At 41.6% G+C, this 576,716-nt stretch overlaps 2 protein-coding genes and 1 long non-coding RNA gene across 3 annotated transcripts; 2 read left to right on the top strand and 1 right to left on the bottom strand.

The window, feature by feature from the left end:
- The first annotated feature begins 218,312 nt into the window (after positions 1–218,312).
- On the top strand, positions 218,313–533,069 carry trpm3 (transient receptor potential cation channel, subfamily M, member 3). The gene is made up of 26 exons (XM_059974756.1): positions 218,313–218,366; positions 354,477–354,556; positions 357,018–357,216; positions 375,044–375,257; positions 376,700–376,824; positions 378,274–378,445; positions 394,092–394,266; positions 398,842–398,965; positions 433,038–433,110; positions 443,927–444,027; positions 454,112–454,246; positions 455,027–455,077; positions 471,439–471,474; positions 471,705–471,845; positions 478,708–478,737; positions 481,668–481,957; positions 492,413–492,641; positions 498,716–498,883; positions 499,138–499,278; positions 503,888–504,016; positions 505,899–506,150; positions 508,239–508,413; positions 513,413–513,554; positions 519,551–519,750; positions 521,791–521,923; positions 531,713–533,069. The coding sequence occupies exons 3-26, from the start codon at positions 357,037–357,039 to the stop codon at positions 533,067–533,069; spliced, it is 4,773 nt and encodes a 1,590-aa protein (XP_059830739.1). The 5' UTR covers positions 218,313–218,366; positions 354,477–354,556; positions 357,018–357,036.
- A 5,671-nt stretch (positions 533,070–538,740) lies between these two features.
- Positions 538,741–567,864, bottom strand: LOC132396809 (uncharacterized). The gene is made up of 3 exons (XR_009513134.1): positions 567,732–567,864; positions 563,731–563,900; positions 538,741–539,188 (listed from the first exon to the last, which is right to left on the bottom strand). It is a non-coding gene; the product is annotated as an uncharacterized LOC132396809 (long non-coding RNA).
- On the top strand, positions 567,234–575,916 carry klf9 (Kruppel like factor 9). The gene is made up of 2 exons (XM_059974758.1): positions 567,234–568,092; positions 571,977–575,916. The coding sequence occupies exons 1-2, from the start codon at positions 567,705–567,707 to the stop codon at positions 572,228–572,230; spliced, it is 642 nt and encodes a 213-aa protein (XP_059830741.1). The 5' UTR covers positions 567,234–567,704; the 3' UTR covers positions 572,231–575,916.
- Positions 575,917–576,716: the final 800 nt, after the last annotated feature.

Genomic DNA, 576,716 nt, shown 5'->3' with positions numbered 1-576,716 from the left:
ACTAGTACCAATATGGACCGCGGCCTCTGTCTTTCACCCTCCCACTTCAGAATGCCGTGGACTTGATCTGAGGTGTCCCTCCTCAGTCCCTGGCACTGAGGAGGAAACAAACCATTCAGGTATCTCGTTATCGTCCGCAGAACATCCTTTCTGCTCTGCTAATGAATGAATCTCCTATCACTACAGCTTTCCTCTTCTCCCCCTTCCCTTACGAGGCACAGAGGCAGACCCAGTGCCAGAGACCTGACCGCTTTGGCTTTCCTCTGTTAGGTCATTCCCCATTGTTAAGGGGAATAGCCAACGAGGTACACCGGCTGCCTATCAACTTTTCCCCTTCCTGATGGTCACCCAGTTACCTGTGTCCTACAGCTTGGGTGTAACTACCTCACTGTATGTCCTGTCTATCAACCTCTAGCCTCCCAAATGCTCCCGAGTTCATCCAGTTCTAGCTCCAACTTCTTAACATGGTCTGTTAGAAGCTGCAGCTGGATGCACTTCTTGTGTGCATAGTCATCAGGGACTTGGAGGTTTCCCTACCTTCCCACATCCCACAAGAGGATGATAAATGTTCAGAGGATATTTGTGTGGAGTTCTGTACAGGTACGTTCCAATGAGACAGGGAAGTTATGGCAGGGTACAGGAACCGTGATATACAAAGGCTGTAATAAATCTAGTCAAGAAGAAAAAAAATCTTACAAAAGGTTTAGAGAGCTAGGTAATGTTAGAGATCTAGAAGATTATAAGGCTACTAGGAAGGAGCTTAAGAAGGAAATTAGGAGAGCCAGAAGGGGTCATGAGAAGGCTTTGGCGAGCAGGATTAAGGAAAACCCCAAGGCATTCGACAAGTATGTGAAGAGCAAGAGGATAAAATGTGAAAGAATAGGACTTTGTCATACTTGATATGACAGTGGGAAAGTGTGTATGGAACCAGAGGAAAAAGCAGAGGTACTTAATGAATACTTTATTTCAGTATTCACTGTGGAAAAGGATCTTAGTGATTGTAGTGATGACTTGCAGCAGACAGAAAAGCTTGAACAGGTAGATATTAAGAAAGAGGATGTGCTGGAGCTTTTGAAAAGCATCAAGTTGTATAAGTCACGGGGACAGGACGAAATATACCCCAGGCTACTGTGGGAGGCGAGGGAGGAGATTGCTGAGCCTCTGGCGATGACCTTTGGGGATGATCAATGGGGACGGGAGAGGTTCCAGAGGATTGGAGGGTTGCAGATGTTGTTCCTTTATTCAAGAAAGGGAGTAGAGATAGCCCAGGAAATTATAGACCAGTGAGTCTTAACTCAATGGTTGGTAAGTTGATGGAGAAGATCCTGAAAGGCAGGATTAATGAACATTTGGAGAGGTACAATATGATTAGGAGTAGTCAGCATGGCTTTGTAAAGGGCAGGTCGTACCTTACGAGCCTGATTGAATTTTTTGAGGATGTGACTAAACATATTGATGTAGGAAGAGTAGTAGATGTAGTGTATATGGATTTCAGCAAGGCATTTGATAAGGTACTGAGAAAGCAAGGAGGCATGGGATCCAAGGGGACATTGCTTTGTGGATCCAGAACTGGCTTACTCACAGAAGGCAAAGAGTGTTGTAGATGCATCATATTCTGCATGGAGGTCGGTGACCAGTGGGGTGCCTCAGGGATCTGTTCTGGGACTCTTACTCTTCGGGATTTTCATAAATGATCTGGATGAGGAAGTGGAGGGATGGTTTAGTAAATTTGCAGATGACACAAAGGTTGGAGGTGTTGTAGATAGTGTGGAGGGCTGTCAGAGGTTACAGCAGGACATTGATAGGATGCAAAACTGGGCTGAGAAATGGCAGGTGGAGTTCAACCCAGATAAGTGTGAGGTGTTTCAGTTTGGTAGGTCAAATATGATGACAGAATGTAGTTTTAATGACAAGACTCTTGGCAGTGTGGAGGATCAGAGGGATCTTGGGGTCTGAGTCCATAGGATGTTCAAAGTAGCAGCGCAGGTTGACTCCGTGGTTAAGAAGGCATATGGTGTCTTGGCTTTCATCAATCATGGAATTGAATTTAGGAGCCGAGAGGTAATGTTGCAGCTACATAGGACCCTGCTCAGACCCCACTTGGAGTACTGTGCTCAGTTCTGGTCACCTCACTGCAGGAAGAATGTGGAAGCCACAGAAAGGGTGTAGAGGAGATTTACAAGGATGTTGCCTGGATTGGGGAGCACGCCTTATGAAAGTAGGCCTTTTCTCCTTGGAGTGAAGGAGGATGAGAAGTGACCTGATAGAGGTGTACAAAATGACGAGAGGCATTGATCGTGTGGATAGTCAGAGGCTTTTTCCCAGGGCTGAAATGGCTGCCACAAGAGGACACAGGTTTAAGGTGCTGGGGAGTAGGTACAGAGGAGATGTCAGGGGTAAGTTTTTTACTCAGAGTGGTGAGTGCGTGGGATGGGCTGCCGGCAACGGTGGTGGAGGCAGATACGATAGGGTCTTTTAAGAGGCTTTTAGATAGGTACATGGAGCTTAGTAAAATAGAGGGCTATAGGTAAGCCTAGTAATTTCTAAGGTAGGGACGTGCTCAGCACAACTTTGTGGGGTGAAGGGCTTGTATTGTGCTGTAGGTTTTCTGTTTCTTTGTTTCTAAGAGGAACATTCCAGTATCTTTTTTGGCATCCCCATTGCTCTAACTGTGCAATAAGAAATAAAGAGAGAATAAATATTTAAAAAATCTTCCTTCAGCTTAACCTCTCCTTGTCAAAGCCACAATGAACCAAAGCCTCAACTTTCCACTTCAACAACGGCCCAGCCACACAATTGCCACTCTGCTTAAACCTAACTTACTTAATCGGCCCTTGCCAAATGCCTAATTATGCCTCCTCAGGACTGTGGTGTCCTTGCTTCTTGTAAACTCTCACTCCCTCCAAGGAATCCGGTGCCTCCCCAGAACTGCAGCACACAAAATGTGCTGACTGCCTCAGCTTGCTGCTTTTAAACTCTCTGAATAGGAGCTCCACCAGGGAATAAACTGCTGGACCTTTGCATGTCACCGACCTTGCTCACTGATTGAGGTATTATTTTTGAGCGTTATTTTGACCTTCCAAAGTTATAGTTCTTGCCTCCATAAATGACATGAAAGACACAAAATTACATGGAGCTCAGGACAAGACTACTGGGAGAACCGTGTTCATGTTTTTCTCCTTTGCTGTGGGTATTGAAACTGATTACATACAGTGCTCTGGGGACCATTGGAAGCATTCTACTTATTCTTCAACACAAAGGTAAAAGTTACCCTTCTGGTAATCGAGTTGCTGTCTCTGCTTGCTTGGCGTCCCTATTGAGTTATTAAGGAATATCTAATCTGGAGGTGACACCTCCTTTACATCAGTGTGCTGTTGCTGAACTCAGAAGGTCACTCACACTTATGGTGTGATTTAAATCTCATTCTGAGTTTGGCCCAATTAATTTGGCTAAGGTGTTTAAAATTCAAAGGGAAGCTATTTTCAAAGTCTGATGGGGCAATAACTAGAACTAAAATCCTTCATGTCCGGAATCATCTGGTAAGTACCTTCTCTGAAACATTGATAGTCCTTCCAAGAATATAGTATCCAGAACTTGACCTAATACAAGTATTCAGGTCCCAGTAAGATGGTGGTGCATTTGAACACAGCAGCCTCTTGGAGGCCAACCAAAAGTGCACTTTTCTTTCTAAAATATGTTTTTTTATGATTGTAAGACTACACTGGACTCCAAGAACTATGGGTACAGAAGGTCTACCACATCAGTGGTCTGGAGCAGCTGGCCAGGCTGTTGAAGAATTTGGTGGACAGGTCGGAGAAGGAAATGCCGACGGTCAGGTTGGAGAGGGAGAAGCTGGCAGACAGGCTGGAGAGGGCCCGGAGAGGCTTACCTGGGTGCAGACTGTGTTGCTGCCTGCTATTCAAAGGCTTTGGAGTTGGTGTATGAAAGCAACATACGGTGTAACCATGAGTGACTGTCTTGGACTGCAAGACCTGTTGGACATGGATAATTTAAGATGCTGCAGGCCTTTTCCCCATGTTTGCTGGAATAGGCAGGCAGCAAGGCAGCAGTGTTTCCTTGGTTGTATCAAGGACTAGGCCTTATGCCATGGACTGTCTTGCTGCTGCAGTCCAGGTGAGGAGACACCAAGGCGGTGTAGCATGGCATCTATGCTCATTTGGAGCCTGGCCTCTTCAGTCAGTGCGGCCCTCCATTTTCAATCAGTGGAGTGACAGTCTGGATTGCTGGGAGACGCACGATCAATTTACTTGTGCTCAGGTTCTTAAGCTATGTATTTATTTTTCTTGCATTATGATGTGTTTTTTCTCTCTCTCCCACTATTTTGATTTAAGTTATGCAGAGGAACGCTGTCTTATTCAGCTGTATCCATGTTTGGTTTGAATGAAAATTAAACTTAATTTGATTTGATGTCTATGTGACATAAAGATATAGCAAAATTTCCTTTTTTTCATCTTTTATCCTTCTTTTTGTGGAGCCTAGACACTAAAGTACTACTTTAGCAGCTTTCTCAACTTGTTCTTCCATCATCAAATGTTTCCATACACCTACGGATTGCTCTGTTCCTACATCTTTACAGTGGCACCAGTTCATCTTTATTTCATCCTCATCTCTTTGTTCTTTCCAGTTAAGTGGATTACTCCATACTTCTCTGCATCAAACAGCACTCTGCCATGTCCCTTGCACATTTCACTAGTCCATTGAATCCAGACTTATTGTCTCAGAGTTTTGTTACATCTTCAGGAGTTGCTGAGAAATCCATTTGTGTATGCTTATCAGAAAGAGCAATAGTCCTAACACAGATTCCTAAGGGACAGGTCTGTAGCACTCCCTCCAAACTATCTCCTTTGTCCTTGGTAAGCTACTGGTATTGGTATTGGTTTATTATTGTCACACACCAAGATACAGCAAACCCTTTGGTTTTCTGTGCCATCTAGGCAGATCATGCATAACTACATCTTAATTGCATCTTGCATAATTACATCAAGGTTGTGAAAAGAAAACAATTTAGAAAATGGTAAACACAAGAAAATCTGCAGATGCTGGAAATCCAAAGCAACTCACATACAAAATGCTGGAGGAACTCAGCAGGTCAGGTAGCATCGATGGAAATAAATTAACAGTCAACGTTTCGGGCCAAGACCCTTCTTCAGGACTGAAATGGAAGGGAGATGGTGTCAGAATAAAAAGGTGGGGGGAGGGGAGGCGGCCAGCTAGAAGTGTTAGGTGAAGCCGTGGGTGGGAAAGGTAAAGGGCTGGAGAGGAAGGCATCTGACAGGAGAGGAGAGTGGACCATAAGAGAAAAGAAAGGAGGAGAGGACACAGGGAGAAGAGAAAGGCAGGTGAGAAAAGGTTAAAGGCCAGAGTGAAGAATAGAGGAAGAAGGGAGGGCAAGGGAAAACATATTGGAGGGAGAAATAGATTTTCATGCCATCGGATTGGACCCTACCTAAATGGAATATAACTTGTTGCATCTCCACTTTTTACCTTTCCCACCCTCTTGGCTTCACCTATCACTTCTAGCTGGCCTCCTTCCCCTCCTCCCACCATTTTATTCTGACGTCTTCCCACTCCCATTTTCACCCTGAAGAGGGTCTCGGCCTGAAACATTGACTCTCTGTTCATTTCCATGACCTGCTGAGACCCTCCAGCAGTTCGTGTGCGTTGCTTCGGAATACATAAAGGGAAACTGCAGCACAAGCAGAGCCATAAAGTGCAAGGGCCGTGACAAGGTACCTGTGAGATCAGGAGTTCCTCCTTCACTGTGTCTGAGATCTATTCAAGCGTCCGATAACAGTGGGGGTAGAAGCTGTTCTTGAGCCTGGTGTCAACGCACTCAGGTTTTTGTATCTGCTGCTTGACAGGATGGGGGAAAGAGAATGAGAGTGCAGTGTTGAGAAGGTTATCTAACCTGATGTAGCTTGTGAGCAGAAATATTCAGAGTGTCTGGTTAAGCTATCAGTTTAATTTACACCATAAGCTATTACTGAGAGATACATCAGAGCACTTAGGAAGAGTGAACAGGAAGTGTGAAAGGAGAGGGACTTACAGGGAGCATTGCACGTTGCCAGCTACAGAATCCTGAGACGCAGTGTGATATCGGCAGAAAGCACCTGCAAAGCTTCTTCCTGACACTTGCTCAGGCTGCCTACACAAGCCCATCATCATCCTGATTAAAAGTATTATGTTAGTCATTAAATCACTGCCCACCAGCCTTCTGACACTTTCGTATTTAACACCAGTGGCCCGAAAGTTAGCCGCATTAATGAGCCCAAGGAACATTTAAGGGTTCAAGAAGTACTCCCACAAGAGGGTAAAATCTTTAATAAGTAATTCACAGATTGTCTATAAATAGTAAATTGTGATAACATAAATTAGATCACAAAGCACAAATGGCTGAAGAAATTAACTTAGTATTTATTTATATTCCAGTTATAACGTAATATCACAGTTAGGTTGGGGAAGCACAGCAGGGTAATGTTAAAATCTAATTCTTGTGTCACCTCTAGGAAAAGGTGGCAATTGCATGTTAGGACAATTGATTTTCTTGCGGCAGGGCACTGGCAAACCTCTGGAGCCAGCTTAAGGGCTAACAGCAGTGTGCCATCACATGCACAAACCATACACGGTGGGAAGGCACTGACAGAGCCACGGTCAAAGCCAGTCACTTTGTTCTGTGCTACAAGCCAAGTCTTCCTCACTTTGTGCTTTCTCTTGCCATCTTTCCCCTGTACCCCACAACACACACACATGCACACACACGATATCAATTAATCTAAAGCATGATGCATTGCTGAGGAAATGGTAGCAGGAACACCAGCGAATATTCAGTGATCTCAGTTCAAAGGTCTTGCTTCATGACGTAATCAAGAATCATTGGTAATATAAAGAAGGAAATATAAGAAAACCCTGGTAAGTTGTATTTCTAAAAATGTTCTACATTCTTGTAGCTTTACTTTACTTAAAGGTAAAAGCAATGCTTCCTAACATTTGAGCTAACAGATTTATTATTTGGATGTGACTGCTGCGGGAGCAATTATGTTTGCTGTATTGTTTATTAGATGCTTCTGCAAATTCTTCATGATTGCATATTTAATATACTGAACAATTTTGTTTCAATTTAATAAACAGAGATTAACAAAGCCAGTGCTTGATGGTAATTAATATTTTTCTTTCCCAGACAAATTGCTCACTGGTCACCATCAGGTTGATCAGATAAACTTGAATAGTAGAAAAGGAAATGGCAAAAATAATTAATTAGCCTGCAAGGTTGCAATCAGTTATTGCACCTTTGACCTGTAAGGTCATCTTTGCTGCAAATAAAAGAGGTTATTTGAAAGACCTAAAACAAAAACTAACTCTTTGATGGGTGTTGGACTCTCCAACTAGATGGGACCAAATTCACAGGAGAGTGTGCAGAGAGGGTTTGGGGTTTGGTCAAGTTGGAGCACTGTTCCATGCCTCCGCTCCTGAATATCTACTGCTCCAGGATAAACGTGGCTTATTTCGAAAGAATGAGGAGCAGTTGCATAGCTTGAGTCCGTGTTGTGATTGAGCCAGCGTGTTTAATGCTTTCTGAGACTGGTAGGGATGGCAAACACACCATAGGCAACAGTAATGTTTATCAGTTAGTGATATAGCTCTTATGCCTCTCTGAAAAGGCAACAGATTTAATTGGTTTTGTTTGTTGTTTCACACAATGAACCATCACCTCTGCTAAATTAGGAAATAATGCTTTAAAAGGCTAGTTTTTTACACTTCTACGTTTTCTGTAAGGTTTGGTTTTCCTATAAGAAGTTCTGAGAGTAATACATCCATGACCATTTCTCTTTTTGATGAATGCACCATGAACAAAAATGTAAAAGAAATTCAAACAAACAGTAATAACTTTAAATATATTCATAAAATAAAAGTTAAGGTGATCAGAACCGTTTAAAGATTTTACGTTGTGGTTTTATCATCTTCAGTTAGATGCTCATAAATAGTGTTTCCTCCAGATGCTCCATTTCACTTTTCACATCACAACGGTGGGGCAAAGGAATTTGGCAAGAACGGTGACAAATGAAAAAATTATAGGGAAGTTAGGAAGCAGAGGAATGAGACAAACAGCATTGCTCCCGACTGCTGGCAGGAACCCGAGTGGGTGAATCGCCTCATCCTGCGACATTATTCAAATAAAAACTATTCATGGAACTAGTATCAGTCAGACTAGGGTGGAGAAAATGATGTTTCACAATGATGTACTTAATCAGAACTTGTCAGTAGGGTGTTGTTAGTTCCATGTAAAATAGCCACATTACTTAGTTATTGACATATAGAGTGGAATGAGCCTTTCCAGCCCTTCGAGCAGTGTCACCCTGCAATCCCACAATTTAGTCGTAGTCTGATCATGGGGCAATTTAGTTAAATAGGGAATATTTGTAGAAAAACAGGAACAAATTTTATTTAAATACTTAAAATAGGGTGTTTTAACTAGAAATTTTAAACCGATTCCTTCCTTAGCTAACAGCAGGAAACATCCACTTTGTAGATGAGAGCCAGAGAGACTTTGAGCTCACAGCCAGGCATTCCTGGAAGGAAATTGCCAAGAAAGTTCTCTAAGGACATTAACAACATTTGAGTGCATTACAATGCAGTCAAATACCTGATGCTGCTCTACCTCCCTCTATGGAAGTAAAAGTAGATGAAACCTCTTCTCCCTGAGTACAGTGTTGGGGTGACCTCCATAATATAGCACTAAGCAGCAAGAGTGACATGATAGATCAACAGCAACAAACTGTAATCATCCAGAGTCTAGGAGGTTGACCATGATCTCGATGGGCAAAGCAGTCCAGACACACATGTGAGGCTGTGCTTAAGGACAGATCTCAGTGAGGACAAAGGATGCGGTTTCAACAGCATGGTTTCAGGTAAAACAGAGTTCATAAATACAGTCCCAATCACTCCAGAACACTGGCCATGCCTCCACAGATGCTACTTGACCTACTGAGTTCCTCCAGCAGGTATTTTTGCTTGTGATTACAGCATCTACTGTCTCTCGTACTGTTATAAATCCTGTTTGGGAAAAAAAATTAAAACTTGCATATTTTCACATTATCGAGGTAAGAGTCTGACTGCAGTCAGATTTTGGAGTATAGCAGAAATTGGTGATGTTGCTGGAATTTGGGGAAATTTTCATAGTATGATGGAGCAAGTGAAAATTACACTGAAGCATCAGCAATCAGATTTCCTGATTGATGCTGACAGTTAGAAACATGCATGTAATCGTCCTACCCTGGGTTAAGCCAATTTTCAATTATATAGCACCTTTTACTTTGGAGCTGTCGTTTGTATATGAGATGAGTGGTCCAATAATGAAGAGACAGAGGAGGTGTTGAGTACTTACGATTCACACTTTATATTAGATTTGCCAATGACAAATATTGCAGCCAGTGCATACTATTAACTTGAGTATAAAATTGGTCTATTTCCCGGCGGTTGGCTTGGGCAGGGACATAAATTAGGGTTTCTACTACCCACGTTCTAATTCATTTCAAGATCTTTATCATGTACTTGTTGGCTTACACTGCTTGCTGATAAGCACTGCATGGATTTTTGAATTCTCAACCTAGTTTTCAACAACCTTAAGGCCGAGGCCCTACTGACATTCTAAGATTAATATTTCAATTCTGTGACTCATCATTTGCACTACGGAGCTTTTGACACTTAACCTGTGTAGCACACTATCTCAAAGACATTCCTGTTATTTTACTGTATTTTAAAACTTCTATCAGATTTAACATAATCTAATAAATGAAAGTAAATAAACTATCAATGGTAGAACAAAAAAACGAACTGCAGGAAGAACGCAGTGGGTCAGGCAGCACCTGTGTAGGGAAATGTATAGGTAACATTTTTGTTCAAGTCTGCTGGAAATGTGAATGGAGGTCTGTTGGAAATGCTCAGCAGGTCAGTCAAGATCTGTGGAAAGAGAAACAGGTCTGAGACCCTACATTAGAACAGACAAAGAGAGAAACACTTTGTCTCTGAGTTTTTCCAACACTTTATATTTATATTTAACCTTTTCTTTTCCCAATAAAAGGTGAATGACCTGCAGCAATCCATTTGGAGAATCTTGCTTGATCAAAATAGTAAGGAATATGGAGCCAGATAGAGTTGACAGACATCTGTCACGTTCTAATTAAAGGGAGACAGGTTGGAGGGCTGAATGCTCTCCTCCATTCTTATAAATGTAACAGCTTAATTCACATTTTGTTTTCAACAGGCTGTTGAATTGGACATCTCTGCTAGCTGGGAAGTGTATCTTCACTGTTAGAAAGTGCAGAAAGACCAATGGTTCGATTGGTTTCCCATCCATCTATTGGAGGATCTATTCAGGTTGGCTGCTGTGGATGACCTAATTTTATAAAACAACTCTAAAACTCTTTTTCAGTACATACAGTAGTATGGAAACAAATCACATCTGAAAGAAGCATCGATGTAAATTGTTCGGTTAACTTGTAAACCTATTTTAATAGGGATTTTTTTAGCATCTGAACCTTGCAATAAATTACACTTGTGCATAGGACTAAGTGATCAAGAGAAATCTTGATTTATACACTAAGTATTGTGCCAGAAATGCATCACTAAGAATAGAAAATCTAATGTTGGCAGGGCAGGTTGCTCTTTCTTCAGCCTTCTCGTATTCCTATTGAAGCTAAACTTCTGCTACCTGTTCTAAAAGCTCAACACACTCTGCTAAAAAAAACACATACAGTATATGTTATGGTTTTATTGCTTCAAGTACAGTCTTTAACGATTGGGGGGTGTTAGTGGCTTTCAAGTTGTTTTGATTGACAGATGCTGAGGAACTTTCTTCTCCTAACAATCAATCATTGGAGCTGTTGAGTGGTGTGTCTCTGGTTGGATCCAGGAGAAGGTAGGCAGGGTAAATGAATGCTTTAGTAGTTAAGCTCCCAGTTGGACAAATCTAGTCACTGTACACTTCCCACTTCAGGCTAGCTATCTTTTTTTTTCTGGTTACTATGGGAATGTGACAGATGGCTGACTAATTTATCTGCAGGTTATGTTTAATTCTGTTTGAAACCTGTTGCTTCCCATGAAAATAAAACATGAGATGTTCAATGCAGGTGATTAGATGGACATTTCACTATTAATAAAAAGCTTCAACGCATCATGCTATCCTTTTTAGGCAGTCCCTTGGGATTGAGGTTAACTCACTTCCACTTCTGAGGAGTGGGAGATGGCTGAGCATGAATTCTTTTAACACCAATAGCCGATGCACAGCAGCCTTGACTGAGGAACTTCTTGGTTCAATAGAGAGAAGATTGAATATGTCTGGACACGGATGGACACACACCCACACACAGTGCAGGGAATAGAGTTGTTGTATTGGTAATTGGAGAGTGATACCAAAATGGGCAAATGAAATCATTCAGTGGGAGACCTTTCTCCTGGGGAGACCAAGCAAATCCTAAAAGATGTGAAGTGGGTTGAGTGAGAGGGAAAGGAAGAGGTAAGGAAGTAAGAGAAAAGGAAACATACTGTATATTCTATTTGTAGTGAATGCAGCTGATTTCCAAGCAGTTGCAAAGGCAAGGAATATTGGAAGCTAAAACTTAGAATCTTAGATGGATAAATTAGGATGATTCTTTTCTGAAGAGTAATGTAAAATTGAAGAAAGACAACCACTTACTAGATAAGTGTTGGTACTGGGGATTGGTTCTGATGGAGAGTTGAAAATTATGATTGGATGCAACTCTAGAGTCATCACTGCTGTTCCATTCCTTGTTCAATCTGTTCTTCTTAAAGCCCTGTGCAATTTGGAAGCACATGAATAGAGGATTCTCAGAATTATTGTAACATATGGCAAAGAAGGAAGTCATTTGATCCTTCATTCCATTTCTCTCTCTTTGGTAGTCCCATCTCTTCAGCTTTTTGCTTATTCACTGGTAACTTCCTCATCCTCAATGCCCTCTTGAATCACCAAATAGAAATGAATTAATTTCATAGGGAACAGTCCAAATCCTGACAAGCCTCTGAATGAAAAAAATATTCTCACCTCCCCTCTAAATCAGTTGCCAACTGTTTAAAACCTATAACCTCATGAGCTCTTGACAAACCTACCCAATTCAATGATTCACAAATACAATTATATGATCACTGCTTTCCCACCTCCAATATCCTGTAACAAAAGAATCAAAAGTGCCAAAAGAATATCTTTTCATGGATTAATGATGCTCTAATTCCAGCCCTTTGACACATCTCTTCCAGATGCTGTTAACCTTTACAGATTGTCTACTCTTGTTAGCTGATCTATACCTTTCCTTTTTAAAACATCCGTTTTTGATTCCTTTTGCATTCTTGGAGGTAGCCTTGACAGATTATTATTCTACTGAGTAAAGGCATTCATCCACATCTCTGCCCTTTAAAATGCTCCCTAATCAATTTACTCCAGGCAAAGGAGATATAGTCTCAACATCCCTCTCAAAATCTTTTTTTTTAATGAATTACCCCCCATTCTTCTAAACTTCTGTGAGAACCTCATTCTTCTAAACTTCTGTGAGAAGATTCAGTCTCTCATCTTAGGAAACTCCCTGGGATGATCCCTGGCTTGCTTCCTACCAAAATTGAATGATTATATTTCGTATAATTTTACAAGGAAGGTTTACTTTTAAACATTAGAGTATCTTCCTGGTTGTTCAATTATGAGGCTATACTTAAATAAGATTAATATCAGAAATAATTTTATTTTGCTCTGTATCTCTGTTGCATTCCCATAGTAACCAGAAAAAAAGATAGTTAGCCTGAAGTGGGAAGTGTACAGTGACCTTTGCTATAAAAACATCCATGTTTGTCCTGTTGGGGCTGAATTTGCTGTTGGTGAGAGTTTGCTTTGAGTAAATCGGTTGCTGTTTCTTGAATTGGAGCAGTACATATATTGTGGTATTTATTTCATTGGCTTTGAAGGATTTTGGTGTCCTGAGGTCAGGAAGATGCTGTAGAAATTCTAGTTTATAATTTTTTCAATATATTTGAACTTAATTGGATATCATGCCTTCATTCTCAGTGAGCCAAGTATGTCAGGCAAAAAAACCTCCTGCAATTGAGCAGCAAGTCGTGTCCTGAAATACTTTCATCCAAAAAGATGGATGTATTTGAAATGCACATGCTGAAAGATCCTTACAAATTTGTTTGTGTGAGAGGCTGTGAAAACACTTCTAGACGTTGCTGATGGCTTTTGCTTGTCTGTTGATAGGGGAGTGTCAATTGCTGTTAAACCAGGAAGCTGTTTCTACAGCACAGTGATGATCCATAAGTGAGCAGGACTAGATCAAAGATGACCAGTGCATATTTCATGAAGGCATCGCAGGCTGGGGCTCAACATTACTATGGTTACTAGCTAGCATCTGTGAGAACGGAATTAAAATTTAGTGGCTCATTAAAGATTTATGACTTTCTTATCAGAATACTTGCAAACAGTCGCTAATTGCTGCCTCCTTGTGCATGTGCTTTCATTAAAGTGTTTGAAATTTTGGAAGGTTTTGGATTGAGAGCAAATAAAGCAGTGCAGACAAGGAATACATAGTCTGTATGACTGTGTTGTGTTCTTCAAATCTGGCAAATCATTATTCAATTTTGTGCTGGGTGTCGCTGGCAAAAGGCAAAAATTTATTGCACAGGCTGAGTGTCAGGAACATAATAATGGCTGGCTAAGCCATTTCAGAGACCAGTTAAAAGTTAATCACACAGATATTGGCACTGGAATTACATTAAATTAAGAACAGCATGTTTCCTTCCCTGAGCAATATTAGCAAACCAGTTGGGATCATTCTATTGCACCTGAATAAACCAATGTAATCAGTCAATATCATAGTAGAGAGACAAGAGACGGCAGATGCTGGGTTCTGAAGCAACAGACGATGTGCTGGAGAAACTCAATGGCCAAGGAGGATTGGTTGGAGGAAGGAATTGTCCATGCTTTGGATTGAAAGCTTGCATCAGGCCTGAGAATCATGGCCAGTAAAAATAGATGGGGGAGAGGTGAGGTAGGAGCCTTTGGTTATTGGAGGAATGCCTCCATCTGCCTCTGTCTCCTAACTCCATCTACCCCCTCCCCTACCTGGCTTAACCTGCCCATCATTCTTTCCCCCTTCTCAGTCTGCCAATCACCTTGAGTTCTGCAGCTGACTATATATTGGAATAAATAGTGCACAGTTAAGAAATTATAAATTAAGCTTACGGGTATCAATTTCACTTAAAATGTTTACTATTGGACTTCTGGAAACAACAGAGATGTGTATATATTTAAACCTATGCTCCTGGATGGATCACTCATGTTGAAGATTACAATGATGCCTTGTTATGATGTCTCCTTACAGATATGATGCTATACAAAAGTCAGCTACAAGGAAAGTTGCTGTGTCCAGAGTGTGGGCACTCACTTGTTGAGTAGCTGTTTGACCCATGAATCAAAAGATTGTGGGTTCAAGTCCTGCTCCAGGGTCTTGAGCACAAACAAAAGATGCTGGTTCTCCAGTGTAGCAGTGTTCCGTTTTTGGAGAAGCTGTCGACTGAGGCCATTGTCTATTTGCTGAAATTGATAGAAAGTCATCATTTTTTCGGAAAAGAGAATGCTTTCTCTATGTTCTGGGACCAATCGTTATCCTTCAGTTGGCATCTCTGAAGACAAATAGCTGGTATTTATCAAGTTACTTTTTGAGGAACGTTACTGAATTCAAGTTATTGTTCCCCTCTCTCCATATCCCCATACACAGACATTTCAAAAAAAATTGTATTCCACTGGCTGCAAAGCTCTTTAGGGTCTCCTGAGCTTGTAAGGAGTGCCAAAGAATGCAAAGCTTCATGGATTCAAGCTGTTATCACAGCAATGATATAGTTTAATAATGAAAATGAAAATTTCTAGAGTAGCAAGAATAAAAGATGGGGAGGGGGAAGTATACAACAGTCAGGTGATACCTGTGGATGTGGAAGATGGGTGGGTAGGGCAGTAAGAGGCTGGGAGGGCATAAGTGGAAGAGGTAAAGGGTTGAAGAAGTAGGAATCTCATTGGTGAGGGCAGTGGATTGTGGGAGAAAGGGACGGAGGAAGGGAACCAGAGAGAGTAGATGGGCAGGTGAGGAGGTAAGAAGGGACGAGGGGGTAAACAAAATGGAGAGTGGGAAAAAAGAGAAAAGGAGGGAATGGGGGAGAGTTTACTGAAAGTTGGAGAAATCGCTGTTCATGCCATCAAGTTGGAGGCTAGTCGGTAAGAATATGATGTGTTGATCCTCCAACCTGAGTTTGACATTAGGGCAGAGGAAGAGACCATGACCCAGGCATATCAGAATGGAAACAGGAAGCTGAATTGAAATGGGTAGCCACCAGGAGCTCCTAACTGTTTACATTGGGGCTCCCAGATATGGGGAGAGCTGCACAGGGAATACTGAATATGGTAGCTGACCTCGACGGGCTCATAGGTGACATATTGCATTGCCTGGAAGTTCTGTTTGGGGCTCTGAAGGGTAGTGAGCGAGGAGGTGTAGGGGCAGGTGTAGCCCCTGTCACAGTTGCAGAGACATGTGCTAGGATGGAGATCAGTGGGGAGGGACAAGCCACATAAAGACCAGTCTCTATGGAAAGCAGAGGGGTAGGGTTGTGGAAGAGGGGAAGGATGTGCTTAATGGTAGATTTCTGTGAAGATGGATGAAGTTATGGAGAATGAGATGCTGGATATGGAGCTCATGAGGTGGTAGGTAAGGACTAAAAAACCCTATCACTGTTACAACAGCGGGAAGAAGGACTGAGGGGAGATGTGCAGGAAATAGAGCAGATGTGGGTAAGGGCAGATTGATATTGGTGGAAAGGAAACCCTGTTATCTGAATAAAGAGAACATCAGAGATGTTTTAGAATAGAAAGCCTCATCCGGCAACAGATCCACCTGAGGATTTCCAGTGTATTCTAAATACAAGAGATTCTGCAGGAGTTGGAATTCTTGAGCAACACACTTAGAATGCAAAAAGAACTCAGCAAATCATGCGGCACCTATGGAGGAGAATAAACAGTCGATGATTTGGCCAAGATACTTCATCAGGTCTACAAAGGAAAGGGGGCAGAAAGTAGAATAAGAGTACAAGTAGGCAGGTGATAGGTGAGACCAGGTGAAGGATCTCCCAGTGGCTGTCCATTTCAATTTGAATTCCCATTCCCATTGTGATATGTCTATCCATGGCTTCTCTACTGCCATGATGATGCCCAACTCAGGTTGGAGGAACAATACATCATATTCCACTTGGTTATCCTTCAACCTGATGGTATGAACATCAATTTATCTAACTTCTGGTCACCTCTCCCCTCTATCTCCTCTTTTTTTTAATTCCCTACACTCTCACCCCTTCTCTCTCCTCACCTACCCATCACCTCCTCCTAGAGCTCCACCTCCTTTCCTTTCTCCTACGATCCGCTGTCCTCTCCTACTGACTGCTTCTTTTTCAGTCGTTTAACTCTTCGCGGCCTCTCACTTCAAAGTTCAAAGTAAATTTATTGTTGAAGTACATATTGATGTCACCATATACAAATCTGTGATTCATTTTTTTGCAGGCATACACAGTAAGTCCAAGAAACACAACAGAATCAATGAAAGACTGCACCCAATAGGATGGACAGACAGCCAGTGCAAAAAAGATAACAAACTACGCAAATACAAATGAAAGAAATAATAATAATTTCCATACCAGGCCATGATGCAACCAGTCAATATGCTCTCTGCCACATATCTATAAAAGTTCATCAATGTTTTAGATGTCATGCCAGATCTGGATTGAATTGAACTGAATTGACTTTATTTCTTATATCCTTCATATACACGAGGAGTAAAAATCTTTACATTACGTCTCCATCTAAATGAGCAATGTGAAATTTATAGTAATTTATATCACTCCGGACCACTCTCTGCTGAGTCCTTCAATTGAGGGAGGTACAGTTCCCATACCAGGCAGTGATGCAGCCAGTCAGGATGCTCTCAATTGTGCCCCTGTAGAAAGTTCTTGGGACTTGGGGGCCCACACCAAACTTCTTCAACCATCTGAGGTGAAAGGTGCTGTTGTGCCTTTTGCACCACACAGCTAGTATGTACAGACCATATGAGATCCTCGGTAATGTGTATGTCGAGGAACTTAAAGCTGTTTACCCTCTCAACCCCAGATCCATTGATCTCAATAGGGGTTAGCCTGTCTCCATTCCTCCTGTAGTCCATAACTAGCTTCCTTGTTTTTGTGACATTGAGGGAGAGGTTGTTTTCTTGACACCACTGTGTCAGGGTGAGGACCTCGTCTCTCTAGGCTGCCTCATTATTATTTGAAGTTAGGTCAATCAGTGTAGTGTTTAATTAGCAGATTGGAGCTGTGGGATCTTCACAAACATCTACGGAAGTAAATGCTTTTTTCATGATTGCACTAATGTGCTGAGCCCAGGATAAATTGTCTGAAATGATAACACTGAGGAACTTAAAGTTGCTGACCCTTTCCACCTCTGATCCATCAATGGGGACTGGCTCATGGACCTCTGTTTTTCTCCTCCTCAAGTCAATAATCAGTTCCTTGGTCTTGCTGATACTTTCTGAGATGTTGTTGTTGTATTGCCTCTCAACCAGATTTTAAATCTCTCCAATATGCTGATTCATTGCCACTTTTGATTCGATCAATGACAGTGGTGTCATTAGCAATCTTAAATATGGCATTGGAGCTGTGCTTAGCCATATAGATATAAATGTAAAGCGAGTAGAGCAGGGGCTAAGCACGCAGCCTTATGGTTCAACTGTGCTGATGGAGTTTGCGGAGGAGATGTTGTTACCAACCCAAACTGACTGGGATCTGCAAGTGTGGAAGTTGGGGATCCAATTGCACAAGATGGTATAGAGGGCAAGGTCTTGAAGCTTATTGATTAGTTTTGAGGGGATGATGGTATTGAATGCTGAGCTGTAGCTGATTTTAAAAAAAAGCATCCTAATGTATGCATCTTTGCTGTCCAGATGTTCCAGGGTTGAGTGAAGAGCCAATGAAATGGCTTCTGGTATGGACCTGTTGTATCAGTACGCAAATTGGAGTAATTCCAAGTTGCTTCTCAGGCAGGAATTGTTATGTTTTATCACCAATCTCTCAAAGCACTTCTTCCCAGTGGAAGTAAGTGCTACTGGACAATAGTCATTGAGGACCTTCTTCCCCTTGCCCCAACCACCCACCTGGTCTCACCTATCACATGCCAGTTTGTACTCCTTGCCGTCTCCCTTCTTCTTATTCTGGTTTCTGCCCCCTTCCTTTCCAGTCCTGTTGGAGGGTCTCAGCCCATTTATTCCCCTCCATACATGATTTGCTGAGTTCCTCCAGCATCTTGTGTGAGATGGAATCCGTGTTGTTTTAATAATTAAGATTGTTTTTATTTGATAATTAAATGTGGAGAGTGATGATGACCAAAAATGAATTCCTGCAGTTACTAATATTCAAGCAGGAACTATAAACTCATCAATAAAAACAGCAAAAATGGAAATACTTGGTAGGTCAGGCAGCTTTTGTGAAATGACAGAGTAAATATTTCAGGTTGAAGACCCTTTGTCAAAATTGGGAAGGGAAGACAATGAATGTTCTTTAAGTTTGTAATGTTAACTCTGTTCCTCTCTTCATAGATGCTGCCTAACCTGTTGAAGAGTTTTCAGCATTTACTGTTTTTATTTCAGATTTTCAACAATGCAGCCTTTTGATTTTCACCTCCATGATCTCTGCGCTAAAGGCTCTGTAGAGGGATCTTTATCATCAGGGAGAGGAACAATTTATATCACTTAACAGCATGAAAAGGCACTGAGGAACTTAGACAACCAGCATAAATAGATGGAGGGAAGGGGTGGAACAAGAGCTGGCAGAAGATAGGTGGATCCAGGTGAGGGATGGGCTAGCGATAGGTAGATCACGGCAGGGATGATTTAGGAATCTGTATGGTTATATGTGGAAATGACAATGGGCTGAAGATAATAAAATATAGTAGATGGGAGAGCAGGGAATAAATGGGAGGGAGGTGGGGAGGGGAGCTAGTGGAAGGAATGTATAGTGATGGGCAGTTGGAGAGGAAGAGTGTGGGGCAGGGGAAGGCATAGAGTAGTGTAATGGGAACCAGTTAGATCAGGAGGAGAGAGAAAAAAACAAAGAAGAAATAAACAGAAAGCAGGGAAAAGGGACAGAGGGGGAGCAGTTATCAGAAGATTGAGAATTCATTTGAGAACGCTTTCTTTTCTGTCATTATCCTCATAAAATAGATGGCCAGTCTCACAGTGTGGGTTCTGGCTTGCTAGCCAGTCAGAATGCCTGCTGAGACAACTGCCCTTTAACTGAATGCCTGTGAGTGATTAAATTCTCTCGCAGAGAAAGAAATCTCTGCCATTGGTGAAGGAATCTTAAGAGGGACACTTCATACAGTGCCTTTCACTACTTCAGACTTCCCCGAAGAGCTTTACACCCAAAACAGTACTTTTTTTTACTGCAATAGTACAGTAAACATGCCAGCCAATCTGTACACAGCAAATACCCAAAAATTGGAGTGTGATTAGGACCAAATGAACTTTTTTTTTTTTTTTCTTTTTTTTTGATGTGATTCAATCCCTGACGATAAAGTTCTTAGGCTTCTCTATTGACCAGAAATTTAACCAAATCAAGTATGGGTCTGCCTAAACATCTTACAGCCTCGGAAAAGCAACCAGCTTAATCAAGAACATCCTCCCACCCTGGACATTCTTTTTACTCCCCCTTCCATCAGACAAAAGGTACAAAAGCTGGAAAACAGCTGGAAACCAGGCTCAGGGACATCTTCTATTCTGCTGTTGAATGAACGATTGAATCAACTTCTCACACATAAAGTATAAACACAATTCACCTCATCTGCGCCCTTGCATCATCTTGCCTACCTGCATTGCACTTTCTCTGTAACTGTATATTCCGCATTCTGTTATTATTTCTCTCTTGTTCTACCTCAAAGTACTTCTGTTTGAAAATTATCTGTATGGATGGTTTGCAAAACTAGGTTTTCACTGTATCTCGGTACACGTGACAATAAGAAAACAGTACCAATACAGAAATACTATTGCTAAAAGAGTAGGTCAGAGACTGGGTGTGAAGTGGTGAATAACTCTGTCCTTAACTCCAAAGAATTTCCACCATCTACAGGCAAGAGTGTGATGAATACTCTCCATTGGTCTGGAGAAACAGTCCCTAAAATACTCAAGAGGTTCAGCATCATACAGGATGAATTGACTGCTTGTTTGACACCACATGCATGATCACAAGTATCTATTTCCCCCCTGACGGCACAGAAAGGCTGCAGCTATTCATCTAGATTACTCTGACAGCACTTCCAAAACCTGTGAGCTCCACCACCGTGAAGGAAAGTGGTAGCAAGCTCATAGGAACTCTGCAGACTGCAAGTTTGCCCTCCAAGTTACACACCATCCTGACTTGGAAATACATTCCAGTCCTTCACCGACACTGGAACTTTCCCCAATAGCATGGCAGGATTCCCAACACTAGAACGACTACAATAGCTCAAAGCACCACCACCTTCGCAAGGGGCAGTAATGGATGGGCAATAAAGTTGGCTTTGCCAATGATGCCTGGATCCACAAAGAATGCATTTCAATAACAAATTATTGCCTCAAATTCAACTGCTTAAGCTATAAAATTCCCTCCATTAGCCTTCTTCACTCCTTCCTCCTTTAAGACTATACCTTTGACCTAGAGTTTTGAACACAAGTATTGATATGCCTTTCCATTGCAGAGTGTGAAATCTACTCATGAAACACCCTATTCAATATATAAATCCAAGTTATTGTTACTGTAGTAGCTAAGAAACTCTATGGATGAGGGAAGGATTTAATTTACAAATATCCACTGAGCTGGGTTGAAAATCAAAAGCCCATGCACAGCTGCCTGCAATGAAGCCAATGCTCCCCCTCCTTTCATAAGAGGGAGGGGAAAGGTGGGGAGGTGATGGCTGGATCAGTGCTGATGCACCACCCCATCACCAAAGACTGAACGCCTAGGTTTATTGATACCTTTGCATTTGTCAGTGCACATTATCAGCACAAAAACAGGTATGACAACGGAAAAGCTATTCCTATCCGGGAAAGGAATGCTGTTTATTGCAGAGGTGTAATTAAACAGCCTCACCTTGCAGAACAGACTTTCTATTTGCTTTTAGCAAACTTCTTTGCCTAGCTTAGTGCCAGTAGAATAGGCCAGGTCTTGATTTTTATCCTTTTATTCAGTTTTATCATTTTTCTGTGTGTTGCTTATCCTTTTTGTGCAAGGTTTACAAGGTGGTTACCATGGCTCAAGGGACTGAGTTATAGTGAGTGGTTAGCAAGCTAGGACTTTTTCAGAGCATAGGAGATATATACAATCATAAGGGGCACAAATAGGGTGAAAAACCTCAGTCTTATTCCAATATTTGGAGAATCAAGACTGAGAGGGAATGGGTTTAAGGTGAGAGGGGAAAGATTTAAGGGGCTCAAGGGGCAACATTTTTTATACAGAGGGTGGCATGTAGGGGAACTAGCAGTCAGAGCATGTGGTTGAGGCAGATACAGAAACAATTTTTAAAGGTCAGCTGGACAGGTCCGAGGATAGGAAAGATTTAGAAGGTTATGGGTCAGATAGATGGACATCTTGATCAGCATGGACCAGCTGGGCCAAAGAGCCTGCTTCTCTGCTATTTGACTCAATAACTCTATGTCACTTAAGTGGCTCCATGCCCCTACCTTTCCCTATTTCTGTGGCATCCCCAATCCTGTGCATTCTACACCATCTCCATGCTCTTCGAATCCAAGTTCAGCCACTTGCTATTGACAGCTGTGTCCATGGCTGGCTGGACCCCAGGCTCTAGAATTTACTCCCAAAACTTCTCCTTTTACCTTCCTCCTCTTTGGTGTGCCTAAAATGTAACTCTATCTATCCTAATGTTCTTCAGAAGTTACAGCACATCAGCTTTCTTAACCTCGACATGTTCCAGCACATTAGCCAGTTCAATGCTGACCACGCATTCATCAAGTTCCCTCTCACTGCTGAATACTGAAGCAAAGTATCCATTAATTACCACCCCTACCTCCTCCAACTCCAGGCACTTTTCCTTTTTAATTCCAGATTATTTTACCCTGAGTCTAGTCATGCTGCTGTTCTTCAGGTATATGTAAAACATCTTGGTGTTTTTCTTAATCCAACTCGCCAAGTCCTTCCTGTGTTCCCTTCTCACTGCCTTGAATTCTTTCTTAAGTTTCTTCCTGGCTACCTTATTTTTGCTTGCTAAATCTTAAGCATGCTTTCTTCTTCCTCTTGACTAAATGCTTCAGCTCTCTTGGGTTTTCACCCTACCGGCCTTTCCCTACCTCAATAGGACAAACCTATTGAGAACCCCATGCAAGTGCTCCTAAACAACTTCCACTGTATATTTCACAACATGTACCCAATATATGGCCAGCTGGTGGCGCAGTGACATCAGCGCCGGCCTCCGGAGCGAAGGTTCCCGAGTTCAAATCCAGTCGGGCTACTCCCGGACACGATTTCCATCCGTGTCAGGTTGAGTGTCGAGTTCGCAACTCGGCCTCGTAAAAAAAAACTGCGCTGTGAGAAGGACGTGGGAGGCCACTCCCAGAATCTTTCCTCCAAGGCAACCACTTGAAGAAAAATGTTGTCACCGAGGCTCTGGCAGAGTAGGCTTCCCATACCATTTGCCTATCCTTCCTTACAGTCTCTGTATGAACGGCACCCACCTCTGGTTCCCATCCCTGAGTCTTATGTGACTCAGTGACAAAATTTTCTAATACAACTTCCATGAAGCAAGTTGTGCTACGACATAGAAGTGCTAGACATAGTAGAATTTGTGGCAGCTGAAGCTAAGTGTGGCTTATCTGTTGAAGGTCTCTGAAAGAAGCATCCATATGAATTTTAAAACCAGCCATTAGCAAATGAATGCTTAAGGATTTTAGCAGTTTTTATGGTGTTTTGCATCAGTGAAATAATTATTCACATTATACTGTTGAGTTGAAATTCTTGCTTGTGAACAACTGATTATTAATTCCCGACTCCAAAAGGGCTTTGTACATTTGGTGTTAAGTAGATTGCATTGCATTTATATGCTGTCATACCCCTTTTCATCTGAGTGCTGTGAAAGAGTAAAACTAAATTTGAATTTAGTTTGATAAGGAGATCAAGAGATATCAGAATAGGATGGGAAAATGATATTGATAGCCTAGTTCAACCTTGTCATTAAAAACAGGCAAACACGAAGAAACCTGTAGATGCTGGAAATTCAAGCGACACACACAAAATGCTGGTGGAACACAGCAGGCCAGGCAGCATCGATAGGGAGAAGCGCTGTCGACGTTTCGGGCCGAGCTCCTTCGTCAGGACTAACTGAAAGGAAAGATAGTAAGAGATTTGAAAGTAGAAGGGGGAGGGGAAAATGCAAAATGATAGGAGAAGACTGGGGGGGGGGGGGTGAAGCTAAGATTTGGGAAAAAAAGGTACAGTAGTTTCATGGTATGGGAAACCAATAATGGTACTGATGCTCTCATTCCACAGATAAATGTTTACAAGAAACTTAATACTAACTTATTTAATTAGCTGGGGAAAAAACATCTCTCATCTTCACCTTTCAAAGTGGAACGTAATCTAGCTTTTCAGATCATTCATCCAGATCTTTTGATAGCTTGACTAGTAAAATAACTGTTTTGCTATTATGACCTGTGAATTTATTTGATTTTGGAGCAGCCTCAAGAGGCCATAAGGGCAACAGCTCCTGTTTCTATTGTCCATTCTTAAGATGATTCTTCTTTTTAAAGTTTGGGAAGCTCACTATTCCAAGAATAATCTTACAATGTCCAAAATATAAATCAGACTGCAACCATATTCAATCATTTATTTCTGCATGTTGAGAAGATCTAGACGAGAAGCCATGTTAAGTGAGCTTGTGGTCAGCTGCAGTAAAATTCTTTGTGTCTGGTGATATTGCAAACAGTTTACTAGTCTTGGACGTACAGGAACAGAAGACCCAAATATGTTGAGGGCCATTCCAGGTCTGGGATAAGTGTGAGAGAGGCCCTGAGATCTGCAGTGTAGTAGGTCTGGAGGGACGAGTTCCAACAAATTAGGAATAAATAAGAACTGCAAACATATTATTATACTTTATTGGCATTGATGAAAATAAAGCACAAATCTTAGAAATCTGAAATAAAAACTGGAAGATACTTGAAATTCTCAGCTGGATCGGCAGTTGGGAATTGTGATCTAATCATTCTTATTGAAACGTGTGTAGGGATCCACGTTTTGTTCGTATTCTCAAGAAATGTGTGCTGATGACACTGAGGAAAGTCAGAAAGAAAGTTGTGAAGAGGACATAGAGGAATATTGATAGGTTAAGTAAGTGGGCAAAGGTGTGGTAAATGGAGTACAATATAGGAAAACATTGTCAATTTTGGCAGTAAAACTTAAAAATACAGAAGGATATTATCTAAATGAAGAGAGACTTTGGAAATGCAAATCAGAGACAATGCAAGCAAATACTTCACGACATGTGGCAATTTTATTAAACCTGATTCCGATTCTGAAGGCCATGATGCATGATTCTCGAAAGGACAGTGTGCAGGAAAGCTAACAGAATGTTATTCTTATTGCTAGGAAAAAGATGGGAGATTATGCTTTTGTATACGGCTTTTGTGAGACCATATACAGATTGCAGTGAAAAATATTGGTCTTCATATTTAAAGTAGAGTGTTAATGTGTAAAAAATACTACAGGAAGTTTGAACAGGCTAGCCTCACTCTATATCTGATAGTATTTGTAAGGCTGAGAGGGATTTGATTGAAACATATAAAATTCCTGATAAGGTGGGTGTCAGACGGACATCCATCTTGTCAAGACCCCGCTATGGGAGGATCTAGAACAAGGACTGACGGTGTAATTTTTTTTCTCTCTCAGTGGGTCTTGCACCTTTGGAACTTTCTGGCACATTCCACAGTGGAAACCAAATATTTTATTATTTTGTTATTATTGGAAAGGCAAAGGCCGATATATTTTTGATAAACACAAGGTTGAAAGGTTATCATGGGTAGACAAGAATGTAGAGTTGAAGTTACAATCAAATTGGCCAAAAGCTTATTAAATGGCAGAGCAGGCTTGAGGAGCCAAGTGGCTACTACTGTTTACATGTTTTTACCTCAAACAAAAGTATTATTAATTGTCCATCTCTGATTCTGCCTTCAGAATCTGATTGTGAGTTGCCTTCTTGATCCAGATGGTGATGGTCTTCTTGTAGAATCAGAGTCAGCTTTATTATCACTGATATATATTGCGAATGTTGCTGTTTTACAGCAGCAGTTCAGTGTAATATATAAAATATACTATAAATTACAATAAATATATATTAAATAATTAATAAGCACTACAAAAAGAGAGCAAAAATAGTGATGCAATGTTCGTGGATTCATTGACTGTTCAGAAATCTGGTGAGAGGAAGAAGCTGTCCCTAAAACATTGAGAGTATGTCTTCAGGCTCTTGTACCTCCTCTCTAACGGAAATAATGAGAAGAAGGCATGTCTTGGGTGATAGGGGTCCTTAATAATAGATGCTGCCTTTTTGAGGCATCGCTTTTTGAAGACGTCCTTGATGGGAGGGAGGCATCTCCATGATGGAGCTGGCTGAATTTGCAATTCTCTGCAGCTTTTTGCAAACCTGTGCCGTGGCCCCTCCCTTCCAGACACCGATACAACCAAACAGAAAGCTCTGTTTGTACAAATTTGTACAAATTTGCTCGACTCTTTGGAGACATCTCAAACTTTTAATTAAACATACCGTAGCTGCTGCATGCCTTCTTCATTATTGCATCAATATTTTCAGCTCCTGATAGATCTTCAGATATATTGACAGCCAGGAACTAGTGTGATGATATTGGATTTGCTGACTATGAAGTTCTAAGCTCAAACGAAGATTTTAAACCCTATCCGATATAAGGAGCCATTGGTATCCTCACTAAAGGGAGATTATACTGTAGCTACCAACCCTTCAAAGATTAGATACTTTCAGCTAACAAAATAGTTTAAACACAGTTTATTTATTTTTAGTGATCCACATTTCAATTTGAAACACTATTTAAAGTTCACAGAGGTCTTCTATCTTTAAAAAGATTTCCAAATTAAAAAAGATTTCTAAAACATAAAGGATATCAGAAACACAGGCGCAATTCCTATAAGCTGAAAAGACATACCAGTGAGTTGCGGATGAATGAATCATCAGTCACAGCAATCCAAGGCAGAGGAATGGATTCTAGTTCACCCCATTTTTACTTCATTCTTCTTGATATTCTTCAACCATTCCTAAAAAGTCTGATTGTTCTCTAAACTTACACTATTTTTCTGCCACTTGGGTGATTTCACACACAAGATTATTTTTTGAAACCTTTTGACATAAATAGTCTAAAAGCTTCTAAGGACAGAGTTTCGAAGTACTCACAGTTAGAGCACAATTATTGATTCTGTGAGTATACAAATCTCCCAACTGTTAGCAAATCAGCTATTTGATGTGCTAAGTAATCTGGCCTGCAAACTTCCTTGAACTAAATAACTTAGCCAGTGTTGTCTAGGTTGATACAGGCCAATTAACCTATCCTATTGTCTTACACTGCACCTTTTGAGCAGCCAGCCTCATGCAGTGTCTGTGCTGCTTGTTTGCAAAGCTGTCATTTTAACTTTGGACTGATCACTGTTTGCCATTTCCTTTAAGAACTGAAGACCAGCTCCTGTTTACAACAAGAAGCTAAACAAAGAATATTAGTTGGAAGTTTAAGTTACTTGAAAAAAAACACCTTGATCTTTAGAAGCTCACAACTGCTGTGTGTAGAAAGCTGAGCTTGGCCAAAAAGGCTGCGAGACCCTGGACAGAAAATATCCATCACACTTGACACTGCGCACCCTTTCCACTGCTGATCCCTCGATGAGGACTGGTATTTGTTCCCCTGACTTCCTCTTCCTGCAGTCCACAATTAACTCTTTGGTCTGAATGAAAATGAGTGCAACGTTGTTGTTATGACACCACTCAACCAGCTGATCTATCTTGCTCCTCTTTGTCGTCTTGTTGCCAGTGTTGTTTGGGAGAGATCTCAGGACTTAGACTTGGCAATGATAAACAAACAATAGTTCATTTGGAAAAGTCAGACTGTTTTGTGATCTGGGAACATTTTGCAGGTGTTGGCCTTCATCTTCTACGCAGTGGAAGTCATTGTTTGGGAGGTGCTACTGAAGAGCCTTGCAGAGCTGTTTCAGTGCACCTTAGATTAAACTTCTGCAAGCTCGTGCCAGAAGGAATGCACATGAGCTGCAGGGCAGTCAAGGAGTTGCATTGCCGTAATAGCGTTGAACTCTTTGGTTGTTGTTGGAACTGTACTTATTCATCGAGTGTAGAGCATGCCACCACATTCTTGGCTTGTGCCCTTTTGGTCATGGAAATAGGAGATAAGCCACTTTCTGCAAAGTACTGAAGCTCAGATCCAGAGCAAACAACACTCTAGCAGAGTAATGAAAGAGGGTCTCACACAACTGCAGTCAGAGTTGGCATAGGTTGGGAAACCTGATAAAGATCTTGATTTGAAATATTGACAATATCTATTCATCCACAAATGCTGGTCGATCCACTGAGTTCCTTCAACAGTGACGTGTGAGTTGTTCCATGTGGAAATCCCACCGTTTTGTGGAAAAATGCAGCCTATTGTTATTAACCGAGTTTGATAAGAAACTTGACTGAAAAATTGGAAGAAAATATATTAAATGACCATGAAGCTATTGCATCGGCAGTTAAATAAAAATAATCTGGTTCACAGAAGGCTTTAAAAAGAAACCCACTGTGGCGACCCACTTTCTGCGCAGGCTCACAAATAGCCAGTGCGCGGGGACACACATTGCTACACCACTGTTCTTTACTGGTACAGAGCAATTTGTGGTCTGCTATAAATACTGGACGTGCTACTCTGTCTGACTGGGCTCTGAATCCAACATAATACAGACACCAACTGCAAACTTATAATTAAGTTATTCTCTCAAAATTGCTCTTCACCAAGTCCCAAGGTTTAGCACAGAAGTATTATCAGACAACACTTGGTAGCGAACTACATCTTAAAGATAGAGCAGAGACTTGGTCCAAGATGATATGTTCAAGAAGTTTTTGCAAGAAGAGTGAGGCAGAGTGTTTACAGGATTCCAGAGCTTGACTGCTAATGGCTCATCATAGCACCAGGCAGCTTGATCTGTAGCATCTACTACCCTGGTGTATGACAACAATATAGAAATAACACTAATAGTTCATCACTGTTAGAACAAAACATGTAGCTCTTTTGACCTGATGGAAGTTGTCAAATGATTGACATATCCCTTACTGGCAACAAATAAAAAAGGAAAGAAACTGGTGCACACAATGATTTATTTTTCTAAATCTAGCCCAGCAATTTATTGCTGTAGTCCAGTCTGATCCATGCCGCCCAGAGGTCCTAGGTAATTGATTCTTCACCATATAGCTTTTCCTTTGATAGTAATGAGGAAGGATTAATGACTATATTGTGACAAGACACAGTGATATTCTGAAGCCAAAATCCTGCGGCCCAGATGAAAAGCAATGTTGAATCTGAGAATAGGAAATCCGAGCAGCCTCACATTTATTGTTGATTTCTTGTTGCAAAGCCGACTTCTGCCAGATTATAGTTTAAAATGAGGATTCCTTTGTGTCAAAGCATAATTCCCAATAGAAAATATGGTCAGCTTCTTTATTTCATTGTCTCAGCTGTGAAATGCTCTCTTGTTCTCTGGCTGTGAGGAAGTTTGCTCTCTAACTTTCAGAATTGATCTAAGATCAACCATATTAAGGACATTTATCTGTCTAACTTCTGCTAACTAGCTTCTCCTGACGTTCAGACTTCTCCATGTAACCTTTTACCCACTGACTTATGAAGAATCTATCAACCTTCACCTTTAATACACTCAATAATTGGGCCTCCACAGCCACCTGTGGCAATTAATTCCATTGATTAACCACCATCTGGCGAAAGGAATTTCTTCTTATCTCCATTCTAAGTGGACATCCCTCTTTTCTGAGATTGTTCCCTCTGGTCCTGCATTCCCCCACTGCAGGAAACACCTTCACATCCACTCTGTCTAGGCCTTTCAACATTCAATGAGATCCTTTCTCATTCTTCTAAGTTTCAGCGAATACAGGCCCAGAGGCATCAAATGCTCCTCATATGATAAGTCTTTGAATCCCAGAATAATTTTGTGAGCCTCCTTTAAATCCTGCCCAATGTCAGCACATCCTTTCTTAGACAAGAGAAATTCTAGAAATCAAAGCAGCACATACAAAAGTGCTGGATGAACTCAGCAGGTCAGGCAGTATCTATGGAAGAGAGTAAACAATTGACGTTTTGGGCCGAGACCCTTCATCAGGACTGGAAACAATGTGGGCAGCAGTGGGGGGAATAGGAGGAAGAAGTACAAGGTGCTAGGTGATAGATAAGACCAGGAGAGTGGGAGGGGTGAAGTAAAGAGCTGGGAAGCTGATAGGTGAAAAAGATAAAGGGCTCGAGAAGGGGGAAATCTGATAGGAGAGTGTAGAAGACCATGGAAGAAAGGGAAGGTGGAGGAGCACCAGAGAGATGTGATGGGCAGGCAAGCAGATAAGGTGGAAGAGGGTAATGGGAATGGAAAATGATGAAGGAGAGGAGTGAGCAATTACCGGGAGTTCAAGAAATCGATGTTCATGCCATCAGGCTGGAGGCTATCCAGACGGAATATAAGGTATTACTCCTCCATCCTGAGAGTGGCCTCATCGCAGCAGAAGAGAAGGCCATGGAGTGACATGTTGGAAAGAGAATGCAAAGTAGAAATGAAGTGGATGACCACCAGGAGATTCTGCTTTTTCTGGCAGGTGGAGTGCAGATGCTCTGTGAAGTGATCTCCCAATCTATGTCCCATCTCACCGATATACATGAGGCCACACCAGGAGCACCAGATACAGTAAATGACCCCAACAGACTCACAGGTGAAGTGTCGCCTCACCTGGAAGGTCTGATTGGGGCCCTGAATGGTAGTGAGGTAGGAGGTGTAGTGGCAGGTGTGGCACTTGTTCCATTTGCAAGGATAGGTGCCAGGAAGGAGATTAGTGAGTGGGGACGAATGGACAAAGGAGTTGTGTAGGGAGTAATCCCTGCAGAAAGCAGAAGGTAGGGGTAAGGGAAAGATGTGCTTTGTAGTAGGATTTCTTTGGAAAATGGTGGAAGTTATGGAGAATTATGTGCTGGATGCGGAGGCTAGTGGGGTGGTAGGTGCGGACAAGAGGAACCTGGTGGGATGGTGGGAAGATGGGGTGAGGACAGGCGTGTGCAAAATGGAGGAGATGCGGGTGAGGGCAGCATTGATAGTGGAGGAAGGGAAGCTCCTTTCTTTGAAGACAGAGGATATCTCATTAGTTCTGGAATGAAAAGCCTCATCCTGAGAGCAGATTCAGCGGAGACAGAAGAACTTAGAAAAGGGGATGGCGTTTTTACAAGTAATAGGGTGGGAAGAGTTATAGTCCAGGTAGCTGTGAGAATGAGTGGATTTTTAAATGATATCATTACATTAACTGTCTCCAGAGCTAGAGACAGAGATCAAGATAGGGAAGAGAGGTTTCAGAAATGGACCAGGTAAATTTGAGGACAGGGTGGAAGTTGGAGGCAAAGTTGATGAGATCAGCATGGGTACAGGAAGCAGCACTAATATAGTCATCTATGTAGTGTAGGAAAAGCTGGGAAGTGATACAGGTATAGGTTTGAAACATAGACTGTATCCTTTCTTTGATAAGAGGCACAGAACTGTTAACAACACTTCAAGTGAGGCATCAACAGAGCCTTATAAAGCCTCAGCATAACATCCCATGTTACTTCACTCCTGATGAAGGGTTTCGGCCCGAAACGTTGTTATTACCTCCTCCCATAGATGGTGTCTGGCCTGCTGAGTTCTGCCAGCATTTTGTGTTTTTTTATTTATTTCCAGCATCTGCAGATTCACTCGTGTTGCCTCAGCATAACATCCTTGTTTTTATATTCTAGTCCCCTCAAAATGAATGCTAACAATGCACTTGACTTCCTCACCATCAATTCAACCTGCAAACTAGCCTTTAAGGAAGCCTGCATGAGGACCACCAAGTTCCTTTGCACCTCTGATTTTTGAATTTTTTTTCCCTGTTTAGAAAGCAGTCTATAGTGTTATTCCTTCTACCAAAGTGCATGACCATACACTTCCTGATGCTGTATTCCATCTGCCACTTCTTTGCCCATTCTCTTAATTTGGCTAAGTCTTTCTGCAGACTCTCTGCTTCCTCAACACAACCTGCCCCTCCACCTATCTTTGTTTCATCCTCAAACTTGGCCACAAAGCCATCAATTCTGTCATCTAAATCATTGACATACAATGTAAAAAGAAGCAGTCCCAACACCAATCCCTGCAGAACACCACTAGTCACTAGTAGCAATCAGAAAAAGCTTCTTGTATTTCTATACTTTGTCTCCTGCAACTATCCAGTTCTTTAACCATGCTAATATCTTTGTTGTAATACCGTGGATTCTTACCTTGCTAAGGAGCCTCATGTGTGTCACCTTGTCAAAGGCTTTCTGAAAATCCAGCATTCTCCTTTGTCTATCCTGCTTGTTAGTTCCTCAAAGAATTCCAATGGAGATGTCAGGTAAGATTTTCCTTTAATGAAACCACGCTGACTTTGTCATGCCTTATTTTATCATGTGCCTGCAAACCGCATCAATCAACTCCAACATCTCCCTAATCACAGAGGTCAGGCAAACTGGCCTCTAATTTCCTCCTTCTGCCTCCCTCCCTTCTTCAAACTCAGAGTGTCATTTGCAATTTTCAGGTCATCAGCAACCATGCCAGAATCTAGTAATTCTTGAAAGATCATTACTAATGGCTCCACAATCTCTACAGCTACCTCCTTCAGAAGCCATGGGTGTAGATCATCTGATCCAGGTGACTTGTCTACCTTCAGACCTTTCAACTTCCCAAGCACCTTCTCCATTGTAATAGCATCTGCTGTCACTTCTGCCCCCTGACACTCTCAAATTTCCAGTGTGCTGCTAGTGTCTTTCACAGTAAAGACTGATACAAAATACTTATTCAATTTGTCTGCCATTTCCTTGTCCCCTATTACTACCTCTCCAGCATCATTTCCAGCAGTCAGTCCAATATCTACTCTTACCTCTCTTTTTCTCTTTGTCTATCTGAAAAAAACCATTTAGCATCCTCTTTTATGTTATTGGCTAGCTTACCCTCATATTTCATCTTTTCGCTCCCTATGCCTTTCTGTTCATTTTTAAAACCTTCCCTGTCCTCTTAATTTCCTACTATTTTTTCTCTATTATATGTTCTCTCTTTTGCTTTTATGTTGGCTTTGACTGCCCTTGTTAGCCACAGTAGTGCTGGCCTACCTTTAGAGTACTTCTTCTTCTTTGGGGTGTATCTATTCTGTGCCTGGAGTTTGGGATGTATCTATCCCAGTGTTGCTCCTAGAAACACCAGCCATCGCTGCTCTGCCATCATCCCTACTAGTGTCCCCTTCCAATCAACTTTGGCCAGCTCCTCTCCCATGCCTCTGTAATTCCCTTTACTCGATGGTAATACTGTATGACTTGTCCTATCCTGTGTAATTTTTGACTAAAAAGGGTGAAATTTCAAGATACTGTAAACTTTAACAGTTATTGCTATTATGTAATATACCACCTTCCTTTTTATACACCAAGTTTCCTAAGTGTTTACAGTTATGCCCCCACCACTTATTGCGAAGAAATTGATTTTGGGAAGAACAAAAATATGTTTTAGATTTGAACATATGAATTAGTAGCAGAGTATCCTCAATATGGTTCCATATTTCAATAAGATCATGGCCAATCTGATTGTAATCTTAGTTCCATATTGTTGTCTATCCTGGTAAACTTCTATTCCTTGCCAACAAAAATTGGCCTATCTATGAGTTAAAAATATTCTAAGATACTTCTTCTACTTCTTTTCAGGGAGAAAGTTCTAAAGACTGGTAACATTGTGAAAATAATTGCACCATCTCAGTCTTACTATTTTACATTTTCTCACTCGAGGAAACATCCTCTCCAGAACAACCTCATGAAGACCCCTCATAAAAGTATATGATTCAATTACATCCCCTCCCTGTCTTCTAAACACTAGCAAAACTTGACAATGAGAAACCTAAGTAAGGATTTTGTCAAGGAATGTAACTTTATCAAGTCGGATTGATTAGAATTACTATAATTACAGTAATTGTTGATATCATTGTTGTTGGTCATTGAGCTGTGGCTAGGGTCAGGACTTACGATCCAAACCACAGCAGACATAAAAACTCATATCCTACTACAGAAAAAGTATAAAGATAGAGAATACTACTAGTACTCCGCACCTGTGGATTCACATATGGCTTATTTGAGTAGGTAGCATAGGATGGCGGTTGAAGGTTGTTTCTTGGAATGGAGCCCGGTGACTAGAGGTATGCTGCAGGAGTCAGTGTAGGGACCCTTGCATTTTAATTTATGAAAATGACAGTGAAGAGGTTTTCCTAGATTACTGGGGATCTTGATCAGTCAGGGAAGTGGACAAATTTATTTCAGTACTGTCAACTGTGAGGTGATACATTTTGGGAAGTCAGACCAGCACAGGTAGGGCTTTACAATGTACAATAAATGGTAGGGCTTTAAGGAGTACAATAGAATTGAAGTACAAAGGAGTACAAGTAGATAGATCATTGAAAGTGGTGTCACCGGTAGACAGGGTGCTGAAAAGAGTGCTTAGTATACAGCATTCATCAGTCAGGGTACCGAGTATAGAAGGTGAGACATTATCTTGCATTTGGTAATGCCACACTTGGAGTACTGTGATAGGAAATATGTGGTTAAACTAGAAAGAATGCAGAAAAGATTTATAATAATGATGCCAGGACTATAGAGTCTGAGTTATAGGGAGAGGTTGGACAGGTTTGGTCTTTATTTCTTAGAACAGGGATTCCCAACCAGTTTTATGCCGTGGACCAATACCATTAGGCAAGGGGTCCGCAGACCCCACGTTAGGAACCCTGCCTCAGAATGTGGGAAAATGAAGGGTGACCTTATAGAAAAGTTTAGAATTATGAGAAGTATAGATAAGGATTATGGTTTTTCCCCAGGGTATGGGAGATCAGAAATAGAGGATATAGATTTAGGGTGGGAGAGGTAAAGAATTAAAAGGGACCTGAAGAACAACTTTTTCACGCAGGGTGTGGTGAGTAAATGCAACAAGCTGCCAGAAAGAAGTGGTTGATGCAGCTACAACAGAAACAGCTCTATAGATACATGGATGGGCAAGGCTTGGAGGGGTATGGGCCAAATGTGGGGAATTAAGACAAGCTGGCTGGACACCATGGTCAGCTTGGACTTGCCTTGCTGAGGGGCCTGTATCCATGTTATATTGCCCTATGACTCTAAAATAGTACATATTTCATTTGTCAGAACTGAGAAAAGGTAGAAATTAAACAGGTTTCAAATTATTTCAGAAAAGGTGATGGGGCAGAGAGAACAAGGGAAGTCTCAGTGATGGGTGCGGACAATATGTCAGCTGAGAATAATGGTATAAGATTGTTAGTCACAGAAGATGTGTGTGGTGCATGGAGGAGATGTTAGTGGATGGAAACACACAAAAGCTGAGGCAGAGAGAGAAGTGAAGGCTCTGCAACTGTGAGTTTCAAACAAGAGAGACTGAGCACTGCAGATGCTGAAAAAAAAACAATCCTAGAGATACTATGCAGATCTGACAGCATCTGTAGAAATAGAAGCAGGATTAATGTTCCAGGTTGCTACCCTTTAATCAAAATTAACCAATTCTGATATAAACTGGAAAGGCTAAATTGTTAAATTTAACAATCCACAACTGTTGAATTCAATGTTAAGTCCTGAGAGTTCTAACTAGCCCAGATGGAACATGAGATGTAGCTCCTTGAGTATGTATCAGACTTCCTTGGAATAGTGAAAAAGATCAAAGATAGAACATTTGGATTGGGATGGAGAATTCAAGTAACAGGCTCCTTGGGAAGAGAACAGAAGGATTCTGCAAAGCTATTGCCCAGTTTCCTTTTGGTTTCTCCACTTCAGAAGAAACCCCAATGTGAACCCAAATGCAATACATTTGATTGGAAGAATTGCAAGTGGCTATCTGAAGTAAAACAGGAGGCGTTGCATCTGCTCTGAATGGAAAAGGAAAGTGCTATGAGGAATGGGGGGGGGCGTACTTTTTATTCATTTACCAGCAGAGCACAGCTGTTTTGCATGCAAAGTATCAATAATTTCCCTATAATCCATTGGAGGCACAGTAAAGCACTAGTTAGCCATGGCAGTTTAGAGGCTGATCTCAGTAACTACTGGTACAGAGTTTGTACGTTCTCCCTGTGACCATGTCAATTTCCACCTGGTGCTCCAGTTTCCTCCCACATTACAGATATTACCACTCACTTATACACTAGAAGTTAATTTACTAATCCACACATCTTTTGGCTATGGAACACCCAGAGGAAAATCATAAAGTCACAGAGAGAACATGCAAACTCCACACAGACAATGCCAGAGATCAGAATTGACCTGAGTCACTGTAAATGTAAGGCAGAAGCTCCCCCCACTGTCCCAGCCTCTGAAAGTGTAAGATAAATGACCCTTTGGAACTTAAACTTCTCTCACTTTGAGCAAATTATTATAAAGAACTTCTATGTGCCAATTGTGCTTTGTCAATGATCCCCCATCCCAATTCCATTTGTGGAGGTTGTTCTAGTCTACAAGGCAGAATAGGCCACCTTTTTGCTTCAGAATATATACAAACAGTATACCCCCCCCCCAAACAGGGCCAGAAGCATCACATTATTGTAACTTCTTCACCAAGAAACACTGTTAGGGCATGTCAAGGGGATAAAAAGGCATAGGCCATGTGCACACTAGCTCCAGAGAAACATGCAGTCTAGTTTCATGATCAAATTCCATTGGACAAAAGCCAGTGAGAGGTCCACCACTGCAGAGGACATGGGCTAGGTAGAAGAGCTGACAAACTCCTGACGTATTGAAGACATTTCTTGGGTAAGTGGTGAAGGGGAGAGAGTAAGTGCCAGTGTCCAGTAGTAGGGCTCCTGTCAAATAGCATTTTATTCTAAAAAATACCTTTAGGGTTTACCTTCTAAACTCTGAAACCTATTTAAGAAACACTGATTAGTTTGGCCAGTCCTTTGCACCAATGGAATAAGTAGCTGCCTTTTTCTAGATCTATTTGAAGAACCAAACAGAACGGAATAGATTTGACCCCGGTTTGGTTTTATAGTTGGGGCTACCTGCCATTGATTTTTGCGTCACAGTCGGAGAAACACTCCAGACCAACGCTACAAGGGCAGGCCTGGCTACCTGTTAAGCCCCCCCGGGTTTAAGACCAGATCTTCCCTATTTGGTGGATGTAACACTTTGTTTGAGAAATGACAGCATGTTTTTGCCCAGTTCTCAAACTAATATTTAATCCCTTCAATGTCTTCCATTTATCTGCTTGTGGTCAGCTTGTCTATTTGAGGGAGCTTGCAGTGCGGAACCTGGCTGCGAGGCTTCTCCACACAGCGACAACACTTCCAGAGCTTTTCACATAAACGGTAAACCACCTTTGTACAACCCGAATGCCTTAGCTTCTCTGAGCTAAATGTTGAACCCAAATGAGGCGAGGCTTCAGACAAAGAATGAACTAGACGGGGACTCCAACCACCAATGTCGATTGTATTCAAGCGAGCGATCCTTTACACACTGTGGCAAAGGGCACCCGCACTCCGAGTGAGGAAGTTGGTTAAAACGGTACACGCCAGACATTTATTTTCAGTGTCATTTGCTTGGGTACCTATGAAAGCTTCCAAAGATAACCTCGGCCGCCCCGCCTTTAAATCTGCTGTCGGAGAAGGCGGAACCCACAGGCATACAGACTATACGGATTGCTAAATGAGCAAAGACTCAGTGTGTGTAAGAGAGGGTGGGAGTACGAGAGAGAGGGAGGGAGGGAGGGAGGAAGACTCGCACTAGCTGTAAACAGGTGGTTCCAGCATTTCCACAGCCACCGGCGCTTGCTAAGTGCGCTGAAACTATGCGAGTGGGAAAGCAGGACTGGCGGACTCGGGGCCAGGCAGAGAGCGGACTAAACGCGAGGGATGAGGGAGGAGAAAGGAAATCAAGTCGGGGCAAATTCGCGGATTCCTGGAAAAGACTGAGTTCGAAGCAGAGTTCGCTGAAGCGCGCCGGCCTCCCGTCTCAGCAACAGCAGGTGAGTTAGAAGCTACCCAGTCTCTCTTTTCTGCATTATTGTTCTGCAATATACAGCCCCGCCCGGGGCATTATCAATATTAGTCTAGGTAGGATCAAGAGTCGGAGTGATCAAGTACTTATGATCAGTCTTTGCATATGTGTGTAACTCTTTGCTCAGTAGTTACTTGTGTTTAACTATGTTCGTAAATTACTGTATATTGTAAGAGCAGAAAACGATCACGGTAGTGAAAGTGTTAAATGCTCTTAAGTGATTAAGAGAGCTGACAGAAATTTTGAACTTACACGAAGAACCACTGTTGCTGGCAGCTGCCTAGATATCGCTGTCCTCTGAATGCCGTACTTGGGAGCCAGATTTTCTAGCTTTGAAAGCTGAATCTATTCACGTAACAATTATTGATGGAAAATAGAATTTAATAAACATTGGGCGTAAGAAAACGCGCAATCCAGGCCAGAGCAGACTTTAATTTGCCCCCCCCCCCGGGATTCTGAAATGAATGGTTGAAGAAAAATCCGATTTGTGAGTTTAAAACGTGGATTAGTGACATCTACAGTACTCAGTATAAAACTTTACCGTTTTCTTTAGTGTCCTCACATTCTCATCTTAAAGGCTAACGAGCAAAACTGTGTGCATCATGTTGAATTCCAGAATGTGCTGAGTTCCTGTATCCCTTGGATGGCCTAGTTACTGTTATAGCTCCCTGGAATCTAAATGTAATTGCAATATAAACTCCTTCCTAATTGTGATGCACATTAAAGGTTTACTCAACACCCTCAGTAGACCATTTGCTGAATAAAGCCACTGATCAGATGATGTCTCTGACTGTCCAGTATACTCCTCCTCCTCCTTAGAGAGTCCCTCGTTGAGGTTGACACATGTCCACTCCATTTCTAAAGTAGCTTAGAGACCAGAGGCCCAGTCTCCACTCCCATATATACACCCTCCCCCCACTATCGGACATAGGTGGAGCAGGAGGTGCTTGACCACATGAGTAGATGGACGAGTAATGTAGGAGATGGTTCACCTTTCACCGTGTACGGAAGGCATTTTATGTATGGATTTACCAATGCCACCCTAAAATCCCTTCTCCACTCGGAGTGGCCAGAGATTGCCAAGGATCAGTAGGAATATTCCATTTCTTCAAGAAGATCTTGGGAATATCCTGGTGTCTCTTCTACATTCTGTCAGGTGAACTCTTGTGGTGATGGAGTTTAGAATGGAGGGTCTGTTGGAAGGCTGGTGTCAGGCACAGGGGTGATGTTGGCACCTCTACTGGCACTGAATGAGATTAATTATGGCTGGGGATGCAAGTTTAGCAGCAGATACTGATGTGATTGATTGGAGCATGTTATAGAGAAACCCTTTCTGCTACATTGCCAGGCTTTGAGGTGCCTGCTATAGTTGGTCAGTGTGCAGGAAGGTAGAGTCACTGCTGCTTTGTGAACCTTGCCAGTTTGAGGTTTCGATCTTCTCTGCATTTCTCAATCGAACAAAAGCTGTGCTACACAATAAATGTGCTGGTGAATTGCATAATCAATATCAGCCTTTGCTACAAGTTTGCTTTCAAGTTGCAGGAAGCAGTTCATGGTTTGCCAGACTCTTGTTGTGGACCTCTCTCATTGGAGAGTTATGCATAGTGGGGGTTAGTAGAGCACCTTTATTTTGTAGCTGTTAAGTTGAAGGCATTAATGCATCGGTAATGACTTGGAGCTTGGTCTCAGAATTAGCTTGTATAAACTGGAAACTTAGAGTGCCTTTGTCAAAAGAAAGGCGGCTCAGGGACCACAATGTGCTTTGTACATGCAGTGCCTTTCAGAGTGGGAGTAACAGTGAGGGGGTATCTCAGCATGAGTATCGAGTGCACTGAGAAGAGGGCACCGGTGTCCTTTTGATACTTCTATAGCCATGAATTGGGGTGAGGCATGGCTGCCTTAGCCAAGTGCAATGCATCTCCCACGTCTTGGTTACTTCCAGGATCACAGATGGGATTGCGCTCTGTGTCCAGGAGCTGGGTTCACTGTCGGACTTGTCTGAGGCTGAGATCTTTGAGGAAAGGACATATAGGAAACAGTCACATTTCGGTTTATGTGCGCGAACTAGATAGGGCAATGGGGCAAAGAGGAGCAGGCATGTCACACAGGAATCAATCTTGCTGTTTGACAGATTTTCCCTTTTGGACATTGTTATGCTGATGGGTTGTCAGAGCAGTGAGGTCAGGGTCTGGACTGTGGGTCTGTGAGTGGCTCAACTGTACACGAGGAAAGGGGGAAACGGAGAGTAATACTGATAGGAGATTCAATAGCCAGGGTGATTGAAAGCATTTCTGTGGCTGCAGACTTAACTCCAGGATGGTAACTTGCCAAAGTCAAGGATGGTACTGATAAATTAAAGGGGAAAATTGAAATCAATGTAAAATTTTGTTGTCATATGCACAGATGCAGTGAAAAACTCGGGTGTGGCAGCATCACAGTCATGTAGCATCAGAGTCACAACTTTCAGATGAAAAACATAAATCAGAATCAGGTTTATTATCACCAGCATGTGACATGTAATTTACTAACTTAGTAGCAGTGTTTCAATGCAATACATAATATAGAAGGAAAAAAATGAAATAATAATAAATAAATCTTATTCAGTATACTTTATGCATATACATATATTGAATAGATTAAAATTATGCAAACAACAAAATTACTATATATTTTTTTAAAAAGGTAGTGAGGAAGTGTCCAAGGGTTCAATGTCCATTTGGAATTGGACGGGAAGAAGCTGTTCCTGGATAGCTGAGTATGTGCCTGCAAGCTTTTGTACCTCCTACCTGATGGTAACAGTGAGAAAAGGGCATGCCCTGGGTGCAGGAGATCCTTAATCATGGACACTGTCTTTCTAAGACACCGCTCAACGAGGCCCTGTAACGATATAAGAAGGAAAAAAGAATGAAATCAAGCAGGCAAAATTTTGAGAACCCACAGAGAGCAAGACCTTAAAGATTGTAATCTCCAGACTGCTCCCCATGCCAAGAGCTAATATTTACAAAAATGGGAAGATGGTGCTATTAAGCGCAGAGATAGAGAGATGTTGCAGGAGGCACAGCTTTATACAGTACTTCTGAGGCATTGCACCTGTTTCTGCAAATGTGGAACCTTTGAAAATTGGATGGGTTACACCATATCAAATCCAGGCCTATAGCTTTGCAGTGGCTTACAATAAATAAAGCACAGCCAAAATACATATCTGAAATCAAAACAGCAAATGTTGGAAAGACTCAACAGTTCAGGCTGCATCTGTGGAGAGACAAACAGTTAACATTAATTAGAAGTGAGACAAAAAAGGGAAAAAATGTTTGTTGTCAGTTGTGGAGAAGGTTGGGGAGGGTTGAGTGGAATAAAGGTAATATTTTTAAAAGGGCAAGTCAATTCTTTTAATGTAAGTTAGTGGAACAAGTATAAGCAAATTGTTGTGAATCTCTTTGTCATTATGAAAATATACCTGTACAGTGACCAGTGCTGTGAACTAAATGTCCAGTTAATTGATATTTAAGAACAGGCAAAAAAAAGGACAAAATTGGGTGGTGTAGTGGGGTGGTGTGCTGCAGTGGAATGATGAGGAATGATCTTGGTGTGATACATCTTGATGTAGACCAAAACTAAAAGCTATTGGAGAAACTCGGTGGGTCAAACAGCGTCTGATTTTTTTTTTTGTTTCAGATTTGTTTTGTTGCAGGATCAGGCATCTCTTGGGTCTCTGCATCATTATGTAAAACTGAAATCTACTGAAAGAGCAGAAAGTGTTGGTATTTATTAATAGACTGCCAAATAATTAGCATAAATGAGGACAAAACAAGAATACTATAGCGATCATGGGAGACTTTAACATACCAATAGACTGACAAATCAAATCTACAACAGTAATGGAACATATTTGGAATGCTTTTCCAGATCAATATGTTGAAGAACCAACTAGGAGAAAGGCTATTTAGGATCTTGTTTTACAAATTTTGAAGGGGTTGATTAATAACCTTATTGTCAAGGGACCTTTGGGGAAGAGCGATCATAACAAGATGATTTAAATTAGCTTTGGGAGTGATGGACAGTAGTTCAATGCCAATCTACAATCTTAAGTCTTAACAGAGAAATATATGAAGGTATGAAAGTCAAATTGACTGTGATTGGTTTGGAGAATATATCTAGAAGGTATGATGGTGGATGGGTAATAGTTAAACTATAAAGTAATCTGCAAGTTACAAAGAAAGTAACATCCTTTTAAGGTGTAACTACCCAATAGAGAAAGTGATTTATCTACAGCTGATGGAAGAAACTAAAGGCAGCATCAAGTTAGAAAAGAAAACAGGGTAATAAATTTGTCAGAAATAGTAGCTGGCCAGAGGACTGAGAGAATCTTGGAACTTAGCAGAAAAGGGTCAAAAAATTAATTTTTAAAAAAAAGCAAGTTCAAAAAATGTATAGACTGGCAACAGGCTTGAGGTTACATAAAAAGAGCAAGACAGAAGATGACTGTGAAGTTCTGTTATAGGACATTGAACAATCTCCTAGTATGATAAAACCATAAGATCGTAATGTATAGTGGCTGAATTAGGCTATTTGACTCATTGAGTCTGCTCTGCCATTTCTTCATGGCTGATCCAATTTTCCTCTTGCACCCAATCTCCTGCCTTATCCCCATATCCCTTCGTTCTCTGAACGATCAAGACTCTATCAACCTCTGCCTTAAATAAATATAAAAAAAAACTTGTCCTCCACAGCTGCCTGTGGCAATGAATTCCACAGATTCACAACTCTCTAGCTAAAGAAATTCTTCCTCAACTCTGTTCTAAAAGGACGCCACTCTATTCTGAGCCTGAGTCCCCTGGTCCTAGTCTCTCCCAACACAGGAAACGTCCTCTCCACATCCACTCAATCAAGACCCTTCACCATTCGATAGGTCACCTTTTGACCTCAAAATCTACTTTGTTATGTCCTTGCAGCTTATAGTCTGCCTCCAGTGCACCTTCTCTGCAACTATAATACTTTATTTTGCATTCTTTTATTATTTTCTCTTGTGCTACCTCAGTGATTTGTTGTGATGAAATGAGCTGAGTAGTTTCTCATGCTACGTCATTGCATATAACAATAATAAAGCAGTTTGCAAGTTACAGTCAGAGACAGGAGAATTTGTCACTGGGAAATAAGAAAATGGCCTGGGTAATGAAGTTAGAACATATGTAATTGGGGATAAGGTTAGAAATTAGTTATTAGAAAGAAAGTGAAGAGTGGAAATCAATAGATTCTTTGGTGGCCTGTGATTCATGGAGCACTGCACAGGTCATTGTTTGGACCCCAGGTATTTATTACATGTATCAATCATCTGGCTGCATGTACAAAATGCATGAGTTGTAAATTTTGGTGATTATGCTGAGCAAGATGGGATTGTGAGTACAGAGGAGGATGTAAAGAGCCCTCAAGGGCATATGGAACAGATGAGTGAGTGGGCCAGATCGTGACTGATGGATGGAATATCATGTGGAAAATATGAACACTTTGGTGTTTAAAAAATAAAGTTTATTTGTTAAATGGTTAGAGACTGGATTCAAGTGATGTTCAAAAAGACCTACATATGCTTGTACACAAGACAGCGAAGGACAAGGAATGAAAATGGGAAGTTGTATAGGGTCTTGATATGATTGCACCTGGGCTATTGTGAGGAATTGTACGTTGTTTTAGCTGTCTTACTTGTAAAACATGTACTTGCCATAGAAAGAGTGATGTGAAGGTTTGTTAAACTGGTTCCAGTGATGGAGGATTTACCTATGGGGGAAAGATTGAGAAGATTGGGACTGTATTCTCTACAGTTATGAAAGATGAGGGAAATCTAAAATTCTTAAGGACTTGGCTGACTGAGAACATTGTGGATTGAAAATAAGGAACGGGGCATTCAAGGTGAAGGTGAGGAGAACCGTAGTCATTCAGAGGCTTTCCAATTGGAAATTGGAAAGAGAGGGCTTTGGAAGCTCAGTAAGCATGCTCATTCAGCGTTTCTGTGGTGTTACTACAAGCAAGTTTTTCTTTGCCCATAACAATAAACTCGACTTCGACTTTAACAAGTTCAAGAGAATAGGCAGGGCCAGGTTAGTAAACACGGTGTTACAGATAAGGCAGATGGACTTGGTTCCATACTGTATTGATTTAGTATCATCTATATCAATGACTTGCAGGAAAATGTACAAGGCATGGTTAGTAAGTTTGCAGATGGCACTAAAATAGTGGAGAGTGAAGCTGGTTGTCAGGATTTACAGAGGGATTGTAATTACCTTGATAAGTGGTCCAAGGAAAGGCAAATGGAGTTTAATTAGGAAAAGTGCAAGGTGTTGGCAATGCCAGTAAGAGTGGGACTTTCACAGTGAACAGTAGGGCTTCAGGCAGTGTTGTAGGATTTGAGGTACCTAGGAGTACCAGTACCTAGTTCCCTGAAAGTGGCATCATAGAATGTTACTGAAATGCCAGTCTTAATCAGTCAGGGCATTGAGATAGAAGTTTTGTTTGTAGTTGTGCAAAATATTGGTTGGCTGCATTTTGAACATTGCATTCAGTTTTGGTCACTTGGTGATAGGAAGTTGGGAATTTTTTCATAGGAGTGTAGGAAAATGAGGGGTAATTTTACAGAAGTGTACAAAAACATGTTAGGGTTGATGCAAACGGACATTTTCCTAGGGCCGGGGAATCAAGAACTAGAGGGCATAGCTTTAAGGTGAGAGGGGAGAGATTTAAGAGAAACTTGAGGGGCAACTTTTCAACAACTGTTACAAAAGAATGAAAATGGTGTGAAGCTAGCTTTGTTTGCAATTTATCTGCATTCACATTGAGTCTGTTGTAGACTTGTAAGTTAAGGTAATGGCTGGCATGCCACCTTGAAGATGTAATACTGGAGATGAATTTCTGTAAATAGCCATATTTTAATAAGGATGCTGCTTTCTGCATTTTTCTTGGAGTTGATCTTTCATGAGGATCTCATCTACTGTGCCCTGTATGAAGGGAACAGTTCTTTGACCAATAGGGGTCAAGAGGTTGAGAAGGACCCTGGTGACTGCAAATCTTGTGTCTGAAAACAAAGCGACCCTTTTGTAGTTACTTCAATTGGATCTGAGTATTTCCTTGATGATGATTTTTGATTGCAGCATCCAAAGCCCACTGGTCGAAAGGAAATACAATATGCTGTGTTGACATATACTTCAATGACTAGCCTTCCTGAAATACTCCACATTAACTGATCACTGACAATTCTGAAACTGAAATACGGGAGACAGTCACTGCGTAGAAGTTTACATGCCATTTTAATCAGGAGATGGTCAAGTACCTTAGTCTGTCAGTTGGTCCCAGTGCATCATTTCAAAGAGGAGCAAAGGAGTTCTCCCCCATCCCTCGGCCAAATCTATTCTAAATCAACATCATTAAAGCAGTTTGTCTGGTCATTATCATGTGGGTGGAGTTAGCTTCATACAAACGGTTGCATTTCCTGCAACTAAACAACAACTAACTAACTAAGTTGCAACAGCAACTAAAATTCTTCACATGCAACTTACAAACCTTAGTTTGTATCAAGTTGACAAACCATCTTTCAGATCAAAACAGAATGCTTCAGAACTCTCTTAACTCCAGAACTCTGTTAACTTAATCAATCATAGTTATAAACAGATGATGGCAAGTGATTTCATTGATTGAGAGTGCAGTTGAACAGTAACACTGAGGAGGAATGGCTCAGAGGGAGTTGAATTGGATATAAAAATGTCATGATGCTTGGATCAGATTTAGATATTGGACATGGGACAAGTTTGAGTTTGTTTTTTACTTCAGCAGATCTCTAATTAGAAGAGAAGACTGGCAAAGCATAACCACAAAAGTGAAAAAGAGGCCAGTAAGGTTTGAGGTGAAAGAACCAAGAATTTCCAATTTAAGCTTAATCAGTATTCTGCACACAAAATTGTTAGCTTTAAGAACTCTTCGCTGTTGTTCTCACTTCTACATAAATTAACTGGTGTATCACCAGATATAAAATCTAACTTTAAGCTGCAACATTTGGTAAAAGAAGGTAAATTTTACTAAAACAAATTTGTTCAATTGAGAAATATTATTTGATCTGTTTAAATGTAATGTACTTTAATGCAGCTAAATATGGATTGGCACAGAAGGGCAATTTAAGTATCCTAGTTATTTAGTACTGAAAATAACTTAAAAAAAACACTTTTGCAAGATACAAATGGTTTATTGTAGTCTGTTTCTCAGTGTTGAAAATATTGCCTCTATGCCTAAATGCATATTTATTTTGGAGCCCCTTAAATGGGCTACAAATGATTGCAATTAGCAGAAACTTGCCTTGTGATTGATTCAGTCAGGCTGTAAGGTGGGTGGGGCTGGGCTTACACTAATGCAGAATTTCAAGACAAGATGGATTCAATGCATCATCTGCACTTTTGCTCATGTCTAGAATTCATGCAGTCAGGAATTTCAGGACAAAACATATTAGCAAAGATGAGTTTTGGGAGATACTACTTTAAATTATTTATTTCTTGAGATTACTTTTGGCTAAGTTCCCAGTGCTTTGGTATCCGAAAACAACATTGATATTTTGCTAACGTGAAAGCAACAAGCATATACAGTGAATTCCGGTTAACTGGGACATCAGTTAATCGAGGTAGCTGCTTATTTGGGACAACTCTTAAAGAATAAAAACTAATTGTGAAAATAGCTGGGATTTGGGACACAAGGTCACTTAATTGGGATAGGAGACTGTTGCCGAACACTTTCTAACTAGTGTCAGACACATGCACTTGTGTGGCCATTAGACACCATAGTACTTTGAGCAAGTAGACTTGCATGTGCTTGCGTTCAAAAAGCAGTGATTTTTGTCACTGATAGCTGGCGAGAAAGAAGCAGCAAGACAATTCAGAACTATTTTTGCTTAATGCGGTTTCAGGCATTCAGGCTAGGAGATCCCAGAAATGGCCAGTAGTGAAATTCTTCCATTAATAACTAATAGGAACTAATACACTGTTTTATAGTACTGTCATAGTATTGATAGTGCTTACTTTGTTCTGATTTCATTTAAATACATAATTTGTTGCTCTGTTAACTGATAGTTTGTCTTTTACATACCTTTTTAACAATTTCTATGAAACGGTGCCTAATTGGGACAGCTGCTTAATTGGGCCAAAATGTTCTGGTCCCAATGTGTCCGAATTAACTGAAATCCACTGTACTTCAAGAGTACTTCATTTGCAATAGAACACTGGATGCCCTGAGACCATATAAGGTGATGATAAATTCACATTTTTTTCTTTCTTACTCCATTACAGTTGAAGATACCCCTTCAGTGGTTGTAACATAGAGTGGGGCTATTGGATTGTTTATCCAGAGAGTGAATTAAATTCATTATATTCTATATTTGAAGTGGAAGTTGATAGGTTTTTAATTAGTAAGGCTATCAAAGGTTACGGAGAGAAAGCGAGGGTTGTGAGGGATAACAAATCAGCCATTGAATGGCAGAGCAGACTTAATGGGCCAAGTGACCTATTTCTACTCCTGTGCCTTACAGTCTTGTGGAAGTAAAAGAGTTGCTATCATAATATTGGTCAAATAACAAGAATGATATGAAGACCTTGGTGACCGAACAAAAAAATATGCTGTCCTTTGCTGTACATGTTTAAAGACTCACACTAATGTATTTGATTCTTAAATTGCCTTTCGAAGTAGTAATTCACTCTTCAATCGCAGTTAAATTTATATGTGAAATACTAATGCCCCCATCCAACAAACTTAAATCTGCACATTGGTTTGGAATCCAGTCCATTGGTTTCTGTGTGAAGCCCCACTCCCTGGCAACTGTCTGAATCAGAACCAGACTGTTACAAAACTAAAATCAAAAACTGCAGAAGCTGAAAACTGAAATTACGAGAAGCGTTCAGCTGGTCAGGCTGTATCTGTGAGAAAACAGGTCTTTAACCAGATATATAAAGACTGTTCATGACGTTGGCTTATATTTTACCCTGAACTGAACACCCTATCATCAAACTTAAACATCAGTAACTTGACCCAACTCTGTTTCTGCCTCAGTTAATCAGCTGCTGAAACCCTCATTGGTACCTTTGTCACCTCTAGTCTTGAACATTTCAAACACTCTTGGCCAGAACATCTTGATCTACGTCCATGGATTTAAAATTCTTGAATCTGCTGCCAATATCCTAACTGGCACCAAGTCCTGTTTATCCCTTTCTCCTGTGCATGTTGACCATTAACTCTAAGAAGGGCAACACTTGATTTTAAAATGTTCATTCCTTTTTAAAATCTTCCCTTGCCTCCATCCGTGTCACAGTATTACTGTAACCTCTTGTAACTCCACGCACATGTATATCTATCCTTCTCGCCTTCCAACCTCTTGCTCAAGCCCAACGTTTATCCCTGTACCATACATTCCGCTGCTAATGCTCATAACTCGTACCACCAGCTGCTATACTTTTTCAACAGCAAATGCTTTCAGCTGAAAATACCTTCCTGAAACTTCATCGCTCTCCTCCTTTAAGTCAGGCTCTTTGACCAAACCACTGATTCTCACCTTCATACCTCCTCATGTGTTTCAGTGTCTGTTTTTATAAATTTGAAAATGCTCCTTTGTAATAGTTTGGGTTATTTTTAAAACATTAAAGATGCTTGTATTAATGGGAGCAAAGGCTATTCTTAATCAAATGATTGATTTTTAAAAAATTAACTATTAAAATAAATCCTCCTAGTTCTTAATTTTCCTTAGTGCAGTATGATCCAAATGTTACAAGTTTATTATCATCAGCAGAATTACCATTACTACTCTAAAAATGAATATGGCAAATTCTAAACTACCCTACCTCAAGGATTTTGAGTGTGTTCCAATTTGGTCTGATTGTCCTCTTTCGAAGTGGTCCAGAGGGATGTCTTCCACTTTCAATTTTTGTGAGGTGGCTAATGAGGGCATTGTGGGAATGGCATACTCTTCCAGAAACAGAGCAGGACAGGGTAATAGGACAGGATGGATGCACAGGTAGTTTGTGATTTAAGTGCTTCTTCCGCTTCTTAGGCATGGCCTTCAGTTTTCAAAAACTGTTCTCCACTTTGAGACGTCTTAATGCAGATATGCTGAGGAATAAGTGGATATATTGTATTTCTTCAAGGAAGCTTGAGCAAATCTTGTTTTTATTTTGCACCCTTTCTAATAAACTCTTCCCATGACACAATTTGGATTAGTGTGGCTTTTTTGGAAGTCTAGAGTCAGGCGTGTGATCATATAGCTAGCTGAGAATAATTAGGGATTCTGTTAGTCTGGGAAAGTACTTGACTTAGATTTTGATAAGACTTGCGATGAATTTCGAGGATTTTAGGGAAACACTGGAAAGACGTTTCAATGTTGGTGAGGCTGCACGTGGGGATTTGTGTTCAATTTTGGTCACCCTGCTGTAAGAATAATGAAATTAAATTGGAAAGAATGCAGAGGAGATTTACAAAGATGTTCTCAGGATTCAAGAGTCTGAGTTATAGATTGGACAAGCTGGGACTTTTTTCCTTGGAAGGCAGGAAGATGATGGGTGATCCTGTGGAGGTAAGTAAACTCACGATGAGGGTAGTTAGGGTGAATGGACACAGTCTTTTTCAGAGTGTTGGGAAATCAAGAACTCAAGGACATGGGTTCAAGGTGAGGGGGCAGAGATTTCATATCAATGCAGGGGGCACAATTTTCACCTTGATAGTGGACTGGATGTGGAATGAGCTGACAACAAAAGTGCTTGAAGTAGATACAGGACCTAAACAATATCTAAAGATACCTGGACAGCATTAGATAAGAAAGGTTTCGGGGATATGGATCAAACAATGGCAAAGTGGAACTAGATTAGATTGTGGTCATGCTCAGCATGGACCAGTTGGGCTGAATGGCCTGTTTCTTTGTAGTATGACTCTGTAACTCTGATTTTTCCCCTTGCCTTGAGGTGTCTGTTGTAGTTAGTCCAGATCACAGATAAACCCATCTTCAATATAATATCTTTTTTATGAATTTGTGAGAAATTGTAAAAAGTGCAATTCTCCCATAACACATTTCATGAGCTTTTTTTAATCAATAGTGGATAGACTAGAACATGCTGCAAAGGAGGTCATTCACATTCAGCCCTTTAAGCTTTTCCTATCCTTTTGTTAGACCTGGCTACCTCACCAACTTCCATAACAAAATATATCAGTGTCACTTGTATGGCAATATTACTTCAAAAATTTCAATTGTCTCTGCAGGCTCAGCACCTTTTGGAACTGAGTTCAACGTTTGCCTTATGTTTGGCATTGCTCCTGAATGATCCAGATTTAATAACAAACCACTGGAGGAACTTGGTGGATTTTAGCTGCACAGAGACTGGGGAAGCTGTTTCTTTTCCCCCTTTGTAACAAAGAAGGTTAAGGAAAGAGGTTGAGGAGTTTTGGTAGAGGAGAAATAATGTCTTTGGCTGGGGTGGAGCAGGACATGATAAGAATCTGTGGACACAGACATAAGATAATAAGCAAAAAAGACTAGTCTTGAGATGAATAGTTTTTTCATGAGAGTTTGTTTGATTTTACCTGAAAAGATGGTGGAAGCAGATTTGATATGATTTCAAAAGGAAATCCTATAAACCCTCAAAGTAAAACGTTTTGTAGGATATTAGGTAAGAGCACGGAAGAGCTGGATTAATAGATTTTTAAAACAAAAATGAGTCAGCCTAGGAACAATAGACTCACCAGTCTTTATCCCAACAGTTCCCAATCAACTAGAACAAAACGTACTGAATAATTATGCAAATACCATGCTCAATGCAATTCTTATTGAAACTTTGTTAACATGAACATTTTTAAAGAACGGCCAGTTTAGAAACTTGTTTCAAATATTTCATTCAGTTTGTGTAGAACCTTTCAGCTTGGACCACTAGTGCTCTGGGTTTGCTGTTTTAGGCATGAACCTGAGCAAAGTAGCATCAAGCTGCTCTGGCTTGGGGAAGCTCAGAGCTAATGCTACATCTGCTTTCACTCAGCATGCGTAGACTTCCAGCAGTTGTATGGAGACAGAGAATCTACAGCACAGTAGCTGGAAATCGGCCCAAATCTGCTGTGTAAAGTGCTTGCAATCTATGAAAGCCTCCTCCCATCTCTCCATTTCATCCTGTCATTACATCCTTCTGTGGGGTTTTCCCTTGTGTTTTTTATCCAGTTATCCCTGGAAGACATTCATCCAATTTTCTTGTCCCCACATCTTTTTGGAGAGTTGTGGTTCAGCCCCGACTGGTCCTGAAAGATCGACCCTTTCTGTCTGACGTTATCTTTGTAAATCTTATATGCTCTCTGCCTCCTTCAGTCTATACTAGAGATATCTGGACAATGCACAAAACTGGGTTAAACAAGATTCTTCAGCGAAGGTCCTACAGCTATATGAGGTTTGGTCCATTCTCTCGCTCCTAGGGTTTGACTCGTACAGATTGGTTACTGCTTTCACTCTTTACTCTCACAAGTTGAATATCTTTTTAATTTGAAGCCTGCAGGTGAAATTTGTACTCTACATCCTTCATGGGTGCAGGTTGCAACGGAATTTTAACCTTTCAATTTCATGTGTGCGTGCATGTGTTTTAAGTTTGAGACCATGTAGGCTGGTGAAGAGTACGAATCGTGATAGGGAACCTTTAGGATGAATGAGCTGGTTCTATGTTCCCTATTCTTTTTCAGTCAATGAATGTTTTTCAACAAGTCCTCACTTTGAAATTTTCACTGACGTCCTATATTTTGTTTAAAACATAATTGCTTCTTAGATACTTGTGGCTAGTCCAAATGCCTAATTTTCTGATCACTAAATTGATCCATATGGAGAATGAAATTGTATATCCAATCAATACTAGGCATCTTTTTTTTTTGAAAGATGACTAAGAAACCCCTGCCATCCAATTTCTAAATGGACATTGAACCTAACCGTTCAGTAGGTTAGACTCCGGTAGTACTTGTACATTTATGCTACTGGGGAATATGCGTTATAGGTATTGGAGATTTAGTGGGAAGTCAAGTGAATGGATCCGCAGATCTGTGTAAATAGTCTATAAAGTGGGTATTTTTCAAGACTGATGTGCCAACCCTGTATACCCTAAATCACAATTCATGGAAGATTTGTCAAGGAAACTTGGGATTCTCAATGAAAGCCACCCATAATGATTGGTATTATTACCCACAGAATTAGCCAAAGGCCAACAAATTGGTCAGGATCTGTGACAAAAACCAAGTAATATTGAACTGAGTAGATGCAGAGTGCCATCCATGGCTGACCCCGTAGGATCGCTACGTATACAAGTGGCAGCAGTGTCGTCACCAGAATTGTTCTGTTGTATGTCCACTTACAGTTGACCGTTTGGTAATTGATAACAAAGATTTTCCATTCTGCAATGGGTAAGATATTGTGGCGTGGTTTGGTGTTTGTATTGGTTCATTATTGTCACATTTACCAAGATACAGTGAAAAGATGGCATCTGTGTACAATCTCTGGATAGACCAGAACATCTTCTGGATAAACCATTAAACCATATATTTCATTTCTTTTTTATCTTTTACATTTGTTTTTTTTTCATCTTGGATGTGATTCTGGAACTGTTGGGATCTGTGATTTGCAGTTTGGAGATTGTTTGGGTGTTCCAGTCCTCTGCCGTCTCCAAGAGGATTCTGGGAGGCAGAAGCAGCATGCGTGAACCTAGTGGTGAGCAGGCTGTGGGTGCAAACTGACGTTCGACTTTATTTCACCGATTAAAACTTCCATCAATCGCCAATTAAAGTGATGAGGGAGATTAAAACATCAAGGTGAATGCAGAAGGTGAGTGCTGGCTGCATCCCTTTTGATCGCTGGTGGGATCACTCTGCTGCCAGAAAGGGGAGACTGCCTTTTGATCGCTGGTGGGATCACTCTGCTGCCGGAGAGGGGAGACTGCCTTTTGATCGCTGGTGGGATCACTCTGCTGCCGGAGAGGGGAGACTGCCTTTTGATCGCTGGTGGGATCACTCTGCTGCCGGAGAGGGGAGACTGCCTTTTGATCACACTGCTGTGGAGAGGGAAGCTGCCGCTGTGCTTGGAGAATGTTACCCAGGTTTTCTGTGTTTTGGATATAGATTTGGACTATGGACATTTTTTCAGACTTTTTTATATTTTATAGTTTTTTATATTCTATGGTTTTCGCCTGATCTTTCTTGTTTTTTTGTGCAGGGGAGGGGTATTTGGGGGTCGATGAGCTGGTTCTGTTTTTTGCTGCTGTTCTTTCAATTCTTGGTTTTGGAGAAGAAGAATTTCAGAGTTGTATACTTTGATAATAAATGAATGCTTGAACCTTTGAAAAGTTTGTCTTGCACACTGTTCATACAGATCAAATCATTAAGCAGTGCATTGAGGTAGAACAAGGTAAAGTAATAACACAGAATGGAGTGTAACAGTTACAGAGGAAGTACAGTGCAGGTAAATAGAACACAACAAGGTTGATTGTGAAAACAGGTCATAATTAGTAATTCTCAGAGACAGATAATTTGGATGTAAAAAGACTAGAGTGATTATAATAGAAGTTAGTACTGCTACCCGCACCAGTGAGCCAGCATTGATCTTGACCTCTGTGCTGTCTGTGTGGAAGTTTACATATTCTGCATGTGACTACATGGATTTCTTCCAGGTAGTCCAACTGCATGCTGGCAAGTTAATTGACTGCGGCAATTTAACCATACTATAGGTAACTAGTAAAAGAATCAAAGAGTAGTTGAGGGAGTAAGTTGAAAGGTTACAGAGAAATAAGAAGGGGAAGGGTTGGAACAAGTGGGATTGCTATGCTGGAAGCAAAGCTCAGTAGACATTGTAACCAGGACATATAGAATAAATGGGCCAAATGGCCTCCTTCCATTTTATGATCACTAAGGAATTGCATCCCACATATACTGTACAGTCACAATGATTGTATCAGAAACAGAGAACAGGATGAGTTTGCAAAAGATTCCTAATGCACAATGTTCTACTATAATGGGGAAACTCCATCTCTGTATAGAAGGTAGTGATTTCTCTGTGCTTGGAGGTCAACACCAAGGTGATGCAACCAATGTAAGTAAAGGTTGAAGTCACTGTCTACTCAAACACCAGAAATGAAGGGTGAGAACAGTACTCACATAGCAACCAGAAGAGCAGAAAATGGGAGAGGCCATCTGAGTCCGTGTTCCGAAGAAGTATAGAATAGATAACAACAGGACTGTGCCTGGAGGCCAAGTGACATCTATACTAGATGCTGCAGAAGTCGCTAGTGATTGTTCAAAGCCGAGGGGAAAATCAGACAAGGAAGAGGAGGTGCAAGTAAACCATGATCAGGGTCAAAGTGTTCCATAGTGTGCACAGAAATGAGCATCCCAGGTACTGTGGGGAAAATCATGGTGAATTTAGCTCCCCTTTTGACTTTGGCTCTCTTGTATGAAAAAATAGACTTGAATTTCCATGGCAACTTGCACAACCTTGACTGCAGAGCAATTTGGGACATCCAAATGAAATGCTACTAGAAGTTTAGTTCAAGTCACCAGGCAATTTGCTCAGGGAAAGTTCCTAAAATAGCAACAGGATGAACTGTCAAGGAGCTTTTATATCTAATTGAGAGAATGTATGTGTTATGCTCTGGGTTTAACTCAAAGGCAGCATCTCCAACAGTATAGCTCTGGGTTTAACTCAAAGGCAGCATCTCCAACAGTATAGCTCTGGGTTTAACTAAAAGACAGCATTTTCAACAGTATGCTGCAATGGTTCATCAGCCTCCATTTTTGTTGTACCAAGTTTCTGTAGTAGAACCTGAACCTATTATTTTTTGGCTCAAGGCTTACCAACTGAGTCATGGCTGACATTACTAAATCTCCCCTTGACTCTTTCTACTCCAACCAAACTATTGGACTGATATTAAGTCACATAGACTAAAATACTATCTTCAGTGCTCTTTCTTATGGCAATTGGAAATGGTTAATCCTCAAATAAAGCAACAACTTACAATGATTAAATCAAGAACAGCACTGTCTGCTCCATATGTCTCTGTGGGGAGTCTTCACAGCACACAGTAAACGTAACTGGTAAATCGTAGTGAGCAGAAGGAGTGTGCTTTATTTAACTCTGATATCTACTTAAGGGGCCAAGATGCACGAGGGGAGATCATATCTAAACCTTAGTTAGAATCACCTGTGGCTCAGTGGCTTGCACTTTGTCTCCCAATCAGAGGGTTGAACTCCCGCTTCGGAGATTTGAGCACAACGATCCATGCCGATACCTTTAGGATAGTATTACAGTGCTGTCTTCAGGATAAGGTTTAAAACTGTGGCCCATTTTGTTCTGTCACTTGGAAGTAAACATAAAAAATGGCAACTATTTCAAAAAGAAAAGCAGCTATCCCAGCTGGTTTAACATCACAAAACCATTCCCAACAAAAGCTATGCATCCATAAACTATTTCATTAGCTGTAAAGCACTTAGAGACATTTAAAATGTAAGCCACATCCCCAGACTACATGCAACATGTATGTAGAACAGCATATCAAAATGACGAGGGCTCAGGAATCTTCGTGAAAGTTCCTGCCAGGATGGAGGTATTTGAAATCACAGCTAATTTTAATGATGTGAATCATTTCTTCCCTCTTGTCAGATGTCTACCTATAATTCCTTTTGAATATTAATAGCCTTAACAGAGTGGATGTAAAGAAGATGTTTTCTGTAGTGGGGAAGTTTGAAACCAGAGGGCACAGCCCGAGAATACAAGCATGTCCCTTTAGAACAGAGATGAGAATTTTCATTTGCCAGAGGATGGCTAATCTGTGGAATTCATTGCTGCAGATAGTTGTGGAGGCCAAGCCAGTGGACATGTTTAAAGCAGAGGTTGATAGTTTCTTGATTTGTAAGGATGGGGGAATGGAGTTGAGAGGGATAATAAATCAGCCATGATGGCATGGCAGAGCAGAATATATGGACTGAATGGCCTCATTCTGTTCCTATGTCTCAAGGTTTAATAGATAGCAAGCACAAAGCCTTCTGAGTGTTACAAGCCACATATTGGTCAGAGTAATATTGGATCTGTAATTTTTTGAGTTTTGGATATTGACAACAGATCCTGAAGGAACATGACATGGTGGATGTTGAGATATTTTCTCTCTAATGGAAGAGCATTGAATATGGAGACATATTTGGAAGATAAGGGTCATTTCAAACAGAGGCAGATAGACATATCTAGTCACAGGGTAGTGAGTCTCTGGAATTCTCCAACCCAGAGGCTTGTGGAGGTTAGATCATTGGAAATATTTAAAGTTGAGGTAGATACATTTTGAATGTTAGGGAATTGAGAGCTATGGGAAACTGGCACAGAAGAAGAGCTGAAGTTGGCATAGATCAGCCATGATCATGTTGAATGTGGGCAGACTGGAAGGGTCAAAAGCCTGGTTCCTGCTCCTGTTTCCTTAAGTTCTTTTGAATGAATGTATTGCACATTTGCAGGCATTGCATGTCCGCTTGAGTATATCTCAGCCAAAAGGTATTTCTGCTGCCTCAGCCTTCTATAAAAGGATGACCAAATGGAGCAAGTGTCTGGGTGATTAACATATAGACCAGGCTGCATACAGAGTTCCAGGGATTGGGACTGAATACTGTTCCCTCAGTTTCACTGAGCCACCACAGATCTAAGACATGTGTATCAGTATCCCATTTGTTGGACAAATTGTTCAATGATCCCCTAGTATGAAAAAAGATGCCCACTTAACCTCAAAATTTACCTTGTTATATCTTTGGACCTTATGGATATCTTCACTGTATTTTCTCTGTAATTGTAACATTTTATTCTGCATTTTGTCGTTGCCTTTTCCTTGTGCTAAATGTACTGATGTTATAGAAGGATCTGAAAAGCCCTCTGCACATGACATTCAAAACTATGGCAACAGACTGAGCTTTCACCTCTGCATCTGGACATCTATCTGGTGGCTTCTGTTTGTGCTGGAAGACGAGCTGAAACATTGGCCAAAGGTACTCTATCATGGTTGGATCCAGACATTGCTCAGGAGGTCAGGCTTTTAGAGAGGTTGGCTTTAAGAGATTTTCAAGGTGAATAAATTTGAGAGACAGATACACTTAGGGAGTGAATCCAGAATTTAAGGTCGTGGCTGATGAAGTCAGTGGTGGGGCAGTTGAACTTGGAGAAGCACAAGTGTCTAGACATGGTGGAGCACAAAGATTAAGTTTATAACTGTAGGAAGTTGGGGAGAGAGAGGGAGAATTCTTGTCCAGAACTGAGAATTTTAACATTGAAGTGTTACTGGACCTGATGTGATGCATATGGATGATGGAGGAACAGTACTTGTGTATTAGAATATGGGCAGCACAGTTTCTGAATGAACAAATATGCGGGGTGGAAGGTTAGCCAGGAGTGGATTAAAATAGTTGAGGCTGAAGAGTGGAAAAGTATAGATCATCTGCTTTCAGACAGGCATTAAGTCCGGTGAAGTAGCAGGTTTCGTTGTGGTGCAGAAATGTTGCTCCATGCTCGGCTTCGTTAGTTAGATGGTCTGGTTTGGGCTAAAAAAAATTCACTGGACAATAGGGTACGACTCAGAGGGACAGAATTAAAGAAGAACACCAAAACTAATAGGTTCACTCTTGCTGAGTGGTTGTTAATTATCTATCTAATCTAATCTAATCTAATCTATATATTTATTTATTGAGATACAACGTGGAATAGGCCCTTCTGGCCTTTTGGGCCGTGCCAGTCAGCAACTTTGATTTAACCCTAATCTAATTACAGAATCAATTAAGCTACCAACTGCTATGTCTTTCGACTGTGGGAAGAAACCAGAGCACCTGGAGGAAACCCTCATGGTCACAGGGACAATGTACAAACTCCTTACAGACAGCAGTGGAAAATGAACTTAGGTCTCTGGCACTATAAAGTATTGTGTTAACCTCTACATACCATGCTGCCCTTCTTCTTCTCCAAATACCCTGAATGGTGGGGGGGGGGGGGGGGTGGAGTTCGAGGCAGTGAAATGACATGTAAAAATTTTATTGTTCCTGTTGCTGGAATCTTGTTAAATTACAGACAGTGAGCACTCAACTCTCTGTCTCCACCAGTCAACCAGGCATTTGCCTTTAGCTTTTATTTAGTCATTTATAGTTTAAATAAAAAGGTCTTTTATGGCTCTATATGGTGGGATTAGTGGCCATTCCAATGTTGTAAGATTCAGTGATTTTTTTTCTCTACAATGGTCATGATAAGCTATTTTTCATTTCAATACAACAAGCGATCGGTATCTATCAAGCAGCTCACTGTGTGCTCAATTTGTATCCATGACAACTGGGTTATTCCTTTTGTCATTTCAGGCAGATGCTAATATTACAGATAGTAACTTCCTCATCTAAAACGTTGACACTATGAGCTTTTTTAGTTTTGATAATTGATCTTTGAAGCTGAAGGAATATAAATGACTGAGAAGCAGGGAAAGTATCTGCTGCTGCAATTCAATTTAGATCCTAGCAAGCCTTTCAGCATCTTTCCACTCTGCTCACACTAGCCAAGTAGATCTTCAGATCAAGATCTGCTTGCGTTATGTTCTAAGTCCCAGTCCAGGGGTTCAAGTAAAAGTATTCTAGGCTGATATCCCAATGCAGTATTGAGGTAGCATCGTTGTTTGCACAATGCTTTACGGTACCAGCGACCGTGGTTCAGTTCCTGCTGGTGTCCAAGGAGTTTGTATGTTCTCCTCATGACCATGTGGGCTTCCTCCAGGTGCTCCGGTTTCCTCCCGCAGTGCAAAAGTGTGTTAATGGTCATTGTAAATGGTCCCATAGTTAGGCTGGGGTTAAATCGGAGATTGTAGGACAGTGGGGCTGGAAGGGCTACTCCATGCTGTATCTCAATAAATAAATACCCCACTGTTGGTGTTCCAATCTTTTGGGTGAGGAGATAAACTGAGATCTTATCTGATCTTTCAAAGATGGGTGTTCAAGATTCTGTGGCTCAGTTATGTGGCTTGTTGCCTTGGCCAATATTTATCCATATGTCAGCATTTTTTAAAACAGGTCATTATGTTATTGCACTTTGTAGGTGCTCATTGTGTGCAAATTGACCAGTCTTGGTAGCAGTCATAATGAAACTACTGAATTATCATGAAAAGCCACTGATATCTTTCAGTGAAGAAATCTGCCACCCTTATCCAGTCCGGTCCAGGAGTGAGTCCAGACCCAGAGGGGTGATCTACTTGTTTCCTGGTTTGGTGGCACTTAAGGATGGTCAGCTATGTCCATGTCATGAAAGAATATACAAATATTCCAGTAGCAAATAATATTAGACTATTTAATTGACATCTAAATACTCTGGGAGTTTGTATGTATCGGATATTGTAGAAATACTGCCCTCTGTTTCATTTCATTTCTATAGAGAATTACTTTGAATCTGTCTCTTGTTCGAAGCCCTCTTGCCATTGGAAATGGTTATTTGTACCTTCGCATGCTCACCATCCATTCCATTAACACTATTAATCAGGATTAATCATTCTGTTTCGTTCTGTGAAATTGGAACAGCATAGAGGAACACCAGATCAGAAATAATAAAATCTGATACCATTGCACATAGCAGCTATTCCTGTTTTAAAAAAGAAAGACTCTTCCTTCGGCTTTTCACAATCTTGGGAAGTCTAAGCTTCACAGCAATTGAAGTATTTTTGATGTGTAGTCCCTGTTGTAATGTGGGACACACAGCCAATAACGACTATTTAGTCAGCTCTAGCTATGTAACTCGGGGATACAGATCGACCTCAGGATATCACTGATAGTTTATTTGCTCTTCCAACAGCTATTGTGAGGGGGGGTGCGGGAGGTGGGAAAGCAAAAAATGCTTCTGTTTAAATCCTCATCCAAAACAGCCGGGGGAGCTTGCACAATGGATTTGAAGTATATTGAATTTTGGTAGCCACTATGCATCTCTGGAATAAATTCCAAAGTTATTATCTAGTTCAATATATCTGCATTTGTTTGTACTTCCAGGAATTTGACAGGATGGTACTGCAGGCAACCAAGCTACATGGTTACTGGGGACCACCCAGTTCCGGAATATTAAGTGTGTAGTACAGAAAGGTGAGGCGGAACGAGTGATAAGGAGGACACATGTACAGAGGGGTGGTCTGACGGAACATGGAGTTAAATGTGCAGAAAGAATAAGTAAATTTAGGAAGGACAACAAAATTCAAGGGGCGTATAACCCAATGGGAGTTCGGGGAGCTGGGTTAAGCACAATAGGCAGCAATTTAAACAGAAAGAGGAGAAATGGGCTAAAAATTATATATCTGAATGCACAAAGTGTCAGAAATAAGGTGGATGAGCTTGAAGCTCAGGTACGAATGGGTAACTATGATGTTGTTGGGATAATGGAGACATGGCTGCAGGGAGATCAGACCTGGGAAATGAATGTACAAGGGTATACGTGCTATCATAGGGACAGAAATGTGGGCAGCGGGGGTGGGGTGGCCCTGTTGGTGAGGAATGAGATTCAGACCTTTGCAAGGGGGGACATAGGATCAGGAGAAGTAGAGTCTGTGTGGATAGAACTGAGGAACAGTAAGGGCAAAAAGACCCTAATGGGTGTTGTCTACAGGTCACCAAACAGTAGCATGGATATTGGGTGCAAGTTGAATAGGGAGTTAACATTGACATGTGGCAAAGGTAATGTTGCAGTAGTTATGGGGGATTTCAACATGCAGGCGAACTGGGAGAATCAGGTTGGTGCTGGACCACACGATAGGGAGTTTGTAGAGTGCCTATGGGATGCATTCTTGGAATAGCTTGTACGAGAGTCGACCAAGGACTAGGCTATTCTGGATTTAGTCTTGTGTAATGAACAGGATTTGATAAGCGATCTTGAAGTAAAGGAGCCATTAGGAGGTAGTGACCATAATATGATAAGTTTTTATCTGCAATTTGAGAAGGATAAGGGCAGATCGGAGGTGTCAGTGTTACAGTTGAACAAAGGAGACTATGGAGCCATGAGGGAGGAGCTGGCCAAAGTTGACTGGACGGATAGCCTAGCAGAAAAGACAGTGGAACAGCAATGGCAGGCATTCTTGGGAATAATGCACAAGGTGCAAAATCAGTTCATCCCCCGGAGAAGGAAGGATTCAAAGGGGGGAAAGGGGCCACAGTGGTTGACAAAGGAAGTCAGAGATTGCATAGCATTAAAAAAAAAGAAGTATGATAGAGCTAAGGTGAGTGGGAAGACAGATGATTGGGAAATTTTTAAGGAACAACAGAACTTAACTAAAAAGGCAGTATGGGGAGAAAAAATGAGGTACGAATGCAAGCTAGCCAGGAATATAAAGGTGGATAGCAAAAGCTTTTTTAGGTATGTGAAGAAAAAGAAGATAGTTAAGAATATTGTTGGGCCCTTGAATTGTTATGGGAAACAGAGAAATGGCAGAAGAATTTAATAAGTATTTTAGATCTGTCTTCACTAGGGAAGACACAAGCAATCTCCCAGATGTATGGATGGGCCAAGGACATAGGGTAACAGAGGAAATGTAACAGATTGACATTAGGAAGGAAATGGTGATGAGTAGACTGATGGGACTGAAAGCTGACAAATCCCCAGGTCCAGATGGTCTGCATCCTAGGGTACTAAAGGAGGTGGCCCTGGAAATTGCAGATGCATTGGTAATCATTTTCCAATGTTCCTTAGATACAGGATCAGTTCCTGAGGATTGGAGAATGGCTAATGTTATCCCACTTTTTAAGAAAGGAGGGAGGGAGAAAACAGAGAACTATCATCCTGTCTGCCTAACATCAGTATTGGGGAAGATGCTAGAGTCCATTATTAAAGATGAAATAGTGGCATATCTAGATAGCAGTGATAGGATTGGGCCGAGCCAGCATGGATTTACCAAGGGCAATCATGCTTGACTAATCTATTGGAGTTTTTTGAGGATGTAACCAGGAAGTTAGACAAGGGAGATCCAGTGAATGTAGTGTACCTCGATTTTCAGAAGGCATTTGATAAGGTCCCACATAGGAGATTGGTGGGTAAAATCAGAGCTCATGGCATTGGGGGGAAGATATTGACATGGATAGAAAACTGGTTGGCAGATAGAAAGCAAAGGGTAGCGGTGAATGGGTGTTTCTCAGAATGGCAGGTGGTGACTAGTGGGGTGCCACAGGGCTCGGTATTGGGACCACAGCTGTTCACGATTTACATCAACGATTTAGATGAAGGCATTGAGAATAACATCAGCAAGTTTGCTGATGATACTAAACTGGGTGGCAGTGTGACATGTGATGAGGATGTTAGGAGAATTCAGGGTGACTTGGATAGGCTGAGTGAGTGGGCAGATACTTGGCAGATGACGTTTAATGTGAATAAGTGTGAGGTTATCCACTTTGGGAGTAAGAACAGGAAGGCAGATTATTATCTGAATGGTGTAGGGTTAGGTAAGGGAGAAATATAAAGAGATCTAGGAGTCCTTGTTCATCAGTCACTGAAGGTGAATGAACAAGTGCAGCAGGCAGTGAAGAAGACTAATGGAATGTTGGCCTTTATTACAAAGGGAATTGAGTACAAGAGCAAGGAAATCCTTTTGCATTTGTACAGGGCCCTGGTGAGACCACACCTGAAGTATTGTGTACAGTTTTGGTCGCCAGGGTTAAGGAAGGACATCCTGGCTATAGAGGAAGTGCAGTGTAGATTCACGAGGTTAATTCCTGGGATGTCTGGACTGTCTTACGCAGAGAGGTTAGAGAGACTGGGCTTGTACATGCTGGAATTAAGGAGATTGAGAGGGGATCTGATTGCAACATATAAGATTATTAAGGGATTGGATAAGATAGAGGCAGGAAATATGTTCCAGATGCTGGGAGAGTCCAGTACCAGAGGGCATGGTTTGAAAATAAGGGGTAGGTCATTTCGGACAGAGTTAAGAAAAAACTTCTTCTCCCAGAGAGTTGTGGGGGTCTGGAATGCATTGCCTCGGAAAGCAGTGGAGGCCAATTCTCTGGATGCTCTCAAGAAGGAGCTAGATAGATATCTTATGGATAGGGGAATCAAGGGATATGGGGACAAGGCAGGAACCGGGTATTGATCGTAGATGATCAGCCATGATCTTGGAATGGCAGTGCAGGCTCGACGGGCTGAATGGTCTACTTCCGCACCTATTGTCTATTGTCTATAACCCCTGTGGCTATTGTCAGTTTCCAGCTGAGTGACCGGGAGAGAAGGAGCCTCCTGTACTTGGTGGCCAAATCCTCACCACCGAAGTCTTTATTTATTTATTCATTTACGGGATGTGGACGTCATCAGCTAAACCAGCATTAATTGCCTATCGCTAGCTGCTCTTGAGAAGGTTGTGATGAGCTGTTTTCTTGAACCGTTGTAATCTCCGAGGTGTTGGTCTACTCATGGTGCTGTTACGGAGGGGATTGCATGATTTTGACCCAGTCACAATGAGGGAACGGCGATATGTTTCCAAGTCAGGATGGTGAGTGGGATTGGAGGGGGATTTCCAAGTGGTGGAATTTCCAGCTATCTGTTATTCTCGCCCTTCGAGATGGTAGTGGTTGTGGGTCTGGAAGCTGCTACCTTAGGAACCTCAGCATGTTGTTGCAGTGCATCTTGTAGATAGCACACACTGCTGCAACTGTTGGTTGAGTTCACACTACTTTTGACACAATAGCTTTGATTCTAATGGTTATTGAAGTTTTTGTTTGTTTTTGGATTACAGGTCAATGTGAACTTAATTGCCAAGGTTATACTATCAAAGCCAAGGCCTTTTGTTGCTCATTGATTACAATAGAGGTTTAAATACTTCTCTTTGAACTTTAGATGGAAAATTATTTCTACAGTTTTTGCAGGGAGTGATTGTGGCAGATCATGAGGACAAACCAGTAAAACAAAGGAACTTGCATTACTGTAGCTCCTTTCATGACCTGAAAATGGCCAGTCCTTCGCATCCAGTGAGGTATGCCTTTTTTACCCTTGCAAAGCTTTAATGACAATTGGAAAGAAAAACTTCCTCACCCAGAGAGTTGTGGATCTATGGAATGCTCTGCCTCAGAAAGCAGTGGAGGCCAATTCTCTGGATGCTTTCAAGAAAGAGTTAGATAGAGCTCTTAGAGATAGCGGAATCAAGGGATATGTGGAGAAGGCAGGAACAGAGTACTGATTGTGGATGATCAGCCATGATCACATTGAATGGCAGTGCAGGCTTGAAGGGCAGAATGGCCTACTCCTGCACCTATTGTCTATTGTGCAAAGCAAGGTCCCATGAATTACAATGTGCTAATAACCGATTCTTTTCATTAGAGCTCTTGAATGCATAGAATGGGTAGAAATTCATCTGTAAATTACTATCCCTAAATATGCAATACTGACTTCATTGGAACCAAATTTTGGAAGCAGAGAACTAAGTGGATGACTAGGGAGTGAGAATAAGGGTAAATCTCAAACCTGTGCCCCATTTATTTTAGTTATGGATTGAGGAATAATTATTCAGCTTGGTACTAGCTGAATTCCCCTGCTCTTCTTTGAAGCAATACTACAGGATTTTTAACATTCATCTGAAAGAGCAGGTTTAATATCGTGACCAAAAGGTGACCGAGAAATACTATCAATCTGAGAATGGCACATTGTTAGTACAGTGCCACAGAATTAGGCTAGACATTTTTGTGCTCAAATGAACTTTAACTTATAAGCTTCCAAGTCATGCCCACTGCACCAAACTTCAAAGTGAAGTTTGTTATCAAAGAACAGATATGTCACCATATACAGCCCTGAGATTCATTTACTCAGTAAATCTATAGAATAGTAACTATAACAGGATCAATGAAAGATCAACTAGAGTGCAGAAGACAACAAACTGTGCAAATGCAAATATAAATAAAAAGCAATAAATAACAAGAACTTGAGATAATGATCTGACTTTAAGGACTCTATCTCATTGGTTGTAGGAACATTTCAATGATGGGACAAGTGAGTATAGTTATCCCCTTTTATTTAAGAGCTTGATGGTTGAGGGGTAGTAACTATTCTTGAACCTGGTGGTGCGGGTCCTGAGGCTCTTGTACCTTCTACAAGAAAAGAGCATGGCCTGGGTGGTGGGGTCTCTGATAATGGATGCTGCTTTCCTTTGACAGCATTTCATGTAGATGTGCTCAATGATTGGATGTGCTTTACCTGTGATGCACAGTACTGGGTCGAATCCACTGTCTTCTTTAGGATTTTCAGTTCGAGAGCATTGTGTTTCCATGCCAGGCTGTGATGCAGCTAGTCAATATACTCTCCACTACACATCTACAGAAGTTAGTCAAAGTTGTTGATGCCATGCCGAATCTCCTCAGACTTAGTAGAGGTGCTGCTGAGCTTTCTTCATAATGGCACTTTTACGCTGGGTCCAGGACAAGTCCTCTGAAATAGTAACACTCAGGAATTTATAGTTGGCTAGCCCTCTTCGCCTCTGATCCTCTGATTTTTTTTCCATATATTATTTCTGTTTTTGCACTATTTTAATCTATTCAATATACATATACAGTATATACTTACTGTAATTTATTTATTCTCTTTCTATATTATTGTGCATTGTATTGAACTGCTGCTGCTAAGTTAACAAATTTCATGACACACACCGGTGATAATAAACCTGATTCTGATTCTGAGAACTGACTCGTGTTTCCCTCTCCTGCATAGAATTTCAATCAAAGATCATAATGCTTAAAATAAGCCACATATTGCTATGATACAGAGCTTAGTCTGAAACCGCACATCTTTTTTCAACCAAACACAATTCCTTTGTCTTTAATGGAACTTTCCTGACTACACCCTGTTGCAGTGTGTTGTTTAAATGAAGGTGATTTTAGCAATGGAGGATTCTGTTGTGATTCTGTAGTGCAGATTGCAGATTCACAGCATAGATTTATCATCCCATCAAGAATAATGTGGTGTCTCTAGGACAAGAAGACTGAGAAAGTGCCATGTTTCTCTGAAAGGTGGCCTCTGTCTAAGGTGCCAAAGCTATCTTCTCTACTGCTTTACATAATGGACTCTATGTCCTGTACTTTGCAGACTTCAACTTTGTTCTGTAGCCAATATTTATGCCTCACCTGCACCTGCAACATCTGGTTTATGCTGCTGTTTATGAAGCTTGCTGTGCGCTAATTGTCTGTGCTTCCTACACCTCAAAAAGCAATTCCTTAATTATAAAGAGATTTTTGAGCAATTCAAGGTTACGGCATGTACTATAGAATATGCAAATATTTTCTTTATTAATCCACCGATGCTGCTGAGAGGCAAACTAAAGGAAAAAGTACTGTGATCACAAAGGGGGTTTAAATATCTTCAAACACTTATTTTAAAAAAAATTGAGTAAGAAAAATTGTTAGACTTTGCATGAGCCAAGGGTCAAAGGTCATAGGGCACATTGAGTCAGTGCTGATCACCAAGCACTCATTTACACTAATCTCATTTATTTCTCCCACATTCTCATCAATCTATACCACTGAGACACGAGGGACAAATTGGAGTGGCCAATTAACTTACCAGTCTACATACCTTTGTGACATGGGAGGAACACTGGAGGGAATGTTCACAGTCGCAGGGAGAACATGCCGACATCACATAGCCAGCACCCACGTCAGGACTGAACCTGAGTTGTTGAAGCTGTGCCATCATTCATGTGGTGCTTTCTCCATGGAGACATTCAGATATTGACTCTGAAGGAGGAGATGAGTGTGCTTTACTGTAATTGTCTCTGTCCATTGTAGATAATCAATGAATTCTCCAATATATAGTAAAAATAATGACACTGATATTAATTTGTAATGTCAACACTTAAAAAAACCATAACAGACTTGAGTCTGAAGAAATATGTTTTTATCAGAAAAGCATGTCATTATCCACTTGCATAAATAAGCCCTGTTTATCATAATCTGCTGCAGAAATGGATAGCATTAATCTAAAAGCAGTCTCAGGATGCAAAATGTTAACCAAGCACTTGCACTCTCTCCTGACTTGGATTAAAATTCTATGTAAATTAGTCAATTGAAGGAGGCCAATGCTCACTGTGAACAATACATTCCTAACTCAGTAGTTTACAGAGCACTGCATCATTGAAAGTCAGTAAAATACACGCTGAATATTTAAATAAGTTCTGAAACACGTAACGACCGAGACTTGGAACTCTAGCAAAATCAGTTTTTATCCAAGTAAAGTATCCCATGGTGGACTTGGGGTACAGCTGGGATTCTAGATTCTAGCTCATTTTATTTTTAAGCAGTTGCAGGGCACCGAAGGTTAAAACAAGGATGTTTATTGTAACTTTACAGCAAGTATTACCTCTCACATAGTGACATCTAAAAGCCCTAAGAAAACTGAGCTATATTCAAGCCCAGAGTAATACTGATTTTTTGGCTGTTCTAGTCATGCCCGGCTTTAGGTAATTGAGGAAAGAAAAACGTGAAGTTAACTACTTAACTGAAGTTAAATAGTTATGATGGGGGTGGGGGGAGTAATCAGGGCCAGTTTAATAGGTCAACTATTTAGTCTCCATAAGGGTATCAGGTCCAGGCTCATCCTGAGATGGGTTCTTTCGGGTGATGGTTAAAGCAGATATGCCTGTTTTAAAGACAAATTAGATGGATATTTTGCAGAAAAAGTATCAAGATTTTAATTTACATTCTGCAGAGTAATTCAAACATGACACCTGAAAGCAAAGGCACCTGCTGCATGCTTGGGAGGAATATGTGATGAAATCTCTCTCTCAGGGGTTCTTGCTCCCGACTGAGTCTGACTAATTGACAAGTGATTGATTGACCACAGCCGCTGTTATTGCACCTCTGCCAGTGTCAGAGGCAGAACAAATGGGCGTTGAGACTTCTTGAAGCTGGCAACTGTGAGGAGCAGAAATAGTGGCTTGATTTGGAAGGGTATGATCCTTTAAGGCTTGATTTTAAAAACATGATTAGAACAACAAGAGGGAACTCTTGGCTAACTGAACCAGTGTTCCAGTCTGCACTACTAAATACTGTATGCTTTTCATGTAATGAAAACCCTTGGAAGAATGGGTGGGGAATAAGTTAGAATTCACTTTTAATTTGGCCCACTGCTATTATCCTATCTCAAATAGGTAGCATTCAATAAACAAAAAATAAATCAATAGCTCTTTTAAAAATTAAGAAAATAACAAAAATAGACATTTTTATAACACTATTCCACACAGACAGCCAAGGTGCACATTCCAAACTCCCACAAATAGCAATGTGCAAATATAACAATAATCTAATTTAATGGTACAGTCACAAACAAGAGAAAATCTGCAGATGCTGGAAATCCAGGCAACACACACAAAATGCTGGAGGAACTCAGCAGGCCAGGCAGTATCTATGGAAAACAGTACAGTCGACGTTTTGGGCTGAGACCCTTTGGCAGGAGGGTCCTGCTGAAGAGTCTTGGCCCGAAATGTCAACTGCACATTTTTCCACAGATACTGCCTGGCCTGCTGAGTTCTTCCAGCATTTTGTGTGTGTAACTGATACAGTACTATTTTTGGGAGAAAATTTTAGGTAAACTTTCTCCACCTTGATTTGGAATAATGATCTGAGGTATTTAACGTGCACCAAAGAATGCAAATGAAGTCCTGGCTCAATGTGGCATCTGCAGACTCGCCCCAGTAACAGTGCAGCACCCTTGAAGAGCTATCAGCCTGGATTCTGTGCTTAAGTTGCAAATGGCTCCTAAACTCAACTGAAGATGAAAGGTGAGAACGCTGCCTATGGAGACACAGGGAACTCAACGTGGCAACTCTTGAACATGAACGAGCAACTCCAAAGCAAGAACCGAGATCACAAACAAAAATACACAGCATAAACAGAAGCCCAGCCCAGTAAATCACCATCTCAGTAAATTGCATGTTGCTTGTGTAACACTTTAATAAAATAGACAAAGTTGTCAGTAAAGAGTGAAGTAATCAGTGTCACATTTTAACAGCAGTGTTTTCCTGTTTGGTTCCCTAATATGTGAATTTGGACTCCAGAATCCTCTTTCAATATTTAGGGTCCCACTTGCTAACTGAATTAATGGATTCAGATGTTATTGCGTGACACATCAGTATATTACTTTACAAATTGTTGTTGGCTGGTGTGACCTGTGAAGTGACACATTCTTTCCAACATATTGGCCTAGTGTGGTAGAACAGATGGCTGAGAGCAAGTCTGATTCTGCCATCTGCTATCTGCTGATCAACCTCTCCCTTCTGCCATGGGAAGGCTTTCTGTTTTCTAAATAGTAGGCTAAAAATGGTTCAGTGCTATGCCAATGTTGCAATGCAACCGAGGCAAAGTTCTGAACTGGTATGTAGAAAGCCAAAAGATGGAAGAAATTGTCCCTTCTCTTACATTGAGTTTAGATAATCGGAGGGAGTCTTCTTCCCTTGCTTGAAGCAGTAATTAATTTGCACATACAAATACAGAGCTGTGTACCCTCTTCCAGGATTGGCTAGCCCCAAGTAAACCTGTGTCAGCATTGAAACATTTATGTGACTGTTCTAAAGTCAATCCATGAAGAAATGATGCAAAGACTAATGAGGTAGATGTGAAGGAACATTTTTGCACTTGCCACTTTGGTAGGGCTTGGGCTATAATGATCTGATCGTGATTTGGGTGCAGCGAAAGGGATTCATCTGACATCTAAGAGCAAAGACTTCCTCGTTGGAATAGAAATTCTTCACATAAAAAGGTACAGGTTTAATTTGCCCCAGCTTTCAAGATAATTGGCAAAAGAAACAGTGGGGGAGGCAAGGACATATATCCTTGTGCAGCAAGTTGTTATGATTCTGAGTGAAATGGTGGCTGACGTAGATTCAGGAAAAGCCAAGAAGGGAGGTTTACAACTATATTCAAAGGGAAATTTTAAAGGGATGTGTTGAAAGAGTGGAGCAGTGGGGATGATTAGATAGTACCTTCAAAGTGTTTCTGAGCCATTAACTAAAGAAAAACAGCCTAATGTGCCTTGTGGGTTTCATGGAAAATGGACATTGACCAAGGAAGGATGTCAGCCAGAAGTTTGATCAAAGAGATGAATCTGACATAAAAGTACAACTGCAGATGCTGTGGATCAAAGAATACGTACACGACGCTGGAAGAACTCAGCAGGTCAGGCAGCATCTGTGAGAAAAGAGTAGCCAACGTTTTGGGCCGAGACCCTTCATCACGAATGGGGGGAAGAGAGGGCCGAAGCCCAGTAATAGAGATAGGGGAGGGGGAAGGGCTAGAGGCGCCAGGTGGAGAACCAATCAGAGGAAGGATAAAGGGGGGACGGGATAAGCATGAAAGAACTGTAGAGATAAAGGAGCAGAAAGTTGAAAGGGGAGAGGGGCAGAGAGGGACCTAGGATGGGGGGAGGGGGAGGGAATTACCGGAAATTGGAGAATTCAATGTTCATACCACCAGGCTGGAGGCTTCCCAGACGGTAGATGAGGTGTTGCTCCTCTAACCTGAGTTTGGCCTCATCATGGCAGTAGAGGAGGCCATGTATGGACATATCTAGATGGGAATGAGAGGCAGAGTTGAAGTGGGTGGCAAACGGGAGGTCCTGTCCATTGTGATGGACGGAGCGGAGGTGCTCGACGAAGCGCTCAACGGAGGTGCTCGATAAATCTGACATAGCTTGTGAAGAAGCCAATTAATTAACAGAGGGACAGAGTAAAAACATGGCTGTAAATGAAGGATCACACAGAGAACCGAAGTTTAGAGGTAGATGATGCTGTGTTGAAGTCAATATCTAAATGCAAGAAGTTGTTGGAATTGAGAAGTCAGAAGTTATGTGGCCATTGAGGAATTTTGTGATGTGGATTAATATTTCAAGTGAGGTTGTACTGAAGATATCTATTGGGAAGGTTCCAGAGAAGAACGATAACATTCACAAGGAGACATTGGGGTTTCTCTTCTAGACCAACGATGGTTAAAAGGAGATTTGACAAAGATTCTCAAGGTCTTCACATGGAAGATCTTCATATATAAATAAAGAAAAATTGGTTTCATTGGCAGAAGGGTTGTAAACCAAAGGGCAAATTGAGTCAGAGGAAACAGGAAAATCAATTTCATATGCAATGAGCTCTTCTATTGTCATGATGAGGCAGGCTTGGGTTGGAGGAACAACATCTCATATCTATCTAGGTAGCCTCTAACCAGATGGCATAAACATCGGTTTGTATAATTTCCGGTAATTTCTCTCCCCTCTCCTTTCTCTTTTCTGACATTCCAGCATTCTGGTTTCCCTCTCATTCCTTCTCTTCTCCTCACCTGCCAATAACCTCCCTTTGGTGCCCTTCCTCATTCCATTTCTCCCATGGTCCGCTGTCCTTTCCTTCCTTCTTCTTCAGCCCTTTACCTTGTATACCTATTCCCTCCCAGCTTCTTATCTTCTTGCCCAAGCGAGTCACTGGGCAGTGTGGTCTAGGCCTGGGGTCCTTCTTAGCAGTGATTCCTGGGTCCTAGTGTGAGGCACAATGCGCTGCTTAGACAACTTAAATGCCAGCCCAGATCGGAGGCGAGAGTCGATATCACTCTCTCTGCGATGTTCACTCCCCTCCTCAGGGCATGGAGCCTTTCACTTTTCTGTCATTGGATCAATTTAAATGCCAGCCCAGATGGACTGGAAAGACGGGCGTCGGTCGGGATGAGAGCCAGGTTTTTACTTGTTCTCCGTGATGGTCATCTTCACGGCACTGAGACCATGAAGACTGCCCCAGCTGTTGTGCTCCATGCCCGCTAATATAATCACCTGATAAGCAAGTCTTTGGGCCTACTCTGGCCTGCTCCAGGGTTCAGATCAGAGGACTAGTTTTTCATTCTGTGTTGTTCACTTCAGTTGTTTACATAACATGTTTTTTTTTTCTTTTGCTCACTGAATGTTGGTCTTTTATAGTTATTTTTGTTCTTTTTTATCTTTAAGTTTGGGTTCTTATGGGTTTGTTGCTTTGTGGCTATCAGTAAGCAAGCAAATCTTCAGGTTGTATAATTTATACATTCTTTGATAATAAATGTACTTCAATTTTAAAATGAACTGCCTCTCCAACCCACCCACCTTCCACCTCACCTGGTCCCATCTATCACTTGCCAGCTTGCACTTCTTCCCTCCCGCCACCTTCCTTTCCAGTCCTGAAGGAGCATTTCAGCCTGAAGCTTCAGCTGTTTATTGACCAGCATTTTGTGTGTGTTGCTCACATTCTACACAAAGTTAGTATTTGAAACAGTGCCTGAATGGCTGGAAGTGGATTGGATAGGAGCTTTCCGAAGGGAATTGGGAAAATAATTGAACAACAAACACCGAAGAACTATGGAGAAAGAAATGGGGACTTGTGACTAACCGGATTGTTCCTCAGGAGGCTCTTTTATAATCCAGTGTTGAGCGGGATACAGAAGGCTGGAAGAGAGTTGGTAGTTAGGGGCAGGTGCATCCCAGGTTTTGGGGAGGCAAGGTAGATTGTTATAAGCATAGTAAACAAGTGAAACTTGAAGAGAGTTGGCATTGAACAAACTGGACTATGGTGGGTGGAAGATGCGAGATCAATGCTGGAGACTGCACAGAGCAGAAATATTATCAAAGCTTTAAGTCACAGTGAAAGAATATCTTTAAAGACTGACAATCTTTTGGTTTCCCTTTCAATATGATGAAGGAAATGGATGAGATAAATCTGAGATAATACTGGCGCGATTAACAGGAAACATTGATTTAATCTAGTAGAAGGTAAATTTATGATAGAATGAAAATCTTTCAAGATGATGAATGAAAATTGTGTATCTACAACATCAGAATGGATTATTCAGCCCCACTGCTCCCCGCAGTGTCTTTATGCTTTGCAAGAGAATCTTCCTGCCCCTCTACATCTCACCTATTGCAGATTCTTCCACTCCTTTCTCCCTTGTCTGTTTATCCACCTTCCTGAACCTCCCGTGGTTCACCCCGACCACACCCTTTGGGAATGAGTCCCAGCACTCTGTGTGAGAAGAGGTTTGTCCTGAATTTCCTGTTGGGTTTATTAAGGAGTCTATGATCTTGTCTCTGGTCTCCTTCACAAGCAGAAACATCTCTGCTGCCTCTGCCTACCCCTGCTCCATAATCTCAAAAATGTTGGCTCTGTCAGTATCTTTGAGAAGGAAACAAAAATTCTAATCGAAGAAGCATCCTGATGGCATTTCTGTTCCCTCGCACACCAGGAGTGAATGCTCAGTCAGGAATGCAGTCTGGATGAACCCCTTCGTCTATAATGGAGCAAATGCCTCAGCAAGCAACTGAATGAACCAGATAAGAGCTGGCACCTTGGAGCAGATTGATCTTTGTAATGGATAATGTGACTCACAATTTCTTTGCTGATTCCAGGTGCTGGCAAGACCTATGTATTTCTGACATTGTTTGGAATGATTTTAGTCATATTCTTTCTTTTCTCCGGGGGTTTTAATGTCACCGGTATCTTGGATTTCACACCTGTGCTGGGTCGACAGCTGGAGAGCTAAGCTGGTGTCTTGTCGTCAGTAAATTGGAGGAGTGTGTGCCTGAAGCCCATGTGTTTACTGCTGGAGAAACCTGTGCAAAGAAGCAGACATGTACCCAGCTCCCTTTTGAATGTATTTTTGCACTGAAAGTTTAGTTGAAGGGTTGGGCTTTAAGGACAACAAAGGAAGAACTTCATAGGGAGAACATCAAAACTCCACAGGCCACAGGCAATGGAGCTGTGGAGCTGTAGCTCTGCTAGCTGAGCCACTGCTCTGCCCAGGAAACACTCACAGCCAATGGCAGGCTTCGGAAGTGTGGTCTCTGCTGAAATCTATGAAATGAGGGAAATCAAATTCTGTGCAGCAAGCTCCTACAAAAAAGCAGAAGACGGATCAAGTTTCCCTTGCGAGCTTGGGTTTCATCCCAAATGGTATGCCGGCTAGCAGATTAATTAGTTACTGTAAATTGCCCCATCAGTAGGTGGGCCTATTAAATTCGGGAGGGAGTTGATGGCATTGTGAGAGAGAGAGAGAGAGAAAGCACTTTGTAAGGAAATAGGGGAAGGAAAGTGAGAGGTAGCATAGACTGAAAGAATGCCCCAATGTCATATAAAAAAATAAAGGTCACAGTGCATCTGAAAATGGAGGTAAGAAAAGAATTCTGTGGAAGTATTTTTTTTAAGAGATATGTTGCTGAATAAGCCTTTCCAGCATTTCAAGCCCAACAAACATAATTTAACCCTAACCTAATCGTGGGACAACTTGCAATAACCAATTAATCTACCCAGTACATCTTTGGACTGTGGGAGGAAACCAGAGGACCTGCAGAAAACCCATACATTCCACGAGGAAGATGTACAGAGATTCCTTATAGAGGACGCTGGGGTTGAACTATGAACTCCTGTGGTGAACTACATATACCTGTCTGGACATGCCCCCCTGCTGACTGCTGCTGTGGCTCCTCCCACAGACCCCGGTATAAAGGCGATTGAAGCCTGAGCCCTGCCCTCAGTCTCCAGGATGCAGCATGGTGGTCAATTGCTGCTTGTTCTTTCTTCCAGTCAATAAAAGCCGATATCTCGCCTCACGTCTCAGAGAGTTATTGATGGTGCATCAACTCTGACACCCCAAAATGTAATAGCGTCAGCACTACCGGGGTGTGCTGGCACACCTCCACTCAACACACAGTACTTGTGGAGAGAGAAGCAGACCTGATGGCCGTTGCCCCAAGCTGCTGCTCTCTCCACAGATGCGCCTTGGCCAGCTGTGCATTTCCAATATTGCTTATGCTTTACTCGAAGCAGGCGCTATCATTGTCAGTGCTGGTTTAGGGGCAACGTTGAACATGTAGCCAGAAAACAGCTGCGCTAACCATCTTTGGGAGTAGTGGCCATGAGTTCTTTTAAATCCATCCACGAGATCAGAAAGAATCAGTGCTTTCATTTTAAAATCACTAACAGCCACTGGCAGTGCTGCACTCCTCCACTCTGCATTAGATTGTCAGCCTAGAGATGTTAGTCAAGCCTCTAGAGTGGGACTTAAACTGGCAACATCTGACTGGCATGAAACTTGTGCTAATCAATGAGCCGCAGGTGGCAAAACACAGACAAGAAAAGAAACTCACAAAGCATAGAGAATAAAAAGACAAAGAACAAACGATTTGTGTAAAAAAGTTAGTGAACTCAATCTGGAAAATCTTTCTCTTATCTTCATATCTCTCCATGACCTGTCTATTCCATTCTGTGATCTCCAAGAATATACTAGCTTCTGAAACTCAAATTTTTACCTGGTGATCTGTGCTGAATTTTGCTTTTCTGCTAACGGAGGTCATAATTTTAGTTTTTAAGGTCTCAAAGCATGGGTATGGTTGGCTCAAAAGGCCCGGTTTTGTGCTGTAAGGCTACCACTTTGTGCTTCATCAATGGATGATGTTGAAAGTTCAGCCATCATTTGGGAGACAGTTGTGTATACCACCTGTAGTTCCAGACCCTGTGCATAGTTGTTTGAACAAGCATTTCTAACCTTTGGGAACTTTTTATGCATACCACTTTTTTGTTGAACCATTTAAAAAATGATCCATTGTTGCTGACTGTTATACTGATGGGAAGTATAATCACCATTATTAGAGGTAGCTCACTAAGGCCTAGTTCCCAGCTGTACAATTCTGTTAATCTTTTAAGTAATTTAAATAAGCAAGAGTATTATTAACCAGTTCTGCAGAAGCAACTTTCGAAAAGGTTTCCTGTTGTTGCACAACAGTGAACTCACAGTCATTAATTAAATTGTAAGGTGTTACCTCTATAACCTTCTCCAGCCTTAAAACGCTGCAAAATCTCTCGTTCCTTTATTCCTCCAATTCCGGCCTGACATTCACTGAATGTAATTCTTTCAAACAATGATGGCAGTTCTTTCAGCTACCTAGGATCTTAGCTCTGGAATTCTCTGCTTGGGTCCCCCTGTCTTACTCTGGTCCTCGCACCCTATCTCAAACCCCTTAATTTGCCTATTGGTCCTTTATTTGATCATTATCAAATTTTGCTTGTTGATTCTCCTTTGTAAACTCTTCCACTCTGGAATATTTGACATGAAGTTATAGACAAACCCAAAAAATAAATATTATAGAATTGCAAATTTCTAGATGTTTTTTAAAGCAACATTTACTTTTTGAAATAATTTATTATTTAAAATTTCAATGAACTGCCATGGAATGTCCCCTGCCAGGATGACCTAAAAATCACTTTCTCCTTCTAATATTTTTCCCTCCCCCCCTCCCTCTTTTCTATTCTCCACTCTGGCCTATCACCTGGTGCCTCTCCTCCTTCCCTTTCTCTCATGGCCCACTCTTCTCTCCTGGTGGATTCCTTCTCCTCCAGCCCTTGCCCTTTCCCACCTAAACCCACCCCCCCCCCCCAAGCTTGCTTCTTAGTTCATCCCACCTTCCTGGCTTCACCTATCATTTTCTAGCTTGTCATTCATCCTTTCCCCTACCTTCTTATTCTGGCATCTTTCCCCCCTCACCCCACCCACCTTCTTTTCCTGATGAAGGGTCTTGGCCCAAAACATTGACTGTTTATTAATTTCCGTAGATGCTGTTGGACCTGCTGAGTTCCTCCAGCATTTTGTGTGTGTTGCGCTGGATTTCCAGCATCTGTAGAATCTCTTGTGTCTATGACCCGGCCTAATCCTTATTGAGTTACCAACCCTTTAATTCATGTTTTTATGAATTAAAGATGAATATCAAGAGCATGCCTTAAGGCTATTGAATTGAGTATATGATTTTTCATTTTCCTTTTCACTCTTATTTATTATTGCAAGAATATTGGATTGAGAAGAGTGGAGTTGTGGTTGATTAAATGCTGTTTGACTGGGTGTCAGATATCTTTAACTTGCTTGCTCTTTGATCAGACGTGAAGAGAATGGGTGTAAAGATGGATACAGAGAGTGACTAATGGCAGGATTGTTGAACCTGTGCTAAAACCTCAATGAATATCTCTGAACAAGCTTGGCAATCTTGTTATTACGTTATAGTGCCACTGGTAAGGTGGACCTACTTCAAGTTTGCTTTTGTAACCTAGAATATTTCCAGCCCAACACATCTATTCCAGTTTCTAATCCAGTCCTGCTCTTTGAGTACTCAAATGTTTTTGTTGCTGGAACTAGTGTCTCCTTGGATTTTTTTCTGTGAATGTGGATTTCTTTAATTTGGCATTTAATTTATTTTAATTCAGGAACCTAACCATTCCCCAGTAAGTTCCATGGAACATTTCATTCATTTGATGTACCTGATGTTATCACCCCCACCTTCAACAATGTACCTCTGTAACCCTTTGCCTAAATTGCCTCTGCTATGCTTCCTATGTGCGTGCATCTTTCCAATGTGCCACTAAGCAACTAGCCCGCAGCACAGCTAAAAGCTTTCGTATATCTAATGGCCTCGCTTAATCTTCTGTAAACAACAGAGTGCAAAGATTTTCTGTGCAACCTGTCTGCATAATTTGTCTCCAAGTAATGGAAGAGAGTTTGAAATCTCTCTCCTCCTCCATGTGCTGAAGTTTTCTTCCTGGATAGCATGCTGCAAATTTTAAGACATTCCTACTGATCATCCAGAGGAAGTAGTTCCTGCTATCTGTCCATTTGGAAAAAACTACTTACCAATACAAAATGTTTAAAATTCTCTGGATTTGAGCAGGTGAACACGCTACACAGTTTTGAGCATTCAGTACGCTCTGAGCTTTTAGTGATGTAGTTGAGAAGCTAGAGTTGGAAACTCGTCCTTAGTTGCTGGTAGAAAACAAGCGAAGGGACATGGATGTGTGTGCACAGTATCTCTGAAATTAACAGAACCAACATTTGGAAGTGGGTTGAAAACATGACTTTGTGGATTTAGTGTAAGTGATTGAAGATGAATTCGTAGTTTATTTCTCAATAGGGAGAACAGTATTCACATGTTGTGCCCGTTGTTAGACTTTTGTGTTACTTGCTGTACTAAATCTATGTAAATTACTTTAATTTTCTCTGAAAGAACACAATTATCCAAGGATTATGTGTGAACAAACTGACTTTTACAAGTCCCGAAGGATTTTCTAGGAGGATGACAGATTATATTTCACCAGGGTTGCCTACAGTATGAGCACAGAATCTTCCAATCTCAGTACCGGATGTTGATGTTACAAATTTGTGGATCATTGGGACCTTTTCTGGGGAAGGTATGATGTACAAAGGGGACAGGCTATACCTGAACTTGAGAGGGACCAATGTCCATGTGTGAGGTTTGCTAGAGCTGTCAGGGAGGGTTGAAGCTTGGTTGCCAGGGAATAGGAACCCAAATTAATCTATTCTAATTTATACACATACAATAAATACAGAAGATGCTGGAAATACTCCTTCAATTAGGCAGTATCTAATCTTAGGAGTAGATGCTACTTAATCTGAGAAGAGATAAAGAGAGTTAACTTCTCAAGTAGATGATCTTCCATGAGGATGAATTAATGTTAGAATTCAATGACAAATGAATTTGCGGAGAAAATGAGGATAGGGAACATATCAGTCTGCTGCTGCAGCCTGCGACAGAGAGACGTAGGAGGAGTCGGTGCAGGAAGATGGCGTGCAGTCTAACAGCGAGGATTATCCCAGTCGCTTTTCTTGTGATTGCAAGACCCTGTTGGATGTTGTCAAAGTGGAATGCTGCAGGTCTGATTCTCTGATTTTTGGGCAGACTGCAGGGGTGGAAGGCAGGGGAGCTGCGTAGCCTGAGTTGAGGTGAGGACAGGCCTCGAGTCGCGGTGTCGCCTGCTTATAGTTGCGGGAGTCTGTGTGCTCCACTGGAGGTGGTGTGGCACAGCGTACAAGCTTGAGTCAGTGCTGCCCCCTAGTGCTCACTCAGCAGAAGACAAGCTGTGTTGTGTACATCTGCAAATTTCTGCGATGCTCATGGACTCAGGGTATTGGACTGTATTTTTTGTGATACTGTATTTTACTGATGTCTTATATGTGCAGTGTGTTGGTACTGTGCTTTGCATGTTGGTTCCGGAGTAATGTTGTTTCGTTTGGCTGTATTCATGGATATTTATTTATGGTTGTATGACAATTAAACTGAACAAGAGCTTTCAGTTTGTCCTGGTCACTGCCTTATCACTGGCATTCCCTTTCCTCTCTCTGCATCTTAACTTATCTTCTCTGAGTGAGACATGATGAAAGACCTGGAACACTAATTCTGTTTCCCCTTCCACAGATGCTGCTTGACTTACTTAGTATTTCCACAATTTTATGCTTTTATTTCAAACTTTAAGCGTCTTCACTTTGCTTTTAATTTTGTGCTAACTTAGCTTCCTAACCCATCCCCCATTTTCATTTTGCCAAGCAAGTTTAAATGATGGACTTTTATAACTCCTGTTGCAGTTTTATTACGGTAAAGATATAAGAAATTAATCAAGGATTGAAAAGCCTGTGGGCCTTTGCGTAGTATCTTTTCACAACTTCAGGGAATGTTGCGATGAAAGTATAACAAAAAAATTAAGCAAGCTCCCTCACCGACAGCTGTGTAAGAAATGTCCAGATAACCCCTTTACAGGAAATCCTCTATGCTCTTTCCGATATGGCTGCTGGATCATTTACCTGGCAGGGAAGTGAAGCTCTGTGCTGTCACATCTTGCTTTAAACATAGTACCCCTGAGAGTTCAGCATCCCCTCAGGTCTGCACTGGAATGCCACCATTCTAGAATGGACCCACAACCTGACTCAGAGCAAAGGTGCTAACCAGCCTCTTGTCAGAGTTTGTTTCGCTTCATTATTTTATTTATTGAGCGCAGGATCGTCCCTTCTGCCACTTTGAGCCACACCACACAGGAAACCCCCGATTTAATCTGAGCCTAATCACAGGATAATTTATAATGGTCAATTACCCTACCAACCAGTACTGTGAGTGGAAACCAGGGCACCCGGAGGAAACCCCCCTGGCCATGGGGAGAACGTACAAACTCCTCACAGGCAGCGGTGGGGTTTGAACCAGGGTCGCCTGTACCGTAAAGCCTTGTGCTAACCATTACGCTACCAGACCAACCATTGAGCCACTGGTTTAATTTTTGAATTTATAGAAGAAATTCCAAGGTTCAATTCATAAATGAATGACCATATCAGGGACTGGATACCGAACACTGGGTGAAAATCTCCTCTCTTCACCGTATGTGAGGATGGTGTTTTTGTAGGATTATTGTGGTACTTTATTCTTAGGGTAAGAGGAGTGAGCACAAGTGCTCAGCAACAAATGATACCATAAAATGTTGCTGGCAGAAGAATATCCTGTATTACTGAAGGTAATTTAATATTGAGCTGGTAGTCAGTCTGTTCATGTGTACAGAGTGAAGCACCTTAAGAAACCCTTCCTGAAGAAGAATTTCGGCCCGAAACGTCAACTGTTAATCCATTTCCATAGAATGCTGCCTGACCTGCTGACTTCCTCCAGCATTTTGTGCGTGATACCACAAGTATAGGTTGATAACTAAAACCGGTGAAGAGTTGAAGAGATATCCCTTTACCTAGGTAATGATGGGATGGCCAGCAGAAATATGTGTTGACGAGAAAGCTGGGTCAACACCAGTGGGAGAAAGAAATGGAAGGATCGGTGGATATGGTAGAATATAAAATGTAGAAAATGTAAAATGTAGAAAATCCAGAAGATGAATAGGAATGAGCTGAAGAATAGGCAGAGGCTTGTGTGAAATAGACAAGAGATAAATGGTTCTGTTATGTTTTGAGACCATATCCTGTAATTTTGGTCACATTTTGACAAAGTTTCTAATTTCTTCTGTTGCTTGATTCTGAACAAGATAGCTTTTGTATCTTTTATCCTAGTTTAATGTCCTCTTCTAACAGTATGATTCCTCAGTATTTGAGCCGGACAATACTAAATTAAATTGTACGCTCCAGAATGACAAGGAAGGTCAGCAGGAGAACCTGTATCAGAAGCAGAAGGCAGAGCACTGAACTCATCATGAAAAGAGGCATAAGGACTTCCAATTAAGGGTGAGTGAGCCAGCTTCTCTGGGGAATGTGCCTCACAATACTTGTGCTCTTTTATATGAAGCTAATTATGCCGGGCATTTTGACGCTGTTCGTGCATGAGTTGACACTGCAATTATTTTAATCTTTGTTCTTTAACAACAATGAAGGTTGTTATGCTATCCTCCTTTGCCTCTGTTGTGGGATACCAAGCTGAAAGTGAAACACAGGTTGGAGACTGTGTGAGTAACTAGGCCATGCTCCAGAAGACATTGCGTTTAGCATCCATGTTTAAGGAAACAAATTTTCAGAGGAAAGAGTCAGAAGTTGAGAATCAGCAGCTCAGTTTAGTCAGATGTAACCACCAAGCTTGTGCCGGTGCTTTTAGCACCTTGTCCCATAAGATTTTTTCTTGATAGCCCTGCAAAATGTGGTGCAGTAGTCAATGTGGAAAAAAAAATGCTTACAGTGCTACCTACTGTGCCTGACATTATCTGACTATTGTAAAATTGGTTTATCTAACAAGATGACCCTGGCTGAAAGCTGTCCAATGTATTGGTGAATGACTGGAGATATCAACATTAGTTTGTTAGAGGTGTGGTGGAAAGTAATGATGACCAAGCAGCCATTTTCTCACTTACTACAGACCCACAGGTTAGAGAACCCTCTGTGTCCAATATTACCAGGACCGTCAGCCGAGAATGGTTCTGTCTGATGACTGTATCGGATCTGACCTGTGCCTCCAGACTGTTTAGTGGTTTGAAGATTCTCTCTCCTTTCAGCGGGAAAGCTGAATTCCTTGCGGTCTTGCTGGATCATGTTGCTTATCAGGGCTTTGCTCATCCTTCAGAAATCTGAAATAAAAATAGAATGCATCAGGATAGTCAGCGTGACAGGCAGAATCTGCTGAGAGGGAACGTTAATGTTTTAAAGATGATTGCCCTTTCATCAGGAATAGGACAAGATCACTTAACAAGTGTATGATGCAGTAAAAAATACTTGGGACATGCTGGAGACCAGGAAAGATGCAATAATGAGGGTTGATTGTAAATGGAACAGACAAAGGGCCAACATTTTAGGCTGAGAGGAAGTATAACAAGTGTAAGATATCCAGAGGTCACTTTGAGCATCCACACTTGCACTACCATTTAACAAACGTTTTCTTGTCTCTATTTTATGCACCAGAGTGGATAATATCACATTTTCAACTTGTGTTACATCTACCATCTCTTTTGCCCACTCCCTCAGTTTGCCTGTTACCCCATGAAGTTGCTTTGCCTCCTCCTGCATACAGTCGGCCCTCCTTATCCGCGAATTCCGCATGCACGAATTCAACCGTGAAAACCCGGAAGTGCTCTTCCAACACTTGTCGTTGGAGCATGTACAGACTTTTTTTCTTGTCATTATTCCTTAAACTATGCAGTATAACAACTATTTTACATAACATTTACATTGTATTAGGTATTATAAGTAATCTAGAGATAAAGTATACAGGAGGATGGGCGTGGGTTATTGTGGATCGAACTCGAAAAAAATCGTAAGTTCTCTTACTAAGTAAGTTGGAACAGGTACATCCGGTATTATTTAGCGTCAGTTAGTCAAATATTTATCTTAGTATAAAGTATATATTTCACCTTTCTATGCATATAAAACACTTAAGAATGTGTGTATCAGCGCCGGGCTCAGGAAGTTCCCGAGTTCGATCTAGTGACAGACCGCTCCTGAGTGTGCTCTCCACCGTGTTGGGTTGATGTGGAGGATCAAAAACCCAAAACCCCGAAACCCAGTAATTAAACCACTGTGTTGCTTAGTAATAATTGTAGCTTTCATCGGGGCAGAGCCTTTCTCACTTTATCCTTTAACATTGTTCCGATCGTTGACTGACGTAGCCTAACGCTTTTCCAATGACTAATGGCGCTTCACTTCTTTCCGATCACTTTATTATTTCCACTTTATTTTCAATCGTGATCGTGATTATTTTCGTGAACAGAAACACTGCGGATTCAGAGCAACGCCGCCGGGTCCTAATGTCCACCGCACTGAGACAGGTTAAATAAGGTCTGGGGTTCCGCTGGGTCCAAAGGTCACTGCATTGAGACAGGTTGAATAAGGATCTTGAGCATCTGCGAATTTTGGTATCCGCGGGGTCCCGGAACCAATCCCTGGTGGATAAGGAGGGCCAACTGTACTCTCAAATTCACCTAGTTTACTATAATCATAAATCTGTAAATATTTGGTCTATTGATATGGATTTAAAATGTGGTGTGCTCACACTAATCTCTGTGGTATTCTATGAGTCTCAGCCTGTAGCTGAGAGTGATCCATTTATTGTCTTCCTTTGGTTCTGTCTGGTAATCCATTTAAGTACATTATCCCCAACCTGCAGATGCTGATATCTGATCAACATTCTGTGTGGGACCTTATCAAATGTACCAATCCAAACACATCTCATTACAATAATTGCTTTCCCTTTATTTTCTCTACTGGATATATTCTCAAAGAACTACAGTAAATTAGCCAAAAAGATTTTTCCTTCATAAACTTATGCTGTCTCTGCTTAATCTATTCAATGTACTGTGTTGTTATGCCTTTCGTTACAGCCACTAGCATTTTCTCTACCTCTGGTTTTGGGCTAATCGGTTGGTAGTTAGCTGCTTGCTTTCTCTCTCCTTTCTTAAATGATGGGAGTCACACTCCAATCCAAAATAATAGGAGCTTGGAGGATTATAACTGGAGCTTCATCTTTCTCTTTGAAAATTCTGGTATGTCAACCACTGGGTTGGAGAAACAAGTTTATTGTTTCTGGGCTAAGATGAAGGCTCTCTGACCTGAAATGTTACCTCTTTCTCTTTCCACAATTGCTGCCTAACCTGCTGATCTTCAAGTAAATCATTGGCTCCTTGGGATTTACCAGCCTTCAAACCTACCTTCTTGTCTTGTTCTGTTTACAACTTAATTATTTCAGATTTTGATTCTTATCAGGTCCCTGATTCTCCAATAAATCCAACAGACCTTGTGTGTCACCTGTAAAGGCAGATGCAAAGATTTTTTTTAATGTCTTTGCCATTTCCTTATTCCCTATTACAAAGCCTCTAAGCAGTGTACTTCATTTGCCAATGAACTGCACTTTAAACAAAGGGCAACCTTTTCCAGTCCATGTCAGTATTTCACGGTAATGCCAACAAATTCAAATACTTCATTGTTTTCATCTGTGAAGATTTTAGATTTTATTTCGGGTGTAGTGATGTCCAGAAACTTGTCTGTACTCTAAGTCTGGTTCATGAGTGTAACCTTAGGAGTGTTGAGCTCAATTGTCTTGTCTCTCATTCACGTTCACATCAACAACCAATGTCTTACTGTTGCTTATCAACCTCTTATTTCATTAAAACATGATGAACAATTCCTCTATACCGGGGGTCGGCAACCCGCGGCTCCGGAGCCACATGTGGCTCTTTTACGTCTGTGCTGCAGCTCCCTGTTGCTTCGGGAAATAATTGGTTGTGGCGACCCTTTTCCTGGCACATCCGAACCGACTCACAATTAGATAGCCTACGGGGGTTTGCGAGCACAGAGCTTTGGAGCCTCTGCGCCATGGGGGGCAGGTTGAGGGAGGCTTAAAAGTGAGGCTGAAGATTTCGAATAAAGTTTTTTCCTTCGACTGCAGTTACCGACTCCGTGTCGTAATTTTAGCGCTGCGTGTAGCACACCGCTACATGGTCAGTATTTAATTAAAATGTATTTATGTTAGTTTGTTAGTTTTTGAAATGTAAATCTAAATTTGAAGATTATGGAGATCTTGTACAATCTAAATAAGACGTTGTGGCGACCCATTTCCTGACACATCCGAACCGGCTCACAATTAGCCAGCGTTCAGGCTAAGGGAGATAGCCTACGGGGGTTTGTGAGTACGTGTCTTTTGCAGCATCCGCGCCCATGGGGGGCGGGTTGAGGGAGGCTTAAAAGCAAGGCTGTTTAGTTCGAATAAAGCTATCTTTGACTGCAGTTTACTGACTGCGTGTAGCACACCGCTACAACGTGTTTTTATCGCTGGCTGTCCAGAGAGGAGGTGCTGAAACGCTTTGTCGCGTGTCTGGAAGAAGTGAAAACTTTCCTGGGCAGCAAAGGGCTCACCTTTCCTGAGCTGGAACAGCTAGAGTGGCTGGAAAAGCTACACTTCATGGTAGACATGACAGCGCACCTGAACACGCTGAACACAGCTCTTCAACGGGGTAAGGACGTACAGCCCTGCACATGTTGGAGGATGTTTTGGCATTCGAGCGCAAGTTGACAGTGCTTGCCAGAGATTTACAGAAAGGCACATTGTCTCACTTCCCCAATTTGAGAGAGTTCAAACAAGGTCACAACATGATAAATTCGGAGTATTTACATTCTGCAATCATCGCAATGCAAACATCGTTTGGGAAACGCTTCTGTGAGTTCAGAGAGGAAAAAAACACATTATCCTTCCCAGTCACTCCCCTAAGCATCGATCCATCCCTACTGAATACGACTGCATTGTCAGGTGTGAGTCAACCTGAACAAGGATGATAAATATTTTAATTGCCTATTATTTTACGTATATTCATATGTTTTCATTGTTCAGTGAAATAGTCCTTTTATTTTTCAGGTTGACAGCTGGCTGACGTTATTTTTGGTTTGCTGCTGGCGGCAAATTTAAGTTTGGCGTTTTTCATAAATACAAGAAGGACTCAAATAGACGTTGAGTATTTTACTTAAAAGTAACCAACCCAACGTCTTTTTTTCGGAGTTCAAAATGTTTTTGTTGCATGCAGAAATGTAATTTCGTTTTCTCTGCAGGGGTTCATCAATTTCATAAATGCAACACATTATAGTTTGTTTATACATAGCATAAAGGCAAAACAAAACGTTGTATGCAGTGTTATTTCATTTTAAATGTCAAACGGGTTTTGCGGCTCCCAGTGTTTTCTTTTCTGTGGGAAACGGGTCCAAGTGGCTCTTTCAGTGGTAAAGGTTGCTGACCCCTGCTCTATACCATGCTCTCCACTTGCTTTGGTTACTTGATGATGTTGAAAACATAAATTTTCAGTTCCCTCTTTTAATTTCACATTCACTTTATTTTCAAAATGCTGGAGGAACTCAGCAGGTCAAGCAGCATCTTATGGAAATGAATAAACAGTCCTGAAGAAGGGTCTTGGCCCGAAACGTCAACAGTTTATTCATTTCCAGAGATGCTGCCTGACCTGCTGAGTTCCTCCAGCATTTTGTGGGTATTGCTCAAGATTTCCAGCATCTGCTGACTTTCTCATGTTTTTCATTTTATTTATCCAACTTCATACTTATTCCAACAAGTTCCGGTGATGTGGCTTTTTAAACCACACGAGACACTTGCCTGAAGGAATATTCTGATGCCATGTGCTTTCCCCCACAGTGGTGACAGGCTTTGTTGTTCCTTTAATTGCTGATTGATTGGTTATTGTCAATGGATTGAGACGGAGTGATAAAGCTTTTGATCATGTGCCATTCAGACAGATCATTCCATGCATTCCAGATCATTTCATATGTTTCAATGAGGTCACCCCTCGTTCTTCTGAATTCCAGTGAATACAGGCCCAGAGCCATCAGATGTTCTTCATATGATAAGCCTTTCAATCCTGGAATCATTTTCGCAAACCTCCTTTGAACCCTCTCCAATTTCAGCATTTCCTTTCTAAGATAAGGGGCACAAAACTGCTCACAATACTCCGTGAGGCCTCATCAGTGGTTTGTAAAGTTTTAACATCTGATTTTATATTCTAGTCCTCTTAAAATGAATGCTAACCTTGCATTTGCCTTCCTTACCTGCACAAGGACTCCAAGTCCCTTTGCACCTCAGTTTTTTGTATTTTTTCTCCATTTAGAAAATAGTTAACCCTTTCATTTCTTCTACCAAAGTGCAACTGCATGACCATATACTTCCTGACACTGTATTTCATTTAACATTTCTATGCCCATTCTCCTAATCTGTCTAAGTCTTTCTGTAGCCTCTCTATTTCCTCAAAACTACCTCCCCCTCCACCTATCTTCATATTGTTTGAAACCTTTGCAACAAAGCCATCAGTTCCATCATTCAAATTATTGACATATAACATAAAAAGAATCGGTCTCAGCACAGTCCCCTGTGGAACACGACTGGTCACCGGCAGCCAATCAGACAAGGCTCCCTTTATTCCCATTCTTTTCCTCCTGCCAATCAGCCACTGCTTTATCCATGCTAGAATCTTTCCTGAAATACCACAGGCTTGTAGCTTGTTAAGCAGACTCATTTATGGCATCTTGCCAAAGGCCTTCTGGAAATCCAGTATACAACGTCAACCAATTCTCCTTTGTCTCTTCTGCTTGTATGTCTTCAAAGAATTCCAACAGGGAATTTTCCAGGGAATTCCAGGGAAGATTTTCCCTTGAGGAAACTATGCTGACTATGGGCTATTTTATCATTTGCTTCCAAGTACTCTGAGACCTCATCCTTAATAATCCAGTCCAACATCTTCCCAACCACTGAGGTCAGACTAACTGGGCTCTAGTTCATTTCTTCTGCCTCCCTGCCTTCTTGAAGGGTGGAGTGACATTTGCAATTTTCCAGTCTTCTGGAACCATCCAGAATCTGGTGATTCTTACAAAGATCATTACCAATGCCTCCATGATCTCTTCAGCCACTTCATTCCGAACTCTGGAGTGCACACCATCTGGTCCAGGTGACTTATCTATCACCAGTTTTCCAAGAACCTTCTCTCCAGTTATGGTAACTTCACACACTTCATGACCCCTGACACCTGGAACTTCCACCATACTGCTAGTGTCCTCCACCGTGAAGACACAGTGAACTGAAATACAAAGCTGAGGTGCATCTAAATAGAGTGCCTTTGATGATGCATCATTAGAAATTTGTGAGGGTCAAGGGGACATGCCAGATCATTTTAGCCTCTTGATGGCATGGCACTGGTGTACTTGGCTAGAAGATTGACTATGCGGTTGGACCAGGCCAGGCTATTGGTGATTTTAACTTCTAAAAACTTGAAGCTCTCAACAGTCTCGACTTTGGCAGTATTGATATAAACAGGAGTGTGTCCTGCCACATCCCCCACTCCCATTGTCAATGATCCCCTCTTGTGCTTTGCTGATATTGATGGAAAGGGGTTGTCATGACATCATGTCACAAGCCTCTCTATTTCCATCCTATATTCCAACTCATCATAATTTGCGATTCAGCCCACTATGGTGGTATCATCCACAGAGATATAGATTGATTTAGATCAGAATTGGCTCATGAGAGTATAGGGAGTAATATAGGAGGCTGAGGACATAACCTTGTAGAGCACCACAAGGTTTTGATTTGTCCATCCTAATAGAAGGCTGTCGAATTTGGGAATGGTGTTTTATGTGATAACATAAAGCAGTTTACCTTGTCTGATGTCAGAGGATGATGGTCACAGATAGGCTTCCTGTGGTCTTCTCATGGGACAAAGCAAGTGTACATTTAAAGTACTTCTCTTTGTCTGGGGCATCCCACTGTACTTCTGGGTATAGGACTAGGAAAGAAGTTTTCTTCTTCTTAAGTCTAGGACAGGAGTGAGTCTTGTTGGTTATCTATGTGTATTCATTGTTATAATATTAATAACAGTATAACAGAGCAGATGGAATAAATTATGCATTTTTGAAAACCTGTTCAAAATTTATTAATATTAATCTTTCAAAAACATATTTAAACTATTTATTTTTTGTAGTGTAATATATAATTCATGTAAAAAATTGTGTTGTACTAATCTAAGTCAGACATTTATTGTATTTGTCATACTGTCAAAGCATAGTCTTGACCAAATTGTTTAATCAATTTTAATATTCAAATCAGTTTTCCATTTTTGTCTTGACTTATGAATTTCTTGTTTAATTGTCTGTTTTTGAATCAAATTATACATACAAGAAATACATTTTTTAATTTTTCCTTTTTGAATTAAAATTTCTATTTCATTAGGCTTCGGCATTAACATTGTTTGACCCAGTTTATCTCTTAAATAAGCCCTTAATTAAAAGTAACAGAAAAGAGTGTTGTTTGATATTTTATATTTATTCTTTAGTTGATCAAACAACATCAATATACCTCCTTCAAAACAGTCACCTATATATCTAATCCCTTTTTGAAACCAGTTATATAAAAGTTGGTTATCCATTGTAAAAGGAATGAGTCTATTTTGAATTAGTGTTCTCTTTGCTAATAAAGATTTCTTTATCTCATCATCAACATTTATCTTGTTCCATAAATCAGTCAAATGTTTTAATATAAGAGATTCTTTCTTTTCCCGTATCCATTTGGATTCCCATTTATATATAAAATCTTCTGGTATATTTTCTCCTATCTTATCTAACTCTATTCTAATCCATGTCAGTTTATCTTCATCAAAAAAAGATGCAATAAATCTAAGTTGATTTGCTTTATAATAATTCTTAAAATTTGGGAGTTGCAACCCTCCTAGGTCGAATTTACATGTCAATTTTTCCAACGATATTCTTGATATCTTACCTTTCCAAAGAAACTTCCTCACACATTTATTCAACTCTTGAAAAAGCTTCTGCGGCAGTTGCATTGGTACTGTTTGGAATAAATATTGTAATCTAGGAAATACATTCATTTTTACAGCATTAACTCTACCTACTATATATTACACCACAAAAAATAAATTGATTAAACCCAAATTTATCTGACCAATATTTTCGATGTAATCAAGAAACTGGTACTTTTTTACACTCTACTTGGTCTTGTTTTAAAATTCAACCTTTCTGGATAAATTTAAGAATTATTGGAATACAACTTCCACATAACACAATATTATTTTTATTAGGCGATATTGAAGGGATAATACCGAAACCTAAATTGAATAAATATCATTAAAAAATTTATAAAAATTGCATTGGCAGTAGCCAAAAAAGCTATTGCAGTTACTTGGAAATCAGATTCATACTTAACTATGGACCGTTGGAATAATGAAATATTTAGCTGTATTCCACTTGAAAAAATTACTTTTAATTTAAGAAATGAACATGATATATTTTTGAAATTTGGCACCCTTATTTACAAAAGATAGGATTAAATACATAGGTCTTTCGAAGATAAAATTATTAGCTATTTGGGGAAAAAATAAATAAAGATATATACTAAAGCTATTATTAACTCCATGGAGCATGTGGGGATCTTCTGATATCCAGGCATACTTTCTTTCTTTTTCTTTTTTTCTTTTTTCTTTCTTTTTTTTTTAGATAGGGATGTTAAGGGGGGAAGGGTTAAGGGGAGGGGAAGGGCTGATATTAATTTTCATTATTATTCTATTTGTTTTATGTAATTCTCTTAAAAATTTAATAAAAAATATATTCCAAAAAAACATATTTAAAAAATAAATATTCATGGAAGTGCTAAACTATACACTGTACTGTATTTCCCCTTATATCATTAAATATCCAGTGTTCACTACAAATAACTGAAGAAAATATATAAGCAGCTTGAAGCCAATGCCAACTGACCAAATATTGATGTGTACACCAAGTGCACCTTGTACACTACAAGGATTTCAAAACATATCATCCAACTTCACATGTTTTCACAATTGTCTAGCTGGCACCATGCCAGTGTGAGACATTTCCTGTGAAAACATCTCACTGCTCTTAGGTTGCAAAAAGTAATTCACTGCTTCATTTGGCAGTGAAGATAATCATTATGTATCTCTTTGCTTGTAGGTGAGGTTTAAAGAATTGAAGAGCAGCACTGCATGCCATATGCCGACAAGATTTTTTCATGTGCTACCTTGGGCACGAGTGCTATAGGTTCACCACCATTACTCCAGGAAATGTAGCAGCCAATAAAAACATACAATGCTCAGGATACTCAGCAAAAGAGACAGCATCTCCAGAGTTTTCAGATCAATGACCTTTCTGAGGCCACGTGCAGGGTCCCAAGTTACAGGAAAGATAACGATGTAGAAGAAAGTTTTTTGAGGAATTTTCTAGGAATGCTATCAGGGCTGGAAATTTCTATATTAGAGAAGATTGTCCAGGGTAGATTCCTTTCCTTGGTCATACCTTTTGAGGGAACTGGACAAAAAGGAAGAATCTATTTCCCTTAGCAGGGAAGACAGTTGCCAACAGACATAGATTAAAGTTGATTTTTGTTTGGTTCAGGTGGACAATATTAGAGCTCCTTGCCTAAGAAAGGGATGAATGAAGAAACATTGGGTACATTTAAGTGTCCTGATGTGCAGTTGAAATGCTGAAGTTGGGAACCAATAGTTGGGAAATAGGATTGGGATGCATACCTGTTTGGCATTATTGATAAAGTGGACTGAATTGCCCTTTTTTCTGTACCATGAATTTTCAAGGTTTGTTCTGCATTTTTAAGAATGGTTACATATTTCTCATCAATTGCCTTTTCTACTCATGGCTGTGATCTGGAGTCAGTTGTGCCAGGTTGGAGCTGTTATCCGGTGATTTGGATTTACAAGGCACCTATAACCTAAAACATTTTACTTGGGTATTATCTAACAAATTGTCAGTATTTGACACTTTGCATAGGGAAAGCTGTGAGGAAAAGCTTAGTAAAAGAGATAGATATTAAAGAGACTCTTGAGAAAATAGAATATGGTAGGGAAGGAGAAGATTATAAGACAAATTCTCCAGAGGCTAGGGTTCCAGCAGCAGTGACTGAGGGACCAAATTAAAAATGGAAGAGCGTTATAAACTGGATATTGTAATTGGTTTATTATTGTCACACACAGAGTGAAAAGCTGATCTTGTATACTGACCATACAGATAATTATTACACATGCATTGAACAAGGCAAAACAACAACAGAATGCAGAATAAAGTGTAGCAGCTATAGCAAAAATACAGTGCAAGATAGATTATGAGGTCAAGAATCCATCTTATCATACCAAAGAATTATTCATTAGTTTTATAACAATGCAGAAGGTATTCTTGAGCCTGGTGGTATATGCTTTCAGGCTTTTGTATCTTCTGCCTGATAGGAGAGGGAAGAAGAGGGAATGTCCAGGGTGGGTAGTGTGGTTGATTATGCAGGCTGCTTTAAGCAAGAAGTATAGATAGAAACATGGAAAGTTCACTAGTTTCAATAATGCGCTGGGCTGTGTCCATGTCTCTCCAGTGATTCATCACAGCTAACATAGTTGCCACACCAAGCTGTGCTGCTCCAGAAAAGGTTCTTTCTGTCGTGCATCAATAAAAATTGCTGAGGGTCACAGGGCCATGCCAAATTTCTTTACCCTCCAGAGGAAGTCAAGGCATGAGAGAGAGGATCCAGGAGACATGGATTGATGGTAGAAGGTCCAGAAATATTGTTGGATGAGGGGAACAGTGGAGGGACTTTAAAAGGTGGGGATTTTGACATATGAGGTAGTAAGAGAACAATTCAGTAAGATGCAAGTCCTTTTGGGCTTTTGAGCTTTTTAAGATCTGCACCCATCCTTTTGGGCAGAGAGAATTCCATCATGCTCCTAATACCTTGTTAATATGAGTGCTTCGCGTTATCTGGAGATCTTTCCGGTGGTGGTGTTCTGATTTGTCTTGTTGCTCTTGGTGGTTAAGAAGAGACATGGGTTTGAGAAATGATGTTGAAATGGTCTTTATAAGTGAGTAAGTGTAGTGCATCCTGTCGATCACTCGCGTAGAAGAAGTACCCCAGTGGATGCAGCGGAGATTTGTGATTTGCTCTTGTGTTTTGAGTAGATTAATGCTGTTACAACGTACTTATTTCTAAGCTTAAGCAGAGAGGAAAGTTTTGCGCACATTCTCTGAGTAGAAACTGGAAGAGATTGCTTGGTCTGCCAAGCCTGTTCTACCGTCGACTAAATTCACAGCAGCTCTTTTTATCTCCAGCTACTTGCTTGGCCTCATTTTATAAAGTCACCTAACAATTAGCTGTTTGAAACATTCTGTTTCAGTTACTTAGTGTCACCAGTCTTCTGTAGGAGAATGTTTTAGATTTTCACTACATTTTGTATGAAACTGTACCATGAAAATAACCTTTCCCTCAGTCAGCAAAAAAAACAAGATGGTCATTGACTTCAGGAAATGCACATGCTCCTGCTTACGTCAACAATGCTGAGGTTGAGAGCTTCGAATTCCTTGGAATGAACATCACCAACAGCTGATCCTGGTCCATCCATGTGGATGTCATGGCCAAGGTAGCTCAGCAGGCAGACAGTCAGAGAGACATACTTTATTGATCCCGAGGAAAATTGGGTTTCATTATAGTTGCACCAACCAAGAATAGTGAAGAAATATAGCAACATAAAACCATAAATAATTAAATAATAATAAGTAAACTATTCCAAGTGGAAATAAGTCCAGGACCAATCTATTGGCTCAGGGTGTCTGACACTCCGAGGGAGGAGTTGTAAAGTTTGATGGCCACAGGCAGGAATGACTTCCTATGACACTCAGTATTGCATCTCGGTGGAATGAGTCTCTGGCTGAACATACTCCTGTGCCTAACCAGTACATTGTGGAGTGGATGGGAAACATTGACCAAGATGGCATCTATTTCCTCAGGAGGCTGAAGAAATTTGGCATCTCCCATTTGACCCTAAATAGTTTTTTGTCAGTGCACCAGAGAAAGCATCCTGTCCAGATGAATCATGGCTGGGTATGGCAACTCTGTACCTGTGACCACAATAAATTGCAGCGAATTGTGGACACAGCTCAGCACGTCTTGGAAACCATCCTCCCTTCATTGTATTCTGTCTACACTTCTCATTGCCTCGATAAAGCAACCAGTATTGTTAAAGACTTTCCCCTCCCCGACATTCTCTCTTCCAAACCCCACCATTAGGTAGAAGATACTAAAGCCTAAAAGCATGTACTGTATAACCAGGCTCAAGGACAGCTTCTATCACACATTGTAGGACTATTGGAGGGTTCCTTGGTATAATCAGATGAACTCAGTCTATCTCATTATATAAAAATTCTCATCGTATAAAATTCTAAAGGGATTGGGCAGGCTAGATGCAGGAAGATTGTTTCCGATGTTGGGGAAGTCCAGAACGAGGGGTCACAGTTTAAGGATAAAGGGGAAGCCTTTTAGGACCGAGATGAGGAAAAACTTCTTCACACGGAGAGTGGTGAATCTGTGGAATTCTCTGCCAAAGGAAACAGTTGAGGCCGGTTCATTGGCTATATTTAAGAGGAAGTTAGATATGGCCCTTGTGGCTAAAGGGACCGGGGGTATGGAAAGAAAGCAGGTACAGGGTTCTGAGTTGGATGATCAGCCATGATCATACGGAATGGCACCTATTTTCTATGTTTCTATTATGACCTTGCACCCCACTGTATGCTGGCACTTCACTTTCTCTGTAACGCTTTATTTTCCATTCTTTTATTGTTTTACATTGTACTACCTAATGCATTATTGTAATGCACTGATCTGTTTGAACAGCATGCAAGACAAGATTTTCTCGGTAACTCAGAACATGTGACAATAATGAACCAATTTACCAATTCCTGGCTTCATTCCTTAACCTCCTGCCCCTAATTATATTCCCAGTGGCTTTGCATTCCCCATGGAGAAAGTTGTTTCTCTTTCTAATGATCCTTGCAAGCCTACTTTAATCATCTGAAACAGTTAGATTACTCCTTGGTGTATTATCCTCAAGGGAATGGAAGTCTAATCTTACCTTGAAAAATGTTAATGTATCCAATTATGCATTAGATGTGTGAAGATTTGTAACTGTGTAATTATATTAATTTCAGAACATATTTATTAAAATGATTTCCCTTGGAGTGATTAATAGTGATACAGGTTTTACAAGATCTCTAAAATGATTAACTCTAATCCTCCACATTCTTTGGTAAATAATTGTCTAATTAGATGTTTTTCACTTTTATAACAGGACAATTTTTATGCAAGAAATACCACCCAGCTCCCCTCCATAATTAGTTGGCAAGTAGTTGGAAAGAAAGAAACACTTGCTTTGCTGTCACACCTTTCACTGCCTCAAGATGCACAGCCAATGTGGAAGTGAAGTCCCCATTGTAACATAATTAATATGAACAATTAATTAAGTGTCTAATAAGCTTCCACAAGAGAAAACTTGCTCTAAACCACATGGTCTAATATTGCCATCTTTGTTGAAGGATAAGGAAAACCGGGTTGGTTGCTCTTCTTCGGAATGGTTCCAGGGTATTTTTGTTCCATCCACCCTCTGGAGTGAAGGTATTAATTTATCATTTAATTTAAAAGGTGCGCATTTGAATGACCAGAAGGCTTGTTTTGCTTTTGAAACTGGCCTTGAGTTGGGACTGTAACCATAGCCCTCAGAGGTTAAAGGGTTCTACTCAGCCACAGATGATAAGAATACTTTTTACTCAAGGCCAATTAATAATGTGTGTTCAAATACATAAATTATGGGTTTCTGTTAAGGAAGGTATAATGTTTAATAGCAGATATTGAGAGAAAACATTTACTGGACTGTGGCTAAAAGAAGAGGAATGAGTCTGATTGGTCTACTCTTTCAAAGAGCAGGCAAAACATGACAGGTAGAAAATGTCTTCCTTTCTATGCAAGCTTATTAAGGATTATTGAACCATGGCAGTGAGGTGGTAATAGAATCTGGGTGTAGTTATGCATGATTGAATGGTGTTGTTGTGTTTCTTTGTGATTTTTATCTGATAAAAGCAGCCATTATGTATGCTCACCAAGTATGCAAACCTAATTCTGCAATTAGATCTATTGGTTGTTTGTAAAGCAATACCTATGCACATTCTATTAAAATAGTAACATTTTGCAAGGCATTTCAGATGAGCACTATCAAGCAATTTTTGACAGAGCCACACGGCATCTTAGGACAGGTACCACCTGTCAGGGGCTGGGTGTTAAGGAGCATCTTAAAGGAGGAGAGGGAGAGTAAGGGTTTAGTTTGAGAAGCGCACTCCAGTTGCAGGTTTAAGGAGGAATTAAATTGAATTGACTTTATTACTTACATCCTTCATATATATGAGGAGTAAAAATCTCTACGTTATGTCTCTGCCTAAATGTGCAATTTAAAGTAATTTATAATAAATGGTATGTACAACAGGACAGAAAAAATATAACACAGAATACAATGATATCAGCTTGAATTAATCAGTCTGATGGCCTGGTGGATGAAGCTGTCCTCGAGCCTGTTGGTCCTGGCTTTTATGCTGTGGTACCGTTTCCCGGATGGGAGCAGCTGGAACAGTTTGTGGTTGGAGTGACTCAGGTCCCCAATGATCCTTTGGGCCCTTTTGATGTCAGTTGTTTTTGTAAATATCCTGGATAATGGGAAGTTCACATCTACAGATGCGCTGGGCTGTCCACACCACTCTCTGCAGAGTCCTGCGACTGAGGGAGGTGCAGTTCCCATACCAGGCAGTGTTGCAGCCAGTCAGGATGCTCTCAGTTATGCCCCTATAGAAAGTTCTTGGGATTTGGGGGCCTATAACAAACTTCTTCCTCTTCTGAGGTGAAAGAGGCACTGTTGTTCCTTTTTCGCCACATAGCCCGTATGTACAGACTATGTCAGGTCCTCTGTGATGTTTATGCCAAGGAACTTAAAGCTGTTCACCCTCTCAGCTCCAGATCCATTGATCTCAATCTCCATTCCTCTGGTAATCCACAACCAGCTCCTTTGTTTTTGCGACATTGAAGGAGAGGTTGCTTTCTTGACACCACTGTGTCAAGGTGATGACTTCTCTGTAGGCTACCTCATTATTTGAGATTAGGCCAATCAGTGTAGAGTCATCAGTAAATTTAATCAGCAGATTGGAGCTGTGGGTGGCAACACAGTCATGGGTATACAGAGAGTAAAGGAAAGGGCTTAGCACACAGCCCTGAGGAGCACCTGTGTTGAGGGGTAGCGGTGAGGGAGCCCACTCTTAACACGTGTCGGCAATCTGACAGGAAGTCCAGGATCCAGCTACACAACGCAGGGTTAAACCCGAGGTCTCTGAGCTTCTTGTTGAGCATGGAGGAAATTATGGTGTTGAATGCTGAACTGCGGTCCAAGAACAGCACTTTTACATAAGCAGGACGGTGAGTAGAGCTGTGTAATAGGAGTGAGGATTGTGCAATAAGTATCTAAATTTGACCACTATAGTGTGTTTGCAGTTTGTGCTGAATGGGATGATACTCGCATTGTATGGCTGGTTTTGTACTGGAGGTTGATGTGCACCATCCCGATTGACTACAGTGTAGACAACCACCGGTCCAGAGCCCCTTTTGGTACTCTACACCAGAATGAGCAGTGGAAAAAAATGATGCCAATTATACTGAAGCTTAAGTGGGTTTTTTTCTTCCCTCTTCAGCCGAACCTTGGCACTGCCCAAGAGGCATGAATGCTTATCGGACTTCCCATTCTACAGGTGTCAGCAACAACTACTCTTTTCTCACCAAGCAGTGTGACTCAGTGTCATCTCTGCTTCCTCCTCATCCTTGCTACTTACTATGGTTATGTGTCACTGTGCTGATTCCTAGTGGAGGAGGTGATGGTGATGCAAGGTGCTTTGAGGATTTGGCTTGTATGGGGACTCCCCACTGTGTCAGCAGTCTCTTGTTTCATTATGAAGAGCAAAATGTTTGAAGTGCTGCCTCAAATATAACTACTTAACTTCACTGCACAGTAATATATGTGATTATCCAGTTTTACATGAAAACCTGGATACATTGCAATGTGTGCTTGTGCTAATATTATTCTGTGTTTATTGGATTGTAACTATATACGCTGCATGTGACTATATATACTGCGTTTTGCACCTTTGCCCCAGAGGAATGGAGTCTCCTTTAGCCGTATACATGTGCATGGTTGAATGACTTTAACTTTAACTTGAAGTTCAAAGCCCCTCAAAGCACCTTACAACAAATGCAGCCCTTGGGAATTGTAGAGCTACACCGCACGGAAACAGGCCCTCAGCCCAGCGAGTTCATGTTGACCAAGGTGCCTGCCTGAGCAAAGTTTGTAACACATAACTTTCCATGCACAAAGCCATACCAACTATTCCTCACCAGTCTTTACTTTTCCAAATGCAGACAGATCCTGTCTTTCAGAATCTCTCCAGCAACTATCTCACCATTGATGTTAGACTCACTAACCCAAAGTTACTCTACTCGTCTTTGTAGCCCTTCTTAAATAAAGTTACAATATTAGCCACCCTCCCGTTTTCTGGTAGCTCATCCATGTCTAAGGAAGATACAAAAATCTCTGCCAAGATCCCTGCAACTTTTTCCCTTGATTCCCACATATATCCTAGGATGTAGTTGCATAGACAATTGTCATTTTTCCACCTCTGTGTAGTTTAAGACAGCTAATCCCCCATTTTGTAATGCCAGAGTGTTGCAGGACATAATTGTTCTCTCCCCTGAATTCTGTAGCTTCCGTGGCCTTCTCCATGATAAATACAGATGAGAAGTATTCAGTTAAGACCCTGTTCATCTCCTGTAGCACCATACATAGACACCCACACTGACCTCTCCTCTCCTTGATATTGCCATTTTGCTTTTATAGAGAATCTCTTAGCAACCTCCTTTACATGATCTGCCAAGGTTTTGGTCCTCCTGATTTTCTTAAGTGGACTCCCACATCCCTTATACTTATCAAGGGATCCGCCAGCTGCCTGCACCTGACAAAGGCCTCCTTACTTTTCCTGATCAGTGCCTTAATGTCCTTTGTCAACCAGGATTTCCTGATTCCACCACTCTTGCCCTTCATTCCAAAAGCAACATGTTGGCTTCTTACCTGTTAGAAGCATCCCACTTACTAGAAGTCCCTTTACTTGCTAGCAGCCTCTCCCAATTAATCCTTGCAAGTTTCTGTCTAATGGCATTAAATTAACCTTGCCCCAACTTGGAACTTTAGCATGGGATCAAATAATTGCTAAAAAATAATAGAACTATGGTCACTAGTCCCAAAGAGCTCCCCCACTAATACTTTAGCCACTAGAGTCTATTCCTTGTCATCATGTGGGAAAATACAGCGGCCAAATAGCACACAGCAAGATCCTACAACCAGCAATGTAATGTTGGCCTGATATGGTATTTTCTGTATGATTTGGATTGGGGATTCAGTATGTGCCAGGATGTAACAGAGAACTCCTCTGGTATTCTTTGAAGTCCCATCCATGGGACCTTTTGCATCCACCTCAGAGAATGCATCAGTCTCCAGATTAGCAGTTGGCGTAGTTCTTCCTTGCCATTGCACGCAGGTATCAATCTTGATTATGTGCTATAGGGAGAACTGAGATAAAGATTGAGGAGGAATGAAGCATGCCATTCCCAAATCTTTTATTTTGATAAAAGTCAATGATTTGAAAGGTGTTTTTTTTTTCCCAAAGTCAGTGGCTGAGGTAGTTTTGTGTCATCCCATTTCCTGACAAGAACACCTTAATTTCCTAGTAAGCACAAAAAGGAAAAAAGAAATTGATAGATAATATATTAATAAAAGTAAATTTTGTCAAGTAAAGACTGCAAGGTGTCTTGACCGAACAGTTGGCATTATGAAATCTGTAAACAGTTGGTGTTGAGATATTATTATGTGTGATGGAAATCTGAACTAAAGATAATAGGACTGTTATTAATTCAATACATAATTCAGGGAAAGCTTCACCTAGAGAGGGGAGAGAATGTGCAACTCACTACCATAGGGGAATAATTGAATTGAATTGACTTTATTACATACATCCTTCATATACATGAGGAGTAAATATCTTTATGTTGCATCTGTCTAAATGAGCAATGTGCAATTTATAGTAATTTATAATAAATGTACAACAGGACAGTCAATACAAGATAGAAATTCAGTTGTGTCAGCATGAATTAATCAGTCTGATGGCCTGGTGGAAGAAGCTGTCCCGGAGCTGGTTGATTCCAGCTTTTATGCTGCAGTGATGCAGCAGTGTCATACTACAGTATATCATTTATTTTTGAGTATATTAAAAACTGTGATCAATAGATTTCAGGTGTTAAGAAAATAAGTGAGTGAAAAAAGTTGGAAATTGATTTGCAGTACCAAGTGGGCAGTGGTCTCAGATGTAGAGTTGTACAGCCCAATTTATCTGTACCTACCAAGATGGATTCTGAGCTAGAATAAGCACTGGAGCAGCATACACAAAATGCTACGGGAACTCAGCAAGTCAGGCAGCATCTATGGTAGGAACAAACAGTTGCAGTGTCAAGCTGAGATCCATAATGAAAAAGTTGGCGAGAGAATGTAGTACAGGTTAGGTGAAGAGGGAAGGTGGGTGGGGGAGTGGTAATGAAGTAAGAAGCGGGGGGGGGATAGAAGGGCTGAAGAAGAAGAGATCTAATAGGAGTAGACAGTGGACCATGGAAAAAAGGAAGGAGGAAGGGAGCCAGAGGGAGGTGATGTGCAAATGAAGAGGAGGGGTAAGAGGGTAACCAGAATGTGGAATGGAAGAAGAAAGAGGGGGAGGAGAAATTCCCAGACATTAGAGAAAATGATATTAATGGCATCATGTTGGAGGCTGCCCAGACAGAATTTGAAATGTTGCTTCTCCAACCTGGGTGGCCTCATAATGCCAGTAGAGGAGGCCATGGGCCCAGGCATGTCAGAATGGGAATGGGCATTTGGGTAGCCACCAGAAGATCCCTCATATGTCATCTGCAAGCTTGTACTCCTTCCCCTATCCCCAACCTTATCTGGCTTCAGCCCCCTTCCATTCCAGTGCTGATGAAGGATCTTGGGGCAAAATATCATCGATTATTCACCTCCATAGATTGCTGCCTGACATGCTGAGTTCCTTCAGCATTTTGTGTGTGTTGCACAATATTTCCAACGTCTGCAGAATCTCTTGTGTTTGGAATATACTGGGGTTGCTCAGTGGGTCAGTTAGCATTAACAGAGAGAGAAAAGCCACTAATATTTTGAATGAGTGAATATTAATTGGAATTAGAGTCATACAGTGTTACAGCATTAAAATAGGCCCTTCCATTGATCTGATGATGGAGAGAACAAATCTGTTATAGATTGGAAAGCAGGAGGTTGCTGAGTGGAGTGGAATTTGCGAAATAATGAAGTATTCTGCATGTCAGAAGAGTCAGGGAAACAGCACCAAGGTATTTTGAAAAAGTAAGCAAAAGGAAAAAAAGAGGAACTCCCAAGTTATGCTTTTATCCCAATTTTTTGCATAGTACGGAATCAGAATTCTGATTGTGATAGTTTGACTTTCACCACGGCGCAAAGTTACGGATTGTTTTATCTTTCCACTTTTTCCTGGGACAGGTGCAGCCCTCTTGTCCAGCTGAGATTTGATTGAGCAATTAACTTGGACAGGTACATGGATGAGAAGTGTATGGAGGGATATGGCCCAGGTGCAGGTCAGTGGGATTAGGCAGAAAAATGGTTCGGCACAGCCAAGAAGGGCCAAAAGGCCTGTTTCTGTGCTGTAATGTTCTATGGTTCTAATGTCTCTACTTTCCTTGGTAGGCTGAAGAAAGTGTATTTAATAGTTAGATTTATGATTAGGTTGTGAAATAAGCTAATTATTTATAAAAACAATGCAATATCAGATGAGTTTTTATATTTGCAGTCAAGGCAGAAATGTCAGAAAATCTGATTTTATAATTGCCTTGGTTTTAAGATCCAGCAAACACCCAAAAAGAACTACATTGCCAGGCCCATCGTGAGTAGAAGTTGCAGGAGATACAGGTGCTGAACAAATCTCTGGAGTATGTGTCTGACAGATGCTGTTTTATGAAAATGACAAAGCTAAAATCCCATGACAGTATTTTAGAGATCTTACATAGGAAGGCATCCTTTGCCAGTTTTATTGTTTTTAAGGAACAAAGTTTTCCAAACACTGCTGGGCAGCTGCAGACACACAGTGCCATTTCTTTTCTCATTTTAAAGGTCTGCGGTTGTTGGTGCTTTGGTTAGATTCAAAGATAATATGAGATTATTGGGTGCAGTCAAAATCAATAAGCAGGGACCTTCTTGAGGAAGCCATCAGGGATTATGTGGAATTGTAGTGAACACAATAGTACAAGCCTCAGTTATCAATATTTTTGAGTTTAATTGGATTGACTTACTTGAGAATTCAGTATATTTGACCATTCAGCTTCATATCAGGTAGAACTCTTCTTCATTTGATCCAAGAGGAATATATTTGTCCTTTTTATTGACAACCATCTCTGGACCTTGAACTACATTTATCAGGATTTGATTTAATTTAACAACTGAAAATCGGATTTAATATGCTCTTCTAAAACTCAATGTTCATGGGACAAACCACATGAAGGCATAGAACTGTAACACAACATCCTTTCAGAAAGAAATGAGTTCTATTCATTTTTACCAGTGCTCTCATGTTAAGCTTTCACTTTTCTGTACAAACTTCATTAATCTGAAGTAGTCTTTCTGTTAGAGATCTGTGCCTCAATAGCAAATGCTTTCATTTATAGTAAGCACCGTACGAACTTTCCACATTGTATCAAACTTCCTCTTGAAATTGAGAGGAACGGCATCTGTCAACAATGTACAGTGTGTTTAATATACAAGAACAACAAAAATAATTTTGAACAGATCTGGCATCGAACACCGACAAGGCCAGGTGATATTATGATTTAAAAAAATACATAAACAGTCCAGGACTAACAAATAAATTAATGTGTAAAATAAGACAAACTGCACAAATAAAAAAATATTGAGAACATGATTGTAAAGAGACCTTGAAAGTGAGTCTATAGGTCATAGATTCAGTTCAGAGTAGTGGTGAATGAAGCTATCCACATTGTTCAGGATCCTGATGGTTGTAAGATAATAAATGTTCCTGGACTTGGTGGCCTGGACTGATGGTAGTACCAAAGAGAGGGCGTGGCCTGGATGGTGGAGATACTTGAGGATGGAGGCTGCTTTCTTGTGCCAGCTCTCACTGATGGGGAGGGCTTTGCCTTTGATGGACTTGGCTGCATCCATAACTTCCTGTCACATTTTCTGTTCCTGGATATTGGTGTTTCCATTCCAGGCCACAATGCAACAAGTTAGGATACTTTCCACTGTATATCTATAGAGAAATGTCAAAGTTTTTGATGACATGCTGAACCTATGCAAACGCCTAAGGATGTAAACACGCTGTTGTACCTTTTTTGGTGATGCCACTTGTATGCTAATACCAGGACAGATACTCTGATACATTAACACCAAGGAATTTAAAGCTACTCATCCCCTCTACCTCTGTTTCCCTAATGAGGAAAAGAGAGGTATTGAGAAAGAATTCTAGAGCAAAGAATATTAGTGGCTGAAGGTATGTCAAGCATAGAGGAATAAATATTGGGAATTCAGTTGCCAGGTTTGGAGGAGCACAGAGCTGTTGTTTATGGAATTAGAGGAAATGGCTTTGGGTTATGGAGGAATATGAAATGTTTCTAAATTGTAGCAATAGAGCCACAGTAGATCAGCAAAGCACAGAGGTGATGGATGAAGAGGACTTGGCCAGAATTATGGTACATCACTTTGAAAGATCTTAAGTATTTTGAAAGGTGACCAATCAGGAGAGTGTGGTCATGCTCATTTGGAGTTTCTAAGGGAAATGTTTAGCAACTGATCAGCTGAGGCAAGGATGGAGTCAGAACTCAAAATAGATGACCTTAACAATGGTAAGAGTACATTATCTGAAATGCAACTTGTTGTCCCACTGGTTGTAAACAGTATGGTTGAGTTTGACAGATGTCTGGGAATCATTGGAATCAGAATGGAGCTTGTTGTGTGGACAGAAAATGGTAGCTTTCTTTCTTTTAATGCTTGAAAAATTAGTTCTAGAAACGTTTCTGTGTATTCCACACTGAAAGTCCTCACTGTCTTGAAAGTTTAGGCCCTATTCTATATAAGTTGACAATGTGAGTGTAAGAGCTTTGAGTACATCTACTTTTTAATGATGTATAGGCAGTTCAGAACTATTTGACCTTGGAAGAGCTGAAGCTCTTGTTAAGGATCCAGCACACAGATCAGAACGTGGGAAATTCTTCTGTACCCTCCCCCTTCCCCGTTTCTCAAATTGATTTAAGTTAGTGAAGAAGATCACCTGGTCATAGAGTGACAGGGCATAGACTCATAGAACACAGCGGCACAAAACAGGCCCTTCAGCCCATCTAGTCCATGCTGGACTTCTACCTAGTCCTGCCTATCTAATCCCAGACCACAGTCCTCCAAAACTCTCACATACCTATCCAAAACTTCTCTTAAATGTTGTAATTGAGCTTGTATCAATTCTGTTTGCTGGCAGCTTGTTCCAAATTTGCACCACCTTATGAATGAAGTTTGCCTCAGATTCCCCTTAAATATTTTACCTTTCATCTTAAATCTATGACCTCTAGTTCTATGTAATTTCGCCCAGCTTGAGGGGAAAACAAGGATTCAACTTATCTGTATCCCTCGTAATTTTGTATACCTCTATAAGATCTTCCCTCATTCTCCTTGGCACCAGTGAATAAAGTCTTTTTCAAACTTCCCTTATTTTTTGGGTACCTACCCTATCTTCAGAGGTGGCCCTTATCCCAGGCTGGAACTCTCAGACAAAAGGATTCCAAGACTTGCCTTTCACTTTGCAAAATATCCTTTTGCTGGTGTTCTAAACTTAATCTGGTCTTGTGCAGCTTAATATGATGAGCCAATGGTGACTCTTCAACTATTTCCACTTGCTACTAGATCACCCCCAATCCATGAGTCTCCAGAGTGTAGAATCCTATTCTGTTCAGTTTATCCACCTTAATTTATGGTGTGTTGACTAAAGGATGTCTCATACATTAGAGATACACTGAAGATGCTATTGTTTACTATGAATTCTAGATAACTTGGCTGGGGTGATGACACCAGAAGCCAACTGAAAGAACTGAAATGGGAACAAAATTAATTAACACATTAATTGGACAAGACAGAATGGAAATGCACAAATTAGTTTGTTTTCCAATTGGAAGTGTTAATTGGATGAGCAGAGTTGAACATTATAATCATTTTCATTTTACTTGAAATAATAAAACACTTCTCAATGTCTGAGTTAGCAGTCAGATGAAAGATCTCTGTGTTAGGCAGTAGATTGTATTAGGTGGTGATAGGCTCTGTCTAACTGAGGTCACGCTGAACTTATGTTTGCCTCCTTCTCCTTCTATTTTCCTGTCCTGTTCATCCCACACTGGGCAAGAAGAGAAAAAGATTTCTGGCACCTTATCCTGTCAACTGCTGCCTACTAATTTGGCTGTGGGTAGGCTAGTACCTTTCCCGGGGTAAAGGGCTTTAGCTTGTGAAACATAACCACACCTACAAATCCATATTCTGTCTTTTGATGTCTTTCATTTTCTCACATCACGTTTGCTATTTTGCCACCCTGTCATCCTGTGGCCATGAGCCTCTGAGTCCAGTGTCTCCTACCCCATCATGTCCATGGCTCTGTTGAGCAATCTGGAGCCCATGCTTGTGATTATGACCGTGACTTGAGTTGTGACTTCTATTTACACTTCACAAAATCATGAAGTTTGCAGTGGAGAAAACCATTTGACTTGTTGAGCTCATGTTGAAACCCTGACGCCTAAACAACCCCATTCCTATATTCCTACAATTGTATGGCTCAGTTCAGTGACTCTTTCCCCATGTCAGTGCCTTCACTCTCAATATCTTCACATGCTACATCCAACACCACCCTAATTTCATATCTCTGCTATTTTACTGGAAAAGAATGTAATGAATTTGTAATAGTTTTGTGTGTTAAGGATTCATGGGGAAAAATTGTCAATGTAGGGAGTGGCAAATGCCTAGAACATGCTGCTAGGGTTGCTGGTAGAACCAGATACATTAAGGACATTTAAGAGACTGTTGGATAAGCACATGGATAAACGTTAAATGGAAGGCTGTGGTTAGAATGACCTTTCTTCTTCTTTTGCCCATTACGCCATTGGTGTTTAGTGCAGCAGTTGATGTCCTCCAGCTCTGATGGCGTTCTTCATCGTGTCAGTAGCTGGATTGATCTTGGAGTAAGTTGAAAGGTGGGCACAACATCATGTGCTGAAAGGTCTATATTGTGCTGCGATGTTTTATGTTCTATGTGAATATCATGGACAATAGAGGGCAGTAGTGAGAGAGGATCCTTGGGCATTGGAGAGGAAGGGTGCTATTTCCCCACTATTAGAGGCATCTGCTGACACAGTAATATTAGAGGTGCTGTTTTTCGGTCTTGTTTACATGACTTTGAAAAGGTATTCTGCTTAGGACAGAACATTCTCATTCTGGGGTAGGTTTCTAGGAAAATAGAATTGCAGACTATAGAGTTTATGCAAAACTGTCAAATGAATTGTCAATTGTAGCTTTCAAGTGGTTGACACATATTACAAGCCACCTAAATTTAATCATGGAATGAAAGAAGGCTGTGGTTATATCCTGTAATGATATTGGCCTGAAGGTTCTCCCGAGTTTAAGAAAGAGGTGCAAATCTAGTGGTTACTGAGCAGTGGGTCAGGTGCCCGGGATTGTGTGTCTGGAGAGCTGTGCCTTTTTGGTGGCGACTCTCCGGGCGCAGAGCTCGGAAAAAGAGACGCAGCAGACTTTTAACATCATAAATCAGTGAGTTGTTTGTTATGTCTCCCCTCTCGCTTATTAGAGAGGGAGAGCCTGTGAACTAGGTGAACTAGTAGTTTTTTGGGGTACTGCAGATCTGTGTCTTTATTGATGCTTTGCACACCTGAGTGTTTTTGCCTTGCCACTGCTTGTGCATGGGAGGGGGAGCTAGGGGGGCTTTCGGGTTCTAACGCTTAACTGTCATTCATTCTTTGGGGCACTCCTCTGTTTTCATGGGTGTCTGTGAAGAAGAAGAATTTCAGGATGTATGTTGTAAACATTTCTCTGACATTAAGTGTACCTATTGAAACATCTTATTAGATGCTCTTTGAAGTACAGGTAAAGCAGTGTCGGCTTGAAAGAGCAAGTAGCAGGAAGTAAAAGCAAGAACGGTAAGAAACGCAAGTAGCAAAGTGGGAGAGACCTCCTTTATTCTGCAAGCTCAGTGAGTCGTCTCTGATATAGCAGTCTGAGAACACCAGAGACTCTCATGACAGACAAAGAAAGGCGATTATACAAATAAACAAGCATAAAAGAACTTTAAACTAGAAGAAAAATAACAAATTAAACAACCTTTTCAGCTACTGAGAAAAAGATATATTCAGCATGTTGTTTAGCCAATTCCCTTCTCTTAATTTCTTTTGAAATTCGTCTCATTTTCTTTTGAACAAGATAACCACACATCCACAGCTCTCAGGGATGTGCCAGAACTAGCAGTTGTAATGTTAATGTAGGTAGCTTGCTGACAAAGTGGTAATTGCCTAGTCTTGTCCTGTCCACAAACAACAGGTCATATCCAATTCAGCTAATTACTGCCTCTTCACGTTATACACCGATCAATCAGCAGAAAGTATCAAGCAGCACCTACTCACCCATCAGGTGTCAAGGTATTAAGAAGCACTTTGCTCACAGAAGCTCAGTGTGGGTTTTGCCAGGGTCAGCTTGCTCCAGACTTCACTACGCCCAAGGTCCAAGCCTGACAAAGAGGTGTATTGCAATTTCCAGACTGTGGACCATCAATTAAGATTTCTGGTTTAATTATATGTGACCAATAAATGCACTTAATGTCCCAGAAATTCAGGGTTGTTTAAAAACGTGTTAAAATGTTGCTCTCCTCATTGGCTCAGGTGCGGTTGGGGAATGATCTTCAATTGTAAGTCTCATGCAGTTGTCATCTGCATAAGCAGTTCAACTTAGGCTGTTCTATTGGTTGCACACATTTAGCTCAGGGAATTTTATAAATTGTGCCTGAGCCATAACCCCTTCATAGCTTGAGTCCTTAAAGGTTGCCATATTTCACGGTAATGCAATTGGAGGGGTGGAGCATCATGGAATGTTTGGGGCTGGATGCCGCTGCAGTACCCCACTCTCTATCGGTAAGGTGTACATTGTTGTTGTAGAAGACGATCCATGTTCTTGTTGTGCATCCCAAAGGTCTATTGGTTCCCCGAAGTAATTAGCCGAAATAATGTGCACTGTCTCCAATCTCTAAATTGTTTTCCCACCCAACCCCAACCTCCCATTGTTCCATCCTGTTTCTGTGGCTCTGTGAAACATTCACCATGAACTTGCATGAAAGTTAACATGAGTGATGCCTGTCCAGAATTGCACATCCAAAGGCATATTAACGACATCGAAGTGTGCAACCAAAAGTTTCTATGAAAGTAATAAGGTCTTGGTTGCATCAGCTGAATGATCTTGTACCTCAGTTCTGTCCCAGAGGGCCCACAAACCCTGCTGGTAGTGATTAGAACATCTAAAAAATCTTTAGTGTAGCAGAAAGGTAAATGCAATGATTTGCAAGATGCATTTTAGCCAAACCTTAATTTCCAATGAGGCATATTGTTCAGGAATATTAAATCATAGGCAATCTAATTGAGATTAAATTGGTTAGAAGTCCTAAACCAGAGCATAGGGCAGTAAAAGAGATTAAGGTGTTACCTGTAGTTCATGAAGTCCAACAGGGCTCTGTTCTGGGATCACTTCTGTTCAGTGAGTGGGAATAAAGTGGCAGAGAGTATGGCCTCTGTAGATGTTGGAACCCTGCAACAAACTGTTAGAAATATTAACTAGGACAGACAGTGTCTATGTAAAGAGAACAGGGTTAACATACTGGGTTGCAGACCCCTCACTGGAATTGACTGTGGCCTTAACTTGTCAACTATGTCTTTAATGGAAGTAGGACTTAAGGTTAAAATGCCAAAGCAGTGTGGTACGAGTATAATTTTGTGTGATACAGGTTTTGCTTTGACTCAGAAGGTTGTGCATTCAACTACCACTCCAGAGACTTGAACTCAAAACTTCTAGTTGACATTCAAGGGAGTGTTGTATTATCGGGGATGTTGTCTTTCACATCTGCACTCTAAGCATACGTGATGATCCTGGAGCATTGTACTGAGGTTCTGCTTGGCATCCTGGCTAATACCTAGTGACTGAAAATGAGTGATGTGATCAGTGTCTGAGAATTTTGTGTGACATGTTTCACATCAGCGGGGCGGGGGGGAGGGTGGGGTGTGTGGGGGTGGAGGTAGATGTGATGAATGAGCTTCCAGAAGAAGTGGTAGAGGCACATAAAATGATAATATTTCAAAGGCATTTAGAGAATTGCATGGATAGGAAAGGTTTAGAGGGATATAGATCAAGTACAGGCAAATGGCACCAACTCAGTTAGACAGCATGGATGAGGGCATATTTTTGTGCTGTATAATTCTATAACTCAAATTTTCTGTGCACAAATTAAAAGCTGGTTTTATACTGTATATTGCAGTTGTGTCCACAGTCCATTGGAGTTAACTGCTTAGGGTAAGTCCTGAAAGTAATGGCAGAAGTGAAGGATAACTTTGATTCACTCATACATTTTGAAACTTTATTAAAGAAATGCAGCATCACTAATCTGAATGGAATCAGGATGTGAATGAATGGGCAGAGTTTAAGGCATTCAGGAACATTGCTTCTAGATATTTTAGAAGCAGGTTCTGGCTTCATTGGTTGAAGCCAACTTATAAAGGTTGAAATTTAAAAAAACAAACAGCCCTTGTTAAACATCTTGTTGACATTTATACAGGATTTCTAGAGGTATTTGGAGTTGAATCTGTTTTGATTAGAAGATAGGTGAATGACAAAATATTGACTTTTAAAATCTTTGATGGGTTTAGGTACATTCCTTTCACAATACAATAAACTACAATTTCATTGTAGACTTTAAAAGTGCAATCCATTTTGTAATGTAAAAGAGACAGCAGTCAGATTGCACATGGCAAACTCCTACCTATAGTCATGTGATAATCACCAAATAATTGGTTTGAGTATGCATATTGAGGGTGAATATTGTCCCACAATAGGTAGAGGAGTTCCCACCCTTTTCTACACTTGCTCCTGTTCCTTTCTGCATTCTATATTACAGTATTTCCAGGCCCAGCATCCACTTAATAGGAAATCTGTTCCTTTCTTGTTCACCAATATATGGGCTAACACAGTCTTGTCTCCATCAAAGCTGCATAATCTGCTGAGATTTTCTCATCTTTTTCTGTTATTTTAATTTTTAAGAAACATTTACTGAAGTGCCATACCATTGACACAACAAGCACTTTGTCAGATCCTTGTGATTAAATCCTAGTTATGGTATGAGTATAACAGGATGAACTTAAGGCCAAGTTGCTCTCATTATTGCTATCAGAAACAAAACAAAATGATCCATGAATCATTGACTTGAGCAATGCACAGACATCAATAATTGTTTGTTATATTTCTGCCAGACTTCCCTTTGTACCTTGAGTATGAGTAGCTGGTTAACATCTAAGGTGGTTTTGAATTCTTTTTACATGGTAATATATACTGTGAAAAGAGTGTGAGCGAGTTAAATGGCCAGGAACACTGCTGTCTTTTGTAACTCTAGAACCTAATCAAAAGAAAAGCACAGGAGCCGGGATACTTGCCCACAGTTCCCTTTCCTTTTGTATAGTGAGACGCTGACATATGACGTGGTGGTGTAATGACGTATACCATTCACATACTTCTTACAATGAAGCCATGTTGAACTATGTAAACAAAGAATGCTTGATTTTACAATATATTTACAATATTACTCAAATATTACTGAAATATTGAAAACAATAAACTCCAACTCAATTCAAATACACTGTGTATTGCTCTTTAGTCATCTTTTATATTTTTTTTATATATTCATGCAGTATCCTATATAATGCAACTACTAGATAACAGAATTTTTTTTTTAATTATCCCATTCAGGCCTGAAGATATAATCACTGTGGAAGACTTCTTACTCATGTGGGATAACATCTTTTCTGACACGGGGGAGGGGGCTGAGGTCACTCTGCTTGGCAGGTGAGGCTTGTGGCTGTGAAACAATCTCACGTTCTGGGACCTCCTCCGGGGTGGTTGTAAGAGTTGATTCTGGGGCTGCAGGAAATGGTTCTGCCAGCTCTGGATACCATTCTTCTCTAACAATCGACTCTGCTCTCCTTAACTGATTGAAGTGTCAACTCCAGATTATATCAGATGGAATCGCCACTGTGTAGGACAGCGGTCCATTTCTGTTCTTAATCTTTCCAAGTACCCACTTTTGATCACCTCTGTAGTCCCTCACCAGGACTGCTTTTCCAGAAGGAGCCCTCAATTTGTCTCAGCTGTTGTCCTGCATATTCCTCCTGAGGTTATGGTCGAAGAGATCCAGGCGTGAGTGTAAGGGATGACCCAGGAACAGCATAGCTGTTGGTTGTGGAGTGTGTTGTATTGCAATATTAAAGAGGAACTTGGTGAGCTTCTGACTCAGTGTCAGTGTAGTATGTTCTGTTGACATTGCATGCAGTGCATTTGTTAGACTCTGGACAGACATTTCCATCAAGCCATGTGTAGTTGGGTGGTACAGTGCAGATGGAATGGCTGAAACTGTTCCACAACAAACTGTGCTCCATTGTCAAGTGTTCTGAAACACCAGTTCTTGAGAAAAGGCATTCCAGCCATTTTGGGTGGCCATGTACACCTGAGACAGTGTGGGGTATTTCCTGGTTTTCCTTTGGATTATCTCTGCTCAAAAAGGGAAATTTTCAAATTTGCATTCAGGAGAATGCATCAAGAGGAGTGTCCTCTTTTGTAAATTGTTCAGATATTTTTTTTCCAAGGATAAATGGGACAATGTATCAGCATCTCCATGATTAGCTGTCTCCTTGAATTCGATGTTATAATTGTGTCCTCCAAAACAGAACCCATCTCTGCATTTGTGCTGCTGCTGTCAGAGGAACGCCCTTCTGTGTATTGAACATCGACACACCTGTGGTTGGTGATTAGTAATGAGGGTAAACTCTCTCCCAAACAAGTATTGGCTGAAAGGCTTTATGCTCCAAACCAGAGCCAAGGCCTCTCTGCCAATCCATGTGTAATGTTTCTCTGCAGCAGTAAGGGAACATGATGCAAAGGCTATGGGGCATTCTCTTCCATCACTCTTAACATGTGACATGACTGCACCTATACCCTAAGGCCAGGTTTCGCAGGCAAGCTTCACTCGATGATGTGGATCATAATGTGTGAGTACAGTGTCTGACATCAGTATTTCCTTTGTCATTTGGAAAGCCACCACGTACTGCTTTCTCAATTGCCATTTCTTTCTGATCTATAGTAATGAGTTCAAAGGGTGGAGCACAGTATTCAGGTTTGGCAGGGAGCTGTTATAGACAAATCCTAAAACAGGATCACAACTGTAACACGTCCTTTAGCCTCGGGACATCTACCACTGCTTGAATTTTCTCAGCACACTTCTGTAATACTTGTGCATCAATTGTGTACATTATGCTTGCTTTATAGGATTCATACTTGTCACATCTTGCTCTGTTTCTATAATCTTCTAATCTTTTTAACATTGTCGTGAGATTTTGGAGATGTTTCTTGTCATCCTCACTGGTAACAATTATATCATCCAGGTAACACTGAGTGTCTGGGCAGACTTCCAACAGCTGGTACACAGCTTTTTGCCAGAGTGCAGGCATAGATGCAGCTCCAAAAATAAGCCTGTCATACTGAGAGTATTTATGGTGAGAAACACTTTGGACTGTTCTTCCAGATCCATCTGTAGGTAGGCTGCAGCTAAGTCCACTTTTCTGAAGAGTTTTCCTCCAGAAAGGTTTGCAAAGATATCTATGAAATGCAATTTTTATGGAATGACAGAAAAACCAAGTCAATGTCTAATTCCACTTTAATTAACTTGCCATTCCACTTCTGATGTAAGCTATATTTCTTGTCTCCTGTTAGATTTCACATTGTAAATCTCCCTGCTATTCAGTCCTGTGTCACCGTTTTCCGATTTTTCATCAACACCATACAGATTAGTGGTGTTTTTGAAACTGCAGCTTGACTTTTTATTTTTTACTGTTCTCTGTGTAGTCTATTTATTTTTGCCTGGCTGACATGTTCTTTGTATGTGTCCTACTTTGTTGAATTTCTGCAAGTTTCACTTTTAAACCTGCATTGGTCTGGTGCATGTGAACCCCTGCCACAATGGTAACACAATTTGTTCAGCGGGGCAAAACTCAATCTAGAATCTGTAATTTTGTTCACACTCATTTGCATTCTTGACTGCAGCTCAATTGCGTCTCTGCTGTTTCCATTGATACAGCGATCTCAACTGCTCTTTTAAATGTGAGTTGCATTTCTGTTAGGAGCTGTTTTGAATGCTTCCGTGTAATATTCCACAAATTAAATGATCTCTTAATGCATCATTGTCCATCACTGAACTGATAATGCTCAGACAATTTCTTCAGTTCAGCTACACATGTTGGAAATGGACTTCCCATCCTTTAGATTCTGCTTATAAACTGAAAATGTTCTGCAATCAACGATGGTTTTGGTTCTAAATATTCCAGCATTACATTCACAAAATCAACAAAATTCATTTCATCTGGTTTGGTTGGAGCAGTAAAACTTGTAATCAGACTATATACCTTTCCATTGCACTCAGCAATGCTGACATTTGTTTTTCATCAGCTATTTCATTTGCTTTAAAGTGCTATTCAATTTGTTCAGTACACATCATTCAGTTCTCTGTTGTGCAATCGAACATGTTTATCTTTCTGATGTAGCCAGCCATTTCTGCATTTTAACATTTATTATTATCATTATTATTATCACCCAGTACTCACAATTTATGAACCTGTGACTGTACTTGCTGCTTGTTAATTTCATTCATTATTTGCCTTTTTAAAAAAAACTTTAATGACTCTTTCTCCCCTTTCAGATAAAAATGTGTTACGCTTCAACAAATAGGTAGTCATTTCAGGTTCATTTTAATAGTTCCTCACTGCTAATGTTTTGTAACTGCAGAAACTAATGGAGGAAAAACACAGGAGCTGGAATATTTGCCTACTTAGTTTCTTGTCCTTTCTTTTTTAGTGAGGCACTCACATATGACGTGGTGGGGTAATGACGTATACCACTTATGTACTACTTGCATACAGCCCATAATAAATTATGTAATGAAATGATATATTTGCAATATTGCTAAATATTACTGAAATATTGTATACACCACAAGCACTACCTCACAGCCAATGCATTGTCCTCTTTTCATTTTCCTAGAGGATCCTCTCTCAAGATTTAGTTGAAGTCAAAGAGGAGTTTTATTTGGATCAAAAGAGCCAACATGGAGTAGTTGGGATGAATTGTTTGTATACTCTATGATAGTTCAATTTGTATCACGCCTTTTCAGCTTGAAAACAAAATGAGGTGCACATGAAGTGTATTTTGTGAACTGCAGAAGACAAATGATTTATTTACTCCCATCATAATGATGCCATTCAAAATAGTCTACATTAGCTGAAAACACCAATCACAATCCAATGTGCCAGTTTGTGTAAGGAGACATTTTTTTAAAATATGTGCACTTATCTATTAAAGGGGGTTCAACACTAGGTTTCCACTGGATCTTAAAAATCTGCTCATATTATCACAATTCTCGTGATTTTTAGTTTAAACTGATTACTCACCTTCCCCAATCTACTGAACAGCTGATCCTTTCTCATGATAAGTTCTGTGATTCATGGGCATAGTAGGAACATACAAATAGCAATCTGATAATGAGCCTATGGATAATTATTGGCCAGGGCATTGGAATAACAAGCTAGGAATTTTATTGAAAGGTATTTTAAATAAACATTCAAAATGGTGGAATAATAGGGTGGCAGTGAATGTCAATAACATATGGTGGCAGACAATTAAAACTGAAGAGCACAGGGATTTCTTCTCATTGAGTGTGATGAATCACTGGAATGCTGGAGTTTTGTAGAATATAGATCTTTGGAGGTATTTAAACATGAAATGGATAAATTGAGGGATATGGGGGAACTGGCATAGATGAAGAGTTAAGTCTTGGGGTAGCCCACTAAGCCAAAGGATGTTCACAGCTCTGGATTTGTTATGCTAGCAACACAGTTTCTCAAGTTAAGTTCACTGATGGGCTTGCACAGCATCAGCTTCTCAGAGTTGTTGGTCACTGTCTTACCGTCTATCATATATACCCCAGGGCAGGGTTCCCATCCTAGGCCTATGGACCCCTCAGTTGATGGTAAGGTTCCATGGCATAATAAAGGTTGGGAACCTCTGTGCTAAAGGGTCATGCTTCCGAATGCCCACTACTGTTGCGGTGCCTCTAATACACTCCTGATGCAAAAGGTTGTGGGTCCAGCACCCATTAAAGAGACATGAGCAGAAGAATCCGGGCTAAATGCTCAGTTGCTGAACTGCACTTGTTGGATGTGTCACTTATTGGATGTACTGTTTAAACCAAGGCCTCAAGGGATTCTGTCCAATGGATGCTTACTGTTTGGAAGAAGGAAAGTTTACAATGAAATTTAATCACTAAAGTGTTGCCTGTGCTTGTTGTGAGAACCGCCTTGTTTCCATTATTATAACAGTTGCACTACTTAAACTATTTAATTGGCTGAAAGGAATGTGAAATGGGCTTTAGACTTGCATGGCAAGATAAAGTGTTGGAGGAACTCAGCAGGTCAGGGAACTTCTTTGGAAATGAATGAATAGTTGATGCTTCGGACTGAGGTCCTTCTTCAGGATGTTTGTCTTGCTGTCTCACTACTGCTCCTCCTTGAAACTGCTCTTGTTTTATCTTGCTGTACTGATTTGGATTTTAGTAATTGGTGGTTTCAAGATTGCAAGGATTTGTATTATTCATCTTCAAAATTATTCTGCAATCATCTCTGTTAACTCTGCCTGAAGAAAGCTCTGTCCCAGGAGTATCTACTAATATTTTACTTGGAGAAAGGAAGCACCGAGGGCCAGATCACCATCTTCTGCACTGATAATGATTTGGAGATGGTAATCACTCAGGCGAGATCTGCTTAGAAGCTGTGTTTCATCTCTCACGGACTGGAGCTGCTGGACAGCTTTGTACCGTTTGGTAGAAAATTGTGCAATGGCTGCCCCCTGCTGGAGATGAAGTAGAAGTGAACACAGCCGAGTTAGAATCAGGTACAGCAACTGTGTTTTGTCTACTCGTCCATTCTGATATACTGTATTTAATTAATCTTAATGTACAGGCTTGGGAAGCTGCTTCACCTTGTGGGGAAGTCCAGAACAAAGAATTATTAATATATGACAACTCTAATATATTTAGTGCTTTTGTAAGGAGCTTCTTTCAGTGGATAATGTTAAACACATTCCGGCAAGTGGTGATTGCAGTGGCATGCAGAAGTGTACTTAAGCAGAGGCAAGATTGCAGTGTTGGTGAAATGTATAGAAAGGGGTAGTGGTGAAGTAAGAAGAAGTGGGGTAAGAGAAGGGTTCATGCAGAGGCATCACTGGGAGTATTTAAACACAATAGTCTAGTTTTGTGCTGTAAGTCTTATTAAATATTAATGGAGAATTGAGCAGATTCAGTGGCAGAAGTACAGAGGCCACTAACTGCTGAATTAAAAACACAAAATTCTGGAAATACCCATTGCATTGGGCTGCATTTGTTGGGAATGAAACAGGTAACACTTTAATGTGATAACCCCTTGTTTTTCAGATTTCCAATACCCATTTTTTTGTACTGTCAACAGACACCAGAAGCAGACGTGTACAAAAGAGTAGTTAATAGAATGTAGGCCTTTTCCTTCCAGGCTTGGTAATACAAAGTGTTGTACTTGAAACAGCAATACTCTAGTCATTATACCACTGGATGGTGGGTTGCCATAGGGGCTATGGTGTGATCCCAACAGGAAGGGAAGTTGTATTGACTCAAATTTTAATCTCTCAAATGCAGAGAGTTAAGATATGTTCTAATTTAAAAATTCAAATTGATTTAAAGCATCATGAGAGGGTGAGCAGGGGTGACATTAGGAAGCACAGTGGAGAATGGATACCCTGAATGCCCTCACACAGGATTTTGTTGAAGCTGTGGATCAATTGTAAAACTCTCTAGCAAGATAGATGAATGGCGTTAAAGAGTCATGGAACCAAGCTGCAGATGTACCATCAAGTGCTAGCAAGTTTCCCTTCTATTTCAATGGTCAGTATTTATATTTTCATCTCAAGCCTTACAGTAAGGTTTGGAATAAATAAGAATTTCTTTGGAATAAAGGCAGGTCATTAATTTCAAAAGCAGTTGAAATGTATTGAGTTCTTGTAATTCTGCTCTGGTGTATGACAATCTCAATTGGTGGAGCATCATTATGGTGGTAACTGACAATATGAACTCTTTAAAGCACGGAGCATGCATTGTTGCTAAGAACTATATGATATGGCTTCTCGAGATAACAGTGTCGTTGCCTCTTTGGAAAATAATTACTCAACATAAGCCACAAACATCACATTCCTTTCCTTTATAAGGAAAGAAAAAAACAAATAGTCTTGCAAAGCATGATGATCATGTTCACCTTAACTTACACACTAGTAAGTTAACTCATCTGATCATGAACTTGTATCTTTAGTTGTTTAAACAAAATAGACGCACATGCATCTCCATTGTGCATTCATTCTTCGTCTGAGATCTCATAGCCCTTTAGCTTTATCTCAATTTATTGTATTAGGAAATACAAAAGAAAAATAAATAATAATAATAATAATAATAAATAATATTGAGAACATGCATCATGGAGTGCTTGAAAGTGCTTAGGTTGTGTGAGAAAAGTTATCTTTTCTGGTTCAGGATCCTATTGGATGGAGAGTAATAAATGTTCCTGAATGTGGTGGTGTGGGACCTAAGGCTCCTGCACTTCCTTCCCCAATTGCAACAACGACAAGAGAGCACAGCCTGAATGATAGGGCTCCTTGATGATGGAAGCTGCCTTCCTGTGGGAGTGCTCCTTGTAAATGTACTCGTAGTGGAAAGGGTTTTTCTTGTAATGTACTGGGCTGTATCCACTACTTTTGTGAACTTTTCCAATCACGTGTGTTGGCGATTCCATACCAGGCTGTGATGCAGCCAGTCAAGATGCTCTCCGTTGTGCTTCTGTAGAAGATTATCAGAGTTTTAGATAACGTGTCAAATCTGCGCAAACTTCTAAGAAAGTAAAGGAGCTGCCATGCCTTATTGGTAATGGTACTTAAACGTTGGTCCCAGGATAGATCCTCTGAAATGATTATGCTGAGGGATTTAATGTTACTGACCCTCTCCAGTGATCCCCTGATAAGGACTGGCTTACGGATCTCCAGTTTCCTACTCCTGTAATCAATCATTAGCTCTTTGCTTCCGTGGAGTTGTGGCACTGCTCAGCCAGATTTTCAGTCGCCTTCCTATATGTTGATTTCTCTCCACCTTTGATTTGGGCAACAACAGTGGTATCATCAGCAAACTTAAATATGGCCTTGGAGCTGTGCTTAGCCTTGCAGTCATAAGTGTGAAGTGAGTAGAGCAGGGGGCTAAGCGTGCAGCCTTGTGGTGATTGTGGTACTGATGGTGATTGTGGAGGCGATGCTGCTGCTAATCTGAGCTGACTGAATAGTTTTGTGTGTCAACTGTGGTAAGATCACTGCTGACTTTCAAAGAGTCGACCCAGACTTCCTGAAATCTCCTCTTCAAATTCTTCAATCATGTTTTAATATTCTTGCTTTCAGATCTCTTCAGTTGATACCATACACATCGTAGTATTTTGTTAAACCCAAGTGGCTTTTCCAAATACTCTTATGTATGAAAATCATATCTATGGAACTGAATACACACATCTATGAATGCAAGTTCTTTTTTACAAATGAAATTTCTCAGTGCTTCATTCACATTCTCAGTCATTATTAGGAAATCCCTGACCCTCTGCTCCCATTGGAACATTGTTATTTTAGACCACATGCAGTTACCAACTGATAGTCCTCATGTTCTGCTCTCTTGAACAGATGAGCTACCATTTAACTAAGGTGTGCAAAAAAGCTTGCACATTACTGACTTCCTTTGTACCAAGAGTTTTTCGACTGTGTGTCTGCTATTTAGCCCTCCTACAGGTAACCGTGAATGTGATTTAGTTTCTGGACTTCCCATCTCAGCACCCTAGTACTGATTGATCCGCTTTGGTCTCTGCCTTCTTTCTGCACTTCACTGGGCTGAATGAGAGGTCAGGCAAATAATCCTGAAGGGGAAAGAGCTTTTTCTACTTCTCCTCATCTTCTGTTCCAACAGTTGCGGGTCAAAAGTAGAATATGATTGTTCCAATTACTCTAATTCAACCTTCATTTGAGTGTAGTCTGCCACTATTATTATTAGCTTAATATCCCTGTGGAACCATGATTTATTAGTGTTCTCAGTATTCCTCCAATGTATTTATGCAATAGGACATTTGGTTTGTGGAATTTGGCTATAATTGTGCCTGTAGATGTCTTTCCCCACTATCGAGTTACTGTTGTGTAGCATTGTTATTTTTTTAATGGCAATTCTTTAAAATTCACAGCTGTTTTCTCCCTTGCCACCATCTGCGGGTAAGGACCATTCAATATTTTATTCTGTATTTACGTTAATGTCTGAGGCCCTCCTGTGGTGACTTGAAACCCATTATCCTCTCTGTGCTCTGGGTCTTAAGCTGAGAAAACTGCCTGTGCCGTTTCTATTGCGATGGCAATTGTAAATCCACTGCCAAAAGTAAGGTCTGGCCTGTTCAAGAGCTTGGCTTGCGTTTGCACATCACCTATCACATGTTAATGTATCTCAAATTTTGTCCATGAAAGTTCCAAGATCGCAGTATCCCACCAGGTCCCTCAACTTCACAATACAATTGCAGTTGCTTCCTCTGACCTCCAGTTGCATGCACTGAATTTTTGGTTTTGAAGTGTTTCAGATTTGAAATTATGTGAATTTGAAACTGAGTTGAATTGTGTGTTTAATTTTTTTGGTAACTTCATCATACAGGACCTCAACTGCACCATGTCATATCAACTAATCAACTAGAATTGGGTAGTAGCCTGAGACTACAGCTAAAACTGTGTATTTGTTCTATTTTTGGTGACTGCATTTTGTTTCTCAAGTTGTTGTCCATAATTTTTACAATGTTATGACTTTGAAGAACATCGTATTTTTTATATATTCTCCAAGATAAAGGCTAAGTATTCTAGCGTTCCATCGAACTTGATTGGTTTCTAGAGGTACCGTCTTTGTGCCATTACTGCTGTCTCATTTTGAGCCCCTTTCCCATACAATGTTTTTTGTTGTAGGATTCATCCTTCTGTTTTGATGTGCTTGTTTAAGCAACAGATTTAGCAATTTCAGTCTAGTAGTACAGTAGTTATCTACTTTTGTCACCAGTGTAGTGACTTTGGATTCTTGTTAAGAAAATAAGGAAGGGCCTCCTGGATTTGAAAGAATCAGCAGAATACAGTAACATCTGACTCCTTGAAACTGACTGGCATGCACTACCTACAGCATAGTGTCAGTACCTTCCGTGTAACATAGCTTCTTATGTTAAGGGTGACCTGATCAACCTAACATTATACGCACAGCGTTCATATCCAGAAGCCACAAACCAATTTACGCACACTGGTAATTCTTCTGAGATGTGAAATACTAACAACAGGCAACCCAGAACACTAAAGAGGAGGTCTCATCTCTGCAAAACCCTACAAACCTACTGGCAAGGTGAATAAACATCAGTGCTGTCCCCCAGCCAACATTCCCAGTATAGAGGCCTGCTGGCTCCGTCGGACAGGCGACAGCACTCACACGCGTAACGTCAAACTCCCAAACATGGCCACTGCATTATTATTAGATAAAGAGGAAAATATTCCAAGATGCACATGTGGATCAGCTGTTGGAGGCTGTGTACTCGGCGAGTCATGCTCTCTCTCTCTCATTGCTAGGGGAAAGATAGTTGCCGATTCCTAAGTCACAGGACTCGGGGGGGGGGGGGCGGGGGGGGAGGAGTGGTATGACAGAAGTTTAACACCGTAATTCAGCAAGTTGTTTTGTTATGTCTTCCCTCTCGCTGTGAAAAGCGACATTTCTTTTTCCCTTTATTGGGGAGAGAGAGGCTGTGGTGTGCTGAATTGTTGGGTGAACAGTTAGTTTTTAACTGCACTGCTAGTCATGGTTTCTATCAGGAGCTTTGCTGTTGCAGGCTTGGTGGGTAGAGGGTGCAGGAGTGGAGGAGGGTAGTTGCTTTACTGCTGCTTGTGCGTGGGAGGGGGTAGTAGGGGGTCTTTGAAGTTCTAACTTTTTAACTCATTCATTCTTCTGTTTTCATGGATGTCTCCAAAGAAAAAGAATTTTAGTATGTATATTGTATACATTTCTCTGATATTAAAAGGAACTATTGAACTATTTTGAAGGAAGCATTGAGAACAACATTATCAGTGACATCTGGAAATCCCAGATCCATGACTGCTCAAAGTAGAGAAGGGTGAGAACCTCAAGCAAGGAGTGTCAACTCCCATCTGCTTCAACAGAAACCACCTGTCTCTTCTGCAGCAGAGTTGGGAGCTCCCATGTTAAAATCATCAGCCTTCTCAGATCTCACAAAACTGGAATGGAAGCAAGTCATCTTCATTCTCACGGGACCATCTATGATAAATAATGTCATGGTTGTCTTAACATCAAAAGTGAACACTTCATTGAAAAATGATTAATTTTTTGACAGAGGAATTGTTTTTGTGGGAATATGGATCAGGAATATGAATGTGTGCTCACACTATTTCCATCGTAAGTACTGGCCCAGAGCCATCAAATAATCCCCATATGTTAACCCTTTCGTTCCTGGAATCATTCTTCTGAGCCTCCTCTGGACTCTCTCCAATGTCAACACATCTTGGCTTAGACAAGGGGCCCAAAGCTGCTCGTAATACTCCAAGCATGGTCTGACCAACGCCTTTATTGAGCATTAACTCCTTGCTCTTATTTCCAGCTCCAAGAATATAACCCGCCAGGACCTCTGAGGACCAAGGTTGGCCATGAGTATCTATTTATTGAGATACAGTGTGGAGTAGCCCTAATAGCAAACCCCTATTTAACTCTAGTCTAATCATGGGACAATTTCCAATGACCAAATAACCTACCAACTGGTCCATATTTGGACTGTGGGAAAATACCGGAGCACCTGAAGGAAGCCCATGTTTGAAGGAAAGCTGAGGTGGTTTTCTCAGGAGTCACTGCTGTTGGCGATAGTTATCCCTTTCGCATCCCATAGTCACTAGCGAGCACTGTGGCTGGTTTGTGTGAGTAAAACCTGCATTCCTCCTCTGCCTGGTTCAGTTAGATATATTATCTGGTGTAAGGCAGATTGAGTGCCAGCAGCTGGAGGTGATGCATTGGAAAACGAAACAAACTGACAGCTTTGAATTACTGTTTGATGGGTTTGTGACAACATGAGACAGCTGTAAATAAATGCCGGGTACCAGATACAGTTAGTGCAGCAGTATCACTTTCCCCGTGATGGCTGAAGCTGAAATTCCTGTCACTCACCTGTCAGTCAGGGATGCTGAAGCTAGCTCTCTACTTATTAAACCACTCTGCTGCTTCACTGCAGACCCCTCTCTGCACACTCCCACGCTGTTCTTTAATATCCACCTCTTGGCCATTGAGGCCCTTCATTCTCTGACCTCTCAGCCATCATTAAGGGATTATTCACAGCCATGCCCCTGGTGCTGACATCCGCAGTTCTGGAATTCTTTCCATGGAATTGTTCCCATTTGCCGCCTTCTTTTGAAACACACCTTAAAACACAGCTGCACACACAAAATGCTGGTGGAACACAGCAGGCCAGGCAGCATCTATAAGGAGAAGCACTGTCGACGTTTCGGGCTGAGACCCTTCGTCAAGACTATTCCTGACGAAGGGTCTTGGCCCGAAATGTCGACAGTGCTTCTCCCTATAGATGCTGCCTGGCCTGCTGTGTTCCACCAGCATTTTGTGTGTGTTGCTTGAATTCCCAGCATCTACAGATTTCCTCGTATTTGCTTTTAAAACACAGTTGATTGACCAGATACTTGTCCACCAGTCATCATATGAGGCTTAAGGGTCAATGTTTCTTGGTAAACAAGGAGATTTTCCTGTGTTACAGGAGTTATAAATATATCTATGACTTTTAAGTAAAATGCCAATGATGTCTTCATCTCTAAAGGTGAATTTCACCTTTACAATGTGGCAATCATTTCTGTAGTCATTGAGTCATTCGAATGGGGAACCCTCCAACACTTTGTTTGCTCTTTCCCCATAGGTTACATTTCCTCAATTGAAATATTTGCACAAATATTCTTTATTCCTAAAGAGCCTTCTAAATCTTGCCACACATGTGACTCAAGTATTGACATAGCCTCCATCTCCTTTGACCATAAGACAGCTAAGCTTCCCTCAGAAACTGCTTTGACCAGCAATTAGTACAGAACACATCTTGGACTGGACAGTGCTTGAATTTTACTTGGTATTTCAGTAGAGAACTACAGGTCATCTGCACCATGTGCATCAGGGCCTCTGATCAACCTGCTGTATTGAAATGAAGCCTCTATACACTTCCTGTCTGGACCCTTGGCTTGCACTGAGTCTGTCTCATCAATTTTGAAAGGGGTAATCAATATTCATTCAAAAAAATGCAATGGAGCTAATAGAGGTTTTGCCAGTCTTTAGAGTTAATGCTAGTGTTATTATTTACAAGAGGCAAATGTTTTTAAATGAATTTTATAGCATAGAGACAGGCCGTTAAGCCCGTGTTTTCCATGCTGACCAAGGTGTCTACCATAGCTAGTCTCATATCCCTTTTAATCTTTCCTATCCATGAACCTGCTTATTCTACCTTTTTTACCACCACCTCCTCTGTGTAAGAACTCCCCTCTCAGTTCCCCTTTATAATTTTCCTCACTCATCTTAAACCTGTGCCCTATAATTTTACTCTGTTCTATCAAGGGAAATTCACCTTGTTGCCCCTCATTATATTATATACCTTTATAAATACCTCATTTGTAGAGGTATATAATATAATTTATACCCTCCTTAGCTTTCAGCACTCCAAGGAAAAAAAGCCCCAGCCTTTCCATCCTTCTTTGTAACTCCTGCCCTCCAGACCATCCTTGTGAATCGTTTCTGCACTTTTCCAGCCCGGTAATGTCCTTGTGTTGCTCCTCCTCCTTCCAACCCTCCCACTTAAACGTTGAAATGAGACTGGCCAGGTTAAGTGCATCGTCTTTAGAAGCTGGTTGTTCATTAATATTACATGAGTTGTGCTGACTCATGGGTCCGTACTCCCTGTAAATTTTACTTTCAATGCAATAAATCTTGCAATAAAATTGAATTATGTATGGTGTGAAAGAGCATAATGGAACTTAGGTTACTGTTCAGTAAGTCTTTCAAATACCACAATCAGTCTGAAGTACTATAAACATGAAGCTGGTTAAAAAGGATCTAGTGCTTTCCCAGTGTATATGATGAATAAACTTTTCTCAAGCTTCTGAAGCTGGTGCTTTTCATTTGAACTGGTTCTAACTCTGTCTCTGATACTTCATGTTTAATAGCTTTGGATAGACTTGTGGGAAAGCAAAGACTTCAGAATTCTCAAGCTGTATAATACTGGAGGAAACCATGTAGACTTTTGTACCTTTTGAGGGAATCATCTAATCCAAGTTGCACTCTGATTTTTACTCAATGTCTTTGCAAATTTTATCTCTATTGGGTTGATTCCCTTTAGTAGTTATGACAGAATCTCTTTGTATTGGACTTTGAGAAAGCACATTCTTGGTTGTACAGTTCTGAGCAGTACAGAAAAAAACTCCACATTTCACTAGTCTTTTTGTCAATCAACCTCAACTTGCATCCTGTAGTTGAAGAGCCTCTTGCCAATGGAAACATTTTTTCTATTCACTCCATCACATCCCAGCTCGTTCAAACACTTTGATCTCCACATGATCTTCTCTACTCTAAGAAAATCAACCACAGTTTCTTAAATCTCCAAGAAACTGAACTTCCTCATTCCTTGGACCTTTCTACTGAACCTCTTTCTGATAACCTCCTAGAAGTGTAGCTTCTAGAAAGGAGGATCATGCTGCAGTTAGACTCAAATGCATTGGTTGAAGAGGGGAGAAATTCAAAAGTGACTTGAAGGGGAATATTTTCACAGAGGGTGGTGGATACGTGAAACAGGCTGCCAGAGGAAATGGCAGAGGTGGGCATAATTACTTTTAAAAGCCATTCAGAGGGATTTGTGCCAAGTGCAGTCAAATGAATCTAGCCCAGTTAAGCACCTTGGTTAGCATGGAGAAATGCTTACCTGATCTAGATAAAAGATCTATTTTAATTTTTGACACTGTGAGATGGTTCTGTGGGAACTGAGGAAGCTTGTGTTGGTCTTCATAAAGCAGAGAAGGCCTCAAGGAGATCCTAATAGTAATTCAGAAAGATTTGATGAGTGGATAGAAGGAATGTATCTTATTTGAAGGAAAGCTCGGCAACTAGGGAAAACAGATTGAAGGTGCTTGATGAACAGCAAGATAAAAGGTAAGGAACATTTCTAACTAGAGCATTGATACAATATAGAACAGACTGTGGACCAATATAAAAGTACAAGGATACAGGTCAATCAATGATCTGATATTAAATACAGATACTAGTTGGACCAACAGGCAAATATTCACAAATTTGAAGGTAACTTGAAACCCCTCAGTAGCAGCTGCAACAAATGGCCACTTATACAGCACTATTGTCTATGTATCCAAGGTAACACGTGTGAATGACTGGCATCCTGTTGCATTCACCTAAAGGACTACATCTGCAGCATGTAACGCCCACGGTGGACCCCCTACAATTCGCCTACCAACTCAACCGATCGACAGATGACGCAATAGCCATAGCTCGACACACCATCCTTACACATCTAGAGAAGAGGGATGCTTATGTGAGAATGCTGTTCTTGGACTGCAGTTCAGCATTCAACACCATAATACCCTCCTGACTCAAAAAGAAGCTCAGAGACCTCGGCCTTCACCCTGCCTTGCGCAGCTGGACCCTGGACTTCCTGTCAGATCACTGGCAGGTGGTAAGAGTGGGCTCCCTCACCTCAGCCCTTCTGACCCTCAACACAGGAGCAACTCAAGGCTATGTACTAAGCCACCTCCTTTACTCTCTGTATACCCATGACTGTGTTGCCACCCACAGCTCCAATCTGCCAATTAAATTTGCAGATGACACTACACTGATAGGCCGAATCTGAAATAATAACAAGGCACCTTACAGAGAAGAAGTCATCACCCTGACACAGTGGTGTCAAGAAAGCAACCTCTCCCTCAATGTCGCAAAAACAAAGGAGCTGGTTGTGGATTACAGGAGGAGTGGAGACAGGTTCACCCCTATGGACATCAATGGATCTGGGGTTGAGAGGGTGAACAACTTTAAGTTCCTCAGTATACACATAACCAAGGACCTCACGTGATCTGTACATGCTGGCTGTGGGGTGAGAAAAGCACAACAGTGCCTCTTTCACCTCAGACAATTGAAGAAGTTCAGCATGAGTCTCTAAATCCAAAAGACTTACTATAGGGGCACAATTGAGAGCATCCTGACTGGCTCCATCACTGCCTGGTATGGAAACTGTACTTCCCTTGATTGCAGGACTCTGCAGAGAGTGGTTCAAACAGGCCAGTACATCTGTGGATATAAATTTCCTACTATTCAGGACACTTACAGCAACAGGTGTGTAAAAAGGGCCCGAAGGATCATTGGGCCCGAGTCACCCACAACACAAACTGTGCTAGTTGCTACCATCTGAGAAATGGTACCGCAGTGTTAAAGCTGGGGCCAACAGCCTCCAGGACAGCTTCTTCCACCAGGCCATCAGGCTGATTAATTCAAGCTGATACAACTGTATTTCTAAGCTATATTGACTGTTCTGTTGTATATCTTACAAGTTGTAATCTTCAAGTTTGCCAAAAGAGCTATTTGAGCTAACCCCATGACCCAGCTCTGAATCTACAATATATTGAGAGTTTCTGTCTCCACCTCCCTTTCAGCCAATGAGTTCCAAATCCCCACCACTCCAGGCCAGTACTCTCTTCAGCTTAGAAGAACAAGGGTTGATTTCCTTTGAAGAATTCATATTTCTTATTGGACATGGCAGAGTAGATGTAGAGTTGATGTTCCCATTTGGGGAGTATTGAACCAGGACCAAAGTTGTAAATAGGGAGTCAGCCATTCAGAACAGAAATGAGAGACACTTGCTTATTATAAGGTAGAGTACATTTGGAATTTTCTGTCCAGGAGGCAATGGAAGCTGAGTTACAAGAGCAGGAGAGACTGGTGAGGTAAAAGATCAACCATAATCTCAGTGAAGAGTGAAACAGACTTGAAGTGTTGAATGGCTTGCTCTTATCTGCTTGTGTTGCTGTGTGCTCTTTGGGTGATAAATGTTTTAGTCATCTTTCTGTAGTCCTTCTATCAATGCCTTAGCTCTACACTGCAAGATTATTGACCTGTCTATTAAGGGAGATGTTCATCGAGTGAGATGGTTTACAATCCCTCACTTTGCAGCATCTTGGAGAAATAAGAGATTGGAGCAAAGTTAGTACAATAATTATAGGGGGCTTCTATGGAGAATAAATGAAATGATTTCTATACTTTTGGGTCTTTCCTTTCATTATGGATTATTTTCTTGCTATTGCCAATCACCTTAACTCTGGGCCTTCTGATTATTGAGACTTCTACCACTAGAAACTGTTTAATGTTACGCTGCAAAGGTGGGTGAGTAGCTGATTGAGCGGGCCTCAAGTTAGACATCTGAATGAGTTCTCCTCAGCAATGCAGGGCCTGGGGTCAAAAGTTAAAATGCTTCCTTCATACCTTTTGCATTGCAAGCAACCCGATTGGAATATGAGACTCCAGACCGCTGGCAGTGTGGTTGTTGCTTAACAGCTGCTCATAAAGACCAAGTAAATGACTCAGTTCAACAGTAAATAAGGCTGGCAATGTGCATACACCCCTGAATGGATAAAGGCCCAAGTAGATGGGACTGTAGGACCATACCCATCTGTAGCCAGATTGAAAACTTGCAGGTGAAATTTCCTGTTGTATAGCAGGCAAGTTTATGAACTGCTAAGTCTTGGTAAATGAGAAGAAATATTGCTGCATTAAAGCAGTGCCGAATATAATTGCTGCCATTTTATTCAAGTGCTGAATATAATTTACAGCTTAATCATCAGCAGCGAGACAAAAGCAATTTTCAGAACTTTTGCCTTTCAGATAAATTCTCACTACCTTTTCTAATACAGGATATTATAAAATGGATTGACAGAAGGGACCACACACTGCACTGGAGGTTTATACTGTATGTGACAAATACCCAGGGAAATCAAGAAATACTGGCCCTCTCTCTCCCAGATGGCCACTGAGCACATTTCCCATTTCATTATTTATTGAGAAAGAGGTTCCTGTATGAATTAATGCAACCTAGGGATGAAAGCATTTTATTTATAGCAATGAGTACGAGAGACATGGAACTGTAAGAAACACCACACGTTTAACTTCCTTTATGGGTTATTCATTGGAATCTGTTCAGGTGAACTCACCAACTCTGTCCGAGACATTCAAGTGAAATTGAGACAGCTACTTGAAGGTTTACTGCCCCCTAAAGTTGTGATCGAATTTGCATGTCTCGGCAATTGCTGATAACACAGTTGCCTCAAGAATGGGGTGTGTGTTCAGGTCCTGCTCCAGATATCCAAGTTGAATTTGCAGAGTGTTACTGAGGGACCACTACCCTGTCAGCAGTGTTGGTTTTTGACTGGAACATTCCCCCACTGTTCCATCTGCTTTGTCAGGTGGATGTGAAAGAGGCCATGGCACTATTGTTGAAGAAGTGTCCCGGGCCAAAAATTGTTTCTCAATTAACATTGTTGAAAGCATAAAATAAAATACTGCAGATACTGGAAGTCAGAAATAAAAACAGAAAATGCTGGAAGTACTAAGCAGGTCAGGCTGAAGACCTTTTGTCAAAACTGGGACAAAATGGCCCCCCCCCCGTCTGGTGCTTCCCAGTGTTCACCCCCCCGGGTGACAAGCTGGATTGTCTGTGCTGACCCAGCATGAGACAAACTGATTTGCGTTCATCCACTGAACCAGTATGAGATGAGAAATTGCTGTATACTTGTTCTTGTAGAAACATGGCTGCAGGATGACATCCCATGCACCATTAATCCACAGGGACTTATGCTAAAATATTATTTCTTGTGACTGTGTCTGCTATTGTACCTATATGTGCTGCATGCTGTGTGTGACCATATGTACTGTGTTTCCCACCTTGGTCCCAGAAAAACAGTCTCGTTTGGCTGTATACAAGTGTACGCTTGAATGACAATTACATTTGAAATTGATCTTTTGCTTATGTTGAGTTTGTGAAATTCCTTGTTTATGGTTTTATACTAATTAATAAAATGTCATAATGATATTTTTCACAGTCATAGAATCATACCTTATAGAAATTAACCTTTAAGCCCATCAAGTCAAAATTGACCATCAGCCATTCAACTACACTAATGTCATCCGATTTCTCCAGATTCTGCCACTCACCTACAGTACGTATCAGAGCAATTTACAGTGGTCTATTAGTTTGTCAAGCTACATTTCTTTGGGACACGGAAGGAAAATGGAACACCCTAAGGAAACTCGGGTGGTTTGTGAGAGAAGATGCTGTTGTCAGGATTTAACCTGAGTCTCATGTATTGTGAGGCATTAGTTCTATGCCTCTGTGCCATCCAGTTTCTATGTGAAGCTGTTAATAATATAACCTATGACTAAATATGCACTGGGAAGAGCTCATTTACATTAAATTTTAAACAAAATCTGACAGCTGGCTATATATTATTATTAATGTATGAACACTTTTCACAGAAAGAAAGCAGATGGTAACACATTGAATGTGTTTGGAGTAATGCCCGGAAGATTGAACCAGTAGATAGAACTTAGAAAACTTTAGATGCATGGTACAGTAGCAAAGTGGTTAGCATAATGCTGTGCAGTACAGGCAACAAAACCTCCCAGGTTCAATTCCCGCCGCTGTCTGTAAGGAGATTGGGTGTTCTCTTTGTGACCACCTGGGTTTCCTCTGGGTGCTGTGGTTTTCTGCCACAGTCCAAAGATGCACTGCTTAATAGGTTAATTAGTCATTGTAAATTGTCCTGTGAGTAGGCTTGGATTAAATTGGGGGATGTCAGGGGTAGATTTTTTATGCAGAGAGTGGTGAGTGCATGAAATGGGCTGCCGGCGACGGTGCTGGAGGCGGATACGATAGGGTCTTTTAAGAGACTCCTAGATAGGTACATGGAGCTTAGAAAAATAGAGGGCTATGGGTAACCCTAGGTAATTTCTAAAGTAAGTACAGGTTCGGCACAGCATTGTGGGCTGAAGGGCCTGCATTGTGCTGTAAGTTTTCTATGTATCTATGATTTCTGGGTGGCATGGCTCAAAGGGCTAGAAGGGCCTATTTCCATATGGTATCGCAATAATAAATATAAGATAAATAAAAGAGGGGAATGATTTAAAGGCTTGACTAGATGGCTGAATGACATGTCCTTATGCTGTACATTTCTATGAAAATATTAAGATAACTACAGTATTTCCTCAGCAGCAACATTCAAACATATCTAGACACACTTTTTTGTGTGTTTGACTCAGCTTTTGAGATTTTGATAGTTTACTAACAGAACTTTGATTTAACATTTATCATTGAGGAATATTCTTCATCAAGGTTTTAACTGCTTGAGGGGTAATTGTGGAAATCACCTGCAATTTTGGGAAAGAGCTAAATACCCCAGACAAATGGGGTTCTTTCCTTTTTGTGGCTATGTATCTCAAGCCCCAACCCCTATCATCCACTATCCCTAACAAAGCAGTTTTATAACAAACTGGAACCTTATGAGTTTTCTGTAACATAAGGCCTTGTAATATTCCAAAGGATTGAATCATGTGTTTTGTATGGATGTTTTCAGCTGGATTTATTCCTTTCATTGCCTCCTAGATACATTGCATCGTCAGTTGACCCAGATTTCAGCCATCTTAATACCAACCTTTAACTTTCTTCAATTCCTATGCTGCCTTCATTTTCAAAGACCTTGAGCAACACCCAAAGTACTGGAGGAACTTACCACATCAGGTGAAACTTATGGAGGAAAATGAACAGTCAATATTTCAATTTGAGGCACTTCATCTAGTCTGGAAGGGAGAGTTGGAAGAAGATTGGTGGGTGATAGATGGATCTAGGTGAGAGGAGAGAGGATGATGTCAGAAATTCTGAGATATTAAGAGGAAGTGAAAAAATGCTGTAGTTGGATTATGAATGGAGTCGACAGTAGTGCATGGAATAAAGGAAGGGAGGAGAGCAGGGGAGGCCATTGGGAGGTGTGTGGGTGATGGGCAGATGGAGAGGGAGGGTAGAAGGGGTAGGGAGAAGAGATAATGTTGGGGGTTAGTTGGAACAGGAAGAAAAAGAAGAGAATAGTGGGCCAAAGGGACAGAAGGTGGGGAGTTACCAGAAGTATGAGATTTTGATGTTCATGCTGCCATGTTAGAGACTGTCAGGCATGAGCATCGATCCATGAAATGTTTCTCTTATCTGCATTTGGCCTCAGCCTGGCAACGGAAGAGTCCATGGCCAGATATGTCGGTGTGGGAATGGTTGTCACCTAACATAAATTGTTGCACGTACCCTGGTTACGGTACAAAGTTGATGGGAAGTAGCTCTCAGATTTAGACTGAGCAATGATGAAGAACAGTGATATTTTCTTTCAGGTCAAGTCAGTGTACGGCTTGGAGGGTAGCTTGGAGATTGTAATGTTATACTTGGTACCCCGCCCTCGTGATGACAGAGATCATAGGTAAGGGAGTTTGCCTCAGTTAGTGAACTATCCCATTTCACCTTAGAACCAAACAGTTGTACATTCTAAGCTTCAGAATCAGGTTTATTATCACTGGCATGTGTCATGATATTTGCTAACTTAGTAGCAGTAATTCAATGCAATATCATAGTAAAGAAGAAAATAATACTACTACCAATAATAAATAAGTAAATCAGTTAGAGTATATGTATATTGAATAAATTAAAAATCATGCAAACAACCAAAAATAATATATATTTTAAAAAGTGAGGTAGTGTTCACGGGTTCAATGTCCATTTAGGAATCGGATGGAAGAGGGGAAGAAGCTGTTCCTGAATCACTGAGGGTGTGTCTTCAGGCTTCTGTACCTCCTACCTCTTGGTAACAGTGAGAAACGGGCATGCCTTGGGTTCTGGAAGTCCTTGATAATGGACGCTGCCTTTCTGAGATACTGTTTCTTGAAGATGTCCTGGGCACTTTGTAGGGTAGTACCCAAGATGGAGCCAACTAAATTTACAGCCTACTTTACAGCTTCCTTTAGTCCCGTACAGTAGCACCCCCTCCCCCACCATACCAGACAGTGATACAGCCTGTCAGAATGCTCTCCACGGTACATCTATAGACGTTTCTGAGTGTGTTTGTTGACATATTAAATGCTGAGCTATGGTCGATGAACATATTGTCCAGGTGGTATAAGGCCGTGTGAAGAGCCAATGAGATTGCATCTGCCGTTGACCTATTGAAGAGCAGGGGAGTATATCTTACTTCCCCCCCCCCCCCCATGAATGTTTATGTATCAACTAGCATCACTTAAAAAATACAGCTTATTTATATGTTATCTCATTACCATCACAAAACTTTCTGTAAACTTGCAATATTGGTCAACATCTTTCATCAGATGTAAAGTGATTTTGGTTGTAATAAGATTGTGAAAGAGGCTATAGAAATGCTTGTGACATACCAAAAGACAGAATATAGAGCTGTTTGTGACTGCAGTTAGATGCATCCATTGGCAGAATGTGTATTGCTTTTGTGAGAGTTTTGCCTTGAGAGATCTGCTGATCATAGTCTACTATAACAAAATTCCTCAAGCTTTTAGCAATGACTCAGCCTGTTCTGCCATTTACAAGAATATTTCTACAAGAGCTTCATCAATTAAGCACAGAGAGAACAAAACCTCAAGACAGAAATATTAATGTGCACTTTAAATATTGGACAAAATTCTACAAGTGGCTTATTTTCTTCTCTGGAGTCTCTTTAAATGGGAAGAATATGTGGTTTAATGTGTTAATGAAACATTAATTAGCTAAAGATCCAACCATTTTATAATTCTATAATATTCACTTTAATCTTTAATACATTGCCTAGGCTTGGAACAAGAGCTATGCCTCATAGTAGCTTTGTTTTAGGACATTACTTTGGCTTGTTGTGTGCAGATTGGCTGGTGTACTTCCAGTATCACAACCAACGACCCATTTCTTATGCACTGGAGTATGCTGGGATCAGAAAAGAATCTACAGAATACAATTTTTTAACATTAGTTAATTAATATATCTTTTCAAATAATAAATTGGTTGAACAGTATGGCACAGCATGCAGGGAAGTGGCAAGTGCCTGAACCGATAGGACATGATTTATACCATCCCACGTGGAAAAGTGTTGGATGTGAAATGATTCACTGTGTTTGTTAGGGATCAAATGCTGGGATTGAAATCTGCATATCCAAGTTTACTGATACTACGAAGATAGAATGTAACTGTTAGTATTAAGCTGCAAAGCATTAACAATAAGTTAAACAAAAGAGTTGAAATCTTAAGTGGATTTCAGTGTCGTGAATATTTATTGGATTATTGAAGGTATAGAATGATTGTGTTTAAATAGGGCAAATATAAATGGAGTGAAGGTCAAGAGATGTTTGAATAGTTAATGAACATAGACGATTAAAATCACATTGGCAAAATACAGAAAATAATCTGTGGCAATGGAGTACAGTTCCTTAGAGGGCTGGAGTGCAAGAGAACAGAAATAAAGGTACAAAAGCACTGTGAAAATCTCTGGACATAACACATTGAGAAGGATATGTTAGCCTTGGAGGAAGTGCAGTGACAATTTACCAGAATCAAGTCTGGACTCCATGGCTTCAATTATCCATGTGGGAATTCATGCACACAAGCTGTATTTCCTGGAATTCAGGAGGTTATGGGATGGTGGAACTTTGAAAATCTTCCATAAAGCTTCAATTAATGCTGGCTCACTTGTTAACTTTGAGATTGATGGAATGTTCCTTTCTAAAGGTATAGATTGACATGGGAAAATGTGGGAGTGTGCACTTAAGTCATAGATTAGCCACATGATCCCATTCAATGAAGCAACAGGCTTGTGGAACTGAATAGTCGACCTCTGTTTCTACGCTGCTGTGATTCTGTGTTGCTGTTTCTGACCAGCATGGGATTAATTAGTTTTAAAATTAAAAATATGAATAATCAGTCTTGTTGCTAATCAACTTTGTAATTAGTATAGTGAGCCACAAATCCTTGAAATATCATCAAGAATAATGTTAATTAACTGAATTAAAATCAAGCATTAATTTTAACTCCTAGTTTAGCTTGTGCTGGTAGAGTTAATATGCTTTTGAGATGTAATATCACCGTTCGTTAATACAATCTGTCAGGTTTTTAAAATTTAAAGCCAGCTTTGATAAAATCAGCCCAATATATCCCATTCCCTAGATCCTACTTTAACCATAGCAATGGATCATAAATAGTAGGCAAAACAAGAGCTTGTATTTGTGTCATGTCTTTAGGGTGATAAAAATTCCAAGGTGATATACAAGAGTTATCAGGCAGCAACCTGACACTGTGCCACATAGGAGACATTAGGGCAACTCATCTGAATGTTGGTGTTATAAAGAAAATGGAGGCAGGGAGCCTTTGTGAATGAATTCTATGGCATGGAATTTTGATGGCTGAAAATGAAAAGGATGATTACAATTACTGTGTAACTCCCTACCTGACCTTTTTATTCTGGATTCTGTCCCCTGCCTTTCCAGTTTTCATGAAGGATCTCAGCTTGAAATGTCAACTGTTTATTTCTCTCCGTAGACGCTGATTTCCTTTAGCATTTTGTGTGTGTTGATTAAAGTCGATGTACAAGAGGCTGCATTTGGAGCAGAGATTTCAGAAGATTGTTATGCTGTTGAAGGTCATGGAAGCAGGGAAGCTGGGAGAACGCAGAGCACAAAAACAAAGAACATTTTCTGGTTGCTGGGAAGTAGACTGGGTCAATGAACAGGGAGGGGTGAAGAAGTGCACCTTCACGCACTAATCCTACACATCCTACCCAAACTTATGGAAATGGTCATTTGACCAGAAGAACAAAAATACATTGGGACCTACCGGAACAAGAACTTAAGTCCATGTTAGCGTAGAATTGCTAGATCCATCATGCTGAGTGCAGCCACTCCCCAAGGCTGCAGGCTGAACCTGCTGTTGCATGACTGCACTGCTAGATCCAGTTGAAATCGAAGCATTAAGTTCACTGGTGACAGAACAGTGGTTGGCCTCATCAACAATGATGAAAGATGGCGTATGGAGGGGAGGTAGAGTGGCTGGTAGAACGGTGCGAGCACAGCAGCTTGAGTCTCAACAGGGACAAAACCAAAGAGATGATTGCGGACTTTAGAAAGGTGCAGGCTGACCACTTCTCCCAGCACATGCATGGCTCGTCAATGGAAGGAGTTAAGAGAACCAAGTAACTGGTAGTGTGCGTAATGGATGATCTCAGCTGGTCCCTCAACACCATCTCTTTGGTCAAGAAAGCACAGAAGTATCTTCACTTCCTGAGGAGATTGAGGTGACTGTAATTCCCTCTCTCCTCCAATTTAACAATTTTTTTCAGGAGCACCTTTGAGATGTCCTGACTAGCTACATCACCATATGGTATGGGCATTGTAAGGCTTCTGACTGCAAGCCCCTATAAAGGATTGAAAGGTCTACTGAGGGCATCCTTGGGGTCTCTCTTCCACCCATCAGAGCATCAGAGATATTTATCAGGAGCACTGCACTTGCAGGGCCTGAAGCATTGTCAATGATCCCACCCACCCTTCCAACAATCTCTTTGACTCCCTACCATCAGGTAGTAGGTACCATAGCATTAAGACAAGAACTGTTTGGATGGGAAACAGCTTTTTTCTGCAGGCTGTAAGACTATTGAACTCCCTGCCACCACCTAGGTCTCATCATGTATGAGGTGCCAATAGTGTTATATTGCTTACTTTTAAACTTGTATATGAACATTATTATTTGTTAATTTATTTGTGGTAATAATACTTTATTTGTTACGTATGTGTGTGAATTGTATGTATGGTGCTGTGCATCTCGGTCTGGAGAAATATTGTTTGTTTGCTGCTATACATGTGTCTGTTTGAATGACAATTAATCGGACTTAAATCTGGCAGAGTCATTCACCCGCTCAAGACTGCATTATCTTTCATTGAGACCACAACTCATCCATATCTGTTCCAATCCACCTGCCTTGAATCCAAATTCTTCAATACTCTTGCTGAACAACAAATCTCAATTTTTAAATTTCTCACTTGAAGCCAAGCCAGATCAGTTTCTGAGAGGGAAAAAAAACCTGCAGCTTTCTGCTACCAATTAATGAAAATGTATTTGTTTGTTGTTTTTTTTAATTAATGGTCTGCAGGTTAATTTATAACAGCCTGCTTGCTACTCCTTTGTAGCCTTTGATTATTGCCACAATTTGCCTTGGCTCATAAATCTCAGACTCGCCTTTTCAGTTGGCTTCTATATACAGAACTGCTGACTAAATCAATGTTCATATTCAACTGAAATATAATATATTCATGAATGTTTCCAAGGCAACAGTAAAATGGCTAAGATTAATGAGTTATTAAAGGGAAGAATCCATTGTTTTATTTGTCACTGGCAAATTGGAATTAAAAATGAATTTTATGGTAATAAAGTGACAGGTAGGGGGCAGAATTTCCTGTTGAGAGAGATTTACTCTACTAGTTTTGTAAGTCTATATATCTGCGGAGCAAATTTAGCCTGGTTCTCCAGAAGATTACAGATAATAATCAATAATCTTATAATGGCATCAAGCAGCTATTTAAAAGTTGAAAGTAAATTTGTTATCAAAGTGCATTTATGTTACAAATGCAGTCCTGAGATTTGCTTTCTTGCCGGCTTGTTGGGTAAATCCAAGAAACATAATAGAATCAATGAAAGATCACACCCAACAGGATGGAGAAAGAACCAATGTGCAAAAGGCAAACTGTCCAAACACAAAAATGAGTAATAAATTAAAAAGTAATGCAGTGCTGGGTAAAAGTCTCAGGCACTCTAGATTTTTTTATATGGTTTCAGATGGTCTGACCTCCACAGAGCCCCCATCTTAACATCGAGGCTGTCTGGAATTACCTGGATAAACAGAAGCAAGTGAGCAGCCGAAGTCTGCAGAACTGTGGCAAGTTCTCCAAGATGCTTAGGTCAAACTACCAGCCGATTTTGGTACACAACAGTGTGCCAAAGAGAATTGATGCTGTTTTAGAGGCAAAGGGTGATCACACCAAATATTGATTTGATTTCTTTTTTTTTAACGCTTACTGCTCTTTATAGTACATTTTTTCCTATTTGGGAACTTCTCATTTCATTATTTTTGAAAGCACCTTTGCTTTATAGAATTTTTTTTGATACGTGCCGAAGACTTTCGCACAGTACTGCAAATATCAAAAACATGAGATGAAGGGTTCTTGAAAGAGAGTCCATAGGTTGTGGGAACAATTCAGTGATGGGGAAAAGTGAAATTATCACTCCAGGTTCAAGAGCTTGATAGTTGAGGGGCAATAACTGTTCCTGAACCTATTGTGCCCATGCCAAGTCTGGAGGGAGAATTCCATCAGTACCATTCCCTCTTAATTTCCCTCACCTTCATACAGTTTGTTCTCTCTCACACACACGTACCCATCAATTCCCCTTTGATTCTCTTTCCCATTAACCTACACTGATAATAATTTACAGTAGCCTGCTAACCTACCTGCCATGTTTTTAAGGTTGTAAGGAAACCAGAGCCCAGAGGTGACCCATGCAAACCCAGAGAAAACGTGCAAACTCTGCGCAGATAACAACACATCAGGATTGAATCTGCACCCCTGGATCTGAGAGGCTGCACCACTGTTTAACCACTTAACTTGCCCCCTAAAATAATTTTGCTTTTAAATATACCAAACTTTACCAAAACATTTTAACTTTTTCATTAAAGTCAAATGGATGTAAAAAATTTACCATTTAGAAGAGGAGTAGGAGAGATATTTCAGAGATCCTTTCAAATTTTAAAAAAAGAGACTGCATAGCCAGAATTGCTTTACTGTTTGTGTATCTAGCTGTTCCTATATTACAACAGTGACTTTACATCAAAATTGGTTCAGTGGTTATAAAACATTGGAGGTCCTGAGCACCTAACAGGAACCTTAAAAAAAATAGAAGTTCTTTTTCTAAATTACTTTTTGCACAGGGGCATTTTGCCATAATTGAATATTAGGGATTACTGACTGCACGATTCCCTGTTCCAGCAGTAAACATACAGGTAGGCAGCAGTAATTTAGAGTTATGAATCTTAGCAACGTGACAGCTAATTATAGTTATTCCAGGGTGCTTGGGGGGCAATAAGCTACCATGGGTGGAATATACTTTTATGGAGATCTCTCATTATTGGCAATCAGTTGGGGTAGCTATATATTTCTAGAGCATTTTTCACATCATGTGGAAATTCTGAAGTATTTTGCTGTTCAGAAGAAAGCTGTCGAAACACTAGAATGCCAGAAAAGCCAGTTTTTACATAGCTATCTCTAACAGATAGAGTCATGGAGCAATGCAACATGGGTAGAAGCCCTTCAGCCTTTTCAGTTCATGTTGACCATGGTGCCCACATAGTCTTAATGACCAGATAACCTGTATTATTGATGTTGGGTTAAAGGATATGGATTGACCTGAATTTGAAAGAACCCCCTCTTTCACTTGGAATGAAAACTGACCACAGATCTGTTAAACCCAGTGGTTTATTGATGCATTTACTGAAGGGAATTACAGCTGCTGTTGCCGTGACGAAACAAGATTATGTAGCTTGCACCACCTCAATCGATGTGGCTGATGGAACCAGCTAGCAACCCATTTCATCTGCATCAAACAGATACAAAGAACAACATGCTCTACCTCATATAATAAGTATCATAAATAGTTCATTGTCATGTGAGGTGCTTTGGGATATCCTCAGGATAAGCTATGGTAATATCCAGTTAAATGTTCACTTCTTTAGTGTTACCCTAAATTGAATTTTAATTAAAATTTTATTAAGATTTGTTTAAAAGATAAAAATTCTGTAGTAATAGCTCTGTTTCAGATTATTAACCAGCAAATGTCCATAACATTGCTTTAAAATTGCTACATTGAAATAATCAATTACAAGAAGGCTATTGTTACCGTTAATGTTGCTCGTGTCGTAGCAGCAGAAGCCATTAGAATTGCTTTGCAGGACCAGTGAGAGAGACTCACTTGTTGATGATTGATTACTGTTTTGCTTTAGATTTCCAGTATTTAACTTTTTGTGAATTTTGTTACAGTGTTACGTATTCAGGCAACAATAAATATATGAGTTCGGCAAGGGTTTGTTATAACAAAACAACACGTTTATTAAACACCGAAAACAAACCCCCCAAAAGTAAATAAACACTAACGCAACCGGAAACAGCTGCTGAGCGGCAGCCCAAACAGTTCTTAAAGTAATATTGCAAAAACAGTTCTTAAAAGTGGTATTGCCAAAAGTTCGATATGCTCACAGTCCATTTAAAAGGAGAGACTTTATAGGACAATTTAAATTCTCTTTCACGTCGCTTGCTCCGATCCCCGACGTCGAACTTCTCACGAAGAATTTACAAAACAGAACGGCTTAAAGGCACTGACCTTTCCTTCCTCACTATCCTCAATCCTTTCTGGTAAACCCAGGGATTAACACGAAGATAGTCAATGAAATCCTTCCAAATAAGGATCAAACAAAGGTCGCCCCCGTTTCACCGTAGAAAGCGATTCTCCTTGATCTTTAACTTCCAACTTCCAATCTTCACTCTCCACTAATTTCTCGAACTAGCAGAATCATAAAGAACCTGCTGGCAATGACCTCTTAAACTTTAGGCATTAAATAAAAACTTCATCCTTCAACTAAACTGCGTCATCACTTAAAACATGCAGTGGCATGAAGTCAACCTGGCAAATCCAGCCACGAACCGCCCCTCCTCACAGGGTGGGGTCTACCTTTTATAACCTGTAAAAAAAAAATCCGTCACATGATCTCTACTGGCGGGAAAATGACATCATTCCACCATCACAAGACCATCACCTCAAGACCAGTATAGCTTCAACCCCAGTCACGTGACAAGGGTACCACTGTCATGTGACACGAGTACGTAACACCTCCCTCCAAAAAACATTTTTGGTCTGACAAGAACAAAAATTTTTAACAATTGCTTACAAGAAAAACAAAGGTATAAATTTTATAACATACACAATATACAATACCATCATACAACAGCTTATAACTCACAATACAGTAGGAGTGTTACAATTGAAAAAAAAACCACTCCAAAAAAAAATTACAGTGTACATTCAACATCGAGATAGACAATCAGCAACCACGTTATCTTTACCTTTAATATGAGTTATCACAATATTGTACTCTTGTAACATCAAACTCCAATTTAATAATCTTCTGTTTTTGTTTTTCATCTTACTCAGGAAAACTAACGGATTATGATCAGTGTAAACAATAAATGATTTTTGAGTTGTACTAACATATACCTCAAAATATTCCAAAGCTAAAACAAGAGATAACAATTCTTTCTCTATTGTCGAATAGTTTCTTTGATGCTTATTAAATTTCCTAGAAAAGTAAGCTACTGGATGCTCAACCTCATCACCCTCATTCCTTTGCATTAATACTGCTCCTGCAGCCTCATCACTAGCATCCACAGCCAATGAAAAAGGTTTTCCAAAGTCAGGTGCCTTAAGCACAGGTTGTTGACATATCATTGTTTTCAATTTTTCGAATGCTTCTTGACAAGGCACCGTCCATACAAACTTCTCATTCTTCCGCAGAAGGTTAGTTAATGGAAGGGCAACATTAGCAAAATTCTCACAAAATTTCCGATAATATCCTACCATCCCCAAAAACCTTCTGAGAGTCTTTTTCCCCATTGGAGTGGGAATCTCTAAAATTGCCTGAACTTTTGCCTGAACAGGAGCTACCTTACCTTGACCCACAACATAACCAAGGTAAGTCACAGTGGCATGTCCAAATTCACTCTTAGCTAAATTAATAGTTAAGTTAGCTTTTGAAAGCCTTTCAAACAATTTCTCCATCGCAATAATGTGTGCTTCCCAAGTATCATTTCCTGTCACTAAATCATCAATATAAGCATCAGTATCTTTCAATCCCTGAATCACAAAGTTAATCATCCTCTGGAAAGTACCTGGGGCATTCTTCATCCCAAATGGAAGAACATTATACTCATATAACCCAGATGGAGTTACAAATGCAGAAATCTCTCTACCTCTGTCCGTTAATGGAACACACCAATACCCCTTCAATAAATCAATCTTTGTAAGGAACTTTGCTTTTCCAACTTTATCTACACAATCATCTACTCTAGGAATTGGATATGCATCTGTTTTCGTTACAGCATTCACCTTCCTATAATCCGTACAAAACCTAATACTACCATCTGGTTTTGGCACCATAACACATGGCGAACTCCAATTTGTCTAATGATATTATTCTCTAACATATATTCAATTTCTTTCTCAGCAAGTTCACATTTTTCCATGTTCATCCTATATGGATGTTGTTTAATAGGTTTGACATCTCCAACATCTACATCATGTGAAGCTACAATAGTCCTTCTCGGAACATCTGGAAACAACTCCCTATATTTAAAAATCAACTCCTTCATCTGTTGTCTCTGCTCTAACTGTAAATGTGCTAATTTTTCATCAATATTTTCCAGAATGGTTGAATTTGGTAACCTAACAGAAACAATGTTGGATTTAGAATGAAAGTCAGATGAATCATCTGTCATGTTCCCAGTTAAATCAAACTCATTCTCACTAACCACAACAGTCACAGTATCAGATTGTTTCTCAGAATATGGTTTCAACATATTTATATGGCAAAGTGGTGTTGACCTTCTACGATCTGGAGTTTTTACCACGTAATCCACATCATTGATTTTAGACACAATTTCATAAGGACCATGAAATCCAGCTTGTAAAGGATTTGTCTGCACTGGGAAAAGAACCAACACCTTATCTCCAGGCTTAAACATCCTCATCCTAGCGTCTTTATCATACCAAGTCTTCATTTTCTCCTGAGCCAACTTTAAATTTTCCTTAGCTAAGCTACAAGCTTTATGTAACCTGTCCTTAAATTTCAAAACATAGTCCAACAAATTAGTGTGTACTTCCTTACTAATCCACTGTTCTTTCAATAAAGCTAAAGGTCCTCTAACTCTATGCCCAAACACAAGTTCAAATGGACTAAAACCTAAAGAATCCTGTACCGATTCCCTTACTGCAAATAAAAGTAAGTTTATAGCCCCATTCCAGTCACTTTCATTTTCCACACAAAATGAATCATATTCTTGAGGTTAGAATGAAACCTCTCCAAGGCACCTTGCGATTCCGGATGGTATGCAGACGAAGTGATTTGCTTAGCTCCCAATTTATAAACTACCTGTTCAAACAATCCAGACATAAAATTACTGCCTTGATCAGTTTGTATCTCCTTAGGTAATCCAAAATAAGTAAAAAAATTTATAAGGGCCTTTGTCACAGTCTTAGCTTTTATATTCCTAAGTGGTATAGCCTCTGGAAACCGAGACGAAGTACACATGATAGTCAACAAATACTGATAACCAGTTTTTGTCTTTGGTAATGGACCAACACAATCTACAATAACTTTAGAAAATGGTTCACCAAATGCTGGGATAGGTTGTAATGGAGCTACTGGTGTAACCTGATTTGGTTTACCCACAATTTGACAAGTATGGCACGTTTTACAAAACATCGCCACATCTTTTCTTAGACCAGGCCAGTAAAAATGTTTTAAAATCTTGTCCACAGTTTTCCTTACCCCTTGATGTCCACCTAAAGGCACACTATGAGCTAAAGTCAAAATCTCATTTCGATAAACTTTCGGAACAACTACCTGGTAAACAACATTCCAATCCTCACTTGCAGGAATTGTAGGCGATCTCCACTTCCTCATCAACACTCCTTTTTCCAAGTAATATCCTACTGGCACCTTATCAATTTCACTATCTAGTAAAACCTGCTCTCTTAATTTTATAATCTCAGAGTCTCTATTCTGCTCTGCTATCATCTCCTTCCTAGACAAAGATAAATCTTTATAGTCAGACTTACTCCAAGAATCTTGTTCAAACAATGAAGATAAGAAAGTCTCTGACACATCCTCAAAACTCGAATCCTGAGTTGAACAGTCCTGAATAACAACCTCATTCTGCGCATCAATCTTTTTAGCCATAGCTCTAGTCACAACACAGGAAGAATCTGTGTTAGAATTCAACTCTGGTTCCTCTGACTCCATTGTCAAATGCAATTCAGGAAAAACTTGTCCACCTGCCAAGTCATTACCTAACAATAAAGAAATACCCTTCGCAGGTAAGCTATGCTGTAATCCTACTTTAACAAATCCAGTAACTAACCCTGACTTTAAATTTACTTTATGTAAATGTACAGGCATAAAATCACTTCCAACACCTCTTATGTAATTTACCTCACCAGTATCAGACTCTTCATTAAACTTCAACACACTGTCTAACATCAGTGATTGAGAAGCACCAGTATCCCTAAGGATTTTTATTGGCACCAGAGTAGATCCTTCCTTCAAGGATACAAACCCTTCAGTTATAAAATGATCATATCCCTTTCTAACTTGGTCAGACTCTAACAAAGCCTCATTGGTTTTTATCAAACCCTATAACTTTACAGGTGCTTCAGTATGTTGCACACAAGCATCTGGAACTGCTTCCTTCTCTTTCTTTTTCAATCTGAAACAGTTAGCTATTACATGGCCAGGCTTCTTACAATAGTTACAAGTAAGACCAAACTGTCTTTCCTTCACAGGCTTTCCTCTCTCATCAACTTTCTCATTAACCTCTGATTAAATTTCTGATTTACCTGGAGTCTCCATGTTATTTTTCCTCTTAAAATTTCTGCCCTGAGGAAATTTATTCTTATGGATCAAAACATACTCATCAGCTAATCTAGCACAGTCCTGCAATTTATCAGTATCCTTCTCATTTAAGTAGGTCCTTGCTTCAACAGGAATGCTTCTTTTAAATTCCTCCATTAAAATCAGCTCTCCCAATGTATCATAGTCCCCATTTACATTTTTAGAAGAAACCCATCTCTCAAAACACATAGCTTTATCATAGGCAAATTCCACATAAGTTTTTTCCACAGACTTTTTCAAACTTCTGTATCTTTCCCTATATGCTTCTGGGACTAACTCAAATGCGTTTAAGATATGCCTCTTTACAATATCATAATCAAGTGCTTGCGCAGCTGTTAAAGCTGTGTAAACTTGTTGTGCTTTGCCTTTAATTACACTCTGTAACAACACTGACCATTTATCTTTCTGCCACTCTGACATCCGAGCAATAGTTTCAAAATGTTGAAAATACCTTTCCACTTCTGTTTCACTAAATGGAGGAACCAATTTAATTTCTTGACTAGCAACAAACGGTTTTTTAGAACCAGAAGACTGATTTCCAGACCTTAATTCCTCTATTGCATATGCAAATTCTCTCTTCTTTTGTTCCATCTCCAATTTACACCTCTCCAAATCAGCTTTACTTTGTTCCAATTTCATTTGTTCGATTTGCAACTGCATCTCCAGATTACTTATTTGAAACGACTCTAAAATCGATTAATCAAAAACACCCGAGACCACATAGTGTGACGCAATTTTTCTCTGTATCACAGCGTTAGAAGTAGTCTGCAAAATACCTTTAAGTTGCAATCTACTAGCTATCTCAAACACCTCAGTTTTTTCGCCTTCGTCAACACCTCCGCAGCTGGCGAAGCCAGAAACTCATCAATATTCATTGCTGCCGAATACCATGCACAAGCCAATCAAAAGAACCGAGTAATCCCCGTTCCCAAAACACCGATTTAAAAGTTAGCAAGCATTTAAACTCAAATGATTCAATCCCGGACGAGCCCCCATATTTAATGTTACGTATTCAGGCAACAATAAATATATGGGTTCGGCAAGGGTTTGTTATAACAAACAACGCGTTTATTAAACACCGAAAACAAACCCCCCAAAAGTAAATAAACACTAACGCAACCGGAAACAGCTGCTGAGCGGCAGCCCAAACAGTTCTTAAAGTGATATTGCAAAAACAGTTCTTAAAAGTGGCATTGCCAAAAACAGTTCTTTAAAGTGGTATTGCCAAAAACAGTTCTTAAAAGTGGTATTGCCAAAAGTTCGATATGCTCACAGTCCATTTAAAAGGAGAGACTTTATAGGACGATTTAAATTCTCTTTCACGTCGCTTGCTCCGATCCCCGACGTCGAACTTCTCACAAAGAATTTATGAAACAGAACGGCTTAAAGGCACTGACCTTTCGTTCCACACTATCCTCAATCCTTTCTGGTAAACCCAGGGCTTAACACGAAGATAGTCAATGAAATCCTTCCAAATAAGGATCAAACAAAGGTCGCCCCCGTTTCACCGTAGAAAGTGATTCTCCTCGATCTTTAACTTCCAACTTCCAATCTTCACTCTCCACTAATTTCTCGAACTAGCAGAATCATGAAGAACCTGCTGGCAATGACCTCTTAAACTTTAGGCATTAGATAAAAACTTCATCCTTCAACTAAACTGCGTCATCACTTAAAACATGCAGTGACATGAAGCCAACCTGGCAAATCCAGCCACGAACTGCCCCTCCTCACAGGGTGGGGTCTACCTTTTATAACCTGTAAAAAAAAACCCGTCACATGATCTCTACTGGCGGGAAAATGACATAATTCCACCATCACAAGACCATCACCTCAAGACCAGTACAGTTTCAACCCCAGTCACATGACAAGGGCACCACTGTCATGTGTCATGAGTACGTAACAACAGTCTTTCCATAAAATGCCAATGCCTACAAGAAAGCAGTTTTTGAGAGGCTGCAATGAGGAAGTAATAACACAATGGGCAATTGCAATGGACATTAAAGAAGGAAAACGTACTTTTGTGTGCTGGCACTAAATGCATGTATAATGGTTTGCCACCAATTATCTTCATCGTGATAATTTAAACTCATAGCTCAAGAATTTTTGTTTTACAGAATCAGAATTGGGTTTAATATCACTGATACTGATCATAAAATTTGTTGTATTTCAGCAGCAGGACAGTGCAATACATAAAAAGGCTATAACTTACAATTATATATAAAATTGCAGAGATAATCTGCAGGGGTTTATATACAGTGTATATAATACAGTATAATGTGTGTGTGTGTGTGTGTTTATTTATTTGTTTAAGTTGAATAAGTAATGCAAAAAGAGAGCAGAAGTAGTCAGGTGGTTGTTCTTAGGTTGGTTCATGGACCGTTCAGAAACCTGATGGCAAAGCAGAGGAGGCTGTTCCTAAATTGTTGAGTATGTGTCTTTAGGCTCCTGTACCTCCACTCTGATAGTAGTATTAAGAAGAGAGCATGTCCTGGCTAATGGGTATCCTTAATGATGGACGCTGTTTCTTTTGAGGCATTGCCTTTTGAATGTGTCCTCAATGCTGGGGCTGCTAGCGCCCATGATGGAGCTGGCTGAGTTTGCAATCCTCTGCAGCTTTTTCCAATCCTGTGCAGTGGCCCCTCCATACTAGTTGGTGATGCAACCAGATAGAATGCTTTCCATTATATATTTGTAGAAATTTGCTGGTCTTTGGTGATATATCAAATCCCCTCAGACTCAAATTATAGTTACTGATGCTTCTTCTTCATAATTGCATCAACATTTTGTGCTCAGGATAGATCAGCAGATCCAGGATCATGAACCTACTTATCCTTTCCACTGCTAATCCCTCAATACGGACTGACGAGTGTGTTCCCTTGACTTCTCCTTCCGGAAGTAAAAAAACACCAGAATTTATTGTCCAACCCTGAACGCCTCTGAACTGAGAAACCAACAAAGAGCCAACTGCATTGATGGGTCTAGAATTATGTTACCTCAAGTCACGTATCACTCTGACTTAGAAATATAAGCTGGTCTTTCAATGCTCCTGTAGATAAATCTGGGAACTCCCTCACCAACAGCACAATAGGAGTACCTTCACCAGAAAGACGACAGTAGTTCACAAAGGTGTCTTGCCATCTTCTCAAGGGCAATAATGGATAGACTATAAATGCTGGCCACTCCAGTGCTCCCCTGATCCAATGAGAGTTGAAACACAAACACCAGTGACATGGTGAGCTCACTTTAAGTAGGCTAAAGGTGGAAGACTGTCCAGGAATAATTATAGCTTTTTTCCCCATAGATTTTATTCATCTTCTTTATCAAAACCTTTTGCATCTTGAAGACAGTCATTTCCTAACCTCTGTTCAAGTAAGAACATATCTATGTTTTCTAACAGTCTTATCCTTACCAACTTCTCTGTTACTAAAATTCCTTATCCTGGCAATCCTCCTCCACATACATTCCAAAACTCTTCCTGCTAACCTGAAGTATGGTCCCTGGAACTGTCTGCAATAGTCCAACTGAAGCCTGAAAAAACATACACAATTTTAGTTGTTTAATCTGTGGTGAGGCAACGAGATCAGATGGTGGCCAATATCCTTGAAGATGATGGCCATTGCATTTCTGCTCTCTACTTTTCTCTGATGTAAGAATGAGAAAATCCAGTTTATTGAAATCAAGAGTCAAAGTTTCACTTCGAACACAAACTACTAAATCAGAATGATATTGTTGTATTTCCTTTTCTTGATGTACAGTATGCATGATGTTCTGTGTGTATGTAAATGTATGTAAAGATACAAGGGGTTGTGGGGAGAGTTTCCTTTAACACTGAGGGTTATTGGTTCCATATAGAGATGTCGTATGTCCCAGTCAGAATGATGATGACAGGGTAATTTCTGTACCTATTCATGCTAGGAGACTGCACTGTTGGAAGTGACTATGATTGATATCACAAGCATAATTTGTATTATGTAACTGTCCTGTTTTATTGAGAGGCTCTGCCACTGTTTTATTAATAGTGTTTGTAGAGACCCTGCTTAACTATACACTCATCAGCTGAAATGTGCTGTTTAAATAGACTTTGTAAAGCTAATTGTAGTGGTCCAATGTATGCGTACTATTTAACTATTATCTGTAGACTACTTGCTGCAGTGCACTGCTTAAGTGGACTACTTTTCTTAATATTGATTTTAAAGGCTTTTTATTCTGCATCCTATCCCAATTCCCATTCCACTCAAAAGGTAAAGAATTAGAGGGGACATGAGGAAGAACTTTGTCAGCCAAGGGATGATTGGAATTTGAAACCTACTGCCTAAGAGGGTGTTGGACGAACATAATCTTACACTGTTAAAGTAGTATCTGGTTGAGTACTTGAATTGCCAATATGTGGTAGACTGTGGACCAAATATTGGTAAAGGCACCAACCAGCCTTCTCCTTCCTACCCTCCCCCCACCTTCATTATAGGGCCCCTGCCCCCTCCCCCTTCAGACCTGACGAAGTGTCTCGGCCTGAAACGTTGACTGTTGGTTTCCATGGATGCTGCCTGACCTGCTGAGTTCCTCCAGCGTGTTGTGCGAGTTGCTTTGATCCCAGCATCTGCAGAGTATTTTGTGTTTGAGATTACTACTCGAGCTTGACATCTATGTAGCGGCCAAACGACTTGTTCTCATTCTGCAAGACTGTGAATATGAATTCTCGTATGAACAATTTGGTTTCAATTTTTAAGCTGTTTTCATAGTTTAATAGAACTAAACTTGCTTCAAGGTAAAACCTCACAGGATTTCAAAGAGATTAGAGAGGTATAGTGAGGAAATTCCATTCCATGGAATTTTGGCTGCTATGGGCATAGCTAACAGTGATCAGGAGATTAAATCTTGTTAATGAGAGAGTTCAGAGGAGAATGGCCAGACTGGTTCAAGCTAATGAGAGAGTTCAGTACACATTACAGCAGTGGTGTGCAGAAAACCATCACTGAACACCCAACATGTTGTCTCTTGGAGTAGATGGGCTCCAGCAGCAGAAGACCAAGAACAGTAGCCACTTTATTAGGTGCAAGTGGTAGTTTCTGTAAAAATGGTTCGTGCAGCTCTGTGAAGTTTATTTTTAAATGGAATTTTTTTCACATTTTTTTCAAAGCAAAAAACAAACTGCTGGTGGAACTGTGCAGGTCAGGCAGTATCTGTGGAGGGAAATGAATAGACAATGCTTCAGATGGAGACTGGAGGTACAATTGAAGTTATCAAATAGGTGATGAGCTGGAAATGAGTGACAGCTGATTCCTGTTAGCTGGGTGGAGATTAGGAGGTCCCTGCTTGTGTAGGCCTGACAGGCACCTATTTGCCTCAAGCGATCTGAGTGGTTCCAGTGCAACTCCTTGATAAGCTTGGATCCAAGATGAAACTGGATGGCAGCAAAGACCTCTCTTGCAGGCCATACCCTTCCCAGTTGACCAGGCACAGCACACTGTGAATCCATCAGCTATCAAACCATGTACACTGGACCACCTTCCACCATTCTAGATTCTGGAGGTACAGACTTAGCTGGGTTGAGCTGTCCATGGACAAAGGGCTTGAGGCAGGACATGTGGAAGGTAGGTGTGACCCTGAGGGCCGGTGGCAGCTGGGGATGGCAAGTGACTGGATTGATGCAGTGGGTAATCTGGAAGGAACCGCTGAACTGGGGTGAGAGCTTGTGCAAGTCAGTGGGCAGGGGCAGATCTTAGCTGGAGAGCCAGACACTGTCTTCAGGCCAGAGTAGTCTAGGTGCCACCGATGGACGGCCTGGTGGCAGCAGGCACCATTGTCTGCTGGGATTGCCCTCTTCCAAGCATTCCTCCATCACTGGCTTCTCTGTGGGGAACAATGGGGATTGGTAGCCATGAAGCACTTCAAAGGGTAACATGCCCGTGGCAGAGGAAGAGTGTAGATCGTGGGAGAGGTTGGCCCAGAGTAGATACTACTTCCACATGGAAGAATTAGGCTGGATGAATCATCACAGAATTTCTCCTTTCTGGCTGACCATTGCTCAGAGGAAGATAAAGGCATTGAGATGTAGAGGAGGGATAAGAAGGCTCACTAGAAGAGGAAGACCAATTCTGGATCCCAGTTTGAACAATGTCCAGAGGAAGCCATAGCAGTGAACTATATGTTGGAGAACCAAGTCTGCCATATCAGCAGCCAACGGAACGTGGGGAAGGAAAATGAAGTGAGCCACCTTGGAGAACATGTGTCAAGAACACTGAACACATGAACACAATGTCATGAACACTGTGGCCCCATCAGAAGGTGCTGCAGCTGTAATGAAATCCATGGTGACTTGTGTCCACAGGCATCAAGGTCCTGATAGAGGCCATAGGAACTCAGAGGGTCCATCGTGCACCTGGATGGCTGCATGGGGACGAGGATGAAATGCTTCAGAGCTCAGGGCCACTGGAATGTACAGTGGCATGCAAGAGTTTGGGCACCCCGGTCAAAATTTCTGTTACTGTGAATAGTTAAGTGAGTAGAAGATGAACTGATCTCCAAATGTCATAAAGTTAAAGATGAAACATTCTTTTTAATATTGTAAGCAAGATTAATGTATTATTTTTGTTTTGTACAATTTTAGAGTGAAAAAAGGAGAGGAGCATCATGCAAAAGTATGGGAACCTCAGGAAATTTGAGCTCTCAGATAACTTTTACCAAGGTCTCAGACTTTAATTAGCTTGTTAGGGCTATGGCTTGTTCACAGTCATCATTAGGAAAGGCCAGGTGATGCAAATTTCAAAGCTTTATAAATACCCTGACTCCTCAAATCTTATCCCAACAATCAGCAGCCATGGGCTGCTCTAAGCAACTGCCTAGCCCTCTGAAAATTAAAATAAATGATGCCCACAAAGCAGGAGAAGGCTATAAGATGATAGCAAAGTGTTTTCAAGTAGCCATTTCCTCAGTTCATAATGTAACTAAGAAATGGCAGTTAACAGGAACGGTGGAGGTCAAATTGAAATCTGGAAGACCAAGAAAATTTTCCAAGAGAACTGCTCATAGGATTGCTAGAAAGGCAAATCAAAATCCCCGTTTGACTGCAAAGACCTTCAGGAAGATTTAGCAGACTCTGGAGTGGTGGTGCACTGTTCTACTGTGCAGTGACACCTGCACAAATATGACCTTCGTGGAAGAGTCATCAGAAGAAAACCTTTCCTGCATCCTCACCACAAAATTCAGCATCAGAAGTTTTCAAAGGAACATCCTAAACAAGCCTGATGCATTTTGGAAACAAGTCCTGTGGACTGATGAAGTTAAAATAGAACTTTCTGGCCTAATGAGCAAAGGTATGTTGGGAGAAGAAAGGGTGCAGAATTTCATGAAAAGAACACCTTTCCAACTGTTAAGCACGGGGGTGGATCGATCATACTTTGGGCTTATGTTGCACCCAGTGGCACGGGGAACATTTCAATGGTAGAGGGATGACGCACCATCAATAACTCTCGGAGACATGAGGCGAGATATAGGCTTTTATTGGCTGGAAGAAAGAACAAGCAGCAATTGACCACCACACTACATCCTGGAGACTGAGGGCAGGGCTCAGGCTCCAATCGTCTTTATACCGGGGTCAGTGGGAGGAGCCATGGTCAGTGGGAGGAGCCACTGGAGCAGTCAGCAGGGGGGGGGGCGTGTCCAGACACGTATATGTAGTTCACTGGTAGAGGGAAGAATGAATTCAATTAAGTACCAGCAAATTCTGGAAGCAAACATCACATCGTCTGTTTAAAAAAAAATAGCTGAAGATGAAAAGAGGGTGGCCCCTAAAACAGGATAATGATCCTAAACACACCTCAAAATCCAGAATGGACTACATCAAGAGGTGCAAGCTGAAGGTTTTGCCATGATTTTCACAGTCCCCTGACCTAAACATCATTGAAAATCTGTGGATAGACCTCCAAAGAGCAGTGCATGCAAGACATCCCAAGAATCTCTCAGAACTAGAAGCCTTTTGCAAAGAAGAATGGGCGCAAGTCCCCCAAACAAGAATTGAAAGACTCTTAGCTGGCTACAGAAAGCGTTTACAAGCTGTGATACTTGCCAAAGGGGGTGTTACTAAGTACTTGCTGACCATGCAGGGTGCTCAAACTTTTGCTTCGGGCCCTTTTCCTTTTTTATTGTTTTGAAACTGTAAAAGATGGAAATAAAAAAGTAATCTTGCTTAAAATATTAAAGAAATGTGTCATCTTTAAACTTCATAATTTTTGGAAATCAGGTAATCTTTTACTTGATTAGCTGTTCGCAGTAGCAGAAATTTTGACCGGGGTGCCCAAACTTTTGCATACTGTTTGTTGGGTTTCTCGGCTGGAGTAGGCTCATATTTTTGGGTCTGGTAGATCTAGTTCCCAAGGTCTCAAGTGATGGGAGTGAGGATGTGGGAGGATAGAATGATGGGATGAGGGTCAATCTCCATTTTAGCAGGGTGTGTTGTGACAGGGCATCTTCTTAAGTTCTTGGAGCCGGGTTGGTAGAAGATGATGTTGAATTACTTGAAGAAGATGGCCCAGTGAACCTGATGTGGGTTGAGTTGGTGGGTCTGTTGTATGGAGATGACGTTCTGGTGGTCAGTCCAAATCAGGAGGGGCTTGATATTTCCCATCCACCAATGTCTCAATTCCTCCAAGCATCCTTGGAGAAGATATGGATGTCATTGAGGTAGATGAACACATAGCTTGGGGAAGCTTAGCTCAATGGATTTCTGAAAAAAGACTTGGAGAACAGCTGGACAGTTGTAAAGTCTGAATGGCATCATCAAGTATTCATAGTGGCCATTGTTCCAGTTTGTTGAAGATCTAGACCCTGTGGAGTCCATCAAGGGGAGAGAGTAGTGGTTCTTAATGGTGATTTTGTTGAGTCTAGGGTAATCGATGCAGGAACAAAGACCCCCATCTTTCATTACAACAAAGAAAGATCCTGCTCCATCTGGGGACTAGGATGGTCGAATGAAGCTGTACTGGAGCACTTCAGCGGTATAGTCATTCATGGCTTGTGTTTCAAAAGGGGAGAGGGAGACAGATGATCTTGAGAAGGGGTGGTGTCTGGGAGGAGGTCGATTGTGTAGTCTTATGGTCTGTGAGGTGGCAGACTGCTGGCTTCCCTCTTACTGAAGGTTATGGTATTCCTGTTAGAGTTTGGTGAGATTGAGAGTTTCCTCTGTCTTCGCTGATTTATGGAGTGAAGTCAGCTGAGGTCCCCAACTCAACAGTGAACCGGATGACCAGGTGAAATGCGGATTGTCAGTGGAGAGCCAAGATGAGAGGACTGTTGAGTGAGTCGATCGAGAGGAATTGGATGGATGCTCTCAGCTGCTCATGTGCATAGTCTGTGTGCATGCTCTGACCATCCCAGACCCCAAGGGACGTCCGCCAATGGCCGTGATGCAGAAGGGGTGAGAGATAGGCTTGGTAGGAAAAAACAAGATTCCTTTCTAATGAGTCAGCCTGCAAGTTAACCTTTAGGGAATCCTGCACATGGATTCCCAGGTCCCTTTGCACCACTGACATTTGAATTTTCTTCCCATTTAGAAAATAGTTCACACCTTTATTCTTTAGAGTACATGACCATGCACTTCCTTGCACTATATTCCATCTGCCACTTCTTTGCCCATTCTCCCAATCTAAGTTCTTCCGCAGACTCCCTGCCCCCTACCTGTCTTTGTATCATCCGCAAACTTTGCCACAAAGTCATGAATTCCATCATCCTAATCATTGATGTAGAACGTATGATTTGATGATATAAAATGAAAAGTGCACTTATGAAAGGAACTGATACTTCATTGTCACCTGTCCCTGCATAGCACCTTATTGATGAGTGCGAAGGTCTGGAAAAACAGCGTTCCGGACTGAGACAGATAGTTAGTGTGGATAACAGTCAATGCATTTACAAAGAGTTCAATGTGAATGATAACTATCTTAGAAAAATGTATTGTTGTCCATTTCACTTAATCACAAATTGTAATTTAAACTGTCTTCCACTTATATTAAAAATAATTCTATCCAATAATTTATTGAACAAGAGTATGCATAACAATAATTAAGAATGAATCAAACATTCAGTATGATACAAAAATTCTGCCACCCTGTGGCAAGTTTTAAATCTTTTCATTCAGAGGTGATACTGATAGGATTTCTGTTGTTTACAGTTATGGCAAAATTGTAAACCATTAACTGGCTTGACCGTGTAGCAGAATATAACCGTCAGGGTAGAGCAAGCTGGTCGGTACTCTTTAATCTGGAAAAGTGGATTCTATTAGACTTTCAAAAAGATTTAAGATTATCGAAATAACTCGGAAAATGTGTAGCTCAGGAGGCTGACGGTTGAGTTGTTTGCCAATGTTGGCAATCCATTTGCAAACGTTTCATCTGCACGTGAGGAGATGCCATCAGTGCACTGCTCACTTGTGGGTTGCCCTCAGAATGCTTGGCTTTTATACATGTATCAATCAGTTGATTGATTGTTGTACGGAAACCCAGTTGTGATGTAGGGAGGAGGTCTTGTTGCTGATTGGTAGCCTGGCAAACTCTGTGTGCTGTCTGTCTGGAACTTTGCCTGCATTGGTTTATAAATGGGATGGAGATCTACATGACTGTTGTACATACAAAATGTTGGAGAAATTCCGCAGGCTTGGAAGCATCCATGGAAAAGATTAAGCAGGCTATGTTTTGGGCTGAGACCCTTCATCAGGACTGGGACAAAAGAGCTGGAAAGTCAGTAAGAAGGTGGGGGAAGGCAAGGAAGGTGACAGGTGAAACTGGGAGAAGGGGAGCAGTGAAGTAAAGAGCTGGGAAGTCATTGGGTGAAAGAGACAAAGGATTGGAGAAGGGGGAATCTGATAGGAGAGGACTGAAGGCAGTTGAAGAAAGGGAAAGAGAGGAGGTCCAGAAGGGGGTAATGCTCAGGTAAGAAGATAAGGTGAGAGAAGGAAATGGGAAAGGAGAATGTTGAAAGGCGAATTACCAGATGTTTGAGCAATCAATCAGGTTGGAGGCTACCCAGACAGAATATAAGATGTTGCTCCTCCAACCTGAGTGTGCGACCTCATCATGGCAACAGAGGTGGCCATGGACTGATATGTTCTCTGATCTTAGCAATCCATTTGCAAGCATTTCATCACCATTTGAGGAGATATCATCAGTTGCACACGTCTGTTTATAGAATTGTTCGTGGATAATCATGCTTCTCTTGCACACCACGTGTTTGCTTACGCCATGAATTTCACTGATGCCCAGTCAAATTTGTGCCCCCCCTCTGATCTTCAACTGTTGACCAATCAACTGATTGATACGTGTGTGGTGAACGTGTGTACCAGACAGGTACATATACCTGTCTGGACACGCCCCCTGCTGACTGCTCCTGTGGCTCCTCCCACAGACCCCGGTATAAAGGCGATTGAGGCCTGAGCCCGGCCTCAGTCTCCAGGATGTAGTATGGTGGTCAACTGCTGCTTGTTCTTTCTTCCAGTCAATAAAAGCTGATATTTCAACTTCACGTCTCAGAGAGAGTTATTGATGGTGCATCAACGTGTATAAAAGCCAAGCATTCAGAGGGCACACCTCAAGTGAACAGCACACTGATGAAGACTCCTCGTATGGTGATGAAATATTTGCAAATGGATTGCCAAAATCAGAGAGGAACTCAACCCAACCATTTAAGATTATTAATATAGAGAAGGGGCTTGCAGACCAAAACGACACTAAAGCTGTAAGTGCCAGATGGACAGTAGTAAATCCGAAGGCAAATTCAGGTAGAACCCCTTGATCTAGGGAACATTGAGAATGGAGAAAGTGGCTCCCTCTGGAAGGAGATGAGATGAGATGAATAGCCGAGGTCCAAGGGGATTCTGGATTAACATGAGGGAGAAAGAAATCGTGTGATATGGACATGAGATGATATGAAAATGAGTGAGAGAAAATTCTGGTGGAGCACAAACCCTATCGTGCAATAATGACCCAGTTCTGAAATACTATGTAAACCTCTCAATACAGATTTTGCTAAACAATATTCCACTTTATGTTTGAAAGCTTTCAATCTATTTACTTCAGGATAATAAGTAGGAAGTATCCAGAATAGAAATGAACACTGTGTCTAGGGTTTCCCAACATTTTTTATGCCATGAACCAATACCATTAAGCAAGGGGTCCGTGGACCCCAGGTTGGGACCTTTTGCTTGTAATCCCTTCTTTCTGCCTTCCCTCTGACTATTTCAGAAAGACAAGATCTTCAATGTCTAGAACTAATTCTTTCCTCAATGGCAATAAGAAAGCAGAAGTATAAGAAAAGTTTGAATAAGAATAGACTCTTAAAGCCTTTAACTTCAGATGTAGTACCAAATGTACACTGCCATGCACTCTAACTTACTTAATCTCCCAAGGGAAACTGTTGTAACGTACTTGTTCATCTTGAGTGATTTTCTGTAAAATCTCCTTATTTCCATTATGATGAACCTCATAAACCTGATGGCCTGGAATCAGAACATCGCGAGTTCAAGTACCATGAGAGACAAGAAGGGAAATATCCAGACTGACTTTGGAACCTAGTACCGATTGAGTGCTGTTCTTTGGATGCAATATTAAACCTTGGCCCAATCTATCCTCCCTAATATGCTGTTATATAATGAAGTATTAGTAAGTTCTTCCCAGTATTCTGGGACCAATAGTTATTTCTCAATATATGTAACACATCAGTCATCATCATCTTGCTGATGGTGGAAGCTTGCTGTCATAAATCAGCTTATACGTGCCTAAACATCAATGACTACTAACATTTCTTCATTGGCTAGAAAGCATTTTGGCTAGCAAAAGAGCTAACAAGATGCAATCCTCTATTTTCCACTGTACCCCTTAAATTGCAACACCCAGTCACCCAAGCATACATCTCTGGTGACTCAGACATGGAGTATAAAGCCTGTTGTCCTTAAGGGAAGGATGTACTTGCATTGGAAGGAGTGCAGCGAAAGCTTTTGAGATTGTTTATTGGGAAAGGAAATTAAGTGGATAGGAACTGGATTCTCTAAAGTTCAGAAAAATGTAAGTTGTTTTCATTGAAAATTCTTAAGGTTCATGAAAGGATAAAAGTGTATTTAATATGTTTTCTGGCTGGGGCATCTTGAAGTGGGTGCCACAGATTTAGAAGAAAGGGTCAACCATCCAGCATCATGAAGTTTCTTCTCTCAGTGGGTGGTGATTCTTGGGAATTCTTTACCCCGAATGAATACAGACTGTCACTGAGTGTAATTATGAAAGACTGATTGATTTTTAGATTGAAAGAGAATCAAGGGATGGAGGTGGTAGAACATATGGGGCCTTTGGCCGCCTTCTGCTTTTTATGATGTAGGTTGACTGATATAGAAAGCGACATGTTGCCTGGATTATTGGATGAATTTATCCTATTTCTGTATAAATAACCTTCACCCCCATTTCAAACTTCAACAACTTAAATGACAGTTTCTGACAATTGACTGAAAGAAAGCTCCCTGATCAGTCTTCACTCAGTTTGTTTTGAGTAGGCTGCTGCTATGTGAATGTTTACTAATTGATTACAGCAAACTTACCATACCACGGCCTCCTCAATCTTCCGTATATTTATGGTGCTGTCAAGATCAACTCCTCTGCGGCAGGAGTTTATCCTGAGGCATCATAGAAGCTACATAAGCTGCCAAAATTCACCAACCATCTTTGCAATGCACCAACTCAGAGTGATGTACTGGTGCCAGCCACTATGTAAAAGGGACAAATATAAGGCTCTTCTAGTTCCCTCAGGTCCTCACTTAAGGAAAAGAAAGCAAGTGCAGGCTGTTGGTAGTTTGAGAACACACAGCTTATGGATACCTCTATATAGACATGAGTTATTTTGTCTTAAAGTCCAACATATGCTCAGCTGCCATTTTATTAGACACATCTGTATACCTGCTTGTTACTGCAAATATCCAATCAGAAATTCAATGCATAAAAGCACGCAGACATGGTCAAGAGGTTCAGTTGTTGTTCAGATCAAACATCAGAATGGGGAAGAAATGTGATCTTAGTGACTTTGACCGTGGAAAGATTGTTGGTGCCAGATGGAGAGTTTTGAGTTTCTCAAAAACTGATAATCTTTTGGGAGTTTGAAGCACACCAGTCTCTAGAGAATACAGAGTGTGGTGTTCAAAAAAAAAATACATCTAATGAGTGGCAGTTCTGTGGGCAAATTCACCTTGTTAATGAAAGAGCTCAGAGGACAATGGCCAGACTAGTTCACGTTAGCAAGAAGGTGACAGTAACACAAAATGCCACACATTACAACAGTGGTGTGCAGAAGAGCATCTTTGAATACTGTCAGTAACTGCTCTATCTGTTTTAGGTGTATTTTCTGCCATTCTTTACAGTATATTGGAGGTGTGAGTACCATACTGATTGATTGTTTTTGTATATCTTTGGAAAATTGATGTAAAAATGTCTATGAAAATAGAACCCATTTATTACCCAGGGACAGGCTGTACTAATGTAGAAACTATTGAGAGGTGCACATTGCAGACTCTTGTAACCTGACTGAGGCGCAGTTTCAGCCCTTTAAACACAATTAATGCTTTGTCCAGTTTGTGCCTACAGTAATGTCAATTGTATTACATACTGTACAATGGATGTGAAATACAGGCTGATGGTAAAGGCAAGCAATGGGTTGAAAATCAATAACATCAGCTTAATATGGTGCCTTTAATGTGGCAGTTGATCCCAACGCTTTTCATAGGAAATTTATTGAACAAATTTGACTCTGAGCTTTATTCTGAGATTTTGGGTTGGACTTGCAGAGATTCCCAAACTTTTTTATGCCATAGACCCCTATCATTAACCGAGGGGTCTGCAGACCCCAGGTTGAGAACCTCTGCGTTGGAGGCTTTGTAAAAAGGGAATGATTTAAGGAATATCTTAAGTGGATTAAGGTTCAAAGTAAATTTATTACCATATACAACTTCGAGATTCTTGTAGGCACCCAATAGAATCCACAAAAAATCCACACAACAAAGACCGACATACATCCCAATATGCAAGAGGACAAATTGTGAAAATAATAATAAAAATTGAATGAATAGACAGAGGGGTTTGAGGAGAAAAGTCCAGATCTTAGAGCCACAACAGTTAAACCTATGCACGCTAATGATTTAGCAAATAAGTCCTGCAATGAACAAGAAGCGCTAAATCCCACCTTCTACTTCTTCAGTCAGGTTTCCAGGTTCCGCAGTGTGCACCTGTCAACAGCATGTGGATACTGTAGGTAGGTCATAGAGTTGAAGTGATTACAGGGATAGGGAGGAGTGAAGCAATGCAGAGATCTGAAAGCAAGAACGAGAATTGAAACCCCAAAATGGTGCTTGGGCAGAAGAGGATATCTATGGTAGTAAAACAGCAATCAGTCCTCGTTCTGACAAGACAATTTTTTTTTTAAATGTCTTGTGTTGATGAAGGATAGGACAGAAGAACTATCTAGATACAAGTTTAGTTGTAGCAAAGAATGGAAGTTTAAAAGAGCAATGAATGCATAAATTAGGTTTTATTATGTTAGTAAAAATCTGTAAAACTATCTATTGGAAATTTGCCCATCAATGTGCCCATCAACCATCACCATAGAACCATACAGCACATGAACAGGCCTTTTTGCCTACTGCGTCTATGCCAACTACTAATCTCATCTGCTAGTACATGTTCTAAATCTTCTTCCTGCTTATATTATTTTAAATGGTTAATGTCATCATTAAAAATGTCTTGAGCAGCTTCATATCATCTAGGACACAGCTATCTCATTAACCAGCAACCCAGATGATACAAGGAGCATCTCCTAGCCCACTGACTGTGCAAAATGTACTGAAGTATCTCGGTGAAGATTCTTCAGCAGCATCTCCTCGAACCCCTCTCCTATATTGTCCAGATGACCAAACACTGCAGGGAAAGTGGAATGCCACCACCTCCACTAACCTGAGTGGAGAAAGAAATTATTTGTTCCTTTATAGCTATCCAGTCAGTATACTTGATCTTCAAACACCTCCTTTGCTGTTATTTCACTCAAAGAACTCCAGAGGTTGTATAAGGCAACATACCCTACCTTCGGAAAGGAATGGACAAAATTTGTTTGTTTTCCTGTAGAATCTATTTCCCAGGAATAAGCAATAAAAAAAAGAATTTATTAGACTAATAATTAAAGGATTTCTAAGATTAACAAAATATTAGTCCAACTCATAGATAACTTTAAAACAAAAGTAAATTTTCTCATAATTCCCTAATGTTGCTCTTGCTTATTAAAATGTTTGTTTATCCTGTAATGATGAATCTTTGAATTATTGTGTAAATATTTATTACTGAAGATGAATAAAGACTTCATTGCCTGAAGGGGCTATTGGTTGCTATGGAGATACTGGATAATGAAATGAATTTTCTGGGGGTGGGTGGGGGATCTTGCAAATTTTCTACACTGAAGATTGGACTTTTTTTTAAGGGAATATCAGTATCATAGGGCAAAATCTGTGCTGCAGAAAATAAATGGTCTGTTCTGTTTTATAAATAGTGGTGGAAACTGGGTCATGAGGGAATTAGGCACGTGTTGACATATCTTTATCATTTAAAGGAATGATGATACAAGGCAACTCTGAAGAGATTGAAATTTATAGAAAGCTATGGCTTGGAAAATGAAGACAGCTGAGAAATACCATTCAATAGGGATAAGGGTACATGAGTTCATATTTAAGATAAGAACATGAGAAAGAATATTTGCCAATTCAGTGAAGTTGGTAAAGAGAAACTCAGGAGGAAAGTTTATCTAAGTTTTACTATAGGAAGTAATACACACAAAATGCTGTAGGAACTCAGAAGGTCAGGCAGCATCTTTTCTAATGAATAGACATTTGATGTTGTGGGTTGAGACCCTTCTTCTGGACTGAAAAGGAAGGGGGAAGGTGCCAGAATAAAAGGGGGGGGGGTGAGAAGGAGGACAACGTGATAGGTGAAGCCAAGCAAGTTGGAAAAATAAAGGACTGGAGAAGAATATTCTGATAGGAGAAGAGAGTGGACCAGAGAAGAAAAGGAAGGGGGGGGGGACCCAGGGGGAGGTGATAGGCAGGTGACAGGAAGTTAGAAGCCAGAGTGATGAATCGAGTTAGAGGGAAGGGGGAGGGATATTTTTACCTGGAGGAGAAATCAATATTTATACCACCAGGTTGGAGGAAGTGATTCAGGACATTCTGTGATTTTTGGATAGCATAACAGTATAGTGGTTTGTTCTGCAGTCTCACAACTCCAGTGACCCAGGTTCAGTCCTGGCCTCTGCTGCTGTGCCTATTGAATTTACATGGTCTCACTTTGTAGTTTGCCTGTGTCTTCCTCTGATGCTCTGATGTCCTCCCGTGTCACACAGATGTGATAGTCTTGGTCAATTCAAATTGTCCTTAATGGAGAGAGTTGATGGATATGCAGGAGGGAATGTATTCCAGGGGCACATGCAGAAGCGGAATGGGGCTGATGGGTTTGTTCTAAGTGCTGGCATAGACTTGATGGGTCAAGTAGTTTCTTCTATGTCAGGAAAATTGGGACATAATTTTCCTCCATTTCCCTTTTGCAATCCAGTTATAAAACACCTTGGAACAGCAAGTGTCCTTGTTACTTTTATCTTCCTTTGGGACAGGACATAACACTCACTCTCAGCTGGCACTATTTTGAAGATGTGTAGATAAATTCTTCACTGTGTACTGGCCAATATAATACTTCAATCAAAGTAACCGGTCACTATCACATAAAAGTTAGTGGAAGCTTGCTTACTTTTTTACTTAAGCCTATCATCTCAACTGAGGCATAGACCACTGCCAGTAGTCCTCTGTCCTGGGCCAGTCTCTCAAGTTCACCCCAGGTGTAGGCCATCCTCATCGTGTAACCTTCCTCGCCCAGGGATCAGGTTCCTGGGGCTTCTGTTGGCATTTCTATACCACTAGGTTTTTATGGGATGGGTTTGCTAGCCCCATGCTCAACCGTCCTATTTTCACAGCCAGGCTTGGGACCACCCATGGCAGAGTTTGCTGGAAGCTTGCTCTGTGCAAATTGGGTCTATTTTTTCATACACTTCAGTCAAAATAACTCATTGACTGTAAAACATCATGACGTCATTAAAGTAACCATGGAAATGCAGGTCATAGTTTCAGTTTCTTAATGCCGAATTTTTATTTGTCATTCAACATCAGAGAAGACTGATAATCTGTCTTACAAATGCAAATGACCCAAATTCAGTCAGCTCATGTTAATTAGGTGAATAGTTGATGTCATTGGGAAAAAAATAGGCCACATTTTAAAAAAAAATTAGCAGAAGGACAAAATACCGACAGCTTGTAATTATACAGCACCCTTAACGTAATAAATTGCCCTAGGGCACTTCAGAGGAGGTAATCAAATAATATTTGACCCTAAGCCATATAAAGAGATAATAGGACAAATGACAACAGACTTAATCAAAGCTTCACAGCTTTTTAAGAGAACGCTAAAAGATTTGACAGAAGTGGAGAGGTTTAGACTCTGTTCTGTGCAATTGCAGGCATGATCACTGATGGAACCATTACAATCAGAGTTAGAGGAGTGTAAAGAATTGAGAGGGCTGAAGGAGGGAATGAAACCATGGTGGAAAAAATACACATTTCTGGTGAAAAACCAGAAATGTGAATTTTCAGATTGAGTGGCTTTTGGATCATGAGTCAATCACAATCAGAATCAGAATAGGCTGAAAGGTGGATAGGAGTTGATATGAGTTAGGGTAAAGGGAGCAGTGCTTTGGGTGTTATTGAAGATGAGGTTTGGCCTTACTGTGTTTTCCCTGATGGTACATGTTCTCTGGACTATCAAACTGAGAGTTTGGTTGAAAAGTTTGAAACTATTTTTTAAAACTTTTGAATGAAAAAATCACAGGCATTGTTCAATTCTAATCTCTGTTGATTTTGAGCATACAGCAGAATGGGTTGGAAACCAAATCCAGCCTTCCCTAGTGTTTGTATAATTCTGCCTCCCATTGCTCCTCCCTCCTCCATACTTAGGCTTCTGTGGTGAATCTTTCCTCTGAAGATGAAGTGGGATATTACTTTACTAACAGCAAATAATTCCAAGAGGCAATGTCAGATGTTTGATGCAATTTTTCTGCCTTTACTATAATTCTTATTTTGGACTGTTTTTTTCCCTCACTCGCCTAACTGGAATGGATGCACAATTTCTCAAGAGCCTTATCATCATTTTAGATTATTATAAGCATCTTCATTCTCTGTGGCAGTGTGAGCAGGCCTGGCAGCACTCAATAATATGAATGATTCTGCAGAGTGGGCTTACATTTTTCTTCTGCTATCACAGCAATGCTGTACAAAATCTGATTATATTTCCTCGCTTTTAATTGCACAAAATCTCTTGGCCTTTCTAACCTCTGGGCACTGGCTCTCACCAAACAATTGTCTAGAGCTGGCAACTTTTGAGAGGTTGCTCTCTCAAATGAGAGAATACAAGGTGATTAAAGACTAGGGTTATTGTAGACTGACCCTGAACTCCTCTAATATTAAGGACAAAAAGGTTATAGGGGATATATTTAAAAGATAATTTACAATAAGATAATACTTTTAATTTCAAGTTCAAGTTTAATTATCTGTAGAACAGAGTGATCTAGGAATAATGGTGCATAGTTCCCTGAAGGTGGAATCTCATGTGGATAGGGTGGTGAAGAAAGCTTTTGGTATGCTGGCCTTTATAAATCAGAGCATTGAGTATAGGTGTTGGGATGTAATGTTAAAATTGTACAAGGCATTGGTAAGGCCGAATTTGGAGTATTGTGTACAGTTCTGGTCACCAAATTATAGGACAGATGTCAACAAAATAGAGAGAGTACAGAGAAGATTTACTAGAATGTTACCTGGGTTTCAGCACCTAAGTTGCAGGGAAGGGCTGAACAAGTTAGGTCTTTATTCTTCGGAGCGTAGAAGGTTGAGGGGGGACTTGATAGAGGTATTTAAAATAATGTGGGGGATAGATCAAGTTGACGTGGATAGGCTTTTTCCATTGAGAGAAGGGGAGATTCAAACAAGAGGACATGAGTTGAGAGTTAGGGGGCAAAAGTTTAAGGGTAACACAAGGGGAAATTTCTTTACTCAGAGAGTGGTAGCTATGTGGAATGAGCTTCCAGTAGAAGTGGTAGAGGCAGGTTCGGTATTGTTGTTCAAAGTAAAATTGCATAGGTATATGGACAGGAAAGGAATGCAGGGTTATGGGCTGAGTGTGGGTCAGTGGGACTAGGTGAGAGTAAGCGTCGGCACGGACTAGAAGGGCCAAGATGGCCTGTTTCCATGCTGTAATTGTTATATGGTTATCATTAAACTATGCATGAATATAGTCAAACAAAATCCAGAGCCAAGGTGCAAAATACATTACTGATAGCACACAGCACATTGCATATAGCATAAATAGCACATATAATTATGATTTCAGAAAAACAGTTACAAAGGAAAAAGATAATACATCCCATGTCCTTGAGTGACATGACTGGCACGGCAAATTGTTCTGGTCCATTCCAGCTTGTTCTTCCACCAAATGAACACGGGAAACGGCATTGAGCAAGCACTGGAAGGCAGTATCAGGTGAACACTGGAGAGCAACACCAACAGGAGGAGCCAGCCCGCAACCAAGAACTAATTCCAGCGTGCCAAAAGAGGCCTCTCCCGCACTGCCTCAGCATCTCTTCCCCTGGACAACTGCAACAGGTGACCCCACAGCCTGGACATAGTCCTTGCCACAACCAAGGCAACACAGCTGCCCTGCCATCAGTCTCTCCAATAAACCAATGAACTAGACTTGTTATATTCTATGTTATCAATGTCCAACAGAGTCTTGCGATCAGAATAAAAATGTCCAAGACAATTACTTACACATATTTTTTTGGACTGTGCACTGTCCAGACAACAACGCAACAATGGTACGCAGTAAGTCCTGCTCCATCACTATTGAGCAATTCATTGAGGGGGCAGTCCTGCAGCACTTGATGTTCTTAGATCCAGCAATGACTTGTAATTGTGAAAAAGACTCCTTGAAAGTGAGTCCATAGGTTGTGGAAACAATTCATTGTTAGGGTGAGTGAAGTTCTCCCCTCTGATTCGAGAACCTGATGACTGAGGGGTAATATCTGCTCCTGAACCTGGTGCTGTGAGTCCTGAGATTCCTGTACCTCCTTCCTGATGGTGACAGTGAGAAGACTGCATGTCCTGGGTGATGGGCGTCTCTGATGATGGATGCTGCTTTTCTGCAGCAGCATTTCATGTACAGTAGATGTGCTCAGTGGTGAGGAGGATTTTACCTCTTTAGGAATGGGCTGTATCTAGTTCATTTTGTAGGCTTTTCCATTCAAGGGCATTGGTGTTTCCATGCCAGGCTGTGATGCAGCCAGTCAATATACTCTCCACTGCAAATCCATTGAAGCTTGTTAAAGTTTTAGATGGCATGCTGAATCTGCGCAAACTTCTAGGAAAGTAGAAGCACTGTTGTACTTTCTTTGTAAAGGCACTTAAACGCTGGACTGAGGACAAATCATTTGAAATAACAACATCTAGAAATTTAAAGTTGCTGACCCTCTCCGCCTCTGATTCCCCGATGAGGACTGACTCATGACCCTCAGTTTTCTCCTCTTCAGGTCAGTAATCAGCTCCTTAGTGTTGCTGACACTGAATGAGAGGTTGTTGACATTGAACATGGCACCGCTCAGCCAGAATTTCAATCTCCTATGTGCTGATTCATCACCACCTTTGATTCAGCCCATGACAGTGGTGTCATCAGCAAACTTAAATATGGCAGTGGAGCTGTACTTAGCCACACAGTCATAAATTTAAGGCAAGTAGAGTAGGGGCTAAGCACAAAACCTTGTGGTGCATCTGTGCTGATGGAGATTGTTGAAAAGATGTTGTTGCCAATGAAAACTGACTGGAGTCTGCAAGTGAGCAAATTGAGGATCCAGTTGCACAAGAAGGTATTGAGGCCTAGGTCTTGGAGCTTATTGATTAGTTTTGAAGGGATTAAAGTATTGAACGTAGAGCTGTAAACAATGAAGAGCATCTTGATATATGCATCTTTTCTGTCCAGATGTTCCAGGGTTGAGTGAAGAGCCAATGAAATGGCATCTTCACTCACTCCTGGAACCTGTTGTGATGGTAGACAAACTGGAATGGATCCAAGTCACTCCCCAGTCAGGAGTTGATATGTTTCATCACTAGCCTCTCAAAGAACTTTATAACAGTGGATGTAAGTTACTAGTGGACGATTGCCATTGAGGAATACTAACATGTTCCCAGATCTGATTCCTGGGAAAACGTTCTAGAACCGGTGTTGCCCTGTGGAGGTCAGGAGGGCTCTGCCTTTCTGGGCAGGTGTCCTGCAGGTGACTCTGTCAAGATGGAAGATGCAGGGCATACCTGTACTCAGAAATCTGCTGGGATTTGGATGGAAAATAATCCACTGTAGCTCACCACATGGCAAACACATGTAGATATCAAATCAGTGGAAGTGCTTCTCCTTAATGAAGCCAACTTATTCTTTTATAGCCTGTAATAGTGTTCCACTGAGTTAGCCTGTAATCCAATTAGCATCTGGTAGTTTGAAACTTTACGATAAATTGGTCACTTTGGGTTAAGTTTCAAGGGTTAATTTTGCAAAATCCCTAGAAATTAGAAGTTGAGGAGAAGACTTGATTTGAGGTTTTTGAGATAATTGGCACAAAGAGAGAAATATATTTCTGCCCAGTTGAGGAATTCGGGAACAGAAGTGTGTCTAAAAATCTGTCATACCTTTCGAAGTGAAGTTAGAATATTTCTGCACACAGAGGGGAGTAGAATTTTGTATCTTCCTTCCACAATCTGAATTGATATTGAGTCAAGCGTTCTCTTAAATCCAGGCTTTATGTTGAGTTTATGGAGTGACATCATAGAAATATAGAAACATAGAAAATAGGTGCAGGAGTAGGCCATTCGGCCCTTTGAGCCTGAACTGCCATTCAGTATGATCATGGGTGATCATCCAACTCAGAACCCTGTACCTGCTTTCTCTCCATACCCCCTGATCCCTTTAGCCACAAGGGCCATATCTAACTTACTCTTAAATATAGCCAATGAACCGGCCTCAACTGTTTCCTGTGGCAGAGGATTCCACAGATTCACCACTCCCTGTGTGAAGAAGTTTTTCCTCATCTTGGTCCTAAAAGGCTTCCCCTTTATCCTTAAACTGTGACCCCTCGTTCTGGACTTCCCCAACATCGGAAACAATCTTCCTGCATCTAGCCTATACAATCCCTTTAGAATTTTATACGTTTCAATAAGATCCCCCCTCAATCTTCTAAGTTCCAGTGAGTATAAGCCTAGTCAATCCAGTCTTTCTTCATATGAAAGTCCTGCCATCCCAGGAATCAATCTGGTGAACCTTCTCTGTACTCCCTCTATGGCAAGAATGTCTTTCCTCAGATTAGGGGACCAAAACTGCACACAATATTCTAGGTGCGGTCTCACCAAGGCCTTGTACAACTGCAGTAGAACCTCCCTGCTCCTGTACTCAAATCCTTTTGCTATGAATGCCAACATACCATTTGCCTTTTTCACCGCCTGCTGTACCTGCATGCCCACCTTCAATGACTGGTGTACAATGACACCCAGGTCTCGTTGCATCTCCCCTTTTCCTAATCGGCCACCGTTCAGATAATAATCTATTTTCCTGTTCTTGCAGCTAAAGTGGATAGCCTCACATTTAACCCCATTAAATTGCATCTGCCATGAATTTGCCCACTCACTTAACCTATCCAAGTCACCCTGCATCCTCTTAGCATCCTCCTCACAGCTAACATCACCACCCAGCTTCGTGTCATCCGCAAACTTGGAGATGCTGCATTTAATTCCCTCATCTAAATCATTAATATATATTGTAAACAACTGGGGTCCCAGCACTGAGCCTTGTGGTACCCCACTAGTCACTGCCTGCCATTCTGAAAAGGTCCCGTTTACTCCCACTCTTTGCTTCCTGTCTGCCAACCAATTCTCTATCCACATCAATACTGTGTGCTTTAAGTTTGCACACTAATCTCCTGTGTGGGACCTTGTCAAATGCCTTTTGAAAATCTAAATATACCACATCCACTGGCTCTCCCCTATCCACTCTACTAGTTACATCTTCAAAAAATTCTATAAGATTTGTCAGACATGATTTTCCTTTCACAAATCCATGCTGACTTTGTCCGATGATTTCACCTCTTTCCAAATGTGCTGTTATCACATCATTGATAACCGACTCTAGCATTTTCCCCACCACCGATGTCAGACTAACCGGTCTATAATTCCCCAGTTTCTCTCTCCCTCCTTTTTTAAAAAGTGGGGTTACATTAGCCACCCTCCAATCCTCAGGAACTAATCCAGAATCTAAGGAGTTTTGAAAAATTATCACTAATACATCCACTATTTCTTGGGCTACTTCCTTAAGCACTCTGGGATGCAGACCATCTGGCCCTGGGGATTTATCTGCCTTTAACACCACTTCCCTACTAGCATATATTTCCCTCAGTTCCTCCATTTCACTAGACCCTCAGTCCCTTACTATTTCCAGAAGATTATTTATGTCCTCCTTAGTGAAGACAGAACCAAAATAGTTATTCAGCTGGTCTGCCATGTCTTTGTTCCCTATGATCAATTCACCTGTTTCTAACTGTAAAGGACCTGCATTTGTCTTGATCAATCTTTTTCTTTTCACGTATCTATAAAAGCTTTTACAGTCAGTTTTTATGTTCCCTGCCAGCTTTCTCTCATAGTCTTCTTTCCCTTTCCTAATTAAGCCCTTTGTCCTCCTCTGCTGGTCTTTGAATTCCTCCCAGTCCTCAGGAGCGCTGCATTTTTTTTTGCTAATTTATATGTTTCTTCTTTGGACTTGATACTATCCCTAATTTCCCTTGTCAGCCACAGGTGCACTACCTTCCCTGGTTTATTCTTTTGCCAAACTGGGATGAACAATTGTTGTAGTTCATCCATGTGATCTTTAAATGCTTGCCATTGCATATCCACTGTCAACCCTTTAAGTATCATTTGCCAGTCTATTTTAGCTAATTCATGTCTCATACCTTCAAAGTTACCCTTCTTTAAGTTTAGAACCTTTGTTTCTGAATTAACTATGTCACTCTCCATCTTAATGAAGAATTCCACCATATTATGGTCACTGTTACCCAAGGGGCCTCGCACAACAAGATTGCTAACTAACCCCTCCTCATTCCTCAATATCCAATCTAGAATGGCCTGCTCTGTAGTTGGTTCCTCGACATGTTGGTTCAGAAAACCATCCCGCATACATTCCAAGAAATCCTCTTCCTCAGCACCCTTACCAACTTGGTTCACCCAATCTATATGTAGATTGAAGTCACCTATTATAACTACTGTTCCTTTATCGCACGCATTTCTAATTTCCTGTTTAATGCCATCCCCAACCTCACTACTACTGTTAGGTGGCCTGTACACAACTCCCACCAGTGTTTTCTGCCCCTTAGTGTTATGCAGCTCTACCCATAATGATTCCACATCCTCCAGGCTAATGTCCTTCCTTTCTATTGCATTAATCTCCTCTCTAACCAGCAATGCTACCCCACCTCCTTTTCTTTCCTGTCTATCCCTACTGAATATTGAATATCCCTGGACGTTGAGCTCCCATCCTTGGTCACCCTGGAGCCATGTCTCTGTGATCCCAAGTATATCATATTCATTAATAACTATCTGAACATTCAATTCATCCACCTTGTTACGAATGCTCCTCACATTGACACACAAAGCCTTCAGGCTTGTTTTTACAACATTCTTAGCCCTTATACAATTATGTTGAAAAGTGGCTCTTTTTGCTTTTTGCCCTGGATTTGCCTGCCTGCCACTTTTACTTTTCACCTTACTACTTTTTGCTTCAATCATTTAATTACAGAACAAATGTAAGGGGTTAAGTAACACTGTTTTGTCCACAAGCACTCAAACTCTGAGTGGAGATACATACCTCAGTATCAACAGCATCCTGTTAGCAATAATCTACTTTCAGGACTTGATAGTAACTTGTGCTGCAACAGCAAGCTCCATTTGGAACAGTAAATGATTTTAAGTTACAGGCAAATTAATATTTATGGTTATTTGAAATTTAAATCACAGTGTTAAATCTAAAATGCTGACAAGTGTTAACAACACAATTGCTATGCTATGTGTACAATAAGGAAGTCTCTTATGACTCAAGTAAGGAAAATAGACTGCGCAGAGACCTGCCAGTCCCTTGCATAAGCACCATCATTCTATAAGATGATGTGTGGTCTTTCTCGTCACTCCATCTACCTGCTCTGACTCCATACTCTGGATAGTATCGTTTCGGTGCTTATGTAATTAATTAAGCCATACGCTTCACGTAAGCTTCCTTCTCATTGGGATATGTGCCTATCTACGCTACTGATTGCATTCTAAATCCAAAATCTCCCAATCAAGTTGTCCACCAATATTCTATACTGTATTTTGAAAATTTGTCACACTAACCCCCTGTGTGGTGAGCTCTCCTAGTAAGCAAATCAGTGGAGGTATTTCTCCTTAAAGAACGAGAGTGGTACTGCCATAGCCTGTCCTTGCTGACCTTTTTGGCCACTTGCACTCATCTCATTTGCTGTATGTGGTCTCCATCATGGAACATAGAACAATACAGCACAGGAACAGGCTTTTGTGCTGAACCAGCTGAAAAGCAAATCAGAAACACCCACTTACCTACACAATGTCCATATCCCTCTCTCTTTCTTACCCATGTGCCTATCCAAACGTCTCCTAAAAGCCCCTAATGTATTTGCCTCTGCCACCATATCAGGAGTACATTCCAAGCATCCATGACTCTCAGAGTAAAAAACTTGCTCCTCCCATCCCCTTTGAACCTACCCCCACCCCATGCCTTGCCTGATCAAATACCTGTCTCTTAAATGAGCCACCGAATCTGACTAATAGTGATTTCAAGACATCAACCATTCTCTATGTTAAAAAAAAATCCCTCCATTCCCTTCATATTTCTTTCCTTTCACCTTAACATATCGTTCTTGGTTTTGATGAAGCCACATTGGAAAAAAAAAGATGCTGAATGTCTATGCTTCTTATACAGTGGCATGCAAAAGTTCCGGCACCCCTGGTCAAAATTTCTGTTGCTGTGAATAGCTAAGCGAGTAAAAGATGACCTGATTTCCAAAAGGCATAAAGTTAAAGATGACACATTTCTTTAATATTTTCACCAAGATTACTTCTTTTATTTCCATCTTTTACAATTTCAAAATAACAAAAGAAGGAAAGGGCCCGAAGCAAAAGTTTGGGCACCCTGCATGGTCAATACTTAGTAACACCCCCTTTTGGCAAGTATCACAGCTTGTAAACACTTTCTGTAACCAGCTAAGAGTCTTTCAATTCTTGTTTGAGGGACTTTCGCCCATTCTTCCTTGCAAAAGGCTTCTAGTTCTGTGAGATTCTTGGGCCTTGGGCCTTGCATGCACTGCTTTTTTGAGGTCTATCCACAGATTTTCGATGATGTTTAGGTCATGAGACTGAGGGCCATGGCAAAATCTTCAGCTTGCACCTCTTGATGTAGTCCATTGTGGATTTTGAGGTGTGTTTAGGATCATTATCCTGTTGTAAAAGCCATCCTCTTTTAATCTTCAGCTTTTTACAGACTGTGTGATGTTTGCTTCCAGAATTTGCTGGTATTTAATTGAATTCATTCTTCCCTCTACCAGTGAAGTGTTCCCCATGCCACTGGCTGCAACTCAAGCCCAAAGCATGATCTATCCACCCCCATGCTTAACAGCTGGAAAGGTGTTCTTTTCATGAAATTCTGCACCCTTTTTTCTCCAAACATACCTGTGCTCATTGCAGCCAAAAAGTTCTATTTTAACTTCATCAGTCCACAGGACGTGTTTCCAAAATGCATCAGGCTTGTTTAGATGTTCCTTTGAAAACTTCTGATGCTGAATTTTGTGGTGAAGACACGAGAAAGCTTTTCTTCTGATGATTCTTCCACGAAGGTCATATTTGTGCAGGTGTCGCTGCACAGTAGAACAGTGCACCACCACTCCAGAGTCTGCCAAATCTTCCTGCAGGTCTTTTGCAGTCAAACGGGGGTTTTGATCTGCCTTTCTAGCAAACCTACGAGCAGTTCTCTCGGAAAGTTTTCTTGGTCTTCCAGACCTCAACTTGACCTCCACCATTCCTGTTAACTGCCATTTCTTAATTACATTACAAACTGAGGAAACGGCTACCTGAAAACACTCTGCTATCTTCTTATAGCCTTCTCCTGCTTTGTGGGCATCATTTATTTTAATTTTCAGAGTGCTAGGCAGCTGCTTAGAGGAGCCTATGGCTGCTGATTGTTGGGACAAGGTTTGAGGAGTCAGGGTCATCTGGCCTTTCCTAATGATGACTGTGAACAAGCCATAGCCCCAACAAGCTAATTAAAGTCTGAAACCTTGGTAAAAGTTATCTGAGAGCTCATATCTCTTGGGGGTGCCCAAACTTTTGCATGATGTTGTTTTCCTTTTTTTCACCCTTGTACAAAAGAAAAATAATACACTAATCTTGCTTAAAATGTTAAAAAGCATGTTTCATCTTTAACTGTATGACTTTTGGAGATCAGTTCATCTTCTACTCACTTAACTATTCATAATAACACAAATTTTGACTGAGGTGCCCAAACTTTTGCATCCCACATATATCTCTGTCTGATCGCCTCTAGCCTCCTTTGTTCCTGGAAAAGTAATCACTCCAGTCTGTGTAATCTCACCCTATAACGAAATTCTAACAATCCAGGCAACACCTCTTCAGCACATTCTCCAACAAGCTTATTCATCCTATGATGAAGAACTGCACACCATGCTCGAAGTGTCGTGTAACTAGGGCTTTACAAAAAGCTGCTCTATAATGTCTCTTTTATGTTCCATGCCCTGGCCTAACCTATGAAGGCATGCATGCCTTAGCTTTCACCAGCTTATCTACCTGCAATGTCACTTTCAAGGGAACACTGGATTTGAATGTCAAGGTTCCTCTGTTGATAAATATTCTCTAGAGAGCCCAACCGTTTATTGTATATGTCCTACCACAGCTTCATGTCCCAAATTCATTGCATCACACTTGCAATTAACTTCCACTTGGCAATCCCCTGCACAACTATCCATTTAACCTGTATCCTATGATAACCTTGATTGTTAACCACAACACTACCAATGTTCATTTCCCTGTAAACTTACTAATCTTGCCTCATCTATTCAGATTCAAATTATTGATATATATCACAAATAACAAGGGTCCCAGGACCAATCCCTGTCGATCACCATTGGTAGAGATTTCCAGGCCGAAAAACATTCTTCCACTCAGAAGGTTAAAGCTTTGCTTTCCCTGTTTTTGTAATCATTCATAATCAAACTATTGGAGTCCTCATTTTATTCAGTACTTCAGGTTTTCTGATGGTGATCAATTCTTTGCAAGTTTGGTGATTCGAGATGTGGACTAACCAGGTCCCTGTATAGATCAGTTAAGTGTCTTGTGTTTGATTGTCCTGGACACTGGCTTAATAAATTGAGTTGATTTTAATCTCTTATTAAATTTCAGCGTGACAGATTGCAGTTCCTAGCTCATGCTGGGTGATTAAATAGACTTTTCTTTTGAATTGTGTGGAGGTATTTGACGAGAATTCCTGTCTAGAAAACCTCCAACATTTAACCACTCAGATGCCAGCTTAATCACCCTTTTGTTGCTTCACCTAGCAGGTTCTTGTCTGCTGGCAGGTGTGGCTGAATGAAATTCTGTTGGGAGGATAGGTACTTGCTTTGCAGGTTTTAACAGCGTGCAGTCACGAGAGAGTGAGTAATCTGTTACTGGAATTGCAAGTCCATATCTTGTGAGATATGGACTGGGTGTTATTACATATGCTTTGGGTGTTATTACCGAATGATAGCTGTAGGTATCATTATCCATGTAATGGGCAGCAACTTTGGATGGGTTTAACCCCCGCATCTGCAGTCTGATTTCCCAGAGTGGAGTCCTCAAACAGCTCAGCAGGGAACTTGTACTGAGTTCCATACACTGTAATATTTCACATTCACATTAAAACCCAAAGCCAGTAATAGAAAATCACAGGAACAGACCCTTTGGCCCACATGATGCCAGTCATGGTTTATATCCATCTATTCCTCACCTTTTAAATGCCTTGCAGACATACCTGTGTCCACTACTTTCCCAATGGAGCAGGCAAAGCACTGACCATTCTTTGTGTAAGGGACAAACATGACTTGCAAATCTCCTTTAAATTTACCCCCTCTTCACTTCCCTCTAGTATTTGACATCTTTATGTAAAGTGACTGTGAAGGGACCTGTCTCAAAGACCTACACAGGACTTTGCCTCTGAATATGAATGCAGAGCAATGGTTGCAGGAGCATCATACATGAGTGAATATTTCAAAAACTTTTAGGCTAGTTATTAATTTAAAATTACTCATATAATTGAAGTATATTAAAGGTCAAATTATCTTGTTGATTTATATTTTCTGTTTTGAGATGTCTGAGGATTCTGTGCTTGTGTATTCAATAAAATGTGATTATTGTTTCTGTATAGCAACATTATGAATATTTTAAAGGATTTGGGAATTTGGTGGTTCAGGTTTTTTTTAAACATTGTGATGGGGTTCGGACTTGCATGCCAGACACGTGATTCAGAAGTTCTTAGACCATACAGGGTCACGGAGAACCCTCCCAGACTTTGGAAGAGTCACCATGGGCACATTTAGATTTCATTAGTGTTGGGAGCAAACTCATGGTGCTCACCCAACAGCAAAATTAGTCGCATCTCTATCGTGATCACTATGCTCTCATTCTGATATCTACTGATCTGCAGAATAATTACAATCTGAGATTAATTTAATCAAGGTTGCCTGCGGAGGTTGCTATGGTCGGAGGGTGATTTAATTTGAAAGCAGGCTCTTCTTCCCCTAACCCATCTTATTCTCCCCGAATTCCCAGAATCACACCCTCCCTCTCACTCCCCCACTCAGATTCTACCACTCACCTACATACTGCGGTCATTCAAGTTTTCAATCCATATATTTCTGGCACTGAGAAGCTTTTGGTTGCAGGGAGAATGTATAAACTCTAAACACACAGCAGCAGAGGCCAGGGGGATTGGAAGCTCCAGGATCTGTGTTGCTGGGACTGAGAAACAGCACTATAGTTGCTGTGCCACTATGCTAACCATAACTTAATTGCCAGTTGGAACTTTAGGACAAAAATGCCATTTCCTTCCAGTTCCCTTCCAAGTCACTCACCTAACTGAGTGTCCCTTTCTTTATCACTATCGAGTTAAATTTCTGGAGCCCCTCTGCCTGTTCACATTTTGGTGGAACTCCACTTTCTGAAGCAAAGGCAAAACCCTGCAGGTGCTGAAAATCTGAAATAAAGACAGAGAATGTTGGAAACACTCAGCAAGTCAGGTACTTTGGTGGAGAGAGGAACAGAGTTAAGTCTTTGATTCTGATGAATGTTCATTGATCTGAAATACCGAGCTCTGCGCAGATGCTGACTTACATATTGAATATTTAGTCATTTTTCATTTTTGTACGACCTTCTCAAGAGCAGTTAGTGATGGTCTTTCTAGCAATGTTCTTATTCCAAGAATTAATATGTTTAAAAAAAAATCCAGCTGCCATCCCTTGAATCCCTGTTATCAATGTCCTGGAGGTTTCTATTTGCCAGAAACTAAACCGAAGTAGGCAAATACAGAATGAACAAGGGTGATAGTAAAGGCAAATACAATAGAGGCATTTAAGAGGCTCTTAAATAGATGCATGGATGTGCAAAGAATGGAGAAATATAGACATTGTAAAGGCAGAAGGGATTAATTTAGTTCGGCATTTAATTATTAGTTTATTTATTTCAGCACAACACAGGTGCTGGGAGCTCTGCTGTGGTGTTGCTCTGTTCCATGCTCTATGCTGTAAGAGCAGCTATGGCAAGTAACTCGCCTCCTAACTTCCAAAGCCTGTCCGTCATCTCCAGGAGTTTGGTGGGGTACTCCCCACTTTCCTGGATGAGAGCAGCTTCACCAACAGGCACGAAGCTCAACGCCGCCTGGAACCTGGCAGCCCGCTTGATTGGCACTCCACAATCATTCACTCGCTGCCCACTGTAACTGCAGTTTGCACCATCTACAGGGTGCACTGCAGGAACACGCTAAGACTCTTTAGGGAACATGGGAACATCTTCTAAACCCGCCACCTCTGGCAGCTTAAAGGACAAGGGCACAAAGGCATGGGGACACCACCGCTTAAAAGTTGCCCTCCAGCCACAAACTATCCTGATTTGGAAATTATATTATCATTTCTTCAAAATCACGGAATCAAAGTCCTGAAACTCTGTCCACAGCAGCATTGTGAATATGCCCATACCTTAAAGACTGCAAAAGGTTAAGATGGCAGCTCAACATTACCTTAAAGTTCAATCAGGGATGGACAACGATATACTGGTTCAGCCTGTGAAGCCATCTTGGCTTGAGTATATTGTATATATGCGTAGAGACTATTGGAGTTACTGCAGGCTGGGGAGAAACGAACTTTGAGCTGCTCTAGCAGCTTATGTTCAATGACACATGGAAAACAAAAATTGATTCACACTTGTTTGGAATTGACACTTTAATTGTAGCAATGTATTGATCATCCTTCTGGTGCTTTTTGGAAGCCTTTGTTCTCGTGAAAGCAGCTTTTGCAAATAGATTTTTGATTGGCTCTCTGCTTGAGGACAGTTTTACTTCAGCAATGACTGGAGTTAGTTCCAGCGATCATTTTCACAACAGCATCCATTGGCTCCTCTTTCAGCAAGGCATAATTTCAGGGAAGTAAAGCACCACTGCGACACTGTGGAATGAAAGAGTATGCACTTGTGCGTGAGTGATCCCTGTAACTTGCTCAGAAATGATCTCGCAGCCATTCGTGCAAAGCAGGATTGCACGGACGGGCCAGTGAGTTGCATGATCTGCTTCACTGAAGAATGTCAAGGGAAAAGCGAGTTATAAGATAACTGTATTTAATTGGGAAAATCTGGATTCTGAGGACTTTGTTTTGAAGGACAGTTTTTCCAATACCTTGCTGCTCCTTAAATACCAACCTGCAATGTTACAACCGTAGCAAAAGCGTTCTAATGTTCTGGCAGAGAACTACCTGAGGAAATTTTGAGACCAGTACACAGTGCTTGGTGAAAGAAGAAGGCAACTTAAGGAAAAAAATGACAGTTGATGAAGTATGGAAGCGGAAGGTACCACTGCTAATCGTGGAGCCATTAAATTCAGAGGTGGGGAATAGGCCAGAATACAGTAAAAGAAGGAGCAGGCCTTCCAAGTACAAGTAATCCAAACTCAGCCGTTTATTATTAATTAGCAGAAAGATTGATGTCATTGGATTCAGTACAGACACTTTATGTTTTAGTATGTCAGAAAAGAAAGAAGCTGCTAATAAGCAGAAGGACATAATGCTAACAGCTTGTAATTAAGCTGCACTCTTAACATAGTAAAATAACCTCAGGCACTTCTGAGCATAATCAGATGACAATATATGACACTGAGGCACATGAGGAGGTATAAGAAGAGCCAAATGGGTTGTTAAGGAACTGAATTTAAGGAGTATCATAGAGGCTGGGAGGATTACGTTGAAATTTCAGGACGTCAAGGTTTAGGCAGCTGAATACTTCGCCACAGGAGATGCAGCAATGTAATTTGGGGAAATTTAGGCAGCTAGAATTGGAATGCAGAGATCTTGATCCATTGTAAGACTGGAAAAGGTCACAGACAAAGAACAGCTTGAGAGCAATGGAAGCAATTAAGGATGGAAATTTTGAAATCACTTTGTTAACCATGAGCCTATGTAGCTAGCAAAGAAAGTTCCAAGCAAGGTTTTGCACTCAGTTCCTAAATTGGGTCTTGAACATTCACATTTTAATTTCTGTGCAATATAATTATGCTCAGTTTTCCATTCAGCTTTAATATTAAATGGTCAAATTCAATCGAGTGACGTCCCATTTATCTATTAAATCTTCAGGTTGTAAAAATCCAATCTTCCCCTTTTGCTTTCTTAGATTTGTCCGCCATTTTTCATGAGAGAACAGCACAAATTCTGCTGCCCCAAGAATTAAGTTAGAGCACATAATCAATTCCACGGTTAGTACTCTCTGTTACTGAAGTTTAATTATAATCATCTTACTGAAAGTAAGAAGACAATTGACTCTTGGGAGAGCTTTATTTTCTCTACCTCAATCTCTATAGCCTCTCAGAGCACAGGTAATCTTTGACAGCTTAACAATATTTTATGGGTCTCTTCAACTCAAATGGTCCAATGTATTTACCTCTATGTGATCTAGATTTTTAAAATTATACATATATCTTGACCACCCACAATCAGGTTTTAGTATTTTTTTCTTTTGTAATAGAGATTTATCTCTGTTCTTTTATTTACCAGCCTTCATGACAATATCGTTGTCCAGATTTTTTGTTATTTTGCTGGCTGTCACAATGAATCTCAACATGCAAATTAAATCTGTCAGCCAGACCCAGGTAACGTGTGATTTGATTTGAAGAAGATTTTAAGCAATTTCTGGAATCATTTCATTCTGAAATAGAAACAACTGTTGAAAATGATTACACTGTGAAAATCTATCAATGCTAGTAACCTGCCAGGTAAATACTTCAGATGGGGTGAGATGAGAGATTATTTTCTTTCTATTTATTTATCACGGGCTTTCTGAATCCAGTCTTAAGAAAAAAAGAGCACATTTCTAGTTTTGCTGGATCAAATGGCCTCTTTATTCATATTTGTTTATGCGTATGGATGTGACTGGCAAGGTTGGTATTTAACAGCTGCTCCTAAATGCTCCGGAGAATGTGATGCTAGTGAGGTTCTTCCCAATTAGCTACAGCCTTTCTGATGGCAATACTCTCATCATGTTAGAAGCCACAGTGCTGTGCAAAAGTCTCAGGGGCATGGATAGAGTTCGAGGGCCTAAAACTTTTTCACATTACTGCTGTAATTATATGTATTGCACTGTACAGCTGCCATAGAAAAAAAATACATTCATGACATATGCAAGTGATGATAAACCTGATTCTGATGCGGGTCTCTATTGAGAGTGGGCAGGGGGCAGGGAGAGGGGAATTATGATTGGGAAAAGGGGAAGGGAGAGGGGAGGGACCGAGAAGCACCAGAGAGACATTCTCAAATCATCAGTAAACCAAAATTTTCGGAATCAAATGACCTTGCTGATATTTCAGGGCTGGATATGTCTGCACCCACCTAGCCCTGGCACTCCTTCTCTGCCACCTGTCCCACACCCCTCCCATGGCACTCCACCCTCGCAATTCCCAACATCCTTTGCTCCTGCCAGATTTACAAAATTTCTCTCACACTTAGTACTGTAGACCCAGTGACAATGAAGGAATAGTAATTTACATCCAACTTGATTATATACACCAATACTTCACCATCATTGGTTCTCATTGTTCAAGCTCCTCATTCAGTAGGGAGGTATTATTTTTGGAAGGGCAGTAGCAATTCATGAAGGTGGTTCAGTACCACCTTCTCAAGGACAGTCAATGACGGCCTTGCCAATGATGAGCAGATCCACAGACTGAATGTCCCGCTTGGTGGCGCAATAATATCAGCGCCGGACTCCGGAGCGAAGGTTCCCAAGTTCAAATCCAGGTCGGGTTGAGCGTCGAGCTGGCAACTCGGCCTCGTAAAAACAAGACTAGCTTGCTACGGAAACACCGTCATGACGGTGCCCCGATAACTCCACTGCCGAGTTGAGGGCTATTCTTCTTCTTCTTCAACAAACTGAATAAGAAAAAGGTCAGGATGCTGTGTAAATGGAAGTGGCAGTTTTCCCATGTGACTGTTGCCCTTGTTCTTAATGGGAGAGGCAATGGATGTCTGGGAGATAGTGCTGGAGAAACTTTGTTGAGTTACTTCAGTGCAGATTGTAAGTGCAATGCAGGCAAATGATAAAGTGCAAGATTGGGATTAGCTACTGTATAAAATCAGCTCTCCCTGCAAGAAAATATTCTATGTTGCACACTTAACATAAGCAAAGAGCAGGATTAGGCCCTTCGTCTTTGTGAGTCTGCTCTGCCATTCAGCTAGACCACAGCCGATCTCTTACCACAACTCCTGCCCAATTCCCACATCACTTGATTCCTTTGATACTGAGAGATCTATTGAATACAATCAATGACTGAGCCTCTTTAGAGTAGAGAGTTCCAAAGTCACCAGTCCGAGTGAAAACACTTGTCACATCACTCCAGAATTTTGAGACTTTGTCCTGCTTCTGAGAAGCAAACACTCTGAATATAACTCTAAGAAAGTCACCACTTATTCTTGTAAAATCTGAAAGAAAGGCAGAGGCAACATTTTTTCTTGTGGGTGAATTCCTTGTAGCAATGCTGCTGACGGAGCGGTTTCCACATTGCTTGAGCTTCCCAGCTTGCAGTGTCAACCCCAATATCTACAGAGGTGCTTTGAGGTTCAGATTCAGATGAGTCATTGTCATATGCATCAGGGTGCAATGGAATTCAATGGTTCCATTTAATATCAGGGAACGTATGCAGTACATTGCCTGAAATTCCTGTCCTTCACAGACATCCACAAAAACGGAAGAGTGCCCCAAAGAATGAGTGACTGTAAAGATGTTAGAACCCCAAAGCCCCTCTACAACCCCTCCTCCAAAGCACAAACAACCCTCCCCCTCCCCACCTACTTCAGCAAAAAAAAAGCATCATTGCCCTCCACCTACCAAGCAAGCAATAGCAAAGCCCCCAAGAGAGACCGTGATCTTTAGTACAATGTAAACTAATTGTTCACCTGACAATTTGACATGCTGTTCTCTCTCTCTCCTTAATAAAAGGACAGAGAGATGTTCCCTATTCACAGGAAAATTCCATGTTCATCTGAAGCTAACAAAAGAATGTGAAGCTTAACGAAACAAAATTTATTATTAAACATGGTAAAAATAAATAGAACAATAAATACAGGCGCAACTGTAAAAAAGAATGGAACAATACAAAATATTGTTCAAACTGAAGTAATGCAGAATGAAATGCTGAAGTGACAATAATGAAAGAGTTAGAACTAAAGGTTGGAGAATGTGGCAATAGTACTGGGAAAGGGGTGGGACAGTGGTAATTGGTTCAGAGGTCTGATAGCAGTGGGGAAGAAGCTACTATGAACCTGGTCATCTAGGCTTTCAAGCTCCTGTATCTTCTCCTAGAGGGTAGAAGAGAGAAAAGGGAATAGTCAGAATGGCAGCCATCCTGAACGATACTGTTCAAATTCATGATGCAGTGCAGCATCAGAACAGGTGGGATGGAAGGAAGTGATGAGCCTGTAACAGACAGGGCAGTGTATACCACTCACTGCAGGTTCTGTCAGTCCAGGGCAGAGCAGTTGCAATGGTAGTGTCCTTGCGATGTTTATGATTACCATTGTGAGTTCCTTAACCATGATCTTGACAAAGCTGGGAAATGAGAACTTCTCTGGTGATATGCTTCTCTGACATGTGCATTCAATGAAGAACTGGTGACCACAGAACATAGAACATTACAGCACCACATCGGTCTGTGATGTTGTGCTAACCTTTTAAACGACTCTAAGATCAATCTAACTCTTCTACATAACTCTCCATTTTTCTATCATTCGTGTGCCTATCCAAGAGTCTCTTAAATAATGTATCTGCCACCATCACCACCCCTGGGAGTGCATTCAATGTACCTATCACTCTCTGTGTAAAATATTACAAGATGTGCATTAGAACATCCCTCCTATAGCTTTCCGCCAATCACCTTAAAATTATGCCCCCTCATATAAGCCATTTCCACCCTGGGAAAAATTTCTCTGGCTATACACTCAATCAATAACCATGGACTTCACAACGACACTGATAGTTTTGAGCAGAACATCAGAATTTCTGCAGTGGGCTTCTTGCCATTTGTTTTTTGAGAACATATCAATCCATCGTTCCCTGTTTTGATTTTTAAAAAAGCTGCAAAGAATTATTGGTGTGACCACAGCACTTTACACAGAGTCATAGAGTTGTACCACACTGGAACAGGCCCTTTGGCCCATCTAGTCCATGCTGAGCCATCTAAGCTGCCTAGTCCCATCGACCTGCACCTGGAGCACAGGCCTCTATACCAGTGCCTTCAATGTACCTATCAGAACCTCTTCAATATTGAAATTGAGCTTGCATGCACCACTTGTGCTGGTAGCTCTTTCCACACTCTCACAACCCTCTGAAGCTTCCCCTTAAACTTTTCACCTTTCACCCATGACCCCTGGTTGTAGTCCCAGCCAACCTCAGGGAAAAAAAGCCTGCTTGCATTTACCCTATCTATACCTCTCATAATTTTGTATACCTCTATCAAATCTCCCCTCAGTCTTCTATGTTCCAAGGAATAAAGCCCTAACCTATTTAATCTTTCCTTATAACTCAGGTCTTCCAGACCAGGCAACATCCTTGTAAATTTTCTCTGTGATCTTTGAACCTTATTTACGTCTTTCCTGTAGGTGAGTGACCAAAACTGTGCACAATACTCTGAATTAGGCCTTATCAATGTCTTATACAAATCAACAGAACATGCCATATACTGTACTCAATACCTTGATTTATGAAAGCCAATGCGGCAAAAGCTTTCTTCACAACACTTTCAACCTGTAACATGACTTTCAATAAATGATGGACCTGTATTTCCAGATCCCTTTGCTCTACCATACTCTTCCATGCCCTATCATGCACTGTGTAAGACCCACCCTGGCTGGTCCTACTGAAGTGCAACACCTTGCACTTGTCTGCATTAAATTCCATTTGCAGTTTCTCTGCTGGTCCAGATCCCACTGCAAGCTCTGACAATCTTTCTTGCTGTCCACTACACCCACAACCTTGGTGTCATCTGTAAATCTGCTGATCCAGTTAACCACATTATTATCCAGATCGTTGATTTAGATGACAAACAACAGAGGACCCAGCACCGATCCCTGGGGTACATCATCACTGGAGTCACTGGCCTCCAGTCAGAGAGGCAACTACCTACTACCATTCTCTGGCTTCTCTCTCAAAGCCAATGTCTAAACCAGTTTACTACCTCCTCTTGAATGTCGAAAGACTGAACCTTCTTGACCAAACTCCCATGTGGGACCTTATCAGATGCATTACTGAAGTCCATATCACCAACATCTACTCACTTCACCAACTTTCCTGGTAACTTCCTCAAAAAATTCTATAAGATTGGTTAGACATGACCTATCCTGCACAATGTCATGCTGACCATCCTCAAATCAGTCCATTTCTATCCAAATACTCATATCTTTGGTCCCTTCGAATACCTTCCAATAATTTTCCCACTACTGATCTCAGGCTCCATGGCCCATAGTTTCGGGTTTAATTTTAGAGCCTTTCTTGAACCGAGGAACAACTTTAGCTATCTTCCAATCCTCTGGCATTTCACCTGTAGCTGAGGATGATTTAAATATCTCTGCTAGGACTTTGGTAATTTCTGTCCTTGTCACTTGCAGGGTGGGAGGGAACACTTTTTCAGGCCCTGGGGATTTATCCAACCTATTTTGCCTCAGGACAGCAAACATCACCTCCTCTGTAATCTGCGTAGAGTCCATGAAGTAGATACTGTTTTGCCGTACTACTATACACTGTATTTCCATCTCCTGAGTAAATACTGATGCAAAGAATACATTAAAGATCACCCCCATCTCTTTTGGCTCCATGCATAGATTACCATTCTGATCTTCCAGAGGACCAATTTTGTCCTTTGCAATACTTTTGCTCTTAACATGTTTGTAGAATCCCTCAGGATTCTCCTTCACCTTCTCACCACAGCAACTTCATGAATTCTTTTAAGCCCTCCTGATTTCTTTCTTATGCGTTCTCTTCCATTTATTACATCCAGAAGCACCTCATTTGTTCCTAGCTGCCTAAACCTGCTATGCACCAACCTTTTTCTCTGAACCAGAGTTTCAATATCTCTTGAAAACCAAGGTTTATGACATTTGTTATCTTTACCTTTTATTCTGATTGACACATACAAACTTGGTACTGTCAAAATTTTACCTCTGAGGGCCTCTCACTTACCAAATACACCTTTGCCAGAAAACAGCCTGTCCCAATCCACACTTTCCAGATCCTTTCTGATACCATCAAAATTGGCCTTTCTTCAAGTTAGAATCTCAACCCATGGACCAGACCTACCTTTTGCATATTTTTACTTTGAAACTGATGGAATTCTGGTCACTAGAGTGATTGGTTGAGGTACTGGGTTCATGATTAAAAAATAAGTACACCAGCTTCCTATAGGCAGAACTTGTGTTCAAAACCTTCATTAAGGTTTGCTTCCTGAGGAAGAAAACGATCCAGGTGAATTAAGTTCTCAAAATCAGAACCAAGTACCTAGGGGCGAAAATCGATCCCTGGTGTGGAATTTTGGATGAAAATTGGAAGAACAAACTGGCAAAATGGTTTCAAAGTCTGAAGGCAGCAAAGCTTAAGCCAATACAGAAGATAGAGCTCATGAGAACGTTCATGATTCTGAGCATCTACTACCAACTGACCCTCAATGAAGTGTCACAGAACACCTTGAAAGTTCTGGACCGGTTGATCAGGACAACAGTGAAGGAGATGCTCCATCTATACCAGGGTACCGCAGACGGGATATTGTATACCCGGAATAGAGATGGAGAGCTGCACCTGCTGAAACTAGAGGTACAGATCCCGATTGCCGTGTTCAGGAAGAGGCTGGTGCTGGAACACTCGGAGGACAGGATTATCAGAGACTCGTTCACTATGGCCAACGAGGATAACCAGTCTACAATCAAGAGTCTGGCGAATCTCGAGGTGCGGAAGGAAGTCATGGGGGAGCAAGAGTTCAACATAGTGGATGAGGCACGAGCCCCATGATGACATTGGAGAGATGGTGGTGGAGGAGGAGGAGGAGAGCGGGCCACCTAAGTTTGGGCTAGACTGGAGGACAGCTGAATTTGACAAGTGGGCCCGGCTCACTCAACGAGGGTCGGGAATCAAGGACTTCAGGGATAGTGAGCCATCCAACTGGTGGCTACAGAATCACAGAGCATGGAAGGGGTACCAGCTCATGCACGCTTTGCTCCTGAAATGTGGCCAGTATCCCACACGTTCTACCAGGAACAAGGGAGTAAAAGCGAGAGTGAAAACCTGCAGAAGATCAAGAGAAGCCGTATCAAGAGACATACATGGTGATGGTTCATTAAATAACCTTGATATTGTAATATTAATAGTGAGTTTCAAAATTTGTCTCTATCTTTAAAAATGTTAGGATGATATGTGTGTATACAGTGGCATTAGTGTACTCAAGTTTCATACAATTAACACCCATCTGGTTTTGGAATTGTCACACTGACAAACAGAGTTGAAAGGTTTCCAATTCATTCAGCACTCATTGGAGTCCAAGTGAGAGGTGGTCCATGATGAGGAACAGGATAAAAAAATAGAAAAGGGTTGGAGAAATGACATAGCTTTGCCTAAGCAATACACAAAATGCTGGAGGAACTCCTGGTAGCATCTATGGAGGGAAATAGACAGTTGACATTTTAGATCAAAACCCTTCATCTGGACTACTAAAACTGGACATAGTCCAGATGAAGTGCCTCAACTCAAAACTCAACTCTCTGTTTTCCTCCATAAATGCTGTCTGATCCATTGATTTCCTCAAGTTTTTGGGTGCTGCTCCAGATTCTGTCGTCCTGGGTATCTCTACAGTCTCTATAGCTTTGCTTGGCTCCACCAATGACGACAAGCAGGGGCTCTCCTGAAGTGCTGCAAGCATTTAATAATGCCCGAGGCATGTAATTTAGATGCACTTCTTGGGCATCCAGACTTGAGCAGAGTTGTCAATGGGCTTCATTAAGAATAAAGAATCTTTAAGAGATAACTGAAAGCTACAAATAGGTCCCTCTATTGCTCCAAAGTCCTGGCCCCTGGCCACAAAGATCGTATCTGTAGCACTTGTTGGTTTAAAGCCACATTGGGACTCTGAGAGAGGATGTGTTAGGCGCTTTAGAAATGCACATCTGTGCTTTATTTATTTGAGCCTGCCCCTGTTATCATGAAGTTTGAAGTCCAGATTGTTTTCTGATTCCTTAGCTAAATGAATATATATTCATCTCTAATAAATAAGGAAAAAACATTCATATTCTGAGTAGGAGAACTGGATTTAATAGGGAACAATGGAAATGAGTAGCAGGGATGTGAAGTTGAATTTTATTTTTTTTATATAATAAAACAAAGTTGCAGGGAAACAGCTCATTCTGGGCCTTTTAAGTGCCCATTTGCACTTCACGTGCAGTTGTAAAGGAGACTGCCGTCCCAAGGGGTTTCATCTTAGATAGTCCAATTATTACTGCAGTGTACTGTCGTGCCCTTCTCAGCTGGTGACTCTAGCTTACTGTCACTTCACTTACAAATACCTCAGCTGCCAAGGATGATCACTACTCTTACAAACAAAAGGATAAATCAAGCTGCAGTATAGATTCATCAGAATGTTAAAATGGTGAGAATTTCAGTTCCAGTTCTCACCTGATGTGGTTCCAGTCCCATGACATTTATGGTGTGAACCTGGCTACTAATCCAGCTCTCACTTCCAGTTAAGGTTCTTCAATTTACATCATACAGTAATCTGGACATCGTGGATTTCCCCAGGTGGTTTATGAGTTCTGTGAGGAGAAATTCAAATGCGGACAAAAACGAGTGTGCGGAACTCCTTAGACTATATTCCAAGTCCAAGTGAACTGACCTGAGGAGCACTTAAATGTGGGTTGTGAGCCGAGTACACTTCAGGCCACGTCAGCAAACCATTGTTAGCTGCGCATTGCAATGCAGAAGTCAGGAATCAACTCGAGATCAGAAGCTGCACGTCCTCCTGCTCCACTGCTCAGTACTGAGGAGATGTGGAGCACAGACAACCTGAGCTCAGCTTGGTATTGCTTTGCTAAGTTATGTCTAGCTCCTCAGCACTCTGCCAGGAATGGCTGGGATATGGAGAGTGGCTCCATCTATTTAAATGAGGGTGCCAACCTTGATTGAAAAGGAATATCCAGGCAAGTGATCTGTTTTAGACCATAATAAGACCATAAGACAAAGGAGCAGAAGTCAGCCATTTGGTCCATCAAGTCTGCTCCGCCATTTCATCATGAGCTGATCCAATCTCCCCTTTAGTCCTATTCCCCCGCCTTCTCACCACTCAGACACCTATCAATCTTTGTTTATTTTACTTAAACTCGATAATTTTTAAATCACTCTTCTAGCATTTAAAGGCTTCTTTATGCAAAGTGTCTACTTTAGAGTCAGAGATTAATACATCAGGAAAACAGGCCATTCGGACCAAATCATCCATGCTGACTAAGATGCCAATCTAAGCTAGTCCCATTTGTTCACATTTTGTTCATATCCCTCGAAGCCTTCCTATCCATGGTATATACAGTTTTTCATTATATTAATCCTTGGGGTCATTTAGAAAGGATTGAAACTCCGTCAAAAGTGTGACCTTAACTAAGGCCTTCAGAGTGGTCAGGAACCAGCACCAGAGGCCTGTTTGCGCTCGTAGCATTTGCCGACTCAACCAGAACTGCAAAGCGTGGGTTCCAGATCTGATCGCAGGTCTGCAAAAGGAAAAGATTAAGTGCTGCTGTTGTAGTCAGTGGAGCCAGTAAGTGGGGTGTTGGGCCAAATCAAGCAAAGACTGGTACAATAAGACACAGACACTGAATGAACTTTCCTCCAGGGAGCTCACTGCCCTAGAAGCTGCAATGATCAGATCAGCATGTTGCAGGGGGACTATCCCAATTGTATGACTAAGTGAGATGCGGTAAAATAGGAATATCAAAAGAGAGGATGCTATCGGGACAGGGTTAAATCAGGATGAAAAGGAATCAAAATGCAGAAACCCTTCTCTTTGAATGTCAGCTCTGCTTGGAAAGAAAGGAAATGTCCAGTTCGACATGCTTGAAAAAAGTGTTTAAAAATCTTAAAATTTTGGGATACAAGCTCGAGGCGCCATAGAGCCACATGTAGACTGTACTTTCTACCACAGGCTATCAATAAGATCAGAGGTGTTAATCCTCCTGGGGTCTCCAGAGTTGAAGATTGATCTTTTGATCACTGTTATGAATAGCTCCTGCTAGAGAATCAAACACCATGGCATTTAAAGAGATGTTTACATTTGTTCGTGGGTGGCAGAGCAGAGATGCGTCTCTACCACAGGATGTGTAAGGTGCTCCTTCCCTCTGCTAGCCTGTGGGTCACCCTTGGGCAAGGTATAGCACCTGCTTAGCCCACCGATCAGGGTCACGTGAAGCCATAGGGCTAGGTTGCATGAGCATATCACAGGTTCCACTCACGCCGGGCAGACAGTCTCTGAAGAGGCTTGATCACCAGTCTTGTAAAGACATTGCTCTGAAGAAGGCAATGGCAAACCACTTCTGCAAAAAAATTTGCCAAGAACATTCGTGATTGTCTATGTCATACAAGATAGCACATGATGATGATAATTTGTTCACTTTCTTTGAGTGAAAGTGAAACTCATTTTCATTAGTTATTTGTAATCAAGTCATAGAATTGTACAGCACAGAAGAAAACCTTTCAGTCCATCCTCGTCCATGATGACCCCAGTGTTGTTTAAGCTCATTTCCCAGCCCTTGGCCCATCTCTATCTACGCTTTTGTCTTTCATATACCTGTACACATTTTTTAAATAAATCTGCCTCAGCCACTTTCTTGGCTGCTGGCTTCATAAATCTATCACTGGTGTGTAAAAAGAAAAGTTGCCTCACCTAAGTTCTTATTAAAACTTTCTTTTCTAATCTTATATTTACAATTTTCCATTCCCCAACTCTGGAAACTCCCTCTCATAATTTTATATCCCTCTATAAGATGACCCTTGGTCTCTTACAGTCCAAGGAGTAAAAGCCCTGTCTGTCAATCTCTCCCAACAAGTAGTCCCTTAAGTCTAGGCAGCACCTTCATTAATCTTTTTTTGCATTTGTACTGGGGAGTGGCAAATGTTTTGGAGGCATTATCCGCTGCACCACCTGAATAGATCCAAACTAGAGCAGGCAACTGAAATTCCTGCATGTCGGTGGGCATCTGATGCAGGTCTCATCAGCTGGAAGTGCTTCTACGGCATAGTCATCACTCTGCTACTCTCAGCTGATTTGAATACAGAGAAGAAAAACTAGTGGTGCCAGTATTTAGGTAAACTGCAACCTCCCACCCCTTGCTCGCAGCTGGATGACCATACAGAAACAAGGTAAGGTGCAGAACCATTCACATCTGCAGAAGTCCACAAGTGCACTCTGGCATTGAAACTGTTAAATACCAGCACTGCACAAGAATCATATTGGTCATTGTATGAGCCCCTAGTCAATAATGACTCACCCGCTTCACCCCGATATACAGTTGGAATGTTTAAAGTGATGTTTTAGGCCTGGTGTATTCCCACAAGAAGGAGGAGAAGCGAATCTATAGCCAGCCTTCCTTACATGTTAAGGAAAACAGAGAATGTGATGAAATAAGAGGTTTAATGCATCTCAGCTGAGCTGACATGTGAGAGCCAGGCCAGCTGAGAGAGGAAGTGAAGTGGAAAACAAGACTCGCAAAGAGGGAACGTGAGAATAGAATGGCAGTTTACACAAATAAGAACTGAAAAGTCTTCCATCAGCCAGTAAATAGTAAATGAGCATTAAAAGGCAAGGTAGAACCTGGCAGGATAGAAAAAGATTACTGCTTAGAGGTGTGAGGCAGGGATAGAATATTTAATGGCTACTTTGTATCAGTGTTTATGAAAGAAGTGATTCTCAAAAACTGGTAGTAAAAGTGTGGATGGGAATAAAATGTTAGGCTGAACGTGCCAGGGAAACAAGGAGTTATTGGAATGAATCCGTTGTCTGAGCTTTCACTGATGGTTGACAAAGGAAATAAGAATAGAGGCAAGAGCACTTCTCCAAATATAAAGAGGTTCTACGTGGCAAATGTGATGCCCGTGCTCAAAACAAATTCTTGGCAACTTCCGGCTGATCATCAGAGTTTAGCAACAATGATCAGGGAAAATATTCACGGGCACTTTGTGAGATTTGAGCAGAATTGTAAAAGGCAAATAATGTTTGTCTAACCTACCTGATGAAGTAGCAGAAGCTTGATAAGGAGAAAGTATTAATTGTTATCTATGTAAATCTTAGGAAAGCTTTTGGCAAAGTCCAAAATACTTGGCTGGTTGTCATAATTAGAATCTGCTTGGATTAAAGATTGCCTGAGGAAGTGGCAAATTGCAGTAGATTGCTGACTACCATACTGAAGAACGCTGGATCGTGGTGTTATACAAGGGGCCACTTTCTCTGATATAGGTAAACTACTTGAGCATTGGAATGCAAAGTAAAACATAAAAATTGCCTTATGATATTGGACCTGGAGATGAGGCAAGCAGGGAGTACGGTACTTTGACAGCCACAGGTGACAGGCTGCAGAATAGCTGTAGAGTGAGCTGATGCATTTTGGCAAAAGAAATGGGAGAGGTGATGTTGTCATGAGGGCACGGTTCCAAAGTGTGTGCGTGAACAGAGGGATCTGGAAGTTCAAGTACATAGATCTTCGAGTGTGACAAGACAGACTGAGGGAGTAGTGGATCTTACACAGTCATACTGAGGACAACATAAGGGATATCAGTGCTGAATCCTGTGATTAATTTCCCGCTTGTTCATCTCGCCTTTTAGGAAGTGCGTGAAGGTGCTGGAGAGGGCGCGGAGGAGCTCTCTGGAACGGTTCCGGGGGGGGGGGGGAATGTTTTCTTCACAAGCTTAGTTTGGAGGAGCTGGGCTTACACTTGTTGGAAATAAGAAGGTTGGGTGATGGGTGTAAAGAATTGGAACAGTTTTAGTTAAATTACATAATGAAAAGCTGGACAGAAACAGGAGAAGGAGATTAAAGATTTTGGGCAAGATATATTAAAGGAGGACGGTGGAACCCTCATACAGTAAGTGGTAATACCCTGAAACTTGCTACCTGTGATGGTCGTGGACATAGACTGTTTATAGTGGAAGTAAGGGGATGGAGCTGATTGAATTGCACTAGAGAGAACTAGCATAGATTCTATGGTCTCCGTCAGCGTTATCACACCCACCCAGGCATTCCTGCCGGGTGTATTCCAACGCTTCTGGAGTAGGGTTTTCCCAAATCACTTCCGACAGAGACAGAAGCAGGTATCTCGTAACCTCATTTTGTAATAAAGGGACAGACGGGAGAACTGACTCCCCTGGGCAGTCGGTGGCACCTCCCCTGCTGTGATCTGTAGGTAACAGCATTGCTACTCGTTGGAGACTGCCACTCCGGGAAAGATTAAAGCCAAGGCAAACCCCCCTACCCCCGCCCCAGTTGCTTCAGATATGTAGGAGGATTTCTTTCTTTCCCTCCCTCTCTCTCTCTGGCTGGCTGTTGCTATCGGGAGATCAGTTCAACTGGGTTCGCTTGCTGCTTCTGCTGCCGGCTCTTTGGATTACTTTGCTCCCTGGACCTGCCTCTCTTTTACTCAATGCTGGGCACCAAAGACATGAGCCACACCGAAGCACCTCGGCCTTTGAACTGGACGATCCGTAAGCTGTGTCATGCAGCTTTCTTGCCTTCAGTTAGACTCCTCAAGGTATGAGAAAGTGTCACTTCTGTGGCAATGGGATCCGGGCTCTGTTCAAGCGCCGTTAATCTTAGCCTTCGTGAAGAATATGCTGCGGTCTGCGGGAGTATTAAAAACATTTGCACTGCTTTAGCAACGGCATCTTTTATATGGTGCGACACGAATTTGAAGTGAAGGTATCTGCATCGCCTCAACTCTCTCTCCAGAACTAGCAGCTTGCAGGAGAGAGAGAGAGTGAGAGAGCGACACCCGCACTCAGCATTTCCCCCATATGATAGCACTCACCGTTTTAAAAAAAAAGAGCGCACAATTAAAAGCAGGTTATTACTCTAATGGTTAAGGTATTTTCCTCTGGTCCCTGCGTAGTTAACGACTTGAACTGCAACGGAGATTAGTGTCAAAGTGACGAGTTAATTCATAACTAAAGCTCTGAGAGGGAGAAATATTCTGTAGCAGACGCTGATGCTCAGTTAGCCTCGCTACCAAACCATTTCTCATTCGGCTATTGTATTATATTTTTCTGAGAGCAAAACGCGATCAGGGTGGAATTTTCGCTTGCAGACATGGCATTTCTGTGGAATATTTCTGCACCAGCCGTATCATGGATTCTGGCTTGGTAGTAATTCTGCCGCAGAATCTCTGACACCCAAAGGTGCATTAAGAGACTTTTGCTGCCTTTCAGTCTAACCCGTCAATGGGACAGCATTACTGCAGGAAGGCTGTCTCAGTCAGTGAGAGGTCATTAAGAAAATATTAGCCTGGATCTGGGGCAGAGTTAATGATGCTTTTTACTACTGGTCAGACCCGAGCACCTTTTCTAATTAATCACTGTAGATAAAATGTATAAAGTACAATTTTTCTATATAAATTGCACACATTTATAAAATGCTCATTGAGGAGATAATTGAATCTTTCCAGCAATATTAGGTCTGGTGGTGTAGCAGATAATGACTCTCCTTAATGCAGTGATCAACCTGTGTGAGATGTGGGTCCTGTCACTCTGGATGTTAATGCTCTGCACAAATTTTGGGTCTGATTGTAGTGGCTGAATAAAATGCAAAAATGCAGGTTTCCAACCAGCCACTCAAACCCAGCACAGAATGTACACAAGACTGGAAACTGTTCAGTGTATTCTGCCAAAGTGATCAGCAGCTGAAGTGGGAGATTCATGCATTGTCTGGTTTCTCTTAAAGGAGGGTTGTGTTTTGTGAGTGTGTGAACATGTCAAGTGATAGCAAGTCTACTGGCATCAGACTGACAAATGCTCTGGCTGGTAACCATTCAGAATCAATGCCAGCTTCTGATGTGGATGTGATCCACTCAAACGCAATTAGTGACCTTATTTGCTGACAGTGCGAAGGGAGGCTTCTCGGGTTCCACAGTGTTTCATCTGAATCAGGAGAATACAGGCAGCTGCAGTTTTAGACCAGAGAGGAAAACGCCATGTTGAAGCACAACTTTTGTAGTTGGTTGTAAAGTTAAATGCGCATTTTGAAGCAAAGCACTCACCCTAGCTGCTCCCCCTTCCCTGGGTTTTGACCTTTGTGATCCCCTCCCACCTTATTGGTCTCAATCCATGAACATAACCCTGCATTCCTTTCTCCTTTATCCAACATTGTTTAAATTTATTTGTTCTATTCCCCTAACCACTCCGCACAGGAGTGAGATCCCACATTCTCCTGGTGAATCCTTCTCAAACTAGCAAAATTTTCTGGAACAGAATTGGGTCAACTAACCGATTTGAGTTGATGCTGCACACGTGGCTTTCTCCCATCCCTGTTTGACTCTTGGTGACTGGTGTTTGTTTGCACTCCTCCCTCCTCTGGGATTGTCAATTGTAAACTGTGAACCAATAAATAAATGGTCAAAACAATAGAAGATAGCGGGGCATGGGGATGAAATGTTGTAAAAGTTACTGTAATTAGAGGTCATTGTTACCGTTGTCAAATGAAGCAGAGAAAGGAACTGTACATAACTGAAGAATTACGGCGACCATTTTTCAGTTTCCATTAAAGGGCATCGCAGAGGCCCAGAGAGCAGATATGCTGACTCACGATGCCAGAGACTCGGGGTCATTTCTGAACTTGGTTGCTGTCAGTGTGGGGTTTGCAGCTTTTGCCTGTGCCTGTGTGGGTTTCCTCTGGCTGCTCTGGTGTCCTCCTGGTCCTTGTGTAGGTGAGTGGTGGGATCTGGCGAGAGATAATGAGATTGTGGGGGAGGAGAATTAAAGAAAGGATGAATGTGAATGGCTGATTGATTGTCAACATGGTCTCAGTGGGCTGAAAGGCCAGAGTCTGTGCTGCATCTCCAGAAATACCTGCTTCCCTCGCCAAGCTGTTCCAGAACAGCACTGGCATCTACCGGAGAATATGAAAAATTGCCCAATATCATGTCCACGAAAAGCAGACCAGATCCAATTTAGCTGATTACTGCCCAATCAGTCTACTGTCTCATCAGCAAAATGATGGAAAATATAGTTGACAGTGCAATCAAGCGCATCTACTCACCAAGTGACCTGCTCAGTGATGCTCAGTTTAGGCTTTGCCAGAGAGCTGAATTCTAGAGCAGCATGTCAAAATGTGTAACGGGGAATGAGAAGAATGTTTAAGATTAATCAGGCCCAAGGACAGCAATAATATGTGTTTGACAATTACTTCCTCCGACAAGAGAGAGTCTATCTGCTTTTGGCATTCCAAGGCAGTTGTACGATTCACCATTGATAAGAAACTCCATTGCACCAGGCACATATTGTAAGTACTGTTATTACAGGGTTAGGGTGAAGGCTGAGTATGCTGTGGTGAACGCCTTATATCCTGACAGCCCAATGCCTTTCTGTCGTGTGCAAGATACTCCATTTTCCTGAGTACGTCCAACTCCAACAACCCTCAACACTATCCAGGGCAAAACAACCCGCTTGTTTGGCATTTTTCCACCACCCTGAACATTTCCTTCCCTCCACATCCAGTGTATTATGCCTGCAATGTTGACTATCTACAAAATGCACTGCAGTTACCCGCCTAGGCTGCCTTGACAGGTCTTTCAAAACTGTTCCAATCTGTCCTGATTTGGCTGTGGTATGTCACCATTCCAACACATCTAAGTCTTGGAATTCCTAAATCCACAACAGAAGAATTGATACAGTTTAATAAAAGGCCTCTCTGCTTCATCATCTCAAGGCCAGCAAGGGATGTACAATACACTGACTTAGATTGGGAGACCTCTTCACCGAGCACCTATGCTCCATCTGCAAAAAAAAGTGGGATCCCCTGGTGGCCACACACTTCAATTCGACTTTCCATTTATAATAAGAGAATAAGCAATAAATAAATACTTCTCATTCCCATTCCAACATGTCAGTCCATGGCTTCCTCTACTGCTGCGATGAAGATCAACACCTTATATTCAATTTGGGTAGCCTCCAACTTGATGGCATGAACATTGATTTCTCAAACTTCTGGTAATTGCCAACCTTCATCATTCCCATTCCCATTTCCCTCTCTCACCTCATCTCCTTACCAGCCCATCACCTCCCTCTGGTTCTTCTCCCCTATCCCTTTCTTCCATGGTCTTCTATCAGATTCCCCCTTTCCCAGCCCTCTATCTCTTTCACCTGTCAGCTTCCCAGCTCTTTATTTCATCCCTCCCCCTCCCAGTTCCACCAATCACCTACCACACTGTACTTCTTCCAATCCTCAACCCACCTTCTTCTTCTAACTTCTCATCTATTCCTATCCTGCTGCAGAGTCTCAGCCTGAAACATCGTCAGATTACTCTCTTCCATAGACTCTGCCTGACATGCTGAGTTCCTCCGGCATTTTGTGTGTGCTCTTTGGATTTCCAGCATCTGCGGATTTTCTTGTCTATGTGTAATAAACACTGTTTTTTTCCATCGCTATCTCACCTTATAAATAAATAAATACAAAAGAGAAACATGAAATATTGTTATATTGACATGTAATGGTCAGAATGCTTTTAGATTCCCGAGTAAAGTTTCAAAGACTGTATACACTTGTGTTATATCTAGGGTGGATCATCTGTGGCAGTGTTTTGTGTGGGTTACATTGTTTTCAGTAAGGATGGAGCTGGGATTTAAAGGATGACTTTTGTTCTCAACAATTCGTCTTTTTGTACCTGCAAACCTGCTTGAGAAGTGTTGTGTTAGGGGAGGAAGATGAGAATAGAGTCTTGTTCATCCAGCAGAAAGTAAATGTAGGTACGGGAAATCTGAAATAAAGCCAGAAATGCTAGAAATAGTCTGTAGGTCATTCAGCTAATGTGGATGGAGAGAGATAGAGAGTTAATGTTTAAGATTAATGAGCTTCCCTTAGCTCAGACAGTAGTGAGAAATGTGGAATATGGGTTCTTTGTAACTCATGGACTTTGTGGGTCTTGGTCACACATGTGCACCAGGAATGGGACTCACTTGTTCATTACCCATCAGGAGGGTGAGCTTCTCCCTTAGAGCTTTTCCTTAGTACCTCCTCCATGTCCTTATGTTTGAAATGAGCTGTATGGATGCTTTGCAAAGCTAAGGCTTTCACTGTATTTCAGTACACATGACAATAACAAACCATTTCTAATTCAATCTGTGAGGTCTGGAGGATGCCCAATCTATTGCAAGCAACTGGTGCCAATCTCGTGCCCTGTTAAAATTACTTGGGCTCAGGGTTCGTGATGTGGTTGGTTTGCCTGATGAATGTGTGTGTCTTCGTCTGGCTGTCATTGAGTGTGGGCAGAAGGTTGAAATAGAAAGCTCTATCAATCAGTGATTGTGAGGGTGTGAAGGTAAAGCTTTAGGTCATACTTCCGAGTTGCAGCAAGTGCAGGGCTCGGTACTCTCTCTGGAACATATTTAGTGAAGTCACAATGCACCTCCCGATATTGCACCGTATTTTGGAGTATCCATCTCCTGGTAATCCACTGCACTGGCATCTTCCATGAGGAATTTCAATGACATGCCCAAGATGACCTCCGGGCCTCCTAGCACAGTGAAAACCTCTCCTCTCCTGCTGTGGATCTCCTTCACCAGGGCGTCAAGTTCTCTGTCCATGAAGCACAGACCTCGCTCTCTCTCCACTCCTGTCCTGTCCAGATAATCTGTGACAGTGTTGCTATGTTGAGGTAATGATTAGAGTTACATAGAAAACCTACAGTACAATACAGGCCCTTCGGCCTGCAAAGCTGTGCTGAACATGTCCTTACCTTAAAAATTACCTGGGGTTACCCATAGCCCTCTTATTTTTCTGAGCTCCATGTAACTGTCCAGGAGTCTCTTAAAAGACCCTATCATTGTGCAGGTTGTTCAAGAACCAAATGGTTCAAGGGAAGTAACTGCTCTTGAACCTGTCGCCTGTAGCTACAAGAAGATGGCATGGCCTGGATGGTGGGGATCTTTGATGACAGATGAGGCAGTGCTTTCTGTAGGTACTAGCAATAGTGAGGAGGGATGGTCCACTCTCTGCAGCTTCCTACTTTCCTGAATATTGGATTTGCCATACCAGACCATAATACAGCCAGTCAGGACTCATACTAGGATCACAGTCCTGATGCATCATCTTAAAACAAGTGGTTGTGCTGTATTAATGGTGATACAAAGTGAGTTTGTATTGAAACATTTAGAGATTGTTAATGCTAAATTAGATACATGGTTGTATCAATTTCATTGCAGGAAAATGTGTGCACGTTTACTTTGGACCAAAAAAGTAGTGAACCAAGTACTCTGTAAGTGGTGAGAAATCTAGGAGGTCCAATGAAACAGTGGGGTTTGTTGATAGATCACTTATGTATCATGGACAATGCATCAGCGTCACTGATGGAATGCCGTCCTGGATTTAATAGGAGGACGTACAAATGGATGACAATTACTCTATAGCTGTACATGGCCATAGTTAGACCATACCTGGATCACTGTGAACATTTTCAGATTGATATAGTGGTCTTTCAGGAAATTTACTAGAATGAAGCCTGGGTGAGTTTAAATTACCAGGGCATATGTGACTGAAGGTTGTACAGCTGCATCGGTGACTCAGTATCCGTCCAATCTCTCCTATCTGTGTGTAGCTCTCTCCTACTCTGTCAGTTTCCCTTTGGTGTTCCAATTTCCCCTAATATCCAAAAGATGTGTAAATAAGATAATTGGCTACTAGTATGTGCAAAGGATGACTTGTAAATTTGGAGGGGACTGGATTGATGGGATTTCTGCACTAGCACCTGGCACTGATGGAGGCTATTCAGCCCACAAAAACTTGGTTGATTTAATTTGCAGGAAGAAGTCAAAAGTAGGGCAGAAAAGTGATGCACAATAGTTATATAGACAGGACCAGGTTGCTAGTATAAATAATTTCTCAGGTTCACCCACGTGAAATATGTTTTATTTTTACCAAGGGAACCAGATGCTGAGATTTTTATTCAAATATATAAAGATATAAAAGACTATGTTTGCTAACAGCCTAGCGTGTGTTCAGTTTTTTTTCAAATAGAGCCACCCCACTAATGAAATAGCACTACTTGTAACCCTTCCAGACTTGGGCATACTGTAGTCACCTGGTGCAAGTTTATAAACTGCACTGCTAATTCCACTCTCCTCTGTGACCATGCCTTAGGATCCTTGGCAACCTCGGCATCTTATCCCCTTGGAAATGAGCATCAGACACTTCAGAACAAAGAATGCCTCCTCTTAGTTGTGTAACATTTGGAGAAGTCTTAAGCAACCCTCAGAAAGTGCTGGAGGAACTCTGCAGGTCAGGAAAGATTAAACAGTTGACATTTCAAGCCGAGACCCTTCTTCAGGATCTTGTACTCATTCCCCCTCCCTTCCACCTTCCTAATCTGTCTTTCCCCCTTCTATCTTCCTAATCTGTCTCCCCCCCCCCTTCCATCTTAGTTTTTATGAAGGGTCTCAGCCCAAAACATTAACAGATGATCCCTCTCCATAGGTACCGCCTGACCTGATGAGTTCCTCCACCATTTTGTGTATGTGCTCTGGATTTCCAGCATCTACAGTTCCTGTTTATGTACATTTATTTTAATAAGAATAAAATTACAAGGATGGAGCAAGGAAATTCCTAACAAGCATTGGAGGAACCATGGTAGAAAATCATAGACATATTGCTTCTATGCACAAGTCTTAGTATTCCAGTCTTTGCTTATATCATAGTTCTATTGTATTTTACCTTCAGTTAGCCACAGTTTTAGCAGCCTTGCTGAACAAAAGCTTTCTCCCTACTCATTGCACCCTTTTTCCTTCACCATTTTGCTATCTCAGATTCAGAATCAGGTTTATTATCACTGGCATCTGACGTGAAATTTGTTAACTTAGCAGCAGCAGTTCAATGCAATACATAATTTAGAAGAGAAAAATAGTAAATCAATTACAGTATATGTATATTGAATAGATTTTTAAAATGTGCAAAAAACAGAAATACTGTATATTTTTTTAAAAAGTGAGGTAGTGTCCAAGGGTTCAATGCCATCAAATCAGATGGCAGAGGGGAAGAAACTGTTCCTGAATCACTGAGTGTGTGCCTTCAGGCTTCTGTACCCCTACCTGATGGTAACAGTAAGAAAAGAGCATTCTCTGGGTGCTGGAGATCCTTAATAATAGACACTGCCTTTCTAAGACACTGCTCCCTGAAGATGTCCTGGGTACTTTATAGGCTAGTACCCAAGATGAAGCTGACTAGATTTACAACTCTCTGTAGCTTCTTTCAGTCCTGTGCAGTAGCAACCCCCCCCCCCCCGCCCCCCCCACCATACCAGACAGTGATGCAGCCTGTCAGAATGCTCTCCATGGTGCATCTATAGAAGTTTTCGAGTGTATTTGTTGACATACCAAATCTCTTCAAATTCCTAATGAAGTATAGCCACTATCTTGCCTTCTTTATAACTGCATCGTTAAGTTGGGACCAGGTTAGATCCTCAGAGATCTTGACACCCAGGAACTTGAAACTGCTCACTCTCTCCACTTCTGATCCCTCTATGAGGATTGGTATGTGTTCCTTCATCTTACCCTTCCTGAAGTCTGCAATCAGCTCTTTCGTATTACTGATGTTGAGTGCCAGGTTGTTGCTGTAGCACCATTCCACTAGTTGGCATAGTTCACTCCTGTACGCCCTCTCATCACCACCTGACATTCTACCAAAAATAGTTGTGTCATCAGCAAATTTATAGATGGTATTTGAGCTATGCCTAGCCACCCAGTCATGTGCACATAGAGAGTAGAGCAGTGGGTTAAGCACACACCCTGAGGTGCACCAGTGTTGATCGTCAGCAAGGAGGTTATTTTATAACCAATCCACACGGATTGTGGTCTTCCGGTTAGGAAGTCGAGGATCCAACGACAGAGGGAGGTACAGAGGCCCAGTTTCTGCAACTTCTTAATCAGGATTGTGGGAATCATGGTATTAAATGCTGAGCTATAGTCGATGAACAGCATCCGATGTCGGTGTTTGTGTTGTCCAGGTGGTCTAAAGCCACATGGAGAGCCATTGAGATTGCATCTTCATTGACCTATTGTGGCGATAGGCAAATTGCAATGGGTCCAAGTCCTTGCTGAGGCAGGAGTTCAGCATTTAATTAAATCTCTGCATTTAGTTATTCTATGCCTGACCATAATTCTGCGACTCCTCAGAAACAGTCATAATCAATGTTAGGCTATTGTTCAACATCTTGGAATCAAAGGTATGAAGTAGGAATCCAGAAATATCACCATTGTTTCCTAATCATGCTTCATGATGGGAAAACTGTTTGAATTAATTGTTGGCATACCTGGCATATTTAGGACAATATAAAGCAGTGCACAGATTTGCAGATCAAGAGGTTGGTGAAGTGGAAGATGAAGACACAAGGCTTTTTTATGTGTGGAAGCCTGAGAACAAACCAATCCCACAGGAACTAAGAGTCAAATGTAGTAATGAGGCTGGTCAATGGTGGAAGTTACCTTCCAGGATTCTGCAACCTTATTATGGTTGTGGTACCAATCTGTTACTCAGGGAACAACTTGTAGAACTGAGTTTGGGAAGATTGTTAGTCCATGAGTAAGCAGCAGAGAATAGCCATGGGAGATCGCAGACACTGATGGTTTTGCGACAGGACCACCTCCAGTTCAATCTGTGTTCATCACAAGTGTAGATCAGCAGTCAGCATTTTCCCAGGTACATCATCTCTTTGGAACAGTTAATCCAAAGCAGTGTTATGATATTCTTTTTTGTTGAATATTATGACTGGGAATTTGTTGAGAGGTTAGTTTGTGTCTGGCAACCAGAGCACCATTTTTCAGGCAGGCCTTCCAAAGAGAGCTAGTTGTTTGTGCTTGCATTATTTTTACAGAGAGAGTCTAATCCTTTCACTCACTACTTGGTAGCAAAGTCGTCACAGACTCACCTGCCAGAGCCTTCCTGTGGACTACTGAGAACTGAACTGACCAGATATCCTGAAGCTATGCATCCTGGATCAGCTGACCTCAAAACGTTGCCACAGGGGTATAACTGCACTTTTTACACTTGCCTGCATGAGTGAAGCTCTAACAATGGTCACAAAGTTTGAAGTCATCCAGGACAACGAGATCTGATCCATATTTGCACCATAGTCCCTCCAGATTGAATATCATCCTAATCTGGAAATATATCACCATTGTTGAGTTTAAATCCCAAACACCTGTCCCAACAACATAATGAATGCTCCAGCGCCATGTGGGCTGCAGTGATTCAGGAACTATTAGGGATTATTGTGTGAAAGAATTGATTAAAGTAATCTATTTATTGCCAAATTAAGCATAATTTTCATTTGAGCAGATCTTTGTTCTTTTTATTTTCAATAATGTTAATGAGTTATTCTGGTAGAACTTGAAACTCAGATGTGTTGTCTTTGTAATAGGAATTTTGAAAAATTCTCAACACAACCCCACTATCCTATCATGTCCTCTGCATTTAGGAATGACTTAAATCTTGTAAGAATTTAAAATGAGCAGTATATGTTGGTAAACAAAGGAAAGGTTTGCCTGGCTGCAGTACTTTTCTATCCCTTTCATTTTCTAAGCTAATGTTAAATACATTTTCAATGTAATCACTATTGTAATTTGGGGAATAAGACAGCCTACTTGTCTGCAAATTGTCAAAAACCTTTTTCATTTATTCCCAGAAACACTGATGTGATACTGACCAGGTAATTGATCTGTCTCGTGACTTTGAATGAAGAATAAATCCCATGACATTAGTGGAAATCCTGTCCAAGGGGGTGCTTTGAGATCTATCTGAGAGGGGAGATGGGGGCTTTGTTTAACCTCTTATCAAAAAGATGGTGCTTCTGACAGGCAGCACACTACACTGCAGTGTCAATATTAATTGAATCATACAGCATAGAAACAGGCCGTTTATTTAAACGCATCCACACTGACCAGTGGGCACCCTTCTATACTTGCCCCATCACCCAGCACATGTTCCACAGCAACACACACAAGCCAGTCCTGATAAAGGGTTCAGCCCAAAACATTGACTGTACTCTTTTCCACAGATGCTGCCTGGCCTGCTGATTTCCTCTAGCATTTTGTGTGTGATGCTTGGATTTCCAGCATCTACAACTTTTTTTCTTGTTGGTGACATGGTCCACACCCCTTTACACCTAAACAATTCAAGGGTTCATCTAGCCATTTTGAAATGCTGTCAGTGACCCAACTTTAATCACTCTGTCATGCAGTACATTCCAATTACTTAACACTCTCTGGGTGAAGAAGTTTCCTCCTCATACTTTCTGAATCTTTTCTTAGCCCATGTCATCTAGTCTTATCTACTCCTAATATGGGCAAAAGCTTCTACCTTTACCCTTTATCGCATTACATGCCTCAGTAAGCCTCTTCTTAACCTTCTCAACGCCAGGGAGAAAGGACTTAGCTTCTCCCATCTTATGTTTTGATTGGACTGCTACATCCCAGGCCATATCCTAGTGAATCTCCTCTGCACCCTCTCCACTTCAAAGACATCTTTCATATGTACCTTGGTGACCAGAATTGTTTGCAGAACTCCAGCTGAGGCCTGACCAAGATTTCATGAAGATGGAATTTAACTGTAGAAAAATATAAGATCCAACTTTAATCTGGCACTTGAACTTGAGGTGTGGCTCATCCATTGTCCCGATTATAAATATACTAGTCAAATATTCATAATTATTTTGTAATATACACTTACAAAGAATTATGGAAGAATAGTTTTCATAATATTTCAAACTTGTTGCCTGAAAGCTTTACACCCATTCATTAAATTTAATATTTCATCCATCTCTCAGCTTAATAAAGTAAACATTCACATATTAATACTAATCAGACATTAAATTTCAAAACATTACATTTGGGAAAAAATGAACGTCAGATTTTAGAACTAGGCAATAACATCTTCATATGCTGAAGTACGCATTTTAATGAACAGTATATAGGACTTAAAGCTAAGCAGTAAGAAATCAGGTTATGTGCTTAACTCTCCAGGTGAAGGGTTTCGATCAGAAATATTGACTGTCCATTTCCCTCCATAGATGCCACCTGATCCATTAAGTTCCTCCAGCACCATTTGTGCCTCTTGACATAGTGAACCTTTCGGTTTCTTCATGTGATGTTGACATCTTTGAAAAGGACAATATTTGTTGCCCCTAGGAAAGTGGTGATATGTCATTGTTTTCAACAGCTACAGTTGATGGGACCACCTGTTTCATTTTGAAAGATTACCTTGCCCCAAATGGCTACCAATAATCCAAGGGAAAAAAACATGAATCAGTGGTAGTTTTTTTTCCATTTGTCATCCCACGTATTTATTCAACTCTTTACACAGCAGAGCCTCCAGAGACCACCTGTTGGGCAAGCAGAAATTGATTTTTCCTACCTGACTGGATTCTCCAACATTCAATCAAATCCCTTTAGTGTAATCTAGGTCTGCATGGCATTATGATGAGCTGCTTGTCAAGATATGTCAAATGTCCTGCGTGTTAAGCATTTTCCCCAGAGAGAACCTGGTGCCAGTTTGGCTCAACTACCTCTGCATCAGAAGATAATACTGCTCCAGAGATGTGGCCACAAAATCAAGACTGACACTCCCCCTGCAGTACGAGAGAGGGCTGCATTTATGAAAGGTGTTAGCATGTGGATGAGATGTTACACCAAGACCCCTCAGCACTGTTTCAAAGAAAAAAAATGGGTGTTCTCCAAGGGCCAAGGTCAAAATAGTGGCATTCAAAAGTCTTTTAGATATGCTGGGAATGGAGACATATGGAGCATGTACTGGCAGAAAGAATTAGTTCAATTTGGCATTCTTCTCAGCAAAGTTATAGTGGGCCAAAGGGGCTGTTCCCCTGTTGCACTGCTCTGTGTTGTAAAATGTAATCCTCACGCAGACCACTTGCGTGTGTTACTGCTGGAGCTTGCTAAGCATGAGCCAACTGCCATATTTCCTAAAGTAGGTCCGTGACCACACTAAGACAAAGACTTGTTCATTACCATGAGGCATCTGGATATTCTGACAGGCATTTTACAAGTTGGCAATGAGAAGTTGAGTCTTCACCACATTGCGAGTTGCACTGGGAGTAGGAAACCACCAAACTAGCAGTTTCATCCTTTCTGCATATTGAAGATATACTTCATTAAATACTAGAGCAGATCAGAGATACAATGCCGCTCAGACACGTCAATGGAGCAATTTACTGATAAAGTGACAGGCTTCCATGAGATAATTATCTTAGAGAAAGACTGCGTCAGGATGCTGTACATAATTTTATGTAGTCTTGTACATCCATTACTCTCCCCCCTCCCCATTCAGTGATACACCCTGCTCCCGGTTGGTAACACCTCTGTATTAAAATTCTTACCCCTGTTTTCAAATCCCTCTTTGGTCTCAGAACTGTAATCCCCCTATTACCCCCTCCCAAACCACTGCATCATCCTAACTCCTGCCAGCATCTCTGTAACCTTTCCTAGCTCTCTGCACTCTCCCATTTTTATATTTTTTTATGTTCAGAGATACAGCACAGGAACAAGTCCGCACAACCCAATCATTCTAAGTGACCAAATAACCTACTAACTCGTATATCTTTGGAATGTGGGAGGATACCAGAGCACCTGGAGGAAACCCACAGTCACAAGGGAGAACATACAAACTCCTTACTGACAGTGACGGAATTGAACAGGGGTTGTTGGTGCTGTAATAGTGTTACACTAACCCTAGCATTATTTCTGTTTTTAACCACACCCTCACTGGCACCCCCTTTCCTTTCACTGCCAAAACTCTGGAACTTCCTAAGCTGTCTACTTCTCTTTCCTTTTGTAGAATGTGCCATAAAAGTGTCACAAGGAGTGGAGGGTTGCAGATGTTATCCCCTTATTCATGAAAGGGAGTAGAGATAGCCCAGGATATTATAGACCAGTGAGTCTTACTTCAGTGGTTGGTAAGTTGATGGAGAAGATCCTGAAAGGCAGGATTTATGTACATTTGAAGAGGTATAATATGATTAGGAATAGTCAGCATGGCTTTGTCAAGGGCAGGTTGTGCATTATGAGCCTGATTGAATATTTTGAGAATGTGACGAAACACGTTGATGAAGTAAGAGCAATAGATGTAGTGTATATGGATTGGTGTATATACAGTGCATTGGCCTTCATCAATCGTGGGATTGAGTTTAGGAGCTGAGAAGTACTGTTGCAGCTATAGAGGACCCTGGTCAGATCCCACTTGAAATACTGTGCTCAGTTCTGGTCGCCTCACTATAAGAAGGATGTGGAAACCATAGAAAGGGTGCAGAGGAGATTTACAAGGATGTTGCCTGGATTAGGGAGCATGCCTTATGAGATAGGTTGAGTGAACTTGGCCTTTTTTCCTTGGAGGATGAGAGATGACCTGATAAAGGTATACAAGATGATGAGAGGCATTGATCGCGTGGATGGACAGAGGCCTTTTCCCAGAGCTAAAATGGCTAGCATGAGAGGGCACAGTTTTAGGGTGCTTGGAAGTAGGTACAGAGGAGATGTCAGGGGTAAGTTTTTTTTACGCAGAGAGTGGTGAGTGCGTGGTGTGGGTTGCCGGTGACGGTGATGGAGGCGGATACAATAGGGTCTTTTAAGAGAGTCCTGGACAGGTACATGGAGCTTAGAAAAATAGAAGGCTATGGGTAACCCTATGTAATTGCTAAGATAAGGACTTGTTTGGCACAGCTTTGTGGGCCAAAGGGCCTGGACTGTGCTGTAGGTTTTCTGTTTCTAAAACCCACCCCTTTGTCCAATGGCTTGGTTTCAGATTTTGTCTGGCTATTAAACAAGAGGCGTTGTTATGTTAGTAGTCCCCAATAAATGCAAATTTGTTTTGCAATTATTATATTTCATTGGTGGCTGCACTTCAAAATTTTATTTATCTTTATTTAGCTCTTTATGGTATCTTTATGAATGGCATGTTATTAATATAAGCCATGCTCCTTCCCTTGTTGTATCTAGGATGTCATCCAGTACTTCCTTGCTTCAAGTTTCTTTATGTAAGGCACCAAGAATTGTACACTCTTTCCATTCTTGAAATATGTGCCGAGCCCTAGTGTTATTTCCTTTGTGGCCGTTGACAATCATGCCCAATGATGGGAGGAAACGAGCGAGAGGTTTTTTAAAGTGGAAAAGCTGTTGCTGTGGGGCAATTCCACTCTCTTGATCTTGAAAGCCTATGTCCATAGGTATGAGCAAGCATCACAAACTAGGGTCTTCCTTGGGCACATACAGTACATATAGCTAGGGTGCCCAAGACTTTTGCACGGTACTGTAGTAATTTTATGTATTGCGCTATACTGCTGCCACAAAAATTACACAAATGTCATGATGTATGTGAGTGATGATAAACCTGATTCTAATATGGGTTTCTGTTGTGGGCTGAGAGTGGGAAGGGGGCAGGGAGAAGGGAATCATGACTGAGAAAAGGGGAAGGGAGAGGGGAGGGAGCAGGAAGCGCCAAAGAGACATTCTGTAATGATCAATAAACTAATCAAATGAGCTTGCCTGCTCTCTCAGGGCTGGGTGTGTCTGCACTCTCACCACCCCGGCACTCCTCCTTTGCCATCTGTCCCACACCCCTCGCCCAATATCCATGCTCCCTCCAGATTTACAAACTCGGTCTCCGCTTTACATTGACAAATACAGTACTGTGCAAAATTCTTAGGCACCCTAGCTACATATACAATATGTGCCTAAGACCTTTGCACGTCACAGTATATTAGTTGCATAGCAGGCAGCATAGTTGTGTAGCAGTTTGTGGCACGCTTTACCGTGCCAGCTGTAAAATGTATCGCTGTTTAATTCCTGTTGCTGTTTGTAAAGAGTTTGTAGTTCTGCCTGGGACCACGTGGGTTTCCTTTGGGTGCTCTGCTCCTCACACATTCCAAAGACACGTGTGGGTTACGGCTGGTAAATTGTAGGCATGCTATGTTGGCACTGGAAGCATGGCAACACTTGCGGGCTGCCCTGAAAACAATGTATTTTACTGTACTGGCTTTGATGTACATGTAAAAAAAAATCTAATTTTAAATCTTCTATGTTAAAGTTTATAAAGTTACAGTATATGGCATTGAAACAGACCATTTGATCCAACTCATCTCTGCCAACCAAGTTGCTTATCTTAGCTAATCCCATTTGATTGCATTTGGCCAATATCTGTGTAAACCCTACATATTCAAGTGTCTTTTAAACACTAACTGTGCTCACATATATTTTAATTTCATTTATATTACTTTGTAAATGTTTTATAATTTGGTTAAAATTATTTTATTGATCTCCTGGTATGCTAACTGTTAAATTCTTTGATATGATTGGCTGCTAGGTCATCTTAATGACATTACTGTTACTGGGTGCTGTTACTGCACCTGACTGTAACCAGAATTAGGAAGTAGGAATGTTTCCCGAGATGCACTTCACAATGATCTCAGTGTTATGGTGAGGGGTATTCATTGAGGCCAAGTTGTGAAGACTGCTGTTGCTGACCCCAAATCCAAGCAATTGTTCAGCCCAATAATGCTCACTTATGCCAGCTTTTTCAATTCGAAGGAGGTTGAAAATGTTTTGCCAGTTTGAGGAAGTGGCAGGCATGCATTATTTTTGCAACAATGAGAAAGTGGGCAAAAACTGTGTCACATTTGGGTTGATCTGTAAGAAATTCTGTGATCTGGTGCATAAAATTACACATCTCTTAATATTCACCAACTCCTGTTTGGGGCATGAAGCTGATTGCATTCTAATGGTTTTTGCGTGATTGTATGACAGAGCAGTGGAGTGCGCTGTCATATCGTTACACGAGCTGGAACGCTGCCACTTAATGCTGCAACAGAGAATGTTAGTGCCAGTTCTAATGAGTGTGGGTCATGAATTTCAATTTAACATCCCATTAAGAGAGCAAACTTCCTCTTGTAGCACTTCCAGCAACTCATCCTTTTCCATTTAAGCAAACCAGTCTCAGCATTTGTTTGCTCGACCTGACACACATTAATAATAATAGTTGCTTTTGTGGTATAACTCTCTCTCCCTAGGTACCACATAAAACACAAAGCAATCATTCCCCGTCTGTAGATTCCTAAAATCTAGAACACAGCAAAAATGCTCGAGTGTTTTATTGGTCTCATCGAACAGCAACATGTGGCTTTTTGACCAGTGAAGACTGATTAAGATGGCAACCATAGGGTTAGCCCAAATGATAGCTTTTAGGGATCATTTTCAGAAAGGATTAGAATTTCAGACATTATGGCCTTAGAAAGTATGTCCTTCTGCCTATTCTCATTTCCCTTTCTCATCTTATCTCCTTACCTGCCCATGAACTCCCTGCGGTGATCCTCCCCCTTCCCTTTCTTCCGTAGCCTTCTGTCCTCTCCTATTAGACTCCCCCTTCTCCAGCCCTGTATCTCATCCCAATTGACTTCCCAGATCTTTGCTTCTCCCTCTCCTGGTTTCACCGATCACCTTCTCCCTTGTGTTTTTTCCTCCCCTCCCCCAACCTTTTTACTTCTGTTTCTTTTTCCAGTCCTGATGAAGGCTGGTGGGCCAAAGCATTGTCTGTTTACTCTTTTCCATAAATGCTGCCTGGTCTGCTGAATTCCTTCAGCATTTTGTGCATGTTGTTTGGATTTCCAGCATCTGCACATTTTCTCTTGTTTCCGCAGTAGAGAGTTTAAGTAATGGAGTGATCTAGAGGCCAGAACTGGACAAGTGGGAAAAACCAGGAATGTTATAGGGTGGAATAATTACAAACAACCAGTAAAGGGATATTCCCTCCGTATCTTAGCACCCGAGCAAGATGGGTGAAATAATTGTGTTTTATTTTAATATTTATTTATAGTGTATGGGAAACAACGTCCATTTTTTTTAATGTCAGTGGGACTTGTTAGAGACTAGGGAGGAATTTGCAAACAAGAATATGAATTTTAAAATTGTGATTGGTCATTGGGCATTGGGTAATGGAAAGGGACTTAGGCAGTAGAGGTTTGGATGGACTTAGCTTTATGGAGAGTAATACTGCACATAAATTTGTTATAAATTTCTGAAATTTGTTAACTTAGTAGCAGCACAATGCAATACATAATGAATAAATATAGAAAAAACTGAGTTACATTAAGCATATATATGTCTATTAAATAGTTAAAATAAGTAGTGCAAAATAATAGAAGTAAAAAAGGTAGTGAGGTCGTGTTCATGGGTTCAATGTCCATTTAGAAATCGATGGCAAAGGGGAAGCTGTACCTGAATCTCTGAGTGTGCCTTCAGGCTTCTGTCCCTCCTGCCTAATGGTAACAGTATGAAGAGGGCATGTCCCGCATGGTGGGGATCCTTAAAGATGGACGTTGCCTTCCCATGGAACCGCTCCTTGAAGATGTCTTGGATACTATGGAGGCTGGTATCCATGATAGAGCTGACTAATTTTACAAGCTTCAGCCGGTCAGGATGCTCTCCATGGTACATCTGTAGATGTTTTTGAGTGTTATAGTTGTCAAACCAAATCTCCTCAAACTCCTAATGAAATACAGCCACTGTCTTGCCTGCTTTATAGCTGCATCAATATGTTGCGTCCAGGTTAGGTCCTCGGAGATATTGAGAATTTGAAATTGCTTTATGGAAACAAGCCTTTTTCATTCCAGATTCATTTATCTTACAGTTAGATTCTCCAGCTGCCAATTTAGGAGACTTGTCTCCAAGTTATTAGTCCTGGCCTCTAGATTGCTGATGCAGTGGTGTAGTATAAAACATCAAACTTCAGAGCTCAGTACAGGCCCTTAGGTCCATAATGCTGTACCAGTATTTTAATCTACTCTAAGGTTGATCTATCCCTTTCCACCCCATAGCCCTCCATTTTCCTTCTATTCATGTGCCTTAAACCTTAAATGTCCCAAATGTACCTGCCTTCACCATCAACTTTGGCAGCATCTACTACTCCGTGTGGAAAAACCCTATGGTACTGGTCCATAGCTAATCCAATTGATCTCAACACCACCGTCTCGCCACCATGTAGACCTCAGTATTCCAATACCATGGGTTGGATGCAATGCTCTCATTCTCTCTTATGTCAGTCTTTTCAGTTGATATGTCATGAAAAACATGCATCTGGTATCATCACAGCAAACATTTACATTCATTTGTGGGATATGGGGTCATTGACATGGTCAGTGTTTCTCGCTTACCCACATCCCTCAAGAAGGGACGGGAGAACCTGAGTTATAAATTAAGGTTGAATATGTTAGGACTTTATTCCCTGGAGCAGAGGAGAATGAGGGGAGAGTTGATAGCAGTATATAAAATTATGAGTGGTATAAACAGGGTAAATGCAAGCAGGCTTTATCCACTATGGTTGGGTGAGATTAGACCTGGAGGTCATGGGCTAAGGGTGAAATGTGAAATGTTTAAGGGCAAATTCTTCACTCAGAGGGTGGTGAGAGTGTGGGACGATCTGCCAGCAGAAGTGGTGGATGCAGGTTCAATTTCAGTGTTTTTAGAGAGTTTGGATAAGTGGTATGGAGGGCTATGGTCCAGGTGTGGGTCAATGGGATGAGGCAAAATAATTTGGTTTACTAGATGGGCCAAAGAGCCTGTTTCCGTGCTGTAGTACCTTGTGACTTTATTACTCTAAGGTGGTGTATACCCTCTGGAGCTGCTGGTGCTCCCACTGAGCTGTCAGACTGGGAGTTCCAGAATTTAGATCCACTAATGATGAGGGGGCTATAATACATTTCCAAGTCAGATAATGTGATTCAGGAAGGGGTTGGGTTTTAACGCTGTTCCCATGCACCTGCTGCCCTTTTTCTTCTTGCTGGTAGCAATCACAGCCTTGGAGGAGTTGTGGATGAATCCCTGGCAAGAAACTGTAATTGCGTTTTGTGAATGGAACAGAATGGGAGCGTCACTGCTCTGCTGAGGGAGTGAAAAATTAGCATGGATGTTCGAGTGCTCTTCAAGCAGGGTTGCTTTGCTCTGCATGGCCTTGACAGCTTTGAGAATTGTTGGAGCTGTGGTCACGGTCAGGGTGAGGTGAGGTAATCAGGAAAGGGCTACAGGAGTGAGCTTGGAGAGACAGAAACACAAGCTTAATGTTGGTTGCAGGAAGAATGCATCTAGACACTGGCAAAGCCTCTGTGGAGTCCGAAAATGTAGTCAATGCCAGTGTGATCAATTATTAAAGTAGCCTGATTAGTCAGGCTGTTCCATGTTAATGTCTCCTGAAGGTTCAAGCCTTCTGTATCACCCTCGCAGTTTGCATCTTCACAAGATCTAGGTCTAGTGACATGAACAATTGTTTAAATCTGCCACTAAGGCTGTACGCATGACGTGTATACATAATATCATAGAGTCATAGAGAAGTACAGAGCAGAAAGGGGGATGTTCAGCCCATCTAGTCTGTGCCTAACCATATAAACTGCCTACTCCCATCGACCTGCACCGGGACCGTAGCCCTCGATATCCCTACAATCCATGTACCTTTCCAAACTTCTCTTAAAAGTTGAAATCGAGCTCATTGTGCTGGCACCTCATACAACACTCTTTCCAGCCCTCTGAGTGAAGAGGTTTTCCCTCATGTTCCCCCTAAACTTCTCACCTTTCACCCCTAACCCAAGACATTTGGTTGCAGTCCCACCCAAGCTCGGTGGAAAAAGCCTGCTTGCATTTACCCTATCTACACCCCTCATAATTTTGTATTGTACTTTTATCAAAACTCCTCTCAACCTTTGACGTTCTAAGTAATACAGTCCTAACCTATTCAATTTCTTTATAACTCAGGTCCTCCAGACCTGGCAACATTCTTGTAAATTTTCTCTGTACTCTTTCAACCTTGTTTACATCTTTCCTGTAGATAGGTGATACAATACTCCAAATTAGGCCTCACCAAGATCTTATACAATTTCAATGTAACATCCCATCTCCTGCACTCAATACATTGTTTTATGAAGGCCAATGTGCCAGATGCTTTCTTTATGACCTCGTCTACCTGTGAAGCCACTTTCAATGAATTAGACACCTGTAGTCCCAAATCCCTTTGTTTTACCACAGTTCAGTGCCCCACCATTCTCTGTGTAGTTGGCCAAGGCAACATTTTCCACAGTATTTTTAGATATGAATTGCATGAATATAGATCAGATAATCAGGCCATTTATTCCAACTGATTCCTGTTGGTATTGATGCTCTATACAAGCCTCTTCCCTTCACTCCTCATCTCACTCTCTCAGCAGACACTTCCATTCCTTTTTCCCTCAACTGTTTACCTAGCTTCCATTTAAGTGCATCTCTGTTAGTCAGTTCCTGCCGGAGTGAATGCCACGTTATCATCCCTCTTCCAGTAATGGACTATCCTGTTGATTGCCTTGGACCTACCCAATGGTACTGGAGTGCAGAGCTGCAAATTACCAAAGAGGATTGATATCTTTTCTTTCACCTGCTTCTTCCTAAGAGCCTCGGGAACTCTTACAACCACTGCCATCAGTCTGCAGACTTTTGCCATTGGTTCTAATGATCTGAGCTGCTCTTTCAAAAGATTTATGATCTATTGCCATTTAATTGCCCCAACTCTCTAATTTTCACCTCTTTAGTGTTATTACATTCAAATCTCAGTACTTGAACAGTTTTGAATGAAAGTCCCAGTTGTTCACACACATTGAAATACAGTACACCTCCCGCCACCCGGAAGCACCCTGTGATATAATTTCCTGCTCCTTCAAAGGAGTTGGAGCTGTCCTGGGGATTTCTAGCAGCTTAATTGGGAGGGAAGGGGGCAAACAAGACTATTCAGCCTATTGAGTTGATTCTAGCTCTCAGAGAAGTCTCATTGTTTCAATTGCCTGTCTTATTCTCTATAACCTATTGGCCCTCACCTGCCCACTACTGTCCATTCATCCAGGGCACACTGTAATAGCCAATTGACTTACCAGCATGTCCATAAGACCATAAGATTTAGGAGCAGAATTAGGCCATTCTGCCTGTCGAATCTGCTCCACTATTGAATCATGGCAGATTTATTACCTCTCTCAACCCCATTCTCCTGCCTCCTTCCTGTAATCTTTGATGCCCTTACTAATCAAGAACTTATTAACTTTCATTTAAAATATACCCAATGACATGGTCACTGCAGCCATCTGTGGCAGTGAATTTCACAGACTCACTGCCCTCTTGTTTAAAAAAATCCTCCTATCTCTATTCTAAAGGGATGTCCTTCTATTCTGAGGCTGTGATCTCTGGTCCTAGATTCTCACACCATGAGAAAAGTCCTCTCCATGACCACTCTTTCCAGCTCTTCAATATTCGATAAGTTTCCATGGGATCCTCTCATTCTTCTAAACTCAAACAAGTACAGGCCCAGAGCCAACAGATGCTCCTCATACATTAACCCTCACATTCCCAGGATGTCCTTCAGACGTAGGAGGAAACTGGAACAACTGGGGAATCAAATATGAAGAACAAGCAAATTTCACATAGACAGCAAATGAGGTCAGCATTGAACTGTAAGTAGCAGAACCTCCTAAAGCACTGTAGTGCCAAATATATATTTTATTTGTTTTTTTATGTAAGCTTTCCTTTGTTGGTAATATAGCCTTGTGACAGCCCTTTATGGTGCTCACCTGATAGTTCACACAGCCCAGTTTTGGGGAAACATTTTCATCTACTCCTATCAAAGTTAGCATCCGATATGGAAGAATTTGGGTGCTGCCAATATGGAGACACGAGAGACTGCAGATGCTGGAATCTGGAGCAAAATATGAACTGCTGGATGATTAGGCAGCATCTGCAGAGGGAAAGGAACAGTTCACATTCTGGACTTGATAAATGCTTTCAACCCAAAATATCAACTGGCCATTTCCCTCTACAGATGCTGCTTAATGTGCTGAGTTCCCTTGGTGGTTTGATGTTTTTGTTTGCTTAAGCCCTCACTAAACATTTTGAAATCTGGCATATCAAAAAATTGTGTAATATGAACTACTTCATAGAAATTAAGGAAACAAATAAATGAGGTGTTTGAAAATAACCAGATAAGGGGAGAACTCTGGCATTATTTCAATAATGAATTAGTACAAACATGTTGGACAAAATGGCTTCCTATTCTTTGAATATTCATTAGCTTTCACTCTGACTAAGTTGAGCCTCTAAGTTGTAATGAAATTACCTATTCATTAAGATAAAACGCAGAGTAGACTCTTCGGCCTTTGAGCCGCACCGCTGAGCAAACCCCAATTTAACACTATCCTAATCATGGGACAATTTCCATTGACCAATTAACCTGCCAACTGGTACATCTTTGGACTGTGGGGGGAAACCAGAGTACTCGGAGGAAACCCGCACAGCGGGGAGAATGGACAAAGCCCTTACAGACTGTGGCGGGATCTGTATAGATAGCATGCAAAACACAGTTTATCACTGCATTTCAGTATATGTGACAATAATAAACCAATTTAACAATTATAAGGGATTTCTTTCCACTGAATTCTACTTTTTCTTTTCCATCAATGAGTTAATTTTATAAAAAGTGAGAAATTTTTATATGGAGAAGGTAAAACACTAATGATTTATTTACTTTATCTGTAAGCCTGAATCATTCAATACAGGTGCCTATTGCAATGAATAAACCTTTCAAATAACCAGCACAGATGCCCATTGCACCTGTGTTAGTTATGTGAAAGGTTTATTTGTTTAGTTCATCTCCCCCTGATCTTTCCCATTCCTGTACTTTCCCATCCTTTAAGAATAAATTTAATTCTCATTTGTCATTTGAATCAGCATTTCCAGACAGTCATTTTCCAGATCAGGTTGCTATGCAAAAGTATTTCTTTTCTGCTTCCCTCTCACCCCAACTTCTCCGCTAATTATTTTATATTGGTGTACTTGGGTTACCAATATGTTGTCAAATTCCGTTTTTTATCCTCAGTACATAACTGGAGAGAGCCATTTCAAACTGATAGTTTAGAAGTTGATGTTTAAAAAATTAATTTAGAAAGAAACATTCTGTGCTATGGATAGTAATGATAGAGGCAAAAACTAATTCAAAATCAAAACAATTGCTGCTAGCCTTCAACTACCACAGGGTTGTTATACGCGTGATGCAACCTCAGCTCCAATGAAGAGATTGTTCCAAAGATTCAATATTTCTTATTTTGATCCTTTATTAGCAATTAGCAATTAATATCTTGAAGTGATATTAAGCAGTCAGAAAAGATATGACCTCGGAATTCACAAACCGCCACGCAATAAGCAAGAATATATAACTTACTCCCTTTGCTTTCACCACACCCCCCCTCACATGACTAGTTACCATAATAAGCATGCAGCACAGAATACATTACAATACATAATCTATACATTATAGATTTAATGTTGGCAAATGGAACTAATTTAGTCAGCAAGGACAAGTTGGGCCAAAGGACCCATTTCTGTGTTGCATGACTTTTCCACTCTTATGGTATCTTATAAGGAATTGCCCATAATAATTAGTTTTTATTATCATTAACTTTCTTAAAATCCAAAAATGTAATTTTCTTATTAGCTTATGGCTCCAAATATTGCAAACCCTTGTTCTTTTGAGTCAGGGTTTGAGTATATTTGGGAGTTTCGTGTTCCGACAATTTGCCCTGGTCCAAGCAAGGGCCAAGAAATCACACTGATGCCTCTAATTCCTCAGAAGGCTGAGGAGATTCGACACGTCTCCCCCTCTCTCCCCGTTGGCCACAGCAATTTTGATAGATGCGTCACAGCTTGGTATGGCATCTTCCCTGCCCAAGATTTGAAAAAAATGGCAGAGTTGTGAACGCATGCCAGTCCATCAGCCACCCTTTCATGGACTCTCTCTACCCTTCCCATTGCTTCATAAAAGCACCCAACCTCCCTCCCACCCTAGTCATTCTCTCTTCTCCCCCCCTACAGTCTGCATTCTGTTTTCTTTTTCTTCCTTGACGTACTGCTCTATGGAATGATCTGTCTCTCTGCATGCAAACAAATTCTTTTCTCTGTATCTCAGTATACTTGACAATAAGAAGCCAGTTACCAATTAGAACAGCTGCTTGAGGCACCAGTCACCCAGCTCGATACTCCAGTGCATTAATGCTGTTCTGATGGCGTGTTACATCACATTTTCACATGCCACAGAAGGAAGCTGTTGAGAATGGGACAAGCTCTCCAAACATTCCCATCTATCCCATTCTTCCCACCTATCTCCCTGTACACCAGAGGTAATTTACAGGAACATGATAGCCTGCCATCAGCACGTTGGGTTATGGGAGAAAAGTGAAGTAAAAGGGTTACCTGGGTGCAGGGAGAACTTGCAAACCCCACACTGACATCACCAAAGGTCAGGATCAAACCTAGGGTGCTGGAGCAGTGAGGCAGGTGTTCTAACCTCTCTGTTGGGCACACACAGCTGCACACGTAACAGAACAGAACACTCCTGGTGTCCTAGACTGTAGTTAACACTCAGCCAACATCATTGAAACAATAGATTATTACAGCAGTTTTTGTGACATATAACTGCTTGCAGATTTGCTACTATAGTTCCTAAATTACATACAGACCATAAGATATTAGAACAGAATTAGACCATTTGGCCCATCGAGTCTGCACAACCATTCCACGATGGCCGACCCATTTTCCCTCTCAGCCCCAATCTTCAGCCTTCTCCTATATGCCTTCATGTCCTGACTTCCCTTCAAAAGAGTGGCATAGGCTGTTAAGTACAGTGATGTGACCTGAAATCATTCAAATAAATACCACAAAACAAAATTGACATGTTGAGCATGCTGGGAAGATGATCGTCAAATGCTGGAAATTCTCAGTAGCTCAGACAACACCTGTGGAGAGAGAAATTGAGTTAAAGTTTCAGAGAACTTCTTCCAAATCTTTCTTTTGGAAATATTTGGCAGGTGATTTTCTTTTTTCTTTCTGCCTTGGGAAGAAAATAAGAAAATATATTTTTTTCCTTTTGTAAACTGAGAAAATAATATACCCACATTTTCAAAGTTTAATGAATATCATTAACCAAGCATCACCAGAAATGTGAATTCCTATTTCAAGTGGGTTGCACTGCATCCATGAATGTGCACATCAATTGGCTTAATTAACATTTGCAATAGATCGACTGCAACTGTTTAAAACCTGGTAGAAATGCCAATAAGATAACACCAGAACTACTAAGTTGTACTTTGTACCGCTTCGGAAACAGAGGAAGAAGAAACATTATTTTTATTTGTGAAATTCAAAATGGTGCAAGTAGCTATTTTCATTGCCCCACCTTTTTTTTCTCACCTGGAAAGTTCAGAATATTCCTCTACCATCTGCATCATGTTGCAATTTCAAAATCAACCATCTTTTGTCATCAATCCAAAAACACCTCCTCAATTGACTGTTTTTCTCAGTAAATGAATTTCTGTTGCAATATCTCAAAGCCTACATGCACACTCAATCCTGCACAACTTAACCAATAAAGACCAGTTCATCTGTGGAGTTTGGAAGGTTAAAGGAAATTTAAATTGAGTTATTCAAGTTCATAAGAGATTTTTGTTTTTGCTGCTACTAGAATGGGGCAGATTTACAATAGAACTATATGGTTGAGGAGGTGGGAGGATGATTTTTTTCCCATGACATTGATGTGATTAGGGAGTGACCTGATTGACCTGGCAAGTAGGAGCAGTTTCAATCATCACTCACATGAGGGAATTGGATAAAATCATTATAAAGGAAAATAAATACTTGTCTCTGGGAGACCCACTAGGATTAAATAGATTACACTTCTGTAGAATCATTATGGACTGAAAAGCATCCTTTAGGACGGCATTCTGTAATACTTAACACTTCTGTTGCCGAGTGGTGTGGTAGCATAGATGTGCTACTGGACTTGGGTTCTAGATATGAATTCAAAGTCCCATATTTCAGCTGGGAATTTAGTTCCATTAAATGAGAAAAGAGAGAAGGATTGTGATGATAAACAAAATGCCTAGTTTGCAATTGCCCCTTATGGAAGAAGATATGCCATGAGGTCATAGCAAGGTGTTGGACTCCTACTGCCTTCCAGCAAGTTTCACAAGCAAGGACAATTATGGGAGGGGCAATAAACATTCCTGTGAATGAATAAAGTAAAGCTCATGTGAAGGATGAGTGCCCAATCAGTGCTTTCCCCACTGACTTGGAAGCATTTTGATTATCCCACTCCACAGCTTGTTCCTCATGTCCCCACAAGTACTCATTAAATCCCCTTTTGAGTGTTCCTTTTGTATCCACATCTTCCATTTTAGAACAACTCACTCAGTATAAGTATTCTACTCACACCCTCTGTCTTTTCTTTTACCAGTATCCCCTGGTTACCAGCCAGCTTGGCAGAGGAAACAGTTTTTCTCTACTGGGAGAATACCAAAAAATACTGCGGCTAAAATAAATACAAAAGAAATGCTGAAAACACCCTGAAGGTCAGGCAGCATCTGACGGAATAGAAACAGTTTGTGTTTCAGGTTGGAAGACCCTTCATCCAAACTTAGTCAAAACCACAATTCCAACAAAATTCTGATGCAGGGTTTTCAACCTGAAATATTTCTCTTTGCAATGATATAGCCAGATTCTGCTTTTTAAAAAATTTTCTCCATTGAGAGTTAAGGTTTGATTCTAGCCACTGATTCTGTGCCATTCTACAACAGTCCTAGGGATTCAGATAATCACATCAACGCTTATGCAGCAAACTTAGCCCCAGCATTGATTTTAATGGGCCATGTTCTGATAATTAACTGCACTGCTTTATTGGTTAAGAATTTCTATGGAGCAAAACATGACAGCAGTAATGGCAGAAGGCTATTTGCTGCAGGTAGAGGTCTTTTGAGTTAGGATGGAGGCTGAAGAGCAGAATCTCCAGGGTGGTAATCTCTGAATTACTCCCAGTGCCACGAACTAGTGAACAGGAAGCTGGTGCAAGAGAATGTGTGGCTGAGGAGAGGGTGCAGGGGGGCAGAGTTTCAAGTTCGTGGATCATGGGAACCTTTTCTGGGGAAGGGGTGACTTGTATAAGTGGGACAGGTTGCACCTGAACTGGAGGGGAACCACTATGCTGGGAGGAAGATATGCTAATGCTATCGGGGAGGAATTACATTAAATTTGCAGGGGGGTGGGAACCAAAGTGAGGAGGCAGTGGATGGGGTGGTTGGCTCACAAGAAGTGACAGCTTGTGGGGAGTTTATGAGGAAGGGTAGCAGATGATAGAGCAAAGATGCACTCAGCCGGATGGTTTGAGACGTTTCTGTTTTATTGCAAGGAGTATCATAAACAAGGTGGATAAACTTACGCGTGGATCTAAGGTGTGGGACTATAATGGTGTGGCCATTACAGAGACTTGGATGTCTCAGGGGCAGGAATGGCTGCTGTGTGTGCCGGGCTTTAGATGTATTAAAAAGGACAGGGAGGGAGGCAAAAGAGGTGGGTGGAATTGCTAATCAGGGATAGTATCACGGCTGCAGAAAAGGAGGAAGTCATGGAGGGATTGTCTACTGAGTCTTGTGGGTGGAGGTCAGAAACAGGAAGGGGGCAATAACTCTACTGGGTGTTTTTTATAGAGCCCCCAATAGTAGCAGAGACATCAAAGAAGAGATAAGGAGGGAGGTTCTGGAACGGTGCAATAATAATAGGGTTGTTGTGATGGGTGATTTTAACTTTCCTAATATTGACTGGCATCTCCTTAGAGTAAGGGAATTAGATGGTGTGGAGTTTGTTAGGTGTGTTCAGGAAGGTTTCCTCAAGATTCAGGGGAGAAGATTTAGGACGGAGATGAGGAGAAACTGTTTTTCCTCAGAGAGTGATGAATCTGTGGAATTCTCTGCCCAGGGAAGCAGTTGAGGCTTCCTCACTAAATATATTTAAGAAACCGTTAGATGGGTTTTTACATAGTAAGGGAATTAAGGGTTCTGGGGAAAAGGCAGGTAGATGGAGCTTAGTTTACGGACAGATCAGCCAAAATCTTATTGAATGGCGGGGCAGGCTCGATGGGCTGGACGACCTACTCCTGCTCCTATTTCTTATGTTCTCATGACACAATATGTAGATAAGCCTACAAAAGGAAAGGCTGTACTTGATCTGGTATTTGGAAGTGTTACAAAATTCCCGTAACTGGATCACTTACCAGCAAAGATAGAGAGGTCCGTTGAAGTCTGATGGTACTATTTTTAACAGTATTTATTGATAAAGGGGCACAAAAATAAGATTAATACAGACATTCAGATAAAATACGTCGTCAATACTCAATCTAAAAAACGCGGGTATAATAATAATCATCAATTAAGCAATAGCTCTATCGTTTGTCTAGGGGATATTGCATTGTCCGATGGAAAGATAAAAGTCACTGTCCTTTCAAGCTGCAGCTCTGGGTTTAAGAGAGACGGTTTTAAACTTGCCCGGGTCTTTTATGAGGCCAATCCGTTGAGTCGGGGGAGTTGGGTCCCTGTTGTTAGTTCCAAGTTGTTATCTGTGTTACTAGCCACCAGTCCCCAGGCAAGGGAACCGAACGCACGTGGCTTCCTTCAAATGGCTTCCCGCTATTACGGGATCACTAGCGTTTCTTCTGGTGCGTCTGAAGGGGTTGTTCCCCCAGACCCTCTTTTATACTTCCTCACGGGGTCTCAGATGTCAATCAGGTTGGGATGATGCAATCTCTCTCTCAACCAGCCCACTTTGCCCGAGGGCTTGCACGTAGCATAGTCCCCAGTCCACAAACGTTGTCTCCAGGAGACAATGGCCATGTCTCTCCCTCTCATTTCCTGGGTCCTCTGACCCAACCAAATAATGCTCTTGCGATTCTCACAAAGGAGGGGGCTACCCCGCACCCTTCGGCCCCTCAGAGCTGTGGTACAGTCATAACAGGAAGTGAACCTCGTCAGGTGACAGGTCTCTTAGTGGGAGAGCATTTTGGAGGTAATGATCACAAGTGCTCCTTTACCATAGCACTGCGGAGGGATAGGAGCAGACAATTTGGAAAAACATTTAATTAGGGTAGGGGGAAATATGATGCTGTTAGGCAGAAACAGGAACGTAAATTGGGAGCAGATGTTCCCAGGGAAATGCATGGCAGAAATGTGGCAAATGTTCAGAGAACATTTGCATGGAGATCTGCATAGGTATGTTCCATTGAGGCAGGGAAAGGATGGTAGCATATAAGAATCATGGTGTGCAAAGGATGTGGAAAATCTATTTAAGAAGAAAGGAAAAGCTTAAGAAATGTTCAAGAAACTAGGTACTGTTAGAGCTCTAGAAAATTACAAGGTTGCTAGGAAGGAGCTCAAGAATGAAATTAGGAGAGCTAGAAGGGGCCGTGAGTTGGCAGGATTAAGGAAAACCCCAAAACTTCTACAAGTATTTGAAGAGCATGAGGATGAGTCGTGTGAGAATAAGACCAAACAGGTGCAATAGTGGAATTATTTACATGGAGCCAGAGGAGGTAGCCGAGGTACTTAATGAATACTTTGCTTCAGTATTCACCAGTGAAAAGGACCTTGGCAGTTGTGGGCATGACTTACAGCAAACTGAAATGCTGAGATTAAGAAAGAGGATGTGTTGGAGCTTTTGAAAGGTATTAAGTTAGATTAGTCACCAGGACTGGACGAGATATACCCTAGACTACTGTGGGAAATGAGGGAGGAGATTGCTGTGCCTCTGGCGATGATCGTTGCATTATCAATAGGGATGGGGGAAGTACCAGAAAGAGGAGTATAGATAACCCAGGAAATTATAGACAAGTGAGACTTACTTCAGTGGTGGGCAAGTTGTTGGAGAAGATCCTGAGAGGCAGGATTTACAAGCATGTGGAGGGACATAATCAGATTAGGGATAGTCAGCATGGCTTTGTCAAGGACAGGTCATGCCTTATGAGCCTGATTGAATTCTTTGAGGATGTAACAAAATATAGTGATGAAGATAGAGCAGTGGATGTAGTAAGGCATGGATTTCAGTAATACAATTGATAAGGTTCCCCATGCGAGGCTCATTCAGAAAGTAATGGGGCATGGGATCCAAAGAGACCTTGCTTTGTGGATCCAGAATTCTTTTGCCCACAGAAGGCGAAGGATGGTTGTGGATGGTTTGTATTCTGTATGAAGGATGATGACCAGTGGTTTTCCACAGAAATCTGTTCTGCAAACCCTCCTCTTTGTGAATTTTACAAATGACCTGGATGAGAAAGTAGAAGGGTGAGTTAGTAACTTTGCTGATGACACAAAAGTTGGAGGTGGCGTGGATAGTCTGGATGGTTGTCAGAGATTACAGTGGGACATTGATAGGATGCAAAACTGGGCTGAGAAATGGCAGATGGGCTTCAACCCAGAATAATGAGAAGTAGTTCATTTCGGTAGGTGAAGAATATGCTGTAATATAAATGGTAAGATTCTTGGCAGTGTAGAAGATCAGCAAGATTTTGGGTCCATGTCCACAGGATACTCAAAGCTGTTGCATATGTTGACAGTGTTGTTCAGAAGGTGCATGGTGTGTTGGCCTTCATTAACCATGGGATTGAGTTCAAGAGCCGTGAGGTAATGTTGCAGCTATATAAAACCTTAGTTAGACCCCACATGGAGTACTGTGTTCAGTTCTGGTCACCTCATTACAGGAAGGATAGAGATACTATGAAGAAAATGTACAGGAGATTTACAAGGATGTTGCCTCAGTTGAAGAGCATGTCTTATGAGAATAGGTTGAGTGAACTTGGCCTTTTCTCCTTGGAGCAACAGAGGATGAGAGGTGACCTGATAGAGGTGTATAAGATGATGAAGGGCATTGACAGTGTGGATAGTCAGAGGCTTTTTCCCAGGGCTGAAATGGCTAACGCAAGGGGGCAAGTTTTAAGGTGCTTGGAAGTAGGTACAAGGGGGATGTCAGAGGTAAGTTTTTCCACACAGAGAGTGGTGGATGCATGGAATGCACTGCCAGCGAAGGTGGTAGAGACAGATACAATAAGGTTTTTTAAGAGACACTTAGGTAGGTACATGGAGCTTAGAAAAATAGATGGCTGTGCAGAAGGGAAATTCTAGGCAGTTTCTAGAGTGGATTACATGGTCAGCACAACATTGTGGGCCAAAGGGTCTGTAATGTGCTGTATATTCTGTGTTTCACGAGCCTGTTTTGCTGTTCAATTAATTTCTAGATGCTCTGACTTATTCCTGTTCACTCACCATTATTTTTAATTTCCTAAAGAAAATTCAAAACAATCTCCGTCGCTAAATCTCAGATTGACTCACGCCCTTGTCCCATTCTCAGCTCCTGGAAGGAGGCAGTTCCATATTCCCACTCCCACATATGTGAGCAAAGTGGGAGTGATTTCCCTGACATCATCCCTGAACTAACAAGCAATCTGCTGGAGGAACTTGTGTGTGTGTGTGTGTGTGTGTGTGTGTGTGTGTGTGTGTGTGTGTGTGTGTGTGTGTGTGTGTGTGTGTGTGTGTGTGTGTGTGTGTGTGTGTGTGTGTGTGTGTGTGTGTGTGTGTGTGTGTGTATGTGTGTGCGCTGGCTGGGGGGGAGCAATTGTTGATGTTTCGAGTTCAAAACCCTACATCAGGATGCAGAGATTCTATCTGAATATCAACAATTCTTCTGCCCCTCCCCTCCACTTGTTTGCCCCTCTGAGTTCCTGCAACAGATTGTTGCACCAGATTTCAGCATCTGCAGTTTCTAGTGCTTCCATCGCCCTTGAACTACCTGGCTCAAATGTTACAGACCACCACCCCCCCCCCCCCATCTCCCCTACCAAAGGAAATAGTTTGTTTCCAATCAGTCCTTTAATCATCTAAAAGATCGCAATGCAGTTTACCAAATCTATGCTAAGTCCATGGCAGTTATCCAGCAACAATTTTGTGAAAATAATTTAGCTGCTATGTTTGCATCAAAATTCAGTTTTTGTCAAATATGTTCTGCTCTGATGTTTGATATTTTAAACCTTGCATATGGAAAATAAGCTTTCTTATACCAGCCCCACTTTGTAGGAGCTTATTTAACAACCTGAATCAGTGCCAGAAATACCACATTTTGAAAATAAGCTGTGCATCAAAATAATTCATAAAGTGAATATAAAAAGTTGAAGCTGTGTACCAGAATAACTAATTATTAATGCAATAAGAGGCTCCTGTTGTTTCCCTGTGCCATCTGTGGGCACATATAAATACAATGAATATAATTTTCCTAAAGACCAAAGGAAGGTATGCTGCCCTTCGCCATCTCTGCATTGTTGTGAGATGGAGGGGCTGCATAATGACGGATCCTGAGAGGGTATGTGTTCCGATTAATGTTAGGCATGCCATTGCGCCTAGCGTGCACTTGTTTCTGAGTCAGAAGGTCATGAGATTCAATTCTCACTTCAGAGTCTTGGCAGTCATTTTTACTGGTATACTCACTACAGAGTTTATTTCAATTATGTTCACTGAATAAGGGACAGGATGTTTCTCTTGCCATTTTGTGTATAGCTGTAAGATAGTTTATAGCCAGTTCAGAGGCCGGAGTTCTCCGGAGTTTTTTTTCTTAGGACAGCACCTGCAGCAGTGCCCCCTCAGTACTGTGTTTGTGTATCACCTTGGATTTGTTGAATTGGGTTTCTAGCAGTACTTAAACCTGCGAGACTCAAGGAATCATAGATGTTGCCATCATGGAGTTCTAAGCTGCAGAGTTCCTGAATTGTTCGTCCATACTGAACAAACATTATTAAACATCATGATGTTGATATCTGGTCTTTCTTCGGACTTTGAGGAGGTGGTCAATGTAGTGGCTGCAGACTCCTTGGGAGGGCAAAATAAATATTGTAGAGGATTTGTTTTGACTTGTGGCAACAGGACTATAACATGAACAGAGAATAAATTGGGCACATCTTCCAGGCCAGCACTCTCAGGATTTCTGCACTGTTTCAAGTGATGTGTTTTAGATTAGGTGTTAATCAGGACTCCCACCATCACCCCTTTCAATGGAACATAGAAGATCGAAGAGGAAGTTACTCCCACTCTATATATCAGATCTCATCAATGCTGACAAAACCATAAGATCGAACTCACATTACAGTCTGAGATTAGGTCCTATGTTTTCTATATTGTGGTGAGTGACAACAAAATTCACCAAGTAATTTATTGTCAACGAGGTGCCTCAGAAGATGAGCAAAGTAAATGCAAATCTTTCCTTATTAAATTATCCACATTTGTGCAAGTTGCTTTATCAAGGTAGAAATACTTTCACACACAGAAGGATGTATCATAGCTGGACTTTGAAAGCATGCCCCTGAAGAAATGTGAACAGGGAGACAATGTACCTCATCCCAAGATGACAAAATCTTTGACTCACCCTGCTCATCATTATACAGTACAAAGTTTCATTTCCCCACAGTCGCTGACTGAATTCAGTGACAATGGAGCTCCATTTCCCACTCAATTAGAGCAGAAAGATTTCATCAAAAGGCAACCAAATTATAATAAGGTAAGATGTATAGCATCCCATATCTTATTTTGATTCAACATCAGTAACTGTGGACCACACTAAATATTCAATTAGATGAAATTGAATATATACCCACATTTAATTTTTATAGTTGGAGTTTTACATATTGTAATACAAGTAGTTTTTTCTGCATTGCTAAATGATTAATAAACATTAAATTTCTGACAAATTATATTCAAGTTGGTTGATGATATTTTTGTGAAGTGCCATGGAACATTTTGCAGTAACAAAGCTGCCATATAAAAGCAAATTATTATCATATGTTACTTGTGAAAATGTCAAGAGTATAGTAAGCAGGAGAGGGATTTATTTTTCAATAGTTTTTTAATGAGTTTAATGACCACCTTGTCCTCAGAGAAGAGGAATCACTGATCTCAGGTTGTTGTCTCTACAGTTAATCTCCAATTGGCCTGGAAGTGCCCATTAGAAGATTTACTAGCATGAATGGGACAGGGTCTTATTAAAATTAATGGTATGAGCTTGACAGTGGACCCTAAAAGCCATGCACCCAGTTATTATCAGATCAGATTAACTTACGTTCGCCCTATTGATTTGGTAGTGGGTTGCTTAATGCGCGAAACCATTCTGATCAATGATTACATGAAAAACTTACAGGTATACAGAGCCTTTCACGTTACCTTGGGACGTCCCAAGATTTTGAATGGCCAGTTTGCAACTTGTTGAAATGTAATCACTTGTGATGTAGAAATTGTAACAACCAGTTTGTACACAACATGGTCCTGTATGATGATGAACAGACGATGTTTTACACAGATACTAAGTAATGAGTAAATATTGACCCAGAAAACAAAGGGGAATTGCATTACAGGTCTTCATATAATCTGTTATATATTTACTCAGGTTGGTAAACAGATCATCAGGTTAATAGCTCAGCTAAAGAACAGCATTCAGATAGTGCAGCACCTCCTTGCTAATATAGAATACCAGCCTGCACGTTTGAGCTCAAGTTCCTTGAGTGAAGATTTGAACTCAACGGGATATCTACCCTGCCCTCTCACACATCAGGTGCTAGGAAGGAATATGAACTTCAGTGGTCAGCGAACATTGACAATTGTATTTGTATAGTGCCTTTCACAGCCTTGGGACATCAAAAAAATAGTAGTTTAGACATGTCGTATTACAGGAGTCAATTTGCAGCAGAGTGGTTGTAGTGAAATTACCTGTTTTTGGTAAAAGCTATCAAAGTATAAATAATGTTTGCCAATGCATTGGTGTAATTATTTTCTACCCACTCGAGCGCAAGCTACTCCTTCAGTGAAATATCTCACTTTGGGTGTAATGGGTGTGACAACACAACAGTTCTTCCCACTTCAGTGGCAGGGTTGCCATGATGATATGCTGAAGTTTGGAGTGAGGAATTCTGCCTTAGAAGCTCAAGTGATAATATTGTGTTGTGAAAATAAAGAAAACTATGATTATATTTAATTTCTGATGCCTTCCACAACCCCAGGACTTTCCACCAAACCACAGCTGACTTGGCCCTGCTGCTGGAATTATGCCTCACAAAACCTTTTGAACATTGGACCCCAGAAACTCGACCACTGGTGTCACTGTCATTTGAGCCTGATTGAAATCATTTGGCCTTGTCAGAATTTTATTTTACTGCTTAACAAAAACATTGACTTTCATAGGCAAGCATGCACCTCCTATGAACCTGAGCTGGACTTTGTAAAGTGTATCGGGAAGTGGGCCTCTGGTGAATAAAGAGCCCATTTTTCACTGAAGTATGCAGTTATAATAGGACTTCATTGTTCATTGCTGCTCTCTGCAACTGACAAAAATATCACACTCTGTTAGCTCCTTTCAGAAATGTTATTTACATTCTTGCCCCTGACCGTTCTCTGTTATTCTCTGAAAATGAACTAATTTTAAAACCCTTCGTCTTTTGCCTAAAGCTCTGTGAGACACTTTGGACTTCGGGTCTGGGAACACCTCTTGTTTACAAAACTTTCTGTGCTTTTCTCCTCCTTTTTTGTATAATTTCCCCAGGTTTTGAAACCCTTTGGGATCTCTGTGATCCTCAGTTTCTGGCCTTGGCCCAACCACGATTTTGATTCCACCACCATTAACAGTTGTATCTGTAGCTGCTGTTGCACTGATCACTCTGACCTTTACCATCTTGCTATATCTTGTTCCTCCATAAAATCCACCTCTTTAACCTAACTTTTGACCCTCTGTTTGGAGTGCATGTAGGAGAGGGTAAGGGCTGGATGCAACACTGTTGTAATACCAACATTGCAGGCTAGATGAGAATAATTGTCTTCAATAAGCAGTGTTCCATTGATCATTTTTATAACTTGCCTTTCAAGGCAGCAATACCAAAGAGCCTAGAGAGATTATGCTCCTTATGATGCCAAAATTTATTCATGAATCAACACTGCGAATACCTAGGCTTTTCCTGTTGTAAAGTTAATATTTAATGCAAGATGTTGTTGTCAAAAGAATTCATGAAGCCAATAATGGTAACATTTGGCAGATTTGGAGTAACTTCACTCCACAAAGTGTCATATTATGTGAAAAAACACTAAAAGCACAAAACCTGTAGCAGTTCCCCTCAATCACGTGAGCACAATTAGTATCTGAAAGACTCTTCTCAATGTCAAGTCTGGGGCTGGCAGTCTGAAAGCAAATGGAAGGTAACAGCAGAAGAGAGCATTTTATTCCCAGTCAGAAATCTCCGTGGATAAGGAATTGAACCATTGAAGTTCAGATCAAAGACTTCTTGGCAGGAATTAGCTTGCGTCCCATTTTGTTGTTCAGCAATGCCAGTGGCCTGCTTTGATCATGAGTTATTCAAATGAATGCAACTTAGACTGGCAAAGTTTGCACAGTCATTGTCTGCCTTGGTTCTTCCCTTGGGAATAATGTTCCCTTTTCACACTGGTAACCTTAGAATGGCCCTGAAAATATTCAGTATACTTGATGGCAATTACAATATATCAGCACTGCACCTTGGAAAGAGATCACCCACTTTATAACTTAGGGATTCGCTCAGGTCAGTGTGAGGTACTGATGTCAATGACAAACATCCGAGCATATCTTCAGCTGTTGCTTGTTCACAGAGGTCAAGGGAGTAATATAAAGAACCAGAATCAGGTTTAATATCACTGGCGTATGTCAGTGTTGTTAGATTTCAGCAGCAGTACAATGCAATACATAATATATTTTTAAAAAACGTAAATTACGTTAAGTATAGATATGTATATTAAATAGCTGAATAAGAAGTGCAAAAACGGAAATTAAAAAGTAGTGAGATAGTATTCATGGGTCAATGTCCATTCAGAAATTGGATGGCAGAGGGGAAGAAGCTGTTCCTGAATTGTTGAGTGTGTGCCTTCAGGCTTCGGTACCTCCTTCTTGATGGTAACAATGAGAAGAGGCACATCCTGGGTGGTGGGGTCCTTACTAATGAACGCTTGCCGCCTTGAGGCAAATTTTATCAAATGTTTTAGGTTCTTAATCACTGCCACCCCTAATCGCTTGCATTTGGGTTGTGGACAAGGTGCCTATAATTTCAGTAAAATCTGCACTCCACTTTTAAGAGGATTGATCTACTTTCCCTGTTCCGAAGCATTGGCAACCATCCACTGCAAACATTGCCAGATGACAGGCATATCAAACAAGGTAGGGGAGGGGAAGGGTAGAGTTGAGAGACAAGAGGCAGGTGGATGATGGATAAAGACAGACAAAGAAAGAAGGAGAAGAGGAAGATGAAGCCAGGAGGAGTGTGAAGATAGAGAAAGGTGCTGAAGGGTGATAAGGAGGAACACAAAGGTTAACCAGAGCTGGAATGAGATACCTTTGAAAGGTGATAACAGCATGGGAGAACCTCTCCAGAAGGAAGCAACAGTTCACCATCAGAGGCAATTAGGGATGGGGAAAAAAATTCTGGACCTGTCAACAAAGCCCAGATTCTAAGAATGAATAAATTGCTCAAAAAAAGCCAGCTTAAAGCCAGCTTGTCAAGTGGAGTCTCATAAATCAGATGCCAGATTTCCTTTTCTTTCCTGAAAGTCCTTTCAGAACCACATGGAGACATCCATACTTACCGTAACTAGCAACAACTTTTTATTCCAGACTTATTGAACTGAATTTTTATTTCCGAAATGTAATGATAGTACTTGTACTTGTGTCTCCTGATCAATATTCAAAGCGTGTACTGAGTGGACTTAGTAACAATGTTATCCTTGTCCTTAACATCTTATTTGAAAGACGGTACCTCCCAATGTGCAGCGCTACCTCAGTGCTGCATTGACGTGTCAGCCTAGCTTATGGCACTCAGGTTTCCAGAGTGGGGCTTGAAACCCGGGCTTGCTGATTCAAAGGAAAGAGAATGAGTCCCTCTGTGCAGTGGCTGACAGGAGGTAAATTGAGGAGTATCTGCAGATCAAGAATCCCCATGAGATGTTTCTGCCCTGCATGTGTATTGTACGCCCTCCCCTGAATTCTGACCTACATGGGCAGTCATGCATTTAGATTTCTTTCCAACACTTATTTTAATTTCCAATGTGGTCTTTAATCCGATGCCAAATCCTAATGACTCAGCTATATCATGCTGTTCAGATTGAGATGAATTGCATTTGATGTTTGGTGGCATTCTGTTGTATTCCACTTAAAGACAAACTTAAGTAACCACAGAACAACTACACTAGGCAGATTTTGGCAATAGTTAATATCTTCTTTCTATATCTTGTAAGTTGTGCCACTACCTGACAAGCGTCATCTCTGTGCTAATAGGTGTGCGTAGTAGTGTTACACCTGCGAGAGTCAGCTGAGTTAATTGATTGGATGCACATGATTTGTTAATTTTTGATCTAGAATATAGAAATTAGAACAGTACAGCACAGTACAGGTCTTTCTGCCCACAATGCTGTGCTGACCTCTTAACTTACTCTAAGGTCAATCTAACCCTTCCATCCTACATAGCCCTCCATTTTTCTATCCTACGTGCATATCTAGGAGATTCCTAAACACTCCAATGTTCTGCCTCTACTGCCACCCTTAGCAGGATGTTCCACACACACACCATCTCAGGCATGGCAATGTAGTGAACAGAAATGAAAAAAAAATGTAGCAACACTAGAGATAACAGTAGGAAATAATAAATGCTGGCAGAGTAACTAGAAAAATATGTACTTAGACAAAACATTTTGATAGTTATGACCTCATATTAAGTGTTTTTGATAGCAGTTGGCTTTATCAATTGGAACATAGTCACTGCTATAATGAAGGAAACATGCCAACTATATTGCTGACGGCAAGCTCCCTTGATAAACAAATTCATCATCTGATGACGATGGAAACAGGTCACCTGTTTTCTCTTTGGTACTGGTTTATTGATAAATAATAGCCGGGGCTTTGAGGGGCAGTTCCGCTGCTCTTCTTCAAAATCGTGCCATGATATCATATTAAAAAATTCTTGTTTAATATCACTTTTCTCTGTTTTAAAATGTTAGGTGTAAGGAAGGGAAGATTTTGTGCTTCCTGGTACTGCAGTCCCTTTGGATCTGTTAAGTTCCGGGAGAAAAAGTAGATTCTACACCCACAGATAGAAATTTGCCGGGAAGTAGATAAGTTAAACTTACAATCCAATTTGTTCAAGCAATGTGAGTGAATGGATTGTTATTTATTGCCGTTCCATCCATTCCCAAATGGGATTTTGAACAGTGAAGCAAATATTTGAAAGAGAGCAGGCGAGGATAAAAAATATATTTTTTAACAATCTGAAAAGCAAGTGAAGAGGAGATCGGACCAGGGCTGTAATGAAAGATCAGGGAAATGGGACTAAGTTCTATCAAAGAGCTGGCACAGACACAGAGAGCTGAATAGCTGCTTTCTGCACTCTTATCGTTCTTTAGTTGACACATTGTCAAATGGCCATCACTATCTGGAAAGACATGATTCCTATCAGTATTATGCTTATAATAGATTCTTCAACTATTTTCTGGAATGGAACATGAAATGTGGAATTGCAAAGCACATTTCTTCACTTCAAGATGTTTCAAAGTCCACTGATACCCTGTGAAGTGTTTTTATGAAATATGATTTCCATTGTAATGCTGTCAAAGGAGCTACCTATTTTTTGTACAGCAAAGTACCACAGGTCACCCTGCTATGAGTCAGTAGATCAACAAGCCATAAAGAACTATACAGTCAAGACGATGGAGAGTTTTCATAGCATCCTGTTAAAGAAATATCAAATAGAGCTCAAAGCAAATATGAGTAGAGTAGTCAAGATAACAAGGACCGCAGATTCATTTGCAGAATATTAATCACACTTACAGGTTATTGTGCAGCTGTGTCTCATAACTGAATTGCTTTGCAATGCACAGAAGGAGGTCTCTCTCATGAACATCAGCCTGACAAAGGTGGGCTCACTCATGACTGCTTGGATTGAAGGAGTCACCCTGGTTCACTGCCGATGATTGAGCCATTGTCCTTCAGAGCAGCACACAGGGATTGCTGAACTGCCAGAGATGCCAATTTTCAGATTTGATACTAAATCGTGATTCCTTGCAGGTGGATATGGAAAGATCCCGTAAATACTAATTCAAAGAACAGCGATGTTATTCACTGCTGCGTCCAATACCAGCACCCAAAAAGTATCACTTGGGCATTTATCTCAGTGGGATTGTTTTGGTTGGCATGGTTACAGTGGTGGCCATCTCACAGGTGAAATGCTTTGACATCATAGAAGTAGATGTTTTCTCAAACTTGGGAAGCAAAGTGTGGTCGAGCTGAAACCGACAGCGAAATTTCTAGTTGAGTAAATGGTAGTCTGTGACAAGGTTGCTGAGTCAAATGTATTGTGGAGCTGCGTATGGATTGCTTCCGAATATTGCCTTCCAGTTACCTTCCCTTGTGTGTAGAGATGAAGAGTTGACCCATGCAGCAGCCTAAAAGCTCAAGATACAACTGGCCATGTACTCATACAGTATTGAGAACATGACTCAGGATCTACTTGAAAGGCCACCTCATCTAATTTAACCATGGTGGGATGACCAAAATGCAGTAATACTAAAATAATTATGGTAGAAATCGTCAGTTGTACTGTAAAGTAAGAGTCAGTACTTTTCATAGTTCTGGTAGCTTCTTGAGCATGCACCCCTGCATGTATCTGACATAATGTTCTGTGGGAACCAACTAGGCACAAGTTAGCATGGGAAACAGGGTCAGCTAACAGCCAAGCCAACCCTGGTGGAAGAAGATTTAAAACAGACATTTGCTTTCCCAGAACCCCGTTTCAAGATGTCCAAAGGCATCTGAAAGATAATGGAGTAATTTTGAGGTTACGTCGCTGTTGCCATTATAGTTAAAATAAGGACAGCAAGATCCCACCACCAGAGAATTAGTTTTAGTGATGTTGACTGTTGGATAAACAGTGGGCAGCATGCTGGGAAAGGAATCTTCTGCACTTTAAAATAGTGACCGTGGAATCTAATTTGAACTGCGAGAGCATTTATAGTTGTGGTTAATGGAGTGGGTGTTGAAGCCTTGCCAGGTTTTCCATGGTGAGGTCTCATTAGAAACACTTTGTGCAATTTTGTTCTCTGTAGCCAAGGAAGGACATGTCTGGCTAGACTCAACACTGCACAGTCTCATTTTGATTCCCAGAATGAAAAGGTTGTGCTTTGAACAAAGGATGAAGAAAATTGGCCAGTTCTCACTGGAGCTTAAAGGAATGTAGTCTGCTTATTGAGAGTGACAAGGTTCTGGCAGTGATTGACAGGATAGCTAGTGGGCTGTTTCCTCTGGAATAAGAGTTTAGAACAAGATCTCAGGATGAAAGCATCAGTCATTTAAAAATGAGATGAGTGGAAACTGATGCCAACACTAACAAGTCTTTGTGACTCTCAGAGAGCTCTGATGCTCAGTTGAGTTTATTCAATGATGAGATCAATGGATTCTGAATACTAATAAAAATACAGGGTAGGGAAATGAAGTTGAAGAACAAGTTTAGTTGTGATCTTGAAATGTCAGAGTAACCACTTCTGCTTTCTTCTTGTCTCATCTGACCATATTGTGAGTGTCAGTTTAGACTTGAACCAAGTCTTCTAATAGTGCTGAGCTGTAGCTTTTACACAGCAGTTCCAGCCTTGGCAGAGAGTTTACATCCAATCTGGGAAGTCACAGAAACATTCACATGCAAACTTCTCCAAAGCATCAGTTTTTCATCACAATACAGTCCAATCAAATTAGTTTTGTCTTAGTACTTTCAAATTAAAGACGTGCTTATCATATTATCCTTATCTGACCACATTATTCTGCTTGGCTGAACGAAGTGCTGACTAGAATACTTAATATCTCATGCTATGTATTGGGTGAGAATAATTCACAATTTCTAGAGTACTCCAGCCCAGATCGTGTTAGGGGATTGGATCAGAGTCCAGAGGCTGTGCAAAATCCAGGCCAGCATTCCTGAGTGCATCCCTGTTGGGCTGTTGCAGTGTTGGAGGTGCTGATTTTTATCAAATGCAATGCAAAGTCAGCCTGCCTTCTCTGCTGGACATAAAAAGCCCAAGGAGGTCTGTGGAGTTCGCCATCGCCTGGCCCAATTATTATTACATAATTAGATGATTATGGTGCTTGCTGTGCGTATGGTGAACCACGTGTGCCTGTCTGGACACGCCCCCTGCTGACTGCTCCTGTGGCTCCTCCCACAGACCCCTGTATAAAGGCGATCTGAGGCCTGATCCTCAGCCTCAGTCTCCAGGATGTAATATGGTGATCACTCACTGTTCCTTCTTCAGTCAATAAAAGCCGATATCTCGCCTTACGTCTCAGAGTGAGTTATTGATGGTGCATCAGTGCGCATATTGCCCATTGTGTTTCCTGTACTACAATAGTGACTAAGCTTCAAAGGTAGACAACCGGCAGTGATCCACCACAAGACATCCTTGAAAAGCAATGTACAAATGCAAGTTTTAACTTTCACTGGATGTTGGTAGCAGAATATAGAATTACTAATCCACCTCTTTCACTCTACATCTCCCTCTAATCTTTAAATCTCAAGCATTTATCCAGTTTTCTATTTAATGCATCTTTGTTTTTTATCTCAACATCTACCTTTGGGATTGAGTTCCACATTCCCACCACTCTCTGGATAAAGAAATCTCTTGAGTTTATTGGTGATTAGAATGATCATTTACACTTTTTAAATGTATTATTAAACAGTTCATTTATATTCGTTGGAAAAGTACATTGGACTAGAATATATTAGGATATAATGATGGTTTTAACCCATTCAGAATCAGAATCAGGTTTAATATCACCGGCATATATCATGAAATGTGTTGCTATGCATCATCAGTACATTGCCATATATAATATTAAAGTACTGTAAATTACAATAAGTATATAAATAATTAAAAAAGTTAGATTAAATAAACAGTGCAAAAAAGAAAAAGTAGTGAAGTAGTGTTCATGGGTTCATGTCCATTCGGAAATCTGTTGGCAGAAGGGAAGAAGCTATTCCTGAATCCAACAAGTCACAGAGATACAGCCATTCAGCCCACTGAATTTGTGCCAACCATCATTCACCCATTTACTCTAATCTTATATTAATCCCATTCTTCTATTGTACCAACTCCTCCTAGATTCTCCCACTCACCTACACACTAATGGCAGTTGGTTAACCTAGCAACTTGCACGTCTCTGGGAGTAAAGCCATCATAGGGATATCATACAGGCTCCTGACGGACAGTACCTGAGGTAAGGATTGAACCTAAATCTCTGGTCTTTGAGACCATGGGCCCACTCAGTGTGCCCTGTCGGAGTGATCTCATGAATGGGGTCTGATCATAAGATTGGAGGGGGTGGTCTGTGCTGCTGATGGAGCTGGATAAGGGAGGGAAGAGGAGGAGTTAGGAGACAAAGGTGGGTAGATGTTAGGTGAATTCACATGGAGCCAGGTGGGGAGGAGTAGGTGAAGGGGAGACAACTGCTGGAGAATGGTGAAAGTTACCAGTGACACAAGGGAGTGACACAAGTTACCAATGCTAGAGTCAGATAAGTAAGGAAGGTGATAATGGGAATTATTAGAGGAGAGTGTTTGGATGGTTGAGTACAATGCTCCGGTTGCACTAATCAGCTTTAATAATGTTTATGACTCCCTCACTTTCTCGGTGGGTATCAATGCTAGCTTGGAAAGAGTGAAGAAATCTTTATCTTGCAAAATTATCATTATCATACTGTACATTCTGCACACATTCGGTATTGAATGTGTGGAATGAATTACCAATGGAAATAGAGGAATGTGGGACTTTGTAACTTCCAGGAGCTTGATTTGCTGCACTTTCCCTGCAGAAATCGAAGGACATAAGACAAAGTGTTCCTGGTGGCAGCAGGGGTTGTAAACAGAGGATATTGATTTGAGTGGATCGGTGAAAAAGAAGGGGTTACACAAGGGAAGGAGAGAGTCATAGTAAGTTGCTTTGATTAGGAAAGTGTTGTCTGAAGGGCAAGTGGAAGCAGATTTGACTGAGACATTAGAGTCGAGACTTATACAGCACAGAAGCAGGCCCCGATCTGGTCCCATTTGCCTGTGTTTGAGTCACATTCCTAGCCATTTATCTATCCAAGTCTCTTTTAAGTGTTGAAATTGTACATGCCTCTGACAGCTCGATTCACATATCCACGATGCTCTGTGTAAAATAAACTTGCCCTCGTCCCCTTTAAATATCTCCCCTCTCACCTTAAACCTATGTACCCCCTCCCCAGTATCGTCAGTTCAGTTTAATACCTCACTTCTTCCGGTAAGATGGTGGTGAGCTTGGACTCAGCACCTTCTACGGGCCCAACCAAGATGTTACTGTACTTTTTAAATGCGCTTCTTTACGATCGCAAGATTGGTAATGTGAAATGCTGCAAGTTCGATTCACTGGTTTATTAGTGGAACCAATGACAGGGGCGCGATGTAGCCTCGGCTGTAGCGCAGACTGTCTCATACCTCCCTGTTGCCTGTTTCAGCCGTCCAGGAGAGGTGACACCAGAGGTGTTGTGGCACGGTGTCCATGCTGGATTGGGGCCTGGCCCCTCGTTGATACTGCCCTACAGAGTTCACTGGGTGAAAGACAAGTTGGATTGCATTCATCTGTGGATTGCTCTGAGAGCTATATTATACATTTTGTGACTACACGTGTACTGCTATCTTATAAGTGATTCTATGCTTTGTGTTCTATATGATTGTGAGTTCAGTGTTTTACACTTTGGCCCTGGAGCAACGTTGTCTAGTTTCTCTAGAAATGGAGATTGGAGAAAGAAGGCCAGAGTTCTGACATCAGCTTTGGTCCACCCTTCCTCTCATTAAAACAGTAGAAGGCCTTTCAGCCTGTTGATACTGCTCTGCAGTTCACTTGGCTCATGGGTGCCCTTAAGATAACTCTATCTACCTGCCTTGCTCCATAACTTTTGGCTAGCAAATACCGCCAAAGTTGGATTGTTACTTGAGCATGGATTGTGGTTTGTGACACTGTGGAATGGGTCATAGATCCATACATTTCTCCAGGAATGGCCTGGTTCTCATGTTAAGGGCATGTTTCCGTGACCTTGGCTCTTTGCCAGTGGGGAGTTCATAGCTCTCTCTCTCCAACCATCAGTTCTTTTCAAAGTTCTGTAAAACTCAATCAATTAAACTCTTAATCTTCCATAATGCAGCCTGGTTTGTAGTCTCCTCAAGACCCAGACTTTGGAGCGTGGCCAATCTGCACTCTGCTTCTTCTTCAATGCAGGAACTGACCTTTCAGTTCAGTGAGTTATTTTCACTGTGCAAACTTCCTTCCACCCCTTTTGCCCTATTTGCACCACATTTGATTCTTTGCTCCCTCATATCCCACGTGGATTTCCCTTAAGACCACTCCTTCCATTTACCTTAAGTCTTTGTAGCAGTGAGCACATTCGACCAGTTGTCTGGGCAAAGGAGAGGTAACACAGTCATCTTGATCTACATTGTACTGACCATTCTCTCTTGGGGATCTTGTCCTTTAGATACTAAGCGATGTTGCAACTATAAAACTCTTGTTCAACCACACTTGGAGTCAGTTCTGATCACCTCATAATAGGAAGGATGTAGAAGCTTTAGAGAGGTGCAGAGGAGATTTACCAGGGTACTCTTGGATTAGTGAGCGTGTATAGAGGATAGATTGAGTGAGTTAGGGCCTTTTCCTTTGGAGAGAAGGAATATGAGAGGTGTACAAGATAATCAGTGGCATAGATTGAGTGAATATTTTACCATGGATGTCAGAGGTAGTTTTTTGTCACAAGCAGAGGTCATTTTTTAAAAAAGATTTTTTTTGTTTAATATGTAGATTGCATTTTCTTGGCATAACCTCATGGGTATGCAGTTTCCCTTGGATTGCTTACCATTTATGTCTAATTGGTTCTGGACTAGCTCTGTGTTTTCACTTTGTGCTGTAGGTGTCTCTTTTGCTTTCATGGGAATTGTTAAGCTCTCTTTGTATTTATCACCTTTATTCAATTTGGGATCATTGCATTAGCACGGGATTCTCAATATCTTGCATTGCAGTTGTTGTCTTTGGGAGATTATTGCTCCAACTGGGCACCAGGGCTGTCCAATTGTCCTGAATTTCTACATGCTCCAGAGTGTCTTTCAGGGGGGTTTGCCAACTCCTCTTTGCTCAGATGTTGTAGTCCCATGCCCTGGTGAAACTCAGACTGAGTTCTTCTGTGTATCGTGCGTGATTTCAGTTCTTCAGGATTCTGTATAGTTTGCCTGAGCTCTTGTTAGTTTTGCTGGCTAATTTCTGTAACAAATCTTCTGTTTTGATGAATATTTTGAAGTCTCTGGGATTCCTGCACTTCAGTTTGCCAGTGACCCTGACAATTTTTTTTACACAGGAGCTGGTAGGTGTGTGGAACACATTGCTCGAGGTGGTGGTAAAGATTAGGAACATTTAAGAGTCTCTCAGCTTGGCTTGTGGATGAAAGAAAAATTGAGTGCTATGCAGGAGTAAAGAGTTAGATTGATCTTGGAGTCATTTAAATGGATGGCACAACATTGTGGGCTGAAGGGCCTGTACTATGTTATATGTTCAAAGGCTATCCTTTTCATGTTAAGTCAGATCAGAAAGGATTTAACTGAAACAATTAGTGTAATATGCCTTGATTATTTAGGTAGAAGTTTACTGAATACAGAGGTTTCTAAATATGAATGGACTAATCTTGAGATGTATAATGACGCCAGTGTGACCACTGATTGTACTCACCAGGCCCATCCACCAGCAAATGGAGACAGTTTTTTTAGTACTTTATCCCCAGGTCATTATCGCCTTTTGCTCCATGCATCATCAGGCAGTTGACACTCAGAATAATAGATATAGTACAAGCCACTTCTTGAAGTATGTAGCATCAGTTCCATTTGTTTTGAGAATTCTACTGGTAGAAGGGGTGTGAAATGTAACACAGGGGTTGGGAGCCAATTATGTACACAATCATATGCATAAGAGCCTCTTAAATGCCCCTGTTGTGCTTGCTGCCACCACCAACCCTGGTAGTTTATTTCAGCTACCCACCGCTCTCTGTGTGAAAACATCTGCCTGCACATCTCCTTTGAAGTCGTGCCCTCTGGTAGAAGATATTTCAACACTGGGGAGAAGATACTGGTTGTCTGCTCTATCTATGCCACTCACTCTCTTGGTAGCCTGTATTGGATATCCCCTCAGACTCCAGTGTTCTGGAGAAAACAACCCAAGTCTTTCCAGCTTCTCCATGCACCCACATCCCAGTCATCATCCTGTTCCTGACGGATGTATGGAATTCTGTCGGATTCTCTCTAATCCTTCTGCCTGTTCTTACCCTTTATGACACCTACTTTCCTCTCAATCCCTCCGCTTTCTGACCTGGGAGCTCTGGTTGTCATTCCCCCCCCACCGCCCGCCAAACTAGTTTAAACCCTCCCAAGCAGCATTAGTGAAACTCCTGTCCAAGGTATTGGTTCCCTTCCAGTTTATCACTTGAAATGCTGGCTAAAAGGGTGTCCTTATAGAGGTGTAAGAATACATGAGAGGTATAGATGGGGTGAGCACTCATATTTTTCCCCAGGAGAGGGACACTAAAGCTCAGAGGGCATAGGGTTAAGGGGAGAGGAGGAATTCGTGAACAGGACTTGAGAAACAATGTCTTCGTGCAGAGGGTGGTGCATAGGTGGAACCTACTGCCAAAAAAAGTGGTCGAGGTAGCTACAATAATAGCATTAAAAGACAACATTTGGATAAGAACATGGATTGGAGGGGTTTAGAAGATATATGGGTGAAATGTGGGCAGGGAGAAGTTGGGCTGAAGGATGTTTCAATACTGTATTTGTCTATGATTTTGTTATTGAATAGTGGAATTTAAACTATTTTCCTTGTATCAGGCTGCAGGATACGAATCCAGCATCTTAATCATAATGCTTCCATTTAGGGTTAAGTCCTGAGTCAACACAATTCTGTGGTGTGACAGAATTGAGGAGCGGAATAGCTCTGACATCCTGATTTACAATGGCTGAGCCTTAGGCTTTCCTGAGATCTTGGCAGGTCTGTTTATTAATAATTCAGAAGTACCTTTGAAGACAAAGCCAGGTTCTGCTATTGATTGATGTTGACCAGTTGATCTCAGCTGGGAACAGTAATTAGAACTGTCCAGTGAGCTCTTTGTCCTGACGGAGTGAGGTTGTGGCAGGGGAGGGGAGTGGGGAGCGATGATCACCGGTCACCGAATTATAGGAAAGATGTCAACAAAATAGAGAGAGTACAAGGGAAATTTACTAGAATGTTACCTGGGTTTCAGCACCTGTTACAGAGAAAGGTTGAACAAATTAAGTCTTTATTCTTTGGAGCATAGAAGGTTGAGGGGGGACATGATAGAGGTATTTAAAATTATGAGGGTAATAGATAGAGTTGATGTGGATAGGCTTTTTTCCATTGAGAATAGGGGAGATTCAAACAAGAGGACGTGAGTTGAGAGTTGAGGGGCAAAAGTTTAGGGGTAACACGAGGGGGATCTTCTTCACTCAGTGGTAGCTGTGTGGAACGAGCTTCCAATAGATAGACAGACAGACAGACATACTTTATTAATCCTGAGGGAAATTGGGTTTCGTTACAGCTGCACCAACCAAGAATAGTGAAGAAATATAGCAATATAAAACCATAAATAATTAAGTAATAATAAGTTAATCATGTCACGTGGAAATAAGTCCAGGACCAGCCTATTAGCTCAGGGTGTCTGACACTCCGAGGGAGGAGTTGTAAAGTTTGATGGCCAGAGGTAGGAATGACTTCATATGACACTCAGTGTTACATCTCGGTGGAATGAGTCTCTGGCTGAATGTACTCCTGTGCCTAACCAGTACATAATGGAGTGGATGGGAGTCATTGTTGAAGATGGCATGCAACTTGGACAGCATCCTCTTTTCAGACACCACTGTTAGAGAGTCCAGTTCCATACTCACAACGTCACTGGCCTTACGAATGAGTTTGTTGATTCTGTTGGTGTCTGCTACCCTCAGCCTGCTGCGCCAGCACACAACAGCAAACATTATAGCACTGGCCACCACAGCCTCGTAGAACATCCTCAGTATCATCTGGCAGATGTTGAAGGACCTCATTCTCCTCAGGAAGTAGAGACGGCTCTGACCCTTCTTGTAGACAGCCTCAGTGTTCTTTGACCAGTCCAGTTTATTGTCCATTGGTATCCCCAGGTATTTGTAATCCTCCACTATGTCCACAATAGAAGTGGTACAGGCAGGTTCGATGTTGTCATTTAAAAAAAAAATTGGATAGATATATGGACAGGCAAGGAATGGAGGGTCGTGGCTGAGTGCAGGTAGGTGGGACTAGGTCAGAGTAAGCATTCGGCACGGACTAGAGGGGCCAAGATCACCTGTTTCTGTGCTGTAATTGTTATATGGTTATGTGATAATGGGTCAAGATTAATCACTATGAAAGTAAAATAAAGAGGAACGAAAACATCCTGCGGGACAAGCAGCATGTATGGAGAGAGAAAGAAAACATTGGGGCTTCAGGTCAAAGGACTTTCAGCAGGTGGTAAATGTTTGGCACTCAACAGCTTTTAATCAGAGAGAGAGAGAGTGCCGTGATAGCGTGGGATGAGGGTGTAAAGTAAAATTAATGAACTACAAACGTTTGTAAATGGGACAACGGAACAAGGCACAGGTGAGGTGAGGATGGGACAAATGTGGAGTCAAAGGTGAATCCAATAGAGGGGAAAATGGTTACCAAATGGATAATGAAATGTGATAATGACCACGTGCATTAGGCAGGCAGAGAGAGGGAATCGATCTGACACCCGTGAAGGGATCAGGGTGTGGAAGAGAAGGCAGTACACATTGTGGGGATTAGAGGGAGTGCAGCCAGTGCACTACACAATCAAGCATCCATTCATTGACTCTGTGTACACTTCCTGCTTCCTCGGGTTATCAAGGTCCCCTCCCACCTGGTCATTTTCCCTTCTTCCTCTCCCTACTGGCAAAAGATAGAAAAGCTTGAGGAGTCATACCACCAGGTTTGAAGACAGCTTCTATCATACTTCTTCTAGGCTAAAGATGAATTCTTGATCTCTCGGTCTACCTGCATGAAGTTTACTTTCCTTTGATACTACCTCGATATAATCATATATAGACTGATCTGTCTGTATGGCATGCAAACAAAAGTTTTTCACTGTATCTCAGCACATATGGTAATAATAAACTAATTATCAGAGAATTTAGTGATGGGTGGGATTTGATTCAGAAGAAGTCACTGCAAATGGGGCAGTGCTAATGAAGAATGCTTTATTAGTACGATTGTGTGCCCCAGAATGATGTGGTCTAGGTTTCTACGCAGTGCTTCGGAAGGAAGTTCCCCACCCTTCACACCCGTTACAGAACTCACATCGGTGTTGTAAGGGTGACTGACATCAGGAAGTGCCTCATTAAATTTCCCAAGTGATGTGAAATGAGCAGGAAATGGTAAATTTTATCTTCCATTCCAGAAAAAAACACACATTTCAATTGACTGGGGAAACAAAATTGCGCAATTGAATTCTCAGGCAAGAGAGCTTATAGCACCGAATCAGTCCATTAACCCCAAATGTTCCACACAAGGCTTCTCCCTCTCTTTGTAACACATCCTTCTATTCCCTTCTCCCACATGAGTTTACCCAGTTAGCACCACTCATCTCAAACATTTCCTGGCTTGCACTTCTCATTAAGTAAGGAAGTTTCTCCAGAATTCCCCACTGTTTTTCTCAGTAGCTATCTTATGTTGGTGGACACCGGTTTAGCTTTGCTGTATAAGCAGTAGCACTTTCTTTTATTTTACTGGAATCCTTGCAAGGTCACCAGTTAATACCCATGCTTATTAGCTCCTTAGAGCATTTCAATTGACAGCATGGAGTCAATCACCCATACCAACCAAGTTCAATAAGCAATCTGCTGGCAGAACTCAGCAGGTTCAGTAGCACCAGTGGGAGGAAAGGAACTATTAATGCTTCAGGTTGAAATCCCATATCAGGACTGGGCCCAGCATCTGTTGTCTTGTGTCTTCAGCACAACAGGTTTCCTTCTTTACAGGATGTTAGTGGACTAAATGAGTCTTTAAGACAGTTGTAATTTCGTGGTTACAGAAGCTAGCACAGCACCTAATATTCCACCTTTGTAGTCTGCAACTTGATGGCATTAACATGCCAAAGCTTGTGGATTGCAATACGATTGCGTGACCAGTATGCTATCAAGGAGCTATGGTTATTTTATTTATTTACTGAGATACAGCATGGATCTGTACTGTGGGATACTGTGAGATGCATCATGCACTTTGTACTGTGGGAGGAAACTGGAGCACAGGAGGAAGCCCATGTGGTCACAGGGAGAACGTACAAGCTCCTTACTGGCAGTGGTGCGAATTGAACCTGGATCGCCGGCATGGTAAAGCATTGTGTTAACCACTATGTTACCACGCTGCCTTTGTGTTAGATCTGCTTTAGCAAATTTTTTTTTGAAGATTTCAGCACTAAGGCTGGTATGAGGATGGAATTCTAATGTCATGCATAAGTGAAGTTCCTCTGTCACTGGTACAAATGCATTGAGTTTGCCTGCGGACACGGATAAGAAGAATCCAGAAGCTAAGCTTATTAGTGTCTCTGCCATGAGAAAGCCTCAAGACGCTTACTGTCAGGGCTCAAGCATGAAAACAAACACAAATGATTTGCCGGCAACACACTGCAAATCAGGCAGCACCTATGGAGGAGAATAAATAGTCAACGTTTCAGGCCGAGTTCCATCTCCACCTCTGGAGACAGACTATCTACTGATACCTTTTACAAGCCTTCTGTCTCCCACAGCTACCTTAACTATACCTCCTCCCATCCTGCCACTTGTTGCCCCTCTCCTCTCACCATTTCGCTTCTCACCTGCCCATCACTTCACTCCTTCCCTTTCTCCACAGTCCACTGTCCTCAACTATCAGATTCCTCCTTCTTCAGCCCTTTACCTCCTCCACCTATCACCTCCCAGCTTCTTACTTCATTCCCGCCTCCCAACTCACCTGGTCTCACCTATCTCCTAAACACAAAACACTGTGAAGATGCTGGGGTCAAAGCAACACACACAACACGCTGGAGGAACTCAGCAGGTTGGGCAGCATCCGTGGAAATGAACAGTCAATATTTCGGGCCGAGACCCTTCATCAGGACCGAAGGGAGGGGGGCAGGGGCCCTATAAAGAAGATGAGGGAGGGTGGGAAGGAGCAGGGGGTAGGTGCCAGGTGAAAAACCAGAACGGGAAAAGACCAAGGGGTGTGGCAGGAAAGGGCAGGAAAGATGAAGAAGGAACGTAAGGGGGAAGCACTATGGGTAGTAGAAGGAGACAGAACCATGATAGGCAGCTAGAGGAGGAGGCAGAGGGAAACTGGGATGGGAGAAGGGAGGGGGAAAGAATTACTGGAAGCTGGAGAATTCAATGTTCATGCCTTCCCCCCACCTTCTTTATAGGGCCCCTGCCCCTTCCCTCTTCTGTCCTGACGAAGGGTCTCGGCCTGAAACGTTGACTGTTCGTTTCAATGGATGCTGCCCGACCTGCTGAGTTCCTCCAGTGTGTTGTGCGTCTCACCTATCTCCTGCCAGCTTGTTCTCCTCCCTCTCCCTGGCCTTTTTGTTCTGGCCTCTGCCTCCTTCATTTCCAGTTTTGATGAAGGGTCTCGTCCAAAACAATAAATGCTTATTCCCCTTCATAGATGATGCCAACCTGTTGGGTTCCTCCATCACTGTGTGTGTGTGTGTTGCTCATGCATGAAGAAACTGGGTGAGTGGTCAGAGTCACTGCGGCTCTTGCATTCAAGATCTGTGGAGCTGTAGGTCAGTAAGTGGTCACAAATCTTGGGAAGCATTAAGGTTTTGGGGAAAGTGCAAAAGAGACTGCCTTTTATGTTCATCAATCAATAGAAATAGCATGATGTTTAACCCATCAAAAATTTGACGAACTTATCTTATATTTTAAATGGTACACATCAAAAATGGGTTGCATTTATATAGAACCCTGACAGCAACTTGGATCACTACGGCCTCAACATCAACTAAAATCATTATTGTGTAGAATTCTTAATGGATCAATCTCTCCCAAAATGGCTGATTTGCACTGATTGGATTTTTGTTGAAGCTGAATTAGCCTGGGTAACTGCTGGCTTGCCATTATTAATTTAAGAATCAATTTTGCTTCTTCCAGTGTAACACTAGGAGCAAATGAATGCTGAGATGCAGTTGTCTTTGTGAGGAGTGGAATGGTACCTGTACACTGTGGTATACAGACCTACTGATTTGCAAATCAGGATAAGGACAATTTTGTTTTTGATTAAGAGTTTATAAGAAACAGAACAATTGCCTGTCAGGATTGGATCTGTAAAGCTAGATTTGGGATATTCTTTGGATGCGTTAAGCACGTTGGCCTTGTTGCAGCTGTAATGATCCAAAATGGCCTCCTATTGCATTATGTTTCAAGTTCCATTTCTCAAACCCATGGTAGCGTTGCTAACGATATATTTCCCAGGCTGCTTTCATCAGGCAGTGGGGAACCTTTGCCTCTGGATGCTACTAGGATATTGCTGGGACTCAAGGACCCGAGTTGTAGGGAATGGTTGAATAGGTTAAGACTCTATTTGCTGGAACATAGGCGAATCCTTTCCTTCTACCTTGAATATTATCTTTTCACTCCTCCCCCCCCACCATCACTCCTGACCACCCAAATTATTGGCAGTGTTTACTATCTACAAATGAACCATAATTATTTTCCAGGGTAAGGTCATTGGAATGAATTTCAGAGGTAGGTACCCAGCATTGGCACCATTTTATAGCACGTTTCACACTCCCATCTGGGAAGGAATTTCTATTTCCAACTGCTGCATGGCTGTGAACCAAAGGGCAGGGATTTGGGTTGACTAGCAAAACAGCTGAAGATGAAATCTGACCTACAAGAAGTGCTTAGGATTTGGAACATGCTGCCTGATAGGGAGTTGGAAACAGATGTAATAAAATCTTGAAAAAGAGAATTGGATAGATAACTGATAGAGAGAGAATAAAATGAAGATTATGACAGAAAGGCAAGGAATGGAGTTAACTGGATTGCTGTTGGAAGGAGATTGTGGCTGACTACCTTTCTTGTGAGCTGCCTGTCCTAAGGTTTCATTGACCAGATCTTGATGCTGACACTGCGTCTCTGGCAGTTACTGAATAAACAGCAGATACATGGAAATGCTCCATGTGTTGTCAAGCATGGACTGATCAAAAGATTCAGAATCTTGAATCAGTCAGCCTATTTCACCACTGGACTCGATCTGGTTTCCAACAGCAGGGCTCAGTCTTGCTGAGTTTCCCCAACATTTAACCTGGGAGGTTAAATAAGAGACCACTGATGCTGGAAACTGAAGTGAAAGACAACTTGCTGAAGGAACGGTGGGGTGAGGAGGAATGGAATTGTCGGTGTCTTGGGACCTAATGCAGGCTGGTGACCCAAGATGTTAACAATCCCTTTCCTCCCACAGTTGCTGCTCAACCCACTAAGTTGCTCCAGCAGATTGTTTTTTTTTCAGTCTGGGGAATTGTCTGTATAATGGGTTAGACCTGGTACTTGATCTGAAACAGGTAACACAGTGAGACAGTGAGTACTGCTGCTGTGTTACAACCCCTGGGGTTTGATCCTCAACATGGGTGCTGTCTGTGCAAGCGTGCACATTCTTCCTGTGACTGTGTGGGTTTCCTCTGGGTGCTTTCATTTCCTCCCCCACAGCCTGAAGACCTGCAGATAGACTAATTGGATACTGCAAATTACCCGCAGTGGAGAAGAGTTAGTGAATGTGTGGGAGAGTATGTTACTGAGTGGTAACTGTGATAATAAGATGGATGGTGTACTCTAAGATCTGGTGTAAACTTCATTGGCTAAATGTCTCCTTCTGAGTTGTCAGAAAATATGAGACCCCATTGATTTCAACATGGATTACAGAACTTCTTATTAGGGCACAGTGGGGAAGGTAATTAAATGTTTATTTCATTATAGTATACCAGCATCTTTTAAAAATTATTTATAATTATTTAGGGTACTCATCAACTTTAATTTTTAATTCTTTAAGTAATTTTAAAATCTTTGAGTCATTTAGAATCATAGAGTCTAGAAAAGTTCAGCACAGAAACAGAGCCTTCAACCCATCTGGTGCATGCCGAGCCATTTAAACTGCCTACTCCCATTGACCTGCTCTGGAACAATAGCCCTCCACACCCCTACCATTTATTTCAACTTCAAGCATTTTAAAAACATTGTTATGAGCCAGAAATGTTTTTAAAAAATCAGTCTTTAAACATTACCAGTTGGCAAAGCTCAGCATGGTGATTTGCAGCCTGTCAAAGCTTTCAAGTCTAGAGGTGCCTGTTGTTACTGAGGATGGGCCAGTGGGACCTGGGATGCTTCAGAGCAGGATTGTGTACGTATTGCAATTAAACCCAATGTGGACCATGAAGAGTGGGCAAGGGCACGCAGCTACATTGTCCAGCCCTACATGTAATTGCAGGATATTCTGCATTGAATCCTGAACTACAGTGCAGCTGAGGGTAAATTTTGTACACAGAGATTGGTAGGTGAGTGGAATGCACTGCCAGATGTCATGATAGAAGCAGATATGATGGTGGCATTAAGGAGCTTTTGGCTTCATGAATTCAGCAGGCAGAAGGAATTAGTTTAGTTTGGTATTATGATGCAACGAGACCTGGATGTCATTGTACACCAGTCATTGAAGGTGGGCATGCAGGTACAGCAGGCGGTGAAAAAGGCAAATGGTATGTTGGCATTCATAGCAAAAAGATTTGAGTACAGGAGCAGGGAGGTTCTACTGCTGTTGTACAAGGCCTTGGTGAGACCGCACCTAGAATGTCGTTTGCAGTTTTGGTCCCCTAATCTGAGGAAAGACATTCTTGCCATAGAGGGAGTACAGAGAAGGTTCACCAGATTGATTCCTGGGATGGCAGGACTTTCATATGAAGAAAGGCTGGATCGACTAGGCTTATACTCACTGGAATTTAGAAGATTGAGGGGGGATCTTATTGAAACGTATAAAATTCTAAAGGGATTGGACAGGCTAGATGCAGGAAGATTGTTTCCGATGTTGGGGAAGTCCAGAACAAGGGGTCACAGTTTAAGGATAAAGGGGAAGCCTTTTAGGACCGAGATGAGGAAAAACTTCTTCTCACAGGGAGTGGTGAATCTGTGGAATCCTCTGCCACAGGAAACAGTTGAGGCCGGTTCATTGGCTATATTTAAGAGGAAGTTAGGTATGGCCCTTGTGGCTGAAGGGATCAAGGGGTATAGAGAGAAAACAGGTACAGGGTTCTGAGTTGGATGATCAGCCATGGTCATACTGAATGGCGGTGCAGGCTCAAAGGGCCGAATGGCCTATTCCTGCACCTATTTTCTATGTTTCTATGTTTGAAACAGGCATCGTGGGCTGGAGGGCTGTTTCTATGTTGTCTTGTTCTGTCTTCTAATTCGTGGTATTGAATTTCTCTCACAAAATTTTGGTGAACGTCCAGTTCCAATTTGATGCTGCTCAGGTAGCATTTGATTGGTCACCATATGAAAACAGGTCCTTAAAAATCTGCACTACCTGATGTGGGGGTGGTCCAAATACTGCACTGAAGTTCATTGGGGGGGGGGGGCAGAGCAGGCAGCAGTTATTTTGGGAGCTTGTATGCTGGGACGATATTTCAGAGACAGAGGTGTCCTGTCTTATTGTTATCTCTGAATGCCTTCCTTCTTCTCAGTAGGGTAGGGCTAAACTATCGCTGTCATGTCCTTCAGCACTTTGGTGACCCTCATAATCTATAAGCACGCATGAGCGTAGCGCTGCAGAAACACTAACTTCATCAAAGGTAGCTGACACCTAGTTATCACTCAATAGCACCTTAATGTTCTGTCACACTCTCGCTCTGACTATCTTTGTGTGGCTTCCTTCACTGTTACAGCAAGACTGAGTGTGTGCTTCAGGGACAACATTTCACCTTCTGTCACATTGGAGCCTTCCAAATGAATCATCTCTAATTTCAGAGACACAGACACTCTGTTTGTTATGGAACGAGCCATTTCTGCTGTAAGTCATCTATCTGTAGTATTGGCTGAGTTTTTCCTCTCTCCAATAGTACTGACTGTCCTGCCTGGGCCAGTTATCAATAACACTGACAAAGAGTGTAATCATCCTCTAACTATCTCATTAACCCACTTGACCTGGCCTCACTCTATCACAGATGTTCTGATCCATTCGTCCTGTCCCTTTCTCTGCCACTAGTTACCTTTCAAGTCACTCTGATGAAGTGTTCCCAGCATTTTATTTAGATTTGCTTTGTCTGTAGCTTGTTGTGTCTCCTCCACATATGTGACCGCTTCCACTCTTGATATTTTCTTTTTTTTAACCCACACTTAGATTCCCAATTTGCAGGGCACCAAATACTGTCCTAACTGCAACTGGAGATCCCACCACCCCATGGGATCTCAATCTCAGGGAGTGTGGTGATGAGTTCCGAACAACTCAGAATCCTTGACTGACAGCTGTCACTCATTGCTTCTTTCAATGGGTGACTCATTCAATGGGTGTTGTTTAGTCCCTCTACACTATGGGGTGCTAATCTGTGATGGATTCCATTGGAACAGAGAAGCTATGTCAAATTGAGCAACAGATTAACAGCTCATCTGTAGACCATGAATGTAAAAACTGACATTTTAGGTTGTTGTAGGGTGGTAGTGGGGATGAGCTCCCACTGCTAAACAAATGCTCTTCATGGTGTGTGTCTCAAACAGCCTCTGACAACCAAGTCCAACTCCTGGGCTTCACATGTGGCATAGTTCTTATGCCCGGTGGAACTGTTCTCACCGACAGGAGAAGGGGCAAAGGCGGGCCACTGGTGGCTTAAAACCAGTTGCTCCGGGCAGATGGGGCTCATTAACCATGGATGGTAGCTCACCTCGGAGAGGGAAAACTCCAATTTCAAACCTCTGCTATCTTGCAGCTATACCCGCTCACGGGAAAGGCTTTGGGAGTAAACCTTGAGGGAAAATCCGGAGTCGGATTCTCAAAGGTGGCTGACTGCTGTACCCATCACCGGCACGGCAACTCCTGTGACGCTGCTGGCACCAAACGGTATCGACTTCCGTCGTTCCTTTGGACCTGTCATCAGCATGGAGAGGGGGGACCCACTGCATGGGCAACAGACGGATCTCCATATCAACTCTACTCTGGCTTATGCCCTGGAGAAGCCACTCCCTGTGACTACCAGAGGCGCAGTACCCATGGTCAACCACGACCGACGGAAGCCACACAAGATTGTTGTCAAGTTGTCCATGCTGTGTGATCGAAAGAGCAGCATCACAAGTTGTGGCCAACCAGCAAAAGTGTAGTCCTACCCCATCATTATCGGTCATCCGAGCTATTGGCCAAAATCATTTGCAGCTTCCTTGGCGTATACGTGTACCACAGTTAGCATGAGGGTTTTTTTGGAAACTGCAGAACGTTCCAGATCACACCTGAGAAACAGTGCTTCCCAACAGGACTACACAGAGCAATCATTTACACAGAACATAGGAACGGCCCTTCAGCCCACAATATCTGTGCCAAACACAATGCCGAGTTAAAATAAATCTCTCTACTTCCACATGATTCTTATCCATCCCATCCCTGCACATTCTAAATGCCACCATTTGTAAGTATTGAGGGCAATCAAAGCTTGTCAACCACATGCCCCTGACGATCATTTAGCAATGAACTTGTGATCATTGAGAAGCTGCAGGCTGGTATCTGCTCCCCTCAATGTGCCTTTAATCCCAGAGGCTTACAGCACCTCACTGCAGCTGCTTCGTGACCTATGGATTTCCCACCACTCTGCCTTTCTGTGACTATGTAATACTTCACCACGGAGAATGATACTGTCATTACTGAGCCAACGCACACATGCAGAGCCATCTCCCATGTTGCAAGGCCCAGCAGAAGCTTGAGAAAACACCTCATCTTTCATCCAGACACTTCGCAGCCTGAAGGACTCAACATTGAATTCTCCATCTTTAGACATCTCAGTTTTATGTTTGAAAAATGGCTTTTTTTTCTGGCCATCCCCTTTTTCTTTTACAACTTTACACTACTTTATAACATTGAGAACACGTCACACAAACAAGGGGGCTTAACAGTCCCTTAGCGGTCATACAATTCCCCCTTGCAAAGACATTTCCTTTGTTTCAACATTGCCCTTCCCATCTTCTCTGTGACCTGGACTAACTTGTTTTCTCTTTTCCTCATTTAAACTGTATCTCCTTCCGCAGACGCTGCCTGCCCTGCTGAGTTTTTCTGACGGTTCCAGTTTTATTACTTCTCAGTTCATACTCACTAGAGTTAAGAAGAACAAAAGAAGGTTCTCAATGAAATGTGACCATTTTCCAGGATAGATGCAGGGATGATGTTTCTCTTGGCATAGCTGTTGAGAACTTGTGTTCACCCTCTCAAAATAAAAGGTCAGCTATTACAGTCAGGAGATAAGAAATTTATTCTCCCATAGGGCAGTGAAATCTTTAGAAAGCTGTGGATGTTCAGTTATTGAGTGTATTCAATGCAAAGGCTACTCTTTAGATATTAAGCAAATCAGAAAATTTCAGTTGACTACAGAGAGTGACTCTGAGGAAAAAGATCTTACTAAATAGCAGAGCAGGTATGAGTGTCTAAATGATCAACATGTGGTTCTGTTGCTCTTGTATTACTTTTTTTCTTATATTCTGTAGCTTCGTGCTTATATTTTCCAATAATTATTTCTTGGCAATTCAATAGAGCTTCTTCAAGGTAGAAGGAAGTCTCAGTTGCAGGTCTAGTTGATCTGTGCCGAAGCTAAAATATTCCTTTTGATGTAAGCGTAGATGATGAATATTAAAGATAAGCTGAAAATAGAATTGCTTCCAAGACGTTGCAGGTTTATTGCCTGTTAACTGTGGTTGAGGCTGATTAGTGAGTGAGCAGCAGAAAACCGTAACCCACTTTTTGCTAATGCTGTGAAATGCACTGCATGGGATATAATTGCCAAATGTCTATGAGACAAAGGCATTCTTAGGCTAGTCTGGGACTCGATCCAGACTGTCATGCTGAACTAATCATGTTAAAGATGTATGCTATTGTTAATGTTCATGGATAGCAGTGGACTCTGTGGTTGAACACATCAGCACTGAGTTGCATGGTAGTTCTCCGTCATGACCGAAGATGCCCAGAGACCTGTGTGGGAGAGCTTTTAACGTGGAAAAGCCATTCGTCTGGAGCAGTTCTACTCTCTTGACCTCAGATGTCCATGTCCAGTGGTACGAACAAGTATCACAAACGGAGCTCTTCCTTGGTTGCACTGAGTGACCATGACATCTTCTGAGCCCTGCCACGCCCTTCGCTCTCCACAGAGCATTACAGCACCACCTTCCTGGCCGTTGGAGCTCACTGTAGATCTCATCCGCCCAGGTTGCCAGAGCTGACTTTGCAAACTGGGACAGGCATGCCCCACCAAAGGAGAGTGAGCTGCCCCAAAATGGACATGACAGACTCCCTCCCTGGACACCCCACACACCCTATGAGTTGTGTACCTGTAAACATTGCTGATCAATTCAAGTCATTCCTCAGCTTACTCCGACTCTGTCCAAGTGACATCGTGACCTCATTCTTCCTGTGATGATCATGAATTAGTAGATTTGCATATTTTATGCTCATTAAACCAACTGCAAAATGTCAGGACAGATAATTAAGTCTCCTTTTAAATACAAAACAATAGTTAATGGAATGCCAATACATTCCTACATCCTGGAATGAGAAAAAATTCCCATTCTGTTGCTCATCACAAATCATCATTGCAGAAAACCTTTATTTTTTTTCTCCTTCCTTTTCCTATCATATTTTCTTCTCTATTTCAATCTTTTCTTCTCCCTGCATTTCTTTTTCAGATTCACACTTTTTAAATCAGCAGATTTTTTTCTCTCTTGTTTGGCATTCTCAACCCTTGTTGGTTACGGTGCCCACTGCCCTCATCGCTGCATTGTCATGGGGCAGTCCTAGCAGGTTACAAATAAAATCAGCTCTGAACTGAAGGGATACCGCGAGAGGACGCCCTACAGCAGAAGTTGGGGCCTTAAGAATTTTAAAGCTTCAAATTCATTCTCTCTGTGCCAGTGGTCATTTGGGAGAGAAGTTCCAACTCTGTTACAAGCAGAAGGTGCAGGATTGTCTTTAGTTTTTCAAGACCAGGTTTCATCTCAGATGTTCGGCAGGAACAGTGAGATCAAGTGGTTAAAGCCACAAAGCCCTATTCTGGCTGTTTACTCCCTCATCCTTCTGGCTGAAGTCAGACATTTACAGCCAGGAAGCTAATCCATTTGGTAAATCCCTGGTTTGAAGGGGTGCAGGTGAACCCTTGCCTTGCCTTTTTAGATCCCTGGATGGCACTGAGGGAGGAGCTGAAGGTGCATTGTGGGTGTAACTGCTCATTTAGTTGTAGGGGAAAGTGTCAGTGATGGGAGTGGTGCATGGGGAGAGATGTTTGGATGATGGAGTCTTGGGCCAGGGAGAGCTGAGGAGAAATGGAAAGGTGTGAATAGTGGTGGGATCACTTTAGAAAATCTTCACTAGTCCTTACAGATGAGGCATCTCTTCCAAGTGATGTAGCCTCCTCTACATCAGTAAAACCAAGTATTGATTAGGCAACAGTTCTGTTGAGCGCCTGTGCTCTGTCCACAAAAGCCATCTTGAGCTTCCAGTTCTGTGTAATTTTATCTCTCTTTTCCATTCCCCCACTTTGTCATTAGCATTCTCCATTGCTATATGGAAGCCAAACATAGGTTAGAAGAACATTATCTGATACTCCATTTTGGTAGTTTACCCATGAGACCACAATTCATGGGAGCAGAATCAGGCCATTTGGCCCATCAAGTCTGTTCTGCCATTCAATCATGGCTGATCTTTTTTGTCCCCTCCTCAACCCCAGTTCCCAGTCTTCTCCCCATAACCTTTGATGCCATGTCCAATCGAGAACCTATCAATCTCTGCCTTAAATACACCCAATGACCTGGCCTCCACAGCTGCATGTGGCAGCAAATTCCACAAATTCACCATCCTTTGGCTAAAGAAATTTTTCCACATCTCTGTTTTGAATGTGCACCCCTCTATCCTGAGGCCGTGCCCTCTTGTCTTAGATTCTCCCACCATGAGAAACATCCTTTCCACGTCCACTCTTTTTAGGCCTTTCAACATTCGAAAGGTTTCAATGAGATCCCCCCTCATCCTTCTGAATTCCAGCGAGTACAAACCCAGAGCCATCAAATGTTCCTCGTATGATAACCCTTTCATTCCTGGAATCATCCTTGTGAACCTCCTCTGGACCCTCGTTTCTAAGATGAGGGGCCCAAAATTGTTCACAGTATGCAAGGTGAGACCTCACCAGTGCCTTATAAAGCCTCAGCATCACATCCTTGCTCTTGTATTCTAGACTTCGTGAAATGAATGCTAACATGGCATTTGCCTTCCTCACCGCCAACTTGACATGCAAGTTGACCATTAGGGTGTTCTGCACAAGGACTCCTAAATTCCTTTGCATCCCAGATTTTTGGGTTGTCTCTCAGTTTAGTAAATAGTCTGCCCATTTATTTCTTCTACCAAAGTGCATGACCATGCATTTTCCAACATTGTATTTCATTTGCCACTTTCTTGCCCACTCTCCTAATCTGTCTAAGTCCTTCTGCATCCTACCTGTTTCCTCAACACTACTTGCACCTTCACCAATCTTCATATCTTCTGTAAACTTGGCAACAAAGCCATCTATTCCATCATCTAAATCATTGATATACAGCATAGAAAGAAGTTGACCCAACACTGACCCCTGTGGAATATCACTAGTCACTGACAGCCAACCAGAAAAGGATCCTTTTATTCCCACTTGCTGCCTCCTACCAATCAGCCAACACTCTAAGCATGTTAGTAACTTTCCTGAAATGCCATGGGCTCGTAACGTGGTAAGCAGCCTCAAGAGTGGCACCTTATCAAAGGCCTTCTGAGCATCAACTGCATCCCCTTTATCTATCTTACTTGTAATCTCCTCAAAGAATTCCAGCAGGTTCATCAGGGAGGATTTTCCCTGAAGAAAACCATGCTGATTTTGTATTATCTTGTCCTATGTCACCAAGTACTCCATCACCTCATGCTTAACAATTGACTCTAACATCTTCCCAACCACTGAGGTCAGGCTAACTGGTCTTTAATTTCCTTTCTGCTGCCTTCCTCCTTTCTCAAAGAGTGGAGTAACATTTGCAATTTTCCATTCCTCTGGCACCATGCCACAATCCAATGATTTTTGAAAGATCTTTTTTTAATGCTACCACGATCTCTAACACTACCTCTTTCAAAACCCTAGTGTGCAGTTCCTCTGGCTCAGGTGACTTGTGTACCTTTAGGTCTTTTAGCTTTTTGAGTATCTACTTTCTTGTAATAATAGCTGTATCCACTTCCCTTCCTTCACACACTACAACATCACACATACTTCTAGTGTCTTCCACAGTGAAGACTGATGCAAAATACTCAATTAGTTCATCAGCCATCTCCTTGTTTCCCATTATTATTTCTCCTGCCTCATTGTCTAGAGGTCCTATGTCCACTCTCTTTTATTTTAAAATACTTGAAAAAACTTTTACTATCAAAACTTTCGATATTATTTGCTAGTTTGCTTTCATATTTCATCTTTACCCTTCAAATGATTTTTTTTAGCTGCTCTCTGTAGGTTTTTATAAACTTCCCAATCTTCTATCTTCCCATTAATTTTTGCTTTGCTGTATGCCCTTTCTTTTGCCTTTACATAGCTTTAACTTCCCTTGTCAGTCATGGTTGTACTATTTTACCATTTGAATATTAATTTTTGGAATACACATGTCCTGCATCTTCCTCATTTTTCCCAGAAACACACACCATTGCTGCTCTGCTGACATCCCTGCTAGCAGCTCCTTCCAATTTACTTCAGCCAAATCCTCTCTCACACCACTGTAATTTTCCTAATTCCACTGAAATACATTTGGCCCTCCTTATCCGCAGGGGATTGGTTCCAGGAACCCCTGCGGATACCAAAATTCGTGGATGCTCAAGTCCCTTACTTAACATGTATCAGTGTGGTGGTCTTTAGGACCCAGTGGAACCCCGGACTTTATTTAACCTGTCTCAGTGCGGTGGACATTAGGACCTGGCGGCGCAGCCCTGAATCCGCAGTGTTTCTGTTCTCGAAAGTAATCACAATCGCTATTGAAAATAAAGTGGAAGTAATAAAGTGATCGGAAAGAGTTGAAACACCATTGGTCATTGGAAAAGTGTTAGGCTATAGTTGGTCAACAATCGGAACAATTTTAATGAAGAATGTGAAAGGCCCTGCCCCGATGAAAGCTACTATTATTACTAAGCAATGCAGTGGTTAAATTATTGAAATACGCATGTTTCTTAAGTGTTTTATATGCATAGAAAGGTAAAATATGTACTATATACTAAGAAAAACATTTGACTAACTGACTCCAAATAATACCAGATGTACCTGTTCCGACGTAAAGATGGACTCATGAATAGAACTCATTCATAACCCGGGGACTGCCTGTACTTTTAGGTCATCTCTAGATTACTTATAATACCTAATACAATATAAATGCTATGTAAATAGTTGTTATACTGTATTGTTTAGGGAATAATGACAAGAAAATATAGTCTGTACATGCTCAAACAACGAGTGCTGGAGAGCGAACTTCCGGGTTTTCCGATCTGCAGTTGGTTGAATCCGCGCATGCGGAATCTGCGGATAAGGAGGGCCGACTGTACTATTATATTAGACTTTACTTTCTCCTTATCAAATTTCAAGTCAAACTCAATGATATTGTGATCATTGGTTCCTAAGGGTTCTTTTACCTTAAGACCGTAAGACCATAAGATATAGCAGCAGAAATAGGCCATTTGGCCCATTGAGTCTGCTTTGCCATTCAATCATGGGCTGATCCAATTCTTCCAGTTGTCCCAACTCCCCTGCCTTTTCCCCATACCCTTTGATGCCCTAGCTAGTCAAGAACCTATCTATTTCTGCCTTAAATGTACCCAATGACTTGGCCTCCACACCCACTTGTGGCAACAATTTCCACAGATTTACCACCCTCTGACTAAAGTGATTTCTCCGCATCTCTGTTCTAAATGGACGTCCTTCAATTCTGAAGTCGTGCCCTCTTGTCCTAGGCTCCCCTAACATGAGAAATAATTTTACCATATCTAATCTGTTCAGGCCTTTTAACATTTTGAATGTTTCTATGAGATCCCCCCTCATTCTCCTGAACTCCAGAGAATACTGCCAGACATTCCTCATGTGGTACCCCTTTCATTCCTGGAATCATTCTTGTGGATCTTCTCTGAACCCTCTCCAATGTCAGTATATCATTTCTAAAATACGGAGCCCAAAACTGCACATAATACTCCAAATGTGGTCTCACGAGTGCCTTATGGAGCCTCAACATCACATCCCTGCTCTTATATTCTATACCTCTAGAAATGAATGCCAGCATTGCATTCACCTTCTTCACCACTCACTTAGCCTGAAGGTTAACCTTTAGGGTATCCTGCACAAGGACACCCAAGTCCCTTTGCATCTCTGCAATTTGAATTCTCTCCCTATTTAAATAATAGTCTGTCCAAGTGTCATGCCCAGTGGTTTGACAATTAAATTTCCAATTTCAGATATCCCCTCATCCACTCTCTTATCCAGCCAGTTGCCTTTTCCTTTTGTTCACCTTTCCCATTCCCCCTAACCCTACCTGGTTCCATCTGCCTGTCATCCCTTCCCCATCAGATTTCACGTTGCCTTCTAGCCTCGGATTCACATTCCATTCTCTCCGTACTGTTATATAGTGCCAAGTCTTTCCTCTACTCTCTGTCACTTCCCCTCACAGATGCTGCCAGACCTATTATATTGAGTTCCACCAGTGTTTGTGAGTTACTGCAGATTCCAGCATTCCCTTTTGCCTTAAAAAAAACCCCGCCTTTTTGGCATCAGGAACTGCCTGATGCATCTGCAAGCAGACAATAGGCAGTCTACTCCAAGCATTTGGATTAATAAAGCTCTTTGCATTTTCTAATTGCTGTATCAGGAACCCATTTTCATGTTTTATGGTTTCAGACTGCAAAAATGCTCGTTTTTAGAGGAGCATCATTATAATGTAGAAACCAAGAAATACTATCTGTAGCTTTTACTTTCTAATATGTAAGACATTGCAGCTTAGAAGATGATGCATCTTAGACATGGCCCTTCCCTGAAACACGAACACCACCTTATAAGGTAGCGAACAATGAGCACCAAATGATCCTGGGAGTGAAAGTGTTAATGTATGAGGAGCATTTGATAGTCCTGGGCCTGTACTTGCTGAAACTTATAAGACCGAAAGGGTATCTCATTGAAAACCATTGGATATTGAAAGTCCTCGATAGAGTAAATGTGGAGAGTAAGTTTCCTATAGTGGGAGGAGGTGGATCTAGGACCAGGTAGGGGGGGGCGGCCTCAGACTACTAGAACTTTGCTTTAGAACGGACGAGGAGCAATTTGTTTATCCAGAGGGTGGTGAATCTATGGAATTCATTTCCACAGATGGCTGTGAAGGCCAAGTCATTGGATATATTTAAAGCAGAGGTTGATAGGTTGTTGATTAATAAGGGTGTTAAAGGTTACGGTGCAAAGGCAGGGGAGTGTGGCTGAGAGAGACAACAAATCAGCCATGCTGGAACGGCGGAGTGGACTTATTGAGCCTAATTGCCTAATTTTGCTCCTGTGTCTTGTGGTTTTATGGTTTTAGGCTGATATTCTAGGGGAATGCTATCTTTCAGAGGTACAATACTTTTCACAAGATCCCCCACCCCCAAATCCCAACCCACCAATATCCTGCCCATTGTGTGGCCTTCAAACAAAATGTTTCTGAATACAACAGAAACTCCAGTTATTCATCACGTTGGTGTTTACAAGATGATGCTTTGCAGAGCATCGGCTGCTGTGTTTTCCTAACTATTAATGTGAAGCAAAGTGTCTGAGAACGTGAAAGAGGAAAAGAAACATGCGTGTACACCAGCAGAATACGATTTTACATTTTACATGACTCCTTCTGCATTTCATTATCCTTTAGTTACATGGGCCTGCTGAATATTGGCCGTCAGTAATGCTGAGCCATGGTACCCGACACCTAGTCTAAATAAACATCACTGAAATGCTGGGGGTTTGCAGGACAATCCCTACCGTTCTTCAATCTGCTGATGAATTCTGGACAGGTTCGCTCAACCTCCCAGAGGGGAATCTCATGGAGAGAGTTGCAAAGACCTGCTTGGAGCAAATATGCCAGTATAGTCTAAATGGATTGATTAGCCTCTTAATGTACGCTAAATGCTTCATTTAAAAAAGCATGCTGGTTTTTAGAAACTAATGCAATGTTTTAGATTCCATGGGAAAACTTGAGACATTAGAATTAAACTTCCAGATGCATCTTTTCACTTTTATTTTCGAATCTCACCATCTGCAAGTTTTGATTTTGATTGGAATTTTTGAATCGCACAACCCTATTTAACTTTAGGTTAGGCATTAACTTTAAAACAATGCAAACTGTTCAAATTGGCAGCATTAATTCATCCTTTTAGTGGGTAGGTTTCTCTATGGTAAATGCATTTAATGGTCCAGGTAGACAATCAGGTAATACAGGAGGATGGATCAAGGTTTATTTGTTTATTGAGCTGTAGCGCGGAATAGGCCCCACCCAGCAATCCCCCCCCCCCCCCCCCCCGATATCACAGTATCACAGGACAATTTACAGTGACCAATTAACCTGTGTCTCTCTACTGTGGGAGGGAATGAGAGGAAACCTGAGCAGTGATGGGGAGAACATACAAACTCCTTTCAGACCGTGGCGGGATTTGAACCTGGGTCGCCAGTTCTGTAAAATGCTGTGCTACCCACTCTGCTCCCATGCAGCCCCAACAATTTAAAGGGTGATACAATTTTAAGTGAACTTGTGCCTTGTGGCTATGGAATCAGAACAGACTGATCTTGTGTTGGTCCCCAGTGATCTGCAAGTGTTTCCTTTTCATTCTGTATATAATTACTCCTACTATTCCCTTTGAACCCATTTCCTCTGCTCTTTCAGGCAGCAGCTCCTTGATTGCAACAACTCACAGTGGATAAACAAATTTCTACTTTCCCTGTTTTTTGCCGCTCGCACTAGGCCTGTGTTTCTGATTACCAAGCCTCCCTCCGCTGGATTGAAGTAGCTGCTCCCTGGCTACTCTACTATAGGAATCTTACAGCAGGTTTGACCAACAACACACAACAATTACCTCACTGTAAAAATTATAAAGAATCCTAGGGCTTCTTGTGCTTTTAATTTAATAAAGTAAATCAAGAAAGCAGGTGCCTGAATGGAGAACCCTCTTTAATAAATTCTTCCCCTTTAAAAGGCTGCATAAGGCCAAGTAAAGTGTGGCAAATGTAAGATTTAAACTGTAATGAAATGACACAAGACAGAATGAGGTTATTCAGCACATTAAGCCTGTACTGGCAGTGTGAGTTCTCTCTTGCTCTCCCTCTCATCTTCCTCCCTCCCTCCCCACTTAGCCCCCCCACTTTCCCTCCACATCCCCTTGCCCCTCTCTCTCCCCTTCCATTCCCTTGCTGCATCCCCTCCTCCTCCCTTTAACCCCCCCTTCTCCCTTGACCCGTCCCCAAGCCCCTCCCCATTCCCTTTTCACCTCCTCTCTCTCCCTTTCTCACTGCTCTTTTCCTAGAGTCTTGTAAAATTTTCCTCTTCAACTTAATCTAATTTTCTTTTGAAAATTCTGTGTTGTCTGCTTTGATGACCCTTTCAGGATGTTCCGTCTAGATACTTCACATTGTGCAAAGTGCAATTGTTTCTTCATTTCACCCCTGATTCTCTTGCCAATTATTCTAAATCGGTCTCCCTGGTTACTGAGCCTCCTGCCAATAGAGCTGGTTTCACCTGACTGACTCTCTGAAATTCCTAGATGATTTTCGATGCCTTGATTAAATCTTCTCTTATCCTTTAGACTGTTTATGCACCTCACGGTGTCTTCCACAAATCCTTAAATGAAATACGAAGGAAAGAAAATACAAATAACTTTTTTTCAAAATAAAATGTTGCTTAATCAGGAGCTAATTGGGTCAGGAACTACGGGTCTGAGTTATATTATTATTTCTTCGCGTGAAATGGCAGTACATGATGCTTATGGGATAAAAAGGACAATCTGGACAACATTGATGTTCAGCAGAGCGATGGATTTAGTCTCTGCTTTTCCCCCACGTCACTGTCTTGTTGATGTTAGATACACTTCCCAGGTTCTGCCCTGACAGATACTAGGCAGATTTTTTTTTATTGAAGCTCCTTTCATCCTAGGTTGTCGATGTTCTGGATCACTGAACCTTAGCTGATGGCAGAATTTGACAGCTCACATCAATGCTCCCTCTATGGTCTCCCATTTCAAATAGTGAACATCCTGTAATGAAGCCTAGGAACAGCTTATAAAAGGAATGTAGCAGATATCTTCAGCTTCTAACAGCAAACACCAATTCAACAAACGTCATTGTGTTTCTGAAACTGTAGAGAGATTAGCTTCCTTCTGAGAGATCACAGACCACCAGTTACTGCTTTTTCATAATGTGTCATGATACATCAGCATGAACAAACAAACAGGACCATAATGTCAGCTGACAAAGGGAGTATTACTAATTTATGTTTGGACTAAGAAATCCTTACAGCAAACAATCAGGAATTCAGCCAACAGAGCCTCTGATGAACCTTTGAAAGAGTGATCCAAATTAAACCCACACCTCAACTTTTTCACCATAAGTCTGGAACTTTGTATTGTGATGGCATTGATTTGCTGACCATGCAGATATGAACTCAAATGAAGACTTTAAGCTCGATCAGCCATGAGCACCCAATCTTCGAGCACTACTTTGTTTCTCTGTTTATTTTCCACAGTGAGCTGCTAAAACCCACTGTTCAAGTAGGAGTCACCTCTCCCTAACAAGGAGAAGATGCTTCCAACTAGTTTAAAACTCAGTTCATTTATTTTCAGTGATACACGTTTAAGTGTACAGAACACTCTTAAGCACATTTAAAACTCAGAGTATTTCTATCTTAAACATTTCCTAATTACAAATCATTTCTAAAGCACAAAACATTTCAGAAACATAAAGGATTAAGGATTTCCACTACACTGATACAATTCCTATAAACTAAAAAGACGTGTCAAAGATGCAGACAAACAAGTTGTCTGTTGCATAAACCAAAGCTGGAGGAATGGATTCTAGTTCTTCCATGTTTCTTGATGTTCCTTACCCTATTCCTGCTATACCTGAACTGCTTTCTGCATTTATACCCTTTCGAGCCACTTAAGTGACTTCACAGCATGTGGTATTTCCTCAGACACCCTTTTAACACAAACGGTCTAAAAATATCTTTGGAGACATAAATGTTAGCTAGCTACTATCAATGCTGTAAGCTAACTTCTCAGTACGTACAGCTCTTCTGATTATAAACACACATTATTGATAAGCTAAATGATATTATCCAATTGCTTCTGCAAACTACCTTGAACTAAGCAACTTAAGAGTCATCATGCCTCTTTGAAATAACCCAAATTAAACAACCCATTGTCTTATACTCTTCAGAAATAATAAAGTAGGTGCAGTGACTCTTTACAGACAGAGTGAATTCAAGATACAGAGCCTATTTGCAAAAATGTTCTATGAAGAGTGTTTTTTTAATCTCAAGCTGCTTTCCATTTACATTTTAAGAATTAAAGACTACTTCCATTTACAACCAGATGTTAAACAATGCAATATAATTGAAAGTTTATTACAACTATTTGTGACCTTTCAAATTGCAGGAAACATGAAGTGAAGATAAATATCTATCACAGTTCTCCCTAATTTTATAGCTAAGTTTATTTTGAAAATCTCTAAAAATGATTGCTTCTATCAATCTTATAAAGAACATGAAGACTCAAGATTCTACAATGCTGGAAACTGCAGTGAATACAAGACGTTGGAGGAACTTGGTAGGGCAGGCACTATTTGTGGAGGGAAATGGACAATTAAGATTTTGGACCTGGATGCTTTCTCAGACCTGTCCTCTGAGAATACAGATGAAGATGCACAGAAAGAGCATCTTCCACAAACCCCCATTTGGAGATAAAAAAGATTCTGCACATCCTTCCTTTGGGTTATTTGTTGATAATTTAAAATCCATGATTGGTGGACTTTCAAATAGAAATGGTTAACACTTGAGGGAAAATAAGTTTTGGGACTGTAGCAAAAGAATAGGAATTGGGGCTTCATGAACAAGAGGAAGTCTGCAGCTGCCAGAAATCTAAGCAACACACAGACACAATGCTGGAGGAACTCAGCAGGCCAGGCAAAAGTAGTCAATGTTTCAGGCCAAGACCCTTCATCAGGACTGGAGAAAGAAAGATAAGGAGTCCTTCTCAAATAAAGTTGAGAATACATTGATGATTGCACTCTGATCTCTGACCTGAATGATGAGAAACTTCTGATGGCTGATCAACTATTCAACTAATCTCAGTCTTCTGATCATTTGCTCTGCTCTCCCACTTTAGGCGTCTTATGAAGTTTTTGACTTAAGGTGAGTTGTTGATCTAACTTGCCAGTCCAAGTATATAAATGTTCTTCCATGCTGACACTTTTAGAAGTCCTAGATACGCTATTATTTATATTAATACCTCTTAAGCCCAAAATCTCAGGACAGGTCTTCTTCTTTTTTAACCAATGCTACTGCCCAAGTGTTTCCATAGGAGTCCCAGTTTCCAGTGCTGGCTTTGGCCTGAGGTGCCGATGACTTCTTTGGCTCTTCAAATTGGGACGGTACCGTCCTGCTCTAGTGGATTCTCTGTGTAATTTGGAGCAGTACAATCTTTCATGGGCTTCCCATCTTGAAGCTGGGAAACTCAAAGTTCAAAGTGAATTTCTTATCAAAGTTTGCATATGTCACTATATACTACTCCGTGATTCATTTACTTGCAGGACTTGCCGCCGAACCTGTGATTTGTTTTTTGGAAGATAAATACAGTAAAAGGCTCTTTACATTTGTGGTGTTATTAAGCATATATGTTAGCAGTGTCATTAATTCTGTACATTAGTAGTGTTAGCACATCTTTTATGCATAGCAGCACAGGTATTGTCATTCATTTGATCCCCTAGAATGACACAAAGGCCGTACATACCAGCCTCCTCAGTGCCCTGTGGTTAAAAATACCCTAAACTGTAGTTCTTCCCCACAAAGTTTTTGCATTGGCTGCACAGAGGTTCACTTAAATCTTGGATGAACAAGGCAGCACTCTTCCAGGTAAATGGAAGCCATTAGCTTGTGGGAGAAAGGCACATGGTTACTTTATAGTGTCATGTTGTCCATCTAATACTATCTATAATAATTCTATTTAGCTCACTCTGTAATGGTTGATTTGGGGGAGTTGCTGGACAGGGCTGGTACTAGTTGGGAGTCAATATTCTGAACATTCTTTTGGTGACCTAACCTACCAGCCGACAAGGTAACTATTGGTTGCGAAAACAACTAATGATTACAGATAAAAACACAAAATGCTGGCAGAACTCAGCAGGCCAGACAGCATCTATGGGAGGAGGTAGTGACGACGTTTCAGGCTGAAACCCTTCATCAGGAGTGAAGTAACATGGGATGGTTAAGGGGGGATAAGAAGTAGGGGGAGGGATAAAGTAGAGAGCTAGGAAGTGTTAGGCTGGAGGGAAAGGGCTGGGGGAAGGTGGAGAATTATGGGAAATAAAAGAGAAAGCAAGGTAGTGCTGGGGCGAGATTATAGTGAGGGGGGGAAAAAAGAGAAAGAGAGCCAGACTAAAATTATAGATAGGGATGGGGTAAGGGGGGGGGCAGGAGTATCAACGGAGGTCTGTGAGTTGAATGTTCATGCCGGCAGGAAGGAGGCTACCTAGGCGGGAGATAAGGTGTTGCTCCATCGACCTGCGTGTGGCCTCATCTTGACAGTAGAGGAGGCCCTGGACAGACATGTCGGAGTGGGAGTGGTCTGTGGAATTGAAGTGTGTGGCCACAGGGAGATCCCGCCACTGCTGGAGGATCGAGCGCCGGTGTTCGGCGAAATGGTCTCCCAGTCTGCGGCGGGTCTCCCCAATGTATAAATGGCCACATCGGGAGCACCGGATACAGTATATCACCCCAGTTGACTCGCAGGTGAAGTGGTGCCTCACCTGAAAGGACTGTCTGGGGCCTGGGATGGTGGTGAGGGAAGAAGTGTGGGGGCAGATGTAGCACTTCTTCTGTTTGCAGGGATGAGTGCCTGGAGGGAGGTCTGTGGGGAGGGATGGGGGGGATGAATGGACAAGGGAGTCGCATAGGGAGTGATCCCTGCGGAAAGCCGAGAGTAGGGGGGTGGGAGGGGAAGATGTGGTTGGTGGTGGGATCACGTGGCAGAAGTTACGGAGGATTATACGTTGTATCTGTAGGCTGGTAGGGTGATAGGTGAGGACGGGGGGATGGGGTGAGGGCAGAGGTGCGTGAAATACGGGAGACTCAATGGAGGGCAGAGTTGATACGGATTCTGGCTTGATTTTTTTTTCAAATTTTCAATCCTGTTTTCCTCTGAGATGATTGACATGGATACGTGGTGTCATTCCAAGTTCTGATCTGGAAATATGTCCCTGGTCCCACGTTGTTGCTGGGCAAAACTTCCAAATCTCCCTATCCAAAACATTGTAGGAATACATTCACTCTATCTATCTCTGGACAGCCACAATTACAACATCCCTGAGATCTCCTACGTATTCCATCTTGACCAAATGAGTGAAATGGGGTCTGGACTTTGCACCGGAAGTACTTCCCTGTCATGTTTTCGTACCTCGGTGAGTATTTGTCTCTGCCCAAATGGCTTTCTATCTTTTAGCTATTCATAGCCTTTCAGGCTCATGCTGAGCAAGGCCTTTGCTTTTATCTATTTTTTTTCAACATCTGGGCATCCTTGGCAAGAAAAGCATTTAATGCCCATCCCTAATTGCCAGCATTTATTTCCCTTGTCCTAATTTCCTCTCAGATGGTGGTGCTGATCTATGCAAATTAACGTGCTCCCACAATGCTGTTGCATAGGAAGATCTAGGAAGAAGATCCAACAACTTTGTGGAGCTGGAGATACATCTCCAGATCAGGATTACGTCTGACTTTGAGGGAAAACTGTGAGCACTGGAAGTCCCATGGTCTTGCTATCTTGATGGTGGAGAACCAGGAGAAGCTGGGTGTGTACCTGCAGCGCACTTTGTAGCTGGTGCATTCTGCAGCCACTGTGGCAGAGGGGAATGAATGTTTAGGGTGGTGATCAACACAGCCCTGGATAGTGTTGAGCTCTTTGAGTGTTATTAGAGTTGCATTCATCCAGGCAAGATTTAGAATGGCGTATCATATTATTTTTCGAAAAAGTATTGGAACTTATGGGTCATTGCATGAGGCCTTGGTGTGACTGCAAGAGATTTTCGTTTTCAGTCTCCTCACTTAAGAATGTATACTTGTGTGGTGAACTACGTGTGCCTGTCTGGACACGCCCCCTGCTGACTGCTCCTGTGGCTCCTCCCACAGGCCCCTGTATAAAGGCGATCTGAGGCCTATGCTCGGCCTCAGTCTCCAGGACGTAGTATAATGGTCACTCACTTCTGGTTCCTTCTTCCAGTCAATAAAAGCCGATATCTTGCCTTACGTCTCAGAGTGAGTTATTGATGGTGCATCAATTTTATTGACTGGAAGTTTTAAAACATGGAAACCGTTTTGCGTCCGGACCGGTTGGATTTGGACCCCCAAGACCCTGACGCAGCTCTCGCTTTTGAACACAGGCTTGCATGCTTCCAATCGTACTTGGAGGAGGTTCGTGCAACTGAACCCGCTGTTATGCACAGAATTCTCCTCTCGAGGGTCACCCCAAAAGTTTACTCCATTATCCGGAACTGCCAAACTACGATGGGGCACTGGACGCCCTCAAAAGACAGTACCTGCGGCCAGTGAACACCATCTACGCAAGACATCGTTTAGCTACCCGGCGACAGTGGCCTGGCGAATAGTGTGCTGAGTTTCTCCGAGCACTACAGACACTCGTCCGAGCTTGTGACTGCAAGACGCTCACAGCAGAACAGCATGCGGAGCTGCTAGTGCGAGACGCCTTTGTGACGGGACTGAGGTCAGTGTACATGCGCCAGCGGCTGCTGGAAAATGCCGATCTGACCTTACGCTCGGCGATCGAGATGGCCAATACTCTGGAAGCTGCTCTGCACAATGCTGACGCTGTCCAGTCGCGCGATTCCCCGCCGGTTCCGTGGACACCTCAGACCTCGCCACCGGCGGCTCCCGGGAGCAAATTCGCCAACGCCGCTGCCAGTCGCGATTCCACGAGCTCCCCGAACCTGACCATGGCTGCGGCCCATCAGAAGCCCGTGCTTTGTTATTTCTGTGGACTCAAAAAGCACTCCTGACAATGCTGTCCAGTGCAAGAAGCGACCTGGCACCCGCAGGTGCTTACCGGGTACCCCGGATGTGGGCGGCCATCTTTGACGGCATCAGCATGCCCCGCCCCTCTGATGCTTACCGGGTACCCCGACCACTGTAACCCTCGACCAAAGTGCCCCACACCAGCTTGCAAGGTCCATGATGGACATCCTGGTGGAGGGGCACAGGACTAGATGCCTGTTTGACACGGGCAGCACTGAGAGTTTTATTCACCTGGACACAGTGCAACGCTGTGGACTCGTGACACGGCCGGTAAGTCAGAGGATCACTTTGGCTTCTGGGTCGCATTCCACAGACATCTAGGTGGGTTGTGTAGCGACATTGGTGGTGCAAGGCACAGAATATCGGAACTTTGCGCTACTGGTCATGCCTAAACTGTGCGCACCTGTGCTATTGGGGCTGGACTTCCAGAGCCATCTCGAAAGTGTGACTATGGTATATGACGGGCCCCTCCCACCACTCACTGTCCGGAATCCTCAGTTTTGTGGGACTTCATCTCTACTGACCACACACACACACGGGCCCACACGTCCCATCCAGCACCATGCTGACAGCTGCGCTACCGACACTACTTGCAGTCTCTCCACCCTCAAGGTCCCTCCCCCACCGCTGTTCGCCAACCTGACCCCCGACTGTAAACCTGTGGCAACTAAAAGCAGGAGGTACAGCGCGGGGGACAGGGCCTTCATTCAGTCAGAGGTGCAGCGGCTGCTCAGGGAGGGGATCATTGAGCCAAGCTCAAGCCCTTGGAGGGTGCAGGTGGTTGTTGTTCAGACTGGGCAGAAAAATAGGATGGTCGTGGACTATTGTCAAACCATCAATAGGTTCACGCAACGACGCATACCCCCTACCCCGCATTGCGGATATGGTCAACCAGATAGCTCAGTACAAGGTGTACTCGACAATAGATCTGAAATCCGCTTATCACCAGCTCCCCATTCGCCTGGAGGACCACCCCTACACCGCCTTTGAGGCAGGCGGCAGGCTCTATCACTTACTGCGCATCCCCTTCGGTGTCACGAATGGTGTCTCTGTCTTCCAGAGGGAAATGGACTGGATGGTGGACCAGTACCAACTGCAGGCCACATTTCCCTATCTGGATAACATCACCATCTGTGGTCACGACTGGCCAGATCACAGCACCAACCTCCAATGATTTCTCCAAGTGGCCGCAGCTCTGAACCTTACTTATAACAGGGACAAGTGTGTGTTCGGAACCACCCACCTCGCTATCCTTGGGTATGTCGTGGAAAACGGGGTCATTGGCCCTGATCCCGACCGTATGCGCCCCCTGTTAGAACTCCCTCTTCCCACCACTCTCAAAGCCCTCAGACGGTGCCTGGGTTTTTTTTCCTATTACGCCCAATGGGTCCCCCATTACGCAGACAAGGCACGCCCCCGGTCAAGTCTACCTCGTTTCCCCTCTCTGCTGAGGCCCGCGTGGCCTTCAGCTGCATTAAAGGGGACATTGCCAAAGCAATGCGGTGGACGAGATCATTCCCTTCCAAGTAGAGAGTGACGCCTCCGATTTCGCTCTGGCTGCTACACTCAATCAGGAAGGCAGACCAGTAGCATTCTTTTCTCGCACCCTCCAAGGCTCTGAAATTTAGCACTCCGCGGTGGAGAAAGAAGCCCAGGCCATAGTGGAGGCTATTAGGCACTGGAGGCACTATCTCGCTGGCAAAAGGTTCACCTTGCTGACCGACCAGCGTTCGCTTGCATTCATGTTCAGCAACCAACAGCGGGGCAAAATCAAAAATGATAAGATTTTGCGGTGGAGAATAGAAATCTCCACCTACAACTATGATATCCTGTACCGGCCTAGCAGACTCAATGAGCCCCCTGATGCCCTATCCCGGGGAACGTGTGCTAGTGCACAGCTCGACCAGCTATACGCCCTTCATGCACATCTTTGCCATCCGGGGGTCACCCAATTTTACCATTTTGTGAAAGCCCGGAACCTGGAGGACATCAGGACGATGACCAGGGACTGCCAAATTTGCGCTGAGTGCAAACCGCACTTCTACCGATATGACACGACGCAACTTGTCAAGGCCACCCGCCCTTTTGAGCGATTGAGTGTTGACTTTAAGGGCCCCCTTCCCTCCACTGACCACAATGTCTATTTTCTCAATGTTATCGACGAGTACTCACGGTTCCCCTTTGCCATTCCCTGCCCCGACACCACTGCCAAGTCCGTCATAAAAGCCCTGCGCCAGCTCTTCACTCTGTTCGGGTATCCCTGCTATATCCACAGTGATAGAGGGTCCTCCTTTATGAGTGATGAGCTGCGCCAGTACCTGCTAGCTAGGGGCATTGCTACTAGTCGGACCAGGAGTTATAATCCCCGGGGTAATGGACAGATGGAGCGGGAGAATGCCACGGTGTGGAAGGCCACACTTTTAGCCCTTAAGTCAAAAGGGTTGCCGGTCTCTCGATGGCAGGAGGTCCTCCCTGAGGCACTCCACTCTATCCGCTCTCTTATGTACGTCCACCAATGCCACCCCTCACGAACGCCTATTCTTTTTTCCCAGGAAGTCTGTCACTGGGACCACCCTACCAGTTTGGCTGACGTCCCCGGGGCCAGTGCTGCACTCCGCTCGTAGTTTAGACTTACAGACCTTGGCGAAATGGCCCCGCTTTCCACAGCTCTCCAGATCAGTCTGGGGATAGGTGGATGGTCTTACTATAGCAATTGAGTGGACTAGACCTATACGTTTTTCAACCCCTTACTTAGTATCACACAGGGGTACCTTTAATACGCAGACTGAAATAACTTAAGAGAATGCCTTAGCTGACTGTCACCTTCTGAAGAACGATTAGACATGGGTAATGGAAACCAATGCCAGCAACTCATGAATGTATAAACATAATTCCAAGAGTTCAGAAAAATAATCTCACTGAAGCATAAAAACTGTTAAGGTTCTTCTCTGTGTAAGTGCTGGAAAGTTGACTTCCTTTTCAGTTAGAGAAGTTCCAGCACTAAAATTTGTTACTTCAGAAAAAAGGATGAGCAATTTAAGAATGAGATAAGAAATTCCTTCTCTCTAAGATTGTAAATCTCTCTGATGCCACAGATATTCTGTGGCAGTGACAGATATTCAAGGCAATGACTGAGTAATTTTGAATTTTAAAGTGATCAGTGCCTTGTGGAATAGCACAGAGCCCCACATTCTCCCGGTCAGTTTACATCACTCCTCCAACTATTTGGCAATAATGCATGTAGCCCTTAAGGCTCCCATTATTTCCACCAACTTACTGTTTTGCCCATAATTGCCATTTAACTTGTCATTGCAAGTTACAGTAGAAATTGAACAGCTTATAGGCTTTCTTAATGTTATTCAATTCTTACAATGTCTAGATGAATAAATTAAATAATTTAGTGTGCTCAACTTAATTCCTGCAGTAGTCAATTCTGCTTGGAGAGTACAAAAGGCAAATATCATCTTTTCTTCAATTTTTCTTACTTCTCTTGTCAAATTTCTAGTAGTCTAATCTTTCTTTTCCTGTTCTTTGTGTCTTTTACCACCTGCTTTGCCCAGTGTTGAGCAGCACAGTAACTCAGCCAGTAGATCAATTGCCTTGCATCATTAGAGACCCATGTTCAAACCTGACCTCGAGCTCTGTCTGTGGGGAGTTTGTATTTTGAGGGTTTCCTCCCCCATCCCACAGGTGTGTGAGTTGGTGGTAATGGCACGGTAAATTGTGCCTCGTTGGTGGTGAGTGTTCAAATCCAGAATGAACTGATGAGAGTATGGAGAGAATTTTAAAAATGTATTAATGTAGGAATGGTTGATAGTTGTATGGACCTTATGGCTTGGTAAACACACTCCTTACACACACAAATATTGCCTTGTCATTACACTGAATGTGCACAATTCAATATCTTCCCTGGTATATTCTCCTATTTGCTGAGGTGCTGGGGGTGACTTTATGGTGCCTTTCTACTGTACACTACAGAATATTCCATTTCTTTCATAATAAGGATGTGTAAATGTGTATACAGTATGTTTGTATGCTGTGTTTAAGGTAGATACTTGTGTTTATTTTGTAATGTGATTGTATCTATGTTGTATGGTGCATCGTATTCTTATCCATGTGTAGTCTCAAGTTAAAAGATGGTACATCCTGGTGCCTAATAGACGGTGCTCTTCATCCTCGGTGGGAGAGAGAGAGATCTCCACTTTACACTGCATAAAAATAGTATCAGCTATTATTCTCATTTCTTGTAGATAACGTTTTGTAAATATTGGCTGTTTTCTTTTCACTATTTTTGTTTGATTCTTTGATGCACCGAATACACACCCTTGCACTAAAGTGCTAAGCGGCTCCAGCCATTTTTTCTTTTGGTCATAACCCACGTATCTAACAGCTGAATAGGCTTTTTCTGTGCCATGTGCTCAATTTACAGCAAGTTCCCATGAATAATAGTGTCATAATGACCTGCTGATCTATTTTAATGGTCTTGATTGATGCATTAATTATTGGCTCAGCGAAACTGGGATAGCTCACTTGCTTTTTTTGTCAGCCACTGAGAAGATGTGGTCCTCAGTTTAATACCTCAATGGAACAAATAATGACAGCAGTAGTCCTGCACTAATAGTCAGCCTAGTCTTCAGTGCTCAAGTCTCTGGAGACAGATTTGAACCCACAACTGACCAACTCAGAACCACAGAGGTGGACCTGTTCCTGCAAGCAGCACTAGAATTTGCAGGGTTGGTGGACTGAATGGCTATTTTTGTGTCCTCTGACTCTATCTCTCACTATAACTAGGGCAGTAGATTGAAAATCATTTGTCATCGGTCCATTATTGCCATTGCTGCGCCCACAGTAAATAACTCAAAGCTTTCTGAAAGAAGTTCCTGTCACTAACTGGTGCTACTTGTGAGCCCTGTTCCCGACATACCACCTAGTAGACTGGCACCAATTTCTAATTCCAGTTAATCAGCCTGCAAGGACAATGACAGGTACTCAGCTTAAAAAAAAAATCACATTTTAAAGCATCCAGTTTTACAATAAGGAGGTCACCATAGCCTTGAATTATTCCCCAAGTTGTAATAATAATAGAAAGCAACTTCCTACAAAATAATTTAATAAAGAAAAACATAAAGAAATGCTGAGAATAATCCCGGTACGATTGATCCACTGTCATGATTTTGCGACCCATTTTTCATTACACATCATTACATCTATGGATAAGTAATGCATAGGCGAGGTAAAGAAAGCCTAGGCAATCTCAAGGGGCTAGGCCTTGCTAGCTAATTACAGGGATTCTGTTTAGAACCCCTGGCGTTGTCGTTTAAACATCAGTAAGGCCTGGATATCAATAGATGTGCTGTCAAACACAGAAAGCACCATATCACTGTCAGATGCTCAGTGCCCAATCCATCAGTTCACTCTGCTGTTACCTTTCATGTGCCAGGTTGCAACTGTCTGTGGGTCTGAGACCCCATTAACTTTAATGGGGTTTAGGGCCATAGATTTTTTTAAAAAATATAATCATTCAAAGAATGTAGACTCAGCATTTAATTTTACATCCCTGTTCACCCTTCAGAAGGTGGTGATGAATTGACATCTTGAACCACTATCCTTGCAATGTGGGTGTATCCACAATGCTGTTCGCAAGAGACTTCAGGATGTGGGTATATCCCTGTGACACGAAGGAACAAATTCCAACTGGTGGTGGAACTCCACATACTTTTGTTGCCCTTGTCCTTCTAGCTGGTGGAGACGGCGGGTTTGGAAGGAGTCTTGGTGTATAGCTGCAGTGTATCCTGTCGACTGCACAACTGTACAGTGACTCACTGTGTGTCAGTGGAGTGCTACGTCAGGTATTTACTTATTCTTTCTGGCCCACACCACACAGCAGCCCACCGATTCAACCCTGGCTTAATCACGGGACAATTTACAATGGATTTACTAACTGCAGCACTGGGAGGGCTGCTCACGGGGAGAATGTACAAACTCCTTGCAGGCAGTGGTGGGAATTGAACCTGCGTCGCCTGTACTGTACAGTAAAGCGTTGTGCTAACCACTATGCTACCGTGCCACCCGTTGAACTTCCTGAGTGTTGTTGAAGCTACACTTATCCAGGCAGGTGGAGAGCATTCCATCGCAATCCCAACAGAAGCCTGGTTGATGGTGGGCAGGGTTGGGGATTCAGGAAGTGAGTCACTCACTACAGGATTCCTAGCCTTTCACCTGCTCCTGTAGATGAAAAGCGGAGAGAAAATTCCATTTTTACAGATTTTTCACTTTAGCTTATGCTTTTAAGTATCGCTGAATTTTAAGTTAATTTCAAAAGAAAGATAAGAAAGAGGACCATCCTGCACCACAGATTCTTTAATGTTCAAAATCAAATTACTGTGGTGAATTTGTGTTCTTAACTACTATCAGTTCTCTGAGCTGCTGTGACATCCCATTTCAGTTCTGTAGATTTTGCAATTTGAAACTTTAGAAAATGTTTTGCTTCAATTTTAATAGCTTCATGCCAACACAAAGCAAGGCCTATGGCCTACCAACTCTTCATCCTGTTTTCTTTTCCCCACTTCCCCATCTACAAACTCTGATTCTGATCCTTGCCCACACGCAGTGGCTAATTAACCTACCATCCTGCGTGCCTTTGGGGTGTTGCAGGAAGCCAGAGTATTCGGGGGAAACTTCTGAGGTTAACAGGAGAAACATGCAAACACCAAACAACCAGCACCCGAGGGTAGGGTTAAACCCGAGTTGCACAAGCTGTGAGACGTTGGGTCACAGCTGCACCCTATTCTGAATGCCTCCAGTAACTGCTGACTGTCGCTTGCAGCTTGTAGAGCTGGAAGCTGGGGTGAAGCTTTGCCAGATGTCAATGCTCTAAGAGAGGTCTTGGATGGTAAGGCATTTTATGTACACTACCAGAGGCTTTCATTACCACGAAGACTGCAGCACTGGTGTCCTTGCTGATTTATGTTTGTTCTCAATTAAATTTGGCCCTCTCAAATTCTCGCGCATTCCCTGCTCCCATTCACTTAGAAAATGGCTGTCCTTTGACATAGTTCCATCTGCCCACCTTGTTTAATTAACCCTTTGTAGTTCTAGCCTGGCAAAGCAACAATTAACATAGGGGAAGATAACAGAATCTGTATAGTTTAACACTCCAAATGTTCCTGACAACTTTGTTTTGGAGTATTAAAGCTACAAATGTCCTTATAGGACATTTATTGTGCATCCCAATTGTTCTTAAACTGACTGAAATGTAGAACTAATTTCACAATTATTAGAAAAGAACATAGACAATGTTGGAGGAACTCAGCAGGCAGGTCAACATTTATGGAAAAGAGTAAATGGTCAGCATTTTGGGCTAAGGCCCCTTCATCAGGACTGGAAAGGAAGGGGGAAAGTCAGAGTAAGAAGGTGCGGAAAGGGGAGGAAGAATTACAAGGTGACAGAAGTAAAGAATTGGGAAGCTGATTGGTGAAAGAAATAAAGGGATGGAGAAAGGAGATTCTGATGGCAGAGACAGAAGACTGTGGAAGGAACAGAAGTGGGAGGAGCACCAGAGGGAGGTGACAAGCAGGTAAGGAGAGAGGGAGGAAAAGGAATGGGGAATAGTGAAAGAGAGGGGGGAATTATTGAAAGTTAGAGAAATAGATGTCCATGCAATCAGGATGGAGGCTACCAATGTTCCCCTCAAAGGAATTTAAACTGCACACAAAAGGTTGTCACCCTCTACCTTGTTGGCATATTAATTATATTTCACAACCATACTCAATTACATTTACTTTCCCATTTTCTGATGCATTTGGTGTTGACAACGTGGAGTTTGCGATGATTTATCTAAGATATAGGAGCAGAATTAGGCCATTTAGCCCATCAAGGCTGCTCTGCCATTTCATCATGGCTGATTCATTTTTCTCTCAGCCCCAGTCACCTGCCTTTTCTCCATATCCCTTCATGCACTGACCAATCAACCTCTGCCTTAAATATACATAAAGAATTGGCCTCCACAGCAGCCTGTAACAATGAATTCCACAGATTCACCATTCTCTGACTAAAGAAATTCCTCCTCATCGTTGTTCTAAAAGGGTGCCCCTCTATTTTGAGGCTGTGCCCTCTGGTCTTAGACTCTCCCACCATAGGAAACATACTCTCCACGTCCACTCTGTGAAGGCCTTTCACCATTTGAAAGTCTTCAATTAGATCACCACTGATTCTTCTGAATTCCAGTGAATACAGACCCAGAGCCATCGAACACTCTTCACATGACCAGCTGTTTAATCCTGGAATCACTTTTGTGAACCCTCTGCAGCTTCAGCACGTACTTTCTCAGATAAGAGGCACAAAACTGCTCACAATACTCCAGGTGAGGCCTCACTGCTGCTTTCTAAAGTCTCAACATTACATTCCTGCTTTTGTATTCTAGTCCTCTTGAAATGAATGCTAACAATGCATTTTCCTTCCTCACACCAGTCTCAACCTGCAAATTAACTGTTAGAGAATCCTGCACAAGGAGTCCCAAGTCCCTTTATGCCTCAGATTTTTGTATTTTTTCTTTATTTCTTCTATCAAAGTGTATGACCATACACTTGCCGACACTATCCCATTTACCACTTCTTTGCCCATTCTTTAGCCTCCCTATTTCCTCAAAACCACTTGCCCTCCACCTACCTTCATATCATCTGCAAACTTTGCAACAAAGCCATCAATTCTATCATCCAAATCTTTGACATTTAACATAAAAAGAATCAGTCCCAACACAGACATCTGTGGAACGCCATTAGTCACTAACAGCCAAGCAGAAAAGGCTCCCTTTATTCCCACCTTTTGCCTCCTGTCAATCAGCCTCTGCTTTATCCACAGTAGAATATTTCCTATAATACCATGGGCTTGTAGCTTGTAAGCAGCCTTGTGGGTGGCATCTTGTCAAAATCTTAAGAAAATTAAAATACAAGACATCAACCAATTTTCCTTTGTCTATCCTGCTTGTTATTTCTTCAAAGTGTTCCAACAGATTTATCAGGCAAGATTTTCCCTTGAGGAAACCATGCTGACCATGGCCTACTTTAGCATGTGCCTCCAAGTACCCTGAAACCACATCCTTAACAATCGACTCCAACATCTTCCCAACCACTGAAGTCAGACTAACTGGTCTATAATTTCCTTTCTTCTGCCTCTCTCCCTTCTTAAAGAGTGGAGTGACATTTTCAATTTTTCAGTCTTCTGGAACCATCCAGAATCTGGTGATTCTTAAAAGATCATTACTGATGCCTGCACAATCTCATCAGCCACTTCTTTCAGAACCCTGGGATGTACACCTTCTGGTTCAGGTGACTTACCTACCTTCAGACCTTTCAGTTTCCCAACAATCTTCTCTCTAGTTATGGTAACTTCACACACTTCATGACCACTGACACCTGGAACATCCACCATACTGCTAGTATCTTCCACAGTGAAGACTGATGCAAAATATTTATTCAGTTCATCTGCCATTTCCTTGTCCCCATTACTACCTCTCCAGTGGTCCAATATCCACTCTTGCTTCTCTTTTATACTTTATGTATCTGAGGAAACTTTTCAATCCACTAACTTCCCACTACTTTTTGTTCTATTAATGTATATGTCTTCTCTTTTGTTCTATTATATGCCCTCACAAAAAGATGTTAGTTCACACTGTTTATTACAAATTAGAGGACACATTGGAGGATACTTAGACATAATATAGGGTGTTGGTCTCATCGCGGCAGTAGAATAGGCCACGTACTGACATGTTGGAATGGGAATGAGAAGTAGAATTCGGCGAAGCGGTCTCTTATTCTACACCAGGTCTCACCACTATACAGGTGGCCACACTGGCAGCACCAAATAGAATAATCACTACTAGCAGATGAAGCATCCCCTCACCTGGAAGGCCTGTTCGGGGCCCTGAATGGTAGTGAGGAGGTTGAGGGGCAGGTGTGGCACTTGTTCCACTTGTAAGGATAAGTACCAGGAGGGAGATCAGTGGGGAGGGATGAGTGGACAGGGGAAGAATGGACAAGGTAACTACATGGGGAGTGATCCCTGCGGAATGTTCATAGAGGGAAAGATGTGCTTGGTGGTGGGATCTCGTTGGAGATGGCAGAAGTTATGGAGAATTAAGCACTGGGCATAGAGTCTAGTGGGGTGTTAGATGAGGACAAGAGGAACCCTATCCCCATCTGCAATGATAAGGCCACACTCAGGTTGGAAGAGCAACATCTTGTAATCCATCTGGGTAGCCTCCAACCTGATGGTGTGAACATCAATTTCTCTAGCTTCTGGTAATTCCACCCCCGCTTCCTTCACCATTTCCCAATACTGTTACCCTCTCTCACCTTATCCCCTTACCTGCACATCACCTCCCTCTGTTGGTCCTCCCCCTTCCCTTTCTTCCATGGTCTTCTACCCTCTCCAGTTAAATTCCCCTTTCTCCAGCCCTCTATGTCTTTCACTAATCAACTTCCCAGCTCTTTACTTCACTTACTACCTGCCACCTTGTACTTTCCCTCCCCTCTCCTCACCTTCTCACTCTGACTTCTCCTCTTCCTTTCCAGTCCTGATGAAGAATCTCCGTCTGAAACATTGACTGTACTCTTTTCCATAGATGCTGCCTGGTCTGCTGAGCTCCTCCAGCATTTTGTGTGTGTTGTTTTGGATTTCCTGCATCTGCAAGTTTTCTCGTGTTTGTGTCACTATCATCAGAGCATGCTTTGAATTTCTTTTGAAGTAACATAGCCATGGGTTCATCATTCTCCATTAACTGAAGTCAGGAAATGATACTCTCGCAGTGATCCACAGCTTCAGGGATGAGAAATGAATTCAGATCTCTGTGGACAATATTCTCGTCTCCAAGTCAGAACATGTAGGTTCAAGTTACCCTCCAGAGGCTGATGCACAGAAATCTAGGCTGTCGTTTGAGTGCAGTGCTGTCAGAAGAGCCATTGTTTGGATGAGACATTAAACTGTCTTCTCTCCCAGGTGGATACAAGATATCCAATGCCGATTATTTTGGCGCAAAAGTATTCCCTCAGGCATGCTGGGAACAATATATTTAACTGTGATTATCACTAAACAGGCCTGTGAGCACTCCAAATTAGAGTAGGAGGATTGAAAGTTGGTTTAGTATCATCACACATACTGAGGTATTGTGGAAAACTATGATTTGCATGCATTCATACGGATTATTTCATCAAATTGGTGCATCGAGATAGGTCAAGGGGAAAGCAGTAACAAAATGCAGAATAGAATGCAGAGCAGGTAGACTCTGTACAACACCGTATCAAGGGAGATTGTGAGGTCACGAGGCCATCTTATTGTACTAGGGGACTGTTCAATAATCTCATAATAGCAGAGTAGAAGCTGTCCTTGAGGCTAGTGGCATGTACTTTCAGGGTTTTTGTGTCTTCTGCCCAATTGTAGGGGGGGGGGGGGGTGAGTGTGTTGAAAAGAAAATATCCAGAATGTGTAGGACCTTTGATAATGTTTTACTGAGGTAGCAAGAAATATGGACAGAATCCATGGAGGGGAGGCTAGTTTTCTTGACGAGCTCAGCGTTGTCCATTACTCTCTGCGGCTGCTTGCAGACTTAGGCAGAGCAGCTGAAGTAACAAAACGTATTGATGCCTTCTGAAGTGTATCAATAAAAATTGGTGAGGGTCAAAGGGGACATGCTTTATTTTCATTAGCTTAAAGGGGCCGGTATACTTTTGTGGCTGGACCTTGACCAGCTCTTCTATTTTGCTGTCTCTGAGGGAAAGGTTGTAGTCATGGCACCGTGCCACTAGCCCATCCCCTTCCTGTATTCTGACTCATTGTTAATTGGATTCGGGGTGATATAGGAACCTCAAACTTCAACAGTATTCAAAAGCCCAGCATAACCCGTGGATGGAGGATACCACCATCTCCTGTCCCAGATGTGAAAATGAGTTCTCACGTCCCTCTCCTCATTAGCCACGTCAGAACCCACAGAACTGAAAACGTATCATGCTCAATCCTGAGGGACTGCCGAAGCAACAGAAGAATAAAATAGGGGATTTATTCATGGAAGCTTGTTAAGTATAAATTTGCTGCTCCCTTTTTTACATTACAAAAGTGCCTAAACTTCAAAAGAACTTTACGGGCTGAAGACAATTTGAAATATCTTGTAAAGGATGTGAAATGCAAATCTGCCTTCGTTTTTCACTTATAAAAACATTGGAATGTTATAGCATAAAAACAGAATTTTTAGTCATTATAAAGTGCTGAGTCTAATGACTCCCAGAGCAGCCCTGTTATAAAGTGAGTATTGTGTAACGTATTGATGGCTGACCTGCAAGTGATCTTATGTATATTTAACAAAGGATGATTAATCATTTAAGATTGTGCCCAGAATCTAACTTACAACAGAGTGCTCAAAACACTAAGTTTTACATTTCTGGCTTATTTTGTAACTTTATTCAGTTCCCCTCTTGAAACAAAGTCCCCATCGGAAGCAAGTATAACATCGCAGAAAGGTTACATCAAATATCAGAAGCACATTCGTTCAAAGATAAGAGTTACATGAAAAAATGTTTTTAAATTTTCAATTCTGAAGCTTAGAGCTAAAGATCTCGAACATGTTTTCTTTCTTGGCTATACAAAGACAACAATGATGAAGATCACAATTGCCTTCAGTTTGCCAGCATAGCCTCTGAATAAGACAATAAAGATATAGGATCAGAATTAGGCCATTTGACCCATCGAGTCTTCTCCGCCATTTCGTTATGGCTGATCCACTTCCCTCTCAGCCCCACTCTCCTATATGTTCCCTATATCCCTTTATGTCCTGACTAATCAAGAGTTGATCAACTTCTGCCTTTAAACATACCAAATGACTTGACCTGCATAGCCACCTGTGGCAAGAATTCCGAAGACTCACCACTGTCTGGGTAGATAAACGCTTCTTTATCTCTGTTCTGAAGGATGTCCCTTTATTCAAAGGCTGTTTTCTCTGGTCTTAGACTTGCCCACCCCAGGAAACAATGTCAACACATCCTTTGTTAGATACGAGGCCCAAAACTACAAACAATATTCCAAGCAAGGCCTCACCAGCACCTTATAAAGCCTCAATATAATATCCTTTCTTTTATATTCTAGTCTTCTCAAAATGAAGGCTACCATTGCACTTGTCTTCCTCAGCACCAACTCAACCTGCAAATTAACATTTAGGGAATCCTGCATGAGGACTCCCAAGTCCCTTTACACCTCAGATTTTTGAATGTTCTTTCCATTTAGAAAATAGTTAACACTTTTATTTATTTTACCAAAGTACATGACCATAGACTTCCTGACACTGTATTCTATCTGCCACCTCTTTGCCCATTCTCCTAATCTGTCCAAGTCCTTCTGTAGCCTCTCTGCTTCCTCAAAACTATCATCTTTCTTTGTATTATCCACAAACCTGGCCACAAAGCCATCAATTCTGTCATCCAAATCATTGACATATGATGTAAAAAGAGGCGGTTCCAACACAAACCCCTGTGGACCAAATCGAGACTTCAAACTTGGCACAAATTCCACAGGTCAGTGACACCTACTATTGTAGGGTCCCGAAACAAACAATGCCTCCAGACCTCTGTTCAAGGGAGAAGTTTACCAGGCAGACAAAGAAACATGTTCAAAATTATGCTCAAAGTGTTTCTGAAGAAGTGCAATATTCCCATTGACTGCTGAGAACTTGAGATTCATGACCGTTGGAGGTCGAATTGAAAACTTCACACATTAGGAGCACACAGAGGAGCTATGAGGGCAGTGGAAAGGGTGGATCACCTCACAAACCAGCCTCCCCCCCCCCCCCCCACCATCCCAAACCATCAGTCACCTCCTAAGTCATCTGTGTAAGAGCCTGCAGTTCTCACATTGGCCTCATAACCATCTCAACACTGGAGTGAAAGCAAGTCGTTCCCACTCTGGAGGAACTGCCTGAGAAGAAGAGTACAGACTTATTGATTCGACATTGAGTGTCTTCAAGGTTGAGATTGGTAAATTTATGCCCAGGATCTGAGGAGAATCTCAAGTAATGCATGAAGATCTTTTATCTGTATCGGGGAGATCAGTTTAGCATCACACCCGAACAGTTTAACACTTACTCAGCATTGCAATAGACTGCAGGCTTGGACTTAAGTATTTCAAGTTCCTGGAGTGGTGTTTGAACCTACAAATTTTCAATTCAATGCTACCCTCTGGAATACAGCTGAAACCAATCCCTGTGTTCACATAGACACAGAAATGAAGGAAATATCTATCCAAGAGCAGAGAGATGGTATTAATTTTGTCTCATCCCAAACCTCTGCAAGGCTTCAGTACTACATTAGCACATCGACACAGACTTTTAGGCTTTATTATCTCTGGGAAAAGTTTGGCCAGTCATATGACATTGTAGCAAGTGTGCAGTATCACTTCTCAATCCTGCTGCACCATTCGTTTAGATCGCAGCGATTCAGGACTTATTGGTATGGCCTGCTCTGAAAACTCTAGTGCTATGTTGCCGTGGTTACTTTTCAATAAAGTATGTGTACTGATAAATTTAATCGGCAGCAGATCAAGCCCTAGTTTTTATTTAGGTGAAGTGAGGCAGCAGATACAATTGATGAAGTGATGCTATTATTCAGTAGCCTGCCCCCGTCATTGTAGTCTCTTCTGTTGAAGAACACAAATTACATTGGAAGGCGCTAATGAATCAGTAATGCTCTCCTGATGGGATAAGCTAATGCACAGGGAGGCCAGTGAAATGAAATACTTCTCATTTATTTTTGATAGGGTATGAAGCCAGAATACTAACAACAGTGACAAGCATTTCATGTGTGAGAAGCTAACGTGCCACGTTTAGTACCCAGCGAAGATGTTTAAAGGTTCAAGGTCCATCACAGCAGTGCAAAATTTAAAATAGTATATGTATTCTTTAATTTTTTTTAAAGTAGAGTTACAAGTGTTATGTTTTGTAACTTCAAAACATTAAACTCATTCAAAGGAAGACATAAGAGTCGGAAATGGGGGTCTAATTTTGGGTTTATTTTAAGCGAGGTGTGCACGTATCACGTGGTAGTGTGATGCCATATGCAATTCATGAATTGATACATATAAACCATAAAGAATTATTTAACCTTACACACACACACACACACATATATATATATACACACACACACACACATATATATACAGAATCACTCAAATATAACTAAAATATTATTAAATACACATCAAATAACATTGACTTTGATACTCTTGAGTTGTCACTAACATGCTTCAGTGAAGGAAATCTGTTGTCTTTTCCTGCTCTGCATTGAGTGTGGTTCCAGAACCCCCAACTCAATGTAGATAGTCCCTTTCCTTGGCTCACCAAGTTCAAAGCAATTAATAATGTGCAAGTACTGGCCTGGCAGAAAACTTCCATATCCCTTCGACAAATAAAAGACTATTTTTAGAGTATTATTACATTTTATATTAGTGATATCCTTCGCTTGCATTTGTATTTTGAGATTGGTTCAAACAATAGTCTGCTGATGCTACAGTTTGTAGATTAATCTTATCCCAGACCCTGATGATTTTGTCTTCTTATACAGTATGTGCATCTTTGGATGGGCCCAGGGCCAGATTGTGCTGAAAGCTAGTGACTGGACCCATTCAGAAGTGCCAGCAAACTTTGGTGTTCTTGGCTTGTACGTGCAGGATACAATGTGATAATCGAGAATATACTGAGTCTCGGACTGAGATTTCTCTTGATGTTGTGGTGTTTGCTGACCTTGGCAATTAACTTGCAGGTGCTTCATCACCAGTCGAGGTGATGTACTCTGTGTGTTGTTAGTTGTTGGTATTTCTCTCTGGGAGTGCTTGTGTTTCTGTAGACCTTGTTCGGTTGCCTTGGTCCTGATTGGCTACCCCTTCAGTTGACCTTTGAATTCTATTGGCTTGCATTTCTTTGGCTCTTAAGGGTTTGTTGATAGTGTCTGTTTTGATATGTTTGTTTACAGAGTTATCAGAAAATATCTAAGCATTCTCGTGCCTAGTTCATGTTTCCCTGCACCAGAACCTCCATGATATCCCAGTTAAAGTGGTGTCCTTCTTGGTCTTCATGTAGCGAGATCAGCGACAGTCCCTGTACCGCCAGCTTGTGTTTCTGTAAATGAATTGAGAGTCTATGAGCTATCTGGTAGATGTAGTTCTTGCTGCAGTCTCCACAGGTGATCCTGTACACCATACTGTTTTTGTCAGTTGTCTTTACTGGTACCTTGATTCTTGAGATAAGCATCCTTAAAAACGCTGTTTCTCTCTTTGCCTCCGAACTCACTGTTAACTTTGGGGTATTGGGTAAATTACAGATCCAAGGACTCAGATGCAGTTTATATCTTCCCTGATGCTTTAACCCAAACATTATTGTCATGTCTAGGTACAGTACATTCATTTACCTGGGATCACTCATCTTCAGTTAAAATATATATCATTTATCTTTGTTCCAATGTATATTTATATTTTAATTAATCAACAACTGGTTTCCATATTTTAAAATATCTTCATTTTAATTTTTTAAAATGCAGTAACTTGAAGGAAGTATGGAACTAAGCTGAAACCACTGAGCTGTACTGAGGAAGGGCTGTAGTGTTGACAGTGTTGGATAAAGTTGTATGTCTGAGATGAACATATAAAATTCAAGGGCATCATTTCAATGAAGACTCAGGGATTTGGCTGGTACTTCACCTCCAATCATTATGAATAAAATGGATGATCCCTTCTTTCTTACATCATGATTGTGGAAGCTTGCTGTTCATAATATGACATTACAACATTGACTGCACTTTGAAGTAATTTACAACCCAACATATACTTCTGGAGTTCACTGGCTGTAAATCATGTGGGGCATCCTAATACTGTGAAGGTTGTGTGGAGAAGCATCTCCTCTCCCTGATGCTTTCTCTTTACCAAGCCCGCAAACGGAATGGCTTCTGCCAAAGTTCGTCGCATCTTTCAGGAGGCCGTTTCACATCCTCCTTCTGTTTGATAAAAGCTGAAAGGCAGTTGGCTGCTGGCAGGAGACTGATCTGATTGTGGGAGTGCAGAGTATGACCATCTGTAAACCTTGGCTCCCTCTTTGCCTCTCTCCGCAATGGCTAGGATTGGATTTAAATTGTAAATCAAACTTTGGCTTACTTCAGATTTTTAAGTACGTAAATGGTATAGATCTCCATGGATCTAGCTGAGTGTGGGTGGGGAATTGGTTTCTCATTTTTATTTGTTTTCCACAAAATAGTAGTTTATAATTATGAAAGGCAGAGTTTTCCATGTCAAGGGTGCAGTATAAGCATAAGCTGTTTGTTTTTAGCTTCACCCTTGAGTATTTGGACTGGCCGTTTCTGTTATGGGAAAACTGCAATGTATAAACAGCGGGATAAAGATGTTAAAGAAGACCAAAAATTCTCGTGCTGGATATCAATATATTTGCAGAAAGGATACCTGGGTATACAATGGAGAATTTGCCATCTATGCCTCACACTCCCAGCCCAATCTTAGCAAATGATAGGTCAACATCTGCTCCATTAAAATGTATCTTTGGTGAAGATGCACCATAGAAACATCCCATCTGGGTGTATCACAGCATGGGAAGGCAACTGCTCTGTCTATGACCACAACAAATTGCAGAGAGATATGAATGCAGCCCAGTCCACCCTCCCCTCAACTGACGCTACCTGCTGCCCAGGAAAGCAGCCAATATGGTGCCTGGGTGCCTTGATGCTTGAATGTGTGCTGACTCTTACGGGGTGTCCGAGCACTGCTTTATGTACATTGGTTGTTAATACAAATGATCTATTTCACCATATGTTTCGATGTACATGTGATAAATAAATCTGAATCTGAAATATAATTTCTGACCCCATTGCACCCCATTTATTCTCTGTTCTCCACACCTACCGTCAGACAGCAGATACAAAAAGGAATTCTTGCTACCAGGCTCAAGAACAACTTCTGCCCTATAGTTATAAGACTTTCAAACAGAATTCTTACACAATAAAGATGAGCTCTTAATATGCAACCAATATATGATAAAGATGAACTCACATCTTTGTTGTTTTGGAGGTCCATTCGTGTCCATAACTATGATAAACCAAGCCAAACCAAATCAAAGCACTTTAGATGCCCTGAAGCCTTGAAAGTCACAATAGAAATGCAAGAGATTCTGTAGATGTGAAAATCTTGAGCAACACCTACAAAATTCTGGAATAACTTAACAGGGCAGGCAGCATCTTTGGGCAGTCAATGTTTCAGATGGGACGCTTCATCAGGACTTTGACATCCTGCATCTGTACCTCAATGAGTTCTGAGTGGTGGCCACAGAACTCATTGTGATGGAGGCACAGGGGGCAAAGATCTGATGAAGGGTCTTGACCTGAAACATCAACTCTTCATTTCCCTCCATGGATGCTGCTTCTCTTTCTCCTGTCATCCCATTTCCTTCAGGAGAGGTTGACGTTCTCCTGTGCCAGGCCACAACTGGGTCTCACGTGTTATATTCTAAGGCCTATCGCCTGACTGCCCTCTTGACAGCACACTGATACCAAGGACCATTGAAATGCTTTTGGAGACTTTTAAAAACAGTTCAAAAGGATTATGAAAATAAAGATGTTTAAAAATAAATATATCCAGTTAAAAACATTTAAGTGATAGAAATTCATTAAAGGTGTTAAGATTTGGTAAACTGAAGATGGAAAAACAAATATAGCATCAACCTGCATTTACCTTTTTTTAGTTTTGCTCAGTCACTTCATTCAAGTGAATGAGGCAGTGCACAATTCATCAGTTTGGAATGTGTTAAGTCGAGGGGCTGTACGCAAAGTAGATCCAGTTTTTCAGCTCAGTATGATTGAACTCTGCCCCTGTATCAGGTGGGTAGGGGGAGTCGGCACATCGGTGTTCTGGCCTCGTAGCTCTAATCCATTTCTGACTTCTGCCCGTATGCACTGCTGACCTGCTCAGGGCTCCTCGGAGGTCACCTTCCAACAGCAACAGGTGAGTGTGGTGAACTATGTGCCTGTCGGGACATGCCCCCTGCTGACTGCTCCTGTGGCTCCTCCCACAGGCCCCTGTATAAAGGAGATCTGAGGCCTGACGCTCGGCCTCAGTCTCCAGGACATTGTATGATAGACACTCACTCCTGGTTCCTTCTTCCAGTCAATAAAAGCCAATATCTCGCCTTACGTCTCAGTGTGAGTTATTGATGGTGCATCAGTGAGCGCACTTCTAGCCCGTCTGTGTTAAATCGTGCAGTCTTCTCCTGTGCCTTGGCAACATGCCCCGTCAACAGGTGGTGCTTGATTGACCGTAATCCTGAGCAAATGATGATGAGATGTGTGGAGTGGTCATCACAGAGTAAAGGATAAGACTCAAACATAGTCCTCCTTACCCTTGTTCCTGCAGTGTGGTTGGAGCAGTCTTGTATGTTCTAAAGACAGTTACCTCAATTGCACACTAAGAGCTCAGAGACAATTATATAAACCTTGTTGCAAACAGGCAACATTTATATGATGCCATTACTTCTTATATGTGACATTTATATGTTTACATACAAATACACCACAACACATTCTCTCTTTGAACAAATGTTCCACATCTCCACAGTACTTACAGTTCATTCTGTTGACTGGTACTTTTGAATGCTCAAATCTTCTCAACTGTACTTGAGTCTCCGCATTGTGGTTATTTCTTGCTCTGGTGTATGAATGGAATCCTGACACACATTGCTATTGTCTTGTGTCTCCGCTCTAATGCTTGGTAAGCCATCTGCTATGGAATCAATTCATCACAACACATTTCTTAAACTTGCTCTGGCATTACTCCCACCGGAGTTAATTAGTCAACATGGACACTGCTGACTTTTCTTCCAATTCAAATAATGTACTACTTTACTGCAAATTTGCACTGTCACACGGCATCCCATTTGGCATGTCATGCTTGTTTATCATTCTTAATATGCCTATTTTCGTATGTTGTGTGAGCCTCTTCTCTTTTTCTCTTCCCTATGAGTTGTTTGGGTCCTCTCTCTATATTCTTTCTTTATCCGCCATGAAGGACTCAATTCCACGTCCTAAAGTGCCCTGCGTTTCTTCTCATTATTTGAACTTCTGTTTTGTCCCACTTCCAACTGAAGCAGTGTTGTTGCTGCACTCAATCCTCCCTTGTTCCGTGCTCAGTGTTTATTCTCCTGTTAACAGCATCCCTCTCAGCACCAGATAGCTGCTGTCTGTTCCTTTAATTGTTTTTGATTGATCACCAGTCACCCCTGACCTGGAAGAGATTGTGTGACCCACACTGATATTATCAGTCAACTCAGAACCCACAGGACTGGAGTGGACGAAAATCATCCTCAATCCTGAGGCACTACCTAAGAAAGAGGAAAGACGTCAACTTTCCAAAGAGCTTTGACATTCCGCTTTTTATTCCTCCTTGATTACAATGTTTTGAGGTGTAGTCAATCATCAATAATTTGTAGATGCTTTGACGAATTAGTTTAAATGACTATTAATTTTCTGTAGCCTGTAGATTCGTTAGTTTTGAGTAATGTTGCCAATTGAGAAATATTTAGAGTTGGTTCCTCAGCTAATCTTAAACAGAAAAATTTCTGCAAAGTCCTTATGAAGAGTCTCGGCCCAAAACTTTGACTCTTTATAGATGCTGCCTGACTTGCTGAGTTCCTCCAGCATTTAGCACATTCCTCAGCCAGTCTTACAGTCCTGCCAAGTTTTCTCTATAGGAATATACATTTCATTGGGACTGGCAAGAACGAGCTTTAGTGATGATTTCATTACATTATATGCGCATATGCCTCATCATGTTTTTAATTACAAACATGCCTAATCCTCTTTTGACATGTGCATATTAAAATTTTTAAAATAACTACAGATACTGGAAGTCTAAAACAAAAATGGAAAATGCTGGAAGTACTTAGCGGGTCTCACAGCATCAGTGAGCAAAGAACCAGACAAACTTTCGGATTGGATGAAGGGTCTTTGACCTCACACATTGATTCTGTTTCTCAAATGCAAATGCAGCCTGAACTACTGAGTACTTCCACCATTTTATGTTTCTGTTATGCATGTTGTACATCTTGTATAGATAAGGTGGATTTTTTTTTTCCCCAGGGTGGGAGCATCTTAAATTAGATGGTATAGGTTTAAGGTGAGAGGAGGAACATTTAATAGGGAGCTGAGGGAAACTACATCACACAGATAGTAATGGGTATGAACTGCCAGAGAAATTATAGAATTGGGTACAATGATGACTCTGAAAAGACATTTGGACGTGTATATGTACAGGAAAGGTTCAGACAGATATGGGCCACAAACAGGGAAACATGACCATTTCAGGCAGAGATCTTGGTCAGTATGTACAATTTGATCTGAAGGGCCTGTTTCTGAGCTCGATAACCTCATGATTATATGACCTTATGTCAAACATTTGAGATACAGCTCACAAACTTCCAGTTAGCTCAGTTGTTTACACCTGCCCTACACCAGTAATTACACCTGGTTTTCTACAATACCTACACCTGTCTTACACCAGTAACTACACCTGTCTTATTCCATTACCTAGATCTGTCTTACATTAGTAGCTACACCAGTCTTACACCAGTGCCTACATTTGCCCTACACCAGTAACTACACCTGCCTTACACATCTACACCTGTGCTACACCAGTTACTCCACCAGTACCTATACCTGTCTTACTGAGGTAATCACACCTGTCTTACTCCAGTACATTCACCTGCCCTACACCAGTAACTATACCTGTCTTACACTGGTAACTACACCTGCCCTACACCAGTAACTACACCTGCCTTACACATCTACACCTGTACTACACCAGTTACTCCACCAGTACCTATACCTGTCTTACTGAGGTAATCACACCTGTCTTACTCCAGTACATTCACCTGTCCTACACCAGTACCCATGCCTGCCCTACACCAGTAACTATACCTGTCTTACACTGGTAACTACACCTGCCCTATACCAGTAACTACATCTGAATTACTCCAGTAACTACACTTGCCTCACTCTAATACCTACACCTGTCCTATACCAGTACCTACACCTATCCTATGCTATGCCAGTAACTACACCTGCCCTACACCAGTAACTACACCTGCTCTACACCAGTAATTATACCTGTTTTACACCAGTAACTATGCCTGTCTTACACCAATAACTAGACCTGTACTGCACTAATACCTACACCTGCCCTATACCAATAATTATAGCAGCATACAGACTTAAAAAAAAATCAAGTTTAATTTCTTTTAAAGGCATATCAGATCAATGTTCAGTAAATTTCCTGCTTTTGAATCAGAAGGTAGCATATTCAAGCCCCATTCTAGAGAGAAAACTACATAAAAACCAGGCTAGTACTCCAGTGCTGTACGGAGGAAGTGTTACCTTTTTGTCAGGGATGTTAAGTTGAAGTTCTCTGTGTCCTCTCAACTAAATATAAAAGATTCCACTGTACTGTTCTGAAGAAAAGTGTCCCTCCTCAATCATCCTGCAGTCAGCATCACAAAGATGGATATTTGGAAATCTTGCTCTGTATGTATTTCTCTCATTTCCTAAATATGACTGTAGCCTTTTTCAATGGTGCCTATTTAGCTCTGAGGATGTGAAAGGCACAATATAATTATAACGTTTGTTACTTTTGGGCTTGAATGTTGACAGCCTACTTTTGGACCCATATTATATCTGAGCCTGCTCTATTCTTAATCTGAGTTTAGTCCTCTGGATAAGTAATCAATAGAGAGCATTTAGAAGGGAGAAAACAAGAAAAAGGCTTTTTTCCAAGTTTAGGATTTATTTTCTTTTATCCAGTCATGGAATGTAGACAGCAACAACCAATGTTTTGTGCCCACCCTGATTCTTTTCCCCCAACATAAATATTATTCATAAGCTTACAAAATGTAATAGAGAAATTGTATTAATTCTGGGCAATGCTTGCTGTGCTTTCTGCACATAATGTGAACGTGTTGTCAGTTTCTTTATACACATTCCTTGTCTGAAGGGTTTGGGAAGTGTGCAACAGTAAGAGAGCTTTAGACTGGCTGTTCCTTATACAACCGTCCCCACAGCTGTGTTAAGCTTAGCGTTTCATGGAAAATCAGCAAGTTCCAGGAAGAGGTTATATGGATAATCCTTCAGTAGCAGTTGCCATTTGCCTCAGCTCTTGTCCCTGGGAACAGAGCTGGGTTTTGCATTTCTTCAGGTTGATCCCTGCCAAAGTCTACTTCATCAATTTCTAGATCTTCTCAGAAAATGGGTGTTCCACAATCACAGTCACAATGAAAAGATTTCCTGTCCATGCATTGTCTATTTTTTAAAAAAAAATAGTGATTTTGTCCATTTCCACCACATCTCTGGCAGCTCATTCCACATGTCCACCACCCTCTGTGCGGAAAAACTTGACTCTCTTGCCCCCACTTAATCATTCTCCTCTCACCTTCAATCTATGCCCTCTAGTTTTAGACTTCCTTTCACTAGCAATTGTAGGAATCAAATTTCCATTAATGGCACTGAGCCACCATTTTACCCTGTCACGTAAAATTTCTAGCATGATGGGACCTTGGTCATCATTGGAAATAACCAGACAAATCACTCGACCATATAAGAACAACATATAGCTCCCACAGAATCAGAAAAGAACTTAACAATCGGTCATCCATACTGGGCTCAGGCATTAACGACTACCAAGTCAGGATGCGGATGCTACTGGCAATACTAGTGTCCATCTGGAGTGAGGAAGTTAAAAGCTGGCAGAACTTCTTCTCTGAAGGGCATTGATGTACCAGAGTGTTGTTTTTTTTGAACAACCAAGTAGTTTAATGGTCATTGTTGCAAGTTATTTTTTAAATATAAAGCTTCTGATTAATTACCTGAATTTGAATGATCCATTTGTTTTGATGGGATTTGAATTTGTGCCACTCATTCAATGGTCTAGAGTTCACTTCTGGACTCCGATTTGTTGTACCCGTATCATGCGCATATCATTTATGTGAATTACAGCAATAGAGGGATGTCCATTTAGAACGGAGATGAGGAGGAGTTTCTTTAGTCAGAGGGTTGTGAATCTGTTCAATTCTTTGCCACAGGCAGCAAGGGAGGCCAAGTCAAGGCTGATAGATTCTTGATTAGTCAGGACACAAAGGGATATGAGGAGAAGGTAGGAGATTGGGGTTGAGAGGGAAATGGATCAGCCATGATGTAGTGGTAGAGCAGACTCAATGGGCCAGATGGCCTCATTCTGGTTTTATATTATCAAGCATGGTTTTGACACTGGGCCACATAAAGAGATAATAGTACAGGTGGCCAAAAGTTAAAAGGAGCATCTTAAATGTGGGGGAAGAGCGGAGAGGTTAAAAATAGATGATAATTTTGGGTATACTCTACGTGCTTGAAGGCACAGTAACTGATGATAAAGTGTGTAAGAGGCCAGGATTGCGGAGATCTTGGAGGGATGCCAGGATTTAAAATACTTACAGAGAAAGGAAAAAGGAAGGCCTTAATGGTTTTTAAAACAAAGATGAAATTAATGTTGTAGGCTGATTGGGCAGAAAGTCAGCATAGGCCAGTGTTCACAGGAGGACTGATAAGCACTGTAGACCATTGGTTGTGCTGTTGGTTACTTAATGTGGAAGGGGATGATGCACTCTGAGACGTAAAGGCGAGATATCGGCTTTTATTGACTGGAAGAAGGAACAAACAGCAAGTGACCACCATACTACATCCTGGAGACTGAGAGGCCGGGCTCAGGCCTCAATCGCCTTTATACCGGGGTCTGTGGGAGGAGCCACAGGAGCAGTCAGCAGGGGCCGTGTCCAGACAGGTATATGTAGTTCACCACAGGGGAGTTGTCAGGGGAACAATGGAACAATCAAACCTCAAGGAAGGAATGAGGGTTTCAATGGCAGACAGGCTTAGGCCGGCAATGTTACTAAGATTGCCTATTTCAGCCTTCATTACACCAGCTCACACTGGACGGTATGACTCATTTCCGTTGTCAGCTCCACATTCACCAGTTGAGTACTTGCTTGCTGGAAGGCAAATGCGTTGTGAATATTTTTGCAACAAGTATTGAAATAAACGGCATCCAGTCTGGCTTTCAAATAGCAGGAGGAGAGGTGGAGGATATAAAAGGTTGCAACAGAGATTGTTTTACCAGCAGATGCTGCACGCCACACACCAGGTGCAAGATAACTCACCGTATCTTCTTCCCCATCTGCTATGTACACAAAACCGTGCGTCGCCAGAAGACTTTATATCGATTTCTGTGTTTCTGAGCGACTGCCAGAAAGCCAGATTTGCTCTGCCCTTCTTTAAAGCTAATGCACAGATCATGGTGCAGAGATTTAATGACTGCTGAATCACTAGAGGTTATGAGCAATGGGGAAGCTAGTGCATCCAAAGGCAATGGGCACATCCACGTAATGAATCCACATTCATTAATTCAGTGATATTCATACAGCTGTGGTATGTGGGTTTACTCTCTCGCTCTTGCTCCCTCTCCATTTATCTCACTATCTCTCTCTTCCTCTCTTCATTTCTATGAGGGCTATGTGGGAGAGAAGGGTTAGGTTTATCTTGGAGTAGGTTAAAAGGTTGGTACAACATTGTGGGCTGAAAGGCCTGTATTGTGCTGTACTGTTCTATGTTCTATTTCTCTCTCTATCCTTCTATCACTCTCTGTCTCTCTGTTTTTTTTTACCTGAGTCAGGATGTTGTAAGTTCCAGTCCCATGTATGTTCAACAGTGTAGTGTTAAGGACGTTCTACAAGGCCAGTCTCTTCGTGAGACTTAGAGGTTCAGTCCTTTCATGAAAGTGAAACCAAAGATTACGTGTTCTCTCACAAGTGGGTTTAAAGTGGGTATCTATTCACTGTGACTCAGGTTTTTCCAGAGTGTTGCTGAGCAGAATCCTTCTACAGTTCACCTTTGGATCCCACTTGACTCTGAGCAGAAGTTCTGATAACGCATTTGCTGCATTGCTAAGTCAACTTCCATGTCCGTATCCCCACTCATGTCCTCCTCTGCCTCATTGCTGGTAGATCCTCATTCATCCTACTTGACTTTTCCAATTGTGCCCAAACTGAAACCCCACCTTGTCACTCGCTTAAGTGCCTGTCCAAGATTCTACTGCCCATGGCTAGAACCACATTTAATTCCCTTTCTTCCTTCAGTCTATGCCCTTTGATCTGATTTAAGAATAATTTTTAGAATGTCATGTTCTTTTCGAATATTTCCATGGTCCCAGCTTTGCATGTCTCCAATTTTGTAGAACCGCAATTGTAATCACTTTGTCATTAGCAGACATTCATTAAAAATAATTTATATGACCAAGTTCATTGCCTACCATACATACTTGGTGACTCTCTCGCAATGTTTTGTGACAATGAAAATGTCACATAATTGCAGTTGTTGTGTGGACACAGACATTTCTTATGTTTGTGACGGGGCCAATGAATCAGACTGATCATGTCAAATGTTAAGGAAGATATGTGCAAAGGGGCAGAAATTGTAACAAGAGTACCCAGAGTGAGTGAACACATAGAGCAGGGAAGAGTCTGTGGTGCCGGGCACACCCTTTATCATTTACATTTGTTGTTGGTTGAGAAATCTGTGCAATGGCGAATAAATTAAAACCTCAGCTAGAGAATTTCTACTGCTACTGATCTTAAGGACTGTGCAGAGGGATTTGCAAATTTGTGTTAAAGTTACCTTGTTTTTTTTCTCTCTGGCTCCTCCATATTCAACCATTTGTACGTTGGCAGGCAGAACACTGAGAATGCTATTTGATGCTTTATAAATATTAAAAGCCAGAGACTGGTGCAGTGCAGAAGGAGCCCATTTGTCCCACTGTGCCTATGCCGACTCTTTCAGAAGACTTGGTGCTGCTTGACCGGTATTGATTTATTATTGTCACATACCTAAATACAGAGAAAAGTGTTTGTTTACGTACCATCGAGACAGGACATTTCATGAATAATTACTTCAATGTAGTAAAAGGGGAAGCAGGATGCAGAAGATAGTGTTACAGCTACAGAGAAAGTGCCACGCAAATCCAACAAATAGAGTGCATCGAAGTAGGACAAAGGAAAAAGCAATAACCGAATGTATAGGGTGGCATTCCATTTGTCGAGTAAGTGTGGTGCAAGGGCAATGATGAGTTTGCCTTTTAGCGAGTGAGATGTCTGTTCAAGAGCCTGAAAACAGAGGGATGGTATTGTTCCTGAGCCTCTGCAACTAGTCTCATACGTACTGCTCTTTTTCCATAGTCCTGAAATGTTTTTCACATTGTAAGTACTTATTCAGCATTTCCTTTGGAAGTTCATTTTGAATCAATCTTTGCATCTAGATCGCAATGACCTGCAGTGTTCCTCACCTGTGTGTAGAGTGAACTTCCTGTCAACAAGACTCTCTGCCTCCACAAGCCAGAAGGAAGAGGGCAGCATGGGAGCACACTATCCCTGAGTACCCTTCCAGATCATACAATCATAGAGTACAGCACAGAAACAGGCCATTCAGCCCATCTAGTCCATGCTGAATCATTTAAACTGCCCACTCCCATTGACCTGCACCCATACTCCTGCCATCCATGTCCCATCCAAATTTCTCTTGAGCGTTGAAATTGAGCTCACATGTACCACTTCAGGCTGGCAGCTTGTTCCACGCCCTCACGACCCTCTGAGTGAAAAACTTTCCCCTCGTGTTCCCCTTAAACTTTTCACCTTTCACCGTTAACCTATGACCTGTTTGTAGTCCCACCCAACCTCAGTGGAAAAAGCCTGCTTGCATTTTCCCTATCTATAACCCTCATAATTTTTTATGCCTCTATGAAAAAAACCCTCAAAATTCTATATTCCAAGGAATAAAGTCCTAACCTGTTCAATTTAATTGACAAGTTTCCAGAATCTGGCTTAATGTCACTGGCATATGTTGTAAAATAAGTTGTTTTGTGGCAGCAGTACATTGCAATACATAATAATAAAAAAAACTATGATATATTGAGGTAGAGTACATGGGATCATTGTCCATTCAGAAATCTGATGGCAGAGGGGAAGCAGCTGCACAGGTTGACTCTGGGGTTAAGAGGGCGTATGGTGCATTGGCTTTCATCAATCATGGGATTGAATTTAGGAGCCAAGAGGTAATGTTGCAGCTATATAGGACCCTGGTCAGACCCCACTTGGAGTACTGTGCTCAGATCTGGTCGCCTCACTACAGGAAGGATGTGGAATGCACATTCAGGTGAAGGATATGTAGCCTCCAGTGCTCGGGATCGCAGGAGCTTGCAGAGTGTTGTGGACTCAGCCATCACAGGCACGACCCACTCCACCTTCGAGGACATCTTCATGAGACAGTGCCCAGGAAGGCAGTATTCATCTCTAAGGCCCTCACCATCTAGAACACGCCCTCTTCAAGAAAGAGGTATAGGAGCCTGAAGACCCACACTCAATGCTTTAGGACAAACCTTCTTTCCTTCTGTCATGAAATTTTTGAATGGACTATGAGCCCATGAACACTACCTCAGAATTCCTCTTTTGCACTACCATCTCTCTATTTATTTATATGTTTATTTATTTATTTTTGTAACCTACCGCAATTTTTATGTCTTACACTGTACTACCACTGCAAATCAACAAATGTTACAACATATGTCAGTGATAATAAGTCTGATTCTGATTCTAATCACAGTTACTTCATTATTGTTGCATCTAAATCCTAGAGTACGACACTGTGGGATTAGCTGTCACCACCTCATCAAGAGAACGCTGGGACAGACCACAAGTGCTGGCCTTACCAGTGGCACCAGTATCTCATACATGATTAATAAGAGAGGTGACACCGTATCGGAGTACTGGCTGCTCCATCATTTTCTCATGACCCTCTGATTAATGCCAGTGGGTTTATTTGCATGAAGTTGGAACAAGCTCTTCCACAATTCATGATTTAGAAGTTATTAAAGATGTTATTGACACAAAGGACATTAACAGTAGTAAAGTCTGTGTGTAGTTTTCTCTAAAAAGCAGTAGCAGTGGTTTCCTGAAATATTTTTTGTACAATTTCACACAGCTAAGATGTGATCAATGAGCATTAAACAATTAATAATGAGGTTAGCAGTCAATATATTAAAAAAACTGCCTACATTTTGAATAGTCTCCAAACTGTAATTGTTGTCCTGTGAGTCAGATTATACAAAGCATTAGAGACAGGCTTATTTGAACTGCTCTGCATTCTAAAGGGGATTGAAGATTTGTGGTAAAATAACAAGACAGTAGAAATTCACGGGCTTTGCCTTGTAACCTGTAATAAAATTAAACTCAATATTACTGCAGTTGAAGTTGTATTGTCCAACAACAACTGTGGATGTGATTTAGTGACAGGCTCTTAAACTTATGATCTTTTGAGTGAGGATTGACTTCTGCTCTAGATTCAATCAAAGGATCTAGACTGACACTTCCACAGTAGTACTGAGGGGCTACTGCTCTGTTGAAGAGGCTGTCTTTTGGATGTAATGCTAAATATTGGTCCTGGATTATCTCTCAAGTAGTTGTGGAAGATCCCAGGGATTCTTGCACTTGGCAATTCTCCCTCATGTCCTGGTCAACATTTGTCCCTCAATCTACATCAACAAAATAGATTATGAATTGGTGTTTGTGCATTTCCTATAGAATTGAATTGAATTGACTTTATTTCTTACATCCTTCACATACATGAGGAGTAAAACTCTTTATGTTATGTCTCCATCTAAATGTGCAATGTGCATCTAAGTGACTGTGGCTGTACCTTTGAGGTGTCTTTCACTGGCCAAATTGGCCAAGATTGTGTATACATCCTTCAGTCTAATCGAAAAAACTCCACTAAAAACAAGGTGGCTGTGTGGGCCAACTGAACTTCAACATTAAAGTCAGCAGGGTTATATTTCAAATTAAAACCTGAATGCCATGAGATGACCAGAGATAATGAAAGGTGCCAAAGCAATGCAGAGCTAATTTTCTTTTAAATTATTTGGTTCATTTCTAGAACTTGGGGTTCATCAGAATATTCATTGCAAGGAGCAATAAATTTTCTTCAAAATATTACAGAATTTGTCCAATTTGAATATCTCCTGGTTTTATATTGACCTGTTGAGCATTTAGGACATACTTAAGGGAACCCATTTTTCTCCATTAAACAATTGATCAGGCTCCAATCCATTTGTACAGAGAACACTAGTTTCCAGCCATAGTCACACAATCACTTGGATGCAGATCTTCTTAAATTATCAGAAATCTTAAAGAGAAAGTTTAGTAAAATCATCATACTTGGTGTTCTATCTTGTGTTTAACAGTATAACTTAAAGCTCCTTTACAAGAACATTACCAAGCAAAATCTGACACCAAGTAATAGGGGACTTTAGAACCAGTGATGAAAGCACTTGCTTATGATGGAGATTAGAGAGGTTCTGTGACGATGGAGAGTCAGAGAGGTTTAGGAGAGCATTCTAGAACTTAGTGTCATGGCAACTGAATGTTCGATTGTCAGTGGTGGAGCAATGGAAATCAGTGAATGTTCAGGATGCCAGAGTTACAGGAATGCTAAGATTTCTTTCTAAAGGCTGAGGGGGTCACAGGGAGAGGGACGGGAAAGACTATAGAATCGGCAAAACAAAACTTGGAAAGTGCAACATTCTGACGTGCTGCATAGCAATTGTAAGCATCAAACAGTGGAGCAACGGGGGAATGGATAGGACAATAGTAACAGGAAGTTGGTTGAACTTAAGTCAACAGTGCAGGGATTAAAGACAACCCCCACAATGTGAAACTCAACAAAATGCATTGCACAGATAAGTGGTATTTGGCCCAAGCAGTCCATGTCACTAAAACCCTTTCTCTTGCCTCTTTACCTCATCTGAACACCATCAATTCTTTTCCTTTCTTCCTCTTGTATTTTTTATAGATGTTACCTACATCCATTCCTGCTAATTGTCTCAACTGTTCCCTGTGAGATGAGTTTCACTTTATCGTTATTTTCTGGGCAAGGAAGTTCCTACTGAAGTCCCCCATGATTTCATCACTGACAGCTTTACTTCAGTGTCTCTTGTTTTGGTCTTCCCTCACTAATGGATTTCTCTGCTCTATGTTAATCTTATCAAGTCTTTTTATAATTTTTAATGATCTCTGTCAGCTCTTGTGTCTGAAGTGTTGAGCAGAATGGAAGTGGCTGCATTATAACCTGTGACGGTCAAAAAAGGTCAAATCCTATGCATGCAATTGGAGGCTTAACACACAGACACTTGGTATATTGTTAGCCAAAAAGCATCTTTAAATTTTTCTCCAAAATCAAAAATAAATCTCACCTTAAAGCTTTTTAGAGGGTAATATCAGATAGCCTTATCGATTAACATATTTTTGAACAGAAGATTTCTGCAATTACATCGGCAGTTTACCCTGACACAGGAGAAAGTACTCTCAAACCCAAATGAACTTAATGAGATCTTCTGACAACTTCATTTTATTTATCAAGTTATCGGGATCCAAATGTAACCCAACTCTGGATATTCTGGACAGATTACCTACCACTTTGAGTGCATCCAATTACCATGGGTGAATTGACTTCATCTGTTCAGTTTTCCAAATGCTCATAATGAGGCTGTGCTCACTCTTTATCTCTTATTCTCATTCTCCAGATTTTCCCCATAGCCAAGCAACTTTTTACCCCTTTAAATAATTACCCAATTCCATTCTGAATTTTACTGTTAAAACTACTTCCAGGATCCTTCCAAATCACTACTATTAGCTGGGTTTTTTTTTTTGGTCACCTCTTCTAACTCTCCCCTGCACCTTCTCTGTTTTTTGGAGAACAGTCCCACCTTCTCTACATCCTGGTTGCATTCCAGTAAGTCTACTGAATACCACAGAATGTAGTACACAGTATAGCACAGGAATCGACATCTCTTTGACCTCTTCAGGGTTTTAATAGTTTTTCCAAAATGTGATGAATGTAATCTAATATGATGCCATTGCTTCAATCTAGGCAGTGACTTAGAAAGGTTGCATGTAACATCCTTGTTTTTCCATTGCATTCCACTATTTATAGCAACCTTGGATGCTGGTCTTGCCAGTTTCAGTGATTTATTCACATCATAGCCCTTGTGTCTTTGTTTTCTTATTCTCATTACAATTATACCGGTTAGTTCATTTTGTCTCCCATTTCTCTTTCCACAAAATCATTTCCCATTTCTCTACATTAAATAAAATCACTTCCCATTTCTTTGCATTAAATGGCATCTGAATATTTGCTCATTTTATCATCTTATGACCCCTTTAAGTTTGTGTCTGCTGTTCTTACTGTTTATTACTTTTCTTAATATATTGTATTTTCTGCAAAGTTTGAAATATTGTGCTTCATAGCCAAATTTGAGCTTTAATGCTTTCCATATGGATCCCTGGGGAGCTCCACTGTCTAAATAATCATTCACCACTACTCTCAGCTTTCTCTCCCTTAACCAATTTCAATTCTATTTTCTGCTGACAATTTTATTGGGCAAAACTTTCTCAAAAACCTTTTGAGTGTTATACCTAATGTGCATTGCACCGCCCCTATTGATCCTCCCGATATTTCATCAGCAAACTATGTCAAGTGAATCAAACACAATGGGCCTTCAATAGCAGAAACACAGCACTACTGATTCCCCTGTATTGTTTTGCCAGTGTCAATAAACTTTGACCTGAATTATTGTCACCTTGCACTGACATTGGACTGAAATGGTGTTCTTATTTAGCAGGCTAGACAAAGTTAACATGAAACTGTTGACTTCCATCAGTTTTTGTGGCTTTTTGGACTGGCTATTCCAAAATTGCTTGGCTTATTCCTCTCACATCCTCAAAATACTTATGACCTTTCAGGCCTTTCTACTCCCATAACTATGGGGGATTCTGTCTAGAGTTTCTGCAGATTTGACCTCACTTCCCCAAATGACCAAGGGGGTTATGCCATAAAAAAGGACTTCTAATTTGAGTGTTGAGAGCTGGATGATAGATACTTAACTATATACCTCCTGTTTATCCAGTCCCATTTATATAGTACTGTACTATATGTCCATTGCTGTAACATTGACAAAACCCTCTTCTTTAGCATTGGCAGATCAAAAGTCTCATTTAGCCATATCCTCTAGGACCATAACTTTACTAATCGTATTAGAAGGTTTATAGCTCCGGTGATCTGGATTAGATCCTGACCTCCCAGCTGCCTGTGTGGTGTTTGCACATTCTCCTTGTGAGGACATGACCTTGCTTCCTCTCACATCCCAAGGCCATGTGGGTTGGTAGATTAATTGTCTACTGTGAATTTCCCTTAATATGTAGGTGAGTGGTGAATCTGAGCGGAGTTGGGATCATGGGGAGAATAAAATGGTATTAGTCTAGGATTAGTGTAAAGGGGTGCTTGATAGTGTGCTGATGGGCCTGTGTAATAGTCTATTACCACAACCAATTCTCCATTCTTTTCCCTGTTCACCCCACCTTTCTGTGACATTATATATGATCAGTTTCTAGTACAGTTAGAAGATTGCTTTTGCGAGATTTCATCTATGCTATAACATTCTGTGCTTCTCCAAAAGTAAGATACTATTGATACTTGAAATCTGAAAGTACAAGAATTGCTCAGAAGACCAAAGTTCAAAGTGAAATTTATGGTCAGAGTACATATGCATCACCACATACAACACTGAGATTCCCTTTTTTCTGCAGGCATACTCAGCAAATCTATAGAACAGTAACAATAAATAGGATTTGGAAACTATAAATATCAGGAATTGTAAACTGTAAACAAACTGTGCAAATGTAGATAATAAATATCAAAAAATAATGAGCAGGAAATTATAAAAGAGTCCTTCAATTAGTGTAGTTAATCCCTTTTGTTTCAGAGCCTGATGGTTGAGGGATAGTGACTGTTCCTGAATCTGGTGGTGAGAGTCGTGAGGCTCCTGTGCCTTCTACCCAATGGCAGCAGTGAGAAAAGAGCATGGCCTGGGTGGTGAGGATCTTTGATGATGAATGCTGCTTTTTATGGCAACGTTTCATGTAGATGTGCTCAATGGTTGGGAGGGTTTCACCTGTGATGTATCTGTGGAGAAAGAAATAGTGCCTTTATCAAAATCAGCTTTCCTTCTGAGGAATGACAGCTTGCCTATTGTTCTGCTTTAAACCATATTTGTTTTGCTCTTTGAAAATAAGCATTTCCTCAGCAAAGAGGAGGCTCTCTCTTGCCTCGTATTACTCTGCCTTAAGAGTTTGAAAGCACATGATATTTAGGTGCCCTTTTTTGGGATGTCCTAAAGTAGTTTGCAGTCAATGAAATACTTTGCATGCGTAGTCACTCCTAATCTAGTAAACACATAGCCAATTTGTACACTGTAAACTGTCACCCCTCCAGAACAAAAATGAATTAATTACATTCTACATTTTGATGATGTTTAGCTCCTCAACTCTTCATTCTAAGTGCTCTGTATGAAAGGAACAAGGTCAATGGAGCTATGATTTGAGCATAGCAATGGAACTATGTATCTCAGATACAAAAATCACCACGAATAGCAATGCAGGTTAACAAGGCCACAAAGAGCAAACAAACATTTACATTCGTATCTACAGTATTAGTCTTGGTTAGACCACAGCTGGAGAATTGGTAGTTGGTTATTATCGCCACGTGTACTGAGATACAGCAAAAAGCTTTTGATTGAATGCAATCTGGTGCACAGAGGAAATCCAAAAGAAAACAGTAACAGAATGCAGAATCTAATATCACAGATACAGGGAAAGTGCAGTGCAGGCAGGCAGTTAAGGTGCAAGAGCATGATGTAGCCTGAGAGATTAAGTGTTCATCTTTATAATATGAAAAGTTCTTTCAAAAATCTTGTAACAGTAGGATATAAGCTGTCCTTGAGCCCGAGGGAATGTGTTCTCATGTTTTGTATCTTCAGCACAAAGGGAAGGGGGGTGGGGGGAGAGAAGAGAGAATGACCAAGGTGGAAGGCTCTTTGATTACGCTGGCTGATTTCCTGAGGCAGCATGAGATACAGACAAGGAGGTGAGGCTGGTTTTTGTGATGCTCGCATTCACAACACTCTGCAATTTCCTGCTGTCTTCAGTAGCGCAGTTTCCATACCAAGTTGCATATGTTACTGTACATCTGGATGTGATGTGTCCAGGTATAAATCTAAACTGTGTGGTATAAAAATAGCACCACCATTCCTCAATTTACAGGAAATGGGTGTTTGTAGAAAATATTTAATTAAGTGAATTTTTGCAAATCAAAAAGAATGGGTGAAATAGACAGTGGATACTTTGGCACAGAGTTTTCCTACACCTGGGCATGGTGCACTATTCACTTGAGGGAAAAATACTTTTTGAATTCAAAGGCACATACCCTACAGAGTCAGTGGTATTATAGTGAAAATTAGAAGATGGCCATTCACAAATGAAGGATTACAGAAATAAAAGGATTCAAATGTTTGCATCAAAGCCAATGATTATAACTATCAGGAAAGACGGCAACAAGCAAGATCTCCGAAACAAGAGCACCGAGAGTGACCTGTCACACATTAGTGTTCAAAATGGTAATATGCAGAACGTTTCATTAGTGGGGATTGATTGGAATGAACATTAAGATTGTTGTGGTGAATAGAAAAGTTGATTTTAAGAGTCTGGAAGAGTAGTTAAAGGAGAAAGGAATGGAAGAGTATGGTGATGGAGGGAGACGAAAAGGGGAAGGAGGTGGATATTGTGGAACACACACACACACGCACATGCACACAACACGCTCATACGCCCAGCAGGACTTAATGGGGTGAATGACCACTTTCTCTGCAAGATTATGTAATCTGAGCATAAATAGAGACAACTGCATCCAGCTAAACATCCCAATCAAGGGACAACCTGAAATGACTTTGTAAACCATTCAGTAGATGTCCTGTGAAATAAAGTGACTTATTCTTGCCTTAACACTTCATGACTAGGTTTAAGTTTCCTTCACTTCTAATGAACTTTCATCCACTTTTAAAATGTTCATTTTTACTTTTACCAATGCAAACACCATGGAAACCTGGATGGAAAACAGAGGCTTTTGTCCTTAACCAGTGTAGGAAGCTTTTCAGACTCCTGGGCCACTTCTGAGTTGTACTCCAAGCTTATTTACCACTATATATATCATTCAAGAACATTACCTGCTAAAAATCTCTAATGTCCATTCTGGATGTTTAACTTAACATATACATTGGGGTTGGGGTAAGAGTCCTAGATTTCCACTCTGTATGTGTGGTAGAGGGCCTTCCATCATCACTTCCCCTTGAGTAAATTGTGCCTTTAAACTTACTCCCTCTGGTTCAGGTATTACCCAGTAATCATTGTTCTTTATTGAATTCTGTCATCATTTAAAACCGTTCTCATTTACTGAGAGGTGCCGGTAGAGTAGCATTTGGATCAACAGGTCATCACGTATACATTCTCATCCTCAGTCTCAGATCCCTCCATGGCTTCATCCGCCACCAACCTTCCCTCTTCTAACCCTATGACTCTCCAGGATCCTTGTGTTCATCCAATTCTGAACTTCTGCTCACCCACTTTTTATTGATTCACTGATGTTGGCAACTCCTTCAGCAGTCAAAATTCTAAACTCTGGAATTTCATGGCTAAACATTTCCCCTTTGTACAAGTCTGGTTTCTTTTAAACCGTCCCTTCAAACCCAGCTCTTTGACAAGGTATTTGCATCAGCCAATATCTCTTTATGTGATCAAACTTCATTTGATAACTCCCTTGGGTTGTTTTTACCATGAATACAAGTCCATGTCGTGGAGAAAGTGTTAATCAGGAAGGGAAAGAGCTAAATGAAGTCCTGATCTACCATGTGAACCGTGACTCCAGTTTGCCCTTACACTTTATCACCAGACTGCCTGGGGCCAGACACAATGAAGAATGTTTTGGCCTTTAATGAATTATTTCTGTACTCTTCCTTCAACTTGGCTCATAAATAGAGTCCTCTGACTGTAAAATCAATTCAATCTCATTGATCCAGTTGAAGGACAACATTTGGGGCACAGCTGAGGACATTGCACATTTAGTTCTGTATTCCAGTTGAGGTTTGCCTCTGACCCTGGAAAATGCAGATTTGGATCTTTCAGTGGGTTCTTTCTAAACTTGGATAAAACTGATTGCCTCAGTATTGCAGGCATCACCTTGGTAATGACGCCAATTTGCCCAGAGCTGACAGGAAGTTTCACCAAGGATATATTTTGGAAATCTGTTTTATTTAGGCCAGTAATATTCTTTATATAAAAGTTTACAGGAGCTGAGAGAGAGAATTAAAGTACATACAATATATTGTGTCCTTGAGATGTTAGAAGGCAGTTTGCAGCCAATCATGTTCATCTGCTGTAACGCACCCGTGGTGACAGATAACCTGGATATAGCAAGTTCCACAAACAACAGCATATGATCCTGAGCAAGTTATTCAAATTTACATTGAATTTTGTTTTGGAATAAATATAGGGTGGTGAGCTGTTTTTCACTGAAACATCATCAGATCTATAATCATAAATTATAGATCAGTTAGCTTGACCTTGGTGGTTGGGAAGATATTGGATGAAAGGATGTTAAGGATTGTTAAGGATGAAATTATGGAGTACTTGGTGACACAGGACAAGATAGGACAAAGTCAGCATGGTTTCCTTCAAGGAAAATCTTGCCTGACAAATCTGCTGGAATTCCTTGAGATTACAAGTAGGATAGATAAAGGGGATCTAGTGGATGTTGTATATTTGGACTTTCAGAAAGTCTTCAACAAGTTGCCACACATGAGGCTGCTTAACAAATTAAGAGACTATGGTATTACAGGAATAACATGGTTAGAGCATTGGCTGATTGGTAGGAGGCAGGAAGTGGGGTGCCTGGTTGGTTGCCAGTGACTAGTGGTATTCCACAGGGGTCGATGTTGGGATTGCTTCTTTTTATGCTGTATATCAATAATTTAGGTGATGGAATAGATGGCTTTATTGCCAGGTTTGCAGATGGTACAAATATTGGTGGAGGGGCACATAGTGTGGAGGAAACCGGAAGGCTGCAGAAGGACTTTGATAGATTAGGAGAATGGACAAATGGAATACAATGTTGGAAAATGCCTGGTCATGCCCTTTGGTCATAGAAATAAATGTGCAGTCTATTTTCTAAATGGGGAGAAAATCCAAAACTCTGAGATGCAAAGGGACTTAGGAGTCCTTATGCAGAACTCTCTAAAGGTTAACTTTCAGGTTGAGTCAGTAGTGAGGAAGGCATATGCAATGTTATTCATTTCAAGAGGTCTAGAATATAAGGGCAGGGATGTGATGCTGAGACCCTATAAGGCACTGGTGAGGCCTCACCTTGAGTACTGTGAACAGTGTTGGGCTCCTTATCTAAGAAAAGATGTGCTGGCATTGGAGAGGATTCAGAGGAGATTCACAAGGATTATTCCGGAAAGGGTTATCATACGAGGAACATTTCACGGCTTTGGGTCTGTACTCACTAGAAACTAAAAGGATGGGGGGGGGGGGGGTGGAATCTCATTGAAACCTTTAGAATATTAAAAGGCCTAGACAGAGTAGATGTGGAAAGGATGTTTCTCATGGTGGGAAGTTTTGGCCAAGAGAGCACAACTTCAGGATAGAGGGGCATCTATTTAAAACAGAGATGCATAGAAATTCCTTTAGCCTGACGGTGGTGAATTTTTGGAATTTGTTACCACAGGCAGCTGTGGAGGCCAGGTTGTTGGGTGTATTTAAGGCAGAGCTTGACAGGTTCTTGATTGGACATGGCATCAAAGATTACTGCAAGAAGGCCGGGGAGTGCGGCTGAGGAGAAGATAAAAGAATCAGTGTGATTGTAAGGCAGAGCAGACTCAATGGACCAAATGGCCTATTTCTGCTCCTGTATCTTATGGTCTGATGGTCTATGGGTCTGGAATAACCACCAGAGAGGAGACAGAGAGGGTAATTTTAACGTTTCTCATAAAAGATATTGGCCAAGGGATTTTGTGGAGCAAATATTGTTAGCTTTCCAGGGTTGAGCTTCATCTCTTCTAGAGATGCATATTTTCCTGTAAATGTGCACCTTTCTGGACCAATAATAGAATCAATCCAAGAGTGTTTCCTGATCCAAGAGTCAAGAGCAGGTAGTCTGGACTCAAACTGAAATATGAAGGTTGGGTTCAGAAGTATGATTAGTGCCCAAGGGGCAGATGTAATTTGTGACTAAAAGAGTCCTATTGAATTTCTGGACAGGCAAGATTCTAAGAGGAAATAGTTGTAAAAACACAACCCAAACACCTGCATTGTTGTGGGCTCTCTTGGTGCTCACTTGCTAAATTAGCATAATTTGAGCTCAATTTATACACGACATTTGTAACATAATCTGAATGCAGATTATGCACTGTACTTGAAAGCATTGACCCAGCTCTCAACAGCTTCTTTGTGTAGAAGTTAACTCTGGTTTAGGAGCTAGAATAGATCAAAGCTATAGGGTTATAGAATTATCTTCTTACTGAGGTAGTGAGGAAGCATTGATTTCTTAAAGGTTTGGCCCCATCAGCTTTAGCATCCATTGGAAATTCATCTCCTCACCTGATGGTGTGATTCTCATTCTCCCTGAGCACAATTTTGATGTAAACCCCACTAAATGACATTCTCAACAGTGCAAAGTGCAGAAATCGTCTGCAGTGAGATGCAGGTACAATGAAAAACTTGATATAGACAATATGCGCAGAATATAAACAATACATAAATCACACATGATAATGAATAAATAGGGACGAAAAGTTGTGGAGAAACAAGACCTTAGTCCAAAAAAGACACAATCAGAGACAAGTTCATGGTCATGCATGAGGTTGTCCATTGTGTTCCTTTGCTGAAGTATGGTTAGGGTTGTGTAGGTTGGTTCAGAACTCAGTGGTTGTAGGAGAGTAACTGTTGTTGAACCGGTTTGTGAAGCTTTCTGGTCTGAGAAACAACAGTTTGTATCTGCTCATAGAATGACTAAGTTTCAGGGACCTCTTTTTTTCTGAAACCCCCGCTGTTCAGGGCAATGTTCCAACAGCAGTGTTTTACCTCAGTGAGAATGGTGACCTTTTACAAGCTCAAATGCAATGTCCTGTGTGTGCTTGGGCAGCTTTACTTCTGTAGGTCCGCACATCAAATTTGCATTGTGGCCATGAAGTGTTGGTACTGGAGTGTGTGGCACCACGTATGGGCTGCCCCCAACAAATCTTTAGATTGTGTTGGTTGTTAACACAGTGATGCATTTCACTACGTTTCAATGTACACGTGATAACTGAATGACGAATGCCACCTTTGGTGTCCTCTCTTTGTGCCGCTGCTGCCTTTCTCTCTCATGTCACACACTTCATTGTTCACTGCTGCCTTACCAAAGTCATACAAAGTCTAGTCTGAAAGACAATACTAAGCTCTCTACAAAATTGATAGAGGCAAGGCAGTAGATGTAGATTATATGAACTTTAGCAAGGCTTTTGATAAGATCCTGCATAATAGACTCTGAGAAGTTAGGGCACATGGGATCCAAGGTGTTTTAGTGGACTGGGTCCAAAACAGGCTTAGCAATAGGAAGCAGAAGGTAGAGGAAAAGTGTTACTTTTCTGACTGGAAGTTTACAACCACTTGTATAGTGCAGGGATGTACTTTGCTTGTCATACAGTATATATATCAGTAACTCAAATGAGAATGTCTGTAGTCTAATAAGTAATTTCCTGATTACACAAACATTGATAGAATTGTAGATTACCCATATGATGGTCCAAGGAAACAGAGGGGAAATTTGGCAGGGAGATGGCTGACAGAATTTAATCCAGACACACATGAGGTGATGCAATTTGGGTCATCTAATACTGGCAGAGCATATGTAGTACATGGCAGGGACCTTAGAAGGAGGGTTGGTATACAGAGAGACCTCAGAGTGAAGGTTCACTGAAAATGGAGACACAGATAGATAGGATAGTGAAGAAGGTGTTTAGCATTGGCATGGGTGTTGTGTACAAGAATGAGACATCATATGGCAGCCGCACTTGCAAGATGGTGCACCGTTGGTCACCACAATATAGAAAAGATGTAGTAACAGTAGAAGGAGTTCAGTAAGAGATTCACCATTGTGTTCCCAGGAATGGAAAGCTTTAGTTGAATAGGTTGGGATTGTTCTTACTGGAGCACAGAAGGCTGAGGCTTATGGGTTTATAAAATTATGGGAGGGATAGATAGAACAGACAGTCCCAGACTTTATCCAAGGGTAGAGGAGATTTAAACTAAAGGATATGGGTTTAAAGTGAAAGGGGAAATATTTAATGGAGATTTGAGAGACTGGTTTTTCCACACACCGGTGTTGGTTGTATGGAACAAGTGACCAGTGGAAGTGGTAGAAGCCAGAGGATCTATGTACATAGATAGGAAAGGAATACAAGGATATGGGAGCAGCATAGATTGGAGTCTCAGTCAGTATGGATGAGTTGAGCCAAAGGGCCAATGAAAGTCCTGTACAACTCCATGAGTATATTACAGGTCTTCGTTCAGTTTTCTGTTGTCCACAGGAGCACTGGCCACTCCCCAGTATGTAGGCTTTTGCAGACTACCTTCACATCCTCATAGGAACCTCGTTGGTGATCTTCTGTCTTCCTGCCAGAGCACCCACCTGTAACCCCAGAGGGTCTCCCTGCCACTCCTTTGCACAAAATATGTGCCTCCTGCAGCCAATGTTCTTTATCAGGCTGCCCAGCTCACTTTGACCTCCCTTTGGTTTCCAGCATAACCCATCTATTTTTCAATGGTACATTACAGAGTGTTTGGAAGAGTTTTGCCTATATTGTGTTGGGTCATTTTATGGGTCAGCTGCAGAGATGACACATGCTGAGCTTTAAATGGATAACTGTGAGTGATAGCAACATCCCAACAGTGACACTGTGCCAAAATTGACTGTGTCAGCTTCAGTGCATTTGACAGGGAAATCCAACAGCTCTGTTTCATGAATCTTGCAATTGAAAATCTACAGCCTTTATGCAGTTTTCACGGATGTTTCTACAATAATCCATTGTGTTATTTTAATGTCAACAAAATGGCACGGAGCGACTTCTAACACTTTGACTTTTAGACAACACCTTAAACTGGGAACCTGCCCTCCCTTTCAAGACACCCCATTGTTCAGCTTTGAAGAAGATCACACAAAATCTCCCTGACATCTAACCCAATATTTGACCATCTGAGGTGGACTGTGTGTTGGAATTTGAGAGCTATATCACTAAATTGGATTATCTGTCTATTGCTACGTAACTGTTGATGGGAGCCTGCTATGTGGACATTGACTGCTGTATTTCCCGCAGTACAACAGTGAGCACGAAGAACCTCATCAGCTGTAAAACACTTGAGGATTTCTTTTGGTTGTAAACGATGTTTTTCTAGAATGGACTCTTCAATTAATGTTATCTGAAGCTGTTATTCTGCAAGTCATCAGAGACGATGATTGGAAGGGATGCAGCTCTCCCTCTGACAATAAAGGAGCTATCTGCTGACAATTTCAGTAATGATGTGACGGTTTAATGCCTTTCCATTCCATAGCTGCTCTTGAAGTGGAATTATTTCTGGTTCAGTGGAGTTAAGCGCCATGAATATGGGAAAGGAACTGATGAAGCAAATAACTGCTCTTCGTGAATAAACAATCAGATGGTCTTTAAAGACTCTTTCAACCTTTGTGATATGCTCTACTAACAAGGATGCTTTCTTTGCAAATCATGAGGCAGGCTGAGAGCACTGAATGCTCAGGACACTGTGGGCATTTAACCCTTGGATCAGAATCAGAATTAGGTTTAACATCACCAGCATATGTTGTGAAATTTGTTAACTTTGCAGCAGCAGCAGAATGATGAAATACATGATAAATATATGGAAAAAAACTGAATTAGTTACAGTATAGGCATCCGTTAGTTTCGAGAAACCACGGATTTGCGCCTTGGAAAGTTTCCAGGGTGCAGGCCTGGGCTCGGTTGTATGGGAGACTGGCAGTTGCCCCTTTGCCCTCTCCATGCCACCGAAGCTGTCCAAGGGAAGGGCAAGGGCGGATACAGCTTGGTGTCATCACGTAGCAATGTGTGGTTGAGTGCCTTGTTCAAGGACACAACACGCTGCCTTAGCTGAGGCTAGAACTAGCAACCTTCAGATCACTAGAGCAACGCCTTAACCACTTGGCCACGCACCAACACTTATATGTATATGAAATAGTTAAGTTAAACTAAGTAGTGCAAGAACAGAAATTTTGAGTTGGTGTTTATGGGTCAAAGTCCATTCAGAAATCAGATGGAAGAGGGAGAGAAGCTGTTCCTGACTCGCTGAGTGTGTGCCTTCATACTCTTGTACCTCCTTCCCAATGGTAACAATGAGAGGAGGCTGTGTCCTGGATTGTGGGGGTTCTTAGTGATGGACACTGTCTTCCTGAAGCACTACTCCTTGAAGATATCTTGGATACTACAAAAGCTATATCCATAATGGAGCTGACTAATTTTACAACTTTCTGCAACTTACTTCAATCTTGTTTAGTGGACCTCCCCTCCCCATCCATATCAGACGGTGATGCAGCCTGTCAGAATGCTCTCCATCTGTAGAATTTTTCAAGTGTTTTAGTGTTTTGATCAATTTATCTCATGTTGTTACTGGTGTGTTCAATCCTAAGGTCAAATCTTCATGCTCTGCTAATATTACAATGAAAGTTAACCTCTGTAATAGTTGAGCCCCGTTCCTCATGGGCATCTGAATATTTACTGCGCCATATTTTATTTAATTATTTATTGATTGTCATACAGTGTGGAATAGGCCTCCGCCGATTTAACCCTCGCCTAATCACGTGACAAGTTAAAATGACCAATGACCAATTAAGCCACCGACTGGTATATCTTTAGACTGTGGGAGGAAGTTTGCCTGAATTAATAATCACACAGTGCCTAGCATTGCCAGAGTTATGTGTGACCACTGATTTATATTGCCTGAAATGTATTGTTTTGTGGCAGCAGTATAGTGCAAAGGCATAGACCTCCTATAAATGACATAAATAAATAAGTAAAAAATAGTCCAAAGAAAAAGAATTCATAGGTTCATGGACTGTTCAGAAATCTGATGGCAGAGGAGGAGAAGCTGCTACTGAATTATTGAGTGTGGGTTTACAGTACGTATGAAGTAACAATTCCATTTTATTTCTCTTGAGCAAACTTTGTAAAAAGAAGTAGGAACTCTATTTGAAAAGGTCTATCCTGAAATTCCCCTTTAGCTCAAATGCATCTGTCATAGTCCAGTGAGCATGACTTTCATTAGGAACGTCAAAGGTTTGAATTCCACTCCTGAAACCTGAGCACAGAAGTCAAGCCTACCACTGAAGTGCAACACTGAGGGAAGTTTTGCCCCATAATAAATGCCACCTTTGGATTACACATTATCTGAGGACCCACCCGCCATCTCCCATCTTTTATGATGCTACCACCCCTATTTTGAAGTGTTCCGCTCTGTGAACCAACATCTTTCCTTCAACCCACATGTTAATAAACAAACACATTGCCTGCTCATTATCACACTGGGGTTTGTGTGAATTGACTTTCCTCATTACAATTGTATCTAATTTGCAATAAGGTTTTCTGGGATCTCCTGGAAAGCACTTTACTGTGCAAGAGAGGCAGTGATCATGAGATGATAGAGTTCACCTTACAGTTTTGAGAGGGAGAAGCTAAAATCAGATGTAACGGTATTATAGTGGTGTAAAGGAAATTCCAGATGCACGAGAGAGAAGCTGGCTAAAGTTTGTTGGAAAAGGACACTGGCAGGGATGATGGTAGAGCAGGAATGACTGTAATATCTGGGAGCAATGCATAAGACATTGGATCAGTTTATCCCAAAGAAGAAGAAGTATTCTAAAGGGAGGATCAGGCCATCCTAGCTGACAAGGGAAGTCAAAGGCATATAACAGTGTAATGCCCTGGTTCACATCTTTACTGTTATGCTATAGTATTTCACTTAGCAGCTCTGTAAGAGCTGTCTGTTCTGCTTTCAGCCTGTTTGGGTTATTGTTGAAGATGAGGGATGATGTGGAATGTGTGCCATCCAATTAGTGGGAGGTTTTCTTGGTGAGGAACAGTAAGGTTTGTCTTGGGCTTTTGTTCAAGAGGAGATGAAGAGAGAAGCTGCTGGGGAGAGCCAGTTGTAGCACACAATCCGGTGGGAGACCTGTTTGTTTGAGATGAATTGTGAATGACGTTCGGAAGGTGGTGGGTGCTTTTACGTTGACCGGGGCCCAGCGTGTGAGTGACAGAGAAATTCAAGATGAGCTTCAACTTGCACAGCTTTGACTGTTTAATTAGAATGGGCCCTTTTTGTTATTCCTTTATTAACCCTTTAGTTAAGATGCATAAATATAATTCCTTTAATCGTATGCAGTGTACTATTTGAAATTTCATAGCATTAATTTGTAGCAGGGTAGCAAATGACACAGCATCCACACAAACTGGGGTTTTGGGGGGGGGTGGGGCTCATGCCTCACTCACATGTTTGCTGGGGCTGGAGATTGTCTTCCCTAGATTTATGCAGCCGAGGAAACCAGACTGTTTCAAAAGCAAAAGAGAAGGCATTCAATATAAAAGAGGATATCAAACTTTTTTTCCAGATATGTAAAGAGTAAAAGAGGCAAGAGTGGGCATCCAACTACTGGAAAATGACACTGGAGAGGTAGCAATCAGGAACAAAGAAGTGGTGAAGGAACTCAATATGCATTTTGCGTCAGTATTCACCCTGGAAGACACCAGCGGCATGTCAGAAATTCAAGAGTGTTTGAAGAAGAAATGAGTGTAGTCACTATTACCAAGCAGAAGGTTATTGGGAAGCAGAAAGACCTGAAACTAGGTCACCTGGACCAGGTGGACTACAACCCAGAATTCTGAAAGACATGGGTGAAGAAATTGTGGAGGCACTAGTAATGATCTTTCAAAAGTCACTAGATTCAGGAATGGTTCTGGAGGACTGGAAAATTGTAAATGTCTCTCTACTCTTTAAGTAGTGAGGGAGGCAGAAGAAAGGAAATTATAGGCCAGTTAGCCTGACTTCAGTAGTTGGCAAGATATTAGAGTTCATTGTTAATAATAAGGTTTCAGGTGCTTGGAGGCCCATGATAAAATAGGCAGGGAGTCAGCATGGTTTCCTTAAGGGAAAATATTGCCTGATCAAGATGTTGGAATTCTTTGAGGAAAAAGCAGGCTGAATAGACAAAGGAGAGTCAGGGGGTGTTGTTATTTGGATTTTCAGAAGGCCTTTGACAAGGTGCCACATATGAAGCTGCTTAACAAGATTAGAGCTCATGGTATTACAGAAAATATACTAACATGCATAGAAGATTGGCTAATTGGCAGAAGTCAAAGAGTGGGGTCTTTTCTGTCTGGCTGCCAGAAAAATAGTGTTGTGCCTCAGTGGTTAGTGCTGGGTCTGGTACCTTTCCTCTTGTATGCTAATGATTTGAGTCTGCAGAAGACCTTAGGTAAGGAGAATGGACAAAGAAGAGGCAGATGAAATACAGTGCAGGGAGGTGTATAGTCATGCACTTTGTAGAAGGAATAAAGGTGTAGACTGTTTTCTAAAACAGGGAGTGAATTCAGAAATAGCATCTGCAAAAGGATTCCCTAAAGGTTAACTTGCAGGTTAGGTTGGTAGTAGAGAAGGCAAATGGAACGTTAGCGTTAATTTCAAGAGGACTAGTATATAAAAGCAGAAGTATAATGCTGAGGCTTTATAAGGCATTGGTCAGACTGCATTTGGAATAGTGTGAGCAGTTTTGGGCCCCAAATTTAAGAAAAGATGTGCTAGCATTGAAGAGGGTCCAGTGGACATTTTCAAGAATGATCTCAGGAATGAAAAGGTTAATGTATAAGGAGCACTTGGTCGCTGCCACAAAACAATACATTTCAGGTTATCCACTTTGGTTGCAAGAACAGGAAAACAGATTATTATCTGAACGGTGGCCAATTAGGAAAAGGGGAGATGTAACGAGATCTGGGTGTTATTGTACACCAGTCATTGAAGGTGGGCATGCAGGTACAGCAGGCGGTGAAAAAGGCAAATGGTATGTTGGCATTCATAGCAAAAGGATTTGAGTACAGGAGCAGGGAGGTACTACTGCAGTTGTACAAGGCCTTGGTGAGACCGCACCTAGAATATTGTGTGCAGTTTTGGTCCCCTAATCTGAGGAAAGACATTCTTGCCATAGAGGGAGTACAGAGAAGGTTCACCAGATTGATTCCTGGGATGGCAGAGCTTTCATATGAAGAAAGACTGGATCGACTAGGCTTATACTCACTGGAATTTAGAAGATTGAGGGGGGATCTTATTGAAACATATAAAGTTCTAAAGGGATTGGACAGGCTAGATGCAGGAAGATTGTTTCCGATGTTGGGGAAGTCCAGAACGAGGGGTCACAGTTTAAGGATAAAGGGGAAGCCTTTTAGGACCGAGATGAGGAAAAACTTCTTCACACAGAGAGTGGTGAATCTGCGGAATTCTCTGCCACAGGAAACAGTTGAGGCCAGTTCATTGGCTATACTTAAGAGGAAGTTAGATATGGTCCTTGTAGCTAAAGGGATCAGGGGGTGTGGAGAGAAAGCAGGTACAGGATTCTGAGTTGGATGATCAGCCCTGATCATACTGAATGGCGGTGCAGGCTCGAAGGGCCGAATGGCCTACTCCTGCACCTGTTTTCTATGTTTCTATGCTACGGGCCTGGATTCAGCTGAGTTTAGAAGAATCGGGGCCGATCCCATTGAAAGATACCCAATATTGAAAGGCCTAGGTAAAGGGGACATGGAGGGGATGTTTCCAACAGCGGAAGAGTCGAGGACCATAGGACACAGCCTCAGAATAGAAGGATGTCTCTTTATAACTGAGATGAGGAGGAATTTCTTTAGCGAGAAGGGAGTGAATCTGTTGAATTCATTGCCACAGATGGCTATGGAGGCCAAGTCATTGCGTATATTTAAAGCGGAGGTTGATAGATTCTTGATTGGTAAAGGTATCAGGGGTTACAGGGAGAAGGCAGGGGAGTGGGGTTGAGAAGGAAAAGAAATCAGCCATGATCAAATGGCAGAGCAGACTCAATCGGCCAAATGGTCTAATCCTGCTTCTGTGTCTTATGGTCTCACCGAATTTCTTTCTGTTCCTGCCAGTAGCAGAAATTGCACAGAATGGTTAGATTGATACTGATAGTACATACGGTTAGTCCTTTTTCATCATAATGTTTGCCGTTACCATTACTTTGGTTTCCATGCCAGGTCAGCTAATGAGGAATGAGAATCGTGGTTGTGATGGGACACCTTACAGTTACAATTAAACTGGGTTCTTTTGATGTGATGGACTCAGTCCAGGAATGTAGGATAACAGCATTGTGAAATAAAAAGAGGTCACCATGAGACCAATAAATGGAGATGACTAACAAAAGATTCAACTCTGTGTTACTGTTAGTGAACAGAACTTTACTGTTTAATAAATTAAGGGAATTCCTGCTGCACATTGTACCACTAGAGGGAGCAATTGCAACAATTCTTCCACCACACCAGAAGAAATTATAATTTTATAACTAAGAGTGGCATTTCTACTGTACAGTTTTCAAAGATCTGGGCAGCCTAAGGTTCTTCACAGCAAGTGAAATGGACTTGAAATGAAGCATTACAATGTTTGGAAAAGGAGTCAGAGGTGCATACACAAGGCTTCTGCAAGAATCACTGTGATAAAGACCAAGTGACCAAATTTAATGATGCTTTTTCATTAAAAACGTTGGCCTGGACTCTGGTATAAGCACTGTTTGTTCAGAATACTGATGGGTGATATTTTACATTCATCCAGGTAATCAAATAAGGCCTTGGTTTGACATCTAAAAAAGTATCTTTAACAGTGTACAGTCCCTTGGTGTCATCATTGATTTTGCCTTTAAGTCAGCAGTGGGATGTGAACCTAAGAACTTCCTTCTTGGATTCATGCCACTCACCAACCCACAATAAATATGATTGCAGCCACAAATAGCAAGCAGTCTGTGTGAAGGTTTACACTCATTTCTGTTTGTAATGGTTCAGTTGCGAGGTATGCAAAGTTTTGTTCTCAGGTAGAGTCAAACAATGGTGGTGTATTCACCACCGGATTGTACGTCTTCATTTGGACAGAATGACATTACATTGGATTTGAAGGCATTTAGCCAGCAAGGTTTAGGTTTTTTGTGAATTCTTGCTCCTTTTCCATGTTTTCTAATTTAAATGAGTTAAAACCAGGGGAGCACAAAAGTAAAATACTGCAGATACGAGATGCCTGAAATAAAAACAGGAACTTAGTAAATCGGACAGCATTCGAAGAGGGAGAAAAGTAAAGTTAACACTTCAGTAAAGAGTTGTATTTCCATAGGCCAACAACAAACTGGTGGGAAAACTCCGTAGAGTCAAAGAGATACAGAGCCTTTTAGCTCACAGAGAGCATGCCCAACCATCAACCAGCTACTTGTGCAAATCCTACCTTAATCACTTTTTTAATTCTCCTTACATCGTCACAGGTTCAAAGGTTCATTTTAATATCAGAGAATGGGTACAGTATACAACCTGAAATTCTTACTCTTTACAGATATCCACAAAACAAGAATTGCCACAGAATGAATGATAGAAACATCAACGACTCAAAGACCCCTTTCGCACAAACAACAGCAAAAAATATCGATGCTCCCCCTCCCCCACACTTGCACTGACCCCACCCCACACCCACCATTCAAGCAACAGCAGAAGACCCTCAAAGAGACCTTGATCTAGAGTCCATCAAAACTACAGTCCCATAACTCAGCACTTCAGTATCTGAGACAGGCTCTCTCCCTCCAACGAGGGAGAGAGAGGTCACTCCTGCGACAATGAGAATGGAGATCTGCAACTCACGTTAAAAAGAAAGAGTGAGAGAAAGGGGGGTGGGGGGATTGCTCAAGTAAACTTCTTTTCGGATTCCACACCTCTCCTACATACTAGGGGCAATTTACAGCAGCCAATTAACCAACCAGCATGTTTTTGAGATGAGGGAGGATACTGGAGGACTAGCAGGAAACCCACACAGTGGCAGGGGAAATGTGAAAACTCCACATAGACAGCACCCAAGTTCAGAATTGAACCCAGGCTTGTGGTTTTGTAAGGCAGCAGCTCCACCAGCTGTGGCGATATGACATCCTGGAAAAAGAGGATTTTTTATACTCTGTGTAACCCAATCATGATTTAAGATAAGATTTTGCTTAACCCTTCTATGTTGCTGACATAGCCAATAAAATTTTTTGCAGACTATGAAGTGAAATGGGAAAGAACAATACCTTTGATTTCTCCTCATAAGGCACTTTTTTTTTACACAAGTGTACTTTCAGGCAAAATTTGTTGTTGGGTCACACAAGGATCAGATGATCAAAGGCAAAGTGCCATGTTTTAGAAGCATCTTAAAGGATGAGATGAGGTGGAAAGACTTAGGGAGACAAATTCCGGAGCACAGGACCTTGGTGACTGAAGGCATAGTCACCAGCGCTGAAGGAATTAAAGTCAGGGTGACTGAAAGGTTAAAATTAGAGAATTGAAGATATTCGGCATTGCTTTTGCTTTGTGACAAGAGAATATAATTACAATTTTACAGAGAACTCCCCACATCTCTTATTGACTTCAACCCATCCTTGTCAATTAACCGATGAAAAACCTTACTCTACATAAAACACGCAAGGCTAGATCCATCACAAGTATTGATTCAGGTGACTGAGTATTGTCTGCTGGGATATTCACAAAATAAACATACAAAGATACACATTTTTTACAAGAAAGTACAATTAGAACAAAGTAAAGACTAATTTAGTGTAACATGATTGAACTGATTATGGTTTTGCTAAACTGTATTGATTAGGGTTATGTCAGCTGGTTCAAGAACCAGCTATTCTTGAAGTTGATGGTGTGGATCTTCGGGCTTCTGTACCCTCTGTTCGATAGTAGCTACGAGAAGATGGCATGGCCTAAGTTTGCGGTGATCTTTGATGCTGGATGTTGCCCTCTTCAGGCTATGCCTCCTATAGATACTGCTATTGATGAAGAGGACTGTTCCTGTGATGTACTGCGCAGAGTTCATTATGCTGTGCAGCTTCCTACATTCCTGCGCATTTGAATTGCCGTTCCAGACCATAATGCAACTATTCAGAACACTTTCAGCGGTATATCTGTCAAAGTTTGCTTAAATATTCCCTGACAGGCCGCAACTCTTTAATCTCTCAAGAAGTCAATTCACTGGCGTACTTTCCTTGTTATTTTATCTATGTACATGGCAATTTGACATGTTAATGGCCAGGAATTTAAAGCTGCTGACTCTCCACTGTCAATCCCCCAGAGTAGACTGGTGAACGTTCACCTTCCTTCCCTTCCTGAAGTGAACAATTAGCTCTTAGTTTGCAAACATTAAGCGAAAGGTGATTGTTATGACACCACTCAACCAGGTGTCCTATCTCACTCCAGCAAGCTGACTCAGAATCAGAATCAGATTTAATGTCACCGGCTTCTGTCATGAAATTTGTTGACTTTGCAGCATTGACTTATCCTTATCTGCAGGAGATTGGTTCCGGGACCCTCCAAGGATACCAAAAAGGACAGATGCTCAATTCCCTTATTTAATCTGTCTCAGTGCAGTGGACTTTAGGACCCGGCGGAGATCCGGACCTTATTTAGCCTGTCTCAGTGCAGTGGACTTTAGGACCCGGTAGAGCTTGGGACCCACTGCTCGCTTTGTTTCTGTAATGGAAAACAATCACGATTGAAAATAAAGTGGAAATAATAAAGCGATCAGAAAGAGGTGAAACGCCATCAGTCATTGGAAAAGCATTAGGCTACAGTCGGTCAATGATCGGAACAATTTTAAAGGATAGTGAGAATAATGATGCATGTGAAGGCCCTGCTCCAATGAAAGCTACAATTTTTACCAAGCAACGCAGTGATTTAATTATTGAAATACATACATTTCTTATATGCATAGAAAGGTAAAATATATACTTTATGCTAAGACAAATGTTTGACTAACTGACACTAAATAATACCGGATGTACTTGTTCTGACTTAGAGACTTCCGGGTTTTTTTCGATTCCCAATCCACGGTAACCTATGCACATCCTCCCGTATGTTTTAAATCATATCTAGATTACTTATAATATCTAATACAATGTAAATGCTATGTAAGTAGTTGTTATACTGTATTGTTTTGGGAATAATGACAAGAAAAAAAGACTGTACATGCTTGAACAACAAGTGCTGCAGAGAGAACTTCTGGATTTTCCCGATTTGCAGTTGGTTGAATCTGCACATGCGGAACCTGCGGATAAGGGCTGACTGTGTGTATATATAATAGAAATAAAATAGTTAAATAAAATAAGTAGTGCAAAAAATAGAAGTAAAAAAGTAGTGAGGCAGTTCATGGGTTCAATGTCCATGCAGAGGAGAGAAGAAGCTCTTCCTGAATCGCTGAGTGTGTGCCTCCACCCTGACGGTAGCAGTGAGAAGAGTGCATGCCCTGTGTGGTGGGGGTTCTTAATGATGGACACCACCTTTCTGAGGCACCACTCTTTGAAGATGTCTTGGATACTGTGGAGGTTAGTGCCCATGATGGAGCTGACTAAGTTTATAACTCTCTGCAGCTTACTTCAATCCTGTGCTTTGCCTCCCACCCCCCCCCCCCCCCACCCCATCATACCAGATGGTGAAGCACTTCAATGAACACAGTTGTAGTTTCAGTATCAGGACCTCAGTTTCATCCATGAAACCATCATCATCAACAGTGCAGTGTTACCTCAATTCTGTAATGTCATTACCACAGCAAAGCAAGAGCTGAGGTCATATGCAGAACAGACAAAAAAAAAGTGGTCATTAGCTTACAAAAAACAGTTTCTATGCAGATTAGTTTTGATGACATTGGGTGTGCACCATAATCTCTCATTGCTCACTAAAGTCTTTGAAATGCACCAAACGAACATCTATTTGGGAATGTATCAGAAGATGTCAATAAAATTACTGCAGACCTTTGCAAAAGTAAAGCATCATCACATTCCTGATGATTTCACCTCCTCCTTGTGGGTATTGAAGAAAGCATACACTGATAAAGGTGCAAAATGGAATTACAAGGAAAATCTCACAACTTCAACAGAAGAATGAGCAGCTTCATAAGAGATAGCTGAAGGTAATCTGTAAAATTATGCAAAGTTTCATTCAACTGTAAACAGAGACAGATGTTTTTTACCTGTGGGGGTGGGGTGGAGAACAAAAATAAAGCATTCAGTAGCAAATTTCAAAGTAAATTTATTATCAAAATACATATATGAAACCATATACAGCCCAGAGATTTATTTTATTGTGGGCATACACAGTAAATCCAAGAAACACAATAGAATCAATAATGAAAGGCTGCACCCGACAGGATGGGCAAACAACCAATGTGCAAAAGGCAATGGACTGCGCAAATAGAAATAAGAAAGAAAATAATTAATAAATAAACAGTAAATATGGAGAACATGAGGTGAAGCGTCCTTGAAAGTGACCCATAATTTTGGAAACAGTTCAGTGATTGGGCAATTGAAGTTGATTGAATGTATCCCATCCCCCCCTCTAGTTCAAGAGCTTGATGGTTGAAAGGTAGTAACTGTCCCTGAACCTGGTGATGTAGCTCTGAGGCTCCTGCAACTTCTTTCTGATGACAACAGTGAAAAGGATGCATGGCCTGGGTGCTGGGAGTCCCTGATGATGGATGCTGCTTCTCTGCGACACTGCTCCATATAGATGTGCTCGATGGTGGGGAGAGCTTTACCTGTAATGAACAAGGCCATATCCATTACATTTTGAAGGATTTTCTAGTCAAGGGCATTGCTTTATCCATACCAGATTGTGATGCAACCAGTCAATATACTCTCCACCACACATCTATAGAAATTTGTTAAAGTTTGTGATGACACCTTTGCAATCTTCTAAGTAGAGGTGCTGTAGTGTTTTCTTCATAAACTTACATTCTGAGCCCAGGACAGATCCTTTGGAATGATAACATTGAGGAATTTAAAGTTGCCGCCCCTCTCCATCTCTGATCCCCCAATGAGGATTGGCTCATAGACCTCCAGTTTCCTCCTCATCAAGTCAATAATCGGCTCCTTGGTCTTGCTGACATTGAGTGAGGGGTTGTTGTCGTGGCCTCACAAGCCAGATTTAAAATCTCCCTCCTGTATGCTGACTCATCACGACCTTTGATTCAGCCACCGACAGTAGTGTCATCAGCAAACTTAAATGTAGCATTGGAGCTGTGCTTAGCTTCACAGTCATAAGTATAAAACTAGTAGAGCGGGGGCTAAGTACACAGTTTTGTGTGCTGATGGAGATTATGACAGAGTTGCCTTTGCCAATCCGAATTGACTGGGAAATCAAGAATCCAACTGCACAAGGAAATATTGACACCACAATCTTAAAGCTTATTGATTAGTTTTTAAGGGATAATAGTATTGAACTACAAGCAATAACTGGTGATGTATGCATCTTCATTCTCCAGATTTGGAAAGTCAATGAAATGGCATCTGCTGTGGACCTGTTGCTGTGGTAGGCAAATTGGAGCAGATTCAAGTTGTTTCTCAGGCAGGAGTTGATATGTTTTATCACCAACCTTTCAAAGCACTTTATCAAAGTGGATGTAAGTGCCACGGGAAGATGGTCTTTGAGGCAGATTACCATGTTCTTCTTTAGGCACTGGTATAGTTGAAGCCTACTTGAAGAACCGTATTACCAAAGAGAGTTATCAGTGAGCACTCCAGCCAGTTGGTCAGCACAGGTCTTTAGTACTGGGCCAAGTACTGTATCCCATCTGGGCCAGATGGTTTTCGTTGAGCCCTCAAGACTAATCACCATTGATCTGGCCCTCAACAGACTGTGAATCCAGGGCTTCTAGTTGGGAAAAATCTTGAATGATTTTGGGAAGACACGTTCATCTACAGCTGTTTTTATGAAGTTTGTGACAACTGTGGTATATTCACTTAGATCCTCTATTGAGTCCTTGAACACGGCCCAGTCCATCAACTTGAAGCAATCTCACAGATGCTCCTCTGACTCCACAACCATCTCTGTTGTCCTTACCTCTGGAGCCTTGCTCTGCCTATTTGCAGGTAGGACGAGGACAACCAAGTGATCTGATTTTCAGAAATGCATTCTAGACTTGGAATGGTGGGCATTACTAATCATAATATTGCAGTGGCCGAGTGTTTCAGGACCCCTGGTGCTGCAGGTTATATGCTGATGATAATTGGGCAGAGATTTCTTCAAACAACCCTGACTGAAGTTCCTGACTATGATTTAAAAGGTGATCAGACCAGAAAGAATAGCTGAGGTGTAGAAATGTAGTTAAAAGATAATCCCAAGGGGTCTGGTGGGGGGAAGCATTAAAGAAAGCTCAAAGGGGTTGAGGGATGAGGGAAGATGTAGGACTCACATGAGGCGTAACCCCTATAATGGGCCAAATGGTCTGCTGTGTGTAAATGTTTGATGTAAGTTCAATTTGGTGGCTCGTGAAGAGGGAATAAAACATTTATTTCAAAACTGGTCCAAGGCAGCATAGCTTGTTCTCAGAGCTGTACCTATTCCATTCACTGATCTGAAATGGTGACCCGGCAATTCAGACAGCCGACACGGCAGAGGCAGCTCAAGCATATTACAGCTGACAGCCGGGGCAGCCAAAGGACCTGTGACACAATTAAGCTTTTCTCACTAAGTGCCTTTTTCCTACATACAAGTTCAACTCATCATTACCAATTGTATGTCAAACAAGGCCAGCAAGATCAGAGATATCCACGGCAAAGATAAGAGTGGTTTGCTAATTGTTGCTGGAAAGATGCTTAGCTCTGCTAAGCATCATTAGCAACAAGAGGCTAATGCTTCAAACTGTTGATCCACTTTTGTCTCCTTTGATTGCCTTAGATTAGTGCACTGACTGCTAAAATAGTCTCATGGATCACGAATTGAATCTTTTCCCATCGAGTGAACATTTTCTTCAAAAGGAAATGAAAGATTTATTTTTAATGTTGTAGTAATATACTGGAAAACCCTTAGTGTATAATTCCTTCAGTAAAGGTAAATCAGAAACCATTGCACAGAAATTATTTTCAGTTTAGATGCATTTGAGATGCGGGAAACTTACTCGGTTGTAACTTTGAATACTCGGGAGGATTATCTCACGTGGACGCTCCCTTTCTACCTTATGGCTGGTGACTGATGAAGAGGGCAGTGGAGTGGCCGTGTTGCAGAATAACTGGTGACTGTAAGTGATAGGGAATGTTCATATCATGCAACCAAAATACATTGGCTGCAAGAACAGATTGGAGAATATGTATCCTATAGTAGGTAGGTCACCTTCTGACACCCTCAAGGCACGGGCCAGGAGTGTAATGGAGTGCGAGAGAGATGCAGCTGAAATAGTACTCAAGTTCAGAAACATCCAGGACAAATTCGCCATCCTGACATCCTAGCCACTACCCTATGCGTTACTACCATCCGGAGGAAGATGGAACCGGTGAACAACGTGACCGAGGGTGACATCCTCCAAATGGCTCACAAAACTATTTCTTTCACTTCTTTTACATCTTTCTGTTTCAAGTGGCTTCTGCTACTTTGAGCACTGAACTGAATTGGATATGCCCGGACTCTTTCAATTTTGTGTTTTATATTCTGTGTCTTTTGCTTGTTTGTTTTTTCTGGTCATTGCAATTTGGGGGTTTTGTGCTGGCGAGGGGGGCGGCGGTGGGGTGATGTTTTTCTTTGAACGGGTTCCATGGTTTTCTTTGTTTCGTGGCTGTCTGTGAGGAAAACAAATCTCAGGATAGTGTACTGCAAACATACTTTGATAATAAAATCTATCTGAATTTTTCTAATGCCCCAGTATTGTCTACTTGGCAAGCTACTCCAGTAGATGCATAGGAGCACCTCCACCAGCAGGTTCCTCTCAGGTCACTGTTCTGACTTGGAAAAAAAATACCACTGTTCCTTCACCGTCACCGGATCTAAACTCTGGAATCTCCTACATAACCCCACTGTTAGAGTATCTTTATCAGATGTTCTGAAGGAATGTAGCTCATATCCACCCTCTCAAGGAAGGAACTTTAATGTTGGCCTGGCCCGTAATACCTACTGTCTGTAAAAAAAAAATCAAACAAGAATGTTCAGGTGGACTCCCAGCAATTGATTCTACTGACATTTGCAGGATCTTGTGCACTAGAATGTCTAGCATGCAAAGCATCGGTGAGTCTATTTCAAATTGCACATGACAGACCGTGCTGAGCAAGACATCAATACAAGGCTTTCCTTTTTAGATGAATTAAACCCTCACACACAGGATTTTCACTCCTCTGTGTAGGGCTGGTCAGGTGCGTTATTAATTAAATATCAAGCTGAGCTTATTATCGTTTTGAAATCCCCTCGTGTACTTAAGGTTTTCTGTTGCCTTCTTCAGCCTTACAACACTGGAAAACCTCAGTGTTCCTCCAGTGCACATGCTTGGTTTACATCACTCCTCAACCAAGCCTTCAGTTCAAGGGATCCTAAACTCTGAGATCCCTCACCAAAGCTCTCTATACATCTCTCGTTAAGATAGTCTCGATACCCACAGCAAACCTCTGCACATCTCTCATTACGATAACCTCTATACCTTCACCAAACCTTTCTGCATCTCTCATTGAGGTTACCCTGATATTTTCACTAAACCTCTCTACATCTAATGTTGAGATACCCTTGACACACTCACCAAACCTCTCTACATCTCTCATTACGATTCCCCCGATACCCTCACCAAACCTCTCTACATCTCTCATTGAGATCCTCTTGATATATTTGCCAAATCGCGTAGATCTCTCTTTGAGATACATAGAAAACCTGCAGCACAATACAGGTCTTTCAGCCCACAATGCTGTACCAACATAATCTCCTCAAAGGATTTCAACAGTTTTTCCCTTCAGGACCCATGCTGACTTTGTCCTTTCTTGTTCTGTGTCTCCTTTATGATCTCATCCTGAAAATTGACTCTGACACCTTCCCAACCACTGAGCTCATGCAAACTGGTCTATAGTTTTCTTTCTGCTGCCTCCCTCCTTTCTTAAATGAATGGAGTGACATTTGCAATTTCCCAGTCTTAGGGATCAATGCCAGTGTCCAGTGATTCTTCAAAGTCCTTTACTAATGCCTCCACAGTTTCTACCACTACCTCTTTCAGAACACTGGGGTGCAGTTCATCTGATCCAGGTGACTTATATACCTTTAGGTCTTTCAGCTTTTTGAGCACCTTCTCCCTTGCACTGGTAACTGCACCCACTTCTCTTCAACACCTGGCACACTGCCACAGTCTTTCACAGAGAAGACTGATGCAAGATACTCAATTAGTTCATCTGCCACTTCCTTGTCCCCCATTATTATTTCTCCATATACTTACCAAGCTTCTCTACATCTCTCGTTCTTCCTTAAAGGCTCAGTTTAAGTTTTTGGCGACCTGATCCAAAAGCTTCTTATATGGTTCAGCATGCATTCTTTTTACTACTACGGCTTTCATAATAGCCATAGCATGTTTTTGTTACTGTTGTAAAAGTTATTGTATAAAAGCACCTCTTTGTTTGAAGAAGTTCTTCTACACATTACCCCTGATTCTAATATGTTCATTATCTTAAATATTTTGATGAGACACCTCTCAATATTCAATACCCAAGGAAACACAAATCTACCCTTTTCAACCTTCCCTTAAAATTTAACTCATTTGTCACTTATTTAGTGCTGATTCCTTGCTGAAAAAAGGATTAGTACTGCCTTTTTGGATCACTGCAGTCCTTGAGCTGAAGGCTCTCCCATAGTTTGGTACGGGCTCCCAATTCCTAAGAACTTTCTACAGGGGCACAGTAAAGAGCATCCTGACTGGCTGCATCACTGCCTGGTACGGGGATTGTACTTCCCTCAATCGCAGGATTCTGCAGAGAGTGGTGCGGACAGCCCAGCGCATCTTTAGATGTGAACTTCCCACTTTTCAGGAAACTTACAAAGACAGGTGTGTGAAAAGGACCCAAAGGATCCTTGGGGACTCGAGTCGCCCCAACCACAAACTGTTCCAGCTGCTACCATCCAGGAAATGGTACCACAGCATAAAAGCCAGGACCAATGGGCTCTGGGACGGCTTGTTCCACCAGGCCATCAGACTGATTAATTCATGCTGACACAACTGTATTTCTATGTTATATTGACTGTTACTGTCCTATTGTACATACTATTTATTATAAATTACTATAAGTTGCAAATTGCACATTTAGATGGAGATGCAACGTAAAACTTTTTACTCCTCATGTATCTGAAGGATGTAATTAATCAAGTCAATTCAATTCAAAATGTTGAGCTAAGCATTTCTCAAAAGGTGGATTAATAAGATAGTTCGAAGTCAGGATAATTTGTGACCAGAAAAAATGTAGAGGTGATGGCATTCCCACGCACCTGCTACCTTTGTCCATCTTGAAGAATTAGTATCAACGAATGGGGTTCCAAGTGGAGTCCAACGTAACCTGAAGGGTACAGGATCCAGAAATGTGAATGCATTTTTGCAGACTTAATGAAATGTTCAAAAATTTCAAACACAAGCATGTTCCAGAATTGTGTTAACAGTGTAATAATGTTTAATATAAATGCTCAGTACAATTAAAAATCATATAATCATTTTGCCAAATAGCATAAGTTTTCATAAATCCTGCCAAAGTCATTGAAACCTCTGCTTGAATAACTTAACATGTTAATGGAAAAATGTCACTTGATTCACACAACACCGTCAGATGACACCCATGGATAGAACCTTTGTTTCAAGTGTTAATTTGAGAAGCAGGGATGCAGGGGAATGTGGTTTGATGTTCAAAGAGCTAGAAAACCACATTATTTCTGAGCCCTGTTGGGACCTGATTAGTCCTTCTGTGTGCTGGGGTATGATGAGACAAGTTGGTAGGCTCTCAGTAGCTGGGGAGTAGAGTGAAGGGAGGGAGGGAGAGATCTGAGTGCTTCTGGGTAGGAGGGCAGGAGGATCTATTATGAGGTAGGAGAAGATCGGAGCTGGGAGAAGATTAAAAGAGCTGATGAGATTGGATTTGAAGAAATTGATAGGTCCCAATATTAGATAAGGAAGGCCTCAGGATGTGATCAGAATTCTGAGGGGAAGTCATGTGCATTGCAGCCTGGATCAAAAATCTTGAAGGAAATAGGAATGATTGGGGAGGGAAGAGGACAAAATGGCTGGACTAGTTGGGAATAGTCAGGGGACGCAGTCTGTTTGTGGTAAATGCAGGAGTGAACAAAAGATCATATCTTCTGGATACAGCATTCCTAAAGCAGAGGAAACTCAATGCTGAGTGCACAGTGGTTCCAATAATATATTATTGAAAGACCAGTCCGTTCCTTTGGGCAGACTATCCATCTTAGTAAATTTGGAAGGCCAAGTGGGAAATGGAGCTAGGTTGGTATGGATATTCTGAGCACTTAGGTCACACACAATCCAAATACTTCCAAATTGATTATAGTACTTTTCTCCATATTAGACACCGCTTTCAAATGTTGCATCCATTCTTTTTATCAGCCAGATGAAAGTTCATCTACTGGTTAACTTACTCTATCCCAGCACTAGAACATCACTATGCATACAACCATTCCCACTCAGTATTACAGACCCAATCGTTTTCCCCAAGCAAGGTAAAAATTGTGATTTATAGTGGTATTTTCTCAATAGATAGTCTACATTTTTTCACACACCAGCTCATCACTGGGGCAGGAACACCATTATTTGAGCTGAGATAGAAGGTTAGGGATTCTTTCACAACCTCGCTCCTCAAGCCTTGCACCTCTTTTCAGAATGGCATCACCACTTCCTGTGATAGAAGGTGAAAGGTCAACCCACAGGATTGGTCCTCAGCACCTGATCATCAAAGTGAGGACAATGGGGGGGAAAAGATTTGTATTCAGTTTTGTCACCGTTCCTTTCTGCGCCTCGTGACACACCAGGCGGCATCCTTACTGTTCCTTTAGCATTTTTTTTTACGAGGTCGAGTTGCTAGCTCAATGCTCAATCCAGCATGGATAGAAAGCAGGCAAGGAGCTGGCCAGACTCGAACCTGGGAAGTCCAGTGTGGAAGCCACTTCTTCACTGGCCGGCTTATGTTCAATGTTTGTCATTGTAAAATAACAAACATTACAGCCAATCTATACACAGCAACTCCCACAATTAGGAAGGTGACATTGACCAAATAAACAGACACAAACTGCTGGAGGAACTCAGCAGGTCAGATGCATTTATTGACCAGATAATCTGCCTTTAGTAACATCGGGTGAAGGATAAGTATTACTTTTAAGGATAACTTTGTACAAAATGGCCATATAAGACTTTTAACACTTACTTCAACTGAAACATCAATTTACTATCAGTTCTGCAAATCAACACCTCCATCAGAGCAGTACTTCTTCAGTACTGCAGAGGATCAGAGCCTTAAAATGCTTGTACAATAGTTGGGGCTAGGGCCTTAACCTCCTGATTCAGGGTCAAGAGCACTGCTCACTGATTCACAGTGATTCACAGAAAATGGAGAATCTTAACAATGTGGGCCAAAACATAGGAAGTGCAAGAATCCATCTGTATTCAGCTGTAAAAAAGTCTCAACGTGCAGAGGCTGAAATGCAATCATGAAAATAGCTTTTTAACCTGATTAAAATTTCAGTGTTCACGTCGCTAGTCATTAGGGAAAGGACTGGTTGATGGTCTTTAATGTTTTGGAAAGGTTTATGGGAACCAGGCAGTTGGCATGTTCCTGCTGTCCGATATGGATTGGATTTGACATTGTTGAACAAAGCCTGCCTTTCTGGTCCACTAGACCATTCACGTTTGTCATCCCAATGATTATACAGCTGTGAGCTAGATCCTACTGCCGCCTGGAAATGAGTGAAGCCGGTGATCCTTCACCCTTCCCTAAACATGGTACTCAGAGTCAGGGATTCCGATGGCAAACTCCAAACCTGTCTGCAAGTCTGCAGGCTCAAACTGGATAATCACACTGGCGCACACATATACCTAATCACAGATACACCTAACCTCCCCTCCCCCCCAAACACACACACACACACACACACACACACACACACACACACACACACACACACACACACACACACTCACACACACTCACACACTCACACACACTCACACACACACACACACACACTCACACACACACACACACACACTCACACACACACACACACTCACACACTCACACATACACACACAGACACACACACACACACACACACTCACACACTCACACACACACACACTAACACACACACACACACTCACACACACACTCACACACACACACTCACACTCACACACACACACACACACACACACACACACACACACACACACACCCCTTCATTTGAATTAATACAATTCCATTAACTATCCAACCAAAAGTAGTGGATATTATAGAATTAAGTACAGTAATGAGATTTAAAGATTTAAAACTGTTAGATTCAAGATAAATATTGAAACATCAGAAGTGCTGGCAGTGTGCAAGCATAGCAAAGAGTTGATAGGCTTCTGGGGAATTTTCACAGTTGGCAGCATTGGTGAAGGAGGATGTAAGGTGACATGTTATCTTATTTCATCACGTCCAACATCCCAATAGTTGCACCTATTGTGCAGGAGAGAGACTCACTAAAAACAACAATGGTCTTCAGCTCCCCAAGAACTGAATGCTAATCTCTAGAACATTGCTATGCCTCAGGAAATTCCCTGTCTGCTTCTGTTTTCAAGGCATAGCTGGATTCCACTTCAACCACTATGTCTAGAAGTATACTTAATCTAAATGAAAAATAGATTTAACTTCACATCCTCCTTTTACCTTTTTCCTGCACTTCTAATTTTGTGCATTTTGGCATTTGAATCTTCTGCCAGTAATTCACTCCACTTACCCTACCCCTGTAGTCTACTCATCTATTAATGCTCTCTCAGTGTTTCAAGTTCCAAATGGAACCCCAGTTTCTGCACCCCAATTTTGTAGCTGAAAGCCCTCATCTCTGGAACTATTTGAGAAATTTTTTCTGCACCCTTTGCATGACTTATATATCCTTCCTAAAATTAGATAATTAGAAATCAGCATAATATTCCATTTGTTGCAAAGGTCTACTGTTCTTTGACTTTGGAGAGCTTGTGCTTCCTAACATCTGATGGTTATACTATATTCTTGACACTTGTCCAGCAGTGGGTTCCAGTTGATTAGAAGATGTTGGGAGGGGAGGTGCTATCAGCCTTAAATTTGTGTCTTGAGAACTTGCAGAGAGACTTGAATCCACGACTTTCAACCTGAATGATGAGAGCGAGCTACACACTGATCAATAGGTGACAGTGCCAACTGAAGTATTGGCTATTAACCCAGAAGGGGAAATGACAGATTACAAACCAATCCCACAAGCATATCTACTGAAATTGCCTTTTTTATGTTTACTGTTTTCTGAAAAAAACAGTTTATGAAATGTAGCAGTCAGTTCCCTCAGAACTAGCCCTCACAAGCAAACCTAACCTAATAATCTGTTCTTTAGTGAATAAGGGATTTACTGTATATATAAGTTGGCACCAAGAAGGCTGAGAGTGTCATCTTTAAAGCTCTTTGTCACATTGGTGAATTGTAAACTGGTGGTATTATAGAGACTTGTTGATTTCACGTTCACAAATGATAACAGGTTTCCTCTGCCCCATAGGTAGAGATATTCCTTATACATTTATTCTTGTAAAACTCTTCATAAAGTTAAAGTCCTCTGTCAGGAATTTATTTTGTCCATTCAGAGATCATGTAGTAAATAAGACATCCAAACAAGCTGGATGAACTAAGCAGGTTGGGCAGCATCCGTTGAAATGAGCAGTCAACATTTTGGGCCAAGACCCTTCGTCAGGACAGGTAACAGACAGACAGATGTAGTAAGTAACCCTCTTTCTTGTATCTGTATAAATGTTATTTTCCTGCTGTCAGTTAAAATGTGAAATAAAGGAGCAGTGAATGATTAAATGTCACAGAAAAATCAATATTTAGCAGAGAGGAAAGAAAAACTTGTGTTTCTATAGGTCCTTCTTAAATTTACAGTGAAGTACAACAATCGCCAATTTAATGAAAAGTAAAATCTAGAGTGGAGCTTAAATTACAGGAGGTGAGGCAGCTTTTTGGATCACTGATCCCACAACATGAGTTTAAATCCTACCATACCAGCTTGAGAAAGTGATATTCATATATTCAAAGGATTTAGAGATTCAAAGTACATTTATTATTAAGTACGTATGCAGTTCCAACCCTGAGAATTGTCTTCCCCAAAGAGAGCCACGAAACAAAGAAAACCATGGAACCCGTTCAGAAAAGAACATCAACCCATCAAACCCATGTACAAAAAAAACAAATCATGTAAACTGCAATAAGAACATCAACCTCCCCTCCCCACCCACACAAAAAAACAAATCACGCAACTGACAAGAAGAAAGAACAAGCAATTATAAAGACACAAAATTAAAAGAGCCCAAATGAACTAATCCACAAACCACAGCATAAAATTTCAAAATAAACATCCTCCAGCAGCATTGAAGGAGAGTGAGACTATTTGAAAGCAGGGACGTTCCCTTGGGAAGAGCAACCTGGATCGAATGACAGACCATCACACACAGACACCTTTCACTGACAGCAGCAAGCGAGAGATTGATAGAAGGCGCTGAACCCTTGCCACACTCTCCTCGATGCCTTTTTTGGCAAGATCAGTGAGAAATAGAGGAGACCAGGGGCTTGCCCCTGTATCTAAGCTACCTGGCTTTCAGGCTGCTCATCTCCTGGAACTCAGGGACAGCAAAGCACCAGATTGCACAATCAGCCTTATCAAACCCTCTCACCATCAAACTGTAGATCACTGGTTCAACAGTGCAAGAACCGCGGTAAAAAGAGAAAGAAGATGCAAAAGAAGTAAAAGAATCAGTTCCGTGGGCCATTTGGGAAGTGTCACCATGTTCGCATAGTTCGCTGGTGCCGTCTTGACCATTCTAAACTTAGACATATCTGAATAAAGGCTATAATCTTTCATTGTAAGTGACTAGATCTTGTATAAACCCACCTAAATCACTAAATGCCCATCTGAAAATGAACAGAACTCAACTTAACATTTCATTTAAAAGACCGTGCAGCAATCCTCTGTTGTGTACTGAAATGGCATCCTCATGCTGAGTGAAAATTCAGCTCGCAAACCCACTGAGTGGGAAGTGTTTCCCCAACAGAGGCGACTCACTTAGAGATAGCTGTCACACTAACATGGGGAGAGTGGGGAATAGAAAAGTACTTACAAGTTGCTATATTCTGAGAAGAACAGCTGTGCCATTTTTTAATCAGGGCTCTCACAAAATGGAGACACAAGAGACTGCTAATGGAAATTGGAGCAAACAATCCTCGTGAAGAACTCGGCATTTTAAGCACCAACTGTGGAAGCAAAGGGCTAGTAAGGCTATTTTAGGGTTAGTTTAAGTTTTTGCCTTCTCAGATGCTGCTGGATTGGATGTTGTGCTATGAGCCAGAATTGATTAGACAGCTTCAGGTAAAAGAACCCTTAGGGGCAAATGATCATAATATGATTGAATTCAGCCTGAAGTTTGAGAAGGAGAAACTAAAGTTAGATGTATCAGTAATGCAGTGGAGTTAAGGGAATTAAGGCATTAGACAGAGGAGTTGGCCAGAATTGATTGGAAAAGAACACTGCAGGGATGACAGCAGAGCAGCAATGGCTGGAATTTCTGGAAGCAATTCAGAAGGCACAGGATATATACATCCCAAAGAGGAAGAAGTATTCTAAACGAAAGATGACACAACCATGGCTAACAAGAGAAGTCAAAGTCAACATAAAAACCCAAGAGAGGGCATATAACAGACCAAAAATAATTGGAAAGTTAGGGGACTGGGAAGCTTTTATGTGCCAACAAAAGGCAACTAAAAAAGTAATTAAGAAGGTAAAGATGGAACATGAAAGTAATCCAGCCAATAATATTGAAGAGGATTCCAAATGTTTCTTCAGATACATAAAGTGTAAAAGAGAGGTGAGACCGCTGGAAGATGATGCTGGAGAGGTAGTAATGGGGAACAAGGAAATGGCAGGCGAACCGAATAAGTATCAGTCTTCTCTGTGGAAGACACTAACAATATGGTGGATGTTCCAGGTGTCAGAGGTCATGAAGTGTGTGAAGTTACCATTACTAAGGAGAAGGTTCCTAGGAAGCTGAAAGATCTGAAGGTACTTGGACTAGATGAAAGGTGCCTGAAGAGATCACAGAAGCATTAGTAATGATCTTTCAAGAATCACTAGATTCTGGAATGGTTCCAGAAGACTGGAAATTTGCAAATGTCACTCCACTCTTCAAGAAGGGAGAGAGGCTGAAGAAAGGAAATTGTAGGCCAGTTCGTCTGCCCTCAGTGGTTGGGAAGATGTTGGAGTAGATTGTTAAGGATGTGGTTTGGGGGGTACTTGAAGGCACATGATAAAACAGGCCATATTCAGCATAATTTCCTCAAAGGAAAATCTTGCCTGGCAAATCTGTTGGAATTCTTTGAAGAAGTAACAAGCAGGATAGACAAAGGAAAATCGATTGATGTTGTGTACTTGGATTTTCAGAAAGCCTTTGACAAGGTACCACATATGAAGCTGCTTAACAAGCTACAATCCCACGGATAGATTCTAGCATGGATAAAGCAGAGGCTGATTGGCAGATGGCAAAGACTGGGAATAAAGGGAGCCTTTTCTGGTTGGCTATCTGTGACTAGTGGTGTTCCACAGTAGTCCATGTTGGGCCCAATTCTTTCTACATTAGATGTCAGTGATTTGGATAATGGAATTGGTGACTTTGTTGCAACGTTTGCAGGGATATGAAGATAACTGGAGGGCCAAGTAGGTTTGAGGAAAAAGAGAGGCTACAGAAGGACTTAGACAAACTAGAGAACTGGCAATGAAGTGGCAGATGGAATATAGTGTCAGGAAGTGTACAGTCATGCACTTTGGTAGAAGAAATAAAAGGATTGACTATCTTCTAAATGGAGAGAAATTTGCAGGTCGAGTCTGTGGTGACAACGGCAAATGTGATGTTAGCTTTCACTTCAAGAGGACTAGAATATAAAAGCAAGGATGTAATGTTGAGACTTTATAAAGCACTGGTGAGGCCTCACTGGAAGTATTATGAGCAGTTTTGTGCCCATTTTAGAAAGGATGTCTAAAACTGGAGCGGCTTCAAAGGAGGTTCATGAAAATGATTCCAGGATCAAATGGCTTGTCATATGAAGAGTGTTTGATGGCTCTGCACCTGTATTCACTGGAATTCAGATGAATCAGGGGTGACTTAATTGAAATCTATCAAATGGTGAAAGACCTTGATAGAGGGGATATGGAAGGGTTGTTTCCTATGGAGGGAGTGTCTAAGACCAGAGGGAACAGCCTTAGAATAGAGGAATGGAGGTGAGGAGGAATTTCTTTATCCAGAGAGTAATGAATCTGTGGTATTCGTTGCCACAGGCAGCTGTGGAGGCCAAGTCTTTATGTATATTTAAAGCAGAGGTTGATAGATTCTTGATTAGTCAGGGTATAAACAGATATGGAGGGGGAGAATGAGGCTGAGAGGAAAAATGGATGATCAGCCGCACTGAAGTGGTGGAGCCGACTCAATGCGCCAAATGGCCTAATTCTGCTCCTGCATATTATGGTCTTAATTTGCTGAGCTCCTCCAGTAGATTTTTTTTTGCTTTGGGACAGTCATTCTTTATTATATATTCTACAAGTTTTGTACTTTTAATGCACTTTTCAACTGACAGTGCAAACCAAGAGGAAGATTTAGGACTGGATGATGAAGTATTACATTATCCAGTAAACCTGATTGCGAGCGGGGATTAATTATTCGTAAAAGGAAACCTTGACAAGTTACTGGGAGCAAAAACGTTCCCATAGGTTTGAAAGGTTAAATTAGACCTGGCTTGTTGGATACTGAGAGAGAAATTGGTCCATCCAGCTTCTCATTGCCATGATCACCCACTGGTTACTCTGAGCAGAACCCTTAGCAAACAGACTAATCCCTTGCAGCGAACAGTGGTTTACAGTGCTCTGGAGCACTAATTAACACAAGCTTAATGAAGGGTTTAATCCGTTTTAGGTTAAATCCCACAGCAATGCAGATAGAAATTTCTGACTGAAACAAAGTTTAAGTAATAAGCTACAAGTTGTGTTGCAAGTACCTGCTGTGACATTAGAGGAATGTGCTGCGGAATTGAATTCCTTTTGCATTTTAGGCGGTGGTGGTTTAAGATTTATTAGCAGCCCATCCAGACAGAAGAATTTCTTTTGTACATACTAAACAAGCTTGTATTTTGCCACCCTCACACAATGTTTCTTTTGTTTTATGTTACTCTCTCTGAAATCTGCTCTAATCTGAAGAGGCTAAGTTTCTTTTCCATAGAAAACGAGGCCGACAGTTGACCTAATAGAATTCTTTTAAGTTTTGAGGGGGTTTTGTAGAGTGGCAAAGGAAACTTGTTTCCTCTTGTGCAAAGAGTCATGAACATTAAATTAAGATAGTCCACCAGGAACATAGTAGCGAATTAATATCTTCACTCTGAGAGTGCAGAGACGACAAGCAACAATCGGAGCAAATAGCAGAAATATGCTGAAAGGGAAGTTGGATCAATTGAAAAATGGGAAAGGAACAGGATAGTGTGAGGAGTGAGGAAGGGAAGCGGTGGGAAAAGGCTCCTGAAAAGCAGCAATATTCAGACTTTTTCTCAGAAGATCCACTTTAATCATTTGATTCAAGAACACTAGATCTTCTGGATGGTAGAATGGTGTTTATTTGAAAGGCAATGGCTCAATTTTTAATACCCCCACTTTAGAAACTACCATTGCAGGGCTCTAGCATCCACTGGGCTAATTGGGATGTGGGTACTTACAGCCCAGTTGTCCCCAGAACTAGGACCATCCTCACCACTTCCAACAGCAGTTAGGACCAGCAGATTCTGGCGTCACACTGCAGGTGAGTTTGGTAGATCGTCTTTCTTGAAGGGCATAAGTGAACCAAAATACCTTTCAATGACAACCATTCATGGCCAAAATAATTACTAACTTTTATATTCCAGAATATTTGAATGGCTGAATTAATTAATATAAATAGTCCAATGTTAGGGTTTCAACTCTTGTCTCTTGATCATAAGACCAGCAGTTCAGTACCCCATCTTGCCAGTCTTGTAACCACTGCATCGCTTAATGCAATCAGCACTGCTGATGAGGGAGTCTGTCTGTATATAATTAAACAGCTTACTTCTAGTATCTCAGAATTATCCAGGAAACAAACTGATACTTACTGAGCTTCTGCATTCCAACTGCAACAAGCACCAAACGTGAAAAATAATGCCGGAAATTATTTTATTTGTTTATGGACATCTGCACGGAGCCTGCAACAGCAAGGCAAGTTAGAAAGGAGGTCAGTAATCATCTGGTAAAATCATTTACAGCACTGCTTTGAACTTCAGGGACCTTTTACTTCTTGCCCTCCTCTGGCTATTATATCTTATAAACACAAAAAAATGTAGATGCTGGAAATCCAAAGCAACATACACAAGATCCTTATATTCCGTCTGGATAGCCTCCAACCTGATGGCATGAATATTAATTTCTCCTTCCAGTAAAGTTCTCCTTCCCTCCCCTTCCCCTTCTCTTCTGTTCCTCACTCTGGTCTCTTACCTCTTCAGGGTCTGAAACATCGACTATTTATTCATTTCCATAGATGCTGCTGAGTTCCTCCAGCATTTTGTGTGTGGTTGCTTCTTATTTCTTATGTTGCTATCCTCATAGTTTCACAATAGGTCGTGTCAAAATCTGAACACTATTCTTTGTTGTTTTGTCTGGTCATATGTTGTCCCAAGGCAGGGGTCAGAGACATTATGCCTGGTGACCAAGTGAATGCCTCAATAGTGTAGTGGTTAGCACGACACTATTCCATCTTGGGGCGTTGGTGCCCAGAGTTCAATTCTAGCATCTTTTACAAGGAGTCTCTATGTCCTTCCGGTGGAATGCATGAGTTTTCCCAGGGCGCTGCAGTTTCCTTTCGTAGTTCAAACACTTACCAGGTAGGATAATTAGTCATTATGAATTGTCCCGTGGGTAGGTTAGGCTTATATTGGAGTTGCTTAAAGGGCCAAAAGAGCCCACTGTGTCACTAAATAAATAAAATAAATAAAATGTTTGCAGGTACAAGAGATTGTGAAGGAGCTGGAAGTCTTGAAAACACACACACAAAATGCTGAAGGAACTCAGCAGGTCAGGCAGCATCCAAGGAGGGAAATAAACAGTTGATGTTTAATTTTAGAAAAGATCCTGATGGGACTTATATACGGGCCTCCAAATAGCAGCCAGGATGTGGGGTACAATTACAATTGGAGACAGAAAAGGCATATAAATTGCGTAAATATTACAATAGTGATGGGGAATTTCAATATACAGGTAGATTGGGAAAACCAGCTTGGTGGCGGATCCCAAGAGAGGGAATTCGTAAAATGCTTACTAGATGGCTTTTTAGAGCAGCTTGTGGCTGAGCCCACTGGGGAAAGGTGCTAAAGGGACCCTCAGGAGGCAGTGATCATAATAAAGTCAGAGAAGAGTACAGCACTGAAACAGATCCTTTGGTCCATCCACTCCATTTAATCTGCCCACGCCCTTCGACCTGTACCTGGACCATAGTTCTCCATACCCCTGCCGTTCATGTACCTATCCAAATTTCTCTTAAACTTTAAAATCAAAATTGCAAACACCACTTGTGCTGACAGCTCATTCTACACTGGCTCAATTCTCTGAGTGAAGACGTTCCCCCTCATGTTCCCCTTAAACATTTCACTTTCCACCCTCTAGTTGTAGTCCCACCCAACCTCAGTGGAAAAAGTCTGCTTTCTATCTATGCCTCTCATAATTTTGTATACTTCTATCAAATCTCCCTTCAATCTTCTATGTTCCAAGGAATAAAGTCCTAACCTATTTAATCTTTCCTTATAACTCAGTTCTTCCAGACTGGGCAACATCCTTGTAAATTTTCTCTGTGATCTTTGAACCTCATTTACATCTTTCCTGTAGGTGAGTGACCAAAACTGCACACAAAACTCCAAATTAGGCCTCACCAATGTCTTATACAACTTCAACATAATTTCCCATGTCCTGTACTTAATATTTTGATTTATGAAAGCCAATATGTCAAAAGCAAAAAGCTTTCTTTATAACCTTATGACTTTTGATCATTTAAGGTTTTGGTGATGTAGAGATGCAAATGCAGTAACTTTTATAATGTCATTGGAGGCCTGAAGTCAGAGGCAACAGGCTGTCAGGCATTTGGTTTAACTGTTCCATGGGAATCATCCCTCCCTACTGATTAATCCACAGGAGTAACATTCAACTCCAAATGAACAAAAGCAGAGGTGTTATCATGGTAGTTTTGATGCAGCTGGTGATGATAAATGGAATGCAGAAATAGTAGTAGGCCATTCATCTCCTTGATCTGCTCCACATTGAGGAGGATGCTTTCTATGATGGTGATCCCCTTACTTATGTGAGTCACTAAGAGGCTTCCTTACTGTGATAAGCAAGTGTTTCCTATCCTCCACTACCTGAGGCTGAGGATTTCTTCTAACAACAGCCTCTCCTTGCACTAAAGTTTCCTAATGCTGCCTTCTTCCACTTTTTTAACACTACCTAACTTTGGTCTGCTTCTGCCCACCAGCTGCAGAAGCCCTTGTCCATGTTTTTTCCAGATGTTGACAGACTATCGATCTGCCTTCCTCATTCACACTTTCCAAACAACTTGGAGCTCTTCAAAGATCTGCAGCCCATGATGTGAACCACACCAATTCCTTCCTGGCCCCCACCTCTGTGCTTCATAGTTTTTACATGCTCAAGACTTAGCAACACATACATCTTAAAATTCCAATCTTCTTCCACCCCTTCCCCCATATGATTACCCCTGACTTCATCTCTAATAGCCTCCTTCAACTACACAACTCTTCAAGGTATCAGTCAACTTTGACCTGTTGATTGTCTCTGAAATGTTGTCCGATGTGTCTTCAATTTCCAAACCTTTGGAATTCCTTCACTGATTTTCACCACCTCTCTATTTCCCTTTAAAACTAGCTCATTGACTAAGTTTTTGAACATCTGTCCAAATATTTCCTTTGGTGACTGGATTATCAATTTTTATTTGGCAGGTTGTCATGTAAGTGCAAGTCGTTGTTGTTGTTGTAATTTCACTGTGGAAGCATATGCATAGAAGTAGGGTGAACTGAAATATATTCTAAAGCTCCAAGCTATCCTAAAAGTAATCTGTGTCCTGATGCACGCAGCAAAGGCATCTAATGAGAATGTTCCTGAAATTCCACAGACTAAAAAATACTTTTCAATGATTTTCTTGTAAGGACTGAAACAAAGCTAACAACTCCCTTTATTTAGCGCTTCTAACAAGGCACACCATGATCCACGTTCATGTTAATGAGCATAAATTATTGCTTTTTAAGGCAACATTATGGAATGTGAGCAAATGCTTGAACATAGAACATAGAAATCTACAGCACATTACGGGCCCTTTGGCCCGCAATGATACTGTCTAAAATTTCCCTCCCGCATAGCCCTCTATTTTTCTAAGCTCTATATACCTACCTAAGAGTCTCATAAAAGACCCTATTGTATCCACCTCCACCACCATTGCTGGCAGTGCATTCCACGCACCCTCCAGTCTGTGTGAAAAACTTACTCCTGATGTCCCTTCTGTACCTTCTTCCAAGCATCTTGAAACTATGCCCTGTCATATTAGCCACTTCAGCCCTGGGGAAAAAAAAGCCTCTGACCATCCACACAATCAACGTCTCTCATCATCATATACACCTCTCTCAGGTCATTTCTCATCCTCCTTTGCTCCAAGGAGAAAAGGCCGTGTTCACTCAATCTATTCTCATGAGGCATGCTCCCCAATCCAGGCAATATCCTTGTAAACACGAGGAAATCTGCAGATGCTGGAACTTCAAACAATAACACACACAAAATGCTGGTGGAGCACAGCAGGCCAGGCAGCATCTATAGGGAGAAGCACTGTCGACTTTTCGGGCCGAGATCCTTCGTTGGGTCTTCGAAGGGTCTCGGCCCGAAACATTGACAGCACTTCTCCCTATAGATGCTGCCTGGCCTGCTGTGCTCCACCAGCATTTTGTGTGTGTTATTGTTTGAATATCCTTGTAAATCTCCTCTGCACCCTTTCTATGGTTTCCACATCCTTCCTGTAGTGAGGCGACCAGAACTGAACACAAGAAGGTTGTGATCTAAGAATTAATTTATTGTGATCATCTGAAATGGAGAGAGGGAGCTAGAGAAGCAAGTGGCATTAAGGAAGGATTTCTAGAGGTCAAGTTCCCAGCAGGTGAAGGCATTGTTACTGGTGATGGAGCAATTAAGTACAGGGATGACCGTGGTCTCAGAATGAAGGAGCACATGGATATGAATGGGTTAGACGTAGGCCGGCCTGGGGGAAATTACAGATATAAGGCCTTTCAAAGGGCGTAGTGGTTAGCATAAGGCTTTACACTGCCAGTGACCCGGGTTCAGTTCCCGCCACTGCCTGTTGGGTGTTTGTGTGTTCTCCCTGTGACTGTGCAGGCTTCCTCCAGATGCTTCGCTTTCCTTCCGCAGTTCAAAGGCGTAGCGGATAATAGGTTAATTGGTCGTTGTAGATTGTCCTGTGACTAGGCTAGGGTTAAAACCAGGGGATTGCTGGGCAGCACAGCTCTCAATAAATAAATAATTATATTTATCTCAATAAAAAGCAAAGGAGGGATTTGAAGATAGAGAGAAAATTCTTTAAGTTGAGGCATTAGCTGGCAAGAAGTTTGTTTATTCAGTGAACAGAAAGGTAATGGATAAACAAGACTTAAGAAATTCAGGCCATGGACAACAGCAATTGGATAACCTAAAACCCATTTAAGGTTTCCTGAAGTCAACAACACTAAGATGGCTCAAAGCAAAACCAGTCTTCTGACTGCCTTGATAAATGGATTAAAATCATGGGACTGCTCAAGGCATTAACTATCATGAGACTTGCAGACTAAATCAAAGAGTTCTGTATTTTCACATGTGCTTGACCTATGAATGCTAGTTTCTTAAATAAGATCAGGCATTTGTGCAAGAAAGTAAAAAAAAGAACTGATTGATTGAAGTAAAGAATGGATGGAGCAAGGCCAGCGCACAAGTAGATAAAGTGACCCAAACTCAGATGTTAGCACTGCAAGCTTAACTCTGCTTGTGTGAAATGAGCTGAGGAAGATGCTCCTGTAACATCCAGCACAGAAGAAAACAGCAAAATCAGCTTGCAAAGTGAGCAGGATCCGAGTCATCAGTAGGTATCTGTAATTATTCTGAAACAAGGTTCTTTTGTCTTTTTGTGCAGTGATTCTTGCAATTTGCTCCTTCATCAGCTGGTTCCCCTTGGTGTGAATTAGAATTCTTCACAAAGTACTCTACAAGTTTTGCGGGACCTTCATTCAACCCCCTAATCAAAAATAAACTGGCTGTTTGCAAAACTTAAACTTACTGCATTGCAACTTTTATTAACTTCTTTATTAGATTTTTATTAGGTTGAACAAGTGCTTTGCTTCTGATTTGCTGACCTGACTTGGGTACCTGAGGATCGAGTTCAGCCCACATAAAGATATGTTGTTATGTGATTCCATTGTTCCTGAGATTAATAATATCTTGGCTCAAATGCAGATTAATTTTGTGGTATTAGCATGCTATTTCTCCAGAGATTAGCTTGCTGAGTTCATAATATAAAACGGCTAAGCATCCTCTGAGCAGGGTTTATACATAAATGCATTTTAAAAAAATATTCGAGACAGACCAAGGGAAATGTTGAGCCTTTTGTTTGTGGATTAAATAGTCAAACTCAAATTTGCTTTATAAGGGGAAATAAATGTTGGCAGAGCTTCTAAAACATACCTGGTCCTAGCAGTACATACAGAATACAGCCCAATCACTGTGTGCGCGCGCGTGTGTGTGTGAGTGTGTGTGTGTGTGTTTAAACAAGTACATGCCCAGAGTTGAGTGGGCTGTCTTCTGCTTGCACAGACACAGCACAGCTAGAAGCAGACAGTGATGTGTGAAGGGCTGCTGAGCAGTGGAGATGCACACAGGAGAGAACTTGGTTATTTTCTGAAGACTTTGCACAGGTACTGGTACTGTATATTTATGAATATTTTAAAGAAGTTATATCCATTGCTGCATTATGCAAAATAGAGGCAATGTGCACAGATTTTCACAGTGACTTATGTTTTTAATCACTAACTTTAGCTTTGGAGTCTGCTGCTATCTTTGCTTTTGACAGTTGCTGTAGAATCAGTAGGCAACAACAGAAAGAAATTATTCTTTCTCTTCTGTTGAAACAGAGTACATTTTCTTTCAAGAGGCAGAACACATCACAAGGATTTTTTTTGGAGTAGTTCCAGATATTGCAGAAACTTTTATCTTAAATGTTTTTTCTTGAAACTTTGAAAACAATTTTCCATTCATTGAGGTTCCTTAAATGTTAAGCATCAAAGTAGAATGTACCTGGAAGTGCCAGTAAGTCACTGGCTGTGAGTTGTTCAGAACTCTAACAGGTTTTTTTGCGAGACATCCTAGTGTCTCTGTTTCAGGGAAGTTCTATTTATTAGCTTGGTTCATCCTCTCTAAAAATATTCTGTTCTTTCTGCAAATTTAAGAAGAAGAGATCTGGTCCAGCAGTTGCTTCAAGAAATAATGTGCAAATGGCTGATTTTCAATGTATTCCCTGAACAGAATCTGCTGTAGTTAAAAGGAAAATTATCAAGGTGTCTTGCTGGTTTAGAATTGTGATTGATTTTTATTTCAATGAAATACATGGAAAAAGTACAATTTGTAATTGTAAAGTTTCATTGACTAAATCAGAGCTCTTCAGAACCTGCAGCGATGATGTTTTAACTCAAACCAGGTCCTGTTAATCCATCATTTCATTGCTGGCAGAATGGGTTTCAGCTAGTTACCAGCTTAATATTAAAACTTCCTTGAACTCAGATGCCCCTTTTGTTTCATCTTCTCCTTCAACCTGTAATCTTCTCTAGTGCTACAATTCTCTTCAATTTCTGTGGTATTCAAATTTGCTCTCTTACCTGATTTTAATGTTGGTTGGCATGCCTTCAGTTGTCGCAGTCTTAGGCTCGAGAATTAGCTCTCTAGCTTTCTGTGTCTCTCTACCTCTCTCTCTCTGCCTATAAGAAGCTTTATGAAACTGGATACTTTGACCAAACTTTTGCAACTACCCATAAGTTTCTTTTCATGGTTAGTTCTCAGCTTTTGCTCAATGGAGCACCTTGGAAAGTCTCACCACATTAAAACTGTCACATAAGTTAAAATTGTTTTTGAGATTTTTCTCTGACCAGTTAAATGAAGGAGATGCTTCCCTTCTGTTACTGGAAGCATGTCTGGTATTCCACTAAATCACTGAAAATGTCACCATAGGTTCCAAATACCTTGAAAAGCAGTCAAGGAATATACCTGTCATGCAAGGTGACATGTTGATCAAATGATTACCAGGAAAAATATATTTTATCAATTCCCTAATCTCATTCTGACTTTATTTGTTGACTGTAGAAGTCATTGTGGGCACATTGATCGATGATACTAGTCTTCCAGACTATAAAATTAGAGGAAAATGACATCTGTGTTATCAATTTACATAGTTCAGCAAAGCCATAGTAATAGCGTCAAGAAGTATAACCAAGAGAGTTTTTCCTAGGCAATATTTATTTTTTAATTACATGATTGTTTGATCTTCCTGTGTGGAATTTAGCAGATTTTATTTTATAACAATCAAAGTATTTAATTAACTCCGTAGTATTCTCAGCAAGTTCCAGCTTAATTTCTCCATTTTGCTTCTTCCGGTGTTCCTTCTTTATTTTGATTTTAAATTTTAATATTAAATTAAGCCAGTTGAATTTATACTTCCTTCTCAGCACTGATAACGCCCATTTTCTAACCCTTAAACCTGACGAATATCTGCCCAGTTGCTTGGGTTGCTGTGGTTGGGAAAGGGTCTCCTAAAATCAGATCTTCTCTAGAATCATAAAATCGTACAGCATGGCCCAGCTTGTCTATGACATCCGTGATGCTTCTCTTTGTTAATCCCATTTGCCTGTGTTTAGCTTTATGTCTTTGTTATCCCCGAACCTGTCTTAATGTATTTTAAATGTTGGCACTTGTATTTGCCTCTACCGCCATCTCGGGCAGTTCATTCCAGATAGCCAACTGTGCTTCACTGGATATTTTAACTTAACCCCCAGCTCCTTTAATAGTCATCTCGCTCACCTTAAACTTGTGCCCTCAAGTTCTAGATTTCCCTGTCCAGGGAAAATGGATCTGTCTAAGCCCCTCATTATCTTATAAGCTTCTACAAGTCACCACTCTGTCTTTTACATTTCACTGAGAATAACCCCAGAATGTCCAAACTCTCCATATAAAAATAACTTTCCATCCCAGGCAACATCCTGGTGATTTTTCCCTGCATGCTTTCTGTTGCTGCCACCTCATTCCTGGAGTGTGACAATCTGAACTGTACGGAGTACTCCAAGTGCAGTCTTACACCAGCAACATGATGTCACAGATCTTATACTCAGTGCCTTGGCTTATGAAGGCAATCATACCAAATGCCTTTGCCTTTGTCACTACCTTATCCACCTGTGCTCCACTTTCAGCGAGATATGGACTTGCATCCCAAGGTCCCGCTCGTGTATTAATACACCTGAAGTCTCAGCCAATAACTCTGTGTGTCTCTCCAAAATTTGACTTCTCAAAGTGTTTCCACTTGTTTCGATTAAATTTCATCTCTGTCCTCTTTTCTGCTGGGATATTTGCCATGACAAATGTGACGGGTAGTTGAATCATCCTTTAAAGAAAGTTTACATCGATGTGCTGCTGAAGTATTAGAAAAAGATATTATCAGGACGGTATGGATACAGTTGGAGCTTTTGTTATCTTAGAAAACAAGAGTGGTTGTGAGGAATCGAATGGAGTGAGTAAGGAGATTGAAGTTATGAAAGAGATGGATATGTAGCCACGTTTTAAATCTGGGGCTGACTATCACTGACAATCGTAAGTTTCATGGCATCTGTAGTAGCTGATCATTCCTGCTTTAAGAGGAGTGAGAATGATCTCAGCCGTCAAGGATTCAGTGAGAGGATGAGACATCTTTACGGGGAAGCTAGATGAACTTGTGAGCGAGAAAGGGTCAGGAGGAAAAAATGGAATTGAAGAGGCATGTGAGGGAGAGCATAAACACTAGCAGAAACCCATTGGGTTACGGTGTTGTGGACTTCATGTATTCTGTGTAATTATAAATTACATGAGGAAAGTAACAAAAGCCAAATAATTGCTTTTAGAGGTATCATTGTCACCGTACCATGAACAGTTGCAGTTATACTGTAGTGTTAAAGTCAGTCACACATCCCCTGCAGTCTAAGCTGCCCCTTGAATGCAACCAGAAGAATCCATGAGCTGCTATAACAAGGCATGTAATGGTGTCGTGTATTTAAAATTTCAGTAATATTTGATCAATATTATAAATATACTGTTTGATGAAGCATTATTTGTTATTCACATATTTCAATACAGGTAATATGGAAAAGTATGTAAATGGCATTATGTGATTATGCCACCATATCATAGGTGAGCGCCCTACAGAAGGAAAAAACTAAAAATACACGAGTATCCCTGACACTGTGTTTTTCATTCAATTAGTTTTATGTTTTGTTGTTACAAAACATAACAGTGGTGATGAATAAGTTTTAAAACAAACCCAAGATAACCTACCTACCTGTTGCAGCACAGCACGTTCTTTCTTTGCAAGGGGGAGAGAGAAGAAAAAATGCAGAATTTTTTTTCTTCACAAGGGGACAGACAGTTGAGTTGATGAAAAGGCAGAAAATGGATGAAATTCATGGGTTCATAAACAGTGAGTACTGGGTGATAATAATATCAAATTTTCTTTAAAAACACAGAAATGGTTGGCTACATTGGAAAGACAGACACGTTTGATTACACAACAGATAACTGTATTTTGTATACTAAGCAAATTAAGAGTATTTTAAATAGCCGATGAATGACTGCTGGTTTTACTGAGTGCATTAGGTGGAAAGGCAAACAGTTTGCTTAGATGTTTGACTGTTCCAACCAAACCAGCTGAAATGAGCTTTGCTGATATAATTTCATTAGAAAGTAATGCAGGAATATTTAGATCTGATAACATTGTTGATTGCAGAATCCTTTAGGGTTTCCTAAGCAGAATCAAAGTGAGGGGGAGTCCATGTCAGCTGATGTAGCTGAACTGAAGAGGTTTGTTTGAGCATTGTCAGTTTAGTGATGTGCTTAATGATGCACTGAGAGATTCTTTAGTTTGTGGAATCTCTCAAGAAAGATTCAAAAATGGCTCCTAAATGAAGCACAACTCACATTTAAAAGAGCAGTTGAAATCACTGTTTTAGTGGAAAACACAACCAGAAGTGCAACTGAGTTGCAGTCAGGAACGAAAGTGAGTGTGAAGAAAATTGCAATGTCCAAACAGAAACAGGCATGGCCGAACAAATTGTCTTACTCTTGTGGCACAGGCTCACATACACCAGACCAATGCAGACTTAAAGGCAAAACTTGCAGAAAATGCAACAAAGAGCATGTTGGGCAGCCAAAAATAAATGGACTGCACAGGGAAGAGAAAAGGATAAAATGTCAAGTTTCAGCTTCAAAAAGAGCACTGATCTGCATGCTGTTGATTAAAAATATTATAATGATTAGAGTGACACAGGACTGGGTAGCCTTGAGCAATGTGAAAAGAGACAAGCAGCACACTCAAAATGCTGGAGGAACTCAGCAGCACATATGGAAAGGAGTACATTGAAGTTTCAGGCTGAGACCCTTCGACAGGACTGTAACAGGTTCCTGCCAAACCTGACTACTGAGGACCACCCCTTGAACTCATTACTTCCAATCGGGAAGAAATGGCAATGGACAAAGCAATGTGAGGTGGCCTTCAAAAAGTCAAAGGAAATGGTCACATTAGACACAATACTCAGGCAGTGCTTGTATGGGAGGGAGGTTACCCTCATTACTAATTATCAATCACTAGTGTCCATTTTCAATGCACAGCAGTCATGACAAGGGACTTCAGAGGTGATCAAAAGTGGGTTCTTGGAAAGATTAATTACAGAACTGGACCACTCTCCTACATGATGGAGATTGTATCATCTCTAGTTGACATCAGGCACATTGATAATTTGAGGAAAACGGAGTCAATTTTTAGAGAGGAAATGTACCCAGAGCTGTCAGAACCAATTCCTGCAGTCCCAGAGTCAACTCCTACAAGCACCACTGAGGAGGTCCTAGAATCTGAGATTGTTTCACAGCCACAAGTCTCACCTGCAAACAGAGTGACCTCCCTTGTTAGGAAAAACATTATCCACAAAAAGAGAGACCAGAGAGCAATATATTACATATTTGAGTTGAGACACATTCTACAGTATATTGAGTTGGAGTTTATAGCTAAGCGGGGAGGAGTGTGGTTTATTTAATATTTCAGTAATATTTGATTAATATTGTTTGATTAAGCATTCTTTGTTGTCTACGTAATTCATTATGGATTATATGTAAAAGTATAAGGAAGGCATTATGTCATGCTACCACGTAATATGTGTTCACCTTACTGAAGAAAAAAACTAAATGCACACAAGTTATCCCCAGTCTGTGTTTTTATGGACAAAACATGTCCCACTTGGTGGCACAATAATATCAGCACTGGACTCCGGAGCGAAGGTTCCCGAGTTCGAATCCAGGTAGGATTGAACGTCGAGCTAGCAACTCGGCCTCGTAAAAACAAGAATAGCTTCATATGGAAACACTGTCATGACGGTGCCCCGAATATTCCACTGCTGATTTAAGGGCTGTTCTTCTTCAATTCCACAACATAACAAATGGCACCTACAATTAGTCCAATAATCACCTTCAGCATGAATAATTTTACAAACTAATTTACTGATAACAACTCTTAATATTCCAACAAGGACAACCCTGAGTGAATGGAGCAGATAAAAACCTCTTTGATAACTCATTGGATTTAAGGTTTGTAAAATAAGTACTAGCACCTAAGAAGAAGGTGTAAATTAAATTCAGTCCTAGAGGAAAGCAGATTAAAAAAAACAAAAAGTATTAGGATGGGACTTGCTGGGAAATGTGGAACTATTGGCATTTCCTTGTGTACGTACGGTAGAAATCCTGAACTTGCTGACTGGTCTTTAACTGTGGTTTCCCCACTGTGTTTTGATGTTGGACTACACATGGAGTCCAGGGTCTATGCCCAAGAACGCAACAGTTTATTGTGACTTACACTTGAGATCTTGCCCAAATCTGTAGACATGGCCCTTGCCATGGAACAGAAAATCCATTCATTTCATGTGGAGGAACAGCTGCAGAGATCCCCATGACCATAATTTTCATCACCGAGCATAATGTGTATTCCAAAGTAGTTGGAAACATTCATCTGAATCACTAAATTATGTAATAAGACACTAAATGTGCTACAAGTTGAACTTGATGCCATTAGACCCCATCTACTTAAATGTGTTAATGTCTCCTGTGAAATAGTTGAGATAGAAGCTTCATACAATCTAATTAAGCAGCCATCTACTGATATTGTGACTTGAATCCTACAGTGGAATTTCAGAGGCACTTTCACTCACTTTCCCATTATGCCCCAGGAAAGAAAATCTTGCCCTGAATGCTGTTTAAGCTCTACTCTATTATGTTTCTTCATCCAGCAGGAATTCTGCCATTCTCTAAAAGAGTTATCCTCTGGATTCTCCAATCCTACAGTTTATCCATAGCCCTCAATCCCACAGGTTTTATTTTTGAATCACTCAGAACTTCACCTTCCCTATGCCACAACCTCCCTGACACCATAACAATCCAAGACCATTACATTCCCCTAAGTTCTGTGTTTTAAACATTGGGCACACATGAGACTGCAGATGCTGGAATCTACAGCAAAAAAAAAACACTGTGCTGGAAGAGCACAACAGGTCATTGAGCATCTGTGAGAAGGAATAGACAGTCAACATATTGGGTCAAGACTCTTCTACAAGACTTAAACATTGCTGACCTCCATTGTTCCACCATAGGCAGCCTTCAACATCTAGGGTCAGAATCTCTGGAATTTCCTACCTTCATCTCTCCACTTTGACTCTTCAGGATCTTTTCTAGAATCTCTCTCTCTGTTACAAAGTATCAGGTCATCTTCCTAAACGCTTTCCATATGTCTTAAGAGCCTAATTCTGTTTGATAATACGCCGATAAAGTAGCTTGGATTTCAATCTGATGAAATCACTATATAAATATCATTTGAAAGTTGGCTCATTGATAGTTTTTTTTTAGGGTCATGTTGAAACCACCAAGAGAAAGAAATTTCTGGAAATATAGAGCCAGGTCCATCACTGTACATTATCTTCAACATCACATCATAACATGAAATCATGACACTGATGTGAATACAGTATTTCTGAAGAACTGTTTCTCAATTCACTGACATACTATAAGTATTTATATTCAAAGATTTTCCACTTTGCAGGATTATCTTCTAAACTGTTCCCATATCATGAAAGAGATCAAAGCAGTCATTTTTTTTGTCCAGTTCAAATATTAATTCTTAAAAATGATTCAGATTCAGTTAGTTTTATACAGCCTAGATCTTAAACCCCAGAGACTCAGTAATACAGATTAAAGCAACATTATGTTTTAATCATTGTGGGTGGTACCAAGCTCATTATGAGAAAGAGAACATGCATTTCTACAGTACACTTTACTCCCAAATTGCTCCACAGCCTCTATGGCTGAACCTGTGCCCCAGGCCACTTCTCTTTCAATCCCCTGCTTCCCACATTGTTTAAAAACCCATTCAAATCAGTCTCAGCGTTCACAAGAGGTTCTCTGACGGATCAGAATTTCAGAGTGAGATATTTCTCCGTTTCAATTATTATCCGCATGGGAAAGCACCGAGGAGGAATAGACAGTGTCTTTCCTCAAGTGCTGAGCTAGTATAAGGCATCACCACGATAAAAGCTTTTGGTAGAGAGGATATGGAAAGGATGTTTACACCTGAGATCATCAGTATAAAACAGAATCAAGTATTCATAATTTCGAAACAACTTTCTTTACTAAAAAAGTGGTGATATTGTGGAACTCACTATCAGAGAGAATGAATGACAGAGGGATTTAAGGGCAAGCTAGGTAAACATATCAGGAGGAAAAGTTTAGAGGTTTATGCCAATGCACCAAAGACTGGAGGAGGACTGAGTGGAGCAGAAAATTGGCTCTGGTTGAGTTGATCTGTTCAGTACCCTGTCTAGCCCCAGTTTAAGGTCTACATCAACATTTTGTTCTACTCAGTCAATAACTGGCATCTTATAAATGATCACTGATAACTACTCAGAAGTCAATTACAGTGTAGGGCAGACTATCTGGCTCTGAGAGAGTGCTTGAAACTGATGAGTGAAGTTCTGTAAAGGTCATCCTTCACTTAAGACTAAGATTCCATTATTGTGTTACTATTAGCAAAGCCATTTGAAGCTCAAATATAAATGTGAAATTGTATTTAATTAAGTGTAATTTAATTATTTGGTCATGTAATCATATTCAACTTATAAAGTTCCTCATGAAAAAGACTCTCCAGACATTCTATGAATAGTTTCTATCAAAATCATACCATCACAACTTTTTCCAATGAGTTGGGTGAGCCTAGAACTAGAGGTCATGAGTTAAGGGTGAAAGGGGAAAGGTTTAAGGGGAGCATGAGGTGGAACTTCTTCACAAAGGGGGTAGTGAGTATGTGAACAAGCTCCCGTGAAAGTGGTGAATGCATGTTTGATTTCATTATTTAAGAGAAGTTTGGATACGTATGTGAACGGGAGGAGTATGGAGGGCTACAGTCCAGGTGCAGATTCATAGGTCTAGGCAGAATAATAGTTTGGCACTTACTGGATGAGTTGATGGGCCTGTTTCTGTGCTGTAAATCTCCATGACTGTATTGATTATAATATTATTCTAAAAAGCATGCTTATTCACTCATAGGCTTTCTTACCTAAAAGGCGTAATGCAAATTTGGAATAGTTACTCAGTAAAAGAAATGTAACTACTTCAGATTCAGATACATTTATATTTCATATGTACATCAAAACATACAATGAAATGTGTCATTTGCGTTAACTGCCAATACAACCTGAGGATGTGCTGGGGCGGCCTTCAAGTGTCATCACAAATTCTGGCACCAACATAGCATGTCCACCATGTTCAGCAGAAAAACACAAGCAATAACAACAATAACACAATAAAAGAACAACACAAGCCCCTTTTCCAGCCACTCACGCACACAGGCAGGCCTCCAGTCTCTGAACGTGCCGCCTCTGGCCCTATGACCTCCAGTTCTTGGCTCCGGACTCAGGATTGCAAACATTGGACCCCCAGTCTTCAGACCTCAGCCCAGATTCACAGGCTCACAAACTCATGATTTTCAGACATGCCAACCCAGAGGTTATGACCTTCGACCCTCAACCTCCAGACATGCTGTGTTCGGTCTTTGACCAACAGACATGCCAATCCCTGGATTTTTAAGTCTGGCTTTGACCTCCATATTCACATAGGCCTCCGACCCCGGGACTCAGTGACCTGGGGGTGTCATCCTTGGGGTCCGCTGATCTCAGTCATTAATCATAATACATCTAATAAATTTACTAAAAGTAATAATTTTTCCCAAAATATACCAAAATCATTAATATAATATCCATATATTAAATATTACATTTAGTACAATTGAGTGAAGGTCTAGCCTTGGTCAACTGCACAATACAGTAGTGGCTTTGAATTGTATCATGCTTCAGATATTCATCCCCTTTGACTTCAGTGGAATGAGTCAAGCACTATCTTATTTACTGCTACATGGCACTTTCAACCAAGGATGAACTATTTCTTCAAGACGTATATTGTGGCATTATAAATCAACTTTACTGTGATGCTGGCTCAGAAGTACGTCCAAAATCTGCTCACCCAATTCATCTTGAATTAGATAGACAAGTCTAACATGTTCCTAGAAAGTGGTGTAATCCATTCTTGGATGAATTTGCATTCTATCATGCAATGGCAAACGTAGGATAAATTTTCATTGTGTTGACCAGGTCTAGGATCAGTTAATGTACCAGAATGTTATTTATGTGACAAATGTAACTCCTGGGCTGGGTCTACAGCAAACTCAATTTTATACCAAAGTGACAATCAAGCTCCATGATTGCATTCATCTTTAATTTCCAAAAATGTCAAATAGGTAGGAATGTTCTGGGAACTACCCAATTAATTTCATCACTTAAAGCCCTTAATATAAGTGGATTTTAAGAGGATGGAAGTCAGAAACTCTTGTAAAATACTTCCAAATCTAGATTAGCCACAACCTAATGAAATAGTTGGTGAAGCCAAAGGCCTTCGCCTGAGATAATAGACAGCAGTCAAATGCTAAAATGTAGTCCAATTTTGGGGAGCTTGGTGAGCTTTTGTTCACATATGTTGGCTCCTTTTTCCTAGCGTATATTTTGTAAACTAAAGTAACACCAACTTTAACAGTGAATAAGTTTATCATCCATAAGTTGAAGTTTTTTTTTATTGATTTAAAGGATGTAGGCCTTGTTGGCAAGGCTGAGATTTGAAACCTGCTCTCTGAACTGCCTTTTTCCAGCATTTACAGTTGTATTTTAGATTTTCAGCAGATGCTGTTGTTGATTTTCCTATAAAGTGCTTTAGGAGTGAATTCAGTATAATAGACCAATAACTATCCATGGAGGTGGCAGATTTATCAGTCAGGCATCCTGTGATAATAGCTCAGTTCTTCGACTTAACTACTAGTGAGGCTGTTTAGTATTCCAAAAGATCCTGAGAAAAATCCTAGAAATGAGCAATGCCAAACATGTGATTATTTTAACTTCAGTACATTGTACTCTATCTGTGAATTGAAATTAATTTCAGAGGCAGAACGCATCCTACTGGTTCAACTATTCAGTGCCTTTTGCACTGGTGAACAAAGGCAAATTTCCACACAACAAGCATTTTTCTTCAACAATGGTATTTCTCCTCTTGGCCTTTCCAATTTGGTTCTGTTGGATTTAATAAAACACACAAATTTTACTCTTTCATTACTAATTTCTTTTTTATACTCATTCAGGAGTTGTGGATATTTCCTCCCCAATCCTGACCATTCCTGATCTGAGTGGCTTGCCATGACATGTCAGTGGAGTGAAAAATCTACCACTTTATTGTGGAACTAGAGTCGTGTGTATGCGAAACTAGAGGAGGAGGAAAAACGATTTTACAACAATCAGATAGTTTCATGGTCACAATTACTGAGTATGGTCGTTTACTTCTGATTTATTTAATTAGCTGAAGTTACATCTCCAAGCTGTAGTGGTGGAAATTGAATACATTTCCAGATCTTCAGTGCAGGCTCTTAGTTACAGATCCAGTAATATCTAGAAGGTAACAGTACCTCAGTTTTTCTTGAGCAAGCAAATGGATTAAAATATTGCTTTTTTTTTCTCTTTTACAGGCCCAGAAATCATGGATAGAGAGAGCTTTTTGCAAGCGAGAATGCGTCCACATTATACCAAGCACGAAAGACCACCATAGGTAATAGCAGTAGTTTGATGCTGACTAAAGGAAGCAATAGCAAAGATATTTTAGACTTGTTTACAACATAAGAGGAGGACGCGCTGGCTCCCAGAACAATTCCATTTCCTCTTTATTTCTCACTAGTTCCCTTGATTCTCCCACACCTATCTCCATTGGGGTTGGTTTATAAGTAACCCCAGTGACAATGGTGATGTGGGAAGAAATTAGAGCATAAGAAGAAAGGAGAAATAGTCCCGTAGTCATGGAAAGAAAGTACAAACTGCACAAGCAACACTAGAGGTCAGGGTTGAACCTGGGTCGCTTCACCAGTGAGGCAGTAGCACCATGTGGCATACTGCTGTGCCATCTGATAGAGTGGCTCTAATTTTTCTGTAAGTGTTAAAATATTTCACTTTGGCAACCTCTCCAGTTATTAATGGACACGTCCCATGCAGAGGCAGTATAAATTTCAGATTTTAATTGCTCTTTTGTATTAAGAATTGTGTAATCCCTATTTTCACACCCCTCCGTGGCTTGTCCTCTTCATACTTCTGTAAAACCTCCAACTCAACCATCCACCAAGGTATCTGCAGTCCTTCAATTCCAACCTTCTCCAAATGTCTGACTTCCAATATCCTATGCTTACTGTCCAGGCCCTGAGTTTCAGATACCCATTTCTGATCTTCTCTTGCCTTTTAAGCTGGCCCTTAAAGTCTACTCTTGGCCTAATTTCTCTTTTCAGGGATGATGTCAAATTTTGGTGAATGATGGGAGATATGTTACCACATTAAGGCTGCAAGGTTGTTATTCTGCATGCTGATCTTGGCTTATGTCCCTATTGTCACTAAATAGGCTTCAGCATTAGGTGAAGGCAAGCCTCTGATGATCTGCTTGTTGATATTGAGGGCTAAACTTTTCCTTCTGCCCCTGGGTCGAGCCATATCACTCAGCCCCATTCATTGCCCTACTCCCTAACCCCTGGGCCAGAGGTTATCAACAACTCTTGATGCTTTCAAACTGGCCAGATGTTCTGATGCATTCCTCCCCTCTCTACCAATCCCTCAATACTCTTTGGGAATCTCTGACAACACAGTAGTTGAGTCACCATTTCACAGCTCCGGAAACCCGGGTTCAAATCTGACATTCTTCCTGTCATCATGTGAATTTCTGAAACATTGAGTCAAGTTTATACAGCATGGAAAGAGGCCATTTGGCCCCACTCATCCATGCTGACCAAGGCACCCATCTAAGCTACTGCCATTTGCCCACATTTTGCCTATATACCTCTGAGCCTTTCCTTTTCTTCTACTTGTCTGAGTGCCTTCCATATGTTGTTATTGTACCTGCCTCAGTTATCCCTCTGGCAGTTCACTCTATAGATGTACCACCCCATGTGAAAATGTTGCCCCTCAAATTCCTATTACATTATCCTTCTCTCACCTTAAACTTATACCCTCTAGTTCTTGATTCCTCAACCCTGGGAAAAAGACTGTGTACTCACATCCTACTTTGTGATTTCATATACCCCTTTGAGGAGCTCTGGTTTTCTCCCACACCCCAAAGACATGCCGACTGGTAGATTAATTTGTTAGTGTAAATTGCCCCAGTTTGTAGGTGAGTGGGAAAACCTGGAGAGAATTGATGGGAATGCTTTACTGTAAATGGGTGGTTAGTGAACAGCATAAACTCCATGAGCTGAATGGCCTTTTTCTGTACAGTATGGCTCCACTACTATGAGTAAACCTTCTATCAGCCCACCATGCCTGTGATGGCATTTTGAAGGAGCTCTCCAGTTAGTCAGACTCCCTCTGCTCTTTCCCCATTGCTTTGTGTACATTTCCGTTCAACTCTTTATCTTGTTCCCATAAGAAAGTTCATTTTTAATCTATTGCCCGAACCCTGAAAGGCCATTCCATTTTAAAAATACTCAGTCCCCTCATCCCTTTTCTCATTCTTTTTACGATGATCTTAAGTCTGTGTACTTTAATACACAAGGTCGTCCTGCCTTTGAGAACTGTCAAAGTTCTTCATGACTTTGAACTCCCTAACCAACAGTACATTGCAGAGACCAGCCATGGTTTCCTCATCCTTCCAAATGCTGAAGTTAATCATTACTGGAGTCCCTCTGGTAAATCTCTGCACTTTCTCTGAAGCCTTAAGAGCCTGCTTAAAACATGGGAGCTAGGACTGAGCAGAGAGCTAACTATATACAGTATGTTGGAATAACTTGTTTATTTTTGTACTGTCTGCCACACCAAGTAAAATCAAATGTCCTTAAAGTTTATTAAAGCTTTCTCAAATTTCTGTACCCTAATCATCTCCCCCTTTCTCCACCTAGGTCACTTTTCCTGGGTTCCTTCCTCCTTTAAGTTGCTTCCTTTATTATGGCCATTGCTCTGGACTATGTCCAAACTAGTCTTGTTTTGCTCTTCATTGAAGGGAATTTTAAAAGGCCTTTCTTTCTTCCTGGTTGGGGTAGGTGCTGTTGTGGACGACTAATGGGCCAACATGTCGGATTACCCCCTGCGATCTCCATCAGCCAGAACGATAGTGGCGAATGCCGAAGTACGAAGAACGATCTGGAGAAGTGGTCAGTCAGCAAGCATACCCAGCTCAGCCCAACAGATGCCTTTGGCACAATCGAATTTCAGGGAGGAGGACATTCCAACAAAGCTATGGTAAGCAGCTTGATTTCCAAACGTTGAGGACGAAGGGCTTTGGAAGTAGGATATGTAAAATGTGAACAGTCTTTATCACTGCTGTTTGACTTAAATGCATTCAACTTGGCTCATTCAGTTGCACTTTCGTTTCTGGTGTCCTTGATAATATTTTTTCCTCAATCAGAAATACTTAATATAGCTATTCTTCTTTTGCCTGTTACACCACTGGCATTTAGGGCACCAATGAAGGTCCTCCATCTCTGGTGCTGTTCACGGCTTCCTTCGTTGTGTCAGTAGCTTCCTCCCAGTTTACAGTCAGTCTTGCAAGTCCTGTGTGGAAACTCAGGAATACCATTGCATACAGCTTTAGAAGGTTTCTTCATTGCTCTTTCCATAACAGTATTGTTTGTCCAGCCATGGTTGTTAGCCCTGAGCTGAACACTCAAACCCAGAGGACCGATGGGCCATTCATAGTCTGGCCTCTTCCCTTTGACCTGCTGGCATGGGTGATCCTACCAGGAGCTAAAGCATAAAGCCCTGACTCCAGCCAGCTTAACTCTCTGGGTCATTGAGGCACACAACCCTCCAAACCACAACAAAGCCATGGTCCTCTTGGAGATTAATATAGCTACAGAAGGAGAGCATAGACCATAGACCATAGAACAGTACAGCACAAGAACAAGCCCTTCGGCCCACATTGTGCTGAACCAAATAAATTAGAAATCAAATGGCCAACTAATCTCATCCCATCAGCCTACCCAGTGTCCTTCCTTTTCCCTCACATTCAAGTATTAAGTTAGAGCAGGGCAAATTTTGGGAGTGTTAGCAGGAACTAGGGAGAGTTGATTTGGAAAACCTAATAGGGCAAGTTTACATCTGACATGTGGAGAGTGCTTAAAGACCAACTGCAGAGTTGAGGACAGATATCTTCCATTAAGAGTTCAGGACAGATATCTTCCAGTAAGAGTTCACGGCAGATAACTTCCAGTAAGAGTTCAGGACAGATATCTTCCAGTAAGAGTTCAGGACGGATATCTTCCAGTAAGAGTTCAGGACGGATATCTTCCATTAAGAGTTCAGGACGGATATCTTCCAGTAAGAGTTCAGGACAGATATCTTCCAGTAAGAGTTCAGGACAGATATCTTCCATTAAGAGTTGAGGACAGATATCTTCCATTAAGAGTTCAGGACGGATATCTTCCAGTAAGAGTTCAGGACAGATATCTTCCAGTAAGAGTTCAGGACAGATATCTTCCATTAAGAGTTGAGGATATATATATTCCAGTAAGAGTTCAGGACAGATATCTTCCAGTAAGAGTTCAGGACAGATATCTTCCATTAAGAGTTGAGGATATATATATCCCAGTAAGAGTTCAGGAGAGATATCTTCCAGTAAGAGTTCAGGACAGATATCTTCCAGTAAGAGTTCAGGATGGATATCTTCCATTAAGAGTTCAGGACAGATATCTTCCAGTAAGAGTTCATGGCAGATATCTTCCAGTAAGAGTTCAGGACAGATATCTTCCAGTAAGAGTTCAGGACAGATATCTTCCAGTAAGAGTTGAGGACATATATCTTCCAGTAAGAGTTCAGGACAGATATCTTCCATTAAGAGTTGAGGACAGATATCTTCCAGTAAGAGTTCAGGACAGATATCTTCCAGTAAGAGTTCAGGACAGATATCTTCCATTAAGAGTTCAGGACGGATATCTTCCAGTAAGAGTTCAGGACAGATATCTTCCATAAAGAGTTGAGGAAGGATATCTTCCAGTAAGAGTTCAGGACGGATATCTTCCAGTAAGAGTTCAGGACAGATATCTTCCAGTAAGAGTTCAGGACAGATATCTTCCATTAACAGTTGAGGACAGATATCTTCCAGTAAGAGTTCAGGATGGATATCTTCCAGTAAGAGTTCAGGCAGATATCTTCCAGTAAGAGTTCAGGACGGATATCTTCCAGTAAGAGTTCAGGACAGATATCTTCCATTAAGAGTTGAGGACAGATATCTTCCATAAAGAGTTGAGGAAGGATATCTTCCAGTAAGAGTTCAGGACGGATATCTTCCATTAAGAGTTGAGGACGGATATCTTCCAGTAAGAGTTCAGGACAGATGTCTTCCAGTAAGAGTTCAGGACAGATATCTTCCATTAACAGTTGAGGACAGATATCTTCCAGTAAGAGTTCAGGATGGATATCTTCCAGTAAGAGTTCAGGACAGATATCTTCCATAAAGAGTTGAGGAAGGATATCTTCCAGTAAGAGTTCAGGACGGATATCTTCCAGTAAGAGTTCAGGACAGATATCTTCCATTACCAGTTGAGGACAGATATCTTCCAGTAAGAGTTCAGGATGGATATCTTCCAGTAAGAGTTCAGGCAGATATCTTCCAGTAAGAGTTCAGGACGGATATCTTCCAGTAAGAGTTCAGGACAGATATCTTCCATTAAGAGTTGAGGAAGGATATCTTCCAGTAAGAGTTCAGGATGGATATCTTTCATTAAGAGTTGAGGACGGATATCTTCCAGTAAGAGTTCAGGACAGATATCTTCCAGTAAGAGTTCAGGACAGATATCTTCCATTAAGAGTTGAGGAAGGATATCTTCCAGTAAGAGTTCAGGATGGATATCTTTCATTAAGAGTTGAGGACGGATATCTTCCAGTAAGAGTTCAGGACAGATATCTTCCAGTAAGAGTTCAGGACAGATATCTTCCATTAACAGTTGAGGACAGATATCTTCCAGTAAGAGTTCAGGACGGATATCTTCCAGTAAGAGTTCAGGACAGATATCTTCCATTAAGAGTTGAGGAAGGATATCTTCCAGTAAGAGTTCAGGATGGATATCTTTCATTAAGAGTTGAGGACGGATATCTTCCAGTAAGAGTTCAGGACAGATATCTTCCATTAACAGTTGAGGACAGATATCTTCCAGTAAGAGTTCAGGATGGATATCTTCCAGTAAGAGTTCAGGACAGATATCTTCCATAAAGAGTTGAGGAAGGATATCTTCCAGTAAGAGTTCAGGACGGATATCTTCCAGTAAGAGTTCAGGACAGATATCTTCCATTACCAGTTGAGGACAGATATCTTCCAGTAAGAGTTCAGGATGGATATCTTCCAGTAAGAGTTCAGGCAGATATCTTCCAGTAAGAGTTCAGGACGGATATCTTCCAGTAAGAGTTCAGGACAGATATCTTCCATTAAGAGTTGAGGAAGGATATCTTCCAGTAAGAGTTCAGGATGGATATCTTTCATTAAGAGTTGAGGACGGATATCTTCCAGTAAGAGTTCAGGACGGATATCTTCCAGTAAGAGTTCAGGACAGATATCTTCCATTACCAGTTGAGGACAGATATCTTCCAGTAAGAGTTCAGGATGGATATCTTCCAGTAAGAGTTCAGGCAGATATCTTCCAGTAAGAGTTCAGGACGGATATCTTCCAGTAAGAGTTCAGGACAGATATCTTCCATTAAGAGTTGAGGAAGGATATCTTCCAGTAAGAGTTCAGGATGGATATCTTTCATTAAGAGTTGAGGACGGATATCTTCCAGTAAGAGTTCAGGACAGATATCTTCCAGTAAGAGTTCAGGACAGATATCTTCCATTAAGAGTTGAGGAAGGATATCTTCCAGTAAGAGTTCAGGATGGATATCTTTCATTAAGAGTTGAGGACGGATATCTTCCAGTAAGAGTTCAGGACAGATATCTTCCAGTAAGAGTTCAGGACAGATATCTTCCATTAACAGTTGAGGACAGATATCTTCCAGTAAGAGTTCAGGACGGATATCTTCCAGTAAGAGTTCAGGACAGATATCTTCCATTAAGAGTTGAGGAAGGATATCTTCCAGTAAGAGTTCAGGATGGATATCTTTCATTAAGAGTTGAGGACGGATATCTTCCAGTAAGAGTTCAGGACAGATATCTTCCATTAACAGTTGAGGACAGATATCTTCCAGTAAGAGTTCAGGATGGATATCTTCCAGTAAGAGTTCAGGACAGATATCTTCCATAAAGAGTTGAGGAAGGATATCTTCCAGTAAGAGTTCAGGACGGATATCTTCCAGTAAGAGTTCAGGACAGATATCTTCCATTACCAGTTGAGGACAGATATCTTCCAGTAAGAGTTCAGGATGGATATCTTCCAGTAAGAGTTCAGGCAGATATCTTCCAGTAAGAGTTCAGGACGGATATCTTCCAGTAAGAGTTCAGGACAGATATCTTCCATTAAGAGTTGAGGAAGGATATCTTCCAGTAAGAGTTCAGGATGGATATCTTTCATTAAGAGTTGAGGACGGATATCTTCCAGTAAGAGTTCAGGACAGATATCTTCCAGTAAGAGTTCAGGACAGATATCTTCCATTAACAGTTGAGGACAGATATCTTCCAGTAAGAGTTCAGGATGGATATCTTCCAGTAAGAGTTCAGGCAGATATCTTCCAGTAAGAGTTCAGGACGGATATCTTCCAGTAAGAGTTCAGGACAGATATCTTCCAGTAAGAGTTCAGGACAGATATCTTCCAGTAAGAGTTCAGGACAGATATCTTCCATTAACAGTTGAGGACAGATATCTTCCATTAAGAGTTTAGGATGGATATCTTCCAGTAAGAGTTCAGGACAGATATCTTCCAGTAAGAGTTCAGGACGGATATCTTCCAGTAAGAGTTCAGGACAGATATCTTCCAGTAAGAGTTCAGGACAGATATCTTCCAGTAAGAGTTCAGGACAGATATCTTCCAGTAAGAAGGCAAGATAGAATAGAAAGGAAAAGTTGGATGTCAAGAGAATTGGTGAATTGAGTCAAGAAGAAAAAGGAAACATCTGAAGTTTTGGATGCTAAAATCAAACATAACCCTTGTGGATTATAAACAAGCCAGAAAAGAACTCAAGAGAATTAGGAAAACCAGAAGGGTCCATTAAAAGTCCTTGGTAAGTTGGTTCAGGAGAATCCCTAGGCATTCTTAACATACATCAAGTTCAAGAGGATAACTAGGGCATGGACAGGACTACTCAAGAATAAAGGAGGGAACATGCACTTGGAGGCAGAGGATGTGGGTGTGGTCCTAAATGAGTACCTTACTACAGTATTAACCAAGAAGGAGACAGAGGATAGAGAGATCAGGGTGGAATGTGCTAATTCGTTAGAGTGTTTATGAAATAAAGAAGGGGTAGTACTGGGTCACTGTACTACTGGGTAGTACAGGGAGAGTAAGTTCCCTGGGCTTGACGGAATATACCCTATCTTATTGAGAGATGCAAGAGAGGAGATTGCTGGACCAATATTTTCACGTCCTCTCTGGCTACAAGCAAGATCCCTGAGGACTGGTGAGTAGCAAATGTTCTTCCATTATCCAGGAAAGAAAATAGGGATAATCCTGGAAACTATAAACCAGTGAGTCACACATCAGTGGAAGGGAAATTACTGGAGAGGATTCTTAGGGCTAGGATTTATAAGCATTTGGGGGAAAAACAGTCTAATTAGGAACAGTCAGCATGATTTTTTTGCAGTTAAGTTCATTTGATTGACTGAGTTTTTTGAGATGATGATGAAGGTAGATATTGTATACATGAATTGTTTGACAAGGTCCCTCATGGGACATTTATCCAGTAGATTAAGATGCATGGGATCCACGGTGCATATGCTATCTGGATTCAGAATTGGCTTGCTCATAGACGACAGAGGGTAGTGGTCTATGAGACTTACTCTGGCTAGAGTAAGATAGTATTCCACAGGGATTCATACAGGGACCTCTGGGGTTGGTGATATATGTGGTTCAATGGTTCAATATAATATCAGAGAATGTACAAAGTATACTACCTGAAATTCTTACCCTTCACAGATATCCACAAAACAGAAGAAAAACCCCAAAGAATGACTGACAGAAAACATTAGAACTCCAAAGCAGCAGCAAAAGCATTAAGCTCCCCACCCCACACTAAGCAAGTAGTAGCAAAGCCGCCATGACCATGATTTAGAGTCCATCAAAAAACTACTGTCCATCACAACACTTTGACATCTCCCAGGCTCTCTCCCTCACTAATGAGAGAAGTATCACTCCTGTCACAGTGAGAGGGGAGGCCAACAACTCACTGTTTTGATGATACAGTTTTCAGCTTCTCTTATTTCAACAGTGACATACACTGCTGACTTGATGTATGTGTGTGTGTGTGTGTGTGTGTGTGTGCGTGTGTGTGTGTATGTATTTAAATTTTTATGAACCCTGTAACTGGGTCACCCACCAGCAAAGACAGAGAGGTCCGTTGAAGTCTGATGGTACCACCCTTAACAGTATTTATTAGTACAAATACACAAAAATAATATCAATGCAAACATACAGGTAACATACGTCGTCAATACTAAATCTAGAAGTGCGGGTACAATAATAATTAATAAGAAATAAGCTCTATCGTTGCCTAGGGGATAATGTATTGTCCGATGGAAATATAAAAGTCACTCAGTTCATGCAGGCTGCAGCCTTTTGTTGGAGAGAGAGAGATTTTTAGAAACTTGCCAGCTTTCTTTTTTATGATTTTGATCCGTCGGAGTCTCGTTAGTGTGGCCGTTCACTTGTGACCTCTCCTTTAGCTAAGTCGTTCTTCCATGATGAGCCTGCCACCCTGTCACTGGATTTCCAGCGTTTCTCCTGGTGCGTCTAAAGGGGTTGCTCCCCAGACCCTCTTTTATCCTTACTCACGAGGTCTCAGATGTCAATCAGGTTGGGATGATGCAATCCCTCAACCAGCCCACTCTGGTCATCCCCTAAGGGGCTTCAATGAATAGTACAGTACTCAATACACAATTCCATCTCCAAGAGACAATAGCCGTTATCAGGGGTTTTTGTTTCACTGAGGCCAGGACACATTCCAAACCTTGAGGATTCTGTGTGTCTCTCTCTCATTTCCTGGGTCCCAGACCCGAATTAATAGCGATCTTGCGATTCTCAAAAACGAAGGGGGCGACTTTGTACCATTCGGCCCCTCAGAGTTGTGGCACATTCGTAACACCCCCTTCCTTCAAAGATTTTTACCATCAGTAAAAATGAATTAATACAGAGTCTTACAGGATTTTAGGATCTAACACAATACAAAAGAGGTTTTTTTTCACTACAGAGTAATACAGTTATACATTCAATTCAGCATCTAAACAGTTAACGATTACATTGTCACTTCCTTTAATATCTTAACATCTTGTTCTTTAATAAATTCTTGTAGCATCAGTCTCCAATTTAATAACCACCTATTTTTATTCCTTTTCTTCAACAACCAAAAACTAAAGAGTTATGATCTTAGCTTACGTGTATACTACAAAAGTTCATGCAAAATACTAATCTTTATTTTACTTTCAAACTTAACAGTCAATCTTCCATGGGGGTTGTCTTTATTATTCACATGCTTTGTTGAAATCCCTTAAAACCGGATCCTGTTATTTAAAATGGAATCCCATCAACCCTTGCCCCCTTTCCAGTTAACTCCCATGTTGTTAACTTGTATACTAGTGTGGAATAAGCTTTTGCATGCTCCTTTCATAGGAGTTATTTTATCAACAATGCTTTCCAAACTTAGACCATTTTCCCAATTTCCACACAATTCTTTAATTTTAAGCAAGTTGTTAGTTTTTTCTTCAGGACCCTTCATGCTATTGCTATTAGTTTTCAGCTTAAATGCTGCAAGCAATCCCTCTTTCACACCACATTCTTGAATAACAATAGCGTGTGGGGCACCTTTACATTCCAAATCAACCTGTAATTGATTCAAAGGCACCGTGTTACCAAGCCATTGTCCCTGTAGCCTGGTTGCTGCTTCTGACATCAATCCAGACTTTAAATTTTCTTCATTCAATTTAGGAACTACACTTTTCCCTTTTCCTTCAATAATAATATTCACCTCACCACCTTTTATCTCATCACTAACTTTTAACACACCTTCGAGCACAAACAACTGGGAATTCTCACTTCCCACTATTACCAAGGTTAACCCTTTCTTCACTGAACCAAGTCCATCTGACCCATAAGGACTGCATTCCTTTACAACTGAATCAAATACCTCAGACTTTTTCTGAGCTCCATTACTAGGTTCAGTACCATGTGCATCCACATCTTGAACACACTCAAACGGGACATCTGCCTCTTCCAGGCTTTCAATACCCGTACCCTTTTCAAATTCTAAACTCCCCTGATCCTCCCAGTTACTCTCTGGGCAACTCCCTTCCGGAGTAAACGCAACCCTGCGAGCTGAAACAACCTCATCTGCCAACCCAGCAGACTTCTTCAAGGCAAGGGTACCCTTTTCATCTAGGACCGCCCACATTTCATTATCGGGAACACCTTTAGAATTTTCAACTTCTTCAAACAGCTCTGCCAAACCAGACAGATCATCCATGTCCAACACTGGACCTTTTAACAGCCTTATCTGTTTCTCAACTTTACTTCGTGCCTCTATAAATTTCCTTCTGGCTAAGGGCAGGTCTACCTCCTCTCCCTTACTCTCTTTCACTTTCCTATTCTCCGTTTTACCACCCTCTAAACCCTCTTGGTACAGGGTTGGTAAAAATGTCTCAGCCAAATCGATACTGGCCTGATTTAAACTGGTCTCTTTCTCAGCTGCCTTTCTCGACATGCTGCGAGTGGTTGCGCATGCGGGATGGATCTTGGAATCTAGGGGTGGGACCTCAACACTTCCAGGCTGGATTGTCAGCTCCATGGCCAACCAAACGTCACCACCAGCTAAATCGTTACCCAGAAGGATGTCTACATCAGTTCTCGGGAATTCTGATTGCACCCCTATTTCAACTGGTCCAGATACCAGCTCACAATTTATAATGATCCTATGCAAGGGCACCATCTCTGTCCCTTTTCCTATGCCTCTCAAAGCCACCTCTCCAGTCTTGCGACCAAAATACAGTACCTTACTGCTAATCAATGACAGCTCAGCTCCCGTGTCTCTCCAGATCCGCACTGGAACTGGTGTGTCTCCCTCTCTCACAGACACGGTTCCTTCTGAAATACATTTCTCAGACCCTTCTCGTACTCTGTCTACCTGGGGCTCTCTTGTCAATTTACTGATCACCACAACACACCCTGTAGGGACTGCTGCTTTCCATTTTCCTGTCTCCTTCCTCAGAGCAAGGCACTTAGATGCAATATGACCCACCTTTCCACAATTAAAACAGGTCAAGCCAGGACCTTTCCTGCCGTCTTGCCTTTCTTCCTCAATTTTACCACTAACTCTTGGCAGGATCTCTGCCTCAGCCAGCGGGCTTTCTCTGCCGTTCCCACGATCTCTCTGGTAACTTTTATTCAAGGAGAACTTTGTCTTGTGGGTTAGGGCATATTCATCTGCGAACCTAGCAAATTCAGAGATGGACTTATTCGGCTTCTCATTCAAATACATCCGGATATCATCCGAAACACAACCTTTAAATTCCTCAATCAGAATTAACTCCCTGAGATGCCAAAAATCTTCTTCCACTATTTCTGCTGCACACCAACGATCCAAGAGCACAGCCTTCTCATAGGCAAACTCGGTATATGTCTGATTCCACCCTTTCTTTAAATTTCTGAACTTTTGTCTATAGGCTTCAGGTACCAATTCGTAGGTCCGAAGAATGGCCTCCTTTACTTTCTCATAATTCTCAGACTCCTCCTCCTCCATGGACAACGCCGCATATGTCCGTTGTGCCTTGCCTTTTAACACACTTTGTAACAACGCCACCCACTGATCTTTGGGCCACTTCTGACTCACTGCCACCTTTTCAAAATGTAAGAAATAACTATCAACATATGTCTCCTCAAACGGAGGTACTAACCTAAACTCCCAACTAACATTAAACTGCTCCTCTCAGTCTGACTCTTGAGCTCTTCGCTCTTGCCTTAACTTCTCCATATCCAAGTCATGTTGCCTCTGTTTCTCCTTCTCCCTTTGGTTCTCAGATCTTTCCCTCTCCTTTTCAGCTCTCTCCTTCTCTTTTTCAGCTGCTTCCAGCTGTTTTAACTGAATTTCATGCTCCCAGTGCTTCTCGGCTCTTTCCTGCTCCCGTTTCACCTCTAACTCCTTTAGCTGGAGCTCATGCTCCCTCTTCCTCTGTTCCGCGTCCAGCCTCAATTTCTCTAACTCTAACTGAGCCATCCCACTAGCTGGTACCTTTTCAGGGATATTTTCCAATACCTCAGCAGAAAACACATTCTTCACAATATAATACTGAGTTATGGCCCTCCGCACCTCCCGCTTTTTCATTGACAACCTCACCTATGCGAGATTTAGTCCCTTAGCAATATTTATCAATTCTGACTTTGTGCAGCCTCTAGCGCCTCCAGAGTCGGGTTTTCTATAAATTCATCCACGTCCATCTTTGCTGGTTTCCCATCTTGTTACCCACACAACCAGATCCAAGTTTGGACTTAAAAGCCCGATTCACTGGCCCTCCAATTTGGTATCAAATCCCAAGACGAGATCCCCACTTTGTTACGAACCCCGTAACTGGGTCACCCACCAGCAGAGACAGAGAGGCCCGTTGAAGTCTGATGGTACCACCCTTAACAGTATTTATTAGTACAAATGCACACAAATAATATCAATGCAAACATACAGATAATGTACATTATCAATACTAAATCTAAAAATGCCGGTATAATAATAATCAATAAGAAATAAGCTCTATCATTGCCTAGAGGATAATGTATTGTCCGATGGAAATATAAAAGTCACTCAGTTCATGCAGGCTGCAGCCTTTGGTTGGAGAGAGAGAGATTTTTAGTAACTTGCCGGCTTTCCTTTTTATGATTTCGATCCTTCGGAGTCTCGTTAGTGTGGCCGTTCAATTACGGCCTCTCCTTTAGCTAAAGCTGTTCTTCCATGATGAGCCTACCACCCTGGCAAGGGAGGACGCACACACAAGCCCTCACCGGCGTTCGCTATAAAATGCTGTCACTGGATTTCCAGCGTTTCTCCTGGTGCGTCTAAAGGGGTTGTTCCCCAGACCTTCTTTTATCCTTACTCATGGGGTCTCAGATGTCAATCAGGTTGGGATGATGCAATCCCTCAACCAGCCCACTCTGGTCGTCCCCTGAGGGCTTCAATGAATAGTACAGTACTCAATACACAAATCCATCTCCATGAGACGATAGCCATTATTGGGGGTTTTTGTTTCGCTGACGCCAGGACACAATCCAAACCTTGAGGATTCTGCATGTCTCTCTCTCATTTCCTGGGTCCCAGACCCAAATTAATAGCGATCTTGAGATTCTCAAAAAGGAGGAGGCGACTTTGTACCATTCGGCCCCTCAGCGTTGTGGCACATTCATAACAAAATATACATATTTATGTAGTATATAAATTACTTGGATGAAAATATCGATGGATGGGTTAGTACATTTGCAGAAAATATGAAGATTACTGATGTTTTGGATAGTGTAGAACAATAGTTCTCAACCTGGACCATGTGGCCCCTTGGGGGCCATAAGGGCCATAAGTAAAAGGCAAGAAACTAGCGGCCACAGGAGTTTCTTAATGGACCATGGTAAGTTTATTGTTGTAATGAAATATTTATAAAATATATAATACGAATCATTGAATATATGTAATTTAATTGGAACCCCAAATGAAATAAATGTGAAAATATTGTTAATGATGCAAATGTTCCCGCAAAACAGCTTAGCCTGTGTGTTGGGGGTGGGGGGGGGGGAGTAGACATCCCTCAATTCTGAGGCGATGCCCTCTACTCCTAGATATCCACAATACAGGAAACAACCTCTCCACATCCATTCTATTCAGACCTTTCAATATTCAATAGGTTTCAATAACATCTCCTCCCCCCCACCACCATTCTTATAAACTCCAGTGAGAACAGGCCCAGAGCCATCAACTGCTCTTTGTATATAACCCTTACATTCCTGGTATCATTCTTGTTAACCTCTTCTGGATTTTCTCCCACGTTAACACATCCTTTCTTAGATAATGGACCCAGAACTGCTCACAATACCCCTTGAGGTCTGACCAATACCTTTATAAAGCCTCAGCATTTCATCCTTGCTTTTGTATTCTAGTCCTCTCCAAATGAATGCTAACGCTGTATTTGTCTTCTTTATCGTCTGTTAAGTTCTGTAACTCCAGAAACTAACTGAAAGAACAACACAGGAGCAAGAGCAGCACTAAATGTTGGAGAAGCTCAGCAGGTCAGGCAGCATCTATAGAAATGAATAAACAGTCAACATTTTGGTCCGAGACCCTTCTTCAGGAGCTGGATACTTGTCTACATGTTTTTTTTCCCCTTTTTTTAGTGAGATGCTCACATATGATTGGCGGCATAATGATGTATGCCATTCACATTTTTTAAAATTGAGATACAGTGCAGAATAAGCCCTCTGGCTCTTCAAGCCATGCCACCCAGCAATCCCCCTGATTTAATCCTAGCCTAATCACAGGACAATTTACAACAACCAACCAACTTACCAACCTATCTTTGGACTGTGGGAAGAAGAGAAATGGAGCACCCAGAGGAGACCCAGGTGGTCACGGGGAGAAGATACAAACTCCTTACAAACAGTGGCGGGAATTGAACCCAGGCTGTCTGTACTGTAAAGCATTATGCTAACCATACGCTACCGTGCCGCCTGAACTTCCATAAATTAAATAATATCTTAGAGCATCACTAAAACCATCAGTGAACTGGCAACGCATGGACAATTTCATCAATTCAGCCAAGTTATCTGAAATGGACTCTCTTTCCTTTTGATTCAGCTTATGAAACCCAAGGCATCCTGCAATCAACAATGATTCCGGTTCTAAATGTTCCTGCATTACTCTCACAATATCAGCAAAGTTCATTTTGGATGGTTTTGGTTGGAGCAGTTAAACTTATAAGCAAAATGTATGCTTTTCCATCCACTGCACTTAGCAACACTGGCACTCATTTTTCATTGGCTAAATAATTTGCTTCAAACTACTGTTCAATTCCTTCAGTATACATCATCTAATTATCTGATCTGCAACCAAATGCACCTCTTTTTCCAATGTATCCAGCCATTTCTGCTTTTTTAAAAATATTAATATCACATGGTAATCACTGTTTATGAGCCCCTAGCTGTACAGATTGCTTGTTAATTTCATCCATTTTCTGTCTTTTTTTAAAAACTCAAACATCTCTCTCCCCTTCCGAATGTGCTGTCCTTCAACTAGTTTGTGGGTATCTTGGGTTCATTTTAACTTCACCACTGTTATGTTTTGCAACTCCAGGAGCTAATTGAAAGGAAAAAAAACAAGAGCTGGATACTTGTCTAATTTTTAGTGAGGCAGTCACATGTGACTTGGTGGCATAATGACATGTGCCACTCACGTACTTCTTACACATAACCTATAGTGAATTATGTAAACAAAGAAAGAATGCTTAATCAAACAATATATTGACAATATCTCTGACAGATTGAAAACCCTACACCACCGACTCGAGCTGCAAGTTAACCTTTCAGGAAACCTGCATGAGGACTTCGAAATCCCCTGCACCTATAATTTGTGAATTTTCTCCCCATTTACAAAATAGTCCACACTTTTGTTCCAACTGTCACTTCTTTGTCCATTCCCCCAATATGTCTAAGTCCATCTGCAGCCTCCCTGCCACTCCACCTACCTTCCTACTGTCAGCAGACCTAGTCACAAATCATTGACATATAACGTGTAAAGAGGCAGTCCCAGCTCTGAACCCCAAAGCACACCACTAGTCAACAGCAGCCAACCAGAAAAAGCCTTGATATTTACACTATTTTTCTCCTGCTAGTCGGCCAACCTTCTATCTATTCTATCAGCTTTTCCGTATACCATGGACTCGTATTTTGTTAAGCATCCTCATGTGTGGCACTTGGTCAAAAGCCTTATGAAAATCCAAATAAGCAAAGTCCACTGACTTTTCTTTCCACAGTAAAGAATGACACAAATATTTAATAAGTTCCTCCACCATTTCTTTGTCATTTCTACTTTGCCAGACTCATTTTTCAGTGGTCTGATACCCACTCTTGTCTCTCTTTTACTCTTTAAGCAGCTTGGACAGCAAATTGTTATTTCTAATTCTGACATCTTTTTCCTGTCAGATATATTTAAAAAAATGAACAGTTACAAGGGAAAAAACCTGCAATCTCATATTCTGCAAAGAGGCTATTACCACTTTTCTTGGAAAACTCAAACTTTCCAGTCTCAATATTGGACGTCACAAGTTTATGCAATTTTCTTCACTAGTCACACTTGAATTCGAATTGCAAGATGATGATCTGATTGTGCATCTTGATCATTTGAAACAACTGCACACTGGTAATGGAATTTCAGTTCAGAGATCTGCTGGAGATGCATATTCCACACTGGGTGGTGGATCCATTTGGGGTGAATGTGAATGGCTTTGGCTCCATGTTGCAAGAATGTCTTATTGAGCTGCAGAGTGATACAACTGCTCATGCAAAGATCAAATGCACAATGCAAAGTTTCTGGATCAGGAGTGATATTCAAAATAAGTTCCCACAGCTCTGGGAGAAAGCAAAGTTATTGTTAATTGGACTTCCTACCTCTTATCTAGTTGAGTGTGCTGCTAACACACTCAACAAAACCTGCTAACAAAAACTCGCAACCATCTTGATGATGTGAAAAACTGAATGGATATCTTCATCTGAGTTGCAGTCAAAGACTCACTAGTCTACATCAGTCACAAGGATCTCACTAAATACCCAAAGTAACAGTGTAAAATGTTCTTTCATTGCAAGTTGAAAGAATATTATATACATATATAATAAATAAAGTATCCTATTCAGATCTTTGAAATAGCTTTATTTTTCATATTCACCTCTAACATCATATACCTACAATCTGTTAAAACATAAATATTGACTATATATTAGAATAATTAGTCCAGTTGACAAAAAAGTTCTAGCAACTAACGGAGACTATGGAGGCTGTAAGCTATGGAGGTAAATGCAAGTCACATGTGGGTTACAAGTAGAAAAAAGTTGAGAACAACTGGTGTAGAAGATTGGCAAAGAATACGGTGGAATATAGATCAGTTACAGGTATGGGAGATAAAGGGCAAATGGAGTTTAGTCCAGCCGGATTTAGAAGATCAAAGCCCACTCTTAACAGCAAGACCTTTAACATGTTGATATGGAGAGGGATCTTAGGGTCCAAGTCCATACTTTCCTGAAAATAGCCATACAGGTTCATGCAGTGTTAAAGAAGACATATGGCATGCTTGCCTTTATTAGTCAAGGCGCTGAGATTGAGAGTTGGGAAGTTATGTTGCAACTTCATAAACCTCTGGTTAGGCTGCATCTGGAGTATTGCATTCAGTTCTGGTCATTCATTTATAAGAAGGATGTTAAATCTTGGATAGGGTGGAGACGAGGCTTACCAGGGAGCAGTCAGGATTACAGGCAGGTGCCATAAGGAGAGGCTGGACAAACTTGGTTTGCTTTCTGTGGAGCGTTGGAGACTGAAGGGATATCTGATAAAGGTTTGTACGATTCCGTATGATAAAGGCATTGGTAGAGGAGACAGCCGGTATCTTTTCCACAGGGGTGAAATGTCTAATATCAGAGGGCATGTATTTAAAGTGAGATGGGGTAAGTTCAAAGAAGTGCAGGTTAAGTTTTTTTTTACATGGAAGGTGGTGAGTTCCTGGACTGCACTGCCTGGGGTGATGGGGGAGGCAAATAGGCTAGAAGCATTCAAGGAGCTCTTAGATAGGCACATGAATGTGCAGGAAATGGAAGGATGGATAGTGTGTAGGCAGAAGGCTACGGGGCATGTGATTAATAATGTAATCAACATTGTGAACAGAAGAGCCTATTTCTGCACTATACTGTTCTGTGTTCTATTTGGCAAAACTCAAAACTGCCCTAACTAGGTTAAGTACCCTTGCCTTGTAGCAGGTTCCCCCAGCCAGACACATGAGTTACACAAGTGGATCAAGCTGCCACTTAAATCTAAGTTTCAACTCCTTAAACTGTATCAGAATTTGTGGGAGCTTGCTGTGCACAAATTACCTCCCACACTTCATGTGTCACAATGGTGACTACAAAATTACCTGACTGACTACCCCCAACACTTTAGGTTACCCTAGGGTTGTGAAAGGTAACTAGCTACTCTTTTTCAATAGACAAAGGTAATTCATACATAAGTGACCCTAAACATCACACTTGGCTAGAGAGGCGGTGGCTTGTTTTACCAAGAAATGTTTTGTCGATGCATTGTATCCAACGTTCTGAATGGTGCCTCAGGAAGACTGGTCTTTGGAAGTTGCATTGATTATTCAATTAAAGAAAACAATAAGCATAGCAGCCCAAATTCTGCAAGCGTCCATGAAATATATGGTTGTTAACGGAATATCGTCTAGCCCTTGGTCAAATTTAGCACATCTGAAGGTGTGCAATTGAGTACACAAGATAACATCTCCTTAGACATCTATCACTCAAAGCTGCACTAACATGTTATAAGTCAAGTATGTGACCTTCCATATCAGCCCAAGCCACACCCTCTGATTTGGAGTGAGCTCCACCCGCGGAGCAATCCACCGAGATCTGACTACTTAAGTTGTACCATGGTTAAATGGTAAAAGGAAAAATTACCGAGAAGTCAAAAGTGGAATGGATCTGTTTCCAGCTTTACCTCATGAATCATACAGTCTTTTAGTTTCCACATTTTGGGGGTCTGAACTCATTGTTAGGAGACACAAATTAAAATCCTACCATGTTGCTTTGTAGAACTTAAAGGATTAATTAAAGAAATCCAGAAGGGGAGCTAAGTCATATCCAAAATGGAAATGCCACTAATGGCATTAAAATTCTATTGTTGTTTCTACCTGATTCACTAATGCTTCATAGAGAAGGAAATTTGCCACCTTTGTGCCGGCTCCTGAATTAATACTTAACGGTCCTCTGAAATGGCACAAAGTCCAAGTGCAACTTTGGACAAGTAATAAATCACAACCTTCCCAGCATTGTCTGAATGAATATAAAATTACATAAACTTTAACATCTCTCCCTCCCTTCCCTCTGTGCATGTAGAGTTCTCTCATGGCATTATACTAACTGTCATTTCACATGTTAAATTTCATTAAATTGTGCACATCTAGCTTTGGTTTCTGTTGACGTCACTAATGGCAACCACACACCCATTAAATTGTTGCCACTAAGTTACTGCTTCCCTAAACTCTGTCAGCCTTACACTCTCTGGTCAGTCCCACAGGCGCAAGCCCATCTGAGCTGACTAGCAAGCTACCTTCTGCACTTAGAGCAGACTGCAGCAGAGTGCTAGGTAGCAGCTCACCACACCTTCTACTTAATATTGGCCTCTGCACCAACGAGTTCAATAAAAAGAAACATTTCCCAGGTTGTGCATAGATTGGGAGTGGCTGCACATTTGACTCCATTTTCAGAACTTGATTCCATTAACAGAAGAGCAGAAGAGAGCTATATATTTAACCCGGAGATCAATTTAAAGATTCTCGCCATTCCATTCTTGGTACCTTTACGAACATTTAGTATTAGGATTGGTTTATAGTCACATGTACCGAGGAAAAGTGAAAAACATTTGTTTATGTGCTGTACCAGCAGGGCATGCCATATATAACTGCATTGTGGTAGTAAAAGGAAAATAGAATGCAGACTATAATGTAGCAGCTATAGAGAAAGTGCAGTGCAAATAAACAATGTTTAAAGGCCATGACAAGGTAGATTGAGAGATCAAGAGTTCATCTTTAGCACAAGGAGACAATTCAATATTCTAATAACAGCAGGTCAGAAACTGTCCTTGAGATTTCAAACTTCATGCAGATGGTGATCTTGTAACCCTATTCTCCTTCTCTTCCCAATCCTGGTACAGTATGTGCGTGTTTCATTTGACACAAAGCCTGACTTGCTCTTACACCTGATGACAAAGGAATGGCAGCTGGATCTCCCAAAGTTACTGATCTCTATTCACGGTGGCCTCCAAAACTTTGAGCTTCAACCTAAACTAAAGCAAGTCTTTGGAAAGGGCTTAATTAAAGCAGCTATGACAACAGGGGCTTGGATCTTCACTGGAGGTGTGAACACAGGTGAGGAATCTAAGTTTTTATTCCTACCACTGAAGTAAGATCTTTGGAAATTTCCCTTGATCTATTATGAACGTAGCTTGGCTTAGAGTATTAGTGACTGCTGACTATGACATTATTATTCACTCTGTGATTGAAGCAAATTCTTAATGTTTAAATACAACACTTTAATAAGGTTTTGTCTTTTTTCACTTATTCATTTACTCTTCATTTTGCTATTTTTTCCTTTCTGTTCCTTAGTTTTTCCCTTTCCTGTTTGATAGCTGTACTTAATGTTTTTCCATTCACACAGGACAGTTGATCCATCTCCTCTGTTAATCTGCGTCTTAGTCCCTTTTCAGTATCTGTGTCTCTATCCCTCTTTACATCTAATTCTCTATCCTGCTTTATGTACCTAAATCTCTCTGTCCATGCATCCATCCACATATTCTACATCAGCTTTAAACAATAAAGAAGCTGAGCAGAAATGGCTGGTTTGTGATTGAGTTAGTCCAGATTTATACATCCTACAAGGTTTGGGTCCATCTACAGTGGAAGTACAAATATTTGCCTTTTTATCCTGAGGAAACTTTATTTTTATTGATTGAGATACAGTGCCCTGGTTTAATCCTACCCTTCTTACAGGACTATCTACAATAACCAATTAACCTACGAGCCGGGTATGTATTCAGACTGTGGGATGAAACCAGAGCGCCTGGAGGAAACCCACGTGGTTCACAGGGAGAACATTCAAATTCCTTACAGGCAATGGGAATTGAACCTGGGTTGCTGGTACTGTGAAGTGTTGTGCTCACCAATTTGCTGCCGTGCTGCCCCCAACTTGAATGTAAAGAACCTACACAGGAGCTTCCTTGAATCATTCAGCTGTTTCCAAGGTTCCACCTTCCTTACTTATACTGTCCCATCACCAGCGGCAGGTTCATTGGAGGTATCATTTTATTTTTTTGCAGCTAGAACTTAATTATGATTTTTGTTTAGAAATTCTCTTTACCAAATGTAGCTTTCCTTAATATACTAATACATCAAACTACTAGCATTATCATTCACTTCCTGATACAAGCAATAACTTATTCACTCTCTCGCTTTCTCTGCCAGTTTTCTCCATTAATGTGCTAAGATTTTCCTGTGATTAGGCCAGCACAAATCTCAGGAAATCTGGGCAGAAATTTCTGTTGGAAATTGCAGGAAAAGATACCAGTGAAATTTCTGGAATTCCAGAAGAAGATCTAAAATAAAAGTAAGGCATTAAAGTGTCATTGTTAGCCCGCCTCTATGCTCAAATTTACCAGAGATCCTCCTGTGAAATGCCTTTGAGGGGCTTGATGGCGCCATATAAATGCACTTTGCTGTGATTGTTGCTGGATATGAACAGCCAGTTGAGGATTCCCATGCGTCAGTAATCCAAAATGGTGTTACACTCATGTTTTCCATGGGCTCATTCTTAGGGGTCATTCGGCATGTAGGAGACGCACTCAAGGACCATGCCTCAAAGTCCAGAGGAAGGATCTGCATTATAGGCATCGCTCCATGGGGAATTGTGGAGAATCAAGAGGATCTGATTGGAAAGGATGTGGGTATCTTATGTTCTTTAGTATTGCTATTACTATATTGAGCAAATGCCTAACATAGAATACTATATCAATGTCCCTCATCAACACTTGAAAGCAAGGCCAATCCAAAAAAAAAATCAGGTCTCAAGTAACTCCCCTGTGGAAACAAATTGGTAGTATCTAATCTGGAACAGTATTGTGTTATATCACATTTAAAAGCGGATATAGAATGCATTAATGAAATGAACTAGTGAAGAACATTACTCTGGATTTGTATTTGACAAAAATAAATTATTTTTTCTATTTTTATTGACAAAAAATCAATTTGAGACTTTTGTACTGAGAAATTGAGCTTGACCTATTGTAATTTCAAGAAGTCTTGAAAAACTAGTAACAATGTGAAATAGGCTGTTTTTTTGAACTTCTAGTTTTATAGATTTATTTCCCTCTTACACCTCTTGAATCAACTAACAGACTGTGTAAGGACAGATTAAGATGTTTTGCAGCCATCGGTGGAAAGTAACAGATTTATATAAATTTGCCATACTTATTCGAAGTTCAAAGTAAACATTATTAAACTACATATATGTCACAATATATATCCCATCTACAATAACTCCTGTTGCACAAGGAGGTACTGAGGCCAAGGTCGTGAAGTTTGTTGATTGGTTTTGACCTCCCTGTAGACAGGTGCCTTCAATCCTGCGCTATATTGAGATATTGTGGATTTGCAATCATTCATTGTTGATTGTCCTATCCACTTCTACCTTCCCAGCTGTCTGATATCGAAGCCAACTTCTCAGCTTTGATCCAGAGATACCCTTGTATCAGTACCACACACAATGTTTCCATTTTCACAATATCACCCATCTCTACCTCTACATCAGCTTGCTTGCTGCTGGAACCCTCATCTTGAACATCCCAATGCACTGCTGGCTAGCTTCCTTATGCCGTAGAACCATAGAGCTTGATATTGTCCACAACTTCACTTCCCTTGTTACCATGTGTACCAAGTCCATCTTTACCCGGCAACTCAGTGCTCATTGATCAACACTGACTGCAGGTGAAACAACACTTCAGTTATTAAATCCTTGACATTGCCCTTGGTCTCTCCCCACCCCCCCACCCCTACTCTTCTCCATAAGTTCCTCGCAGATCTCCTAGCCTTCAATATATCCGAGCTCCTTCATGTCGTACCTCTTCCAAAATGCTTGCAAATGTTGAGGCTCCAGCCTACGAAATTCTTTTTGAAAACCTTGTCACCTCTTTGCTTTCTTAAAACTATGCACTAAGACCCTATGTTAAAGCCAACTGTCTGACCAAGCTTTGGACACCTCTGTAATGACCTTCTGTGGCATGGGGACAGATTTTTTGATGATACTTCTACTAAGAAGCTACAGAAATGTGACTGCAATATGGGCCTTATAGAAAAGCAGTCTGTTGTTGTTAATTAACTTGTTTTCATGCAGGTGGTCCGCCCTTACCAGACCATGTCCAACCCCATGAGCAAGCTGACAGTGTTGAACAGCATGCACTCACATTTCATCCTGGCAGACAACGGCACAACAGGCAAATACGGAGCTGAGGTGAAGTTACGGAGGCAACTGGAGAAGCACATTTCCCTACAGAAGATTAACACTAGTGAGTACTTCAAGCAGAAACCCAAGCAGGTCTTTTTAGGAAGAAGCCAAGGGTGTTTAAGGCAATGATTTGCTTCACAGGATCTGACTAATGCTGTCAACTCCTGTGCAGTTTACAACAGTTAGTGGATAGCAACCTGTTTTCCCTTATTTCAGTCCATTTCTGGAGGTAGTTTACAGAAATGAAACAATAATTCGGAAGCAGAGTTCACTGCACATGTGTGAAGATAATTTTTATGCCCAGTATTTTGAAGTATGCAAAATAATGTATTCGCATTTAAGTTCCACCATGAATTTTGTTCTCGTTCTCTCTGTGGCTCTCTCTCTAAACCAGGGATTCCCAACCTTTTTTATGCCATGGACCAATACCATTAAATAGGAGGTCTATGGACCTCAGGTTGGAAACCCCTGATCTATACATATGTACCATTACAGTGACGTGGGATAAAATTTCCAAAGCATAGTACAACCGCCTTTATATGTTTAGAGCAAGAGATTGAGAGTGAATTTTGCTTTAGTTTCATTAAAGCTGCCTGGCTTTGCAATGAAAATGTTGTTCTCAATCAAGGTCATTATCTTCTGTTAACAAACTCATCAATCTACACTAGTGTGCTGTCCTGAAATACAATTTATGATGTTATTGAATCAATTATTCTCCTTGTACTTCTCATCCACTGATTTTGGTCCACCTTTCATAGTGAGGGCTATGAAACCTCATTGAAACCTATGGAATGGTGAAAGGTTTTGATAGAGTATATATGGAGAGGATGTTTCCTATGGTAGGAGAGTCTAAAGCCAGAAGACACAGCCTCAGAATAGAAGGGTGTCCTTCTAGAATGGAGATGAGGAGGAATTTTTTTAGCCAGGCGGTGGTGAATCTGTGGAATTCTTTGCTACAGACAGCTGTGAAGGCCAAGTCTATATATATATTTAAGGCAGAGATTGATAGATTCTTGATTGGTCAGGGCACGGAGGGATACAGGGAGAAGTCAGGAGATCAGAGCTGAGAGGAAAATTGGATCAGCCATGATGAAATGGCGGAGCACACTCGAAGGGCCAAATGGCCTAATTCTGCTCCTATATCTTATGGTGTGATAGTTGATCTACAGATCTGCATGCTGGGCTTTTCAAGGGCAATATGCAGCAGTGTGCATTTGTTTGGCCTGTGGGGAAGTTTTAAAGGATTGATTTGAGGTGGAGTTCAGATTGACGTTAAGGTGCACCACTGTGCCTTTTTATTGCACACTGTGTGGCATATATTAAAAAGACAGCCTACAACCAGATGCCATAGGTTTTCATTAACTGGCAAATGAACCAACATAATGGGAAGAAAATTCCACAACTTTGCTGCAGCAGAAGAAAATATAGTTGTAGGGATGTGCTACACGCAGTGCTGCAATAACGACACGGTTGGTGAGCTGCAGTTACAAAAGAGGTTTATTATTCAAACTTCGCGGCCTCGCTTTAAAGCCTTCCTGATCCTACCCTCCCCGGGCGGGAATGCTGTAGGGGGCGTGTATTCACAGTTCTGTCCTGCGCGCGGGCTTTTCCCCTTGCTGGTGAAGCAGACTTGGCGCCCACTTTGGGACCGGCCTCTGTGCCGGCGCGCGCCACTTTGTGAGCCGGTTCGAGTGCGCTGGGAAGTGGATCACCACATACCCCGCCCCCAGAACCGGCGATACACTCCCTAATGTCCACAGTCTGTGTCGGACTCTGTTTGGGAGGTCTGCCTCTGTGCCGCGGTGCCTGAATCTCGACCGGCTGCGCCAAGTCTACATGGGCCTGTTTGAATCGGTCCACTGTGAAAACCTCCTCTCTCCCCCCAATGCCCAGCACGAATGTGGACCCTTTGTTTCTGATCACTGTAAACGGCCGCTTGTACAGCTGCTGTAGTGGTGCCCGATGTCCGCCCCTTCGTACAAAAACAAACTTACAGTTGTGCAGGTCTTTGGATACGCAGGTCAGGTTCTGCCCATGCTGTGAAGTGGGTATGGGGGCCAGGTTACTGAGCCTCTCGCGTAGTCTGCCCAGGACTGCTGTGGGTTCTTCCTCTTGCCCCCTTGGGGCTGGTATGAACTCTCCTGGGACGACCAGGGGTGCACCATACACCAACTTGGCTGACGAGGTGTGCAGATCCCCTTTGGGCGCCGTGCGGATTCCGAGCAGGACCCAGGGAAGTTCGTCCACCCAGTTAGGCCCTTTGAGGCGGGCCATGAGAGCTGACTTCAGGTGATGGTGGAAACGCTCCACGAGTCCGTTCGACTGTGGGTGGTAGGCAGTTGTGTAGTGCAGCTGTGTCCCCAAAAGGCTGACAATAGCTGACCACAGGCCAGAGGTGAACTGGACACCTCTGTCGGAGGTAATGTGGGCCGGTACACCAAAGCGAGATATCCAGGTTACAATCAATGCTCGGGCGCAAGATTCGGAGGTGGTGTCGGTGAGCGGGACCACCTCTGGCCATCTCATGAACCAGTCCACGATAGTCAGGAGGTGCCGCGCACCTCACGACACTGGCAGGGGCCCACGATATCCACATGAATGTGGTCAAAACGCCGGTGGGTGGGGTGGAACTGCTGCAGCAGAGCTTTGGTGTGCCACTGCACCTTGGCCGTCTGGCAGTGCATGCACGTTTTGGCCCATTCACTGACCTGCTTGCGGAGTCCATGCCAAACGAACCTGTTGGCTACCATCCAGACGGTTGTCCTGATGGAGGGGTGCGCTAAGTTGTGAATGGAGTTGAAAATGCGCCGCCGCCAGGCTGCCAGGGAAGACGGGGCGGGGTTGGCCGGTGGTGACGTCACAGAGTAGGGTCCTGTCACCTGGGCCTACGGGGAGGTCCTGGAGCTGCAAACCAGAGACTGCAGTCCTGTAACTAGGGATCTCCTCATCTGCCTGCTGCGCTTCTGCCAGCGCTTCATAGTCTACCCCCTGGGACAGGGCTTGGATGTTAGGGCAGGAGAGGGCGTCCGCCACGACATTGTCCTTTTCCATGACATGCCGGACATCCGTCGTGTATTCAGAGATGTAGGACAGATGTCACTGCTGGTGGGACGACCAGGGGTCGGATGCTTTCGTGAATGCAAAGGCAAGCGGTTTGTGGTCCGTGAACGCGGTGAAGGGCCTACCTTCTAAGAAGTACCTGAAATGCCGGATTGCCAGCTATAGCGGCAACAGTTCCTGGTCGACAGCACTGTACTTGAGCTCAGGTGGTCGCAGGTGTTTGCTGAAAAACGCCAGGGGTTGCCAGCAACCCGCGATGAGTTGCTCCAGCACCCCACCGACTGCCGTGTTAGATGCGTCCACTGTGAGGGCAGTAGGGACGTCCGTTCTGGGGTGTACTAGCATCGTGGCGTTTGACAAGGCTTCTTTGGTTTTAATGAACGTGGCGGCGGACTCCTCGTCCCAGGTAATGTCCTTGCCCTTACCCGACATCAGGGCGAATGGGGGCACATGATTCGGGCAGCTGAAGGGAGGAAGCAGTGGTAGAAATTCACCATACTCACGAATTCCTGAAGGCTTTTCATTCTGTTGGGTCGGGGGAAATGGCGGACCACGTCTACCTTGGTGGGCAGAGGGGTTGCCCCGTCTGTAGTGATCCTGTGGCCCAGGAAGTCGATGGTGTCACGCCCGAACTGGCATTTGGCCGGGTTGATTGTTCGACCGTATTCACTCAGTCGAGCGTAGATGCTCCTGACGACTGCTGCTGGCTATGAGGATGTCGTCCAAATAGATGAAAGCGAAGTCCAGGTCGCGTCCCACCACGTCCATTAACCACTGAAATGTCTGTGCGGCATTCTTCAGGCCGAACGGCATGTGGAGGAACTCGAAAAGGCCGAACAGGGTGATGAGAGCCGTTTTGGGGACGTCGTCCGGATGCATCAGGATTTGATGGTATCCCCGGATGAGGTCTGCCTTGAAGAAGATCCATGCGCCAAGCAGGTTTGCTGCAAAGTCCTGAATGTGCGGCACAGGGTAGCGGTCCGGTGTTGTAGCCTCGTTCAGTCTGCAGTAGTCGCCGCATGGTCTCCAGCCCCCTGTTGCTTTGGGCACCGTGCAGGGGGGAGGCCCATGGGCTGTCGGACCGCCGTACGATCCCCAATTCCTCCATCCTCTTGAACTCCTCCTTCGCCAGTCGGAGCTTGTCCGGGGGAAGCCTTCGAGCACGGGCGTGGAGAGGTGGTCCCAGGGTCGGGATGTGGTGCTGTATGCCGTGTCTGGGCATGACTGCCATGAACTGCGGTGCCAGAACCAATGGGAAATCCGCCAGGACTCTAGTGAAGTCGTTGTCAGACAGTGTGATGGAGTCTAGGTGTGGGGCTGGCAACTGGGCTTCACCCAGGGAGGATGTTTGAAAGACCAGTCTCTTCCTTGGCAGGTCGACCAGTAGGCTGTGAGCTCGCAAAAAATCCGCTCCCAGGAGCAGTTGGGCTACGGCGGCCAGTGTGAAATCCCACGTGAACCGGCTGGAGCCAAACTGTAGCCACACCGTACAGGTGCTGTAAGTCCTCACTGTGCTGCTGTTCGCAGCCCTCAGGGTGGGACCTGGTTCTCTGTTGCAGGTGTCGTAACTCGTTGGAGGTAAGACGCTGATCTCGGCTCCGGTGTCGACCAAAAAGCGGCATCCTGACTGCTTGTCCCAGACATACAGGAGGCTATCCCGATGGCCAGCCGCCGTAACCATCAGCGGCGACTGGCCCTGGCGCTTCCCGGGAACTTGCAGGGCGGGCTACAGCTGCGGGCTTCTGCGCCCCACCGCTGGTGGTAGAAGCACCATTGTTCGTTGGTCTCCTCACCCTTGCCTCTGGGGTTAGCGAGCTCTGTGGCCGGGCCAGGTCTGGTTTGCTGCTGGGAGCGTGGCCTGGTGATCTGTGCGACAGACACCGCACTCACAGCACGTCCGCCCGGGCTGCCACGTTCCGGGGGTCGCTGAAATCCACGTCGGACAGCAGCAGGCATATGTCCCCAGGCAGCTGCTCCAGGAATGCCTGCTCGAACATGAGGCAGGGCTTGTGACCTCCAGCCAGGGACAGCATCTCGTTCATCAAAGCCGACGGTGGCCTGTCCCCCAAACCATCCAGGTGCAGTAAGCGGGCAGCTCGCTCACGCCATGAGAGTCTGAAAGTCCTTATGAGCAGGGCTTTGAATTCTGTGTATTTGCCATCCTCTGGGGGCGATTGTATAAACTCCTCAACCTGGGCGGCTGTCTCCTGGTCGAGGGAGCTCACCACGTAGTAGTAACGTGTGGCATCCGAGGTTATCTGCCGAATGTGGAATTGGGCTTCTGATTGTTGGAACCATAGGTGAGGTCGCAGCGTCCAGAAGCTTGGCAGTTTTAATGAAACTGCATGAACAGATGCGGCGTCGTTCACCTCCGGTCCAAATATTGTTTGGGCCGTCGGGGTCACCAATTGTAGCGGTGTGCTACACGCAGCGCTGAAATAATGACACAGAGTCGGTGAGCTGCAGTTACAAAAAGAGGTTTATTCAAACTTCGTGGCCTCGCTTTAAAGCCTTCCTGATCCCACCCTCCCCAGGTGGGAATGCTGTAGGGGGCGCGTATTCACAGTCCCGTCCCGCGCGTGGGCTTTTCCCCTTGCTGGTGAAGCAGGCTTGGCGCCCTCTTTGGGACTGGCCTCAATGCCGGCGCGCACTGCTTTGTGAGCCGGTTCGAGTGTGCTGGGAAGAGAATTGCTTGAGTATTTGCAGGTTTGCTGGGAAAAAGCAAGGTCGAGGGGCTAATTTGAAAGCGTTTTCAAAGAGCAGAAGAGACAAAAAGGGCTGAAACCCTCCTGTGCTGTAGTTTTCTTTTTAATTAATAGCATAATGCTACAGTCATTATGTAAAGAGGTGACTCAAAAATTTAATTTATCTGGAAGTCCACCCTCAAAGTAGCTGGAGATGAACTGGCACACTGTTGAGATGCATTCTCTGTTGAACTGGAATAGGTGTGTTGTGTATTTAATATTCCAGTAATCTTGTAAATATGTTGTTGATTAAGCATTCTTTGTTTAAATAATTCATTATGGGTTACATGTAAAAATAAGTGAATTGCATACATTATGACACTACCACATGATATGCACATGCCTCGCTTAAAGGAAAAATCGAAGTTAGACTCCTGTCTTTTCCTTTCAATTAGTTAATGTTTTGGAATTACAAAACAAAACGAAGTGTAAAGGAGAACAAAATAATTATTACTGTGGGTCCAATGCAGCACAAAAAACACAACGATAAAGAGCACAATAATAATAAATTAAAAGAAACACATAATACATCAGATAGATTATACAGATAGATTGATTGTATGTCCATAAAGTGACACTAGGCTATACATAAGGTGACTGACAGGAAATAATAAAGTAGTGGTGGAGTTAGTGGGTGGGAGTGTTGATCAGCCTTACAGCTTGCGGAAAGTAACTGTTTTTGAGTCTGGTTGTCCTGGCACAGATCCTTCGTAGTCTCGTCCCAGCTGGGAGTGGGGCAGACAGTCCACGGGCAGGGTGGGTGGAGTTGTTTAAAGGTTCAAAGGTTCATTTTTGGTGCAGAATACAGCTCTGAGATTTGTCTTCTCCAGATGGCCAGGAAATACAGAAAAACCATGGCAGTCATTGACAGAAAAGACATCACCCCTCTGTACAGAAAAGAAAAAGAAACAAGACTCACTTTCAGGGTTCTTTTGAAGACCCTGACCTGGGGTTACGGTTCTTTGCGGGAATGAGACCCGCTCTCGGGGTTCTATAATTGGTCATTGTTCAGCACACAAAGGCTCAGCCGAAGAGTCCGAATCGAATTCGGAAGCCTAGGATCTCGGGGCTATGGAGACGGGTGTATTGAGGGTTGGTGTCACGACAGGAGACCTGTGTGTTGTGAGGGGAAGGTGGGACATCTGCTGTGTGCCTGGAGACCTGGGATCTTTGCGATCTTCAGGCACAGAGCTCAAAGAAAGCGACGTAACGGACTTCTAACATTGTAAACCAGCGAGTTGTTTGTTATGTCTCTCTGCTCACTGGGAAAATGGAGACACCCCCTTCTCCCTTATTAGAGAGAGAGAGCCTGTGGTATGTCGAATACCTGGTGAAACACAAAATCTTTGGGGTAACTGCAAGTCTGTGTCTTTGCTGTTGCTTTGCTCATGCTTGAGCGCTCGGTGGCAGTGCCAATACTTGCTTTTTTTTGCCGGTGGGGGGAAAGGGGATTGTTGCTTACGTGCGGGAGTGGGGAGCTGGGGGGAGGACTTTGGGGTTCTGATATTTGACTGTCATTCATTCTTTGGGGCACTCCTGTGTTTTTGTGGATGGTTGCGAAGGAAAAGCATTTCGGGATGTATATTGTATACATATTTCTGACATTAAATTGTACCTTTAAACCTTTGAACTCAGAAACCCCAAACCCCGCCCCCCAACCCTCCCTCACACAAAAACTAACAGATTACCTACTTGGGAAAGGACAGCTAGAACATCAAACCCCTCCCATGCAAAAAACAACAGCCAGAACAACATCAAAACCTCTAATTCCCTCTCTCATACACAAAAATCTAACATCACATCACAGAAAAAGCACCAACAAGAACGTCTGACCACCAAATCTCCAACCTCTCCTTCACACAAAAACTAAAATATTGTCCACATGGAAAACAGCAACTAGAAAGAAAACATAGAAGACTGAAGGAGACCAAACAAACAAGTGTCCACACAAATAATCAGGCAAGTCTTGGAATTTTGAAAACATCCTCCTCTCTGGTGCTGCTCTGGCACCTTTCTGTATATGTGTCCGTGATGGCGGGTTGGCTGGGGCTGGAGGTGCGTTGGGCAGTTCTGACTGTCCATTGTAGAACCTTCCTTTACACAGCAGTGATACAGCTTTCAGGATGTTCTGTGCTTCGCATCTGTAAAATGATGCGAGTACGGATGTGCAAAGTCTAGTCCCCTTCAGCCTCCTCAGAAAGCAGAGGCATTAATTAGCTTTCTTGGCTGCGTAGGATGTGTACTGGGGCCATTCTTTGGTTCTGCCTCAATATCCACCTGGATGTTCCAGCAGTGGCTCAAGCTGTGCCCCTGCACTGCCCCATATCAGCCTGAGTACTGTGCTGACGCTGAGCTGGGTGCTCCCCCAACAGTACTATGATTGTAGGCCCAGGTCCTACCCCTACAGAATTTTGGTTTGTGAAGCACAGGTACCCAGCCACACTGTTCCTGGGTCTGTGGGTCATACCGAACACAGCTCAGAATGAGCGGAAACAGATATATTACAGGCTGTGTTTCCACCCCATTCCAGCCTTCCCACCGTAGCAGTGAGACTGCGAAGTGTTCCTCTGACATCTGGTGAATCAGTTTTCTTCCTCTTTGACTAACCACACTCTCTAGCATCCCTCGGTACTGTTCTAGTGAGGAATCACACCAGTGTCAAACTCGCATGAGACAAGCACAATTTGCCAGATTATCTTCTGTGTTGAAATTTCAATGGATCTATAATTATACTAAATAACTCTCTTGTCTCTGTGCAAGTTATACTCCCAACCATTGAGCACATTTAGATGAAACATTGCTGAAGAAAAGCAGCATCCATCATCAAAGATCCTCACCACCCAGGCCTGGCTCTTTTCTCACTGCTGTCATCAGGCAGAGGGTACAGGAGCCTCAGGACTCACACCACCAGGTTCAAGAACAGTTACCACCCCTCAAGCATTAATCTCCTGAACAAAAGGGGATAGCTACACTCATTTAAGGACTCTTTTATTTTGTTATTTCATGCTCATTATTTATTACTATATATTATCTGCAGTTGTACAGTTTCTTTACAGTGTACAGTTCCTGCTGTTTACAGTTTACAGATCTTGTTTACAGTTACTGTTCTGTAGATTTGCTAAGTAGGCCCACAGAAAAAGAATCTCAGGGTTGTATGTGGTGACATGTATGTTCTCAGATAATAAATTTTACTTCGAACTTCGAAAAAGCCTTGGGTAGGAAAAGCTAGAATGATGTTGCACTGTCAAAGGTGATGCCCTTCAGACAAAACATTTACCAGTGACTCATGAGGACACAACTACAATGTAAAAAAAAGTCAGTCACTCCCTAATAACCTGGTCAATAACTATACTACAACAAACTGCTCCTAAAAGAAAACAGACTACCCCTGTTCATTATCACAATGTGTGAATCAGCTGTGAATAAGATGGCAACTGTGTTTCATACATGTCAGCAGTGACAGCTCTTTAACAAATAGTTATTTGGCCAAAGAACAAACGGGCACTTGGCAAGGTGGTGAGGCATATCACAGGAAAGCGCCTTCCTCCCTTCCCCTGAAGAGTGGAAGAGAAACCTGTATGTGACATGTGGACTTCCCTTTGTCATCCTATGCCTGAGAATGTGTGAAGGGGCTGGGAATGCAAAGGGACGTTCAACCGTCATCAGTGGCGTCGGCTTCATTGCTCAGCGGGGATGTAATTCATTATTCTAGGTGTTATGTGAGGGCAAGATGTTTATGCAGTATGCGTTTTATTGAAAGGCAAATTCCCGTAAAATGGTGGTGTGTTCAGATGCAGCAGCCTCTCGGGAGCCAACCAAAGTTCCAAAGGTGTTTTTCTCCTTTTACAATCACAAGACAGTGCTGGACATTGAGAACTTAAAATGCTGCACGTCTGCTCCATCAGTGAGCTGCTGGTTGGTGGAGGAGCTAGGCTTGGTGTGGACTGTGATACTGCCTGCTACAGGAAGGCATCAGAGTCAATGCGCAAAGGCAGTGGCAGTCTAGCAAAGAGTGATTGTCTTGGATGTTTCTCTCGCAATTGCAAGACCCTGTTGAACATTGATTGTGTAAAATGCTGCAAGACTGTTTCCCTTGTTTATTGGCGCGACAGATGGTGGGGAAGTTGCGTGGGCTCAGTTGTAGTGAGGAGGAGGCCTCAAGCCGCAGACTTGCCTTTTACTGCAGTCTCTTTCCCCCTCTCTCTCCCCCTCTCTCTCCCCTCTCTCTTTCTCCCCATTCTGCCCCTCCATCCCTCTCTACTTCTCGCTTTCTGCCACCCTCCCTGATTTTCTCTTTACCTCTCCTTCTCTAATTTCCTCCTTTCTGATCTCCCTCCCTCTTTCCCTTCGTCCTTTCTTTCCTTCTATCCCATTCTGTCCTTCCTACCCTCTGTTTCTCAACTTCACTATTCTCCCTCCATTCTTTTTTCACTTCCTCCATCTTTCCTTTCCCTGTCCTTCCTCTCTGCACCCCTTCTTTCCTCGTCTGCATGCCTTCCCTACCCCTCTCTCCCTCCACCCATCCTTCACTCCCTCCCTTATGCATCAACAGTGATCCTGTCAGTAACACTCACACTTGTGGGACAGTGGTAGTACTGTCATGTTCGGAGCTAATGCCTTTTGAATGAGGATTTGCCCAGCCTTTCTGGGCTGTGAAAAGACCAGTGGTGCAGCGAACTGTCACTATGTCCCAGGCTGGTATGAGACTTTCCATCAAGATCATTCAAACAGATTTTCTGCCTCTTATTACATTGTGGAAGCTTGCTGTGCACAAATGGGCAACTGTGCTAACTTAAAACCCAAGATGACCACATCATGAAACAATATTTCATTAGCTAAAGAGCATTTGGTAATATCCTGAAAGTCTTTATAATTATGTGTGAATACTTAAATGTAGAGGCAGGGGAAGAAAAATGAAAAAAAAGATTGCCAAGGATAAAGGCAGATCTGAGAGTTAGAAATGGAAAGAAGAGGAGGAAATGTCTGGGATTCTCTTTAGGAAGCAGAAGGCTGAATGGTAATCTCTTTTTAATCATGTTTGAGTTTGCTCGAGATAGTTACAGGGAATGACCAGAGTTTGGGGTCAGCAACAGAATAATAAAGTATCCAGTAAAAATTCAGGAGAAACATCTTCATCCAGGAAGTTGTGGGAAAGCGAAACTTGCTGGCAGAAGTTGAAGCTTGAATGCATTAAGGAGAATTAATGCTTAACATAAAAGACAGTGTAAGGAATGAAACTAAAAGCTGAGATGAGGAAGAAGAGCAAAAAGAAAGTCTGCTGATGTTGGAATACTGAAGCAAAACCGACAATCCTGGGATAGCTCCAGATCAGGCAGCATCTGTGGAAAGAAAAACAGTTAACATTTAAGGTTAGCAGAAAGTGCACAGGATTCAAACGAGGTTTGTCTGGTGCAAAAGCACCAATATGGTTTTATTTTTGGAGCAATTGTCCTGTTCCTGTCCTGTTAAATGAATGCTGGCAGTTTGCAATGGAATTCCCTCCTTATCAATATTTTCCCGTAACCTTGCTTACAGGGACATTGCTCAGAAACTGAAACAGAGACATTACGAAAACAGAGCTTGTCAATGTAATGAGAATTTTCCTGAACAGGCAGGCCTTGTCCATTTTTCCTGATTCGTAACTTAATGTAGTACTTTGGAATTGTATTTACTCCATGCTTTGGTCTCACACCTCCTTGCTGGTTTTATGAGCAATAAAAGAATATTAATATGAATGTTCAAAGTATTTCATGCAAGTAAGGGATACTGTTATATATAATCAGTTTTGTGTGATACTTGTGTGTTTAGATGTGCATCATTCTCTGTTGCCATTCACGGTAAAAATAAAATAGTCTTCCAACCTCTTATAGATCATTACTAAATCTGAGGAAATGGGACATTGATAAGCATACTTTTTGATTACCGTGTGCATTTCTGGTCACCCAGCTATTAGAGAAACTAGAGAGGGTGCACAGAAGATTTAAGAGAATATGGCTAGGAGTGGGAAATTTGGATTAGAAGAAGAGGCTCAATAGGCTAGGGCATCTTTCTCAGGTGTGTAGGAGGCTGAGGGGTGACATTATAGAGATATACAAAATTAAGGGGCATTGATAAGGTGAATAGCCGAGGTCTTTTCCACAGTTTAGGAGGGGTACAAAACTAGAGAGCATAGAGTTAAATTAAGAGGGGAAAGATTTTAAAATGACCAGAGGGACAACTTCTTCACATAGAGGGTAGCGCATATACAGAACAAGGAAGTGGTAATTGCATCATTTAAAAGTCAATTAGACAGTTATGTAAATGAATAGGAAAGATTTAGAGGGATAGAGGCCTACCATAGGAAAACGGGATTAGCTCAGTTGGGTTGGCATGGGTGAGTTATACCAAAGGGTTTGTTGCTGTGTATAGATCTATGACTGGGAGTGATAGTTGCCCCATGGAACACAATTGATAACATATCAGGAACTAAAAAACAAGACACAGATTCATAAATCTTCAGTGAAGACATAGCTTTCTTCCCATCATTCATTCACTCTCAAATATAGAGTATGCTCAGTTAAAACCTACCCTGGGTAATATGAGCCTTCAACTGAGTGTCAGCCTTGCCTCTTATGCACTTGTAGCCCTGCACTGACCGGTGGTGTAGTGGCATCAGCACTGGACTTCAAGGCAGATGGTCCTGAGTTCAAACCCAGCCTGGTCCCAACCTGGGCAGCAGCGGTGTCTGAGTGGAGGAAAGGCCTGGCAATCTACTTCCGTATCTTGCCATGGAAACCCTCTGGACCCTGTGGTCCATGAGGACACGAAGAGTCAGACTGGACTTAATGACTGAACAACAACAAACCAGAAATTTGATCACAAAATCGAGGCTTATGTGGTTATAAGGAAAGACTGGATAATCTAAGTCTGCTTTCCCAAGAGCAAAGGAGGTTGAAAGGTGATAAAATTATAAAAGGCAGAGATAGATAGCCAGAATGTGTTTCCCACTGTAGGGGTGTCTAACGTCAGATGGCGTACAGTACTGTATTTATTGATGTGGAGCAGAGAGTGAGTTTGTAATTCTGGCGGAGCAAAGGATGTTGGGAATGGTGAGGCTGGAGCACCATGGAAGAGGTGTGGGATCGGTGGAAATGCCAGGCCTGAGACACCAGGCAAGGTCATTTGATTCCAAACAATTGTTCAATTGATCATTACAGAATGTCTCTCTGGTGCTTCTTGCTCCCTCCCCACTCTCCCATCCCCTTTTCCCAATCATGTTTCCCTTCTCCCTGCCCCCTTCCCACTCTCAGTCAACAATAGAAACCCATATCAGAATCAGGTTTATCACTACTCATATATACCATGAAATTTGTGTTTCTTTTTGTGACAGCAGTACACTGTAATGCATAACATTACTACAATACCATGCAGAATTCTTAGGTACCCTTGCTGCATTATGTGCCTAAGACATTTTCACAGTACTCTAGGTTTAAGGTGAGAAGGAGGAAATTAAAAGGGGCTCTGAGGAGTACATTCTTTTTTTATACACACAAAGAGTAATTGGTACTTGGAATAAGCTGCCAGGGATGGTAGGATTCCACTGAGTAACAGTAATTAAAGGGCATCTGGACAGGTTCTTGAATGTGAAATCATTGAGGAATATGGAATTAATACAAGCAAGCAATATCAAGTGGGGTGATGATCAACACAAACGGGATGGACTGAAAGACTTTTCAGTGCAATACATGGCTCCAATTCGCCTACGTGACCAAGAACATGCCTGCAACCCCCTTATTAATCAAATAGTGAATTATAACCTAAAGAAGATGATATCGATATCATTATGTTGCAGTTTGTGAGCTAATGTGCATTGCATTTCCTTTATTCCAATAGTGAATGCACTTAAAAAATACATTATTGGTAGAAACCCTCCTGGGGATATTCCAAGGTTGTGATTTATGCAACTGAAAAACGTAATTACTTTCTGTCCTCGCTTCCCTCAATAATAAAAGCTATGCTGGTGACAATGAGTATGTGACAAGTTATTGCATTAGCATTGATCAAAATTTTATCAAGTTATGCAAGCAACTTCAAAACAAACACTGTAGATTCCAGTTAATTGGGATACATCGGGAGTACATTTTGGCCCAATTAAGAAGCTGCCCTATTTAGCTGAAATTTCATGGAAATAGTTTAAAAAGTATAAAAAAGACAAACAAATGTTTAACTGAGTAACAAATTAGGTGCTTAAATGAAATATAGAATAAATGAGAATATTACCAATACTGCTACAGCACTATAAAACTGTTCATTAGTTCCAAATAGTTATTGACGGAGGGATTTACTCAGTGTATGTTGCCATGTCTGATTGACTGTAAATGAACAAAATTAGTTCAGACAGCTAGTGCAGATAATGGACTGCCCTCATACAATCCTTTTGATGGTTGCATTTTCCAAATCTTCATTTTCATTGTAACATTCAAGGTGATTGTTGATACCTTCAAATCCTTTGTAGTTCCTAACTTGTTAAAGTAGTGAAATTATTTCTTTTTCACTCCCATTTGTTTCTGACATCCCCAAGCCTGAATACTTAAAACTGCTGTAAGCAAAATATAGAAACATAGAAAACCTACAGCACAATAAAGGCTCTTCGGCCCACAAAGCTGTGCCGAACACGTCCCTACGTTTGAACTACCTAGGCTTTACCCATAGCCCTCTGTTTTTCTAAGCTCCATGTAACCATCCAGGAATCTCTTAAAAGACCCTATCGTTTCCACCTCCACCACCGCTGCCGGCAGCCCAATCCATGCACTCACCACTCTCTGTGTAAAAAAACTTGCCCCTAACATCTCCTCTGTACCTACTTCCAAGCACCTTAAAACTGTGCCCTCTCATGCCAGCCATTTCATCCCTGGGGAAAAGCCTCTGACTATCCACACGATCAATGCCTCTCATTATCTTGTATAGTTCTGAATTGTCTTACTTCTTATTTCTCAACAACTATCAGTGACAAAAATCACTACTTTTTGAACATGAACACGTGCAGCTGATGCTATTGAAAAACTTCACTCTAGACAAGGTGTAGTGTCTAACAGCCACACAAGTGCATGTGACTGATGCTGGTTAGAAACTGCTCAACCACTCTCCTGTCCCAATTAAACAGCATAGTGTCTGAAATAAAATGAATCTCAACTATTTTCTCAATTGTCTTTTGTTCATTAAGAATTGGCCCAAGCAAGCAGCTACCCCAATTAAACTTTGGCCCAATTAACCAGAATCCACTGTAAATCTACTCTACAGATAATTAGATCAAACTACTTATAAAGCAAACATTCTACAAGTTAAGATTGCCAGTTTTGTTAGACACTAAATTAACTCTATTGAAGTCTTCATAGGGGAGTTGCTAATAAATAGGGTAGGAAATGCAGGAGAAAGCATTACCTAGCGAGTGGTGGAAAATGGAACTTGAACCCAGAGAATGTGTGAAGACCAGATGGATTTAAGTGGGAGAGATGAGAATATCAATGAAAACACATGCATGGAAGAACATGGTGCTGGAGTGAGATGAAGAGGCAAGGAGGAGACTTGCATGGAGCATGAATACAGGCATCAATCTTCTGATCTGTTTTGGTGCTCTTGCTTTGGGGTCAATGAGATGGACTCCTGACCTCAGATTTAATGACTTTGCACTTTATTGTCTCCCTGCACTACACCTTCTCTGTAGCAGTCACACTTCATTCTGCATTCTGTTACTGTTTTTACTCGTACTACCTCAGTGCATTGTTACAATGAATCTTGGTATACGTGACTACAATAAATCAATTTCTCAATACCTAAGCAACAGCCAGACTGATTCAGTTTGGCTCCTTGAATTTGCCTCCTGCCTTGCTGTCTCTCTCTCTCTCTCGCTCTTTCTCTCTGCAGGAATTGGACAGGGAGTTCCCGTGGTGGCTCTCATTGTGGAAGGTGGACCCAACGTAATCTCCATCGTGCTAGAGTACCTGCGAGACACCCCACCTGTCCCAGTGGTGGTCTGTGATGGCAGTGGCCGGGCTTCAGACATCCTTGCCTTCGCCCACAAATATTCGGAGGATGGTGGGTAAGTGCCAGATTAAGAACAGACTGCTGTCCAATTTAAGCTCTTGATTCCGTGGAATGAGATAGTTGCTTTTAGGTCAGGGGTGTTCATGAGAGCAAGGAATGGACATAATGACAAGTACAGGAGAGAAACTCATGGGGCACCTGTTGAATTATACAACTGTCTGCCATTTAATCATTGATACAACAGTTGGAGTATCTGCGGTCTCACAGAATCGTAGTCATAGAATCATACCACTGGCAAACAGGCCCTTCTGCCCTGCTGATCCATGCTGATCAAGATGCTCCATCCAAGCCAGTTTCATTTGCTAGCCTTAGCCCATAATCTTCTATAGCTTTCCAATCCATGTCCAATTGTCTTTTAAAGTTATCACAGTACCTGCCTCAACCACTTCCTCTGGCAGCTCATTCCAGGCCCTTTGTATAAAAAAGTTGTCCCTCAATTTCTCAGTTTCCTATTAAATATTTACCCTCTCACCTTAAACCTGTACCCTCGAGTTCTTAATTCCCCAGCCCTATCATTCACCCTATCTGTACCCCTCATGATTCTATATACTTCTGTAAGGTTATCTTTTATTCTTCTATGCTCCAAGGAGTAAGCCCCTGTCTGCCCAACCTCTCTGTATCATCCCTCAAGTCCTATTAACATTTCTGTGCTTTCTAGTTTACTAGTACCTTCCCAATAGCAAGGTGACTAACTAAAAGTGAATACAATACTGATCGCAGAGGTAAAGCAGAGGGGTATGGCCAGGCATTGATTCTTGGAAGTGTCTTCTTTTGACTCTGCATCATGCCAGACAACCAATTAAATTGAAAAGATGACCTGCACTTCTGGAGCATTTCCATGGATCCAACCCTCACATCAAGCAGGCTGCAAGCTCCAGCTTGTCGGAACCGCCTCCCCTTTCCCATTCTACCATGTTAGGAACATGCTAGCCCACTGGAACTTCTGGCTGAATAGCTTGATCGGACTTAGGTTGGATGACAAGTCCAAATTCCACTGAGTGTAAGATTATAACTAGATCCAGTATTAACAGGTGATTTCCATAAAATACAATATCAAATATAGAACAGTACAACACAGGTAGAAACCCTTCAGCCCACAACTTTGTGTGAAACTAATTAAATTAGTAATTAACACTTAATTTATCTAATCCCTTCTGCCTACACAAAGACCTTATCCATTTACTCTATGCACATTCATGTGCCTGTCTAAGAGCTTTCATAATCCTCTATCAGATTTGCGCATTCCAGGCACCTACCAATCCCTATGTAAAAAACAAACGTGCCCTGCACATCTCATTTGAATTTACCCCCTCCCGCCTTACATGTATGCTCTCTAGTATTAAGCATTTTGTCCCTGGGAAAAAGATACTGGCTATCTTCTCAATCTCTATCAAGTCTTCCCTCTGCCTCCACTGCTCCAGAGAAAACAACCCTTGTTTGTCCAAATTCCCTTTGTACCACCTGCCTTCTAATCCAGGCAGCATCCTGGCAAACCCCTTCTGCACCCTCTCCAAGGCCTCCAAATCCTTTTTATAATGGGATGACCAGAACTGAATGCAATACTCAAGATATGGCCTAACCAAAGTTCTGTAACTCCTAGAGAATTCCTGGGTATATCTGCTGGCAAAGATTGTTGCTGCGGGACAGACCAGTTCCCTAGGAAATTAACTACAATCAGAGACTGATAGAGGGAATGGGAACAGTGGAGTCTAGAAATTGTTGAGCAATGAGGAGTGGGGAGAGAGAGATAAGAAGTTTATATTGAAGAAAGACTGTGGTGTCTGTAGGGTACAGTCTGGGAATTCAGGAGAATGAATAACACAACCGAAACTGCGGGAGCCTGCTTTGAAAGTTATGATCATTGTCCTACCTCACAAGGATGAGACAGACAGACAGACAGATAGACACGCACCTTGCAAATTACTCCCACCCTGTCACCCTTGGAGCAGTGCCACACCTGTGCCACTTTCAACGTTTGATCCTCTAGTTATGGGGAAATTAATTTCAACACATTGCCCTTTCAAAGGTTTCTCCGAGGCTTTGCATATTTTTTTCTGATCCCCTTTGTTCACCAACCATGATAGATTCACATCACACTTTCAGTCTCATGAAAATCTCATTAGGCTTCAGATTGTGCGTATGGAGTGCCAGGGTGAGTGGGCCTTGAAATCGAGCCATGTACATAGCTGGGGCAGTTCATCAAAACTTGTTTCAAGGAGATCAGTTGTAAAGAGCATGTTAAAGAGCAAAGGCTAACAGGTGGATTTTTCAATAACAATGTTCAAAATGAAGCATGGAGGGGTGCAGTGGGACGGGGCAGATTTACTTATCTTTTACCTGAAAGCCATTTCTTGCATTTGCCCATGCCACTCAGAACTCTTAAATGTATTCAGTGACTGAGCTTCTACAGCCCTCTTGGGTAGAGAATTCCAACTCCTGGGTGAAGACATTTTTATTTATCCTGGATTGAGCAGGCAGCAGGGTTTCTTCCGAACCCCAGAGAACAGTGCAGGGTGGTGGTCTGAACAGTGCAGAGGAAGCTTGGTGGTTTCTCCTAAGGCTGATCTAAACATAAAACATAAGGAGTAGGATTTGCCTTTGGCTTGGAGATGATTCTCAGTGTTCTCAGAAGCAAACCACTGCAGATACTTGCCCTGGGAATCCTTTTATCCCCTTCTTCCTCACATTTGCATTACATGCCCAAAGTTAAGGGTGCAATATGAGATGGCATCCTTTACTTTGCCCCATTCATTACATTATCATTATCAGAAGCTGCTCCTGGCATTACAAGAAAATATCATTTGGCCCCTTGGGCACATGGAGGTGTTTAAACTCCAGATAATTCTTCTCCCATTCTTCTTCATCCCAGTCCAGCAGCATCCCCTTCAATTTTGTCTCTCCATGTGTTTATCAAACTTGGGGAGGTGGGTGAGTGAGAGAGCCATGGTAGGTACTGGGGGTTAGTGATGGAGGGATTGGTGTATTGTGGTAAACACAAGGCAGCAAGGATATTGTTAATCTGCTGGATGGGGAGCAGATAGTTGAGGGAAAAGAGGTAAATTTAAACTTTCATTAGTGGGTCCAAGTCTGGTGCTCTACAACAAATACCTGGTTGTCCAGGGAATGCCCAACAATAGTTCCCTGGATTATGTAGTCTAGTTTACCTCACTTTGTCAAATACACAGATGTAATAGTCACGATGGGAAATGGCCAGTGGAATTTCTTGAATGATATCTCGTGACCCAAAAATGGTCAATATCACATTTCAGTCCAAAAAAAGAATATTTTCAATCACATGCCATTGCAGTAAGCTACACCACTGAATCTAATTTGTAGGCCATGGTGTAGGACAGGACAATGACCTTTCACCTGACTATCTGAGAAAACAGAATGCAAGAAGCTCATCGGGCACTGGCTGCTGTGGCTTGGCTCCCAGGTACTCTGAGGAATCGCAACTGGCAACTGTGCCGTGTGTGAGGTTGTTAGTGAGGGAGAGGGTGGGAGGTGGTGTAAAGAAAGAGGTGATAATATTTGGGCCTGGTGCAGGGAAGTACTCTCAAGAAAAATGATCACGTGTCCAGGACGCTAAGACAGAGAGTCGTAAGAAGTTAGTTTAGCACAGATTGCTCATTTATTACTTATAATGGCTTTGTTGAACTACTGAATATCTGAGTGAATCAACATGATTAACTTATTGACTTCTATCAAACCTAATACTTGAATGTAACAATCTGACTATAAAATAAGATGTGATTAATCAGTAATGACATTTAAACCCCAGGATTAATGGTTACACTTTTCATCACTTTGTCTGAACAACAGATATTAATAGCTATATTTAAAGTTGTCTTTTCTCATTGCTTAAACCAAATTGGAATTACTAAAGAATTATTGTTAAGATGAACTTCGGTTAACACAGTGGTATTGCATGAAATATCTTTGTAAGTTTTCTTCTCAGATCAAGGGATCAATATTGAAAATATTGCCTAAATATTATAATGATTATGCTGAGAGTATCTTAGTTGCTGGTTATTATTCAACTTGTGCAGTGCAGAAATAATCTGACTATGTTACTGGAAAATTGCTGGATCCTGGAGCAAAAAGACAAGCTGCCGGAGGGTCTGAGCAGGTCTGGCAGGCAGCATGTGTGGTGAACAGTTGATGTTTCCGGTCAAAATCTTCCAGCAGCTCAGTTTTGCTGTCGATTCCAACAGTTTGACTTAAGGCTCAGCAAAATGTTTGAGGTTGGCGGCATCAAAGCAAAAGTAGATCTGTGTGTTAAGGATTACAGAAGCAAGGTGGGTGGATTGAATTGAGAGAGTGATCTAATTGAATGCTAAAGCAAGTTTATACCCTCCTTACAACTTCAATCTTCCAAAGCGTCACACCACAATCATAGAGACAGACAGCACTGAAGCAGACTCCTTGGCCCAACTGGTCCATACTGGCCAATTTGCCTGTGTTGGACCCATATCCCTCCAAAGCGTGTACATTTGTAACAGATGCACAACCCACCTCTTGCCACCATGTCTTCTTAAAGGCTCTGTGATTTGTTTCTTGTGCATCACAGGGTGATAAATGAATCTTTGAGAGACCAGCTGCTCGTCACCATTCAGAAGACCTTCAACTACAGCCGCACTCAGGCTCAGCACCTCTTTATCATTTTAATGGAGTGCATGAAAAAGAAGGAATTGGTGAGTGCCGCAGCGTGTCTGTGAGCCCCACCCTGGGGGCAGTCTGAGGAGACATGGAGAGGAGCAAAAAGCAGACACACATTATAGGCTGTTGGAGTTTATTTTCTCAAAATCCAGTCACAGGCAACATTATGCTCTTCCCAGCACAAATGTTATCATGGGGTGGAGGATCTTGTGGGTTAATTAATAGATTGAGGCAAAAGTGAAATTTCAAGTATTCATTAAACCTCAAGATATTGGCACAAACTTTCAACAACAAAGTCCATTTGGCACTCTGGCCTCTATATTTTCCCATACCCCAAACTTACATTTACCAGGTTGGGAAACCCAAATACTGTGGCCTTGGCATGATCAGTGTCAGTAGATGATGTAATGGAATCACAAGACTGGGCCGGAACAAATTCCACCCACAAAACTCCTCCTGAACCCTGTTAGTACTGACAAAGATGTGCTCCATGCTTTGCCACCTGTCAAAGCTGCCCGGCTTCTTCTAATCTTCTCCAGCCTCAGTGATGCTCAGAAAGAATTATTAACTATTACAATTGAAATGAGCAATTAAAAGTTTTTAAAATATGTTTCTTTTGGGGAAAGTAGCTGCTACCAACAAAAGTCCAATTTTAATGATTACAAATATTAAACCGAACATAAATGCTTTAAAAGACTAACGTCTAATATGACCCCATAACCATACAAATGATTGTGCTGGTGTTCCTTGGACAAGTATAGCGGTGTAGCATCCAAGAGAGATTCCCTAAGAATAGTGCTGGAGAACCTCAGGAAAATCCTACCCTGCTTCAGAAGATCATGGAAAATCCAACAGTAGAGTACAACAGGGGATAAAATAGCAGAGGTCGGCAAGTCAGTTTGGAATTTCAGTATCTTCCTTAAACTTCCTGACTGAATCAACACACCGAGGCACACTGATATTTGCGTTAAAGCGGTCAGCAAAACTTGGCAAAATCTAAGCCAGGATTTTTTCAGGAATTATAAAAATGTGGAAATTATTAAATCATTTCATAGACCTTCTGCCACCTTTGCTACGATAATGTCAAAAAAGCCAGGGACAAGAATTCCGCACTGCAGTAAAGGGCAGTGAAAACAGATTCAATAGTGATTTTTAAAGTTCAATAAACGCATGAGAAGGAAACACAAAGCTCAAGGGGGAAGGGTTAATGAGTAGAACCAAGTTAGAATGAGCTGAATATACCTCTGTTTATGTGAACCACTGTGATCTTAGAATAAGATACCAATTTAAACTGATATGGTAACGTTTTCGAAGTTTCCCGCTAGTCATGCCATCCTCATTTCAAAACATTTCACCCTGACGATTATTTAACAACACTGTGCAAGCACCTTCACCAGGAGGACATTGGTAGTTCAAGAAGACAGCTCACCACCACCTTCTCAAAAGCAGTTAGAGATGGAGAACGATTGCTGGCCTAGCCATCCTATATTAATAAGTGAATGTTTGCAGATTTATTAGAATGTCAGTTCTGTTAAAGTTTTGAATGACATAACTGCTGCGTAGCGGTCACTTCTCAATTGTTCAGCAGCTGTCAGTGGAATCTCAGTCAAGCATATTCTATTTTCTGTTCAATTTATTTCATCATCCAGTGAAAAGTTTACAGAAAAATAGTATCAATTTTTTTTTTAAATTTGTCGATACTGAGCAGCTGTGTTAAAAAGGTGCACAGATAACTTGAAGCTTCAGAATTTGACTTGCCAATCCATTCTATTATGAGAAACAGAAAGCTTGGCTCTCTGGACTGCATTTATTTAAGTGTATGTGGGCTTTACAAGAAGTATATGAAAGCTGCCCCAAACGTAACTAACCTAAAACCCAGTATAATTGAATCAGCTAACAGTTAAAAGGGAAATAAACAAGCATTTTAAGATCATAGGATTGCAAAAGAAGCCCTCTTCTGAGAAGCAGATCCCTGAGAGCGTAGTACTCCCAGTTTATGCCGCTTGCGTACACAATTCAACAGGCCTGTCATTAGCCATCACCATGCCCTGCCTTCACTTATCTGTGGTAAAACTGTTTGGATAATTCTCAACCTTTAATAATATTTCTGTGACTGCTTTTATAAATTAAAATAGTTAGTATCAGCAATAGTACTACTACATTATTGCAGGAAGTTATCTCAGTCCTGAATATCCTTCAGAGGATGAGATCAGTTATTTTTACTCTAACTAGCTTATGTGAACTCCAGATCCACCAAGATGGTTGACGTTTATCTGCCCATCAAACCACACATTTCAAAGGGATAATAAACTCTGGCTTCATCAGTGACACCCACTTGATGTGAATGAATGAAAAATGAACTTAAAACTGCAAAATATGTTTTTAAAGAGACAATCTAAATTTATTTAAAACATCATATCTTGTGTTAACCTCATAACGTGTAAAGTTGGAGCTTGGCCCTTAGTTATCTCAGCTGAAGTTTGTTTTCATAGTTTTCTCTTCCCTCTATTTTCTTTGTCTTTTAATTCATCTCTTCATTTACACTGCAAAAGGGCCTCAGTAATGGATGCAGAAGAAGGCCATTCGGTCCCTTGAGTGTTCTACCACTTCATGACATTACGTTTGATCCTTTGCCTCAACACTTCCTACTCAATCCCCACACATCTCCATTCCCTGTGTTTGTAAAGGTTTGTTTATCTCAACTTTAAACTACCCCTCCCTGATAACTATGCCTCTGTGACCCTCTTGGGAAAGAACTCCATAGACTTTGAATCCACCAAGTGAAGACATTTCTGTTCATCTCATTCCTAAATACTCAGCCCCATAGCCTGAGACTCTGCCTATGTGGAAAGATACTTGGGCATAGTACCTTAACGATCTGTAATCCTTGCTTGGTGTAATTGATGGATCAAGATGATCACATAATTTTATAACTTGGCCTTTAGTTCTGAAATGCAGTTTAACATGGTGAATAGAATTTTTATTGAGAGCTTGCAAATCTCATCCAAGAAAGTGAAATTATTTATAACAACAAAATACTATTTCCTTCCACTTTGAAGAAAATTTGACTGACTTCCTTTGGTGGAATTTCCTAGATATAACAACATTCAAAATAGAACTATTAATGGATCATCACTGATACTTCTACAGAATGCATGCACTCAATATTTGCAAAGCTTTTCAGCTGATTAATTTGTAAACAAAATGTATGCATGTTTCTCAAAAATTCTGCTTCTGCATGTTTGTGATCAGCAATTTGAGATTTCATTGATTAATTATATGTAAAGTGTGGTAATTGGACTTTACCAGCAGCCTAATCGCCAATATTTGTGTCTGATCTTAACAATAAGCTTAATGAGCTCAATTAGCTGCTGTTAGCCACAGCTGTGTCCCTGTGGAGATGCTGTTGCTGGTTAGAAATCAAGCCAGATTTAGGTTCTATAACATTGTTGTTATATTACAGGAGAGTGCTGGGCAACTTCCAATAGGAAATTTAAAAAAAAGAATACTGGTCTTGGGTTGTTGCAAATGCAATCAAAAGTGAACAGCTCCAGCTGTAATTGTTACAGAACACAGAAGACTGATAATGCAAGATGTGGGGATGGCATTATAGGAGTTGAGTATCCTTAGTGAAAATGAAAACAAAAGCACAGATGCTGGAAATCTGAAATAAAAACTGAATGCTGGAAATACTCAGGAGGTCAGGCAGCATATGTGGAAGCAGAAACAGTTAACATTTCAGACCGAGAGCCAGAAGTATTAACTCCTTTTCTCTTTTCCATAGATGCTCCCTGAGTTCTTCCAGCATTTTGTGTTTTTTATTTTGATGGATCACATTGTATCTTTCTCTTATGAATTAGTTGCACTGATCAAAGTTAGTGCATGGTAACAACTTTCATTTGTATACTACCTCTAATATAGTTGAACATCCACCCACACTTCACAGGAACTTTACAATACAAAAACTGACAACTAAAGTCATATTAATGAAAATGGGAGAAGCACAAGAAACCAAACTGTCAAATCAATCATGCTCAGTATTTTTTTCTAAGTGATAAAGATTTGTTTTCTTCCCAATTTGTATATTATATCTTCTTTATTGCAAGCAGTTCATTTTTCTTCTGTGTAAGTGAGCTGTTTTGTGTTCTTTATTGTACTTTGTATTTTGAATGCTATGATGTATTAGTTGCTGTGATTTTGTGAGCTTTTATTACTATATTTTTAATTTAATCATAATTATTGGTGTATGATTTTTCTTTATAAAAAAATCATTAAACATCCTATCTTTGTGTTTTGTTAATATGCAAGTGTAAAAGCAGAAAGTCTGAGCAATCAGACAATGAACCAACAACAGACAGGTTGTTGTAATGCAAGAGAGTGGGTGCAGGTTATCCTCTGATTTCATTCCTCTTTCACCCAGGGGGGATTGAAAGAGCCTGATTATGTTAACAAAATACAACAGGAACAGTTCCACCCAGACTTTCTCATTGACTTTCTCTCGGAAAAAAGCAGCCTAAAATTGTTAAAACTATGAAAATGTTTTGCCACGTGCCTACTACAGCACTAGGAATTAGTTATGCATAAAAATAATTTGGAATTCAGGAGAATTCTTTCCACCCAGGGCGTGGTGAGAGTGTGGAGCTCACTCCCCAGGAAGCGGATGACGAGAATGGAGTGGAGTAGGATGAAGGTTGTTAGAGAATAAAATCTAGTATTGACCAAGTGGTTTATTTGTAGTTTGGATTTTATGCATTGTTCTCGTCAAAATCTGTGGAAAGAAGAGAGGCATCTTGGAGTCCAGGACCATAGATCCCTCAAAGTTTCTGCAAAGTTGATAGGGTGCTTAAGAAGCATATGGTGCGCTGGTCCTCATTAATCAGGGGATTGAGATCAAGGGCTGTGAGGTAAGGTTGCAGCTCAATAAAACTCTGGTTAGACCACACTTGGAGTATTGTGTTCAGTTCATTATAGGAAGGATGTGGAAGCTTTTGAGAGGGAGCAGAGGAGATATAGCAGCATGTGGCCTGGATTAGAGAGCATGTCTTATGAGGAAAGTTTGAATGAGCTGGGGGTTTTCTCTTTGGAGTGGAGGAAGGTGAAAGGCAACTTGATTGAGGTGACACACAAAATGTTCGAGGAATTCAGCAGGTCAAGCAGCATCTATGCAAGTGAATAAACAGTCAATGTTTTCGGCAGATCCTTCTTCAGGACTTGAAAGGAAGGGGGAAGATGACAGAATAAAAATGTGGGGGGGAGGGGAAGGAGATTAGCTAGAAGGTGATAGGTGAAGCCAGGTGAGTAGGAAAGGTATAGGGCTGTAGAGGAAGGAATCTGATAGAAGAGGAGAGTGGGCCATAGAAGAAAGTAAAGGAGGCGGGGCCACAGGGGGAGGTGATGGGCAGATGAGAAGAAGTAAGGGGTCAGAGTGAGGAATAAAAGAAGGGGGGAGAGGGAGGGAGGGTATTTTTTTTAACCAGATAGAGAAATCGATATTCATGCCATCAGTTTGGAGGCTACCCAACTGGAATATAAGGTGTTGCCCTTCCAATCTGAGGGTGGCCTTATCTTGGCAAAGGAGGCAGCCATGGACCGACAATTCAGAATGGGAATGGAAATCTTTAGCCATTGGGAAGTTTCGCTGTCGGTGGAAGAAGCTGAGGTGCTCGATAAAGCCGTTCTCCAGTTTACAGAGGAGACTGCATTGGGAGCAGCGGACAAAATAGACAACCCCAGAAGACTTACAGGTGAGGTGTTGCCTCACCTGGAAGGACTGTTTGGCTTCCTGAATGGAGGTGAGGGTGAGGGAGGAGGTGATTGTACAGGTGTAGCACTTTGGCTGTTTGCATGGATAAGTGCTGGGAGGGAGATTCGTGGTAAGGGATGAATGTGCAAGGGAATCACAGAAGGAGTGATTCCTGTTTAGTGTGTAGGATCTCCCTTGGAGATAGCAGAAGTTGAGGAGAAAGATGTTTTGGATGCAGAGGCTCATGTGTTGGTAGGCAAGGACAAGAGGAACTCTTATCACTGTTAAGGTGACAGGAAGATGTGGTTTGAGGTGTATAAGATTATGAAAAACCTAGATAAGAGTGGACAGTCAGCACCTTTTTCCCAGGGTAACAATAGCCAATACCAGAGGATATCCATTTAAGGTGAGTGGAGGAAAGTTTAGGGAAGATGTCAGAGGTAAGTTTTTTTTACATAGTGAGTATTAAGTGCCGGGAACATACTTCCAGGGTGGTGATAGACGTTGATACAATGGGGACATATAAGTAGGCAGGCTGTAAGAAAAATGGAAGGTTAAGGTCTATGTAAAAGGGAAGGGTTAGATTTATAAAGAGCAGCACAATGTTGTGGGCCCAAGGGCCCATACTATGCTAAACTCTTCTATGTTCTAATATGCAGAAACAAGCACAGTCCTCTGCCAATGTCCTTTCCACACAGACTGTACTGTTATGTTTTGTAATTTCAAAGTATTAAACTAAATCAAAGGAAAACAAGAGAGCTGGAGATGTGAGTCTAACTTAGTGTTTGATATTAAGTAAGGCACACACATATCACGTAGCATCATGATATATGCAGTTCACATATTTTTACATATAACCATATTGATTTATGTAAACAACAAAGGATGATTAGTCATACAATATTACTCAAATATAACTGCAATATTAAGTACACAACATTCTTCCCTGCTTAGCTATAAACTCCAATTCAATATAGAATGCATCCCAAATATATACTCTGTATGCTATACAAGTTCTGTGCAGACGTCCACTGCATACTAAAATCTAAAAAGTCCCATTCAAGCCTGAAGATTTCATCGCTGTGAAGGTTTTCTTCCTCTTGTGGAATGTCTTTCCTGACAAGGGAGGTCACTCTGCTTGGCAGGTAAGATTTGTAGCTGCAAAGCAACCTCAGGTTGTAGGATTTGTCTCTGAGACTGCGGGTAGTGCTTCCGACACCTCTGGATACTTCTCTTTTTCTTGGTTTTTCTTTCTGGATCTACTTCAATCTTGCTCTTTCCTTTTTTTCTCTAGGAAATGCATCTTTGGAAAGTTCATTTAATTCACTGCAGTATTCTTTTATTAATCCTTAATTGCTCCCTTTACAATTTGATGTCTCCTCTTAGTTTCCTCTTCTATAACATCATCTGGCGAATCCTCTGATTTAGTATCTCCATTGACTACTTTCTTTTTGGCCTTCCATTCATCCAGCTGGGCTTTGGTCTTTGCATCTGCTTTTACAATCATTTTAATGTACTTAATGAATGCTTGCAGCTGTCCTGAGGCTGGTTGAACTCCAATCTAGCCACATTTCACAAGTACTTGCTATATTAACATATCAGAAGCTTTCTCAAAGATATTACCTACAAAAACTGTTGAGGTTGGACCACCGATTTCACCACTTTCATGATTCATCTGAGTAACATGGTCTTTCGCTAGTCTAAATACTTTCCAACCAGAAACACAGAGGCTGGCATCAAAACCCGTTTGCCCTCTGTTGGACAATGGTTCATGGTGTACTACATGGAGACAGCTGTGGCATCAGCCAGTACTTTTCTTAATTTGCTTTCAGTTGGCTTCACTGCTGGAATGTGGCATGCATCTGCTGGATGGATCTTCAATCAAGTTGTTGTTGACTTAGCCGTTCATGACCCCCCAGTGCTGGCCCTCCTGCGTTTACCATACATAAGCTATGTGGCTTGTTTATTCTTGGATTTCACTGTCACGAATGTCATTCCCACAGGAGTTATCCTTTCTCCAGTATACGTTCTTAGTTGGATATCTGCAGGCTTCAGTTTAGTGTATTTGAAATGCCACTCCAACTAATTTTGTGGAATGACTGAAACAGCCAAGCCAGCGTCCAATTCCATTCTAATTAATTTGCCTTTCACTTCTGGTGTCAGGCATATTGCTTGTCTGTTGTTAACTTTCACATTGTAAATCTCAAGGTTACCCTGTGTTACTCTGATCATTATCAGATTTTTCATCAACAGCATGCAGAGTAATGCTCTTTTTGAAACTGCTACTTACATCTTTAGCTTTTTCTTTGTGCGTTCGATTTATTTTTCTCTGCCTGTCATGCTCTTTGTAAGTGTCCTACTTTGTGCATTTTCTTCATTTTGCCCTGAAATCTACATTGGTCTGGTGTATATAAGCCCTGGGCACAGTGGTTCAGTGAGGCCTGTTTCTGTTTAGACATTGCAATTTTGTTTATGCTGTTTCATTCCTGACTGCAACTCAGTTGTGTCTTTTTCTGCTAATTCCATTGATACAGTAATTTCAACTGCTCCTTTAAATGTAAGTTGTGCTTCAGTTAGGAACTGTTTTTGAATGCTTTCTTGTAAGATTCCACAACCTAAACAATCTCTCAGTACATCAGTAAGCCAATAATTGAACTGACATTGCTCAATCTCTTCAATTCAGCCACTTACACTGAAATGGACTTCCCATCCTTTTGATTCTGCATATGAAACCTAAAGGATTCTGCGATCAATAATGGTTTCGGTTCTAAATGCTCCTGCATTACTTTCACAATATCAGCAAAGCTCATTTCTGCTGGTTTGGTTGGGGCAGCTAAACTTTGAAGCTAACTGTATGCCTTTAAACTCAATGCACTCAGCAAAATTGACACACATTATTTAATTTGCTTCAAAATACTATTTAATTAGCTCAGTATACATGAGCCAGTTACCTGTTGTGCAATCAAACATGTCAATCTTTCTGATGTAGCCAGTTATTTCTGCTCTTTTTTAAATGATTATTATCCACTGGTACTCACTCTTTATGAACCCATGAATTGTTCTGTTTTGTGCCTTTTTTAAAAACTTGACAGTCACTGCCCGTGCTGGGCAGCATATTTTTACTCACTGTTCCATGTTGTGCCTATTCATGCTTCGAAAGTTTGCTGTGCTTCATCAGCCTGATAGTCAGCTGGGGTTTATTTTATTACCTTACTGTTCTGTTTTGTAACTTCAAAACATTAAACTATTTCAAAGGAATACAAATCTAACTTCATGTTTTACTTTAAGTGAAGTGCACACATAACACATGGTAGTGTCATGACATTTGCAGCTCACGTGTAACCATAATGCATTATGTAAATGACAAACAATGCTTAATCAAACAATATATTTACAAGATTACTCAAATATTTCCGAAATATTAAATATACAATATGTATATCACATCAAACACTGTCAAAGTCAATCCCCTTTCTTTTTAAAAGTAGATCCCCTGGAAAATCTCCTTCGTTCTTAGCAATATCTCCAGATTCATTTGAGCAAACTGACCTTTAGTTTGAAAGTAATTATTCATAATGTTGGAGCAATATCTTGTGAACAACCAACTTGAGATTAATTTGATTAATTAGCATTTTAAACCCCAGTAAATGTCTGTGTGGTTTGAATCCAATAAGATAAATCCTAGACTATGATACCACAAGGTAGACATGCTCATCTGAAACATTGTCACTTCTTCTCTTACTTACACCAAGTCTCTTCCACCTACCAACCCACTGCTTGCTATCTGATAGCAACACCCACCATATTGCCTCTGCAGGCAACATCTCCATTTTAAAATTCAATCCAGTGCTCATCTCCTGAATTTCATTGAATATCACCTTAAGAGGGAGCAATAAAGCACATGTTAGTCAGTCAAAACTTTCTCATGACAATGGCTACAAACAATAACAATTCATAAGGATCGGAAATATTTCTTGGTGTTTCACAGAGTTATTAAGAACATAGAACAATACAGCACAGCACAGGTAAAGTAAATAGTGCCAATAAGTGGCAACTCTTTGCCTGCAGCTCTGAACCGTCAAATATTCCTCCTTAGGACTAATACAGCTGAAATCCATAGTCACAGCCATGGGTTCTTTAGAAAGTAGCATCGTTTGAAGACTTTTTAAGAAGTCTATTGATGCTCGAAATTGACAGGCCTCACACAGTAGACTCAGGTCCCGAGTGCAGTACCCTTTTAAGAATAAGTGAGTGGGGATGCCACACTGGTCTACAGGTACAATTGAAATGCAGAGGCCTTTGACTTCCACTTCACACTATGCTGCTTGCAAAGGTACAATCCTTGGTAAATAAAAACAAAGACCTCAGAGCAAGGTTGCTGTACCAGAGGCGGCTGTGTTCTGTGCTTCATGGAAATGACTCATACTGGCAATTTCAGACGCTCCACAAAGACCGGACAGCTCAGTCCTTTTAAAGACAAGGAAGGAGGAGTATGCTTTATGATTAACTCATCGTGGTGCACAACCATGTTTCAATCCTGTTTGCCTGACCTGGAACACTTAACAGTCAAACGTTGTCCAGTTTATCTGCTGAGAGAGTTTTCCACTGTCATCCTGTTAGCAGTGTACATTTCACCTCAGGTCAGTGCCAGGCAGTCACTGGAGTGCCGAGCAATGTAATTGGTAGACACAAAACAACACATGCTGATGTCTTCCCTATCATCGTGGGAGATTTCAACCAGCCATCTTGAAGAAGTCTCTGAACAAATAGTAACAGCATATCACCTGTGGAACCAGAGGAGCCAATGCACACGACCACGGTTATACCACCAACAAGAACACTTACCGAACCATCCCACATCCACGAAAGTCCGATCATCTGGCTGTACTTCTACTCCCAGTATTTAGGCAAAGACTTAACACACTGGAACAGCGGTGAGGACCAAGAAAAGCACGGGAGCAATTGCAGGATTGCTTTGAGTTGAGGGACTGGACAACATTCATGGATTCATCTTCGAGTTTGAATGAGTATACCACAGTTGTCACATCATCGGGACCTGTGTAGATATGTATATGCCTTCGAGAACGTACCAGACATGCCCACGGATTAGGCAGGAGATTCGTAGTCCGCTGCTGAGGGCCGGACCTGTGGCATTCCAGAGCTATACAATCTACGAGGGGCTACTTTAAGGGCAGAAACACAATTCCAATTGAGGTTTGAAACAGAATCGGATGCACGTCAGCTCTGGCAGGGTTTGCAGGCCATCACTTCCTATACTGATAAACCTAACATCATGAATGGTTGTGATGCTTCAATCCCAGATGAACTCAATATCTTTTAGGCATAGGTGTATTTCCCTGCAGCACCTGGTGATTCTCTGATCTCTATCTCAGAGGCCAACATCAGAACATCTTTCAGGAGGTACCAGGTCCTGATGGTGTACCAGGAAGAGCTCTGAAAACCTGTGCCAATCAACTGGCAGCAGTTCAGCCACACTGGACACCTTCAAGCTCTCACTCCTGCAATCAGAGGCTCCCACCTCCTTCAAAAGGGTAACAATCATACTAGTGCCCAAAAAGAACAGGGTGAGCTGCCTCACCACAAATTGCCAAGTGGCACTCTGATCTACTGTGATGAAGTTCTTTGAGAGGTTGGCTAGAATCGACTTCTACTTAAGCGGGGACCTGGACCTGCTGCAATTTGCCTATCACCACAAAAGGTCTACAGTGGATGCAATCTCACTGGCCGTCCACTCGGCCTTGGATCCCCTGGACAAAAGTAACACCTACATCAGGCTGCTGTGCTGTCTATTGACTACAGATCAATGTTCAACACAGTCTTACCCTCAATTCCAATCAACAAGCTCTGTACCTCCTTCTGCAACTGGATCTCTGACTTCCTCACCAGGAGACCTCAGACTGTGCGAATCGTACTTACATCTTCTCCTTTCTGACAATCAACACTGGCACTCCTCAAGGACACACGCTTAGCCCACTGCTTTGTTCTCGCTACACCCATGATTTTGTGGCCAGGCACAGCTCAAGTGCTATCAATTTGCTGATGACACAGCTATTGTTGGCAGAATTTCAGATGGTGACAAGGAGGCGTACTTGAACGTGATAGATCAGCTGGTTGAGTGGTGTTGCAACAACAAACTTGCACTCAATGTCAGTAAGACCAAAGATTTGTCTGTAGACTTCAGGGACAGTGGACAAGGGAACATAAACCACTCCTCATTGAAGTGGAAGAAAAGCAATTTCAATTTATGGGTATCAACATCTCTGAGGATCTATGCTGTGCTCAACATATCAATGCAGCTACTAAGCAGGCACAACAGTGGCTACTTTCATTAGGAGTTTGAGGAGATTTGGTATGATCACAAAGGCACTTGTAAATTTCCACAGATATTCCGTGGAAAGCGTTCTAACTGGTTGCATCACCATCTGGTATGGAGGGCCCACTGCACAGGCTGCAGAAAGCTGTAAGCTCAGCTAACTCTTTCATGGGCACTAACCTGTCCAGAATCCAAGATGTCTTCAAAGGGTGATGCCTTAAAAAGGCAGTATCCATCCATCAAGGAGGAGGTGCAGGAGCCTGAATACCCCAACAATGTTTCAGCTTCTTCCCCTCCACCATCAGATTTCTGAATGGACAATGAACCCATGAACACCACCTCAGTATTTCTTCCTCTCTGGTCTGCACTACTGAATTTATTTAATTTATATATTTTTAAAATTTAGTTTTTATATTTTGTAATTTATAGTTTTCATTTTTATACACTGCAATGTACTGCTGCCACAAAATGACAAATTTCATGATTAATACCTGTGATTAATACCTGTGTGTTTTCCCTGGCGAGTCTGAGGCTGAGGGGAGACCTGACAGAAGGTTATAAAATTACAAGAGACATAGATAGGTCAGATAATCAGAATCCGTTCACTTGGGTGGAAAGGTCAGGTGTATTTTAGGAGGATGGGAGTTCAATGAAAACTTCGGTTTTTTTTAGGAATTAGGAATAGGCTTCAGGGGTATTGGTAGAGACAGATACAATAGTCACATTTAAGAAACTGTTTAACACATGACTATGCAGGGATGCAGGCAGAAGAGAACTAGTTTAATTCCGCTTTATGTTCTGTTCAGGCCCCGTGGTCTGAAGGGCTTTTTCCTGGTGTGTAGTGTTCTGTTCTCTATGCACGATGTTCTAGGACTTGAAGCCAAGAATATTAGGGCAGGTGAATAAAAGCTTGGTCAAGGATGTATACTTAACGGGAGACTGAAATAATTAGAAAGAGACAAGGGAGTTTCAGAAAGGAATTCCAGAATTTACAGCTATTTTTGTTGGATTGATTGCGAATGTTGCTTTGTAAAATTTTCAGAGAAAGAAAAACAGTGTAAGTGAGAGTGAGGGAGGTATAATCACAGAGAATGTAAAAGAGAGAAGAGATACATCACACACACTCTCTCTCATAGATTGCTTAACTGCTTCGAGATATACTGTTTTTAATAAACATTTTGATAAAGCTGTCATTAACTGTTATCCATACGGTTGTGAGGTCCTGGTAACCAAACCAATCAATCTATATAGGAACTAGATGCTTGAAGGGAATTCAAGATGAATTGAAGGGAATACTAGATGCTATGGGGAAAGTGCATCTGGTGCAGAGGTTGGTTCCACTAAAACTAAGGGTTAATTTAACATTTAGATGAGAATTCCAAAGATTGGTTGCAAATCATTGGTCATTCTTAGCCCCGGAGAGATATGGATAATCTGTTAACTAGTCTCAAATTAGAGACTGACATATTTTTGGATGCTAATGGAATTCAGAGAAAGAGGACCTGAGGGGTAGAATCAGGCACAATCCTTTTGGATGGTGTAGTAGGCTTGATGGGTTGGTGCCTCCTACTGCTTCCATTCCTTATACAATCATGTTTTAGTTGCTTCGTTGCTTTTGTTTCAAATACAGAATGGCATATAACACTACTTAAATAGCAATAATGCAAATTGTACTTTCTGTTTGATCATGGAAACAGCTTGAATCAGTAATTTTAACATTCATAATCTTCATTTGAAATAATTGTTGAAAGTGGTGGTGGGAGTATGAGGAAAATTTGTTCACATATTCAGTTATTGTGATTAGAAACACACTGAAAGAACAGCAGAAGCAAATGCATTAGGTACTTACATTAGAAATGTGGATAGGTACCTAAAAAGGAAACATTAGGAAGGCTAAGGAAACATAGAGGGAGGAATTGGATAGGCCAAGAAGGTGATTGCTTAGCTCTTTCAAAGAGCCAAAAGATTTGTGATAAACCAGATTTCTTCATTTAAAGTCTGATGCTTGAAGCAAAAATCAATGAGAACTGATTGTGAGGCAGGAGTTCTAGGAAAATATAGAAAAGAGAGCAGGAATAGGTCATGAGGGTATTTAGGTCTGTATCAGCATTCCAACATGATCCTGTTTGGTTGCCCATTTCAGTATCCTGGTCCCCTCTTCTCCCTATATCTCTCGATTCTTTTAGCATTGAGAAATATATCTACATTCTGAATATAATGGCAACCTACACTGTCCTCTGTAGTAGGGACTTCCATAGATTCCTCACTCCTTAGGTGAAGAAATTTCTACTGATCTTGGTTCCAAATGGCATATCCTGAGGCTGGTACACCTGTTCTGGAATGTCTAACCATTGTAAACATCCCTATTATAGCTCAGCTGTCTAGTATTAGAATTTTATAAATGTCCATGAGATCTCCTCTCATTCTGCTGAAATCCAGTGAGTATAAACATTTTTATGCTATTTCTCCTCATACATCATTCCTACCAAGCTGTGAAATTGATCATGATAAGGAGATCATATCTCCACACAAAATTTCGGGTGGGGTCTCACCAAGACCATGTATAGAAATAAGACATCCCTTATCCTATTCTCAAATCCCTTCCAGTAAAGGCCAATATACCATTCATCTCCCTGATTGTTTGCTTCCAACATCTGATATACATGTACATCCTGGTTTTATTGCATTTCTCTTTTTCCCGACCTTTCATCATTCAGATAATAATCTAACTCCACTTATCTACATTAAACTGCATCTGCAATGCACCTGCCCACTTATCCAGTTTATCTAAATTCCTTTTGGAGCCTCTTTACATTCTTTGCATTCCTCTTATAGTTACAACCTGTTCCAGCTTCATGTCATCTGGAAACTTGGAAAAGCTATATTAAAATTGATGTAAATTGTGAATGAGATTCATATACTGATGTCTCTAACATCCCAGGAGACACTGCCCACCACTAAGAAAGGGACACATTTATTATTACTCTCTGTAATAAACAATTTGCTCGAGGAACTCAGCAGGTCAAGCTACATGAATGTGAGGAAAGAAAATTGTTTTGGATCTAAACCATTGACAGCAGAGGGCGGAGATGGCTACTTTAAAGAAGAGAAGATGAAGATGAGACAAGAGCCTAAGGTGATTACTGAACTAACTGCCTCCATCTGGTCTGTCCCCATTTAAAATCTACCTGACTCTGTGTCCCAACTCCACCCTTCCCCCTTCCCTACCTGGCTCATCATCCTTCAGCCCACCAGTCACCGTGGACTTCTATCTCACCACACCCCCTCTCCTCTTTTTAAAGACCATTTTACTTCTACACTCCCAGGCCTGATGTAGCTTTTCAACCTGAAAAGTCAACATGTTGCTTAGCTGATCAGTTGCTGTTCCAAGTCCCAGTATATGCAGTCACTTTTGCCTCTATTCGTTCTCTCTGCTTTCTGTCTGTCAATCAATTCCCAACCCATGTCCATGTTGTTATGGTACGCGCCCGACCATGCCAGCCTCCAGGGTTTTGATGTTTCAATTCTCCAGTGTATGCGTAGCTAGTGTTTTCCCTTTAAAGATTCTTGCCCACTCTGCTAACTGGCAGCCACATTAGGCACCAAGATTCGGATATTTAAAGAGTAAATGAGCGTAGGTTCGGTGCTCAATCATCAGCTCAGTTTTGGTTCAGTCTGCAATTGCATTTAGGATTTCTGTCATATTTGGATCCTCATCTCATCATGTTCTTGTCTAGCATCTAGTCAAGAACCCTGTTCTTGTCTCAGTCCTGAAATCATATCTCAATTCTAGTCTTGGATACTCCAGCACTATGGTCTTTACCATCCTCGCCTAAGCCTATCGTCACACATCCTTTGCCATTCTTTGTCAGAAGTTCTCACAGGCTTCCCACTCCTGCTGGCATGTACAAATGTAATTCCTGTTTTCATGTTCCTCCTTTTTTAACAGTGGGGTTACATTTACCAGCCTCTAGTCTCTAGGAACTGCTCCTACGGTCGAAAGAATTCTGGAAGATCACCATGAATGCATCCCCTACTTCGAGGACCACTTCCCAAAGAACTCTTAAGAAGAAGATTATCAGACCCAAATGATCTGTTACCTTTCAGCCCCATTCTTAATAATACCTCTTTATTAATAGTCACCTTCTGCAGTTTGTCCCCCTCTCCAGACAGTTGGTAGCTGAACATATTTGTGAAGTTATCTTGTTTTCTATCTGTCTTCCTTTTAATGTTCTTTTTCAAACTAAAGTACAAAATTCTAATAGTTTCTAGAAGAAACATGAAGCCAATGCAAGGTATATAGTAAAGAGCTAATTGTATTTACAGTACTTCCAGCTGGTGATTTGTAGGACTTCGAGTTACAAACTTCCCATGGGTCATAGTGTTTCCTTCTCTGACTGTATACTGCACTTTGGAAGTACTAGCCATGCTGGAGAACAGGTGTTGGTGCACCTGATCTCTCATTCTTCTGCTGGTGTCACTGAGGCAAAATATGGTTCCAAATCTACCTGAGCTGGGAACGCAGAGCTCTTCATTTCTGTCCACTGTGCCTCCCTAAGCTACATTGACAAACCTGAACCATTCATCTGAACAGGGCCACTGATCTTCATTAAAAAAGTAGATGATGGTTATGTTTTGTTTTACTCATTCTTTAATTCACTTTATATTTTTAGAACATGGAACACAGAACATCCAAAACATTACAGGTCCTTCAGCCCACAATATTGTCCCGACCATATAACCCACTCTAGAAACTGCCTACAATTTTCCTACCACATATCCCTCTATTTTTCTAAGATCTGTGTACCTATCTAAGATACTCTTAAAAGACCCTATTGGATCCACCTTAACCACCATCATCGGCAGTGCATTCCTCGCACCCACCACTCTCTGTGTAAAAAACTTACCTCTGACATTCCCCTTGGACCTATTTCCAAGCACCTTAAAACTATGCCCCCTCATGTTAGCCATTTCAGCCCTGGGAAAAGGCCTCTGGCTATCCACACGATCAATGCCTCTCATCATCTTATACACCTCTATCAGGTCACCTCTCACCCTCCACTGCTCGAAGGGGAAAAGGCCAAGTTCACTCAACCTATTCTCATAAGATATGCTCTCCAATCCAGGCAACATCCTTGTAGATCTCCTTTGCACTGTCTCTATAATATCCACATCCTTCCTGTAGTGAAGTGATCAGAAATTAACACAGTACTCCAAGTGGGGTCTAACTAAGGTCTTATATAGCTGTAACATTACCTCCCAGCTCTTGAACTCAATCCCACAGTTGATGAAAGCCAACACATCATACACCTTCTTAACAAAACTGGAAACCTGTGCAGCAGCTTTGAGTGTCCTATGGACATCGACCCCAAGATCTTGCTGATCCTCCACACTGCCAAAAGTCTTACCATTAATATTGTCTTCAAATTCGACCTACCAAAATGAATCACTTCGCACTTTTCTGGATTGAACTTCATCTGCCACTTCTCAGCCCAGTTCTGCATCCTATTGTTGTCCCTCTGTAACCTCTGACAACCCTCCAGTCTAGCTACAACACCTCCAAATTTTGTGTCATCAGCTAACCTACCCTTCTACTTCCTCATCCAGGTCATTTTTAAAAATCATGAAGAGGAGGGATCCCAGCACGAATCCCTGCTGACCATCACTGGTCACCGTCCTCCATGCAGAATGCGAACCATCCACAACCACCCTTTGCTTTCTGTGGGCAAACAAATTCTGGATCCACAAAGCAAGGTCTCTTTGGGTTCCATGCCTCATTACTTTCTGAATGACCCTCGCATGGGAACCTTATCAAATGCCTTACTGACATCCACTGCTCTACCTTCATCAATGTGTTTTGTTACATCCTCAAGTAATTCAATCAGGCTTGTAAGGCATGACTTGCCCTTGACAAAGCCATGCTGACTATCCCTAATGAGATTATGTCTTTTCAAATGCTCATAAATACTGCCTGTCAGGATCTTCTCCAACAACTTGCCCACCTCTGAAGTAAGACTCGCTGATCTATAATTTCCTGGGTTTTCTCTATGCCCTTTCTTGAACAAGGGAACAATGGTTGCAACCTTCCAATCCTCTGGTACCTCTCCCGTCCCTATTGATGATGCAAAGGTCATCGCCAAAGGCTCAGAAATCTCCTCCCTTGCTTCCCACAGTAGCTTGGGTTATATCTTGTCCAATTCAGGCAACTTATCTAACTTAATACCTTTCAAAAGCTCCAGCTCATTCTCTTTCTTAACGTCAATACACTCAAGCGTTTCAGTCCTCTCTAAGTCATCCCCACAATTGCCAAAATCCTTTTTACTGGTGGATACTGAAGTAAAGTATTCATTAAGAACCTCTGCTACCTGCTCCAACTCCATGCGCGTGTTTCCACTCGCTCCTGATTGGTCCTATTCTCACACGGCTTATCCTCTTGTTCTTCACATACTTGGGGTTTTCCTTAACCCTGTTCACCAAGGCCTTCTCATGGCCCCTTCTAGCTCTCTTTTTAGAATATAGAACAATAGATCATCTAAATCATTAATATATATTGTATGGAGAGAAAGCAGGTACAGGGTTCTGAGTTGGATGATCAGCCATGATCATACTGAATGGTGGTGCAGGCTCGAAGGGCCAAATGGCCTACTCCTGCACCTATTTTCTGTTAATACAGCACAGTATAGGCCCTTCAGCCTATGATGTTGTGTCGACCTCAAAACCTACTCTAAGATCAATCTAACCCTTCCTTCCTATATAACCCTTCATTTTTCTAATGTAATAGATGATAGATGCCACAAATTGTTCATAATTGAAACTGCTCTACATAATTCAAAAATGCCTTCATTGAGTTATGTTCACTTTAAGAGATGGTATCTGATGTAATGACATCGGTGAAAGGCAACTGCCTTTGGTAGGTTTGTAATGGAAGTAAAGAGCTGCAACATAAAATGACTCAGGCAATCCCAAAGTTACTAAGCAATATAATTACCAAACCGGTAACTTTGAAGCTGCGAAATTTTGGGAACAGTACACTACCACCTGGTTTGCACAGGCAGAAGCCCAGTTCATGCTGCAAAAAAGCACCATGAACAATATCAAATTTTACTATGCCGTAGCATCACTAAAGAGTTCCACTGTAGCCAGAGTTGTTTGTAACTAATCTATAAGTTTATTTTGTATTAATAATTTGTAGATATCTTTGTTTTAATTAATTATATAAGTGTTTCTAAATTTCTCTGGTCATTCAAAGATTGGGGGGGGGGGGGAATAGTTCAAAAGGTCTTTAACTTATTGAGAGCCATCTGGTAGGTCCAGGGTTGGTTCCACCACCTGAGTCCCAGTGGCTTCTTGAGGACAACTCTGCTGCAAGGCTTCATGAATGCTGGCTGCAAAAAGTAAATCAAACCATGGAATTTGTATGGTGTGGGATGTGGGAGGGGAACACGTTCTGGACCTGACCTACCTGAACTACAATTCAGGAAGTATTTCTGCTACTGAGCATCAGTTGATGCTTTTTGAAGTTGTAGGAGAAATGAAGGTCTGCAAGACAAATAGGACAGTGGCATTGAAGAAGCATTGAGATTAGTCATGATCTTCCTGAATGGCTTGGAGGGTCTTATGGACTTTTCTTGCCTTTTCCTCGGATATACTTTTCCTGTTGTTTCCTTTGCCTGTCTTCTGCACTATCCTCAACACCACATATCTTCATATCATCAGCAAACTTACTAACCCACCCATCTACATTTTCAGCCAGGTCATTTATATGCATCACCAGCAGAAGAGGTCCAGTACAGACCCCTGCAGAACACCACTAATTACAGAGCTCTAGCTAGCTGGTGGCGCAGTGACATCTGCGCCGGACTCCGGAGTGAAGGTTCCCGAGTTTGAACCCAGTCAGGCTGCTTCCGGACACACTTTCCATTCATGTCAGGTTGAGTGTTGAACTCGCAACTCAGCCTCGTAAAAAAAAACAACTGTGAGAAGGACGTGGGGGACCACTCACAGAATCTTTCCTCCAAGGCAACCACTTGAAAAAATAAGTTGCCATCAAGGCTCTGGCAGAGTAGGGCACACAAAAAGAAGTCCCTTCAACCACTACCCTCTATCTTCCACGATGGGAAAACCAGTTATGTATCCAAATAGCTAATTTACCATCGATCCCATGCATCTTAATCTTCTGGATGAGCTTCCCATGAGGGACCTTGTCAAATGCCTTACTAAAATCCACGTGCAGCAGCCACAGTTCTGCCTTCATCAGTCACCCTTATTAACTCGTCAAAAAACTCAAAGTTAATAAGACACGACTTGTCCCACACAAAGCCATGTCGGCTCACCCTAGTTCGACCAGAGTCCAGTGGGTACATTTGCAGGTGTTGTGGACTTCTGGGGGTAACCTGGCTGAACCCTCAGATAGGTTAGCCATGGTCATATTGAATGGTGGGGTAGGCTTGTGGGGCAAGTACCCAACTCCTGCTCCAATCTTCATGTGTTTTTAGGGGAAGGATTGTGACAGATTCCACGCACTGCTCAGTAAGATGGTTACATCAGGCTTAGGCATTCCTGAGAAGAATTGTAAGAGAAGTGTATAGGGGGGAGATACATTCTTTAAAATTGACAGATGTGAAATCCACTGGCACTTTCTCCTGATGGAGCAATTTCTGCAAATTGTTTCACATTTATAAAAATGTGAAACATTAATGTTTCTATAAAATATATAGAACAATACAACACAGGAATAGGCCTTTTCACCCAAAATGTTGGGTCAAACTAATTAAACTGGTAATCTCTTCTGTTACACAATGTCCATGTCTCTTCATTCTCTACACATTCTCATGCCAATCTAAGAGCCTCTTAAATGCCTCTTTTATATTTGCCTCCACTACCACTGCTGGCTGTGCACTTACTGTGTAAAAATAAAGTTTCTCCGCACAAGTCCTTCCAATTTAACCCTACCCCACTCCCCCACCTTAAATGAATGCCTCGTAGCACAGGGAACGGTGCTGACTCTTTCAAAGAGTTTGCTAATCCAACATTCTGCTCTGCTATTCCCCAATGTTCACATTATTTTTTCTCCTTCATATAGTTATCCAGTTCCTCTTTGGAAGACTTCTGAATTTGTTTCCTCTTTTCTGTCATTCAAACCCTGATGACAAAAATGGTTCACCTTTCTATAACTGGCAGCATTCTGCATTTGACTGGAAGTCTTAGGTAGCCTACAAAAATGATCAGATATGACCAGATCATTGCAGGTAGAAACATCCTCTCCCAGAACTCCTCTTTCACACACAGGCCTCAGTCCTCTTCGGCTTCACACCACAGATGCATTTTGGAGAGTGCACACTCTTTGTCAGACTGTTGTTGGCATCAGTTTTATCCAGTGGTCTCAAAGAACTCTGGTGTCTTTTCACTCGCAACATTCTCAGGGATGACTTGTTCCTTTTTTTGTCCTTCTGGATTTGTGCCCCATAGTTACAGCTGCTCAGCTATTTCCTCTTCCTAAACTCTATTTACAAGTGCAATAAGTCGACGACTCTGTGGTACATAGAATGATATATTGATTTCATTTTCCAAGGTCGAAACTTCAGGAACCCCCTTATCATTTTATTGGCAAACTATGTGAATATCACAGTCAGAAAGAAATTACTATCTACCCTTTTAATTCAGAATTAAAGATGGAAAATAGTATAGAATACATTTATGAATTGGATAGGATAGGCATAGTGCAGGGGATCCCAATCTGGGCTCCATGGACCCCTTGGTTAATGGTAAGGCTCTATGGCATAAAAAAGGTGAAAACTCTTGGTGTAGTGGGATACACTAGGATCCCAGCCCTTATGTGGGATTAGCATAGACAAGCATTGTGGTCAGCATGGACAAGGTGATCTAAAGGGACCTACTTCTATGTTTGTGCAATTTCAACATTCAGTGATTCAATATACTTGTAAGTAATGCTTGGTAGTGTATGGGAAGGAAGAAGGTTAGGAAAGCAGATCAAAGCTCAAGAAATGTCACTGGGTAACATACCATCTTCTCTCTGAGCCAGAATGTTTTATGTTCAAATCTCACTCTGGAGAGCTGACCATGAAGATCTGGACAGAGCCTCCAATGCAACCCCAGTGGAGTGCTGAGCTGTTACAAGGTCCCTGTGTCCTCCCATAAGTGAATGTAAAAAGTGCTTTTACCACAACTTTAACTGAGATCTAGGGATTTTAACTGGTGTCCTGCCTAATGTTTATCTCCAACTCTACAGTTTGTTCAAGCTTTTCCTACATTTCCAGAGCGATATCACTTTGGAAGTACATCATTGGCAGAATAACATTTTATGATATTTTAGAAAAGCAAGGTCTTTGTTTCATCACTTTCATTAAATTCCTTAGCTGTTCAGGAAGGGTGCCAGGCTGCTTCCAGGGTCCTTAAACTGGTTATCAAAATAAATTATTTTTTCTCCAAATCTTATCGTAAATCATCTGATATCATGGAAGAATTCAACATCCAGGTTGATTAGGTACATCAGATTGGGAATGGATCTCAAGAGAGTGAGTTTGTTGCATACCTAACAGATGGCTTTTTAGAGCAATTTGTCATTGAGCCTACTACAGGATCAGCTATACTGGATTGGATGTTTGTTATGAACCAGATTAGGGATCTCAAGGTAGAAGAACCCTTAGGAGGCAGTGATCACAATATGATTGAGTTCAACTTGACTTTTGACAGGGAGAAAATAAAGTCTGACATAGGAATGTATCAGCAGAGTAAAGGAAACTATAGTCGTAGGAGAGACGAGTTGGTCAAAGTAAATTGGAAGGAGGGGCTAGCAGGGATGATAATAGAGCATCAATGGTGTGAGCTTCTAGGAAAACTGAGGAAGGTGGAGGATAACTATATTCCAAAAGCAAAGAAATACTCAAGTGGCAAAATAGCACAACCGTGGCTGACAAGGGAAGTCAAAGCTAATGCCAAAGCAAAAGAGAGGGCATACAACAAAGCAAAAATTAGCATGAGACAGAGGATTGGGAAGCTTTTAAAAACCTACAGTTAGCAACTAAAAGATTCATTAGGAGTGAAAAGATGAAATATGAAAGCAAGCTAGCAAACAATGTCAAAGTGGATAGTAAAAGCTTTTTCAAGTATGTAAAAAATGAAAGAGAGACGAGAGTGGATATAGGACTGTTAGAAAATGAGGCCGGAGAAATGATGGGGGACAAGGAGATGACAGGTGCACTAAATGAGAATTTTGCATCAGTCTTCACTGTGGAAGACATTAACAGTGTGCCAGATGTTGAAGGGTGTGAGGGAAGAGAAGTGAGGGCAGTTACTATAACAATGGAGAAGGTGGTCAAAAAGCTGGAAGACCTAAGGGTGCATAAGTCATGCAGAATAGATAAACAGTAAACAGCACCCTAGGTTTCTGAAACAGATTGCAGTAGAAATTGTGGAGGCATTAGTAATGGTCTTCCAAAAATCATTGGACTCTGGGATACTATTTGTAAATAATATAGAGAGAGTGCAGAGCAGAATTACAAGGATGCTACCTGGATTGGAGAGCATACCTTATGAGAATAGTTTGAGTGAACTCGGCCTTTTCTCCTTGGAGCGACAGAGGATGAGAGGTGACCTGATGGAGGTGTACAAGATGATGAGAGGCAGTGATCATGTGGCTGGTCAGAGGCTTTTTCTCAGGGCTGAAATGGCTAACACAAGAGGGCATAGTTTTAAGGTGCTTGGAAGTGGTACAGAGGGGATGTTAGGAGTAAGTTTTTCACACAGAGAGTGGTGGGTGTGTGGAATACATGCCAGCAATGAGGGTGAAACCGATACAACAGGGTCTTTTAAGAGACTCCTAGATAGATGCATGGAACTGAGGAAAATAGAGGGCTATGCAGTAGGGTAATTCTAGGCAGTTTGTAGAGAAGGTTACAAAGGGCTTGTAATGTGCTGTAGATTTCTATGATTCTATTATTCTATGATTCTGGCATGGTGCCAGAGGACCAGAAAATTGCAAATGTCACTCCACTTTAAGAAAGGCAACAGAAGGGAAATTATAGACCAATTAGCCTGACCTCAGTGGTTGGGAAGAGGTTGGAGTCAATTGTTAAGGATGATGTTATGGAGTACTTGGTGACAAGGAACAAGATAGGACTAAGTTAGTGTGGTTTTCTAAAGGAAAAATCTTGCCTGATGAACATGTTAGAATTCTTCGAGGAGATTACAAGCAGGGTAGATAAATGGGATGCAGTAGATGTTGTATGTTTGGACTTTCAGAAGGCCTTTGACAAGGTGCCAATGAAGCTGCTTACCAATTAAAGAGCTCATGTTATTACTGAAAAGTTACTAATGTGGTTAGAGCATTAGCTGATTGGTAGGAGGCAGCAAGTGGGAATAAAAGGATCCTTTTTTGGTTGGCTGCCAATGACTAGTGGTGTTCCACAGGAGTTAGTGTTGGGACCACTTCTTTTTATGCTATTTATCAATGATTTAGATTATGGAATAGGTGGCTTTGTTGCCAAGTTTACAGATGATATGAAGAATGGTGGAGGGGCATGTAGTGTGGAGGAAACTGGAAGGCTGCAAAAGGACTTAGACAGATTAGGAGAATGGACAAGAAAGTGGCAAATGAAATACAATTTGGAAAATGCATGTTCATGCTTTTTTTTAGTAGAAATAAATGTGCAGACTATTTTCTAAATGGGGAGAAAATCCAAAAATATGAGATGCAAATAGTCTTGGGAATTCCTGTGCAGCACACCCTAAAGGTTAACTTGCAGGTAGAGTCAGTGGTGAGGAAGGCAAATGCAATGTTAACATTCATTTCAAGAAGTCTAGAGTACAAGAGCAGGGATGTGATGCTGAGGCTTTATAAGGCACTGGTGAGGCATCACCTTGAGTATTGTAAACAATTTTCGGCTCTTCAGATGTACTAGCCTTGGAGAAGGTTCAGAGGAGGTTCACTAGAATGTTTCTGGGATTGAAAGAGTTATATGAGGAACATTTGATAGTTCTGGGTCTGTGCTCACTGGAATTTAGAATGATGAGGGGGAGATCTCATTGAAACCTTTCAAATGTTGAAAGACCTAGACATATGTTGAAAGGATGTTTCCCGTGGTGTGGGACTCTAGGACAAGAGAGCATAGCCTCAGGATAGAGGGGCGTCCATTTAAAACTGAGATGCGGAGAAATTTCTTTAGCAGAGGGTGGTGAATTTGTGGAATTTGTTACCACGGGAGGCTGTGAAGTCCAGCTCAAAAGGGCGTATTTAAGGCAGATCTTGATAGGGTCTTGATTGGCATGGCATCAAAGGTTGTGGGGAGAAAGCCAGGAAGTGGGGCCATGGAGGGAAGAAAGGATCAGCCATAATTGAATAGCAGAGCAGACTCAATGGGCCAAATGGCCTAATCCTGCTCCTATGTCTTATGTAATATCTAACAAAATACACAATACAGAATTATTTTCCCAGCAAAACTCACTCATTTCAATTGTTTTTTTTCCAGTAATTTAGGCACATATTTTAATGTAAATAAACGCAAGTGATTTATAAATATATTAGCCAAACTTAATGTGATATTTATTAGTCATTTCTTAGGGAAAGGACTATAAATATTTAATTAGATGAGTATTAAAGGTTAGTCATGTACAGGGAATCATAAGTATAGTCATTGGCATTATTGCAGATAGATACACTTAAGGAATTACTCTGAATCTCCATGTAATTATATCTGGTTTACAAGGGATTATGCTTTGCCTCGTTTGTGTGGGATTGTTTAGTGTTTTGTGAGCTCCTCTTCCCTCTGTCACCGCCACTTCCCACTGCCTCTGCATACCTCTGCAAGTCACGGACATGTACTGTCACTGTAAGTGACCTGTTCAAATATTCAAGCACTTTTACACACGATATGTAGCGTTCCTTTCTGACAGGCTGGCTTCTGTTCTGGCAGCTCCTGATTTTCCAAAACCCATATTTTACTCTTAGTTCATCTCACTCCTTCCTATCTCTGTAATCTCCTCCAACTCTCAAAATCTGCCTCCTCCAATTGCGGCACCTCACAGACTTCCAAGATCCCTATAACTAATTTGCTTCTTCAAGCTTCTGATATCCTGTCCTAATATCACTTTAGTTTGTTCAGTGTCAGATTTTATTCAATGAAACATTTTGGGAGAGTACATTAAAGGTGCTATATAAGTGCAAGGGTTTATTGTTGAATTATACATTGAAAGCCTCAGGCCATCAGTAATGCAGTGATCAAATGGATTTCTATTTCCCGAAATATGTGACGCAGACCCACATCACACTTTGCACACAGGTAAAACTTTGTTGTTTGTCATAAATGTATCATATGCTAGTTCAGAAATCCCTCCATGTTACAGAATTAATAGTCATTGTATACACAGCTAATGGGAATAAATATATAGGACACTGAAAGCAATCTCCTCTGGATTTGCTGATAAATTATTGAGATGACCTTTTCACCGAACAAGCTGCTGCAACAAACTCTACAGATTCTGAAAGCCTCAGGAAAGAAAATATGCCGGAATGATTAGCAGGTCAAGAAAGAGGATTGCATTTATGGCATACCCTTTATATCTCTTTCAGAACAGCCCTTTCAACTGTGAAGAATAGTTACTCTCCAATGTTAGTAACAACGGCAGTGTATTTATATGTAGCAAGCTCATTAAAAACAGTGAGGATATCTCCAGATGGATAGTCTGATTAAAAGCATTTTTACATTAAATAACGACATAAAAAACAACTGTACCTGTCTGCCTCACATAACTATGTCAATTATTAATGTATTAATTGAAAGAAATCAGTGCCAGTAGTTAATTCCCAAAGAGAAGTAAATTTCTAATGGTGGACAATTTTACAAGTCAGTTACGACATAAAACATATGGTCTGTATCACCGAGAAGCAGGCCATTCAGCCTAACTGGTCATTATTTTCCTCAACCCAAGCCTGCCCTCACCGCTCTTCATCTCCCACTTCCAGCATTTCCTTTCCATTTCTTTACCCCTTGCTTGGTTATCCAGCTTCCTCCCTGTTGTCCACCCCAACCACTTCCTGTGGCAAAGAGGGGCCAGTGTCAGGAAGGATATAGTCATACACTTTGGTGGAAAAAAATAAAAGCATAGACTATTTTCTAAACAGGGAGCAAATTCAAAAACGCAAGGTCAAAGGGAGTTGGGAGACCTTGTCCAGGATTCCCTAAATGTTAATTTGCAGGTTGAATCAGTGGTGAGGAAGATGAATGTAATGATGCCATTAATTTCAAAAGGTCTAAAATATAAGATCAAGGATGTAATGCTGAGGCAGTATAAGGCTCTGGTGAGGCCTCACTTGGAATAATGTGAGCAGTTTTGGATCCCTTATTTTAAAAAGGATGTGCTGACGTTGGAGAGGGTTCAGAGGAGGTTCACAAGAATGATTCCAGGAATGAAAGCATTATCAAGTGAGCCACAATTGAAGGCTCTGGGCCTGTACTCACTGAATTAAGGATGAAAAGGGACCTTATTGAAACCTGTCAAATTTTGAAAGGCCTCAATAGATGTGAAGAGGATGTTTCCCTTGGTGGGGGACACTAGGACTAGAGAGCCCAGCCTCTAAATAAAGGAATGGCCATTCAGAACGGAGATGAGGAGGAATTCATTTAGCCAGAGGGTGGTGAATCTGTGGAATTCATTGCCACAGGCAGCTGTAGAGGCCAGGTCACTGGGTGCACTTAAGGTGGAGTTTGACAGGTTCTTGACTAGTCAGGGCATGACAGGTTATGGGGAGATGGCAGAAGAATGGGATTAAAAGGGAAATAGATCAGATATAATGAAATGGCAGAGCAAACTCGATGGGCCAAATGGCCTAATTCAGTTCCTTTGCCTCATGGTCTTATGGTGCGAATTTATTACTCCCACTGCTCTCTAGGTAAAGAAGTTTCTCCTGAATTTATGACCTTGAACTGATGGCTGAGAAGGCTTTAGAGCAAGTGCAGGATCCTTGCAAGTAGAAAGACTCCCACCACAGAGCTGATCACCCACACTCAAATCTCAGCTCTCTCAGGCTGCAGTTTGGTGAACACACACTGTTTGTTGGACTAAAGTATCCCCCGGAAGTTTAAACTTCTGTATGTCTGTTTAATCAAATATTTTCATAAGCTTCTGCATGTCTGTTTCATAATCTTAAAGCCCTAGAGCAGGTTATCGCTGTATCATCTCTCCTCTACCAAAATGAGTAGCAGCTTGGTTAGTCTTCCTTGACAGTTCTGTTACTGTTCTGCTGAATTGTTTTTGTATTCCTTTAATTGTCCTTCTATCCTTTGTATCAATACACCTATAATTAACAAAGTAGCTTGTTAATATTACATGGAAATACAGAGAGTGATTAGTTAATTCAAATGATAGAAAGGTAATTCCTGCTTGACATTTGCATCACGTTATTAATCCAACTGGCATTTTGCTCCTCAATCTTCAAAGGACTATGATTCATCATCTTATTTTCTAGTCCTGTCAATTACCCAAAGTTTCAAAACAATTCTGCTTGATTTTCAAATATGGAATCATTTCCATATTTATTGAACTAAAGAGATACGTGTCAAATGCAGCCCTCATTTTTTCACTGAAGTTTCTTTATATGTATTTTAAGTATCCAAGCTCTTATTTTTTGTTCATCTGGACAGTGACTTATGAAGATAGCATAAAATTAAGGAGGAAATAGTGTTAGTATCTATTGATTCTAAGGAGCATGTAGCACAAATAAATGCAACCATTGTAGAGGAAACCGGTGGTTTGAATATGCTGGGAAATGCAGGCAGTTCCCTGTCAAACTCCCAGCATATCTACACCCCTGGATCCCAGCCAATGGATTTCCAGCAAGTTCAGGGCCTCCTCACTAAGCAAAAGTCCTGATATTACTGGCGTAGGTTTCCAGAACCTCTCATGAAGTTTAGAAGACGAGCATAAACTTGCTGAATTTGTCATCCCTTAGGGTGAGTTCGGCTATTGAATCTTTACAAGTTAGAACTCAGGAATGAACAGCAAACACATTCATTTTGAATCCACAGGAAGAACAACTAAGAGGTAATTATAAGGTATCATTTCTTATTCTTTTTAATTTTATAGTTATCAAAATGTTTGTGTTTATAAGATATAACGATTTTTTGAAAAATATTAACATTTTAAAAATTTAATTTTTAAAATTTATTTCTAATCAAGTTTTTGAATGTTTCTGCTTGTTAGGAACACTCAGAAACATCTGTGACCATTGACAGCTTTGACAGTCAGCCAACCCAATGGCCTGGCAAAGCTGGCTGTCAAAATTCACCACTGGCACTGACCTACTCACATATGCCAACATTACAAGTGCAATAAAACCTACTCACATGCATCAATGCTACAAGTGCAGTGTTGTATCAGTGGATTTTTTTCCAAGAGAAAAGATTTTTTTTTAATTCAGTACGTCTCTGGTCCAAAATCGGACAGTCAATAGAGCATTAATGGCATTCTGATTTTAAGGAGAATATTTCTGAATCTGCACTTACGTAAAGAAGATAGTTCGCGGTGTAATATTTTTAAGCACAGTCATTCAGCCCAGCTGATTTGTGCTGGTATTTATCTTCCACGTGAACCTCCACCCATCTGCTGCTCATCCATTGCTGTATCAGTGGAAGCATTGGTGTTGAGTGGGGCTGCAGTCCCAGCTCAAGCATTCAAGCAGAACAATTCAGGCTAATGTTTGACTGTGCTGTACTTTAATCAATACCACCTTTCTCAGTACCCACACCGAAGAGGGTGCTACTATGAGGTAACATCCAGCTAAGGTCTCAAGTGAGTATAAGATCCCAGAGCACTACTTTAAAGAACAGAAACCTCTCCCTGGTCTCAAAACCAACATTTATTAGACAATTAACATCACTAAAATAGGTGATTATCACCACATTTTCTCCATTTCCCATATGTCCTTGCACCCGTCTTCCACTGCCATAATAGTGACAGAGTCCCTCTTGTCCTTACCTACCACCCGATCAAACACATTATCCTCTGCAACTTCCGCCATCTCCAGAAGGATCCTTTCCCTAAACATATCTTTACCCCCACCCTGCTTTCTGCAGGGATCGCTTCCTCCATGCTAAGCGATACACCTGCCCATACAGCTCCTCCCTCACCTCCATTCAGGGCCCCAAACAGTCTTGCAGCTCAGGCAACACTCCATCTGCAAATCTATTGGGGTCATCTAATGTGTCCAGAGCTGCAGATGCAGCCCCCTCTATATTGCCATAAATTGGGGGACCACTTTGTTGAGCACCTCTGCACCATCCACTACAAGCGAGATTTACCGATGACCAAACATTTTAATTCCCATTCCAACATGTCAATCCATGGCACCCACTTGAAGTTGGAGGAGCAACACCTTATATTCCATCTGGGTACCCTCCAATCTGGTGGCATGAATATCAATTTCCCCTTCCAGGGAACAAATTTCACCCTCCTTCCCCTATTCCCCACTCTAACCTTTCACTTCTTCTCACCTGCCTATTACTTCCCTCTGGGTCCCCTCCTCCTTCCCTTTCTTCTATTCTCCGCTTTCTTCTCCTATCAGACTCTTTCTTCTCCAGCCCTTGACTTTTCCACCCACGTGGCTTCATCTATCTGCATCCAGCTAGCCTCTTTCTCCTTCCCCCCCACCCCAGCATTTTATTTAGGTATCTTCCCCCTTCCTTCTCAGTCCTGGAGAAGGGTCTTGGCATGAAACGATGCCTGTTCATTCTTTTCCATAGATGCTGCCTGCCCTGCTGAGTTCCTCCAGCATTTTGTGTGTGTTGATTTGGATTTCCAGCATCTGCAGACTTCCTCATGTTTGTGATTTATGCCTCAATATTTGTTGGAATTTGTTATGCATAAATTTTCTGCCCATATATCCTTCATTATAGCCAAAACAACATTTTAGAGATTTGCTTTATTGGCTGTAAGGTTCGTTGGATATCCAGAAACATAAACACAAGTCAAATTTTCATTTTCTCCCATAGCTAAAAAGTGTAAATGCTTGCAAAGGGTCATATTCAGAGGCAAGAAATTTGTCATAAAACATATTTCCTCTTTTATCATTGCATTTCACACAACAATGAGCAGTTGCTGTTTCAACTAATATAATTGCTTTTTCTTGAGAACCAATTTAACACTGCAAAAGATACACACTCTAACGTTGTAACACAATAGCAATAAAGTATTGAATGGATTCCATGCTGTGTGTCTAATGTGGCTCCAGGGCTCATTCCATTGTCCGCAAAATCCATATAAAAGTAATTAGTTGTCTCATGTTGAATACTTGCCTGTAGAAATAGCTTATTTTCTTTCGTTCTCCTTATTAGCTTCTGCACTTACAAAATATAACTGATTGCTCTGCAAATGATTTGTGGTATTTCATTAAGTGGAATTAGAACTGTAGTTACTGCATGGTACTGCTCTGAAAGCTTATGGATATTATGGGTCATGCTGGCGTGAGGTAACTCATGTCACATAATCTTCAACCTAGTCCTTGTTTATAGTCCAGGTGTTTTCCCTGTAAGATAGCACTTCCTAAGCATCTTTCAGGATGCTACAAGACACTTTATAGATAAATGCGCTTCTTTTGGGGTGCAGTCCAGAAAGCAGAGCAGCAAGTTCCTACCATGGTAGTGCTAGAGTTTGGTAGTTTAGTGTTGTTGATTTTGGGTGCAAATACGGGCTCCATGATACACAGGTGAACTCTCCTGCTCTTCTTTGAAGTAATCCCAGGGGATTTGTTACATCTACCTGCAGATGTATAGGATGGAGGGTATTTGTCGCATCTAAAGAGGCAGCTCTGAAAATGCAGTAGTATAGGAGTGCCAGCTGTTGTGGGCCAAATCAAAGGTGGTGACAAATCAGCATAAAGGAGGGAGATTGAATGGTGCCACAACAACAACCTCTCACTCATTGTCAGGAAGACCAAAGAGCTGATTATTGACTGCAGGAGGAGGAAACTGGAAGTCCATGAGCCCATCCTCATTAGGGGATCAGAGATGAAGCAAATCGGCAACTTGAAAATCCTTAGCGTTATCATTTCAGAGGATCGGTCCTGAGCCCAGCACGATATTGTCATTACAAAGAAGGCACAGCGGTGCATCTAATTTCTTAGAACTTGGTGCAAATTCAGCATGGAATCTAAAACTTTGACAAACTTCTATATATGTGCAATGGAGAATAAACTGGCTGGTTACAGCAAAGCCTGGTACGGGAACAACAATGCCCTTGAATGGAAAATCTTACAAAGAGTAGTGGATACAGCACAGTCTATCACAGGTAAAGCTCTCCACATCATTGAGCACATTTACAAGGATCACTGTGGCAGAAAAGCAGCATCCATCATCAAGGACCCCAGCATCCAGGTCATGCTCTCTTCTATCTGCTGCCATCAAGGAGGTACAGGAGCCTCAAGACCTGTACCAATAGGTTCAAAAACAATTATAACCCCTCAACCATCAGGCTCCTGAATCAGAGGGGATAACTTCAGTCATCCCAATACTGGAATGATTCCACAATCTATGGACTCACTCTTAAGGACTCATGTTCTTGATATGTATTGCTTATTTATATACTGTATTATTTTTCTTTTGTATTTGTACAGTTTGTTGTCTTTTGCCTGTCTTTATCGTGTGCAGTTTTTCATTGATCCTCTTGTGTCTTTTTGTATCTACTGTGAATGCCTGCAAGAAACTGAATCTCAGTGTAGTAAATGGTGACATATATGTACTTAGATAATAAATTTACTTTGAACTTTGAACCTAACCATTTGAATCAAAGGTAAGACCATCATAAACTATACATTGCAGGTAACGCTTCTGTTGCAGGCATGTTGGGTTCCTAGAAAATAGTCCATATCACATTTTTTTTAAACATGGAGTCCTATCATGTGCCTATGCATCAGAAAGTAAAAGCTGGAAGAAATACAATTTGGGTTTGTTTAATTGCTATTATCTGCATACATTTCTTATGAGTGAATTTTTATTCTGTATCCCAGATATTTTAGTAGCAATTTGTGAATCCCATAACAGCAAATTTCTGTTACCTGAACTACTGTAATGTGGGAATCACCTGTATCCATTTCTGCTATTCAGAGCAAGTAGTAACACTTGGCCTCAATTCACCATCATGATTGTTGATGTTCACTCAGAAAATGAACATTTCTCCAGATAGGATTTTAAATTTTTCTAGACTCAGAAAATGAACATTTCTGCAGATGGGAATTTAAATTTTTCTAAACTGATACCCTCATCAGGGTTGAAATAAATATTCCTTGGAATTTTAAAAGATGAAGAAGTAAATTATTTCTGTAATATAAAATCACTCCACTGGTTGTGGATTTTCTCTCTCCATGTCTCTCCTTTCTGTTCTATCATGAATTGTAGTTACTTTGGCTGCATTTCCAATGAGTAGGGATATCCCAGGTGGATTGTAAAGAAATTAATAGGGGTAGGCTCAGTTCCAACAGAGTACAGGAGGCAGAATCCACTGATGTTCCAGACGTTAACAGAGGGTGAGGTTTTATTCCAGATGCACCAAACCAAATTAAATTAGGAGTTGTTGAGCCTCCAGGATAATGGCTTCATCTCCAGGAGTTTGTTCAGAAAGCAGAACTATCAGTGGCATTCAACATTATCATCTTTGTTAGTTTTACCAGTGCTGGCGACAGGGGCCGGCAGGTTCTTTGGCTGACAGCCAATGAGGAACTGACCACAATTCAGAGTCTGTGCTTCCTGATTGACCTTGCTGAGGGTGGAGAGATTGAATGTCTAGAGCACAGAGCATTTGGGAGCAGATGTTTGAGGAAGCATGTCTATTGATGGATTGTACACCCAACAAGAGTTAGCAACTCTGGTGTATGCAGCTATTTCACAAACTCAACAGGTTATCTGAGATAGGTGATATTGATGGTTTTGTGATCTCCTTCATGGATTCAACAAAGTTTACCATAGTTGTATGTTTAGATCCCATAAATAGTACAGCAAGCTTTAACTTTCCTATCAATTTTCAGATTACAGTCTTCAGAATGGGCTCAGAGGGACATCAGGACATTGATTTGGCTATTCTAACAGCACTCCTTAAAGGTAATAGTTGCCCTATGTACCACTGTACCTCAACAAATCTAATGCATTATTCTTGTCATGTATGATTAAACTTTCCTCTCTCAGTAATTTCTTCTGACCCTAGAATGCTCCACAGTCTCGACTCTCCCCAGTTCTGTTGTGTTATACTTTGCCAGTTTTAATGCCACCACTAGAGGTGGCAAACCTTTCTGAGAGTGTGCATCCGAGTGAGTGATAATTTTCTAAAGTAATTGTCTTGCATGCCATGGTAATTTTGAGCTAAAATTATCATTCATTAATAAATTAGTAACAATAATTATAAATATTTTAAGGAAAAAGGATGTGTCCTGTTGCTTATTTGTGTGCATTCATTGTTTTATTAATAAAAGTATAATACAGATTAAAATTTCTGCAGCACTTTAGAAAACCTGTTCAAAATTATTAATATTAATCTTTTAAAACAACATTGAAAAATAAGTATTCATGGAGGAAGTAAATTACATATATTTACTGTTATTTTTTGCTGAATATCCTGTATTCACTAACAAGAGCCATACAAAAGCAAAGCAAAGCCATTACCAAAAGACTCAGCCGTTCATTATCAAAATACTGATGTGTTCACCAGGTCTGTGAGGATTGCAAAATGTATCATTCAGCGTCATGAGTTCTTACAACTGTCTAATTGGCACCAAGCTGGTACAAGGCACTTCCTGTGAAAGCATCTCAGTGCTCTTGGATTGTTTAAAAAGATATCATTTAATGCTTCATTTGGCAGTAGAGATGATCATTATGTATTTTTATATTATGGCTGGACATGCTATCTATAGCATCTGTGCCATGGGTTCGCCACCTTTGACCTGCCCCATCACTCTGCCTTCAGTTGCTCAGGTCTGGAAATACAACCCTAAGCCTCTCCACCTGTCTGCTCTGTCCTTAAAATCTACCTATTTAACCACGATTTTTATCACCTGATCCACTCCCATTGTGCCAAGCTTTGTATAATAGTTGTGAAAAGCCTTGCGGTGTTTCATCAGGATAGAGGTCTGATAATCTGATGACAACCAGGACACTGGTAACGCTGGTCTAACAGATTGCACAGACTATGCATGTTACTAATATTAATGCCTTATTGTACATTTACCTTGGTTTTTATGGTGCAATAATAAGCTTCACAGTGAAGCAGTTAAGTTAAAAGGGATGAGGGGAACCATGGCTCCAGCAAGTGAAACCAGAGCATGGGAACAAGTGCCCCAGTGAATGGAAAGGGAACACAAGAGCCACGGTCTTAGTGTATTAAAGAGAACATGTGATCCAGGACTTTGGTGAATGAAAACTGGAGTTCTGGTGTGTCAAATGGAGCAGAGAACATCGAACTTAAAATAATTCAGTTTAGTACAGGCCCTTGAGCCCAGGACATTGTGTCGACCTTTTAATCTATTCCAAAATTAATCTAACCCTTCTTCCCACATAGCCTTCTAATTCTCTTTTATCAATATATCTATCTAATAGTCTTCTGAATTTCCCTAGTATATCTGTCCCTACCACCAACCCTGACAACACATTCCATGCTCTTACCACTCTCAGTATAAAAACCGACCTCTGACGTCCCCCTTATATTTTCCTCCAATCACCTTAAAATGTGTCCCCTTGATAACTTCATAAAATGTCACGAGGCTTTTCACAACAATCACATAAAAATGCTGCCCTGGGAAAAGGTGTTGGCTTCTACATTACGGCCTTTATCGTCTTATACACCTCTATCAAATTGCCTCTTATCCTCCTTCATTCCAAAGAGAAAAACCCTAGCTTGCTCAACCTTTCCTCATAAGACAGCATTCTGGTAAGTCACCCCTGTACCCTCTCTAATGCTTCCACATCCTTCCCATAATATGGTGTCCAGAATTGAATGCAATACTCCAAATGTAGTCTAACCAGAGCTGTAACTGTATCTCACAGCTTTTGAACTCAATCCCCTGACTAATTAAGACCAACACACCATACATCTTCTTAAGCATCCTATCAACTTGTACAGAAACTTTGAGGGATCTATAGACTTGGACCTCAAGATTCCTCTGTTGTTTCACACATATTGATAAGAAAAAGGTATAGAACCCATACGAGAAGTCAACTATTTGGCCAATACTAGGTTTTGTTCTCTAACAACCTTCATCCTACTCCACTCCATTTCAGTCATCAGCTCAGTACCTCAATTCATGTTTGCTCGAGTTCATTCGCCTTCTCTTTAATTTCTCCCTTCCCTCTCAACCACTCCCGGGGTGGTGAGTTCCAAGTTCTCACCATGTCCTGGGTGGAAAAAAAGTTCTCCTGAATTCCACTTTATGTTTACTCATGACTAACACCTAGTTCTGCCGTGGCACAAAGCAAAACGTTCCGAATGGAGTGCTTGTACGTCAAAAGTTTAGGGTGGAATTCAGAAGGAAGGCCACTGGAGTAGAGTGGTGAAATTCAGGGATTTGCAGGAACCACTATTAGAGCAATGCAGTGATGTACGCTCTGTGCAGGAAGGACATTGACAGAGGGCTGTTTTTGACTCTGCATTTATGAATATACAGATTGAGTAAACTCACCCATTAATGTTTGTTACGTCCCTTTCCTCCTGAGGCTTGGCAGTAGTCTTTAACAGTCTTGTTAGTCAACTGCCTTTCCAATCTGTTTCTGCACAAAGCAGCAATGTAGATAAAAATGTAACCCCTTCAGCATATTAGGTCAATCTGTCATAGACTGTGGTAGTAGTTCCATATCATATGCAAAGTATTAAAAAAATCAATCAAATTGATTGGCCACGCTAAGTCCCTTATCTAGTCCACACATACTGTGGCCTGTTCAAGGTCTATACAAAGATGAGGCACAGGATGAAAAGATGCATTTACATTTCTGTTATATGCATTCAAAAATTATGCACGCAAGAGGAACTGATTAAAGTGAATCCACATGACAGGATTTAAACAATTTCACATCGTTACAAAGCAATAGACAGTCTGTGCAAGAACAACATTGTGTTGCCTACAAATATCAAGTGTTCCTAATTTGTCATAGAGAGCAGTAGCCTTCAAGCAGAATTTTTCAGTGGTAGATGCCATCATTACTCTCTGAAACTATCAGCTTTCAGATTTCCATGCGTGGTTCATTGCAGAAATTCCAGGATTGCTGTCAGTGCTCCAATGCACATTCAGAGGATGTACCATTTTCACAGCACAATCATGAAGAAAGTTTCTGGAACCTTTGTGAATTTAATTTATTTATGAACACAAGAAAATAGGACTGGCAGTCAGCTACCAGGGCCCTCCACCATTCCATCATTTTTTATCCCTCTCAACTCCATTCTCCTGCCTTCTCCATGTAACCGTTGACATCCTTACTAAATATATCCAATGACTTGCCTCCACAGCTGTCTGTAGCAGTGAATTCTACAGTGAATTCATCACCCTCTGACTTTAGAAATTCCTCCTATCTCTGTTCTAAAGGGACATGCTTGTATTTAGAGGCTGTGCCCTCTAGACCCAGGCACCCCACTATAGGAAACATTCTTCCCATGTGCACTAAATAGTCTTTACAATATTTGATAGCTTTCAGTGAGACCACCCCTCATTCTTCTAGTGCTCCTCACACGTTAACCCTTTCATTCCTGGGATCATTCTTGAGACCCTCTCCAATGCCAGCACATTTTTTCTGAGATAAGGGGCCCAAAGCTGTTCACAATACTTCAAGTGCATTCAGATAAATGCCTTATAAAGCCTCAACATTACATCTTTGCCTTTATATTCTAGCACTCTTGAGATGAATGCTAACTTTGCATTTGCCTTCCTTACCATCAGCTCAGTCTTCAAATTAACATTTAGAGAATCCTGCATGAGGACTCCTGTCCCTTGCACCTCTGATTTCTGAATTTGCTTCCCATTTAGAAAATAGTCTACGCCTTTATTCCTTATACCAAAGTGCATGACTATACACTTACCTACTCTGTATTCCATCTGCCACTTCTTTGCCCAGATTCTTAATCTGTCTAAGTCCTTCTACAGACTGCCTGCTTCCACAACACCACCTGCCCCTCAACCTATCTTTGCATCATCTGCAAACTCGGCCACAAAGCCATCAATTCTATTGATATGTTATCTTTAGTGAAAAGAAGTGGCCCTAACACTGACCCTTGTGGAACACATTAATCACCATCAGCCAACTAGAAGAGGCCTCCTTTACTTCCATTCTTTACCTTGCCAGTCAACCAATCTTCTATCCCTGTAATATCTTTCCTGTAAACCATGGGCCTTTATCTTATTTAGCAATCTCACATGCAGCAACTTGTCAAAGGCCTTCTAAAAATCAAAGTAAACAACATCCACTGACTCTCCTTCATCTTTTCTGCCTGTTATTTCCTCAAAGAATTCCAACAGATTTGTCAGAAAAGATTTCCCCTTTAGAAAGCTATGCTGAATTTGGGCTATATTACAATGTGCTCCAAGTACCACAAAACCTCATCCTTAATAATGGACTCTGGCATCTTCCTAACCCTGGAAGTCAGTTTAACTGATATTCTACCAGTCTCAGGACCAGAGAATACCAGAGACGTATTACCATCTGAGAAGAGAAATCTCTATGCACTTCAGTGCTAAATGACCATCCCTTTATTTTGTAGCTACGACTCTCCCTCTGGTGGAAACGTTTCAACATTAACCCTGTCAAACCTCTTATATGTTTGAATAAGATCACAGTTTATTCTTCTAAATTCCAAGGAATGCAAACGCAATCCATCTAACTTCTCCTGAAAAGACAATCCTCTCATCCCTGGTAAATCTCCTTTTGGTTGTCTCCAATGCTACAATATTGTTTTATAAGTAAGTAGATGAAAACTGCGTGCATTCTTCTAGCTGATGCCTCACAAGCATGCTGCACTCTTGTAACAAAACTTCACTATCCTTAAACTCTGTTCCCTGTGCAATGAAGGCCAAAATGCTGTTTACTTTTTTAACTACTTGTTGGATCTACCTGAAAACTTTTTGTGATTCATGCACTAGAACACCTAGATCCCGCTGACATTCACTCATTTGTAATTTCTCTTAATTTATATAATAATCCACCTTTTGATTCCTCTTCCCATTTCTAACACACCCTCATACTTCCCATTTTAAACTCTATTTGTCAGATTTTCAGCCAATTACTCAATCTATCTATATTCCTTTGCACAATCACAATGTCCTCATCTCAACATGTCCTTTTTTTGTTTCATTGGCAAACTTAGAATCCTTACATTTTATTTCCTCCTCCAGGTCATCAACATAAATAGTAAAAAACTGAGGACCAAGAATTATTCCCTGGGGTACCCCCTTCCAGTTTGAAAAGGACCTATCTATTCTAAAAAGATTGTGCCATTTCTAATGAAATACATTTTTCTTATTTGGGGTGAAATCTTATTTGAATGTTATGGATCAGCTGTTTGAAGTTCTGTTTCTGTTCGCCTCCTGGCCTATTTCTTAGCTTGTTTCATCTTCATACCAATATAATTTACACTTTTTAAAGTTGAGTAGAGCGGTTCTGGTGAGGTGGGGTCTCACTTGGCCCACTGTGAAAAAAAAATCTGAAAATTTTACACTTGGTTCTAATGTTCAAGTGTAAATTTAATCAGATACTTAATAAGAGCAACATAACATATAACTTTATGTCCATGGATTAACATTTCAATTGTGATTTTTAAATAAAATCATTTTATTTTAAGCATGATCATTTGTGAAACATCCTTTTTATTATTAGTCCTTGTTTTCTAATCTTCAGTGTTCAGCATAATATTTGCAAAGTGAAGTACACCTTGTGCTTCATCTTCCATGGTTTGTTCTCTGTGAAAATTCTTTAATGTGATGACTACTCAGCTAATCTGATGGCATGACAGAGGCATAGAAAACCAAACTATGGCAGGTGCCCAAAATCTTAAGTAAAATCTGAAAGTTGGAAATATTTCGCAGGTCAGGTAACATCTTTGGAGAGAAAAGCAGTTGATGTTTCAGGTTATGAGCTATAATCTAAACTGGGATGCAAGGAATCCTTTTTAAATAAAGTATGACAGAAGCACATATTGGAAAAGGCAACGTCCGTACTGTAGAAATTAATAAATCTTTACAGAGAGCTTTCTATAAGGCATTGGTGAGTACTGTTATTTTGTCACTACAGCAAGTTCCAGGCCAATGTTATACCCTGATCAGAATTGATCACAGTTTTCATTTTAGCTCTGACTTCAATGATTTTACAGGCCAAAGACAATTCTAATACTGGAATTGGGTTGACATTGTAAATGCTTTGCCATATAGGGGAGTCTAAAATTAGATCCATTAATATAAGTCAGTCACTGGTTAAATCCAAAAGAGAATTCAGAAGTCTGCACATCTTTCCTATAATGGGTGACCAGAATGAAATAGAATACGTACTCCAGATGTGGCTTAACTTAAAGGAAAGCATACCACATGCTTTCTTTACCACCTTATCAAGCTGTTTAATCACGTTCAGGGAGCTCTGTGCTTGGATCCCAAAGTGCCTCTGTACATCTACACTATTAAGGGTCTTGACATTAACAACATACTTTCCCTTTATATTAGATCTTGCAAAGTGCAGTACTTCACATTTGGCTGGATTAAACCTCATCAGCCATTTTGCAACTGCTACCTGCAATGGATCGATATCCCACTGTATTCACACCACCACCAATTTTTGCATCATCTACAAACTTGCTAACCCACCCATCTGCATTTTTATCCAGGCCATTATGTATGTATCACAAACAGAAAAGGTCCCAAGATCCCTGCAGAACACCTCCACCGACCTCCAGCCAGAATAAGTCCCCTCAACCACTACCCCCATGTTTTGTATGGGCAAGCAAATTCTGAATCCAAACAGCTAAGTTACCATCGTTACCATGCATCTTACTCTTCTGGTGACCTACCAAGAGGGACCTTGTCTAAACCCGTGCAAAAATCCATGCAGACAGCACAACTCTATCTTCATCAATCATCTTGGTCACATCCGAGAAAAACTTGCATAAAGCCACGCTGACTGTCTCTAATTAGGCAATGATTTTCCAATGTTCATAAATCCTATCTCCAAGAGTCTTCTCCAGTAGTTTCTCTACCACTAACGTGAGATTCAATGGGCTATAGTTTCCAAGACCTTCCCTATTTATTTTCGTGAAAAATTAAACATTATTAGCTGTCAGCAGTAGTTTGGAACTTTGCCTGTGAATAGAAGTTCTTGATCAAACCCCAGCATTCCCATCTCTTAACATTCTCAATAGCTAGCGTATATCTCATATGGTTGCAATGATCCAGCAACATGAAACCTTGCCCAGTTCCTTAGTTATACCTTCCTCTGTTCTATCATTCTTTCCTGCCTTGACCTTGATCACCAAGAGTAATCCAAAAATTCTTTCTCAGTCTTGTTTCTCAGTCCCTTTTCGAACCGTGGACAAGGTGACTGCTAGATTACGCATGCCCAATTAATAAAAGAATGTAATCCCACAAACAGGATGCTGAACCAAAGGACATGGTGTGACATGTGCTACCCAGAGCAGCAGTCTGTAAAGTTGGAGGTAGCCTAGCATTTAGTCTGACAACCACTGAATCCCCCACTGCCTGTAAAACAGCTTGTTGTGTCCTGGACCTGTGTGGGATACTAAGGAAATGCACATCTCTTTCCACACATCCACTGGCTTACTTATACTGCAGAAACTGATTTAAAATGAATAGTTTTAATAGTTTTTTAAATGAATATCTTTAGTGTTCCTGACTTCTCAGCCTCATCATCAGTTCCCTGAAGAACTATTGGCAAAAAGGTGACCTAACTCACTTCCAATCAGCATTCCCATGCTTGGAGTACAAAATGGGAATGTTGCACTATACAATGACCGTTTCTCAACGAAGCAGAAGGAATGAGAATATTGAAGATGTTTCATTTAATTAACATCCTTTGGTGTTATTAAACTCTAAAATTACAAACACCGGACTGGCCACAAGGGAAGCAAATAATGATTAAAAATGCTTCATGAGTACTCTGGGCCGGCTATAGAAAGCATTCACATAACTGAAATGCAGTGAAGTGTCATGTGATTCATTAGAACTGTTCCTCACCACGTTCCTGGTGAATGAGGTTTTCCCTCAAATATCGTCCAATAGCTAGTAGCCCTTCCCACTGTAATCATAACCTTTAAAACCAGAGTAGTTCCAATACTTCAGATACAGAGGTAAGTTTCTGTTTTGGCTAACAACAGTGACTTCTACCTCTGTAACTTTATCCAACCCAGCTCATAGGCTTCTGAAATATGCAAAGATTATTCCTAAACTGGATTAATTGGTAAACTACTTTCACATGCACTGAAGTACAGTGAAAAAGTTTGTTTTATATGCCACCCATGCAGATCATTTCATCACATCAGAACTTACTTAGTTAAATTCATCACCCCTACTGGGTCATAGATTGCTGACAGCAACTTGTCAGCGTCCTCTGCCCTGGGCCAGTCTTTCAAGTTGCTACAAGGTGTAACCCATCTTCTTGGTAGGATACTTCCTCTCCCAGGCATGAGGGCTTTGGAGCTCCTGTAGGGATTTATGTAGTTATCATATCAGTACATCAACGAAATACAAGGGAAACTAGTCACAGAATGCAGAATATTGCAGTATTTACTGATTCTTTTAAAACTTTGTGCCAGTGACAGACCACAGCCTCTCAATTAGAGTAATCACATGGTAAATTCCTGATAATTATGATTATATGCAGGATTTCAAGGAAGCTCTAGATCTTGGGCACTAAGTTATGAATGGGAAACCCTGCATCAGGACTGAAAGTGGAGTGCGGAGAGTGTCAGTATAAAATGGAGAGAGGAAGTGGTGAGACTGAGGCGAGAAGTAGAAATTGGAGACACAATAGATGAAAACTAGTTGAATCCAGTGCTGTCCATAATCCTTGTTTTCTACAATTCTCTTTTTAGACTGTTAAATCTGCATCTATCATCCTGTCAACAATGCATCCCCAATTGTAACCACACATCGTGTAAACTGAACTATGCTCATAACATCTTTGGTTTTTTATTGTCCAGTGGTATTAAAGGAAAGATACTAGCATAGATAGAAGATTGGCTGACTGGCAAGAGGCAACAAGTGGAATAAAATGGGGTCATTTTCCGGTTTGCAGCTGGTGACTGGGGGGGTTCTGCAGGGGTCAGTGTTGGGACTGCTTCTTTTCACATTATATGTCAATGATTTGGCTGATGGAATTGATGGCTTGGAGGTCCAGTTTTCAGATGATACAAAATAGTGTTGAGGAAGCAGGGAATCTACAGAAGGACTTAGACAGATTAGGAAAATGGGCAAAGTTGCAAATGGAATACAGTGAAGGGATGTGTACGGGCATGCACTTTGGTAGAAAGAATAAAGGCGTAGACTATTTTCTAAACAGGGAACAAATTCAGAAATCAGAGGTTCAAAGGGACTTCAGAGTAGTCATGCAGTAGGAATCCATAAAGGTTAACTGCAGATTAAGTTGGTGGTAAGAAAGGCAAGTGCAATGTTAGTAAGAGGACCAGAACATAAAAGCAAGGATGTAATGCTGAGGAGTACTGGGTGTATTGCAAGCAGTTTTGGGCCACTTATCTAAAAAAGGATGCCCTGGCATTGGAGAAGGTCCAGAAGATATTCATAAAAATGAACCTGCGAATGAAAGGATTAATGTATGAGGAATGTTTGATGGCTCTGGGCCTATACTTGCTTGAGAATAAGAGGGCTGTCATTGAAACCTATGGAATGTTGAAAGTCCTAGCTAGAGTGGGCATGGAGAGGATGTTTCTTAATATGGGAGTGTCTAGGACTAAAAGGCATAGCCTTAGGATAGAGTGATGCCCATCTAGAAAAGAGATGAGAAGGAACATCTTTAGCCAGAGGGTGATGAATGTGTTGAATTCATTGCCACAGACAGCTGTGAAGGCCAAGACATTAGGTATATTTCAAGCAGAGTGTGATGAACTACATATACCTGTCTGGACATGCCCCCTGCTGACTGCTCCTGTGGCTCCTCCCACAGACCCCAGCATAAAGGCGATTGAGGCCTGAGCCCGGCATCATTCTCCAGGATGTAGCATGGTGGTCAACTACTGCTTGTTCTTTCTTCCAGTCAATAAAAGCCGATATCTCGACTTCACGTCTCAGAGAGAGTTATTGATGGTGCATCACAGAGGTTGACAGGTTCTTGATTGATAAGGGTGTCAAAGGTTATGGGGAAAAGGTAGGAGAAGAGGGATGAGAAGAATAATACATCAGCCATGATGCTGGTAGCAGACTAGATGGACCAAGTGGCCTAACTCTGCTCCTCTGTCTTATGGTCTTATCTCCTTAAAGCTGAGTCCTTTTGTTACTAATTCTTTGACCACCAGAAATTTTCTCTTTAGTTGCCATGCTTAATGCTCTACTTAATTCTGAGCCATCCACCCTCCACCCCACCTCAGTCCTCCAGTCACTTCTGGCCTCTTCCTCACAATTCCCACTGACCTCTTCTCCATGGAGAAGGCTTCTAGTATCTGCAGTCTATCCATGTAAAGTGCAATCTGATATCCTGGAACCTCACTAATCAAAGAAATGCTGCATGAGTTTGTGTGTACGCTGCTGTTGCTCTCATTTGAAACAGGATCCATATGTACTCTTTAAACAGACTGACTGCAGTAAATGCTGATGGAACACAATGGCATTGATTGAGGAAATCGTTGAACAAAGTTTGCAGTCCAAGTGTGCAACTAATGATGAGTTACTCTTAGCTTATGCTTGCTAATATTTGTCTCTGTCTTTATAAACAGGAGCCAATGCTTCAGCACCAGATCAGCTTAGTTTAGCTTTAGCCTGGAACAGAGTGGACATTGCTCGGAGTCAAATCTTTATCTATGGACAGCAGTGGCCGGTACAGTGCATGACTTGTGCCATTTTGTGTGTTTTCCAAGCAGAAGCCCTGACAGCCTGTCAATATTGTACTTTTTTTTTCAATTTTGATGATTTATTGAATTGTAATTTTGTCCAATTTTTCCTTTGATTTTTGAAGTTGAGACTTTCTCTGGTGAAACTCTGTTTTCGGAAATGGAATCAATGTTCATCTTTTTAATCAAATATATACATTCTGTATTTTGATTTGGTGACAAAAGCTCCACTTTGGCTGCTGAAATGTTTGAAACCCATGAACAAGTAATGTGACATGAATAGCTGTCTCTATCTGAATTATGCTCAACCTCTGAAAGTCAATTGATCAGAATATATTTCATAGACAGGGCACTATAAATCAATGCCAATATTAAGCATTAATGTCCAGCAGTGAATTTCCAAACAAGCAGAGGTAATGGTGATCTCGAAGCATCTGTGTTGTATTAACAACCCAATGAGTTCACTAAAGAAGGAAAATCTGATGTTTTTACATAGTTTACATAGTCTAAGCATTGCAAAGTGACTGATTCTTAACCAACACTTGTTCCATGGGCAATGAGAGCCACTGAGTCACCACACAGATGCTGCCCATCAAGACCACAGCAACCACTTAACTAATCAAACACTCATCCCATTTCTTCCCCACATTCCCATCAACTCTCCCCAGATTCTGGCATCCACTTACACACTGCAGGCAATTTATAGTGGCCAGTTAACTTGTGAAGCTGCACAGGAGCAAACTGAAGCACCCAAAGGAAACTCGTGTGGTCGCAGACATTGGCAGTTGGGATTAAGCCCAGGTGTTGGAACTGTGAGGAAGCAGCTCTCTCTGCTGCACCATAGTGAAGCCTAGTGGTGGATAATATAAGCCAACTTTGCCAGCCTTCTCCTCAACCATTGAAAGAACAGAAAACATTTCATTGATCAAATGTGGATTGTGGTCGGTTATAGATCGTGGAGTCTTATGTGTGGCGATAACTTAAATAGAAAGGGAAAAGCTAGTTAAGTATAGATTTGTGATCAAATTTTATCAGTAGCCTCTTCATCTTTGGTTGCCCAATAGAATATATCAACTCCATAGTACCATCACCCAGGGCATCAAAGGTTATGAGGTGAAGGCAAGAGTTTGGAGTTGAGAGGGATAAAAAAAAACAACCATGATCAAACAGCAGAGAAGCTTTGATGAGCTGAATGGCCTAATTCTGCTCTTGTGTCTTATAGACTTATGTATCATGATGGAAAACTTCATTGCTAATGGGGCCTTGAATGCTGTGGCATAAGGTTAGCTGGGTTGGTTTACATGATCATTTCTTTGAGCGGAGTTCACCTCCTGTCCAGCTATAAATGGCCTTTGGTTGCAGGGGACTTGTCTGTCCTTTAGCAGTGTTTCTTTGTAGCCTTGCTGGACCTCAGTCTCCCCCTCCATCCAGGCTATCTCAGAGGTGGGGACACTAATGTGGTTGCCAACAACCCAACAGTGGAGCAGGCTACACTGGTTCACACACAGCCAGATCCACAGTCACAGTGAGTCCAGACAATGAATCTAGGAGCAAGTAGGTTCAAGAGTCAAGCCTGTAGTAAATATTGGCAATTAGTGAGATGTGCGTTGAAAATATTGATGTGGTTGCCTGGAACTCTGGCATAGAACAGCTTGGAGAACCAGATTCTTAGGTTAAAATTTCTACTCACCTTCCGCCTAGCTCATTCACAATGTATTATTATCTCCAACCCATGGCCTTTGGACACTCACTCGCCTGCTACATCAGTCTCCTTTCATTTCCATTTGCACAATACTGTTAGAATTTCTCCTCTGTGAAGGATATGCATGGTGTAAAAATGTAGCTGCATTGAAATCCATTTCTATAGCTCAGTTCCCAGGACTTTACAGTTATCTGTAACTATTCACTTGTTCCCCAAAGTCAACAGAGAATACATTTAAATTCCACTTTCTCTCTCTCTCCTGCCAACAGTGTGGTGATGTGTTAGGAAACATTGCCCTCTGCAGTTTAATACTGTAACCTCAGATGCTGTTCCATTGTTGCTTCAGATAGGTGACAGTCTGTTTGCAAAGGGGGTGGGGATAGTTTCAGTTTGTGAGAGTTGTACAATAGGTATGATTACAAAAAAGTGAGATAACTAATAATTAATTATTACAATATATCCCACAATAGAACAATTGCAGACTATTTGACTAATCTGTTCAATTCAGAATGGAGTCAAAGAGAGCCATAACATGGAGACAGGCCTGAGGCCATCAACCACCATTTACACTAAACCTACATTCTTATTTTAATCTCCCCACATCTTCACCGACTCCCTCCCTCCCATCCCACAGATTCAACCGTCACCTGCACACTAGGAGCAATTAACCAACCAAACTGCACGTCTTTGGGATGTGGGAGGAAACTGGAACACCCAGAAGAAACCCACTCTGGTCACAGTAAGAATGTGCAGACCCAAGCAAATGGGATCCAAGGTCAGGATTCGTAAATTACTGTCACATACACTGAGCTACAGCAAAAAAATACTTTGCATGACGTCCATACAGACCCGTTCATCACATAAGTCCTTTGAAGTACTACAAGGGAAAACAAAAGCAGAATGCAGAACCCAGTGTTACAATTCCAAATAGAGTACAGTGTAGGTAGGCTTAATGCACAAGGCCAGACTGAGATAGATTGTGAGGTCAAGAATCCATCCTATTGTATGAGAGGACCATTCATTCGTCTTGTTGAAGGGGCTTGATTCTGGTGGCATGTGCTTTCAGACTTTTGTATCTTCCACCCAATGAAAGGAGGGAGAATAGAGAACGTCTGGGGTGAGTGGGGTTCTTAATTGCATTGGCCACTTTACTGAGGCAGCAAGAAGTGTGAACAGAATCCATGAAGGGGAAGCTGGTTTCTGTGATGCCCTGATTGTTCTGATTGGCCAAGACCCACACTCCCCGATCCTGAAAGTTACAAGTCCCTTGCCTGTTACCTAACCTCCATCATTTTCTCTACCTCCTCCTTCCCTCAGACTCAAATGTGCTCACTAACACCTTTCTCCACGCTGGTCCTGACCACTTATCTAGTCCAGACCCAGACCCCACGCGAGGCAAAGTCTTAGGTGCTATTGACGATTGCAGCAGTTGCTGCACAATCAGAATGGTTGAAGGTGCACAGTTCTTCTGACCACCTAGAACCACAATTAGAATACATAACTCTCAGACCTACAGTGCCTATCAAAACTATTCACCCCCTTGGAAGTTTTCATGCATTATTGTTTTACAACTTTGAATCACAGTGGATTTAATTTGGCTTTTTTGACACCGATCAACGGAAAAAGACTCATTTCAAAGAGAAAACAGATCTCTGCAAAGTGATCTAAATTAATTACAACTATAAAACACAAAATAATTGACTGCATAAATATTCAGCCCTTTTAATATGACATGCCAATTCATCACTGGTGCAGCCAAATGGTTTTAGAAGTCATATAATTAGTTAAATGGAGATCACCTGTGTGCAGTCACGGTGTTTCAGTTGATTGTAGTAAGAATACGCCTGTATCTGGAAGGTCCAGCTGCTGGTGAGTCACTATCCTGGCAAAAACTACACCACAAAGACAAAGGAACACTCCAAGCAACCCACAAAAAGGTTGTTGAAAAGTGCAAGTCAGGAGATGGATACAAGAAAATTTCCAAGTCACTGAATAATCCTTGGAGTACAATTAAATCAACCATCAAGAAATGGAAAGAATATGGCACAACTGTAAATCTGCTTACAGCAAGACATCCCCAAAAACTGAGAGACCATGCAAGAAAGGGACTAGTGAGGGAGGCCACCAAGAGACCTATGACAACCCTGGAGGAGTTACAAGCTTCAGTGACTGTGTATACAACAACTGTTGCCTGGGTGCTTCACCAGTCAGAGATTTATGAGAGAGTGGCAAAGAAAAAGCCACTGTTGGAAAAAAAAATCACATGAAATCTCAACTAGAGTTTGCCAGAAGGCATGTAGGAGACACTGAAATCAGCTGGAAGAAGTTTCTATATTCTGATGAAGTGAAAATTGAACTTTTTGGCCATTGGACTAAATGCTAAGTTTGGCATAAGCCAAACACAGCACATCATCAAAAATATGCCATCCCTTCTGTGAAGCATAGTGGTGGCTGCACTAATCTGTGGAGATGCTTCACTGCAGCAGGCCCTGGAAGGCTTGTGAAGGTGGAGGGTATAATTAATGTGGCAAAATACAGGGAGGAAAAACTAATGCAGTCTGCAAAGAGAAGTGCCACTTGGAAGATTTGTTTTCCAGCAAGACAATGATCCAAAACATAAAGCCAAAGCTACACAGGAATGGTTTAAAAAAACAACCAAGTTCTTGTCCTGGATTGGCCAGGTCAGAGTCCAGACCACAATCCAATTGAGAATTTGTGGCTGGATGTGAAAAGGGCTGTCCACTCATGATCCCCACGCAATCTGACAGAGCTTGAGCAGTTTTGTAAAGAAGACTGGGGAAATATGGCAGAGTCCAGATGTGCAAAGCTGATAGAAGCCTATCCTCACAGACTCAAGGCTGTAATTGCTAACAAAGGTGCATCTACTAAATACTGATTTGAAGGGTGTGAGTAATTATGCAATCAATTATTTTGTGTGTAATAATTATAACAAATTTAGGCCAATTAGTAGGAATTTGTTTTCGCAAAATGGCCAAATTAAATCCACTGTGGTTCAATATTGTAAAACAATAAAACATGAAAATTTGTTGGGGGGTGGTGGAAATACTTTTTATAGGCACTGTATCTCTCCTAGACTACTCCTAAATCTCTTATCGGAATCTCTGGCCTCTGAACATTTGTGGTGGCATTGAGAACTTTAAGACCATGCTTCAGGAGCATACAGTAGAGGAAGCTTACCATCTATCAGAGTGCTCTCTTGCCTGCTCCATTAGCCTTTTCCTGTCCCATCTGTAGACAGGATCTGTGGTTCCCTCATTGGCCACCTCAGAAATTCACAAAGCAATTTATCCTCTATCCTGAAGATCTGTCTAAGAAGAAGAAGATGATTTCAAAGTTTCCCATAAAACCAAACCCATGTGCCTTAAAGAAAAGAGCACAGCTGTTCAATCCTTCTAAAAAGGTAACAGGATTCTCCTCTGAGTTGTCTCATTTGTCTGGATCAGTATCAAAACACAGCTCCTATCTATTTTCAAGTGGAATCTTACATGGTGTATGGTTTACTTACAAGTAAAAAGGAGGCTCATAAACACGAGAAAATCTGGAAATGCTGGAAATGCAGAATTTCATAAACAGAATGCTGGAGGAACTCAGAATGTCAGGCATCATTTATGGAAATAAACAGTTGACGTAGGCCAAGACTCTTCTTCAGGACTGAAAAGGGGGCTGATGCCAGATTAAAACTGTGGGGAAGGGGAGAGGAAGGAGGCTCGCTAGAAGGTGATGGGTGAAACCAGGTGGGTGGGAAAGGTAAAGGGCTGGAGAGGAAGGAATCTGATGGGAAAGGAAAGTGGATCATAGGAGAAAGAGAAGGAGGAGAAGGCCCAAGGGTAATGATAGGCAGGAGAGAAGAGGGAGGATGTCAGTGATCAGATACAATGCCGGTAATGTATCATTTCTTATTAAACTCTCCTGCTGTCAAATTCCTGATTTCACCAATACCACCAGAAAAATTGCTGAGCTAAGCCTGTAAGCACAAGGCAACCTGATAAATAATAACCTCTGGCCCTCTCATCAACTCACTGCTCAGATAGGCAGCTGTGCTTCCTACACTACTTTCTGAGCTGGCTTTAAGACACCAGAGAGAAGATGTTTCAGAGATGCATCTGAACAAATCCCCCTTTCTCAGGCTTTCCTACTCGTGTACATTTACAATCTCTCTTCCTGAATCTTTATTTCTCAATCTTCCCTTTACATACTTCATTTCTTTAACTTTTTCTTCCTCATTTGCGACGTACAAAGATGTGATAACTGACCCCATCTGCATTTTACTGTCTTGATCTCAATCTCTCTCTTATTTGTTCTCTCAACTTTTGTTTCTCAGCTCATTTTTCATCCCTTTCTCTACCTTCTCTTTCCTTTTCAATCTTTATCGTTCAATTTCACTCAACCTTTCCCATTTTTTCACTGTTTTCTCTGAAATTATCTTTCTTTTGCAAGAATCATTATTCTTTTGCAATCCCTTTCTCAAAGTTTATTTCACATTTTAATTCTGCCTTACTTCTTTTTTGCCCTTCTCTTTTCCTCTGCCAGTCTCTCTTGTTTTCATTCCAATGGAATTGGTAGCAGGTACCAGTGATCAAATCAGTTTGCTCATTAGAGGGGGAGAGAACACACACACTTTGATGATACCAAAGCAGGAACTTCCCCAAAGTTTACTTCGTGAACATACTGAAAACCAGATGAATACAGTACCAATGCATAAAATGAAGAACACAGCAGCACACACAAAATGCTGGAGGAACTCAGCAGGTCAGGCAGGACCAATAGCAGGGCTTCCTAACTTGGGGTCCACAGATCCCTAGGTTAATGGTAAGGGCCCATGGCAAAAAAAAATTATTAGTAACCCCAATTACAAAATAAACAGTCAATGTTTCGGAGTGAGACCCTTAATCAACACTGGAAAGAAAGGGGAATGAAGCCAGAATAAAAAGGTGGAGGGAAGGGTAGGAGTACAACCTGAAAGGTGGCCAGATGGGTAGGGGAGTGGGGGGGGAGATGAAGTTGGAAGGTGGGAGGCAATTGATGTAGAGAAGAAGGAATGTGATAGAAGTGTAAAGTGGACCATAGGAGAGAGGGGGTGGGGTGGTGAGGAGGGGCACCGGGGAATGGTGATAGGCAGGTACGGAGAGGAGATGAGGTAAGATGGTACCCCAATTGGGTAACTGAAGAATGAAGGAGGGAATTAAAAACATTTGTGACATGACTCAATAGCAAGACATTTACCTTACAGATACTGTGCCATATCCAAAATTATTGTGCTAGAACCATGTACCTAGTTCTAGAAACATAGAAACCCTACAGCACAATGCAGGCCCTTCTGCTCACAAAGCTGTGCCGACCATGTCCCTACCTTAGAAATTACTTGGGTTACCCATAGCTCTCTATTTTTCTAAGCTCCATGTACCTATCCAAAAGTCTCTTAAAAGACCCTATCGTATCCGCCTCCACCACCATTGCCAGCATCCCATTCCACGCACTCACCACTCTCTGCATAAAAAACTTAACTCTGACATCTCCTCTGTACCTACACCCAAGCACCTTAAACCTGTGTCCTCTTGTGGCAACCATTTCAGCCCTGGGAAAAAGCCTCTGACTATCCACACGATCAATGCCTCTCATCATCTTATACACCTCTAACAGGTCACCTCTTATCCTTCGTTGCTCCAACGAGAAAAGAGCAAGTTCACTCAACCTGTTTTCATAAGGCATGCTCCCCAATCCAGGCAACATCCTTGTAAATTTCCTCTGCACCCTTTCTATGGCTTCCACATCCTTCCTGTAGTGATATGAACAGAATTGAGCACAGTTCTCCAATTGGGGTCTGACCAGGGTCCTATATAGCTGCAACATTACCTCTCGGCTCTTAAATTAAATTCTATGATTGATGAAGGCCAATACACCATATGCCTTCTTAACCACAGAGTCAACCTGCACAGCTGCTTTGAGTGTCCTATGGACTCGGACCCCAAGATCCCTCTGATCCTCCACGCTGCCAAGAGTCTTACCATTAATACTATACTCTGCCATCATATTTGACCTACCAAAATGAACCACCTCACACTTAGCTGGGTTGAACTCCATCTGCCACTTCCTATCAATGTCCCTCTGTAACCTCTGACAGCCCTCCACACTATCCACAACACCTCCAACCTTTGTGTCATCAGCAAACTTACTAACCCATCCTTCCACTTCCTCATCCAGGTCACTTATAAAAATCACGAAGAGTGAGGGTCCCAGAACAGATTACTGAGGCACCCCACTGGTGACTGACCTCCACGCAGAATATGACCTGTCTACAATCACTCTTTGCCTTCTAAACAAGAAACGTTTATGGATATTTGCATCTCATCTTCTGAAATCTCTAGGCATCCCAGGGAGTAGTATCTGCTTTTAAAATGCCTTCAGAAAAGAGGAATGGAGGGCACTAAGATGATGGGCGTATCAGACAACCAGTGGTGGGAGTGTTTTGCAAATTGGATTGTAATGTAAAGAATCCTCCAGGAATATATCCAACTAAAATCAGTGTTCCTGTTTGTAAATGAACTTCATCTATCAGAACAGGGTTTCAATCCACAGTGCCTTCCTCCATCAGAATGCAGCAGTACAACTTCCAATGGCCACTCACCAACAATCTGCTTCATTTTATAGATCTAGACAGGGCTTTCCTTCGTAGATCTAGACAGGGATTACCTTTGTAGATCTAGACAGGGATTACCTTTGTAGATCTGTAGATCTAGACAGGGCTTTCCTTCGTAGATCTAGACAGGGCTTTCTTTCATTCTTCCCCTTTCTCACTTTCCCCTCTCTGTTTAAACACACATCACAGATACCAACTTCTTGAAATGAAGCAACATCACGCCAACTGGAGATATTCACTTTAACCCAGGGGATTTTTCTTTCACTTGCAATCTCCTTACCACAACATATCAATACATTAATTGTGCAAACTTATTAGCATACAATCTCCTTTCAGCTTTGTCTCACGACGGTGTCACAGAGGTATAGCTGGCAGAGCTGCTACCTCACAGTTCCAGATATATAGGTTCAATCCTTCCTCAAGTACCATCTGTGTGGAGTTTGCACATTCTTCCTGTGACTGAGTGCATTTCCATCAGCAAACCAAAGATTGGTAGGTTAATCAGCCCATGTAAATTGCCCTAGTCTGAAAGTATGCAGTAAAATCAGGGAGGACTTGATGAGAATGCGGGAAGAATAAAAATGGCAAGGCGTAAATGGGAGGTTGATGGTTGGCATTGACTCAATGACTCTGATAATAGTATCCTTCCAGTGAACACCAGAACCTGCTGGAACGCCATACTGACATATGGCAAAGCTGACCAGTTTAACTGTGAATTGTGAGAGCAGCTTTTGTGTTTCTGTATATGTTGGCTATCTAAAGAAATGTTGCTTTTGTCGTATAACACATTTTGTGTGAAAGCCATGTGACTTTTATGTTTGCAAATCTTTAAAGGCAACTTATTTGTTATATTTATAACCCCACAGCTATTTCTCTCAAACATACCATCTGATGTCACAGTTCTGAACTTTGTTGGAATAATTGGAATTTTAACTTTTAAGCTGATGCCTTAGTTTATTTCTAGGGACATAAACCCAGAAGAAGGCCACTGGGCTGTTCATGTTCCCATTCAATCAGGTGATGTAGCCTGGTCCCATAGTGACTCAACTTGGCCTCCAGGTTCAATCCGGAACTCCAGTGCTATCCATGTGGAATTTGTGCATGCTCCCCATGACTGCATTTGGTTTCTCTTGGGTATATCTGTTTTCTCCCCACATACCAACGGTACGCAGATTGGTAGGTTAGTAGGTAGACGTGATGGAATTTCTGGGGTGATTTTGGGAACATAGGGGGAGTAGAGTACAAGAAAAAATCATTCAGGGATTGGATTACTCTGTAAGGCAGCTATCAAAGCTATCAAGTAATATAGGCCCTTTGGCCCAACTAGTCCATGCCAACCACAGCATTCATCCTGTTAGGCCCAGTTGTTAGACCCTCCAAGACCCTCTCCTCCATGTACACATCAAAATGCCTCCAAGTTTGCAATTGTATCCACCTTGACCACTTCCTTTGGCAGCTCCTTCCATTATTCACTACTCTCCATGTAAAGAAGTTGTCTCTCAGGTTGCTACCAAATCTTTTCCCTTTATCCATGTTGTAAGGAAATATTGAATAGTCTGCCTTTTCTCATTATCACTCAGTAACCTTGGTTAATGAAATCAATTGCAGATTTAAAATTTACAATTGACAAGCAACAACTCCAGTCAGGTGAATGAAACCATTGCCTTTGAATTCTGAACCCATGTTTGGATCTAATTACTGGTGTATTTAGGTGGGTTCCCTCGAGCAAGCCATGCTTGATGCACTGGTGCTGGATCGTGTGGAATTTGTGAAGCTGCTGATTGAGAACGGGGTGAGCATGCATCGGTTCCTCACCATCTCCAGGCTCGAAGAGCTCTACAACACCGTGAGTTCATGCATTCAAGCCACACTGTTTTCATCTGCCTGGTCTTTACTGCGCGTCCACCCATCCTCCCAAACCCACTCTGGTCTCAGCTCTGGAGAACAGTCCTGAATTTCTACAGAGCCTCCCATCCACAGAGGATGTCCCAGCAGCATCTTCTGAAATCTGGTCACCCTGTGACACAAGCAATGTGACAGTCAGTTTAGGCGCTGCAAGTTCCCAGGAGGGAATGCAGCAATGACCAGCAGATCCATTCTTGGGTGAGGCTGGTTGGGGGAAAGACCTTTCCCAGGACAAGGGAAAATACTGCTACTGCTCTTTCAATGTATTATTTTCAGGCATTTAATAGGAGTCTTGGTTAAATATCCCATTCAAAGGTTAGTCCCTCCAATAATGCACCTCTCCCCAGGAGCAATCGGCATCCATTTCTCTGGAGTAGGACCTGAACCATCACTCCCCAATGCTGAATTGAGAGTCCATCATACTGACCCTCTCTTCTGACCAGTAGACAACTGGTTTTCTAATCCTAGATTACTTCCCTGACCTCTTCCTAGCTATTATCATGGATTATCCCCTAACTTCATAGCATTTCAGTCCATGATCATGTGGATACCCCAAGTGACATTATCTTCACGGATCTGCTGGTCCAGCTAATCATTTCTTCATACACTTTGCAACGCGCATATTGTATTTCCATTAATGCAGATGTAACAGATCAGAAGAAGCTGTCTGATTCCCACTGTGAATTCTACTGATGTCATTGTGTCCTCTATTCCATTTCAGAGACATGGCCCATCCAACACTTTGTACCAATTAGTCAGGGATGTCAAAAAGGTAGGTTGATGCATCTTGCAACTGGTAGGTCAGCAAATGGCTGTTGCTGATAAGTGTTGCTCGTCTTTTGTGCATTGCAGTTCACTAATGGGACAGAACGTTGACTTGGGTGCTTAAAGAAGTGAACTGATGTAGTGGAAATCATTCTTTTCCTCTGCAAACAACCAGTATCTCACCAAGCAGTCAATGATATCCTTCACTCTAAAGTTCCCTATCTGCATGCACCCAAGTTATGCTATAATCTCAAGCTCAAACACCAATCATTCAATGGCTTCTTTATTGGGCAAGTAAAGCACTAGGATGCTTAAATTGCATTTGGGTTGCTGATCATCTGATGTGTGGTTGAATGCCGGAATAGGCCCAACCTTGTAACCTGTGAGCCTGCCATTGATACCAAACTACAAGGGGTCAGGGATGGCTCTTTACTTGAGGCATTTTATGCCCCGATACATGGAAATATGTTTAGCAGAGTAGGGTCATGTTTTTCAACATCCCAGCATTCGACACTAGATTTAAACATAGATTCCAAGGTTAAAGGGAACTCCTTTTACTCCATATTAATGTATTTTGAGCCTGCTCTACTGCATTCACAATGCATTGCGTACAAAAACAGGCAGAGAGTTAAACACCCTCCCAAAAAATCACCTGAGCCGGGAGCTTTCTTCATGGTTTTTAATGAGAAAAGATGAGTGAAACTGCAGAAAGTTAAGTCGAGCACGTATTGGATTCAGTACAGAATCGTCTCACACCAGAATATACTAATATTATTGATTATTCTCATGATCAGAGTTAAACAAGGTAACACACACACTAGAGGGAACTCATGGCACAACGATAGCTTAATAGCGACGAACGATAAACATAATACTTCCTTTAAAATACATCTACTAAATGTTTACCAATATTAGGAAAGTTTGTGACTCTCAGATATTGCTGTTTCAAGGACAAATAAAGAGTGGATGGAGATGGATGTCTTTCTACCGTGTTTGCTCCAAGTCAAAATCCAAATTAACATCTGGAACTCGGATTTGGCATCAGCCATGATGGAATGACAGAGCAGGCTTGATGGGCTGAATGGCCCAATTCTACACCTATGTCTTATGAGCACCAACAAGGCAGACTTCACCCACCAGGACCCAACCTAGTTCCAGTCATTGGGCATAAGATGCATCATGCTGACCACTGAGGTTTGAGTCCCTTGTGTGCACGGACCTTTGCCAAGCAACAGGAGACTTTCAGCGGAAAAGTCAAGTGGGGGAAATCTAATCAGTTGTCCCTTATGCTGTGGATGACCATGTGCCCCAGTGAAATCCCAGCTTGAGGACTGAGATTTCATGCCTGTTGTTGGAACTATGGTCCCAGTCAATGAGAGTTGGCAGGGGTAAGCAGACCTTCCCTTCTATTGACTCTGCAACAATTCTATTGGCTTTGCTTCTGATAACTACTGATGTTGCAGAACTTGTCTTTAGTGTCTGGGGAATTAGCTGCATCTGATGGGTACTCAGCTGGCTCCCCTCCATTCTCTGCTGCAGTTGTATTGGAACCAGTAGCCCAAGCCGCTGGCCCTGAATTTACAGCTGTATCTGGGTCTTGTTTTTCTGAAGTGTCAATAGGTTCTCGGCTCAGTTCCCTGGAGTCCACTGGTGCTTGCTGCATTTTTTTTCCATCAGTATTCTGCAATATATTGTTCCTGTTCTCCAGTTTTCTTTGCTGTCCTCTCCTGATTCTCCACCACACTCCAGATGACCATATTGTCCACATTCAGATTGATTCTGCCTCAGGGCTCCTCTGACCAGACTTGGCATCTCACTCAAACTATTGTCAAATGGTGATTTATCTCCACAGCCTGGTGCAGTGAGTGAGGGCCGTGCAGTTGGTTCTGCAGTAGCTCCTGTTGAAAGGTGAGCTACTGATGCACTTGGTGTATTGTTCTGCCCTTGTCTGCTCTTATTAAGTGATCAACACCTATATGTTTCCAAGTTGGATAACTTTGGGCGCTTTCTCCCTTTCTGTCTTAAATAAGGATTCATCTTTTTCTGGGTTTGAATCTGAAGCAGAGAACGCAAGTCCAGGAGGACGGAGTGAAAAGTTTAGAGCGAAGTATGACAGGAAGCTGGTTGCTATCTTTGTCTGCTTCTTTGATGTCATCCTCTGTTGAGCAGCCGCGTTGTATTAGAGGCTTGCACCAACGATCGGTTCTTCAATCACCTTTCCACTGCAAATCAGATGCGGCTTCATATACCTTTGCCTCTGCTAAGGCAGCCTCAGCTTTGCACTTTTCCTCAGAGTAGCTTCTGCACAAGCTTCCTCTATGTCTAAACAATTGTTTTCCATCAGCACTTCAACTTCACACTGCCCTCATTCTTGCTGCTTCAGCTCTGGCACGGGCCCCTTTCGCACGAACATCGCAAAGCCGTGATCGATGCGCCGCATTCTGACCTGACCTCTGGGGGCTCGGCTGTCGACGTTGCTGGGTTGCAAACTGATATTGTAGCATATGCCATTCAGATGCCTTTGAAGATGGCTTGTCTTTTCACTTGCATATAAAGCTAGGCAGGGCGTTAACCACCTTCGCAAAAATTCTTTGAGCAAGAAGCTTTCTTCAGGGTTTTAATGAGAAAACTTTAGCTCAAGTCACGGAGTTGTTCACTTATGTGTTTGTGAGTCACCCTAACTGTAACCAGGGTTTGCTAGAAAAAAAATTAAATAAATCACCTCCCCCTGTCTGTATGTGATGAGGGGTTTCTCACTGAGCGATGGTACTCTGTCTGTTACCGTGCTTGTCACAATAAAAACGGCAGTTAAATAAGCTTTTTTTTGTCCATCATCATGGACTGAAATCTCACCACATTGGTGTCAGGAGTGAGATTAGAAGTTGACGGTGAAATTGAAGAGCTACGACATCAGATGGATGGACTCAAAACTCGGCGAATAAGTCGAGGGACTGGGCAGTAGGCCTCGCCCATGCCCCCAAGCTGGGCTCCTGAAGACGGGTAGCCAACCAGGAGGGAGAACCTGGGAACCGAGCATCGTGCCTTCCCAGGGAACCCCAATGAAGTGCCAGGGCAGGGAACCCAAGGCGCCACAGCCATTGGAGAACGGGAACACAGCAGGCACCACCACTGCCGCTGGAAAAAGAGGATGACTAATGGGCCACAAGGTCCACCTTAAAGCTCCCCAGATACAACGGACTGACTGCCTGGAGCTTTATGTGGGGCAAGACAAACATACTGCATGGCACAACGAGTGGAGCCCCACTGAGACAGCGATGAACCTTTCCCTGGCAGTGGAGGCGGATGCCCAGTAGACCCTTCTCGACCTAATGCCAGCTGAACAGTGTGACTACAGAGCCCTCATAGCAGTGATGGAGCGACATTTCAGGCAGAGGCCAATGAGGGAAGAACTGAGCAGCAGACAGCCATATGGGAGAAAGCCTGGGGGTTTTGGCGGAGACCTTTGCCCCTGAGCTCGGCATGGCTACTCCCCAGTTCCCCCCCCCCCCCAACAGCCCTGGAAGAGCTTGCCCTACATGCCTTTGTAAAGGCACTGATGCTGAAGCTCCTTCGGTAGCACAATCGCCTGACATCACCATTGTCTCTGGCCGAAACCCTGGCAGAGGCAAAAAGGTCAAAAGCAATTTTAGCCCCCCCCCCCCCCAAGGTATTCCAGATCACTTAGCACGTGGCGAGTCTGGGCTTGTGTCACTGAGGCTGAGAAGAACATTGACAAGGAGGAGCCGGTGGGACAGGTCAGACCAGTGCTGCACTGGTCCTCTCACATGCCCCAGAGCAATCTCATGCCTTGGATTGTGGCCTGGGACTGCCCCAAACCAACACCAAGCCCCGGCCTAGTGCAGCCGTCAGGAAACAGAGTGGGCAGCGTCACCAATTACCTCCATTGCTGCCTCTCTGGGTAGTCAGCTTGGGTGAAGAGCAAGGCTTGTATGTGGACTATGTGGTGTGGGGCATCGGATGCAGTGCTTTGGTGGATATAGGGTCAACCATCATCATCATCTATCCCGGTATACTCCCCAACACGGACCAGCCATCCCTGCCTGGGTGGAAAACGATGGCGGTCCAGCTAGCTATGGCCACTGGCAACTGCAGTGATGAGAGGGAAGAGGCGTCTGTGCATCATGGTGGGGGAGAAATACAGTGGAGCTCAAAGTGTGGTTAGCTGACATCTGGGATTCCTTCATCATTGGTCTGGACCTGCTGTCCTGCTGGGCACATGAGGATGTGCCAGGGGCAATACTCTACCTTGGTGCTGAAGACATAGCTCCCCAACAGGGCAGCTCCAGAAAGTGGACGCGGTGGGGGCAGCATCAACTACCACCTGTCTCACAGCAGCCCGCCACAGTGCAGCAGAGCCAGGGGCAAGCGATGGTGGCAGTGCTTCAGCTGGGAGCTGGCGGCAAGGTAGACCTCCCCACCATCGACCACCAGCAGCTGCGCAGCAAGCAGGCGAGTGATCCCGTGCTGGCCCTGGAATGGGCAAAGGTCTCCGCCCTGGATCCAGGGACCATACTCTCAGTGGGGCACGCTGGGGGTGTGTGAGGTGTTGCTATTCCGACAGTGGCAGTGTTCTGATGGCGACAGGCATCTCCTGCAGCAAGTGGTCCTCCTGGGGCTCCATGCCATAGTGCTGTGGTTGGTGCACAGGCCGGAGGGGGCCAGCCATTTTGGGATCACAAAGACATCGGGCAAGCTGCACACATGCTTCCTTTGGCCTGAGTGCAGGCAGGACACGAAGCTGTTTGCACACTGCTACGACGCTTGCACGTCCCAGAAGGGGCCGGTCCGCCAGTCTAGGGCGCCAATACAGCAGTACCTGGTGGGGGCCTCGGTGTGGGTCTATTGCCCCACCTGGAAGTAGGGATTATTCCCCCAAACTTGGAGGCCACAGGAAAGGACTGGGAGAGGTGCTCAACTGCATCTCCAATGTGGTATAACAGGAGCAGTTACCTGAGCTTACACTGTATCAGCCCTTGGCCACCAACGACCCAGCGAGGCTGCAGTAAGAAAGTGATACAATACCGCTGGTGCCTGCTACTTGCCTCACCAAATAGTGCCTCCATTTGGTGGGGCTAAGGACACATTCCAATGCCCCAGGCGGAGCCATCATCCACCACCAGGACTTTTGGACTTTGTTGTGGACTCTGAGGTTGTCAGGGACGCTGGCTCCACCGATGGAGGCAGTGTGGCATTCTGGGGCATGGTTGACACCTTGGCCCAGCATTTCTTGCAGCTAACGCTACTTACTGTTCTTGTTTTAAAATGCGTTTGTGGAATTATGGTGAGATGTTCAAGTTCATTTATTGTTATAGTTCAGCTTGGGTTATACAGTTGTTCACTTGCTTTTGGGTCACCTTGACTGTAACCAGGGTGTGTGATAATCGCTTCCCCAATCTGTATGTGACAGAGTGGGTTCTCATTGAGCAATTGCGATCTTCCTGTTATTGCGCTGTTGCAATAAAAACAGCAGTTGAGATATTGAGCTCTTCTTGTCTGTCATCATGGACCAAGTGCTCACCACAATACTAATACTGATTATTGTCGCAATCAGTGTTAAACAAGGTCATACACACATGGAACTCGTGGTGCAATGTTAGCTTAATAGCAATAAATAATAATGATGTTAGTACAAAATGAACTGCGCACAAAGCAAACTGCACCTCCAGAGGCAGAACGCCTCCAAGTGAATCTATTATTCTATACAGTGTTATTTAATTTAAACATATTAGTCCACAGTGTAGAATTATCTTCTGCTTGAGTTCCAATTCATTTATAATCTTGTTTCTTTAAGTGGATCAATTACCGCCATTAGGTAAAATGAGAACAGATTATGGAATTTATGAACATAGAGGGAATAAAGAGCTTGCAAACTTCCATATTTTCTACATGGATGGTGTAAACTTGACTGTCATTTAGGGAGTTTTATTCCCAATCAAACCAGACAGATATCATCTTCCTTGTCACTGTTAAATCATCAGAGGAGCACATGTAAGCCTTATCTTCATGGATTTCTAACACCCAGTCCTCTTTCAATTTTTCACACCCAGCAGCATCAACTAATTCATAGACCACACCCCTATGTACAGTAGTGATGTTCCAATTTCAGTTTGTATGGGGCCCAGTTTGGAATTAAGGAACAAGTGAAAGGTCTTGCATTTCTCTTGCTCATTTCAGATAACTTTAAAGCATCTTAAAGCCAAATATAAATTGCTGAAATGTTTTTATACTGAGGAACACAGCAGCTAATTTGCATACATCAAGCTCCAACAAACTGTGATAATGGTCAAATAATCTGTTTTATTGGAGGATTAATATTGTCAGGAGATCTGATTTTTCGGATCCAACCAAAAAGCAATTCAATGTCTCAGGTAAAATGCAGTATGGTGTGTTGGGCAACATTTATATGAACAAATTGTTGAAGTTGGACTTGTATCTACCATCAGCGGACTTGGGGAGACCCAGTGGCAGAGACTGGACTCCACCAAATCTTCCATTTGAGAATGATAATTAGTTACTTAATCCTTGTTACCCTGATGGTGTATAGGACAGCAATGAAGGTCCTCCATCTGTCTGTCCTTCGCCATCTTCTCTATTGTCCTCATTTGTGAGGCTAAAGGTCCTCATTTCTGCATCCAGTCTCCCACATTTCTTCCACCCTTCAGGGATCCAATGAGGTGCTGTTTTGATGGGATTGGCCTCTCTTCTCATCACCTGCTGAGGACCACAACTTTGTCAAGGTATGGAGGCTTGCGTGCCTCACTGATCCAAAGAGTTATGCTGGCTGGAGTCAGGGCTTTCTGCGTTGGTGACCCTACCAGGAACCAATGTTAAACATCTCAAGGGGTAGAGGCCAGACTAAGAGTGGTCCACCGGTCCTCCACTTTGGGGGTTCAGCTCAGGGCTAACAACACAGACAAGTCAAAAAAAAAAATTATTACAAAAACAACAATGAAGAATCCTTTTATATCTGTGTGCAATGGCATTCTTGAGTCTCCACCCAAGATTTGCATGACTGACAGGATTGAAAATCAAGAGGAAGCTATTGGAATGATGAAGGAAGTCTTGAACACTGCCAAAACCAGGAACAAAATGGGTTTTGGAATACACAAACTATGTGCAATACTGGCAATCTAGCACAAGTGACTGCAGAAATGCAGATTATCAGTGAAAGCAGGTGGACAGGATTTGGCAGACTAAAGGCAGCAAATGGTGAAACAGTTTTGTACTCAGGAAGGGAAAATGGTCAGCATCATGATGGTGTGGCTGTCATTTTGAAGAAAGACATTGAAAAGGGCTTGCTGGAGTGAAAACCAATCAACAGAAGGCTGATGAGAGTCAGGCTGAAAAGGAAGCAAGTGAACATGACTGTGATTCAGTGCTGTGCTCCAACTAACAGTAGTGATATTGAAGAAAAGGATGTCTTCTACGAACAACTGCAATCGTAAGTAGTTAACACCACATAATTATCATCTTCAGAGATCTAAATGCCAATGGGGGAAGTAACAGCTGACACTCCACTGTCATGGGCCCACGTGGATGTGGAATGATGAAGAACTGGTGGAATTCTATGCCATGAATAAATCTGGCCGTAGGAGGGGTTATCTTTGCACACCATGAAATCCACAAACTGACATGGTGCCCTTCCAATGGACACAACAAGAACCAGATTGACCTTTTAATGATCAGTGGTACGTGGAGATGATCATTGTATGATCGAAAGGTGAAGAGAGGAGCAAATGTAGAAAGTGATCACCACCTTGTGGCAGTGATAAAACTCAAGTTGAGAAGCACTGGAACAAAAACATACAAGGGTGATTGGTAAGTTTTTGGCCTAAGGTAAAAGGAGTCAAAGTTAGAAAACCTAGCACATTTATTTTTCAACATAGTCTCCTCCTACATGTACACACTTAGTCCAGCGGTCGTGGAGCATAGGGATCCCTCCTTTGTAGAAGTGGTCCACATCAGGGGTGATTGATAAGTTTGTGGCCTAAGGTAGAAGAAAATGAGTTATTAACTTCAAACTTTCTGCATTATCACTCAAAGAGTTGATCGTAACAAAAGCATGTAACAAGAGCATCTTGGACCTCCAGGTGATCTACAGCAGGGGTGATTGATAAGTTTGTGGTCTAAGTTAGAAGGAGATGAGTTATACAGCTCTTGTTACATGCACATGCAGTTCAACTCTTTGAGCGAAAATGCAGAAAGTTTGGAGTTAATAACTCATCTCCTTCTACCTTAGGCCATGAACTTATCAATCGCCCCATGCTGTGGACAACTTCTGGAGGTCCAAGACATCGACTTCTTCAAAGAAGGGATCCATATGCTCCACGACCGCTGGACTAAGTGTGAAAAATGTAGGAACGATAAATGTGCTAGGTTTTCTAAAATTGACTTTTTCTACCTTAGGCCACAAACTTATCAATCACCCCTGCTGTGGACCATCTGGAGGGGCATCTTTGTCGTATGCAAAAAGAAGTTTTGATGTTGAAAAGCTCAAGGACACCAGTGTGAGATCTGCATTCATCATTAAGCTTAAGAACAGATTCCAGGCCTTGCAAGACCTTGATGAGGATGTGTCAGGAGACAGGATCGACACAATGTAGAAACAGATTGACTCAATCTTCAGGGAGAACAACGAGGCTTGTCTGGGATATAGAGTTGGAAAGAAAACCAAATAATGGATACATCAGGAAACATGGACAGCCTTAGAAGAAAGACAAAAAATTAAGAAGGAAGTGTCAAATGCAGTCAACACAATTTAAGGAGAAACTTCAACTAGCATATTCTAAAGCTAATAAGAAGGTGAAATGACTTGTAAGAAAGAATCAGAGAACCTACATGGATGATCTTGCAGAGGAGGGCAAAGCAGTAGATAATTGAGGTGATCAGGGAAACATATAAGATTTCAAAATTGGTATGTGTAAAGTTCCAGGCCAGATCCAGTAGTCCTGTGAATGATAGGAACAGTCTACTTGTGACAACTGAGAAAGAGCAAGAAGCACAATGGACAGTATTTCAGAGAATTACTGAATAGACCACCACCAAATGAAGAACTTGAAGTACAGGAGGCAGCTGAGCACCTCAACATCAACACAGATCCACCCAAGAAAGTCGAGATTGCTGCTGCAATTAAATCATTAAAGCTTCAAGTATGACAATTTGAGCATTGAACTGAACCTAATTTTGCAGCAGCCATCCAGCAACCACAGTTTACTATAATTTGGGAACAGGGTCACGCACCCAAGAACTGGACAAAGGAAGTTATTATTAGGATCCCTAAGAAAGAAGCACTAAGTGATTGCAACTGGCGTGGCTTTACACATTTGTCAGTGCCCAGTGAGATGCTCACCAAATTCATTGTCCAACAGATCATAAATACTGTCAATATGTGCTTGAGGGAGGAGCAAGCTGGCTTCAGGAGAAACATACAGATCTTCACGCTGTGTAACATCATGGAGCAGTACACAGAGTGGCAGAGACCTGTGTGTGAATTTCATGGCCTTCAAAAGGCTTTTGATAGCATCCACAGGGAGAGTCTTCTGGCGAATTCTCAGATCAAATGGGATCCCTTCGAAAATTGTCCAGCTATCCAGAGTTTCTGTGCTAACTTCACCTGCATAGTTGGGGACTGCAGTTTGAGCTTTGAAGTCAAGACCAGAGTTAGGTAAGCCTGTGAGATGTTGGTGATATTATTTAACCTAATGATTGACTGGATTATGAGGCAAACAATGAAAGATAAGCGGAGAGGCATTAAGTGATCTCTGTTCCCTGCTTCTGAAGACCTTGACTTTGCAAATAACCCGTAAGAGAAAACTCAGCACCTGTGTACTTTTGATGGACAGGTTGGACTCAGAGTCAGCCAGAGAAAGACTGAGTATGACCCTCAATGCAGAGTCTCCTCCTCCAATCGGTTTACCCAGCACTGGCAGATTCACCCTACCTGGTCAGCATCATTCAGCTGGATGGTGGTACCATCCAGTGCAGAGCTCAGCAAAGCTAGAGATGTCTTCAGATCAATGAGCAACCAAGTACAGCATCCACACCAAAATGAAGCTGGACCAAAGCTGTGTTCTTTCCATACTCTTGTACAGGTCAGAATACTGGTGCATGACAGACAATGACCTTGTCAGGCTGTTGTCATTCCACACCATTTCAGATTGATGCTAGCTGGAAAGTCCTGAGCTTTGGGTGCATTTCATATTGTTGGGCTTAACGTATTTAGTATGTCTCTGATAGCCATTCCATTTAAAGAAAGGAGGCTGTATTTCATTCAGTATTGGTTGCTCTACACTCAACTTCCACCATTTCAAACAGTAAAAAATTAAAATCGGAGTCAGGTTTCATATCATCAACATGTATCATGAAATTTGTAGTTCTGCTTCAGAAATAGAGTGCAGTACATAAAAAACTATAAATTGCCATGAGAAATGTATTTAAAATTCAATTGGTAGTGCAAAAGTAGTGAGGTAGTTTTCATGGGGTGATCATGTGTTAAAGTGGGGCATGATTTTTCATTTCAAAAATAATTCAGAATTTTGAAAGTACAAAAGAATAAAGACAATGCAAATCTCTTTGCATTCTCACTGTCATTCAACCTGTACACTCATTAGTATTAACAAATCATTTTGTTTGTACATAGCTCCATTGCCACCCATGTGCCCCCATGGGGTAAAACACACATCCATTGTTAAAGCTTCCCAACCTGACTCAACCGCTCCATGTCTAGTAGCGGAAGGAGACTAGACTGTGATCCTTCCCACAGAGCCTTAGCATTGGCTACACTGAGCTTCAGTGCATCCCTCTGGAAGACTAACATCTTCACGTTTAAATAGGGACTCATGAAGAAACTGTGGGGAGTGGGAAGTGAAGTGGTGCTGCACTATCAAAGGTCCATTTTTACACTGAAGTGGATTTAAAGGATTTATACTTATCTAATACTTACTATTAACTAATATCATAAAAACTGATTGTCTGGACAGTTCTGAGTACCACTAGTGTAGATGGAGAAGTTCCATTTCAAGATTCTTCCTTGACTGTAGGGTGCTTTGAGTTGTGATGACAGGGATGTGAAAGGCATCTGAGATTACCTCAGTGAATGAAATGCCCAATATCTCAGCACTTCTAGTGCAGCATTCTTTCAGTTGTGCATCAGCAATATCATCCTGGGTATTTGCACTTAACCTCCAGACAATGAATTGACCCTACCAACTTCACCCTCGAGGCAAGACTGCAAATAAAGTGAGCCAGTCCATTTACCCAACGATAACAGTCTGCTGGCAGAACTCAATGGGTTGAGCAGCATCAGTAGGAGGAAACAAATTGTTACGTTTTGAGTCAACATTCTGCATCAGAGATTGACAATTCCTTTCCTGCCACAGGTGCTGTTTGACATGCTGTGTCCTTCCAGAAGATTGTTCTTATTTTTGCTTCAGATTTCGTCATCTGAAGTCTCCTGTGTCCTTTGTCTAGAACATGCCAGACTATAACAATACTGGCCAAAAGATAAACATGCCAAGATATATGTGCAATTAATTTGAGCCAAGACAACTCTGTGATTAATGTAACCAATGACATTAATTTCTCCAGGTCATGATATAGCAGTGTTTTTCTTTCAGTACCATGTGTAAAAAATTCATTTCTTTTCCTAGAGTGGAGCATAATGACAATCATATCCAGCCTGAATCACACCAACCCTAAAATTTGCTGGTCACAAACAACTTTTCCAATTTCATGTTTCTTCATTAGTCATGCAACAATCAACATCATTCCCACACTATGCTCACTTGAATCATTTCCAGGGGAATTGGGTGATTTTATCCTGAGGTGTGTCTATCTTTGAGCAGTCTCAAAACATGGAGTTTAAAATCAATGATTTAAAAGGGACATCCCTGATCAAGTCTGGCCCATTACTTTGGAAACCTACAATATATTAGGGAGGTTCCCTTTAGTTGCTCTACTTCATCCAACTAACCAAAATGACCTTGACTGACACACTCTGTCAATTCATCTGGGTTGTTAACATAATTGGTGATAACAGTAAATCTCACCTCTGATTTTTAAGACACTCCATCCTTTATTGTGTGATGATATTGGGTTTGCTGACCCCGAAATGCTAAACTCAAATGAAGATGTTAAGTCCTATCTGATACACACAAATGACTCCAAAACCTGGGTCTCTGTACCTCCTTCAGTGACTGGATCCTCAGCTTCCTCACCAAAAGACCATTATCTGTGCAAGTTGGAAATAATATCTCCACCTCACATCTCCATTTAATCTTATGATGAAAGGAAGATTGTTGATGAAGCAGCTCGAGGTGGCTGTGTCTGGAACACTGCCCCAAGAAATTCTTGCAGTGATGTCCTAGCAGTGGGATGTTAAAGATAGTGTCATAAAGTTATTTAATCTACACCATGGAAAAAAGACCCTTTAGCCCACATCTGTCTATGCGACAATGATCTACATTCAAGCTACAGGAATTATAGGTACCAGAATGGAACCTGTTGTGGCCTTCTGCTGCTGTAGCCCATTCACTTCAAGTTGCGACATATTGTGTATTCTGAGATGCAGTTCTGCACACCGCTGTTGTAAAATATGGTTACTTGAGTTACTGTCGCCTTCCTGTCAGCTTGAACCAGTCTAACCTTTCTCCTCCGACCTCTCACGTTAACAAGCCTTTTTCACCCACAGAACTGACACTCACTAGATGTTTTTTTTAATTTTCACACGAGTCCCTGTAAACTGTTGTGTGTGTGTGTGTGTGTGTGTGTGTGTGTGTGTGTGTATATCCCAGGTGATCAGCAATTTCTGAGATACTCAAATCACCCCCTCTGGCACCAACTATCATTCCACAGTCAAAGCCACTCGGATCACATTCCTTTCTCATTCTGATAATTGGTCTGAACAACTGAACCTATCTACGTGCTTTAATGCATTAACTTGCTGCCATTTGATTGGCTGATTAGATATTTCAAGTTCAAGTTCAGTTTATTATCATTCAACAAAACACAACAATTGAAGCAACGTTCTTCTGGACCACGATGCACAACACAGTACATATTACTCACACACATAACATGAAGTTATATTGCCACAAGTAGATTAACAAATAATAAGGTGCATTTACAACACAAGTTTCAAAGTAAACAGTATAACACTACCGGAGCTTCATGCATGATAAACCCAGAGTGTTGGCAGGGAGTTCAGTAGTCTCATGGCCTGGAAGACGAAGCCATTTTCTATCCTAATGGGTCTTGTCCTAATGCTAAGGTAGTGGGTCAAAGAGACTGTTGGTCAGATGGAGGAATCATTGACAATGCTAAGGGCTTTGTGTATGCAGTGCTCCTGATAAGTATCTCTGATAGGTGGTCAGCTCAGCTCCTGTGACATATGGATGGGGGGTGGGTCGGGGGAGAGCTTCACTCACCTCAGGAAATGGAGACTTTGCTATGCTTTCTTGACCAAAGAGGTGGTGTTGAGGGATCATGTGAGATCATCTGTGATGTGCATTCCAGAAACTTGATGCTCCTAGCCTTCTGCACAGAGGAGCTGTGCACATGCGGTGAGGCATGGGCAGTCTGCATCATTCTAATGTCCACAAGCATCTCTTTGGTCTTGGCCACGTTGAAACTCAATTTGTTGTGTTTGCACCATTCTACCAACCACTCTGCCTCCTCTCTGTACATTGTCATATTGCCGTTGCTAATGAGGCCAGCCACAGTTGTGTCATCAGCAAACCTGATGACTCAGTTTGAATTGGGTCTAACAGTGCAGTCATGGTCAGCAGTGACTGAGCATGCAGACCTGGGGAGTGCTGGTGCTCAGCGCGATGGAGCTTGAAATGTTTCTGCCAATATGGACTGACAGTGGCCTTTCTGTCAAGAAGTCCAGGATCCAGTTGCAGAGAGAGATGCTGAAAACCAATGTGAACAGTTTACCCACTGGCTTCTGAAGGACAATCATTATTAAACACCAAGCTGAAGTCGATAAACGGCATCTTGGCAAATGAGGCCCCATTTTCCAGGTGGGACTGGGTGGACTGGAGTGCAGAGGCTATGGCATTGTCGGGTGATCGCTTTCAGTAACAGGCAATCTGCAAAGGCACCAGTGTAGCAGGTAGATAGGACTTAATGTGATCCATATCCAGCTACTCAAGGCACTCCATTGTTGTTGAGTTCATTGCTACTGGATGAGAGTTTTTGAAGCTGGTTACAGTCACCTTCTTGGGCACTGGGATGATGGTGGCCTCCTTGAAGCTTGAGGGGACAGTGAGTTGTTCCAGACAGATGTTAAAGATGTCTGTTATATGGACTGCACAGACCCTCAGCACCCTACAAAGTTACTTTATCAGGGCCCGAAGCTTTACATGGTTGGCATCTGGCTAGGGTCTACCTCACATCAGATGCAGCCAGACAGAGTACCTGCTTCTCGAGGGGACAGCGGAGCCTTCCCCACCAGCACATCATTGCAAACATCAAACGGAGCATAAAAGGCCTTCAGCCTATTAGGAAGGGATGTGTTATTGTCATCGGACTTGGAGTTATGGCCTCAATGCCCTGCCACATGTGCCTCATGTCTCATCTCTTTTGTCAGAGAAATGACTATATTCGCTGCGAGTTATCATGCTTTGCCTTTCTGATGGTACAGGAAGTCACAGCTCTTGCTGACCTGAGATTTGTCTTTTCCTCCGATCTGAAGACAGTATGCCAATGTCTCGGGGTGCCCAGACCTCTGCTGTCAACATTTGCATATTCAAGCAGGTGTACAGGTGTACCTAATAAAGTGGCCGCTAAGTGTATATTCATTATTATATTGCATTCATGCTCTGTTCTCTTTTAACCAAAGTTCTAGTATGCATTTGCTGATTTCTAAAATTCTCCTAATCTTCCATCTTATTATTTTCTTTCAATCCAATGCCACATTTAACTTACTTCGTAAACCAGGGACTAAAGATTAGTTTTATTTGCCACAAGAGTGAAATGTGTCATTTGTGCAAATGACCAACACACTCCAATGACATGCTGGGGACAATATGTAAGTGCTCTCATGTTTCTGACACCAAAATACCATGTCCACAATTTTCTAACCCTTGCTAACCTGGACGTCTTTGGAATGCGGGAGGAAACGGGACCACCTGAAGGAAGCCTACGCGGTCACAGGACAATCGTATAAACTCCTGACATACTGTGGCAGCAATTGGTGCTGTAACTCAGTACACTATCCACTAGGCTACCACGATGTCCCAAATGTTCATTTACTTACCTGCTATCCAAACATTTAATCTGACTTGCACATTTTCCTTTAGCCTTATGCCTTTACTTATTAATGAGATTCTACTTTAGTCACTCTCAAGCTGAGTGTGAAATTTAATCGTATCATGGTCACTATTCCCAAGAGAATCCTTCACAATGACAAGCTGTTATGGTTGATTAGATCTAAAATAGCCCAACCTTGTTAGGGCCACAATATAATGTTCTATTTGAACTGTTTGTAGATTTACTGGGCATTCAGGGTAAGGGTGTAGGCACCATCTGTTACTATCTCTCTTACTGACTCATTCTCAGGATAAGGGAGGTTTTCAATAAGAGAGGATGGAAAGGTTATGACACAGTAACATGAGACAGAGGATTCAAGAGTTCAAAGCACAGGCACACAGCTATCAGAGGCCAAAGTTGGAGAAATACATAGAGAAAGTTACAGGATTGAAAGATATTACAGAGAAAGAGAGGGGGTGAGGTCATGGAGGGATTTGGATCTAAGGAAGCGATTTTTAAAACTGAAGCATTAATATGCCCAGAGCCAATCAGCAAACGTATGAAATAATGGGCAACCTGGACAGCCTGTGAGATAGAACTTGGCAATGAGCCTTGATCTGTTTGTGTCTTCGCTGGGCATTTGATGGTAATGACTGCTTGGCATGCTTGTTAAAGCAGTTGCATGGCAGTCCAGGAGTTGGTCTGGCAATGGGCTGTGAAAAGTACCTCAGATGAAATAGAGGCAATGCAATTCAAAGGGAAGTGATAAATGAAATTAAGAACTCCCTCTTGTGATGCTGAATGACATTTTAGCTGTACAAGTGAATGGTCTGAAGGGTCTGTTAATACTTAAAAAAATGTAAAACGCGGAGTAAAGATGATCATAAATGCTCTAAATGCATAAAAACAGTAACAAAGTCAATGAGCGCTACTGATAAAAAACACCTCTTTTATGTAATCTAGAATTGCAGTTTCTTTATCAGAAGATTGCTTGTCAAATTTCAGCCTTCTGAGACCATCATGAATAAAGCTAAATTTTGATATGTGCTGTAAAATGCTGCAGTAACTCATTCAAACTTATTTGTTCTCTCCAAGCGAGAATACCAAGCATTCAGCTGGATCTATTTTCAGGTGAATTGATTAAAATCTGCTTAGCACATATTTGTTATTAAACTAAAGTTAACACAAAAGGTAGTGTGCAAATCCATTGAATCCATTTTCAACAACACTACTAAAAGCATTATTAATTAATTTTAAAATCTTCATCTAAAATCCAATAAAAATAATTTATCTGGTTGTTTCCATAGTGTACTACTAATATACAACCTCTCTATCTCTCTCCTATGTTTGGTGTTGTTTAGGGGAACCTTCCTCCTGATTATAGAATCAGTTTAATTGACATCGGGCTTGTGATTGAGAATCTGATGGGAGGAGCTTATCGCTGCAATTACACGCGCAAAAGGTTTCGAACCCTATACCATAATCTGTTTGGTCCAAAGCGGGTGAGTAGTGTGGCAGAAATGACAGTATTCTCAACCCTCACAAAATAACAAGACTATAGTTTGAATGCCATTTCCATTTATGTGAGTGTTACTGGTGTTTACAGGCCATTCCCAACTCCCTGTGTGATGGTAGTACTGCAACACAGCAGTTTTTGATGATGATGCTACTCCCATGGTTGGCTTGGGGATTTAGCAATGGAGGATCTTCCAATAATGTCCAAACCAGGATTATAGGTGTCTTGGAAAGGAATGTGAATGCACTCCCATGCCCCTAATGCTAGTTGATTTGTAGGATGTGGTTAAAGAAGCCTTGGCATGTTGTTGCCTTACACAGTACACAAGGGTTGAATGTGTATATGGGTGGAAAGAGTGTCAAGTAGAGTGTTTTTCCTTGGATTTTCCAGTATATTTGGATCTTTTGATTAGGCATAAGTTATGTTTGGCTGATCCTGGCCATTTTTCACTGCTGCTGACATTCTCTCATGGAGGTGATCAGGACTTGGAATGGGGGTATTAATTGAACCTCCCACCCTCCACAAATCTTCCTGCCATTCAATGAGATCTTGCCTGCCTGAACTGAAGATCAACTCTATTAACCTGCTTAGGTTCTGTCACACTTGACACCCATGGCCAAATGATCAGATCCAGGTTTGAGATCAGTTGCATGGAAAAGGGTCACTTCCCTCTATCTGCAGAATCACTCCCCACATCAGTCCAGATGTTTAGTTTATTTTTATTTATTACGGAGGTATCGTGTGGAATAGGCCTTTCTGGCCCTTCAAGCCAAGCCACCAAGCATATCCCCCTAGCTTAATCCTAGCTTAATCATGGGACAATTTACAATGGCCAACTAACCTATCAACTGGTACACCTTTGGAATGTAGGAGGAAACACACACGGCCACGGGGCAGAGGTGCAGACTCCTTACAGACAGTGGCAGGAATTGAACCTGGGTCACTGGTACTGTAAAACGTTTTGCTAACTACTCTGCTTGGTTTGGACTACCACTTGATTTGGGAAGCACTATCTTCAATCGGTCCTATTAAAACTTAAATTAGATCAGCCCTCAATCCAGAACTCTGGGACATGCAAATCGGTCCAGGTAGTCTCTTCTTGATTTAACCCTTTTAACACCATTTTCATTCTGATAGATGCATTCTGCACTCCCTCCAAAGATATACCCATCCTGCTGAGCACATAGAACTGAATGATTTAAGCCAAGTAGGGTCAGAACAGGGTTCTTAACAACCCTTTGTCTCCGAGTCAGCTATCTATTTCTCTTCTTAATTCTTTTTCTACACTACCCAATTAACAGTGATATCAGTGCATGGGTCCCCTAAACCTGCATTACCTTGAGAAGGTAACAGAAGCAGTATTTGGAAAGTACAGAATATGGAGCTCAAAACAATTGATTCAGGCTAAAGGTTAATTATATGAAATAATTATGCTCATAAATAAATATTACAACTAAAACCAATTTGAGACTATATTCTCAACTATAAAATATTGACTCCATTTAAAACAAGATAAGGAGCTTCCAACCACAATATCCTTTACCATTGCTGCTGTTACTCCCAAAGACTGTCCTCCACACATTCTGATTGTCCCCATCTCTTCAACTGTCTGTGCTTCTTTCAGTTATCCCAATCCCTTCTGATAGATGTCATCCTGCTTAAATATCTCCATTTCTCCCCACTCCTTCTGATTATTCCTCCTTCTTCTAATTGTCCATCCTATGTTGTCCTTCCCTCCTACTGACTGTCATACTTTCCACTAGTTTTACCCCTTCTCCCACTTTTACCTCCCCTTTCTGATTGTCTCCTTCCTATTTCTGAGGTAACAACTAGTGAGAGTTCAGTACTAGATCTCCTACTAGAAACTAAGACGAGAGCAGGTGACAGAGTATGTGTAGAGGAACAGTTTGGATCTAGTAATCATAATTCCATTAAGTTCCAGGTAATTATGGAGAAGCACACACAAGATGCTGGAGGAACTCAGCAGGTCAGGCAACACTGATAGATATTTATAAACAGTTGAAGGTAAAGGGCTGGAGAAAAAGAAATCTGATAGGAGAGGGGAGTGGATCATGGGAAAAAGAGAAGGAGTTAACTAGGTTTCCCTGAAAGTGACAGAAATGTCCATTTACCTTCTCCCTTACTTTCATTCAGGGCCCTAAATAGTCCTTCTAGATGAGGCAACACTTCACCTGCGAATCTGGTGGGGTCGTCTATTGTAGCCAATGCTCCTGATGCAGACTTCTCTACATTGGTGAGACACGATGTAAATTGTGGGACTGCTTTGTCAAGCACCACCATTCCATCTGCAAAAAGCTGAATTACACAATAGACATTGGGTAATACCATAAAATTACCATTTTAATTCCTATCCCAGTTCCTGTTCCGACATGTTGGTCCATTGCTTCCTCTTTTGTCATGACGAGGCCACTCTTAGGATGGAGGAGCAACATCTCATATTCCATCTAGGTAGCCTCCAACCTGATGGCATGAACATAGATTTCTCCTTCTGGTAAATTTTATTTTTCCTCCCCTTTTCTCTTTTATTCCCCACTCTGGCAGAGAGGTTAAAGGATATTGAGTAGATGGCGTTTATTTGGATTTGAAGAAGAAGTTTGAAAAGGTGCCACATAAAAGAATAAATATGTCAAGTGAGTTGGCAAGATGTTGCTCATGGGACCCTTGTGAAGTTATCAAATTTAGAAGGAAGAATGAAAACGTAAATTATTGTTTAAAGTGAGTGGGACTGCAAGTCATTGAAGGATGATGTGATCTGGAATTCCTGGTACATAAAACACAAAGTATACCTCGTGAGTTGGCAGCAAGTTCTGAGCAACCAAATCAGGAGTTCTGGCTGACTTCTTTCACAGTGCCATTACTGTGTCAGTGCTCAAGTATGCTCATTTAATGCAGAAGTTTTATTAGTGAGAAGCTCCACCAGCAGTAACAGTTACACACATGGAAGGGGATTCACTGGTATCTTGCAACACCCTGTGACCTGTTGCTGTAATTCCAAGCCAACTCTGGGAAGAAATTGCTGGCCCTCATTCAACAAAGCAAGCATGGAGTACCAGTAATCACTCATAGGGTGGCTCTACAGAATAAATGTAACTCAGAGACTAATTCTTCCAAATCAGAGCCAAGAAGGCAACATTTATCTACCAATCTAATCTGTTAACTCGTTTTCTCTTTAGCATTTTATTGGTTTAGAACCCCATTAGGTGCCCAGTAAGCAAACCTCCCCATCTCAATATTCACCTCACTCTTCTGACAGGCTGTGTATTGAACAGGAACACACTTCTTCCTTCTTTCTCAATCCTTCCTCTCACCCTCCTCTCTCTCCCTCACCTTCCCCACCTCATGCTTCCCCCTTCTTCCCCTTTCCTGTTTGTCAATCTGATTATTCCCCTCCTCCTAGCCTCATCTCCCTCTCCCCTTCCCTCTCTCCTTCTCTCCTTCCCCTCTCTCCCTCTTCCTTCTCTCTATCTTCCCCACCCCCTCTCCATTATACAACACTTCCTTTCTTTTTGCACCTTGCTTTTACCCATCTCCCTATTTCTCTTCCCAGCTTCTTTCTCTCTTCCAGCCCCTGCCATTTCTCTTTCCCTACTTCTCCACCCTCTCCCCTTTACCCTAACTCCCTCCTCCCAACCCATTACCTTCCCGTGAACTGACATGAAGAATGCAGTAGCCTTTGATGTCCAGAAGGATGTAGTGCTCGATTGGGTGAGAGGCAGGAATGACAAGGCTGTAGCATAGCCAAGGGAAACTTAATCCCTTATCAGCAATGGCCACAACATTCAATAAGTTATCAGAAGTTTTTACTTTGATGAACAGTTGTCCAAAGATTAGGTTACAGACCTTAATATCTCTTATATTTTATGTTAGTACCATGCCCGAGATGATGATATGGGTGTCATGCCCTGCGAGTCCGTCGTCTGCAAGCTGTGTTTGTTTGTAACCATTGCATGTCCACATCCTGTGCAGAATTCTCTACAAGCCAATCACAAGCTCTTTTCCATTCCTTTCCATTAGCTCTGAATTGCTTTATCACTTTCTCTGCAACCAAGAATCTAAAACTTGCACAAGACTGTGAATAGGTAGGAGCATTACAGCACGCAGAGAACAGGTAATGGCCAGAAAGTTTGATGTGGTTCCATCCCTAACTTTTCCGTTCCCAGATCAGTAAAGAGTGATATTGTGGAAATCCAAGATAGAAAACAGAAAATGCTAGAAAGACTCAGCAGGTCAGGCAGCGCCTGTGGAGAGAGAAATCGGGTTGATTTTCAGATCAACGATCTTTCATCGATCAAGTATTAACTCTGTTTCTTCCTCCTGACATGCTGAGTATTCTGAGCACTTCCTGCTTTTGCATGTGTTTTATATAAATGTCAGCAGCTACTGGTGATTAACTAGGCTCCTGATACTGAAATCATTTTATGGAAAGAATTGCAGTGAGTGAAAATTTATTTTTACCAATTCCATGATGTGATTTGAAACGAGCTTCCTGATATTAACAGTGCTACTCTGCAGAATATGGATTCATTATATAGTTCCTGAGAGAAAATAGTTTTACTAAAAGATACAAGAAAGCAAGAACTAAAATCGTCAAAGTATAGCATCTTACTAATTACTAAGCTTGCCAGATGCACACAGACAGCTTGCTGAATGCAGTTGTATTGTTTAAAGTTGCTCAGCCAATCAATGCACATTGACTCACTGGCACTTGACCTATGGGGGACTGTATGCAATTACCCTTTTGGAGCCAATTCAATACGCTCTGTCATTCCTTTGTGCTAACTGAAGTGTTAGTGTATATTAATCTATTACAGTTTAAATTCTGTATATAGGATAAGGGCTTCATCAAAACCTTTCATGCTCTTCGGGTCACCTCTTTATAAGGCTTACGTATATATTACATGGAAGCTAGCACACAGAAACTGCCCAGTCAGCCAAACTCCTCGCTGCTCTACGTGAGCCCCATCGCACCCTACTCACAATTCCTTCTGTTCCTCTCACCGACCATCCATCCAGCTCCTCTTTAGCAGTCACCTCAATCAGTCTCTATGAGACTCAAGTTCCATGTTTTGTCTTACCTACATCCAGCAACCCTATGTCTGCCCTCTCAGACTGCTTTGTAATTTGAGAGATCCCTGACAGGTCTCTTCTGAAGAAAAGAACTTGGAACATAGAACATTACAACACAGTAGAGGCCCTTTGGCCAGCCTTTTAACCTACTCTAAGATCAACCTAACCCTTCCATCCCCCAGAGTCCTCCATTTTCCTATCATCTATGTGGCTATCTAAGAGTCTCTTAAATCTCCCTAATGTTTATACCTCCACCAAAACCTGTAGCAGTGTATCCTGCACCACTACTACTTTCTGTGTAAAATACCTGCCCCTAATACCCAATAGCTTAAACATATATCCCCTCATATTATCCATTTCTGCCCTGGGAAAAAGAGATTCAGACATTGTCGCTTCAAACAACTGTCATCTCTTTTGGTCCATCTCCTTTCTCCAGGTCCTTTACATAGCACGGGGATCTGAACTATTCATACAGCTCCAAGTGTAGTCTAACTGAAGTTCTTTCAATGTTTACCATAACCTTAGGCGTTTCATTTCTATTCCACTGCTTTTGTTAATATATAAATGCACTGATTAGAGTCAAAGCATTTGTGTAAGTAAAATGCTTCAAAACTGAACACAGTAGTACAAGAAAATAGGACTAACTAAGAAAATAAATAAACTGGTTCCACAGTCCTACCCCATCATTTAGTATCATGGTTGATGTACCCCAGCCCTCAAATCTTCCTCTGTGCCAAAACGCTCTGTACTTTAAACATTTCTAATGATTTTGCCACAACTCTCTGGGGCAAAGAATTCTAGGGATTCACAACTCTTTACAAGTTGAAATTTCCTTATACGTCAGTTTAAGAGATCACCACCTTATCTTGAAACTATTTCCACTCATTTGAGACACAAACATTTGGAACATGATACTCAAATTTATTTACAATATATTGAAGCAATTACACCTTGTACTCTGCTTCTGAAAGTTCATTTCAGTTCCTTCAGTGGTTTACAGACTGCAGCACACAACCAATACTACATCATATGTTTAGCACATGTCACCAGCGACCATTCTTACCCAATGAAACAGTAAACAATTTCCATAATAATATTCTCCAATGTAAGTTGGTACCCCAAGGAAAGGTCACTAGCACTGGAGTCTTTCAATGAGACATACTGCTGCTTTTCATCCTAATTTTTAATGGATTTCTATGATTAGTTATGTCCTTGCCAAGGACTTTGAAGGTTAGAAGCTATTCTTGGCAAAGAAGCCTTTGATATGTTTATTGAAGGCTTTGTTTACATTTAAGTCTGATTTGTAAACAACCTTATAGCAGTCAAGAAAAAACAAAGAAACAAGTCACACAACAAAGTGTAAAATTACACAGTAGGAATCAGAGGCAAGATGGTGAATCATCTTCTTTATTGAAACAAATAATTTGTTATGATCTAGAGTAGTAGATGGAAGTATATCCAAGACTAACATTCTAAAAGAACAAGTACTTGAAAAATGTACAAGGAGAAGGGATATATGGGACTAGTTAGAAGATTCTTCAAACAGCTGCCATAAATGTGATGAGCTAGATGACTTCCTTCTCAGGTATCACAAAATGCAGCCTTAACTATAGCTCATTCTTATCAAGCCAATTTAAGTACCAGTTTGCCATCATTATTAGGTTGTGAATACTTTAAGATATAATTCTTAGGCATTCTACAAAAAGACAAATGCTCAGTGCTTATCTTAAACCTTCATCTTTCTTATTGATTTCTTGCAGCCCAAGGCTCTGAAGCTGCTGGGAATGGAGGTACATTAACACCATCAATTTCTATTCCTTTATTCAAGGAGCTCAGCCTGGTTTATACAACAGGGGTTTTGATATTCAACAGTGAACCTAGAACCACTGTAACACTCCATTGTCAAATTGGCTGTCCTGACCAGATGCGTAGATGCAGACTATTGTGGACGCTGGAAATCTGCGAAGGATTCTGCTGCGGGAGCAGCATCTGTGAAGAGAGAAACAAAGATCTCTGTGTGGGTTGTGGTCAGTACATCTAAAGTAAGCTGCTGGTGTGCAAGTGCCCCTAGGTAGATCCTATATTCAGGCAGACCCGGTGTAAATTCAAGATACGGTGATAAATGCCCTCATGCCTCACTCACCGCTCTATCACTGGATTCCTATCAGATACAGCAGCAGAGCCAAGAGGTGCAAGGAATCACCAACACATTGCTGAGAAATCTACCTGGATTCACCTCCCAATTCATTCCCAACCTGAAGATCAGGAGAAAGCTGCAAGGTTACAACTCTAGCTTATTACTTAATTTGTTTTAAAATTTTTAATTATTCTTTATTGCTTTAATTTTTAAATTAATCTTGCAGTTTTCTGTCTGTCCCATTTTTTAATTGTCCACAGCAGTCTTCAAATCTTTCTGAATATTTAGGACATAAAACAGCGCAGCTCAGGAACAAGGCCTTTGGCACACGCTGTCTGTGCCAAGCACAACACCAAATTAGATTAAAACTGTATATGATCCATATCCCTCTATTCCCTGCATGTTCATATGTCTATCCAAAAACTGTATTTGCATTTAGAAATTGTCCAAAACCACTTCCAGCTTTGGCAGGAAGTGAGGCTCCTGCCTTCTTCCACTCAAGTAGTATTTCCTGTCAAATGTGTCAAGGCCTTGGGCTAGCCTTCTGGGCATCTCTCAGGTGCAAGAAGGGCTCTGCTCGTTCTTGACCTGCGGAAGCAGCCCAAGTGAATGCTGGTGGGAAGTACAGGCGGTGTGTCCAGGCAATAGGGCCAAGTCCAACGACTTCATACAATGTTTCAGGTCAATGACCTGTTATCATCACTGAAGACTTTCCGACCTTATCTATTCTCTCTTCTCAGATGCTGCCTGATGTGCTGAGCATTTCCAGCATTTTGCTTTCATTTTTCAAGTATATTTGTGTTATACTGCACGTGGCACTCTTAATCATGCCAACAATTATCTTAAGTTAATGCAATTGAAGTATTAATCTGACAAATCTATTTCCACATAATGAGGATTAGATATTTAGAGACTATTCCATTTTTTACTCTCTATTTGATAAATTATTGTGTTAAATGTTCAGACAGGATCTGCCCTTTTCAGATTATATTACCTGAGAGTTACAGACTAACTTTCAATGTATAATCAATGCATAATTCATTTTCAAGTTCAGGTATGTCTGCAGGCCCATTCTTCATGCATTTTAAAGCAAACAATTCCATTTGGATATAAAACTCATTTTGGTTTTAATCTCTGATGTTTATTATCTAACCACTGTTGTATAAACATAATTCACAGTAGAGAATATTCAGTGAAGAAAAGAATTTCATAACTTGATTATTATTGTGTTATGATCTCTTTCTGTGAAGAGGGCAGGCTGGATATAAAATTGATCCCTCTTAGTAGCCTTTATTTGAGATTTCCCTCTCCTTTTCCTTGTAGCTTTATATGCATTTACATCCAGTCAAGGCTGTGCTTCTGTGTTGACCATTCTATTTTCCGGTGGCTAGCTTTAAGTGGTATCTCTCTGTTAGTTCATTCTTGTTTTGTCAGTTGTTTCTCTTTAGAAATGCTTTTGCTGTTGGCTTTTAATTCACTCTGTACTGCTGCTGTTTAATCGCTATCACCCAAAAGGTCAGGTTAAATCTTTACTTGTCTTTAAAGTTTGGTATTCAAATTATGATTAAGTAGAATAAATGAAAAGAATAGTTAGACCTACTGGTGGCTTAATGTTTCATTACCCATGTCTGAAGTTGATTCAAAAGTAGATTTTCTTTAAAGGTAAATTTGTGGGATATTCAGCAAAGAGAATGTGCATTTACAAAGTGATATGAACACTTGCAAGTTTAGATATGTGTATGTGAGTTAATAGTGGATTTTGCATTGGGAAGGATAGCTGATTTACATTTTAACTTCCAAAGCTAGATTAGGTTTGTAGAATGTAATGTAGTTCCATTACCTTGATTGCAAAGCTGCTTTGCTAGGAAGGGACTACAGTAAAATATATTCTCCATTATATTTGGTCTGTACTGTAGATTCTTTACTGATATTAAATGACATAGAAGTGAACATGACATCCCTATAGGCTTGCCAAATCTGTTGCATGTGTTCCTGGAGTTCTCATCATATCACCTTCTAATCTTTAACTCATCCCTATATCAGTCTCTGTTCTGGTGGAGTAACATGTCAATTGATTTGAACTCCCCGCCCCTCTCCAGCCTAACAGAAAGCTATTTTCATTGTAATAAATTGACTGCCACAAGAGAGACTGTAGATGCCAAAATCTGGGGCAAAAAAAAGAAACTGCTGAAGAATCTCAGCAGGACAACCATTGAGATAGTTGATGTTTTGATTCAAGACTCTGCATGGTCTCGATGCAAATTCCATAAAGCAGACTGTTTTCTTGCTGGGTGAATTGACGTTCATTTTTCACCTTTTACATCTCCATTATATTTAGAATTAATCGACAAAAGCGTTGAAAGGAAATGAAGATAAAACTTACATTTTGTTTAATCAATTTCCCCAGTCTGCTGCTCCCATCATTTTTTGAGCTGCGCTTTGCTTTTCAATCAGGGCTCCAAAGATTGCCCTTTAATCTCCAGAGACTCCAGGGTGGTTCTGCAGGGTTGGCAACCCAGCTGAGAGGTTCTGTGAAGGTGAATTCAACTTTGCTGATGAACTTCTTCTCCTAAAATCGAGCAGGAAGAACCCCCCATACGGAGAGGCAGGAAGCCCACCAAGAAGAGGGAAGAAGATGTAGACATCGATCTGGATGACCCAGAGATCAATCACTTCTCCTACCCATTTCATGAGCTGATGCTCTGGGCTGTTCTCATGAAGCGACAGAAGATGGCATTGTTCTTCTGGCAGCACGGTGAGGAGGCCATGGCCAAGGCCCTCGTCGCCTGCAAGCTGTGCAAAGCCATGGCTCACGAGGCCTCCGAGAACGACATGGTGGATGACATCTCCCAAGAGTTAAACCACAACTCCAGGTATGCGTGCTGCCACTTTGCCCCAGCATGGCACACATTTAGGCAGGTCTGAACAAAGGTTGTGAAGAAGATTTAGAAAGGAAGAAAGAGAGACAAAGATAGTGAAAAATAAAGTAAATGATTAAACAAAGGAGTGCCTAGAGTTTTCATCCTACCAAAATGGTTTACAGGGAAAAAACATGTCTTTGAACTGTCAGCAATGTGTAAAGGTCGCAAAAGCAGAATTATTCAGGACAGTGAGAGGGACAATTAGTCATTTAATGGCAACTTTGGAAGGTGGGAAGGAGCGCCTGTGATTAGCTTGGGTCTGATTGTGTGCGATAATCAGGCACACTTGGCTCAACAAAGGACTCTGGTGAGCTGGATATCTTTTGTTCTCTGGCACTGATGAGAGAAAGGGGTCATCATGTTCTGAAAGGAGACACAATGAAGCAGCCAGTCTCCATGGGCAGAAGTGTCCCATCAGGAAATGGCTGGAGAGGCAGATTACCACCTCCCCATGCTTAACCTCTTCCTCCTCCTAAAAGAAAAAGAACACATTTATAAAAGAATCTCTATTGATTTCCAGGAGCACACTGGAACTTTACAAAAACATCCTGCATTATTTATATAGCACTCTTCATATACAAAAACATAATCCCTAGGTTCTTTACAGTAATTTTATCTGGCAAAGGTTTAACTCTGAGTCATACTGACAGAAAAGCTGAGAAGGTGACCAAAGGCTTGGTCAAAGAGGTAGGTTTCAAAGGCAGGATTATCTTTCCAAAATGACTGTAGTAAACCAGATAGGTTTTTAATTGAACATTTCAAAATTGCTATTATATTAAATCACCATTACAATATTGGTTTTGAATTGCAGGTTTACTTAATTAATTCTCCAAATAGGATGGTGGGCTCACATCCGACTAATGCAAGCCCTGAGTTACCAGCCTATCAGTAAACTCTCTACACTGTCACAGCCCAGTTCATTCTCTGCTACAGTTTTCTCCAATTACCAGCTCATTTCTCATCACTGCTCTACAGTCTGCCTTCCTTTCTCTGGATAATTCTGGCTGTCATGTTTCTCAGAGTAACTTCAAAAAGCTGTCAAAAGACACAGACCTCATTTGAACAGGAGTAAGCTGTTTAGCAGCCAGAACCTCACTTGTCCTTCCACAAGCCCACCTCTCCCGTGCGCTAGTTCTCATATCATATAACAATAAAACCCGGTGCTCAGTCTGGCTAAATTTCTTTGCAGAGTGCGGTACAGCAAGTTCACATTAATATTAGTAGTGAGTTTCAGAATCAAGTATCTCATTACTGGGGCTTTATTCACAATGTATATCCTACCATTATAAATCAGGCATAATGCTATTCATAATACATGCCTGTAAATATTTATGTCTAGAAATTGAAGTGAATGGAGTCATATTTCAAAAGCAGGGTAGAATGTACAGCTTTTCCTGTGAACCTCACATAGCATCACTGTTCTGGGTGGAATTTCTAGACGATTTTACACATTTCCAGGTATTTTAGCTTCCTGTAACTATTTGCAGGCTGAGGATGGAAAAGCATTAACTCAGGCTTCTGGGAGAATTTTATCTTCAGTAACTAGCACCACTTATACGCCAGGGTGTCAGCTGCTGGACACAGAGAAATCTGAGCAATTCCTCTTTGACTTCCCCTCCCAGAGCAATCCTTGTGAGAGCTGTCCTTTTGTCCAAACCGTTCCACTGCTCAGAGATCCACCTCCTGATGTCTAACTTGTATCTGACCTCACACAAATTAAAATTGGAATCTTTTGTGGTGCATTGTGTTATCTAATCAGAGAAGACTCAAAGCCTCTCTGAAGGTTAGGGTCTCAATTCAATTTTTTGTCCAAGTATCTGAGATGCCTTTTATTGGGAACAGTCACTCCCATTCTTTCTACAGCCTTGCTGTGATGCTTACATGTTACCTATCATTTCTTTATGGAATATTTGTCTGGTACTGAACCTCCCAACATCTTCATTGTCCCCACCTCCCTCATGCCACGCCATTGTCTCTATGACCTGGATGAGCCAAAACGTCCTCCATTTTATTTGCTGAGTGGAGGCCAAGCAGAGGGATGGAGACCTTGATTATAGAGAACAAATTACACTCTGTGAGGTATGGTCTGGCAGTGAACAATGGTTTGGGAAGGATAAAGGGGTGTGTTGATTGTGAAGGGAAATGTTAACTTGCCAATACAGAGCAGCATAATCTTTGCAGCAGAACATACATGGAATATAGAGTAGTGAAGCACAGGAACAGCCCCCCCCCCCCCACCGTCCACAGTGTTGTGTCAAATCAACTAGATGGTAAATCAAAAACACCCAAAACGAATCCCTTCTACCTACACACTGTCCATATCCCTCCATCTCCCTTATATTCATGTGCCTATCTAAACCTCTCTTAAAAGCCTCTAATGTATTTGTCTCTACCTCCATATCACAGAGTCACAGTGTCAAAGAAAAGTAAGTACAGCACAAAAACAGGCCCTTAAGCCCATCTAGTCCATGTCGAAATAATTTAAACTGTGTATTCCCATCAACCTGCACTGGGACCATAGGCCTCCATACCCCTTGTATCCAAACTTCATTCAAACATTGAAACTGAGCTCGCATACACCCCTTGTGCTGGCAACTCATTCCACACTCTCACAACCCTCTGAGTGTCCCTCAGGTTCCCCTTAGACTTTTCACCTTTCACCCTTAACCCATGACCTCTGGTTATAGTCCCACCCAACCTCAGAGGAAAAAGCCTGCTTGCATTGACACTACCTAAACCCTCAAAATTTTGTATACCTCTATCAAATCTCCACTCAATCTTCTACATTCTAAAGAATACAGTCCTAACCTATTCAATCTTTCGTTCTAACTCAGATTCTCCAAACCCAGCAACATCCTTTTAAATTTTCTCTGAATTCTTTCAACCTTATTTACATTTTTCCTGCAGGTAGATGACCAAAACTACACACAATAATCCAAACTAGGCCTCACTACAGTCTTATACAACTTCAACATAACACCCTAACTCCTGTACAGTACTTTGATTTATGAAGATCATAGAAACATAGAAATATAGAAAACCTACAGCACAATACAGGCCCTTTGGCCCACAAAGTTATGCTGAACATGTCCCTACTTTAGAAATTACTAGGCTTACCTATAGTCCTCTATTTTACTAAGCTCCATGTACCTATCTAAAAGTCTCTTAAAAGACCCTATTATATCCACCTCCACCATCATTGCTGGCAGCCCATTCCATACACTCACCACTCTCTGAGTAAAAAACTTACCACTGACATCTCCTCTGTACTTACTCCTCAGCACCTTAAACCTGTATCCTCTTATGCAACCATTTCAGCCCTGGGAAAAAGCTTATGACTATCCACACAATCAATGCCTCTCATCATCTTATGCACCTCTATCAGGTCACCTCTCGTCCTCCGTCGCTCCAAGGAGAAAAGGCCAAGTTCACTCAACCTATTCTTATAAGGCATGCTCCCCAATCCAGGCAAAATCCTTGTAAATCTCCTCTGCACCCTTTCTATGTCTTCCACATCCTTCCTGTAGCGAGGTGACCAGAACTGAGCACAGTACTCCATGAGGGGTCTGACCAGGGTCCTCTATAGCTGCAACATTACCTCTCAGCTCCTAAATTCAATTCCATGATTAATGAAGGCCAATACACTGTATTCCTTCTTGACCACAGAGTCAACCTGCACAGCTGCTTTGAGTGTCCTATGGACTTGGACCCCAGGAACCCTCCACGCTGCCAAGAGTCTTACCGTTAATACTATATTCTGCCATCATATTTGACCTACCAAAATGGACCACCTCACACTTCTCTGGGTTAAACTCCATCTGCCACTTCTCAGCCCAGTTTTGCATCCTATCAACGTCCTGCTGTAACCTCTGACAGCCCTCCACACTATCCACAACACATCCAACCTTTGTGTCATCAGCAAACTTGCTAACCCATCCCTCCACTTCCTCATCCAGGTCATTTATAAAAATCACAAAGGGTAAGGATCCCAGAACAGAACGGTGAGGCACACCACTCGTTACTGACCTCCATGCAGAATATGACGCGTCTACAACCATTCTTTGCCTTCTGTGGGCAAGCCAGTTCTGGATCCACAAAGCAATGTCCCTTTGGATCCCATGCCTCTTTACTTTCTCAATAAACCTTGCATGGGGTACCTTATCGAATGCCTTGCTGAAATCCATATACACCACATCAACTGCTCTTCCTTCATCAATGTGTTTAGTCACATCCTCAAAAAATTCTATCAGGCTCGTAAGGCATGACCTGCCCTTGACAAGGCCATGCTGACTACTCCTAATCATATTATGCCTCTCCAAATGTTCATAAATTCTGCGTCTCAGGATCTTCTCCATCAACTTACCAACCACTGAGGTCTATAATTTCCTGGGCTATCTCTACTCCCTTTCTTGAATAAAGGAACAACATCCACAACCCTCCAACCCTTGGGAACCTCTCCTGTCCCCATTGATGATACAAAGACCATCACCAGAGGCTCGGCAATCTCCTCCCTTGCCTTACCACAGTAGCCTGGGGTACATCTCATCCGGTCCCAGTGACTTATCCAACTTGATGCTTTCCAAAAGCTCCAGCACATCCTCTTTCTTAATATATACATGCTCAAGCTTTTCAATCTGCTGCAAGTCATCACTACAATCACCAAGATCCTTTTCCATAGTGAATACTGAATAAAGTATTCATTAAGTACCTCTGGTTCCATACACACTTTCCCACTATCACACTTGATAGGTCCTATTCTTTCATGTCTTATCCTCTTGCTCTTCACATACTTGTAGAATGCCTTGGGGTTTACCTTAATCCTGCCTGCCCAGCCCTTCTCGTGGCCCCTTCTCCTAATTTCCTTCTTAAGCTCATTCCTTTTAGCCTTATAAACTTCTAGATTTCTAACATTACCTAGCTCTCTGAACCTTTTGTATGTTTTTTGGACCATTGTGCCAAAAGTTTTCTTTACAACCTGTGATGCCGCTTTCAATAAATTACATATTCCCAAATCGCTCTGTTCTACCACACTCTTCAGTGCCCTACAGTTCACTGTGTAAGACCTACCCTGTGAAAGTCCTACCAAAGTCCAACACTTCACACTTGTCTGCATTAAATTCCATCTGCCATTTTTCAGCCCATTTTTCCAGCTGATGCAGATCCCTCTACAATCCCTCGCTGTCCACTGCATCCCCAATCTTGGTGTCATACACAAATTTGCTGACACAGTTAACCACATTATTATCCAAATCATTGATAAAGATGACGAACGAGGAAGGACCTAGCACCAGTCCCTGCAGCACACCACTACTCACAGGTCTCCAGTCAGAGAAGCAACCATCTATTACCACTCTCTGGCTTCTCCCACAAAGCCAATGTCTAATCTAATTTTCTACCTCATCTTGAATGTCTAGCAATTGAACTTTCTTGACCAACATCCCATGCGGGACCTCCTCAAATGACTTGCTAAAGTCCATGTAGACAACATCCACTGCCTTGCCTTCATCCCATTTTCCTGATAACTTCCTCAAAAAACTCTATAAGATCAATTAGACATGACCTACCATGTACAAAGCCATGCTGACTATTCTTAATCAATCCAAACATTTACAGTATATATCTGATCCCTTAGAATACCTTACAATAAGTTTCCCCACAATTGATGTTAGACCCACTGGCCTATAATTTTCTGGTTTACGTTTAGAGTCTTTCTTAAACAGTGGAACAACATTGACTATCCTCCAATCCTCTGGAACCTTTCCTGCTGCTAAGCTTGATTTAAATATCTCTGGTAGAGCCCTTGCAATTTCTGCACTTGCCTCCCATAGGGAACACCTGTCAAGCCGTGAGGATTTATCCACCCTGATTTGCCTCAGAACAGCAAACACCTCCACCTCTGTAATCTCTATAGGGTCCATGAAGTTGGTGCTGCTTTGCATCACCAACTCTGTGTCCATCTCCTGGGTAAATACAATGCAAAATATGAAAAAATGTATTTATCCCCCATCTGCTTTGGCTCCACATATGGATTACTCTGACCTTCCAGAAGACCAATTTTGGCCCTTGCAATCCTTTTGCTCTTAATCCCTTGGGATTCTCCTTCACCTTGTCTGCTATGGCAATTTCATGCCTTCTTTTAGCCCTCCTGATTTCTTTCTTCAGTGTTCTTTGGCATTTCTTATACTCCAATAACACCTCATTTGTTCCTACCTGCCTATATCTTCTGTGCACCTCCTTTTATCTCTCAGCTAGGACCTCAATATCTCTTGAAAACCAAGGTTCCCTGCACTTGTTACCTTTAGCTTTTATTCTGATGGGCACATATAAGCTTTGTACTCTCAAAATTGCACTTTTGAAGGCCACATGCTTACTAAGTACATCTTTGCCAGAAAACAGCCTGTCCCAATCTACACTTGCCAAATCATTTCTAATACAATCAAAATTAGCCTTTCTCCAATTCAGAATCTCTACCTGCAAGCCAGACCTATCTTTCTGCATATTTACTTTGAAACTAATGGCATTGTGATGAGTAGGTGCAAAGTGCTCCCCTCCATAAACTGCTCTCACTTGCCCTGTCTCATTCCATAATGGCAGATCAAATATCGGACACTCTCTCATTGGGACATCTGATTAAAGGCGCTTTCCTGAACACCTTGGATAAACTCTATCCCATCTAATCCTTTTACAGTATGAGAGTCCCAATCAATATGTGGAAAGTTAAAATCACCTAATATAAGAACCTTACGTTTCTTGCAACAGACTGCAATCTCTCTACAAATTTGTTTCCCTAAATCCCTCAGACTGTTGGGTGGTCTGTAATATAGCCCCATTAACATGGTCATACCTTTCCTATTACTTAGTTCCATCCATAATGTCTTAGATGAGTTCTCCAGTCTGTCCTGACAGAGCACTGCCAAGACACTTCCCCTGACTGGTAATGCCACCCCTCCTCCTTTTATCCTTCCTGCTCTGTCACTTCAAAAACAACAGAATATTGAACTGCCAGTCCTGTCCTTCATGCACAGAAGTCTCATTAGTGGCTACAATATCATAATTGCAGGTGCTGATCCGTGCCCTGAGCTCATCCTCCTTTCCTACAATACTTCTTGCAGTGGAATATACACAGCTCAAGTCTCTAGTTGCACCCTGCTCAACCTTTTGATTCCTGATTATGTCTGAGATTTTATCCCCATCTGTCTCCACAACCTCTCCACTAACTGTTCTGGCACTTAGGTTCCCATCCCACTGCAACTCTAGTTTAAACCCTGCCATGCAGCATTAGCAAACCTTCCCACTAGGAGCTGGGTCTCCTTCCATTTCAGGTGCAAACCGTCTCTTCTGTACAGGTCCCACCTTCCATGGAATGATCCAAAAATCCTATCTGCTCCTGCAACACCAACTCTTTAGCCACATATTGAACTATATAATCACCCTATTTCTGGCCTCATTAGCACATGGCATGGATAGCAATCCTGAGATCACAACCTGGGAGGTGCTGCCCATTAACTTAGTACCGATCTCCCTGAACTCCCCTTGCAGGACTTCGTCACTTCTTCTACCCACATCACTGTTACCTACATGGATCACGGCCTCTGGTTGTTCACCTTCCCACTTAAGAATGCTGAGACTTGATCTGAGGTGTCCCTGACCTTGGCACCAGGGAGGCAACATACCATCCAGGAATCTTGTTCTCACCCACAGAACTTCCTTTCTGTTCCCCTAACTAATGAATGCCCTATCAACACAGCTGATCTCTATCTACCCTTCTTTTCTGAGTCACAGAGCCAGACTCAGTGCCAGAAACTCGACCACTGTGACTTTTCTCTGCTAGGTCATCCCTATGAACAGTAGCCATATTGATATACCTGTTGTTGAGGTGAATGGTCACAGGGGTATTCTGCACTGGCTCTTTAACCCCTTTCCCCTTCCTGGTTGTCACCCAGTTTCCTGTGTCTAGCACCCTGGGTGTATCAACCTCTCTATAGATCTTATCTATCATCCCCTCAGTCTCCCGAATTATCTCAAGTTCATCCAGTTCCAGCTCCAAATCCTTATTGTGGATGCACTTCTCGCAGATATAGTCATCAGGGACACTGTAGATCTCCTTGCCTTCCTAAATCCCACAAGAGGAGCATTCCACTATTCTGCCTGGCATCTCTACTGTTCTAACTGAGAAAATGTGTAGAAGCGGGGAGAAGAAACTCCACCTGCAGCTTTTTTTTTTGCCTTCTCTGACTGAAGCTTCTCTTCACTGAAGCCTCAAAGAGCTAACACCTCAAAATCGCCACTCTAGCTCTGTCCAATCTGATAATGACCGCTCCACTTGACCTGCTTTTGCTTTTGTTCATCAATCCTGAACATTGATTGGCCACAGCTCAAAGCTCCAAAAAACCCTACTGCGAGTTACTGCCTTTAATACTTGATTAGCGACCCCGCATGAATTACATACTCTCAAGCTTCTAATCTGTCCAATTGGCCGCTGATCAAAGCCCTGGGCATCCACCACCGTCTGACTAAAAAAGTAATCCCTCACATCCCCTTTGAACCTACCCCCCTCACATTCAATGCGTGCCCTTTGGTATTAGACATTTCTACCTTGGGAAAAAGATATTCCCTATGTACTTTATATATGCCTCTCATAACCTTATAAACCTCTTATCCAATGTTCCCTCACCCTCTACCAGTCCAAAGAAAACAACCCAAGTTTGTCCAGCCTCTCATGGTAGCGCATGTCCTCTAAACTAGGCAGCATCCTGGTAAACCTCTTCTGCGCCCTCTCCAAAGCCTCAATGTCCCTCCTATAGTGGGGCGACCAGAACTGAATGCAGTACTCCAGTTGTGGCACTGCACCGAAAGGTCCCAGTCAGTCTGGGAAAGAGCATCGAAGATTGTTTGAAAGTCAAGTGGAAATCAAAGGCTAAAAGTAACGTTTCGGAAGGTTAAAGCTCTGGTGGCTCACTAGAAACCCAGCTGCTTCTTGGCAATGTACATCAAGAAGAAGGGATTGACCTCAGAGTGCACGTAGTGTAGGTCACCCTGCTAAAGTGAGAGTAATGGCTGGTTTTCAGAGATGAGGCTTGTATTCCAATGAGTGTTGAAAATTAAGACATGGTCAGTTTGAAATATATAAGATGATGGGGAAGCATGGAAGCACTACAGCACCAGTGACCCAGGATCTATTCCACCACTGTTTGTAAGGAGCTTGTACATTCTAAATGTGACCATGTGGGTTTCCTCCAGGTGCTCTGATTTCTTCTCACAACCCAAAATCATATGGATTAGTAGGTTAATTTGTCTCACGGGCGTGATTGGGTGGCACAGGGTCATTGGGCCAGAAATGTCTATTACCATGCTGTATCTCCAATTTAAATCGGGAAAAAAACCTTAACCGATTGAAATAAAGAGAAATTGTTCTGTCTTGATCTTGGTATTGGTTTATTACTTCATGTATGTTTTGATATGGAGAAGAGTTTCTTTTACATGCCATTTAGTAAAATTATACCATATATTAGTACATCAAGATAGTAAAAAGAAAACAGACCGAAGACTGTAAAGTTAAAACTTCAAGGAAAGGATAATACAGGTTGACAGATAAAGTGTCACAGCAAAATAGATTGGGAAATCAAGAGTTCATCATTAACCTAGGAGAGTGTCATTCAAGAATCTGATGACAGTGAGTTAGAAGCTGTCCTTGACCCTGATGTTACCTGCTTTCAAGCTTGTTCAACCCTAATCCTATGCAATCATGAAGGATAGAAGAGAGAATGAGCAGGATGGGTACGGTTCCTGATTGTGACGCAGCTCAGTCAGTGCAGGGCAGCCGGTTTGTTTGATAGACTGGACTGTGTTCACAACTTTCTGCGATTCCTTACACCCCTGGGCAGAGTAGTTGCCAAATCAAGCTATGATGCACGTAAAGCTATGGAAACTGCTCTGCCCAAGACCGTAAAAAAATAGTGGGAATTCAAAACCAGGCACAAAATATAGACAGGATGTTCAGGGTGATGGTAGGGAGTACCTCCTCACACAACAGAGAGGGAGAATATAGAATACTCTCACCCCAACCCAAAACCTGTAAGATGCTCCATTTCCTGGTGGAGCATGAAAGGATAGCTATGATAATGGAGACAGTTAAGTTAGATTCAACTATGATTTCATTGAACAATTGAATAGTTATGAGGGGCCTCTTCTTCCATCTAACTGCAGATATTTGAAGTCTGAACAAGTCATTAAACACAAAATCAATGAACTTCCCTTTTTATGCCATGCCTGGGCTGACTTGTTTATCACGTACAAGTCCTGAAAGACTGAATGGGTCCCTTCCCATTCCAGGGAAAGAACTGAAAATACATGTTGACATGAAGGTTGTCATTTGTGGACCTGACTTACGAGCTGTTCCTCCTGCAGGGAGTTTGCACAACTTGCAGTCGAACTACTGGACCAGTCCTACAAGCAGGAGGAGCAGATGGCCATGAAGCTGCTGACCTACGAGCTGAAGAACTGGAGTAACTCCACCTGCCTGCAGCTGGCTGTGGCGGCTAAGCACCGAGACTTCATCGCTCATACCTGCAGCCAAATGCTCCTCACGGACATGTGGATGGGACGGCTGAGGATGCGCAAAAATTCCAGCCTGAAGGTGAGGGGTCAAAGATGAGGGGTAGAGTTTTTCAATGCAGAATCAAGTACGTCTATGTCACACCACATCACACCAATCCATTTCTCCCATAACCCACCATATTTGCTGAGCTACATTGTCTCCAGTGATAAACATCAGGTAAATGAGCCTATGTTTTGTTTTTACCCGCCACCCTTTTTGAATAAGACAATTAATATTAGCAGTTTCCAGTCCTTTTCTACCGCAACAGAATCTCAGGATTTTTGGAAAATTACAGCTAGTGCAACCAGCATTTCGGTGGCCATTTCTTTAGGGTTTCAAGGATGTATATAGATCCAGAGAGATGCTATCCCCTTGTTTTGTTCCATACTGGGATGTGAGCACTCTCTGAGTGTAGCCTACCTGCCAAGGTTAAGACAACTCTTCACTGCACTCAGCCACATCAAAGAGCTGGCAGAAAACTGCACCTGGGAGAAGACTGGTGGAAACAATATGGCCAAGGGGTAGGCAAACGGTGATCAGAAGATTTTGCCAAGTCACAAGAAGAATATGAGGGGTGATTTATAAGTTTGTGGCCTGAAGTAGAAGGAGTCAATTTTAGAAAACCTAGCACATTTATTTTTCAACATAGTTCCCTCCTACATTTACACACTTAGTCCAGCGGTCGTAGAGCATACAGATCTTGGACCTCCAGAAAGTGTCCACAGATGGGTGATTGATAAGTTCGTGACCTAAGGTAGAAGGAGATGAGTTATGCAGCTCTCATTACATGCACATGCAGGTCAAGTCTTTGAGTGCTTATGCAGAAAGTTTAAAGTTAATAACATCGTCTATCTTAGGCCACGAACTTAACAATCACCCATGCTGTGGACACTTTCTGAAGGTCCAAGATCCGTACGCTCCAAGACAGCTGGACCAAGTGTGTAAATGTAGGAGGGGACTCTGTTGAAAAATAAATCTGCTAGGTTTTCTAAAATTGACTCCTACTTTAAGCCATGAACTTACCAATCACCCCATGTATATCTAACCACTCCCCCAGCCCCCAAATTGAAATATCAACAGACTGTGAACACAATTATATATATATATCAGTACAATAATGTCCAGATAATCAAATTTAACTATTGAGACCCTTATTATCATGAACAACATATCACATATCAATCAACATAATCTGATTCACATGTCCAATTCTGTTGATGCACTGCTTTCTGCAGTGTTTAGTGTACAAATCATGATGATATGGTTTCACTACCAAGGTCAGGATTGGATGCCCATACTCAACTCTCTTTCAGAAGGTGCTGGTGAGAAGTTCTTCTGACCTGTGGCAGTTTCTTTTTGTGTAATGGAAATTTCCTGTAATGCTGATTGGTAGGAAATTCCAGGACTTAAAATGAAGGAATGGTGATTTTCAAGCCAGTATAGTGTGTGGCTTAGAGTGAATTTGCATGTTTGTATGTATCTGCTATTCTTGTCCTTCTCGTCTGTAATTTCAGGTGGTTATGATGCAGAACATTTTATAAATTGGTGTGGTTGATACAAAGACTGGGACATTCCACATTTATAATATTATAAACCTCTATAAGGTCACCCCTCAACCTCTTACGTTCCAGGGAAAATAGTTACAGTCCATCCAAGCTCTCCTTGTCAGACCTGCACAGGGTAGCTAACTAGCCCCAGCTAAGTAGAACCATCTGCCACTCACTTCCAACTTACTATCTGCAGCCTCTTTAAACCCAGCTCTCATCCAGAGCCTTTGTTCACTCATTGAGCCAGCCAGCTTATAACTTTCAGTTGCTTTGTTGCCTGGGGAGTTTTGTAGTTGTTCTCTCTTGTTTCATGGCCCCTTGTGGCTTATTATTGTGCAGTTATTGAAGTTATTGTTTACTGCTAAATCATCTGTGCTGCTCTGATTTTGGATCAAGTCTCCTCCACAGAGTGAGTGACCCAGCAGAGTTTACTCGCCTAAAGGAAGTCATCCGTCGACATGAGCACATGATCCAGAAGCAGCAGAAAACTATTGACCATCTGCTCACCACTCTCAACCAACTCTCCATCTCAATACAGCAACCGCACTCCAGTCAACCTCTTCCCATTCTGGTCCTTGAATACTTCGACGGATCCCTAACCCAGTGCTGTGGTTTCCTGTCCCAGTGCATCTTGCAGTTCAAACTGCAACTTCCTCTGCATCAAGCCAAGACCGCATTCATCACCTCTCTGACCTGACCTGCGCCTGCACTAACTGGAACAATAAGACCCCCATTTTGCAACAGATATGAGAATCTTACTGCTGAGATGTGTTGGGTTTCCAAACATCTGGGAAATAGAAAGGAGGCAGCAGATCAGATACTTCACCTGCATCAACGCACATGCTGGGTGCTGAATTACACCATGAAGTTCAGGACCCCGTGGTGGAGTGCAGCTGGAATGTGGAAGTACTGCTGGCCCATTACCATCACAGCCTCTCAGCACTTGAAAGACAAGCTGTCTACTAGGAAAATGCCCACTCACTTCGAAAACCTCTTAAACTCTGGCCCAGCTGTGGACAAGCAACTTCTGTAACAACCCTCCAGATCATTTGCCAGACTCTAAGTTCCATTCGCAGAACCATTTCAGCTAAAGGACCCTCCAGCTGGAGGTGTGGAGGTGAACACCTCCAGAACACTTAACACCTCAAGAGCATTGGTGGAAAAAAAATTTATTAAAAAAAAGAGCGTTGGTGGAGAAACAACTTGTGCACCTCCCGTGGAGCAACCAACCACCAACTCATCAAATTCCCACTGCGTCTGGGAAACAGCACCATCTGGTAGAGGCGAGAAGCCTTCTATGTAGAAGGCTTCCCTACCCACCCCGACTCCACTGGCCCTAGTTCCAGCACCATAACTCAACTCACCCCCTCTGTCCTCCATCACACCTTGATGGTTCTACCCGCCCGGGAGGCTCTGATAGATTCGGGTGCAGCAGACAGGTTTCTGGACTGGACTCTGTATGTGCAGCTTCGACTTCCTAACGCGCCTATTTCTCACCCATTCTGCATCACGGTCATTGATAGACGTACCTTGGGGTCTGGGGTGGTCAGAGCATGCACATGACCTGTACACATGAGCATTGGACAGCACCTCAAGTCCATCCCCATCCTCCTGATCAACTCACACAACACTCTCTCATTTTGGGTTACCCCTGACTCTCCACTCATGACCTTCACTTTGCCTAGTCATCTGGTTCACTGTTGACTTGGGACCCAACCAATTGGACTACCTGCCTGAAACCACAGTCTACTTCACCCCGTTAATCCATGGAGACTGAGGAAACCCTTGAGCTCACCAAACTCTCACAGGAATACCTAGCTATCTTAACTATCGCCTTCGGTGAAAGGGAAGCCAGTACCTTGACAGACCACATGACAGCACGATCAACCTCCTCTCCAAGGTCATCTGTTCTCACTCTCCCCTCCTGAGATCCAAGCCATGTATGATTAGATCACTCAAGCACTACAGCATGGCTTCATTCAGCCATCTCAGTCCCCAGCCAGTGCAGGATTCTTCTTTGTCAAAAAGAAAAATGGGGGTCTTCATCCACTACTGTGGACTCAACAAAATTACCGTTAAGAATCATTACCCTCTCCCCTTGATGATGCATTCCAAACAATCTGCAGGGTCTATATCTTCACCAAATGGGATCTACGTAGCATGTACAACCTGATCCACATCTGCCTGGGGGATGAGTAGACAATAAAGTTTATAACACCCACCAGCTATTATGAATACTTGATGATGCCATTCTAAACTTTCCAACAGTCCAGCTATTTTCCAAAGTTCACCAAGACATGCAACCTTGATGAAATCCTCATCTTCTCCAAGGACCACTTTCTGTTACAAAATCAACTTCTTGCAGCTCCTCGAAAACCCACTCTACTGCAAGTTAGAAAAATGCCAGTTCCACAACCCAGTCATTTTACATTCTTTCACATCTTTCCATCATTAAAAGACACCAACCAAACTCCCTCAAACAGCTATCATGCATTTTGGGCTTCTCTAACTTCTACTGCCATCTGAAACTATGACCAAATTAATGCTCCCCTCACCTCCATCATCAAGTCACCTACCTTATGGATTACCTAGTCACACTTTCAAAAAGCTCAAGAGACTCTTCGCCACTGTTCTGAACCCCTCTGGATTTGTAATAGAGATGGACACATCTGACATGGGTGTTAGAACCATCTTCTCAAAGTGAGCACCAGACAGGAAGACACACCCTTGTGTCTTTTTCTCATGCAAGTTCAACTCTATACAGTGCTGTTATGGCATAGGAGGCAGGGAGCTACTTGCCATTAAATGGAATGGAGACATTGGCTGATGGGAAACACTGAGTCATTCCTATCTGGACTGACCACCAGAACCTCATTTCCATACAACAAACTGACTCAATTCAACCCACAACAGACTTGCTGGGCTCTCTTCTTCAAGCAATTCAACTTCACCGTCCTCTACCAACCCAGATCCAATAGCATAAGGATGGATGCCCAGATATAACAGTTCAACCCAGCTGAAATGGAGATCATCATTCCATCCTCCCAGGTCCTCACCTATCATCTGGGATCTTGAGAACTAGATCCACCAAGCCCTACAGCACCATCCTGCTCTGGCTGACACACTTGTCAGCCCATGTATGTACCAGCAGCTATGCACTCTAACGTTTGCCCACTCCTCACCCCCTCCACCCAACCAGGTGCACAACAGACTCAAGATTTCTGCAACACCAGTTCTGGTAGCCCACCATGATCACAGATGTATAGTATGTCAGTTTGTTGCTGTCTGCCCTCAATGGGCCCAGTCCAATGCTTTCAGCCAGCGGTCCTCCTGACCCCTGTGGCACCTGTTGGTCCCTTGCTACCTGTCCCACAACACCACGAATTTCATCACAGGTTTGCCACCTTCCATTGGGGCCACAGTGATCAAGACAGTGGTGGACTGGTTCTCCACAGCGACTTGCTTCACTCCCCTCCTCAAACTTCCATCAGCCGCTGAGACAGCAAGCCTGGTTCTCCAACATATAGCCCGCCTCCACAAACACTGTGTTAGACTAGGGCCCGCAATTTGTCTCCTATTTTTTTGATGAGCCTTCTTTTCCCTCATCCACACCTCAGTGGGTTTGTCCTCTGGCTATCACCCACAAACCAATGGTCAGTCATAAAGAGCCAATCAGCAAGTGAAGTTTCTGTGATGCTTCACTGCATCTAACCCTTCCATATGAAAGATGTAGCTGCTCTGGGCTGAGCTGTCCCACAATTTACACAGCTCCTCTGCCACAGGTTTGTCACCCTTTGAAGTGTTTTATTGCTACCAACCCCCATTGCTCCAATGGAGGAGCTAATGACAGTGGTACCGCCACTGGGGTCCTTTGGTTCACTGTTGCTGGAAAGCTTGGAAGAGGGCACAGGGAGGACTGTTGTTGTACCTGGTTGGCTGAGAATGGTGTGGCCTGAAGAAGAGTTGTTGGACGCCGTCCAGATTCATCTTGGATCCATTGTTCATCGAGTAATTCCACTGCACCCATCCAGATCACCCTGGGCCATTGGGTGCTGGCTGTAGTGGAGGAGTAGAGGTTCCTGTCAGTCCTGCACAGGCAGGTACCTCCCAGTCTATCCAGTTAACAAGAAACACTGACCATTCATTTCCAACATCACCTGCAGCCTATTTAAACCCAGCTCTCATCCATAACCATAGTTCACCCATTGAACCAGCCAGTCTCAACCAGATGCTCCTAGCCTTCAGTTACCTTGCTGCCTGAGATGTTTAGTGCCTGTTCTCTCTTGTTTCAAGGCCCCTTATGACTTATTATTTTGCAATTATTGAAGTTGTAGCTTGTCTCCAGTGCTCTGCTTTTGGGTCAAGCCTCGTCTACATTTCCTGACACTCCTTACAACTCAATAGCTTGCAACATTTATCACTATAATTCACATTGTCTATCATAAATTGTCTTAGAAACAGAATCCACCAAATGTAACTTTTAAACAGAAAATTGCCTTCTATATCATTGTTTGAGATTAGAAGGATAATTCTAAAAATACTTGAAACTTACTATTTTTCCTCAAGGTAATTCTGGGAATCCTACTACCCCCATCAATCCTCAGCCTGGAATTTAAGAATAAAAATGAGATGTCGTACTTGCCCCACAGCCAGGAATCACCTTTACTCGGGAAAGAAGGGGAGGAGCCTGAGAAACCAGTTAAAGAAAAAGAGGAAGAGGATATGGAGTTCACAGTAAGCAATCACCACAAATAACTATAACTTTAAAGATCTGCTGTAGCCATTCCATTCAGCAAATCTGTGGAATTCAATGCTAAATGTCATCTGTTAAATGTCAATGTAAAGTGATTAGACTCTTCTTTGGAGATGATCATTGGAATTATGAGCAGAAGTTGGCTTTCAGCGTCTTTGAGGGAATGCCCTGTTTTTATGAATGACTAGTGAAAAGCAGGTTCATCTCACAACATTAAACTATATGTGACTTTCAGGCAATGCTCGATGGGGTGAGTGGAGAATCAGCTCGAAAGAAAAATGAAGAAGAAGTACCAACAGTACACAGAATGATTCCATTTGGAAGAAAGATCTATGAATTCTACAGTGCTCCAATTGTTAAGTTCTGGTTTCATACGGTAAGGAACAAAAGGAAGAATTGGTTGCAAACAGTATAAAAAAGTGTGATTGTCACATTGCCAGAAACTGATAATTGCCACTCTAATGAGAACTGAAAGAAAGATAGCAATCTCAGAAGCTCTGAGAAATCATTAGTTCATAATAACACCTCATGGCAATGTAGATGAAAACCATTGTGATAATAGTTCATGGGGAAAATAACATTGCCATTTGCAGTCAAAAGGACTCAAGTTCAACTGCTCAAGTTGATCAGTTATCTTAAAATTCCTTCTTTCTGACTTCAAATTTGGGTTTATTGTCATATGCACAAGTACATACCCCACAAGTACATGTATGTAGAACTGCAAAGAAAAACGTACTTGCTGCAGCACTACAGGCGCATAGCATCAAATACACAACAGTCACAAGAAAAATATAAATTAATAATACATTATACTCAATTGCACAAGAAAGGACACAAATAGAACAAAGTTGATTGTAGAGCAAAGTGGTTTTAGTGTTTCTATACTAAGGTAGGGTTAAGGTTGTTCAAGCTGGTTCAGAAAAGGAATGGGTGAAGGGAAGTAGCTATTCTTGAACCTGATGGTGTGGAATTTTGGGTTTCTATACCTTCTGCGTGATGGTAGCTATGAGAAGGTGCCACGGCCCAGACTTTGGTGATCTTTGATGAAAGGTATTGCTGTCTTGTGGTAGTGTCTCACATAGGTACTTTTGATGATGGGGAGAGATATGCTCATTTGAATTGCTGTGCTAGATCGTGATACAACCAGTCAGGATATCGTCAACTGTACGTCTACAGAACTTTATTAGTGTGTGCGTATAGCCGACAAGAGAATAGTTATTACCCATTACCAATTCCCTTTGAGGAGGTCATCGTGAGGTGCTTTCTTCAACTGATGTAGTTCTTTTAATGTTGTTAGGTCTCCAGGACTTAGAACCAGTGACAATCAAGGAATGTCTAATGGCTTACAGGGAAAAGTAATTACATTCTGATTGTTCTGCTGCCTACATCTGTTCTATTGGTAGAAGTTACATGGCTATTCATGTTTGCCAAAACCATCATTTGAAGCAGAGTCGCCTTGCTTCCATACATTTTTTCATCTTAGTAGTTCTTGCTATCAATAAAAGCACCATAATGAAACATATTTCCATTTCAGTAGTGCCATACTGAAATGGAGATTATACCATGCAGTGAAACAAGTTAGGAAAGTTGGCTTAAAATCATTTGAAGATAACTTGAAACAAAAAGGATATGCATATTTATGGGACTTCCACAAAGCCAACAGGATGCTCCAAAATATTTCACAGGTAATGAAGTATTTTCAAAGTATTTTTATTACATAAATCATTACAGTGCAGTACAGGCCCTTTTAACTTAATCTAAGTTCAATCTAACCCTTCTGTCCTATATTGGCCCACATTTTTCCATCATTTGTGTTCTTTAAATACCCCTTAGGTAACTGCCTCTTGCAGAACATGGCAGTGTTCCCTGCACCCACTACTCTGTGCAAAAAATATACCACTCTCCCCTCCCATCCTCCAAACACCTTAAAATTACTGTATGGCTCCTTGTACTAGCCACTTGCACCCTGGGAAAAAGTCCCTGCCTATCCATTTGATTGATGCCTCTTATCACCCTGTACACTTCTATAAAGTCACTCCTCATCTTCCTTTGCTTCAAAGGGAAAAGCCCTAGCTCACTCAACTTATCATCATAAGACAGGCCTTCTAGTCCAGGCAGTATCTTGGACAGTTTCCTTTGCACCATCTCTAAAGTGTCCTCATCCTTCCTATAATGAAGCAACCAGAATTGAACACAATATTCCAACTGTGGCCTATTGTTTGAGCATTAACAGTGGCAAATATTTGGAAAACAAATAAAACTGCTAATGCTGGAATCAAGTCAAGTCAAGTTTATTGTTATTTAACTACATACATGTATACTGTCAAACAAGACAACATTCCCCTGGACCAGGGTGTGAAGCATAGTGATACACGTGACACACAATAACGTAAGAATAAAATCTATAAATGAATTACATATAAATAAACAAAGTAAAGGGCATAAACTAAATATTGTAAGGTACAGAACAAATAAAGTAGTGACACTTAGAATGCAATGCGTCAGGGAGTTCAGAGGCCTAGTGGCCTGAGGGAAGAATCTGTTTCCTATCCTGACTGTCCTTATCTTTATGCATCGGAGTCTCCTGCCTGATGGTTGAAATTCAAAGAGGATGCTGGATAGATGGGTGGGTGGGTTGGGTGAGTATTGTGAAACGTTTTGGGCCCCTTATGTAAGAAAGGATATGCTGGCATTGGAGAAGGTCCAGAAATGGTTCACAAGAATTATCCAGGGAATGAAAGGGTTAATGTATGTGAAGCATTTGATTGCTCTGGGCCTGTACTCACTGAAGTTTAGAAAAATGAGGGGGTACTTCATTGAAACCTATCGAATATTGAAAGGCGTAGACAGAGTGGACATGGAGAGGTTACTTCCTATAGTGGGGGAGTCTAGGATCAGAGGGCACAGCCTCAGGTTGCAAGGATGTCCCTTTACAGCAGAAATAAGGAGGAATTTCTTTGGTGAATTCATTGCCACACTCAGCTGTGTCGCCATTATTGGAGCCAAAGTGGAGGTTGATAGATTTTTGACTAGTTAGGGCATCAAATGTTAGAAGAAGGTAGGAGAATGGGCTTGAGAGGGATAATAGATAAGTCATATGAAATGGCGGAGCAGACTCACTGGGCTGAATTCTGCTCCTATGTCTTATGGTCTTATCCTGTCCCTTCCCACTCCTTCATTTTCTTCTTGTACCTTTGAGAGGTGAGTGCAGGAGGTTGGGTGAGCCTCTCTGTGAGTTATATGTGACATGATTAAGGAACATTTCCCACAGGGGTTCACACTGATCCCTGGGATTCTGACAACCACCAGCCTCCATTCAATGCACGTTAGGAGCTTCCTATCATGGTGTCTGTTCCTTCCAACTACCAAGACCTGAATGAGACTTATTTTAATGATAGCAATGAAGCCAGAACTATCGGCATGCATAAAACTGACAGACGTGTTGGGTTTTCTGCACTGCAGTAATGGGGCATGGAAATCACTAACTCAGAGCATGTCATCATACTCTGCTGGTGATGGTCTTCTGTGCCACAACCAAAGGAAGTCATTTGAATTGATGTGAATTTCTGCTCTTTGCAAACCAGACCCCATAAAAAATACTCTGAAAAGTTCACTCTTGGTTATCGAGCTCTAGAGTCATAGAGCAATAGCAGAGTACAGCACACAAACAAACCCTTCAGCCCATCTAGTCCATGCTGATCCACTTAAACTACCTACTCCTTTCAACCTGCAACGGGACCATAGCCCTCCAATAATATAATGCTCTAAATAATATTAATAGAACACAAAATCATAATTATTGTTTAGTGAACTTCCCTGATCTAATATGTGTGCAGATCACAATTTTATTACATGATAATTACAAAACTGACATTTAATTTTTGAGATGTATTTACAATATCTTCTATGACAATTATAAGTCACCATCTTTTTTAATTTTCTGTATATTGCTAATAAACTCACAGAATAATTTCCAAATGAAGGTCAACACAGATATATGTCAGATGGTAAATTAGGGAAGTGGCCTATAATTTGTGTGGTTCAGTTTCAGGTGAGGTAACGGAATGTAGGAATTTGTGTACTTATGCACCAGCTGCTAATGATTGCAGCAAAGTTAACAATGTCATTAAAACAGTAAATCAAGAATTAGCATGTGTGTTAGAGATAGAATTGAAAAGCCGGGAAGTTCTGCTAAACCAGTTATAATCCTTGATTTCATGACACTTAAGAGTATCGCATGTGATTCTGGTTATTGTATTATAAAATGGAAATGGGTGCAGCGACGTACAGGAATGAAACCAGGTATCCAAAGGTAGACATATGGTGAATATGAAGAAGAAGAAGAAAAAAGCCCTTAACTCCGAGTGGAGTCATGATGGCGTTTTTTTAGCAGGGTTTCTTGTTTTTACAAGGCCGAGTTGCCAGCTCGACGCTCAACCCAGCACGAATGGAAAGCGTGCAAGGGAGCCGGCTGGATTCAAACTCGGGAGCCTTCACTCCAAAGTCCATTGCTGATGCCACTACACCACCGGCCAGTTTATGCTGAATATACTGGAACAGTTTCCTTTTGAGAAAAAAGGCCTGAATATCCGAAAGAGACATTGCAGATGAAAGGTTTTGTTTCAGAAGCTATCAATAACAGTCAGACATAAAGAGACCCAGTAGGGAATTCAGACAAAACCTCGTGACCCAAACAGCAGGGAGAATATGGATCTTGCTACCACAGGGAGTGGTTAAAGCAAATACTATAGATGCACTTAAGGGAAGATGTACAAGCATTTGAGGGAAAAGTAAGTAAAGGGTTTCACTGATAAATCCAGGTCTAGAAGTATAGGGGATGCTCAAGAGAGGCACCAAATACCAGCATGGACTGCTGGGTCAAACAAAACATTTTTGTGCTGTACTTTCAGTGTAATCTTATATAAGACTTCAGCCAGTCTTATGGAATGTTGCTGATCTACTGCGGTCTGATTCCTGTCAAACAGCTGGCATACTTTGGCTATCTGATGCTTTTTAATTACATCGTTTTGGTGAAGATGGAGCGGTGGCCATCGGTACAGGAGTGGATAGTCATTTCTTACATCTTCACACTCAGCATAGAGAAGATGCGAGAGGTAAGCTTGACAGGAACTTGCATTTATATAGCACTTTCATATTAAACCATCCCAAGTTACTTTACAAAATCAAATCATTTAACACTGGGTCATGTGAGAAAATGTGAGAGTGGTGACCAAAAATTTAGTCAAAGAGGAAGGATTTAAAGGAAATTTGAAAGGAGGAATGAGAGGTGAAATGGGAAGGAGGAAAAGTCATGTGCTGATACTTTCAGCAGCTGAAAGCATAGACATAAATTAGACCAAGGAGTTTATGTGTGCACATTGGACCAGAACTGTTGAAGCAGTAGAACTATGAAGTAGTAAAATTATGGAGAGTAATAAAGAAGGCGATGAGGCCTAAGTTTATTTTGTTGAAATATGTTAATGAGCTCAGCTTTATTAAAGCAGGCAAGGCCATCTCACCAGGGATTCAGGAAACTATGTTTCTAACCGTGGTCAAATACAAGTTAACTTTCCACATGCCTTGAAACTTTTACAAAAGTGGATTAGAGGGATTACGATTCCCAAGCATTTAGAGTCAATCTATTACTATGTCCCCAAAGATAGTTCACTGGTTTCTGTCTCTGATTGTGGAACTATTGACAGGAATTAAAATTAAGGGGAAACATCTCTGCAGTTACTACCTCTCCTAACACTTCATCAGGACACAAACTCTCTCTTAACCACTGTGGTATGACCATCTCTGGATATGCTAGTAGAACAAGCACTGGCAGAATGGACAACAACCTTTTTCCATTCCCAAGCAATTTACTTTTCTCTGTTTGTCTATCTGTCTGTCTGTCTGCTTTTTTCTTGCACTCTCATTCTTTCTCTCTCTATCTACATCAAGATACAGTGCAGAATAGGCCTTTCCAGCCCAAGCTGCGCCACCCAGCAACCTCCAATTTAATCCTCTGAGCCTGTTTTGAAGGTCTCATCTTGTGTTCTAGTTTAGTCATGCTGTTGGTGGCCAGAAACAACATTTGGACCCTGTTGTGTATTAAGGGCAGAGATTGATAAGTGGGTTAAGGGCTATGGGGAGACGGTGAGTGAAAGGGGCTGAAAAAAATTCAGTCACAATTGAATGGCGGAGCAAATTCAATGTGTCAAATGGCCTAATTCTTCTCTGGTACACCTAGTGGCCACATTATTAGGTGCCTCTGTAACAAATGAAGTGGCTAATGAGTGTATGTTTGTGGTTTTCTGCTGCTGTAGCCTATCCACTTCAAGGTTTGAACATGTGCATTCAGAGGTGCTCTGCTCCATAGCACTGTTGTGACATGTGGTTATCTGAGTTACTGTTGCCTTCCTGTCAGGTTGACCCAGTCTGGCCATTTTGTCCTAACCTCTCACATTAGCAAGGCACTTTTGCCCACTGAACTGCCGTTCACTAGATGTTTTTTGTTGTTCTCGCCATTCTCTGTAAACTCTAGACTACTGTTGTGCATGAAAATTACAGGGATCAGCTGTTTCTGAGATACTCAAACCACCCCATCTTGCACCAACAATCATTCCATGATCAAAGTCACTGCGATCTCATTTCTTCCCCATTCTGTTGTTGGTCTGAACAGCAACTGAGCCTCTTGATCATGTCTACATGCTTTTATGCATTGAGTTGCTGCCACATGATTGACTGAGTAGATATTTGCATTAACAAGCAAGTGTACAGGTGTACCTAATAAAGAGTCCACTGACTGTATCTTCTAGTCTTACTTGGTATATATTGTTATGCCATAACTGAATACACCAGTATCTCTCAATTTAATAGTTCCAATTGTACCCATTCCTGTATTCACCGGCCTCAAAGTTCAACCTATGAGTGGCTAAGAATCTTAACAATAATACTGCTTACCCTGCTGTTCTATTCCACTGAATTAACACCATTATTTGGCTTGATCAGATCCTGATGTCAGAGCCTGGTAAGCTATTGCAGAAAGTGAAGGTCTGGCTGCAGGAGTACTGGAACATCACCGACCTCATGGCTATCCTGCTTTTCTCTGTGGGAATGGTGCTACGCCTGCAGGAGAAGCCATACATGAGCTACGGCCGGGTCATCTACTGCGTTAACATCATTTACTGGTACATTCGCCTATTAGACATCTTCGGGGTCAACAAGTATCTGGGGCCTTATGTCATGATGATTGGAAAAATGGTAAGATAAATAAGCTACTTAATCAGTGAGCTCATTACTGAAATTCAGCTCCGGGCACAGTTATTAGTACCGTAACCGAGAGGCAGCAACTAGCAGGGAAGGCTGGGCTTCTAATTGGAAAGGGGAGACCATAGGTTGTTGAGAGAGATCTACTTGAGATTATGATTGGCTTTACAGTTTGAATGTAGAGATATTTCCATTTGCATGTAGGACCAGAAACAGGGCCATAAATATCTTTAAAAAAGTAACTAATAAATTAAATGTGGAATTCAGGATCCATGTCCTTATCTAGAGAGTAGTGAGAGTTTGAGTTACTCTCCATGGAATAGTTGAGATGAACAGCAGAGATGCATTTAACAAGAATCTGGATGAACTGAGCAGGAAAAGCAACACTAAGCATAGTAGGATACAATGAAGAATAGTGGGAGGAGACTTGAGAGAGTAAAGAATGGCACAGACCAGTTGGGCTGAATGGTCTCGTTCTGTTCTATGATTCTGTATTATTCTATGTGAATGCATGTTACAAAATCTGTCTTTTAAAATAATTTGTAAGTGGTTACTTCAAAGCATTGAAATATTATGTTTCTGAGTGAAGTTTAACCTCAGCAAGGATATATTGACACAACACAGAATCGATAGACTGACACTGGAGGTAATACGGTAAAATTACAAGCAGGAATTGTGTCAACCAGGCTCATATTCCCTTGAACTGGGTGACAATAGGGTATCGAATTGATGTGCTCAGGATGAGCAAAGATTTGATGTCAAAGACTATTTGCTTTGGTGTGCAGAACACACAGCAAATGTAAGTTTCAGGCTGCCGGAGACATTTCTTCACAAAAGTAGGAATTGGAAATCTAAAACTCATTCCCCAAGAAGTAAATGGGGCAGGGTATTATTCAAATATTCCACTAAAATCATTAAATCCTGAGTTCATTAAAAGAATCAAGGGGAATGCAACAACATCATGTAATTAAGGGATTAAGACAGAGTAGAAAGAATATATGTTTTACTCCAGTTCCTGAAAGTATTTTCACAAAAACATTTCATTTTAAAATAATTTTTGGTTTATTATGCTGTATTTACATGAAATAGCATTGCTGTAAATACAATTCTCAAATTCCAAATTTCATTCACTTATTCTGTATCAAGAAGGCAAAGGAAAGAATGAAAAAGGTGCATTTTATTATGACCTTTCTATGATGGTATGAATGGAGATAAAAAGAATTAATTCAAAGGAAATAGATCGGATTTTATTTTATTTTAAAGATCCCATAAAACTTTGCCAGCTATCCCAGCACTTGTACTCTGAAGGTGGACTAGAAATTTCAGAAATGTTTCCAAAACCAACTTTCCATAAGATTATGTTTGGTATGGCATCTTAGGAATGGTTTTCTTTCCCTACAAATCATTCTATTACCAGATAAATGGAATGGTAAAAAAAATTACTAATCACATAAAAATGGCACATTAGCCTAAAGAACAGCAACAAATCCATTCAAGGTGTACCTCTTCATCTTTTTCCTCCTTTAATGATTTCTTATGAACTTTGTCACATGCTCCTCTCTCTCCTTCAATTCCCTGTTTGCTGCCATCTTCCTGTATTGGATTACTCCAGAAGGAAATCTCCATTGGGAATCCTGTACTCACATGGGGAAGTACAGGACATAATTTCTAAGGCTGTTTACCCATGAAAGGGAAAAAAAATGGGGAGAATTTGTCCTTAAATTGACCTCCATATAAAAATATACCAGGACTAAAAGGGTTAATAATGAGGCTTGGTTGCATAGACAAGTTTTTTTGAAGCAAAGGTGATTCAGGAATGATTGCAAGGGTAAACATAGTGAAACTGTTTCCTCTGGTGAGGGAGCTAAGAACAAGGAAGAAGTCGAGAACTAAATTCTGTCAAAGGGGTGTTAAAACCTGGTACTCTTCCTTCCTCAAAAAAGAGGAAGCATTAGGAGTAGATGAGTGAAGAAGCAGATGGTCCATAGTCCAGTGAAGAGCAGAATCATTTGAATGGGCTGAATGGTGTCCTCTCTTCCCAGGTTACTAATATTGCTTTTTTCTGAACCTCACTCCTCGTAGATGATCGACATGATGTACTTTGTCATCATCATGCTGGTAATTTTAATGAGCTTTGGAGTGGCACGCCAAGCAATACTTCACCCCAATGAAGATCCATCCTGGAGGCTGGCAAGAAACATTTTCTACATGCCCTACTGGATGATCTATGGAGAAGTGTTCGCTGACCAAATTGACCGTGAGTGAACATGGGTTACTATGGATGGCAATATATACCAAAAAGTCACTGTTAATTGTCTGCAGGGGAATGTGTGCAGTGTTGATTCCCCATGGATGACTAGGATGTCTATGAATGGTTGAGAATAAATTTGAGCGAGGAGGGGGCAACTGTGAGGGAGAAACCTTGCATTAATTTGAGCATGTGCAAGTGACCTGTGGGTAACTGTGAATACTTGCGATACTAGCGATTGAGTACATGTAGACTGTCAGTTACCCTGTAGGTGCCTGAGGGCCTGCTTATGCCTTAGAAAGATTTTGTAATGTCCATCTAAACCTAAATTACTGACAGCAACCAGACTTTAAAGCAAATTAAAATACTGTGTGCCAAATATTCCACATGTAATAGCAACAAAAAAAGATGAGAAGTCTGTTTCTACACTTCCAAAACTAATTACTTGAATCATTCCATTTACTAATCATTAAAAGTTTACTAATCACATGACAAATGGCACATTGAACAGCAACAACTTGAATTTATGTATCACCTGTAAATAAAGTAAAACATCCCAAGTGGCTTCATGGGAATTTTATCAAATAAAGTGCAATATCAAACTACCTGAAGGAATATTAGTACAAAATAAAATATTGCATATGTTAATTATCTGAAATTAAAATAAAAATGTAGGTAATACAGGAAATGCAGATCAGTTAACATCTGTACAGAGAAAACATGTTAATGTTTCAGTTGGATCAACTTTCTCATTGTGATAAATTAATAATACTTCCTTCTCAGCTATTGACAATTGATTTGTTGGAGGTTTCCAGCATTTCCTGTTGGGAATAGTGCAGATGACCACAAATTTGTTCACGTGGAATGTCTAAAGGATTGTAAGAAGGAAAGAAATAGAGCCAGGGAGATCTGTAGAGAAAGACACACAGTGTAGGGTCATGGCAGCTGAAGGCACTGCTGCCAACGATGGCCATGATGATGGTATGCAATGTTGAAGAGGGTAGATATCTCTGAGGTTAATAGGGCTAGAGGAAATTACTAAGGTAGAAAGTAGAAAGACCATTGAGGATTTTGAAAAGATTGACAGATGGGAATAAACAATACAGTTTGTATAATCCTTTGGAACCCTGAAGAACCCTGAGGAATTGATAATTTATGGAGAAAGAAATTATTTCCTCTGACAAGGAAGTCCAGAACAAGTGAGCATTGAGATTAGGGCCAGCCTGTTCCTCACAAGAATCATAGGGAATTAGGAACAACTCCTTTCCCCCACACTGGCCCAAAATCTGTTTAGGCTGAAGTCATTAGGACATTTCAAAGCAGCAAACTATTTTTTGCTAAGCAAAGTGTATGAAAGTTATGGAGGCAAGATATGGATCAGGTGATATCCAATTTTGTCTCAAGAAAATAAGAAACCCTCCTGTTCTTATAAAATGGGTAGGTTCAAAATTCACCCTAGTTAACAATTGGTCTGAAGGCACATAAAACGGTACAACATAAATCAGATAATGACTCGTTGACTTACCATTTATTCATGTGGAGCTGTTTTCTTTTTCCTGTATATTTTGAAGTTATATTTTTAATTTCTGATCTTTTCCCCCTTTTATTATTTTGCTCCTACCTTGCACTGTGAACTGTCAACATGTTGGACTCCATTTTCATCCAGGGAAAAGCTCATCATTATTTAGGTTGGTTGATTCATGTTTATGTTTCTCCATTCCTAGTATCCTTCTTCACGAACCATTTTGAGTTTGGTTCCACAAGCTGTGGGGGCAAGGCTAGCAAATGTACTTAACTTAATTCCAGAACTCTTAATGGAAGAGCTAGGCCTCCAAGAGGACCACAATCTTATCATGGTCTGGAGGCTTGCATGCCTCAGTGACCTGGAGAGCTATGTTGGCTGGATTCAGGGCTTTTTGCATTGGTTCTTGATAGGGTCACCCATGCCAAACAAGTCAAAGGGTAGAGGCCTATCTAAGAATGGTCCAACGGTCCTCCAGGTTTGGGGGTTCAGCTCAGGGCTAACAATCCTGACTGATAAAACAAAATTGTTATGGAAACAGCGGTGAAGAATCCTTCTACATCTGAGTGTGATGGTATTCTTGAGTCCACACCTAGGATTTGCATGACTGACAGTATTGAAAACCAAGAGGAAGCTATTGACATGATGAAGGAAGGCCTGAACACCACCGGAGATGGCGGACCTTCATTGCTGCCCTAAACATCAATGGCATAATGGGCAGTAACATCAGCCAATGGGTAACACCCTAACATCTGAGTCAAGAGGCTGCAGGTTCAAATCTCACTCAAAAGATTCAAAGTACATTTATTATCAAAGAATGTATAAATTATACAACCTTGAGTTTCATCTGCTTACAGGCAGCCACAAAGCAAGAAACCCAAAAGAACCCAATCTTAAAACAATACCCAATGCACAGACAAAGAGAAAACACAAATCATGTAAACAATAAAAGCAAGCAACAGCATTCCGAACCAAATTGAGTCCATAGGCCCGGAGTCTGGAGCAGCTGGCGTAGGCCCATAGCCTTAGCTTCAGTTCATCACATTCTCTATAGGTGAGCTTAAAATATCTAGGTGGACATTCCTGTGCAATGCAAAATGTGGTCCCTTGAAAATATAATTTTAAACAATGTCCCTTTTGCACTTTGACATAAATGAATTTATGGGCATCACCAACAAAAGGAAGACAGATTATCTGGGCACAGTAGCATATCCATGAGATCTTCATGTGTGCGTTTTCTGCCAGAGTTTCTTCGAGCACTTCTAAGTTACTTATTGTCTCTGAGAAGACCTGTGGTCATGAGATGTTCGGTGAAGATTAAAGCCTTATATTAAAGCCTTAATGTGTTAAATGTGGCTCAAGTTTTAATTGTATATGGCATTTCCATGGGGTTGGGATGACTTACCATGCTTTGTACCCAGTGAGGTCCTGTTAAAGTATGCTGTAATATGGGAAACATCACCAGTTAGTGCTCAGCAATCTTCCACAACCAGAAATCTGAGAAACACCAGTTAATTTGTCATGTTGTTTTATGGATAAGTGTTGATTAGGACATTGCATAACATCTTTCCATAAGGGCAACAGGCAGCAGAGCAGGTCTTTCACTGAAACATAAGAATGAAAACAAACCTGACCTTGGCTGTGGATCCCCAATGTAAGAATGATTGAGCAGCTGGAAATGACTTACTGTATGATTATATAAATGACACCACCACCACCTCTTGGTACTGGAAAAGGGAAGGAGGCTTCTGCTCAGATCCTAGTCATAAAGGTGATGGTGACATGACAGTCAGGGCTGTTCTCATTGAATTCTTTCTGAAGATTTTGTTACACAGCCTACTATTAGTCCCTGGTTTGTCTATCTTGGCAACACACACCATCAGTAGGAAAGCAAATGGGCTCTGCTATTGATTGTTTGGATAAGGCTGGACTCTCAGTCAAACATCAGTTTCCAATTATTCTACCTGATAGATAATCAAAATAATATCTTCTTCAATCTTCCATGTTTTTCCTCCTCAGTATTGCATGTGCTAGTGTTTTGAGGTGAATCATCAATTCAGAATATTGAGTACATTCTGGGAGGGCTAACGTCAGAGAGGACGGAGACAGTGTTCCAGACTATGATCAGAGTATGTTCTCCCACCATCTGGGGAAAACGTATACTTAAATAAGATGGTGGTGGCTGTCCCTTCCTATCACTCGAATTGATCACAATGCTTAGGTCGCATTGGCTCAAGGAGTCACCTGGTTTATGCTGCCTTTAATTTTCCATTTTACAGCAAATGTCTTGGCTTAATAGTGAAACCTTCAATTTATAGATTAGTACATTGGGGTGGCACAGTAGCAGAGTGGTTGGCACAATGCTTTACAGTACCATCGACCGGAGTTCAATTCCCGCTGCTGCCAGTAAGGAGTTTGTACATTCTCCCCATGACCTCATGGATTTCCTCCGGGTGCTCCTGTTTCCTCTCACAGTCCAAAGTCGTACTGGTTGGTAAGTTAATTGGTCATTGTAAATTGTCCCGTGAATAAGGTAGGATTCAATTGGGGGATTACTCAGTGGTGTGACTCGAAGGGCCAGAATGCTTACTCTGCGCTGTATGTTAATAAATAAAAACACTTTACTGAAGATCTCATTGATGTAGTTAATGATTTAACATTAAAGTAATGTTCCACATCTTTTTTCATAACTTAATGTTAAAATGGAAATACTGCCTCACATGGTTCTTTGAAAACGTAATCTCTCCTAAAATTTGAACCACCATAAGCCTTAGAGAGAGGAGAAAAACAAATGAGGCATCAATATCATGAAGGAATTGGGCAGCAGGTACAAGGAGTATTTGTTTGCAGCAGCAGATGAGTACACACAGGTTTGAGATGAGATGAGGCTATGGTTCCTTGTGCAGCAGGTTTCTATGATCTGTCTTGTGAAACAATGGAAGCAGATTCAATAGTAACTTCCAAAGATAAATTCAATACATATTTAAAAGGGAAATGTTTCAGAGCTGTGGGCCAAGAGTAGGGAGAGAAGGACCACTTTGATGGCTCTTTTTAACGAGTCAGCAGAGTCACTATAGGCAGAATTACCCCTGCTTCAGAGGCAAGACTGAATAAAATTCAAATGTCAACAGTAATAAAGTTAATAGAAACACAACATCAACCAATTTACTATCTAAGGGACTAAAAAGGATTCATATTTAGCACACTAAATCAGTTGCATATTTTGTGCTTGTGATCCGAACTGGGAGCGAAAAGGCAAGCAGCAGAGCATTAACTTGATGATAACAATCCAACTTTGCTCAATGGTTGAAACTCTGAGGACATTTATCTCCTTTTAATTATCTTTATGCCCTCTGTGTACAGAATGGGACTTGCTACATATGCCTCTCTCAACATTGAGCTCTACTTTGGTTGAATGCTATATTGATATGTGAAGACAGAGGAATGAGCATAATTTTTTAATGTATCTTTTTCTTTTCATTTTAGCTCCATGTGGGGCTGGAGTATCAGAAGATGGTAAACCCCTACCTCCTTGTATTACTGGAGCATGGATCATCCCTGCTATAATGGCCTGCTATCTCTTAGTTGCAAATATTCTGCTGGTGAACCTCCTTATAGCTGTGTTCAAGTGAGTACTGAACCGTATGAAGTATACAAATAGCCAAGGATATCTTTCACAAAGGAAATAATACTGGACATTAAAAAATAAATGCTTATGTGTACATTGTAAATTATGCTTCATTGTTAATAATTTGGCCCGATTCCTGCGCTTTTTTAATTCTCAAAAGCTTTTAGGTTAACAAATGCTTAATTTAAGTTCTAAGCATGTTCTAACAGTCAGGGGGTAGGAGGTACCCAAGACAGGAACTTTGAGTAGGGGAATATATTCTGAAACTCCATTCCATAAAATTCTATAGAACTGAATTTCAGAAGCAGAGTCCAACACACACACACACACACACACTGAGTCTAAGGTAATCAGCGAGAGAAAATGTTAATCCCTGATATCAGAATCAGATTTAATATCACCGGCATACTGCATGTTGTGAAATATGTTGTTTTGTGGCAGTACATTGCAATACATAATAAAAAATCTATGTTACAGTAAGAAAATATATAAAAGATTAAATAAATGAATAGTCCAAAAAGAGAAAAAAAAAGTAAAAAATTATAGTGAGGTAGTTTACATGGGTTCATTGTCCATTCAAAAATCAGATGGTGGTGAAATAGAAGCTGTTCCTAAAATATTGAATGTGCATCTTCAAGCACCTTTTCCTTGATGGTAGCAATGAGAAGAGGGCATGTCCTGGATGATGGGGTACTTAACTGCGGATATCACCTTTCTAAGGCATCATCTTTTGAAGGTGCCCTGGATGCTAGAGTAGTAAGTGCTCATGATGGAGTTGGATGAGTTTGCAGCCTTCTGCAGCTGTTTCCAATCGTGTGCAATGGAGTCTCCATACCAGACAGTTGTGCAACCAGTTAGAATGCTCTACATGGCACATCGGTAGAAATTTGAGAGACTCTTTGATGACATACCAAGTCTCCTCAGATTCTTAATGAAATATAGCCACTGTTGTACCTTCTTTGTAATTGCATCAATATGTTGGGTGCAGGCAACATCTTCAGTGATGTTGATACCCAGGAACTTGAAACTGCTCACCCTTTCCATTGCTAATCCCTCAATGAGGACTGGAGTGTGTTCTCTCAACTTTTGCTTTCTAAGGTCCAAGCTCATTTCCTTGGTCTTACTGATGTTGAGTGCAAAGTTGTTGTGACGCCACTCAAGCAGCTAATCTTTCTCACTCCTGTACGCCTCCTCGTCACCACTTGAAGTTCTGCCAATAGTTGTATCATCGGCAAATTTATAGATGGCATTTGAGCAGTGCCTAGCCACACAATCATTGGTGCAGAGAGAGTGGAGCAGTGGGCTAATCAGACATCCCTGAGGTACGCCAGTGTTGACTGTCAGCGAGGTGGAGATGTTATTTCTGGTCCACACAGATGGTGGTCTTTTGGTTAGGAAGCCAAGCATCCAGATGCAGAGGGTTGTACAGAGGCCCAGGTTTTGGAGCTTTTTGATCAGAAATGTAGGAATGATTGTTTTAAACACTGACCAGTAGTCAATAAACAGCATCTTGACATAGGTACTAGTACTGGCCACAGTATAATTTCCCTTTAGTGAGGGTACCCACAGCTGCCTATTATCAGATAGGGCTTAACATCTTCATCTAAGTTGAGCATTTCATGGTCAGCAAACCCAATACCATTACACTATTGTTATCACCAATTATGTTAACAACCAAGATGAAATGACAAAGTGTGTCAGTCAAGGTCATTTTGGTTAGTTAGATGGAGTGGAGGAGTTAGAGACCATGGATTGAGCTGGGAACAAGTTTCATCAGCTTCATGAGCTTAGAGAAGTGGTTAGATTCTGTCTGCTCAGAGAATAGGTGAAGGAACCTCCCTAATATAGGTTTCCAAAGTAATGGGCTCGATTTGATTAGGGATGTCCCTTTTAGATCATTGTTTTTAAAACTCAATGCTTGAGACTGCTCAAAGACAGACATACCTCAGGATAACATGACCTAATTACACTGAAAATGATTCTAACAAAGTGTGGGAATGACGCTGATTGTTGCATGACTAATGAAGAAGCATGTCATTGGAAAAGTCGTTCGTGACCAGCAAATTTTAGGATTGGCATGACTCGGTCCAGATATGATTGCATCATGCTCCACTCTGACTGTGGTCTCCCAATGAGGAAGTCAAGGATCTAGTTGCAGAGGGAGGTACGGAGGCCCAGAATTTGGAGCTTGTTGATTAGTATGATGGCATTGAACACTGAACTGTAATCAACAAACAGCAGCCTGTCTTAGGTACTGCTATTGTTCAGGTGATCCAAGGCCAAGTGAAGAGTCAGTGAAACTGCATTTGCTGTAAACCTGTTGTGGAGATTGCAGCAGGTCAAAGTCCTTGCTTAGGCAAGAGTTGATTCTGGCCATGGCCAACCTCTCAAAACACTTCATCACAGTAGATGTGAGTGCAACTGGGTGATAGCCATTCAGACAGCTCACCCTGCTCTTCTAGGGCACTGGTATGATTGTCATCCTTTTGAAGCAGGTGAGAACCTCTGACTGCAGCAGTGAGAGATGGAAGATGCTCTTGAACACTTCCGCCAGTTTGTTGCCACAGTTTTTCATTGCCTTGCCTGGTACAACATCAGGGCCTGACGCCTTGTGAAGATTCAACTTCATGAAAGATGCTCTGACGTCAGCTTCCAAGACAGAGATTACAGGGTCACCAGATGCTGCAGGGATTCGCACAGGTGTAGTTTTATTCTCCCTTTCAAAGCGTGCATAAAAAGTGTTTGCGTCATTTGGGAGTGAAGCATCACAGTCATTCATGATATTAGGTTTCTCCTTGTTGGAAGTAATGGCCTGCAAACCAGATCTGACATGCATCCAATTCCATTTCTGACTTCAATTGGAATTACCTTTTTGCTCTTAACATAGCCTTCCGTAGGTTGCTCCTGAACTTGTATAATTTTGGATCACCAGTCTTGACCATACCTTCTTAGTCCTCTCCACTGGTACTGCAGTCTTTATTCACTCCCTATACAATGGGAATAGAATTATAGCCAGGCGATTGGACTTTCCAAATCAGCATCAAGTATCAACAAAATCAGCTCAACCATAGTGTGAAATATCTGAAATAAAGAACCCACAGAACAAAATGATGCTGCAATATATAGCCAGCATAATGAAATAGTCATGTAGTGTCTGGTCAAGGGAGGAAGCAACTTGCCTGTCATACCTATGCTCGCTCAGGCCACCTGTTATTTTGCCAATCAGCTCAAATCCATGCTGTTTGGTTTCCAACCCCACTACCAGCACGGTCTCCTCATGTAATCTATCAAAACCACTCACCCTCCATTCCTGTTCATTAGAGTAGAACAATATTTTTCCAGCTTTATTTCATTTAAAACACACTTGCTGTTTGAGTTGCACTTAGTAAGATCAGGGTTGAATGCATGGTAGTTATAGGTGCAAAACAGAGTGAACTTGAAGTCAAAGTCCAGTCTGTGGTGGTCTTCTCCATAATTTAACCTGTCTGTATTCACTTGACTAAGGGGTATTCTGATGGAGATTGAGAAACAGGTCCCTCTGGGTGTCTTACAGAGCAAGGCGGCCTTGCCTTAAAACTGGACGTAGGGAGTCATTGTTTCAGATAAAGACTAGTGAAATTGTCTGAAATCCTTCCCCAAAAATCATTGGGTAGGTGAAGGATGTTAATCAAATGAAAATTTCAAATCTGTAATTATTTGATATATGCATCAAAATGCAGCTGATCTGAAAATTTGCTTTTTTGATTTAGTATTATTAAGTAGATCCAAGGCAGGTAGATGGAACTAAGATATTGATCAGCTATAATGTAACTGAGTGGTAGAAAATGTTTAATTCGTTGAATGGACTCCTCTTATCCTTAAAATGATATATTTTGCTTTGTTCTTAGCATATACTCTCTCTCCCTTCTGCATATTATATACACCTTTATATTTGATGTTGAGATAAAGAGAGATAAATGATCAGATTTGAAATAAATGTATTGTCAGCTCCCTCCCTGGTGACTGTGCTCTGAACACAAGAAATAGGAACAAGAGTTAGAACATTTAGCCACTCAAGGTGGCTCTGCCATTGAAGTTCTTCAAAGCTAATCTGCTAATGCCTCATCTCTTCTATGATGGACTGTAAGTCACAAATGCAAAATGCTCATTTTCCCTCCAAACTTGCCTTTGGAGCATTAGATAAACTAGAGAGTAGAAGGATCAGATATATTTTATATCTGTGGAGATGCAAAAGATTACAGATGCCAAATCTAGACAATTTGACCTGAAATATCAACTATTTCCCTCCACATCTGCTACCTGACCTAGTGAGTTCCTCCAGCTTCTTGTCTTCAGTTCTATACTAACCAGAGATGGCACATCTACTGCAGCCCAACTTGTTCAAATACATTCACTGATATCCATTTTAAAAGTAAGTATTTTAGTCTATTTTTCTTTGTTAGTTAAATAAAAATAAATATATGAAAAAATGTTGCATATTTTTTAGTTATAAACACAGGAAAGTCTGCAGATGCTCAAAATCTAACAAATCCATGAAATGGTGGGGCAGCTCAGCAGGTCAGGCAGCATCTATGGAAATGAATAAACAGTCAATGTTTTAGGCCGAGACCCTTCATCAGGACTGAAACATTTATAAATTTATTATTTCTTTTAATTTATTTTTCATAATTAATGAAATTATTTTCAGTGGTTTCCAAATGTCCCTGTTTATCAGAGAAGTGTTACTAGTGAAAATGTTGTCAGGGAACAGAGGCCCGTCGGCGTTAGCTCAGGGCTGAGTCTCAGTGATTGCAACCTGCGCCTAATCAACACACATTATCCAGTGCAGGTCATGCCAATGGTGGTGATACAGTTCACACACAGGCAGCCAAATGGCCACAAAAATAATTTTGCACAGGACTAATGCAAACATTGGCCATGAGATGCAAGCTAGCCTCATAGAACCTCAGATCTGGCTCAGTAAGTATATTAAAGGCTATGGTAGTTTAATTTTCAAATTACTGGCCTTTCCAAGGATATGCAGACAAAGATGCAAAACTGTGGCAGATGGAGTTCCACCCAGATAAGTAGGTCAAATATGATGGCAGAATATAGCATTAATGGTAAGACTCTTGGCAGTGTGGAGGATCCGAGGGATCTTGGGGTCTGAGTCCATAGACACTCAAAGCTGCTACGCTGGTTGACTCTGTGGTTAAGAAAGCGTACGGTGCATTTGGCCTTCATCAATCGTGGGATTGAGTTTAAGAGCTGAGAGGTAATGTTACAGCTATATGGGACCCGGGTCAGACCACACTTGGAATACTGTGCTCAGTTCTGGTCGTCTCATTTCAGGAAAGACTTGGAAACCATAGAGAGGGTGCAGAGGAGATTTACAAGGACGTTGCCTGGATTGGGGAGCATGCCTTGTGAGAATAGGTTGAGTGAACACAGCCTTTTCTCCTTGGAGCAACGGAGTACAAGATAATGAGAGGCATTGATCATGTGGCTAGTCAGAGGCTTTTCCCCAGGGCTGAAATGGCTAACATGTGAGGGCATAGTTTTAAGGTGCTTGGAAGTAGGTAAAGAGGAGATGTCAGGGGTAAGTTTTTTTTTTATGCAGAGAGTGGTGAGTGCATGGAATGGGCTGCCGGTGGCAGTAGTGGAGGCAGAAACGATATAGTCTTTTAAAAGATTCCTGGATGGCTATATATGGAGCTTAGAAAAATAGAGGACCATGGGTAAAGCCTAGGTAGTTCTCAGGTAGGGACATGTTTGGCACAGCTTTGTGGGCTGAAGGGCCTGTATTGTGCTGTAGGTTTTGTATGTTTCTATATCAATTAATGGCAGAGCAGACCTGAGAGCTACATGTCCACAGTTTCTCAATTCATCTTATTCTTTCTGTTTCTTTTATTTAAACATCTGCAGTGAAATAAACCATATTTTCCTGGTGAGGTTAACACGGAGGCATTGCTTCTTTTTTTCTCCTTCACAACTTGCCTCTTTTCTTTCCTCGACAGCAACACATTTTTTGAAGTGAAATCGATATCAAACCAGGTTTGGAAGTTTCAGAGGTACCAAGTGATCATGGCTTTCCATGAGAGGCCCGTCCTGCCTCCACCACTGATCACCTTCAGCCACATGACTATGGTCTGCCAACACATCTGCTGTCGCTGGCGCAAGCAGGAACGTGAGCAGGAGGACAAAGATTACGGACTCAGTAAGTCACTTTTTCCGATGGAGACAGCTTTCTTAACCAATCCCGCTTGATAACAAGCATCCAGAAGGACGGCATCTGGGGATTTAGTCTTGGAGAAGACAAGGCCTCACTTAGATTCCATTTCCCTGTGACCTCCCGGTGATAATACATAATATCAGTGGGACTTCAACGTCAAAATCAAATAAAACTCACCTGCAGCAGCGTTACAGGCACATGTCATCATTCACAAGAAAAGATTAAAAAAAGAACACAATTAGAGCAAAGAAAGAAGGCATTTAGGACAAAATGATCAAAGAAGTCACAGTTTTGCTGAACTGTTGTGGCTAGGATTGTGCCAGTTCATTCATGTGCCAAATAGCTGAAAGGACGATGCAGTCATGAACTTGGTGGTGTGGGATTTTAAGCTTCTGTACCTCCTGCCCAATCATAGTTGGAAAAAGATAATATGTCCTTGGGGGAGGGTGTGATCTTTAATGCTGGATGTTGTCCTCTTGAAGCATTGCTCTCGGTAGATACTACCGATGGTGGGGAGGGATGTGCCCATGATGTGTTGGGCAGACCGACCATGCTGTGCAGCATCTTACATTCTTGTGCATTTGAATTGCCGTACCATTCCATGATGCAACCAATCAGGATGCTTTCAACATTGCATCTGTATAAGTTTCTTGGAGTGTTCAGCGACAAGCCAAACCTCCTTAACCTCCCAAAAAAGTAAAGCCACTGTCCCCTCCCTTCCTTGCAATAAGTTGCAGCTTTTGAGCAGGCACGAAGTATAATTAACTGTTAACTTAATTGTTAATGTAAATACTGGAAGTATTTACCTACTCAGCAAGTAGGTCGGCATCTATGGAAAGAGAGTTAATGTTTGAGGTCAAAGACCTTTCATCAGATCTTCAACATGAAGTATTAACTCTGTTTCCCCTTCCATAGATACTGCCTGTTCTGCATTGGACTCTTAGTTTTCAGGTATATTAACCCAGTTTAGCACGGGTAAAGTCATGGGACATGTTATTTTCAGTCACTAACTCTTGGAGGTGCCATAAATTACATCTGAAGTGCTGAGAATACAAGAAAGGAGCAGTCGTTGGCATTAAGATGGCATGAACCAATCCACCACTCAATAGATCTGAACTTGGCTTCAGCTCCGCTTTCCCACCTGTGCCTGAAACCCTTCACTCTCTGAGAGACCAATAAGCTCAGCCCTGAACGGAATCAATGATTGAGACTCTGGAGCTTTCCGAAGTGAAAAAGTCTGATGATTTGTGATGTTTTGAGAAATCACCTTCAACCCCGTATTAAAGGTGCAATCCATTGTTCTGAAGCCATGTTCCCAATTTCTACATTCATTTCTATCAAGCAACTGCCTTATAAAGCCCGTTTAGAATCTTTAATATTTCAGTGAGATCACCTCTGATTCTTTTGAAATTCAATGGCTGTAAGCCCCATCATTCCTCACGAGACAATTCATCTGATCTACAAACTACCGTGGTGAATTTTGTCAGAATTGCCTTCTCTAGAAGCAACAGTAAGCCAGCCATTCAGCACAATGAGCTTGCTCTGCTGTTCAGTATTGAATTACAACTTCAGTTTTGCATTTCTGCCTAACTCCAGTTCAACCTCTCACTTTCTATCTCACTTTCTCACATTTATCTACCTTTGTCTTAAAAACATTCAGACTGATTCAGCCACCCTTTAAAAAAACAGGTTTCCAAAGACCCTCAGAAGAGAATTCACCTCAAACCAATCTTAAAATTGGGCTGTCCAATTTTTTAAAAGATTAATCTCTATTGTAGATTCTCCTACAAGAGTAATCATCCTCTTCAGATCCACCCTGACAGCAGCTTTCATAATCTTACATATTTCAATCAAATATCCCCCTCATTTTTCTAAATTCCAGTGATTATTAGCTCGGCCAGTCGAATACCAACTCCTATTCGAGGAGAGATAGTATTTTAAATTAAGAACAATATAGGTCTTGGTAAGCAATTGGACACCTGCAGTAAAATTTTAACTTTATTTCTCTCCTTTATCCCTGATTAGAACTATGCATAACTGAAGATGAACTAAAAAAACTGCACGACTTCGAGGAACAGTGTATAGAAGAGTATTTTCGAGAGAAAGATGATATGTTTAATTCTTCAAATGATGAAAGAATTAGAGTTACTGCTGAACGGTAGGTTGTCAGCATTTTTAAACAAGTATATTTCCATTCATAATGAACATTGTCTCAGAGTTGAGAAGAGTGTTTACCCACTGGTCAGCTGAACTGGGGTTGAAATTACTCCTGTTGATGTGGACAATTTTGCAATTGCTTTTGTGACAAAGGTTTGATGATGCAATTTCTTCATCAGCACCTAAGATAAACTGGGAATAATAGTAGTATTCATAGAAGGGTATTAGGATATTTCAGGTAAGTTTCTGTTAAGTTTCCCTATTTTCTTACTGTGGCAGGGGTATTTAGTGTAGCTTAAATGGCTGCTGTGTGTTCTTCATGCCAGATGTTGGGAGTCCTGGGAGACCCCAGATCTCCCAAGGAATTACATCTGCGTGAAATGCATCCAGCTGTAGTTTCTTGAAGACTGGGTGAGGGATCTGGAGCAGCAGCTGGATGACTTGAAGCTTGTACAGGAATGTCAATCGGAATACAAGGAAGTAGTCACCCCTAAGTTGCAGGAGATAGGAAGGTGGGTGACTGTTAGGAGGAGGAAAGGGAAGGTGAACAGGCAGTTAGCACAGAGCAGCCCTGTAGCCATTCCCCTCGATAATAAGTATGCCATTTTCAATACTGTTGTGGGGGATGACCTCCCAGGGCAATGCCATGGAGACTGGGTTACTGGCACTGAGCATGGGTCTGTGGTGCAGAAGGGAGAGAGAGAAGGGGGAATGGTAGTGGTAGAGGACTCAACAGTCAAAGGAACAGATAGGAGGTTCTATGGGCATGAATGGGTCACGCAGGTGGTATGTTGCCACCCAAGTGCCTAGGTCAGGGATGTCTCAGATTGCGTCCACAGCATTTAGGAGGGGAGAGAGAGCAGCTGGATGTCTTAGTACATATTGGTACCAATGACATAGGTAGGAAAAGCAAAGAGGTCCTGAAGAGAGAATTTAGAGAGCAAGGCAAAAAGCTGAGAATCAGGACCTCCAGGGTAGTAATTTCTGGTTTGCCAACTGTGCCACCCACCAATGATAGTAGAAACAGAATAAATTGGCAGATAAATGCATGGTTGAGAAGCTGGAGAAGGAGGCAGTGCTTTAGGTTCTTGGATCATTGGCATCTCTTCTGGGGGAGGTATGACCTGTACAAAAGGGGCAGGTTGCACCTGAACCCATGGGGAAGCCAATATTAGAACCATAGAACACTACAGCACAGAAACAGGTCTTTTGGCCCTTCTTGGCTGTGCGGAACCATTTTTTCTGCCTAGTCCCACTGACCTGCACCTGGGCCATATCCTCCAAACCCCTCTCATCCATGTACCTGTCCAAGTTTTTCTTAAATGTTAAAAGTGAGCCCACATTCACCACTTCATCTGGCAGCTCATTCCACACTCCCACCACTCTCTGCGTGAAGAAGCCCCCCCCCCCCAATGTTCCCTTTAAACTTTTCCCCTTTCACCCTTAACCCATGACCTCTGGTTTTTTTTTCCTCCCCTGGCCTCTGGAAAAAGCCTGCTTGTATTCACTCTATCTATACCCATCATAATTTTATACACCTCTATCAAATCACCCCTCATTCTCCTACATGCCAGGGAATAAAGTCCTAACCTAGTCAACCTTTCTCTGTAACTCAGTTTCTCAAGTCCTGGCAACATCCTTGTAAACCTTCTCTGCACTCTTTCAACCTTATTAATATCCTTCCTGTAATTAGGTGACCAAAACTTCACACAATGCTCCAAATTTGGTCTCACCAATGTCTTATACAACCTCACCATTACATTCCAACTCTTATACACAATACTTTGATTTATAAAGGCCAATGTACCAAAAGCTATCTTTACAACCCTATCTACTTGTGATGCCACTTTTAGGGAATTATGTATCTGTACTCCCAGATCCCTGTTCTACTGCACTCCTCAGTGTCCTACCATTTACCTTCTATGTTCTACCTTGGTTTGACCTTCTGAAGTGCAATACCTCACACTTGCCCGCATTAGATTCCATCTGCCATTTTTCTGCCCATTCCTCCAACTGGTCCATATCCCTCTGCAAACTTTGAAAACCTTCCTCACTGTCCACTACACCTCCAATCTTTGTATCATCAGCAAATTTACTGATCCAATTTGCCACATTATCATCCAAATCATTGATATAGATGACAAATAACAATGGACCCAGCACTGATCCCTGTGGCACACCACTAGTCATAGGCCTCCACTCAGAGTAGCAATTCTCCACTACCACTCTCTGGCTTCTTCCATTGAGCCAATGTCTAATCCAATTTACTACCTCTCCATGTATACCTAGCAACTGAATCTTCCTAACTAAACTCCCATGCAGGACCTTGTCAAAGGCCTTACCGAAGTCCATGTAGACAATATCCACTGCCTTCCCTTCATCCACTTTCCTGGTAACTTCCTCGAAAAACTAATAGATTGGTTAAACATGACCTACCACGCACAAAGCCATGCTGACTGTTTCTAATAAGTCCCCGTCTATCCAAGTACTTGTAGATCCTATCTCTTAGTATTCCTTCCAATAATTTACCGACTACCGATGTCAAACTTACCAGCCTATAAATTCCCGGCTTACTTTTTAAGCCTTTTTTTTAAAACAACAGAACTACATCAGCTATCCTCCAATCCTCTGGCACCTGACCTGTGGATATCGACATTTTAAATATTTCTGCCAGGGCCCCTGCAATTTCAACACTATTCTCCCTCAAGGTCCAAGGGAATACCCTGTCCGGTCCTGGGGATTTATCTACTCTGATTTGCCTCAGGACAGCAAGCACCTCCTCCTCTTTAATCCGTATAAGTTCCGTGACCTCCTTACTTTTCTGCCTTGTTTCCATAGACTCCAATCCAGTTTCCTTAGTAAATACAGATGCAAAAAACCCATTTAATATCTCTCCCAATTCTTTTGGTTCCATACATAGCCGACCACTCTGATCTTCAAGAGGACCAATTTTATCCCTTACTATCCTTTTGCTCTGAACATACCAGACAGGCTTGTTAGAGTTGTTGGGGAGGGTTTAAACTAATTTGGCAGGAGGATGGGAACTGGAACGAAGGGACTCAGGATAGGACAGATAGTAAAAAAGCAAAGATAGTGTGTTATCAGACTGTCAGGAAGGGAAGGCAGATGATAGGACAAAAATGTCGCCAGCAGGGCGAGTATCAATGCATTGGGGATGCAGAATCAAAAAGGGTAGCAAATACAGTACTCAAAGTGTTACATCTCAATGTAGAGTATAAAAAATAAGGTGGATGATCTTGCTGCACTTTCAGATTGGTGGGTATGATTTTGTGGCCATTTCTGAATCATGGCTGAATGGGAGCTGAACATCCACGGTTATATCGGAGGGATAGAAAGATAGGCAGAGGGGGTGGTGTTACTCTCCTGATAAAGAATGGCATCAAATCAGTAGAAAGATGTGATATAGGATCAGATGTTGAGTCCTTGTGGGTTGAATTAAGAAACTGCAAGGGTTAAAGGACCCTGATGGCAGTTATATACAGGCCTCCAAATGGTAGTTGGGATGTGGACTACAGATTACAACGAGAAATAGAAAAGGTATGTCAAAAGGACAATGTTATTATAGTTATGGGAGATTTTAGTATGCAGTTCTATTGGAAAAAGCAGGTTGGAAATGGATTTCAAGAGAGTGAGTTTGTTGAATGTCTAAGAGTTGGCTTTTTAGAGCAGTTTGTTGTTGAGCCTACTAGGGGATCAGCTATACTGGATTGGGTGTTATGTAATGAACTGGAGGTGACAGTAATTAGGGAGCTTAAGGTAAAATAACCCTTAGGAAGTAGTGATCACAGTATGATTGAGTTTAACTTGAAATTTGATAGGGAGAAAGTAAAGTTTGACATAGCAGTATTTCAGTGGAGTAAAGGAAGTTACAGTGGTATGAGAGGGGAGATGGCCAAAGTAAATTGGAAGGAGATGCTAGCAGGGATGACAGCAGAGCAGCAATGGTACGAGTTTCTGGGGAAAATGAGGAAGGTGCAGGATAGATGTATTCCAAAAACAAAGAAATACTCAAATGGCAACATAGTACAACCATGGCTGACAAAGGAAGTCAAAGCTAATGTAAAAGCAAAAGAGAGAGCATACAACAAAGCAAACATTACTGGGAAGACTAGGAAGCTTTTAAAATCTGAGATTCAAAGAGACTTGGGAGTCTTTGTGCAGAACACCCTAAAGGTTAACTTGCAGGTAGAGGAAGGAAAATGCAATGTTAGCATTCATTTCAAGGGATCTAGAATACCATGTGATGCTGAGGCTTTATAAGGCACTGGTGAGGCCTCACCTTGAGTATTGTGAACAATTTTGGTCTCAACATCTAAGAAAAGATGTGCTGGCATTGGAGAGGGCTCAGAGGAGGTCACAAGGATGATTCCTAAAATGAAAGGGTTATCATATGAGGAACATTTGATAGCTCTGGGTCTGTACTCGCTGGAATTTAGAAGGATGAGGAAAAACTCATTGAAACCTTTCAAATGTTGAAAGGTCTAGACAGAGTAGAAGTGGAAAGGATGTTTGCTATGGTGAGGAAGTCTAGGACAAGAGGGCACAACCTCAGGATAGAGGGGTGTCCATTTAAAAGAGAGATGTGGAGAAATTTCTTTAGCCAGAGGGTGGTGAATTTATGGAATTTTTTACCACAGGCAGCTGTGGAGATAAGGTCTTTGGATGTACTTAAGGCAGAGCTTGATAGGTTCTTAATTGGATACAGCATCAAAGCTGACTGCAAGGCCAAGGAGTGAGGCTTAGGAAGGGGAAAAGGGATCAGCCATGATTGAATAGTGGAGCATACTTGATGGGCCAAATTATCTCATTCTGCTCCTGTCATACAGGGGGCATTGGGAATGGACCCAAATGCAGGACACAGGCACTGAAGTACTAGAAACAGGACGGGACAAAATCAAAGGACAGGACAGGCCACAGACTAGGCTAGGGAAGCAGGACCAGGACGAGGGACTAGAAGCAAGGAGCCTGGGCGTGGACTCCAAGCCTAAGACTGGACCAGGACCCAGAACCTGGGTCTGGACAGGTTCAGACCCCAAACCAGGCAAGGACATGACAAGGTCTGGGTTCTTGGAGCTGGAGGCTGGGGTCTTGAGGCTTGAGGCTGGGGTCTTGGAGGCAGACTAGGAACTATACATCAACATAGAGCCAGGACTTATCCTTCAACAAGCCAGGACTCATCTTTAACAAGACACTAACATGAGACTGGACAGTACATAGACATAGACTTATCCTTTGACAAGCTAGGACTCAACTTTCACTCCACACCAAGGTGGGGCAGGTCCATCCATCAGGTAACAGCAGAACAGCCTGACATACCCAACAGAGGCAGAGACAAGACAAGACAGATTCCTCCCACAGGGCAACAGCAGAACAGCCAGACTGACGCCACAGGGCAAGGACAGGAAGAAACAAACACCAAAGAATGACAGACAGTTCCATCTCTGCATTGGGGTAGCTCCAAGTCATAGTTACAGCCAGCAACCTTGGCTGGCTACAGAAACAACCAGATCCCTACCTAGCTTGGAACATCTGACAGCCACCCAGCTGGCCCAGGAAATGGCCAAATCCATACCACAATGACAGCTCCAACTACTGACAGCAAGACTCCAAGAAGCAATGGTTCTCCAACGCAGCCTAAAGATGGCAAGTGACCATAACAGCCTTCCACCAGCCACTTGCTCCTTGATAATCTTGACAGGACAACCCCCCAACCACACTCAATCCCAGGTCCACTTATATTCCCAGCTCCAAGATGAGCATCAGGTGCTTATGATTAAGTTCAACTGAAACAAGGGACAGCCAGAGGACCTGAAGTCTGGAGTCCGCGGACCGGATCTTGAACCAGAATGTGGACTTTGGACCGGACCATGACAGCTCCTATGTCTTGTGGTCTTAATGGTATAGGATATCCCATTGCTCTTTTTCAGGGTCTTCAAAGTTTTTCAACATAAAACAAAGGATTGAAAGTTGTCAGTGCTATAAAGGTGTGAGAAAAATGACCATTAATTACACGCATCTCAGCACACTCAACAGTCCTGTAATTGAATGTGTCAGGTCTGTACAACTACAACCAATACTCCTGTACACATTTAGTACCAGTAATCAAAATTTCAACCTTTTGTCAGGCTCTTAGACATTCTGTCTATTTTAGACATGGTTGGTTCCTACAAAGAACTATCAGATAATCTCCTTCTGCCTTCCATACTATCTTCCATTTCTTTTCTTTTTTCCCCAATTATTTATCTCATTTCCCTTTTGAAAGTTCGTTGAGTCTGTTTCCACCACCCTTTGAGGAAGCACCATTCTTGCCCAAACTTGCAGTATTAAAGATATTGTCCTCCTGAGGAAATTCACAAAGATATTAAAAGAACGCAAAAGTTTGATTACGGGAAGAAACTGAGTAGACTGAGGTTGTTTTCTTTGTAGCAAAGGAGGAGGAGGGTTTTGGCTGTGATGTTTAAAAGTAGAATCAGATGCAATATTACTAGCAATTATATACGTATAATAGATATGTAGCCCCCTAGCTTGCCTCAGGCTCGCTCAGCTCGCTCTCGTCTAGGGGGAGCAGCCTTCGCCCCCGCCAAACTGGGTAATCAGCTTGTGTGGACGCTGTGTGATGTCCCCACCAAGCCCAAAACCAGACAGTACACCATATGCGATTAAATGAGTACACTTTATAGATCTTACTGGAGCTATGTACTTAATAGAGATACAATATAAAAGGAAAAGCAAAAGGCGCCAAACTTATCAAAGTCCAACCACTTCGTGCACAACTGTTGGAGCTCAGTTAACGAAGTCTTCTTGCCACCATTCGATCCCGTCTGACCTCCTCAACCCGCCGCCTGGGACCAACAACGGTGGTCGACCAGATGCTCCACACAAATCTGACCTCTTCTCCTCTCCTCACCGAAAGCCGTGGGCCTGGGACCCCCCGCTTGGGGTCCGTTCCATCACCCAGCTTACAACATCGCATCTTCTCCCTCTAACCCCCTCGCGCCGTCTCCGTCGAAGCCCCGCGCAACACTGGCTTACAGACCCACAAGAAAGAATAACATCTATCCCAATTGGTTAACAACCAAATACAATTATCATTATCAGTAATTATAACCCAAACAAGCTGCGAGAGAAAGCACTCTCTCACCAGTTAGCATAACAAAGAAGCATTTTTACATTTATCACAACAAAGAAGCCATTTTGATTAACATATACACAGTAACATAAAAGAAGAAACCCCTTACAGATAGATATAGATATACACTGAGGTAGTGTTCATGGTTCATTGTTCATTCAGAAATCTGATGGTGCAGGGGAATCATTGAATTGATTGGGGGGGGGTTCTTTTTGAGACATTGCCTTTTCAAGGTATCCCTAATGCTGTGGAAGTGAGTTCCTATGATGGAGCTGGCAGAATTTACAACTTTCTGCAGCTTTTTCTGATCCTTGCCGTGCCCCCCCCCCCATACCAGACAGCGATGCAACCAGCTAGAATGCCTCCATGCTACACCTGAAGAAATTTGCAAGTGCCATTGGTGACTTACCAATTTTCCTCAAATTTCTAATGGAATATAACCACTGTCATGCCTTCTTTGTAATTGCATCGATATGTCAGGCCCAAGATAGATCCTCAGAAACATTTACACCCAGGAACTTAAGTGCTCACCCTTTCCATTTCTGATCTCATGATGAGGACTTGACTTCCCCTTCCTGAAGCACAAAATCTTGTTCTAACTGACATTGAGTGCAAGGTTGTTGCTATGACACCACTCAACCAGCTCATCTATCTCACTCCTGCATGCCTCTTCACCACCATCTGCAATTCTGCCAAAAATAGTTGTGTTGCCAGACACAACTATTGTTGGATGAAACAGGGGCTAGACAGGATAAACTTAGGAGATTGATTATTGATTTTCTTAGGTGTGGGGATGATATCTGAAAAGTACAGATACAAGCTAATTGATAATAGGACTACTTTCTTGTCAATTTCACCCAAAGAATATTGTGGTTCTGGAAAGTATTATCTCAAGGGTGGTGGATGCAGAGATCCTCGTTAAGCTAAGGATATGGATGAACACTTGAACAGCTATCAGCATTAAGAATATCATCCAAGAGCAGGGAAGTATGATTAACTGAATCATCTCCCTATTTGGCCAGAATTGGCAACATGTGTCAGATGTGCTGTGCACTCTGATCTCCCATCAGCGTCCTTAACTAGTTATAAATCTGTCACTGTTAACTCTCTGTCAAAGAAATCCATATTTACTCTTCCAAATCCTGGCCTATGTGCGAAGATCTCTGCCAAATTTCACCTCCCCCTTCTTTGCCAATCTGTCTCCAATGACCTTTGTTGAACCAGTTCTTGAGGTTGATATGTATTCTTCTGTGAGGTAGGCCAACTGATCTGACATAGTCCCTTTTGGACAAAATATCATCTCTTATCCTTTGTCAAATTATCTTAATTAATGACAAATTATTTAGGTTGGTAAGTATTCTGCGGTGGTTAATTTAACATGGTCCTTATTGGTAACTGGTTTATTGCCTCATAGAGTCATAGAAAATACAGCACAGAAACTGCCCCTTTGGCCCATCTAATCCATGCTGAACCATTAAACACCCAACTCTCACCAACCTGCAAGGGGACCATAACCCTCCATACCCCTACCATCCATGTACTTTCCAAAACTGTACATGCACTGAGATATAGTGAAGATCTTTTGTATATCATCCAGACAGATCATTCCATACGTAATTACATCAATGGAAAATAATAACAGAATGCAGAATATAGTGTGTACAGTTACAGAAAAAGTGCAGGTAAACAATTAAGGTGCAAGGGCAATGATAAGCTAAGTTGAGAGATCTAATGGTCATCTTTGTTGTATAACGTCTGTTTAGAGTTTGACAACAGTTGTCCCTGAGCCAGGTCATTCTTACGCTTTTGTAGCATCAGTCCAATGGAAGTAGGTTGGCGGGGTCTTTAATTGCATTGGTTGCTTTCCAGTGGCAGTGGGAAGCATAGACAGAGTCCACGGATTGAGTTGTCATACCAAGCTGTGATGCATGTGGATAGGACGCTCTCTGCAGTACATCAGTAAAAAGTGATGAGGGTCAGGAAACAGCCATTGTCTCTAGAGTTGCAAAGACTGGCAGAAGTTTGTAAAATCATGAGGGGCATAAATAGATAGCCAGAATCTTTTTCTAAAATGTCCAATATCAGAAGCCATGAACTTAAGGCGAGAGGGGGAAAGTTCAAAGGAGACGAGTGGGCCAAGTCTTTTTTATCTAGTTTGTTTATTATGTAGAGAGTGGTGGATGCCTGGAATACACTGCCAGGATGATAGTTGAGGCATTTTAGAGCATCCTAGATTTGCAGGGAATGGATTATGTACTAACAGAAGGGATTAGTTTAATTTTTTCTGCAAAACATCATGGGCTGAAGTGTCTGTTCCTGGCCTATATTGTTCTATGCCCCAAGGTGGTATGGTGGTAGAGGCAAATACATTAGAGGGTTTTAAGAGACCTTTATAGGCATATGGATGTGAGGAAGACAGAGAGATATGGATATTGTAGGAGGGATTAGTTTTGGGGTGTTATTGATTTGCCTTTTTAGATGGTCTGGCAAAACATTGTCGACCAAAGGGCTGTTCCTGTGCCGTACTTTTCAAAGATTTGTTCTCTCTCACTAGCAATATGCTGAATTCCCTTAGGCTTCTCAGAAAGTACAGGTATTGGTGTTGGCTTTTAATGAGCTTGTGTGGTGTTTATTGCACAGGGTAGACAACATGTCGATGCGGCTGGAGGAAGTAAATGAGAGGGAACACTTCATGAAGGCGTCCCTGCAGACCATGGACATCAGGCTGGGGCAGCTGGAGGAGCTGGCGGCGCGCATGGCAACGGCCTTGGAGCGGCTGGCCGGCCTGGAGAAGGCCGAGGGCAACAAGGTGCCATCTAGGACATCATCGGACTGCACCGAGACCGCCTGCATCCTGCGCCAGAGCAGCTTCAACAGCCAGGAGGGCAACTGTGGGGGCTACCGAATGTCCGAGTGTGGCGAGCATGTGGCTGAGGAGCCAGTGTCCCCCACGTCGCCCATCGCCATGCCAAGAATGAGGAGCCACTCCTTCTACCTGGTAAGCCCGAAACCAAGGGCCGGCAGCGAGAGGTCTGACTTCCCCTTCAAGGAGAGGTCGCTGAGCTTGCAGAGGGCCAGCAGCTCACAGATGGTGGCAGTGGTGCCCAAGCATGAGATGGTCGAAGGCAAAAAAGGGCTGGCTTGTGTCGACACGGAGGCCGACAGCTCCTCCCTCCGGGTGCCAGCCGCCCTTCACCCGCCTGATGTAGTGGCCGCCCTACTGAGGGCGCCAGCACCCGGCTGGCCTGAGGAGGAGGTGCCTGTGCCCACTGATGAGCTGCTGCTGGGAGACGGCCCGCCGGACAGTTGGTGGGCGGGCGAGTCGCAGCCATTGGAGCGCTCCAAGAGCAGCCGGTACCTGTGTAGCCCGGCGGTATGTGCCGAGGCCTCATGCCTGGTGGTGAAGTCGCACAGCTTCGCCTTGCCATCGTCGTCATCATCCCACGGTTACTATGGCTGCCTAGGCGTCCCGGTGAAGACAGCTGAGTACACCAGCATTACCGACTCCATTGACACCCGCTGCGTGTCCGCTGCCGCCGCCACCAGCACCCTCCATGCTGAACACTCGCCCCTGTCCAGCGGCTCGCACGGCAACCACTCCAGCGGCCTGGACGACGGTGTTGCCTGCCACCCAGAGCGGGAGGCCGAGCTTAGCCACCCCAGTTCAGAGAACGATGAGGACGAAGAGGTAGGAGGCCTCGGTGGGGGAACCCCACCCGCCCTCTACAAGCTGGAGCGGGCCAACAGCTGCACGGCGGCCGATCCTGCCGGCCCGGCACCTCATGCCAGGAAAAGCTGCTCCATCAGTGACCGACTGGACAGGCAGCGCAACTCAGTGGCCGCCACCACCACCATCGCCACCGTCGCCTTGCATGGTCCATTCCAGCGCAGCCGCTCGTCTCGGCCCGACGTCAGGTCTGAGGGCTTTTCTCTCAAGGCGCTTGGGAGAGCCACGACTTTCCGGAGCTTTGACAGCAGCAAACAGAGCTTCACATAATGTGTACCAACCCTCTCCCCCCTCTCCTCGCTGTGTGTTTGATTACTAACGTGTGCTTTATAGGTGCCCAGACCTAACGCTCTTTCTCCCCTCCTTCATATTGCCATCTCTCTCTCTCTCTCTCTCTCTCTCTCTCTCCCTCCCTCTCTCTCTCTCTCTCTCTCTCTCTCTCTCTCTCGCTCTCTCTCTCTCTCTCTCTCTCCCTCTCTCCCTCTCTCCCTCTCTCTCTCTCTCTCGCTCTCTCTCTCTCTCTGTCTCGCTCTCTGCCCTGGCACACTACAGATGAGGGAAGGCTGAGTCATCTCATTGACATAAGTGAGTTAATTAACCTTATATTGTCCTGGACTGAGCTGTTGCTTTAAGGTTAATACCAGAAACTGCAGATGCTGGAATCTATAGCAACAAGCAAGATGATGGAGGTACTCAGCAGGCCAGGCAGCAACTATGGAGGGGAATGGTTAGTCAGTATTTCTATCTGAGGCCCATCACCTAGTAGATGTTTCACAACAAGACCCTTAATCTGAAATAGTTATGGTACAAATGAAGGATCTCAACTAGAAACTTCCAACTGTCAGTTTTCCTCCACATGCTGCCCGACCTGCTGAGTGCTTCTAGAGCCTTCCCTGCTGCTGAGGAAAGTTGCTCAAAATCCCACTGACAATGAGGAGCGACACCTCAAACAAAAATAAAGTAGGCAGCTGGAAATGTGAAAGAAAAGCAGAAGATATGGAAATACTCAGCAGGGATAGTGGTATGTGTGAGGAGAGAAACTGAGATAGTGATTTCTGGTGCAGCAATCTGGTCATAATGCTTCTGGCCTCGATACAGTTTCAACCCAAAACATTAATAAAATTCTCACAACCCCACAGCTCCACGTGCTGCTCAACGTACTAAGTTCCTCCAGCAGATTGTTGTTCCAGATACCAGCTTCTGCAGTCCTTTGTGCCTGTAGTGTTTTTGATAAACTACCTTCCATCAGAAGTCATGCACCTTAAAAATTATCTCTATTTCTCTCTTCATGGACACTGCCAAAACTGCCGAGAATCTCTTACAAAATGCTGGAGTAACTCAGCAGGTCAGGCTGAGGAAAAGAATAAACAGTCAACGTTTCAGGCCCTTTATCAGGACTGGAAAAGAAGGGAAATGAAGCCAGAGTAAGAAAGTGGGGGGAGGGGAAGGAGTACAAGCTAGAAAGCGATAGGTGATGCCAGGTGAGGGGGAAGGTAGGTGGTTGAGGGGGGGGGGGAAGATGAAGTGAAAAGCTGGAAGTTGATAGGTGGGAAAAGGTAAGGGGTGGAAGAAGGAATCTGACAGGAGAGTAGAGTGGACGATGGAAGAAAGCAAAGGACTAGGGACAGCAGGGGGAAAGAGGATAAGCCACAGTAACAGTTTCTCCCTGCCTCATTCATGATTAATGAAATCTCCCCTCAACCTTCCGTTCTCTGGCAAAAACACTTCCAACCTTTTCATTCTTTCAAAATAAAATATTATTTGAAGATTCATTTTGGCCAACTGCAAATTTCAAAATTGCAATTAGTAATCGTTTAGTTATTAAAGGACAAGAAATCAAGGCAGATAGATATAGCTAAGATCTAAGTAAATAGCACAACAGACAGCAAGGCCTGGATTTGTCCTTTTCCAATGTTCCATTTAAACTGATAAAGCCTACATAAACATCTCATTAAACCTTCTCAACCATTTAAAGTCTGTTCAATTGGCTCATTCTCAGCCAATGGAAATCAGTGTTGTATTAATATTATGGTAGACTGGGAATTCATAAATAGCCACCTGTAAAGGAGACCTGTACTCCAAACCCAGAATCCAGTTGGCATACTGTAGCTCCTTTAACTTCTAAAGGAGAGATTGAAAGTACAATAAACATGTTCAGTGAGATTAATAGCACAAAGGGAGAAATAATTTTGATACTAAACATTGGTGAATTTTGTGAACTGCTATTTGTTAATATTTGATAGCCTTTCGAGGAAGGATTGTACAGTATTTTTAAAAATAATTTGCAAGTATCTGTAGTTTTTGTGGTTCAAGTTCTATTCCTCGTCAAGTGATAATGTAATTGTTGCTACGAGTGCGTTTGCTGGCTCCTATTCATAAGCATGTATGCTACTGCAATAAGAATGTAAATAATATTGTCCATCCTCAAGGTCAAACATGAAATTTAAAACTCTGGCAGTGCATGCATTTAAATAATCAGATGGATTTCACCAAAAAGTGGTGGTTATGATAGACATATGTTAAAAGTCAAGGGCCAATTTGCACAAGTGCTATGTGGATTTTAAAAAATGGCTAATAGACTTAACAAATAGTTTTGGTCCTTTTGGACTTCTAAGTTTTAGATTTTAGAATTTATGAGCCCCAAAGTCCTGTGAAACACAGTAACACATTAACAAGCACCTTGGTTTTCAAAGCATGGAGAAATCATGGAGTCCTACAGTGTGCCACTAGTTTGGAAGAGTTATGTTAGTCCCGCCCCTTTGCTCTTTTCCTCGATCTCTGTAGAATGCCCCTCTTCAGTTACTCAAGCTGTGCATCTTCTGAATCTGCTTTTGCTGCCCTTTCAAGTAGTATATTCCAAAACCCTACTTGAAACTAGATCTAAAATCCCCTCTGTTGCAAACTACAAACCCATACCTTACTGACAATTTAGACAACTGAGAATTGATAATGTTGCAAAACCAACCACAAGTATGAGGAAATAAATTCTTGTTCTTGTTCAGTCACCTGCATTAAATCTATAATGCTGTCGTGGAGACAGTGTATCCATTTTCTGAAATTTGGTTCTTTGGAAGCACTACAAAACAATGATTACAATAATCTAGACTTTTTTGCAAAAGACTGGAGGAAAATTATATACCCCATTAAAAGTTATTTATCTCAAGTTATCACACATTTGTAATACTGCATTTAGTGAACAATATTTCAAGTCATTGGCAGGCTCATAGGGACAGATCCTATCCATATTAAAAAATGTTAGGACTTCACCTTCCTCTCATCCTAAGCATATAAACATATTGAGTGTTGAGCTCTCATGGTAAACCTTGCCAAATAAGAAGCACTCTGCAAACAGTACCATGAACGACACACACAGAAAACTGGAGGAAGTCAGCAGGTCAGGCAGCGGCTATGAAAAGTTGATGCTTTGGGCCAAAACCCTTCACCAGGACTATGAATAACCAAGTGAATGGATAACTGCACCTTCTAAAGACCATTCATAATCATCACGTAGGTGGAATATTTGCAATTGCTTTTTTGGCAATTTTTCTTTAGTGTCTCCTTCCAGGTTTATTCTTCTCTTCTATGCAGCCAGTTGCACACATGTCCTCACATCACATTTTTTCTTCTTCTCCCTCTCTCTCTCCCACTCTCCCCTCACTCTCTCTCCCCTCTCCCTCCCCCTCCCCCTCCCCCCCCCCCCACACACACACGCAGACCCCCCCCCCCATCGGCTGCAGAAACCAACAACTTTCTACAGGAGCCGAATGTTACATTGATATCTTCAGCCTTTCACTGTTGTATTTTCAAAGGTATAGGTCTAGCATTCTACAAGTTTAAGTAATTAAAGAAACAGGCTATTTACACAGGAGATCCAGCTGTTAAACATAAATTAAAAAGTAGAGCAAAACTCTTGCATTTCCATTGCATCTTCCTTGTCCTTTTCACAGCACCCCGAAACTCTGTACAACCAATAAAGTGAGGTCATTATTGTAACGTAACTTTAGCTGTAAATTGGCATATAGTAACGTTCCTGAAGTAATGCTGACCATAATCTTCTAATAACATGTTGACTATTGGTTAATGAGTGCCCAGGACTGTTCGCCTACTCTGAAATAATGCCATGAGAACTTTGACTTACATCCAATGGAGCACCTTAATACTTCACCTGAAATATATCAACTCTGTACTTTTGTTTTTTTGCACTCAATATTTCGGAATGAACACATAACCTTCTAACTCAAAGAGTGCATTGTGAAAGTTGAAAATATATTTCAAAGGCTGTGAAAATATATTGGTTAGGACTCCTGCAATACAGTCTTCATATTAAAGATCCTAGAGGCTTGAGTTTATATCTCAGCATCACAATTGTTGTGTAAATTAAATTAAGTAAACCTTGACCACTGGATTGTTACAAAAATCACCAGTGACCTTAAGGGAAGCAAATGGCTTTCCCTGCCCATATATGACAACAGACCCAGTGTATTTCCTTGCTCCTAACTGCCCTGTGAACTAGACAAGCAAGCCACTTTGCACAAGGGCACTTTGGACAGACAGTGAATACTCGCTTTGCCTACGACACTCCAATTTCATTGCCAAATTTTTAAGAGCACTAAGGATTATTTAACATCCAGATTAGGTTATTTGCTTTGGGTAATAAACTCTAGTTGTGGAAGGGATGCTGTAACTGGGCAAGATTTACGACAACCTCAGACCAAATATGGGACTTCTAAACCTTGAAGTGATTGTTACAACAAGTGTGCAAAGGCAACATTTCCTCCATCTTTGAAATGCAAAAATATCAAAGTGTGAAAGCTGGTCCAATAACACTCTCCTGATTTTGATATTAGTAAATCAGCAAGTTTAGTTTGCAAATCCTCAGACAAACAGGTTTGGTTCATTCTGAAGATAACACACACACATATTTAAGAACAAAATCTGTACTGTGAACAAACCTGCTGATCAACGGTTATAGATTTGTATTTGTGACGTGCAATATTTACCTATCAATGGAAAAACTAATGCCAAAATTCACAGGTAAATTAGATCACACATGACTGACTTAGAAAAGCAAAAGCTTGAGTATTTCAGAGTCAGACAAAGGGTCGATATAGTATTTGTAGCAAAGTTTGCACTTTCCCCTAAACCTCCTCCCAACCTCTGCCACTTTTACTTGAATGTTCTTATGTCACTTTGCTGAAGGAAAAGGGATGTCCAGTCCCAAGACAGATTGGGCTCTCAAAGACTGATTGAGTTTTACATTAACAACAAGGATAATGCAAAATTTAGATACGGCTTTTTACAAAAACATTGAACTCCTGTTCTTGACAGAAGTGAAAGATCATAAACATGCGTCCTTGATGTTTGATACTGTTAAAAATCTTAGAGGTGAGACATAGGCATGATTTTAAATGAGAATTCCTCTGTTCAACAACATAATTGTCACATTGCCAGGAAAGTCTCTCCATCTATGCATCAACTGATTGTAAATGGTGTGAGTGCAAATCCAATTTATTTCCTCCACAATATATATTTTAAATAAACAGTATGTCACATTACCACTAAACATGGCTCTAATGCCAATTAAAGAGAAAGATTTTACATCGTCTATTCCGTTTTTGCCTCTTTTTTCAAATGTGTCCATTGTTTAACCTAGTATGGTTTAGAAGGGTCTGATCACAAATAAGTTTATTCTTTTCATCCATCAGCAGAACAAATAATATAGAAATTGCTTTTTACTGCTCGGTGCTTTGAAATTTCCTAATGTGGATGAATTATTGGCTAGAGTTTTCATTTTGGCTGCAATGCAGTTATTATCACTGAAGTATCTTAAGAGTCAAAGTTGAGTGTCAGATACACACAAGTACAGTATATAATTACAGAAATACAATGAAAAACTTGCAGCAACACCACAGGCACATAACAAAACTGTATTGGGCTCAGGTACTGTTAGAATTTATTTGCAAACTAAAATATACCTTCAGGCAATGCAATTGACTAATGTCACAGAGCACAATTATTTCACCTTCATTCCATTAAAAAGTAATCCTTATTTTTTAGACACAGGGCAGTTCCATTAGCACGGATGATAATACTGTTATCACTAAAGATATGCACTTTAATCAGGGTGTACAGTCCTTCTGGTGCAATTAGTTCAATTACCACCAAACCTGATGATGAAAGCAACAACTGATGCACACATTTCATTTCTTAAAAATTTTGACACAAAATAATTTAAAAAAAGTTCTTGTTTTCACCCATAAGTCCAAGAATGTTGTTGAAAGTAATTACACCTTCCTCATCACTTTCAGGATACCCCAAAGGATTTTACAGCCAATGACATCTTTCGGTTGTAATACAGGAAACTGAACTTGAAATGCTGGATGAATTATCTGGAATCATAAGCAAATCACATTATGGCAGCTGGGAACTTTAATTCAGTTATTTGTTCAAAATTTAGCATCGATAATGTTGACTGTCATAAGAGCCAAACTGGTTCAAGTTAGATCTTAGCATATTAAAGAGGTGCAAGCTAGATTTGTCCTTTAAGGAAATTTATGTATTTTCTTCAAGTGCCCATGTTTACAAACACAACCTGAACAGTCAAAAGTACCAGCTGCCGAAGATCAAAACAGTAACAAGACAAGCTCAGGAGGGCACCTTCATCAGCAAGGACAAGTTGATTAAAAGGGCATGTTTCCAGGACATATTATTCTGACTCTCTAAGTTATCAAAAGCACCCTGACCATTGTTAAGTGTATATATCAATCATCCTTCAGGAGAGGAAATTGTCCATACTCTATCTGTAATAGACCACAGCATCATGGTAACTCAACTTCCCTTTGAAGTGACCTATCAAAACTGGGCACTGCATGGGTAGCATCTCATTATGATGGCTTATCGCCACCTTCTCAAGATAAGTAGTTCAAATAGTTCATAGTTCAAGTTTAATTATCATTCAGCCGTACATAATACCCATGAATACAGCCAAAAGAAGCAGCCCTACCCTGGGGCCTGTGTGCAAAACACAGTACCAACAATAATTCACAGCACAAGACACATATAAAATAGCAAGCCAAATAAAATAAAACAAAAAGTAAAACACAGTCACACAAAAAGATATAGTCCAAGACCCTGAGTCCATGAATGTCGCACAAATCTGCATTCAAACACATCGCGGCTCCTCTCCTACTGAGGGGCAGCACCAATTCCAACTTGCACACTGTCTTTAGAGGAGCGCACGGACTCTGACGCCTCTCTCCCAGTGGCTGTAAACAGGTGACACCGCGGCCTGAGGCCTAGTCCTCACTACAACCGAGACCATGCAGCTCCCCGCCATCCACCAATAAATCAGTGAATCAGACTTGCAGCAGTCCACATTAACAATGTCCAACAGGGTCTTGCAATCACAAGACAATCACTCACTGTTCGACTGCACACCTCCTTCATGCACTGATGCCTCTCTGACGCAGGCAGCAACACAATTGGGACCAAGTCAGCTCCTTTAGTTTCTCCGCCAACCAGCAACTCACTAATGGGGTAGACTTGCAGTGTTTTAAGTTCGTAATGTCCAGGAAGATCTTATAATCATAAAATATGTCTTTAAAAAGGTTAGTAACACCTTTGGTTGACTCGCAGAAGCAGCTGCGAATCACCATGCCACCTTCTTGTTTTGCCAGCAATGCCCAAATCACTTTAAACAAAAACAAGAGTCAAAGTTCATTTCCAAAATGTTGATCTGACAGAGTGGAGCTACGCACATCTACTCCTGAAATAATGGAATGTGACTCCTTTATTCCCACTCTTTACCTCTTGCCAGTCAGCCAATCATTTATACATGCTGGTATCTTTCCTGTAATAACAGAATCAGGTTTAATATTACGGTCATATGTTGTGAAATTTGTTAACTTAGCAGCAACAGTACAATTCAATAGATGATAATATAAAACGTAAGTCAATTACAGTATATATATATGTATATTAAATAGTTAAATTAAAAATTGTGCAAAAACAGAAATAATAATAAATAATAAAAAAGTCAGTTAGTGTTCAAGGGTTCAATATCCATTTAGGAATTGGATGGCAGAGGGGAAGAAGCTGTTCCTGAATTGCTGAGTGTGTCCCTTTAGGCTTCTGTACCTCCTTCTAGATGGTAACAATAAGAAGGCAGCATATCCTGGGTGATGAGGGTCCTTAATAATGGACGCCGCCTTCCTGAGGCACCGCTCCTTGAAGATGTCTTGGATACAACGGAGGCTAGTACCCATGATGGAGCTGACTAACATGGGCTCTTATCTTGTTAAGCAGCATCACGTGCAGTACCTTGTCCAAGGCCTTGTAAAAATCCAAGTAAACAATATCCACTGACTCTTTGTCTATTTTAATTGTTATTTCCTCAAGGAATTCCAACATATTTCCACTTTAGGAAACTATGCTTATTTTGGCCTATTTTACAATGTGCCTCCAAGTATGCTGACACCTCATCTTTAATAATATACTCTGTCATCTTCCCAACCACTGAAGACAGGCTAACTGGCCTATAATTTTCTTTCTTCTGTCTCCTCACTTAACAGAGTGGAGCAATATTTGCAATTTTCCAGTTCTCTGGAACCATTCCAGCATCTAGTGATTCTTGAAAGATCATTGTTAATGCATCCACAATCTCTTCCGCTTCCTCTTTCAGAACCCTGGGGTGTAGTTCGTCTGGTCCAAGTGTTTTTTCTTACCTTCAGACATTTTTCAGTTTCCCAAGCACCTTCTCCATGGTAATAGCAGCTACACTCACTTCTGCCCCGTGACACTCTCAAGTTTCAGACATACTGTTAGTGTCTTCCACAATGAAGACTGACAAAAAATAAATTCTGTATTTTTTGCTGATGACTTATCCCTTCACTCTCCCTCCAGCCCTGTATCAGCCTTTAAACTAATCCCACTGCCGTGCTCTCTCTCAGCAGCTTTGTATGGGTCCCAAAGCTTATAACATATCCCCACATTCTCCTACAAGCAAACCAATCCCAACACCCACTCTCTCCTGAAAGCCCTGTGTCAGTCCCCAAATAAATCCCAGTGCCCTGCTCTCTCCCCACAACCCTACTGCAGAGCACAGACCAATGCCACTTCTCAGCAGTCGTCACACAGCCCTGTGTCAGTCCCCAAACTAATTCAAGTGACTCTCATTCTCACAGCCATGTCAGACCCCAAACAAATGCCACTGCCCCATACTGTCTCCAAAGGCCCGTGTCAATCCCAGACTGATACTACTGCTATGCTTTCTCAGTACAGCCTTGTGTCAGTCCCTAGACTAATCCTGCTACTCTCTGCCACACCCACAGCCTAGCATCTGTCCACTGCCCCACTTCCACGCAACGGCTGTGTCCATCCCCAGACCTTCCCTCTTGAAAGACATGCCACTGCCCAGCTCTTTCCCCACAGCACGATGTTGATGTCTAAACAATGACAGTGCCCCCACTCTATTTCCAAAGCACTGTCAGTCCCAAACTAATCCCACCAACCCACATTCTCTTCCCACAGTTCCTCAATTATATTCAGACTAATACCTCTCCCCAATTCTATCTCCACAACCACAAAATTAATCCCCTTGCCCACCCTTTCCATACAGACCTATCTGTCCCCAAACTAATCCAACTGCTCCATAATCTCCCTAGAACTCTAAGTACAACGCCAAACTAACCCTACTGTCCAGCTCCATCAACACAGCCCTGTCTCGGTCCCTAAATAGTGACAGTGACCAACTCTATTTTCATATCAATCCAACTGCTCTCAGTGTTTCATTCTCCCCCACAGCACTGTGTCAGTCCCCAAACTAATCCCACTGCAGGGAGAGCATGGGGCAGTGCAATTGATATGGGGCTGTGGGGAGATATTTGGGGAGTAATACAGGAATGTAGGAAGACAGGACATTTGGATTAGTTTCCAGACTGACGTAGGACTGTGGAAAAACCTCCAGTATTTGACTTTTGGTTAAGAGACTATCTACCCTATCTATGCCTCACATAAATCTCTATCAGATATCCCCTCAGTCCCTGACAGTATAGATAATACAATCCAAGTGTGTCCCACCCCCTTATATGTAATACTCTTTAATCCAGGCAGCATCCTGTTGAATGATTTCTGTACCCTCTCCGAAGCCTCCACAGCCTTCTGATTACGGGGCAACCAGAACATCACACAATGCATGTTCAGGTTTTCCACTGTGTTTGCTGCTTTCTGAAACAGAGCCCATTTTAAACTTGGAACACTGGGGAGAATGATAAACTGTCGTAACAGGAAATTGCTTCCCATACTTTACCTCGGAGTCAAAGAACACAGAAGCAGACACTTTGCGAGCTTCGTCCTTGTGAACCATCAAGTAATTGACAGCACTAATCCCATTTACCACCGTTTGGTCTGTACTTGGCCATTCAATAACACTAATCCCATTTACCACCATTTGGTCTGTACTTGGCCATTCAATAACACTAATCCCATTTACCACCATTTGGTCTGTACTTGGCCATTCAATAACACTAATCCCATTTACCACCGTTTGATCTGTACTTGGCCATTCAGTAACACTAATCCCATTTACCACCGTTTGGTCTGTACTTGGCCATTCAATAACACTAATCCCATTTACCACCATTTGGTCTGTATTTGGCCATTCAGTAACACTAATCCCATTTACCACCGTTTGGTCTGTACTTGGCCATTCAGTAACACTAATCCCATTTACCACCGTTTGGTCTGTACTTGGCCATTCAGTAACACTAATCCCATTTACCACCGTTTGGTCTGTACTTGGCCATTCAGTAACACTAATCCCATTTACCACCGTTTGGTCTGTACTTGGCCATTCAGTAACACTAATCCCATTTACCACCGTTTGGTCTGTACTTGGCCATTCAGTAACACTAATCCCATTTACCACCGTTTGGTCTGTACTTGGCCATTCAGTAACACTAATCCCATTTACCACCGTTTGGTCTGTACTTGGCCTTTCAGTAACACTAATCCTATTTACCACCGTTTGGTCTGTACTTGGCCATTCAGTAACACTAATCCCATTTACCACCGTTTGGTCTGTACTTGGCCATTCAGTAACACTAATCCCATTTACCACCGTTTGGTCTGTACTTGGCCATTCAGTAACACTAATCCCATTTACCACCGTTTGGTCTGTACTTGGCCATTCAGTAACACTAATCCCATTTACCACCGTTTGGTCTGTACTTGGCCATTCAGTAACACTAATCCCATTTACCACCGTTTGGTCTGTACTTGGCCATTCAGTAACTCCGTGCCAGACCGAAAACACTGCTGAAGGTTATGAATGCAAACCTGCCTCCTTTCCACTGTCTCTATCTACACTTTCCAATGCTTCAGGAAATCAGCCAACATAGTCAAGGTCTCCTCCCAGCCCAATCATTCTCTCTTCTCCCCTCTCCCAATGGGAAGAGGTTTATACAAGTTTAAAAGCAAGTATTAGCATACTTAAGGACTGCTTCTAATTCACCCCTTGAATACAGCTTGCCTACACTAAATGATGAATTTTGATCTCCCAATTCACCTCGTTATGGCCCTTGCACTTTGTTCATCAGCCTAGAGCGTCCCGCACTCTCTGCATTTTGTTAGTTTTCTTTTTACTGCCTCGATGTTATTGATGCATGGAATACTGTGTCTGAATGGCAAACAAAACGAAAGCTTTTTATTGTATCTCGGGAAACAATGACAAAACAACACTCACAAACATCCCTTCACCAAAAGGGCAATTACTTTACCTTTGTTTTATATTGAAATTATTTTGTGTAGTGAAATGTTAATAAGGAATTATTTACCACAAAATTATTTACAGTAAAATCATTTACAGTAAGGCTTCTCTATTAAGCTTGAAGAGTCAGAAAAGCTTTAGGCCCTGTGTCACTGCAGTGCTTTTCAGATGATTGCCTTCAGTTATTAAAATACACTAGGGTACGGTGAAAGAAAGCCATGCAGGCCAGAGGATCTGTCTCGGACACTGCCCCCCTCCCTGATTGATGGGAAAACTCAATTACTGATTGCAGAGGGTGAAAGGGGAGGGAATTAATCAAAAATAGTCTCCTGCATAAGGTGGTAGCTACTTTGATATGTTTTCTTGGCCCAGTAGGAAGTGGTGGCAAAAATGTCCTCATCCTCTGTAACTGGGAGGGCCTCACAGCTCTTCCAGGACTAGCTCTGGATCTCCGTTAGGTAGCATAGCACTCAACTAAAGTGCCTATAACTTGGTCAATGGTGAACTGCCATCCTCCCTGTCCACCAACTGCAACGTGAGCAATGAGTCTTTACTTTCCACCTGTTTGGTGGAAAGCTCCATCTTTCCAACACCGAGCACCACATCACTGGAAATCAGAGCCTCTGTCTGAATCTCATGCAGGTCCTGCTTTCCTCTACCTCACTTTCAGCAGATCTGGGCTTTTGGAGCTTGTAATCTCCAGAATGTAATACAATGGCTGAATACATTTCTCACCCCACAATAAATATATTGTGAATATACTGGTATATTCATCCCAGGGCAAAGGGACAGATTCAGGTCAGATTGAGGTGTAAACAAAATACTCACAAGACGTGCTGGCTGGCCTCCCAAAGACCACAAGACCTAGGGGCAAAATAAATCCATTTGGCCCATTGAGTCTGCTCCATTATTTTGTCATGGCTGCTTTATTATCCATCTCAACTCCATTCTCCTGCCTTCTCCCCGTAACCTTTGAAGCACTGATTAATCAAGAACCTACCAGCCTCTGCTTTGAATATACCCAATGACTTGTCCTGCACAGACGTCTGTGGCAATGAATTCCTCAGATTTACCACCCTCTGGCTAAAGAAATTTTTTCTCATCTCTGTTCTAAATGGATGCCCCTCGATTCCAAGGCTGTGCCCTCTGGTCCTAGACTCCTTTACTATAGGAAACGTTCTCTCCAAATCCACTCTATCCAGATATTTCAATATTCAATAGGTTTAAATGAGATCCCACTCTCATTCTTTTAAACTCCAGCAAGTACAGGCCCAGAGTCAACAAATGCTCCCAGCAGAGACTAACAGAGCAACAAGGAACAGAATGTGTCTGGTAGATCAGCTAACAACTAAGCCAGTGTATATATATTAATTGATACCTTGACAACATTAAGCAATGTCACAATGGCTTCATACCTGAGAGTGTGACCTCATTAAGACCCAAGGGGGAAGGGGACAGATTTTCCCAAAAGAGTATGACAAGCTTGTGGCCAAAAGACAAAGGGAAAAACCACCTCGGAAAGAGATGGAAGAAGAGAGGGAGAGAGAGAGAGAGAGAGAGAGAGAGAGAGAGAGAGAGAGAGAGAGAGAGAGAGAGTCAGAGACTGGCAATTATGAGGCATCATTCTCAAACTCATGATATTTCAAAGGACATTTGCAAAAAAGTTAAGCATTTTCTTGAATGTCACTAATGTAACATTGGAACTTATCTGTAACACAGTGAAGCTGCAAAAGATGAAACAGGAGATCAGACAATCTGATACCACAGGTAATAAACAAAAGGATAGATCCCACACTGACTCATTCTAACCCAAATCTGAAGTCTTAATAAACAAAACCCTGTCCCTCACCTTCCTCAATCTATAATCACCACCCCAATCCTTAAGCTCCAATGCTGTCTCTAATCAGAGTCATAACTAGTTAAACTAACTGCAATCCCTAATTCTAAATATTATTCCTGTCCCTAACACTAGCTCCTGACTCATACCTCAATTTGTGAGTATTTATGCTCAACACTTCACCCTGACCCAATCCCTGACTTTACTTCCAAACAAGAGAAAATCTGCAGATGCTGGAAATCCAAGCAACACACACAAAATGCTGGAGGAACTCAGCAGTCCAGACAGCATCTATGGAAAAGAGTACAATCAAAGTTTCAGGCCGAGACCCTTCAGCGAGACTGGAGTGAAAAAGCAGATGTAAAAGGTGGGGAGGGGGAAGAGAAACACAAGGTGATAGGTGAAATGGGAGGGGGGAGTGAAATAAAGATCCAGGAAATGGATGTGAAAAAGATGCAGGGCTCGAGAAGGGGGAATCTAATAGGAAAGGACAGAAGGCCATGAAAGAAAGAAAAGTGGGGGTGGGGGGAGAGAAGCACCAGAGGGAGGCAATGGGCAGGCCAGAAGAGAAGGTGAGAGAGGGAAAAGGGGATGAGGAATGGTGAAGGAGAAGCAAGGGGGCCATTACTGGAAATTCGAGAAATTGATGTTTGTGCCATCAGGTTGGAGGAGTGGCCTCAGTAGAGGAGGCCATAGACCGACATATCAGGATGGGAAGTATAATTAAAATGTGTGGCCACTGGGAGTTCCTACTTCTTCTGGGGATGTACTCACTAGAGTTTAGAAAGATGAGGGAGGGGGATCGCATTGAAATCTATTGAATATTGAAAGACATAGATAAAGTGGACGTGGACAGGATGTTTCCTATAGTGGGGGAATCTAGGACCAGAGGCCACAGTCTCAGAATAGAGGGATGCTCCTTTCAAACAAAGATAATGAGGAATTTATTTAGTCGGAGGGTAGTGAATCTATTGAATTCATTGCCACAGATGGCTGTGGAGGCCATGTCATTGGGTATATTTACAGTGAAGGTTGATAGCTTCTTAATTGAAAGTTATGGGGTGAGTGCAGAAAAATGGGGTTGAGAGAGATAATAAATCAGCCATGATGGAACAGCAGAACTGATGCAATAGGCTGAATGGCCTATTTCTGCTCATATGTCTTATGGTCTTGGTCTTACCTCATCTCCTGTTGTCAGGAGATGACATCTTCTTACATCTAACCCAAAGAGCAAACCCAAACCCCAACCTTGAGAAGACGCTGGTGACCACAGCAAGAGGAAAGACAAGATCTGCCTCACACAGGAGCTTGCTGATGTGATCATGAGTCCTTCCGTCTCCATTACTGAGGTTGCAGATGAAGTGGAAGGGTGTGAGGATGGGCTCATCTTTCCTGTCCCTGTAGCCACCAACGGATGGTTGAGTGATGTCATAACAAAACCTTGCACTGAACATCGCTCGGGTTTCATTGTCACAAGCCGTACATGAACACAGCCAAATGAAACAGCTCTTCCCAAATACAGCAAAAGGCACATATGGCTCATCTAAGCCAGAAGTAAACATACAGTCCACAAAAAAAAACATAGCCCAAGTCCCTCAGTCCAAGGATGATGTCAGCAAGAACAAACCCGCAGCAATCTGCAGACAAACACAATCCAGCTCATCTTCCACTGAGTGAACAGTGGAGAGAAGCACTGACGCCACAGTGTCATCTCTCCTGGGCGGCCACAACAGACGACACCTCAGCATGAGGCCTCGTCTACAATTCAACCGAGGCCACTCAAGGTCCCCCACCGTCAGTCCCACATTACCACATTCCACATTACCAAAGCCCAACAGGATCGTGCGATCACAAGGAAATAACTAAGACAATCACTTCCTGTTAGAGATTGCACACCACCTTCACAAACCAACTTCAACACCTCTCTTTAGCAGGCAAGACCAACTGCCCAGCTCCTCCACCAACAACCAACTCACTGAAGGGGTTGACCTTCAATTCTTGCTCTTAATGTCTAGCAGTGTCTTGAAGTTCTCATGGGGGAGGGGTCAGCAGTAGAAAGGGTGAGCAGCTTCAAATTCCTGGGTGTCAACATCCAAGAGGGTCTGTCCTGGGTCCAACATATTGATATACAGTACCTATAAAAAGTATTCCTCCCCCCCCCCGGATGTTTTCATGCTTTATTATTTCACAACATTGAACCAAAATGGATTTAATTTGGCATTCTACACACTGATCAACAGATAAAGATTCTTTTATGTCAAAGTGAAAACAGATCTCTGCAAAGTGATTGGAATTAACCACAAATATAAAACAGAAAATAATTGACTGTCTAAGTATTAACTTCCTTTAATATGACACACCAAATCATCATTGATGTAGCCAGTTGGTTTTTTAAGTCACATAACTAGTTAAATGAAGATCACCCACGTGCAGTCAAGATGTTTCAATTGATTGTAGTAAGAATACATTGTGTCTGGAAGGTCTGACTGCTGGTGAGTCACTATCCTGACAAAAACTACACCACAAAGACAAAGGAACACTCCAATCAACTCTGCAAAAGGTTGTTGAAAAGCACAAGTCAGGAGATGGATACAAAAAAATTTACAAATCACTGAATATCCTTTGGAGTACAGTTAAGTCAATCATTAAGAAATGGAAAGAATATGGCACAGCTGTAAATCTGCCCAGAGCAGGCCGTCCTCAAAACCTGAGCGATTGTGCAAGAAGGAGACTAGGGAGGGAGGCCAGCAAGAGACCTGTGACAACTCTGGAGGAAATACAAGCTTCAGTGGCTGAGGTGGGAAAAACTGTGCATACAACTGTTGCCCGGGTTCTTCACCAGTTGCAGCTTTATGGGCAAGTAGCAAAGAGAAAGCCACTGTTGGAAAAAACTACACATGAAATCTCAGCTAATGTTTGCCAGAAGGCATGTGGGAGAGTCTGAATTCAGCTGGAAGAAGGTTTTATGGGCTGTTGAAACCAACACTGAGCTTTTTGGCCATCAGAATAAACATTGCATATCATCAAGAATACACCATCTCTACCACGAAACATCATGCTCTGAGCTGCTTCACTGCAGCAGGCCCTGGAAGGCTTGTGAAGGTAGAGGGTAAAATGAATACAGAAAAATACAGGGAAGTCCTGGAGTAAAACCTAATGTAGTCTGAAAGAGAATTGCAACTTGGGAGGAGATATGTTTTACAGCAAGACAATGACTTGAAACATAAAGCCAAAGCTACAGGAATGGCTTAAAAAAACAACAAAGTTCATTTCCTGGAGTGACCAAGTCAGAGTCCAGACCTCAATCCAATGGAGAATTTATGGCTGGATGTGAAAAGGGCCGTTCATCCACGATCCCCAAGCAGTTTTGTAAAGAGGACTGGAGAAAAATTGCTGTGTCCAGATGTGCAAAGTTGATAGAGACCTATCCACACAGACTCAAGGCTGTAATTGCTGCAAAAGGTGCATCCATTAAATACTGACTTGAAGTGGGTGAGTAATTATGCAATAATTATTTTGCATTTAATAATTGTAATGAATTTAGATCAATTTGTAAAAGAAAATCGTTTTCACTTTGACTCTTCTTTTCTGTTGATCAGTGTTAAAAACTTGGATCTCCTAATCTACCTCATTATGGCCCTCACACTTTGTTTATTGACCTGCAGTGCACTGCATTTTCTCTGCATTTGATTTTCTTTTTACTGCCTCGATGTATTTATGCATGGAATAATCTGTCGGGATGGCAAACAAAACAAAGGCTTTTTATTGTATCTCGGTATAGTCAGAAAAGTTCAGGTCCTTTGTCAGCTGTCATTGCAGAGGGTTTTCTGCCTTCTAATTATTAAAGCACACTGAGAGAAAACCTTGAAGGTTGAAGGACCTGTGTTGGGTGCCACCCCTTTCCTCAATTGATGGGAACGAATGATAACTGATCACGGAGATGCAGGGGGAGGGAGTTAATTGAAAACTGTGTCCTGAGTAAGATGGTAGCTATTCTTTGAGTTTTCTTTTCTACTCGCTACAACCCGTAAATTTTGTCCATTGTCTGCCTTTTTTTTAAATTTGATTGTCTTTCTCTCCTCTGAAGGAAAAAGAAATGTGCTGCACTTTTTTAAACTTGTACGTCTCAACAGGTAGGTAGTTGCTTTGGGTTCATTTTAAAACATATTCATGCACGTATCTCTCCCCTCCCATGGTTTGCTTTCAATTAGTTTTATGTTATGGAGTTACAAAACATGACCCTGTGCCAGATGCAATGCTCAGTTCCTGTCTTTGACCCAGTCCTTAATTGTTTCACTTGGATTTTCTGAAGGCCTTTGACAAGGTGCCACACACAAGACTGCTAAACTATATAAGAGCCCATGGTACCACAGGAAAGATACCAGCATGCATAGAAGATTGACTGACTAACAAGAAGCAAAGAGACAGAATAAAGGGAGCCTTTTCTGATTGCCTGTCTGTGACTGGTAGTGTTCTGCAGTGGTCAGTATTGGGACCTTTTCTTTTCATGTTATATGTCAATGATCTGGATGATAGCATTGATGGCTTTGTGGTCAAGTTTGTAGATGATACAAAGCCAGGTGGAGGGGCATGTCATGTTAAGGAAGCTGAGAGTCTGCAGAATGACTTGGACAGATTAGGAGAAGTGGCAAATGAAATAAATCGTAGGGAAATATATGGTCACGCACTTTGTTAGAAGGAATACAGATGTAGACTATTTTCTAAATGGGGAGAATGTTTGGAATCAGAGGAGCAAAGGGATTTGGGAGTCTTCGTGCCGGATTCCCTAAAGGTTAACTTGCAGGGTTGAGTCAGTTGTAAGAAATGCAATGTTGACATTCATTTCAAGAGGACTAGAATATAAATGCAAGGATGTAATGCTGAGGCTTTATGAGACATTGGTCAGACTGCACTTGTAGGATTTCAGCCCGGTATCTAAGAGAAGATGTGCTGGCTTTTGGAGAGGGTCCAGGGGATGTTCATGAAGATGGTCCAGGAATAAAATCTTAAACTATGAAGAGTGCTTAATGACTCTGGGCCTGTACTCGTGGAAGATTAGAAGAAATGTAGGGGGATGTGGAAATTGAATGCTATTAAATATTGAAAGGTCTGGATAGAGTGGATATTTAATTGTTGTTTCCTATAGTGGGGAAGTCTAAGACCAGTGGCCACAGCTTCAGAATAGAGGCACATCCCTTTAGAACAGAGATGAGGAGGTATTTATTTAGTCAGATGGTGGTGAAGGTGTGGAATTAATTGCCACAGATGCCTGTGGAGGCCAAGTCACTGGGTAAATACCTCATAAAGCAGAGGCTGATAGGTTCTTGATTAGTAAGTGCACCAAAGGTTATGGGGAGAAAGCAAGGGAATGGGGTTGAGAGGGATTTTCAATCAGCCATATGAAATGGTTGCGCAGACTTGTTCGGTCAAATGGCCATATGTCGTATGGCCTTTATCTTTGCTGATCTGAAGTCATTATGGTGATCCTTGCATCTAATCCAAAGAGTAAATCCAAACCCACTGGTGACCAATGTAAGAGTAAGGACAGCTCTGCCTCACACATCAGCTCACCAACGTGTTCGTCAGTCATTCCGTCACCATTGCTGAGGTCCCAGATAAAGTGGAAGGGTGGGAGGGAGAGCTTGTCTTTCCACTCCCTGTAGCCACCAAAGGTTTCTCAAGCAAAGGGAGGAGCTGACTGATACAGTCGTGAGTTCATCCCTCACCACTGTGGAGCTCCCAGATAAAGTTCTGAGCACACTACTCCACACTCTCGGCCCTCATGATTGTGTGTCTAGGTACACCTCTATCAATTCACTGATGACACCACTGTTGCTGGGGATGAGGAAGCATAATGAGTGGGACAGATCAGCTGATTGAAAGGTATCACAACAAAACCTTGCAGTGAATACCAGCAGTCCTTATTGAGGGGTCAGTAGAGGAAGGGGTGAGCAGCTTCAAATTCCTGGATGTCAACATCTCAGATGATCTGTCCTGGGCCCAACATACTGATGTCAACATGAAGAACGCATGCCTGCGCCTGAACTTCTTCAGCAGTGTAAGTAGATTTGGTAGTCACATATGGTTCTGGCAAATTTCTACAGATGCACTGCAGAGAGCATTCCGACTGGTTCCATCATCACGTGTATGGAAGCTCGGAAAGGGCTGTAGAGGGTTGTGGACATAGTCAGCTCCATGATGGGTATAAACCAGTCCGTTCTCTTCCCACGCCCGCCAATGGCTTTGCAAGCACCTACTGTTGTGAGTCTTCCTTTCACCATTGCTGAGGTCCTAGAAAACTGGAAGGCTGTGTGGTAGTAACCACTGTAAGGCCTGTAAACATTTAAAAAATATACATAACGAGAGTCCCAGGAAAGCGGACCCAGTAGAGCAGAGGATGACCTGCACGCAGCAGAATTTAATATGTGGAATTCAATGTAAACAATGTCACCTCTTGTACAGAGGAGAAACAGATAACAGCCTAAGAGTAGTACACCCTTGTAATATTACAGGGGTAGACCAGGTCACACCTGTTAACAGATACTTCCCACAGCATGGGATCCACTCTTTGGAGATCCTGGGCCTGGAAACTAATGTGAACTGGTTGCCCTTCAGAAAATAAGGGCAGAAAGAAAATGGACTGAGAGAAATTACAAACCTATCACCAAATGGTCTAAACCTAGCCTAAAAACAGTAATTAGGGTGATAAAATTAGTGTTATAGAGTCTCCCCTTCCCTGCTAATTTAATTCTGACTGGGGATTCAGACACATGCTGTACATACACACAATCCAGACCCTGACAGGTAAAACACACAGAACAGATAACCTGCAAAAAACCTTTCAGCTCACCCCACAAACTCTACCTTCATTCTGGCTAGAGTCCTCCCCACACTGGCCAGATAAACTCTACCACTTCCCTCCCACCTACTCATCTATACACTCACAGTGGGGTCCCAGGCACCTCCCCACATTCACACTCCTCATGAACATATACATTCCCACACTTTTGCTCTCATCCCAGACAGTGTCATACCCCACACAAGACGGGTATCCTAACATCGAACCCCCAACAACCCCCTTCCCTGTCACTATGCAGCATGCCTTACCAGAGTGAGGGCATATTAAACTGACAAGAGGCACCAGAGACAGCAGCTGCTGGTATCTGGGGCAACAGACACACAGTGAATGGCTGCTACAAAGCCCCAGCATGTTGTTGTGCTGGGGTGAGGACAAAGCTTTCCGAGAGTGTTACTGCATCATGAGGGATTCAGTTATGGAAGGAGGTTGAGTCTTTCCTCTGGAGCGTAGGGGAAATTAAGATGACCTTGCAGAGGTGTATAACATCATTGGCAAGTTGTTTTATTACTGTCACATTTAGCAAAGTACAATAAAAAGCTTGCTTTGCATTGCCTGTAAGAAGATCCTGCTACATGAACGTTCTGCAAGATGACCTTTTCTTTTAATACAGTGCAGCTCCTTATAACCCTTGTTAGGGAACTGGAGCTGCCGCTGGATGGTGTTCAGCTCATTGCAAAGAATGAGGAAGTGGTAGATAGGAGCTAAAGGGAGGTAGTCACCCCTAAGATGCAGGAAGTAGGTAGCTGGATGATTGTAAGGAGAGAGAAAGGGATAGGCAGACAATGCAGAACAGCCCCATGGCCATTCCCCTCAGTAATAGGTATATTGTTTTGGATAGCGTCAGAGGGATTGACTTCCGGAGGAAAGCTACAGACCACGTCTCCGGCACTGAGTCTGACTGTGTTTCAAAAGGGAAGGGGGAGAAGAGGAATACAGTAGCAAATGGGGTATTAGGTTAGGGGAATAGACAGAAAGTTCTGTGGCCGTGGAAGAGATGCCCTGATGGTGTGTTGCCTGTCAGGTCCCAAGTTCAGGATTGCCTCAGATCGCTCCACTGCATTCAAAAGGACAATGGTGAACAGCCAGAAGTCATAGTACTTATAGTATTGGTGCATACCAATGACATAGGTAGGAAAATGGATGAGAAAGTGAAGAGAGATTTTGGGGATATAGGTAGAAAGCTGAAAAGCAGGACCTCAAGGGTAATCATCTCTGGATTGTTGCCTGTGCCACATGTCAGTGAGGGTGTGAATCGGATGATGTGGCAGTTAAAAGTGTGGTGAGAAATTGGTGCAGGGGAGAGTGTTTAATATCCCTGGATCATATCTTCTTCTCTGGGGAAGATATGACCTGTAGAAAAAGGATGGGTTACGGCTGAACTTGAGGGGATCAATATTCTTGCAGCCAGGTTTGCTAGACCTATTGGGGAGGGTTTAAACTAAATTAGCAGGGGGATGGGAAACTGACTCAAGGGCAGTGGATGGAGCAGCTGGTATTCCAGTAGAGGCAATATGTAGTGAGACTGAGAAAGGGTAGATATTTTGTAGCGGAAAATTGCAGTTAGTGAGATGGTTGACATGTGTCTTTAATCTAAATAATAGGTTCAACAATTCAGCAGTTTTGAAAAGTGTGAATAAAAGGAAGGAGAGTGCAGGAGAGATTACAAAAGTCTCCAGGATAAATAAAAAGACAAAGTTTAGAAATGGATAAGTATTTAACTTGGATGATAATACATATGAGCAGAATTAGACCATTTGGCCCTTCAGGTCTGCTCTGCCGTTCCATCATGGCCAATTTATTGATCCCGGTCAACCCCTTTCTCCTGCCTTCGTGCTTACCCAGAAATCAAAATTCAAACTCAGCCTGATATAAGACACAGGAACTCACTGTGTCAGTCCTCAAACTCTGCCTCATTTTAATCCACATTCCTGTGCCAGTCCCCAAACAAATCCCATGGGATCACTTTCTCCCAACATCCACACGTCGGTCCCAAATACTATAAGACATAGGAAGAGAATTATAAGTTTGACACAAAGTTATGACCAGATATGGTAAATTATCAAAAGCCTTATGAACAATGTGAGACTGTGTATCAAAGGGGCATCCATCGTGGGTACACAACTGGCTTCTTTCCATGGTCCCACTGTTGGAGGTGTTCCTTGCCTTTTGCTGAAGGCTTTTGAATGAGGAAAACACAGTTGAGTATGGACAGTGGACATGATTTCCACCCCATGACAACTCAAAGAGCAATCAGTACAGAGCAATATGAGCATGGGCTTTTACAACCTGACTAAAGACTCTTTGACCCTTTAGAGTGCAGAGCAAACTCTTCATATGCAGCTGCACACAAATTTGCCATCCTCTTATATTTGGTTCATGATTGCATGCAAACCAAGATTTGATGCAATGTGTCTGTGACACACCAGTCTTAGTGAAGACCCGAGTCAAACAAGACTGTGACAATGTCCCAAAACTTTCCCCAACCATGTTCACTGTGGCATTGTTGCATTTCACCTTTGAACTTGCTTTGAGAATGGAGCTTTATTCGGCCTCTACCATTTCCACTCCAGAACACAGGCCACCTTATCTCTGTAACTGAGCTGCAGTATGCTGATTGTCTGGGCCTAAATTCCAAGTTATTACTGAATCATACAAGAGAATGGGTCTTGTACTGAACATCCAGGTTCAGGGTCCTCTACAACCTGTCCCCATTATAGCACACTGCTCACTGGCAAGAAAGGGTCACGATGAGAGGAGATATCTAAAGGCACTGGAAAATAACATCAAAAGCGTATTTATAAAATTCTCCAAGTTGTGCACGCGCAAGCATATGTGTGTTTTTATGTACGTATATGTTTGTTTACAAACAATATTCCAACACTCAGTTTGTAATCTGGAAAACTGGAAAGGAAATGGTTAATCTTTCCCTTCCATGTATTTGCTTGTAACCAGATTGTTAATAACTTAATTAATAACTTGTAATTTTCCACAAACCCCTCAGCACAGGGATCAACTGAAATACATCATCTTTCCCTGCTTCAGAATGAATCCTATGTTCCATCTCTGCTCTGAACGATGAGCCCGACTTAAACTGAAATATAACTCAGTTATTTTTACTTTGTATTAAACTGGATCAGAGACATTGAACCTGTTTACTGTTTGAAACAAAAGTGAGATTCCTTGGGACAGTGTTGAACGGTTGATCTAATGCTCAGCCAGTATTATAAAACGCCAAGCTATTTTTTTTTTTTTGGTTGTTTGGTGGACTTTCTTGCTGTAATTAGGAAAGAAATGACTTGTATTTTGAAAATTTGTTCCCTGAGTCTTGAGCTGAAGGTTCAATTGCCGTTCATGTAAAAGGACATGCTGTACCCTGTCAGTTTGAATCCTCAATAACAACTCGTCATCATTGAACTATTACACACAGACACATCCCACACACCAGCTCAAATTTATACTCCACCCACTTAAAAGGGTCACAACAGCACTCTCACTTTCTGGCTGTTTGACCCATCCATCCTGAGACATTTCAAAGGAAGTCACAGACAATATTTGACAGCAGGTTAGTGGTTAAGAAGCAGAAGAGAGATGAAGAAGATTCGGGAGTGACTCTTGGACCCAGGGGCTTTAGGCAGGTCAGACTCCGAGTTGAGATGTTCAGGAAAAAAAAGCTAAAAACTCGTAATTACTCTAATACAATAAAACATGGCAGAGTTTAATTCCTGTGTATGTTATGTATGTTCTAAAGCAAACAAAGAAGGAACAGAAACCTTTGAAGTCTGTTTAGTGCAGGAGTTAGTTGCTTTGAAGTTACAGCAACCTCAAGATTATGACAGGGTCTCTCCATTCCTGGTAACTGTTCGTAAGCTGAACTGCCTATAGGTCAGGAACATTTATGTTTTGTAACTCCAAAGCATAAAACTAATTGAAAAATGTAGAGCTGGGAGAAGTGTGCTATTTCATTCTTTTACTTTAGTGAGGCATGAAATTATGACCGTGGCGTAATGACACATACCATTCATGTTCTTTTACATATAACCCATAATGAATTATTTAATCAAACAAGAAGTACTTAAGCAATATATTTATAATACTGAAATATTAAATGCACCATATTCCTCCCTGCTTATCTATGAACTCCAACTCAAGTACATAACATATTGCTCTCTAATCATAATATATTATACTATACAATACAAGTACTATATAGACATCACACAGTGTAGTAAGTTCCACATCCTCCCATTCAGGCCTAAATATTTATCACACCTAGAAGATGTTAAAGGTGGGATTCCACAGGGATTGGTTTTGGAGCTGCTGCTGTTTTTAATTTGGATAAGCACATAACAAATAAACCAGTTAAGTTTGCAGATGACACAAAATTAGGGGGACAGGCTGATAACATTCAAGCAGCAAAATCAATATAGCTAAATCTAGACAAAATCTGGATGTGGGCAAATAAATAGCAGATGAAGTTTATTGTAAGTAAATGTAAAATATTACATACAGGAAGTAGAAATATTAGATATAAATATACAATGGGGGGGTCTTGAGTTGGAAAGTCCACTGTATGAGAAGCATTTGGGTGTCCTGATAGACTCATCACCATCAACATCTAGACAATGCATGGAAGTGATTAGGAAGGCTAATAGGATGTTGGGTTATATAATATAATCAGTGGAGTTAGAGTCTAAAGACGTTCTCGTTAAGATATATAATGCATGTGTGAGGTCACACCTTGAGTACTGTTTACAATTTTGGTCTCCACATTGTGTGAGGAATGCAAAGGCACTGGAGAGAGCTCAGAGAAGGATGATAGACTCATTCCGGGTCTGTAGGGTATGAGCTATGAAGAAAGACTGAAAGGATTTAATCTTTTTAGCCTAATGAGGAGTCTCATTCTACGTCTACTTGTAGTAAAAAGGTTTAATTCTTTCAATCTTTCTTCATGATAGAAGTGTTCAAAATCATTAAGAGTATAAGTAAGGTGGATGCCAGCTGCTACTTCAGAATTAATCCATCAACAAAAATACAGGACCATAGGTGGAGACTGGTTAAAGGGAGATTTCAGACTAATATCAGGAAGCATTTCTCTACACGGTAAGTTGTAGAACCATGGAATAAACTACCTAGTGCAGTGGTGTCCAAACTTTTTGACCTGTGGACCACAAAGGGTTCTAAAATTTAACAGGGAGCAGATGGACGGAGTGTTTTGGTAATACACCTCATAAGGGAAAATAAAATATCATGGGATATGTAGAAAACATGTGCTTTAATTTCAATTGAAAATGAACAAATGCATTACAACAAAATATCTGTCTTTGAAGTCCCATGGTATTTAGCTATTTATTGAAATGACTTTTAAAACACTGAAAATTAAATGAATAAATACAGCTTTTTTTAATAGTAACAGTTATTATTTTAAAGCACTGAAAATTCTGTTATCCTTCAAGATATTATCATCATCACTCTCCTCCTGACTGTCTTTATTTCAAAAACGGTAGGAGATGCAGGTCTACTTGTCCTGCTCCTTCTTATTCAATTGTCCCCTGTGCCAAAACTCAACAACGACCAGCACAAAGACAGAACAGTGACAGCGCGCCAGTATGCGGAGCGCGTTATTTGATCTGGAGCACATTTTTTATTTTGAGAACGTACGTGCACCTGCGCACTACTCATGTCCATCACTTAACAGAAATGACATGTAACATGTAAGGCTTATTGAAAAAAATATTTTCAAATGCATTTTTTACCTAACACAACGAAGAAACTTATTTTTAGTTTCAGTGGGAACAGTGTTGTTGGTCTCCCTTTTTAGCCAGCGCATCAAAGTCTGGATTTAGTTTTGTTGTGGCGATTCTCAGGATGGATCTGAGGTGTTGGTCAGTTAACTTGGATCTGTGGCTGGCTTTGTTGATGTTCATGACGCTGAACGCCTGTTCACACAAATAGGTCGAAACGAACAAAGAGTAAAGCGCAAATGTGGAGTAATACGCTGCACCTCAACAAAGGTCAATGTATATAGAGTGCGTCATCTATTGGGAAAATGCCAGAATTGTGGGGAAAAAACGTTAACAAGGTTTATTAATATAATTTCATCAAGTTCCGCGGGCCGGATTAAAAAGCTTAACGGGCCGCATATGGCCCGCAGGCCGTAGTTTGCCCATGCCTGACCTAGTGTGTAGTTGAGAGTAGTACGTACTACCATGCAATCTGGCTCGCTGGCTACTTTATCAAAAATGGTATAAGGAACCAGATGGACTTTGTATAACTTGGGTGTGGCATTTTCATTTAACACTATTTTGCCCTTGATATGTTTGAGTTTATCAATGCCATCATTAAACTCTGCTACGGCTTCATCCAGTACCTTTCTTAATTCTCTTTCAGTTGACTCTATCACATGCATCCTCCGGTACCATTCCTGTGGACAACGAGGACATAAAGATCCTAGCCAGAGGCTCAGCAATCTCTTCCCTCACCTCATGGAGCAGCCTGGGGAATATTCCATCAAGCACTGGGGACTTATCCGTCCTGATGTATTTTAACAACTCCAATACTTCTTCTCCCTTAATATCAACCTCACTCATATTGTCCTCACCATCATCAAGTTCCCTCTCATTGGTGAATACCGAAGAGAAGTATTCATTGAGGACCTCGCTCACTTCCACAGCCTCCAGGCACATCTTCCCATCTTTATCTCTAATCGGTCCTATCTTCACCCCTGTCAACCTTTTGTTCTTCACATAATTGAAGAATGCCTTGGGGTTTTCCTTTTCCCTACTCGCCAAGTCCTTCTCATGCCCCCTTCTTGCTTTCCTCAGCCCCTTTTTAAGCTTCTTTCTTGCTACCCTATATTCCTCAATAGACTTTTAAAGGGTTTCTTATGTTACTGTGTATGTTAATCAAAATGGCTTCTTTGTTTGTTAAAAGTAAGAATGCTTCTTTTTTATGCTAACTGGAGAGAGTGCTTTCTCTCGCAGCTTGTTTGGGTTATGATAATGGGTAACGGGAATTGTATTCCTTTGTTAACATAATTTCTCAAGAATGAGTGGCTACTGATCCGGCTAAGAAAGACGCAGTGACCACCTGGCCGAGACCCCAGAAGGTGAGCACCCTACACTTGTTTTTGGAGTTCTGTGGGTATTACCGGCGATTCGTGAAAGGATACGCAAAAATGAGTCACCCGTTGATTCAGCTATTGTGTGGCTATCCACCTGTGGGGAAGAAAAGGAAGGGGGACTGAGGGCAAGATGCAGGAGGATACTGGAACCCGGCGGAGCCTTTTGGATCGAGATGGGATGCTCAATGTGAGGAAGCATTCCAATCTCCGAAAAGGGCGCTGACCCAGGCCCCGGTGTTGGCTTTTGCCGATCCCCAGAAGCCGTATGTGTTGCACACGGATGTCAGCCGAGAGGGTCCAGGGGCTGTCCTGTACTAGGAACAGGGCAACGCATCGAGACCGGTGGTGTTTGTCAGCTGAAGTTTGTCGCCATGTGAGAGAAACTATCCCACTCACAAGTTGGAGTTCCTGGCGCTGAAATGGGCGGTGGTGGACAAGTTGAGCAACTACCTATATGGGGCCAAGTTTGAGGTGAGAACGGATAACAATCCTCTCACTTATATCCTGAGTTTGATGAAACTGAGTGCCACAGGGCATCGGTGGTTGGCAGCTTTGTCGGTATATGATTTCAGCCTGAAGTATCAGCTGGGAAGCAGGAATATCGATGCAGATGCTTTGTCACATCAGGAGCATGGGGAACTGGAGACGGATGAGGAGTAGGAGAGCAATCCTGCCCCTGGAGTGAAAACCATGTGTCAGTTTGCTATCACTGTGAAAGCCAAGGAAAAGGAGATGCTAGAGCGAGCAGTGGACCCATTGGGGGCTTCTGGTAATGCCCTGCCCCAGGTTTACTATGACCTGACTGCACTGAAGACTAAACAGTTGCCGGAACTAAGTCCGGGAGAAGTGGCAGCTGCTCTGTGAGATGACCCAAGCATTGGCACTGTTTGGAGCGCGGTGGAGAAGGGGGATGTGGTGTGGGCAGAGAAGATGAAACACGCTTCAGTGCCTCCGATATTGAAGGAATGGCCTCGGTTAAAGTTGAAGAACCAAGCCTTGTACCGGGTCACATCGTCCCGGACCACCCCTGGCGTTGGCAGCTGGTCATGCCTGAGAAATATCAGAAGACTGTGCTCCAGGCACTGCATGATGATTCCGGGCACTTGGGGGTGGAAAAGACCTATGGATTACTCAAGGGCTGGTTCTACTGGCCCTGGATGAGGGGGGAGGTTGAAGAATACTGTAGGGGATGCAGTCGTTGCATCTGGAGGAAGACCAAGCCAGCGCCAGCAGCTCCTTTGTCACACCTGCAGAGTGCGGGACCCCTGGACCTGGTGTGTATGGATTTCCTGTCAGCAACACCGTGAACGTCTTAGTCATCACAGATCACTACACTCAATATGCTCAGGCATTTCCCACGAAGGATCAGAAAGTGACTACAGTGGTGAAGGTGTTATGGGAGAGGTACTTTGTTCATTATGGCCTTCCCAGGTGGATCCATAGTGATTAGGGATGGGACTTCGAGAGCCAGCTTATCCATGAATTACTGGGTATGCTTGGGGTTGAGAAATCCAGGACCACCCCCTATCACCCACGGGGTAATTCTCAGCCCGAGAAGTTTAACCGGACCCTGTTGGATATGCTCAGGTCGCTGCAGATTGGTCAGAAAAGTAAGTGGAGTCGGCACATCGGGCACTTGATTCACTGTTACAATTGTACTCGCAATGATGCTACCGGGTACTCGCCTTATTATCTGATGGTGCCTTTTCTTTCCTTTCTTTTTTTTCATATATATTGTATCACTAGTTCACTTAGTTCTAGTAAGATTTATAAGGTGTATTCTGTAAACGTACACGGTGTGCGGTTTGATATTGTGTGTGCGAGTTTGTATTAGTGTGCATTTCACAGCATCCACGTATACGGGAGACACGGTTTGGCGGGTGGGTGAATTTTCCCCTAGACATACACCAGCTGATCACGTAAATATTACAGACCCATCTGATCCTTGCTTCCTAAACCTCACATATGCTGCCTTCTTCCATCTGACTAGATTCTCTACCTCACTTGTCACCCATGGTTCCTTCACCCTACCATTCTTTATCTTCCTCACCAGGACAAATTTATCCCTAACATCCTGCAAGAGATCCCTAAACATCGACCACATGTCCATAGTACATTTCCCTGCAAAAACATCATCCCAATTCACACTTGCAAGTTCTACCTTTATAGCTTCATAATTTGCCCTTCCCCAATTAAAAATTTTCCTGTCCTCTCTGATTCTATCCTTTTCATGATAATGTTAAAGGCCAGGGAGCAGTGATCACTCTCCCCCAGATGCTCACCCACTGAGAGATCTGTGACCTGACCCGGTTTGTTACCTAATACTAGATCTAGTATGGCATTCCCCCTAGTCAGCCTGTCAACATACTGTGACAGGAATCTGTCCTGGACACACTTATCAAAACTCTGCCCGGTCTAAACCATTGGAACTAATCAGATGCCAATCAATATTAGGGAAGTTAAAGTCATCTATGATAACAACCCTGTCATTTTTGCACCTTTCCAAAATCTGCCTCCCAATCTGCTCCTTGGTATCTCTGCTGCTACCAGGGGGCCTATAGAATACTCCCAGTAGAGTAACTGCTCCCTTCCTGTTCCTAACTACCACCCTTACTGACTCAAAAGAGGATCCTGCTACATTACCCACCCTTTCTGTAGCTGTAATAGTATCCCTGACCAGTAATGCCACCCTCTCCTCCCCTTTGCCCCCCTCTCTATCCCTTTCAAAGCAATGAAATCCAGGAACATTGAGAATCCATTCCTGCCCTGGTGCCAGCCAGGTCTCTATAATGGCCACTACATCATAATTCCATGAATGTATCCAAGCTCTCAGTTCATCACCTTTGTTCCTGATACTTGTTGCATTGAAGTACACGCACTTTAGCCCTTCTACCTTACTACCTTTACACCCTTTATTCTGTTTCTCTTTCCTCAAAACCTCTTTATATGTTAGATCTGGCTTTACTCCATGCACTATACTTACAGCTCTTGTATGACCTTTATCCTCACTATCTGCTTGAACACTCAGCAGTTGTCAGCAGTTTGTGTAAATACACACTTCTCAATCTGTCCATTGGACATAGAACAGTATCACGGAGAAAATGGCCCTTTGGCCCATAATGTTGGGCTGATTTAGTTAACCCAGAAGTAAACTGCTAACTAAACTAATCCATTCTGCCCATACAATATTCATATCTTTCCATACTGTGTATATTCATGTGCCTAAGAGACCTTTTAGTGCCTCTATCATATTTGCCCCCATTGCCACTCCTAGCAGTGTATTCCAAGCATCCACCACTTTTTTTTAAAAAACCTGCTCTGCACATTTCCTTTGAACTTATTCCCTCTCACCTTAAATGCATAAGGTATTTTGACCCTGAGAAAGAAAAGATACAGCTGTCTACTTCTCATAATCTTATGAACTGCCATCAGGTCTCCCCTCAACTGCTGCTGAGAAATTTGTGGCAGATCCCACATCAGAACCGGAGTAGAACGAGCCGTCTTCAATCCTGAGGGGCCACCTAAGAGAAAAGTAGGCAAACACTGGAGAAATATTACACAAGGAGTTACATTGCTGGAATAGAAGGGGAGAGACTGCATGTTCTCCAGAGAGTTTGGGTCGCCAGCTCTGAGAAACATGCAGCTACCAACACCCAGGGAACTTGGGGTTGACTCTGATCCTCAGGTTTCTGGGAAGGTCTCTTCAAACTTGGAGTCACCCTGATGGGACTCTCTGGACATAAGCCTGTATCAGCCCCACAAAAAGAGCCACCGGCTCCAAATGGCAGTTCCAACGCTGACAAGCATCTCACTGAAAAGCTTCCAGCTTTTGGCTATCAGCTTTCTGACTCACTCATACCCCAGCTTGACAAGATAACCAAACAAGTTCTCTCATCAAGTGTGCTCACGTTAAATATCGCTGCTGAACTTGAATGAAATAAAATGCTTCAAATTAGCGAAAGGTCAGGTTACTGCTGATTGCCTCAGTAGGTATTTTAACCTACTAACATTCTAACCACAAGTTCAGTGTTGTTGATAGTACATTACATAACCCAAGTAATCCAAGTGTGGAACACTGTGTCCAAGAACAGTAAACAATCTTCTGTAAGAGTTGGAAGTACTCTATAAAACAAGTAGGTGACCTTGTTGTAGCAGCTGGTTTCCAGGATTGTATTTTAATTGCATAAGTGGAAAAAGTCTGACTGCATCTTAAAAGGGCAATGTCAAGTGCTAAATTTTAGATTAAACAGGAGGAAATCTGCAGTTGCTGGAAATTCAAACAACAACGCACACAAAATGCTGCTGGAACACAGCAGGCCAGGCAGCAGCTATAGGGAGAAGCGCTGTCGACATTTCGGGCCGTGACCCTTCGTCAGGACTGTTTTAGATTTAGGACAATTTTAGATTAGATTAGGTTCAACTTTAATGTCATTGTGCCGAGTACAGATACAAAGCCAATGAAATGCAATTAGCATCTAACCAAAAGTGCAAAAGAATAGTGTTATTTACAAAATAACTGTGAATAAAAAGTAAGTGCTACAGCACACAAATATAAAAGTACTCAGACAGTACAATATGGGTGCAATACTGTTTAGCACTGTGATATGAGGTTCGGCAGGGTCACAGCCTCGGGGAAGAAGCTCTTCCTGTGCCTGCTGGTGCGGGAGCGGAGGCTCCTGTAGCGCCTACCAGATGGGAGGAAAGTTAAAAGTCCATGGTTATGGTGAGATGCATCCTTGATAATGCTTTTCACCCTGGCCAGGCAGCGTTTATGGTAGATGTTCTCAATGGTGCCTAAACCTATTTCCAGAAGGGTGGTGGAAGTAGATCCTATAGCAGTTTCTGAAAGGGAATCGGCTAAGTTGAAGTGAATAGAAGAGGCAGAGGAGTGGAACTAATCGAAGAATCAGCACTGACATGATGGGCTGATTGGCCTCCCTCTTCCTGTGTCATTTCTAAGTCTGAATGAAGGAAGTCCCAAGGTTTTAGGGAAATAAACTGAAGAATGGCCAAATGGGGATATATTCCTGGGAAGCAGAAAACTATAATCTGAACACTGTGGGTTTAGTATTGCTTCCTTCTGGACCCTCTATCTGTAACAAAAGAGGTATATTTTAGATGTCTCGAGTTTGTGCTCAGAAGTTCTTTGACCAGCCACCAGTAATGAATAGTCAAAGGGGTTCTGCTAGTTGAGATGCTTTATCATTGTAAATGAGTAATTCTACAAAGTTAAATAGGAGATATAGCCAATGAAACTGTGGTTAATAATTTATTATTGTCTTTGTGATAGAGTGTAAAACATTGTGCAAGGAGAGGAAACCTAGATTCTGTCAAGAAGATCTGCTGTGTTGAATAAAGACTTTTATATCACCAGCTTCATGTCTCTCTGGTGACTTACTCAGTCACAACACTCCCCACATCACTAATGTCTGGCTAATGTATAAACTTACATATGAACAGATTTTTGGGGGATGTGGGGCTGGGAGGCTGCAGACGTCTTCCAGCATGTATAAATGTGGCCATATTTCCAACTTGCAAACGGCCTGGGTTAGGAATAGTTACAAAAATAGAAACATGCTGTACTGGGGGTGGAATTGCATAATGCTCTACACAAGACTCCTCCCTCCCTACTTTGATATTGCCCCCTACTTTACCCTAGGTTCTAGTAACAACTCTCATTCATGGCCTGTACTTGCTCCGAAATCTAATATTGTTCTTGGGCAGGAAAGTGATGACCAAAAGGCAGGAAGGGTTTTGGCCCAAAATGTCGACTGTACTCTTTTCCATACATGCTGCCTGATCTGCTGAGATCCTCCAGCATTTTGTGTGTGTGGCTCAGATTTCCAGCATCTGCAGATTTTCTCTTGTTTAAGTACAGAAGGTGTGATCTTACTTTATAGCTATGCAAGATGTTGGTGAGGCCACATCGTGTTAAATGTTGTTTGCCCTGCTATAGGAAAGATACCATTAAGTCGGAAAGAGTGTAGATGACGGACTGAGTTATAGAAGGAGGTTGGGATGATTGGAGTTATTTCATTGGAGCATATGAGAATGAGATGATATCTTATAGAGGTATATAAAATTATAGGGGCATCAATAGGGTGAATCTGCAGTCTTTCCCAGGCTTGGGGAATTAAGAAGAAAAGGGCATGGATTGTAGCTGAGACCAGGAGATGTAATAGGAAACTTTGGGGCAACTTTTCACCCAGAAAATGGCCAATATATGGAATAAGCTGCCAGAGGAAGTGGTTGAGGCAGGTACATTAGCAACATTCAAAAGGTACTTGGACAGATACATGGACAGGAAAGGCTTCGGGCATAAATGTAGGCAATGGGAATCTTGGTCGACCTGGACCAGCTGGGTCGAAGGACCTGCTTCTCTAGGAGTTGTTCTGATTTTTCAAAACAGCATTGATTGGGTAGATGACCTAAACGGGTTTCTCCAATTAAACAATAAACGTAGGGAATGATTTCAAAAACTGGGACCCAGTTAGCTTATGGCCAAGAATATTAAAATGGAACTGGACAATGCACAACGTGGAGGTGCGGTGAAATCCAACTGGGAGAAACGAGGGAGTGTGTCAAAACATTTGAAAACAACTGGTAACGATTTTAACACAAATATTTTGCTGGATGTAGGTGAGACAAAAACAAATTTTCTTAAATATTAAGATAAGCATTCCCCCTTTAAAACCTGAACCCAGACATCACAACAATTGGTCGTGGGAATCTATTTATTCGACATTAAAGGTCAAGTCGCTCTGTCAAAATATGAACAGATAGGGTGGGCAACTAACTCTCAGTGTCAAAACGTCTGTGAATGAAACTCATTGGGTCCAATCAAGAGCGACGTACGTTATGACACATTCGGGGGGGGGGGGGGGTAGGGCGGAGGCAGGAATCCAGGTTGTGAAATTGTTACACATCGTAGATTTGGTTTTGGGAGTTCGTTATTACGCTGGTCTGAATCTGATCTAAGGTTGATCTAATATTCATCTGCAATACAAGCAAATCTGCAACTCGGCAAAATAAAATCAATCGTGATTTGTACGGGAAAAGGGAATACAAATTGTATCGAATTTGCAATTCTCTCTCATCCTCAAAGGCCAGTTTGCAACAAGTCAAGCGGTGCAAAGCAAAACTGGAAGCTTTGAAGTTGAGATAAATTTCATTATGATCTGATCGTTTAAAAACAGTTCCATGCTATGTGTTAGCCGGGTTATACAGAAAACAGCCCAGAAAAGAATAGACTTCGTCCTTTAAAGCGTGATTTAAAATAAAAAGGAAAAGAGGGATCTGCAAGATTCTGACAACTCTGACGAGCGATGTCTGCAATAGCTTATATCGAATACCTTGCCGCCGAGTGCCTAGTTTCTATTTCCAGCAGCCCTGTGGTGCACCAATCTCCCGGGCAGGGCTTGGCCGAAGAGAAGACGAGGGGAAACCGGGAGGGTTGTGGTTCCCTCCTGAACATAGCCACAGTCCTGGCCGACCTAAGCAAATTCAATTCGCATTCGCAGGTGGGATCCAGCCACGATCCCTGCGCCCGAACGCAGCGCCAAGAGGCGGACTTCACGCCCGCAATTCCGCTGCGTGGCGCAACGGGGCAAGTGAAAGTTCCCTCCAGCCAACGACACCAGTGCCCGTACGCTGGTTGCGCCAAGATCTACGGGAAGTCTTCTCACTTGAAGGCGCACCTGAGAACGCACACAGGTTGGTCTGCTTTTATGCCTTGCTTTACATTTCAGCCTTTGCAGTTCGTTCCAGAGTAGACAGTAATTAGACAGCAAGATCCCGCAAACAGAAAGCAATATAATAAGCGTGTTCACTCATTGTGACGCTTAGGGAGACAAGAGCATGGCCCGAGTTGGAATTAAAAAAACATTGGATTGACTGCCGTGATAGATACGGTATTTCTCACAGTCAGGCTTAGAATAGTCGATGAGACGGAGAGTCCCAGCTGTTGCTTCATCAAGTTGTAGGATTCTATGAAATTCATTGCTGGCGTGAAGCTCAGAGTGAATAGTACACATGACGCACAGAAGTTAAGACCAATGTTATGATAAATAGATGATAAGAAGGAAAGCAGACTCCTGAAATGGTTAGGAACAATGTGCTAGAGGAACTCAGCGTATTGAACGGCATCTGTGGGAGGAAAGAAAATGTCAAGTAATCAAGTCTAAACCTGACCTGAGAATGGAAGTAAGAGGGCCATAAAAAGGGAAGGAATGGTGAGGCAGGAGTTCGAGCTGATTGGTGGACTGAGAAATGTCAGCACTGTCCTGAACATTTTATCTAGTTACACTCTTTCCCGCCCCATCTTTTCCCAGTGAAACCCAGCAAATTTATTTTTATTATTTAGTTTTTAGTGTTTATAGAATTCCCTTCCGGCAGAGAATTGAACACAAAAAATGTGAACGGGCGCCTCGATGCAGTACTGGGGGAGTGCTGCACAGATACAGACCGACATAAAGTATTAGGTATTAAACAGGTGCCCTTCTGTATCTGAGCTGAAGGTCTCATGGTTCTACTTTGAAATAACCTCAGTATCCCTCCATCAGCTTTACTAAAACATTGTCTGATCATCATTTCACTGCTGTTGGTAGGAACTTGCTGTATGCAAATTGACCGCTATGCGTTCAAAAGTACAACACTCCATTGGCTACAAAGTGGTTTGAAATGTCCCATGGTTAGAAATGATACTTTAAAAGGCATGCCAGTATTTCAAAAGCATTTTTTTCATCTGCCGGTTGTTTCTTTTGTTCATTCAATTAAACTGTCTCCTTATCTATTTTATGTAACTTAAAGAAGGTACAGCATGCAAACCTTGTAATTATTCCAACTAAATCGGTGGAGAACTGTGCGGCAAAAAACAGTTGTTAAAAACCCTCAGCAGGTCACGCAGCATCTGTGGAAAGAGAAACAGTCAACAATCCATGTTTGAGGCCCTTCAAAATTGGGGAAAAATATAGCAGAGACATCAGGTAAGAGAGTACAGAAACAAGACATTTGGCCTAACTTGTCTGAGCCAGTCAAGATGCACACCTAATCTAGTGCAATTTGCCTACATTTGGTCCATATCCCAAACCTTTCGTAGATCTGTCCAAGTGCCTTTAAATGTTGACATTTGTGGTTTTCAGTGCTGACCTTGAAGGAAAACTGTGTAGTGGTTTGGGAATTTCCTGATGTGGGATAGTTATGGGCAGATCTAGTGGATGTAATTTCACACACTCAACTTGATAGTTACTTGAGTGATTGAAGAGCTTGTGATATATGCCTTAGATTCAGGGAATTACGAGGGACTGCAGATGCTGGAACCACTTCAGATGAAGGGTCTTGAGTCTTGACTGTCCATTTCTCTCTAGAGATGCTGCCTGACAAGCTGAGTTTCTCCAGCTTCTCGTTTGTAACTTTATGTAGCTAGGCTCTGAGATCAGTGATGGATTCTTTCAACAAATGCCATGCAGTTCTACATATCAGTTAATTGAGCTCCAGAACAGTGCTACAGAGGGGTAAATACTGAATGCTTTTGTTCACTTGCTCTTATGTAGCTTGGTGCCAGACTTTGGCTGATAATGTATCGTGAAGACATTTTAAAACACTATACAAGTGCAGGTCCTGACAATCTAGACTCATTACACCATTGGAGTTATTGACAAGTGGAAGATGTAGGAGCCATCTCTTGAAAAATGCAGATATCTTTTGCCGAGGGATCGCTCCCATAATACAGTCTGCGGGCAATTCTGTATTCTTTGTTGTCCAGAAGAATAAGGGGTTGTGAAACATATATTGAAGCATAAGATCTGAAGGGGCAAGGGTAGATGTTGAATTGTTTCCATTGATGGGAGAATCTCAAACAAGGAGATGGAGTTGAAAGATAAGGAGACAATCATTTAAAACTGAGGTGTGTAACAGACATCTTCTCATGGAAGAAAGTGATTAATTGGAACTCCATGCCAGAGGATTGTGGAGGCCAGACAACTGAAGGGATTAAATGAAGATGTATGTATTTTTTTTTGAAAGGGAATTGAAGGTTATGTGGATTTGAAAGAGGAGTTGAGGCCTTTGGTAGATTTACCATGACCATATTGAATGGCAGGAAAGGCTTGTGAGGGCAAGTGGTCTATTCCTGCTTCTTGTGATTGAAGAAGAGGATCCTTGAAGGTCAAGACCACATACTTGGCACAACATTCACAGACTACTGAGTAGTTGTGATCCCTGGTCACCTACATGTTTGTGATATCTGGATAAACTTCAGCAGGTATCTCGACACAATGTAGTGAATCTACATTGGAATTCTCCTGGGTGAACATCCTCAGTTTATTGAAGCATTGGTTGTTACAATCAGTCAGTTCTCTTGGATGCTCCCTGCTGATTTTTATCCCTGAAATCAGTCTCCCAAAACAGACACTTCTCTGAGAGCCAGCACAGAGCAAGATTAATGGGCACACAAAGGAAAAGAGTCAAGAATGTTCTCAAAGGCTCCTTGAGAAAACAATGCAATGTTCCTATTGACTCTTGGGAATCTTCAGCCTATGACTTTTCACAGTGGAGAAAGAACAGTCAGAATGGTGTTGCAAGTTTTGACTCAAGCTCAATGTTTCAAAGTCAAGCTTATTGTCGTACATACAAGTACACATATGTACTGGTGTAATGAAAAAAAGCTTACTTGCAGCAACAGGCACATAGCATCATATGCATTATTCACTAAAGGCAAACAAATTATATAAAAAATTTACAAGAAAGAACAAAGAGAAACAAAGTCCATTGGAGTGCAGCGTAGTTATAGTGATGCTTTCCTAAGGTAGTGATTAGGATTGTGTAGGTTGTTGAACAATTGAATGGCTGAAGGGAAGTACCTAGCTATTTTGAACCTGGTGATGTAAGATTTTTGGTTTCTCTACCTCCTGCCCAATAGTAGCTGCAAAATGATGGCATTGCCTAGACGGTGGATAGATGTTCCCTTCTTAAGGCATACATAATGATTTAAGTCCATGCATTAGGAATTCACAGAAGTCCTGGATAAAGTAACACACCACTTCACAAATTATCCATTTGCCCCATCAGTCCTGCACCATCTATGGTGTATCTCACGTAGACTTCATCAACCACTTTAGACCCCCAGAACCAGGAAACATCTCATCTTCAAGTATGAGGAAATGCCTAAAAAGATGAAGCATAAAAAATAGATATGTTGCTACAGTCAAAAACTCTTGAATTTAAATAGCACTATTGCAAGTTACCAAGGTACTTCACAAGAACATTGTCAAGTAACTTTTAATATTTGATTACTATTAATATCCCATAACGTGACATTGGGAGAGATGATCAAAAGTTAGTTCCAAGATGTAGGCATTAACATGTGTCTTAAAGGTGGAAAGGTAGAGAGTGAATATCAGTTTCTGGAGCCTTCGTTGAAGGGCCAATCACCAATACATACTGAGTTCCAAAAACTTAGGACAATGTAGACCAGCTCTGTGAATGCAAGACACTCAAACTAAGGTGGGCAGCTAAAGGCAATTTGAACTGGGAGTCTTAATGGGAAGTGAGAGATCATGATGTTGACAATGTCATTAAAATGTTCTCTGATTTTGCAGGTGAGAGACCCTTTCCTTGTACTTGGTGTGGGTGCTGTAAAAAGTTTTCCCGTTCCGACGAGCTAACAAGACACTTCAGAACCCACACAGGTGAGAAGAAGTTCAAGTGTCCCTTGTGTGAGAAATGTTTCATGAGGAGCGACCATTTGAGCAAGCATGCCAAGCGGCACCCAAACTTCCAGTCCAGCATGCTACAGAAGACACGGAGGACAGCAGTCTCCTCTCTGGCCTCAGCCCTTGAACCAGCCAGGTAGATGCACAGCCACCCACACAGAAACAGCTGCTGAGGCCTCTCCAACATCTTTCTGCCCACTTGCTCTTCTGCTACTGATTTTTAAAGAAATGGTTATGACATTTGCATTCTGCATCTTGCTGCTGTGTTCAGAATTCTGAAGCAATTTCTCTTTGGGATCTATGCTTGCTAGCCAAAAAAAAAAATTGGCTGCTTTGAGACATGGAACAGAATTTCTCTGTAATGGATTTCCAAAACTTTAGTATCTTCTGAGTGAAGTTTCAAATGGGTCTTCCACATGTACTTTTCTACTATGGTACTGTTAGCTGGTGTGAAGATTTACTGTGCACACTTACTGGGACGCTGAGAGACACTTTCAGCATGTTCCCTAGAACTATAGAAAGCCACTATTAATTCTTCTCTTTCCCCATCAGCCATAGGAGAACTATCTTAAAAGAGGGAAATAGGCAAATCACAGGCAGAATACTATAGTAGGTCTCAGGCCACTAACTTTGCAATTCATCTATTTAACTGGGAGCAGATTGTGGTTGAAGGGGAAGAAAATAACTTAAATTTCTGCAGCGTTAGAAATCATTGTTGATCTAACTGTGCCCTTTAGACTATTCCAGATACACTCTAATTTTTGTGAATTTAGGAAAGAGGAGACAAAATGACTTTAAAATTCTGCAATGCAATGGAAAACTTTTTTTTGGAAAGTTACCAGAAAATCTACCTCTGTTTTAGATTCCACAGTATACCTTGTCAATCATTGTACCATATGGTACCTATCTCTGAGTGTGAATATATAGGGAACAATCTGTACCATTGCCTGAGCTAACTTTTATATTACTTTGTTTTCTTGTCATCAACATGCAATTTGTACTTGTTGACTCAGTTTCCCCGAGTCAAATTTCAAAACAAAATTCAGGTTTTGAAAATGTGGAGTTCTTAGCAATGGTTAAGTAATCCATCGAGTAAGGAGACAAAAGTGAGAGAACTAAGAAAACTGAAGGATGAATGACAGCCATATAATTAAATTGCACTGTGCTTCAGTGCTGGTATATCTGTACCAATACTGCAAAAAAGAGTAGAGATCTATTTCAGTCCAGCTTTACAGCTGAAAGTCTTTTCAAATCATTTTAAGGGCACACCTTTCTGAATCATACGCTCTAAATTTTACAGGCTATCTGACATCCTGTGTAGGATGAGTAGAAATTTCATCAATTGAGTAAAGGCAAGACCAAACCCACTTTCATTATTCTTTGTGATAGCTCTGTTCCCTAACTACTGATGACTTTGTCATCCTGGGAAGTGTCCTAAGCCTGAACCAGGTGGTTAATGATCTTGGTGCATTGTTTGACACCATGGTGTGCTTCTGAGTACATGTAGAAATAATGTATAATCTACATCATCACTAAGATTAATGCTTTAATATTGTCTGTTCCCACCCCTGGTTGCTCCTATCATTGAAACTTCATTTATTTGTGACCACTATACTACAGTATCCCAGATGTGAGGTAGCATACTCCAAAGTCCACAGTTCTGTACATCTGCTCAAAAAAAATCTGCTTTTATCCAGATGTGCACTAAGGCCATTTATAATCCACACCACCCCCAAATACGTTATGGTTTTTGCTTTAGCAACCTCTGGAATCAGCACTGACCTTGGAACCTCCTGGGATCCCTTGCATATCCTAAGAATTAATCTCTTCACATTTGACAGCCGTACTTTCAGCTGCCTAGGCTAAACCTGTTTCTGTCCTTTTAAGGTACTCACTTTGGAAAAGCAATCAAAAATCTTATGGTACTCTGGGACAATTACTATTAAAGGTGCCCTATTAATGATTATTTTGCTTTACTGAAAATTGAAATTTAAAATGTAGAAGTCAAAATACTTTTTTAAAAAGCAGGCAACAGTTGTTGTTCTGTAGGAACATTTAATCACTTGCCAGATAATGCATCACACTGCAAATGCGAATCCAGCTCTAACATGAACTGAGTTGCAGTAACGTTTTGCAAGTCAGCTGCTGGTGTCTGTTTCATCTCCACAGACAGTTTGTGCATATGAAGAAGACTTGCATTTATGTAATGGCATTTAATTACCAAAGATGTATTTTCCCCCCAAAGAGTAGTTAGTTGACTGTAGGATCAATGCCAAGCTCAATCACCTCACTGGGGGCAAGTCAAAACTAAGTTTTGGCATTGGTTTAAAAGTGAGCAATGGGTACCAATTCATAGTTAATAAAAGATTTGATATATTTCATCATCCTACAATTTCAGTTATAGCATTGCCAGAGATGGGAACTGTTAAGTTCTAAATGCTCAGTTGGTTGAGAAGGTTAATGGCTTATTCAATAGAAGTTTCCAAAACAGGGAAAAAGATTGAGTGAACAAGAAAAATCCATTCCTTTGTGTGAGGGTCAGTAATCCAAGGCCAGAGATTTAATATGATAAGCAAAAAAAAAGTTAAGATTTGATTTCTGACCACAGGATCTGGAGCACCCTTCCCAAATGGCACTAGATGTAGATTCAATGGTAACAGAATACATAAATAATTGAAAATGAATATTAATAAGGAAAGAACGAGTTAACTAGAGTATTTCTCTTTGGATTGAGAAAATATGAGAGGTAACTTGATAAGGTGATAAGAGGCTTAGATAGAGTGGACAGCCAGCAACTTTTTCCTAGGCCAATATGAGCAGGCATAATTTTAAGGTGATTGGAAGAGAGTACAGCAGGGATAATCCAAGGTACTTTTTTTTTACTGAGTGGTAAGTGGGTGGAATGCACTGATAGGGGTCATGGTAGAGGCTGATAATTCGGGGCATTCAAAAGACTTAGGCGCATGGATGGAAAAAAAAATGAAAAGCTATGTGGGAGGGAATGGTTAGATAGATCTTAGAGTAGGTTATAAGGTCGGCACAACATCGTGGGATGAAGGGTCTGTATTGTCCTGAAATGTTTATGTTCTATGTGGAATCTCTTGTGTTAACAAGAGTGGAACTAATTGTAGAATTCCTTCACAAAGTTCACATGCACCAAGCCACCTGTCCTACTCATTTATCTTTAATCCAATTTAAAAGAAAATATTGATTGTTTTTATTTATTAAATTCATTTTCTCATGCTTTGGCTGACAGACATGACCAGGATGCATTCTCCTGCTCTAATTGAACTGAGTAGTTGTGAGGTCATTTCTGAGTCAAATACCTTGGTGGGTCTAGCATCAAATAAAAACCAGACCCTATAAAGATGGCAAATGTCCTTCTCTGAAGGACAATGTGATCCAGATGGATTTTAACAACAACCCTTTGTAACCATTATTAATGACCTCTTAAATTAAAATGCCATATTATTAAACTAAATTTAAATTCCAGAGCAGCTGTGGTGGGAATGGAATTATAATCTAGATAAAGTTAAAACATCATTTTGCATGATTGTTTGTTTTGCTGCACCTCCTGTTATCAACTTTGTGTGGCTACATACCTGGAAATAATTAAGGTTGCAAATATGGTGCAAGTTAAACATGACTTAAATAAGTGCTTATATATTCTTGCAGGCACATATTTAAATTAAAAACAATGTTATTAAATTAGAGTTGGTCTGTGGCTCTACAGCAGATAGGAGTTAGGGTTGAAGTCTTAATGTGGTCCAGTCGGAAATTATCTGTAGAATAAACTGCTGGAGGAACTCAGTGGGCTAAATAGTATTTGTGGGGGGGGGGGGGGGGGGGGGAGAAATGATGATGCTTTTGGTTGACACCGTGCATCAGGGCTGTAAGTAGAGAGGGGAGACAGCCAGTATTAAGGAGAGGGAGGGGTGAGATGAGGACTGATGATTGACAGGAGGACTGAGGAAAGGCCAAATGATGGGCAGAAGGAGCCTAGTGTGGAGCAGGAAGGGTGAAGTAGCAGGTGGTGATATGTGGAAGCAAACAAGGAAAAAGGGGGTCATGGAGCCCAGGTGGTGGAGGGTCCTGATGAAGGGTCTCGACAGCGCTTCTCCCTATAGATGCTGCCTGGCCTGCCGTGTTCCACCAGCATTTTGTGAGTGTTGTTGTTTGAATTTTCAGCATCTGCAGATTTCCTCGTGTTTGTTACCTCTCCTTTCATCATGTTTTGCACCCAGTGTTTTGTCATTCTTCAACATATAAAGCACCAGATAGAGAAGAAGAAACTACTGCTTCTAGTCACATTTCTCAAAGCAAGGATCATGCCCTAGAATTACACTTTTCAAGCCATGAATCTAAGAAATACCACTTAATATCAATCATAATGAAAATATAAGGGCCGAATGCTCTCAGCAGCAACTATAAAGGAAGAAATGCAGTTAACATTTAAACAACTTAATTGCCAATCTCTTATCAGTTAATCCTTTGGAAGATACTGTTTGGCCTGTTAGGCATTTCTGGCATTTTCATTTTTCATTTCTGATGAACAATATCCTCAAAACTTTGCTATGGTGGAAACCCGAAACTTAAAAAGTTTGTATGGATGGAAATTGAATTTTC

The sequence above is a fragment of the Hypanus sabinus genome, chromosome 7, assembly GCF_030144855.1.
Source record: "Hypanus sabinus isolate sHypSab1 chromosome 7, sHypSab1.hap1, whole genome shotgun sequence".
NCBI classification, from domain to species: Eukaryota; Metazoa; Chordata; class Chondrichthyes; order Myliobatiformes; family Dasyatidae; genus Hypanus; species Hypanus sabinus.
The sequence above is the reverse complement of the archived record's forward strand: the minus strand, read 5'-3'. Positions and strand labels throughout refer to the sequence as shown.

What these genes read in the sequence shown, in the direction of transcription:
- klf9 (XM_059974758.1), top strand. Translation starts at nt 567,705, where the DNA reads ATGTCTGCAATAGCTTATATCGAATACCTTGCCGCCGAGTGCCTAGTT. An exon ending in GCACCTGAGAACGCACACAG is followed by an intron (nt 568,093 to 571,976) that starts GTTGGTCTGCTT and finishes CTGATTTTGCAG; the next exon opens with GTGAGAGACCCTTTCCTTGT.
- trpm3 (XM_059974756.1), top strand. Translation starts at nt 357,037, where the DNA reads ATGGGCCAACATGTCGGATTACCCCCTGCGATCTCCATCAGCCAGAAC. An exon ending in AGGATCTGATTGGAAAGGAT is followed by an intron (nt 376,825 to 378,273) that starts GTGGGTATCTTA and finishes GTTTTCATGCAG; the next exon opens with GTGGTCCGCCCTTACCAGAC. An exon ending in TCGAAGAGCTCTACAACACC is followed by an intron (nt 454,247 to 455,026) that starts GTGAGTTCATGC and finishes ATTCCATTTCAG; the next exon opens with AGACATGGCCCATCCAACAC.